This window comes from Diabrotica undecimpunctata, chromosome 8 (genome assembly GCF_040954645.1).
Source record: "Diabrotica undecimpunctata isolate CICGRU chromosome 8, icDiaUnde3, whole genome shotgun sequence".
Lineage (NCBI taxonomy): Eukaryota > Metazoa > Arthropoda > Insecta > Coleoptera > Chrysomelidae > Diabrotica > Diabrotica undecimpunctata.
The window spans coordinates 9497324-10074039 of NC_092810.1; the positions used below are offsets into that span (position 1 = coordinate 9497324).

At 33.3% G+C, this 576716-nt stretch overlaps 7 protein-coding genes, 2 long non-coding RNA genes and 6 other non-coding genes across 20 annotated transcripts; 7 read left to right on the forward strand and 8 right to left on the reverse strand.

The window, feature by feature from the left end:
• The first annotated feature begins 5595 nt into the window (after window positions 1-5595).
• Window positions 5596-156962, forward strand: LOC140449244 (uncharacterized). Of its 5 annotated transcripts, none has more exons than XM_072542448.1 (9): window positions 5596-5739; window positions 26535-27076; window positions 37297-37481; window positions 72391-72689; window positions 89762-89878; window positions 98194-98289; window positions 101246-101495; window positions 104882-105130; window positions 156748-156962. In XM_072542448.1, the coding sequence occupies exons 2-9, from the start codon at window positions 26541-26543 to the stop codon at window positions 156918-156920; spliced, it is 1905 nt and encodes a 634-aa protein (XP_072398549.1). In that variant the 5' UTR covers window positions 5596-5739; window positions 26535-26540; the 3' UTR covers window positions 156921-156962. The 5 variants fall into 5 exon arrangements, with proteins under 5 accessions (XP_072398549.1, XP_072398551.1, XP_072398550.1 ...); XM_072542450.1 differs by having other exon boundaries at window positions 104909-105130; window positions 156748-156961; XM_072542449.1 differs by lacking the exon at window positions 156748-156962 and adding an exon at window positions 113827-114030.
• On the reverse strand, window positions 60900-61971 carry LOC140449246 (uncharacterized). The gene is made up of 3 exons (XR_011951759.1): window positions 61465-61971; window positions 61216-61408; window positions 60900-61160 (listed from the first exon to the last, which is right to left on the reverse strand). It is a non-coding gene; the product is annotated as an uncharacterized lncRNA (long non-coding RNA).
• Window positions 73636-73727, reverse strand: TRNAY-GUA (transfer RNA tyrosine (anticodon GUA)). Its single transcript is given in 2 exon segments — window positions 73636-73671; window positions 73691-73727. It is a non-coding gene; the product is annotated as a tRNA-Tyr (tRNA).
• Window positions 82886-82977, forward strand: TRNAY-GUA (transfer RNA tyrosine (anticodon GUA)). Its single transcript is given in 2 exon segments — window positions 82886-82922; window positions 82942-82977. It is a non-coding gene; the product is annotated as a tRNA-Tyr (tRNA).
• Window positions 91467-91558, forward strand: TRNAY-GUA (transfer RNA tyrosine (anticodon GUA)). The gene is given in 2 exon segments: window positions 91467-91503; window positions 91523-91558. It is a non-coding gene; the product is annotated as a tRNA-Tyr (tRNA).
• On the reverse strand, window positions 92217-92308 carry TRNAY-GUA (transfer RNA tyrosine (anticodon GUA)). The gene is given in 2 exon segments: window positions 92217-92252; window positions 92272-92308. It is a non-coding gene; the product is annotated as a tRNA-Tyr (tRNA).
• On the reverse strand, window positions 93036-93127 carry TRNAY-GUA (transfer RNA tyrosine (anticodon GUA)). The gene is given in 2 exon segments: window positions 93036-93071; window positions 93091-93127. It is a non-coding gene; the product is annotated as a tRNA-Tyr (tRNA).
• Window positions 120144-154708, forward strand: LOC140448199 (probable peptidoglycan muropeptide transporter SLC46). Its single transcript, XM_072541314.1, has 7 exons — window positions 120144-120272; window positions 125584-126224; window positions 143010-143398; window positions 147428-147529; window positions 150869-151006; window positions 151576-151816; window positions 154472-154708. The coding sequence occupies exons 2-7, from the start codon at window positions 125617-125619 to the stop codon at window positions 154557-154559; spliced, it is 1566 nt and encodes a 521-aa protein (XP_072397415.1). The 5' UTR covers window positions 120144-120272; window positions 125584-125616; the 3' UTR covers window positions 154560-154708.
• TRNAY-GUA (transfer RNA tyrosine (anticodon GUA)) lies at window positions 124272-124363 on the forward strand. Its single transcript is given in 2 exon segments — window positions 124272-124308; window positions 124328-124363. It is a non-coding gene; the product is annotated as a tRNA-Tyr (tRNA).
• Window positions 156963-163678: 6716 nt separating the features above from the next.
• On the reverse strand, window positions 163679-169859 carry temp (protein prenyltransferase alpha subunit repeat-containing protein tempura). Its single transcript, XM_072542446.1, has 4 exons — window positions 169648-169859; window positions 168634-168939; window positions 167669-167869; window positions 163679-167300 (listed from the first exon to the last, which is right to left on the reverse strand). The coding sequence occupies exons 1-4, from the start codon at window positions 169719-169721 to the stop codon at window positions 166589-166591; spliced, it is 1293 nt and encodes a 430-aa protein (XP_072398547.1). The 5' UTR covers window positions 169722-169859; the 3' UTR covers window positions 163679-166588.
• Window positions 169860-170173: 314 nt separating this feature from the next.
• Window positions 170174-219781, forward strand: ear (ENL/AF9-related super elongation complex transcription factor). Its single transcript, XM_072542447.1, has 9 exons — window positions 170174-170681; window positions 196610-196839; window positions 197827-198049; window positions 209344-209590; window positions 209679-209979; window positions 210073-210443; window positions 214487-214664; window positions 214766-214951; window positions 219425-219781. The coding sequence occupies exons 1-9, from the start codon at window positions 170501-170503 to the stop codon at window positions 219620-219622; spliced, it is 2115 nt and encodes a 704-aa protein (XP_072398548.1). The 5' UTR covers window positions 170174-170500; the 3' UTR covers window positions 219623-219781.
• Window positions 219782-233183: 13402 nt separating this feature from the next.
• mRpL33 (mitochondrial ribosomal protein L33) lies at window positions 233184-235305 on the reverse strand. The gene is made up of 3 exons (XM_072541375.1): window positions 235165-235305; window positions 234151-234254; window positions 233184-233299 (listed from the first exon to the last, which is right to left on the reverse strand). The coding sequence occupies exons 1-3, from the start codon at window positions 235203-235205 to the stop codon at window positions 233250-233252; spliced, it is 195 nt and encodes a 64-aa protein (XP_072397476.1). The 5' UTR covers window positions 235206-235305; the 3' UTR covers window positions 233184-233249.
• Window positions 235306-235873: 568 nt separating this feature from the next.
• Window positions 235874-236799, reverse strand: LOC140448282 (uncharacterized). The gene is made up of 2 exons (XR_011951676.1): window positions 236517-236799; window positions 235874-236269 (listed from the first exon to the last, which is right to left on the reverse strand). It is a non-coding gene; the product is annotated as an uncharacterized lncRNA (long non-coding RNA).
• A 313-nt stretch (window positions 236800-237112) lies between these two features.
• On the forward strand, window positions 237113-243305 carry alpha-PheRS (phenylalanine--tRNA ligase alpha subunit). Of its 2 annotated transcripts, none has more exons than XM_072542456.1 (5): window positions 237113-237256; window positions 237349-237575; window positions 237961-238663; window positions 242206-242474; window positions 242924-243305. In XM_072542456.1, exons 2-5 carry the CDS (start codon window positions 237365-237367, stop codon window positions 243220-243222), a joined length of 1482 nt encoding a protein of 493 aa, XP_072398557.1. In that variant the 5' UTR covers window positions 237113-237256; window positions 237349-237364; the 3' UTR covers window positions 243223-243305. The 2 variants fall into 2 exon arrangements, with proteins under 2 accessions (XP_072398557.1, XP_072398556.1); XM_072542455.1 differs by having other exon boundaries at window positions 237119-237277.
• Window positions 243306-243481: 176 nt separating this feature from the next.
• Cad99C (cadherin 99C) lies at window positions 243482-453911 on the reverse strand. Its single transcript, XM_072542457.1, has 25 exons — window positions 453565-453911; window positions 372928-373006; window positions 358834-358899; window positions 349793-349971; window positions 342649-342771; window positions 331204-331297; window positions 329201-329364; window positions 316604-316753; window positions 301890-302108; window positions 293404-293598; window positions 293003-293315; window positions 289822-290114; window positions 286015-286155; window positions 280132-280416; window positions 276995-277168; window positions 273705-273914; window positions 270315-270446; window positions 270144-270260; window positions 269621-269870; window positions 262872-263301; window positions 256981-257316; window positions 248482-248709; window positions 246514-246758; window positions 245761-245875; window positions 243482-243734 (listed from the first exon to the last, which is right to left on the reverse strand). The coding sequence occupies exons 2-25, from the start codon at window positions 372995-372997 to the stop codon at window positions 243605-243607; spliced, it is 4659 nt and encodes a 1552-aa protein (XP_072398558.1). The 5' UTR covers window positions 372998-373006; window positions 453565-453911; the 3' UTR covers window positions 243482-243604.
• Window positions 453912-576716: the final 122805 nt, after the last annotated feature.

Consider the following 576716-nt stretch of genomic DNA (forward strand, 5'->3'; position numbering starts at 1 on the left):
GCTGTTATTAAGACTAGGCTTTTACTTTCGTTATCTGCAATTAGTTTTAGTATTTCGACATTGATATTGTCTGGACCGGTGGCTTTTCCATCTTTCTGAGATTTTGCTGCGTGAATCACTTCTTCTTTGGTTATTTCCGGGCCTTTTTCATTTATTCGATTATCTGTGGATGGTGGAGAACAAGGAGATCTATCGTCGTCAAAAAGAGTTTGTATGTATTCTTTCCATCTCTCTAGATTGTCTTTTGTACCCATAATTATTTCGTTATTATCATTTTTTAATATTGTTGCTTGTCTCTTTTTGTGTCTACCTGTCATATCTTTTACTTTTTTATGAATGTTAAAGGTGTCGTATTTTTCCTGAAGTTGTTCGATTTCTAGGCATTTTGTTGACATCCAGTTTTCTTTCGCCTCCCTGCACTTTTTTCTAATGATTTTGTTGATTCGCTTGTATTCTATTGGGCTTGTTTTATGTTTCCGTCTTACGTCCATGAGGTCCATGATCTCTTGCTTTATCCATTTTTGTTTTTTGTTGTGTTTTATGAACCCGATGTCTTCTTGTTGTATCTTTGTTATTTTTGTTTTTAGAGCAGTCCATGTTACTTCAATGTCTGTCTGTACCAAGTTTTCGATCGTTTTTATTTCTTCCTTAAGCTTGTTACTTATTTAATTTTTTTTGTGTTCAGGATTCTTCAGTTGTGAGATGTCTATTTTTCTTGTCACTGTTTTCTTTTTGACTTTGAGAAATCTTTTTAATCTAAAATCCATTATAATCCATTAACTGGATTTTGATCGCTATGTATATCAGCTTCAGGGTATGTTTTCGTAGATTGATTGATTGATTTCGTATAGCCTTAAGAATACTCCCCTATAATGTCTATTGAATATCTCTATTACTCTCTGGTCTAGCGGCTGAATTAAGCTCGTGACATTTGGTGGTAAAAATCTGACAATTATGTCACCATTTTGTAGATTTTGAGGATAAGTTGGCGCATTGTCAATAAGCAACAATGATTTGATGGAAAGATTTTTTGATTTTAAAAAGGATTTTACACTTGGGGCGAATTTATTTTCGAACCATTCTGGAAACAAATTGGTCTACATCCATGAGCTTTTTTTGCTTCTACAAAAAACTGGAAGTACTTTTTCTGAAACATGTTTTAGAGCTCTTGGTCTTTTGGATATCCCAATACACATAGGCCTCAATCGGTGAGTTCCTGCTGCATTGCTACAAATGCTAACTCATTCATTTCAGTTTAAAAAATATTTACAGCATCGTGGTAAGCAGATAGTTTTTCCCACATAAAGTAAATTGACGAATAGCGTCCTATTTTTCTATTTATCTATCAAAACAGAACTTGCTTTATATCCTTTACCTTCATCGCCCATAATTTCGGACAACAGATTTGCCTTCTCTTGAATTATTGGTCCAGATAATGCTACTTCTTTGGCTCTTTGTTGTATGAACCACTAATAGAGGAACTGCATTTACCTTCTCATTTTGACTTAGTTTCGTAGTTTTCTTGTTTGGCATTTTCGAAGCATATTCTTCAAATTTGTTTTTAATTTTAACCCAATAGGAAACTGTAGAAAAGCCAAAATCTGCTGCAACTTTCCTTAACATCTCTCCATTTTGTATTCTTCGGATAGCCTGTAATGTCTGTTCACATTTCTATTCTGTTCACAATTGGAACACAACAAGTTTCCGTTTAGTTGACATTTACACAATGTACACAACAGATGATTTAATTAAATTGAAGAAACACACAGACAAACAAGTACCAAATCAGAGAACAGACTGAGGAATGAGATGCGGTAACCTACATGCTAAATGTGTCAGAACAGTGAGTCATCGATACCGAGAAGTAAACAAACAACACGGCTGCACGAGGACAGCAGCGACAGGCAGTACCAAGATAAGGCACATAGTAAATGACCCTGGACCGGCTTATCATAGGATTTTCACAAGCGAAGCTGTATTAACAGAATGGTTGTGATGGTGGGCAGGGAAATCCATAGCATTATCATTCCCAAGGAAGTTATTTTCCCATTTATTCTTTGATTCCTGAGTCTGTTGGTGATGTTTTCCGAGTACCGTTTTGCAATTGTCACATCTTTCAGCTTTTGCACATTACATTTCTTTCCACCCATTTTATTTTTATAGCTGACGTTTGAAATTCTACGATTAGCCCTCAATGTTGAGATGTCTAGACAATGATCTTAGTCTAAATATAGTTAAATAGAAAATAAAGATATTTTATGAGCATAAAATCGCTAATATTTGCTATGCCTGATGCTAATATCGCTATGCCTGATGAGTTTATGGAGAAAGTCTGCAAAAAAAAAATTTTTCACATAATATACTGATAATTCGATTTTCATATTAATTATTTACGGCGACGATAAATTTTGTATTCATCATAAAAAATCTGTTTTATCGCGTATTAGGAGATTTTCTGTCCCAAGCGTCGAGGTTATTAATCCTAAATATTGTAATCTTACAGTGATCTAAATTTAGAACAATATTTTAAGTGTCAACTACTTATTAAACATTAGTATTTTAATGGCTGGTACAATTCCATACTATACGAAAATCTAAAAAACATAATGCAAGGAGGATTAAAATTATACATTTTGATTGTTATCATTTATAGGTATTTGTAAAAATAACCTCGCAATAGAGTTAAGATAAAATTATTTAGGGATTAAAAGAAGAATTTACAGAAACAATACTTTCTAAACATTTAAGTATTGATTTTTTTTATTTTCATTACAAAAGGTTTTATTAAATAGTAATAATTCAGTAAAAGGAATTCAGGAATTCAGGAAATCAGAAAACAAGGAGGTCCCACATGACAGAGAACAGCTCAAGATAGGGAAAGATGGAGAGAACTGGGGGAGACCTACATCCAACAATGGAAGGATAGAGAATAGGTTCAAAAAAAAATTCAGTAAAAAATCTTAACTGGAAATTCACACTGATACATTTTGGGCATAAGACATAATTATAGACCAGGAAAATTAGTGAAAAATACCCTTTTCAGAATACTCTACTTACAGGTATCTAGGAGTTACTCTTAGTGAATTAGTTATAATAATATACGATATATAAAATATGCAAAAGATTTTCTGTCATTTTTCACTTATAAACAATATATGAATAAAATTAGGACCTCGAATAATGTTAAAGACTATAGGTAAAAGCCAGTGAATTTTACACAATTATAATGTAATTTTTTTGTTGTTTTAGTTATTTCTTGAACTCTAATCGCCTTTGTAAATATATTTTGCCGCGCTAACAGCAACGTTAGAAAAGCTGTAGATCGAATCGTCGATCGAGCGAGTAGTATGTTCGATCAGGGGTGTAGCAATGGTTTGACATTACATTGCCGCCGTCTTAAGAGATATTTCTTCCTGGAATCTTGTCGGGACTGAAACTAGATGTTGGTATCGGCAACTAAACCCTCTTTTACAAGCCCCAGTTGTATAAAAGTGGCAAGGGACTTTTAGAGCTCCACACCAGTGACCATGTGGATTGAAACAGACTAGTACCTGATTTCGGTGTCAATAAAGATTTCCTGCACCATATTTCAGACAACCTTTCAATCCAATTCGACTCCACGACGTGCTCCCTCAATTAAAGTAATGTTTCCCATACATCTTGGTAGATGGGTTTGTCATGGGCGGTGTCTTTTGATATCAGGTAGAAAAGGTAACGTGATGCAACTTAAAGTTTCCGGGAGGTGGTAATTGGCATTTTTAAAGAGCCAATCCTTGTGCGTTTTTAATACTGGCCGGGATTATAAAAGCAAGTGAGTAGTAATCTGAAAGTGTGAATAAATCTTGCTTTTCTTCAGTGGTAACACCATGGTTTGCTTTTCTGGTGCCTCCATATGCCCCCATGAATTCCTTAAACGTGAGGTAAGGTACTTTTTGGACTTGGTTTACTTTCACTTCTTCATCTACTTCGTGGTCTCCTTCGAGTGGCGCCAGCTGGATATTGTGTACTATCATCGGTTTTCTTCTTAGAATTTTGCTTATTCGGTAGATGGCATCGTTAATCTTCTCCCTAATGAAGTACGGACCTTACCAGAACTGCTGCAATTTGGGAGAACAACCCTTTCACATCTTTGTATTATAGAGGCCAGACTTTGTCATTCTTCAAAATATTTTTTTTTTATTTAAGTGTCGTACCATTTCCTCATTCTGCCAATAGCAATCTAAAGATGGGAATGGTCCAACTTATTTGTAACGTTCATTCTTCTTCGTAATTTGGTCACATAATCTTTACCATCCGGGTTGTTTCCATAGGATCCTATTCCGAAGCTTTTTACCTCGTCTATGAGCGTTTAAGTTTTTTTTTTTGTAGATAGATAGATAGATACGTTTATTGACAATTTTTACATAGTAAACACTACAGTCATGTCATATATATATATATATATATATATATATATATATATATATATATTAGTAGAGGATTAGATTCTTCTTAATTAAATGCAACAATCGGTGTTGTTCCTGTAAGATATTATTTTAAAAGGTCGTGTATGGTGTCCCTTATTCCGTAGTACTCCAATTTTATCAACAGTCTTGGGAAGCTCTAACATGGTTTCGTATGGACGCAAATAGCGACATCTGATAATAAATCCGTAAACTAATTTTTCGAAATCAAATTCAGATTTATGCTTTAATCTGTGCCTTCTAAGAATTGCAAGGCAAAACAGACGTTGATAAAGATGTTATTAGAGACATGGGGAATCTAAAATTGCATTGCACAACATATCTCCTCAACTAAGCAAAAATCCTTAGCGAATTGGTTTCTAGTACTCATAAAGCGTATACCGGAATAAAAGGAAAAAGACAGTAAAGATTTGATTTCACGTATAGTGGAGTTTTAGGAGTCTAGCGGCTAATCGCTGTATTTGTAGACAAAGCATATTTTTGTAATGTGAATTAAGTACATAAAAGGTCAAAAAATATAATATTGGATACACTGTTAACGATTATTAAAGGGGCAGTTTCAGTTTTTTGTGTGTAATTACAAAGTTTATATAATTTTACTACTGTCGCGTAGAGGGCAGCACGTATTTTATAAATAACTTGTAGGATGAAAAGGATTAACACTAACAGTTAAAAGTGGTGTTATTCATAGATAAATGGTGTTATTGTTTCTTAATATATACAAACTAAGTACGGAGTTGATGTAAACGTATGTCTACATGGTGACTGAAAAGGTTAATAGGCATATAACCTCATTTCTGCTTATGTATTATAGGTTAAGACTGAAAATTCCTTTGTTGGTTTAACATTTAAATAAATTTAATATTTTATTTTAATATTACTAAAAAATAGACTTTTGTATATGAGTCTCGTGTTAAACTAACAGTAAATTTTACAGTTGCAAAAATCTTCCTCGTATCTTGTTGTGGGTAACACTGAGGTCAGAAACTCCCAGCTCAGTGATCGGTATTGTCCATATTCGATGATTTTTTTTAACATATGAGACAATAAATGACTAATACCGCAATATAAAAAAATACAGGTAAAAGATCTAGTGCGCGTGGGCCTTCCTCGAATGGACAACCAGGCCTACTTGATTTTCCAATCCAGTCTAGCACCGGCTTTTATTCTGCGACGTTTTATGTTTGTATTGAACTGCACATTTTAGCTCTCAACTGTTTTATGTTTGTTTTGAGTGTTTCCCGTGTGACGTGCACTTCAGACCAGGACGCACAAGGTGAATAACATTTTGAAAAGGTTATACATATATAAAAAATAGGAAATTTGAATTTTGCTTAGAGTTAAAACTAAAATAGATAAATGTGTCTGACTTTTCTTAGATTACATGAGTGTCAATGAACGACGTGTTTTGCATTTTAAAGTATTTCCAAAGTTGGGTTAGGTTTGTGTCTATAGAAGTCGGAAATTCCATTGTTTATAATTAAAATACTGACTTAATATTAAAATAAATTACATATCTTATCACATATAAATACAGATGTCGGTAAAACCTATAATAAATTTGAATACAAGTAGTATTCTTGCGTAAAAAGTCATCGTCATATTACATGAATAATTATTCGATATATGAAATGCAAATATCTAATAATTCACAATCACCATACAACGTCAATAAGGTTTTTGCGGTAATTTAAGAATCCTTGCATAAAGTACTTATTTATTTAAAGTTATCTTTAAGAATTACAGTAATGTCAAAACTGATGTTTTAAAGCCGTTATCGAATGTTGACGTTATTGCGGCTAATCTTTTTTTTTGGAAATTGTAAATTGAATGAACAATAATAAACTATACTGTAATATCCCAGACAATGCACGAAATAAAATACGGCTTTCGGCTCACAATCTAAGGAAAAATAAGGGACCCAAGAAGTGTGAAAGGAAAACGACTATTTTGACTAGGAAACCTAAGAGGCTGTTTTGTTTTCTTGCGCCTAAAATCAACAAAATCTTTGCGTATAACTTAAATCTATTAGAATTAACTTTTTAGTTCCTCATCTCCATTGGGTTAATAGTACCCATTCTAGGTGCTTAAACCGCTTTTGGTTATTGAATTCTATGCAGTCGCATAATATGATCGGCTCTTACTGTCTAAATGGCCCACCTTACTGATATAATACCTAAGAGAGCATAATCCGATGATAAAATCTATTACCAATTATAATTTTTTCTTGTCCAATTTAAGAAGATACTTTGATTTTGGACTTAAGGATTTTGTGCGATAATTTGTCTTTTATTCTTGTTTGATTTCTTTTTTATTAACCTAGCAAGATCGTAATTATTTATTTGAAAAACAACGCTTGTCCAAATATTAAAATTTTGGCAAATCAAGAAAAACTGCCCAGCTCCAATTTATTTCAAATCTTACGTTTACTAAGATATTATTGGAAGGAAGTTGATTTCATGTCTGTCTTTATTAATATTTTAAACAAAAATTGGTAGAAACTTAGCAAAATATATTGGAAAATGAACATATATAATATCCTCGTAGAAATAAAAATCATTCTCTCTCTCCTGTTGCCGACAAGAATGTAGCTTCGACTTTTTAAATAATTTTAAACTGTTTGTCTTTGTTTAGTCTAATGTTATTTTTAACTTTATGCTTCATTTTATGTTTATGACATTCTGGGATTGTTGGATAGCCAAAAACTGACGAAATGCCCCTGAAGATGCTATAGTGAGCGAAAATACTTGGGGAAGATTTAATTAATAAAACTGTGCTCGATATCTGTCTTTATTTTATAAAGTATAAGTGTCTTTTGTTCTCTTTTCTATATCATGTCTCTTTTCTATATCAGCAGGGTGTGTCTTCTTAGGCCTATTTGTATGCTTGCCCCGGGCATCTTTTGGAGAACATCCACTCGTTGCTAAGCTATTTTTAATTCGACGGATCTGTATTTCAGTAACATCGAAAATACTACGAAGAGCTTTGGCACAAATACTTACGTCTTTTCCCAGTAGTCGAATTTTATAAATAAAAGGAGCTACATGTGGTGGACCTTGTTGATGTCGAGCTTTGTTTGTATCTTCATTTCCACTGTCACTAGTAGTACTGTGGTTAGGTAAAGCAGCTTGTGGAATACGACTGCGTCGTCTCTGGAGAGGAGTAATGGTAATGAGGCTTGATAAATATGAATCCTGCTAATCTTTGGTCTTCATATTATTTAACATATTCAGTAAGTCACAACATTTTTCCTCTGTTATTACATAGAAGCATCGGTAACTTTTACACCTATAACCAAGATTGAAGTCATAAGCGTTGAAAAAACAACTTATTATCGAAATTATCGAAATATCGTTATTATCGAAAACATTACCTACAGTCATTTCCTGTTGTTCGGACTAAAACATCCTTATCACCTTCTAATACAAAAGAAACAAACATCGCCCATTATTAACAAAGAACTCACACAACTGATAAAATAGACAAGATCATTCACGCTTAGCGATAACCGTTGACTAAGATGCGACAAGTGCTTTTACAACAAACTGCATGGACATCTGATGTTTTTCTAGAACTATCCGAATTTTTTATGTAGTTTACTCCGGACATCTAGGATTTTTACTCAACAGAATGCGTGAGATAGATAAAGAAACTACTATTCTATGCGAACGGCATAAGTCAAATTTGCAAAAAATGGACATGTGTTGTTTTTAAATAAACGCTTCAATTGTATTTCAGGTATGAAATTATCAGCCTTATTTCCCCTCTTCCTATATAGCCGAGCATCTGCATCAAGACTTGTTGCTTATTGTCAGGTCCTTGGGATATTACAGTCGAAAGTAGCTTTGTCTTAAAGTAAAAAATTTTGGAGCATTTAAAGCCACTTATAATACAGAATACTATAAAAAGAATACAGATATTTTCTACACGGATATCTTTATTACGACTCTCCTGTGCACTGATGTATGAGTGTGGTATGTATTTCCGTCTGAAAAAGAGGCAATTCCAATTGCCTCTTTTGCCAGATTGCCAGATTGTTATAGACTGACATTTGATCTTGATACTTTAATTAAACATAGAGAGGTAGGCCCTAAAATACCTATGTCCTGTGAGCACCTGCCTCAGGAAATAATCCAGTCGCCTGTGGCCACAGTTCACCCAATCTCTTATATTCGGGATCAGCATTTTCGTCCACTGTGCCACATCCTCCGTGTTGTTCCATTCTTCTTGCCATCTTTCAATTGACTTTTCCCTTTCCTGTCTTCTCTCGGCCACAGTAAGATTTGGGCCTCTTCTCTCATAGAGCTCTTTTCTTTCCACCGCCAAAACATGCAACGGAACATATCCAGTGATGGTCCTCAAGACTGCCGCAGACACAGTCCTGTAGGCGCATGCCACTCGATCTTGTATTCCTGACCCCAGATATCCTCATCCAGCTTTTCACACAGCTCTTTCCAGTGCCTTCTTTTTTCTGTACGGATTTTCCTGTACAGTTCCCTCTTCCTTGCGCGGTACTCTTCCTCGATCTCCTCGATGACCTTAGGGTTGATTCCTGCTCTACCTCTTGCGTTCGTTAACTTTCTTCTCATTGCTATACATTAATTTCTTAGTGCCTCAATGTAGTGCCTCGTATTTCGATTCCACCAGTATAGCATCCTGTTGACATCTTGGCGATCAATCTTGCTTCCTTCCATCGCTTCTTGAATGACCCCTGCATTATGCTCACTCTCCATTTAATCAGCTCTTCGTATACTTTCCAGTCATTGCAATCGCCGCATCTGCCCCCCGACGTCCCGGACGCACGGACCGTGTTAGTGGTCCCCGTTCCGGTTATCGAGAACTCGATGTACTGATGTCCAGTTCCGGTGTAGTCTGGCAAACCTTTTGCTTTCGCCGCTATTCCTTGTGTCGCCACTGTTACGTCGATGTACGTACCTGTACCCCTCCTAACAATCGTAGACCCCAGACCTGTGTTCAGAACCACTAGGTCTAGAGTACCCACCCAGTCAGTTAGTATCCTGCCGCGAGTATCGGTGATGGGAGAGCCCCACTCCGCTGCTTTTGCGTTAAAATCTCCCACATTGATCATCAAAGCTACAATTGCCATTTGGATCGCCAACCTTTAAAAGGTGACGGCGCAATAGGAAAAGGAAGTACGTTGAGTACCTGAATAACCAAGATTAACAGCTTAGCCTACTACTAAAGCAACTAGTGATACTGACCCACATGTGACTCGTGTAAACAAGGAACGCCCCAAAACCGTAAGACAAATATTTGATATTACCAAGCTGATCGTCAAAAGAGAAGGATACGGTTGGCTTGGGAATCCTTCGGAAAATTTTCCTATATACTAAAAAATAGAAAATACCCCCCAATATTTAAAAATAAGAGTCTTCAACCAATGTATACTTCCTGTTCTCAGCTACGGTTCGCAAACTTGAACGTTTACAAAGGAAAACATGGAAAAAATATCAAAGACCCAAATAGCAATGGAAAGATAAATGCTGAACATCAGGTTATCAGACAAGGAAAGAAATACTTGGATCCGCAACAAAACAAAAGTGACCCATGTATTAACGCAGATAGCAAAACTTAAGTGGAAGTTCGCTGTACATACCATAAGACAGAAAGACGACAGATGGAATAAGATTATTATACACCGGAGACCATATAGTTACAAACGAAAAAGAGGAAGGCCACAAATGAGATAGTCAGATGACTTGAAGAAACACGCAGGCCCGAAGTTGATACAAACTGCCTACAATAGAGAGACGTGGAAGAAGGAAGAGGAGGTCTATGTCCAAAATTGGACAGCAAGGGCTGTATAGATAGATAGATAGATAGATAAATCGTCAAAGCCTACAATTTTCCCTGGCCAAATTTATTTGCATTGATTTACACAAGCAATAAGCTTGTACAAGAGAAACCAATCTTTTAGTCACTTTTATCTTAAAACATAATTTCTTCCAGTATTTGGTAATTCAAATTAATGTATTTACACCGTATCGTCATATCAATGTTTAGTTTTATTGTAAAAATTATGCAATTTCATGTTTCGATAGGCTTTCAACGAAGTTATTGTGAATAATCATGGAATTCTTAATTATATACATTTAGAACTTTGAGGAATATCAATTCCAATAATTCATGTTTTCCTGTTAATTATTTTTTTAATAGTACACTAAATCTTTATGCATGAGTGGGTAATAATCATAAATAATAGTTGTAAATAATAACTATATAAAAATGTATATAGAATTTTTTTAAATTTCAATTGTTTATACAAATTTCCTCTATTATATAAACAGCAAGTGGAAAGAATCTGTGTGAATGGTCAACCAATAGGAAGAGTAAGAACATACACATCCCTTGGTACGAGCGTCAATGAAAATTGGTACCATTGGGACACAGAAAGCAAGATTTGCATTTCAAAAAATGACTGAGCTATTTAAATGTCATGATTTATCAATACCCATAAAAATCAGGTTACTACGATGTTATACCTTTCCTTTAGTGTTGTAAGGAGTTGAGTCGTGGACTCTCACAGAAGCTATCTTGAAGAAAATTAAGACTTTCGAAATGTGGCTTTTTCGAAAGAAGTAATAAACGAAGTAAAAATACCATACAGATAATTACATCAAAAGAGTGGACAAAGCATTACACAAAATTATTGCAGGAGAATAGGCCGAAGTATATCTCATACGACCGTGTGACAATAATAACTGAGGAAGCAGAAATCACAGATAAAGATATAAATAAAGCACTAAAGAAATCCAAAAACAATAAAGCACCAGGACCAGGGAACATAAAAATGAAACTGCTGAAATATGGAGGCGCAAGGATAGTATCCTTTATACGAATGTTGTTCAATAAAATCGAAGCAGGAGAGAAGATTCCCGATGAGTGGAATTTATCATACATGTCCTCCATTTTCAAAAAAGGTGATAAAAGATCACCAAATAACTACAGAGGGATCGGTGTAATGCCTTCAATAGCAAGAATCTTTTCATCAGTTATAAAAGAAGAACTAAAACAACACATGGACCATTATAGCGAAGAACAAGCCGGATTCCGAAAAGCCAGTTAATGTTTAGATAATATATTTATTATGAGACAGGTGATTGAAAAGAACAAAGAAAAAAACATTGAAACACATATGACCTTTATCGACTTAGAGAAAACATACGATAGCGTGCCCAGGAAACAACTATGGGAAGCAATGAGAAGAATGCGCGTTAGAGAGAAATGGGTGAATATAACACAAAGACTGTATAAAGAAAGTGCAAATAAAGTTAGGTAATGAAATAACAAAAACAATCACCGCAACAAAAGGCCTCAAACAGGGATGTGGTCTCTCACCTACACTTTTTAACATATATATAGATCAGGCTTTAAAAAGATGGTATAGAAAATGCGGAACAATGAGCATACCAGTACAAGAGAATATATTACATTCACTACTTTTCGCAGATGATCAAGTCATTTTTTCACATACAGGGAGGATATGGAATATATGATAAGGAAATTAAAGGAAGAATATGAACTTTGGGGACTCAAGATAAATATGTGCAAGACCGAATACTTATGTATTGGACCCGAGGTTGCAGATTTGAACTTAAGTTTAGAAGAAGAGACTATTAAGAGTTGTAAGGCTTTTAAGTATTTAGGGTCAATGATTAGCCGAGATGGTACTTGTATGAAAGATATAGAAATGAAAATAGCACGGGGAAAACAAGCAACAAGAGCACTTCATGGAGTGATATGGAACAACACTCTAACCAAAGAAAACAAAAAGAGGATCTTTCAAAGCATAGTGATGAATATTACCCTATATGGAGCGGAAGTATGGCCAATGACAACAACAATACGAAATAAAATAAGAACAGTTGAACTGGACTTTATGAGAAGATTTCTACAAATCCCAAGAGCGGATAGAATAAGAACGGAGGAAATATGGAACAGAATGGAGGTAAAATGCTCAATTACAAAAAAGTTGGAAAACAGAGCCCTGCAGTGGTACGGGCATGTACAAAGAATGCCAGAGCATAGGTGGCCGAAAAGAATATTAAACTGGGACCCGCCGGGAAGAAGACGGAGAGGAAGACCTGCTACAAGATGGAAAACATACGTCGGAAATGCTAAGATAGATAGAGACCTCAGAGAAGGTGACTGGGAGAATAGACTGCTGTGGAGGACGAAAACGGCGAACTCATAATGGGAAAAGCCGAAGAAGAGGAAGAAGAAGAACAAATGTGGCTTTATCGCTATCGCTTATTGCTATGTTGGTCGACAACATCCGAAACATATAGGGACTTCAAGAAAAAGAAGACATTACAATTATAGAGCTTTTTCTTTGAAATTAACTAAATAACTGGCCTAATATTTAACTAAAGATTAAGAACTTCCACGTATACCAAAAGAGATTCATAAAAAAGTCAAGCTTAAAATAAATAGGTTAGTTTTAGATGTTCTTAGTTCTGTTATTGGTTTGTCTTGAAAACTTTGTAGCAACTTATTTAGGTATAGACGCTTGGTCTTGAATTGAGTATATGAGTATTTATGTTATATTTTGTGAATGGTTGTTGATGTGAAACATATAATGCGGCGTGTTTAGAGACAAGGGACATTGGTACAACATATATATTATTTTATTCTATATACCACCAAAAGACAAAGAAGAAGACACTAAGGATCATTTCGATAACACCTTAGAAAGAGTAACAAAATATGCAAATACTTTGTAGAGACTGATATGCAAAATAGACAAAGAACCTGGCTTATAACGTACAATAGGTAAGCATAGTCACCATAGTTTATCCTGACCAATAGCAATGGTAAAAGACTTAGAAGGAACAGCAAGCAACATAATCTTATCAATAACAATAATAAAGTAAATCAAATTGATCATATCCTTGTAGATGCTGGTCATGGAAACGACATTCTATACCCGGTTCACAATTTGTTGATAGCTCACTACAAGTTTAACCCTAATTAGAAAACTGAAATACAGAGAGGATAAGTAATACGATATAATAGTAAAAACCAACCTAAAACTGACGGTTTAAGACGTTTTCGACTAACCCACCTTATATCTGAAGGAATACAATACCTTATAATCCTATTACGGGGGTATTTTGAATGGTTAGATATGAACGACCAGTGTCGTAGAGTATATGATTGAAACATTTATTTGAATTAATAAATATATTTTTTAAATTGTACTTATGTAAATTGTATTTTTTAATAAAACTTATTTATTTTATTCAAAAATAAAAAGTTTCTTGCCATTTGTAAAAGATACATTTATTTAATTAAGGAAAAAGGCGCCAAATGTCCCCTGGCAAAATTTCAAATGTGTTTTAAATGTATCCATTATTTTCGAATCCGGAGAAAACTAATAAATATTTTTGAAAAATTTAAACGCAGAATGAAAAGGTTTCTTTTGTATGCAATATTTTCAATTAAAAATTATACTATATTTTCTCTTTTATTTTCACCCCTGTTACATAAGATATTAAAATAAACACTGTAGAAGTTTTCAGAGACTTTCTGCCCTGAGTAATAATGTAATCTTTCATTCTGCTTTTAAATTTTTCAAAAATGCTTTTTAGTTTTCTCAGGATTTGAAAAAAAAATAGATACATTTAAAACACATTGAACATTTTGACAGGCGACATTTTGCGCCTTTCCCCTTTAATACCTTACGATTACAACTACTATTACTTACCTTATATATATATATATATATATATATATATATATATATATATATATATATATATATATATATATATATATATAATTACGATTAGAAAACTATTCAAATTCAAAATAAATAGGATCAACTTCGGAATCCGAGTCGTCTTGAGGGTTAATAATTAGGTTAATAATCTCTACGGTCGCATCAATTATGTTATCAAGATCCCACATTTTTTGTTCTTCTTCTATTACATGTCTTACTGCATCTTTCCAGTTTTGTTTTGTAATATGTTATAAAGACTCGTATAACAATTCACGTACAACTTGTATTTTATATGACGTATTTTTTCTAGCCACATAACTTTTCATTTGTGCTCAAATGAGTTCAATTGGATTTATTTCGCAGTGGTAGAGTGGAAGTCTAAAGACTGTGATGTTTCGCCTTTCCGCCATTTTGTCAACTACGTATTTCTTGAACTTAGATTTGTGTTGCTGGGCAATTTTTAAAAGTTCTGCTTTTACCATTCCATACCAGTAAGGCAGATACTTATTCCGCAGCCAGTCAAGAATATCCTGTTTCTTCCACGCATTCGTTAGAAGTCTTTCTACTAGTCGTGAATGATAAGGTGCATTATCTAATACTATAATTGAATTTGGTGGTATGTGTTCAATCATTTGCTCAAAATACTCTTCGAAAACATCAGCTGTCATCTCCTCGTGATAGTCTTTTGTGCTTTTGGAATGAAATTCCAACAAACCATGCTTAACAAATCCTTTTTCACTGCCAATGTGAAAAATTATTAATCTACTGCCTTTACCAGAAGGTGGGGAGATACCAGTAGACCAACCTTCAGCCCGGAATTTTCGTATGAATCTTAGATAATTTCTTCTCCAACATCATCTCCTCCCGGTCAGTCAAAAGTGATTTTCGGTCTGATTTCTCCCACCGGAAATTTAATTCTTTTAAAACTTGCCACAATTTAGTTCGTCCGATATGAGGCAAATCCGGGTCGTCTCTAACTTCTTGTAAAATTTTGTTTAGGTTTGGTATGTCTTTTTTGAAAAAAAATCCATGAATTCTCCTTCGAATACCATTTTTGGCAAATTCATCAATTTCAATAGGCTTTTTCCCTCTCTTTAAGTGTTCGTTTGTGTTTGGGTTAGCTATACCGTGTTTTTTTCTTTCTGATAGGAACCTATATAAAGTTGACTCTCCTATGCCAGTCATGTTGGCACAACTTTCGACTATGTTGCGAACAGTGTTTGTGGGATTCTGAGAAACCAGAGCATCGTGAACATTCAGGACAATAGTCTTCTCTCTTGGTGAATAGACAGACTTACTGACTGTACGCAACAGTACCGGTGTAAAACTTGATGATGAAGCCATCACAAACAATCCAACAAAACGAGCACGAGCGAAAGGTACGTATATGTTCGTAGGTATATGGAATAAAAATTCACTCACGCATTGCATATAATTCGCAAAAGAAATATTCGAGACGCTAATTACTGCCGTAGACGCGGAAACACCGACGAGCCGTAAATTACATGCGATCAAAAATGTACTAAACAAAAAAATTGTTTTCGTTCGTAATAACTTCACCCTTTCAAGTTAAGTTTTGAATATAATTATATTATTAAAAATCTGGGGAATTCCATCTTAATTATCTTGCAACGAATAGTACCTTCGGATATGAATTCCAGGTTTTCTAGTAAAGTGATTAAACGCGAAGATTAGTATTGAAATATCCAAAGAGATAAGGTATTCTTATTTACAAAATTTTTAATGGTTAAATTCTTATTTTTATTAATATAATATACATATTAATATAACCAACATTAGTCGTGAAAGTTTTAACTGTTTTTTTGCTAAATATATTAGTATTAAAATATTATCAATATTATATGACATGTAACAGTATTAAAACATTATATTATTATTTAATAAATAAACATCTTAGGAACGCCTATGATTTACGACCGTTTTATGAGTTTGAGGCATATTTCGTGCTCTCAACAATTTGTGAACGAAGAATAGACCTAATTATCCGCAGATGGAGTCAAATTTAGAATATCTAAACACGAATACAATACATTAAAAGGAAAACCGCAATGAAACAGGGAATGAAAATGAGATAAACCAATAAAAATAGAAATACAACAATTTCTATATTACTGGGGAACAATAATACTGGGAAACAACTTTAGAAATAATTACCAAAAAGACCGGCAAGATATTTGGAAAAAGTAAAAGAAACAAGACAAAAACATGACTTGAAGTGTTGAAATTAACTAGAAAAAAAAAAGACAAATAATAAGGAAGAGATGCTTACAACAATTCAAAAAAATGATAAACACGAAAGCTCAGCTATTTTAAGTATTTTATTACATAAAAGGACAAAAATATAGCAGTGAAAAAATTGTCTTTGTACCTGGGGTAATCGAAGGGTCAAATTTTATTGTAGGAAATTTCGACACTGCGGCGTAAAGCAGGTAGGTAGGTAATTAGCGGCGATGGACATTTGCACCCAAGCAGGACAAGCGGGTTTTCCCAATATTTATTGTCACGGCGGGGGGCGTGGCACTTGTGTACTTGTGACTAAATTATTTCAGTTGTAATTTATTTCTTGTTTGACGTTGACTTGTGCACGTATACGGATATTTAAAAAATGAGTTTGATAAAAAGTTCCCGTGGTCGAGATTTATTAGTGGTGGAGCATCATTCGTTCTCGAAACAGAAAGTGTTAAAAAGCGGCGAGATATTTTGGCGCTACATCCAAAGAAACACTAAGTGTTCCGCAAAAGTGTTTACAATAGGCTGTGAGGACCTCACCATCACAAGAAGTGATTTGGTACATAATCATGAAGCCGATCCAAAAAAGCTTGAAGTAAAGATGGTAACCAATGCATGTAAAACAAAAGCCCAAGAGGACATATCGGAAAAGCCTGCCAAAATTACAAGAACTGCTGTTGCTGAGTGTGATGCCAATTTGCTGACGGTTCCTGACATAGCTAGCATAAGAAAGAACATTTACAACTGTCGTCGTAAAGTGTTACCAGGTCCGTTACCAAGAAGCATATCAGAAGTCCATAACGCGGTTAGTAATTATTCTCCTAAAACCTGTCGCAATGAAAGTTTTTTATTTTTAAATCATCCTGAATTAAATGTAATTGTATTTTCATGCGAGACAAATATTCGTTTGTTGTGTAAATTAAAAACTTTGTATATGGATGGTACATTTTCATACAGTACCAAATATTTTCTACAATTATTTACTATACATGGCTTGGAAAATGGACATTATGTTCCTTTAGCATACTGTTTGTTAAAGGACAAATTGTCAATGACATACAAAACTAAGATTTTTGAAACATTTCAATTATCATTAGAGCCAACTGAAATATTTGTGGACTTTGAAAAAGCAATTCACTGTGCTTTATTGTATATGTGGCCCAATGCAAAAATTAGTGGATGCCGTTTTCACTTACACCAAAACTGGTTTAAAAAAATTCAATCTTTGGGTTTGGTACAAGAATATAAGGATACAAATTCAGAAATTGGAAAATGGTTAAGGCATACGTTTGGTTTAACTTATTTAAATCCAGCAGAAGTTGAAGAATGCTTTCTTTATGATTTAATGTCATATAAACCTATAAACGCAACACTTGATATATATGCAGATTATTTACTGGAAAATTACATTTTCGATAGCGCTCTATTTCCACCACACATATGGTCTAATCAGAATCCGTCTTTTGCGAGGACCACAAATGCCTGTGAATCCTTTCATTCGAGATTTAATTCTTCTTTTTATTCAACGCATCCTTCTATTTTTATTTTTATTGAAAAGTTAAAAGAATATCAAGTAGACACTTATGTCAAAATAAATAGTTTACATATACCAGCAAAAATCAAAGATACTACTGTTAAGGCTAAATTGGCATTTTTGGAGAAAATGATGGATACACTACGATCCCAACAAATACGTAGGTTAGATTTTATAAAAGCTGTATCTTATCATTCCTATAATAGCAAATAAATCATTGTATACAAGTATATTAACGGTAAAATGTACAAAAATTAGGTACTAGTTGTGTTATATTTAGATATTATTACAGTTATAAAGAAATAAAATGAACATTACTTTTATCAAAATAAATAAATTAATTAATTATGGTATTTTATTTATGTCGCAGCTATATTTATTTGGTGTCGAATATACCTGGTGTCGAAAATTGCCATTAAATTTTAGTCGCTACCTGCTTAGTGTCGAAATTTCCTACGCCCGGTTTAACAATTATGTCAAATTCTAACAACAAACACATTTAATAAAATTCTTGGTATAGAGCGGGGTTGATAAGTTCCCCTTATTATTATTTTTATGCGATCTGTGTTATTTACAAGCCCAGGTACTTTTTGAAACTGTGATATTTTAATTTTATTGCGAACTGCAAATTCCAAGTATTCTTTTCTTGTAAAACTTACGGGCGGGTATTACCAATGCCATATAGAAAGCAATTTAAACGTATATGTTTTATGTGTGTTATACCAGGTAATGCATCGTAGGTCGGCTGGGATAAAGGGAATACCACATTTTTTAACTGGATCAAGTATTGACTTCGTTAATTAATTTGGGGAAAAATCTATTTTGGTTATGTATAGAGAGAGCACTAAAATATGCTACTAAAATAATTATTAGACCAAAAGTTATATTGGTCTAAATCTACTATTTCAAAAATGTGATCGTAAAAATTGCAAAAACTAAAAAATATAACTAAAAAACTAAATTTATAAGTATCTACAATGCAATTTATAAATATACTCCAAAATTAGTATCTGTATCTGTAGAGTAGGGAGGGCGAATTAAGTTCCACAGCACTTAGGCCACAATTGACCCATTGTGCATCCTCCCAGGGAGCTGTCGTCCTTAGCTCATTGTCCATCCTGCCATTTCTAGAAAGGTGGGCAAGTCACTAGGGGACATCTCCCTTATGTGGGCAGGTGTGAGCCAGGATGCGCCAAACGCGTACTCTCGTATTAACAATAACTCCCTCCTGGCATTCACATAGGACATGCTTTACAGTTTTGTCTTCTCGTTCACACTTCCTGCATAGAGGTATGTCTACTTGGCCCAATGTGTAGAGATGTTGACAATGACCAGTTAAAAAACCAACTGTTAAGCGTAGGTTTCTCTTGGCCATTCCCAAGTACTTCTTTAATGCTGACTTTTTAAGGTTACTTGTGTTACCCTGACAAGTCTTCATCTTCGCTCTTCTTCCCATCTTTCACGGTTGTTTTATTTGACCAACCAAAGAGATCCCTAGGTTCTAAGAGTCTTAGGCCTGCCACCTTCCTAGTCAATTGGTAAGCAATGCGGTTGCCTTTATTCATATTATGTCCTTTAACCCACCTCAGGAAGCTGGTATTACCATCCGAAGTTTGAGTTAGTAACTCGTGACACTTCATTACTAACTCCGATGTGACAGGTGGTCTATTCAAGGTTAGTAGCGCTTGTTTGGTATCTTTGCAGATTATTCTAGTTTTCCCGGCTATACATTTTTGGGTTATCTCTTTTGTAGCTATGGAGATACCAGCCAGTTCTGTCTGAACAACGCTGGCATTTTTGCCTATACCCCACTTTATTCTTAGGTTCAGTGATCTGGAGTATATCCTGCATCATGTGCCTTCTTTTATTTTGGAGCCATCGGTGTACATGCAATAGGCATATGCCACGTTTGTCTTCCTATACTGTTTTTTTTTTCGATTTTGTAAGGTTTGTCAAAGACAAACTTTGGTTCAATTGAGTCGCAGCCTGCCTGTAGCAGTGGTAGTGCATCCAGCTCTCCCCGCCAGAAACGAGTTCTCAATTGTCCCATTTCTACATCAAGGTTTACACCCTCTGAGCGCAGTTTCATCATTGTTATCAGCGCCACCTCTTTGACATATATGTCTAGAGGCGTGATGCCAATGACCAACTCCATTGCAGCAGTTGGTGTTGTTTTCATGGCACCTGTTATATTTATGCAAGCCATCCGCTGAATATGGTTTAGTTTGTTAATCGCTGTTGCCTGTAGTACTTTTGGTACCCAAGCAATAGCTTCGTAAGTTAGCATAATATATGCTCTTTTAACTCTACCATCTCAGTGTAAATTCCATGTTAACTGCGTGTCAAGGATAATACCAAGGTACTTCACCTTGGCAGAAAAGTTTAGAGTGTAGTTTAGAATCACTAGAATTCTTGGAATACTGAGAATACTGAGAAACAAAGATATAGACAGACGAGACTTACGAATCATTATCAATCTGTATTGGAATCAAAAGGCCAATATAAAGATAGAAGAACAAAAGTCCGAAAATATAGATATAAAGAGAGGAGTAAGACAGGGCTGTGTTCTGTCACCATTACTGTTTAACGTATACAGTGAAGCCATATTCCAGGAAGCGATAGCGGATCTGGGTGATGGAATCTCTGTAAACGGAAGAATAGTAAATAACATAAGATTCGCTGATGACACCGTTATAATGGCAGACACCCTGGAATCGCTACAAGAATTGGTAAATAGAATTAACGATTATTGCATTAGATACGGACTAAAAATAAATAAGAGAAAAACTAAATTTATGATTGTCTCAAAAACGCAACATGGAAATGAAAGATTAATGATAGAGCAAACCCAAATAGAAAAAGTAGAGACATATAAATATCTGGGAACCTGGGTTGATGACAAAAATGACCAAAGCAGAGAAATCAAAGTCCAAATTGAAACTGCAAGGCAAGCATTTGTGAAAATGAAGACAATGCTTACCAACAGAGACCTTCAGTTGCATCTCAGATTGAGGGCTCTAAGATGTTACATATTTTCTATCTTACTATACGGAATGGAAGCTTGGACATTGAAGAAACAACACATAAGGAAAATAGAAGCGTTCGAAATGTGGTGTTACAGAAGAATATTAAAAATTCAGTGGGTTCAAAGGATTACCAATGCTGAGGTACTACGACGTCTAAATAAGGAGTTAGAAATTATGAACAGCATAAAAAGAAGAAAACTAGAATATTTGGGTCACATAACCAGAGGAGAAAAATATGAGCTGCTGAGAATTATTATGCAAGGAAGGATCCAAGGAAGAAGAAGCATAGGAAGAAGACGCATCTCCTGGCTGAAAAACCTTAGAGAATGGTTTAACTGTAGTTCACTACAACTTTTCAGAGCAGCAGCTAACAAAGTGACCATAGCCGTTATGATATCCAACCTCCGATAGGAGATGGAACTTTAAGAAGAAGAAGAATTCTTGGGGGAATGAAACCTGTGATTCTTTTTTTTCTGGTGAAGAGGACCCTCTCTGTCTTTTTATGATTTATTTATAGTGAGTGTTCCTTGCATGTTTCATGTTTCTATTAGTCGGAGAGCAACTTGTAATCTCTCACATAGTGTGTTTTCAAACTTATCGCTTTGCAGAACAGCAATATCATCTGCATAGGCTATTGTGTAGAAACCGTTGCTGCTGAGTTGGTCAACCAGGGTGTCTAGAACTATGTTTCAGATGAGTGGTAATAGCAACCCTCCCCGTGGACACCCCCTCTGTCACTAACAGAAACGTCTTCTACATTTATGCTTATTGCTCTATTAGAGAGCATTCTGAATGTCCATTCGCTTACGGCCAGTGGAAAATTCCTGACATTGAGCTATTGGGTGATGGTTGAGAATGTGATTTTATCAAACACTCCCTCAATGTCTATATACATACCTATTGTGGATTCTTTATTATCCCGCGATCTTTAAATTCTTCCCACTACTTGATTCGGTGCAAAATCGGTAGATCCAAAATTAGTAATAATAGATTAAAATATTTTACAGAAGCTATTATATAAGAAGAACAACACGGTTTTTGAAAAGGCAAGTCTACTAACGATAATGTTTTTTAAAGCTAAAACTATTTTTGGCTCTCTCATTTAATGATTTGATGATCTACGCCTTTGTCTTGATTTGAATGGAAATTTAAATATTTTTTGGTTTTCTGCATACTTTGGTTACCTATTATGTATCCTTCCTTGAGAATAAATCATTAGATGACAGAGCCCCAAATGCTTGCTCTGACGAAAACAAATTTTTAGAAGAAAAAATTGTTAACATCTACTCTAGTACAAAATGGAGAGATATTATTCGTAAATGGGCCGGGATGATCGCCAATATCTTTAATATTTGGGACATACGAAGAAGTAGAAAGATATCTCCGGAAAGTCGGCAATCGGCATGCGTGACGAATACGTATTCAACCTTGACAGACAAAGTGAAATCTGTCGGTCTGTAATTATCTCAATGAATTAGCGACCACAACTACGAATGAGCATAAAGTCCCAATCGATCACAAGTTCTTAAACGTTGTCTACACTCTCGATCGAAGTTCTTTGGACGAAGTGTCGAAGTGAAGTTAATCGAGGCGAGATGACTCTTTACATACTCGTGAAGTCGAGTAATGTAGTGTGATACTTCGTATTCGAACTTCGGGCCCTTTGACTTGGACGCAAAAAACCGACACAAAACGATTGTAGAACAAGGCGAAGCGAAGTCGCAAGGAAGTACCTGTCTACACTCTGGTACTCGCTGAACTTCGATCAACTTTGCGAATAGTAAGTGGTTTACGCGGAAGCAAAACATTTTGATGCAAATATATTATTAAACTGACACATCAAGTAATGACGGCATATCGTTCTAATTTAAGCAAACTTAGTTTCCAATTTCTTAATTTTTTATTTTCAAAAAAAAATTATTCCATACTTTTATAACAAATGTTAAACAATAACAAATTGTATTTATAAGTATGTATTTCCTATTCAAATAGATAAAAAATACGAAGATTGTTACAGCATAAGTTACTAACCTAAAAATCTAAAATATATTTCAAGAGATTTCGTTAAAAATGACAGATAAAAATCCTTAATAAAAAATTAGCTGACATTATCCGATTGATGGTATCTAATAGACCTTTACACTGTATCAATTATGTTGTGATAAAAATTGAAACAACTAAGTTAAAAATAAATCAAATAAAACGTTTAATCCGATGTTGAATATGATCTAGTTTATTTCTGTTATCAAGACTTTACAGCATATTTGAGTATAAAAATTGTTTTCTAAATTTAGAAAGTCTTTATTTATAGTAAACAATAAATAAAAGTAAAAAATATTGTTCCAAATCTGATTGGGTTTTTAAATATGTGTTCTTATTGTATGCCATACGATAAATAAAATAAATAAATAATAAAAAAGTTTATAAGACCTTTTAACCTACCATATTAGATTACTATACTTTCAAAAGAATTTGTAGTTTTTGAGATGTTCTAGAAACTGTAAAGTTATTTAACATATAGAGCAAATATCATAACAAAAAATACAAATAACTACAAAGCTCTAAAATTCATTATTTATCTAATTGTCTGGTGAACTTAAATTTTACCGATGGCTTCATTTGGTTTTCTCGTGGTGACAACCAAAAAGACACTGCGTCTTGCTCAGGACCTAACCTAACCAAACCTAACCTAACCTAACCTAACCCTCTTATCTATGGTCTAGCTTGTACAGAAAATAGGAGCATCAGCACATGTGTTTATTCCATTTCTTAGTAGGTGGTCGTACATTCACTAAGCGAATTGTTGAAAAGGGATTGATAAAAAAAATTATACGGGGTTCGTGGAATAATTTGTTCAAAGGGAGGTTGTGAATAGCGGAATATATTAGACTATTAGACTATTTGTTGAGCTCGGATATGGAGTTTGATTTGATTCTTATTTATTGTGTAAGATGGGAGATGAGAGAGTTATAAATCTGGCTAATATATATATATATATATATATATATATATATATATATATATATATATATATATATATATATATATGTATATATATATATATATATATATATTAAACTTAGAGCTAAGATTAATACTACAGTGTAGTCCGTTTAGTACGACTTCGCATATAACAACTAACCGCTTTTAGCGACGTAAATAAGGCATAATGTTTGGTTTTAATCTAAGCCAACATGAAAAGACATGCGTTTATTACGACTCCGCTTATAACGACCGACCGCTTTTAACGACGGAATTTTAAACAATATTGTCCGGTTACAACGACAACCCATTAAAAAAATCGTAGATAAGAAGCTGTCTCCGCCCCGCGCACCTTCTTTACCACAACGTCGCTGACTGGAATGCGACTGTTTATTATTCGACTTCGACAGTAATTCGCAGACGATTATTAGTGATTACGCATACAAAAATGGCTTCTAGAAAACGAAAATGTTTCTCCATTGAAGAAAAAAGTATAATAATACAACGTTTAGAAGCTGGCGAGTCAAATATAACGATTGCAAAGGAATTCGGTGTAAATCATTCCACAATATCGACAATTAAGAAAAATAAACACAAGATAGAATCTTTATTCAATGCGAATGTTTTAAAACCGAAACGTGTGAGGGTGTCGTCTCAAAAACAAGTTGACTGTGCACTTTTAGAATGGTTTAAACTGCAACGTAATCGAGGAATACCTGTAAATGGGCCTATGCTTCAACAAAAGGCAAATTTTTTTGCTAAAGAGCTAAACCTTTTTAATTTTGATTGTTCGGCAAGTTGAATTAACCGTTTCAAGAATAGACACAATATTGTCGGCGGAAAAATTACTGAAGAGTCTTTGTCAGTTGAGCAGAACGATGTGAACGAATGGCTAACCAAAGTTTGGCCTAAGTTGCGCGAAAAATTTAGTGACGACGAAATATTTAATGCAGATGAAACTGGATTATTCTATAAACTAACGCCAGATAAAACATTAAAATTTAGAGGGGAAAAATGCTCGGGAGGAAAACTTTCGAAAGACAGAATAACTGTGATGGTTGCAGCTATCATGAGTGGTACGATAAAAAAGAAGTTGTTAATTATCGGCAAATCAAAGAACCCAAGATGTTTTAAAAATGTATAATCTCTGCCGGTATATTATGAGAGCAATCGCAAGGCCTGGATGACATCTGATATCTTTATCAAATGAGTACGCGATTGGGACCGTGAACTGACTAAAAATAAGAAAAAAATCCTGCTTCTGGTTGACAATTGTCCAGCTCATCCCTCAGTCAGTGACTTGAAAAGCATAACTCTTACTTTCCTGCCTCCTAACACAACATCTGTGTTGCAACCTATGGACCAAGGAATAATTCGAGCATTAAAATCAAACTTTCGTAAAAATCTGGTTCTAAAAATTGTCGTCAGTCTTGATGCAAATGAAGACACGAGTGCCAAGTTTCCGAAGATCACAATACTGGATGCCATTCTAATGATTTATGATGCCTGGAACAAGCTTACGACAGCGACGATTTCCAACTGTTATAAACATGCTGGATTTTTTCGAGATAGTCCCAGTGTCCCAGTGGCTGCCGACAACGACGATGATGATCAGGTTCCGCTGTCTCTCTGGGCGAGAGCTCTGAATAAAAGACTACCTATAGCAAATGAAGAACTTGAACAATATTCTGCTGTTGATGATGATCTCGCAACGTGTGAGGAGCCTACTGACGAAAATATTCTACAAAATATTATCGTCAACAGCCAAGATAGCGACGATAATACAGATGACTGCCTGGAAGAAAATTGTACGTTTCCGAGTGTAAATGAAGCTCTCAAAGCTGCAGAAGTGTTGAATGTGTTTGTGCATTCTAATTTTAATGACGACAATATGAAAAGTCTTATGTCTCGTTTGCATAATGCAGTTCGTACTTGTTTTTATAAAAATCAAAAACAGTCAAAGATTACAGACTTTTTCCACTAGGTATTTCACTTTTAGTTATACATATTTATATATGTACGTATTATATGTGTATAGATATGTAGGTACATACATATGTATTTGGCAAAGTTTATGTGAAACTATTTTTTCATTTCTTTTCATTCCTATTAGAAATAAATATTTTGATTTGAATGTCTTTTTTTCTGTAATGTATCATGTAAACATTAATATGTAAATATTATGTCGTAAAAAACAAAAATCAAAATTGCCATCTCTTTATAACGACTTCCGATTAGTACGACGCAATGACACAGGTCCCTTGGCCGTCGTTATAACCGGATAACCGGATTCTACCTATTATCAAAATTAATATTAAACTCACCAGTCTTCCGGGTTGAACCGCGTCGATATCCATTTTGCCGAGCTTTCGACATCCTCTCTGATGTCTTCTTCAGGGCTTCCGAGGTCTCAGTCTACCGAGACCCCAGACACTACTACACTCACTAGTCACTTCTAGTTACTCACTAGTTCACTACGTGAATTCTTCTATGTAATTACAATTATGTCACCTATTTACTCAAATATATTTTTTCAGATATTGATGCCGCATAAACCAAAATCCAAACCATTTTTGGTGCTCCCTCTTTTAGAATCAGACGTTCTGATAGAACGGACTTCCCCAAACCTCCTGGACATGCCTACCAAAAACCCAGGCCTGCCCCTTTTTACAAAAACTTTCCCCTCTCATAAGAAACGAAAAGACTCAGATGAGAATAAAAGACCACTTACAGCAACTCTAGAGAAACCGACTGTTTTAGACATACGACTCATAGGAAAAATCGATATGAGTAAAATAAGGAAGGAATTTTTAAATATTTCAAATTTATGTCGTTTACCAATCCTTTTAAAGAAGTCTAAGAACTCTAAACCACATAGACCTTTGAGTCTTCCACCACCGGCTATAGAAAAGAAGAAGAAAGCAAAAGATTTGGATGACTTAAGTATGGGAGAGGAAGAAGAGAGTACGCAAAGTGTCAGAGTGACAGGAAGGCACGCGTCAAAATTAAAAAGTATTACTGGAAAACGGACTGTGAAGACCTGTGATGATAATAATAATAATAGCAGTAAGACTATAAGGTAAGTGAATTTTATTTGATCTTTTTTATAAAGTAATTTGTTCGGTAAATATTGTATGTATGGCGTAATACGCTTTAAAAATGATCAAAAAAAATATATATTTTAAAAGCTTTCTACTAATTAAGTTGTACAATTAATATCGCATTTATTTATTTATTTATTTATTTATTTGTTAAGCGTGTATACTATACGACCAACATCTGCTTCAAACTCTTGCAAATTTTCACTTGCTCGTTGAATTCTACTTCTTAGTTGTGCTTTGTAGAGTTGCTGTAGATGGGCATCTCCTTAACGTTTATCTAGTCGAGTGGACAAGGTCTGGTAACATTTTTCTTGACCTTTAGGAATCAATCTTAGGATATCCGCAGCATCGCCTCGTAAAGCAGCAGTCAAGGAAACAGCCTTTTCTTGTTCTGTCCAATGATTGGCTGTAGCAATAGCTTCAAACTGTCCTAAGGTATATGGACCAAGAAGACTTTCCATCAAATGGTGGCAATTTGAATCTCATATGATGTGTCGTTTCCAATGTGCTGGTCCCAATCTCTTTGATGTTCTGATACAACTTTGGACAGGTGTTTATCCATCGTTCGGTTCATCCTCTTGACCACTCCATCTGATTGAGGATGCAGGCGTGTCGTTCTGGTCTTATTGACAGCAATCAATTTACAAACGTTTTGAAAAAGGTTTGACTCGAAGTTTTGTCCTTGGTCGGAGTGGATCTCCAAGGGAACACCAAATCGGCTAAAGAATTCTTTAACCAGTACCTCTGCAACGGTAGCAGCTTCTTGATTTGGTATCGCATAGGCCTCAGTCCATTTCGTAAAATAATCCATGGCTACCAGGATATATTTATTTCCATCATTCGTCTCTGGAAGTGGACTTGCAATGTCGATTGCTACTCTTTCCATATGACTACCAACATTGTACTGTTTCATGGGTGCTGTTTTTTTTTTACCAACTGGACCATTACTGGTTGCACACAGTTCACATTTCCTTCACCATCTTCTTCTACTACACCATCTACAGTTCACCCAATAGAACCGTTCTCGAACCTTTTGCAGAGTCTTCGTAATATTAAAGTGTCCACCTGATGCAACGTCATTCAACTAACGCAATACTTCTGACACTTTATTTTAGGTACAATCAACTGAAGCTTAGTTTCTGTACCATCATCGTTCTCAAAGGTTCTATACAGAAAATCATCTTTTAGCACTAGGCAATTCCATTGGCTCCAGTAACACTTGACTTCTGGACTACATGCACTAATGTCTTGCCAAGAAGGTCTTTCACTTCGACGCATCCAATCCAATACTCTTTTTATACATGGATCATTTGCTTGAGCTTCTTTTAGCTGTTGAGGCTGCCATTGATCATTAATGACTATTGTTTCGTCTCACAGGGCAAGGTCGTCCTTCTAATTTAAGACAATGATTACGATTTGCACTGTATGGCCGTCTTGACTGAGCATCGGCATTTGAATGATTTTTTCCAGCCCAGTGTTCGATCTATTCTAGCTTTCTGACTGTTGTATTATGTGCTTGCAATTTACGGCGAATATAACCTACGTCGCCCCCATTCCAACATCTGGTTTCGCTCCTCTTCGGCATAGTGTTACGAACCACTTTCTGTATGATTTCATCCAGACGTTTATTGTTTTGTTCGTCGCTGTTTTCAGAGGTTCGTACTCGATAGCTCCGTGAAGCTCGACTAGCTGTCTCGTGTTCCAAGGCAATGGCGAGCGCTTCATCTAAAACTTTCGGTCTTGCTAGTCGTAAAGCTTTCTGTAGTTCACTGTCTCTCAACCCATTGACAAAGGTATCTACAGCAATTTCTTTCAAAATGTTGTCTGGTACCTCTGGATAAGCCAACCGCGCTATGCGAGCAACATCTGCTTCAAATTCTTGCAAATTCTCACTTGCTCGTTGAATTCTACTTCTTATTTGCACTTTGTAGACTTTTTGTAGATGGGCATCTCCGTAACGTTTGTCTAATCGAGTGAACAAGGTCTGGTAACATTTTCCAGCATCACTTCGTAAAGCAGCATTCAGGGAAACAGCTTTTTCTTGTTCTGTCCAATGATTGGCTGTCGCAATAGCTTCAAATTGTCTAAGATATATGGACCAAGAAGACTTTCCATCAAATGGTGGCAATTTGAATCTCATATGATATGTCGTTTCGTCTCTAGGTGATTCTTCTTTCACTACCGGATCTAAAACTATCGCATTAACTGGTGGTAGAACTTTCGTATTAATTATCATGGTCTCTAATTGTTTGATCTTCTCTTCTACGTCTTCTGTCTTGTCGTTTACATTTTTCTGTATCTTATCGAATGTTCTTGAAACTTCTTCAAATTTCTCATTGTTCTGAATACATACTTCTTTAATTATTTGGGAAGTCTCGTGGGATCTTCTAGATACATTTTCTAATTTCTCGTCGTTTTGTCTAGCTGCTTCTTTAATAATTTAAGAAGTTTCTTCAATCATTTGCGAGACATTTTCAAATTTCTCGTCGAATTTTCTAGAAACATTTTCAAATTTATTATCATTTTTTCTAGAAGTTTCTTCAATCATTTGCGACACATTTTTTATTTTTGTTAATACTTCTTCTTCTGCTGACTGGAACTGGAATGTCTGTGGGTTATATCCATTTTTGTTGAGAACATCCCTCAGTCGTTCTTGAAGGATCTTCTTAGACCCGCTGCAGTCTTCATCGTGTTCTTCTAGTTGCTCACGCAACTGTTTTACTGAAAGTTCTACTAGCAGCATCTTTGGTTAGGCACATACGTACTTTTTAAATGTTCTTTTTTTTTACAAAGATCACTACAGAACTACGCGACTGTTCCCAACGAACAATACTTTTCAAAAGTTCAAAAGTCTTTTTTTTTTATTTAGCAATCACTGCTGAATTTATTTTTTAAATCTCACACCGGACACCAACTGTACCGTTTTTTAAATAAAAATAGCGGTTCTTAATTTATATAAAATATATTTATTTATAAGTTTGCAGCACGAAAATATCTTATTAACTAACTTAACTCATAGAAGGTCTGCTTATATATAAAAGTTATTATGTACTAGAATAATATGGAATAGTCCACCTCTATTTCGCTTGTTTGACGGGTCGATCTCTCGAACCTTCGAGAAGTTCCATCATCGTTCTCGAAATGCAACCGTTATATGGCTACGTCGAATGCATGTTGAACGCTGGGAGATCAGGGGCGTAGCATGGGCTGGTATGATACTACTTAAGAAGATGAAGGATATGATCTTATTTTATCTATCTCCAGAATCTCTAGAATTCAAAGTTTCTTTTTTTTGTTCACACTGTAATTTATGAATGCCAAATTGTTCTTCTATCTTAAATTCATCAAACTATCAATATTAAATTAAAGCATCTTCAAGGACATCTGATACCAAATTTAAATATTTTCAGAGGCAGTAAAAGACATCAACTAATATCCTTTCCGTAATAGATATTTAGTAAAGTTCATTAAATGTGCTAACAGTATTTTTATTAGCACTTAATGGTGTTAAATAACATAAATTATTCATTGTACAATGGCATGTGCGTCATTTCTTGAAATTTCTAATAGGAGTTCCAATATTCTTAGCTATAAATAAATATACATGGAAATATAGATCAATAAAAAAACTAGTTTAAATTTTTTTATAATAGGAGTGAAAATACAAACGTATTTTTTGTAATTTTAATTGCCAAGTCTAGTAAATGATATGAAAACGTTTTATTGATTTCGTTACGAGTACATTGACGTATGTTTGGAATTTCTATGTTAATATTTGAATAGATGATAAATATATTGGAGAACGTGTAATTGTTATATATACATATTTTTTTAATATCGACTGTTTATTTTATTATTTATTAGTATTACTCTTAACCACTGAAATGGTAGGAACATGGTCTAAAAAATATAGGATTATCTATCAATATTAGGATCTATCGATATAGGATATGCGAGCCTCTTCCTACGAACAGAATAATAATATATTTAAAAAACGCATAGAATATGTAATATTAACAAAAAAATGTTAAAGTTTACCACTGAGTTCTTCTTCTTCTTCTTTGTGTGCCGTGCTTGTATTCAAGCGTTGGCTATCGTCATATTGACAAGCTGATGAAATGATTCACTCAGTTACATCCCCTTTATTTTTAATGACATCCACAATTCTTCGAGACATAGTTTTTACCAAGTTCTGATAAAATTCTGTCGCTGAATGTTACCCTCGGGAATGAGGGAAGGTAGTCCAGTCGCACTATCCATAGCTGTGATGGACCGGAGCATGTAAGGATCACGGTCCGTGGACATATAGGTCATTATGAACACTAAGCTAGAGGGAAAATACCTTTATTGAAATGCAAACAAATGTTTATTAAAGCTAAGAATCTGCAAATAAATGTTGGTTAGTTTATAACTACGAATCTGTAAACAAAGAGTTTAGTTATCTTAATATTAAGAATCTGTAAATAAGGTGTTAATTAGTCTTAGAACTAAGCATCTGCAAAGGAAGGTCGTTAGTTATCAGACCTAAGACTAATTAATGCAAAAAGCAAAAAAAGTAAAATTTGACAAGTAGCAAAAATTTCGGAAATCAAAAGTTATTTCTGAATGTCAAATTTTGTTCAAAATGCGAAATAAATGTTTGTTAAAGTGCCTTCGGGACGAATCAACAAAGACATGTAACAAAATATCAATAAACAAATAGTTATTAACAATTTTCGAATCGAGAATTTCCTAAGTCGAAAAAGACCTGAAATGTGAAAATAATCCTAAGTTATTTTTACATCAAAATATTTCACAGTCCAAAACAGTAAATAAAATGTTAGAAAAATATTACAAGTTATTTTATCCTGAAAAGAAATAAAATATTAGAAATATTTTCAAAGTCCCTACGAGAGAAAAATAATATTAGTAAAAATTCTCTTAGTAAAAATAATATTAGTAAAAAGTTATTTTGGGTCTGAAAATATTTCAGAGTCCCTAAAATAAAATATCAAAAATCTTTCTAAGTGTATGAAAGAGAAAATAATTTATAATTTTATAGTAAGTCAAATTAGTAAAAATAAGAGAAAAGAAAAAAAATTCGGCCAAGGCCCGCTCAGGGACTTAGTGAACCTAAAAGAGAAATAATTTTTCAAAAATTCTACCAAGTCGAAATTCGACGAAAAATACCAATTAATGAATGGTAGAAATTCGTCGTTCGTTTAAGAACTTAGAAAAATAATCTGAAAAAGAAGTTAAAAATAACAATAATTTCACAGATTATGCTAAGTTAAAAATGCCCTGAAAATATCAAATAAATCTCCTCAGCTAAGCAGAAATCATTAGCGAATTGGTTTCTTGTACTCATACAGAGTAGATCCGAATAAAATGAAAAGACAGTCAAGATTTGATTTCACGTACAAAGCGTCTATGTATCTGTTTATACGTATTTCGCCCTAATAGGGCTCATCAGAACAGATATTCATAGGCGTTCTCAACGTGAAAAATAAATCTTTTCTGTCTTTAAGAAGCAACACTAAAATGGCTTTGGTCATGTCAAAAAAAAAAGAGACATGTCGTGAAATGCAAATTTTAGATTCCCCATGTCTATATTAACATCTTTATCAACGTCTGCTTTGACTTGCAATTTTTAGAAGGCTCAGATTAAGGCAGAAATCTGAATTGTGTTTCGAAACTATTTTACGGATTTGTTATCAGATGTCGCTATTGCGTCCATTTCGAAGCCATTTTAGTGTTGCTTCTTAAAGACAGAAAAGATTTATTTTTCACGTTGAGAACGCATATGAATAGCTGTTCTGATGAGCTTTATTAAAGCAAAATACGTATACATAGACGCTTTGTACGTGAAATCAAATCTTGACTATCTTTTCATGTTTTTGTTTGTTTCGTTTCTGAAACCTGAAGTAAAAATGAAGCATTCTATTTCTTCATCTTCTGACGATTCTCCAGTAAGCAGTGGGTTGACCAAGTCTCCCTGTTTATCTAGGAAACTTATTTATTATTAAATTAGGTAAAAAGAATAAGAATAAGACTTACAATCAATTTGTTCTACCACCAACTACCGGTTTCGCATACTACTATAATTTGCTACGCATCCTCAGGTCAACGGTACATGGTAACTAAATGGTAAAAATATAATAACCCGTATGAGGATGCACTCTGGTACAAAATTTATAGCAATTATGCCAATATTATATGTGTGCAATTTATTAAGTGTAAATTCCAATTAATTAAGTAAATAAGTGAGAAAAATAATTAAGTGAAAATGAAAATTTGAATAATTTTACTTACATGCCGATACAAAGATTATTATTAAATCCGTTATTGTAATCTAGTGACAGGTGATTATCGTTTTTACTACAACTATTTAACAAGTTATTAATAGAATACTTCTAATATGACAGTTAATTACAAATAATCCCAATCAAATAAATACTTATTGCGTACACACGTAAACTTACGCGTACGTACGTATTCAAAAAAGTGGACGAAGCAACTAAATAAAACCATTGTGAGAGTTGCCTGACAAAAGGAAAAAATCATAGAAGAAATAAAAGTAATAACAAGAGAGAAGAGGAAAGAAAGGGCAAAGTTCCAATCTGACGGTTAAAATGTTTTTATACCAAATTTTGGGAACTGCTTCAAGAATTTACTTTAAAATTACCAATATCTTAAGGATTATTATATCGCTCATCGAAAATCAAAGCAAAGTCAATTCTAAAATTAGTGTCGTGGTACTTATTCATGAAATTTTATCTCATGTAGATCAATCATTCATCAATCAATCATCAATCCAATTATCGAAAATTTCTGTTATATATATATATATATATATATATATATATATATATATATATATATATATATATATATACAACATAACAATATATATATATATATATATATATATATATATATATATATATATATATATATATATATATATATTGTTATGATGTGTTTTTTGTTTGAATGATGAGCAATGAGTATTTTTAATAATATAATATATAGGGTTTTTATCGCGGTTCTCAAAGAATTAGCTTGTAAGTACTTTTTTAAATTATCTTTATTATAACTATTATGAAACACACATATATATATATATATATATATATATATATATATATATATATATATATCTAACCTAGCCAATGTAAATTTAAAATAAACTATCTTTAAATTGATATTCTTATAAAACTAATTAAATTCTATAGACAATCTAAAATTTAAACAAAACTATCTTCAAAATTGAAATTGTTATGACACTAACTAAATTATATTAACAAAATTTTGTACCTTTCTTTCACTGAATGCCTAAATGAACTGTTTTCTACTATATAGATACTAATCACCACTGAATGTCTTCGTACTTCAGTTATCCTTGTTTTTTGTGAAATTACTTTTTCCAATTATCAGCTTCTACCAATTTAAGATATAGTTTTCTTCACCAGCATTTATACACCACCAGCAAACACCATTTATATTTATTCTTCTTTTCAATATACCAATATCCAATTATTATAAGTTGATTTATACTAATCTCCAATCATAATATAATTTTAATTCCTTCCAATGTCCATCCAATATTCTTCTAATATACTTTTATAATCTTCAATAATTATTTGTGTATAATTACAAATGTGCATTAAATATATGCATAATTTTTAATCTTCATTTAACTCACTATATTAAACAATTGGACTATCTCCAACTAACTTTCATATTTCTTATTAAACTGCTTGACTGACTTACTAAAACTGTGAACAATTGACTTCACTAACTAATCTACTAACTTTCATAATAAACTGCTTGACTTCTGACTAAAAACTTCTATCTTGAATCCAAATCACGGGTATTTATATCCTTTTGGATATTCCAGAACCATCTGGTAAGAGATCATGTTCCAATTTGTTCTATTTCTTCGATATAGATGTTCTCGAAAAAATATCTGTTCCATCCACCGACATAATCCTTATTCCAGAATGTTCGACCGTAAACAATGGTCACACTCTGCACTCTGGAGAATTCGTTAATGTTCCATTAATAATTTTGTTGACATTTAGGCTTTTCAGATCAGAATAAACATTCAAATTAGTAACTAACACTCTAATTTAATAAAATACACAATTCAAACAATATATTATTATAACCCCACTTTATATTCCCTTATGATTCATTTCTATCTGTCAATTACTTACTGTATAGTTGGTTGCCTAGGCACATGGCTCACTTAAACATATTTACAACATTAAAATACAACTTTTTACAATTATTATATGCTAATTTCTTAAAATGCCCTCACATAAATATATTTTTATAAAATTCTCTAGTATATAACTTATTTAAAATAATCAAATACTTTTTTATATCTAATATTATGTAGTATATAACTTATAAATTATTTTCTATAAACCCCAATCGTATCAATATATATATATATATATATATATATATATATATATATATATATATATATATATATATATATAAGGCGGTAAAAGGAAATGTGTAAGTCATCTGAGCATCATTTTGAGATACAAACGGTTTTATTAGAAGATATATTGTAATTAAATCTACGTAACATTTATAACCATGCTTGTGATATTTTTTTATTTATTAAGAACATATGTAACTCTACTAACATTTTTGTACAAATAAAACTATGTTAAGGGTAGTTTTTAAGGGGTAAAATGACTTACACGACTTTTCCTTAAAGAGTTTAAAGAGAATCTACAGAAAGCAAAACATGTTTATTGTTTTTTACATTAGAAAATCAAAAATAAATTCACTTGTTTATTAGTCATTATTTTCTTCTACATAAGGAAGTGGTCCAGCTGCGTGATTGACTTCATCAGATGATATAAGATTTCTAAAATAAGAATGGTGGACTGGAGGAATGTATATCCCCGTTTTTTGACTGGAACGATTGGTCGAGCTGCTGTATTCACGCAATCCAGTTAAAGATTTTTCAACAATGTTGGTCTTTCCTTCTGCTTGCTTCAAAGGATATTAATTTGTGAAAAGAAAAAATCTTCATTTAGTGTTTCTTTATAGAACAGTGAAAATGGCTCTTCTTTTTTGATTCTAACCCTCTGCATTTTTAATAATGACACTGATTGGTTATCTGTATTGGTTTTTCTTTTTGTAATTGATTTAGTGAGATGTGTCAGATCTTTAAAGTCTTCTCTAAGCATTTTTGTGAAAATGAAAGCTTTTTTCTTTCTACACTGAACTATGACTAAAAACCAATATTCAAGCACATAAATCTGTTTACCCTTAGAGTGAGTTTCAATTGAACCAAAGTCTGAGTCGTTTGGTAAGTAAGAGTGTCCGTTTGCCATAAACTTGTGATCAACTATTTCGATACTATTATTTTCACTTTGAACTAACTGTAACAAGGCCAAGGCAAAATTCCAGTTTCTATTTTTACCGGTGCAGCTGTCACTATACAATACAACATGTTTTGAATTTTCTGCACGTAATTCTATGTGCTTTGTGGCATAAGCACTGATTTCCTGAGATCCTCTCGAAGCTATTTTATCCCGTCGATACATGTAGCCTAAGCCAGATGGCAGCCCAAGTTGTAAATGTACATATTACAGATGTGGTTAGTTTTGGGAAAGCTAGGGCTTTCTCTAAATCCAAATGTATCAAATGTATCAATCTGTCTGCTTTGCAAGTTTTAAAAAGCACAGTGGTGAAAATTTGAATGTAGTTTCGCCAAGTAGGAAATCTTAGGATTTCTAGTGTTGTTATTAGATGGCGTTGTAACCTCTGCAGATAATTATTTTTATAATTATTGTCCTATGATGGGAGAGATTTGGTTTGGATTCAGAGCAACTGCATATGTCGCTCTGATGAGACCTAAAGAGGTTGAAATACGTATAAGCGGCTTGCGGATGCCCTGCATCGAAATTAAATCTAATACCATCTTTATGTTGAAAAAAAAAGATTAAAAAAGTTAAAAAAATCATCCACTTAATTAATAGACCTAATAGAACTAATATTTATCTCTGATATAACTTTAATTAAAGGTCGACGAAACAATTAGTTATTTATTGGAGAACTAACGTCATAAACTTTTTTAATCATTTAATAATTCATAACTCTTAGACGAATCCTAAATTTAGTAGCCTCCTCCATTATCCTTACCGCGACCCTGAGTACACGCCTATTAATTACATCATAATTTTTTCAGGATACCTCGTAGAAGTCCAGCAGCACTCCCTAGCGACAATAAGCCGATAGGAAGTGCTGCTAGCGATACGAAATCGACCAAACAACTACCGCAACCTTGTAACTCCTGCGGAAGGTCCGACCAACCTGAGCGATTACACAGTCATCCTGTTACTCCAATAACAGCCAATTCTCCAAAACTACTAGGTAAGTGGAAAATTTTAAATTTTTTAATCATACTATGTATTTGATAGCGGTAGCATTTTAGAGTCAAACTTGTTATTTCATTGTTAGTAACCACTTTTCGTAGTTTTGCGTGCTATAGATAAAAAAATTTGAGAATTAAAAAAATATATTTTCGTAACAATATTTTATTTCTTTAATTTTTTGTTATTTTTATCAGTTTTTTTGTACTCCTTTAGCTTTTCTAAATATATTTACACACATTTTATCTCTTTTTTTCTTCGTATATTTATTTTATATTTATATACACTCATGGACAAAAATATCGAATATTTTGGAATTTTCAAATTTTTGATTTTTCAAAATAAATTCTGGTCAAGCAAGTCGTTTATTGTAAAATAGAGTTTATTTTAATAATGTTTAATGAACAATTTTAAGTTTTTATGCGGAGAAAATTGTGAAAAAAATAAATGTTTAATATTAGGTAAATAAGGTTATTTTATTCTAAACTTAAATGATAATTTAAAATGCTTAAACAAGTCGTTTTAGGTGATCCCATATGTGCTCTATTGGATTTAAATCCGGGCTAAACGGTAGCCAATCCAATCTTCGAATTTGGACCTCATCAAGATAATTACTCACTATGGCAGCGGCATGTGGTCGAGCATTATCGTGCATTAATGTGAATCTTTTATATCCAATGTAACCAACATATGACAAAACATGATCTTGCAGGATATTTTAAACGTAAGAATCACCAGTCATCCGTCCAATCACTTCCACAAGTGCGGTACGTACCTCCCAACTACTACCTTCCCAAAGAATTATGCCATCAACTCCAAAACTAACGGTCTGGGCGAGACTGCAGCTGGCGAATCGTTCTCCAACCTTTCTGTAGACGTAGTTTTGACCATCTGGCTTCCATAATAAGATTCTGGTCTCATCAGTAAAAAGAACGTTTTTCCAGTTGTCGATATTCGACTAAATATGTGTTCTTGCAAATTCCAAACGACGAGCTTTATGATTTTGGAGAAGACGTGGAACTTTGGCGGGGTATCTGGGCTTTAAGTTTGCTTCATTTGATCTTCGTCTAACTGTTTGTGAACTCACATTAACTTGTCTAACATTTAATAGCTCCTTTCTGAGGTGTATCGATGTCAATGAATGATTTCGTGTAGAATTAAGAGCCAAAAAACGGTCATCAAGTGCGGTTGTGCACTTTGGGCGTCCTTGACCAGGCCTTCGTACAAAATTTCCTGTTTCGCGGTACTTTTTTAGAGTATTCGAAACTATAGATTCAGTTCTGCTGAGACGTCGTGCGATACCTTTTTGTGCATATCCTTCCTCGTACAAAATTACAATATGTGCTACTTGGACTTCATCGCAGTGTCAAATTGGTGGGATACTTGTTTTAAACTTAGTTAAATCAAAACAATATTTACTTAAACTTAATAAATTAAACTAAAAATAACCGAATTAGTATGATTTTTCCTTTACGTAAAGAAGGATTTTTATGATAAAATGTACGAATGATACTAACCACTAAATAAACGTCAAAATAAACATCAAAATATTTCAAAACAATTGAATACATCAGCCTACTATATAAGTATTATCAGTAATCTAAAATTATTTTGAAATAATAGTGACTACAAAAAAAAATTTAAAAATTCCAAAATATTCGATATTTTTGTCCATGAGTGTATTTTCGGGTATCTTTTTACTAGCTTTTGGGACAGCATTTCCTAAAAATAATTTCATTTGTATATTGTCAACAATATAAAATATGCTTATTGTTTTTATTTATAAAGATAATGAATAGCATTAAATAAATAAAACTACATCAAAGTTGTCTATTAATAATCTTAAATTTAAAATTACATTAAATTAAAAAACCATAAAAATCTGATGGATGAATGTTTTGTTTGAAACATCTTCTTCAACCGCTCTATTTGTTCGTTTTTGCTTTTCCATTTAGTTCCTGCACCTATAGTTTATTTTTATGAACGAGAGAGTAATTAGCATAATTTTAACTGGTAGCTCCGACCACTCCATGGGCGTGCTCAAGATTAATTGAAAAATTACTTTGAATAATTGTAAAAAATAAATGAATTATTTCAGTGTTATAAAGTGTTATGTGTATGTAAACAAAAGTGACCTCTTTTATCACACACTATATTAGAATTGACTGGCCTACATTAAAAAGGGTTTTAAAAAATTCACATTTTTTTTAATTTTTAAAAATTACAAAAGAGAAAAAGAGTTTTTAAAACCGTCTAAGGTATGTTAAATAGATGAATAAAAATAATAATATAAAACTTACAGCTACTTGTTACAAATCCAAATCAGATTCAGAAGATGAACTTTCAGAACCAAGATTTATAATAACTGGCTCGATCATTTTATCAGTAATATTGTCCAGCTTCCACATTTTTTCCTCTTCTTTAATAGTGTGATTTACTGCCTTTTCCCAGTTTTCAGGTTTTACATTATTTACGGCCTCCAAAAACAACTGTTTAACATCATGAATTTTAAAAGTGGTATTTTTTCTTGAAACTTCACTCTTTATCTGTGCCCATACCAGTTCAATCGGGTTTAATTCACAATGATATGGTGGGGATCTAAGTACTGTCATTCCACGATTTTTGGCAATTTCATCAATTTCGTATTTTTTAAATTCTTCTTTATGAAGGGCACACAACGAATAAAGTTCCTTTCTTATAGATCCGGGATGGTACGTAATATTTTTTGAACTCAGCCAATTCTGCAAGTCTTTTTTTAACCACTTGGTTGTGGGCAGTCCTTCTATAAGTCTGGAGTGATAACTTGCATTATCCATTACTATTACACAGTTCTTAGGAAGAAGATCTATCATTTGTTCGAACCATTCTTGAAAGACATCAGCGTTCATGTCTTCATGGTAGTCACCGGTACGAGTTGATTCAAAAGTTAATAAACCACCTTCAACAAAACCGTCTGAACTGCCAATGTGTACTATTATCAGCCTGCGTCCCTTTCCTGATGGTGGGTTTAAACCAGTAGATAAGTTATTTACAAAAGCGTGCCTTTGACTTGTAACAGTTTCATCCTGCCAAAATTTATTTGGTGTATGACCCTCGTTGATCCATGTTTCATCAAGATAAAATATTTTTCTTTTTTGGTTTCTCATTTCCTTTATGGTTGTTAGAAAATGTCTTCTCCATATGACAATATCGCTTCTTTCTAATAAAATAGACTTTCTGGGATTCTTTTTCCAGCGGAAGCCTATTTCTTTTAAAAGTTTCCACAACGTACTTCGACTCATTTCTGGGTAATCCTTATCATCTCGAACTGAGACAAGAACTTTATCCAATGTTGGAAATTCTTGTCTAAAGAAAAATTCATGCACTTTCCGTCGAAGTCCTTCTTTAAAATGATATTCTATTTGAAATTTTGGTTTCCCTGGAGCATTACGTGGCATTTGAAAACTACCACATTTCTCTTCTTTAATAACTCTGTAAATCGTAGATTTCCCAACACCAAGTGTACTGCTAACTAACTCAACGGTCTCATCAACACTTTCACATAAACGTTTGTCTGTAAATGATTTAAAACAATTAAATAATAATGTTTTTTCATTAACTGTTAGAGGACCAATTTTTCGGCGTTTACACGGCACTTCCAAATTTTCCATAACACTAGTATACACAATAAACTGCACCTTGCAACTGAAGTACCTACTTTTAGTGAACTGTTAAGAATTTTGAATACGCCACTTGGACCTTCCTATATACAAAATGGAAAAACCCACTATCACATTTTCTGTGGAATAAGTTTAGAAGGTAATTATCTAGTCAATTACTGTCGTAGATTCCTGGAATTAAAGAATTAAATGTTTGATTATTGAAACCCTTACTTCGTGGAATGCACTCATTTCAGAATAAAACGATTTATTTTATCTAAAGAATTAAACTTGATTTTGCAAATAGGCAAAGAATTAAACTTTATTTTGCAAATAGATAAAATAAAACGTTTTATTTTATCTAAAGAATTAAACTTTATTTTGCAAATAGGTAGGTACTTATTAAACTTTTATTGGTTATATATAACCAATAAAATAAACATCTTAAATTTCTTGCAAATTCATTAGTACCTGTTAACCTCCATCACTCCGACACTGGCAACCTTATTTAGGGATTAGTAACCCTCACAACTATTGTATTCTATTCTGCTCCAACCTTTATACCTGGTGGTCATACTCAATTTAAAATTGTTTTCCTATATACTTCTGTAAACTTGTTGACAAATATCTGTTTTTCATTGAGTCACCCGTATCAACAGTTTAGGGATTTGCATACATAATTTATTGTTTTATTACTCTCTCATACATAAAAATACACTATAGTTTTACCACTTTTTTTCCTTTTTCCCATATCCGTTAGCCCAACGTTAGATTGATAAGAAAATTAAATTTTAGAAAACAAAAATAAAAGCTCAGCGTATATTTTAGAAGTCTAATTGCATCAAACAACATTTTTGAATTTCCTAATTATAGAAAATATTTTATAACGTAATGAAAACTATTAATTAAACAAAAAAAATGTGAAAGTTTACCACTGAGTTACATCCCCTTTATTTTTAATGACATCCACAATTTTTCGAGTCATAGTTTTTACCAAGTTCTGACAAAATTCTGATTTAAACGAATATTTCTTGCAATTTTTCCTTCAATTCGTTGACGGACCTGGCAGGATGTTTTCTCAAAGCTTTTTTCATTTCGAGCGACAAAGTATCTATCGCAGACAAGTCGGGACTGTTAGAAACCCATTCCAGAAGTGGTATGCCATGGTTTTCAATCCATTTTAAACGCTTTTTGAGGTATGAAAACCTGCGCCGTCCTGTTGAAAGACAAAATCTTCCGCTAATGTTAAACGGTGTTCCATAATCCCATCGATACAATGTAACTTTCCCACACCTGTAGACGACATGCTGCTCAGATTATGACATATGCAGGAAATTTGACTTTTCTCTTCAGACAATCGGGATGGAAAGCTTCATTTTTCCTGCTAATTTTTACATTGCTACTTAGAGTATTGAAGGTGGTACACTATCGTATGCCTTTATCATATCTATAAAGACTACATGAGTTAAAAGGTTGTGGGCTAATCTTTTCTCAATAAACTGCTTTAGAGAAAATATGCTGTCTATACAGGATTTGCCTTCACGAAAGCCATTTTGTTCTTCTACATCTGTCATCTCTTTTTCAATTGTATTTTTTATTATTTTTCCAGAGTGAATTTATTACACTTAGCCCCCTTGAAGTGATGGTGTTCGTGAATTGCGGTCTTGTTTTAGTCAGAAGTTGTGAGTAATGTTCGATCCAAGGTCGAATTCTAATTCTATAATAATCCAAGAAGATCTAATTCTTCTATTAAATCTATTCTACTCACTTCTTTTCTATTTGTTCTCAGGTTTTTTACCATTTCCATGCTTCTCTTGATCTTGTTGACCCTATATATTTGTTGAGCTCTTCCCATTTACTTTTCCAGGAAACATTTTAATTAAACATAAATCAAATCAAATTAAACACGTTAATTAAATGTAGTATAAGTCAAAAGCATATGCGTTTAATTCGATTAAATAAGTAATATACAGTCCACTAGCTATCGGAACAATATTTCCAAAGTGGCTAAGAAATATAAAAGACTGTGTAGTCCAGTTACTGAGGCTTAAAATATGGTAATACCCTCCGAATTTTTTATAACTGCATCGATTTCTTTGAAAATTTCAAATTAAGCTTATCTTACCCTCCACTTCAAAGTTATATACGCTCTAGGTGCCCTTTTTGTTTTTAAGGGGTGAAAACTACCCCTTATTGAAGAAACTTGGAAAAACACGGATTTAATTATTTTATGCACTTAAATCTTGTTTATTCGCATAAGGTGAATATTGTAATGTGTTCTCTAATATGAAAATTAATTATTCACAATTTTCAACCCTTAAAACCCTTTAAAAACCCTTAACAGCTAATACTTTTTATAAAAATAATATGAAAAAAAAGTGTGTATTTATAGTTAATTGTGTATTTAAATACAAATAAAAATTAATCCCTCGCTATACAATAATATTTTATTTATTGGAAATTTTCAACCCTTACAATCACCCTTATGACAAAAATGAATTAAAAATGAATTAAAAAATATTTCTATTGGTTTGAAACATTTCTTGAGTGCAGTTTATTTAACGAAAATTAATTTTTTGCATATAAAATAACTTTTTATTATAATTTTAACATTTTAACCCTCACAATCACCCCCTTTGTCAAAAATGAATTAAAAAATATTTTCAACGATTTGAAACATTTTTAGAGTGCATTGTTTGTAGACAAAAATTAATTTTTTACTTATAAAATGAGCCTACTTTTTTCAACCCTTACAAGCACTCCTTTTGATGAAAATAAAATCCTTAAATCCTTAACTTAGACATGGACATAATAGAAAAAATTTAGTTTATAATATATTACAATTTTTTATTTTCCAAAAAACTAAAAATAAATTCAATGCTCCAAATTATAAAATTTTTCCATGCTATAAAATTTATTCTAAAAAGTACTATTGGTTTTTTTACAATAACTCGGTTAATTTTTGATGCTACAACATGCATAAAAACACGATTTTACAGGTAATTTAACGGGCTATAAGTATAGGAATGTTGAAACATTCTAAAGTCCTTCATGTTTAAAGGGTGAAGGGTCAAAGGGTCGGAGACCAGTGGTTCATGCGCTATAAAGCAAACTTCAACCAACTATATCTCCGTTATTTTTTAAGCTACAAAAAAAATTAAAAAATGAAAATTTTTGTTAAAAAAAAACCTATGTTTTTGTATTGTGTCATCTTTTACGTATCTTTTATAGTTTTGAAGTTATTATAAAAAAAAAGATTTTTTTTTAAATATTTACAAAAAAAATGTAATCATACTTTTTTTTAAAAACTGGGTATTCTAAAGTGGCTAAACTTTTGGATCATACAAAAAACACTAAAATAAAGTGAATTCTATAAGGAAAACAATTTATTTCAATCCTAGTGAACATGACGTTAGTTTTATTGCGTTTTTTTTTTACAAAAATTTGAGAAACCCATCGTTTTTTTGATCGTATCTCACGTACACTTGGTGCAAAGGACATTTACCACCACTCATTTTAAAGCTCTTTTCAAGCTTCAAGCTCTTTTAAAAATATTATATGAGTTTTTCTCGAAAAATGTACGCGTTTTCCGTTATTTAACGTTAAATACTCGTATTGAAAGACAAAAAGAAAAACAAACGTTCTTTGAACAGCCAATACAGAACAGTATTGATCTAGCGAAAAAAATGTTTACTACATTTTTTGTTTGAAATTTTTCCTTCTATCGAATAACGTGGTTATTTTGAGTGAAAAAATTTCCACCCTCGAAAAGGGGTGGCCAACACCCTCAGGGTGGAAGCGCACATCGGCACTATATAACTTTTGTTCCTTGAGTAATTATTTACCAACACACAAAATTTCCAATGAATCGATTCAGTTATAAAGAATTCGGAGGTAAAAACCCTCAGTAACTGATCTAGTTTTGACTTCGAAGATATAGACACCGTATTTTGAAGACCCGAAAACGGCTCTCTGTAAATGGTTTGAGGAGAACAGACAAGCACCAACGTGCGACTACAAGCCACAATAAAAAGATGATGCGTTATGTCATTAGTATATTCAACTATATTCTTCATTCACAAATTGTTGAGAGCACGAAATATGCCTCAAACTCATAAAACGGTCGTAAATCATAGGCGTTCCTAAGGTGTTTATTCATTAAATAATAATATAATGTTTTAATACTGTTATATATAATATTCATAATATTTTAATACTAATATATTTAGCAAAAAAACAATTAAAACTTTCACGGCTAATGTTGGTTATTATATTATATTAATAAAAATAAGAATTTAACCATTAACAATTTTGTAAATAAGAATACCTTATCTCTTTGGATATTTCAATACTAATCTTCGCGTTAAATCACTTTACTAGAAAACCTGGAATTCATATCCGAAGGTACTATTCGTTGCAAGATAATTAAGATGGAATTCCCCAGATGTTTAATAATATAATTATATTCGAAACTTAACTTGAAAGGGTGAAGTTATTACGAACGAAAACACGGTATAGCTAACCCAAACACAAACGAACACTTAAAGAGAGGTAAAAAGCCTATTGAAATTGATAAATTTGCCAAAAATGGTATTCGAAGAAAATTCATGGATTTTTTTTCAAAAAAGAAATACCAAACCTAAACAAAATTTTACAAGAAGTTAGAGACGACCCGGATTTGCCTCATATCGGTCGAACTAAATTGGGGCAAGTTTTAAAAGAATTAAATTTCCGGTGGGAGAAATCAGACCGAAAATCACTTTTGATTGACCGGGAGGAGAAGATGATGTTGGAGAAGAAATTATCTAAGATTCATACGAAAATTCCGGGCTGAAGAAAGGCCCATCTTCTACCAGGATGAAACGTGGGTAAACTCAGGTCATACTCTAAAAAAAATTTGGTCAGATAAAAATATATTAAGCTCCAGGCAAGCCTTTATGGAAGGTTGGTCTACTGGTATCTCCCACCTTCTGGTAAAGGCAGTAGATTAATAATTTCTCACATTGGCAGTGAAAAAGGATTTGTTAAACATGGTTTGTTGGAATTTCATTCCAAAAGCACAAATTTTTGAGCATTTTGAGCATTGAGTATTTTGAGCAAATGACACATACCACCAAATTCAATTATAGTATTAGATAATGCACCTTATCATTCACGACTAGTAGAAAGACTTCTAACGAATGCGTGGAAGAAACAGGATATTCTTGACTGGCTGCGGAATAAGTATCTGCCTTACGAAGATGGAATGGTAAAAGCAGAACTTTTAAAAATTGCACGGCAACACAAATCTAAGTTCAAGAAATACGTAGTTGACAAAATGGCGGAACGGCGAAACATCACAGTCTTTAGACTTCCACTCTACCACTGCGAAATAAATCCAATTGAACTCATTTGAGCACAAATGAAAAGTTATGTGGCTAGAAAAAATACGTTATATAAAATACAAGTTGTACGTGAATTGTTATACGAGTCTTTATAACATATTACAAAACAAAACTGGAAAGATGCAGTAAGACATGTAATAGAAGAAGAACAAAAAATGTGGGATCTTGATAACATAATTGATGCGACCGTAGAGATTATTAACCTAATTATTAACCCTCAAGACGACTCGGATTCCGAAGTTGATCCTATTTATTTTGAATTTGAATAGTTTTCTAATCGTAATTATATAAGGTAAGTAATAGTAGTTGTAATCGTAAGGTATTAAAGGGGAAAGGCGCAAAATGTCGCCTGTCAAAATGTTCAATGTGTTTTAAATGTATCAATTTTTTTTTCAAATCCTGAGAAAACTAAAAAGCATTTTTGAAAAATTTAAAAGCAGAATGAAATATTTTTTAGAATAAATAAAAAGTTTCTTTTGCATGCAATATTTTCAATTAAAAATTATACTATATTTTCTCTTTTATTTTCACCCCTGTTACATAACATATTAAAATAAACACTGTAGAAGTTTTCAGAGACTCTCTGCCCTGAGTAATAATGTAATCTTTCATTCTGCGTTTAAATTTTTCAAAAATATTTATTAGTTTTCTCCGGATTCGAAAATAATGGATACATTTAAAACATATTGGAAATTTTGCCAGGCGACATTTGGCGCCTTTTTCCTTAATTAAATAAATGTATCTTTTATAAATGGCAAGAAACTTTTTATTTTTGAATAAAATAAATAAGTTTTATTAAAAAATAGAATTTACATAAGTACAATTTAAAAAATATATTTATTTAGTTCAAATAAATGTTTCAATCATATACTCTACGACACTGGTCGTTCATATCTAACCATTCAAAATACCCCCGTAATAGGATTATAAGGTATTGTATTCCTTCAGATATAAGGTGGATTAGTCGAAAACGTCTTAAACCGTCAGTTTTAGGTTGGTTTTTACTATTATATCGTATTACTTATCCTCTCTGTATTTCAGTTTTCTAATTAGGGTTAAACTTGTAGTGAGCTATCAACAAATTGTGAACCGGGTATAGTTAGATACGTGATACTATACACATGTATGTACATTTATTATTCAGTTACGCGATTGATAAGATCTATTACACATCATTGCAAAAAATTATCGTTATTGAACTTTACCTATAGATATTATCAACACATAAATGTGTATTAGCAAAAATGAACAATAATAAGATGTAAATCATCTACTTGAATTGAAACATTGTCATTATATATCTTCACGGGAATCAATTGTACCAATAACTATATTTCATTCATTTAAATATGTCATTATCCTATCATTTATAAGTACATTGAAATAATAATTATTGTTTATGATAAAGGTAAATGTTTATGTGCTGAGGACGACGATCTTATACACTCCTGGGCCCTTATTTTAGCTCGAATGTCATGAAGTCGTTCGAGGGGATGCACATTTATTAATACTCACAAAGCATAATAGTTTTTATGCCATAATAATTAATTATTATTGCGTCTACATACAGGGTGTCTCACGACAAGTTTACACTATCTATTTAGATCAAAAATTACTTACACGATATTTATGAAAATTGGTATATGGTGATTACAAGTTATGGCAAACTTAAATAAAATATTTTGACAGGCATGCCATTTTCGGTTATACGAGAAATGAACAATAACTGTGGTATTTTAGATAGAACACACACATACAGTGTGACCCATTTAGATTGGAAACACCTCCATAAAATTTGAAGTTGTTAACCGATTTTAACCAAATTTTTTTTAATGTCATGTAATAAAAGGTCTATTGCGGGACGAAATATGAAATATTTACTTAAATTTTCAGGGCATTCTACGATACTTTTTCTTCGTCGAAAATGAAGAATTTGTATTAGCGATTATTTTTTTATTAAAAAAATTTCTACGCCACTGGATTTAGAGTGGCTTCAAATAGCTATGACAAAAATTTCATTAAAATATATTTATTAATAACAAACTTAAACTTGAAATTTTAAAACTCACTAAGAAAAAAAACACTCTTAACTCTTGGGCCCATAAACAATATTCTAAACGTTTTGCTTCGTCGCCTTCTTGTAATGTGTGTAAGAATTTTGGTTTGAAAGGTTTAATATTATTTACCTTAAGACATCGCCGAATACTCTCTCAAGGCACATTCAAATATAAACTAGCATTCCTTAAACTGACATGAGGGTTATTTCTGAAATTATCTAAAATGATTTGATCATTTCCTCTTCTTCTTTTTAACGGGTTATTTTTTAAAATTAGTTTTGATACTGCACCATATTCATTAAATATTCTATTTATTTTGTTTACCGTACCGCAGCTAATATTAGGACGATCCACATGTCTGTCATTAAATATTGTACAAACTTCCCTGGCACTTCTATCGTTATCTCCCAAAAGACGTATAATTTCAATTTTTTCTCTCAAACTTAATCTTGCAGCCATGACACAAAATATTACTAAAAGAATTTAAAGTAAATATTGTTGCAGATATTATGCATCAATTTATGCTAGCACTGAAATTTGTATGACACAAATAATGTCAAACAGTAATATCGTTGTCATGGCAACTGAGATTTAGTTGTAGCATGTAAAGTTAATAATAATGTAAGTGCGTTACTTGCATTAAATTTTTATGCTATTTTAAACATTTTTTTGTCTAGTAGTGGTTTATTATTAAAATTATTTGAAAAATAATTAGTTTTATGATTATCTGTTGATACAGGGTGTTCTTTTTTGACTCGTAGCTTAGTGAGTTTAAAAATTTTAAGTTGTCATAAATTCGTTATTAATAAATATATTTTAATGAAATTTTTGTCATAGCTATTTGAAGCCACTCTAAATCCAGTGGCGTAGAAAGTTTTTTAATAAAAAAATCGCTAATACAAATTCTCCATTTTCGACGAAGAAAAAGTATCGTAGAATGCCCTGAAAATTTAACTAAATATTTCGTATTTTGTCCCACAATAGACCTTTTATTACATGACATTAAAAAAAAAGTTTGGTTAAAATCGGTTAACAACTTCAAATTTTATAAAGGTGTTTCCAATCTAAATGGGTCACACTGTATATTATTACATTTTGTCACATTTTACACTTGTGTTAAATGTGTGTTACATTTACATCACAATTCTCTGCCTAGCAGAAATTAAATGCTCTTATTCAAAAGTTGGTAATTACAAGTCAAAGAAATTGCACACCCACAAAATAGTACAAGTACTTTCATTCATTGTCATATAACTGTCCTCTTTCTGTATAAAAATTTTCAATAATTTAACACACATTTCAAAATATATCTCTTTAATAAATATAAATAACTTTAATAATTTAAATAATATAAAACATCACATTTTCTTTCAACAAATAATAACATATACCTTACTCCTATATCATCTGTTAACATCCCTCCCCTCAAGAAACTTCCTCCTAACTTGTCAGACAGTTACAACATTGACCGAAGATCACTCATTATCAGTAATACGGGATAGTTTGAACTATGTATCACCAATCACTATATAAAAACTCTTGTACCGGAATTTAAGTAGTATTTTGTTTATTTCTAATTTATTACAATTCAACAGATTTTTTCTCTTACCAATTTGTGGGTTGTTACTTTGTCTGCTAAAGCAATTTTATGCATATTAATAAACACAGACATGTAATATTGGCATAATTACTATAACTTTTTTGATCTATATCCATATAAGACAGCACCCTAATATGGGCTTTTTATAATTTCAGCATTTAATTTACTTTGTACCACTGACCTGATGATGCTTTGCAAATTTTAGAGAGCGAAACCGGTCGTCTTGGGTAGTAAAATTAAATTGATTGTGAGTAAGTCTAATTTATTTCTTTTTTACCTCTAAATAAAACTCGGTTTGGTGGTGAAAAGGTCCTAGCAAAAGAGTTTAAGGACAAAGGTTTAAGGTGAAAGAGGCCCCACAGGATGTAGGAGACCCTACATGGGAACTGGAGTAAGACTAGGCTTGACTACCCATGGGCAATCATAAATTGAATAGGAGGTAGAAAGGCGGGGCGATGGGCATCGACGTGCAACTTTTTCTTATTTAAATCGTCGTGTATTATTCACGAGTTAACTATTGCTCATATCAATAATTTATAAAAAAAATTCCGCCACCATTTAGCAGATTTTTGGTCATTATCATAAGTAGATACTTTTTGGTCCGGAAGGTCCACTCCTCCCATGAACTGATTATAAAATATCATTGTAATCATCTTACCTAAAAGCAATTCCCACTATGTATATTATTAGAAAAAAGAAATATAAACGAAAGTAAAACGAACGAAATAATGTACATGTACATTTCAGGTACATATTGACGATTAAGGGGAATACCATATTCGTTTACAATATTTTATAAATTGCTGGGAGTAGTAAATAAAACAAATAATCAACACAACCACAAGGGCATCAGTTTATCAACGATATAATCAATTTATTATTGAATATAGTGAGTAAAAAACACAAACAAATAAAAAATCCATAAAAACATTTGTTATTTTAATAGGAAAAAGGAATAATAAGATTCCAGGTATTTACCTTAGTAAACAATATTATAAACATTGGTACTTCGGTTTGTTATAAAAAACAGTCAATAATCGTTGTTGACAATTTAATTTCAGTGCAATAAACCAATTCAAAAATTCACGGTCACGTATAGAGATGTCACATTGAATACATATTACGGCATGTTATATGTAAAAATAAACTTTTATTGTTTTTTTGTATTACTTTTTAAAAATACCACTTAAAAAAACCACAAAGGTGTTTAAAAATGTTTATTTAATTTAGATTAACTTACTATTTTACTATAATCAATAATCATTATCTAATTTCCCACATCTCGCGTTAGCAGCTGGAAATAAGTCATCACAAAAGAAACTGTATTTGCACGCCTTATCCCCTTACCTCGTGATTTTTTATTCTTCACAAACAACTTTTATGTTGTAGTTCACATCCTCAGAGGTACTGAAAAAGTATTTAAAAAAATATTTGATATTTTTATGTAAGAAAAAACACAATTGTGCCTAATTTGGGACAATTTGCGATAACGAAAAGGCAAACAAAATGAATAAGTATTTTTATTGAATTATTAATATCTCTATCCACAGTGTCGTCTGCATATCGTAAGTTGTTAATTAATTTTCCGTTAACGGTAACTCCCGCTTGGATATTATTGAGCGTGTTTTGGAAAATTTCTTCAGAATATAAGTTAAGCAAAAATGGCCATAAAACACATCCCTGTCTAACTCCTCTACATATCTTCATTTCTTCTGAGTGTTGCCCATCAATTTGAGCTATGACACTTTGGTTCCAATATAATGTTTGTACTATATTTATGATTTTACTGTCAATGCGCTTGTTCATAAGTATTGATATTACTTTTTCATGTCTCACTTTATCGAAAGCTTTTTCGTAGTCAAAAAAAGCACAAGTGTAGATCAACGTTTACATCTCGACATCGCTGAATTAATATGTTGATGGCAAATAGTCCTTCTCGAGTACCCATCCCATTTCGGAACCCGAACTGTGTCTCGCTAATATCCTCCTCTAGCCTTTCATATATTCTCTTATGTATTACAATCAGCCATAAAGATCTTAATTGAAAAATGCATCGAGTACAACATACCACTGGTTCTTGCATTTGTCGATTACGAGAAGGCTTTTGATACTGTAGAGTTTGAAACCGTACTGGAAGCCCTAAATCAAAGCCGAATAGATTACAGGTACACGTCACTAATCAAAAACATCTACGAGAACGCTACATCAAGTATACGACTACACGAAGACACAGAAAAATTCAGCTTAGGTCGAGGAGTAAGACAAGGAGACAATATTTGACCAAAATTGTTCACGGCAGCTCTAGAGTCAATATTTAAGAACACCCAATGGCAAGATATGGGCATCAATATAGATGGAGAAAGATTAAATCATTTGAGGTTTGCAGATGATGTCGTATTAATCGCAGATAACTTACAGGATACAGTTTCTATGCTACATTCGCTTAAAAGTCTGTCTGAAAGAGCAGGATTAAAGATAAACTTTGAGAAAACTAAACTTATGACAAATCTCGTAATGAGTGGAAATATAACTATCGACAATAATACCATACAACAAACAGACACTTACAAATATCTGGGACACGAGATCAAAATAAACAGAGACAATCAAACAAATGAAATACAGAGGCGAATAGGCCTGACATGGGCAGCATTTGGCAAACTAAGCCATATTCTAAAAAGTTCAATCCCCATGTGTCTCAAGCGAAAAGTTTATAACCAATGTGTTTTGCCTGTACAAACTTATGGAGCAGAGACTTTAACACTCACGCAGAAATCTGCGAATAAACTAAGAGTTACACAACGAGCCATGGAACGTGCAATGCTGAATGTGAGCCTCCGAGACCACATAACAAACCGACAAATCAGGCAAAGATCAGGAGTTCAAGACGTCATCGAAAGAACCACGAGACTTAAGTGGAACTGGGCAGGACACTTAGCCAGAACACAAGATGGACGATGGACAAGACGAATTATGGAATGGAGGCCCAGAAATTATAAAAGAAGCCGAGGACGACCACCGACTAGATGGACCGACGACATAAAAAGAGTAGCGGGAAACTGGCTACAAGCGGCCCAGTGTAGAGAACACTGGAAAGAACTGAGGGAGGCCTATGTCCAGCAGTGGACGGGATTGGCTGATTGATGATTACAATCAGCAGTACTTTTAAAGTATGACTCATGAGGCTGTGTTCGATAATCAGAGCACTCTTTTGCTGCTTGTTTTTTAGGGATGGTTATAAATGCTGACTTCAGCCACTCTTGTGGTATTATTCCCGTACCGTACACCATGTTGAATAAATCTGCCAATACTTCCAAGTTATCCACTTCCAACAGTTCTACTGTTATTTCATCTAATCCAGCTGCCTTATTGTCTTAAGAGTTTTTGATAACACATTTGATTTCATCTATCGTGATCTTCTGTCTCTAAAGGATTTAATTCTTGTATTTTCCTCATTTCACCTCTTTCATCTTTAAAAAGTTCTCTAACGTACTCCTCCCATCATCTTAATTTCTCTGGTAAATCTATTAGTAGTACTCCTTTTTTGTCTTTTATGTATCCTTGCTGTCTATTTCGACCCATTCCATGGTTCGAAATGGATTCCATTCCATTTCGTACACCATGTTGAATAAATCTGCCAATACTTCCAAGTTATCCACTTCCAACAGTTCTACTGTTATTTCATCTAATCCAGCTGCCTTATTGTCTTTAGAGTTTTTGATAGCACATTTGATTTCATCTATCGTGATCTTCTGTCTCTAAAGGATTTAATTCTTGTATTTTCCTCATTTCACCTCTTTCATCTTTAAAAAGTTCTCTAACGTACTCCTCCCATCATCTTAATTTCTCTGGTAAGTCTATTAGTAGTACTCCTTTTTTGCCTTTTATGTATCCTTGCTGTCTATTTCGACCCATTCCAGTCACTTCTCTTATTTTTTTGTGCATATTTCTCATATCATATTGTGTTTCTAGTTCTTCTATCTCTTTACATTGTTTCATCAAATAGATTTCCTTAGCTGTTTTGATTTTTTCCTTAATTATTCGTTGTATTTCTTTATACTTCTGTAAATCCTTCTTTAGTTTTATATTTCCTTCTTTCTTCCGTTTGTAATAGTATTTCTTCTGTCATCCACTGTTTTTTAGCCTCTGAGCTATGTTGTATCAAACTTTCTTGAGCTGGTATCAGTGATTTGTAATTTTATATTATACCACTTTTTATTTACATCCGTAATTTGTTTGTTGTCAGTTAGTGTTTTTTGCATATTAACATCGACATTATTTTTTAATTCGTTTTTTATTTCTTCGTTTTTTACCATTCTAACATTAATTTTTGGTTGTTGTTTTCTGAGTTTAATTCTTTTAAATTTTATTTTCACGTCCGCAACTAACGGATTGTGGTCTGAGTTAACATCTGCTCCAGGATAAGTTTTAACTGAGGTTATAGAGTTTTTATATCTGCTATTTACGAGTATAAAGTCTATCTGTTTTCTGACAATGTGGTTTTCTGTATGTGAAGGAGACGTCCATGTATATAGTCTTTTCTTAGGAAGCTGAAACCAAGTATTAGCAATTACTTTATTCTTTTCTTGGCAGAATTCTATGAGCCTTTCTCCTCTCTCGTTTCTAGTTCCTAATCCGAACTGTCCAACTATATTTTTAACTGTACCTACTCCAATTTTTGCATTAAAGTAAAAAAAAACTGTAGCCCTTTTAAGGGTTTTTATAAAATATACCCATTTACAAAGATTCTCTTTTTTGTGATACGTGGTATACAGCCAGCTGCAGGAATTATTTCCCTTGTGGATTTTGCATTAAAGTCTCCTAAAATGTCAGTAATATCTCTAGATTTTGTTAACTCGATTGTATTACTTGTGCCAAACATAAGACAGTATGCGCTAAGGGTTTAATTTTGGAGAGTAGTATATTTTATCCAAACTCGAACTTGCCTCATGTATATTTTTTCTAAAATCAGAATACCTTTACCAAAAAATATTGAACGAAAATAATCTACATAAATTATATACTTTTTTGTGGAATTTCCCACTGTTATATATAATAACAAAATATCTCATTACCTGTTAACATATTCTATTTAAAACCTTGTGGGGTTATTTTTACTTCAAGATTTTAATCCGATTTAATACCAAAATATTCACTTTTCTGTAAAATCAGTCAAAACGTTAATTTTATCTTATCAATTTCGTCTACTTTCAACGCAATACAGTTTCAGTAAAAGTTGTTTCGTGACCCTGTGACGTTGAATAACAATAATAACAATCGAAATATTGTTATTTAACTCATTCCATAATCGACTAATCCTTCTATCCGTTATTTAAAGCAGATTAATATTGATGATGCCATCATTCATCTCACCGTTTTTAGTTATTACTCACTGGTGCGTCAATTATGAATACGAGGGACGGGAAATAATTTCAATTATTTTCATTTTTAGGATAAAACTAGAAATATGCTGTATTGTCACTGAAAATTGTACAATTTTATGAATAAAGCTTACAAAGATTAAAAATTTAGTGAAATTACATAAATCATCAATATCACAAAATAAATGATAATAAAATACACAATCCATTGCAAAATTGAAATAAATTGCAAATTGCATAATAAACCCTTACGAGCTAATAAGTTTAAGCTGCTGTGTGAGATACCCTTTCTTTCTTTCTTTCTCCCCTTCCTTTTACCCTAACAGGGTGTCGGATTTGGGCTAGCTATTTTAATTTCCATTTACCCACCTCTTCCATTCTTTTCTGTTTCCTGCCATTGTTTTCAATTCCTCGAGTGATTTTTGTTTAAGTTTTCCCGCCTCTACTACTTGCTGTATCCATTTTTTTCTTGGTCTGCCTCTTTTTCTTTTTCCGATGTTTTTTGCTTCATAAATTTTTCTTGTTATTCTATTGGATTGCATCCTCATCAGATGCCCATACCAGTTCATTTGTCTCTTTGCTATTTTGTTCATTATCGGTTCCTGGTTGGCCATTCTCCTAATAGTCTCGTTGCTTAATCTATCCCATTTTGTCTTTCCAACTATCCTTCTTAGATGTCTCATCTCCATTGCGTTTATCCTGCTCTTATGTTTTTCCAGAATTGTCGAGTTTTCACTTGCATAGAGCACAGTCGGTATCACTATTGTGTTATATATTTTTATTCTTGTTTCTCGTGCAAGTTCTCTTTTTCCCATTATTGGGGCTAACGCATAATATAACTTGTTTGATTTCTTTGCTCTATTTGTTATTTCCCAGTCTATTTTTCCATCATTAGTTATTATACTTCCCAGGTATTCGTAAGTTGTTACTATTTCCAATTCTGAGTTTTTACATTTTATCTTTATTTGATTATCTTCCTTATCTCCTTTGCCGCTGATTATCATTATCTTACTTTTTTCCTCGTTTATCTCCATTTTAAGTTCTTCTATTTGTTCTACCCATATATCCATTAGTTTCTGCATTTTATTCTCGGAATCTGCTATTAGTACTATGTCGTCTGCATACATTAAGGACTCTATTGTTACCGGTTGTAATCTGCGGTAACCTATTATTGTCTGTAGTTGATTAGTTCTGACTCTAGTGTTTCTTATCAATTCGTTCATTACTATTATGAATAGCAAAGGGCTGAGACTATCTCCTTGTTTAATACCTCTTTTCCAATTAAATGCTTCCGATCTTTCCCCTGTTATTTGTACCCTTCCTTTTACCTCTTTGTAAGTACTTTCTATAATTTTTATCAATGCATTAGGTACGTTAATTTTCCTCAAGCATTTCCCTATAATATGTCTTTCTATCGTGTCAAATGCTGCTCTTAGGTCTATGAATGCTAATACTAGTTTTTTCCCCGTATCTATGCTTCTTTCTATTAGGTTTCTAATGATATATATGTTGTCATTTGTCTGTCTTCCCGGTCTAAATGCCATTTGTTCTTCTCCCAATACCATTTCTACTTCTTGTCTCAGTCTCTTCTCTATTATTTTCGTATATATTTTAAAGCACACCGATGACAGACATATTGCCCTATAGTTGTCGCAGTTTACATGTGTGTGAGATACCCAAATATATATAAAAATACTTTATGTAGTTACTTGTACATATGTAACGTAGATTTTTTGCCTACCACATAGGGTATTATTAGGGGGTTTGAAAATTGGGGACAGAAATTATGGGGCTAGAGATAGGGCAAGCAAAATAAATCTAAACTTATGCGAACGGCACTCAGGGTTTATTTGGAGTAGCTGGGTCGTGGATAAGTGAATGGCTGGGGGTTGGATTGGGGCAACTACAAATAAATGAAACAAAGGGGTACTTACATGAATCTCCTGGAACAAATGGACAGAAAAAAAACAACAGGAAGGACCTCTAGCTATTTAAAATAAGGATGCCGCTTCGAGGAGCCAAATTAACGATTACAACAACTAGTAACTATTAAAATAATTATTAGAAATGAAAAATATATCTTTTTAAATGAAACTCAAAAAAGGGGTTAGAGAGTTAGTTAAGAGAAATAAATAAAATGGTTTAGGAAAAAAAATTTAAATATTTATTGTTGTCTCACCACAAACAGTTACAAAAATACTATATTCATAGTCACAAAAGTAAATATAAAAATAACAAAGAGAAACACTTACTATTGTTTCTGGGCTATAATTCGTAGCAGAAATAAGTTATTACAAATAAAAATTATCTTTTTAAATGATGAAAACAGTTATTAATAAAAATGTTTATTTTTCCTTTAAAATTGAAGCACAAAAGTTATCTTGATTTCACTAAATTACTTTTGGGGGTGGAAACTAGACTTCACTGAAATTTATGGGGTATAACTAAGCTTACACTTTCTGCCACACGAACAAAAACTGCATATCACACAGCGAATTATTGAGGTTGGAAGTTGAAGGGGCACTGGAACACAAACTTTGAAAACTTTTCTCCTTAAAAAACTGGAACAGGTAGAACTGAACACAATGGCAAAATGTGGTTATCTTTCAAAATCTCACTTAGACTGCAACTACACATTGAACTGCTACTATTAACTGCCACAAAACAATAAAAAAAAACATTTACGAATCTGAAGAAAATTCGGACTAACATGGACACAGAGTGATCTGATTCTTAAAAATTATTCGCTTCCCAACTTAGTATAAACAAAACATATAAACTGGAATATTTCGTTCATCTGACGACCAAAAATATCTTAAAGTGGTTTCGATCACAAGGATAAAAAGGAAATACACATCTGTTTTACATAAACAAACTTTTAAAACGTGTCTATTATCGACCTTGGTGACGCTAAGAAGAATTGAAAGGTTATTTTTCATACTCTCGTATTACTCGTACGAAAAGAAAGAGAAATACACTGAAATTACTCTACGGTGTTTTAACATATACAAGTGGATTTCAATATATACCAAGGAATTTACAAATGCTACACATAAAGGTACTGTAATTTCTTAGTTATTCGTTAAGAAACTCTTCTACTGAATAATATGGTCTTTCAGATAGATAGACTTTGGTCATTTTATGGAACTCAAGGAAAGAAGTTGCAAAGGGAGATGGTTGTATAATTTTATTGTCGAATATAATATAGGTTTTTTTACTAACTGAGTGGACGGGATCGGTAAATGCACATGAAAGGTAGAATTTCTGGTGGAGTAGTCATTATTAGGTCTTGCTGGAAAACCATGTAGGTGTTTACGAATTAATCAAACAGTTTCTAGAATATATAGAGAGGGAAGAGTTAAAATCCCGTGATTTTTGAAGTAACTTCTGCAATGTGCTATTCTACTGGGGCCAAAAATTTAAAAATAACATCAAATTGTACAGCTGTACTAGAACCCCAAAAATGAAAACTATATCGAAGATGTGACTCGAGCAAAGAAAAATATGTTATTTTGGTATATTTATGCTAAATTAATTTCCTTCGAAACAGATCTTATTGCATAGCAGACTGAGGCTGGTTGCTTACTTAACAATTCGATATGAATGAACCATTTAAGATTGCTGTCTATGAAAATACCAAGAAATTTTACAGAATCAACAATACTAATCTGACTGTTATTAAGTTGCAAGGGTTGAAGAGCTCCTTTATATCATAATGCTACTATCTTATCCACCTTAAAAAAGAGTAAATTAGAGTCGGACCAGGTTTTTATTTTAATTAGATCAGAAGTTATAGTTGCATGCAATATTAGAGTTCTTAGAGTTCCTCTAGTTAATACTGGTATTATCAGCAAAAAGAAAACATTTTTCCATCGATTTTAGTTAGTGATGTCATTTATAAAGATGAAAAGTAGAGGACCCAATACTGAACCTTGTGGTACTCCACATACAATGCTTGTGACCAGAAGCAGTATTATTTGCTCTAACTAGTTGTTTTCTATTCCTCAAGTAAGATTAAAACCAATTCAAAAATTCAAAGAAATACCTCGAATTCCGTAGAAATTTAATTCTTTTATCAAAATGACATGATTTACACAATCAAAAGCTTTGGCATAGTCACAAAAAACCGTGGCAGTGTAAATAGTATTGTTTAGTGCTTTATATACTTCATTAGTACAGAAAACATAGCATCACTGGTACATTTATTAGATAAAAAGCCAAACTGACTTTATGATAAAATATTGTTTTCAACGAGAACGATCATATGTCGGGCTTTTTTAAGTCTCTCAATAATTTTGGATAGGATCGGTAGTAAGGCAATAGGTCTATAGTTACAGACATTTGATTTTTCACCACCCTTATGAAGGGGAATAATAATGACTGTCTTTAGGTAGTCTGGAAATACACCTTTTTCAAAGGAATCATTAATTAGTGAGACTAGGACCTCCAACACATTTTTTGGGATATTTAAGTAAATTTTATAAATTAATAGTCTATCAGTACTACAAGAAGATTTGCTTTTGCTACTACTGATTATTTGAATCAGTTCAGATTTATCAACTGGTCTTATAAAAAATGAATTCGAGACCTTTTTTGAATGGGGAGATAGGAATTAGAATCTTGTTGTGGTAAAATAGTTGATGTTATATTTTTACTCACATTATCGAATTATCCATTTAGATTTTCAAGGTTTGGAAGAGAAAATGTTTGAGCTGTGTTAGTTTTATTTCGAAGATCGTTTATTATGAACCAAGTTTCTCCTTCAACATTTTTAGAGCTTCTTGGACGATTTTGACTACATTTTTTTAGCTGTTTTGATAAGTTTTAGATAAGTTCCTCTGTACTTGGAGATATATTCAGTGACAAAGACGTTGGTAGTACATTTCTTTATGTACAGAAGTGAACGCATAGTCACAGTATATTGCTTATAAAGAATCAGTAGGTTCACTCTGCCGCCAGTCCTTTGTTCTTCATGTTCCATTTTTTTCACGCGCATTACTTCCACGCGCAGATAAATTCCAGTTTTTGATACACTGCTCAATATAATTTTTAATACACTGCTCGAAAATAAATAGGAAAAAGTGACTTGTGGCGAAATAAAATTTAATTAGATTTTCGGAATAATGAATACTTTCCTAAATTTAGCGTTTTCGACAATTATCAATAGTTTCCCAAAATAATTATTACTGTTTGTCCTTCAAAATGTATTATGTTGAATCCATCAATTTTGATTAATCGAATATTAATTTTTTGTATTCATTAGAAAATCACACTGTATTCACTGTTACTGGTGAGAAATCTCATAAAACGAAGAGCTAATGAGGAAACTAATTTCTATAGATGAAAAAATAATAATACATTCGAATTATAAATTATATTTTGAAAATTTGAATTTTACAATACCAGTTATAATAAAAATAGGATTATAAAAACACAAGTAGCGAACTATGAATACAAGTTAGAATAGAATATATATATTATCTACCAAATTCATGGCCAAAACTTACAATTTCCCACAAATATCCAACAATTAGTTTTAAAAATATATGCATACCTTCAATTCTATATGCCAATGATTCCGGAGTACTCGCAAATGTTTGTAACTTCTCCACAGGTGTGCCTACAAAATTACAAAAATGAGTTCTCTCATTATTCACCTGAAAGAAAGAACATACCTTGAACTGGAATGTTTAATCTCACAAGATGAATAGATGGTTTTGCGTTTTTTTTTTCAACCTGCTTTTAAGCATTCCTGCAAAGGCAGGTTCCTCAAAATGTAAACTGCATATTCTAAAGTGATCATAACAATATTGAACACTGTACATGGCAAGTTTTTCACATTGAACAATTTTCTTCCATTCTGCAAACCTAAAAATACAACACCGATGAGGTCAATTATATTAAATAGAGAATTTAGTTCTTACCGATTTTCATCCTTGGCAAACCTGAAGAAACTCAAGTTCAAGTTGTTATGGTCCCTGGAATTTTTTCTACATACACAGCAATAATAAACACTTGTTTTAGCTGAATTCATCATAATCCGTCGTTTAAAATAATAAAACCACTTAGAAAACTGGAGAAATATCACAGTAATATGTATTAAAAACGAAATAAACTTATAAAACCAACTAAATAACAACAAATAAATGAAATTTATATATAAATTACTGAAATAACTGTAATTTCTAGTTTCACAGCATAAACACAAACACGTGTTTGGGTAAAATCAATGTTGCCAAATGTAATCAATCAATGGATAGATACTTATGATTAATTATTTGAGAATAGATTAAGTCAATTAGGCAATATGATTTTTCAAACTTTAGAAGTGTGTATAGTGGCTATGTAAAGAATTTTACCATTTATGAAATTTATTTTCCTCTTTTTGAAGAACTTCTATAATAATTATTTTATTATAAATTTGAAATATTCTTTGAAACTGATGGAATATTTTAAATCTCGCAACAGCGGCATTTTTCGTCAAATCTATTGCGCATATCTTCCAGGAGTGGATTCGAAATTGGAACCGTGAAAATGCGAGAGTGAACCTACTGATTCTTTATAAGCAATATACTGTGGCATAGTCTTGGCTGATATGCGGATACCTTTGGTACTCCAATGGTTGTGATGTTTTAACTTAATTGTAATTAAATGGAATGTTTTATTGAAAATACATACAATCCTATCTAAAAAATCACTGAAATTATAGTCCACGCCCACAGAGGAAAAGTGCCACCCAGAAGTCAAGCACAAATTTTGGAATTTACGAAAGTTCTGACCGGAAAAAATCCTACCTAAACGTTAGGTTTTCGATGATGGTTTGTTAAGAGTGTTAAACTTGGTATATACTGCTTCATGATCAGATATTCCCGCATTAATAATTGTAGAGCGTACATCAAGGGGTATGAAATCAGACAATAATAATCAATTATGGTAGATGTTGTTTTAGTAATTCTTGTAGAAGAATTAATGTGCATTGTGTTTGCAATCTGCTGATTTAGTTTATAATAAACATTGCTCAACAAAGTTGTATTATTAAACATGTAATTTTAGTAAATTTCAACGGGCGCCAAATTTGTCTAATGTTTATAATTTTTTTAAAAATATTGGTAATATAATACAAAAAACATTATATTTAAATATATATAAGTATCGTAATTTTTTTTTTAAATTAAACAAATTTTAAGGACTGAAAAAAGAATAAAATTTTCAGTGTCCTATAAATGGGACCCTTCTCTATACTGGGTTAAATAAACCACTTTTTGTACATACTCTCTAGTTTGATGTAATTTTTTAATAACTAAGGTTAATAAATGTAAAGATTGTTATATAATAATTCTAGTTTATTTATCTTAATTAATTTTATTTGTTTTAATTATCTATATTTAAAGTGTAACTATTTTCTTTCTACAAATTGATATATTTCCATATTGGCGGAGAAAATCGGTTAAGCAAATAATTATAATTAATTCATTTCCATCCCGAGAAAAATAGGTAAAGTTCAACACTAATGGGTAGATATGGAAATTTATACTGTTATCTTTCATCGCTTTTTGTAGCAACATGTTATTTGGTACAAATGCTTTTCCTATTATTCCAGTGTACGGCTAAACCTCATTTTTTAATGCAAATAGAACCTCAATCAATAAGAGTGTAACCTTTTTGTTACTAAATTCATGGTTACATTTGATTTGAAGATTGTTTGTTCTATATAAAGTGGATTGAGTTTTTAGGTTAACTTTTTGTAAAGCCAGATACGAATTGTTACATACGAACATTATTAAAATATATAATTTTTAAGTCACTTCTGAGGATATACGTTGTTTTATATCTAAAACATCATTAAAGTTAGAGTTTTTTCTCTTTTTGTCAGATGCCGAAATGGTTTTAGATGGTAAAAAGTTAAAAAATGCAATAAAACTTATAAAAAAATAAAAAACTTTCACAATATTCCTAAGTATGTACAATGTCATAAGTCATAAGGTTTTGTTAATACAAAATAGATCAAAAAATAAAGCTAGGAGCAACAGTATCAACAAAAGGCGTTGCAAGCTTGTTTAAAATTTCTGTAATGTATCGATAAGGATTCAAAACTGCTCTATCAATAAACACGAGATCAGTACGGCCTTTGAATGAAATGCCTGCCCAAAACATTACGGAGCCTCCTTCAAAAGCAACACGTGTTCGTCGAGCACAAGCAGTATAACGTTTCCCACGTCTTTTTTTTATGAGACCGTCTGAGCCATAAAGAACCATCCGGGACTCATCACCAAACAAAACGTTTTTCTAATCTTCTATTGGCAAATACTCGTGATCTCTAGCAAACTGAAATCGGCGTTGTTGATGTGCTGCTGTTAACGAAGGTCCTGTTGCTGGGCATCGAGCCCTTAGACCACATTGCCTCAACCTTCCTTCTCACTGTAGAAGTACTTAATGTCCACCCGTGAGCATTTTGAAAACGGTTTTGGATTGCTCTAGCCATAAAGGACAGATTTTGTAAAGAAGTGCGTTGTAAAGAACGGTCTTCTCTGGCTGTCGTGATTCTTCTTGCGCCTGATCCTGGTCGTAGTTCCTGAGATCCAGTCTCTACGACTCGTTGGTATGTTTTTGGACCATACCACGACTAACTACAAGCTGTCCGGGTACTTCTCTTTGACTCATTCCATTATCAATCAAAGTAACAATTTGAACAGATCTAGCAAATCTCTCAGCCATAGTTTTAAATTTAAATTTTGCACAAATTTGAACAACTGTACACTAATGAAAGATTTTTGAAAAACAAAACAGTCATATTCCAAGAAGAACAACATGCAAACAACACATTTTTCAGAAGTAGTAAAACTGATATCAATTCTGCAGACTGAATACCCTTAATTGACCAGTTGGCAGCCAGTGGCGGTGCCTAAAAGTGTTTCTGCATTGTGGGAGTTTAGTTACATAAATTAAATATTCGCTCCGTGCGTGACCATGGTAGGGGTACCTTGAAACGATGCCAGCGTGCGTAGCGGCGAAATATGACAAAATTGGACACTATCTTTTTACGCATAAATTTTATCAAAAATGTGTGCAAATACATGTTGCGTATTTAATTGTGCTAATAATAGCGAAAATAGTAAGTGTAGTTTTTATAGGTTCCCAAAGATTACATATAAATTAGAGAAAAGAAAAAGATGGATCCTTGCTATTAATATGAAAAAGGAAATATCACATAACCTCATTTTTATGCAATGGAAATAGGAAATATTTAAATAATTTACCTTAAATGATATTTTATAAGGCTTCAAGCTAACTGCAGAGTGCCTGATGACTTTAGCTTTTATATCATAACATTTACTATTACTGCTCTTTATTATATGCTCTTTCACGTGAAAAACTTGATTTGCCAGTACTAGATTTTCCCTTTCTTTTCCGTTTGGGGTTAAAAAGATATATTATGAATTTTGAGAAACCCAGTTTTTAATACTACATGTATTTTGTACATAAACTGAAAAAATATAATTAAAAAGTTAATTATTAATAATTGTCAATTTCGCCTGTATTTAACAATGTCAAACATATGTCATATGTTTAACCTGAAAATTGGTAGGTCCAAAACTGTCAGATGAAGGCGGTAGGTATCGCGTCAGTCACGCAAGGAGCGAATAATGAATGAAATAAATAAAATAATTGAAAAATCTTTTAAAAGTCTATATGGCCTCTTTTGTATTAATATCGAAAAACAAATATTTTACTTGCCATATAGTTATTCAGATGGACGACGATAATTGAGTAAGGCATAATCGAATAAAAGATTGAGATCGTTCTTAATTGCTAGTTTTCTTTTTTAAAATTCCGTAATACAATATGATTTAAGGATTGGTTATTATATTCTTTTATGATTTCAGGAACGAGCTTTTTGTGATAACAATTTCTTACAATAGACGGTTCCCTATTCCCAGTACGAACTGTCTAGTGAATTTAGTAATTATTTTTTTGCGAAGTTAGTTACTTTTCGACAGAATAAAAGTGGCTGGAAATTACTATACAACTAAGCACACTATTATATACATATACGTATAGCCAATATTAATAGTAAACGAACTAGGTAGTAAATAAAATAGAACTTTACAAATTACCGACAATCAATATTTATACAGAGTGGCCCAAAAGTCTGGAAACGGCCAATTATCTCGTAAATTGCTAGTCATAATTGTACAAAATTTGAGGTACTCCTATTTTGGGATATGGAGATTCCATATTTGATATTTGCAATGTTGCCAGATTTGCTGTTTCTCTTATATTATTAGTAACTTTGGTTTTTCAAATTTATCACCCTATATATTCAGTCATTATTGGAATTCCCTATTCAATACGAGTTCAACCATATGTAACACTTATGATTTTATGTAGTCTGGAAGGTCTACTTACTTCGTTCCCGTAAATTTGAAAAACCAAAGTTACTAATAATATAAGAGAAACAGCAAATCTGGCAACATTGCAAATATCAAATATGGAATCTCCGTATCCCAAAATAGGTGTACCTCAAATTTTGTATAATTATGACTAGCAATTTACGAGATAATTGGCCGTTTCCAGACTGTTGGGCTACTCTGTAAATATATACTACCCAATATTTTATGGGTTTAGTATACACTTCCACTATTTACACTAATTCTTCTTTTTTTAATGAAAGAAGTCTGTAATAAAAGTTTATTTAAGCTGTTAATACTGTGAGCTAGGAACTTTTGTGTTGTAGGTTTCCAGCTATGAATCTGTCAAAATATGCCCAAGTTGAGCGAATGGATCTTATCATGTGCTTGCTACTGACTATCATTTCTTATAAATTCAATCAAGATACTGTTGCTCCTAGCTTTATTTTTCGATATATTCTGTATAAACGAAACCTTATGGCATTGTACCTATTTTAGAACATTGTGACATGTTTTGTAATTTTTAATGTATGTTAAATGTTTTAACTTCTAACTAACTTATTTACTGCAAAAACTCATCGTTTCTGACCAATATATTCTGCATAGTTTTCTAACAAACTCCAAAATCGACCTAGATTTCGACTTGGATATTCTAATTCTGTTTTGAGCGCTTTCTATGAGTATTCTATTAACCTTATTGTGTGTTAAAAATTAAGGCTTTTGATAAACTAACGTAATGTTCACCGCTTTCGGTTTTTTATTGCTCTATAAATATTTAGTTGGTTAATACAGGGGGCGGCATTAGTGGGAGGAAATCCAATTACTCAGTTGTCGTAAGAGATACGAAGAAAATTATTTAGGTAAAAGTTGGAGCATAAAGAGGACGATACTCTAAAAATATTTTCAAATATACAAGGCCACCCATATTGACGGAGTGGAACAAACTTACTTTTTTCTTTAATGAAACACTTGAATATTTTTCTCTTCTTGATGTTCGCGTTATTTTTTTAATTCAGGTTTAGCGGTGTTATACGAGGTAATTTAAAAACAAAGCACGTGGTGTACGTGTGTATTAAGGTATAAAAAATGCTTATTAAAAACTTAAAATTTTTATTTTAAAGATGATCTTTTCGGAATTGAATCATTCCATTATCAGTTTAATAAAAAGTTGTTAAAAACATTGTATGGCCACATAAAAACATTGGAAGGACATCAGTATTAAAAACAATCCTCTTGGTATTTATAAAGGTAAATGCAATAGACTGTTAACTTTGTTGATTAATAAAAACTCAAAATGGGGGCATCTTACATGACCCCCTGGAGCTGGTGAGGTTTTATCGACTTACATTACCTCTGATCTGTGCTGGAGTCTAGGGCTAACTTAGCCCTCTGGATATCTCCACTTCATGGTTTGTTCCAGTTTCACTTTTAATTTAAAAAATAATTACGTTTATTTATTAATTTACAGTGGGAATTAAATACAACAGACAACGTTTAATAATTCTAATTTATTTTTTTACACTATGCTCGGACTATCAGTAATTTGTTTAGGTACTTGTGAACTAAAATTAACTTAAATACTTGTACTAACTTGAGAATAATATCATTTATATGATGGATCCGATTGTTAGTAATGCCACAGTTAACTAAATTATGTCGGATAGTTTCTGCAACATCAAAAATTCGTTCCCGTAATTCAGCTTCTGTTTCGATTTCATATCGGTTATCATAAACTAACGATTTCAGCAGAGTATATACCCCTAGTAAGGTAAGTGCCGGAAAAAAAGTGGGGAGAGAGTTTCTAGCGCCAAATAAGTTCGGAATCGGGAACTAAAATATTTAGCGGCAAATTCAAAATGTAGGTTCTGAATTTAAGGCGGGAAATTCAAAAAGGATATACTGAATTTTAGGCGGGAAGTTCAAAATGTTCCGAATTTTATACGGAAAATAAATATAGTCATAAAATAATAAATAAAAACTTATTCTATGACAAAATATATTCTCTGTCCAAAAATGTAGTATACACTTATTCACTTTTATATACCATAAATGTATAACATATCAGATAGAGACATATGTTTTGGTACAGAAGTTTTTATTTATTATTTTATGACTATATCTGTTTTCCATTACATTAAAACATCAACATAAAAAACAGATATTCTTAAAAATTTATTTATTTCTGTAATTTATAAAATTTGAGGAATCACAGGGGTATAATATATTACATAGATCTAAGTCATCATTGCCATTGTGGTGGTCTTCACCTGTATCCCTGTATAGGAATATGTGTCCACGAAACTAGGTCCCATTCTGAACTTAACCATCTATTCACTGCAACCTACAAAATGATATATGGAATTGCACACAAGCAAGCAACCAAAATAAGTAAGCCCTACCTGCGGAGACTTGCATACCCATATGAACATTCAGGCATACAATTCATTGAGGTGAGAAGGATTGGTCCTAGTAAATTAGGGATCACTGCTTCGAGTCCCAATGCTCCCCAGGCTTTCCTCCAACCCCCCCTCCCCCACATACCACGCTGATGTGCTATGGGAGGTTACTTTCATCTATATATTTACTGAAGAGAAGAGTGCAGAGCAGCATGAGCACTTTTGTCCTGCTATGCTACTTGTATGTGTGTGTTCATGTCTGTGTGTGTGTGTGTGTGTGTGTGCGCGCGCATGTGTGTATCTGTTAGAGCTTTATTATTTATCTAATGTATTTTATACACAAATATATATAAATAAAAAATAAACTATTTTTATGTGTAAAATAAAAATAAAATATGTAACTATGTACAATAAAAGGAAAATATGTGACTATGTATAATTAAAGTGAAATATGTAACTATTTAAATAAAAGTAAAATATGTAACGATGTACTACAATGGGGAGTGAGACAAGGACACACCATTTCTCTCAAACTGTTCACCCTTGTTCTATAAGACATTTTTAAGAAATTACAATGGAACAACCAGGATATAAGCATCATTTATATAACAGCACAAGGTAGATACAGATAGAAGCAATTGTGAGAGAGGAGCAGATGGAAAATGTTTGATGATGAAGATATACGTAAAACAATCAAAAGAATTTTAAAGATTCCATATGAGTCCAGTAAATAGAAAACATAATTTTATTTGTTTACAACAAAATGGAAATATGAGACTGTAAACAGGAATTATTTACAGAAAAAGCAGACACATTTTTTGTAAAACATAAATATATAATAGTCTCCCGTTTTATACCGCTTCGCGGCTTTGGGAGTATAGCAGGGTAGTCTGCTATATCTAGGGCCTACGGTATACAACGAAGGTAACATGGCCAGTGCTACGCTTCAACCGCCTATTATTACCCCTGGTTTTACCCAAGGTACTCATTTTATTCAGGCTGAGTCGACCTGGGGCCTATAGACATTTTTTAAAAATGTCTAGTTGTTCTTGCCGGCGGTAGGATTCGAACTCCGGACCACCGGCATGCGAGGCAAGCATCTTACCGCTTACGCTACGCAGGCCCTCTTTGTAAAACATGTATACAATATAAAAAGCATAGGATATTATTAATGAAGAAGTTTTTCAAAATAGATTGAAGAGAACTATAACATACAAATTGTACAGTTTTATACTGGAAATAATTTAATTACATTTATCACCTGTACTTACAAAATTGTTTTCTCCTACTTTCATATTTTCTATGAGCAATTAATTTCATAGGATCTATCCTAGTGCATTCTGGTTTACGTTTAAGGAAGTTAATAAATTTCTGATCTCTGTCATTTACACTTTTACACCACATATACAAAGTCCTATATATGTATTTACATATTTCCGTCTTACTATACTATCATATCACCAGAATAGAACTCGCACGGAAAAACTTTATTAACTGGCGTTCTGTATTATGCAGTCGAAGTCTGATGTTGACCACACGTCTAAGAGTATTGAAGTGCTACGTCTGGTCCACTGTGTTCTATGAATGTGAAACCTGGACAACAAAAATAAAAAATCTTAACAAATTAGAAGCGTTTGAGTTATGGTGTTGCCGTCGCATGCTCAGAATCCCGTGGACAGCACACATATCTAACGAGCGCGTGCTAGAGACCGTGCACAAAGAGCGAGAATTGATCAACATCATCAAAATGAGAAAGGTCCAATACTTCGGTCATATAATGAGAGATTGCTAAATATCGCTTACTCCGGTTAATCATTTAGGGCAAAATCGAAGGAAAACGTTGGGTCTGAAGAAAACAACTGTCCTGGCTGCGTAACATCAGACAATGGACAGGTCGAACGGTCGAGGAACTATTTCATCTAGCTGCCGACCGAGAATCATTTCATCAGCTTGTCAATATGACGATAGCCAACGCTTGAATACAAGCACGGCACACAAAGAAGAAGATACTATCATAGTACCCTTTTATTTTGTTCCATTTAAACGATCGTGGAACAATGTTTAAAACTTTTTTTACAATTCAAGATGATTACAACAAAGACAAAACAAAATTAAATTTGCAATGACGTACCAACACCATTATTCATTCTTCATTTTCTTCACATTCTTCACTTCACATGCTTCAATTCTTCCACGGCACATGCGTCTCCCGCTATGTCATACCCCCACCTAGAGTGACTGTGGCGCCGCCGTCATTACGTACGAGTGGAATCGTCAAAACAGACTTAAGTCATATGAACAGATTTTAACAATTCAGGTAAAATGTGCTAGGGCTCCGTGTCATGCAGTAACCACATTTCACGGCGTGTTTGCAAAGGTACGTCTTCTAGAAGTACCAGCAAAACATTTTGTAAGAAATTATAGTAGACCTCTCCATTTAGTGTTCTGGGTAATTCATATGATCCTATCAAATGATTATCAATTATTCCAGCCCTTAAATTTATGCTAAATTTTCGTTGAAAATTTGTCCTGCATATTAAATAATGGTTCTCGTCACCACATATGTGAAATTATGAAAATTATACACACCGTTTCTCGTGAAGCATGCTTCATATGCTCTTAACACTTAAGATGAAATCAGGTTCTCTGGCGAGTGTATTGTAATGTTTTTATTAATCTAATTTATTGTTTTTATTTATTATTAAAGGTTCTATTTATAACACTTACAAATTTATTAAAGTCTTTTTTACTAATTCATTTTACACCAATAATTATATAATTATTCTACATTTATTATAATACGTGCGTTACATTTTAAAACGCGACGCGATGTTCAAAAACTAACTGTCCCTTTACAACAGAATTCCTTCTTTAAATATAAAATGCCGTTATTCTCGAAGTTCTGGCGATGAATCGATGACCTTCCATCCATTAGAACGGGATTCTATCGAATAAACGAGAAGGTGACTCAAGGACTGGTCTTTCGGCGAATTTACTAGAAGTCGGTCGACGGCTGAAACTGGTTTTAGCGTAGGGGTCCCTTGGATATTGCCTACTAAAAAATACTTATTAGAAAAACATGTTTACAGTGTTGAGTCATACGACACGTCATTATCTATCGTAACAGTATCTTGAAACCATCTACAAAATGTTAATTTTAGAGAAAGATCACCTTGTTGTAAATCTTATGCTCTTTGATAGTGGTATGGATGTAGAAGTTGTTCAATTAATGTTCTAAGAACAACGTTTTTGACATTCCAATATACATAAATTCCCGATATAAATTTGAACAGGTAAATTACTGTTACACTGCGCTTCTCCATAAATAATCAACATATCATGGTACTTACGAATCGAAAACATTTTCGCGGTGTTATTCCAAAAATCTATATACTAACGTTGTGACTATCTACGTTTAAATTTTCGTACTGCACATAGTTGACAGATTTCTTTTTGCAGACCAAAATGTATTTTCCTTTCCTGGTCAAACGGTTGGATTTAGAAAAAAATATTATAAGACTTTTTTACTCTAAATGGTGCCTGCTACCTATACCTTTGAGCAGGGATCATCACTAGGATTTCTTTGAGAGCCTAATAGTTTTCAACTGCTTCCCAAAACTTATAGTGAGCTTTTTCCTGCTTTTTTTCTTCAAAAATACTTATGAGCTCTGTATCATTCTGAAGATCAATTAACTCATTTTTCAAATCCCTAGCTTCGTATCCAAAAATGGAAAGATGAGTTACATTTGCTGTTCTTATTGCCCATGGAATTTATATATAACTCGCAAATTTTGTTTTACTGCCTAGCAGTCTGAGGGCCGCGAAAAATCGCTCCGGGGGCCGCATGCGGCCCACGGGCTGCGTAGTGAGTATGGCTGCCTTTGAGGAATGCACTATTTTCGGGGACACCTTGTATATTTGAATAATAAATTTAGACAATTTAGACATATTTAGCATAATTAATATAATTTGAAATAACCGATGAAGTAATATTTATCGCAAACTGAATATATCATCCGCCTTAGATTACTTTTTTTTCTTTTAGTTAAAGCAACGGTGCAAAAACCAGTACCTTTAAAATATAAATCATCCAAATCGAAGAAAGAAACATCGAAGAAATCTCCATCACCTACACGAAAATCATCAATTCCTTCTCAAAACATTGTCCATTCCAATCCATCTTCAGCGAATATGCTTGCGGCCAAACGACTAGAAATGATGAAGAAGATGCAGGAAGGCAACGATAGCAGAGCTAGTTCAGGAAAACGAACCCTCACCTGCTATATTTGCGGGAGGGAATACGGAACTGCTTCGTTAAAGTTGCATGAACCTAAATGTTTAGAGGTGAGTGAAATGTTTCTTTTTGTTAATTATTTATTTGCAGGTTTACAACCTAATCTTGAAAGCTTTTAGTAAATATTGTTAAGAGCTTGTTATCTTTGAAAACTTAACAAAAGGATATGTAAATATATCTCTCTCTCCAATGGCGCTACAGCCCAAATCGGGCCTTGGCCTCCTCCAAACTATGCCTCCAAACTTGTCGGTCCCGCGCCGATCTTCTCCAGATTCTCACGTCTAGCAAATTTTGCGCGTCCGCTGCCACTTCATCCTCCCATCTTTTCTGTGGCCTTCCTTTTGGTCTTGCGCCCTGCATTTTACTATCTAGGACTCTTTTCGGCAATCTTTTTGTCTCCATTCGTACTACATGACCAGCCCAGCGAAGTCTCTGTCTCTCCATATTCCGTTTTCGTTAATAGGTCCAAATATCTTTCTTAGGACTTTTCTTTCGAAGACTTCCATGTAAATATATATTTCAGTAAAATAGTAATGAGAAATACTGCTAATACTAAAACTAATATAAATGCCTGGAAACTGAAAGTACGAAATTGTATCTTTAATCATGTTCCGCGCACTAGGAAAGTCTGATCTTTTTTGTATTCAGGCCATTACCGGGAAATAATATATCAGCTTATAAGAAGTATTATACCTATGCCGCACTTTCAATGAAACAACAAACCAAAATACATAAAAAAGATAAACCCAAACTATATAAAAGACATTAATAATAACTTATATGCATTCTGAGGGCCAGGACATGCACCCCATTTACTTCCCTTTTGCATTCTGAGTATGGTTTTCCTAGTTGTTACTTTCCCTCTCGTTTTTATGCAATGTTGTCTGTAGTGGGGGAACTACATAAAAGACATTAATAATAACTTAGAACAATGTTTTTTAATTCTTAATAATGTTATTATATTATAATTATATTTATATAAATACAAAAAAAGATTCCTTCGAGCCGGATTTGAACCAGCGACCTATGGATGACTACTTCGGTAATTCCACTACAGTCCACCGCTCTACCAACTGAGCTATCGAAGGTTATACGTCATTTCATCCAAATTCTAAACACAGCCGCCAGTTAACAAAATATTTTAATAATTTTACAATTTTGATAATTCAATCAAATATTTACAATTAAATAAAAGTCATTGAAATATTTTTTACCTTATTGCATAAGATCTGTAGTAAAGATTTAAAGTTGTCAAATGGAAATGATAGTTTAATTTTTTGTAAACATTTAATTTAATTAAAACAGTTTATCAAATGATCATGTAATTGTACAAACGAGCTTTTATTTTAGTTTTTAAATTATTTAAAAAACCGTTTAGAAAAGAGTGTGAAGTAGATTCTTTCTACAAATTATTGAAAGTAGTTAGCTTCATCTCCCTTTCGATTCCCTTTAGAATTCGAAACTAACTCACTACTCCAGTCGTCAAAGACGAAAATGCTACTAAACCTTATACATAACAAAGAACTATATTCTTTGCTTATAATATTAATTTTGGGACCCCAAATTTTTTTGGGCTCTCGCAGGCGGGTAAAAACGCAAAAAAATCGATTTACCAAGAATCCGTACGCCGTGCAAAAAAACGTTTTAAATAAAAAATATAGCTGAGATAATTTTAAACAAAAATGTTTAAAAGCACTTTTTCTGTGGAATGAACCATTCTCTCACAACGATCGCTTGAAGCGACCGTCGATTTTGAACGTCAGTTACGCGAATTATGATGTTTTTGAGAAAAACACTTTTTTAAAAACTGAACTCACAATTAAAACTTTTTCGTATGTATTTTGTAGAAAATTGTCGTATTCAGGTTCGTAGTTCATCATTGTAATCATTGTAGTCGGCATTCTCTCCTTGCTCATCTCCGTGGCATTGTATCAGTAGCGCACCTAGAATTTGCCTCTGGGGGGGGGTTTTGGTTGGTCACCAAAAATTTTTTTATGATGTTACCTCCATTTTGAGTCCTTAAAATGTGTAGGTAAGTAACAGTGTCGGAATAGGGTCCTGGGGAGGGGGGTTCTAACCCCCAAAACCCCCCCCTCGGTGCGCCACTGCATTGTATATTGTAAAGTTCTTCTACGGTGAATTTTGGCTGTGCTCGGTGATTTGGTGTAAAATTTTGACGACCTCTAGTTGTGGTTTCTGTTATTCCACTCATAGGTGTTGGTCTAGGCTGTTTTGACTGTCCGGGTTTGGGTGCCCACACATTTGATTGGTTCTGGGTCCTGAATGCTGGAGGGTTTGAATTTTGTATAAATTGATCGAAGTTTTGTTGCCGATGTGGTTGCTGAAACTGATTCTGCGGATAGAATTGTCTCATTGGTTGCTGCCATCGCGGAGGTGCAAAATTTGGCTGTTGATACAATGGTTTCTCGATAGTTACAGGCATCTGCTGTCTCTGAGGTCGGCGTTCTTGATAATTTTCGCTTCTTCCTGATGTTTAAGGTTGACTTATTTGATTTTTTTGAAGGTATCGAACATTATTTTCTTCCTGTACGTATTGTATTGCCGTGGATAAACTTCCTGCTCTCATTGCTCTGATAACAGAGCCCATTGGTTCTCGTAGGACTGCTAAGAATGTTGTAAGAGCTTGTTGACGGAAAAATTCTTGTTTGCTCCTTTTAATATCGGCATTTACGGTATGTAATTCTAGGTAATTATTAATAATAGATTCTGTTGAGCCTTGTCTTAAATTTACTAGGTCCCTTGTAAGCGAATTTTCGTCTCTCTGGTCTCCAAAATTTTGAATTAATGCGTTTTTTATTTCATCCCAACTTTCGCATCCATATACAGATATAACTTCTTTGGCTCTACCTGTTAATTTACTGATAATACATGAAGCAAAAATTTGTTTTGTATACTAGCTGCATTAAGTCTGCCATAATAATGGTTTAGAAGTATTGTAGAAACTTTAATAAATTCATGTAATTCATTTGGATTTCCGTCAAAATTTGGAAGAATGCATAAATTTTTAACGTCAAATTGTGGAACTGTCATATTTTAAAAATTTTCAATATACATATATAGTCAATAGTCAAATCAGTATAGTAAATTTTCAATAGTCAATATATAAATATATCAATCTTAATCTACTTATTTTCTATCTATTAATCTCTATGTTTATTAATATCTAGTATTTACTAAGCTATTCAATTTTGTCTTTAAATAAGTTTCTGTCTGAATCTGACTCTAAAGTCAATCTAAGGACTTGGAGGAGATATTTTTAAATTATTTTAATCTTTCTGTTAATCTATTCAAATCTTTGTTTAATTTATCTTTTAATCTAGCTCTGATTCAATCTAAGGACTCAGAGGAGTCTGATTTAATCAAATTTCTTTCAAAATTTAATCTTCTTAATTCTAAGTAATGATAAAAATCGCTTACAGGATAAAGACAATGCCGATGTGCATTCCTTTGCTCCTGAAGGCTTCTAACTTCTAATTCCCTCGGGTGAACTCTGCAGACGGTTTCCCTGGGGCTGGCTCTTGGAACAGTGGACAAACACTTAAAAGTGACGAAGATCTATAAAGACTCTTCCACTTCCGTACTGACTCTGCGCTAATTATGAATGTTCTTGAGAAAAACACTTTTTTAAAAGGTGAACTCACAATTAAAACTTTTATTTTCAACTTACAAAGATTTTAGTAACAACACAATAAATAAAAAACCGGAATGAAAATATTGATTTTTACATGGTGTTTTTATAATTTTAAATTGCTGATCTTGCTGTCCGATACGTTGCAATTCAGTCCAGAATGTTCAAGCGGTAGCTCCGTGTTGAATCCACGTGGTAGAATTCACTGCATGGTAGCGGTCATTGTACTGTAACTCGCGTGAAATCAACATTCAATAAAATTTGTATCAGCTTGACGGTAGAAATTCGATATCTTTTGATTCAAGTGTACTATCGACAAAAATCAAGATGCGTTTGAAAGGTAAATAGTTCAGCTTTCGTATACAATTTTTGTATTTTGCCGCAAGTAAACTCAGATTTTATAGAAGTGTTAGATAAATAAAATTTATGATTTAAAATATATAAAACAGTTCATTCTACACACTTACTTTACTTTATCGTGTCCGGACACTTCATTCATAAAATTTCGGCCCATTATTGGGCTACGCCGGTTCCATCTTTGTTGGCGAGCCACAAATCTTCGAGGGTACATCGATGAGGACAGTTTCTGCATGTAAGATGTTTCATATTCTATGTTTCTCCAGTCACAGTTCACATCATCTTGGTCTATTTTCCCCCATTTTGCCATGTTTGATTTTACTGTAGCGACCCCCGTTCTTACTTAGAGGTGCAACACGAAACGATAGAAATGGTAGAAGAATTCTGCTACTTAGGATCACTGGTAGACTACAAAAATAACACATCCAACGAGATAAAAAAAAGAATATGCGTGGCTAACCGCTGTTATTTTGTCCTGGGCCCTCAACTAAGAGCGAGAAGTATGTCAATAGCAACAAAGTGCAAACTTTATAAAACAATAATACGCCCAGTGCTCACATACGGATCGGAAACATGGGCAATGACGACCCGAGATGAAGAGTTACTGCGAGTCTTTGAAAGAAAAGTATTGAGGACCAGTGGCGGCTGGTGACTCAAAAATTTGGTAGTTCTGCAGTATTTTTTGGTTTTTTTTAATTCAATATCTTTTAATCGTTGTATTTTACAACGAGGCTTTTAGTTTGATATTTTACACCATATATTTATTCATTACATATCTATTAAAAAATAATAATGAACTTACCGATTTTCTTCTTTTCAAATTAAAGATAAATCCAATTATATCAAAAATAGCAATGGTACATTATGGCACACTAGTAATTGTTTTATAGTTTATGTTTTTAGTAGAATTTTATCGATAAATACGTGAAACTAAGGAATGCAAACGAAAAAACACTACAAACAAAATCGCCACAACAATAATTGCATTATAGGGTCTTACGAACTAACTACACACAGAGCCAAATATATTATTTTTTTTATAAATAAGCTCGATTCGTCAATTTTTTTTTAAAGCAAACTTGTCTATAACTTTTTCATTAAAGTTTGGTATTTCTTTTATAAGTGTTTTTTCTACTGACAACATGGTTAATGCTACAAGTCGGTCTTAGTCATGGAATTTCTCAAGAATGTTTTAATCCGTTTTAAACTCGAAAAGCACCTTTCAGCTTCTGCCGTACTCATGGGCACTGTAATTAGAATTTGAAGCAGTTTTACAGTTTCTTGAAAAGGCTCTGTTAAATTATTTTCAATTAAAAATTTTAAAAAAGGTATTGCCCCATTAATGTCTCTACAGTCTCTTCTAAAATAAATAACAGATAATTCAGTCTTCAAGCGCTCCCTATCTAAATTTGGATATGACGCGCAAGTCAGGCTTAAATTATCATCTGGGAAATTATCACAATAATTATCAAATTGCTCAGGATAAAGCAATGAAGTTGCAAGTAGGTGATTTTTAAAAGCAAATCTATCATTTGCACAATTTATGATTATATCACAAACTTCGATAGATGCTCTCCGATGACCTACTGGACTGTTATCCTTCCATAACCTTTTAGTTGGTAATGGTTCAACGCATAAACTAGAACCTTGGTCAATGGTATCATCTATTGAATTTCTAACTGAATTCATGTATCTTTCGAACTCTGTCACCTCTTTATTGATTTCCAAAGGATCCGTTTTAGTCTTTTGAAGGGCATTATACAAAACGTCTACTTGTGGCATTATGCGATGGAAAAATGTTAACCAAAAAACAAAATTTTGATCCACTAGTATTCTTCGAATGGAAGACGCTGAACTACAGACAGCTGCCTTATCAAACGATTCTTCTATTTCTTCCATACATTCGATAAAAGAAGATCGATGTTCAAACACAACATTAACAGTTCGAATATTGAAGTTCCAGCGAGTTGGAGCGCCATGAGGAATTTTCTTTTGGACGATTTTATCTAAAACTGCCACTCGTTGTGGCGAATTTTTAAAAAAGGTAGGGATTTCATTTAAATTTCCAAAAAAAAAGTCGAACTTGAGAGTTTTCGGAACAAGCCTTAGACATTATTAAATTTAATTGATGCGCGTAACAGTGTACAAAATGAGCAAATGGATATTTTTCTTTGATTCTGGCTTGAACTCCTGCGTGCTGTCCACACATGACCGCTGCCCCATCATAACTCTGAGCAAATAGTTTATTATTTGAGTTTTCCAGGATAGGATCCAAAACACTGAAAATGTTTTTGCTTAAAGTATCTGCATTTAATTTTGAAGGTACCAAATATGTCCAAAATCGTTCTACCGGTGCTCCATTTCGACAATATCTAAATACTACAACCATTTGTGATTTTGCTGAAATGTCTGTAGTCTCGTCGGCCATGACAGCTAGATATGGAGATTCCCGAATTTCCTCCAAAATTTTATCCTGGCATAATTCCAACATGCAGTCCAAAATATCATTTTGAATTTCTTTAGAAATGCCCTTAAAAACCGTCGATTCTTCCAAGTGTTGTGCTAAAGTTTTATCCAATTCAGCAGTAAATTTATGAGGCCGCGAAAAATTCCAGGATTGTCGGATGTTTGTGTCTCGTCGTGTCCCCGAAGCGCCAATTCGAAAACACTACAAAATTTTATGCAGTCTATAATTTTTGAGAGAACATACCTATTTTTTGTTACAGCTTCATTGAATTTTTGAATATTTATCCAGTATGCAGAATCTAACTGTTCTTTAATATTCACGGAGCCTAATAAAGCATATTCCATTTGATTGTGCAAATGATGCTTAGAAGTTTCGTGCTTTTTTATTTTATCACTTAAATGTACTAAGTCTGTTACACCAACTTGCGTCTATGACTTATCACCTCCAAAGAGTACACAAGGAAAACAGAAAAGAGCGTGTTTTCTGTTGCAGCCACATATCCAACTTTTTCTCGTATAAATATCGCAATTAAATTGTCGTTTGTAATTTTTCCGTCGGCTTGATCCTTCTTTTACGATTTTAATATCCGGCAAAGGACGTCCTTTGCATTTAATTCTAGTTTTTCGTCATAAGAATATTTAAAGAATCTCTTAACATTAATCAAATTATAAATAACATCCATCCTGAACAGCACTTTTATTCTCATATACTTAATATAAATACCGAATTACGTGCAGGACAACTTATTTTAACAGTCGTCGCGTCGCGATCACCGATTATTTAAAATTACAATAAACGTAGGTTTGTACACACTAGTTCGAACTGCGACAAATGCAGCTCAAATATTGCTTTCAGTCGTCGCCTAAAAAGTGTAGGCGAGGGGTTGAGCGGGTGTTATCGGGGATATCTTTAACAGTTCACAGCTCGGAGTAGCACCGGTCCGGTCAAATAAGTGGGACTTGCTGTCGCCATGAGATGCGACGGACGACAGATTAAAATAAAGGCGGCCATGCACGAAAACCATCTAAATGAATTTAAATTTTATAAGTAGTGATATTTTTTATTTAATTTTCAAAGTAATTTTGTTTGGATTATTTTGGTGGTTCTGCAGCTCCGCAGCACTTATATACCAACCGCCACTGTTGAGGACCATATATGGCAAAGTAAACGAACAGGGTCTGTGGAGAAGGCGATATAACTTTGAACTCTATAGACTTTTTGGTGATGCAGATATTGTGAAGACCATCAAAATAAACCGCCTAAGGTGGGTGGACCACGTTATGCGGATGGATGAGAGTGATCCCACTAAAATAACTATGCTAAAGAGGCCGGTGGGAAGAAGAAGAAGGGGGCGACCTAAATTCAGATATCTGGACGATGTACAGGAAGACCTGAGGGAGATTGGAGTGAGGGGCTGGAGAAGACAGACACTCGATAGAGAAGGATGGAAGAATGTTTTGAAGCAGGCCAAGGCTCACGAAGGGCTGTAGCGCCAACTGATGATGACCCCCGTTGTTATTCTATTCATAGTTTTCCAAGTTTTAAAGTCTAGGGACTGGCCGGTCCATTGAACCTGGGGAAGAGGAAAATACTCAGGCGGTTCATCCTGCACTGTTCCAAGGAAGCTTTTCCTGGATTTTAATCGCTTTCGTGGTGTTCGAGCTTTGTATAGGGCATGCCGCTCGTCTGCGATCTGTTTAATTTTCTCTATGTGCTCTGTAACACCTCTGCGTATTGAAGGTTCTGCAAAATCCGCTGGTTTATATAGATTTGAAAGTGGCGTTGGTTTCATGCATCCCGTTACTATCCTGCACGTCTCATTTACCGCAGTATCAACTTGTTTGGTTTAAACGGGGCACGCAGTTGAGAAACACAGTCCCTGTGCCGTTGTTCTTAAAACGCCAGGACATGCACCCCATTTACTTCCCTTTTGTATTCTGAGTATGCTTTTCCTAGTTGTTACTTTCCCTCTCGTTTTTATGCAATGTTATCTGTAGGTGGGGGACCGGGACGCAATTTGGAGTTTTCGCTTGGTTTCCATTTCACGAAGGTGGAAAGCGTAGACTTGAGTTTTAGAGGGATTGAGTCTCAGGGAATTCTGCAGGTAGTACGCTGTGATTTTTTTTAAGGCAGTTTCGAGTTTCTCCTCCACTTCTTCAAAACTATTTCCTTGAGCACATATTGCAAGATCATCAGCATAGAGGAAGTGCTTGGTTTCAGTCGGCTTAGGTTGGTCCTTTGTATATATATTGAAGAGGATTGGTGTTAAAACACATTTTTTTGAACTCTCTACTTTTTTTACCCTCCAGCATAACGAAAAAGACGTCTATTTTGCGACAAGGAATATACGTCCTTACCCAGATGATGGTCATTGACAGTGTCGTATAATTTGCGGAGCAATGTTGTGTGCCCTACTGTGTCATAGGCTGCTGTCAAATCTACGAAAGCAGCCCCTGTTATAAGTTTTTCTTCAAAGCCCTCTTTAATGTGTTCCGTTAGTGCGAGGACTTGACCGGTGCAAGATTTGCCGGGTCTGAATTCTCCTTGTTGTGGGATGAGGTGCTTGTCGACATTTTTTTCTATTCTGGCGAGTATGAGTCTCTCGTATAGTTTGAAAAAGTGACACAACAGCGAAATAGGTCTGTAGCTACTGGGATTTTCTGGGTCCTTTCCTGGTTTTAACAAGGCTATTACTTTAGATTACCTTCATGATTTTGGAATTTCGCAGGCTTTGCAGCACGTGTTATAAAGTTGCAAGATCCAGTTTTTTGCTACTTTTCCTAGATGCTTTATTTTTATTTTGAGTTGTGGTAACAAATATAAGGCATTTAAAATATGAATAAAAAACGTACAATTTATTGTTTTACATTACAAATGATCACACGTCAGGGGAAATGCTTTTAAGAAGACAGTTTTGAGTGTAGTTTATTGCAAGTTTTGTTCTTAAAAAAAACGTATTAGTGTAATTAGTGTAATCCAGCGCTTTTTAGGCATATTTCAAATGCCTCACATGTGTTGTCAAAACTCAAAACTAAAATTTCATGCTATAGTTTTTAAAGTATTGGTTCTAGTAATCGAAACTTCATAGTAGCCAGTCAATGAAAGGGTAGATTCTATTGATCTTGTGAGAGTCATAAAAAATGGCAAAAATCGCGACACGTTTATTTATTTAACACCTGTATAAAATCTGAGTTAAATTGCGGCAAAATACAAAAACTGCATATGAAAGCTAAATTCTTTACCGTTAAAACGCATCTTGATTTTTGTCGATAGGTCCCTTGAATCAAAAGATATCGAATTTTTACCGTCGAGCTGATACAAATTTTATTGAACATTGATTTCGCGCACGTAACCGACACACAAAATCGACGGTCGCTTCAAGCGTTGTTTCTAAGAGAACGGTTCATTCTACACAAAAAATGCATATAAACATTTGTGTTTAGAATTATCTCAGTTACATTTTTTATTTGAAACATTTTTTTCTACGGTGTACAAATTCTTGGTAAATTGATTTTTTTGAGTTTTTACCCCCCTACGATGGGAGTTTTAGGGGGAAGCCCATGGGTAAAAGTGGTAAACTTTTTTGCATCTTTTTTGGGATCCCAAAATTAATATGCTTGGCAAAATTCAGCTTGTTCGTATGATTTTTAGAGGTCCAGTGGGATTTTCGTCTCTGACAACTGGAGTATAAGACGGTCCTGCATTAAATCCGAATAGGTGAAAGTGTAAGCAATTTAGTAATTGCATTTTTAAAATTTTTGGTAAACACATAACCTTCGATAGCTCAGTTGGTAGAGCGGTGGACTGTAGTGGAATTACCAGATTAGTTATCCATAGGTCGCTGGTTCAAATCCGGCTCGAAGGATTTTTTAGCGTTGATAAGAAGAGCAATGTTATAATCTTACAAAAGAAGTCAAGTGTACATACTTTTAGAATTTGAGAAGATAAATTACAAATGTAAATATTAGTTTATAAAAAATGAAATGTGAATTATAACTAGGTAATTATATTAATTTTTAAAAAAAGTTCAGCTCGGTTTACTTAATCACTAGAATAATATATATGCACGTGGTAGTTTAATCGTAGCATTTGGTTAATATTTATTAAATTCTACAGCCTTATGACAGAAAAACTTCTTGACCCAGCTTATGGATGTCTTCAGATGGTATTGGACCTCAGAAGCAAACTGACGAGGATGAAACACATCAACTTCGATCCAATAGATATACAAATAAAAATTTTCGGGACAGTATACACTCCTCAAGCTGATTCTCCTAAAAGATAAAGATAAAAAATTCGAGGGGTCATTTGGGAACAATTTCTAAATTATCGGCTCTTGGCTCGTAAAAGACTATACTTGCGCCTCTCACAAGATCACCAACACCAAGTCGACGTTGACGACAGAAAAGTTACCTTTAGAAGAAAATGTTTACCGATCAAAAGTTAACTTAAAATTACCAACATTAAAGCCGCAAAAATGTAATGGCACAAGGAAAAACACATGATATAAAAGAGCTTTAAGCGAAAATACTACATACGAATTAAAAAATAGTTTATATTGAAGTGTTGAGAATTGTTTAACATAAAAAAATTTGAATGCGAGATAACTACACGATAAGATTCTCTTTTAACAAGAAATGTGATGATGTTTCATTTATTATGTACTAAGCCAATTATATCGGGTTCTTCCAATGACTAGATAAAAGCTTCCGAAAGCTCCAGACCGTCCTCCACCATCGATAGCACGCTGATGAGTTATAGAATAGAATAGAATATTCTTTATTAATCCCATCAGATCACATTGTGATATAGGACAAGTCATACAGTACATAAAGTATGATCAACAAGTTATACAGGACAATTACATAAAACAAAATCAATAAAATATAGATTAATATAAAAAAAAGATATGCGATATAGAGCGTCTCTGAACCCGTCGGTCCTCATTCCCTGTGGTCTTTTATTAAGTCAAAATAATAATTTAGGCTGTAAACGCATAATTGGATCAAGCATGCTTTTAATTTATTTTTGAATTTTTGAATATTATTTTTATTTCTTATATAAAATGGCAAACAATTGTAAAATTTAGATCCTGCAAAATCAGGACTAGTTTCAAAGAGAGTTGTGGAGTGTTTACACACGCTTATCAACCTCCCGTGTCTTGTCGGGTAATTATGAAAGTCAGAGTTGAGGGTAAAATTTTGAAATTTAGTTTTGACGTGAATACTACACTTATAAATATATAAAGCATGAAAAGTCAACAGTCTGTGTTCAATAAAATATTTACGACATGATTGTCTATTATCAATATTGAATATCAATCTAAGAATTCTCTTTTGAGTTATAAAAACTCTAGAAGAGTTTCTAGAGTTTCCCCACAAGACAACATTATAGGCCATATATGAATAAACCAATGCATAATAAACACTTATCAATTGATTGGTGTTAAATAGGGTTTTCAACTGAAGGATCGCATAGTAACCCTTATTCTTTGTTTTGCAGACTTTAGTGACATTTTCATCCCATGTCATATTACTTTCTAGAATGCTACCAAGAAATAGTGTTGTATCACTAAAGGGTATTTCCTTAGAACTAACTGTGATTTTACAACCATGGGATGGTTTACAGCGCGAGTAGAACTGCATACAAATAGTTTTCTTTGCATTTACCATTAAAGAGTTCCTTTTACACCAGGTTGTAAATTCCTGTACTACTAAGTTCATTTTTGAAATGAGTTCGACTTCAGTTGACTCGTCAACTACAATTGTTGAATCATCTGCATAAAGAACTGTATGGTCTGCAGTTAAAAAATTTATCAAATCATTGACATATTAAAGAAATATTATAGGTCCCAATACGGAGCCTTGCGGTACACCTTGATCAAGATTAAAAACAGATGACTTTTTATTATCGACTTTTACTAGGAATTTACGATGTTGTAAGTATGACCTTAACCAGTTCAAGAAATGACCCCGAAAACCAAGCGCTTCTAATTTATGCAGTATAATTTCAATGTCAATAGAGTCAAAAGCCTTAGTTAAGTCAAAAAAGAGTGCACCAACATACCTTTTTCGATCCAAAGCAGCGTGGATATAATTAAATAGTGAAATAGAAGCACTCTCTGTAGATTTATTAGGAAGAAACCCATGCTGGCATTTATTTAAGATATCATATTTATTCAGAAAATTTAACATTTTACTGTAAATACACTTTTCGATAATCTTAGAGAGTACACTTGTTACGGTGATTGGCCTATAATTATCAACCAAACATGGATCTCCCTTTTTGAAAATTGGACTAACTACTCCCGTTTTAAGGTCACTTGGAAACTTGCCATCCTTGACAGATAGGTTGATGATGTGAGACAGAACAGGAGATATATATGAAGAAATGTATTTAATTATTTTAGGGGGGATTTGATCCTTATAGAGGCTACAAATCGGCTAAATGCTTGTCTTATGGGAGTGCTGGAAATGTACAAGGACTCACACATTAAATACCTCTCCTTAGTTAAGCTGGAGAGCTTGAAGCGCTATAATCCTGCTATCATCTTAATTGAAATATCATTAATGTGCTTTTGCTTGCCCGGGTGCCTCGAGAGTTTGAGTACCTCTGTCCCGTTTTTGTGTTTTTGTTATTAGTAATTTTTTTGTGGCTTGCGGCGTTTTCTTATTTTTTTTTGTTGGTCGAGGTTTTTTGTTTGTTTTCACTGGTTTAGTTTGTTGACTCTGGTTAAAGTTTTTATCTTCTTACGATTTGAACTTTATGGATAAATTTTTTTAGTGTGTAGATAAAATCAATAAAAGCTTTTTGTCAAAAGGATACGTAGCTCGAATAAAGAAATAAATAGATAAATAAAACTTTTGATTCGAATGAAAAACATGATATTGAACTTATGATTTTTTTTTAAGAAACTTCTCTAAAGACAAAGAAAAAATATTGATGGATTAGGACGTGTTCCCATTGTCATTATTTTCTTCCGAGAAATATTATTATCTGAAGTACAAAAATATACGGTCACGGTAATTTTAGTTATCAAGATCATCTTGAATTAGCTACCTATTCCAAGACATTCTACGCCCGAGGATGGAAATAAAAATGTAGGTCAGATTTAAAATTGCGGACCTTCTAGCATTACGGAAAAGATTAATAGTCTGTTTTCTGTTTCATATTAACGTAAAGTGAAGATTGAAGTTCAGAAGTTCATAGGTTACGGAGGTAATTTTGCATCTCGTTGACCTAAATGTAATATACAAATCTACAGTTCTTTTTATAGTTATCCGCATTTACGTCTTCCGATTTATTATTTTTACCAATAATAGGGAAACAAACAGGTAATCTAGTTATTGAGATATTAAAACAACATTTTAAGAGAACATTCTATCTATTGTTATCTATATAATGCATTTTTTATAATTAAAAAACAAATTTTTTTCTGTGTTTTCTAACCGTTTTAATGGTGTTGTATCCCTCTAATAAAGTTATTCTATAGTGAATTTTTATGTATGAGAGAGTAATAAAACAATAAATTATGTATGCAAATCCCTAAACTGTTGATACGGGTGACTCAATGAAAAACAGATATTTGTCAACAAGTTTACAGAAGTATATAGGAAAACAATTTTAAATTGACTATGACCACGAGGTATAAAGGTTGGAGCAGAATAGAATACAATAGTTGTGAGGCTTACTAATCCCTAAATAAGGTTGCCAGTGTCGGAGTGATGGAGGTTAACAGGTACTAATGAATTTGCAAGAAATGTAAAATGTTTATTTTATTGGTTATATATAACCAATAAAAGTTTAATAAGTACCTACCTATTTGCAAAATAAAGTTTAATTCTTTAGATAAAATAAAACGTTTTATTTTATCTGAAATGAGTGCATTCCACGAAGTAAGAGTTTCAACAATCAAACATTTAATTCTTTAATTCCAGGAATCTACGACAGTAATTGACTGGATAATTACCTTCTAAACTTATTCCACAGAAAATGTGATAGTGGGTTTTTCCATTTTGTAGGAAGGTCCAAGTGGCGTATTCAAAATTCTTAACAGTTCACTAAAAGTAGGTACTTCAGTTGCAAGGTGCAGTTTATTGTGTATACTAGTGTTATGGAAAATTTGGAAGTGCCGTGTAAACGCCGAAAAATTGGTCCTTTAACAGTTAATGAAAAAACATTAATATTTAATTGTTTTAAATCATTTACAGACAAACGTTTATGTGAAAGTGTTGATGAGACCGTTGAGTTAGTTAGCAGTACACTTGGTGTTGGGAAATCTACGATTTACAGAGTTATTAAAGAAGAGAAATGTGGTAGTTTTCAAATGCCACGTAATGCTCCAGGGAAACCAAAATTTCAAATAGAATATCATTTTAAAGAAGGACTTCGACGGAAAGTGCATGAATTCTTCTTTAGACAAGAATTTCCAACATTGGATAAAGTTCTTGTCTCAGTTCGAGATGATAAGGATTACCCAGAAATGAGTCGAAGTACGTTATGGAAACTTTTAAAAGAAATAGGCTTCCGCTGGAAAAAGAATCCCAGAAAGTCTATTTTATTAGAAAGAAGCGATATTGTCATATGGAGAAGACATTTTCTAAGAACCATAAAGGAAATGAGAAACCAAAAAAGAAAAATATTTTATCTTGATGAAACATGGATCAACGAGGGTCATACACCAAATAAATTTTGGCAGGATGAAACTGTTACAAGTCAAAGGCACGCTTTTGTAAATAACTTATCTACTGGTTTAAACCCACCATCAGGAAAGGGACGCAGGCTGATAATAGTACACATTGGCAGTTCAGACGGTTTTGTTGAAGGTGGTTTATTAACTTTTGAATCAACTCGTACCGGTGACTACCATGAAGACATGAACGCTGATGTCTTTCAAGAATGGTTCGAACAAATGATAGATCTTCTTCCTAAGAACTGTGTAATAGTAATGGATAATGCAAGTTATCACTCCAGACTTATAGAAGGACTGCCCACAACCAAGTGGTTAAAAAAAGACTTGCAGAATTGGCTGAGTTCAAAAAATATTACGTACCATCCCGGATCTATAAGAAAGGAACTTTATTCGTTGTATGCCCTTCATAAAGAAAAATTTAAAAAATACGAAATTGATGAAATTGCCAAAAATCGTGGAATACAGTACTTAGATCCCCACCATATCATTGTGAATTAAACCCGATTGAACTGGTATGGGCACTGATAAAGAGTGAAGTTTCAAGAAAAAATACCACTTTTAAAATTCATGATGTTAAACAGTTGTTTTTGGAGGCCGTAAATAATGTAAAACCTGAAAACTGGGAAAAGGCAGTAAATCACACTATTAAAGAAGAGGAAAAAATGTGGAAGCTGGACAATATTACTGATAAAATGATCGAGCCAGTTATTATAAATCTTGGTTCTGAAAGTTCATCTTCTGAATCTGATTTGGATTTGTAACAAGTAGCTGTAAGTTTTATATTAATATTTTTATTCATCTATTTAACATACCTTAGACGGTTTTAAAAACTCTTTTTCTCTTTTGTAATTTTTAAAAATTAAAAAAAATGTGAATTTTTTAAAACCCTTTTTAATGTAGGCCAGTCAGTTCTAATATAGTGTGTGATAAAAGAGGTCACTTTTGTTTACATACACATAACACTTTATAACACTGAAATAATTCATTTATTTTTTACAATTATTCAAAGTAATTTTTCAATTAATCTTGAGCACGCCCATGGAGTGGTCGGAGGTACCAGTTAAAATTATGCTAATTACTCTCTCGTTCATAAAAATAAACTATAGTGTAAGACTTATTTTGGAGTATTCACTAATAACTACAATACTATTTGACTTACAAAATTTATTTAACCATACAATCCACCTTTACAAATACAAATAATACATCTATGTATTTAACCAAAATGAATTTTACGTACAGACGACTCACTCATCGTCAAGTAAGTCTCCTTCTGGATAGTCGCTATTAGTATTACTAGTATGCTTTAAGTTTTTATAAAAATCATGGCAAAATTTAGGAACCGATGGCAGTAATGCAATAAATCATTATACTTTTGTTGTGATATAAGTATTGGCCTTTGTGATACCAGTTGCAAATCTTTTGGCAATGTAAGGTGTCGCTTTCGAAACCTAACAAGTTCAATCTCCTGATTTTCATCATGAAAATTACTTTTCAATAACAGAGTTCCCTTGCTGTTTAAGTGAAGCCATCGTGATTTAAAATTTACAAATTTTAGCAAGAGCTTTGCTACGGTTTTGATGAAATGAGACGCCAAATATATAAAAATATACACAATTCGTCAAACTTTCCGTATATGAATTGGTATCAATAAACTGTTATAACGTTATTTTTGTATGCCCTACGTCTTCAGATAGTCGGGAAGATACAAACTCATACAAGATACATACAAAAGCACACAATTTAACGTGAACAATTTAAATCAGAGAACAACTTATTGCAGGCGAACAGTGCTGAAGAGGTATACTCTTACTTATTTTGATTGGCAGGACAAAGGAGTGGGGATTAAGGAGGAACGTACAGGCTGCGTACTTGTCGATGTTCTGTCTACCAGCTTCATTAATCTAATGTTTTTTCTATGCATCTGTATTGACTTACCTGAGTTTTTTATTTGCAGAAATGGGAAAGAGAAAATTCAAGTTTGCCCGAACATTTACGCAGAAAAGTACCTATTCGACCATCTGGAGCAGTCTCAACAGAAGAATGGAATGAACTAGCCTGGGAAGCATCTCAAGTAAGTTAAAAATTCTGTTAATCAAATCGTATCTAATATATTTTTTATTTGCTTGTGAAAGATTATTAAACTACACAGTTTTTACTTGATATTTTAATTTGCAAAGTAATTAATAATATTAACTTTATTATACAGGGTGATTTTTTGGAAGTTTTGATTGAAAGTTTTAGAGAAACGAAAATTTAGGATGAGGGGCTTTTAGATATGCACAACTATTCTAAAATATTTAGATCCTCCTACCAGTTCCCGTTATACCAGAAATTGACTAAAACTTCCTTATTTTAAATATAAAACCCTACATTTTGACTTACAATTAGCGTTTTAATGGCTACAAATTAACAAACGCCGCAAATCGATGATATATTTGTATACGGTTAACATAAAAAGGAAGCGTTTTTAGTAATGAAATATTTACGTGTATTATTAAATGACCGCCGACTGTTTTCAAGGAAATCAATATTATAACCTTAACTTTGACAAACAAGTGCAGTTGGAAATATCGACGTAGCCATTTATTAATATACTACTATAACAATAATAAATCTAAAAGCATGATGTGAATAATAAATGAAAAAATATTTTATAATTTTTATAATAGCTATGTAATATTGATATATTTTAATGCATCAGTAGAAAATAAAACAATTTTAATACAGTTTGTTAAATATTAACGTACAAAATAAGGGTTTGGATTAGTAATAACAAAATATCGTATACTATTTTTATTATCTAAATAAAAGACCGTGAAATGTGAGACAAATAATATGACCGATCGTCATTTGGTATTTCCCTAGTTAGATATTTCGCAAATGAATTTTACAAGACATTTCCTTAAAACCGAACGAGGTTATGTTATACTGGTTATACACCCACGCGAACAACCCAGCCCCGAGGAACATGTGTGTTCTATTGAACAGCGAGATATTTTAATGATCTCTCCCGAGTTTGGGCATGAAATGGTTCCAACAATATCTAGGAAAGGAATTTTGATAAAGAAAAGCTCCGTTTAGTCGCTGAGTATAACAAAAACAAAGGTGGCATTCAAATCAAAAAATATTGTCTACTATTCGTCTAGTTCAAAAATCCCATGTTTAGAAGGTCAAAAAATTTATGTAATATACAAATAAAATTCAAATTTATTCTTATTTTGTAATAACTGCACGTGTTTGCTATATCATCAATACAAACAATATATTTTATAAAACGTGTTTACTCCAATGAACAATATTCCTAGAAAATCAATAAACTACCTTGGCATTAACATTCGAAACGTAGTTGCAAATTAAGTAAATAAAATTCGGAGAAAACGTCTAAAAAATTAAATACTGGAAAGTTATATGAATAGTGTTAGTAAATAAATTTTGTCAAGAAATAAATAAATTATGCCTTCAACATAAAATTGTTATTTATTTTCAATAATTAATTAATTTTTTTACACAGTAGCATTATAACCGAATGGATATATAAATTCGATAAGAATGATCGAGGAATAATAACAATTTATTGTTATTCCTCACCAAAATTCAAAAAGTACATAAAACTAAATCGACATCCGTTCACATTTCAACTTTGGCAAACAAACATTTAACCTTCGATAGCTCAGTTGGTAGAGCGGTGGACTGTAGTGGAATTGCCAGAGTAGTCATCCATAGGTCGCTGGTTCAAATCCGGCTCGAAGGAGTTTCTTTTTTTAATTCCCAACATCAATTATTTTTATCAACAGTAGAACCACTTTACAAATGAAAACATGTATAATAATGTAAATGAGATTATGTTCAATAATAAAAATCTAATTATTAGATTGGACACTAAAATAATACAGTCGCTCACAGAAAAATGTAAAAATATAAAATATTATCACAGATTTAAATTAAAATTTTAATTTGTCTACTGAAAATACTTAGACTATGGCAGTGAGTGGTTAGCGAAACATCTTGTCAAAGGACAATGAAGTGTAATCACACTTTTACAGGTAATTTAATTATTAAATTAACGTTTTGGATTTATTGTATTTCCTATTATTCTTTATATATTTTTTTACTTTGTATTCCCTGGGAGGGGGGGAGGGGTTAAACCCCCACACCCCCCGTGCGCGACTGCGCCGCACCAAACCTTTTTTATTCGATTCTGTATATTTTTTCAATTTCAAATGTGTTTTTTTTAAGTTTTTAAGAAAAAATTGTTAACATATATATTAAAATTTTATTATTTCGCATTTCATCTATAGTTGTATATATTTTTTCATTGTTAAAATGTTTTTACTGTTGATATAAATAAAATCAATTAAACTTTTACTGCGAAAGGGTAGAATTTAATTTAATAAAAAACAAAAAGGATCTCCTTCGAGCCGGATTTGAACCAGCGACCTATGGATGACTACTCTGGTAATTCCACTACAGTCCACCGCTCTACCAACTGAGCTATCGAAGGTTATACATATTGCTGATAATACTGATATAATAGTGTAGGCTAGTCTGCACTACATAGTATGTAATTAGATTATTGTTATATCATATTTTGATCATATTATCAAAGAATATAAACGCATATAGAATATAGAAGGATCTTTCACTGTCATTTTTTAGTATCGTCAGAAGTTATACACATGTTATAGAGAAGTAGATTTTAGTTCTTTATTGTACCAGTAGGAAGCGCTCATGTCAGCGCTTTACAACAACTAAAATAATGAACGAGTGCCAGTGGGCAACAAATTCAACTTTAGACTTTAGATATTTTCTTATGTAGATGCCGCGTGTTCGTAGAATGCTTGTAGCATTAAATTTTTGCATTTTATAAAATTAAATCTACAAATAATATAATTAAAACTCTATTCTTATAAACTATAAATAAAATTAATTAAAAGATAATCACTGGAAGAGAAAGCCAAACAAATTCTAAGGTGTTTCGATCAAAAAACAATTCCTGATCTCGTTAGTACGCTAGAATTGCTTTTTAGCACATACACCAAAGAATTATTTTTTACAATTTAAAAATTCGAAATTATTAAAGTATAATTTCGGACTTTTAATTTCCCCACCGTTGCCTGGTTGCCTGCCGGATTAAATTCTTAGGTACTGAAATCTGGCATATTCTTATTCGTTGATAGTGACACTCTCTTAGGAGAAGGATAAATTTCTTTATTTTAAAAGAAAAAGTATCCTTCGAGCCGGATTTGAACCAGCGACCTATGGATAACTAATCTGGTAATTCCACTACAGTCCACCGCTCTACCAACTGAGCTATCGAAGGTTACATGCAATGCTATCAAATTTAAAAGCGCAGGCGTAGAAGAGATGACCGCTTGCTGTTTTATAATTTTTTTTAATGTATTATAAAATAAAATATATTTAAAAACATAATGTGTAATGTAATGTATATATTTAAAAAATGGAATAAAACGTTTTTTTATTTCATCTTCTGCCGGACTGTACAATAATATTAATTAAAAATCCTTTTTTTCTTATATTTTCCATTTATACTTTTTATAAAATTTATTAAACACGATATGTGTAAATATTCTCGTAACAAAAAGTCATGACTAGCGTCTAAAAATAAAGAAATCTTTTTTTATATTTAATTAACATACACAACCCACCCACCTTTCCACTATTATTCTTAGGGATGATTAATGAAATAATAGAATTTACCAAGGACAAAAAAATATTCAATCAGTGGTGGCACATGTTTCATGAATTGTGTTTTATTAACAATAGTTTTAATAACAAAATACATATTATGTAAAAAATAGTAAAGCCATGTTATTTGAAAACTACCATCTGGGTGTTGGGCGGTGTGACGGGAAATAATTTTGGATTTGGGTGAATGTTTGGTTGCTTGTACTGCTCTACCTTCAAATCGATTAGGCGTATTATACATGGGATAGGAAATTTCGTGACAAAGCTAGGCAACGCCATCCCCCTTTCCAAGCATATACCCCCTTGTAAATATACCCCACACTAGCTAACTATCTACGATTTCTAATCGACGATCTTGAATGCAGACGTTTCAAAAATTATAAAAACTAAGCAGATCATAGGAATAGAAAACAATGTATATCTCTCTAGTGGTTTTTTAAACCGCCGCCGTCCATGTGTCCATTTGCTGAGCGATCAACAAATGAAAAAATCGATTCAACGGTAATGGAAGTAAAATAACATTTTGTTGGTTTTGTAATAAGTCCCCTCTGGTCATTATTCCGTGTCCTCTACATTCAATGACAATAATTACTATTACTTGGAAAGGTCAAGTTCGGTGGGTAACTATAGAACTGGATTATGATTATTGCGTTATCTAAAAAATAATAATGAAGTTTTTTAACTTTAAGTAATTATGAATATCTAACCCTCTATTGCATGAATTTATTTTATTTTATTTTTTGACGAAATAAAATAAAATTATATTAAATTACTCTTAATAGATGTATGTAGAATTCACCGATATATATAGTTTTTTGAAAATGATCCAGTTTTTGAAAAAAAAATGTGTGCCCATTTGGGAACATTATGTATAAAAACTTTTATTAGAACCAATTGTCATACACATTAGATAGATGTATTGTCAGTAACACACTATTCCAAATTGTGAAACTTCTTAAAACAATTACTTTTAGAATGAAAGCATAAATGCACCTTACATTTCTCGCACTGGACCCTTGATTTTCCTTAACAGTTTATCAACTTACATCTTTCCCTGTTTACAGTCCAGTTTGGCCAGTGTGAAAACTGATCTGTTTGTACATATATATTGGGTCTAGGTTCAATGCATCTTCTTTTGGATGGTTGTTCGGGTGTAGAACTTCTAGGACGACCTACTTTTCTTTTTTGTAAAAGACCACTGTTAGTTAGTTGTTCAGCTAGAATTGTTTTGAAATTCAGCAGTGGTATAATCTCTTCAGTTTTTCCAATTTGTTTTTTAATTCGCCTGTCTAATAGCCAAGCATTGACTACTGCTACATCCAGCATATGATAGAAAATACGGTGGTACCATTTTTTACTTTTGATTTTGATTGGATATAATCCCAATAAGGAATCTTGCAGATCCACACCGCCCATGTGCCTGTTGTATTGTTGTACAATGTCTGGGCAATCAATTTCTTTCCTAGTTTTTTCGGTGCGAAAGAATCTTTCCACTTTGGCTGTTGGTTGAGTTCCACAATAATCTGACAGTAAAGACACAATTTTGTTGTCACACCACTGGACTGTATGTATTGCAGTATTCTCATACGTGCCAGAGTGTTCCTGAATGCTACCCCTTTGTAATTTTTTAATTTCCTTCTTTTGCCAACCTTTATAATTGAGAATTCGATTTGTACGGATTGTTGCGATAGAATGTATGCCTCGTTTTGACAAATATGACACCAGTGGTATGCTTGAAAAATAATTATCATAGAAGAGTTTGTGATGTTTATTGGATGGTACTTCTCTGCTCAACCGAACTACAACATTACTAGCAGCTCCCAAATTTACTTCATTCGGTAATTCTGTGTAACCATCTTTTCCAGCCAAAATTTCAAAATTATATGAAAATCCTGAGATTCCTGAGAGAACCCACATCTTGTATCCCCATTTATGAGGCTTTTTGGGATTGTATGTCTTCATGCTCGAACGTCCTTTGAACGATATAACTTGTTCGTCACAAGATAAGTGTTCTTCTAAAGGTATTTGCAAACACGATCTTTTTATTTGTTCAATCAGAGGCGCTATTTTGTCAAGACTGCGCGTATTTTCTAAATTATTACTAAAATGAAGAAACCTTTTAATTGTTTTAAAATGATTGATAGGCATTACATCTGCAACTTGTGAAATTCTTGTTGTCGGAGCCCAATAGCGTCTTGTAGTAGGTTGTCTTATTAGAGACATCCACAGCAATATCCCCATAAAATTTTCAATTTCTACAGGACATGTGGTAATTGGCTTTTGTGGATTTGTTTGAGCGCTGTATATACAAGTTTGTCGAACTACCTCAATTATAAAATCTGGTGTCAAAAAAAAACTAAACAATTTGTAAGGAGAGTTGAGCTGCAATATGTTGATTGGAAGTAATTCACTACCTTCAAAATGCAGTTCATCTATATTTCGCACAGTTTTTGAAGGATGCCATGTCATTTGACTTTTTTTGCTAGATTTTTGTTTAGTAGGTAGTTCAGTATCCGAATCATCGGTTGATAAATTATCATCTTCATTATCAGAGTCTTCTTGACTGTCAATGATTACTCTGGGCCGGGTGGTTTGTGCAGCTAACGGCTCAACATTATCTTCATCAGATAGTTCCGAATCTTCACTTTCAGATGGAATCTGTCGTAACTTATAGGGCTGAATAGTTTTTGCTTTATTGTTGTAAAACGATTTTGGTGGAATACTTTCAAATTCATCCATTTTTTTTCTGAAAAAAAAAGTTTACTTCAGGTTTATTCAAATTAATTTATTTAAACCAATAATGCATTAAATAAGTACCAACTTGATAAAAACAAGCTATAAAACATTAAATTTTTTCAGTTTCAAAATTTACTTTTAGCACACAATGTTCCCGTACGGGAACAGTAATAATTTGGGGCAAATTCTAACAACAACAAAGTAAATTTATTATTTCAATATATCAGTAGATCCTTACAACACTTATAAACGCGTATATAATTTTTATTTATCAAACTTACCTTATTTTTAGCTGATATTTGAAAATAAAATACACGTGCTAAACAAACAACTTACTCGAAGGTCACTTCAAACAAAACTGCTATTTATTGAAATAACCGGTGGGTATATCGGCAACACACAATACACATCTAAGAATGAACGTTCCCAAAAGGGAATAAGATGTGTACGCGCTTAAAATTGTCGATAGCAAATACTCATGGAAATTTTATATATTGAGTTCCCGTTTGGGTCCATTATGCAATAGAGGGCTAAGAAAGATATACATACAGATACATGATAATCAATATCCCCATCACTGGCATTACATCATATCTCTTTTGTTATTGGTCCGATTGGAGCGTGTGATGCGTTAAATGAAAGGAGAGGGGATAACGATTATATTAAGATAAAAAAACAAACAAGGCAACTACTAAACTGGCACTACACAGCATCTTCGTTATTAATGAACGTATAGCAACCTACGATATATCATAGGGCAATATGGATAAAAATAGATTTATAATAAGACACATTTTGATTTACTAACTCAAAGAAGGCTTCTGGCTAAGTACAAAATAAACAACTGATTGAATCCTAACATATGACATACCAAACGAAAGGGAAAGATATAACGAATATATTAAGACAAAAAAAAACAAACAAGGCAACTACCAAAAGGACACTACACAGCATCTTCGATATTAATTAACGTATAGCGACATACGAAATACCATAGGGCACTATGGATTAAAATAGATTTAAAATAAGACAAATTTTGATTCACTTAGTTAAACAAGGTCTCTGTCTGAGTGCAAAATAAATAACTGACCGAATCTTAACATGCGACATAGCAAATGAAAGGAGAGGATATAACGAATATATTAAGATAGAAAAAATCAATCAGTTTTTAGTTGTTACCAACCGTGGAAAAACGATGACGCCTATTAGATCGAAGTACTGTTTTGTGCGTCTTAAATCGTTTTATTTTGCATTTTTGCAAAAGTTTACATCTTTCAGCAAAAGCTTGCTATCTCTTTATTGAATTGAAAAGCCAAATATTTGGTGTAGGAGCACAATTCATCAACCTCCTGACGTCATAACACTATTAATACTACACTACTGCTAAAAAAATGTAATCAAAATCGTCCAGGAGGCTCTAAAAATGTTACAAGAAAAACTTGGTCCATAATAAACGATCTTCGAAATAAAACTGACACAGCTCAAACATTTTCTCTTTCAAACCCTGAAAATCTAAATGAACACTTCGTTAATACGAGTAAAAATATAACATTAACTATTTTGCCACAACAAGATCCTATTTACTATCTCCCCAATTAAAAAAAGGTCTCGAATTCATTCTTTATAAGACCAGTCGATAAATCTGAACTGATCCAAACAATCAGTAGTATCAAAAGCAAATCTTCCTGTAGTACTGATGGACTATCCATAAAAATGGCTGATCATTTAAATGAATTTACATTCTTTTTGAAGTCTGAAAGATATATTTTTTTGAATGTTCGGATTTAGACTAAAGAAGATCTTAACAAGACGATAAAGATTATTTAATAACCCTAATTATCCTGTTTTAGTTCTGGCACAATTTTAGTCATCATATAATACTGTACATTAAATCAACAGTAAAAATTTTCAAATAAGTGTGTTAATTAAATTATTTATTTTTAGGCTAACCTAGTTCCGTGTCCAAACTGCGGAAGAACATTTTATCCTGACCGACTAGTTGTCCATCAAAGAAGTTGCAAACAGTTACCTCACTCAGAAGTAAGTATTCGATTTAAACTTACGAATAGTTTATTATATCGTTGATAAAAAAGTTAAAGATGGTAAAGGTATTTCAAACATAAAGCTGAAACTATAACTGCCAAAGTAACTAGTGTTCGTCTTTCTTGGGAGTTAATTCATCCAATTTGTTTAAATTCTCTTCTGGCTACTCACGGTGCTTAGGTTGTTAAAAAATATTTGGATATTAATTTTATTAAAACTTGCTCTTGAATGAAACGACTGTAACGACAGATCGCCAACTACAGATTATATACCTATAGACAGTGGCGGTTGGTATATAAGTGCTGCGGAGCTGCAGAACCACCAAAATAATCCAAACAAAATTACTTTGAAAATTAAATAAAAAATATCACTACTTATAAAATTTAAATTCATTTAGATGGTTTTCGTGCATGGCCGCCTTTATTTTAATCTGTCGTCCGTCGCATCTCATGGCGACAGCAAGTCCCTCTTATTTGACCGGACCGGTGCTACTCCGAGCTGTAAACTGTTAAAGATATCCCCGATAACACCCGCTCAACCCCTCGCCTACACTTTTCAGGCGACGACTGAAAGCAATATTTGAGCTGCATTTGTCGCAGTTCGAACTAGTGTGTACAAACCTACGTTTATTGTAATTTTAAATAATCGGTGATCGCGACGCGACGACTGTTAAAATAAGTTGTCCTGCACGTAATTCGGTATTTATATTGAGTATATGAGAATAAAAGTGCTGTTCAGGATGGTTGTTATTTATAATTTGATTAATGTTAAGAGATTCTTTAAATATTCTTATGACGAAAAACTAGAATTAAAATGCAAAGGACGTCCTTTGCCGGATATTAAAATCGTAAAAGAATGATCAAGCCGAGGAAAAAATTACAAACGACAATTTAATTGCGATATTTATACGAGAAATAGTTGGATATGTGGCTGCAACAGAAAAAACGCTCTTTTCTGTTTTCCTTGTGTACTCTTTGGAGGTGATAAGTCATGGACGCAAGTTGGTGTAACAGACTTAGTACATTTAAGTGATAAAATAAAAAAGCACGAAACTTCTAAGCATCATTTGCACAATCAAATGGAATATGCTTTATTAGGCTCCGTGAATATTAAAGAACAGTTAGATTCTTCATACTGGATAAATATTCAAAAATTCAATGAAGCTGTAACAAAAAATAGGTATGTTCTCTCAAAAATTATAGACTGCATAAAATTTTGTAGTGTTTTCGAATTGGCGCTTCGGGGACACGACGAGACACAAACATCCGACAATCCTGGAATTTTTCGCGGCCTCATAAATTTTACTGCTGAATTGGATAAAACTTTAGCACAACACTTGGAAGAATCGATGGTTTTTAAGGGCATTTCTAAAGAAATTCAAAATGATATTTTGGACTGCATGTTGGAATTATGCCAGGATAAAGTTTTGGAGGAAATTCGGGAATCTCCATATCTAGCCGACGAGACTACAGACATTTCAGCAAAATCACAAATGGTTGTAGTATTTAGATATTGTCGAAATGGAGCACCGGTAGAACGATTTTGGACATATTTGGTACCTTCAAAATTAAATGCAGATACTTTAAGCAAAAACATTTTCAGTGTTTTGGATCCTATCCTGGAAAACTCAAATAATAAACTAATTGCTCAGAGTTATGATGGGGCAGCGGTCATGTGTGGACAGCACGCAGGAGTTCAAGCCAGAATCAAAGAAAAATATCCATTTGCTCATTTGGTACACTGTTACGCGCATCAATAAAATTTAATAATGTCTAAGGCTTGTTCCGAAAACTCTCAAGTTAGACTTTTTTTTGGAAATTTAAATGAAATCCCTACCTTTTTTAAAAATTCGCCACAACGAGTGGCAGTTTTAGATAAAATCGTCCAAAAGAAAATTCCTCATGGCGCTCCAACTCGCTGGAACTTCAATATTCGAACTGTTAATGTTGTGTTTGAACATCGATCTTCTTTTATCGAATGTATGGAAGAAATAGAAGAATCGTTTGATAAGGCAGCTGTCTGTAGTTCAGCGTCTTCCATTCGAAGAATACTAGTGGATCAAAATTTTGCTTTTTGGTTAACATTTTTCCATCGCATAATGCTACAAGTAGACGTTTTGTATAATGCCCTTCAAAAGACTAAAACGGATCCTTTGGAAATCAATTAAAAGGTGACAGATTTCGAAAGATACATGAATTCAGTTAGAAATTCAATAGATGATACCATTGACCAAGGTTCTAGTTTATGCGTTGAACCATTACCAACTAAAAGGTTATGAAAGGATAACAGTCCAGTAGGTCATCGGAGAGCATCTATCGAAGTTTGTGATATAATCATAAATTGTGCAAATGATAGATTTGCTTTTAAAAATCACCTACTTGCAACTTCATTGCTTTATCCTGAGCAATTTGATAATTATTGTGATAATTTCCCAGATGATAATTTAAGCCTGACTTGCGCGTCATATCCAAATTTAGATAGGGAGCGCTTGAAGACTGAATTATCTGTTATTTATTTTAGAAGAGACTGTAGAGACATTAATGGGGCAATACCTTTTTTAAAATTTTTAATTGAAAATAATTTAACAGAGCCTTTTCAAGAAACTGTAAAACTGCTTCAAATTCTAATTACAGTGCCCATGAGTACGGCAGAAGCTGAAAGGTGCTTTTCGAGTTTAAAACGGATTAAAACATTCTTGAGAAATTCCATGACTGAAGACCGACTTGTAGCATTAACCATGTTGTCAGTAGAAAAAACACTTATAAAAGAAATACCAAACTTTAATGAAAAAGTTATAGACAAGTTTGCTTTAAAAAAAAATCGACGAATCGAGCTTATTTATAAAAAAAAAATAATATATTTGGCTCTGTGTGTAGTTAGTTCGTAAGACCCTATAATGCAATTATTTTTGTGGCGATTTTGTTTGTAGTGTTTTTTCGTTTTCTTCTTATAGTTTAGAAATTCCAACCAATCCCTCACGAATGTCGTATTACCACCAAACACAGTCATGCCTCCTAACCGACCATCTAGTGGTTTACAAGGTCCACCTACTGGTGAATGTTCGATATGCGGAAAGAAGTTCGGAATTCACTCTTTAAAAGTCCACGAAAAGAAATGCTACAAACAATGGGCAGAAGGAAACCATTCGTCAGAAAAAACTCCACCTCCGGCAAAAATTAAGACTTCTCCAGGGAAAAGAATAGGTAAGTCAGTATTTTTTTAAACAATTATTAATCAATATGTATATAAGTAATTACAAAATGATATATTAAATCATAACTTTTATAGGTAGGTATGTAAATAACAACATTTTAATTACAACAGCATAGTTCAATAATCTAAATTTAACTTAGATAAATGTTCATCATCATCATTATCTTTGGCTCGACAGTCATTTGTGGATCCTGGTAGGCTCTAAGATTAGATGCCATTCTCTTCGGTTTCTGGCGACCTGTTGCAATTTCCATTGCTCTCTGTCTTCCCACAAGTTGACGTCTAATTCTCGTTCTATGATCTCTCTGTCAATGCCTTCTCTAAAACTTAGTCTAGGTTTTCCTCTCTATTTTTTACCTTGTGGTGTCCAATATTGTATCTGTTTAGGAAACGATTCTCTCATTCTTTGCACGCAATCATACCATCTTAGTTGGTTTGTTCTAATGTATTCGCTTATTGTACGCCTGACATTCATAATTTCTCGAATTCTATGATTTCTAACATTATGTTACCTTGATTTACCAGTATCGTGTCTACACAAATCAATTTCGGCTGCTTCTAAGATTTTAAGAGTTCTTTCTGTTAGCGGACACACTTCACTGTTATAAGTTGTCATACTTTTTACGGGAGTGTTATATTTTGTGTTTATTTTCTTTTATTATATTTCTATCCCACAATGTATGATTCAGCTGGCTTATTGCTGTTTTTCTTTTTTTTGCGGTTAATAGCTTCCTCCATTAGTCCATCCACTCGTAATATACATGCTCACATATTTATATTTCGTACATTGTTTTATTTATTGTTGATATTCCTCAAGTGCCATGATTTGTTATTCTCCGCCGATATACATGTGTTCCGTGTGGCCGATATTTACCTCTGAGCCCCACTTTTTGGTATTTTTTTATTAATTTTGGCATCATATATTCAGCATTCTTATAATCCTGTGCAATTACTAACTGATTTGCTGCAAAGCATAATATGTACACCTGTATTATTGAGAGTTTCCAAATTCCTAAAGCTTTTTCTGGATAGATTTCTTAGACTCTTTTAATTTTAATCTGGCGTTGTTGTTTTGTACAGATTCTAGACAGGTATTTATAATATTCGCTTCGCGGAGTGATTCCCAAGGTTTTTGTTGGGGAATGCTGTCATAAGCTGTTCTGAGATTCACATATACAAGGTGAGTTTCCTGGCTCCTTCCCACCCTTTTATCTATTTTTGTTTGAGAGACGTAGAATAAATGATCTATTGTGAATCGCCTTGCTGTAAATCCTGCTTGTTGCTTTGTTTCCTTTTCAAGAAATTCACATTTTTTTGAAAACTTTCCATATCCTCTTGAAATTGTACTGAGGACTGAAATGCTTCTATAATTATCACAGTTTTTTTTTACTTCCGTTCTTATGAATTGTACTTATATAGAAAGTCTGCCATTCGACGAAAATTATCATATTATTTATTCATTTCTGAAAAATATTCGCTAAATTTTTAAACAGCTTGTCTGTCTCATATGTTAAAAGTTTCGAGGGGACACTGCCTGGATCTGGAGACTTTTGGGTTCTCCTCCTCATCAGTCCTGATCCCTTTTGGGATGTGGTGACACCATCAGGCCTTTACAGTTTTTTCACGATTTCCCTCCATCCGTTCCTGTCCTGGGCTAGTTGTTCGGCTTTATATAACCCTTGGTTAATCAATATTTTTGTTTGATCTACGCAACGGCTTGAAGATCTTCCCCTAGGTCTCTTTCCTTCAACTCTACCCTCGACTATCAGTTTTTCCATCGTACCTGTTCTAGCAATGTGTCCAAAATACTGCAAATATCTCTGTTGTATTTGTTTAAGCAATCTATCATTTAGTTTAAGTTGTGCTAATATCGATACGTTAGTGGGATGATCAATCCAGGATATTCTTAACATGCGGCGGTATACCCACATTTTAAAGGCGTCTAGTTTATTTTATCCGCATATTTTCTCCATACCTCCGCTTTATCCCTTTCTCGTCATTTATAATATGTTGGTTTTGATCCAATATTATTTATTTGATTGGTTTAAATTCCCTGGATAGATATCGAACTTTGTTATATAACTCATGGGATTCATACCTAGTTCTTCGCATTCTTCATTGATATGTTTATTTTTATCATCCCTACATGCTCTTTTAATTTCTCTATTTAAACTTGCTAATTCGTTTTTGTTGCTATCGTTTTGATATATGAGAGATTTGATTCTTCTTCGCTCTTCGAGAAGTTGCAGTGTTTTGTCTGTCATCCAGTGTTTTCTCTTGATGATATTTATTTTGGTTCTGGTTCTTTCTACAAGGGTTTTTATGGCATTTCTGAAATCTTTCCACATTTTTTCTGGGTTGTCTTGTGTGTTTAACACACTAGTTTCCTTTAATGCATCTTTAAATGTTTTCGGCTTTGAAATCTTCAGCCTGTTTTAATTTTGGTGCGGCATTGTTCTTTTTAGCTTCATCTTGCAGCAAGCCCATAACAATTTATGATCGGATCCACATTCAGCTCTTGGTCTAGTTTTTTCGCGTGTAAAACATGTCTTCCATCTGTTTCTAATCAATATGTAGTCGATTTGTATTCTCCATTTGGGCTGGTCCATGTCGATAAACAACGGGCATGATATTTGAACATTATGTTTACAATGGCCAAACTATTTTTGGTTGCAAAATCTATTAAACGTTCGCCTCGGCTGTTTCTAATACCTAACCCATCGTTTTCTACATTTTGGATGTTATCATTTCTTGTTTCTCCTCGCCCATGATTATGAGTGGTTCTTTAGATGAAATATTTCTTATTGTGTCTTCAATAACGGAGTATACGTCTTCCACTTCTTTGTCTAATGCGTCTGAGGTTGGCATATAGACCTGAAGAATGTGCATTTTGTTTGGTGATGCTAGTAGTAGTAGTTTGGTGATTTGGGTTCTCAGAGATATACAAATCTCTTACGAAACTCTTTATTACTCTTTAATTTTTCCTTTGGAAACTCTTATAGGTGATGCTGAACTGAATATTTGTAGTACTTTTTTCAAAGGTTGATAAGTTTATAATCTGACGCTAATAGCTGTGATGATAACCAACCTCCGATAGGGAAACCCATCACAATAAGAAGATCCTTCTATATCGTTAACAAATAAACAAACTAACGATAACATATATATATATATATATATATATATATATATATATATATATATATATATATATATATATATCGTATTTCAGTTAGTAACCTAACCTAGGTACATAGTGGTTGAAGATATCCTTATTAAAATACGATTCAATCAGTTTCTGCAATAATTAAAATTATTTCATACATTGTCTTTACTCCGTATTTCCAAACTTCTATAATTAGACACATACTTTTAGCAAACACTAAATTCCAAACCTTTGCAGAACACACTACCAATAGCACTATTTCAACAACCGCACATGACAGTCCTGTTTCATCCAGAACATCACCATTATTTCCCTGCTACATTTGTAATGAACTGTTTGATGTGAACTCGATTTATAAACACGAACCCCAATGTTTAAAAAAGTGGAAAGCAGAAAACGATAAACTGCCTAAGCACAAAAGAAAGCAACAGCCTCTTCAACCCGATATCAAGTTTACACGTGAGTAGACAGCAACCAACATTAATAATATATAAGAAGAAAAGTTCGTATAGGTCAGAAATTTTGTTGTATTAATTTATAAAAATTATTAACTATATTTAATAATGCTTATTTCTATTATATAAAAAATTCCAATGAAGTGGGATATATATATATATATATATATATATATATATATATATATATATATATATATATATATAAATGAACCATAAATTGAAACTATTTGAACATTGTATCGTTTCCTGATATATAGTAAAGAATATATTAATTTATATTTTATGTTTAAATTAACGGCCTGATTCTATCCTATCAAGTGGTCCTGACTTTAATATACCTAGAAATTTGGACATTATGTTTGTTAAATATTTAATTTCACAGTTTCAGTTACCGATGGAAAACAAAAACCAGTAAGCGGCAGGTGGTTAGTACGTCTGCAGCCACTTCGTCTTTGATGTCTGTCTCAGTTGCAAACGTTACATCATGATCAAACAATTTCCCTCCTTCAAAATGTCGCAGGAGATTTCCAATTCATTGCCTAGTAATATCAAAGGCATTATCCAGAAGAAACACACTACAGGGTATACTGTACTCGAGTAATAAACAATGACATCTGTGTACACCTGTTTTAGCGCCCGTGGACTAAAAATATGCTTAGAAAAAGCCAATTCTACAGCGAAAGTATTATTTACTTTATCTCTAGGTCTATTTACTCAACTCCTGCTTTTACTCAATTCCTCCAAGTTCTACTAAAATAAATATCTTTTATAATGAAATAAAAGTTCTAGTGTAATTGGTATATTGTTGAAATTATTAACGCACCGCTTTGGGGTACGAATTTTTCCAGTACTGGCATCAAAAACAAGTAGATCCACCTATGATCCAGATGCACTAAAAAGATGCCCACTTCAGGGGCCGTAACAACTACCGGTCGTGGCTTATTTTCCATACAAACCAAGACAGAACTCAACTGAGTACTATCTTTATTTTTTTTTCTTTGAAAATATATATTTTAATGGCAATATATTTAATAAACATGGTAAGACTTTATATATTTTTATTTCCTGTACCTTTCTGCGATGGGCATGGGAGGAAAATATTCAAGGAACGTACCGAGAGCTCAAACTGATCGGGCTGTCGGGCAGAACAGAATCCTGATGGGCAGAACAATGGGCGTTTCTTTTGTATATCCTTAAAAATATTCAAAGGATTTCTCGCTTCGTTTCCCCCAAACAGAATAAATTATTGGCTATTAACATTTTTTTACAACATGGTGGATGTTGCTGCTTTATGCGCATCTATAATATATATGGAGCACAACCAATATGCGACGGAAATTCCTTAAAGATCTTGCAAAGCAGTTATGTATTTCTGCCATAAAAAGTCGTAGTAACATTTCAAAAGTAGTGGCAAAACCTTTTATACGCAATTTCATAGAAAAAATTCTTGATCGGCACCTATCAACCAGTCGACAGGGACGAACCATCTCGTGATGATTCTTGGTTGGTAGTTGCACTGCCTGACAATTGAATGAAAGACAGGTAACACAAAGAAAATATGTCACATATGAAGAAAACTGGTCTGTAATGAAGACTCTGTAAGAAAAGAAATATGTGAAACCTGAACCCAATAGGACGGTTAGGTACTTAGATTCGATTTACATTGTATGTATCGTATATACTTTTTTAGGTTTCATTTACATTCCGGGTGCCTACAGCATTATTAGAAGCTGTAAGAGGGTTTTCAGACGAGGATACTGTATGCGAGATACTGTATGCGAGATACAGAATTTTCGATGGCTGCTGTACCGGATTCACGGGCATGCTCGTCAGTATGAAAATAGTAGCAGTGCAGTGCGGTTATTTTTTTGGATTATGGATGTAGAAGAGTGTGTTATGCTGTGGTACATATTAAATAAAAAGAAAAAGAAACTGAAAAGACGACGTAATTTGTGGTTTCATCCTATTGTAGAATTAAGAGAAACCAAGGGAACGTATAGTTTGCTGTATCAAGATTTATTGCAAGATCCATCGAAGTTTTTTAACTATTTTCGAATGTCTGTGAAGTCGTTTAAAGAACTTCATAAAATGTTGGAAATTCAATTGCGTAAAAAAGACACAACTATGCGTAGAAGTATTTCATCAAAAGAACGGCTTTCCATGACTTTAAGTTAAAGTTAAAGTCTATGACTTAAATTTAAAATAAATCTGTGTACTTATCTCCAATTTGTAAATTGTTTACCTCGCCCTAAATAAAAAATGACCGTATTCCTTTCACAATAATGTAGTTTGATATTCGTTAAATAATCAAAATTCCAATTAGCAAACTTTTAAAACTAAACTGTATACGTATGAAACAAAATACCTATATATTTATAATAAAAACATGTTTATTTCTTACCATATTCATTTTGCTGTACTGCAGTCATGGCCTCAAAATTTTCGCTTAGAATTTTCGACCCAGTACTGCTGCTTTTTATTTCTATTGATCCCATAGACAGGGATTTGATTGTACCAAACAAATAAATTTGTCATTACCAAATACAGCACGCCCCATTATTTAACTATATTCAGAAAACACCTTCTTTCTTTCGTTGCTCATTCACAATTATTCGACAGAAAATCGCGCGTCTATGGAATGTGGTGCAAAAGTATTCGTGTCTGAAAGCGTCCATTTAACGTAATGGTTCTTCTGTATCTGGCATACGCATTCAGTCGTCGGCGACAGGAAGGTTCGAGATACTGAATTCGGTATCTCGCATACTGTATCCCTCGCGCGTCTCGTGTGAAAAGCTCCATTTGAGTCTATGTAATATCTGCGTCTCGGATACGCGTATCTCGGATACAGTATTATCGTCTGAAAGGGGGCTAAGACCTCCAGATGTTATTAATTACCTGCAACTATTAAAAAAAAACCTAAAAAGAAGTACAAAGTGTACTACAAGACTATTTTGTAGATGCTACGGAACAAGAACTAAAGGCGAATTTAAATAAAAAAAAAAAAACATGGCTAAAAACTTCTAAAGTTACCCAGGTACCTTTCCAGTTATATAAGAATTATTAAAAACTAATAAATTTTATTAAATTTTAAGCGGCACTAACATACATATAAGTACCAATATATAATCTTGTTTTAGTTAATTTTGTAAAATTCGATCATAATTTTTAAAATTTCGAAGCTTGTGTGTTTTAAACTAAACGATCAAAAAATGCATGTAACACGGTATTTTTACGTAAAGATTGCATTTTAACCAAGATCGATAGAGTTCAACGACATTCGTGTCGTTTCGTATGAATGTTGACCCCTAATTGATAACTAACACTTACCCCCAAAGGAAGTGGTGTGTTCCCTACAAAAATTATAATGAGCGTAATATAGCTTGTACGCGAGTTGAAAATTGCAGTCTAAAAATGAAAGAACAATTTTATAATAAATCGAGCTTGAAATTTTTTTAAAAATATTCCAAAATTAAAGAACATAACCATGAAAAGAAAAACTTAATAGGCACAACTGTATAGACGAGTTTGACACTTGAAATGTGTAGTATGAGATACTACAAAAAGACTCATCTAGGGATTCATTAATGCTTTAGTGGAACTAGTTTTAAATAAACAATCAAAACATCAAACTCAGTATTTTGTTCATGACTTAAAAACTTGTCTATTTAGAGATTTGACGTCAACGGACAACTTTTTTAGAAAAAACGATACACAAAAAATTAACATCGGTTAATAAACAAAAAAGTTATTGCAAAATGGACAACAAAACCACTGGTTTTGAATACTATTAATAACTTTTTTATTATTTTTGTTAAATAAATTTGTTTCAATGGACCTAAACTTTGGTGTCTTATCGTGTTCAAATTGTGTGCAAAAGGGGGGCCAGATTGGTTGAATAGTTTAAAAGAAATTTTATTTGTTTATAAGATTTTTTGAAAACGGAGCTTATTTCTAAGGCTGGTCCAGATAATTTGACTGAATGGATCTCAATAATCCAGAGCTTATTGTGTTTCTTAAGACGTAAACTATTAACCTTGTAACCGTTTTAAAAGTTTCAAACAAAGTTTCAAAAATTTATTATTATAATTCCTGATATACTTAAATATTAATCCCGCCACCTATCCACCAAGTACGGAAACATCAGCTCTAGTAAGTGGTCGGTGCTTGTATCCCATAGAGTTTCTCACATTTAAGAGCTGACGCAAAATTGTTAGTGGCGTTTTGTTAAATCAGCTGAAAATATTGCTGAGATTTTATCACGCGAGTTATCAGCCCAAGAAATTCTGGACAACAAGTTGTGGTGGTCCGGTCCTGCTTTTCTTCTTAATCATCATCATCATCTTTGGCTCTACAACCCTATGTGGGTCTTGACCTGTTCAAAAATTAGTCTCCATTCCCCCCTATCTTTCGCCCTGGCTTTCCAATTTCTGACTCCTAGATTCCTCAAGTTATCTTCGACTTGAGTTTTAAATCTAGATCTTGGCCTGCCTCTTTTTCTGTTTCCTACTGTCTCTTGATATAATATCTGTCTTTGGGGGTCTCCAGTGTCCATTCTTTCAAGGTGTCCTAGCCACCTAAGTCTATTAATTCTAATAGACCGGACGATGTTGCATTTTTCATAGCATTGATACAATTTAAAATTGTAGCTCCCGCACCATATCCCGCTTTCTTGTACTCCTTCGTATATGTGCCTAAGTATTCTTCTTTCAAAGCGGCCTAACAGTTCTTCGTTGCTTTTTACCATAGTCCATGTCTCTGACCCGTATGTCAGGACAGGTTTAGTAAGAGTTTCATGTATTAGTATCTTGGTTTTTCTGTTAATTATGTGTGATGTTAAGAGCTGCTTTAGTCCAAAGTAAGCTCTGTTCGCCAGGTATATTCTTCTCTTAATTTCTACGCTTACTAGGTTGCTGTTATTTAGTTGTGTTCCAAGATATATAAACTCCGAGACCCCTTCGAATGTGTGCTTCTGTCACCAGATCTTGTGGTGCCTATGTCAATGTCAATGTCATCTGCGTAGGCCAATATCTGTACACTTCTATTGATGATCGTACCTCTGGTTGTTATGCCCGACTTCTCTATTGCTCTTTCTAGCGCGATGTTAAACAATAGGCACGATAGACAAGATGAACAATTGACATGACAGTTGCCCGAAGAGAAGACGAATTAACATGACAGACGAAAAGAAGATGAATTGACATGGCAGTCGAAAAGAAGACGAATTGACATGACAGACGCCTTAAAAGAATGCACACAATTCAAACACGATAGTAATCTTAAGTTCATGTACATTTCAAATGTAATAATTCAAAAGCAACGATTTTGTTGTTCGTTTTGCAATAACTTTTTTGTTTATCAACCGATTTTAATTTATCATTTTTGACAAACCGCGTATATGACTAAAAAATTTATTATTTGATTATTGTACTCTCGGTTTTAGATCATTCAGGACTTTTCACAAATTGGGTCAAACCTTCCACGTTTGAATCGGTATCAATAGAGTGTTATACCGGTTATTTTAGTATCCCTGCCTCGTCAGACAATCCTTTGTATCATCGAAAATTATATTTGTAAATAGTCTTCGTTCATCGCCATCCAACTAGATGACATCTCTGTAAGCTAACCACTGAAGTGAGAAATATTTTGGAGACATTAGTTGTCCGGAGTTGACAGGAGTTGTCTGACGAGGCAAGGATGGTGAAATAACCGTTATCAAACTCTATTTTTACCGATTTAAATTCGGTAAGCTTGACTAATTTGTGCTCCAATGCCATATATTTGGCCACATATTGGCTTTTTAATTCATATAGATTTATACAGGGTGAGACATGAGGAACTTTACATACTTCTACCATATGTAGAGTCCCTCAGGGAGCATATCATGTGGCCACTAAAAATGTCAACTCCTCTTCTTTATTAATTAACAGGGTGATTTGTGTAATTGACCATTTATTTCATTTTACTGTAGTGTTTATACGGCTCATTTGATTTCTTTAATTTTTGCATGATACAGTACACTACTATCAAGCATTCGACTGGTATTAGCTAAACTAAAAAATTCCAGGACTGGCTTTGGAAAACTTAATTTAGGGATTCGTATTAAATATTACACCCTGTATATATTCTTTTTAAAATGCAATAAGTGGTTTTCAAACTACATAAATAGCCAATGAAAACGACATATGCGACAATGTTGTCGCACTTTTATTAAATTTTTAGTGAACGATCAAATCTTACCAAAAATAGAACAACCATAATGAAGTATCACATTATAAGGTAATTAATTTAAACAAATGTTATAAATTTCAAACATTTTAATTGAAATGATAAACTGAGTCACTGCACAACAAAAAACAGTAACTACTAACAATAACGAAGAACAATTTAAAAAAAAACTAAAAATATGTACATAGTTATGATAAACCCATAAATTAGAGCTGGAAAAGATACAATAATGGTAACAAAATAAAAATAATTCAAAATAGATTTTCGAAATGGAACCCTGCAGCCTGTACACATTTTTGTTGCCGAATTGTTAATTGACGTATTGAATTACGGATACTCTGGGGATCGTTTCTAATAGTATTACAACAATGTATAATTCTATCAATTAATTGTTGTCGGTTATTAATATTCACTGCGTAAACTAGTTGCTTCAATCGTCCCCAAATATGGTAATCAACGGGATTGAAATCAGGGGATCTTGAAGGCCACGAAGTAGGACCTGCACGTCCTATCTACCTGTTGCCATAAACATTATTGAGATGTTTGAGTATTGAGAACATAAACATGCTGAAAATACATCCCTCGGATAGCAACGTTCGCGTTGGCAAGCAAATTCGGCAAAATATTTTGTAGAAAGTTCAAATAGACCTGCCCTGTTAAAGGACCATCAAAAAAGTGAGGACCTACTAATTGGTTATTTATGACATCAATCCACACGTTAACTGAAAACCTTAACTGAGAACGACGTTCTCGAATAGCATGGGGATTTTCTTCTGCCCACACATGTGAATTTCGTGAATTATTTATCCCGTCTCTGGTAAATTGGGCTTCATCTGTAAATAGTGTCCTGTATAGCGTTGGTCGATTATTGTTAATCCATCTACAAAATTCCAACCTATCGATCTCATCTCCAGCATGTAGTCGCTGAACCATTTGAATGTGATATGGGTATAGATTATTTTTTTGTAAGACTCTACTTACTTTTGATTGTGTAACATTGAGTTCTCGACTTACTTGTCTAGTGCTTATTGTAGGGTTCATAGTAACGGCGTCCATAATGTCATCTTCCTGCGCTTCATCTACATGTCGCTCTGTTGTTCCACTAGGAAAAGTGCCATTTTCTCGCAAATAATTAAAAACTGACCCAAATGTTGGATGACTGGGAGTTCGACGATTAGGAAATCTCCTGCGATATTCTCTACTAGCAGCCCTATCATTCCCATTACAGAATCCATAAACAAATATTATGTCTGCATATTCTGTGGTCGAAAACTGATGTGGCATTTTGAACGAAAGTAACAAAAGCTCTACCAAAACTAACACAATGTACTTAACGTAGATATGACAGAAGAAATATGTATTCTTGTACACATAAATAACAATTGATAATGACAATAATGACAATGGGTATAAAATATCAAGAAACGTCAAACGGTCAACGCCAACCTTCATTTTAAACTTTTTTAGATTTATTTTTATTTAGTACAGTTGATGCAATGTATTATTATTTGACATAAAATTTTAATCATTTACAATCAACAAAAACTAACACATACAAGAGATTTGACTTTTTAATCAATTTAATTTATTATTTATCGAAAATAATGCCCCAATACGATCTATGAGTAAAAATTTAAAATTGAAAAACAATTGATTCTATCGTAGAAATAATGCAAGTGACAGTAAAGATGTTAATTTTCTACGTATTAGATTATGTTGTAGGAACTCATTTTAATTAAAATGTTTGAAATTTATAACATTTGTTTAAATTAATTACCTTATAATGTGATACTTCATTATGGTTGTTCTATTTTTGGTAAGATTTGATCGTTCACTAAAAATTTAATAAAAGTGCGACAACATTGTCGCATATGTCGTTTTCATTGGCTATTTATGTAGTTTGAAAATCACTTATTGCATTTAAAAAAAAATTTATACAGGGTGTAATATTTATTACGAATCCCTAAATTAAGTTTTCCAAAGTTTTCCAGTCCTGGAATTTTTTAGTTTAGCTAATACCAGTCGAATGCTTGATAGTAGTGTACTGTATCATGCAAAAATTAAAAAAATCAAATGAGCCGTATAAACACTACAGTAAAATGAAATAAATGGTCAATTACACAAATCACCCTGTTAATTAATAAAGAAGAGGAGTTGACATTTTTTAGTGGCCACATGATATGCTCCCTGAGGGACTCTACATATGGTAGAAGTATGTAAAGTTCCTCATGACTCACCCTGTATATAGATTTAATTTGTTTACTTTGCTAAAGTTGGATTAAATGTATACATTCCGGAACAATTTTTCAACTTACAAACCTTTAGCAGGGACATACAAATGAACTTTTCTACGCAATACCTGCAAAAAATATAACTTTAAGATCACAATATGCATATTTAACACCATTCTAAACACATGTACACTACCCTGTATGTATAAGATTAACAGTCGTTTGCTTTCTTTTGTTGCAGTTGACGGCAAGGGAGATAAAAGAAATGTGAAGAACACTCAGGAAACTGCGTGGCAAAATCATCTCAGTCAACTAGTGCCGTGCAAAAACTGTGGGAGGACTTTTAATCCTGACAGAGTGGCAATTCACGAAAGAAGCTGTAAAGCATCTTAATTGTACATACAGGGTGTGGCGTGTGAGAGTTAAATAAATATGGTTTTCAATTTGTTTGTTTTTATATTCCTCAAGTTAAGAATACAAAGAAAACGAAATGGGCAAATAATGGCAAAAAACAAAAACAATAGTTATTCTGAGAAGCGAATTTTGTATCATATTCGAATTTTATGTAAACAAAAAGTAGACATTCATTATCGACATTTTTATGCAATTTGAGATTATTAGGAAAAAGTAATGTTGACAAATATCATAGCAAATGATAAAAAATGCAATTTTTCGAAAAATTTACTATTTTTTTAAACAGCTGTATCTTCGAATTTGCTAAATGGATTTTAATTTGCCAATACTCGTTTGAAAGATATTTAAAAATGCTTTAATCTACTAGTTTTTGCAATTTTTCCTCGTTTGATTAAATTTTAATCGTGCCCTGAAAAACATAAAATTTTGTAAGTGATCTTTTTGTTTTTCTTAACCTATAAAATAAAACTTATCTTTCGCGGTTTTGTAAATTATCATCAAAAGGTTGATGTTATACCGAAAAAAATGAGACCTTATAAGTTAAAATCGGTCCACTGGGCTCCAAGATATAGCTCTTCAAATATAGTGAACTGAACATGTTGCCTTGAAATTACATTAAACCTGCAAATCAATGAACTACTAGCTTGCAACATCGCCAGAAATAGCGCAATGGTGAAGATTTTACAGCTATCGAAAATAAACGTTTGGGACGAATGTGCGATGGCCGAAAGAGGTCATTGGAAGCACTGGAGAGAACTTTGAAAGATATTCATGAAGTCAGACTCTTCCAGTAATTCTTTGATCAATTGCTGGGGCAAACTAAAGGCATGCCTAAAATTATCCAAGTTGTGGCAGCACGTAAAGACGCTCCAATTAACAACTAGGATTTGAGTATTTTTTCAACCAGATTAAAGTGCAATTGTGTTTTCGAAGCAGTTGTTTTAAACATTGGAAATGGTAACGTCCTATTGACACCTCGACCAGATTGATCACATTACCTACAGATATCTGTTGCTTCACAGACTCAACAGAGGGACTTATTCAGCATATTTTTTCTGTCATAGCACAAGAGAGAGTTTTGAAGATACCATGGACCGATCATATTACGAACGAAATAGTGTTGCACAGAATGGGAAGAGACAGAACTTTTGACCACCATTAAAAGGCGATATAGATAGCATATTTGGGGCATATACTTAGAAATGATAAGTACGAGTTGTTGTAGCTGATTATGAAGTGTAAAATCGAAGGAAAAAGGGGTCCTGGTAAACGACAAATATCCTGGCTGAAAAATATTCGCGACTGGACCGGGTTAAATACACAGACGCTCTTAAAAAAGCAGAAGATAGAGACGAATTTGCAATGGTTATAGCCAACCTTCATTAGTGGAGACGGCACTAGAAGAAGAAGAAGCGCAAGAGTTCAATAAATAATTGTTTAATTGGCAAAAACAATATTCATCAATATTCGTGGCAAAAAATACATATGTCGATGATCTTAATGCGACCATTTAGAATTGTCTTCCAGGAAAGTTGTTTTCATTCAAATCAGTTTTCGAATCTTCGAACCATTGGAATTTTCTGGACTCCTACTTCACAACTTACAGTTAAAAGTAGGATCAGTTTCTATAAGAAAGTTAACATCAAAAGAAAATATTTAAGGCAACCACAAAACAATGCAGAAGTCAGAATGGCTACCTATTAACAACAAGGAAATATGTATTGAATAGATGGGTGGAATACTTTAACCAGGCACTTAATATAGAGGAAGAAGAAGAAAACTTTGCAGACGAAAGAGATGAGGTAAGGGGAACAGACGAGAGGGAAGAGGAATCACCAACGATTCTTGAAGTTAAAGATGCAGTTAAAAAGCTAGCCAGAAACAAATCACCCGGAATAGATCATCTCCTAGCTGAACTATATAAAGAAGGTGACCATGATACCATAATGGCATTACAGCAGCTTATAAAAGAAATATGGACACAGAAATCCCTCCCCAATGATTATATTGGAATACTTTGCACCATACACAAAAAGGAGATATCTTTGAATGTTCCAACCACAAAGGAATTGCGCTTCTAAATGCAGCATAGAATATATTCTCCACATTACTTTGTCACGGTATGGCACCATATGCAGAACGGATAGTAGGAAAATGACAGGTTGATTTCGGAGGTGGTAAATCGACAATTCATCAGATTACAACCCTGAAACAAATTTTGGAAAAAGCACTGGAATATCGCATTGATACTCATCACATGTTTATAGACTACAAAGCAGCCTACGACTCTGTGGATAGAAGAGAAATGTTCAAAGCAATTAAAGAGCTATAAATATAGAATCAGTTGGAAATTTAACAAAACTAACTCTTGAAAAAGTTAAATGTAGAGTACGAATTCAGGTGGAACTGCCTGAATATTTTAAAACAAATAACGGGCTGCGCCAGGGAGACACTCTCCTGTATACGATTTAATCTGACTCTGGAAAAAGTAATACGTATGTCACAAATCACAACCACTGGTTCAATATATAATAAATCAGTACAAATCGCTGCAATGCGCGGTTCAGTGCTGTACGAGAGTCGTACGTAGTATTAAAAGAATCAGCTACAAAAATGGGTTTAATAATAAACATTAACAAAACGAAGCATATAAAAATAAGCACGCAACCACAAATCCTACGACCACTTATTATAGAAAACGACGTCATCGAAGCAGTGAACTAATCTGTATACCTATCAGCGCTCCTTAACACTGAAAATAATACTAACGAAGAATTTGCAAGGCCAATAGATGCTATTTTGGACTCAATCTCCTCCTTATATCCACAATTATGTCGATAAATACAAAAATAAAGCTCTACAAAACAATAATACGCACAGTCCTAACATATGGTTCAGAGGGCATATAATGCGGATGAAACAAAATGACCCAGCTAGATGAACGATCCTTGATAGACCCATTGGTCGGAGAATAAGAGGAAGACTCAGCAGACGGCTCCTTGATAACATCGATGAAGACATGAGAAATATGGCAATACGGCTTGGCGGAAAAAGGCGATGGACGACAGGGGAACGACAGGGGAGAGAGAATGACCGAATTCTGCCAACAACACAACATGGTAGCGACAAATACATGGTTTAAATTACACCCTCGCAGATTGTACACTTGGACTTCACCACAACACAATGAAAACAGAGTAATCCGTAACCAGTAACCAAATAGATTACATATTGGTCAACAAAAGATATCACAATGCAATCATCAGTGCAAAAACATATCCTGGAACTGACATCAATTCCGATCATAATCCTGTTGTTGCAAAAGTTCGCACAAGATGGAAACTAATAAAGAAACAAAAACCTCAACACCAACTATTAGACATCCAATTATTGAAAAACGACACCATACATCAGACAGTAAATAAAGACTTAAACAAAAATTTAGGAAATATCGACCACAATAGAATTAGCGAGTACGATGACATAAACGTTCTGTGGAAAACTATTAAAGAACAAATGAACAATGTAACGGAAAAACATCTAAAAGTAACACCTAGAAATAACAAACAGGAATGGATGACAGAAGAGATTTTACAATTAATGAACAAACGAAGAGAATCTAAAGGAAAAAATGACAAGGACGGAGAATACAAAAGACTAAATAGAATAATTCGAAAAAAAATAACTGAAGCAAAAGAGAAATGGCTGGAAACAAAATGCATAGAAATAGAAGAACTACAACAAAGGCACGATTTTTTTAATTTACATAAAAAGGTAAAAGAGTTTACATCGACTACCAAGAGAACGACTTTTCACACCATGCTGAACACGGATGGCAAACTGCTAGAATCAACGGAAGATAAACTGAAAGAATGGGAAAACTATATTAAAATTCTTTTTCACGACATACGAGAAGAACCAAGATTGGAAAATAACAACGAAGGGCCAACAATTCTGAAATCTGAAATCATAAATGCAATTAATCATCTTAAAACAAATAAAAGCCCAGGTCCAGACGGAATATACCCAGAAACGTTAAAATTAATCAGCGAAGAAAATATCGAAATATTTGTCCTTTTATTCAATCGCATTTATGATACAGGCAAAATACCCCAAGATTGGCTGGAGTCAATATTCATCCCACTACCAAAAAAGCCAAACCCACAACACTGCAATGAGTTCCGTCTGATAAGCCTTATGAGTCATGCAGTAAAAGTCCTACTAAAAATCGTACATAATCGTATCTATAGAAAGTGCGAAAAAATCATCGGAGACGATCAGTTTGAATTCAGAGCCGGCATGGGAACGAGAGAAGCCCTGTTCAGTTTACTAGTTCTCGCCCAAAAATGCTACGACCAACAGAAAGATATATTTATATGCTTTATAGACTTCGAAAAAGCATTTGATAGAGTAAGACACGACCTACTATTAGAACGTTTGCAAGAAGTCGGTTTAGATGGAAAAGACATCAAATTCTTAAAAAACTTGTACTGGAACCAAAACGCCAGAGTTAGGATCGAAGGTTCCACATCCGCAGAAGTAGAAATTACTAAGGGAGTTAGACAGGGATGTGTTCTGTCGCCTCTGCTGGTTAATCTTTACTCCGAGTTTCTATTTAAAGAAGCATTGGAGGATTCCAAGGATGGAGTCAATGTGAATGGCGTAAATATCAACAGTATCAGATACGCCGATGATACAGTGTTAATTGCGGATTCCGACTTAGGTCTACAACGACTCATCGACAAGACCAACTCGACCTGTGAGCAATTTGGTATGAAAATAAACATTAAAAAAACCAAAGTGATGTCAATCCGAAAAAACCAAAACGTACCTCAACCTTGCACAATAAATGGGCACATTTTAGAACAGGTCAATAGATTTAAGTACCTGGGATGTTGGATCGATAGCAGCCTAAATCCTGATCTAGAAATAGGATCGAGAATAGAACAGGCCAGAAAATCTTTCGAAAAAATAAAAAAAAACTGCTTTGTGATTCTCGAATAAAACTCGAAATTCGACTACGTTAATCAAAATGCTACGTCTGGTCGACTCTTCTATATGCAGTTGAAACGTGGACCCTTAAAACATCAACCGTAAATAAATTGGAGGACTTTGAAATGTGGATCTACCGGAGAATACTCAAAATTTCATGGACATCGCATACTTCAAACGAAGAAGTGCTGCATAGAATAGGCAAGGAAAGAGAACTTTTTAACACAGTAAAAGTTAGAAAAACATCATCCACATACTGAGAAATAATAAGTACCAATATGCCCAACTTATAGTGAAAGGAAAAATCGAGGGAAAGAGAGGCCTAGGAAGGAAAAGACTATCGTGGCTCAGAAACATCCGACAATGGACAGGGCTAAATTTTGAACAGCTAATAAGAACAGCTGAAGATAGAGAAGAGTTTAAAATTGTAGTAGCCAACCTCCATTGAGGAGAGGGCACTTTAAGAAGAAAAACAATAATCAACCTCAACTGTGCAATGGGACGAGACTGACTGTGAAAAGGCTAATGAATAATGTTGTTGAGGCTACGATCATCAAGGAAACATATTAAGAGGAGGATGTCTTGATCCAGCGAATACCGATGATTCCAACGGACTTACCATTATAATTTCACGTGCACGACCACTCGTTAGAAGTTTGAGTAACTGACTTAGAGATTCCATGCTTCGCGCATTATTATTATTCGCGAGTCGAAAAACCGTCATCGTAATGCATTGATTAGGAACCCCTGAAGAAGACATCAAAGAGGATGTCGAAATCTCGGCCTGTTGAGTTTAATACTAATTCTTGTATTAATCTTAGCTTTAGGTTTAATTGTACTAACCACGAAAATATTTCGGATCATGTAAACTGATTGTTATTGAAGGAAAGTAAAGATCTTATGGAAAATCGAGAAAACTAAAATAGTTGTAAAACGCTTCAATTTCCTGTTAAAGTAGTTTATTTCTGAATTGTCATCAAATATAACAAATAATTATATAACACATTATATATAAATATATTTATACATGTAAACATCGATTGTAGCAGCCTTTGTAATGAATGGTTTGAGATTTAAATATAATTTAAATTAATTGATCTAATTTTTTACATAAAAAGTTAGTACTGTGGTTCACTCCTAGCATGTTAACAAGTCAACACATATGGCAGATGATTGAGTTTTTATAAAGTTAAGACGCAGAAATAACCAAATATGAAAAGGTAGTGCCTATTTGTAGTGTAATTTATTTTTGATTTGTACCTCATGACTGACTAAACAAAGGTAAGTTTTACATTTTAATTGAGTTTATTTAGAGTGTGAGAATGCACATTATTTGGCAACATAGGAAAAGTACTTTCTCGTTATATATGTAAGATTGCCTAAAGAGGTACTTTTTCACGAACGGAAAGATTGATTGCATTGGGTCAATTATATGACTCAAAAAAGACACCTTATGCACATAATAAAATCATAGTCAAAATCAATTAAACATATTTAGTAAATTACATGAAGTTGCGAATAGGATATGATCGAATTCGACATTATAGACAACAGTATGTTAAATATAAATCAACAACCAAATTATGTTAAAATATTTCTTTCCTTTGACAATGTAAATATTGAAACCTCATCCTCCAAATGACGATTTTATGTTTTTTACTCAGGTCACTATAATTATCGAACGATAGTTGTAAAAAATAAGTCCGAAATATATGTATTTTTATAAACTTTAACACATATATTTCAATTGTGGTAGTCTCAAATATGAACTTCTGGCAGCGTTATGTATACCGGATAAATAAACTAATTGAACATTATAAAATGTTAATTACTGACAAATAACTTTTGCCCGTCATTTCCGGCACTGGTGCAATAAATCTATTTATATTTACTTCCATTTGTGATTATCGTTTATTCCGTTAAATATATATTTTTAAAGTGTGCAAGAAGTTTAATCTCTAGTTGATGGTAAGTATGTATCAGTGGCGGCTGGTGTGGTAAAATTTTGGGTAGGCCAAGCCAGCAAATTACATAAAGCTATGTGTAATCAGTGGCGGATCCAGAGGGAGGGTCACGATGTCATGACCCCCCCCCCCCTTAAAAATATTTGGAAACCCACTTATCCTATTGGTGGTAAGACTAAAAGTGACCTTGCATCAGAGAAAGAGAAAAGTAATCACCCTTAAGATCCAGGACCTCCCCAAAAAAAAATTCTGTAGTCGCCAGTGTGTGTAATACATTTTTTTTTGTGTGAGAGTGGGAATCTTTTTTTTTTCGAATTTTACGATTTTTTTTTTAAATTTATTTGGGCAACCGTGCACTTGTTTGCAATTATGTTGTTTGTTTAAAAATATGTTACAATTATAGATTATGTTACATATTTTTTTATCATAATTTAAAAGAAAATTTATATTACAATTCGATAATTACGTTACAAATGACAACGATGGTCGGCGTAGGCCCGATCGTCTGGTGCCTAAACAGCAAGCATGAACACGACAATATAAATCGTTGTCCGGCAAGCTGCTTAACTTTAAACGCGTTTTGTACGGGGATCTTATGTGAGCTGGGTCGGCCAGTTCCGATCGGGCCTATTAATTATATTTAAAATGCCTGAATACGATTCGATGCTTTCTGTGATAATATAATAACATAGCTTTTTTAACGGACGCTAATGTATTGAGTGATTTAGTACATTTAAAAGTTATTTACATGCATTAACATAATTTTTGAATATATGTTTTTCAATTTTAAAGCTCTTAAAATTATTGGGTAGGCCCGGCCTATCCTGCCTACCCCCAAAAGCCGCCACTGGTATGTATGTATGTACAGCGTTATCAGGCCTTTTAGGCTCATTGCTGGTTGGATAATTTCTATCGTTTTCTGTTCTTAGCTATCAGCTTCCAATCTCTGAGATCTTCCATCACTACATCTCTCCATTTCTTTCTTGGTCTTCCTCTCTTTTTTTTTCCTCAGGTACTTTCCAAGCAATATTTTTGACTAGTCTATTACCACAGAATAAATAACAATCAGAATGCCCACTCTCAGATGCCGCCTTTGAAGTTTATCAGCACGCGATCGCCATATTTTAAACGGAAACAGTCTCGGATTGAGAAATTTGTGACAAGCTACGACAGAACTGTAATTTAAATTTTTAGAGGTTAATAATTTAGTACATTTGATAGTTATTTATTGTACAAGACGATAAATTTGTACTTTATCTTCGAGAGCGTTTTTTAGCGTCAAGACGTCAGTCGAGACGCTAATTATGCTCGAGAAGATAATGCGATTTTATCGTCGTGTGCAATACAACATTTTTTTCTATAGCAAGACTTCAAGTTCAGGTGAAAAATAGAATTTCAAAGAAAATTGTAATTTTTAGCACAAAAATCACAATTGTGTTGCTCCGTTGCTAGGGATATGAATTACTCTGTCAACAAATGTCAAACAAATGTTACGTTTTGGTTTTTGCGGAGAATATTGTTGCGTTTTGTGTACAAAGTGAATAAATACGAAATGGACGAAAAAGAATTGACACAAGAAAAGGAAAACTTGCCATCAGATGTAGAAAATGCAGCGTTAGAAGCAGAAAGTTTATTGTTGCCACAAAAATCTAGGATGATGTATGAGAAAGAATACCATTTAATCCTTAATGTGTTTGAATTTGTAAATTTTATTGAATAAAAAAAAGTTAAAACATTTTATCTACTCTTGCTGTTAAAGTGTCACTTTATCTACCCTTGCGGTTCAAATGATACTTTATCTACTCAAAACAGTTGTTATAGCAACACTTTAACATAAGCTATGGAAAAAAAAAATTTAATCTATTCTTCAACTAAAAGTAGGATCAAATAGTGCATATGATGTCTATAGTTGCCGTAAATAAATTAAACCGGGTTAATTTTTCTATGCACACCAGATAAAATGTCCCTGAACAGCATTGGTTCCGGTTAAAACATGGCTGATTCAGTCTGCGCGAACGAGATGCGCGTACTTATTTTTTCAAGCAAAGTGGGCATTCCGATTATTTATTATTCTGTGCCCTGGCTATGCTCTCACGTATGTCAACATACGTTGATTTTTTTATAATTACGTTAAATCCAGAGGTAGCTATGGAAAAATGACATCAAAATAATAATATTGTTAGTTACTGTCAAATGTATTTTGTAGTATTGTAAAGCTTTTGGTCGAGGTAAAGTTATCGATGAGAAAATTTGTTCAATCATTATTAGATTTTTTAATTCTGGAAAATCCAGTTCGAAAATCGCGAATATGTTGCAATTGTCACGCTATAGTGTAAGAAATATAGTCAGAAGTTACAAAACTACAGGTTCGGTCGTCACAAAACCTAGAAATGTATGAAAAAGTAAAATAACCGAAGCAGATCGAAGGACATTAAGACGCATTATAGTGAAAAATCGACGAGCAAATTATATGGAGTTAAGCGTTTTATGGAGTGACGTTATTGGAAGACACGTTTCTAAATCAACATGTCACCGAGAGGCCCACAAATTCTAAGGAAAAGCCACTTTTAGCATTAGAACAAAAGAAAAATAGAATAAGGTGTTCAAAAGAGCATAAAGATTAGACTCAGTCTCAATGGGATTTAATACAATGGAGTGATGGGTCCAGATTTGAAGTGTGTGTTGGAGACAGTAGTAGTTGCGTCATTCGCTGGAAAAATGAAGCTTTCCATCCCGACTGTCTCAAGAGAAAAGTCAAATTTCCTGCATCTGTCATTTGTGGCGCGAAATGAAAAATGCTTTGAGAAAACATCCTGCCAGGTGCGTCAACGAATTGAAGGAAAAATTTCAAGAAATATGGGATTCGTTTACATTAGAATTTTGTCAGAACTTGCTAAAAACTATGCCTCGAAGAATTGTGGATCTTATAAAAAATAAAGGGGATGTAACTCAGTGGTAAACTTCCCTATTTTTTTTTGTTAATATTATATATTCTATGCGGTTTTAAATCTATTATTATTCTGTTTAATCAATAGTTTCCATTACGTTATAAAATATTTTCTATAATTAGAAAATCAAATCAAAAATGTTATTCGTTTTTTTATTTTTATTTTTGTTCTCTAAAATTTAATTTTCTTATCAATCTAACGTTGGGCCAACTAATATGGGAAGGGGCTCGTATAAATATGTGTAATTTTTAAAACATCACACGGCTGTATCGTTTCTCTGTCCCTTTGTTGTAATTTTATATTAGTCATAAAAGGAAATAAACCGCTACTTGCGCTTGCGCTTTGTATTTTTTCGCGAAAGTTTACAACCTTCGATAGCTCAGTTGGTAGAGCGGTGGACTGTAGTGGAATTATCAGCGTAGTCATCCATAGGTCGCTGGTTCAAATCCGGCTCGAAGGATTTTTTTTATTGATAAATTTAATAAACTTTATTATTTCCAAAGCATTTAAAAATATACAATATATTGAATTGCACGTAAATATTAATAAAATTGTATTGTGTCATGAACTTTGGTGGTTTGGGATTCAATTATTAATTTGTTTTTGAACTTTCTCCAAACTGGCCACAATTTTACTTTAAAATTAATTTTATTTAACATTTCGATTTCCACTTCAAAAAACGTTTTCAAAATAATGTAACGTATGTTTTGCCTACCACATAGGATATTACTATGGGGGGTTGAAAATTGGGGACAGAAATTATTGGGGCAGAGATAGGGCAAGCAAAATAAACGAAACTTATGCGAACGGCGCTCAGGGTTTATTTGGAGAAACTGGGTCGTGGATAAGTGAATGGCAAGGGGTTGGATTGGGGCAACTACAAAAAATGAATCAAAAATAGGGTACTTACATGAATATCCTTGACAAATGGCCAAACAAAATACAAGAAGCTGTTTAGCTATTTAAAATAGGACGCCGCTTTGAGGAAACTTCCTGATGGATGAAAGAAAAAGGTTCTTCCTTACTAAAAAATACAAGATAAAGGTTAGAAGACTTTTCTAAAATAAATAAAGAAATTAATTGTTTTAAACCTGACTTCTCTTTCGACCTTTCTTATATCGCTTCTACTGTCCCTTACCCTGCATATTAAGTTGAAGGGGCAAGCGAACCGGAATTCTTGACAAATATGCTTCAAATTATATCGTAAAATAACCTTGAATCATTCCCAGCTAAAATCTCGAAACTAACGCATACAAATAAATAAAACCATAGTTAAAGTCGCAGTTACAACTGGAATTGGGAATTTTTTCCTTTACATTACAAAATAAACAGAGAATCGGAGAGATATTTTATGCTTGGTCCAGAGGCGTACTAGAAAATTTTTTATTCTTGAATATTAGATAGCTTTTAAGGAATTTTCTGCATGCTACAATAAAACTTTAACTTTTTGTTGCTCGGTAAAAAATATTGCTTTTAACAACCACTGTATGATAAATGATTGGCGACGGGGCAACGGAGGTTCGTGGAAAGTCGACGGCGCGCAGTGTTGCCATTTATAGTGTGTATATCTAATTTAAAACTTAACGTATTTTATAAGAGACTTCTAAAATATTTTGTATTATGTTAAAAAGATTAATTGTGAAGTAATGGAAACTTTCTAATTGAATTTATATGTTTTAGTATTTATTAGAGATCAAAGTAGTACGTCCAAAGATGTCAATGATCCCAGCCGCAAGTATACATTCCTTAGTCGACGTTTTTGAGGTATCAAAATGTGGACCTACCACCCAAAATGAGACACCAAGTTTAGTTATCAAGACTAAAGTACCCCTTTGTAAAAAACTAAAAGGTGTCGCGAAAAATATTACCGTCGAACCAATTTTACTACTTAGTATGTTGGCCCATGTGGTATCCGCCCTTACGGTCCAAAATCTAATTTTAGAAAAAAGTTGTAGAGTCCATCTAGTATTGAGCAATGCTACTTGCAACACCCTTACCTACAAGAATAAATCCGATCCTGAATATCTAGATTATGAGAAAAAAGTGCAGGTTGTAGCTACGAGTATGTTCATATGGAGGGATGCTATCATGAGTTTAATACCATCAATGCTTCTACTTTTTATAGGATCGTGGAGTGATCGATACAAGAAGAGAAAGCATATTATTCTTAACGTTACATTGGGAGATATATTCACAACATTATGTTGGCTTATCTCCACGTTTTATTTTTGTGAATTGCCCCTGGAAGTAACTATTTTAGGAGAAGTTTTACCAGCAGTAGTAACTGGAGGACAACCAGTTGCTTCAATGGCATTTTTCAGGTAAGTTCCCTTTTTTATTGATTCTTTTTAAAAATACTTTCAAACAGGCTATTTTAAAATACTTGACTATCTAGTAGACTACTTTATAATAGATTCTCATGTTTTTGTTGTTACAGCCTTGTAACATATCATAATCCGGTCCTCGCATATCTCTTCATTAATACAATCCAGCCCTGTACTGTATTTACTTTACCACAAAAAATCGAGTTTTCGTTAAATGTCTAAGTGTAAATTTTTATTACCTCATAAATCAGACTTTATCATATATTCTTTATCTATAAGAAAGATTATTTATACAATATCTAACAGAACAAGCCAATTCGCCAGTAACTCGAGATTATCGGTATAAAACTATAACGGAACTTTTGTTGATTACATTGCAAGATTAAATGTGTAACAAAAAAAACTGGATGTAGCATTCTGGGAGTGACAGAGAAAAAACGGAAACATAGTATTTTGAGAACGATTTCCAAACTACAAATCGAAACGTCAAATAAATTTATGTTAAAGTAAAATTGTGGCTTATTCTCAACAAAAATAGTAACTTGTGGATAATGTAGCGACAATTTTTATATATCGGACTTTTCCATTAAAATGCGATGATTGGTTCTAGTTTTTTTTTTTCAACGAGAACTTAAATTACGAATTTATTTTCTTAATGTTTTAATACTTCTCAAAGAATCACTCCTCCTTATTCCTTTGGAACGGCATGGTGATACTGTTAATATTAGCTTGCGGTCTGTATTGACTGCGATCCTGAGGCAGATGGACGGCTTTATGTCAAGATTTTCTCACCAGAATCTTCATTTGGTCTGCCCATCGTGTGCGAGATACTGCTCTTGATATTGGGCCTTCTACCCCTCGTTTTACTATCAATAGTTCCATAGTTCCAATTCTTCTAGCTGTTCTATTCTATTCTTCTTCTTCTAGCGAAAGATATTCTTTCGCTGTTACTCATGATGTGTTTAGTTTAACTAAAACACACAACAAAGTCCGAATTGAATTCCCGAAACACTTCTTTGTTACTTCTTTTTAGCAAACAATTTGTCCTCTTTAGTGTCTAATATTTCACTATCAGAGTCGTCACTATCTGAATTGTCTATCCGAATAATTAGATGCCGGACCTCATCTATAACTCGCTCGGTTTGAAAAGACTGAACGATTATGTCTTCCGTATGTCTAATACAATTTTGCCATTGTTCTGCCTATATTTGTTCTAGCGATTTTTTCCATAAACTAAGAACGCTAGCGTCATGTGTTGTTTTGGACGCATATTTATCATAAAAATTTTTGGCTATATTCCAAACTAACTCAATTGCATTATAGTGGCAATGGTAGGGCGGAAGTCGAAGAACTTCATCGCCATATTTAAGAGCCATTTGGTCAGTAACAAATTTCTTTTGAATTTTGTGCTTTCCACACCTTTGAAGTAAATCGACTTTTAAAAATATGTCACTGTGATAAATTTTCTTTTCTGTCAACCACAACTGTATTTCTTCTTTTGTCCAGCTGCTTTAAGGAAATCTCTCTTCTACTCTTGAGTGGTAGGATACATTATCCAACACTAATGGATGGTCGCTCCAATTTTTTTAACAAATTTTCTTCAAACCATTCTTCAAAAATATTTGCATCCATATTTCCATGGTAATCATCTGTATTCTATGTGGACGAAAAAATTAAACTAGCGTCAGGAATAAAACCCTCACCATTTCCATCATAAAGTATAATGTAGCGTTTACCACTACCAGAACGACTAGAAGAATGACATTTCGTGATGTCATCTTGCCAGGATGATTTTGACATATTTCCTATAGCAAAAATCTAAGTTTCATCTAAAAATACAACTTGCCTCGGACTATCAGACGTTTTATTCTACATGTATTTTCTTAAATAATGCCACCGTTTTGAAACAGCATTAGAGAGTTCACACAATACTTGTCTATTATTTGTCTTTTTATATCGAAAACCTAAATGTTTCAGCACCCTCCACAAATTTTTTAAACTAATATCACACAGTTCCTTGTCTTTTATTTTTTGTAACACAGCACTAACTGTTAAATAAGATTTTTGTTGATTGTGTATTTTGTTAAATTATTAAATAACACTAATACAACCCACGACCATCAATTAATTTTTAACGATAAACAGAAAAAAAAAATATGATGACGTTTGAATTTGATCTACTTTGTCGACGACAGTGTCGTTAACAGAAAGGTATTTTTAAACAGCATGAATCATTTTTCAATGATTGTGTGGATTTAAGAAATACATTACTAAACAAATTTTTAAACTGTGTATAAAGGAGATTACAGTTATTATAACACATGGTACTCCTTATTTTTTAAATAATATGTTCTTGTAAAGGCATAACTTTGATTATTGGGTAAACCTACATTATACGATACGTCAGAAGAAATTAAAAAACATTAACATGTAATAAATTCACTGTTTAACTATTGCAATAAAATATTAAAACCAATAAACGATAACTTGCTGAGCACTGCTGATTGAAACAACAGAGCAGTAAAAGGTAGTGTAAAATATACCGCCGGTTATCTGGTCCACTAGTAATAAAGTAGTAAAATAGTAGGTGAAAAATATATATTCAGTGCTATGATTCTTAAATCTGGTCCTGATGCGCCACTTAGGGCAAACCGGCAACGTGGTCGGCTGTTCTCCCATAAGAAATACATTGCCTATTTTACCTGCACTGCATTCTAACTGTAGCTTCTACTATAGTATATAAATTTTACAGTATCAAGAGTTAGCTACCATGTTGACCATTGTACTAAACTATGAATCTCTAATAGGTGTCATCAGTTCATTACCATATTGGTCCTGTGTTACGTACATCCTTATTAAAGTTCTATAAGATTGTCATTTCCTATTCAATTTTCTTTTTTTTAAATGAAAAACTCATCAATCTAAAATCAACTCCAACGTCAAGTCAACGTCAAGTCAAGAAGATGCAAACAACTTTGAATTTTGAGAAAAACTATTTCAGTTCTTGATATTTTATTTATTAAAATTATTAATTATTATTTATTAATTAAGAGTAACATTCATTTGCAACTTAATTTTTATATAAAGCTCTTGAAATTACTTAATATCAAAAATAAATTATATTCAATAATAAAAATATTAAAAATAAAGAAGAAGTTCAACAAAGGAATAAGAAAACAATGCAAGAAGAAAGAAAATATTAAATTCCAATGCAGACTCAAGAATATACCGGTAATTTTAATCCAATAATGGAAGACTCCTATCTCACATATACGGATATAAGTTATAATATTGTAATGTTTGTTTTAATTTATTTAAAGCCTTTGAATAGTAATACTAAAACAGAATTAATTTATAACATTTATTAATTTATTTACACGTCTTCTTCTTAATGTTCGAAATGTTCCCAGAACCCAAGCAGAGCTTAGCATATCATTGCCTCTGCTTAAGACATGATTTCTCTTGAAATCTTGTCGGAACTTTAACTGGATGCTGGTAACGGCCACTTGACTCTCTTTTACAACTACCAGTTGTATAAAAGTTGCAAGGTACGGTTTTTGCTTTTCACTATGCGGATTGTAACAGACTAATACCTTGACTTCGGTGTCTAAAGATTTCCTCCACCATATTTTGGACAACCAGTTGACGGCATTCTAGCATGGGCATGGCTAATTTTTTCACTTTGGATTCCAGGACGTGCACCCTCAAGTTTCCCATACATCTTGGTAGGTAGGCTGGCCACGGGCAGTATTTTGTTACCAGATAGAAAGGGTAAAGGGATGTATATTCAAATTTCAGAGCTTTTTCGAGAGCTGGTAGAACTTTCTTCGAAAGATCGATGGTAATCGTCATGCGTCTTTAATCTGGGAGTGCAAATAGATCTTTCCTTTTTTCAGTAGTTACACCATATCTTGCTTTACTGTTATCTCCATATGCCTTCACGAATTCCTCAAACGTGAGGTCAGGTACTTCTTTGACTTGGGTTTTTTTTCCTCTTCTTCATCTACTTCGTTGACTCCTTCGAATTGCGCCAACTAGTTATGGTGTACTATGATCGGTTTTCTACTAGGAGTCTTGTTTATATCGTTAATATTGTCTTTAAGGTATGGACCTTCCCAGAACTACTGCAACTTGGAAGAACAGCCCTTTTGCTTCTTTGCTTCTTGACATCTAAACTCTAGATCACAAGGTAGTCGCATCTCGTGTCCAAATGAGAATTTTGCTGGTATTTGGCCTGTTAATTCATTAACAGTGGATCTGTAGGCCATTGCGAAGAATAGATGGTACTGGTCCTAGTCTCGCTGATAATTGGACATTATTTTTGCCAAATACTTGCCAACTATTTTATTCATTCGCTCTACCATCCATCCGATTGTAGTTGATAGTCTGTTGTTTTTGTTTAATTCATACCTAGGCTATCGCAGACTCCCTGGAATAGATCGCTTTCGAAGTTCTTTCCTTGGTCACTGTGGGTCTCCAAAGGCACCCCAAATTGGCTGATGTACTATTTGATCAACACATCTGCAATAGAAGTGGCCTTCTGGTTGGAATTGCGTAGATCTCTATTAATTTTGTGAAGTAATCCTTTTCGCTTTCCGGAAACGGTCAAAGATATTCTTTCAAATGGACTTCTTACATAGGAGCCTTTCTTTTTCAGTAAGGTCCCTTACTCGTGGCACAGGTAGTACATTTCTTACACCAGTCCTCTACATTGACGAAACGATTCATTCAATAAAACCGTTTCCAGAATTCTCTGAAAGGTTTTCTTCACACCAAAATACCCTCCTGATGAACTGTCGTCTAACTGACGAATTTCTTTGGAATCACCGACTTGAAAATATTATCATTTCCAGTAATCGTTTAAGCAATCCGCCTTCCATGATAAAAGAGTCCCACTGGATTTAATATGTTTTAACTACTGAGCTAGGATTGATATTTATTGCCATTTTTCTAATAGAAAATTGGAAAAATCCAATTTTCTATAAAATTGGATCTTTCTCTTGTTCTTCTCTGAGCTTATTAGGTGTCCACTCCTCTTTGACCACCGTTGTTCTTAGCACTGCTGCTTCCTTCGATTCTGTCTTTTTTTGCAGTGAAAACACTCTACTGGGCAAAGCAAGGAGAACCATGTGTACCTTCCTCGTCTATCTTGACCTTGCCTTCCACTGGGGTTGGTTACCTAATCTGCAGGATAGTTGCTTAGGTGTCCGAGGTTTACCCGTGTGGTCAAGACCGCACTTCGTGGCTGTGAGGATAGGGATTGAGATTGAGATGCTAACTGGAGACGGCATCTTATATTGTGCATCACTATCCCTTTGAACCTCTTTGAGTCAAATTCAAGAGGAATAAATAGTACACACATTAACATAAAAATAAAAAAAGATAATATACAGTACATAAAATATTACAGCATGTAAAACACGTTTTATATAAAAAACAAAAAAACTTTTTAGGCACTTATATTATTAATTTTGACATTTTAAAAGAATAATATTTACAATTCGAACTCCCACACAAGAAAAAAATGAAAAGAATGAAATTATCCATGCTATAGAATTAAGAAAAGCTGTTTTTCTTCCAGATTAGCTTCAACATTACCTTCTGCATCCAAGTTAGACAAAAACCGACTTAATATCCAGAACTGGTCAATAACTAAGTATATATTTGGTAAGTCATATAAATATTTACCTTTGCAATTTAATCGAAGAATTTGAAAGATTAAAATTGGAATTTAATAAATTAAAGAGATATATAAGCAAATCCGAAATTAATAGTAAAGAAATACAAAAATCTTTACTGCTCGTACTAGCACAAAATTTGGAATGAAAATTAAATCATAAAGTTTTCAATCAAGCTCATTATACCACAGAATAGTAAAACAGCTTAATAACTCCATTAGGATCACTACTTAAATCGGCAACAAGAAATCTATACCACAATATGCTCATCGAGACCACGAAGAACAAGGCGGATTCCGAAAAGCCAGATCGTGTCTACATAATATATTCACTATGAATTCTCAATTACAAAAAAGTTGGAAAACAGAGCCCTGCAGTGCATTTAATGCCAGAGCACAGAGCATAGGAAAAGCTGTTATAGATAGAGACCTCAGAGACGATGACTGGGGAAATAGAGTGCTGTGGAGGACAAAAATGGCGAACTCATAATGGGAAAACTCGAAGAAGAAGAAAATAATCAAACCAAAATAAAAACAATTTCAGCTTACTGAGGTTCCTTATTTCTGATAATAATTAAAGCAAATGTAATAAAATATATTATATTTTAGTTATATTACATATCTTAATCGCCAAAAAAATGGAAAAGCATAACTCAAGCTGTTAGAGAGACGAAGAGAAAATATGGAAATGAAAATACTAACAGAAGATATAGAAAAAAATATATAGAATTCAGAAAAATTTGATTCGCTGACTATGAAAATTACTATAAAAGGGAGGAAGCCTTAAAAGCAGTAAAAAAACATATTCAAAGAACAAATAATTGGGTGTTCATAGTGTAAAGTAGACTTATAGGTCAATAAATAAAATTATAAACACATGCTGCATAAACAAAAAAAAAGGAAATAGTCAAAGAATCAATACAAGAGCTAGGAGAAAGTAGTTGAAGTAATACAAAATTATTTAGATTTATAAAAGCGCAAAAAGTAACAACTGACGATAAAAAAATACCAAAACATGGTAAATGTACCTACAACAGAAAACTTTATAGGGCTAGAAAGAGCTATGAAAATAAAAACGAAACAAGAGGTAATAATAATAATAATAATAAATTCGAAAGGACTTACAAGAAACGATTTAGTAGGGAAAATCTTTCATCAAGAAGTAGCTATCAAACTGGGACTTCTCAAAGCAAACCATCTCTCATATTATCAATACGTCCCAGAGAGTATGCTTGAAAATGACAACTTCAAGCTGTATTGGGAGCGCACTTTGCTCACAGACCAAACGGTAGCACACAATAGACCAGATTTTGTACTAGTTAATAAACTAACGCTACAAACAACACTAAGCGACGTGGCGATACCTAACAACAATAATTTGCGTGTTAAATACAACGAAAAGATCACCAAGTACAGAGATCTGGAAATACAAATAAGGAGACAATGGAGAACAGACGATACCTATTATTCTTTCTTCTACTGGAGCCATTCCAAAAAACCACTTAGATAACATAAAAAAGCTGGGTCTGAATGAACATCTGTATAAGACCATGCAGAAAGCTGTAATACTCTCGACTACCAGATGTGTACGAAAACTTTTGGGAGATACTCCAGCATATCAACTCATCTAGTAGGCGAGCGGTTTACCCCTATAAGAAGAGCATCAACCGACTAAAATTCTTTTTGCATTTCTAATGCACCAAACCTTTTTTATTCGATTCTATATATTTTTACAAGATGAAATGTATTTTTTTTTAATTTTTACAAGTGGGCCGGCAATTGTTATTAACAAATAACTTATACAAAAAAGCAATTTCACCGAATTGTTTCGGAATCAATTTTTTTAGGTGTATCTCATCAAAATAAACATTTTTTCTCTCTTGATAATTTTTCGAAAAATGCTTCCTTTTCGAGTTATTTACATTTTTTTGTTGAAAAAATGCCGTAATTAGTGATTTTTGGGATTTTTTTTCTAAAAAACTACTAAATGAATTGCAATTTTACAAATAGCTTTATAATCTTTAAACCGTCGAGTACAACTTAGAATATTTTGACAAGGATAAATTGTTTCTATCTCGCTAAAAACGTGGACCCAAATATTTCGAATATGCCTTTCGAGAGTATCCCGCTAAGAGTGTACAGCGGTTGAGGTGCTGTAGGCGCTAAAAAAATGCATCTAATGAAAAATTACCACCTTCGAAACCAGCATTATTACAACATTACTTAAGAGCAAAGTGGCAAATAAATGAATGGGTTCAAGCAAAAAACAATATTATTTCATCTCTTGATCCATTAACCCATGGTTGGACAATGGAAAATAATTGTTTCGATTTTAATTATTTTGAAGGCGAAACTAGTTTAGATATGTTACAAAAGTATTTCTGCTCATGTACCGGAAAATGTTCTACGAAAAATTGTAATTGTATTTCCTATAATTTAGAATGCTGCGCAGTATGTGCATGTACACCAGAGAATTGTAAAAATGTTAAAGACGACTCTATTGAAGACAATGAAATCAGCTTATTAGATGGAAATCCTGTTGCTGTTGACGAAAATTTTCAAATTATTGACAATGAAAACGATGTATAATTAATATTATATTTTAATTTTATTATATTTTTCAATGAAAATTAATTATATATTGCTTAATGTATTTCACTGTAATAAAACATTCAATAATATAGTCAACCACTTATATTAAAAGAAAAATTACATTATTATAGCATTGTAAAAAATTAATTTTAATTGTTTTAATTATAATATGTCTATATAAAAATAATTAGAAATATCTTTTTTTTTTAATAAATTGTATGTAATATTTGTATTGAATTAATTTTTTAAATTTAAACAAATATTTCTACGCGCCGCACGCCTGTATCGCCGCAACCGCTGTACACACTTAGCGGTAGACTGCTCGAAAGGCATATTCGAAATATTTGGGTTTACGTTTTTAGCAAGATTATCCTTATCAAAATATTCTAACTTGTACTCGACGGTTTAAAGATTATAAAGCTATTTGTAGAATTGCAATTCATTTAGTAGATTTTTAGAAAAAAAATCCCAAAAATCACTAATTAAGGCATTTTTTCAACAAAAAAATGCAAATAACTCGAAAAGGAAGCATTTTTCGAAAAATTATCAATAGAGAAAAAGTGTTTATTTTGATGAGATACACCTAAAAAAATTGATTTCGAAGCAATTCGGTGAAATCGCTTTTTTGTATAAGTTATTTGTTAATAACAATTGCCGGCCCACTTGCAAAAATTAAACAAAAATACATTCCATCTTGGAAAAATATATAGAATCGAATAAAAAAGGTTTGGTGCATTAGAAATGCAAAAAGAATTTTAGTCGGTATATTCTGTTTCTAAGCGTCTTTTGAGGGGTAAACCGCTCGCCTATAGGGCTCGATAACACGGAAAGATTCCCACCAGAGCTCAATTCTTTTGATACCATAGGTATCTGGGATAAGTGAATTCTCCCCTTAGAGGGAGTGTAAGCCATGTGGCTAAATCTGGATAATTTGAAATATTCTGGTACAAAATTACAATTTCTTCTCCTTTTTCCAAAGGCGCCGCCACCAAAATTGAGTCTTAATCTCGTATATTATGTTTTCTGTTGCCTCCCTTATACGGACTAATAATAAAACTAAAACAAAATAAGCAGTGGCTCGAGATGAAAGCGTAAACGAATTATTAAAAAAGACAGAAGAGTTTTTGCTAATAATCGATAAACTAATAATATCTAACAATCTGGAAGAAGAAAATATGGCCGAAGATTGGAAGTCTGAATGGTTTGTTTCAACAATAAGCTAGTAGCTACAGAAATACAATCACTTAAGAAAGTACTAACTAAAATAATTAGAGCAAGAATTGTAAAATATACAATAAGGGTTCCGTTATAGTCTGTTGCAAAATCTGCATTAGTGTACTTCCATGCGCAAACTGACACACTTTTTTGGAAAATACTGTTCAAGGAATTAATAAAGTCAACTAAGAAATTATTAATTGGAATCTGTATATTGTTTTTTATATTGGTTTTAATAATAGTCCTTACATCACCAAGGATACTTACTGTAGCAGATTTTTTTGCCTATTTTTATGTCAAACCGCTATCAAATTTGGTTAAAAAACAAGTTCATCAAATGACGTTAAGCTAGTTTGTATAATGTTAGAGTCGCCACTTTGATTTGACGACAGATCTAAATCACTTTACTCATATTTATTTTGCTGCAGGTTTCGCTCAGGTAGAGGCTTATTCTTCCACCCTTCTGCTTGAACTCCAGTCCCGGGACACTCTGCCATCGGCGACCGGCCGCTTACTACCTTTCTCGGTGATTTCTCAGCTAAAAGTCATTCTGTTCGCAAATTCCCTGCCGCAACGATAAATAAACTCAGGTTCTTTAAGTGTCATAGTTTTCTACTGCCTATTGTACTCCAGCAAAGAAATAATGAAATGAGTCATACGCGTGATATCGTAAGTTATCCTATAATTTAGCAGTTCTTATGAGTTTTACCAAGAAGAGTATCAGTAACGGAGAATTTATTTTTTATTTAGCGTATGACATATTAAGAACACATAATTAAAAGCAATATTTTTATAAAAAACGTTAAATAGAGTATTACAAATGAACATTTAATATATCACTATAACCTAAAACATTTTCGGTCTCATTCACGAATTCAATCTTCTAAGTTTTTCTTGCTGTTCTGTCAATATATTACCATGCTTAGCTCTTTACTTCTTTTGTTTGGATTCCTTTTTGCTTTTGTTCAGTTTCGATAAAATTGTCTCGTCTTTATTGGCTTGCTTAAATCTTGTAGTTCTTGAAGTTCTTTGTTCATAATTTCTCTCTTCTTTCTGAGGTGGATTTTCTTTTCTTCCTTGTGTAGTTATTTATAGTTATTTATATTCTTCCTCTGCTTGTCGGATTCTGTACCACTGTTGCATCATTTTATATGCTCTGTTTTTTCTCTCTAATATAATTTGATATTCTTCGTCAAAACATTCTTTCGTTCTTGTTCTTATTTGTTTACCTTTCATACCTAGTAATTCTTCAGTTGCTTCTTTTATGATGTTTCTGCACCTTTCCCACTAATAATTTATGTTTCCATGTTTTAGTCTGTTTTCTTTTACTGAAGTCCTTCTACATTCTATCGTTCATGTTTAGAACATATTTTCTTTTTTAAACGTTTAAAATTCTGGCCCTTACCCTAATTTCGATCCAGTAATGATCAGAGCCCGTATTTGCTCCTATTCTGTTGCGAACATTTGTTATATTGGATGAGTGTCTTACGTTTATAGTAGAATGATCTATTATATTTACTGTAAGTCCGGCTGTTGATTTCCAGGTATCTTTGTGTATATCTTTTCGAGCGACGTTAAAATTATACCATCGATTAAAAAGAAAAACTACTATGAAACAGAAGTCACTTCTGAAATCAGAGCATCAAAACTATTTAAAATTCGTTATTTCTCAAGCAACAAATTTTTCAACTTGTTATCATTCCTGTTCCATATCATGCAAGTTAAATGTTTACTTCGTATTCCAGTTCTTCCTTTGACGGAATTTTTAGTTTTTAGGAAAATATTTGCTTCGTTGTGTAGTTGCGGCAATTTGCTGATTCAGCTGTTGATTCATCTGTTGTGTATTTATTTTGCTGTGTAAACACATTTCGACATAATGTCAGGACATTGATTAATTCCGTTAATAAATAGACTTCTCGTTTATTTGACACTCAAGAGAATTAAATTTTCCTCAGACATAAACTTCGAATCTCGATAATTGAGTTTCGTTCTATTTATTGCCATAAACGGAATACGTAGAATTAATTGCGGAGAGTATTGTTTTTGTAACAATATAATTCATGTCATGTATGACTCGATGTATAACTTCTTCCACATAAACACGTTTTGGCATGTTTTTAAAAGACATTATGTACATACAAACCAAAACAAGCATCTGCGGTTGCTAGCACTCTTTCTATTGACAGACTAAATAATTGTCTACACATTATTAATATGAATGAAAACTCATTTTTTTAACTAGATCTAAAGTATTATTTTTATTATTATAAGCAAAAATAAAATATTCTATTGTTACAATGTAAAGTGGCCAGCAAGGAAACATATGTTTTTGTGACCTACTTTGTGGAAAAGAAAATGTTACATACTAGCTCTCCAGTTTTAGTGTATACTATAATCTATTTCTAATGAGTGTAGAGTAATAAAATCTCATGAAGTATTCAAAAGCGCTACAGGGTAATCCGTCAATAATCCGTCAATAAATTCCGTCCGCATTGCAAAATTCTGTCGTTTCATAAAGAGCAGGTAGGTATCACCCTGTTTTAAGGGATTAGTCCATTGTTATCGACAGATAAACACTGAGCCAGAGGCGCGCTAGTGGGTTAATTGACAAAAGAATATGCATTCTTAAAAATCATATTAAAGGAAATAAAAATGTAATACAGCAGAACAGTGTTATTAAAAAAATATAAAATGTAACAATAAAATATATACGAACCGAAATCGGGAAATACTCACAAACACACACGAATGAACTTTACATATTGAAACACTTGTGGGGAGTTTAAATCAATTTATTCACAAAAACTACAAAAACTTTACTGGATACGTTATTACAATTCTACATCACTATAGTCTTCATCCGAAGAACTGTCATCATCCCCTGGTGTTATAATTATAGGGTCAACCACCTGATCGACCAAGTTTTATCTTCCTCTTTTAAAACATGCTGGATTGCTTTTTGCCAGTTTTCTGATGTGATTTCCATAATGGCTTGATCAAACAATACCTTGACATCTTTCATTTTAAATGTGGTATTGTGCCTTGCAACATATCCTTTAACTTGTGCCCATATAAGTTCTATGGGATTTAATTCGCAATGATATGGCGGTAGGCGTAGCACAGTTACTTTATACTTTTCTGCTACATCTTCTACGGCATATTTTATGAAGCGAGATTTATGTTGTTTTACTATGGCTAGTAGTTCCTTCTTTATTGAATTCGTCTCAAACTGAATACCTTTATTTGACAGCCAGTTAATAATTTCTTGCTTTCTCCAAGCTGAAGTTGGTACCTTCTCTATGCGCCTTGAATGGTAGCTTGCATTATCCATAACCACGACCGAATCAGCTGGAAGAAATTTTAACATTTCCCCGAAGTAGTCTTCGAAGACATCCGAATTCATGTCCTCATGATAATCTCCCGTCCGACACGACTCAAAGCTTAACAAACCTTCTTTTAAAAATCCTTCTTCGCTTCCAATGTGAGCAATTATAAGCCTCTTCCCTTTTCCCGAAGGCACTTTAATACCCGTCGAAAGGCCTTCTATGAAAGCTTGGCGAGCACTTGTTACATTTTTATCTTGCCACATTTTTTGGACTATATAACCTTCGTTTATCCACGTCTCATCAAGATAAAAAATTTTCTTGTGCTCTCTGCGGTACTGTTTTATAGTTCCCAAATATTTTCGTCTCCAGCAAATGATTTCATCACTTTCCAGTAATAGTGCCTTTCGATTGTGCTTTTCCCAGGAAAAATTCATACTTTTTAAAGTTTTCCATAAAAGTTTTCTGGATATCAAAGGAATATCGTTATCTTGGCTTATCTCCATTAGTATTTTGTCAAGGGTGGGTATTTCCTTTTTAAAATAAAACGAATGAACTTTTCTTCGAATGTCACGTTTGGTGTCTTCACCTAAGATTTTTATTGGTCTTCCTGATTTTCTCTTGCATGGACTTAACTGGCCTGATATCTTTCTTTCTCGCAATAATTTAAAAATCGTGGACTGTCCAATTCCAGTCATTCGGGCACATCGCTCAACACTTTCTTGCACAGACAAACTAGGGTGATCGTGTTTTATGCAATCATATACATTTAAAATTATAACTTTTTCACTAACAGATAGCGGAGAATTTTTTACACCTCTTTTCTTTGGAGTAAATGTCGCCATTTTATAACTTTTTCACTATTTCTATATCACAATATTACTGTACGTTTAATTGGTGTAGTAACAATTACTAACTCGAATGTCGAATGTCGAATGATAATAATAAAATAAAAGAGGGATTATAATGAAAGTGTAAGTAAAACCTCATTACGCGTTATTAGTCTTCATGTTGATTTATTTTAGTTCTTAGTAATATTAGGAGGTGCGTCATACCCTTATCAGTTTCTTCTAATGCTTTTATTCGTTCAGTAAGGAAGTGAATTTGTTTTTATAAATAAAAATGTAATTAGCTTTAATGACCATATAATGGAATACGAGTTTGAAGAATAAGTTAATCGAAAAATTAAATAAAATTGGTTATCACAAAATATCCAAAATATGATATTTTGAGGTACATCAATTTTTGACGACGAAGTTGACATCCGTCCATTTGCCTACGCCCATGACGACACCGAAATTCAGGCAAATTTTATGACACTTCATGATTTATTACTCTACACTCATTTGAAACCAATTATAGTCGTAAAAAATGAATTTAATAGACTGTACGCCTATAAACAAGTACACCTAATGGATAGCCACTTACAGTGATTTATGTCTTTCTCTCTCTCTCCCCTTACCCCTCCCACTTTATAATAAATAAAGTTTAGTTTTATAATCGTTTTCATCGTTATTGGCGTGTGCGTGTAAAAACACTTGCAATAAGTTGTTTCATCTGTCTTTCCTTGTCTAAGTTCGATTCGTTTACCTCCTCCAGTGGCGGAGCAAAATGTAGCATGTCAAACGAAATAATAGTTATAAACGAAAATTATAAATTATTTTTCATTAAATTTCTAATAACGGAATATACGTATAAATTGCGAAGGAATATTTTTCTAGCTTGCACTACAATAGGACAGGATATAACTAAAAGTACATTTTAAAAGGATTTTGAAATATACCCAAAAAAGTGTTAATTATTTAACCCACTTTAATTAAAAAATGATACAGATTTTTTAAGTTTTAAGCACTGTAGCGAATTATGAACAGTTACAACGTACTGACCTTGATTAATTAGCTAATTAGTCAGCGTCTTCACTGAAACTGTCTTTATCATTGGAATCTTCCGCCAAATCGATGATAATCCTACTTTCATTTTCATCATATGTGACCATTTTTGCCTAGTCGTCCTGAATTAAATTTTCAGTATGGTTAACACAACTCGCCCACACTGCAGGTGTTGCCTCAGCTAATGCATCGCCCCAAACTTTTTTCACTGTTTCATCTCCACGTCCATGTTCTCCTATATGACGATCATAGTATTGTTTAGAAATGCCCTAGACCAACTCAATCGGATTATATTGACTGTGATATGGAGGCAATCTCAAAACCAGGTGCCCATGTTCTTGGAGTAGCTCGTCTATAACGTACCTGGTATTTTGTGGTTTATTCTGGCGACAAAGACTCAATAGCTCTGTCTTGCCCGAATCGTCGTCAAAAATTATTTTTTTCGCTCGTAACCATTCTTGTAAGTCCGATTTTTTCCAACTGGCATTCGGTAACTTTTCTATTAAAGAGCTATGGTATAAGGCATTATCCATAATAATTAGAGATGGTTCCCCCAACATTGGTATCAGCTTTTCGGAGACCCACTTTTTAAAAGACTCTTTATCCATAGAATCATGATAGTCTGCACTCTTCGATTTCGTAGAAAACAGTAATCCAGCATCTTTAACAAATCCTTGCCTACTTCCGGCATGTAAAACAACAAAGCGTTTACCTGTATTTTCGTATCCTTTTCTGATGCTTTTTACACAGTCATCTTGCCAAGTACGTTTATATGCCTCTTTTGGGAATATCCATGTTTCATCTAAAAAAACGAACTAAAGTGGGCTTGGACTTCAAAAATTTCTCATATAATGCCTCAAAAAATACAGTCGTTTGGAGACAATACATGGTTTCTCACATAGCACTCGTCTACTATTTTCTAGTTTGTATGAAAACCCACAATTTTTCAAGACGCCACAAACTTGTATCAGAACCGTCATATAGATGCTTGTTTCTTAATTGTCTATTTAGAACTTTAATTGTAACGTGGTCTCCTTTTGCTTTCATGCCATACAGTACATTTCTAATCTCTCCTTTTATAGTATCGCTGACATCATTAGTCTTTTTTTTGTACATTACGTGACTCTCCTGGTGTAGTAAGAGCTGCTCCTGTTTTGTATTCACTCTTTATTCTTGTCACTGTGCGAAGACTGATTTTCAAAGCGTCCGATACTCGTTCATGTACCGATGATAACGAAAGCAAAGGTCCGTTGTTTTCTTTTTCTTTTTTAAAATACTCCAATAAATGAACTACACATTGTCACATTTCTCCTGTTATCGTTTTTCCCGGCATTTTTTTTATTAAATAGAACAATTAGTTATTCACAACAAAAAATAATAAGTAAAACTGTTCGGAACAAATTCCAACAATGACTGACTCAAATCGACTAAAACAACATAAAATATCAATGGTAATTGCTACAATTATAAACCTATTAGCCAGCTCATTCAAGAACAATGCCACAAGTCATTATTGCAATGGGTATCGGAAGAGAGAGAGTTAATTTATAATAAACTGGAATTTTTAAGGTGTCGAGAGTATTATTTTATGTAATGGAATTCCACACAGTAAGAGCTCAAACTATTAATTAATTAAAAACTGTTTACTTATAAAAACTATTTCATCAGCTACTTCAAACCTGCACAGATCAGGGTAACATGTTAAAAAAAACACGTCACTGCCAGCTATCTGTATTCGTAAAGAGGCCGAACTTATCACCCACACCGTATCGGCCAAACGCATCGGTGTTATTGCTACAATACTGGGAGACGTGAGTGGTCTCTTCATTCCCTTCTCATCGCACTTTACCATGACGAACGTGACTCGCACAATTGAATTACGCATCTGTGTATCAGAGAGAGACGAATATTAAAAATTCCGTAGTAGCTTATTTCAGGCACACGCCAAGAACGATGAAAACGAGTATACCAAGTTTTGGAGTATTGGCCTCTGTTCTTAATTTGTATTAATTATTTTATAACTACCTATAAATACGTTCAGAATTTTAAATATTTTAAGCCTATCATATCTATTATCATATTTTAGTTATATCAGTGCAGTTAGCAGTGAACACAGTAGAACAGCACGCATGGGTCTTGCCCACGCTGGAGTTACAGTTGTTATAGGTATTGGAAACTTAATCAGTGGAATCCTGTTCCATCAAGTACGATTTTATGGTGTATTTGCGATATCATTCATTCTTTACACAACTGTATACTTCTACGGTTTATTCTTCATCAAGGATATTTGGGAATATAAAAGGGATAATGGAGAAGTACTCGAAAAACCAAGCAAGGATTTTTTAAACGACTTTTTTGATATCAAACATGTATATCAGACGCTCCAAGTCGCTTTTAAAAAAAGAGAAGATAGAAGAAGAAGAAGGATATTCTTGACATTGCTGCTTACTTTGCTTTCATTGGGTCCATTAAGAGGTATGTATTGATTTCTATTACGTATTTCTTCTATGCTTTTCTGATTATTTAAAAATATTGTTCCAACTTAAATATATGTACATACATCGGAATAATATTATTAAAAATAAAGACTGTCATTTATTACTACGTGCGTCGCTGTTTACTGTGTCTTCCCAGCGCTTTCTTGGCTTTCCAACTGATCTCTTTCCCAGCATTCTAGCATTCAGTGCACAGTACATAAAACATTCAGTGCTCTTTTGGGTAGCCTATCCTCTCTCGTTCTCTCTCTCTCTCTCTCTCTCTCTCTCTCTCTCTCTCTCTCTCTCTCTCTCTCTCTTTCTCTCCCATTTCATAAATTTTTCGATTTTGCGTTTGTTTTTTATAATGTACACTGTAGCTCGTCCAATATCATAGAATCTAGATATTGCAGTCGGAGTTTCACCACACTCGCATCTCTTAATAATATCCCATTTATCTTTTAGAGTCAGCGTTTTGTGCTTTCATTTTGAACTTGTGCTCGCAATTGAACTGAACTTTCTAAACGAATTAAATTAAAGTTTGGCACAACGTATTCTTCTTCTTCTTCTTCGTGTAGCCATTCACGTCCACATCTAAACATAAGCCTCTTCAAGTCTTCCTTTCCATTGTTTTTTATTGTACGCTACTTGTAGCCAATTTTTCCCGGCAGTCCTTTTCAGATCATCTGTCCATCTCATAGGAGGTCTGCCTCTGGGTCTTTTGTGTTGGTATGGTCTCCAGGTTAAAATTGATCTGTGCCATTTGTTTAGATCGCTCCTAGCTACATGTCCAGCATATTCCCATTTCAACTTTAATGATTTTTGCACCACATCGGTGACTTTGGTTTTCTGTCTTATCCATTTGTTTGTTTTCTTATCCTTAAGTGATATACCTAGCATTGCTCTTTCCATCGCGTGTTGAGTGACTCTAAATATATTCATATTCTTTTTTGTGATTGTCCATGTTTGTGCCGCATAAGTTAATATCGGAATAATGCATGCATCAAAAACTTTAGATCTAAGATGTAATTGAATTTGTTGATTTCTGAGTATATAGTTCAGTTTACCGAATGCTGCCCAAGCTAACTTTCTTCTTCTTTTTATTTCTTCGGTTTGAATTTCCCTATTTAGTATTATTTTTTGTCCTAAATATATATATTCTTCAACTTTTTCTATAACTTTATCGTTTATTATTGTCACGGTGTCTTCGGAGTGCATGACTTTTGTTTTGTTTAAATTCATTTTCAGTCCTATTTTAGAAGATTCGGTATGTAGTTCTAAAAGCATGGTTTGCATTTCTTGTAGGTCAGTAGCTATCAGGATTATGTCATCTGCAAATCGTACATTACTGAGGTAGCGGCCATTGATGTTTATTCCCTTATATTTCCAATTTAGGTTTTTAAAAACGTCCTCCAAAACTAAGGTGAACAGTTTGGGCGATAAAGTATCTCCCTGTTTGACTCCCCTGTTTAATGGTACAGGGTTTGTGTGTTCATTTTCATTTAGGTAGTATGTAGCTGTAGCTTGGTTCATAGTTTCTTTTATTAAGTTAATATATCTGCTGTCTATTCTACAATTTTGCATTGCGTTTATTACGACCGTGTGTTCTATGGTATCGAAAGCTTTTTCGTAGTCTACAAATGCTAGGAAAACTGGAAACTTGTATTCGTTACATTTTTCTATTAATATTTTTGTGGTTAACAGGTGATCGGAAGTTGAATAGCCTTTTCTAAAACCTGCCTGTTCATATGGTTGGTATTCGTCTAATTTCCTTGTTAGTCGAGTAGTTATGACTTTGGTGAGTATTTTAAACAGGTGTGACAATAGGCTGATGGGTCTGTAGTTTTCCAATTTTCGACTATCACCTTTCTTGTGTAATAAGATTACTTTAGAGTTGTTCCAGCTCTTAGGGACTTTGCCCTGATATAAACAACAGTCCACAAGCTTAGTTACAATTGCAATGATTTCCTTACCTCCTTCTAATATCATATCTGTGGTAATACTATCTTCTCCTGCAGCTTTATTTCTCTTCATGTTTTCCAATGCTGTAGTTACCTCTGAAATTGTTACTTTCGGCATTATTTCTGATCCAACATTTTTTATTAATTTCCGTGCTGGTCTCATCTCATCATCTTGTTGATGTGTTCTGTAAAGTTCTGTGTAAAATTCTTCTATTCGTGTCAGTATGTTTTCTCTAGTTGTGATTTCATTTTCGTCTTTTCCCATTAATGATATCATCTGACGTCGTCCTAGTGTCGGTCTGAGGCATTTCATACTCTTATTTTTTTCAATAGTTGTTGTTATTAATTTTTCGTTTTCTTTTCTTTTTTGTTGTCTGAGTCCTTTTCTAATCTGCCTATTAAGTTCTCTATATTCGTCGGTTCCCCTTTTGTTAGATTTATTTAAGATCTTCCTTCTTTTTATTTGTTGTAATATTTCTTTGTCTAATTCATTGTATGTTGTTTTTGGTTTTTTCAGTTGCAGAAGGCTTTTATTCACTGTTTCGGTAATAGGGTTATTCAAATCATCAATATCATTGGAGTTTATCTGCTGCATGCTAACTTGATTTAATGCATACGCTATCTTTTTATTAAATTCACTATTTTTGATTTCTTCAGATGTCCATTTGTATCTTTTTTCATGTATTCTTTTTCTTTCTAGGTTTTTGTTAATTATTAGTTTTGTTCTTATTAGTCTATGATCGCTTCCTAGGTCAAACTGATTTAATACTGATACGTCTTCTACTAGGTTTCTATTCTTCGTTAAGATATAATCTATTTCATTCTTTGTCTTTTATCGGGGCTCATCCATGTCCATTTTCTGCTTGGTTTTTTATTGAAAAAGGAGTTCATTGAGTACATGTTATGTTCATTCATGAAATTGAGAAGCATTTCTCCTCTATCGTTTCTTTTCCCGTAGCCATAGTTACCAATTAAATGTTCGTAATCTTCCTCTTTTTTGCCCAATTTAGCATTAAAATCTCCTAATAGTATTTCGTAATTTACTTTATTTGTATCTATAGCTGTTCTTATTTCATCATAAAATATTTCTACTTCTTCATCGTCGTGGCTTTTGGTCGGAGCGTACACTTGGATCACTTTCAGAGTGGTTCTTTTATTAATCCTGATGATGAGATATGCTACTCTGTCTGATATGGGCTTGAATTCTTCGATACACTGTGTGAGGCTTTGTTTTACCAAAAATCCCACTCCCGTGTATTCGCCTCCTTTATGCATAAAATGTGTGCCATTTTTTAGTATTATATACTCATCACTTTATCTTCTGGTCTCGCATATACCAAGGATATCCCATTTTATATTCTTTAGTTCACTTTCTATTTCTGGGAATCTATTGTCGTCAGTGTTCGAATATTGTAGGAGCATAGTCAAATTGTCATCTTGTGGCAGCCGGGTCTTACCCAGGGATTCTTAGCACCCCCCCCCCTTCCGTTAGTTGTTTGATCGCTGCCGCGATCAAGTCTCTGGGAAGTGCTGGGAAGTGCTGGGCACTGGGGGTCTTTTCTTTTTTGTCCTGTACATTGACTTGAAGGTTTGGACCGTTATCTCCTCACGCTGGTCCAGTGCGGGTTGAGGAGGGAAGGGAAGGATTTGGGTAGGTCTAGGTTGGTGGGTAGGATTTAGGGCTTAGGATCCGTTCCTCTCCCAGAAGAGGATTGGGAGAAAAAAAAACGAGCTCGCGTGGGCAGGGGCGCATCCCTGAGGCAGACCTGTCTTTACCGGGATCGTAAAGAGTGTCTACCCGCTACCCTACCCGCTACCCACAACGTTTTACTGTATCTAAAAACACTATCGAACCGAACTGCTCACGGAAAACACACGAAATGAAAATGAAGCATCCGGTAAGAATGAGATTCATTTCGCGACAGGTTTCAGTTCAAACAGACACGGCGGCGACCTTGACGGAAGGTGCGTCGGACTACCGAGCGAGTCGGATTGCAAAAGTCGGACTTTCAAGGGTGTACTGTATTTATTTTTGATGAGTGAATAATAACATACGATTTTAATTTTAGGAGAAGCAAATCTAATTTATTATTTTTCCAAATTAAAATTTGGTTGGAGTCCTGTGGATTTCAGTCTATTCATTACATTTCAATTTGCAGTATACGTATCTGGTAAGTAAAACATTTTTTAATTTAAATAAAAAAAAGATTATTGACTCGTTGCTGCGCTTAATTTTTTTTTTTTTCATATTTTAAATTGGAGGTTATTCTGAAATTGTTTCCTTGATAATGATAATTAACCAAAGTATCTAACCTTCTTTGAAACATATTCGCAATTTTCCGAAAAGAAACTCTGACTTTTGTCCATAGTTACAGTTGCGTTGCCCTTATCACTTGGTAATATTCGTCTTTGTGTTCGTTTTTACTAACATTTACTTTTAATTGTGTGCTTTCCTGCAGTTCCTTTTTCCATAGTACTCTATATTCTTCCTTCACTTGTATTGGTAGTACTTGACCGACTCTTGCACCTGCGCTGAATGTTTAACCCATGGACGTATAAACACAGATGGACTCAGTTATTTACATAAAAATGTGAAGCCAAAATTATTTGACTAGGTCACATTCTCAGCACCTTCAAATGTTGTCACATTTTTTTATTAAAATATCTTATTCACGTATCGCTGAAAATATTACTATATTTATTTTATACTCTACAGGTGCTATAAAACCAAAATAATAATTTATTACTTATATTAATATATTAAATTTTAATTAAAACATCAAATGTGCACATAGTGTGCATATCATTTAATAATAGCATATAACAGATATCAACCAATTATTTTATATGTAGAAGCACTGAAACCTATTTATTAATGGCAACGGTGTTTACATTTCTCTGTCTTATGGCTCTACGTCAAACTTCAAATGCTGTTCCATGTCATGTCCATGTTTTGTTTACTTTTTACCCAAGATGAGAAAAAGTTGTTTTTCGATATTTTGGCTGTATGTTAAGTGATATTTGTAAATAGTGAAATAAACAAATTATAATAATTTTGCTACAGTTTTGCATTTGCAAAAAAAAAACGAAATATTTACATCCCAATGTCTCATTTAATTTGTAAGTACTGTTTGTTTACATTATTTAAGATGAGGAACTGAGGAAGCCTGTGTGTTTACATTTTAAAATATGTCTTTCATAGGCGTATCATTGGGCTTATTCATATTAATTAATGTATTGAACAAGATATTAGTTCATGAAATTAGTATAGACATTTTTAAATTGTAAGTAGACATCATCTGATTAAAAAGATCTGTTTAGTAGCTTTTTAATTTAATATTTCTCATGAATTAACAATAAATTAGTGAAATGAATAAAACTCATTTATTTTTCTATGTAGGTTTCCAAATAATATTGATTAATGATGAAACTTACTCTAAACTTCAACAGAGAAAACAGTATAAAAAAACCTTTCAAAAGCATCCTTTTTGGTTATTTAAACTTGTAAGGAAGCTGAAAAATATTTCAGATTTTTTAATAGAACTATAAATATCTACAACAGACTAGTTAAACACCTTATGAATATTTTGATTAATAAAACCATACAAAATGTCCCAAAATCAATCTATGAGCATTTTGGTGACCGTATGTATGATGAAGATGCAATCGATGGTCACTCTATGCAACTTTTAAAATTGGTTCTTGAGAAATATTTTAAAATTGGAATTCATCATGAAACGAGGACTACTTTAGATGCTAACACCGTGCGCATAAGAAGCGTTCTTACTAAGACTGTTTTATTTCGCAATCAATAAAAATTTATTTCTATACCAACATCTTCTATTATGTCTATTTACCATTTTTATTTTAATATTTCTGTTCGGTAAATAGCTTTCCAATAATTTATACATTTTCACGCCTACTTTTTAATAAGTAGGTATATTTGCAAATAATTTTATGTCAAATGCCAGCAAGAGCTTTGGAATGATCAATAAATAATTTTGTAGCAGAAACCCTTACTACGTGGAATCTATTGATATTGTATTAAAACAAATTTGTCACAATTTGAAAAAATATGTTTTAACACATTATAAATAAATATAGGTATGCACTTAAATTTGACAAATGTATATTTTTTAATTTTTTTTTTTACCGTAGAATTATTTGATACCTATTAAAAAATTAACTTGAGCTCAACTATATTTTATTGTATTAATTTTAAAGCAAATAAAATTGTATTTTATTTTTTCTATAAAAACGTGTTTTTATACATTATTACTACTTCCAATTATTAACTTCTGAATAATTATCCCCGCGAGTAAAAATTCAAGCACGCTTATGCTCATTGAGGAAGTATCACAGTCTATCGATACCCGTTTTACTCCCCTTTACCCTCTTGTCCAGGAATATCGAAGCTTCAAAACAGTGTGTGTTTAAGGTATCTTATTGCTGGGTCCATCTATGTTTATACGTCCATGGTTTAACCGCAATGGAGTTTGTTATTTTGTAGTTTTCCGGTCATTTTTTAAATCTTACTAGTGATGTCCAAGTGTATAAGTGCTATGATAGTTTGATTATGTGTCGATAACAATCATCTGTTTTTGCTCACCAAAGTCGATTAGACGATGGCGTCTTAAATTTTTTGTTCCCAACCTATAAGGTCCCACACATTCCTAAGCTGCACCATCTTTTACTTTGATGTTAAAATCTCCAAGAAGAGGTGGAACATCACGTGTTTTGATTGATTTCAATATCGATGTAAAATTTTTCTTTTTCTGATTCTTTATGGGAAGATCCTCGTTTGAGGCTTTTTCTTCTTCTTTATTTTCTATTTATTAATTTAATCAATCTCTATATATGGGCGCTTCAGTCGTTCTGGAACTTTATCCGCGCCGCTCGAATACCTTGGAATTATCTTGAAAGCGGTACGTAACTTTTATTCTGTATGAAATGATGTGTGTTCGTTGGAGTATTAAGTAACGAAACTCTGAAGGTATTGCACAAGTTTATTGAGTTGTTAACAGCTTAGTATACAAAACGATACTAACTTAATGAATACAAACTATTTCTTAAAACCTTTCATAGTCCTTGAACATATCGCTGACACCTCGAAATTATCTGCGTGGGTGTTTATCATCTCCGATGTAGTCTAAATATTGAAATATTGAAAACACACACAGTGGCGTGCTCGCCATAACACGTATACCTCTTGTAGTTGTAGGTCATTGAACGCTGTCCTGATGCTCGATCGTAGGCAAGGGGTTGGCATAACAATATGTTAAATATTTGGGCTGATGGGTAATATCCCACTTTTCCTAAAATTTTCCAACTTTGTAACCGTATAAAGAAACGGTATTTGACGGTTGGCCTTATTTAACTATTGTAGGTATAAAAGAGTGTTTTTGTATTTTTGGGTATTCTATGGGAAGTTTTATTTTTACTTTTTAATTTGACTGAAGTACCATTCTACTATAGACATACAAGTCCAGTTTATAATATTTTGGTTTTAGGAAGCCTTTTTGGATTAGTGATACTACATAAATGTTTTAAAGTAGATGATTGCATATTAGGAATGATATGCTGCATTAGTAAGATTATGGCGAATTGTATGTATGCTTTAGGAACTTCATGCTTCTACATGATGATTGGTACGTATTACTATGATATTTTTTAATGATAAATCTACTCATATGTTAGGAATATTTCAACAACATGGTTGAGGTTTCTTAAAACGATGTCGCTCTACTAAAGATATCATAAACTGTCCTTTGTAATGCATGAAATCATACAACAAAGTTAACTGCATCCTTTACACATGTAAGGGGAAGATAATGAGCCTCAACTCATGCTAAAGATCGTTTCAGATTGTAAAAGCTAGAAGACTACTACACCACATACCCTATACTGAGAGCGCAGCAGTTTGAGTGCAGATTTGTATAGATCAAAAACAGAGTAAATACCTGAATCACTGAAATTTTGACAATTGGAAGCATGATGTGTTTATTGGCGAGCCAAGATTCCGTAGACGTGCTATGACCGTACAGTCATAATGGAGAGAAAAAACTGGGTGATACAATAAGATTTTTATCCTTTCGAGCAAGCTTTTTGGTTGTGCATAATTTTGCGTATGGAACACAATTTAGGAATGTACTAAAAATTTCCTATAATAAAGGTAATTGTTGAAAATAATGTAATTAAAATAATATTTATTTTTTAGGGGCTACCCTGGACGTCTTTGGAGCTTTATTTGCTCCAGTTCTTCGATCAATTGGTTCAAAGTTGGTATCGACTGACGAATTGGGAAAGTTTCATTCTCTCTTTAGTATCGTAGAAACACTTTCGCCATTGATTTTTAGTCCAATTCACAGTAAAGTTTATGCAATGACTATCAATAAAAATCCAGGATCGTATTACTTAGTTACTGTGGTTAGTTTGATACCAACCTTTTTAATATTTATGTAAGTAAAACTATTTATTACCATAATCATTATTTTTGACATTATATCTATGCGGATGAACTTTCCTGATCATTTTAAGATGTTCCTACGTAAGCCAAAGCAATATCAATCCTTACTATATACTCGTGTCTAGAAAACGAAATATTACAAATATTTGAAAGCTTTAAACTATAGTGGGAAAATAGTTAATGAAAAATAGGACGAACATAAATTGCTTACAACGAATTTTCTCGAAAAATTTGGGAAAATAGCAATTATAATTTTTTATGACATTATCCGGGAAATCAATGTCTTACCTCTGTTTAGAAAAAAGCTTCTACGTTTTCCAAAACCAGAGATATTGCAAATTTATTAGAGAACTCCATTTTAAAGCTCCAATCTTAGATGGCAGATCATCTTTTGCCAGTTTAATATATTCCTAAAAACCATATTCAGCAATGAAAGATATATATTTTCAATAAATTCGAACTTGTAGCTTTGAGTTTACTACTATACAGGGTGTTTCAAAAAGGTATGTCATAAATTAAATCACGCATTCCGGGGACAAAAATAAATTGATTGAATCCAACTTACCCTAGTACAAAAGTGTACACAAAAAAAGTTACAGCCCTTTGAAGTTACAAAATAAAAATTGTTTTTTTGCATTATCTCCTAAACTACTTGACATTTTGTAATAAAAATGGACACGTTACTTTCTTGTTCTGAAAGCATTTTTCATAAAAAAGAAACAACAAAATCTAAGCGCACAGAAAAATTTTAAGGGGGGTGTGCAGCCCTAAATCCCCCCAAACTTTTGAGTGCGTTGAAATCAAATGAATTTTGTGGCATCATTAGTTTAACACATTATTTTTAAAAAAATTTTGCCTCCTATCACTTTTTTTAACTTTCAAAAAACAGTTTTTATTGAGTTACGGCCCTTTTCATTAACCTTTAAAAAATTACGTGCAACTAAATAAATGGCTGAAATGAATTAACAAGTACAAAAAATGTCTATAACCTCTGTAAATATGATATTACAATAAATGTTCAAAATGACCCCCATTTTCTTCAATACACATTTGGTATCGTTTTAATAAGGAGAACCGAATGCGCTGAAAAATCATATTTTTCTGACAAAATTGATTTGCAGCTTCAATTATTCTAGCCCTCAATTGTTGTTCGTCCTCTATTGTTACAGAATATACTTTCCCTTTCATAAACCCCCAAAAACAAAAGTCCATGGGGTTAAGATCTGGATTTCTGGGTGGCCAAGAAATAGGTGCGTCACGACCCCTTCCAATCCACCGACCAGGATACTGCCTGCAGAGGTATTCCCGGACTTCATTACTGTAATGCGGTGGAGCGCCATCTTGTAGAACCCACATATTTTGCCTTATTGCAATATTCACTTCTTCCAAATAATCTTGTAAATCGTTTGCCAAGAACTGCAAATAATTATCACCATTTAAATTGTTGGAAAGAAATACTGGGTCTATTAGATTGTTATCCACAATTTTTGCCCAAACATTAACTTTGAAAGTCCTTTGGTGATGAGTCGTTTTTTTGGCGTGAGGATTTTCGTCGGCCCAAATGTGTTCGTTATGATGGTTTTTTATTCCATTTTTACTGAAGGTAGCCTCGTTGGTAAACAAAATATTTCTAATAAAATTATCATTTCGAGTGTTTTCCATTAACAACCAATCGCAAAATCCAATCCTTTTAGGATAATCTTCAACCAATATTGAACCGTTGTTAAGTGATAGGGTTTAAGCAGCTGTTCCTTCAAACGCCTTCAAACCTTTCCGTGAGGAACATTTAGTTGAGTAGATATTACCCTTGTACTTATTCCAGAGACTTCTTCAATGATTTCTAAAATGTCTTCATCAGTTGCATCCATTATTGCAACCACTATTGCCAGCAACTTGCGGTTGGAATGTACCCGTTTCCCGTAAACGACGATCAATGGTCAGAAATAATCGTCTATCGGGTGTATTTCGATTGGAGTATTTTACTGCATAACGCCTTGCGGCTGCTGCACTATTTCCTTGACTGATTTAATCTGATCCAACTTACACAAAGTTAAATGCATATCTGCCATTTCCTGAAATGTGTAGGCCATTGTAATATAAAAATTTTTAATATTAATCTTATTCACACAATAAATGATAGCTTCAAATTATTGACTATTATTGATGGAACTGTTTGTAATTATTGTATCCCTAGAAACTAATTGTAATTTTACGGCTAACTAGGAAAAAACTAGTTTTTCGAAAAAGTGATAAGAGGCAAAAAAGTTTTAAAAATAATGTGTTAAACTAATGATGCCACAAAATTCATTTGATTTGAACGTACTCAAAAATTTGGGGAGATTTAGGGCTGCGCACCCCCCTTAAAATTTTTCTGTGCGCTTAGATTTTGTTGTTTCTTTTGTATGAAAAATACTGTCAGAACAAGAAAGTAATGTGTCTATTTTTATTACAAAATGTCAAGTAGTTTAGGAGAAATGCAAAAAAACAATTTTTATTTTGTAACTTCAAAGGGCTGTAACTTTTTTTGTGTACTAAGGTAAGTTGGATTCAATCAATTTATTTTTGTCCTCGGAATGCGTGATTCAATTTACGACATACCTTTTTGAAACACCCTGTATATCCATTATTTTGTATTTTTTATTTTCAGATTGTTATATTGGCAATCCCACAGTCGAACCAAAAAACCCGAACACCAACAACAAGACGAAAGTTTAATTCGTTCTACAGAAGCATGATTCCAGTTGAGGATTTAAAGAAGTTAAGAACTCCAGCATTAAGGATTGAATATTTATTTGTACATAATAAACATAATGTGATAATTAAGGCTGTACTACTAATAAAATTAGATAAAAGTAGTTTCCCATATTTCTACGTATTCCAGTCACTGGCCTCGTACAGCTTATGATGAGGTTATGTCGGATTTTGTTTCTATTTTATCAGAAATTTGTCACAATTAGAAAGGGCAGTCTCAAGAAAGGAAAAAATTTTCTGAAGTTGATTATGCCAATGTTTAATTCAAAATGCTTAAAAATTTACTTATAAATAAATAATTATTAAATCTTAAGGACACATAAAGTCATCATTCCCTTGAAAAATGCTAAATGATAATTTTATGTATGTGTGGAGAAGTTTGGCTTCGAATTATGTTCATGAGCCACAGATCTTATTAATGAAATATTACTGACTTAAAATTAAGTGAATATGAAGCTATGTTTTGGAAGGAGAAAAGGTTAGGTGATGAATGCTATTTTGCAGAGTTGGATGAATTGAATATAGTTATGATCATTAGTAATTCTTTTATATAAAGTTTCCAATTTATTCCTGGCATCTTTCTTTATTATTGACAAGAAATCATTATTAAAAAACTTCTACTTCCAATCGTTGCTTCCATTCGAGTGTCACAAGCACTTTTGGCTGCCGTATCTACTTCTTCATTGCCTTTTTAACCCAAACAAATTAGTTATTTTTTCGTTTCTACATTAAAGACCATAGTTTAGATTTAATTTTTAGTATTATATCGTTTTTAAAGTGTTTAATTGAAGATCCAATGAGTGCTTGCAATACCGATTTGGAGTCAGAATTACAGCTCTCTTAGAGGGACTTTTTTCACACCAATCAAGCGCTCTATTTATTGCTAAAGCTTCTGCTAGTTATCATAGTAAATTCTATTATAATTTGTCCATCGGCAAAGGAGTAAATAAACTATTATAAAATGATAAATCACTAAATTTGAGTCAGTAGTGTCTCTGGTCATAAAGCCTTTAGCTTTTGGTTGAATGAGATAACGCGGGAAGGTACCTAGAGAAAACAGAGGCTGATGTCTGTGGTCAGGTAATGATGCGTGTCCTCCGCAGGTAAACATACGGGTCGGTATTGCAGATAGACGCTAGGACCAGCACGATTCGGATGGCCAATTTCCGGAACCAAAGACAATACGTTGCAGAAACAACGACAGGACTTTATGGTAGCAAAAACGGCAAGACAACGAGGCAAACAGAATTGACATCAAAGTCTATGGATAATTAAAATTAACCGGACAATTACAAGATATGAGCAAATAAACTTACCGACCCGGACTTTCTTGTGCAAGAACTGAGACGAAAAGTTAGATTACTGTGAAGAACGGGAATGTCGGTTCTTATGCGAGAATAGTCCTAAATATGGGGTACGCACAGAAAACAATTTCGAGTCAACGAGACTTTCTTTTTTTAAATCTATATTTTTCGAGCGAAACACAGCAGTGGCCATACAATAGCTTTATTAAATGAGCAGATAATTCATTTTATCGGTTCTTGGAAGTTAAGGGTTAGCGAGTAGATAAGGCAAACAAGCAATTGAGTCATTTCAGCGAAGGCAAGAATTTTATATGAACACCATCGGTAAAAAGGTTAGGTTAGGTTAGGTTAGGTTATGAACACAATGAGGTGCCACGCTACTGCAATTAGAAATCAGTGCACATGCACGTCTTGCTGATTTGTTAGCCATGAGCGTAGGAAAAATAAATTTGACTTTGTGAGATACTATTATTATAATTTTATTATTAACTACTTTTAATTTTTCTTGCACCCCACAAAAAATATTTTAATATTTCTCTCCTTTGTAAGCAATGATTGCCATTCCTTAAATAGTTTAAATAAATGATTTGTTAATCAGTTTAAATATACTGAAAATTAAAGAATATGCCCTGCTACGAAAATACATGACTCAGATTTTCTCGATTTTTTGATAGAATAAAAGTTTTTGAAACTATTTCAGATTACATCTCAAATGTAACTTAATCATATTCAACATAGATTCAAGAATATAATGTTAACTTTCTATTTTGACATATACGAACTTTTCTTATTGTAGAATTTTATATAAATCGCTATCAAATATATTAACAAATACATTATCTTAATTTTAATGTTTACCATGTTCTAGCATCTGGAGGAGTGGACTATGTTGGAACATTTAACCGAATATGGGAAAATCATCTAGCAGAATTGGTTGAGTGTCCAAGATGTGGCAGAAGATTTTTCCCGGACCGGATTGAGGTGCACATAAAATCGTGTGCTGGGCTTAAACTTCAACCCAAGGACACAAAGAAGCCATAATTTTATACATTGTACCCAAGTTGATAATAATTATTAAATAAAATCCTAATTAACATGTTTATCTACGCTTCATAGTTTTAATTAATTACATTTACATAAGTTTTAATAAAGTAATAGCAAAAGATTAAAAATAATGCATTACTACTGTCCAAGAATTTATTACTTTGAAAATTTAACTATTACAAAACAAAAAATGTACAGGCCGAACCTTTAAAATGCTCACATCCAATAAATTCTTGGTGAATCATAAGGTTATACCTTTTTACAAATTGTGTCAAATCAAATCTAAAAATAAAAAGGAAGTACTTAAAAATCAATTAGTAAGTAACAAATCAATTTCGCCTTCTATGCACTAACGAATTAAAATATAGTACAGTACTCGTAGTGGGGTAATACTGTTAGTACCGCCTTTATCATTGATATCGTCTACAGAACCGATATGAATTTATGATTTTTAACAACTAGTAATTAAAGTAATGATCCACAAATTGACGTACTAATAAAGTATTTTAAACAAATCGGCGCAAGTTTTTATTGATTTAAACGTAAATTTTGGATAGAGCTAAAAGAAAATTCGTCGTATATGTCTATTACCCTTTGTTTCCTAGCGGTTTCATTGTGAAACCACATACAAATAAATTTTTAGCTACGTTCTCAGACTAATGTCTAGAGCGTGACCCACTACTCTGAGCCGCGTAATGTAGGTTGCCTATTATGAATTTGAATCGGGAAAATTACTGACAGACTTACGCCTGACATCCGACATCGGATAATCATTTTTGACTAAAATAGATGTTAATTATTTTTCTTCCAAAACGAATTGTCATTACAACAAGCAATTTTAGTTCTATCATATAATGATTTAATGACTCCCTTTTTAACATTTATGTTGGGATTTGATTTATAATTTAGATATATGTATTATGTTCATATGTGTTGGTTTTTTGTATACATGAGTCTCATATCCACTATTTTCCTTTGAGATTAAAACATTCAGAAAAGGCAACAATTTATTTTATTTCTTTTCCATTGTAAGTTTTATTGACTGCTCCTTTTTACCTTTTATTTATATTAATCAGAAGTGTGTCCAACAGATCATCTACATATTTCCAACATATTGTGGGCTTTAAATTTTGATTGGGAATATTTGTTTTGAAGTCTTCCATCAATATATTAGCTAATAATGGATTTAAAGCATAGCCCAAAAATTTTGTTTATAGAAATCATTGTTTAGATGAAAATAAGTGTCGTCAGTAGATAATGTCAACAGTTCCGTTATAGCTGATACATTTAAATTGGTTCTAGTTTAATCTATCATTTTGTAATTTGGTCCTAATTGTTTTCAAAGTTTTATCTAATGGTACATTTATATATAGACTATTTATTTATATAAAAACTTAATTAGAAAATATTAAATATACAAATCAATGTATCAAATTATATTAACATTTAAAAAATATAGATAATTTTAATGAAATTTGTGATTTTTTTTCTATCTAATCGTTGTTTTATTTAAGTCAAGCATAGCCACAGCTATACAGATCCCTGTTTATAGTAATAACTTTTCAGTTTGTTTTGAATAATACATCTACAAAAAAGGTGCTACATATTTGATTCATTCATGCCTTTTAATGTGATTTTTTTGGCTTGCTTAAAAACGTTTTAGAGACCTTTGCTTTGTAATATCTATAAATGAATAATTTCCCCGTTTCGAAATACATTATTCAGCACAGTTATATAAAAATTATTTATTAAATGATGGTTAGTTCCTGGAAAAGCTCTGGCTTTTAATATTTTTTGTTGCGCATATGAACATAATATCTGAATTATAAATCAAATCACAACATAAATGTTAAAAAGGGAGTCATTAAATCATTATATGATAGAACTAAAATTGCCTGTTATAATCACAATTCGTTTTTGGAAAAAAAAATAAATATTATAACATCTATTTTAGTAAAAAAAGATTATCCGATGTCGGACGTCATGCGTGAGTCTGTCAGTAATTTCCCCGATTCAAATTCATAATAGACAACCTACATTACGCGGCTCAGAGTAGTGGGTCAGGCTCTAGACATTAGTCGTTCTCAGTGGTATTTGACTGAAACCACTCACGGAATGTGACGTATAAGGCTCCTCCAACCGGGGGAACTTTTGAACTGGGCTAGTGGTATAAGCAATTTTGGTATTTTTTAGATTATTTCGCTATGCCAGGTAACTTTATTTTTTATTTACAATATTAGAAACATTTGTATGTATGATTAATACTTTCTATTACTAAAAGTTTTCACTTTACAATAAGTATATTGAAGATATAAAATGCCGGTTTCATCCTGAAACCACTAGAAAACTAGATAAAATATGTACTTATTTTTTTATTTCAGGTAAAAAGTGTATCCATTCAGAGAGCTAAATAATATGTCGTCGGGTGGTCTATTCACATTATTAGATAACATTCCTTCAGATCGCGAGTCAGATGAATCGAGTAGTGACGAAGAGGATTTGCTTAACATTGCGAATATGCCAATAATACTTGAAAATGACCAGCCAGACCAACATTCAAGAGACGACAATTCAGAGAATATTCCTGATGATGAAGCCTTCCCGGACGACGAGGACAAAGCTGCAGCTGCAAAATTAAATAAAGGCAGATTGCTTCTATGGAAAATGATGATGGAGTGACTATTACGAACTGGAAAGACAAATATTTACATACTTTCTACTAAACACGGCAATGAAATGGTCGAAGTATCTTGTAATCGACAAACTAAACTGAAACCCAAGGTGGTAATAGATTACAATAAAGGCAAAGCGGCAGTAGACTTATCTGACCAAAGGGGAACGTATTCCAACCCCCTTAGGAAAAGCGTAAAATGGTTTAAAAAAGTGAGGTTTGAATTATTATTAACTACATCAGTTATAAATTCTTTTTTAATACATAATCTTGTAACAAATAACAACCTGTCGGTGACAGATTTTAAAAAACAAATAGTTACTTATAATGAAACTACCACAGTACCACGAAAGGTGTGAAATAATCACCATCAGCTTGAACAGAAGGCAGACGGAAGTAAACATCAACTAAGGAAGATTTGCAAGAACTGCTACAAAAAAAAAGTGAGCAAACGGCCGTCAGTACGCTATAAACAAAACTAAAAAGGTAGACACCTTTTGCAAAAGCTGTGACAAGGAACCTTTTCTGTGTATAGGTTGTTTTAATGAATTACATAGGACTTAAATAACTTTTTTTATTGGTTGTGTTGCATTATTTGATTTTTCTGTTGCTGAAAAACATGTTTGTATCAATAAATATTATCCCAAAGTTGTAAATAACGTTTTTGACTTATATGGGACCACATTTGTCATTCCATAAATCGCACAAGTTCTGTATACAGCACATAGCTTGTAGGCTATGTGCTGTTCTCGTTGGTTAATTCCCATGGTTATTTAATACTAAATAAACACCAACGGCTCGGTACATATCGGAATAAATGTTGGTCCCATAGGACCAACATGGCCTGTTAATGCAAAACTTGCGTTAGTCCCATTCGACCAAAGTGGCCTATTGAAACAACATCAGCGATGCTCCCATCGGACCAACATGGCAGGGAACGTGTTAAATAGGGTATGTGGTTCTACTAATCTCCAAAATTTTCCGCCAAATGATTTCAACTAATTACTGTTTCTGGAGCTCAAAACTTTCACCCAGAGGGTAGGTATATGAGTTTACAATTGAAGGGCTTGGGGGAAAAAGGTAACAAGCCACAAAAGTAGAAAATGTAGAAACCCTAGTTTGAAACTTTCAATCAAATCTTTAAATCAGAGTTTTTATTATAACACAATATTTTTTTAAATGAAGCTTTATTCTGAATATAAGTATTACTCATCCAAGTCAAAATTCTCCGTTTCCGGATCTTCTGCGCGGTCTGTTGACTGTTGTCGAACGCCCAGCTCAACGTAAAAGTCGTGATAAACTAAAGGAATATAAGGCATGAGTTCCCTTAAATTTTTTAGCTTATTTTCGTTAAGAGGTACATATGTGGTATATTTTGGAGAAAGATCTCTTAGATTTTTTATTCGACTTCCATCTTTTACTCCTCGCTTACCAATATTGACCGATTTAAACTCTTCATTTAAAAAGTATTTCACAAGCATTGTGTTGGGTTTATCCGCCTCAAATCTAAAACATCTAACTTGACTAAAACGTAAAGGTTCTTTTTCGTCTGTCGTCTGTTTTTTGTTAGTTTGCCTTTGCAGCTCGTCAAAGGAAATAAAATCTTTTTGTTGCATCTTGATAACTTCAAATGGATTGTTTTTTTGGCTTTTTTTTATAACGTCGCACCATTGTTTGGGATGATAGATTTGTGCCGTAAATTTCTTTTTCTTCTCAATTAGGGCGAAATCGCGATCTGAGGGTAAGCGCGTATGCCCACTTACAAGAAAACGATGTTCGATAGCCAAAAACTGTTTTTCTCTGACTAGTTGCATATATACTGACATCAGAGTCCAGTTTTTATTTTGACCCCCACAGTTATCGGTGTAAATGATAAGCTCTTTATTGTCAGTATTTGTTAGGAACATTTCGATATATTTCAGTAGTGCACTGGCAATTTCATCACTACCCCTCTTTGCCACATTTTCGGTCCAAGTGAACATGTATCCCTGCTCTCTGTTGCAGTTATGGATGCCCAAATTGTACATCCATGCCTTTCTTAAATAAAATGCTTTTCCCACAGTCAAATTCGGCACTGGCAATTCCTGTTGTAAATCAAATGAAATTACTTCCTTTTTATCTGTTAATTTGGCATGTGCAGACTCTTTTATCAAGTCCTGTTGCATCACCTCAGCCCTTCTTTGATGCAACTCTAACTTTAACTTAATTTGTTGAAATTCTTCAGCATTTTCTTTATTTGATTCGAGCGAGACATTGTATGAATCGCATATTTGGCATGTATCCGTTTTTGGCAGTTTAAATCCTATATTATATTGCGAACAAAAAACTCTTCTGTAATAATTTTCTTTCACTGGGACAATATGTTTGGCATTACACCAAGGTATATAATAATCTGTATATAAAGATAATATGGACAAATCGTGATTGATGTAAGTGCGGTTGGGGTTATCTTGCCTGCTGTAATGGCTGGAATATTTGGGTATTGCTTGAATATGTCGATGGATGGACAAAATTCTCTCTTCAGATATTTTGTTTTTTCTGTTCGTATGTTTTCCTCGCTTATCAGTTTTTGGAGTAGACTTTCCTTCCTTTATTTGGCAACAGATATTATATATCCGCTTTTTTGACTGCTGGAGACCATGAACTGCCAAAAATTCAGATTTGCATACTTCTCTGTCGGTGGCATTAATCTTTCTATAATATTTAAATGATACACTTCTACAAGATGTTTGGCGTTTGGTTTTTTTTTGGGTAACTTCTTTTTTTGGGAATACATTTTATTCTACCAAATAAGTAGTTATTTTGTTGCTGTCTGGGTCTCCAGATTCCAAAATGCATGAAATATTTCTTCTTCTTTCCCCATCAGGCTTGTTCTACATTTGTGTTTGCATTTACATGGTTCCCCAATAGCTTTAGGTTCCATTTCAGACCCTTGGAATGTTTTGTACCCATGGCCCAGATTTCTTCTTGTTTTCTCTCGCTCCCTTTTCTTAGAATGAACTTTTCTCCAGCGTGAGCGCGTTGAATTTTCTGGAAAACTTAGATAACCTCTTGAAATATCTTGTTTCTGGTCCGAGGGATCGTTGGACTCATTTTCGTCCTGAAAAAAAAAAGATGTATAATTTTTTGCAATAAGGTAATAAGCCACACACATTTATAGTAGAAATTCTGCTAGGCATGTGAACAAAAATACTGCAGCCAGAGATATAACGCAGTACACATCGTAGTTACACATTACTGCGTTATGTAGACGTATTGTACGTGAAGGCAACAATACATATTTCGATACATAGGTAAAATATGGAATTTTATATTAAGCTTAAAAATAACAAAATCTTTTGCTAAAAAAGGAAATAAGCCGCATAGAAATAAACTTACCAATATATGTGTAACTACTGTTGAACAGTCACTTTCAGTAACACTGTAATCTTTATCACTCAGATCGTCATCTGAATCAAAATCAGAGAATTCACTTCCACTACTACTCTCAAAATCAACTTTTCTTTTAGCTCGGCGTAATTTATAGTCATCCATCTTGAAAATCGCCTGTGGCATGTTCCTTTTCTAACCAAAAAGTTCTGAATTTTGGCAATTGTTAAAAAAGAAATTCGCGTATAGAGGCGCCATCTCTTTATCAATAACTGAAATAATTAATCAGCAGTTTCGTTGCACACTTGCAGGTATCTTTTAGAGGAAATCTAATTCTTTAGATTTATGTGGCTTGTTACCTTTTTCCCCCAAGCCCTTCAATTAGAAGTGAGATTTGTGCACAGCCGAGCGTGGGAATTCATTTTATCAATTATTTTTTATATTTTTAGAAGAGTAATACCTTATTTTTTAAGCGCCTATATTTCTTTCTTTTCTTTTTTCAATATATAGTGTTTCTTATTTTTGATCTCGTTATTATAACAGATACTTTTCTTTTGAATAGCTCGGCAGTTTCTTCAATTATCTTTAACAGATTTAACAGTATCATGCTTTCCTTAGATAGCTTCTATTTATACACATTCGTCAAGCAGACACATCGAAAATCTATTGCTTATTACCATATAAAAGGTCTAGTAAGGGTTAATAAAAAACAACATCTAGAAAAACAAAATATATTGAAATCTTATTAAAACACAATTATTAAATATTTAACTCATATAGATAATAGTATTTCTTTAATAATTATTTTTATATCACAGATGAACCAATAGAAATGCCAGCTCACTATACAAATGTATTATGTCTAGTCTAAACTCACAATCCATATTACAAACATACAAAATTCAAAATCGATAACACAAAAGTTATATAGACGTCTGAAAAATCTTCATTTAACGATGTTTAGGCAGACTAGATAATGCAAACAAAATGTTCTGCTTATATAGTGACAAATCCATATGAGTCTTGGTCAGTATACTTAAAAATACTCCTGTAGATGTCGACTGCATAAACTTTGTTATATTATAGGTAGATTTCTACACATTTAAGTTATAAATTTGAATCACAATATTGTTTATTGATCTAAAAAGATTAAGTTAAAAAATATAAAAAGTTAAAATAATTTTTCTACAAAAAAAAATGGTGCATGGGTAAAAATATGCGCTTGATTTAATTTCTAACTTTATAAAATGCAAAAATTTAAGCCTAAGCATTGTCAGCCCCACTGTTTCATATTTTAGAAGTAGTAGTGTTTGCTGACGAGTGACGGTGCGATGACGAAGGGGTGATCACATGAGCGCTCCCTTTTGTTACGGGAACAGTAATAAAAAAGTAAATTGTTCCCGTTTCTGAACCAGTATATACAAAAAATTACGTTGTGTGCTTCTATATTCGTTGCTAAATCTATGAAAAATCCACTAAGTGGTAAAACGAATCATATGCTAGGTATTTCCTTATAAAACCGTTGCATGTCATTCATATTTGAAGTTGACATTTTCGTACAGAGTTGCCGAATTCTTAGGAGGGAAGAAAATGTAGGGAATTTTGAAATGATGAAAAGTTGACGTTATTGTTAAGGTCGAATTTGTACACATTATATGAGGTAAAACAAAATTGAGCTCTACATTTTATAAACTGTTATAAAGTTGGTTGCCTAAGTTGTGGTACTTCCACGTGGATTTTTTTAGAGTTCCATAACAGCCACTACGTACGACGTTTACAGATTTGCGTTTAATCTTTCGGTTAAGAAAGTAATTTCGTCTAACTCTTCTTAATTTATGTATGGGTTTGTCTTTGGTATTGGGTATGACAAAACTGAAAGCTTTCAAATGATTTCAAAACAGTTCTTTCAAAAATAGCCTTTTAATTTTGAAGTTTCTTTAGAATTAGCTCCACATTCTTGTTGGCTTGAAAAATGGCACTAGCAGTAAAAATATTCATGTTTAAGGCTGCAGTAACACACTGTTAACTGTACTGTGATGACAGCAATGTAATTGATGATATGTAAAGAACTTGTATAATATCCTGGATAATATTTTATATAGCGATATGTGATAAAACAAAAAGAGCAACGCAACAACAGGTTTTAGGTTAGGTTACGGTTAATTTCTTTGAATTAAAAAGTATTACATATATTGACAAATTAAATTCATAAAAGCAGTAAAGTATATAAAATAGACAAAATATCACACGAAATAATAAATTAGTAGACTTAATTTTACTTACAGAACCAAATAACTTGTGTCAAATGTTAAAAATGGAGAAAATTGAGAAACGCTCACGAACGTAAACATAAACTTAACCTCAAAAGTTTTGCACCGCCAAAAATTATGCTCATTTTGGTAGTTGATTTTCTGGTGAAAGAATTCCGCTAATTTTTTTGAATTTATACTGGCGTATTACTTTTTTCTCTATAGTAAAATGCTGAAGCGAGCGTCACGGAACTAGCGTCACAAGATGGCGTCGTCACGGATAGCGTCACAAAATAGTTGTTTTTCACATCTATCATCATGGATTTATTCTAAGCAGGTTTAATTATAAATTGCATAAAACATAACTAATAAAATGCTTGGTATTGTTTCAATTAAAACACATGTTACAGAATAAAACAGTCTATTTTCTTTGTTTCTAAAGATATCAGTGGAATTAAAAAACAAAATGTTCACAAAACATGAGACTACAACAAGGTTTTGGTGTAAACCCAACCTTGTACTTTGTCCTCCCTACAGAGTGTCCCGGACTTAACAATAAAAACATTTTTTCTTCCAACCGGGATAAGTCCAAAAGAGAAGTTTGAGTAAACCTTTGCCCAACTATGTAAATACCAAAGAAAAAGTATAAAACAATACAAAAAAATTAGCGGATGCATTAATTCGAATCCGTTTACGAGAAAATCAACTATCAAAATGAGTATAATTTTTGGTGGCGCAAAACTTTTGCAGTTGTTTAGATATAACCAGCAGCCTCTGTAGCTTAGTCTAGGGAAATTATGACGTCAGCCTTATGTAAAGGATAGAAGCTAACGTCACGATTTCAGTAGATCTGGGGAAATTTTACTTTGGTGAAGGCGCTGCTATTAATTATTTACTTATTTATAATTTATTATTGTGCCGCATATCCCTGTACGTAAAACCGTTTAGTTACAATTTATTGGACTACACCCTGTGTATCCGTATTTATCTTCTGATCGGTCAAATAGATCCATCGATCTGTTGCTATTCGGCTGTTCCTCGCAGCGATCGAAGGCAGATAAGTATAGTAAGTAATTCAAGTAGAAGGCAAATAATTATTAACAGCGCCTTCATCAAAAGTAAAATTTCCCCAGATCTACTGAAATTGTAACGCCAGCTCCTATTCTTTAGTTGAAGCTGCGCTACGGAACCTGTTGTATATCTACTCGACAATTGTATAGGTTTGGCGTTTTATCTAGCAGGGCAAATACAATATTTGTAAAATACCATATTATTACCAAAAATTCAATACATAACCTTATATGAACTGGCATCTCTATGATCCAATAATCTGCGCTAATCCTACAATGACCTACCGATATAATTCAAGCGACTGTTCATTCAAATCCTACCACATTAGTCAACCACTTTTTATATTTGGCCAACTGGAAAACACTACCGTTATGAGAAGCAAAAGTCTTCTCGCTGTTAAAAAGGATTTCGTACAGATTGGATCGTTCTGTTTTGCTCATTGTAACACTAAACATATTTGGCAATCTATTAGGTTCGACATCAGTCTGGATATTGGCTGCAGTATCCAAATCGGTAATGTTCTTTCCATCGACAATGTTAAACTCTTTGTCCTGATTTATTTTTATTTTAAATTCAACTCCCAGGTAATCACATTGCACCTTAAGGAGATGATGCACAATAAATCTCCTATGGGTAAAGAGGGCTTCGTGTTCCGGGTATGTTTTATTTAATCTACCCACCAAATGAAGATCATGGAGAAGTATACAGATAAGATTCACATAAGATGAGGTTTTTTCCACCAAATGGGGTTTATAAGGGTTTCCCATTAGATAAGTAAGGAGATTACCATATTCACATTCACCTACTGTGTCTGCATGATTTTGTATGACATACTGAAAAAATGAGTCCATTACTTTGAGGTTCTTATGTTTTTTTACTAATTTTATAAGGTATTGGCGATAATGGTATCCTGCATGTTCAGACACATGGGTGTTGATCCAGTTCTCGCTGTATAGTAATTCGGAGTAAATTATTCTACCGAAATTGAAGTATTTTGAAGCAATGTTTTCCATACACCTGCATAACACAAAAACGTTATTAGAACTGCTTTTGTTTAAAAATGGGTCAAAATAATTTTTCTATATACACTAGTGTGACTGTATCTATGCATGCCATGTAACCACAGATAATAAACAATTGTTGCTTTAACACAGAAATACTGTACATACAGTCATTTATATTAGAATGTACATGTATATAGATATATAGACTGCATAAGTACACTATATATATTATAATTATTATAAAAATGATTACCATGTGATACACATACACTAGTTGACAAAAATCTGGAAACTTTACAAAAAAAATATTATCTTTCAAGCTGGGACAACATGGCACACTATAATCAGTAAAATAAGTTGAGAATGATGATGATTACTTACCATATTCTATGATTCCAACTGTGGTAGTTATTGGGAGCTTTTTCAGAAGCAATATCAATTGTAGTAAATTCATTTTGTAAAAACGATATAGCTTCTTCTTTACTATATGTTGTTAATACATTTTTTATCAATCTTTTCAACAACCATCTTCTATATGCAAATGACTCATTCGATTTTGGTTTGTTGCTCAAAACAATTTTACTGAAATAAATCATACAATGACATTATTAACTTTATTCAATTTTTATTAGATAATAATCAGAAATAGCTCAAAACTATAATTCCAACTAAGTGTCCTTGATATTGGTGATTAACACAGTAAGACTCCCTCAGTCTTGAGCTATTCTGAACAATTGTTTAACTCTTCATATCCAGATATTCTCTGAAATTCTTCAGACTATAATTTCTTCCTAATTTGCTGAAAATCAGCTTGTGTCTCACTTTGAAAACTACTAGAGCCTTAGAGCTTGGTATATTGGTTCCTCTCGATTTAAGGAAGAACCTTTTTGGGTCAATACTTTTGTGTTTTCTTTTACTTATAGCAAAGAGTGTAATAGGTAAAGAGTGTCTTGGTAAATAGGTTCCTCTTTTAAGGAATAACTCTTTAAGACAGTAGTCTTTTTGTTGTCCTCATATTTCCATGCCTTTTCTTTTTTTTATCAAATATCCTAGAGTCTTGAACTTTTGTATATATGTTCCTCTTATTATAAGGAAGAGATGCCATTGAATTTGTGATCAATAGGGGTTCTTCTATAGGTGGTACTCAGTTGTATGCGTTTATTATCTTAATTTTTATCAATATACTTTTGAATGTTGACATTTTTGTTACATATTTTTAATAATTTAATAAATACATCATTGATGTCACATTTACTAAGCTTAAGAAATCTCTGTTGAAATATTTTACCAAAAAAATATCTAAAGAAACAAGTAGTAATTAAGATTTAATATATTAAAAATCTTACCAAAAGTACAACTCGTCTTTCTCATCCAGAACTTCTTGCTCTACCAATTCTCTCTTCATGTTCCAAAATGTACCAATATCTGGATTTATTAGGAGAGCTCCTATTAAATATTTATTCAGTTCCTCCATTTCCTCATAAAGGACCTTTCTTTTTGATAATAAATATCTTTGTTTGAATAATACTGAACAGGCATGCTGGAATAAATGTTTTATGCACCACGATTCTAATCCTATATTGTTATATCTATAGTGAAGAGGAGATGTATTTGTTGAATTTTCTTCAGTAGGAATTATCGTAAACTCTTGTCTAAAAATTAATAAGGTTTCAAGTAAATAAAACATAGAAATTACTGTTTTCTTCAATTTATTCACTTGGAAATAATGCTACAAGTGTGATTGGTTAATAAAGTATACTAAGGAACTCCAGGAAACAGAAGACATCATGTAATACCTCATCTTTGCTTAAATCTGCTTGGATGCAAATTAATTAGTTAGACCTTTATTTTCAGTAAATTATATTTAGCGAAAATAAGCTTTATTGCCACTCATAAGGTTGAGTTTAAGGAGTTGAATATATTCAAAAATGCTGTTACTTTCTTGTATATACTGCATTCCTTTATAGTAATAGAATATACTATCATAATGCTATAATTTAGAAATTGTGTGGGTGTGTCATAACATGTTGAAAAAGAGAGTGGGTAAGATTGTAGCAAAAACTAGTACAGCTTGGATAGAAGGAATAGGATTAAGACACAGATTACAGTGATATTGTAAGATCCTGAGAAGATCTGATTTAACATTCTGCAAACTGTTATTTCTTGAACATAGGGGTATTGTAAATTCTAATTGTGTGGAGACACCATGACCATTATTTAAAAATAGTTAAATTTTAACTAGTTGTTAAAGGGAGACTCCAATAATACGTGTCGCAGATCATTAATAAATTTAGAAACAAATATTTGTTAAGTAGTGGCTACTTTAACTAGCTAGGTTAGAAGTAAAAATCTATACTTACAGGTGCTTATTATTTTTAAAAATTGATTCAATCATAAATAAAATTCGATTAGACATAGCACCACTTTCCGTCATGTTGAAGGAAAAAAGGAGACACGTTTTAGAAATAAATTAAAATTAATATTTCATTTTACCCATATTTACTTTCCAAAACATTTAATGTCAAAATCACAGAATTGCAAGAAATTTGAGGTTAAAACTCACAGAACACAAATAAAATTAGGTAAAAATAAAAGGATTACAAAAAATATTCAGTTGTATGTTGTATTCTAATCCAGTTCTAAGTTTGAATTAATTTTTATAATAAATGTAAAAACGTTTCTTGTAACATCAAGTATTTGAACCAATTGACAAATTTATATTATTTAAGAAAATATTCAAATTTAGAGTGGTTAAATGAAAAAACTCTAAGAAAATTCTTAAGTGTCATTGGTACGAGTGGTATTAGTTACTATGTACACCAATGAAACATAATCTTGCCAATACTTGTGAAACTGACTTACAATATTATCTTTATTAACTGTCAAACCTGGAGTTGAAATTAATCTACGTCATTTGTTAATGAAATTGATACACAAACAAACCTTTATGCCACAAATACTGGTAGCTAATTTAAATTGTTTATATGGGCATAAGTAGTGAAATATACAAAATACTGTAGCTTTTGTACTAGTCATGTGAATGTAAATAAGCCTATATTAACTTTAGAACATGAATGTACAAATTGTTATAACTTTTAACCACATGTAGAGAAATCTAAAATTAGGTTTTCATTTTCGTTGACATATATTGATGAAGAACTGGTCAAAAAGACATGTGTACGATAGAGGATATGCGGGATGTTTAAGTAAAACATGTCCTTAACCATTCTGTTGGAACTTGGGCACAGTGCCTCTTTGAAACAGAAAAAAGATTCTGCAGGATTCACTCATGATTGGGAAGTTTTTGTTAGAGGACAGAACGAAGCTAAGATCCAATATTATGTAGAAAAAGTGGTCTTCAATCTGCATGAAAGCTTTCCCAAACCAAAGCGAGGTACAAATGTTTTTCAGAAATAATGTAGGTATTTTAGAACAGCAGTTACTGGATCTTTTTCTTTGCTTTACAATAATATGTACTAAAAAACTTCTCAAATCAATATGAAATAAATGAGTGTTAAAATAATAGTCAAAAATTTTTACAAAATTTATATTTCAACAATCTTTCAAATTTGGATGCTAGAACTTATATTTTTGTAATTTTTCAGATTCAATTTTCATGATAATGGTAAGGAATTCTTCTTCTCCCATTTTAATATGTGCATCACAGTTTTTCTAGATTTGACACATCTGTCTAGTACAGATCAGTGGAATTAGTAGCACATATTTATCTTATCTTACTGTACTGCTCAGCTATAGGTTGATATGATGCACTAGAGTATTCTCTAGCTCGCACAATGATCTGAACCATAAACCCACTTGACTACTTACATAAAGTTAGTATGCTAGCATACTTTGCCATAAGATTGATACTCAATAATATGTTTCTTAATATTAAAATTGAGATATATGAACTTGATGTTTTGATTAATTTGAAAGTCATGAAGGATGCTGAATCTAAGGCCCTGAAGATACTGTTTTCTTCGCAGATCTATAAAGGAATTTTCATTTTTTTTCACTTTCAAGAGACTGTTTTGCACCCTTCTAAAATCTATTCAGGAATACTGTACCCCTGTTTTGTCCCCTCTTATTACTGCTATATACTGATATATACTCAAAAGACTCTACCTCCTTTAGGAAACATTTTTTTATTAAGGTTAAATCAACTTAAAATAACTCCGAGTATCTGCAGTTTTCGTTTGGCAGGAGAATTTGATGATTTTTATGGGATCATTAACAGAAGAGTTTTACTGGCATCATTGCATGTGGTTGCCTTCTTATAGATGAATCATGCTATGATTTTTCTGAAGGATATTCGTAAAGTTAATTTCATGTAATTGAATGAACTTCCAATAAAGTCGTCCCAGAAAAGCAACTCAAAAATATTGGCAATATGTTAAAGTCATCTACTTTAAAATAAATATGGCATTATGAATAAGTGAGATAAAATAAATGATTAGAAGAATTTTTTACCGAGCAATAAAAACAAAATTTGTTTATTTTATTAATGTTTCAATAATAACATCAAGTAAACTTAATTTTAGAGTAAAATTGTGACTTATTTTCAACAACTATAGTAAATTGCATTAAGTTGACACAAAAAAATAGCTTCAGAACAATATTTATATTGTTATTGCTTATTATTTTTGTTAAAAAAAAAATAAATATTAATCCATAAGTCATGCTATGAGACGTGCTATGTTTGGAGAAGTAGAATCTTATAAATACAAAAATATCTAGATAGGGCGCTTTAAAATGTTAAATTTTTATATTAAATAACGTTTTTATTTATAGTACAATTTTGACAATTTGTTGGATCAATTAAACAAAAATCGTCCCAGATTAATTCACATTATTCATGTTTCTGAATAAGCTGAATTCATACATTATTGAGGAAAACAAATTTTTTTTGGAATGAAAAATGAACTTAATGTTTCACTTATAGAGAAGTAGAATAACAAGCAACAGAAGTATATTCAAATGCTAATTGTTAATAGTTCCTTCCGAAGAAAAAATGGATAGTGAATGCACCAAGCTTTCATAAAATGTAGATTTGAGTGACATCAAAAAGTAGTATTTCACCACAGGGTCACATAAGCCTATATATAAAAATATAATGTTTTTCCTTTTATAATATATATAAATCCAGCCTTAATTCATAAATCTGGAATAAAATTAATTAAATTGGGAAGATTTTTCTTCAATTTGTCCAAAAATTTTCAAAATTAGGTCATAAATAAAAAGGTTATTAGATATATAGATTTATATTATTAAATTGCAATTTTTTAACATTGTAAAGCAGACATTTTTTTATGCATTGGACTATAAAAAGTGTTTTTTTTTATTTTGATCTTTCGTTGTCTAATTCTTATTTTAAATCTTAGCTTAAATAGTAACATAGACAGTGAATCTCTTTCCCTTCCTTTACTTCAACTTCGTCCTGAGTAAAATCGTTCGATGGATCTTTTTTTGTCGTTATTTACTATAAAAGTGAACAACGCAATCATTAACTAATATTAAATCTTATTTGTTACCAAAGAGTATCCTGCTATTTACATACTAGTACATTTAATATCGTGTACGATAAGTTTTATCAAAATAGCTTTGGTTTTATAATTATAAAACTATAGAGAACTGTACATTTTTAGTACAATATAAAAAGTATTAGCAAAGAGAAAGATTATATTTGAGGGGTAAGGTAAAAGTGTTGGTAACAATAGTATAATTGCCTAATGGTCCATATTAAATCTTTTTACATATTTAATAGGTATTAAATTTGGAATAACAACACTTGTTTCCAACTTTTATGAATTTCATAGAATATCTACTGAATATGATAATTCAGAAAGCTTTAATATAGACCAATACATTTAATGCTTTGGTGGTATGTTTTTAAAATAACCTTTTGAGTTTACATATTTCTGAAATGTCTACATTATTAAAATTATTTTACTTAAAATCGTTAGAATAAATAATACTAACATGTATGTATTTTTGTGTTTAATTTTATGATTTATCAAATTATTTTGTACCATTTTTTTAATTGTTGGATTCAGAATTTATTTCTGTCCATTTGCTTAACCACTGGTGTTTGATTTTTTACTGCAAACAGTACAAAAAAATAATTTTGTCACAATTACATCGGGAAAAATAGTTTTACCTAAGTACATCATTTTTTTTTCTTCAAATTTTTAACTAAAATGTTCATAATTTTGATAAACTTAAATACAAAATTAAAATACTGATATTTTCGAATTAAATCTATATACAAATTATTATTAGTCAGCATATGTTTGGTGGTAAAGATATTACCACTATAATTAAGTGAAACCCCCTGCAGTGGGCAGGACATGTAGCCCGGGCCCCTGAGTCAAACATGATAAAAAAGATTCTAACAGCGCAACCCGTGAGAATGAGAAAACGGGGTAGACCAAAGCTGAAGTGGATGGACGGGGTAACACAAGATGCCGAGAAGATCGGAGTCAGCAACTGGAAAATGCAAGCGAGGGACAGAATAGAATGGCGTAGAAAGCTTGAGAAGGTCGAGGCCCTCTAAGGGCTGTAGCACCAAGATGATGATGATGATGATGATACAAATTATTATATATAGGTTGGTATCTTTCAGAAGTGAGGTTCCTATATGGGAATGGTACCGAATGGGACCAGGTAGATTAGCGAACATCTGTAAAAACAACAAGCCGTATAGCAGAAGACCCGTTGGAAGGCCGCCCAAAAGGTGGAAAGATAATGTACAATCAACAACGACTGAAACAGAATAAGAGGCAGACAAACAGGAGTAATTCTAGTCGCACGAAGAAGAAGAAGAAGAAGGTATACCCTTACAGTTGTTTTCAGCTGGGAAGTTTGACGTTGGATTACATAGTCGATTATCGAGCGCAGATTCCTAGTAGGTTGTATCCATGTAAATTTGTGGATGTCTCTATGTTGATAAAACCCATTCATAATTTTGTGAGACATTGTTTCACAAAAATCTCTAAGACACATTCCGTTGTCATTGGTTATTTGTTTCCCATATCTTCCTCCGACTCTGTTATTTTCTTCTCTCCCTACTCTGCTGTTTAAATCTCCTAATATAAAGATTTCACAGTTCTTTAATTTTAGAGAGTATTTCATTCATCTTGTTGTAAAAATCGTCTTTACTTTCTGGATCTGCATCTTCATTTGGGGTATACACTCCGACAATTACGATGTTGTGCCCATTCTTTTTCATTTCTAGTATTAGCAGTTGTTCCTTTACTTCAGTCCACGATTTAATATTGTTTTTAAGATTTTTTCGAATCGCAATAGAGACTCCTCTCTTAGCTCTGTTATCTTTACTCACTCCACTGTAGATATGTATATATTCTCCTATCTCTTCATTTCCTTTTCTCTTTTTCTTGGTCTCGGTGATAATACATATATCACTAAAGTCATTAAGCTAAATAGCAAAAGAGAGAGGCCGTTCAAAATTTGTAAGAACTATTTATGGATCACTAACCCTGTTTTGTTGCCTCGAAAATTACAAAATTTGTTTTGTATAAAAACACAAACAATTTGAGTGATACGTTAACATGGCTGTAGTGCATCCTATAGTCAATAATAATGTACAAAATAATTTTTATTTACAAAGGAGCCCGACACTTGTCTCATTAAAAGTGGTGTCATTTAAATTTCTCTGAAACTTTGCAGTTTCATGCTGATCAAAAGTTCTCATTGTCCCAATACTCAGAAATCAATTGTTTCTAAGTTACGGAGGGTTTTATTTTTTTCAACGAAATCTTATATTATGAATCCAGTTTCGGAAAAGTTTCTCTGCTTCCAGAGTAACCCATTTTCTCTACAAACTTTTAAACTGTCGCAAGCCTTTTTGCAGAAAATTTGTGTGATAACCTATAGTAGAAACCCTCAATTTAGAAGAGTGATATCATAGTTTAAACGCCGAATATCCTCAAATTTAAATGTACACAGCGGCCCTCGAAAACTGCCTGTTTTCTCGATTGCAATTTGCGTTTCCTCATAAGAAATTACAGAATATATAAAGTAGTATATTTATTTGTGCTTCTCTATAGTAGACTTGACCAGAAGTTGTCGTACAGTGTAGCCAATTCTTGTTCACAAGTAGTAATTATGCTCATACAAAACCTGTATTCTTCCACGCAGCGATTATTACTGTCATAAAAATACAAAAAAACCTGATTTTTTCAATAGTAAAAATTAAGCACAAAATTGTAATGAAATAAATTTTATTTATATGTTCCGTTTCGTTACATATTTAAATTTATAAAATAAAAATCGATATTTTAAAACAATATTTTTCAATCGTTTGGCAACTTTGGAATTAGCGACGGAACTCGGTTTCAATTCAGTTCCACAGAAAGCCGTAAAACTAGTTTTTGTCGAGCGAGTGCCCATCAACAATAGGTTATTCACATTGGCGTTTCTGAGGGTAGGGTATTTTATGCGATAAGTTTGTGTTATTGATAAAACGTGTTATTGATAATACGAGTGTTATAGTTTGTCGTTTTATAGTAAATTTTTAGTTATATTCTGTGATTATTTGGTTTGAGTTTTATTGGAGTTGGACGAAAAACCGAGTTGTTCCAAGAGAAGACTGCAAAATTCTGATGTTGATTCCAAAAATGAAATGCCGCAAAAGAGACGGAAAATGTTAACGTCCGAAGAGAAGGTAATAATACGAAACGTTTATGAAGGAAGTGTCGGCAAAAAAATGGAATTAAATGTTAGCCAAGCGGTCGACATTTGTAGCAGTTTAACAAAAGTAGCCGTTAGCTGTATTTATCGTGTACTTAAAAATACATCGGAAAATAAAAAACAAGAAAAAGGTAAAACTAGAGGTAGGAAAAGCATTGTTTTGGATGACGAGACAAGGAATATTATACGTCGAAAAATTCATTCATTTTATTTTCGGAGTGAAATTTCAACACTGAAAAATATTTCTCAAGAGCTCGAAAACGATGACTCCTTACCCAAGATATCTCGTAGAGTCTTAACCAGGACCATGCGTGAAATGAACTTTCGATATGTAAAACTCAACAGAAAAAGTATGCTATTAGAAAAAAATAAAATTATTGTGCGGAGAAGAAAATATTTAAAAGAAATACGCAAAATTCGCAGCACTGGACGCAAAATATGTTATTTGGATGAAACCTGGATTAACCAAGGTTGGAAAAGGTCATGCAGTTGGAAAAGTTTGGCAAGATTTAAATGTCAAAAGTAAACGCGAAGCATTTATAGAAGGCTGATATACAGGATTAAAAGCTCCATCAGGAAAGGGACGGCGTTTAATCGTCACCCATATAGGAAGTGATACAGGGTTTCTTGATGATGGTTTTCTTCAATTTGAGTCGAAAAAACAGGTGATTATTAAAGAAATTGAAAGGGAGGATTCAAGAATGGCTTACAGAAAAGGGGATTGCATACGAAGAATCAATGCTCAAAATTTAGCTACTTGACATTGCACGGTTAAGGAAAATTGAATATGTTAAATATGTTGTAGATGAAACTGCAAAAGATTATGGTGTCACAGTTCTGCGTCTACCACCTTATCATTGCGAACTTAATCCCATTGAACTTATCTGGGAGCAAGTGAAAGGAGAAGTAGCACGCAATAACAAAACGTTCAAATTAAACGAAATTAAGAAACTTTTGATTCAAGCAATCCTCCATGTAACTTCAGAGAAATGGGCTAAATGTATAGGCCACATAATTAAAGAAGAACATCGTATGTGGGAACTTGACACTCATATCAAAGTTTTACTAGAGCCAATTATAATTACACCAGGTGGTGAAGGTAATGACAGCGATAGCAGCACTGCATCTTCAGGTTTAGACAGCGAATAATATTTTCTAATAGTTTAATAAGAACATCAGCATAAAAAAAACCAAAAACAAAAAAAAACGAGAAGAACATAGTAAGTGTGTATAGTGTTTGTGTTTAAACACATCAAACATTATTTTTATTTTGTTTTTATAGAATTTTATTTTGTTTTATAGGATTTTATTTTGTTTTGTTTTATACTGTTTAAGTGTTTTGTTCATTTTATTTAATAAGACAATATGGCTCTTGGCGAACACCCATTTAAAAAAAGTATCGCGCCACAAGACATACCTCTGGGGTGGTGTGGAAACTGTCTTAAAATTTGTTTTAAAAAAATTTCATTGTGTAACTCTTTAAGGACGGGTCACGTCAAAAGACGTTTTAGCCTAACTTCCGCGACAGCCGGTTGGTATCAGTAAACTTTCTGCAAAATTACTTCTTTTTTATAGCTTTTTGTTTGTGGCATTCTGTATTTTTAGGGGAATGTAGGGAATGAGCCACAAAATATTTATTCATATGTTTATTTATTGACGTTTCGATCTCTATATCCAGAGACCGTTTTCAATTATACAAATGATAGTACTATTTATTTTCTATGGCTTTTCGCTTGTCGTTCTGTATTTTTAGAAATAATGTTGGAAATAAGCCACAATATATTTATTCAAATGTTTAATTTACGGCCGTTTCGATCTCTATAAAGAGACCGTTTTCAAACATACAAATGACAGATATATTTATTTTTCTATAGCTGCTTGTTTGTGGCATTCTGTATTTTTAGGGAGAAGGTTGGACATAAGCCACAATATATCTATTTACATGTTTAGTACATTGACGTTTCGATCTCTATTCCGTTTTTAAAGATAGAAAAAAAAAAGAAAATAAACAATATAAGATTATAAAAATATATAATAATAAACAAATAAAATAAATATAACTATCATTTATATCTTTAGAAGCGGTCTTTGGATATAGAGATCGAAACGTCAGTAAAAACTTGTAAATAAATATATTGTGGCCTATTTCGAACATTAATATTTGAAAAATAAAATATAATTAACGTCAAAATAAAAGTAAGTGTACGTCACTGGATTTCCAAACGGCTTTCCGCATTTCTGGGCCTTTAAACGATGACTCACTCTCTCAAATAGTGAAATTATACTTTAAGTAATATTTCTGAAACGTTTTTTCTAAGAGAACGCTTCATTCTACACAAAAAATACTTATAAATATTTTTGTATAAAATTATATCAGCTACATTCTTATTTGAAATATTTTTTTCTACAGGGTACAGATTCTTGGTAATAAATCGATTTTGCGATTTTCAAAATTACCGAACTATTCGCAAAAATGTTTATATTTAATATACCTTTCATACTTTTTTCGAAAATCACCTAATAATAATTTAATCATAGTAATTTTGCAGTTAAAGTCGTTTGATATTTTATGCACGTATTTTGTTTTGCGCGATAACAACATGCATATTTTGTATTTAATTTATAGGAAAACGCGACCTTAAACCTTACTTGACAGTTTTTGACCCTACCATACTACATTTAACCATAAGTGAAGGCAAATTACTCGTTTTAAGGTTACCTAACATGATTATTGTTGTTTGAATATTTATGCCAGTAAATTCGTTACATTTTTCTTATCTTGTTATATAGTTTATGTAAAACCAAAAATTAATTTCGTACAATCACAATTAATGTTGGCTAGAAAATATATTATGAAAAAACATTTTAGCCGTAAATTTCTTACATCGTTCGCGTATTAGACTATGGTATAAATTCTCAAAAAGGGTAAGCAAATGGTTCATTTTTTTTTTAAATTTTTTTCTCGTAGATTTATTACATTATTGGAAAGTTTCTCTATTAATCGACACATTTCTTGAACTACCACATTTATGTCAGAAAATGTACGTTTTTGTAGTGATTTTTTAGCATAGTAAGTTGTAAGCTTATAAAATATGATCACGGTGAATTATTTCTAATATTTTGCTGATGTAACCTATTGCCGCGTGATTTTTTTTTAGAAAAAACACTGGAATATGGCATAGATACTCATCACTAGACTTCGGCAAATATGCAAATAAAAATGTAGAAAATATGCGCATAAATATGCACGTGTTTACCCGAAAATATGCAAATATTTTACAAAATATGCATACAAATAAATAAAAAATCGTAAAATAGTAACAATTTTATTTAAAAAAAAAAGTGTACATAACTAAATATTTCCTACTATTCATTAAGATTTACATTTATTTTAAGTAACTACATCATTTTTAAGTATGAATAAACTTATTTAGAATTATGGTAACAATAAATGACCAAGTGGTGTTCAAAATTTTCTAACAAAAACTTGTGGCTTCTGTCTGAGTACATATATTTATATATGGAAAAACTTCGTTCAACATCAACTGATGTAACGGGAGCATTTTTCAAACTAACCAAAACATTTGGTTCTAAATTAATTGTTTCCGAAATATTTCCACCTAGAACACTGACTACTTCAGAAAGAATATGGTAACCTTTATTTTTTTCCATAGTAGCTTCAAATTTTTTTAAAATATCTTTTCCAATATTACCTCTAACGTTCCGACAACATGACGCAAATTCTTTTATTAATGCTGTACTTTCGAACAATGACAGTTTTGGTGATTCTAACTGAGTAATTGTTTTTTGAACAGAAAGTTCTTGTTGAAGCAAGTTACTCTGAAAAGTTTGTTTAGAATCCAAAAGAGATTGGGAACTTTCATCTGTTAACGTATCAATTATGTTCTTTATTTTAACAAAATGATCTGCATAAAAATTAGCTGCTTCTAACCATGTTCCCCATCGCGTTAAAATAGGTTGTGGTGGAAGAGGAATGTTAGGTAGCATTTCTTTATAAAGTTGAATTCTTATAGGAGATTTAAGAAATACTTTTTTGACACTGGATATCATTGTATTTACAAGAGGAAACTTTTTTCGTATTTCCTCTGCAACTCTGTTTAATCCATGCGCTACACAAGTAACATGTATTAAATCTGGGAAAAATATTTTTAAATTTTGTCCTGCTTTCACCATATAAGGAGCAGCATCCGATAAAATAAGCAGTAATTTATTAGAAGGAATAGTTGTCGGAAGAAAAAAAGTTGCTAATGTTTCTTGTATAAAACGCGAAATTGTTAAAGCATTTGTTTTCTCAAGTTGCTGGCATGAAATAAGATGAGATTTTGGTAAGGTATCTTCTTTAAGAACACCAATCAATAAATGAGCAATATACTTTCCTGAGGAATATTCTCTACAGAGGTTTCGTCTACAGATATGTAAAAATAATTATCTGCAATTTCTTCCTTAAATTAATTAACACCGACGAGTATAGCCCGTTCACATTATTTCTTCTTAGAGACCGATCACTTGGAACATTAAGTTTGCAATATTTTTTTAGAAACGAACTAAAATTTACATTTGCTAATTTTGAAAGCGGTATGTTTGCAGACACTAATGCGCGACACAAGTCTTCATTAATAGTTTTTTGCTCATCTAATTTTTTTGAAGTAGATTGGAAACATTTAGCCATTGAAGTTTGATGTTTTCCTCCTATTTTTCCTTTTTTTGCAATGTGTGAAGCAGTTCTCACATGTTGGTCTATCTGAAATTTCTTCTCACATGCTATCTATAAATAAAAATAAAAACCTTTATTTTAACCCAACCTTTAAAATATAAAAATATACAAGGTGTTTTTGGTTAATCAAATAACTGGTTTGGAAAAAAAACACTCGCTAAGTGTTTTAAATGCAGTATTAATCCACAAATTAGTTTTTGTTACTAACCATTAGTATACATCATATAACTTATTTTAAAATTCAACAAAAGTTTTTTTTTTGTTAATTCAATTACAATAAAAATAATTGTGTTTTAGAATAGCTGACTTCATAACAAAAAGTAAAGGTGAAAAATTTTTCTAAATACACACCATTGTATTGTACCATGGACAATTTTTCTCACTAAAGGAAGCTATTTTTCATTTAAAAACAACCTACGAGTACTAAATTTCAAGTAAATACGTTTATTGGTTTTAAAGTTATTGTTGTTATTAACTAAAAGAATTTAATTTTTTTAAATTTTAACACCCTGTATCTCGAAAAGTAAATAAGTTTGACCCCTCATTAACTATATCGTTTTGTTCAATTTTTCGAGAAGTATCTACAGTCAAACGTTGTAAGTGTCATTTGGAAACACCCTGTATGTATGAAATATTAGATATTTAGTAGAAAATATTAGATACTTACAATTTTGCCACAGACTGAACAGTAGATTTTTCCGATATCCATAGACAGCTCTTTATAAGGTTTAATCCAAGTTGAAGCACTGGTTGTTTTAGGCATTATAAAATCACAATCTTCCTTTTTGTTACGCGCAACGAGTGTTTACGCTTTGAATATCAAAACAAAAATGATTTACAAATCTGAGCATCAAATTAGAAATGTTTAGGTACCTAATTCAATAAACTGGGAGATTTTGGAAAATCCCTAAATTAGGAACAAAACTATTAGCCGTTTACCTGCTGTTAAGATACAATAAATTGTAAATAGATTTGGGGATTAGATCATAAAATGCAAATGAGCGAACCCTTAGCGATTATCCAATAACTGAATGCCTAAGTGACCGAGACTTTCTAAGAATGTTGAGGGCTACTTAAATTGATCTTCTTTGAAATTGTAAATGTTTTGTACCTGTAGAGATTACGTACTTAGATCATTTCTTGATTAAAATGACTACAAAATTTTATACAAGAATTGAAATAAATTGGTATGTTTAAAAATTTTCAAATACAGTATAAAAATCTGAACTTTTATGCACTTTATGCAAACTTTTATACAAATAGGCCAAAATATGAAATATTTGCATAAAATATGCACAATATGCAAAATATGCAATATGCATATTTGCCGAAGTCTACTCATCACATATTTATAGACTATAAAGCAGCCTACGCCTCTGTGAATAGAAAAGAAATGTTCAAAACAATGAAAGAGCTAGAAATACCAAATCAATTGGTAAATTTAACAAAACTAACTAAAAAAGTTGAATGTAGAGTACGAATTCAGGGGGAACTGTCTGAAATTAAATTTGCTTGCTTTTGTCGGCTGTAAAAACCAAACTAATTGTTTTTAAAACTTAAAATTTTGATAGACGTCGTGTCATGAATGACAAATGTCAACGCCGAAACCAATTCGGTATCAAGTAGCGCCGTCTATCAAAGGCTAGTTTAATATCAATATATCCTCGTAATACTACCGCAGAGATAAACCGGTATGTTTTAAAATACGGAAGGACATAATTAGGTCACCTCGAAGACGTCGCTGCTCGAATGTCGTAAGATGAGCCATGGATAGTCTATCTTCATAGTTAGGTCTTACACGGCCGTATGCCAGTCTTGTGGCTTTACGCTGAACATTTTCAAGTAGAATTTTGTCGCGACTGAGGATTTCACACTGGCCCGGCAAACTGAAGAATAGGTCTAACGTATATTGAGTAAAGTTTACTAACAGAGGTTAGAGATATACGTGTAAAACATTTACGGATCAAAAACAGTTTCGAGTTTGCACGTTTACACACCGACACTATGTGATCAGATTTAAACCACTATTAACCCTTAACTACCATGGCCAAAAACAGTAACATTTGTACCATGGCAGGGTCAAATTTGACCCCCCATTGTTTTTTGTATCAAAAAATATTCTTTTTTTAACTTGTTTTATTTTAAATTATTTTGTTTACAGCTACTTTTACATTTATATAAAAATAAACGAATTTGGTTAATTAGATATAACTTTATTTAAAAAAACTTTTGTATTCAGTCAAATTAACATAGCTATGCACTTTCTCGAATTATAAGAAAAATAATAACAATGTGCAGTTTTTTTTATATCCAATGGTGAAATCTAGGTATCATAGCTCCTACCTAAAATAAAAAAAATCGATTTAGATTTCGTATCTCAAAAATGACAAGCATGATTTTACCTTAATTTTCAACACAGCTTATGCATAACGTCTGTATGCGGGAATGATTTTTGCAAATAAAATCTCGACATTTATCGCACGATGAGTTTTCTTTCTTTTGGTTTTTGGAATATGGACATATTTTACACCTTCCCCTCTTTTTTCGTCGTTGTGGCTTTGGATTTGCGGCAGGCATTGGTTCCTGAAGTCCGGAAACTTTAAAAATGGCACTACGAATTTCTCTCGGTAAACAAGTTTGCTGAGCTCTACGAGTTAAATGGGCCTTAATAAGTTCTTGACCTAAAGTGGCTAGAAACAATCTTCTTTCCATTATTTGATTTTGCTGAACTCCATTAAAAATTACGTTAGCATTTAATACTGCAATGTCCAAAATGCGAAACCATATTACTTGAGGCCATCTACGAGTTCTTCTGCCAGTTTTATAGGATGCACATTTCTTATTCAATGAATCCACCCCACCTTTTGTCTCGTTGTAAAAATTTATAATCTCTGGCTTTCCATTAACCATTGTATTGGAATGATGCATAGTTGACACTAACAACACTGCACGATTTTTCTTAGGAACAAAAGATACAAGGCTCTCGCTTCCTGTAAAACCAAATAAGGCAGAATTAAGTGGCCTGTTTTTTTGGGGTTGAAATTCAGCAGGAACCTCTCTTTTATTTCTTTTAAGAGTTCCAACATATGAAATTTTATGGCTTCTCAGTTCTTTTATGAGCTCAATGGACGAAAACCAATTATCTGCTGTTATGTTTCTATTTGTACCAGAAATTGGTGGAATAAGTGTCAAAACTTCTAGAGTGGGGATGGATAACTTTTTGGATTTGCTCTGCGTGTATCTTTTCCAGTATATATAAAACCATTTAGCAAATAATGTGTCTTAGAGTCTACTAAACACTGCATTTTCAGACCGTATTTGTCTGGCTTATTTTTGAGATACATCCTGAATTGGCACCTTCCTCTAAATGCAATAAGCATTTCATCTATTGTGAGATATTCACCACAGCTATAATTGGACTGGCAATTAATTATAAACATATTAAAAATATTGGATATAGCTGCCAGTTTATCTCCGTGCGCAATACGTTCTTGTCTAGTAGCTGGGTCGTCAAAACAAAGGCTTCCAAGCAAAAAATAAAATCGGTTTAGTGACATGGTTGCTCGAAATATATCACGGCCAGTACCATTCGTAGCAAATAAAGACCTTAAATCTTCATTATTGGATTTAAATACCCCAGCTAAATATAATAAGCCTAAGAAGGCCTTTAATTTAATTATGTCAAGATGATTGGTATATTGACACGATAAATTGTGTAAATTATATTTAGAAGCCATATTAGTTATTCGTTCATTGGTTTTCTCAAGAATTTCTTGCAATATATCGTGGCTAATAATACATTCCCAAGCATCAACTGGTTTCTCTGGCATACTTGCTCGAGCTTTTCCAATAACACCAGGTAAATGACTAAATAAATTATGCTTACGTGTACGAGAAAAGGTGGGAGAAGTTTTAGACCACTTGTACCTATTTTTGCTATAAAACACATCCCTTGTGTCAGCTATATCACTTTCTTCATCCGAATATTCACTACCAGTTTCGGAATTATTAATTTGAAAAAATTTTTTTGTCATCATCGTCCCATTCCTCTTCACTGTCTGTTTCGTGATCACTGTGTTCACTAGCCTGGTCTAAAAACTCACTGTCACTATCTAGTCCATTGTCCATAATTTTTTGTCCCTCCTCTTCAAGTTCTTTCTGTGTCAGAGGACGTTTATTGCGACTACACCCCGCCATTTCAAATTACTCGTTAATTGCACTAGAAACACTTATACCATAAGCGGGTCAAAATTGACCCTATGCGTGCCTAACTCTGCAGTAGTAACAGATAAACTAACGGAATTTTCGTAGATCGATAAATCACCTACCGGTCGAAGATTAGCAGAAAGCGCGCAATGCTCAATCTATGTTTCGGTAGCGAAACATGGCATTAAAAACGCGGGGGGTCAATTTTGACCCCGCCATGGTACTTAAGGGTTAATTATCACTCCGAGATCGTTGTGGGAGGTTACCGAGTTTAAGGGATGTCCATTAATAAAGTATGGCAGTGATGGTTTATTTTTGCCGATATGTAAATCAACGCATTTTTCAATGTCAAGCGGAAGTAACCATTCTGAGGACCATTTGAATATTGCATCAAGATCGTGTTGAAGAACATGTTGGTTAATAGTTGGATTCACATATAATTTCGTGTCATCAGCGTATATGGAAACCTTACTGGATACAATGAGCGCAAGATACTAGTGTAGACACAAAAAAGTAGCGGTCCAAGTACTGATCCTTGTGGGACTCCACTCTTGACTGGCTTATCTAATGAGTGGTCTTCTCCAACACGAACCCTGAAGTATCTGTCGGATAGAAAATCTTAAATCCAAATGTTTAACTTTCCGCGGATACCATAGTGATCCAATTTTGCTTTGGAGAAGTCTAAGTAGACTACATCGACACAATTCTGATTGTTTTAAGATAATGATCAATCATTAACACAATGAAGTAAGTTGTGATCGTTGAACGACCTTTGATAAAGCCATACTGTTGGTGAGGGATGACATTTTCTTGAAGAAGAAACTCAGACATAGCTTCCGAAATAATCGATTCCATGACCTTGCCGACAATAGGAACCAGGCTGATTGGACGATAATTATTGCAAATAAGTTTATTTCCTTTCTTGAATATAGGAGTAACCGAAGCCAATTTCCAGGACGAGGGGAGAGAGCCTTGATTAAAAGAAGCATTCATTATAAGAGATATAGGGATGGCTACAGATTCTGCACATTGTTTGAGGAAAAGATTCAAAAATAATGTGAAAAAAATATTCAAATTAGTACATATATTTTTTCAAATAGCTGTTTTATGAGGGGGGTGGGGGCTATTTTCACAGTTTGTTGGTGTATGTAATCGAAAGACACACACTTGTTTGTTAAACTTAGCAGTGGCAAATAACAGGATAATCTAGCCTTTGGCAGTAGTATCCTTCTTCGTTAAGTGATTCATTCCTACTTGTAGAAACTTCTAATGCTGTCTCTCTTCAATACGTGTAGTCCTCTCTTATACTTTTGTATTGTCAATACAGTATATTGCAGATAGTGTATATTCGACATATATCTCAGTGTAGTTTAGTTGATAATTTTATTCCTATGGCTATACATCTTTAGAATAACCTTCATAGGTTTTAGTAAATACTCTACAGGGTGTCCGTAAAGTATGGAATAAATTCGATATTTCCTATAGTTTATTTTTATGAACGAGAGAGTAATTAGCATAATTTTAACTGGTAGCTCCGACCACTCCATGGGCGTGCTCAAGATTAATTGAAAAATTACTTTGAATAATTGTAAAAAATAAATGAATTATTTCAGTGTTATAAAGTGTTATGTGTATGTAAACAAAAGTGACCTCTTTTATCACACACTATATTAGAACTGACTGGCCTACTTTAAAAAGGGTTTTAAAAAATTCACATTTTTTTAATTTTTAAAAATTACAAAAGAGAAAAAGAGTTTTTAAAACCGTCTAAGGTATGTTAAATAGATGAATAAAAATATTAATATAAAACTTACAGCTACTTGTTACAAATCCAAATCAGATTCAGAAGATGAACTTTCAGAACCAAGATTTATAATAACTGGCTCGATCATTTTATCAGTAATATTGTCCAGCTTCCACATTTTTTCCTCTTCTTTAATAGTGTGATTTACTGTCTTTTCCCAGTTTTCAGGTTTTACATTATTTACGGCCTCCAAAAACAACTGTTTAACATCATGAATTTTAAAAGTGGTATTTTTTCTTGAAACTTCACTCTTTATCTGTGCCCATACCAGTTCAATCGGGTTTAATTCACAATGATATGGTGGGGATCTAAGTACTGTCATTCCACGATTTTTGGCAATTTCATCAATTTCGTATTTTTTAAATTTTTCTTTATGAAGGGCACACAACGAATAAAGTTCCTTTCTTATAGATCCGGGATGGTACGTAATATTTTTTGAACTCAGCCAATTCTGCAAGTCTTTTTTTAACCACTTGGTTGTGGGCAGTCCTTCTATAAGTCTGTAGTGATAACTTGCATTATCCATTACTATTACACAGTTCTTAGGAAGAAGATCTATCATTTGTTCGAACCATTCTTGAAAGACATTAGCGTTCATGTCTTCATGGTAGTCACCGGTACGAGTTGATTCAAAGGTTAATAAACCACCTTCAACAAAACCGTCTGAACTGCCAATGTGTACTATTATCAGCCTGCGTCCCTTTCCTGATGGTGGGTTTAAACCAGTAGATAAGTTATTTACAAAAGCGTGCCTTTGACTTGTAACAGTTTCATCCTGCCAAAATTTATTTGGTGTATGACCCTCGTTGATCCATGTTTCATCAAGATAAAATATTTTTCTTTTTTGGTTTCTCATTTCCTTTATGGTTTTTAGAAAATGTCTTCTCCATATGACAATATCGCTTCTTTCTAATAAAATAGACTTTCTGGGATTCTTTTTCCAGCGGAAGCCTATTTCTTTTAAAAGTTTCCATAACGTACTTCGACTCATTTCTGGGTAATCCTTGTCATCTCGAACTGAGACAAGAACTTTATCCAATGTTGGAAATTCTTGTCTAAAGAAGAATTCATGCACTTTCCGTCGAAGTCCTTCTTTAAAATGATATTCTATTTGAAATTTTGGTTTCCCTGGAGCATTACGTGGCATTTGAAAACTACCACATTTCTCTTCTTTAATAACTCTGTAAATCGTAGATTTCCCAACACCAAGTGTACTGCTAACTAACTCAACGGTCTCATCAACACTTTCACATAAACGTTTGTCTGTAAATGATTTAAAACAATTAAATATTAATGTTTTTTCATTAACTGTTAGAGGACCAATTTTTCGGCGTTTACACGGCACTTCCAAATTTTCCATAACACTAGTATACACAATAAACTGCACCTTGCAACTGAAGTACTTACTTTTAGTGAACTGTTAAGAATTTTGAATACGCCACTTGGACCTTCCTATATACAAAATGGAAAAACCCACTATCACATTTTCTGTGGAATAAGTTTAGAAGGTAATTATCTAGTCAATTACTGTCGTAGATTCCTGGAATTAAAGAATTAAATGTTTGATTGTTGAAACCCTTACTTCGTGGAATGCACTCATTTCAGATAAAATAAAACGTTTTATTTTATCTAAAGAATTAAACTTTATTTTGCAAATAGGTAGGTACTTATTAAACTTTTATTGGTTATATATAACCAATAAAATAAACATCTTACATTTCTTGCAAATTCATTAGTACCTGTTAACCTCCATCACTCCGACACTGGCAACCTTAGTTAGGGATTAGTAATCCTCACAACTATTGTATTCTATTCTGCTCCAACCTTTATACCTGGTGGTCATACTCAATTTAAAATTGTTTTCCTATATACTTCTGTAAACTTGTTGACAAATATCTGTTTTTCATTGAGTCACCCGTATCAACAGTTTAGGGATTTGCATACATAATTTATTGTTTTATTACTCTCTCATACATAAAAATACACTATAAATGAAAAGCCTTTTTAAAAAAATCTAAAACACGTCGATTTTTAAATTTAATGTTCTACATTTTACAATAAAATTTCATTATACAAGGTGATACACATTACAGTGATGACGCCATCGGCTCTTTTTTAAAATGTAACATTTGTATGTACCATACCATACATGTAAATCCTGTATTTTAGGACATTTTTAGATCGATAAAAATGAGCTGATTTCAAAAAAGTATAATACTCGGGTCTAATGGATATAATTTGAAAGATATGCTTAGAAAATAAATGATTTATTATCAATTGCAAAAAAGTAGCCTACTTCTAGTTTTTGGTAAACTGTAATTATTTTTAATAACGTTCAATAACAATTAAGTAGTACAATTGTATTAATTCGTGAATGTTCTGTATTATTGCTTAGAATTAATTTTAAGTAGAAATGAATTTGAGTGAAAAGCAAAGAATTGAAATACTCATGATGATTGGGTATGGAGACAAATCGCGAACTCAGATGGAAGTGTGTAATTTATTTAATGATAAATATCCAGAAATACCCATCACGCAGTCAACAGTAAGATTGAAAAAGAAATTTCGAGAAACTGGTACGGTTGAAAATGCACGGAAATCAGGTCGTCCCTCTGTAAATTATGATACATTAGATGTTCTACTTGCTTTTGAAGAAGATGCGCACACTTCTGTTCGTAAGGTTATTAGTGATCTCGATGTTTGCTAAACAACGGTACACAAAGTACGTAAAAGTAAGTAAAGTAAGTAAAATGTACAGTTGTACAGGAATTAAACGAGGATGATCCAGATAAAAGAATACAATTTTGCGAAATAATGATGGATAACAGCCACCGAAACCCTCTCTTGGTTGATGAGGCTACATTCAAATTAAATGGCGAGGTCAACCGTCAGAATTGTAAATGCTGGGCAAAAGAAAACTCCAACTGGATGCGGGAACATCATACACAATACCCGCAAAAGGCAAACGTATGGGCTGGCATCGTAAGAACTAAAATCATTGGACCCTACTATTTCGAAGGTAATTTAAACGGGCCAGCATACCTTCAGTTTTTAAGTTCGTATCTCGTACCTACTTTAGTTAATTTATTCCGCAGTACAATTAATCTTGGAGGTTTTGATAAAAGTTTATGGTTTCAACAGGATGGTGCGCCTCCGCATTATGCTTTAGATGTTCGAAGGTACCTAAACGAAATTTTTCCGAACAGGTGGATTGGAAGACGTGGACATATTGAATGGCCAGCGAGGTCGCCAGACCTCAATCCTTTGGATTATTTTATGTGGGGTCATTTAAAGAACAAAGAGTGTTGTTTATAAAACGAAACCTGCAAATATTGGAGACTTAAAAACAAGAATTCGTAAAGAAATAAATAATATTTCTCAAGAAAGCATAAAAAAGGTTATACAAGAATTTGTACAACGTTTGGGTTACTGTCAAATACAACAAGGGCTACAATTCGAACATTTAAGATTAATTCATGTTACTGGATTACTTTCAAGTTATTTATTATAATTTATTTATAATTTATTAATATTAACCACCGGAGTGGACAAAAGCACATATTAACAACATCTACAAAAAAGGAGATAGAAAGAATTGTTCAAACTACAGGGGGCTAAGTGTCATAAATTCACTCTCAAGACTGTATGGAAAAATAATAAAAAACAAAATTGAAAAAGAGATGACAGATGTTCAAGAACAGAATGGCTTTCGTGCAGGCAGATCCTGTATGGACAGTATAATATTCTCTCTAAAGCAAGTTATCGAGAAAAGATTAGCCCACAACCTTTCAACTTATATAGTCTTTATAGATCTGACAAAGGCATACGATAGTGTACCACTTTCAATGCTTTGGGTAGCAATGGAAAAACAAGGAATAAGCAAAATAAATATACAAGCAGTACAACAACTCTACAAAAATATGACGGCAAACATTAAAACTGGAAATAGATTAGAGAAATTCCTATTAGTAAGGGCCTAAAGCAAGGCTGCTGCATAGCACCTACACTCTTCAAAATATATCTAAATGAGGCACTCTCAGTGTGGAGAAGAAAGTGCTGCAATATGGGCATCCCAATCGGAGATGATAGATTGTACACGATACACTTCGCTGACGACCAAGCCATTCTAGCTGAAGACGAGAGTGATGTAGGCTACATGCTTAGAAAACTGGAAGATGAGTATACCAAATGGGGCCTCACAATTAATATACAAAAAACTGAGTACTTAGTTGTAGGAGAAAAACCAGAAAGCGTACAAATCGAAATGGGAACTATAAAACCAACAGACAATTTCAAATACTTGGGAGTCCAAATAACATCAAAAGCAGGAAGTAGCGAAGAAATACACTCCAGGATTGGCCAAGCAAGATCAGCCACCAGACAGCTACACGGACTATTATGGAATAAAAAAATAACAAAAGAAAATAAAAGAAGAATCTATAAAACAATAATAGAAAGTATTGGGCTGTACGGCGCCGAACTCTGGGAAATAAACCAAAGAAACAAATCCAAAATTAAGGCCATGGAAATGAACTACTGGAGACGATGTTGCCAGCTCACTAGACTTGATAGGGTGAGAAACGAAGATATTCGAAGAGAAATGGAAATCGATCTAGACATAATAGACACAATCGAAGCCAAAAGACTTAACTGGTATGGACACCTTCAGAGAATGCCTGAAAATAGATGGCCAAAAAAAATAGAAGAATGGACTCCGCCAACTAGAAGAAAACGAGGTAGACCAAGACGATCCTGGATAGACGATGTCGACGATGCAATGACCGCCAGAGATTTAACAACTGAAGATTGCTTCGACAGAAAACGCTGGAAATTAGGATGCGAGAAGCGGCGCCAGCTGTAGAAGACTCGCTTGTTATATATTATATATTAATATTATAAATCAATAAAAATTAATTTTCTAAGCGCATATCTTTTAAATTATATCCGTTAGACCCCACAGTATTATCCTTTTTTGAAATCAGCTCATTTTTATCGATCTAAAAATGTCCTAAAATACAGGGTGTTACATTTAAAAAAAGAGCCGATTTAGAACTGTTTTAGATTTTTTTAAAAAGGCTTTTCATTTAGGAAATATCGACTTTATTCCATACTTTACGGACACACTGTATATCTTCAAATACGGAGTGTTGAAATTGGAACTAAAGTAAATTATAAATGGATCGAATTTATATCTGAGGTTTATTACAAGTTAATCTGATTTACACTCTTATTTGTAAATTAGATGCAAGGTTTCTGTTAATTTATAGGCGATAAACATAAAAGTTGATCAAATATAACTGATAACATAAACCTTACCATAACGAGAAAGCGGAATCCGTTATGATAAAAATCTCATATTAGTCGAGAAATTCGATTTGCGATTATTGCTATTGATTCCTTGTCCATTAATTTGAGTAGTTCTGCTTGTATATTATCAGGGTCTGCCGCTTTGCCATCCTTTAACTGTGTTATTGCGGAATAAACTTCCTGCTGTTATATTCTGGGTCCATCATTTTCTTCTTCTTCTAGCTCAAAGGTGTTATCTCTTTGGTCCTCAAATAGTTTTTCTATATATTCTTTCCACGTTCTTATTTTACTCTGTCCAAGATGATGTTTCCGTCAGAATCAGTTATATTTAATTTCTGCCATCGTCTTAGTCCCCCTGTGAGTTCTTTAACTTTCCCCTATGTACATTGTGACTATCGTACTTTGACTGCAGAGTCTCAATTTCTTCGCATCTTTCCCTTGCTTCTTTTTCTTTCGCTTCTCTGATTTTCGTTCTTATTAATATATTTATGGTTTTATATTTGTCTGGGTCATTTTTGGCTTCTCTTCTCTCGTCCATTAACTTCAGGATCTCATTTGTCATCCATGATTTTTTCTTCATTAATCTATTTGTCTTTAAGTGTTTATCCTTCACATTTTGCACTATTTCTGTAATATGTTGGATCGTTTGTTCTTCGTTCGCTTCGTCTCACATTGCAGTCACTTGCTCGTTTAACGTGACTTGGACTCTCATCCTTGTATCAAGGTCTTTCAGCATACGTAGGTCATATGATTGTGCTTTCGTTTTCTGCACTGTTTTGAGTTTGACTCGAAATACTCCCACCAGTGGAACGTGGTCTCCAAGTCTGCTCCAGGATAAGTCTTGACAGATGTAAAGCTGTTTCGAAATCTTTTATTTACTAAAATGTAGTCTATTTGATTCCTAATAATTCTCGCGGATCTGTCTTGAGGGGATTTCCACGTATACAGCTGTGTGCATTTTTAGTTATTAATAATTTTCAAAAATTAAGGATTTTTCATGCTTTTTCCGTAAAATTGTGTCAGTATTTTTATATAATTTACCGGTCTTTACCTTACATTGTTTATATATTGTTTATAAGTAAAAAATGACGTTTTATCTTTAGTATATATTGCTATAACCAAATTTATCAAAAGCAATTTTTAGATATCTGTATCAAAGATTGTCACGAAAAAGACTTTTTTGCTAATTTCTCCGGTCTAATAGTTCATATTATTATAAGAAATTTTCCTCTTTCGATAACTAATCGATCAATCTGGTTTAATATTGTTTTATAATTGAGATCCATGTCCCCTAAACTAGAGCAAAGTGAATAATTAAAATTAAAATTCGAGTAAAAAAACAGTTGGTTATTTTATTACCAAAATTTATATTTTTACTTTGCGACACTCTCGATTAAAAACCACTTGCGGACAGTCCAGACCTGCGCTTGCCTTAACGTGTGACTAGTTTTTGTCTCCCGTCCACTACAATAATATGCTAATCTACCCAAACACAATATTATTCTTTTTTATTATTTGACAATACGTTTCCTAGGTATACCTTATTACGGATACGATACATTTCAGCGATTTTATTTGTGATTTTATTGATGTTTACGTCTGTTGGTGAAATAAATGTTGTTTTTAAGAGTTTTTGTACCGTTAACATTTTTTTGTTTGTTATATACATATTTTTAAGGAACAAGGTATGAATTTTTGGTTGCTTTCAACTTGTTACGGATTATTTTAACACTTGTCTTGAATTTATTCCAAGTTGTAGGATTATTTTCTCGCAATTTAGGTTGAGTTTTGTTCATTGCCTAACTACACAATGTTTATTACTATTATAATGGCCTAACCATGATATAAATCTATTCTTCCTACACTTACATTTTATTGATCTGACTATTATGTTTGTAATCACCTTCCAGTAAGCATTGCAAGAGTAAGCAGTCTAGAAAATCTATAGAATTAGTTCATTTTTTGTGCGGCTTCTTCAAATTGAATTAGCGCGGACATTACTTCGGATTTTGCCGGCTAGTTTTACTGCCGAATCCAGCCGAATCAGGCAATATGATCTTTGGAAGATTGCTGCTTTCTTTGAGGTCTTTCTTTTTTATTTCTTATAAGTCGAAGCCTATTAAGTTTGAGGGAGCAGATTCTGAGAGGCACAGGCTTAGACCTTCACCATCATATTATATATCAACTCTTTCTCTCTTCTTCTTAGGGTACCTGTCCTTTTCGAACGTTGCCGATCAATCTGGCTATGATGACTTTGTTGGTTGCTATACAGAATAGCTGTGTTGAGGTCTTTCTATATCGTGCTCTCAGGTTAGCAAGCCAGGATATTCTTCTTCATCCTGGGTCCCTTTTTCCTTCAATCTGTCTCACTCCCCTTAAGATTTTGACCTGATCTGTATATTCGGAGCACCGCTGATTGATTCCAATACAAATTAGCTATTATTTTTGGGTCTCTTCCGTCAATCCCTGTCCTCTTCAGCACTTCCATCAATACCTGCACGCTAAATAAAGCTTCCCTCGACCAACGGCGTTCACAAATCCAAACTTATTGGGTGCAAATTGTTCTTCGCATTTCCGGTAAATTCTTTTTATATTTATATATTTCTATAGTCCCTGCATTTCTGCTTTTAGCACCTTTGTATAGAGGCTTTCACTCACCTTCAGTGGGATCTTTCAATTTTCTAACATCTTTGTCGACTTACTTGTAACCTTCTTCATTCTGACTTTGAAATTACCTACAACTGGTACATGATCAGAATTTATGTCTACCCCTGGGTATGTTTTGACAGATGTACAGCTGTTCCTATACCTCTTATTTACTAGCATGTAATCAATCTGATTTCTTACAATCCTTCCCACAGAATCTTGTGGAGATTTCCAGGTGTACAATTTCCTTTTGTGTAACTTAAACCAGGTGTTCATTATTACTAATTGATTTGCTTCCGAAGAAATCTCCAATGTATCTCTTCGATCGCTCCGGTTTCCTAGTCGAATGGTCCAACTACAAATGATGTTTTGCTGGCCCCAACTTTGGCGTTGAAGTCACCCATGACATCTTGCTTTTTCAACCTTTTCACGACTTAATTAATGCTATGGTATAGTTCTTCTACTTCTTCTTCTGTTCCTTCTGTTGTAGGTGCATACACTTGAATTATATTGATGTCGATTGGTCTTGCTTTCAGTTGTATGAGCATCATTCTTGCTAATATTGGGATGAAGTTGTCAACAGATTTTGCCACTTTTTTTGTCAATATAATGCCAACACCTAATTCATGTTTACCGTTATCTGTTCCAGAATAGTAAACGCGGTGTTCCCCGATATTTGCGGTTCCTGAACCTGGCCAACGCATTTTGATTATTTCCAGAATATTTAATTTCATGTGTGCCATTTCTTGTATTGCATTATGGATTTTACCTTCCTATGCTATAGTTTTCACGTTCCATGTACCTATTCTGATGTCTTCTTTGCATTTTAATCTTTTTGTTATATGTGTAACTGCTCCTCCCGGAGATCCGATTGAGGCGCTTTTACTAGGACTTATCCAATCCGGATCTTTAATGAGATGTCTTCTCTTTCTTCCTCATCTCTATGCCGTTGACCGCTTCCACGGTTCTTCCGCCTTTGAAGACAGTTTCCCAACTCCAGGACAAAGGCGTTTACCGTTTACTAGCTCCTACCCGAAACTGTTGGCCAGTAAACGGGGAATTGCTTATACCGGCAATCGCTCGGTGGAATTTTCGCCATATTACGCCTCACTTAGTTTAGCCTGCAGACTAATGCAGTTGCTATGGCAGGAGCCATAAGTGAGAGTTAGTTGTCTTAGGAGGACCAGTTATCAAGAACCATCACCCGGCTATGACCCGTCTCGATAGGGTCGTTCCGATAAAAGGTGCTACCTCTATAACACAGCTTTACACCTCTCTTCTACTTTATATAATAAAATATGTATATACATTGTGTCCAATTAAGTCCGCACCATATATCAAACTTTTTTATTTTTAGTTTGAAGAAAAAAAAATTGTTTATAAAAAGATCTTAATGATATAAAATATGAACATAAAATTCATATTCTGTTTCGTAGATTATTTGTCGTATCAATTTTGTGTTTAATTTTTTATTCCTGGTGTGATTCTGCTACTTTTTATAATATTCATTTTGTTCTCTCTGCATTTTTTTACATCGTCAATATTTGAAAGTGACTCAGCGGCAACTACACCACTCTAATGGCTGTCTGAAGACGAAATGAGTAGGTGGAATTATGCCTCCAGCATCAAGAGTATAGGGGCAACTGCCTGAATGATGGGAACATCCAAGGGACTGTTGCTATATGTAATAATGAATATATTTAATATTGGCACCACTTCTAAATTTTATGATAGAACTTCAATTAAGAAATCCTCGTATTAAAAATTTGGTGTTCTAATATAAAGATATATTACGATCTTTTCATTTTGCTAGACGGAATAACTTGTATATAAAATATTCTAGGGTGTACTGCTATAGTGTTCTAAACTAAAATTTCAACGGTGTATCATAAAATAAATATATTTTATTTTTTAGTTGTAAAGGATCCGCCGTTTTCGATAAGAGCCTCTGGCTATGCCGGTTTTATCATTCCTATCGATATATACCTGAAAAATAATCAAGAACCGAAAAGGATAACATTTGATTATGATCTTTATCTTCATTCGTCAGGCCCTTCGATTCATAGAGTACAAAAAGAAAAACACACATTTTCCAGCCCGTCTGAAGAATTTAGAAGTAAGCTGTTGAAAGGAGGAGCAATAGGGGTAAGTATTTGAAATTTTAGATATCATTCAGCCAGGTTGGAAATGGGTTTTTTGGGTATAATACTATACGAGGTCTGTTTTAAAAATCATTCTACAATCGAATGCTCTCCTTCGATATATTTCCCTTCCCTCGCCACACACCTTTCCATTGGTCAAAGCAATGCTGGAATTCTTCTTTTGTTAGAGTTTTTAGGAGCTCCGCCGTTTTTCGCTTCACCTCTTCCATCGACTCGAAGGGGATTCCTTTTAAGGCAGACTTGATCTTCGAAAACAGGAAAAAGTCACAGGGTGCTAAAGCAGGCGAGTACGGCGGATGTTCGAATACCGGAATACCTCTAGCAGCTAAATAACGGTTCACAGACAGCGCGTTATGGGCAGGTGCGTTGTCCTGGTGCAAGATCCACGGCTTGTTTTTCCACAACTCCGGCCGTTTTTTACGAACTCGCTCTCGCAGCGTTTCCAAAACTTTCAACCAGTAAGTTTGGTTTACAGTTTGGCCCTCTGGAACCCATTTAGTAATCACGATGCCGTTAACGTCGAAAAAAACGATTAGCATGGCTTTAAATTTTGATTTCGACATCCTTGCTTTTTTCATTCTTGGCGATGCAGGAGTTTTCCATTGCATGGATTGTCACTTAGTTTCAACATCGTATTTAAATATCCAGGTTTCGTCGCAAGTGACGATGTTTTCCATCAATTCAGGCTCTTCATGTAACCTCTCAAGAAAATCTGAGCAGATCTGTTGACGGACGAGCTTTTGGTAGGGGGTCAAATTCTTTGGGACCAACTTTGCGCGGACTTTCTTCATGTTCAATTCATCAGGTAAAATTTTTCTGACAGTTTATCGGCGTTTACAGTATCAGCAATCATCCGAATGCTCATATGACGATCTCCGCGCATAATTTCATTTATTTTGGTCACTGTTTGCTGAGTGGAAACAGAATTTTTACATTTTGATGAGCCTTTAGTTTGTTTTATTTTTTGTAGGAAGGAAATCACGAAAATAGTATAAAGGAAGACAAAAATCAAATGAGTAGACCAAAATTAAGTACGTCGGATGTCCCAAAAAAACACAAAATGAAACTAGACGAACCAAGAACAACCGACTTCGAAAACCTTTTCGGTCCTCCAATTAAAAAGACTAGTAAACTTCCCGAAGCCCCCAAACCGAAGGAGCCTCCCCCCACAAAACCTCCAAACCCTGAAAAATGTAAGTAGATTTCAATGATCTGTTTGCTTTATTTATTTAGGTACTGGAACTGGACACACAAAGATTTGATTTATTGATTTTTTTGAAGTGCTGTGCGATACATAATATTTCTTGTTTTTCCTTCTGGTGGGTAAACGAATAAATCAGAAGGTTTTCCGACGCGTGAGCAGGCCACATTGAGAAGCATGGATTCTCCAAATTTAATCTACACTCGTCGCACCGGGAACTGTAAACATTTGAATTCGAATGGCACATCTATCGGGATCATTGGGTACGGCACATCAATAATGGGTACGCCAAGTTTCAATGTAAGAAAATACATTTCAAATGCATAGTTTACGATTCTATAAAGGACATACAGACAAACATTCATTTTTATATACAGATTGGAAAGACAGTGGCGCCATCTGTCGAATATTGATCTCACCAACTTAGAAACCTTCGTTGGCTCATGCACAACTTTGCTCAAGATCATCACATGATCAAATGTATAGTTTACTATTCTATAAATGACATGCAATCATTCATTTATATATATATATATATATATATATATATATATACAGGGTGAGTCATAACTATTGGGACATAGACTAAGGACAGGTTATTTGGACCAAAATATGGCTATTGGGCCAAATAGCCTTAATAAAATGTTGCTGAGAAAAAAGATACAGGGTGTTAAAGGTTAATTTTTGTTTTTCGTTTTTTGCTAATAGTTTCCCTGTATATTTATAAATTGCTATCAAAATTGGCACAGAGGTATAATCTTAGACAAGAAATACCATTTTATTTACAATTTTACGTTAAACATCATTTTTACGTAAAATTGGTTCTCTTGTTTAAACATGATAATTTCAACCGTTTTCGATAAAAACGCAGTCGAACTGCTTAGAGTCTTAAAAAAGGATTTCAAATATTATTTCATTTATGAAAAGTATGCTTTGGACTGTCAGATAATTGTTGTTGGTAAATGTCATTTGTTCAGAGTAAATTATTTTTGATGTGACAGTGTAGTGTAATGTTGCATTTTTTTAAAGTAATCATTACTTTTTTTGATTGAAATGCCTTGTCACAATCATTTTACTAATGAAGAAATGCGAGATATGATTTGCGTATACGCACAAGAAAATTTTTGCGGTCGCTCGGCAGCCAGAAGGTATGGAATGTTGTACGCAAACAGAAGACAACCAAATCACAAAACTTTTGCAAGATTATATCGTAGTTTAGGTGAAACTGGGTCATTTCACACTAAAAATCGGGGTGGTCGACCGAAACAAATCACACCTAATCAAGAAGATGAACTTTTGGTTCGAGTAGATGAAAATCCTGAAATAAGTTCACGATATCTATCAGCAGCAACAGGAGTAAGTCAGTCGTCTATTGTTAGAATTCTAAAAAAGAGAACCTCTATCCTTATCACTTCACTCCTGTTCAAAATTTACTTCCAACAGATCTTCCACGACGGTTACAGTTTTGCCAACGTATTCTGAATAAACATCGCAATTACAGACACTTTATTAAGAATATTATGTTCACCGACGAAGCAACTTTTACCAGACGATGGGTTTTTAATTGGCGAAATAGTCATTATTGGGAATAAGAAAACCCGCATGCTATTAAAGCTAGACATTTTCAGCATGCGTTGAAATTGAATATTTGGTGTGGCATTATAGGCGACCAACTACTAGGGCCTTATGTTCTTCCTCCGAATTTAAATGGAGATTCTTATTTATTCTTTTTGGAAAATACTCTTAGTGATATTTTAGATGATCTGTCACTGGATGTAAGAAGAAAAATGTGGTTTATGCAGGATGGAGCGCCACCTCATTTTTCATTAGCTGTTAGAAATCATCTTGATGACGTATTTCCTCAACGATGGATTGGCAGAGGCAGTGATTTTCAATGGCCACCAAGAAGTCCTGAGTACAACCCGCTAGATTTTTATTTTTTAGGACATATGAAGTCCTTAGTTTATGCCAATGAAGTTAATACACGAGACGAACTTTGGAGATACATTCAAAATGCAGCTAATCTTATAAGGGGACATAATAATATTTTTTTTAACGCCCGAAAATCCTTTATAAAAAGAATTAGAAAAGGCATAGAAATCGGAGGAGACCATGTAGAACATTTAGTTTGAGTTTTTGTGAGTTCTTTTAAGTTAAAGTGTGTTTAGTTTTGATTTATCGTCAAAACGGAAACCTTACGTTAGTTGCAACTTTGTTTATTAGTTTGGCATTTGATAGTGGAATTGTAAATAAAATACTATTTCTTGTCTAAGATTATGCCTCTGTGCCAATTTTGATAGAAATTTGTAAATATACAGGGAAACTATTAGCAAAAAACCAAAAACAAAAATTAACTTTAACACCCTGTATCTTTTTTCTCAGCAACATTTTATTAAGGCATATTTGGCCCAATAGCCATATTTTGGTCCAAATAACCTGTCCTTAGTCTATGTCCCAATAGTTATGACTCACCCTGTATATATATATATATATATATATATATATATATATATATATATATATATATATATATATATATATATATATATATATATATATATATATATATATATATTGTTATGATGTGTTTTTTTTGTTTGTTTGAATTATGAGCAATGAGTATTTTTAATAATATAATATATAGGGTTTTTATCGCGGTTCTCAAAGAATTAGCTTGTAAGTACTTTTTTAAATTATCTTTATTATAACTATTATGAAACACACATATATATCTAACCTAGTCAATGTAAATTTAAAATAAACTATCTTTAAATTGATATTCTTATAAAACTAATTAAATTCTATAGACAATCTACAATTTAAACAAAACTATCTTCAAAATTGAAATTGTTATGACACTAACTAAATTATATTAACAAAATTTTGTACCTTTCTTTCACTGAATGCCTAAATGAACTGTTTTCCACTATATATATTCTAATCACCACTGAAAGTCTTCGTACTTCGGTTATCCTGTTTTTGTGAAATTTCTTTTTTCAATTATCAGCTTCTACCAATTTAAGATATAGTTCCAGCATTTATACACCACCAACCAAACCAGCAAACAGCATTTATATTTATTCTTCTTTTCAATATACCAATATCCAATTATTATAAGTTGATTTATACTAATCTCCAACCATAATATAATTTAATTTCTTCCAATATACCTTTTTTTATCTTCAATAATTATTTGTGTATAATTATAAATGTGCATTAAATATATGCATAATTTTTAATCTTCATTTAACTCACTATATTAAACTATTGGACTATTTGTACTTGATTCACTGACTCTAACTAACTTTCATAATAAACTTGCCTGACTTCTGACTAAAACTTAAAAACTGCCTAAAACTTCTTAAAACTCTTCTGACTGCACTATCTAAAACTTTTCTGACTAAAAACTTTCAAAAACTGCCATCTTGAATCCAAATCACGGGTATTTATATCTTTTGGACATTCTAGAACCATCTCGTAAGAGATCATGTTCCAATTTGTTCTATTTCATACTTGTATGAATTTTCTGGAACAAACCATTTCGCAAACATGGCCATCTCCGGAGATCCAGAGAATTCCATTCTTTTCTATTAATAATTTTGTTTACATTTAGGCTTTTCAGATCAGAATATATAATTAAATTAGTAACTTAACATTCTAATTTAATAAAATACACATTTCAAACAATATATTATTATAACCCACTTTATATTCGTAAATATTTTTAAACGTCACTTCAGAGTATAAATATCTGTCAATCTCCGAGAGTATTTTTGGTTGCCTAAGCACATGGCTCACTTATATATATTTACAATATTAAAATACAACTTTTTACAATTATTATGCTAATTTATTAAAAATGCCCTCACATAAATTAATTTTTATTAAATTCTCTAGTATATAACTTATTTAAAACAACCAAATATCTAATATTATGTAGTATATAACTTATAAATTATTTTCTATAAACCCTAATCGTCACAATACCCCAAAAATAATATTTAAAATAAATAATTTACTTATTATTTTTTTAAATATTAATTTTCTCATACTTTATTAAATTTAATAAATCAATTTTTTTTTTATTTAAAATGTGTTAAATACATCCCTGTTCGCTGTCTATGTCAAAGCAGAGAACAACGCTGCACAGTTCGGCTATTCTATGGTCAAACTGTCATGTCAATTGGAGAATGGATTTTATCAGAGAATAAAATATAACCTTACTTAAAAATATAATCTATATTGTGTTCTGTTTGTTTATAGACAAAATCTAGGAATTATTTCCATTCAAAAGGCTTTCATCCATATAAATTGGTAAGTTTTACACTTTTTATACAGACATTTACACAATCAATTCTGTATCTAACCCCAAATTATGATTTTTAGGGTACCAAACAATTTCCATATGTACAAAATTCAACAAGTATGATGTCAAATTTATTCACAACAATGAAATCTACCATCTATTTAACAAATCAAGTCTATTGAATAAAATGGATATATCAGTAATCTGTTATAGTAACAGTAAGTATTTGTATATTAGTGTTAAAAGGTATAGAAAAGATTATTCAATCTCTTCATGATACTTAAAAATGTCGTTGATATGAAATATGCCTCTTAGTCTGTTCTCTGCATCTATTAACACATAACTATTTAGTCCATTCTGATTTTCAATTGTATATGGACCTTCAAACATTGGTTGTAATTTCTTACAACGATTTTCTTTAACATTACTTTTTCTAAGTGAACGAATTAACACTTGGTCTCCTTTTTGAAATGTGATTGGTTTTTTTATATTTCGATTTTGTCTTCTGATATATTTTTCAGCTTTCCTCCTAATTCGGTTATTCACTTTCTGCATTACTTGTTCTAACATATCCTGATTATATTCACTAATCCACTTTCTGTTTCCTATATGGCCAAACATTAAATATTCTGGTACTTCCTCTGTATTCAAATTATGTGTATTATTTAAAAAATATTCTACTTGTGGTATATGTTGCTGCCAAGTTTCGTGTTGATTTTGGCACAGTATCCTTAAATATTTTATAACTTCTTTAATATATCTTTCTGCAGGATTTGCCTGAGGATGTCTGATACTTGTAAAATGAATGTTGATTCCCTTTTTCTCACAAAATGCCCGAAATTTTTGGTTGTTAAAATATGTAGCATTATCTATTATGCAATTTCTAAATGGTCCTATTTCTTCGAAAAATTGATTAATATATAATTTTAATGTTTTAACATTTGTTCTAGAGCAGGGATATAGTTTAATAAATTTGGTATATAAATCAACTATCACTAGTATATGCTTTTTTCCTGTTGGACTGAGAACTAAATTTGAAATAAAATCCATGGAAACTGTATTTAGTTTTTCATATACAACATTAGATTTATATGTGTTCTGGTTTTTGAAATTCTTTTCTTTGTTTAGTTGACATATTGGGCATTGGTTAGTAATTTCCTTTGCTATACTTATGTCATTCTTTGCAAAATAATTGTCCCTAAATAGCATCCATAGCTTTCTTGAACCAATATGCATATAATTGTTATGTAAATTTTTCAATATTTTCTTTGCTAAAGTTCTAGTTATTACATATACTTCTATGCCATTTATTATTTTATAATATACCCCATCTTTCCTAAGGACTTTTTGTTTTTCACTCAAATTGATCTGATCTCTTATAATTTCTTCTTTAGAATATAATCCAGTACTTTCTACTAATTGATTTAATCCAATTTTTATTGTTCGCTGCCCTTTTTGTGATGTATTTTCTAACCTTGATAAAGCATCTGCCACTATATTGGATTTTCCAGAAATGTATTTGATTTCAAAGCAGTATTCACTAAGTATTAGACTCCACCGATGTATTCTACTGTTTCCATATTTGTTATTTAATATAGACGTTAAAGCTTGGTGATCTGTTTCTATTGTAAATTCATTACCCAACAAATAAAATCTTAATTTTGTGACACAGTGTATTATACTTGCTAGTTCTAATTCTGAAACCGAGTAACCCTTTTCATGTGGCTTTGTAATTCTTGAAATGAATTGTATTGGGTATTCGACCCCATCCTGTATTTGTAATAATACCCCTGATAATCTCTCTATTGATGCATCTGTTCTTAATATGAATGGCTGTGTGTAGTCAGGATAGTATATTTTCAAATTTGACAGAAAAATGTTTTTAATTTCTTGGAATGCTAGTTGTCTTCTCTGATCCCATCTCCATTTTACACCTTTTCTCAGTAGTTCAAGTAATGGAATTTCTTTTATACTTAGATCTGGTATCATCCTTTTATAATAATTAATTATTCCAATAAATCCTCTTAAAGTTCTTAAATTGTGTGGTGTTTTATATTCCTGAATGACTTGTGTCCGTTCTGGATCCATTTCGATTCCCTTAGTGTTAAGTTTATAACCTAGATATATGACTTCTTTTTGAAAAAATGTACATTTTTCTTGATTTATTTTTAGTCCCACTTTGTCTAATCTATTTATTATAATTTTTAGGTGTTTCTCATGATCTTCAGCCGTTTTAGAAAAAATTAAGATATCATCAATGTAGTGAATTACAAAATGTTCATATTGATCCAAAATATCATGAAGACATCTACATAGAGCACTGCAAGATGATTGAAGTCCAAATGGTACTACTTTGAATTGATATACTACTCCATCTATCTGAAATCCTGTATACTGTCTACTTTTTCTTTCTAGAGGTATTAACCAGAAACTATGCTGTAAATCGATTTTAGTGAAAAATGACATTCCTGTAATTCTTCCTAATATTCCATCTATACTCATTGGTGCTTCAAATTGCTTTTCAGTAATCTTGTTAATATTCCTTGCATCCAAACATAACCTGATTTCACCTGATCTTTTTCGTACTACTACTATGGGGTTAATAAAACGTGTGTCTGCCTTCTCAATGATCCCATCTTCTAACATATTATTAATTGTTTTGTTTACTTCTTCTCTGTATTTATATGGTATTGGGTATGATTTTGTTTTAAAATCTTTTTCTTCTTTAACTTTTATACTATGGATATAATTTTGTGCAATTCTATTTTCTTTATTGACAAGTCCCTTGTGTTGCTGCAATATGGAAATGACTATTGATTTATATTCTTCAGGGCAATTTAAAACTTTTATCATATCTTCTTCTTTACAAATAAAATTATTCTTCATTATGTAGTCATTATTCCTTGCTTCCAATTTTACGCACTCCGCCTCGTAGGCATCCATCTGCTTAAAATTTCCATTCCTTAAATATTCACTACAATAATTATTCTTTACATTCTTCTGGGACATTTCCCTATCATCAAAATACATTTCTTCTTCATAAACATCATTATTTTCTTTTAATAATATCCTATCAACTCTTATTCCTTCTTCTACCTCATCTTTCTGCATAAATTTAATTATTTGCCCTTCCAAAGTTACCATTTTTTCTTCAAAATCTATCTTTACTTTCTTTTTTTCCAATTCATCATTTCCCATTAATATATCAACACATAAATCCTTGACAATAAATCCTTGCATATTAATTTCTTTATTAAGAATATTAATTTTAAAATTGGCTAGTTTATCAATTTCACCCAACTTCTTATTATTTGCACCAATAATTTTAATTTTTGGAATCTTTATTATATCTGATAGTTTTAATGTATTAAAAATAAAATTCTCCGAGACTAATGTACTTTCTGAACCAGTATCTATCATAATTTTAATCATTTTATTTTTGGCCAAAGCATTTATATAAATTAAATTAATAGATTCAATAATTTTCTCTTCATCTAAAGAAATAAATTCAGAAGGTTTTTCATAATAGCAATGGCCTAACTTGTAATTCAGAAAGTTTACTGCACAAAATTTTGATTATTAGAATTGTCAGATTGTATCTGACCACTTGGATCTGATGTACTATGTCTTTCCCTACTATGACTTCTACTCACATTTTCTTGCCTTGTACTACTTCGTTCCCTGTCTTCGCAGCTTCTATTCCTTCGAACACAATTTACCTGTCTGTTATAGTTAGGTCGCTCTGTATTTCTTATATTATTAAAATCTTGTCTATTATTATTAGTACTGTTATTAAAATGTTGTCTATTATAATTAGTATTATTATTAAAATTTTGTCTATTATAACTAGTATTATTATTAAAGTTCTGTCTATTTAGATTACTGTTATTATTAAAATTTTGTAAATTATTACCATACCTAGTATTATTGTTATATGATTGTCTATATTGTTGATTATCATTTTTATTATATTGAAAGTTATTATTGTTTTTTCTGTTGTTAGTATTACTTGTCATATTGCCTCTTTGTATTCTTTGAATAAAATTAATAAAACTATCTATTGTTTGAATATTTTGTACAGTTACGGTTTGCACAACATCAGCATCAAAATGTCTAGATACATTTAAGACTGTTTCATCCTCTCTAAGTGGTGGTTCTAAATATTTTGCAACTGTTATCAATTTCAATGCATAATCTACCATATTTGATTTTAAATTTTGATTATACTTTCCAAAATATAGAATTTCTCTAAACTTGGCTTGCTCTAATTCACCCCAATAATAATTTAAAAATTTATTTTCAAATGTTTGAAAATTATCTAAATCATTCTCAATACTAGCAAACCAAGTTGCTGCATTGTCATTTAATGTCACTCTAATATAATCTTTAATATCATTAATATTATTCACAAATCTTAATTTATGTTTTAAACTATTTATGTATACTCTAGGATGCAAATTTTTTATATTACCAGAGAATTTAATCCCAGTCTCATTTGTTAAATTTAAGTAAGGTCTCCCTATGTCTCTCATTTGTGAAATATCATCTATTCTCTGTTCCACATTTCTTATTTGATTACAATTTATTTGAATATTTTGTTGTATATCGTCTAATTTTTCTTCTGTGTTTCTCCTGTCTTCGTTAATTTTTACTTCTAAGTTACATTTCTGTAACTCTATTTTCTGTTCTATATCTATCTTATTATCTTGAATAATCCTCTTTACTTCTGTCCTCTCATTGTCTATCCTTTTCTTGTAGTCATTCCGTATACTTTTTATTTCATTTGCTACTTTTTTCTCTGCAGCTTCAAGTTTTTTATCCATTTGTTTTACAATTTTATTATTATTATCTTCTATTTTCTTTTCTAATTTTCTATAATTCTCTTCCAATTTCTGTTCCATTTTTTTCATGTCTTCTTTGATTTCTTTTGAATTCTCTTCCATTTTTTTCGTATTCTCTTCCATTTTCTGTTCCATTTTTTTCATGTCTTCTTTGATTTCTTTTGAATTCTCTTCCATTGTCTTGTTCATCTGCATCATTAATGACATCAAAGCTGCCATATTGACATTTTCCTCTCTTTCTGGATTCATTTCTGCAGTATCTTGTGGAACTTGAACTAAACTCTCCTCTTGTATAGGTTGTGTTTCTACTTCCACATCTTCTTCATTCTTTTTGCTTCTTGTACTTTTCTTTCCTTGAGACATTTTGAGACTTTACTTGTTCAAATATAATTAAAAATAAAACCTATAATTTTTCCTTTCTACTGATAATTAATTTAATTATATGAGAGCACTTATCTTTCCAAACTAATTCTTTTAAATAGAGAGCCACCGCGTTGGGTGCCAAATTGTTATGATGTGTTTTTTTTGTTTGTTTGAATTATGAGCAATGAGTATTTTTAATAATATAATATATAGGGTTTTTATCGCGGTTCTCAAAGAATTAGCTTGTAAGTACTTTTTTAAATTATCTTTATTATAACTATTATGAAACACACATATATATCTAACCTAGTCAATGTAAATTTAAAATAAACTATCTTTAAATTGATATTCTTATAAAACTAATTAAATTCTATAGACAATCTACAATTTAAACAAAACTATCTTCAAAATTGAAATTGTTATGACACTAACTAAATTATATTAACAAAATTTTGTACCTTTCTTTCACTGAATGCCTAAATGAACTGTTTTCCACTATATATATTCTAATCACCACTGAAAGTCTTCGTACTTCGGTTATCCTGTTTTTGTGAAATTTCTTTTTTCAATTATCAGCTTCTACCAATTTAAGATATAGTTCCAGCATTTATACACCACCAACCAAACCAGCAAACAGCATTTATATTTATTCTTCTTTTCAATATACCAATATCCAATTATTATAAGTTGATTTATACTAATCTCCAACCATAATATAATTTAATTTCTTCCAATATACCTTTTTTTATCTTCAATAATTATTTGTGTATAATTATAAATGTGCATTAAATATATGCATAATTTTTAATCTTCATTTAACTCACTATATTAAACTATTGGACTATTTGTACTTGATTCACTGACTCTAACTAACTTTCATAATAAACTTGCCTGACTTCTGACTAAAACTTAAAAACTGCCTAAAACTTCTTAAAACTCTTCTGACTGCACTATCTAAAACTTTTCTGACTAAAAACTTTCAAAAACTGCCATCTTGAATCCAAATCACGGGTATTTATATCTTTTGGACATTCTAGAACCATCTCGTAAGAGATCATGTTCCAATTTGTTCTATTTCATACTTGTATGAATTTTCTGGAACAAACCATTTCGCAAACATGGCCATCTCCGGAGATCCAGAGAATTCCATTCTTTTCTATTAATAATTTTGTTTACATTTAGGCTTTTCAGATCAGAATATATAATTAAATTAGTAACTTAACATTCTAATTTAATAAAATACACATTTCAAACAATATATTATTATAACCCACTTTATATTCGTAAATATTTTTAAACGTCACTTCAGAGTATAAATATCTGTCAATCTCCGAGAGTATTTTTGGTTGCCTAAGCACATGGCTCACTTATATATATTTACAATATTAAAATACAACTTTTTACAATTATTATGCTAATTTATTAAAAATGCCCTCACATAAATATATTTTTATTAAATTCTCTAGTATATAACTTATTTAAAACAACCAAATATCTAATATTATGTAGTATATAACTTATAAATTATTTTCTATAAACCCTAATCGTCACAATATATATATATATAGATTTTAGCGTTCAGCGATAAACTGTTTATGTATTGTCGGAATAAAGATATTCCTAACATCGTCCGGTAGCTTTCTAGTAAGCTTGGAGTTGCAGGTTACTTATGTCATCGATTAGAAGTCTCCTGATTGCATATTTCTTCATTTTGTTATAATCTTGTGTTTAAATACATTTATATCCATCACTCTTATATTGATTCTTATGTTTCAGCTTCTGAAAAAGACAAAAGTGATAAAGTTAAATCAAATAAAAGTGCCCATAAAGATAAGGATAAAGATAAAGAGAAATCCAAAGACAAATCCTCGGAAAACGCGGATAAAAGAAATAAAGAAGAGAAGAGAAAATCAAAAGATGATAAAAGTAAAGACAGGGACCGGCCGAAGGAAAAAAGTTCAAAAAAGGACAAAGAAAGAGAAAAATCACCAGTTTCCAGACCGAGAAGTCCAAGTCCGAAGAAGTAAGCACCTGCTGGTTTTAATTATATTTCACTTCTAATTTTTCTTCATAAATAATATTGTATATATTCCAATTTATTTCTGCTTCAGATCACCTAGACGAGAACCCAGCCCACCTCCAGTACAAAAACATAGTAATAAAGAAAAAGATAGTAGCAAAGAAGAGAAAAAAGATAAAGATAGAGATAAGGATAAAAAGGAAGATAAAAAATCGAAAAAGGATAAAAGGGATCACAAAGAAGGTAAACACAAAGATAGGGAAAAGGATAAGGAACATCGGGAGCATAAAAGTAAAGATAGCAGTAAATCTAGGGAAAAAGAATCTTCGGCTGTTAAGAAGGAATCTAGTCCTGCTCTTCCTACACCTATAAGTTCTCAAAATTCGCACAAGGTAAGTTCTTTAGTGTATCAACGATCATTTGAGGCCTCTGTCGACAAACTGTCAAACGTTTTAATTTGTTTTTTTAACATGAATCTTTTTCAGACTGATAAAAAACCAAAAGAGAAGGAACCTATTAAGGAACCACCAAAAGAAGAGGTGAAAGAGGAGAAACCGGAAAAACCTGAAAAGATAAGGAATGAACCCGAAGACAGACAAAAACACAAACATAAGAAAAAAGACCGCAAAGAAAAGAAAGAAGAGAAACATTCCAAGAAGGAAGAAAGAAAGATCGAGAAACAGCCCAGTTCAACTTCTAATTCTAAAGAAGTGACTATTAAAGAGGAAAAACCCACGCCCCCTCCCCCCAATCGACCAGTAGATAAAAGTAATTTATTCGGTAGTCCGAAAAGTAGATCCCCTTCGACTCCCAAGGAGCCAGAAATTAAAATAGAAAATAATACCCTGTTTTCCAGGTAAGTGCTTTATAGTTATTGGTTTCGTGAAAAAGATTTCTTCTTCAATCTAGCTTACAATTCTAACTAGCATATAGTTCTCCAAGCTATCTAAGAGATTCATTATCGTTCAAAGTCGATAAGTATTTATTTTAACGCACAAGGTAATGAAAAGAAGTACCTAGGTAACTTTTTACAAACTTTATCACACTTTATCCAGACTGACTGAACTGTTTATAATAGTTAAAAAAAAAATCAGGTGTGTTTTTTGTCTATTAAATTGTCTACTAAATTTTAAACTATTTACATATTTACAAAAATACTTAAATTTACCATTTTATTAGAACCGTACAATCGAAGAACCGTAGAACCGAAAATTATTTACAAAATTAAATTAATTATACAGGGTGTTTTAAAAAAGGTAACCCCGTCTCTAGGGTAGGTAAAAAACTGAAAAATAATTGGTGTTTGCTTAGTAAAAAATGTTTGTAACGCTATCCGTTTTCAAGATACAGGGCGTTGAAGAAAAAAAAATTTTACGCATTTTTTACGATTTTGCCGAAACTACTGGCAACATTGTAATGAAATTTCATACAAATATGTTTTGAAAGTTGATACATCCCATGAATTTGTTTTTATATCTGATTCTCATAGAGGGCGCTAGTTACACGGATCGTACTAAGTATTAGTCAATATAACTTTTTTAAGAGTATAATTATTAATCAAAATTTCAAGTAAACTTAAACATCATTCAATTTTACACGAAAAAGGTACTCTTGGTAAAACTCGATACTGTGTACCGTTTTCGGAATATTTTGATTTGAAAATTATGAAGTAATAATTGATGCTGGTATAAAATAGTTAGTAATTAAACAAAACTCACAAGAAGAAAATTAAATTAATGACTAAGAACATAAAATAAAATTCAATTACAGTAAGTGTTCAAAATGTCCTCCGTTTTCGCGAATACACAAGTCTATTCTTTTTTCTAAAGATTCCATTAACCTTCTAAACGGTAGGGGATCAGCTATGATGTCATTAAATTGACGTTGAATTCTTTCTTCCGATTCTTGGCGTGAATTTACCTCTGTAGCATAGACTTTTTCCTTAATATACGACCAAACTGCGTAGTCCAAAGGGTTAAAATCGCATGACCGAGGAGGCCAATGAATCGGAGCTTCTGCACCTCTACCAATAAATCGATTCGGAAAATGATTACTCAACCAATTACGACACTTTCCATCAAAGTGTGGTGGAGCTCCATCGTGCATAAAAAATAAAGATCTTCGCTCGTTTAGCGTTAAATCTTCTAATATCTCGAATAAGGAATTGTTTAAAAAATCAAGATACATATCACCATTTAAATTTCTAGGTAGAATATGATAACCTATTAATTTGTTACCTAAAGTTGCTGCCCAAACATTAACTTTAAATGAGTGTTGGTAATGTGATACCCTTTTGACTCGTGGATTCTCATCACACCAGTAGTGTGCATTATGGGAGTTAAACATACCTTGTCGCGTAAAGGTGGCCTCGTCCGTAAAAAGAATGCATTTTAAAAAATTTGGATTGTGGGCTGTCCTTTGTTGTAATGTTTTACAAAAATCCACTCTAACCGGTAGATCATCTGGCAAGAGCTCTTGGACTTGTCTGTAATGATAAGGATGTAATTGCTGTTCTTTCAGTATCCGCCAAGTACTTGAAGAAGAAGTATTTGTTTGTCTTGCTATATTCCTTACGCTAACTGTTGGATCTTGATCAAGTAAATTTAAAATATTATTTTCTTTATTAATTGTTCTTGTTGTTCTTGGTCTACCAGAATTTATTTTATTTGGTCTCACATTCCCAGTTTGTCGACAACGTCGTTCAACGGCTCTAAATGTTTTTTTACTTGGTAAGTTTCTTCTAGGAAACTTTTCTGCATAACGTGTCACAGCTGCACTAGAACATCCTAAACATTCGCCTAAGGTTAATAACATGTCAGTGTATTCAACATTTGAGCACATTTTGATTTGATTTTACAAATAACAAGGTTTCAAAACTCTAATTATTGTTGATTTATCGTCATAACAATCAATAAATGTCAGATTTCCATGGCAAACTTGGAGAAAATAGAAGTATACCTATTAGAACTTTATTATTACTACCAGCATCAATTATTACTTCATAATTTTCAAATCAAAATATTCCGAAAACGGTACACAGTATCGAGTTTTACCAAGAGTACCTTTTTCGTGTAAAATTGAATGATGTTTAAGTTTACTTGAAATTTTGATTAATAATTATACTCTTAAAAGTTATATTGACTAATACTTAGTACGATCCGTGTAACTAGCGCCCTCTATGAGAATCAGATATAAAAACAAATTCATGAGATGTATCAGCTTCCAAAACATATTCGTATGAAATTTCATTACAATGTTGCCAGTAGTTTCGGCAAAATCGTAAAAAATGCGTAAAATTTTTTTCCTTCAACGCCCTGTATCTTGAAAACGGATGGCGTTACAAAAATTTTTTACTAAGCAAACCCCAATTATTTTTCAGTTTTTTACCTACCCTAGAGACGGGGTTACCTTTTTTTGAAACACCCTGTATAACAATCAAATTAGGTGTGTTAAAAAGCCGGTGGTTTACCATACCTACTAAAATTAAAAACATTTACCTACATTATACTTAACACCTGGTATTATACCATTGTCAATCGAATTTAATATATATATATATATATATATATATATATATATATATATATATATATATATATATATATATATATATATATGTATATACAAACAACACAGTTTATTAGGACTGCAGTCAGAAAGTTTGGCCGGGATGTTACAGAAACACTCTTTTGACTTTTGGTCTAGCTTTCGGAATTGTTTTTATTCCTTCTTCAAGACACTGTAATTAGAAGAATGTGTAAATATTTACAATATATCACAAATTGTCAGTGCAACTTACTAGTCGTCGACATTATTTATATAAAGCTATGACACTCAACATTAATAACACACGTATAAAATATAACATAAAATAATGAACAAAATACATTTTAAAATTTAGATATTTATAGTAAAACTTCGTTTGTGACATCTTTTAATGGTGTGTTTTAACTGATCCATAGAGAACAGAAAGAAAAAATAAAAATAGTATGATTAAACAGATTTTAAAAAAAAACTTTTAAAGTTAATTTTAAACAAAAAAAATTGAAAAAAATATTGTTTAAACAATTTAATAATTTATAAAGAGTTAGTGCACTAGAATGTTTTAAGATCTATCATATAAAAAAAAGAATTATCTCAATATCTGCCATAGTTTTTGCATTATTTTATTTACACTTTTACATTGAATTTAATAGCGAGGAACGGCCTTAACACAAAGCATAAAACTAAAAAGGAAGTAGAGAATGAACTAACACCAAAGGAAGATATCCACAGGCAATAACGGATTCAACGCCTAATATCAGAATAAGAATATTATAAATACTGCAAAATTTTTATTTTGGTTATAAAAAATTGTTTTAATCAAGTTTAAAAAGAATAACAAGTACACAGTAACTCTTTATCGGTTTGAGTCACTTTGGTTTGTTCGTTTTCACAACATTAATTTCGATATTAAATGTGTTGTAACGTACCTATTTAAATAATTCAGCAATTTAAATAAAAAACGCTAAATCAAAAATGAAAATAATATCGAAATAAAAAAATGTTGTTCTGGTTAAGTACAGTTTTTTACTATATATTAAAGAACAATCATAAAAGACATAATGTAAAATAAAAATAAACAATGACGCTTTTATGATTAATAATTGTTCGTCTTTGTCTCACACTGTTAAAGACAATGACAAGCGATGTACCTAGAAAAGTACCTAGATATTGTTGTCAACATATTTTGCATGCGCAACAACAGTTGCTGCAGTATGACGTCATTAAACTTGTGAGTTGCAACGATAATTACTTTGTCAACAATGTAAGTTCGTCAACTTGGAAAATATAAATTAAATCGATCTCTACAAATGTTACTGTAAACGAAATAATTATTATTTTATTTTGTTGTTGTAGGGATGATGAGTCGTCAAACGACTCGGTAAAGATGAGCAGTAGAGAAGCATCACCGGTCCATAGGCCGCCGTCAAAATCACCCTCGCCCCTTCCACCAGTTGAACCTGTTAAAAAACCGGAACCTGAGAAGAAAAAAGAGCCATCGCCAAAGAAAAAAGACAAAAAGGAAAAGAAAAAGGTAATGTCGTGATTTAATTTTTTTTTGTGGTATTGTATTCAATTGTGGGCGTGGTCTGCTTTTTTACATAGCTGTTTTACCTTAGTACATATCTATTTCAGGACAAGAAAGTAGACAAAGAAAAAGATCACGAAAAAAAGAAAAAGCGGAAAAGTGATCCTATTACAAATGATAAATTAGAACCTCCGGAAAAAATTGTAAAGTTAGAAGAAGAGAACAATTCGGACGAGGAGAGTAAGGTTTCAAGCACTGAAGATGCTACAGCGGTTGTTCAACCAAAAAGTGAAGTAAGCATAATTGTTTTATTCTAACATTTTCATATAGTCATACTATCGTTATGCATACACACCACATACATATTCTTTTAACTGTCTTTGATATATATATATATATATATATATATATATATATATATATATATATATATATATATATATATATATATATAATCCAGTAATTCTTGTATATATATATATATATATATATATATATATGGTTCTTGAACTCCTAAGTGAAGCATAGAGCTTCAGTGAAAAGGCGCCATCGGGTTCTATTTTGCGCTAAGGCCTTCACCTCATTCCAAGACTTTCCTTGGCCTCTTATCTCGTCCATGATGGATCTTCTCCAAGTTTGTACTGGGCGACCTCTTTTTCTTTTCCCTTGGGGATTCCACTCTAGGGCAGTCTTTGCGATACTGGAACTATTTTTTCGGAGTGTGTGACCGATTCAACCCCACTTTCTGGACTTAAGTTCATTTTGTACCCTCTTTTGTTCGGTCAGGTGTAGCAGATCTTCGTTTTTGATGGTGTTACCAGAATATACGAACAATTCTTCGTAAACATTTGTTAACAAAGACCTGCAGTTTGTCTCTGAGGGTGTTGTGTATGACATTTGATCGGAATATTCGGATCTTTGTCCTTGTAGTATACTCGCCAGATCTCCAAACAGGGTTGAGCGTGCTGAAAGCTTGTTGGGCTTCCCATATCCTCATACGAATATCGTCTTCTGTACCTCCGTTTTCTGTTATGACACTTCCAAGATACGTAAAGTTTTCCACATTTTCAATCTGCATATTGTCGATAGTAAATAGCGTGTTGTTCCTTGCATTTATTCTCATGGACTTGGTTTTACTAATATTGATTTTCAAACCTATTTTATTGGCTTCAGTGGAAAGTGTTTCCAATTGGTAAGCCAGATCTTGGAACCTTTGACCTAATAGGCAGATATCGTCCGCGTATTCTAGATCGCTTAGGCGTGTGGTTAACGTCCATTGTATCCCTCTTGTGTCGGAGTCTAGTTTGGAGAGAACATAGTCTATAACTATGTTAAAAAGAAACGGAGAAAGCACGCATCCCTGACTAACTCCAGTAAGTACATCGAATTCGTCACTGTTAATTCCATTGTGTGTCACGCTGCATTTCGCATCAGTATATAGTGACTTTATAATAGAAATTATTTTTTGCGGGATGTTTCTTAGCTCTAAAATTTTCCATACAGCGGCGTGAGACAAGCTATCAAAGGCACGGTCAAAATTAACAAAAATCATGTATAGGGGTGTGTTCCATTTAACCGATTGTTCCATTATTACCCTCACAGTATTAATGTGGTCTATGCAGGAGGATTCTGGTCTTTGATATGTTTTTGTTTATTTATCTGACTGAAACTAATGACAGATGAATGAGTCTCATAGTAAGGTTCTCAGTCTGGAAACATTATTGCAAAAACAGTATCAACGTTTTCTGGTACAACATTTGATTTTTGACGACCTTTACAGATCTGTGGTGAACTATGGTATCGATTTAATTTGGAAACAATATCGAAATATTTGCACTTGAATCGTAGTTCATGTACCATAAATTATTGTAGCCTTTTTTACCTCGCAAATAGTTTAAAAAAATGTCGCGTGTTCATAAACCTGCGACAAATATTTGTCACAGGTTCAATTTAATTGAAAAGGCACACTTGACAAAACTATATTTCAAATGTGGAAAAATCGTGACGTCAGCAATAAATCGGTGAATGTAATGTAAGTTGCATACATTTTTGGTGATCGTACAACTCGGTGATAATTTTAAAAATGAGTTGTGCATTGTTTGTTGTTTAGTCTCTTTCTTTTTTATATAAATTATTAATTTATAATAATTATTAACAATCTGTCAGGTCCTTATTGAACTCATATTGTGTCCGTCATTTAGAATGTGCGAAAAGCTTAGAAAAAAAGTCCTATTGTCGGGAAATTCATTAAATAGCACTTAGTCTATTGATTTTGATTCCGCTTGGGATAAGGAAGAACCTTGTTGAATTTGGGGGAATAGGTCCTCAATTTCTCATATTTCTCTGAGCTCTGTTTCTTGACGGAAAAGTCCTGTGGCAACCTGGTATATAGATTCCTGTTGATGTAAAAGAAATTTGGGGTCAATAGATATTTTTCCTCTCTTAATATTATGGATTTTCTTTTCATAGAAGGAAAATTCTTAAGAGTATTGAAGATTGGTACATAGATTCCTCTTCAAAGCAATAACCCTATTGAATTTGAGGTGAATAGGTCTTCTCATATTCTTATTCTCTTTTATTTGGGATTAATAGAACACTTTATTGTTGCTCAAACGTTTCGACAAATTATTGTTATTAGAGATGCCAGTGTCATCATAAATGTATTTTCAATTAATTTAATTATAGAAGATTCCAAGACTTTAAAGTTACCTGCATTTCGAACTTATTGAAGCAACTATTTCTCTATATTTCTAAAACTGAATTCTACAAGGCCTTGTCAAAATCAAGTTTCCCGAACTTGAAATCTCATGCTCAGAAGATAATTGCGGTGTTTGGATCTTCCTAACCTGTGAACAGTTGTTTTCTACTGTGAAGCGTCGCAAAAACAGCATTACAAACCGATTGACTGATCAGTACTTAGCTTCACTCCTTTGAATCAGCTCATCTTAGTTTCTGCCAGATTTTGGACCACTTTTAGAAGATCATTTACATATATCTCATACCACTATAATACTCTGCTAAAGAATTCATCGGCACTGTCTCTGTCAATCTAGTGACAACATTTTCATTGACTCCTAAATCAAGCGCTTCATTTGGAAAAGTATTGCTTTGTTCGCCAGCAAAAATATCAAAGTCCTAACTAAAACCTGATACACCACTAAGTACTTGATTTTTGTATCGCCACTTTTGCGATTTTGAGGTTTTGCCGGATTATATTGCTTGAGGTGATGCCGGAATTTCGTAGGGTTAGATGTTCCTCCTTGGGAACCAGTAAAAGTTGTTTAATCTTGTCTATATCTGAATTGCTCAATTTCGGTAATTGTGGCGAATTAAACAAACATATTACGAATTAATAGTAATTAAATTAACACGAACTATTCCTTCGATAGCTCTGGCAAGATAAATGAACTTTAACTCATAGGTGCAAATAATTATCAAAATTTAAATGGTTGCAATAAACAATAAAAAAACAATTTAAAGGTTGAAGTAAAACTAGGTGAAGAACCGCTAATTACCATGATTTGCACTACTTTACGAAACAACGAACAAAACGAATTCAATATGAATACGAGCGGTACTTATGGGATATAGGAATACAGGGAGGACAAATGTATTGATTAATTCACACAACCATATTTGAATTTAAACAGTAATATTGGCAGGTTTGTTTATGTTATCCTGCAGAGCTTTTATGTTTGATTGTTCAACAATCATGAATATTAATTCTTTTGGAAATAAAAACAAGAAAAAATCTGCAGGAGTTTCTAACGCAAGGATACATTCTGGTACCTCTACATCGCCTTTAAATGCATAATCACTTTTATTAAAATGCTTCAAATGGCCTGATTCCCATAAAAAATTTTCAGGTTTTTTTTTTGTTGACAATTCTTTTTATACCAGAGGAAATAGGTATATTTTCATCCAAATTCCTTTGTTCATTGCTATCACTATCATCAGACTAGGACTGACGACATCCAGGAATATACTCATTATCTGAATCTGAACCTAAATCGTCTTCACTTAGTTCCCCATCACGAGGAATACAGTTAACATATTTAGATGAGCCATAAAACTTCCCAGGATCCATACTGAAAACAAAAACCAAATGATAATTTTTCTAAAAACGGTATAACTAAAATAAGATTGAATGCATTCGAAGCCATTTATGAATTTTACGGATTTATACCAATTTAGATGGAATACATACGAAACCATCTATGGTTTGATAATAAATGACATCATAAAGCTAGATAATAATGTGAAATTCGATGTAGAAAAATATTTAGGTATACAATAAAACACCATTCTTACTTTCTCCAAAAAAAATTTTCCAACAAATAAATTCACTCTTTCCATAAAAAATATTGCTTCAAATTGGAGTCATACATAAGGTACCGTTCATTCACCTACACGTGTACAAACGAATGAGGTTATAACGATCTTCCTCTTGACTTGTAGGCAACCAAACATACAGATGCGTTGTATAATGAGTACTTACTATGATGTAGTCAGAATTTTCGATCGATGGTGGATATTATGCAAACTACAACACTTTGAAATTTTGAAATCATAAAAGGTTTCGTATGCGATAGAGGGTTAAAGAGATTGGCAGGGTATTAAGACCATATAAATTGTATTATTAGATAGGTCGTTTCTATGTAGGGTTATTATTCTTTATTTGTCAAATTGCGAAAAAAATAACAGCTGTATTTTAAAGTCATAAACAGTTTAATTTATTGCGTTTTTTCACTGACTATTTGTTTTAGTGCGATATGGATATGCTGCGTGAACTTCAGCGTAAAATAATGAGCCTCAAGGACAATTCTGATCTCCAAAAAGTGGTACAACTAATTGCAGAAACCGGCCAGTACGAAGTGTCTGCTCATACATTTGATTTTGATTTGTGTTTATTAGATAGGTCAACAGTGAGGCAACTACAGGACTTTTTCTCAACGATATCGTAGTAAAAACTAATAATAAACACTCTAAAGAGTTGTGAATAGTGGTGTTTCGGTCACGGTAAAAATAGAGCTGGGTAAAATCTATTTTTAATTACTTTTTATAAAAATTGATATAAATGTAGAAAAACTTTGTATATTTCTTTAAGTCGATTAATCTTTTTTTATAAAAATTCGAATCTTGTATTGTACAAAACAATTATACTAAAATCCGTTGAAGTACAAATAAATTAATAATTATTATTGTCACTCTACAGCTGAAAATGTTTTGCTCTTTACAATCAAAATTAAGAACACTTAATTAATACTTGAGTATCTTCTTCTTCTGGTTCCTATCCGTTTCGGATGTTGGAAATCAAATTGGCAATCATGACCTTGCTCGCTGCGGCTCGAAACAGCTCCGTTGAGGTTTTCTTAAATCATGTTCTTAAATTCCGCAGCCATGATATTCTCCTTCTACCGGGTCCACGCTTACCTTTGACTTTACCTTGCAATATAGACTGCAGCAGGAAGTAACGGTGCTGATTTCTCATAACGTGTCCCAGATATTGCAATTTTATGCGTTTGATCGTAAACACAATCTCTGGTTCCTTCTTCATTTTGTCTAGAACTTCCTTGTTCGTGATCCTTGCTGTCCATGATATTCTCAGCATTCTTCTATAAAGCCACATCTCAAATGCTTCAAGTTTTTTAATAGTGGTGTCTGTAAGCGTCCATGCCTCCGCCCCGTACAACAACACAGAGAAAACATAGCATCTCAAATGTCTCATTTTTGTATCTAGGGATATGTTGTGACTTTTGAAGATGGCGCTCATTTTGTTAAAGACCGTTCTTGCCTTTCCTATGCGGCACTTTATTTCCTGTACATTGCTCCACTGTTCGTTTATAATAGTTCCCAGGTAGCAATACCCAGTGTAGTCTACCTCAATATCTCCAATATCTTTGTACATCAAATGCCAATATTGGTGAGGTTTTGCCGAACAGCTTTTATAAAAAGCCATTTTATCGACATTGGTTATGTAAATGTGCTTTAATAGGTGCTAATATCTTTGTAGGAGGTTTATTTTAAGATTTACAGATGGTATTTACAAATTCAGGCAGGATTCTGAAAGGGTTACAGTACAGCGGATCATCTTCTTACAGTCAGAGAAAGCCAATGAATATCACTTGAACTTATACATTGGCTTCGTTGATTATAAAAAAGCATTCGACTCCATAGAACTTTGGGCAATAGAGGGAGCTATTAACAACTGCAGGATAGACTCCCGATACAGAATGCTCATACATAATATTTGAAAGCTACATTGAAAATACAAATAGATGCGAAAACCAAAGCTATTCACACTTGGACTGAAAGACGTGTTCAAAGACAATAACTGGGCAGATAAAGGAATAAATGTTAATGGAAGAAAACTGAGTCATTTGAGATACGCTGATGACATTGTAATATTCGCTACAAGCTTCGGAAAAAGTAGATCTTAAGATGAACTTGGAAAAAACAAAAATAATGTGAAAATGTTTTGCTCTTTACAAAATTTCAAAATTAAGAACACTTAATTAATACTTGAGTATAGTCTACCTCAATATCTCCAATATCTTTGTACATCAAACACCAATAATGGTGAGGTTTTGCCGAACAGCTTTTATAAAAAGCCATTTTATCGACATTGGTTATGTAAATCTGCTTTAATAGGTGCTAATATCTTTGTAGGAGGTTCATTTTAAGATTTACAGATGGTATTTACAAATTCAGGCAGGATTCTGAAAGGGTTACAGTACAGTGTATCCTCCCTGTACTCACGTATGGTTCACAGACGTGGAAACTCACCAAGCCTAATATGGATAAAATAGTAAAGGCACAAAGAGCGATGGAAAGATCAATGCTCGGGGTGAGACTTATGGACAAAAAACAAACAAACAAATGGATTAGAAGCAAAACCAAAGTAAAAGACGCAGGAGAACATGCTACCAAATTAAAATGGAGCTTCGCATGACACAATGCCCGACTGAAGGATAAAAGATGGAACCACCAAATACAACAACGGAGACCATGGTTAGGAAGGAGAAGCAGAGGAAGACTACACTGGATTGATTTGGGGGAGACCTATCTCCAAAGTTGAATTACTACTACTACTTGAATTACTGGCTGAAGAAGAGAAGAAGAAGATTTACGAAGGCTACTTATCCATTTCATGCACATATCGATACGGTTGCTTGTAATGCTATTGGCAAGTCAGAAGCAAACATATTAAAAGTTGTTTACGATTAGACTGTCTTGTCCTTAGCCAATTAGCTAGCCTGCTAGAATTTTGAACATATTATTAGTAATCCGAGCTAAGAATTGAAGTGAAAGAAGAAAAATGTACAGAACCGTTGGCTTTGTGTTGTTTTTGCATTATGTTTATTGAAATATAGTTTGCAATCGTCGACATTTCATTAAATACCTAATGATGTGAGTAGTTCAGTTATTCCGAACAGCATTGTGCACTTCGATGGCAAGACATCACAGTAAGAGTGAAGAGAAACTGGCACCAAATAGCATAAAACAGAGAAGAATGGAGAACTTATGGGGAAGCCTTTGTACAGGAGTGGATGCAAACATGCTAAAGAAAAAGAAGAGTGTGGACTAGTAGCTTCACATTACCAAAGTATGTCCTGCTTTTTGCTGTAATTCCTTTTGAGATCTCCTGGCTTACTTTATGGTATGAATTACAACTAAAAGATGTCAAAGCTCCTGGACCTGACGATGCATATGCTGAACTCATAACAAAAATATTCAATGACAGTAATACCAAGATCATGGCTGAAGCAATGGCAATTCTTGAGAAAAATGAAAAAATTTAAGATACAATTAAATTATTAGAAGAATTTTTCACCAAGTAACAAAAAAACAAAATTTATTTAATTTACTAATGTTTGTATTTTGAGAACTATTTCCGAAGTGGAAATTGAAACGTCAATAAACGTACTTTAACCTTTAATTGTGGCTTATTCCCATTTAAATAGTAATTACTTTAACATGCCACAAGAAAGTAGCTTCAGAACAATATTAAATAAAATGTAGGATAGAGAAAGCAAGATCTGCATTTCAAAAAATGGCTAAGCTATTCAAATCTATCATAAAAATCAGTTTAATAAGATGTTATATCTTTCCTATACTGTTTGACGAACCGCCAGGAATCAGCCGACTTAAATCAAGGAAAAAGTTTATGAGAAATGTCAGTGTCGAACCACCCGAACTGTTCCCTCTACATCCAGAACGACCTAATGAAATGAACCTCGACTGGAGAACCTGGCGGACACTCAATCGCATACGCACAGGTGTTGCCCCTGTAAAACAGAACCTCATTAAATGGAGCATCAAGACAGACAGCGACGCACTTTGTGAATGTGTGGAAATACAGAACGTGGAGCACCTGAGAGTATGCAGACTTTGCCCATCACAGTGCACCCTCGATGATTTATGGCTCGCAAATACAAAGGGTGTAGACGTAGCCCGATATTGGACAGAAAAACTGTAGTCGGATCCAGACACGAAAAAGTAAAAGTAACCTATACTGTTGTACGGAGTTGAGTCGTGGACTTTCACAGATGCTACCTGCAAGAAAATTGAGTCTTTCGAAATGTGGCTTTATCGTCGAACCCTCAAGATATCCTATACCGATCACGTTCCTGACCAGGACGTTTTGTTAAGAATGCAAAAAGGAAAAGAGTTGTTAACAGCCAAAATCCAATACCTCGGTCACATCATGAGGAACAGCGAACGATATGTATTGCTGCAATTGAAGGCGAAGGATTTTCTGGCTGAAAAATCTACGAACGTTTTTTAATACAACAACCACCAATCTTTTCAGAGCAGTAGTTTGCAAAATATCCATTGTCATGATGGTTGCCAACATCCGAAAGGGATCGGCACTACAAGAAGAAGACGAATCAGTATATGATCCGTAACATTTGAAACTAGTAATAGAATCATCAAACCTAAAGTTCTGAGAGTTTTTTCTAGCTTGATCCCGCGTTCTTTAAATCACAGCTTTTACATCGTTTTACAATTTTCTTCAATCTGAAACAGCGATACTAGATCTCGAGCAACTAGCACTATGTCGACCGACATTTTTGACTTTAGTACAATGGTTTTACTTAGTTTCACTCAATCCTTTCACTGACAGAAAGAATTATGTTGAAAATATCACAATTCAGAAAAACACCCTGCTGTACACCCATTTATCAGATAGATCTACTCGACTTTTCTCTTACGCACACTTTCCCCTGGGAGCCTTTCAAAGTAACCTTCACAAACCTTATCGAGTTTCACAACGACCCCAATGTAAGGTTTTAAAAAATGGTTTAATATTGAGTACTTACTTTCCACTGGTATATTCATACTGCCGCTATTACAAAAATGACTTGAATTATAAAAATAAGGAAATTGCAAATCGTACAAAAAAGTGTAGTAAAATGTCAAGACTAAACGCAGCCACAACGCGTTAAGAAGTGACAGCTGTCAAATTTGTTTGGTTAGGTTAGTTGGGGAGGGGATAGTGCCAGATAATGTCACATATAACTACCTGCTTTAGGACAAGAATCGGTTCGAAAAGCTAGTTTTTGAAATTTTGGTTTTGGCCAGCTTTTTATATAAAATACCATTCTGTGCGGCGTTAAGATGCTAGAAAATCGGAATATAGAAGTAAATTATTTACAGTTGTTTATAACTTATGTTCAAATGATAAATATTTAGTAATATTAATAAAGAAGGATCTTCTTGATGTGCCTATCCGTTACGAATGTTGGCGATCATCATGGCAATCTTTATCTTATCTGCAGCAGCGCGAAAAAGCTGCACAACCAAGATGTTCTTCTTCTTCCTGGACCTCGTTTTCCAAATATTTTTCCTTGCAGGAAGGCTTGAAATCTTCAAATATACACCAAGCAATATTAAATGCAATATTCTGAAGAAAGTAAACTTGTATGTTTCATAAATAACTGATTTTTTTAATTATCTCAATATATTCTCGCTTTTATTTAAATCTAAAGTAATTAGTTTGAAATTTAACAAAGATCTTGTATAATCACAATTCCAAAAGGCGACTGAATACTTAAATAATCTGTAATTAAAAAGTATTTTAAGATGTAATTACCCAGCTCGACCAAGAACAATATTTTATTGTAATATGATTTGTAGTTATGGTAGTGTTAATATTTATTAGATTTTTTGGTAAAGATCAAACCGATTAGGATATGATTTTCAAGTACGAGTATAATATTAGTTGAAGAAACTGGTTATTGTTTTTATCGATGATATTTATAGATAACTTTTTGTTATTGTATGAAATGATATTGATGATTAGTGTGAACTCTCCAGTAAATACTAAAAACAGTAAGTATTATGACAACAACAGATTTTTTTCAGTAGACTATTCATATACATATACAGTACGTAAATATTTGGACATAGGTAATATAAATTGAGGTAGGTGTGGCAACTGCGTTTTCTGGAGTCTAGCCAATATTCCACGACACTAACACATAGCCTACAATTACTCTGACAATAAATTAAAAAAATGCACATTACTTTACACAACATTTTGATAGCTCTCCTTACATTTTAATGCGTAATATGAGGTCTTTTACAGTGATCCAGCTGTAACAACAGACGAATTCACTATACGTTTTAGTAAATTAATATTTGGTCAGCACAATTTATGCGAACTCGTAATTATTTACTCTTTATCAGTGGCGTTTCAGAAAAGTCTTGTATTCCAATTTGAATTTATTTGAGACATTTATTTTATAAAATGAAAATAGTTTTTATTTATAACTATTTATATTCTGCGTTTGCAATCTTTTCTGTCATGGCATCTTGGTGGATTTTTGTAGTCCATTTTCACTGAATAGTGTCCCAATCAATTCAAGCGAAATTCAGGTGCAACTTTAGTCCACGTCTTTTTCTCTTTTGGAGCAGAATTTTCGGATGAGGGCCTTCGTCGTTTTCTTACATTTCCATTTAATTCAATTAAAGTTGAAGCGATAGACGTTTTAAATTCCAGTAAACATATTTTTGATGATTTGGCTTCCCTGAACAACAACCAAGCATTTATAATTGTAACATTCATGAAATGAAAAACAATTCTCAGATAGAACTTCTTGTTTTTGATGGCATGTGGATAATGGCTAATCACTGTATCTGATAAATCTACGCCACCCATGAACCGATTGTACTGAATAATAGCTTGTTGCATTTGAACTTCAACGTAAGTCTTTGTTTTTCTATCCCATCTCCTTACAACAACAAGGTTGTTGTCTGCCCATCTTAGCACTGTAATGTTGTTTTCAGATGTTGTCACGGAACATGAACCTCTACCTTTTTTCTTAAGAATCTTAGCATCCGTTAGTTTTTCGCTAGGTTTGTTGATTCTGTTCTCTGATCTCTGACAGTTCCTACTACATGTATATCTGCATCTTTTAGGTAGATGACTAATGGTATAGATTGTCCAAAAATATTTTGTGATTGACACCTTCTAATCCTGAACACAGCCTATTTGCCGAAGCTCATACCCATACTTTAAATCCCCATTTCTTGGGTTTAGATTAAATATATTGCTTATTTCTATCAACGGAATGGAATTATCATTTCATCAATAGCTACATACTCTGTTATTGTTGCAGCATCAGCAAATATTCTACTCGGTAAATCAAGAAAAGGTCGTACTTTTATAAATTCGTTATCATTATTCTCAGACATATCATCATTATTGTTGAAGTGTAAATATCTTTTTATCTCTTCATATCTTTTTAGGGTCATAGTGTTAGCAATTTTATAAAAACTCAGTCCTGGAACGGATGACCAATACATCCGATAGGCAGGGTATTTTATATATGTCATCATGATGTTGATAGCAAAAAATTGTTTCATTTCAACAACGCTAACCGAAAATGAATGTTTTCCAGATTGAGCTGCATAACGAATGGTTTCTGTAGTAAATTTCGTCAGGAAATAGTTTCACAAAGAAGGAATATGGCGTATCTCCATTTATATTGACATGATAGTTACCTCGAAAAATTGGTGGATTGTTTATAAAGACATTGTCCTTATCTGAATACCAGATTTCGGAACTCTTGTATTGGTACAGGAGGCTCAGGTTGCAATGTTGGATCGGTTGCTCTCTTCTTACTGTATTTTTGTTGTCTGCATCTCAAAGCCAGAGGAATACCATCTTAGTCACTATCAGTATCAGAACTATCATTTGATTCGGAAAGTTCTTCCATAGTATCTCTGGTGTGTGGCAATTCCAATAAGGAATCCAATTCTTCTTCTGATGATTGGTCACCATTCTCAATTTCCTCCAAATCTGAATTGTTTGGATTTGGCACAGAGCTTAGAATGGTTACTCCCTCTGTTTTCTTTGCAAGAAAATGATGAGGTAGGTATCTCTCTAAACATGGTGCCTTATTGTAAAATGAAAAAAAAAGAAAATTATTTTTACATTTTTTACAGTACTCACCAATTTTTATCGCACAAAAGTATGCCGAATAGAAAAATTACAGTGTCTGGATTTCTTCTTATAACCTCAAAACCCCGTGAAGGAGAGTCATGAATATATAAATGTGACGAGATACAAAAGTCAAGCGATTTTGATCTCTGTTTCGCTGCAACTTAGGAGTGAGATTATAGACGCCCACAACGGTTGCCACTACGCAGATGAGAACCAAGTTTAAAGTATTATTACAATATTTTAAACGAAACGTACACAAATGTGTTTATGTCCTTGAAGAGGTTAAATAACATTTTTGCCGATTGATTGATCATTTACCGATTATGCAATTCCCACTAAGATATTATCCAGACTATTTAATTCTCCAAGGTTTTATGTAACAGAGACCTAAAATTGGCATTGAGGATCCGCCTACTTCGCTGCTACGTGTTCTCGGTCTTACTTTATGGTGTCGAGTCCTTGACTGTGAATAAAATCGATCTAAATCGCCTTGAGGCTTTCGAAAGGTGGTGCTCTCACCAAGAGTCTCAGCAAGACTACTGAGATCATAAAAAGCATCAAGCAGAGAAAGCTGGAGTATTTCGGACACGTAATGACAGGTCCCAAATATAGGTTACTACAAAATATCATGCAAGGAAAAATTGCAGGTAAACGCAGTCCAGGACGAAGAAGAACCTCATGGTTGAAGAACTTGCGAGATTGGTATGATGTTGATACAAGCATGCTATTTAAGGTGGCAATGGTGGAAAGGGGGTAACCACGTTCTGAAAGGACATGGTACATGAAGAAGAAGATTTAATTCTCAATAATCAACAAAAATGTAATGCAATTACAAGTATGAATTTCATGGTAGTACTATCTTCACCGTCGCAGCACATATTTACTTGTCGATAACAGTTTTTAGATAACATGAATCATTTTTGAATGATATGTGTGGATTTAAGACATTGATTCCGGTAAAAGCTTTAATCGTAGGAAGTCGCGTACCTATATTCCCATAATAGTCTGGTAAGATTATGTAGTTACGAAATTCACAGAACGACAAAGGCACTAACAGAGACATAATGATAGAATTAATTTATAATAAAATAATTCAATTCTATAATCAAGCCTCTGGAACTGTATTATTTTTTAACAGGTGGCCTTGACGACAACAATGGGCTTAAGAAAGCGCAGTTGCCACAATTACCTCAATGTATATTACCTATGTCTAGCTGAAAGATTTACGCACTGTATAACGCTTTTGCTTAACGCAGGTGTAATATGGATCTAAAATTGAAACGATATCTTACACTTAGTAAACGAGTTCACTCTAGTCTATTATTTAATTATTAAAAGTTAATAACAAAATAAAACAAATGATGCCAATACAAAAACAATGTGTAAACTTTGGAAAATAGGGTCAAATAGTCTAAAACATATTTTGTAATAATCTTTTTGCTTGAAAGTGGTAAATTGGCATTTAAAACGTGTGTTTGGGAAGGAAACCGTAAAGAGTGGTAGATAGTTTTAACCCACATATTACTGAAACTATTTTTTGTTTAATTTTACCTTTACTTAAAGGAAATGTGTCTTATTTAACGACAAAAAATGCTAAAATAATAATTTTTGCATTAGCTGTCAAAATATATCATGTTGTTTTAAAAGGACAGCAGTAAGAAGAGTAAGAAGCAGTATATATTAGAAAGTAAAACTTTATTAATACAAAAATAATTACAAAGTATGGAAATCCTTAAAACATTTTTTTTATTAAGAAGAAACATTGTCGCATCCACCAAAAGGTTATTAGCGGCATTACTCAGTAAACAAAACTTTAAATCTGATACAAAATATTAATTGACCTTAGGTAATTTAATAAGTTTTTTACGTGACAGTTTTCTCCTAATAGATCTGGTGGAGTATTTGGTATATTGTTTATTGAACGTTCTCTATGGTATTTTGGACACTCAATTAACAAGTGGACGACGGTAAGAGGCGTAACACATAGGTCGCACAGCGGACGTTCATTGGCTGAAAGTAAATACGAGTGTGTTATCTTAGTGTGTCCTATACGTAGGAGCGTTAGAAAGGTTTGAATAAACCGTGTACTAGCACTAGTTTTCCACTGTCTTGTATCTGGTTTTAGCAATCTTAATTTAGATTGCGATAGAAACCATTCGCGCTGCCACTGACCCATCACTTTTTGTTTAAAAAACGTTTTGAGATCTTTACATACACTCTCGCGCACTAATTCAGATTCCGCACTTGTTACTGCATCACGAGCACTACTGTCTGCCTTTTCATTGCCGATAATTCCTATATGCGATGGGATCCATATAAATTTAGGAGTTATGTGGTTCTCTTGGGCGATTTGTAGTTCAGTTTTTATTAGTTGCGCCAATGTCTGTTTAGGATACAGATGCTGTATTGCAAGAAGAGAGCTGAGCGAGTCGGTGAGAAACAGAGGTTTTGAAATTGTTGAGAGGTTTGCATGTTTTAGGGCACGGTACAAAGCAAACAGTTCAGCGGTGAAAACACCGCTGTTTGAATTTGAAGCAAATTCAGCAAACATTCACAAAAGCAAACAGTTTGAATTTGAAGGTAGAAGTTGGAGTAACAAATGCACAACCAATGCCATCAGCAGATTTAGATGCATCGGTAAAGATGTTTGTGCAGTTAAGGTTCCTTAAAACATTGTTTAGGATCTAAAGGTATTTTACATTTTTCGCACAAATTGAACCTTTTTCTTACAAAGTCCGCAACGAGATTGTTTTTCTCCCTCTCTCAATGGTTCATACCATCATATCTTGAATGTAAGACCGTGTTGGGATTCCGTCTTGTTGGGCCGCGTTTGGTATCTTTTTTGTAGGTTTCCAGAAGGTTATTATAGTAGACACTGTTCGAACGTTCTTTTACCTAAGATGCCCAAGCCAGCTTTACTCTCCTGTTGATTTCTGGGAGTAAGGAACCAGATTTAGGTATTAATTGTCTCATTAGCTCATTGTACATGGTTTTTGTTTTTGACAAGTTCATTTTTAGGTTAACTTCATCACTAGCTGCATTTAGGTCCCTTCTCTTAAGTTGTTGTAGTTTTGCAGGATTATTAGCGGTCAGAACGGTGCCGTGTGCAAATCTTAGGTGACTGAACTATTCTCCATTAATGGATAGGCCTTTGTTGTGCCAGTTGCACAACAGTTAACAAATACCTAATCTATGGAGTGAAGGAGAAGGTTCTTTAATAGTATTTTCTTCAAGAGTCATCATTTAGTAATCATAAAGACTATGTGCATTGTTACGTTACCGATTTAAATATATATAGGCAGTACAACCTTCATTTCTTCAATCGCTCTAACATTTCAGCCTTCATAATTCCATACTTAATGTCTTGTTATTATATAGTTAGGGGACTGGCAGTCATATTTCTAAGCGTGTAGATTGTTATTGGTTCGAAGCTCACTGTAGTATAAAATCTAAATGTCACGTTGAAATGGAGTCGGTAAATGGATGAGTGGTACGGTGAGAGATAAGGTCTCGCAACTTGGTGAATGCTCATCCATAAATCTCTAGCTGAAGGAATATAGTAGTAGTATATCTAGAGTTCAAAAGTTTCGATTTTCTCCGTATCTCCACACTGCAGAATAAATGGTTAAAACTTAATAATAATTGAGGTCTGGATTGCAGAATACTTTAGAATGTTTATTGGTCATTATTGGAAAGTTTTTCTTTGTTGCACAAAAATAAATCGTTTCAATTTTGATTGTTAAATATCAAATCCATTTGTGTGTTGCGTTTTATTATTTCTTTTTATATTAGTATATAAAATATTTACGAATTTATGATTTATAACACAAAATCTTTACGGATTCTTTCCCAAACGCTTAGACCATGTGTACAAACTATTTATTTAAACGAGTACTGTTTTCTCATAAGCCACATAAAATCACTAACTGTGTTTTTAAGATGCCATGTAACTGTATTAAATTGTTATGTTGGGTGTGGTTTATTGTAAAATATAGAACGGCGTTGAGGATTAACGATCAGGATTAAAAAAATCACAAGTACACTTCCTTTATGTCCAAAGCCTTCAAATAAATTTAAAAGCAGTATTTCTGTTTTTTGTCCTAGTGCAAGTGATGCAAGTCATTCTGAATTCGTTCATGATGTTATGTGAATTATGAGAAGAGAGTGATTTTAAATGAATTTTACTTAATAAGAAAAATGTTCACTTGTATATAAGAGATACAGAATTGCCTTAAAATATTTATCTCATTTAATGCAACAAATTTTGTGTGTACGTGTCAAAACGAAGCCGTTTCCACGCATTTACTGCATAAACAGAGAAGAAAAGAAAGCCAATTGCGCATTCTTGTAGATTAAATCCATTTTACATACGAAAATCCAGAGGTACCCTGATCAAAAATGTTATGTGGTACGAGTACCAACTATACCGAATTAATGAATATTTAGATATCCACAATAGAGTAAGGGCCGCTTTGGCGAGACATGTGAACTACTTTGACGTCACTGTCTAAAGTGTTAAATTTGCATTACCGGCCGAACATGAACCTTAGCCAAGACCGGAACCAGTGGATAAAAATCTTGATATATGGGGTGTACTCAGAAAATTCTTTTGTGTCATTTTAGGATTTAAGTCAGATTGTGACGTATGATTCATCAATGGCGGCATTGTGAAAAGGGCATTCCATCATATCTCCGTTGTTATTGGTCCGATTGGAGCGTGTGACGCGTTAAATGAAAGGGGAGGTTATAACGAATATATTAAGATAGAAAAAACAAACAAGGCATCCACCAAAAGGTCACTCACAGTATATTCGTTATTAATTAACATTGGTTCCGACCTTGGCTAAGGCTTATGCTCGGCCGGTAATCCAGATTCAACGCTTACCGACAATGACGTCAGAGTAGTTCAAATGTCTCATCCTGTCTCGCATTGATCTTTCACACAAAATAATTAAGCGAGCGCCCATAAAGACAGCACTTCTGTATTAACTTGGTTAAATAATAACGTCATTAATTTACTCACGATTGTACAGTAATAGATAAAGTATTGTAAAAACACATATATCTTATCTCTGATTTGTTGATATATTGAATATGTAACACTTTTAGGTGTTTTTGTTTTTTTTTATGTCGTGAACTGAAGATGAAGTAAGAGTATAGTAATTTTTTACGTCTATATCAATTTCACTTTAAAAGTACCACAATTTCATTTCCGTACAGTTAATATATTTGTCATTTTGGCTTGTATTTTAAAACTTAAAGGTTAACGTTTTTTTAATGTTATGGTAAACCGGCCACTTCTTACTAACACTAACGGTATTGACCTCAACTTCAAAGTGAAATTGTTAGTAAAATAATAACTATATGGATTGATCTTTAATATATTAGTTGTATGGAATTTGTTTATTGAAAAATATTGCATGGTGTACAAGTGAAAACAGAGATATTCATATATTAAGTTTTATTTTGTTGTTTGTTGTTTTTTTAAGAATTGACTATTTAATAAATAGAATAAAGCATGAACTTTGTTTTACTATTATTTTCTCGTTTTGCTCAACATTTCAATCTAAGGTAAAAATAAACTGTTTTATATATTATTATTTCTTTCGTCCACTCCTTATCTTCAAATTCCAGAAAAACATGTCAAACTTAGGTCGTTGAAAAACACAGTTCACTTCTGCGACGGTGCAAAACTTCTAGCAATCTAATATGCATATGTATAAAATCAATATAAAGGAAGAAGAACAACTATACCAAGGATGTGTTGAATGTAACTCTCAATTCGCCACTGTTCACACTGTCTCAAGTATTTCTGAAAAATAGGTACAGCCCTAATTCCAAAATTAAAACACTTACTTCTGGTGTTGGTGATGATGGCTAAATGGATTCCTTAAAATTGTTTAATAACAAAAGAATGAAATTTTCACAAATGTAAAGAAGTATAGGCTTTCACAACAGATGATTTGTAATCATACTTGTTTTCAGGATCTTCTAGACTACTATATTTTCTTCCATTTCAGTTTTTATTTCATACATATTTAAAATTTTTACTTATATTAAATAAGAACACTATACCAATCAAAATAATTTATTTTACCACTAAATAACACTAAACAAATAAAAAAGATCTACATATTTGACTACATACTTCGTATTTTCTTCTTTTCTTTATACAAGCACTCCTGCATAACTGAAAGGAAACAAGAAATATATCAATAACTAAAGAAAACTTTTTAAATAATATAATAAAACACTTAACAAGTAATCTAACCAATATAATGTTTATGCAGGTACTATGATAATGCAGATTTTATATACAATGTTTTCAATTAAATATGTTATTCAATTAGCTAATCAATTATGTTCTTGCTAGAATTTGTGGATATTTCATAGGAGTATTCAATCCCAAAAACATAACATAACTATCTCCAGCGGCTAAGAAAAGACAAAGAAATTATTGACATGGTAAAGAACAGGAAAAATGCCTACTTTGGCAACATTATATCAAATAGTAAATACTGACTTCTACAAGGCTAGATTGAGGACAAGAGAGTCCCTGGACGTAGAAATATATCCTGGCTCGCTGATCTTTGGAAATAGACTGGTCTAACGTCGACTGATATATTTCGAGCTGCTATGAATAGAATAAGTTGGGTCAATATGGTTGTCAACATCACTAGAAGATAGGCACCTTTAAAAGAAGATTAAATCTCAGAAACAAAATTGTTAAATTGTAGTTTAACAGCCCACTTCTCTAAATACTGAATAAAGACAAAGCTATACAAAACCAGAACCAGAAAGGCTTGAAAATGATCCTGTACCTGATTCTTAATTTTTCAATTCTCATTTTAATTTGACTGGTATTGTTTAATCTTACAATGATCTTGAAGAAGTTATATTTGTGCTCCATTTTCTTTATAGACACCAATGATCTGTCACTCCATGACATTGATTTTGAATATTTTTATGTATAGCAAGAGACAACACTTTTCTCTTGGTATTATAATGAATATAGTGTGGATCGTACTATTTAATACTTACTATATGGATCAAATCTGATAACTTCCAGTTTATCTGCCAACCTATCCCTTATTTTATTAAATGTGTGACCACTTACAATACTTTCCATTTGAACCATAATTTGTCTACAAAATAAAAGTGTATGAATGTAAAGGATATATAAAAGTATGTATTAATTAAATTACAGGAAGATCGTGAGTTAAAACTAGAGAGACAGTCAAATAACAAAGAATAAAAGTGAGAACATCAATCAGGAAGAATACTTTTAATTTTCTCATATTTTAAATTCAACCAATCATGATGCAATTTACTATTTTTATTGGGAATAAGCCATAATTTTCGAAAAGTCAAAATAAACTTATTTTAAAGTAAAATTGTAGCTTATTCCCAATAAAAAATAGTAAATTGCATGATGCCACAAGAGAATACCTAGCTGCAGAACAATAATAACTAATCTTGATACAATAAACAAAAAGTGAGAATTTCGAACTTTTGTTGAAATATTTTAAATAAAAACTTTTTTAAATCCTACTGGTCTGTTGGTTGTTGTAAATAAAAACACTTATTGTTGATGTAAATAAATAAAAATAAAAAATGTAAATAAATACACTGATGTTTATTATGTAATTAAAGTGCTTATTGGGAATGGCAAAAACAGGCCAAACAATTAAGCAGTATTAAAGTTTTTTTTTTATTGAACTTATAAAGGACAATCCAATTTAATTTAATCCGTGGATTAAACTTATAAAGGAAAATCCAAAAATTTAAGGGAAGTATAATGAATCAATGTTAAGAGCTAAGTGTAACCCAAAAGAATTATTAGACAGAATTGGCATTTCTGTAAATTGGACCAAAAGTGGAAACTAACAGAAAAATACGTCAAACTATAAAACATATAAGATGAAGCACTAAAATGAATTGCCAGATATCTAAAAGGTAATTAAAAGTAAAGAAATTGTGAAATTTCAAAGTAACTCCAGGAAGTCATAAGAGTAGATGAGAAAAAGATTAAAGACGAATTAAACTAAAACTCACTTGCTTTTTACTCTCTTTAATAAAACATTCGTTAAAAACATTTTTAATGAATGAATGAAAATTTTTTGAATCTGGCCTGTTTTGAAAGTGTTAACCTAAATAAATACTTCCTCTTCTTTTTCATTGATCTCCACTTGTGGATAGCATGGATAGGCAATTCCTCCAATCATTCTTCATCCAATTCATCATTAGACAAGGAAAGAGTCTCTCTCTTACCTTGTTTAAGATTTCATCACAGTACATAGGCCCCTAGTAAAGTAAGTCGTATAGAAAGATTTGGTAAAAATTTTCTAGCGCCAAATGCGGACGGGCCGAAACTAATTTCATTTGGCGACAAATTTAAAACGTAGGTTTTGAATTTTCGGCGGCAAATTCAAAAAATATGCTCTGAATTTTAGGCGGTAAAATTCAAAAAGGATGCTTGTAATGAAAAATATAATTATAAAATAAGAAATACCTGAAAAACTTTTCTATGCCAAAAAATACGTTCTCTCTATCCAAAAATATAGTATACATTTACGCATTTTTAGATATAAATATGTAACATCATATTACCAAAGAATATAGTATGCGTCTATATTCTTTGATATTACACAGAGAGAGTATATATTATGGTATAGAAAAGTTTTTATTTATTATTTTGTGATAAACTGTTTTTCATTACATTAACAAACCAAAGTCCTGAAAATATCAAAATAAAACACAGATATCCTGACACTTGTTTATTTGTATAATGTTCTTTGGTAAAGTATTGGCAACAAATATCCTCCTCCTCCTCCTCCTCAGGGTGTGGGTGGAGACACTCTAAATATTGTTAGCTTGCTGTCTCCATTGGCTGTGATCCTGTACCAGATGGACAACTTCATTTATTAATTTTTCCACCAATCTTTATTTACTCTTCCTATCATGTTGTAGATCTTCCTATTGATAAACAAATATTGATGCCTCTCTAGTCATTGATGCTGGTTTGTTATAAGTTCCATACCTTCTAAAATACTCTTCCTTAAAGGACCATCTGTAGATAATAATTTCTGCGATCTTACTCTTCAGAATCATCACAAATTAGTATGTAACTATTGCTCAGAAGTAAAAGGTCCATCAAAATCTATAATAATGAACTATTATTAAAAATTAAGAATGTTTGACTATGTTTTATAAAATAAGACAACTTTTAGGAATGCAATTATAAGAGTTAAGAGTTTTAATAATTTTAAAATATATATAGTATATAAATAAAAGATTTATGTGGGTTAAAATTTAAAGTTAATTTAACTACAGAAGCAAAATGTACAAAATAGTATTGAGTTTGTATTTACTACCAAAAGTTTGGTATAGTTCGGTGCTGCTCTTACCTGGTGCTTTTATAAATAAACTCTAATCATCAGAATGTTTAATAGCCCTTCCCCCAACTTTAACTAACTTTCACCCATACACAAAAATTAGTCTTTTGATTTTTTCGATTTGGAGTACCACTTTGTTATTGTACCTTATCTTTTAGCAGTTTTAGCAATGTTTATTAGATGTATAAAAATTGATGTATACTGTTTTTATCGACACAATATTTTTACTAAGATATCGGCATATCCGTCTACATCTTCTACATCTACATTCTTCTTCTTTGGTTTTAGGCGTGGATTATAATGTTGCAACTAACACATTTTTTTTTCGGTGGATACTCAAAATTCTTTAGAAATAGGTTATTATAAATTTTTAAGTTGTGATTTTAGTAGAATTTGCAATCTTTGTTTTTTGGAAAACATTGTATAGTATATTCATTATTTGGATAAAATATGCAAAACTAGTGAAACCATGGCAACATCACATACATCAATGTCGTACACCTCTTGCTATGTCATAACATTTAACGTGACTAGTAGCGCCGTTGCCATTATGAACGGTTGGGCCAATACAATTCACTCTCCCCACCTGTCCTATTCCACTTACACTACAAGTTGTGGTATATACTGTGGATTTCATTTTGAATTTTGATGACGTTTTAAGGTTATGTTATGTTGTGAAAAGCAGATGAAGCGATTCTTTTATATTTTACGCTAGAACTTTTATGTATTCATATCTACTTTATTAAAACCAGGTAAAATAAAGCTTATCAGTAGTAAGTATATGTTCGAATATTGATGTAATACTTTGTAATTTTAATACACGATTTCATTGTATACTTTTCAGTTAACATAAGGTCAGCATGGCTCAGTTAATTGAAAATATTCTAAAATATATATCCGATAACGGAGATGTTAATACGTTAAAATTAGCCTCTGCATTTAACGAAGACCATCAGAAAATTATTGGAGCCTTAAAAAGTATACAAGCCCATGGAGATTTAGTTTTAGCAGAGCCAGTCAGCAATAAAAAAGTTGAACTTACAGAAGAAGGAAAGATAATAGCTGAAAAAGGTAATTTTTAAATTAATTTTACAAAACATTACAATTTCGATTATTCCACTACGATTTAAGTCTTGTGTCTTACAATTTCAATTCAGGGTAATTTCTTTTACCTGGTTTTTCCTACAATTATCTGTATAAGGGTGCATTAATTCTGAACATTGGATTTGCCGCTTCATGTTGTAAAAGTTGATTATGTAAGTTATAATTATTGTAACTACCCTATTATAGTGTCATCTGCTCTAGTCATTTGTTTAGTCCTTTCATTCATTTCTTTAGGAGTTAAATATGTTATTTTTGAATTTTGTTCTTACAGATGAATGCTTGACAATAGATGGCTTTAGTTAAGAGTTACCTATGTACTTATTGATAAAGAAATGTTTTTTTTTATTTTTAGGCAGCTATGAAGCTATGATATATAATAGTCTTGGCGAAAATGGATTACCTCAAGCTGAAGTAATGAAACTACCAAATTCCAAAATAGGTTTTAGTAAAGCAATGTCAGCAGGTTGGGTGGAAGTAGATAAATCTGTTACACCTCCAATTGTAAAAAGAAAAGTGCCTCAAATTAAAGATTTAGTTCATGAACACCTCAATAAAATTTTGTCTGAAGATATCTCCTCAATATCAGATAAAGAAAAACAAGAGTATAAAAAGAGAAAGCTTATTCAAGAAGTGGTTGTGAAAAGCTTTGATTTAAAGAAAGGACCAGAATTTAGTCTAACTCTCACCAAACTAGAAACAGATCTTACTTGTGAAATGATAAACTCTGGTGCTTGGAAAAACTTGAAATTCAAAGAGTACAACTTTGATGCGCTGGGAGCACCTTTGAGCTCCGGGTATCTTCATCCATTGCTCAAAGTTCGTTCTGAATTCAGGCAAATCTTCTTGGAAATGGGATTCTCTGAAATGCCTACTAATAATTACATTGAAAATTCATTCTGGAACTTTGATGCTCTCTTCCAACCTCAGCAACATCCTGCCAGAGATGCTCATGACACATTCTTTATCTCTAATCCAAAAATTAGTACTAAGTTTCCTGCAGATTATATGGAAAGGGTAAAAAAAGTTCACAGTAAAGGAGGGTATGGATCAAAAGGGTAAGTAAATAAGTTAAGTTAAAATTGCTAACTACCCAAAAAGACAAATAACATAGAAAAGATCTAAATATTTAAAGGAAATATTGTAAACTGTATAAATCTAAAAAATTAGATAAAATCGATATATAGAGTATTCTTAAGCAATATAAAAGAGACCTTCTTAAACTGTGCTCCTAGCCTCCAGCTTTAGATGCCTCAACCGTGTCTGGTGAATATATACATGCTCAGGTTTTTTTTTGGAGATGTCATAAAATTACTTTCAGTGTAGCTCTCTTATTTTTTCTACACTTTTATTATTTATTTTTATTTGGTCACTATAAATTAGCAAATCATCAGCAATTTGTAATATTTTGTAGCTGTTAAAGAGAATACATTTCCCTGGGTTCTAAAAACGGCCATTATAACACCCATATTTAAAAAAAGGGAAATTGACATCCCTAAAAACTATAGGCCTGTCATATTGCTCCCAGTCATCTCTAAAATAGTAGAAAAGGCCATTGCTTTGCGACTCACAAGTTTTTTCGAAAGTAATAATTTTTCAGGGTCACAGTTCGGTTTCAGGAAGGAAAGGAGCCCAACTCTTGGCATTCTGGACCTAGTGTCCCACATCTTCGATTCCTTTCATAGGACGCAATTCAGCACTATTGTGTTTTGTTACTTCAGTAATGTGTTTGATTGTATGGACCATGGGATACTCCTGAAAAAACTACAATGGTACATCTTTTGTCCACAGAGTGTCAAGTTGATATAATCATACCTCGAGAACAGAGTAAAATCTGTGAGAGTTTCTGAGGTGTTGTCAGGCGAGAGTGTTGTTAATATTGATGTTCCTCAGGGGTTCATCCTTGGACCCATAGTATTACTAATGCTATGTATATTACAAGTGACAGAATTTCAGCAAATGACATATTTGTAAGTTAGATCAATACTTTGCAATGTTATAGAAGATATAACATTTAAGTTAACATTATTGTATGTACTTTCAATGTCTGTAAATAAATTATTAATAGATCTGTAATAGATGGCTTAGATTTTCAGAAGATAGTTGTTGTTGAATAGACCAATTGTCTCAATTGGTTATGATTATTATTAGACTTCGGCAAATATGCAAATAAAAATGTAGAAAATATGCGCATAAATATGCACGTGTTTACCCGAAAATATGCAAATATTTTACAAAATATGCATACAAATAAATAAAAAAATCGTAAAATAGTAACAATTTTATTTAAAAAAAAAAGTGTACATAACTAAATATTTCCTACTATTCATTAAGATTTACATTTATTTTAAGTAACTACATCATTTTTAAGTATGAATAAACTTATTTAGAATTATGGTAACAATAAATGACCAAGTGGTGTTCAAAATTTTCTAACAAAAACTTGTGGCTTCTGTCTGAGTACATATATTTATATATGGAAAAACTTCGTTCAACATCAACTGATGTAACGGGACCATTTTTCAAACTAACCAAAACATTTGGTTCTAAATTAATTTTTTCTGAAATATTTCCAGCTAGAACACTGACTACTTCAGAAAGAATATGGTAACCTTTATTTTTTTCCATAGTAGCTTCAAATTTTTTTAAAATATCTTTTCCAATATTACCTCTAACGTTCCGACAACATGACGCAAATTCTTTTATTAATGCTGTACTTTCGAACAATGACAGTTTTGGTGATTCTGAGTAATTGTTTTTTGAACAAAACTAAAATTTGATTTTATAAATGAAAGTTCTTGTTGAAGCAAGTTACTCTGAAAAGTTTGTTTAGAATCCAAAAGAGATTGGGAACTTTCATCTGTTAATGTATCAATTATGTTCTTTATTTTAACAAAATGATCTGCATAAAAATTAGCTACTTCTAACCATGTTCCCCATCGCGTTAAAATAGGTTGTGGTGGAAGAGGAATGTTAGGTAGCATTTCTTTATAAAGTTGAATTCTTATAGGAGATTTAAGAAATACTTTTTTGACACTGGATATCATGGTATTTACAAGAGGAAACTTTTTTCGTATTTCCTCTGCAACTCTGTTTAATCCATGCGCTACACAAGTAACATGTATTAAATCTGGGAAAAATATTTTTAAATTTTGTCCTGTTTTCACCATATAAGGAGCAGCATCCGATAAAATAAGCAGTAATTTATTAGAAGGAATAGTTGTCGGAAGAAAAAAAGTTGCTAATGTTTCTTGTATAAAACGCGAAATTGTTAAAGCATTTGTTTTCTCAAGTTGCTGGCATGAAATAAGATGAGATTTTGGTAAGGTATCTTCTTTAAGAACACCAATCAATAAATGAGCAATATACTTTCCTGAGGAATCAGTGGTTTTGTCTACAGATATGTAAAAATAATTATCTGCAATTTCTTCCTTAATATTAATTAACACCGACGAGTATAGCCCGTTAGGTTTGCAATATTTTTTTAGAAACGAACTAAAATTTACATTTGCTAATTTTGAAAGCGGTATGTTTGCAGACACTAATGCGCGACACAAGTCTTCATTAAAAGTTTCTTGCTCATCTAATTTTTTTGAAGTAGATTGGAAAAATTTAGCCATTGAAGTTTGATGTTTTCCTCCTATTTTTCCTTTTTTTGCAATGTGTGAAGCAGTTCTCACATGTTGGTCTATCTGAAATTTCTTCTCACATGCTATCTATAAATAAAAATAAAAACCTTTATTTTAACCCAACCTTTAAAATATAAAAATATACAAGGTGTTTTTGGTTAATCAAATAACTGGTTTGGAAAAAAAAAACACTCGCTAAGTGTTTTAAATGCAGTATTAATCCACAAATTAGTTTTTGTTACTAACCATTAGTACATCATATAACTTATTTTAAAATTCAACAAAAGTTTCTTTTTGTTAATTCAATTACAATAAAAATAATTGTGTTTTAGAATAGCTGACTTCATAAAAAAAAGTAAAGGTGAAAAATTTTTCTAAATACACACCATTGTATTGTACCATGGACAATTTTTTCTCACTAAAGGAAGCTATTTTTCATTTAAAAACAACCTACGAGTACTAAATTTCAAGTAAATACATTTATTGGTTTTAAAGTTATTGTTGTTATTAACTAAAAGAATTTAATTTTTTTTAATTTTAACACCCTGTATCTCGAAAAGTAAATAAGTTTGACCCCTCATTAACTATATCGTTTTGTTCAATTTTTCGAGAAGTATCTACAGTCAAACGTTGTAAGTGTCATTTGGAAACACCCTGTATGTATGAAATATTAGATATTTAATAGAAAATGACTACAAAATTTCTTGATTAAAATGACTACAAAATTTTATACAAGAATTGAAATAAATTGGTATGTTTAAAAATTTTCAAATACAGTATAAAAATCTGAACTTTTATGCACTTTATGCAAACTTTTATACAAATATGCCAAAATATGAAATATTTGCATAAAATATGCACAATATGCAAAATATGCAATATGCATATTTGCCGAAGTCTAATTATTATATAGTTAATTGTTCCAAAAACATACATTATATGAAACATTATATAATTTTTTATGTTACCAGGTATGGTTATGACTGGCAGATTGAAGAAGCACAGAAAAATTTACTTAGGACTCATACTACTGCCGTTAGTGCTAGAATGTTGTACAAAGTAGCCCAGCAAAAAGAATTTAAACCAATAAAACTATTCAGTATAGATAAAGTATTTAGGAACGAGACTTTAGATGCTACACATTTAGCGGAGTTCCATCAAGTGGAAGGAGTGATAGCAGATTACAATTTAACTCTCGGGGACTTGATTGGAGTTTTTGCAGAATTCTTTAAAAAATTAGGTAATCAAGTTGTTTTAACACTTTTTGTTACATTAACACTTTTTGATGTAATATAAAGGCATTATATGGTAGACACCATCATTAAGAAGTCTTTTGACACTACAGTTTTGATCATCTCAATTTTTTCCATATGAATCTGGCTTTTAAATTTTCTCTACATCACCTTTTGCGCTTTGGTTACTATTCTTATCTTCTTTCCTGAAGTTGTGCACAAGGTCAGATATTAAGTCTCCTTAATTTTCAACTTGATAAGCAACCTCAAATAATATATTTATATCGAATAATTTATTTTTCTTAGAAAAATTCATTTTATCACCTTAAAATTGTGAAATACCTGTAGATAAACCAATCTTTTGTTGTCAAAAAAGTCTTATAACAGAATTGTAACACATCTTTAACTTTGAAATCACTTTTTACGTTGTTGAGTCACCATGTATGTATTTTTTTAGGTATCGACCAACTGGAATTCAAACCGGCCTACAATCCCTACACCGAACCCAGTATGGAAATATTCTGCTTCCATCCGGGTCTTGGAAAGTGGATAGAAACCGGTAATTCTGGCGTATTCCGACCAGAAATGTTACTCCCAATGGGCTTGCCCGAAGATGTTTCTGTAATTGCTTGGGGATTGTCACTGGAGAGACCAACTATGATTAAATACGGATTTAATAATATCAGAGACTTGGTTGGACCTAAAGTGGATTTGGATATGATTATGAGAAGTCCCATATGCCGACTTAATAGATAGTCTAAATTGTTTGTTGTTATCCTTTTAAATATTTAATATGTTTTTACAGAATAAAATTGGGAAGTAATATTCCCCCAAAGTCATGGGTTTTTTAATGTAATAGTTTTGCCAATCTGTACCTTTTTATGAAGACCCTAGTTATAGGAGACTTTTCAATGCGATTATTGCAAAGTAAAAATGTGAGTGAATTATTTGATCTGGTTTGATTCTGGTTTCTGGATACGTTCCTAAAATGGTTTAGTATTAAATTGAAACACAGTTTTATATAAAAACTAAATTTATATTAAAATATCCATAGTAAAAAATTAAATCTAAAATATATCTAAATATATCATTATAAATTAGTTAGATATGACTATACACATTTCTTAAAAATATTTATCTACAGTTCCGTCGTTGTTTCTACAGGTGAGTGGTCATAGGTGAATCCTAGATTCAAATAGTCTTTCTTTTCTTTAAACATCACATTATCATTCGTTGGACTGGCATTCATTTCGTCTTCGTCGGAAGATCTAAAAAACAAATAAACATCGATTAATATACCAAATATAGGAATTTTAAACTGGTTTTCGAAAGATCAGCGCAGATATCTTATGTAGCAACATCGTATCAAAATACGCACTGGTGAAGCGTCCATGTAACCAGTGGTAACAGTTAAAAAAAATCTCACAAATAAATATTTTATGACTACTGTGAAATAATTCCATTTATATTTTTTGCCAATAGAAATATGTGTTAATAGTAATTCAATAAATAGCCAACTAGACGCACGAAAATATTGACGAGTTTATGGAACTGGATTACACGTTAAGTTCTTACCACTTTTGTTTGTGGATACGCGTGTTGGTCTGTCGGATATCGGTCGAAGCCGGCTTGCGTCTGAAACTTTTTGTTACCATTTTTTGTTTTGGTTACTTAGAGAGATAGTACCTATTATGTAATGAGCACGAAATAGAAAAAAAGGTAATTATTTAGTAAGCCAGAACGCCTCAAAAATGCCAAATTTTTTGTGGACTTAGCCGAAAAAGTGAAAAAAACCTCAAATTTTAATGTTTTCTTTGCTTTAAACTAGTAAAAGTGCCCAAATAATCAAAAATACAGAAAAAATAACAAAAAAAGTAGTATGAATAAAAAAAAAATTACATAAAAAGCAAAGAAAAGTATATATACATGTCTTAATAAAAAAAACGTAACTAAAACATATTAAATCTCACTGTTTTTTACTGTTAAATTATGAAAAAATGGGTAAAATTGTTTAAAATAATCAAGATTTTTAATATTTCAAAACAATATGGCGGCCATGCGCAAGAAGTTAAATTTTATGTACTTTTGACATTGTTGCCAGTTTTAACCTTTAAAAGATCTAAAAATTTCATGAAAATTACCTTAATTAAAACAGGTGGATACAATCTTAATAACCACGTGCAAAACGAGTACCCGTTAACCATCGTCTTATTTTATTATTAAAAATGTAAACCAATAAACCAAATCTAACCTAACGCTGGTAAAAAAGCAGTAATAAGAATAAAATTTTATCAAAATTTTTATTGTTCATAAGAAAACGTGATAATAAACGTATAGTAACGTAACCAAATCTAAACTGACCCTTGTAAAAAAGCTATACTTTTCAGTTAAAAGTAGGTAATAATTTATTCATTTTAAGTTTTAGGTAAATTTTTATTTTTCATTAGAAAACATAATTTTGAATAACTATGGCCACACCGGTTAAAATTACCCTTCTTGATCATAAGAAACAGTTGTCATTCCTGTCATTTCTTGTTGTTTCATGGTAAATAATGGCGAATAATGGCGGTGGCTTTTAAAAATCGGGCACATTTTAAATCGGAATTATATAAAAAAGAACGCTTTGCACCGAATAAAAATCATTGCACAATCATTAGTAAGTGAAGGAGAGTTCATTGATATAAATTTCATCTCCGTAGACACGGTTCCGGTTTATTAAACTAGTACCGAAAAGAATAATGGAATAACCACATAAGCAGAATGAAAGAGACCTAGGTCGTCAAAATAGCAAGAGATAAATTCTAATCGGTAGAAGAAGTATCGGACGACCTCGCAAAAGATGGAATGACAACTTTCCGTAGAGGTATTAATCCGCTAATGAACAAGTAGAATTACTCATGATACGTGATGATACTATGATTAAGAAGATAAGATATTGCGCATAAGTCGTGACGTCATTGGAGAGTTGCATGTTCGTAATGTCAGTTTTTTGTATGTGTCAATAAATAATCTTTAATAAATAGTTTGGGGATATCCTTTTGTGTACGATTATTGTAATTATTAAACCTTTATTTAATATTATTATTTTGCTAATTGAATAATTTCACCACAGAATGCATAAAAATCCCATTTAACTTTAACAAGAATTCAAATTCTACTCTCCAATGACGGCATGCGCGAACACAACCGATTTTGTGCTACGGGAAGATCCTATCATAGTATCATCACCGAACAACGTATCATGGAATTACTTATAAAGAGGAAAAAGAAGAAGAATAAAATATTGGTACCCACCTGTACATATGATCATTCCTTGAAGAATGATCGAGATTTTTTGATAAAACATGATCTCCTACACTAGATGCTCTAGCAGTTGTAGCAGATTCGCTGCTGGCAGGACTTTGCTGGCCTGAAAATATAAATATTTATGGTTGAGTTTACCGAAAGTACAAGCTGATTATAGCCGCAAATGTCAAACATGGAACACAAATTTTCGGCATAGCAGTGTTGGCATGTTTTTATAATGTAGATGCTCTATGCTTCAAATATAAAAAGATAAAGCTTTAGAAAAGTACATTTTGTTTATATTATGTTATGAATTCTGCAATTTTTGATTTATATAAAACAACAATGAGTAAATATTTGTTTCTTTGGAGATTAATTGCAGTTAATGATTAGACATTTTTTTTAGCTATTACCCTTTGATAGATTAGGGGATAGATTTGGCAATCGTCAAATCAGCAGTTGCCAGATTACAACAGATGTTTGCAATAAATCTCGAAAGAGACAAATATCTACTCGTTATTGCTTCATATAAATTAAAAATTGCAGAATTCATAAAATAGTATAATCAAAATGTACTTCTTAAAAGCTTTATCTCTTTATATTTTTTGTAACATACCACATATGCATTATAAAAACACGTCAACACTACCAAACCGAAATATTTTTGACATTTGCGGCTACCTTCAGCTTGTACTTTCGGTAAACTCATTTATATTTATAAATATTCAAATTTAGGTACAAAAAATGAAAAATTCTACTTACCATATTTTTTAAGATTATTATCTTTGCTTATATAACTGACGTTGTCTAAATTAAACGTATGGTTCTTATTACTAAAATCTAAATGTAGATCGTTGTAATCTTCCTGATCGTCTACAGGTACGCACATTTGTAGAACTTGAGTTTCGTATTCTTTTAGATTTGGTTCTACGTAGACTGTGTCATATCGTGTCGGACTAGAAGGCACTGTGTATTGCCGTTGGACTTGCTCCTTGTAAGATTTATATCTAGAAATAATAAAAGGTGTTAATAACAATAATAAACGGTTATCGGTTAAGTGGTTAGAGCTTACGGTTTATTAGAACTTAATAAAACAACGGGAAAATATTTCCCACTTTACTTTGCCGCCCAATTTTGATTGTCGCTGTCAATACACAGAATGTTGAATTTTGTGATATTAAGTATTCCTTTCTTGGATAAATACACCAACTCTAGGCTGCCGGTGTGATGACGTATTTTTATTGACATCTGTCAGTTAAGTCAGTTTCACTTTTCAAACAAACCTTGATTAGTGTGGATAATTTGTATTTTTCGTTATTTTTTCATTTTTTTTACAGAATCTTTCCGCTTTTTGCTATATCTAAATATTCTAATAGTTACTATAACAATTTTACAAGGTTGTGTAAATAATAAAGCATGTTGTTTTATAAAAATAGCAATAAAATGCATGTATCAGTAAAGTAAGGTTAGAATTTCTTTAATTTAAACCTTTTAATTATATTTCATAGAAATATAAGACCGAATTATGATGGTATTATCGCAAAAAACACTATACTTAAGAAAAAAAAAGCAGCAGAGGAAGCAAAATTTTAACTTTATAGAAATCTTGAGATTGGGCAAACCCTGGCTTTTCAACTTTTAATTTCTTCTAATTAGTTGAATTAAGTGGTGGGGTATTCCCATTTCCGCTAGTATGGATCATAGCTGCAGCCATTTGACTTTATCGAAGGCCTTTGTGTAATCCACAAAGCACATAAGCATAGGAGTATTGAATTCACGAGTTTTTTTTTTGATTAGCTGTCTGACATTAAGGATGTGTTCTCTTGTGCCTTTTCCTGGGACAAATCCCGCTTGTTCTTCTGATATCTAAGGCAATAGAAAAGCTTTTAGTCTTTTATGTATTACATGAAGTGGAACCTTGCTTGCATGGGATATTAGGGTTACCGTTCTGAAGTTGCTGCAATCTAGCGGAGTTCCTTTTTTTTAATATAGGGATGAAAGTGGATGTTGTCCAGTCGTTGGGCCACTCTCCGGTTTCCCAAATCTTTTTGCAGATCCTATGCATAACATTTAAGCCAACATCTCCAGTCTCTTTTAAAACTTCTGCGGTGATCTGGTCTGCCACAGATTTTCTATTTTTTAACTTTTTGATTGCTTTTTCTACCTCTGACTTTAAAATGTTTGGTTCTCTTTGCAGTGAACTCGTCATGATTTGCATTCTGGGGATCATCTGCATATAGACTTCGACAATATTTTCTCAATACTTCCGCAAAAGGAATAAAATAACAATATTGTACAATATAATCCAGGGTTTCCTCGTAAAACATAAACGAAAATCATTGCTAACTTGAAAGATTTTAATTGGAATTTTAATGCGTTGTTTAAACCCCCTCCCACCTCTGTAACGCATCGTAACATTTAATAAGACCCCCTTCCCCTAAATTGAGTTACGTAATACTTGAACGGTCCCTAGTGTTTTTTATGAAGCATCTTTAAACAATTAGATTACTGTTAATAATTTGAAATTAGACGAGAATTAACATCTTATGTGTGGGTGACGGGCCTAATGTCCCATCTTTTTTATCTCTCCACATTTTACCCGTGTTTTCCATTTACTAATCAAATAAACTGTAATTACATTTAAAGTTACCGAGAGTGAAGAAAATAAACCATAAACTTGTTGGCCAAAAATTCAAAAAATCATTTACATATTTTAAAACAAATCCTTACCTTGACCAAGACACACAGATATAAATGATTCCTATAAACCCTAAGATACCTATAATGCAGGCAATTACAATTAAAGCGTATGGGAAAATATCTGTGTTGAAAGAAGCCATTACGGTAGTTTTTGGTTTTTGGATTGCTAGTGGTTCGTGGATGCTGACAGCCGTTTGCTTAATTTGACTGGTTATGTCAAGTGTTATATTCGCCATAGCAGATTTCTCGTAAATGGTCCTAAAACAAATTGTCATAATTACTTAAAGCGATAATCAAAGTGCTTCGGTAGGTGCTAGGAGCACTTACCGAATGTATAGCAATGATTATAACTGATATTCTTACTAAAGCATATGACACTAATAACTTATATTATATTAAAGATTCTTTTAAAGTAAGTAAACTTTAGGTGGTGAAAGACAACAGAAATTTGCTTCATTACCGTATATCAAAGAAATCACTCCAGCTTTAACCAGAATATTTAAAAATGTTATATACTCGTTTCCACCGTTCTTGGCGTGTGCCTGAAATAAGCTACTACGGAATTTTTAATATTCGTCTTTCTCTGATACACAGATGCGTAATTCAATTGTGCGAGTCACGTTCGTCATGGTAAAGTGCCATGAGAAGGGAATAAAGAGACCACTCATGTCTCCCAGTATTGTAGCAATAACACCGATGCGTTTGGCCGATACGGTGTCGGTGATAAGTTCGGCCTCTTTACGAATAGAGATAGCTGGTAGTGACGTGTTTTTTTTAACATGTTACCCTGATCTGTGCAGGTTTGAAGTAGCTGATGAAATAGTTTTTATAAGTAAACAGTTTTTAATTAATTAATAGTTTGAGTTCTTACTGTGTGGAATTCCATTACATAAAATAATACTCTCGACACCTTAAAAATTCCAGTTTATTATAAATTAACTCTCTCTCTTCCGATACCCATTAAAATAATGACTTGTGGCATTGTTCTTGAATGAGCTGGCTAATAGGTTTATAATTGTAGCAATTACCATTGATATTTTACGTTGTTTTAGTCGATTTTAGTCAGTCATTGTAGGAATTTGTTCCGAACAGTTTTACTTATTATTTTTTGTTGTGAATAACTAATTGTTCTATTTAATAAAAAAAAAATGACGGGAAAAACGATAACAGGAGAAATGCGACAATGTGTAGTTCATTTATTGGAGTATTTTAAAAAAGAAAAAGAAAACAACGGACCTTTGCTTTCGTTATCATCGGTACATGAACGAGTAGCGGACGCTTTGAAAATCAGTCTTCGTACAGTGACAAGAATAAAGAGTGAATACAAGACAGGGGCAGCTCTTACTAGACCAGGAGAGTCACGTAATGTACAAAAAAAAGACTAATGATGTCAGCGATACTATAAAAGAAGAAATTAGAAATGTACTGTATGGCATGAAAGCAAAAGGAGAGCACGTTACAATTAAAGTTCTAAATACACAATTAAGAAACAAGCTTCTCTATGACGGTTCTGATACAAGTTTGTGGCGTCTTATGAAAAATTGTGGGTTTTCATACAAACTAGAAAATAGTAGACGAGTGCTATGTGAGAAACCATGTATTGTCTCCAAACGACTGTATTTTTTGAGCCATTATATGAGAAATTTTTTAAGTCCAAGCCCACTTCAGTTCGTTTTTTTATATGAAACATGAATATTCCTAAAAGGGGCATATAAACGTACTTGGCAAGATGACTATGTGAAAAGCATCAGAAAAGGACACGAAAATACAGGTAAAGGCTTTGTTGTTTTACATGCCGGAAGTAGGCAAGGATTTGTTAAAGATGCTGGATTACTGTTTTCTACGAAATCGAAGAGTGCAGACTATCATGATTCTATGAGTCTTTTAAAAAGTGGGTCTCCGAAAAGCTGATACCAATGTTGGAGGAACCATCTCTAATTATTATGGATAATGCCTCATACCATAGCTCTTTAATAGAAAAGTTACCGAATGCCAGTTGGAAAAAATCGGACTTACAAGAATGGTAACTAGCGAAAAAAATTATTTTTAACGACGATTCGAGCAAGACAGAGCTATTGAGTCTTTGTCGCCAGAATAAACCACAAAATACCAGGTACGTTATAGACGAGCTACTCCAAGAACATGGGCATCAGGTTTTGAGATTGCCTCCATATCACTGTCAATATAATCCGATTGAGTTGGTCTGGGGCATTTCTAAACAATACTATGATCGTCATATTGGAGAACATGGACGTGGAGATGAAACAGTGAAAAAAGTTTGGGGCGATGCATTAGCTGGGGCAACACCTGCAGTGTGGGCGAGTTGTGTTAACCATACTGAAAAATTAATTCAGGACGACTGGGCAAAAATGGTCACATATGATGAAAATGAAAGTAGGATTATCATCGATTTGGCGGAAGATTCCAATGATGAAGACAGTTCCAGTGGAGACGCTGACTGATTAGCTAATTAATCAAGGTCAGTACGTTGTAACAGTTCAGAATTCGCTACAGTGCTTAAAACTTAAAAAATCTGTATCATTTTTTAATTAAAGTGGGTTAAATAATTAACACTTTTTTGGGTATATTTCAAAATCCTTTTAAAATGTACTTTTTGTTATATCCTGTCCTATTGTACTGCAAGCTAGGAAAATACTTCTTCGCAATTTATACGTATATTCCGTTATTAGAAATTTAATGAAAAATAATTTATAATTTTCTTTTATAACTATTATTTCGTTTGATATGCTACATTTTGCTCCGCCACTGGAGGAGGTAAACGAATCGAGCTTAGACAAGGAAAGACAGATGAAACAACTTATTGCAAGAGTTTTTACACGCACACGCCAAGAACGATGAAAACGATTATAGATGTAAAAATTTCAAATAACAAGTTCTGACCATAAATAAAGTGTTCTCAAGTAATTTAATAAAAAAACATTTATTGTTTTTATTTTATTGTTTTTATTTTATTTTATTGTTAGATTTTATTTTATTGTTTTATTGATTTTAACATCAAGAAAACAAAGTACATGGTATGTTCAAAGCATATTCCACCTAGTCAATTACTGGTAGATCAGCAACAAATACTCCAAGTGCCCCGTTACTACTATTTAGGAACCACCATAAACGACGAATCGGACCACTCAGTTGAGATAAAACAAAGAATTGAAAAAGCCAGGTCAGTATTTGTCAGAATGAGCAAGATATTTAAGAGCCACGACCTACCTTTAAAAACGAACATCCGTTTATTGAGATGCTACGTGTTTACAGTGCTGCTTTATGGACACTAAACGAGGCATCCATGGGAAAACTCGAGATGTGGTGTTATAGACGGATACTGAGGATCTCCTGGGTGGACCGAATAACAAACATTGAGGTTCTACGTCGGATGTGAAATTATATCCACAGTGAAACAACGCAAGCTAGAATATCTTGAACATATAATGCGAAACGATCATAGATATAACCTGCTGCAACTTATATTACAGGGAAAGGTCTACGGAAAGAAGGAACCAAGAAGAAGAAGAATATCTTGGCTCCAAACTTACGAAAATGGGTTTCCTTGACCACTTCAGGACTATTTCGAGCTGCGGTCAAAAAATGTTAGAATTGCCATGCTAGTACATGCACAAGAAAAAGAAGATATACATTTTAAAATATGCAGACGTAATTTGTATTAAAAAAACATAGAGTAAACAAAAACAGCACTGCTAATTTTGTCATGACACCACTGATACATCTATATACCTACTCTCTAAGAGAAATGAAAATCGGATAACTGGATAACTATTTCAATTATCGATATTAATTTAATTTACTAATGTATCTCCCACTTAGTTTATTAAACGAAATTTAAAATAATTAAGCTAGAAAACTACATAATACGTTTAATACTCGTAGTACTTACTACCAATAATGGCCAAAAAATAGTTATTTATAGTAGATATTTCCAAATTTCCATTGCCACTATTTACCAATCGACACGATTCACCGCACGATGTTTAACTCTTCATGGTATTTCAACAACTGTATTAAACACCTATCTGCTAGACTGCAATCAACTAATTATAACAGGCCAGGTATTCGAACGCAAGTAGATAGGTATTGTTTTAGTATATGGGTAATATAATACACCCACTGTAAGTAATAAAATAAACAAACCATTATAAACGTTATATCGATATCGTTATCGATACCTCAGTTTAATAGTGTAGCCAGTCAAAAAAAATCGAATTTGACTTATTACGACAATGATATTCTTAATAAAAATTTCCACATATTTTAATTTTCAACACAAATATTCAATTTTTGGCTTATAGATGGTACAACCAACATATTTTCTCCTTTTTTTTCCTAAGTTAATGGCACTGGCAAAGCCAAAAGGCCAGTCATGTTTTCTCATAGTTTTATCATCCATTTCCATTGTTTACATTATATACATATTAATATTTTATACATGTTAAATTGGAATAAAATATTTTTAGTGTGTTAGTAAATGCCTAAATATTTTGGTTACTTATTTTCATTTTTATTGTTTTTTTTTATATCAGTATATATAACGTTGTAACTATTCTTTTATTTTTATTGTTAATTTCTTTTTATTAATATTTTTTTTTCTTTAATATTATTCATTTATTGGTTTGATTTTTTTTTGGTTTTTTATATATTGTTTTTTTTTTGTTTGTTTTTTTTTTCGTTTTAGCCTTACAAATTTATTCATATGTCGCAATACTGCTTACAAAGTAATATTAGTAGATTTTACATACTGATATATGATGTTGTAGATACTATTATCCTCTAATGTCAATAGATTTGAAACATTTATTGGAAATTTCATTTTGTACGATATTAAATTTTGATAAAACTGATCAATTTCTAATTTTTTTAACGAGCATTCTAAAAGAATATGTTGTAAATGGGCAATTTCATCACATAGACATTTATTATTATCTAACAAACCTATTTTATGTTTATAAGCTGGAAATAGTGCATGATTGCAGCGCATTCGACTTATCCGAATAATTGATCGATTACGTGTACTCTCAAACCATGGTTTGTCCCTTATTTTTGGTTGTATATTCTTAAAAAACTGTCCTTTGTCTCCACATTTATATTTTATCTGCCACTTTTCCTTAAGTTCCTTTCGAAAAATTGGAATAAAATCAGACTCTGGTATTTTTAATCTAAGTATTCTTCCATTTTTTGCACTATATTTTGCAAAATAGTCCACTTCTTCATTTTCTTCTATACCTAAATGGGCTTTTATCCATGATATATAAATTTGTTTTCCTCTACTTAATACATTTTGATACAATTCCAAAATATAAAGAAGGATGTAATTTAAATTAGGATTCAAACAAAGATTATTAAGTTTTTCTACCGAACTTTTAGAGTCTGTAAATATGACAAATTTATCCTCTTCTTGTTCTAAACACAGATTAATTGCTAATTTTATGGCAATAAGCTCAGCACTGAAAATTGACATCATATCTGATAGTTTGTATATTAGTTTAATATTTTTGGAAGTATAATAAACTGCACAGCCAACTCCATGTTCCGATTTAGATCCATCAGTATAAACTTTTTCATACTCTTTCCATTTTACTATACAATCTCGATAATATTCTTTTTGTATAATAATATTGTTTTGACACAAATAGCGAGCAACCAACATATTTAACAAGCAATGAAGTATAATATTATAGACTCAGCCAGTGGTATATAAAGTGTTACAAATATGATTCTCTTTCTTGTAGGAGACCTAAATGCAAGATCCCCAACTGGAACGACAGAGCTAAGAACAGAAATGGAAGACTATTAAACACATGCCAATGTTCAATAACTCAGTTACCAGCTGAAGTCCGTTTGAAGAGGTCTACCTTCCGGACGCTGGTACTCACGTGAGGCACGGTTATATGTTGCCTGAAGTTAAATCCAATAAAATATTAAACACCATTTATTTTTAACAACATGTACATTTTTCGGTAACTTCAATTTTTGTAAAGGGTTGTACCCTAATATTTTGGTGGCTCAGGCATGTTAACCTGCTTTTTAACCTGATGATGAAATTATTATTCCGAAAACGTTTGTGTTTATTTTGATGTAGCCCTTCTAAGGGTTTTTTAAATATACCTACATACAAAGATTTAAACCTCTTTTTGTGATACATGGTATACAGCCAGCTGCAGGAATTTATCTTCCTTGTGGATTTTTTAAATTATAATATCTTAATTAATCTAATATTCTCAGTGACTGGCCTACAATAAATTCCTGTTTAAAATTCATCAGATGATGCATCTTACGGTTATGCATTGCGCCATAATCATACTAATAGTTATAAACTTCATTAACAATTAAGTCGAGGAAGAATTATTTATAGATTATTATAAAATATCTTTAATAGGAAATGCATGTAATGCCGGTAGTGGCCGAGATTTGATTAATCTCAGAGAAAATATATACGGAGTAATACAAAGAGTTGAGTAGCATTGTTAAAAATATATAGCCAAAAAATTTACATTTCACAAATAAATATTTTTTTTTATTTAAACAAAAATGACCCTGCATCAACTACTAAGAGTTACAGAAAAAACGAATGAATCATATGAAGAATATAAAGGGATAAGAACTGAAACTCATCAAATGGTAAGAAAAACAAAAACAGATTACTGGAAAAGATTCACAAAAGGACTAGAGATGGATTTCTATGGACAACAGAAACAAGTATGGCGCTTCATAAGACAACAAAGAAGCGAAATGAAAGAAATAGTTGAAATAGAACACATACAAGAGGATAAATGGGAGGCCTTCCTGACCGAAATGTTGAAACAAACAAAACGAAGAACCTTTACCAAAAACGCCAAATATAATAACTGAGAAAAAGACCGAAATCTCCCAAAAAGGATGTGAAAGAAGGAATAAACAAATTAAAAAACAAAAAGTCACCAGGAGACGATCAAATACCAAATGAACTCTTAAAATATGGAGATGATCACCTTGTACAACAACTGCAACTTCTTATTAATAAAATAATCACCACGAACAGAATACCAGATGAATGGAGGAGAGCGATCATGGTGCTGTTCTTCAAAAAAAGGAGATAAGAAAGACCCCAATAATTATCAAGCAATAAATCTATTAAATACAACACTCAAATTGACAACAAGAATATTAGCGACAAAAATAAACGAACGAATATCTCTGCAAGAGGAACAGCGAGGATTTCGGACAGGAAGATCATGCACGGATGCAGTTTTTGTAATAAGACAAATAAAAGAAAAGTCGCTGGAATACAACAAACCAGCATATATGTGTCTGATAGATTTGAAGAAAGCGTTTGATAGAGTGAGAATTCGGGACGCGATTTATTATATGAAGAGGGAATATCACTGGATTTAGTAAAAACCATTGAGAATATTTATAAAGATAACATAGCTATGGTAAGATGTAAAGGAAAACTATCGCAACCTATCAAATATGAAACTGGCATTAGACAAGGAGATTCGCTGAGCCCATTGATATTTAATCTGATAATGGATGAAATCATAAAGAAAGTTAAAAAAAGAAGAGGATATAGAATGGGAGAAAAGGGAATAAGGATAATATGCTACGCTGATGACGCCATAATAACAGCCGAAAATGAAGATGACCTAGAAAGGTTAATTAAAGAATTCGAAGATACGGCGCTCATATACAAAATGGAGATCTAGAATCTACATGATATATACTATATGAAAGCTGCTAGCGTCCAAACCGCTGTGAATAAGTTTAGAAAGACTGGCATTCAAGCTCTCAATCCGGAAATTTTTAGAAGACTGGATGTTTGAACCAGCTGAAATAACAAAAACACCGATGAACGATCCGATGATTGGTCCCGTTTTAGAAAATAATCGGCGCTCTCCACCTCGTACACCACAATTATCACAAAACCAAGTTTATAGGGATGCAGAAAATGAGAATTCTCTAAATACATTGCCTTTAGATACTTTTACACCATAAAAATCTCCTAAGGTGCTTAAAAATAAGGAAAATGGTCATATTACTCCTCCTCCTCTTTCTTGCAACAAGTTCTATGCTAATGCGATACCCTCTTGTTTGTACTCTGTCAATAAATGTCAAGTCACTCCCAAAGAACTAGTTGCCCTTCCTCATGCAGAAAGAAAACAGCTGTGTTAGCCTTAACACCTTATAAAGAAGAACTGGAGAGGTCTATAGGTAAAAAGCCCATCAAGAAACCAAAACTAAATTTGGAAGAAAAACAAAATTGGAAAGACAAAGAAAAAATAAGAAATATGTTCTAAAACCAAGAAAAGAAAAAAGAGAAAGAAACAAAAGGGGTAGCAGTTTAGTTGATGAAGATTTAAATATAGTCTAAAATTATGTGAACTACCATATTCCATCGAATAGCACTACATCACCAAAAAAAGTAACATGGACATGATAATGAATATTGAATATTTGCCTAATAAATATAAGTTTTAGTGCAATAACGAAATATATTAGGAATAAAATATTTTATGCACTTACCTTTTAACTATAGAACTATTTCTATCCAATATAGTATCAGTCTCAGGATCTACAGCATAAAACCAGACATCGGTAGCGGTAGAATCAGTCTCCAAAGTATTATTTCCTCCTACGTATTCCCTAGATATCATTTTTTCAACTCCAACTATCAGCCCCGTTTGCTCTTGTAAAATTCTTATGATGTCATCCTTTTTGGTTAGCACTACGTCAGGTGTGGCATCGCCTATCACCAAAATCATCCTGTTCGTTGGTGAAATAAGATTAACTATTAACGACGTTCTTATTTCGAAGAAGTCTGTGGTTGAGTTTGGATTGTCTCTGGCAATTACTTCAACTCTAAAAATTAGAAAAAGTAATAAGTTGTTGGAAAGATTTCTTGAAAAGACTGAATTCTAGAAAAAGTCTAGACCTAACTACGACATGACAGCCCTGCAACATCCGGAAGTTAAAAAGCAAGTAGGGGAATATATTAACAACCAAGTTAAACAACTAAAAGAAGAAAATAACATCCAACGAGAAATCAATCAATTCGAAGAAATAATTAAGAAAACTAAACAAGATCTGCTAAAACCAAACAAAAAAACAAAGAAGAAATCTTGGATGACTCCAGAAATCCTTCACTTAATGGAACGCAGAAGGTTAATTAAAGGAAATAAAGATGAATATAAAAAAATGCAAGCTTACATCAGAAGAAAAATAAGAGAAGCTAAAGAAAAAGAAGCTGTAGAGAAATGTAAAGAAATAGAAAGACTACAAGCCAAGCATGACAATTTTAATGTACACAAAAAGGTAAAAGAAATAACGGGTACTTTTAAAAAGCGAACACAAATGAAACTCATAGACACCAATGGAAAATTAATCATTGACACCCAAGAGATGAAAGACAAATGGAGAATATATTTGGAGACACTTTTTCAAGATCAAAGAACGGATTATAGGCATCCATTTTCAGAGAGGATGACGGGCCCGGACATACTTAAATCCGAGGTAGAAGAAGCAATAAAACGGATGAAAAGCAGGAAAGCTGTGGGGCTTGATAATATCTAAGCTGAATTTTTAAAACTCTTAGAGGAAGAAGAAATAAATTGGATCACGGCTGTCTTCAATAAAATATACAATACAGGAATCATCCCTGATAAATGGCTAGAATCAGAATTCATAGCGATACCTAAAAAACAGGGGGCTAAAAAGTGCGAAGAATATCGAACAATCAGCCTAATGAGCCACATGTTGAAACTGTTTCTTAGAGTCATCCATGGAAGAATTTATAAGAAGTGAGAGGAACAAATATCGGACAGACAGTTCGGCTTCATTAACGCTGTGGGTACCAGACAGGCACTTTTCGGAGTACAGGTACTGATTCAAAGATGCAGGGACGTTAACTGCGACGTATACGCGTGCTTGATCGACTATGAAAAGGCATTTGACAGAGTTCAACATCAAAAGATGATAAACATTTTAAAAGAAGCAGACCGGGATGACAAAGACCTCAGAATAATTTCAGAACTCTACTGGAATCAGACCGCATACATGAAAATTAACGGAGAAGAAAAAGATCACATAAAAATACTACTTGGAGTTAGACAGGGATGTATCCTATCGCCGTTGATATTTAATATGTACTCAGAGAAAATTTTTAACGAGGCTCTTTACGGAATAGACGAAGGCATCCTTCTAAATGGTGAAAGAGTAAACAATGTTAGATATGCCGACGACACCATGGTGATAGCAAATAGTTTAGAGGGACTTCAGAGGCTAATGGACAGAATAAACGAGTACAGTCAACAGTACGGACTAAACATTAATACCCACAAAACGAAACAAATGATTATCAGCAAGGAGAATATAAATGGGGCTCATCTATACATTAATGGGACGCAGATAGAGCGAGTAAAACAGTATTGCTACCTGGGAACTATTATAAACGAACAGTGGAGCAATGTACAGGAAATAAAGTGCCGCATAGGAAAGGCAAGAACGGTCTTTAACAAAATGAGCGCCATCTTCAAAAGTCACAACATATCCCTAGATACAAAAATGAGACATTTGAGATGCTATGTTTTCTCTGTGTTGTTGTACGGGGCGGAGGCATGGACGCTTACAGACACCACTATTAAAAAACTTAAAGCATTTGAGATATGGCTTTATAGAAGAATGCTGAGAATATCATGGACAGCAAGGATCACGAACAAGGAAGTTCTAAAAAAAATGAAGAAGGAACCAGAGATTGTGTTTACCATCAAACGCATAAAATTGCAATATCTGGGACACGTTATGAGAAATCAGCACCGTTACTCTCTGCTGCAGTCTATATTGCAAGGTAAAGTCAAAGGTAAGCGAGGACCCGGTAGAAGGAGAATATCATGGCTGCGGAATTTAAGAACATGGTTTAAGAAAACCTCAACGGAGTTGTTTCGAGCCGCAGCGAGGAAGGTCATGATTGCCAATATGGTTTCCAACATCCGAAACGGATAGGAACCAGAAGAAGAAGATTTAAGTATTAGTTAAAGTATAACAATAGCCTTCCAAAGTTCCAATTTGGTTTTTGTATATTGAAGTCTACTGAATATGCTAATACGGCCCGAATACCATGAGTATAAATCAACTTTAGAAAAAATTCAACAGCTTCACGTTTCATCCGCTTTTAATAACGGTATTCTCGATATTATTTAACAAAAGTTATTGGCAATTGGAGTAACAAATGAATCGGTCTTTTCAGAAACAATGAGTCAATTTTTGTCAATATTGACATTTCTTCATAAATCCGATTTTTATACGTCAACGCACAGTTCTAAACAGAAACGACATCAGTCTCGACTTGCTGTACAATGTACAATAAACTACAGCTCCATTCCATTAGAAAACCACATGAGTCATCGAATAATGTTGTTTCGGTGCGCAATTGTCATTTGTAAACAAAACGATCAAGATGGCTGCAATAAATGGCACGAATTATGATCTGAATTTAGAACAAAGTAAAAAAAGAGGTAAAAAAGACAATTATAAGTCAGAAATTGAGGGGCTCGGTAGTAAACAATGGTAAAGGACAAATTTTGATTTTTCCCGAAATATTATGTAAAAGATGGCAAGGGACATGGCAACGCAGAAAACTTACTGACTTATTTTATCCTCCGAATAACAGATGGCGCAAGATTAATTTCTTAAAATTTGGTAAGAGACATGCATACGCATGAAAATAATGTTATGTGTCCATGATGGCGGAAGACAAAGCAAGTTGTTCAAATCTAAATGGCTTTTTTGATGTTATAAGTGACATTTCTGAGAGCTACGATGATTATGACTCAGATAAAGATCCTGAATTTAAAATATTTAGTGAAGCTAGCTCGATTAACTTTCTACAAAGAAGGTAATTTATTGATATTCTTAGAATAATTGTTTGCAAGTATAAAATGGTAAAGGATGTACTTAACATTGTTTACATCCACATTCACTTTGCATAAAAACTTAACATTTTTTACTTGCAAATATGAAAATGAATGAATCGGCAGCCCTATAATACTTAATACGATTTTTATTTATGTTTTAGAAAACTTTTGAAAGAACATGGACTTCAAGAAATTTCTTCTCACACATACCCAGAGTCCAGTACTGAAGAAGAAGGGGAGGAAGAAAAAGAAAATAGAGGAGAATTTAATGAACACAGTAAACAAGAAAAAGAAGATTCTGTTTCAGAAACAAAATCTAGAAAAAGGAAACGCAATTTTAGTAAGCAATTAAAAACGAAAGAGCTCAGAAATCGCGGAAAAGAATATAAACAATACAGAGGTAAGGGAAATATTGTTTTATCAAAAACACAAGGTCCACCGTGTAGTTGCCCCAATAAATGCTATGAGTTATTTGCACCTCATAAAGAGCTGCAGACAATTTCTGTTAATGTCTGGGGCATGAACAGTTTTGATACACAAAATGCTTACTTACAAGGTTGTATGAGATCTAAAAATGTGACTAGGAAGAAAACTAAAGCACTAATGTCAAAAAGATCTCAAACTATTGAATATAAATTAAAATCACAAGGAAAAGATGTTAAGGTATGCAAAATGGCTTTCCTAAGTAATCATGGCTTACAGAAAAATCGAGGTCGAGTTGAAAATCTAGTAAAACAATTAAAAATTGGATCAAATACTCCAAAATCAGATCTAAGAGGTCGACATTCAAACCATCCTAAAAAATATTCCAATTCTGATATAGATTTTCTGAAATCTTTTATTGAAAGCTTACCTAAGTACAAAAGCCATTACACTCGTTCCGAAATCTCTAGACAATATATGAGTATGGAATATTCTATTCAGACTTGTTATAAGAAATATGTAGGAGAATGCATTTTGAAAAAGAAAACTCCAGTTTCTGCAGATAAATTCAGAAGAATATTTACTGAAGAATATAATATAAGTTTCAAAACTCCGAAAATGGATACTTGTCAAGCGTGCGATAAGTTTTCAGTGGCTTTAGAAAATGCTAAGTTACACAATGATGAAACTGGAGTTAAAAAAATTTAAACTGAACTGAAGAATTACATCATAGAAAAGCTGAAGCAGGTCAACAGGCAGTTAGAGACGCAGTAGAGGAAGCAAACTTAAACCCAGATGTGCATACAATAAGTTTTGATATACAGAAAACCCTTTACACACCAAAGCTTACCACTGGTCCCATGTTCTATAAGAGAAAACTGTGGTGCTATAATTTAAGCATACATTCCCTTAGAGATGGTCAGGGTCACTTTTTTATGTGGGATGAATCTACTGCTAAAAGAGGGTTGGACGAAATCGCTAGCTGTCTCAAAATTTACTTTGAGAAAAATAATATTCGTGGCAGAAAACTAATAGCTATTTCAGACAATTGCTGCGGACAAAATAAAAACTGGACCATCATTGGTCTTTGGCTTTGTCTTTTACAAAATGACTATTTTAAAGAAATAGTTCATATATTTCCTCAGGTAGGACATACAATGTTGCCAAGCGACAGAGACTTTTCTGTAGTAGAAAATTATGTCAAAAAAAACTGTGAAATGGTCTATTCGCCCAATCACTGGGAAGACATTTTGAAGAAGTGTCAGAAAAAAAAACCTTTTCTAGTAACTAGGGTCCAGCAAGAGGATATATACGATTGTTCAGTACTGAAAAGCTATTTTAATCAACCGGTAGGTATTTTACAAAGTAGTGTGAAATTATGCCTATCTTCAGAAGTTCCAAAAAATATACAATATTCAGCATCTATTCAGCATACAGCAATAAAAGAGGAAGACCAACAGCTGCAGAAGAAAAATTTCCTACACTTACTCAAAAATATAACATCCCCTTAGTATTCATCCAGAAAAACTGAAAGATGTAAAATCATTCTTGGAATGGATTCCAGCTGCTTATCACGAATGGTATATAAATTTAAATAAACCCCTAGTACCTACCAAATTATGTTAAGTCAACACCACTTAACATGTTACGTTAAACTTTTTCGAATATTTTAGGTAAATAATGTTAAGTTGTAGGTAGTACATATTTTTATATGTTCCTCAATAAACACATTGTAAAAAAATATTTGGTATTTCATATTTTGCCTACTGATTAACAACATAATTAACTAATTTTAACATGATTCATAGTCTTATATTTTTTTATAAAAAATATAAGAATATTTTTTTCAAAATTCAACACTTCAAATCTCAAATCCTCTGTATTGTCCCTTACCATTTTTTACTGCCGGACCCCTCAATCATTAAGTCAAAACTATAATTTCTGACTCATGTTGTTTCTGAAATGAGCGATTCAATTACACCTACCGACCAATTACTTTTTATTTAAAACTGCGCAATGAAGAACTTTTGAAACTATGTGTAGTTATATAAATTTTTTATATTTTTAATAATGGTTTCATACCTGATGGGCAACAAAGAATCGTCAAAATTCTCAAATGACTTCTTAGTTTGTACTATTCCAGTAGAAGAGTCGATACTAAACAGCTCATCACTAGAATTTCCCGACAGAGAGTACTTAATCTTCCCGAATTTTCCACTATCCTTGTCATCTGCCTTTATTTGCGTTACAGTGGAAGCTATCGGAGAGGTATATGGAATCGCAGCGTAGTATTTTTCTAGTTCTGGTGAAGTATAAATGAAAAATGGTTTGTTGTCATTGACGTCGATGACATTTACGGTGATCTGCGCAATGGCGAACTCCTTATTGATGAAGCCCTTTAGAGACATTATTTCTACTTCAAAATGATAGGTTTCTTGAGTTTCGTAGTCAAGAGTATCATTGAGGTAGATGGCACAATTTCTATCTTCTGTCACATTTATGAAGAACTTTCCTGAAATTAAAATGATTATTTTACTTAAAATAAATAGAGAAAAGTAAGGAATACATATGAGAAAAAACAACTAATAGTTAAATCAGATAAGATTTTGAAAATTATTGGAAATAAGTTCTATTGAAACTTTGTTTGTATATAAGTCCTCAAATATGATTGTGTGATGATAAAATGTTTTTACATGACATTACCTCCTATAGACCACTAATCTGTGGGTACTTGGGCGGAATGAAGTTCCAATTAATACCTTCATTACTGACGGCAATAGTTCAAGATTGTGAATGAGACAATAACAAATCTCCCAATCTTTTCAATTTTTTCTTTGCTCCAACGAATTTTGTATAGTTTATTTCACGAAAAATGGTTGAGTGCTTAATGATTGCAATAAAATCCGACCGCAAGTACCCCAGCTTAGTCAACATTAGTTGAGCAGGTAAGTATTCAGGTAAAATTGAAGCTACTGTGGAGTGTTGTTATCTTGTTTGTATAATAAATTCCTGGTAATATAAAAACGATTAAAAAATCGTATAAAATTATAAAAACGATTAGAATACATTTTGTTTCATAAAGTTGTAAACATTTTAACAGTGAGTTTCACTATCAATGGTTGATATATTAATGACCACAATAAATTTGTTGATCGTTAAGTATTTCCTGGAATAATTATACAGGTTCCCTCTATTCTGTATAATTTGTAAAAGTATATAAAACCGATGAGAATTTTTTAAATATACATTTTGTTTCATTTAGTTGAAAGTGTTACAAGTGTTACCAGTGTTATACCTATTTATACCTATAAAACAGCATTATGTGGCGTCCGTGGAAAAACATTGATGGTGCTTCTTCCAGTGTTCCAGCAAAGAAAAAGCATTTATCTGCTGACGCTAGAGAAATCGTAAAAACAATATATAGTTCTTTACTTACAAGAGGACTTACTGCTAATACTGCTGCCAGTGAAATATCTGATTTAACGAAAATACCTCTAACCACAGTGAAAAGAAGTACATCAAATCCCATTAAGTCAAGAAGGAAGCGTAAGGATGCCGGTTCTACCAAATGTATTGACGAAAGTGATAAGGACTTAATAAGACGAAAAATTTACACAATGTACGAAGAGCAACGGATACCTACATTAGATGCTTTAAAACAACGGCTTACTAATGATGATACACAAATAAACTGTAGCCGCATTAGTCTTTGGAGGATTTTGTCTAAAATGGGCTTCAGATATCGTACAATTGACAAAAGGCAAGTGCTTATGGAGTCCCATCGTTTACAAAAGTGGCGTACTGAATTTATAACTTCCATAAGAAAGTACCCTACAGAAGATCGACCAATAATTCATCTGGACGAGACATGGTTTGACACTCATGAAACACCATCCAAAGGATGGTCCGATTCTTCCAACATTGTTTCAAACAAAAGCTCCATCAAACAAAAGGAAAAGAATAACAATTTTACATGCAGGATCAGAAAATGATTGGGTCCCAAATGCCTTATGGCTTTCTGCAAAGAACATTAAAGACTCCTGCGTGGACTACCATGAGGATACAACGGCAGAGCTTTTTGAGCAATGGTTTAAGAATTGTCTTATACCTAACCTTCCTCAAAATAGTGTAATAGTAATGGACAATGCAAGTTACCACAGTCGTCAATTACATAAGTCTCCAAGGGCAAATAACACGAAAATTGAAATTCAAAACTACCTGTTAGAAAACGATATATATTTTGAAGAAATTTATTTAAAAAATGAACTGTTAGAAGTGTTAAAATCATTATCTATTAAAAAAGTATATGTTTGGACGCATTGGCCGAGGACATGGGACATACAGTGTTACGGCTTCCACCCTACTATTGTTTATTTAATCCCATAGAGCATATGTGGCACCAACTAAAGTCAAATGTTAGGTCACAAAATGTTTCTCCGACTTTAAGTGGTAGTGTAGTCAAATTAATAAGGAAATGTGTTGATGATATTTCCCCAGAAAGTTGGAAAAATACACCATGTAATGACCGTAGAAAATCAAATGTTACTTTGAATCACATAATTAAACCAATTGTTATTAATCTTAAAGAGGATAGCGACAGCGAAACAGAATTAGGTATTTAGGAATTCATAAATATATTTTGGTTATTTTGGGTATTTTTTTTTGTAAATATTAACTTGTATATATTTTCTATATTTTTTTTTCAATTCATCCATTTTTTGTACATTATGTATTCGTTTGTATGTATATACTGTAAATAGAACTATTATTACTGTACATTTTTAACGATATCCGATTAGGAAGAGCAAAAACTTTTAAACACGCCAGTTTTTTGCTGACAGTCCTAAGCCTGTAAAAAGTGTGAAGGAAAGTACCTTTCTGAATTTAGATCCATATACTACAATTATTCACGTAGAACAAAAAAATTACTTTCTTCATGTTAAAAATTGTTCAATTATCAAGTATATTCACTTGAACAACCTGAAAATACCATATGAAATAATTTAATAAATTTTTATAATCGTGTATTACACAGCTACCAATGAAATATATTAAATAACAAACTTTCTGAAGTGCGACCCTGTGTACTTCGGTAATTTATTGAGAGACTCTTGTATACACAATAGGATCAACTCAGCACTCAACCATTTTTCGTGAAACAAATTTTACCATTGTCGGATATGACTTTTTATCGTTTACCCCTACGCGCAACAAATCTACAAAAACACGCGGTAAAGGCTTCTATTGTCAGGTCCGACACCAACTCAATATAATTTGCTTTAGTAGAGCAGCATACAAACATACATAACATTTGGAAAACGTAGCTATTCCCCCCTACTTGTTTTTAATTTGGAAAGAACCAGCATAATCCATCATTGTCACATGAAATGGAGGTAATGGCGTTACCCGGTCTTTAGGTAAAGGAGCCATTATCTGAGAAAGTGGAATAGGCTGGTCCTTGAAGCACCCTATACACATATGTATGACATATCGTACCAAATTTCTACCACCAATTTCAAACAACAATTCATCTTGCTTAAATTTACAATACAGTCCCAACGTCTTGTTTTTTTCTTTCTCTCCAAAATGTACGTGATCAATCAATATTGAACTGTCTAATATCCGTTGAACTTCTAAATTATTCGATACCCACTTCCGCAATTTCATACCTCCAGTTTTTAGTATGAGCACCATCTGGTTACATAATTCCAATAATTTTTCTGTTGTCTCTGCTCCTGTAAAAACCATACCACTTTTAACCATACATACCTAACTGTCTCAAACACCCGATTGAAAGATATGGAGATGACCTCGTCACATATGTTACTGCGTTCGTAGTATATTCTTCCAGCTGTTGACTAGGGGAAGTTCTCCAAAATATCTTTTGCAAAGATCGTTGATCGTGTGATACCCAAATCATTCTGTAAATTTTTGCTTGAAGCTTTGGTCCAACATGTTGAATGTCATTGAGAGACACGAACATATTTGTTTTCATTGAACCATTAAAGACAACTCACAACTTAGTACTGCTTGAATTTTCATTTAACACTCCATGATGACGAAGGTAATAAATTAAGTCGCTTTTTGAAGGTTCGGATACTAAATTGTGAGCCACTGATATATAGTTATTCATAAAGGAGTCATACATACCTTTCAGAACTATTTTTTTTCTCTAACCTTCTTTCCAACGCCAACAATCTGTTCTTAGCTTCAAGTTTAGAATCCTTTAACTGTGCAACTCTTCTTTAAATGGAATTCTAACAATACATTTCCTATCTTTTTCTTTCTTGGTCATTTCCACATACATACTTTCACACTCTAATTCACCACCAACAGACAATGACTGCCTCTCTTTAGGAATTTCTTCCACGGCCTAAAATTTCTCCAATTGATTTTAAATGTCAACTACATTTAGTAGTAGTTGACATTTAAAATCAATCGGAGAATATAGAAAATCTCGGCACCTAGTAATATATCCACTTTAACCGAACATCCAAATCCAGCATCAGCTAACGGCAAATGAGGGGGTATATCTAATTGACATATGTATATTTAGATTTTGACTAGGTATAAAACCACAGATCTTCGCCACAAGCAAACATGAAATTGTTTTCTGCAAAGAACTATGAATTGACTTAAATGAAATTATACAGCTGCCATTAACACCAGAAGACTTTTGATTTATACCAAAAATTCTCATTGTGACCATATCTTCTTAAAGATCCAAGTTAGAAGCTAACTCAAAAGTAATTAGGTTTTAAATAAAATAAATAAATTTAAATAAATAAATAAAACATGACATGTTTGCCGTGAGCCATCCTTTCTGATCATATGTATCAATGCGGTTGCTAGTAGTATCTCGCATGGCACCTCTATCCCGATATCCAAAACAACTGACCCAACCTGTTGTAGAAACTCTAACGCCTGTGAAGAAGACGTTCCAACTTGCAAACCAACACCACCACCAGCTTCTCTAACTTTCACTCCAACATATTCCTTGTTATCGCCAGGTTGATCAATTAGCGTCTCTGTATTTGGTCTTGTATCATAATATAACAGCGTATGGTGTTTTTGCCCACATTTTTTGCCTGCAGAGACCCAACTTTTTTGCTTGTTCATACCTCATATATGTTCTTAATTTCCCAAATTCCACACAGCTATTAATGTAATGTTTATTTTGCAATAATGACAAAACGGATATTGATTTGTTAAACTAAATGTATACAGTGATGAGTGTCTTACCACCCGGCTTTTTAACGTAAGAGATAGAAAACACAGTTACCTTGTGAAATAAAAAGAGATGAAACTCGTAGAGGTGGGAAATAATCGGTAGAAACCTATAATTTACATTACATTACATTACCACTATCGATAGTCTCACACCTTTAGACGTTAGCTTCGAGCTAAATCACCTCGGTCATAAAGTTTTATGTGTAACGTCGTTTGTGTGACGTATTTCCATTTTTAATTTGGCATAAAGTAAAAACTTATTGACCACAATAAAGCAAAAATGTGAATAAAATAATTTAATTAATAGTGATTATTTAATCTAAAGTTTTAAATTATTAACCAAGAATAATTTCTACTACGATTTGAGGAGTTTTATACACTCTTGTCATAGAATATTTATGAATCCTTCGTGGCTTAGTGGTAAGAATTCGGCACTGCGACACAGACGTCGCAGACGATTAGAGTTCAAAACCCACATTGTGGTTTTCTTCTTTTTTTTTTAATAATTTGAAATTATGCAGAGATCGTTTTGCTTTGAATCACTAAACATTTATGTCACTCATTAATAGTATTAGAAGTGTTTAAAGATAAACATAAATATCTTATTGAAAAAACAGTATCGTTGTACTTCGAAAATAAAGTGAAAATTCTTCAAAATTAAAAGAACGTTTAAAGAATGTTTAAATAAGTAAAAATTCTACAAAAATAAACTGTACAGAGGACAGAGAACTGTAAATCTACCTGTACAGAGGAATTGATATTAACACTGAGATTCACCGGATTAGTTTGCATTCACAACTGAAGACTGTCAAACTGGAATTGAATTTGAATTATTTTGTATTTCTATTTTATAACATTGGAATAAGAATAAATTGTAAATAATGAGTTTTTCGAAAACTTGTTACCTAATATGTATCATATTTTCTATTATTTTTTGATTGAGTAAAACAAAAGGTTTATCCTTGATGTGAATTGAACCCCAATCTTCTTGTCAATAGACCACGTCTCTAACTATTACACCAATTCCACATACAATAATTGTTTTCGGGCCGAACATACTTACCTTTAGTTAAGTCAAATATTTCAGTTGAGTTATTTTTATTATTAAATAAACTTAAAGATTTATAATTTAAAATCGCTACTAATTAATGTTTTTTACTATAATATATCTTAATTTATTCAATCATTTATTCTAACATCAAAAATTATTAAAATAAAATATTTTCGAGGTCATCCGTATAATTATGAGTGAAGTAAAATAGCCACGTCTAAAAATTAGCTTTATCTCGTACTATCTCACAACTTAATCTGTCTTCTATCCTTTTCGCTATTTTGCCGGGTATATTAGCTTCTGTTAAGTTTGACTTTGTGCTAACAAATGATTTATATCGTTGCCATTACTTCCACTGTTATTGTGGCTGCCAGCGCTATACCCCTTATTTTCCTTAATCTTTTTTGAATTTCTCTTTATATATAATAACTCTACATACAATAACCCTAAGCCTAATTAAAAAATAAACGCACTGTAAAGGATTTATATAAAATCTTATCAGAATTAACTAAAATACAAAATTAAGAAAATTATAGATACACCGATTTACCTTCCTTATTTCCTGAAATAATTTGACACTTGAGGGGTATGTTTGCTCCGTGCGTTTTACTATTAACAATAGTAAGAGTTTTTATTTTATACCCAACTGTAGCATTCTCAGGTACTTGCAAACTGTACGAAGAATCAGCAAATCTCAGACCCACTTCCGGCGCCACTGTGGCTACATGTTGAATATAAACGTCAACCGTAATAACTGACGATAATTGAGGATCGCCCAAGTCAAAAGCCCTTACATCGACCTAAAATGGAAAAAAAAATTTTAAACCTGTAATACATACTTCAAAAATATTAGAATTCAAAAATTCTAAGATTTCTTGGTATTTAATCATTATTAAGTAATAAAAGCCAAATTTGTTTAATGTATATATTGAGAACGATTTTCGAAAAGTCAAAATAAACTTATTTTGAAGTAACATCAAAGAATATAGACGCATATGCGGGCCTAAAATTATAAAATAATTTTTACATAAACACTATTTATCAAGCAATTTTAAAAAATGGATATTAATTACCTGATACTCTGTGTCAATTTCTTTTTTCAAATCATTGGTTACTTTTAATACACCTGTGTCAGGGTCAATTTGGAAGTACTTTGCCGCTTTCCCTCTTCCAACTATTTCGTATCTAACCTAAAACCAAAGTATGTATTATAGTTATTTTAAAACAGATGTTATAAAGCTTACCTTATTTCCAGGAGCTGTTCCGTCAGAATCAGTAGCTACAAGAGTAGTAACAACTGTACCAATTGGGACATCGTCTTCTAACGTTATGGGATGTGGGATTATTGTGAATACGGGAGGAATATCATTTCGATCCTTAAAAATACAAATTATATTAGCTTCTTACAAATATAACAAAATAAATTATAACAAGCAGAAAAACACGCTGAACTAAAGCCTAACATTCAGTTCCGTACATCATGCTAGTCTTATGGCAGTCTTATCGAATTTTCCATTCAGCTTCATTAGTATTGCTCTGTTACACAACACATCACTCGCTTCCTTCTACTTCATCCTTCCAACACTAACTTCACTGCATGCAACTCCATCTATTTCCCATTACTCTGTAATATCCATCCTAGATATTTAAAATATTTTTCACAATCATTTCACCATCGAAAGATATTGTAATGGTTAATTGAGTACTATACTCGTTTTCATCGTTTTTGGCGTGTGCCTGAAATAAGCTACTACGGAATTTTCAATATTCGTCTCTCTTTGATACACAGATGCGTAATTGAATTGTGCGAGTCACGTTCGTCATGGTAAAGTGCGATGAGAAGGGAATGAAGAGACCACTCACGTCTCCCAGTATTGTAGCAATAACACCGATGCGTTTGGCCGATACGGTGTCGGTGATAAGTTCGGCCTCTTTACGAATACAGATAGCTGGCAGTGACGTGTTTTTTTTATTATAACATGTTACCCTGATCTGTGCAGGTTTGAAGTAGCTGATGACATAGTTTTTATAAGTAAACAGTTTTTAATTAATTAATAGTTTGAGCTCTTACTGTGTGGAATTCCATTACATAAAATAATACTCTCGACACCTTAAAAATTCCAGTTTATTATAAATTAACTCTCTCTCTTCCGATACCCATTGCAATAATGACTTGTGGCATTGTTCTTGAATGAGCTGGCTAATAGGTTTATAATTGTAGCAATTACCATTGATATTTTATGTTGTTTTAGTCGATTTTAGTCAGTCATTATTGGAATTTGTTCCGAACAGTTTTACTTATTATTTTTTGTTGTTAATAACTATTTGTTCTATTTAATAAAAAAAATGCCGGGAAAAACGATAACAGGAGAAATGCGACAATGTGTAGTTCATTTATTGGAGTATTTTAAAAAAGAAAAAGAAAACAACGGACCTTTGCTTTCGTTATCATCGGTACATGAACGAGTAGCGGACGCTTTGAAAATCAGTCTTCGCACAGTGACAAGAATAAAGAGTGAATACAAGACAGGGGCAGCTCTTACTACACCAGGAGAGTCACGTAATGTACAAAAAAAAGACTAATGATGTCAGCGATACTACAAAAGGAGAGATTAGAAATGTACTGTATGACATGAAAGCAAAAGGAGAGCACGTTACAATTAAAGTTCTAAATACACAATTAAGAAACAAACATCTCTATGACGGTTTTGATACAAGTTTGTGGCGTCTTATGAAAAATTGTGGGTTTTCATACAAACTAGAAAATAGTAGACGAGTGCTATGTGAGAAACCATGTATTGTCTCCAAACGACTGTATTTTTTGAGGCATTATATGAGAAATTTTTTAAGTCCAAGCCCACTTCAGTTCGTTTTTTTAGATGAAACATGGATATTCCTAAAAGGGGCATATAAACGTACTTGGCAAGATGACTGTGTGAAAAGCATCAAAAAAGGACACGAAAATACAGGTAAACGCTTTGTTGTTTTACATGCCGGAAGTAGGCAAGGATTTGTTAAAGATGCTGGATTACTGTTTTCTACGAAATCGAAGAGTGCAGACTATCATGATTCTATGGATAAAGAGTCTTTTAAAAAGTGGGTCTCCGAAAAGCTGATACCAATGTTGGAGGAACCATCTCTAATTATTATGGATAATGCCTCATACCATAGCTCTTTAATAGAAAAGTTACCGAATGCCAGTTGGAAAAAATCGGACTTACAAGAATGGTTACGAGCGAAAAAAATAATTTTTGACGACGATTCGGGCAAGACAGAGCTATTGAGTCTTTGTCGCCAGAATAAACCACAAAATACCAGGTACGTTATAGACGAGCTACTCCAAGAACATGGGCATCAGGTTTTGAGATTGCCTCCATATCACTGTCAATATAATCCGATTGAGTTGGTCTGGGGCATTTCTAAACAATACTATGATCGTCATATTGGAGAACATGGACGTGGAGATGAAACAGTGAAAAAAGTTTGGGGCGATGCATTAGCTGAGGCAACACCTGCAGTGTAGGCGAGTTGTTTTAACCATACTGAAAAATTAATTCAGGACGACTGGGCAAAAATGGTCACATATGATGAAAATGAAAGTAGGATTATCATCGATTTGGCGGAAGATTCCAATGATGAAGACAGTTCCAGTGAAGACGCTGACTGATTAGCTAATTAATCAAGGTCAGTACGTTGCAACAGTTCAGAATTCGCTACAGTGCTTAAAACTTAAAAAATCTGTATCATTTTTTAATTAAAGTGGGTCAAATAATTAACACTTTTTTGGGTATATTTCAAAATCCTTTTAAAATGTACTTTTCGTTATATCCTGTCCTATTGTACTGCAAGCTAGAAAAATACTTCTTCGCAATTTATACGTATATTCCGTTATTAGAAATTTAATGAAAAATAATTTATAATTTTCTTTTATAACTATTATTTCGTTTGACATGCTGCATTTTGCTCCGCCACTGGAGGAGGTAAACGAATCGAGCTTAGACAACGAAAGACAGATGAAACAACCTATTGCAAGTGTTTTTACACGCACACGCCAAGAACGATGAAAACGATTATAACTCCATATTTAAATGAATATTCAAAATAATTGGTTTCGAATGTTAATTCAAGAAATTGAATAAAAAAACTCATTAATTATAAATAAAGAAATCACAGAAACAAAAAATATACTGATATAGATTATAGATAATGATTATAGAACATTATTACCAAACGCTATTTGAGTAAAAAACAAAACCATCAGCATGAAAAGTAATAAAAAATGTTGAATCTGAAGATATACTAGTGTAACCGTTTCAAAAGTTTCAAATTATTTTTCAAAGTTTAAAAAATTTATTATGATTTCTAGTAAATATTCAAATTAATGTTGCTCACGCATCTATCCACAATAGAAACGAATTAACACATTTAAGAGAGGCTTACATTCGACGATGGATGGAACAACTATTGATGATGAAGATGCTTAAACACATTAAGGTAACCTTTAGTTCTAATTCTTCAATACTCATATATTTATCATAAAAAATATATTAGATCTAAATTCCTAGCAAATATTTAGCGAAAAATTAAATATTATTCTACTGATCTGGTCAGTTTTAAAGAAAAGCGGAACTCACCTCAACGTTTACGATAACTTTTGTAGTACTTCCATTGTTATTCGACATATTTTCCAAAGTACCAATAATAAGTATATGCTGGTTCTCTTTTTCGTAATCAAGGCCTCTCGTTGTAAATATAGCTCCTGTATTTTCTTCTATTCGGAAAAGATCTGTAGGTCCTTGATGGATGACGTAGGTGATCTTCTTGATAGTGTCTGGATCGATTGCCTGAAAACATAAAATATATCACAAAAATAAAATGGTGGTATAATAATCAATAAGTGATCATAAAAATGCAAATAAACTTGTTTATATAATACAGGAATCAATTTTGTATTGTTGTTATATTAAATATTCATTAGGAGACTGAACATGAAAAAAATTGAATGAAAACAAGAAGTAATCGATGATAATAGGTTAAGTAAGGTTAGGTTAGGTTAAGGTTGCGTATATTGGAAGCTGAAATTACAAGAGCTCCATTGTGGGCTACCTAAAACAAAAATATAAAAAAAATATATCGACTGGTCAAAACATAACACTCGATGAAATGGAAAGAGCTATAAAGCTATCAAAAATAGGAACGCGACCGGTCCAGAAAATTCCAAGCGAAATAATCAAACTACTCGACGATAAGGGTAAACATTCTCTTCTAAGCCTCTTCAATAAAATATACGAAAGAGGACAAATACCAGCAGACTGGCTACTGACAGCATTTGTAATGATACTGAAAAAAATAAATGCCAAACAATGTAGCGATTATCGCACTATCAGTCTGATGAGTCATGTACTGACAATTTTCCTAAGAATACTGCACTCGAGAATTTACAACAAAATAGAAGTACAACTTAGCCAAACACAGTTTGGTTTCAGCAACAACCTTTAAACCAGAGAAGCATTATTCAGTTTGCAGGTCATGGTTCAAATATGTAGGGATATCGAACAATCGGTATATCTGTGTTTTATCGACTTTGAAAAGGCCTTTGACCGAGTAAACCATGACAAACTTATAGGTGTCTTGCAATAGGTGGGAATTGATGACCGAGACCTCCGTATTATCAAAAATTTGTATTGGCATCAATGTGCAAACATACGAATTGGACACAACATGACGGAAGCAGTGGAAATACGACGTGGAGTGAGGCAAGGATGTATTCTATCGCCTCTACTTTTTAATATCTACTCCGAATTTATTTTCAAAGAAGCCTTAGTTGAATTAGTTTTACATCGAATGAAAAAGAGACAAAAATAAAAAAAAAAAACGATAAAAATTCGAAAGTTACAATATTTCGGTCATATAATGAGACATCCAGAGAGGTATAACCTTCTACACCCCATAATACAGGGTAAGATCGCCGGAAGGAGAGGCCCAGGCCGAAGAAGAACATCCTGGCTCCAAAATCTCCGAGAATGGTATCAAGAAACCACCGCTAATTTATTTAGAGCCGCCGTAAACAAAGTTATTATTGCCAATAATATGATCGCCAACGTTCGATATTACTGACAAGGTACTGAAAGAAGAAGAATATCGGAAATATCTAAGATAAAAAGCATAAGAATAATAAGTATAGTCGGTGCGCTATATTTACGCGGGTTTCGGATTAAAAATTTTATTGTAAGTACCCAGTTTTAATTACCTGCTCTTTGGGGAAATATCAACTGGTCAAATGAAATGAAAAATAATCCATAACTTTTTTTAATTAAATAATAATGGAAAATCTTTCATATAATTGACAGTATAATAAGGAGAATTACTTCATTAATGGAGTCTAATGTGGCTAATATAAACCTAATAATACCTTTCGCCAAGTTTCCCGAACTGCGTCGTCGCTATAACCGTTAGGCCCAATATGGTTGTCATAATATTGTTTTGCTATTCCCCATATATATTCGATGGGATTAAACTGGCAATGATACGGTGGCAGACGTAAAACTTGATGACCGTAACTTTCAATAATCTGATCCACAACAAAGGTTTTTGGTTTTGCGTGGATATTTGCCAAGCGTAATAATTCTGATTTTAAAATATGTTGTGTAAATGGTATATGTTCCTTTGTCAACCATTCTTTAATTTTATTAACAGTCCAAGAATTCGTTGGACTTTTGTTTAAAACTTCAGAATGGTAAGGTGCATTGTCTAAAATAATTACGCTGGGCTCACTTAAACCTGGGAGAAGTTTTTCATGTAACCATTTTACAAACATTTCTGTGTTCATATTATCGTGATAGTCACTTGATTTTGATTTAGATGAAAATATTAAACCAACACCTTCTATAAAACCCGATTTCCCTCCTGCATGTAAAATTATGTGTCGCTTCCCTTCTCCGTCAGTATGTTTGATAGACTTTACGTTATCATCTTGCCATATTCTCTTGGTTGCACCCCTAGAAAATATCCATGTTTCGTCTAAATATATAAAATTTGCCTTTTCTTCTTTTAATTTAGAATATTTTCTTAGAAAGTTAATTTTTTTATGCACAACAGAACTTCTTTCACAAAGGGCTTTTCTGTTATCCTCCTTTTGAAATTTGAAACCCAAATTATATATCACTTGCCATAGACTTGTTCTGCCAATTTCGTCAAATTTTCTATCTTTTAATTCCGAGAGAATTGTATTTAAGGTCACATGTTCCTTGTTGGCTCGCATTCGATAAATGGTATCACGAATTTCAAATTTTTTTCCATCTGGAATATCTTTCGTTTTCAATGATAGGCGAGATTTTTGGTGATCTTCTTTCGGCCGTTCATTATTGCGATTTTGTAATAGTCCTCTTAGTTTGGTTTCACTAATTCCTAGAGCATCACATACGCGTTGTTGAACAGACATTACCGATTTTAAAGGACCGCTATTTTCTTTTTCATCCGTAAAATACTTATGTACACTACAAATTAGACTATCTACATCTAACACACGTCTAGGCATTTTTAGATATTTCCACCAAACATACAATGTCAACACTGGCAAAGAATCAATTCAACTGCAATATTGTAACAAATTTATACCTACCCTAATGTTATTTTAATGTATTTTAAAATATGACCATTAATGCAGTTTTTACCTAATTTTCTGGGAAGTCGTTTACTGCAACTGGTTATCAATGAGTCATTAGCATAATTTTGTTAATCCGAAACCCGCGTAAATATAGCGAACCGACCTATATATTATAAATTTGGACAAGCATTAAATAATTTGAAAATCGTTTATAATCAAAGTAAACCGTTAGGAGGAGAAAGACGGTAAGAAAAGTCTTTCATAATCAGCGTACTTTCACAAAAAAAATTGTGTTAATTTTCCATGTTAATATATTACCTTAACCGTTGTAACATAATAGTCTGGCATATTTTCGGGAACAGTAGCTTCGTATACAGGTACTTCAAAAATTGGAACTTCATCTTCAACATCAAGAACTTCCACAGAAACTGTGGCAGTTGCAATTCTGGGATCTGTGGCACCGTCTTTAGCAGTTACTACAAATTGGTAATCCTAAAAGTATTAAATAAAATTAATAAATATGTTTTTACCATCATTAAGTTATATATATATATATATATATATATATATATATATATATATATATATATATATATATATATATATATATATATATATATATATATATAAGATATAAGCGGGGATCCTACAGCTTCTTCCGCTTCCCGCATTTCGATCGCCATCTTTTTCTATCTCTCCAGGTGTCTTCATTAATGGCTGTCTTTCATGGTTTCCATAACACCTTGTATCCAAGACTTGACTGGTCTTCCTCGTTTCCTTCTATTACTTGGATTGTATTCCATAGCTCTTTTTGGCCATCTGTTGTCGTCCATCTTCTGTACGTGTCCATACCATATTAACTGTCTAGTTTCTATTCTTTCAGAAGTTGTACGTACTCTATCTGTTTTTCTTCTAATTTCAGAATAAGGTATACGTTCTACTCTTGATATACGGCAAGCTCTTCTCAGGTAGTCCATTTCAACCGTGTCAACTTTTTTCTTTCCTTTTACTGTCATTTGCCAACATTCTGCTCCATATGTAAGAATGGGCTCTACAATTACTTTGTAGATAGTCATTTTAGTTCTCATAGTAGCTTTGTTGGACCAAAGTATCGAATTCAGAATTTGAACACTCTTCCTGCCTTGTTGCCCTCTATAGTCTATATCTCGTTCCGTTGTTCCTTTACTGCAGATAATACTTCCCAAATATTTGTATTCGTAGCACCTTTTCATTTGTCTAATTTCCAAATCCGGGTCTTCGTCTTCACTGCCTATTCGCATATATTCTGTTTTAGACATATTCATACTCATCCCCCATTTTTCGTATTCATCTTTGAGCTGTCTAAGCATATAATCTGCATCTTCTTCACAGCTTGCAATTAGTACTTGATCATCTGCAAAGAACAGCGTTGTCAGATAATGGTTGTTAAGCTTCAACCCCATTCCCGCACATTTTTGTCTCCACTGGTGCAGTGCTTCTTGGATATATATTTTGAATAGGGTGGAGGAAAGACAACATCCTTCTCTCAAGCCTTTCGTTACTGTAAATACCCTTGAGAAAGTATTTCCTGTTTTTACAGTGCTTTGAGGACATTTATAGATGTTCAGTATTGCTTTTAGATATGTTTTACTAAGGTCCGTTTTCGTCAAGACACTAAATAAGAGTTTTAAAGGAACTGTATCATAAGCCTTCTCCAGATCTATAAATACCAGATGCGTAGGGAGGTTTCGAGCTGTTGGTTTTTCAATTACTTGTTGAAGGGTAAATGTGTTGTCCACGCACGATCTTCCTGCTCTGAAGCCGCTTTGTTCTTCAATTTCTTTATACTCCTCTTCTATTCTTCTTTTCAATATACGACCATATAACCTTCCCAGGAGCTAGTTACGCTAATGCCTCTATAATTTCCGCATTCTTTTCTGTCTCCCTTTTTATAAATGGGGCTAATGTGGGCCAAATTCCAATCGTCTGGAATCGTTTGGCCTTCAATTAAGCATTTATTAAAAATATTCACTAAGCTTTCCAAAAGAGCATCCGGTCCATGTTTCACCAACTCGATGGGAATGTGCCCGGGTGTTTTTCCATTTTTCATTTGTTTCAATTCTTTTTTCAGTTCTTCTTTGTTTATCTTATGCACCTCTGAGTTTTCTGTCATTGAGATATGGTCAGGTCTTTCCATAAATTCGTGCCTACTTTCTGTTAATAGCGTTTCGTAATATTTTTCCCACTTTTTATTTTAAATCAGGTTTATATTTCCCTTATCTTTTCTTTCTTTTCTAATACTTTTTATGAATTTCCAAGCTTGTGTCACTTTGATTCCTCCTAAGCATCGGTCCATCTCTTCGCATTTCTCTTCCCACATTTCGTTTTTTCTTTTAGTGAACTCCTTCTTTGCTTCCCTGTTGAGTCTGCTGTAAATTCTACGGTCTTCTGAGTCTTTCGTGGATAGCCATGTTTGATAAACTTTTTTTTTGTCTTTAACTAATTTTCCTACTTCTTCGTTCCACCACTCAGGATTTTTTCTTTTGTCAGCTTCTTCGTACCCCAATGTCTCTTTGGCCGCCTGATGAATACAATTTTTTATATCTTGATATTCTTTTTCGGCTGTTTCTCTTCGAGTTAAGTGAGTTTTGAGGCTAGTCTAAGTTTGTAGAGGAATTCTACTGATTCTTGTTTGAGGCTATCAATATTATATCTTATCTTTGTGGAAGCTGCTACCTTCTCCTGTTCAATTTTGTTCTTCATCGTTAAGTTATCACGAAAATAATTAACAAGTAAGTTATCTCATTTTATTTACTAATAAAAATGGATGTATGATGTTCCCGAAATGTTCTATGAACAACGTTTTTCGACATTCCAACCATTTTAGCCACCGTTCGTGTACTTATATTTGGATTGTTCTCCACAGCATCTAAAATGTCGTCTTCTACATTTAATCGACGGATACTTCTTGTTTTTTCCCTATTTTTGTTTTTCGAACACGTTTCTAATAATCTTTGAGAAATATCCATAAAAGTTCGAGCATTAGGAGTTCGCCTTTCGGGATACCGATGCACATAAATTTGGACAGCTAAATTACTGTTACACTGCGCTTCTCCATAAATAATCAACATATCATGGTACTCACGAATCGAAAACATTTTCGCGGCGTTGTTCCAAAAATCTGTTTGTTGTTTGTCGGTTCACAATTAAAGTTGTGACTGTCTACGTTTAGATTTTTTAGTACTGCACGTAGTTGACAACGGTTAAATTTAGAAAAAAATATTTTTTGAAAAAAATAAGACTTTTTTGCTCTAAATAGTGCCTTCTACTTATACCTTTAAGGAATGCACTATTTTCGGGGACACCCTGTATACAAATATCGAAAGATAAATATATGGGAAAAACAAAACGCAGGTCCGTTTTGTGTTTTATAAAATATAACTCTTTTAATAAACGATGTTAAAACTTCTACTTACCTTTTGTTTTTCATAATCCAAAGGTGTGTTAGTAGTGATCTCTCCACTATTACTGTCTATGTCAAAGGGCAAATCTGAGGGAATGAAATAGGTGACTTTAGCGTTAACACCTTCATCTGCATCAGTAGCTTTCACAAAACCGACAGTTGTTTTATTTAAACCTTCTTTGACTTTAAAATGGTAGGGATCTCCGACGAATTCCGGATTTTTGTCGTTGATATCTGTTACTTTGATGTTAACACGTACAGTGCTTGCTAATTTTCCAGCGTCTTCAGCTTTTATAACCTAGAATATTTAAGTAACAAAAATAATAATATTTTAAAAAGTAGTGTACAATACAGGGTGAGTCATGAGGAACTTTACATACTTCTACCATATGTAGAGTCCCTCAGGGAGCATATCATGTGGCCACTAAAAAATGCCAACTCCTCTTCTTTATTAATTAACAGGGTGATTTGTGTAATTGATCATTTATTTCATTTTACTGTAGTGTTTATACGGCTCATTTGATTTTTTTAATTTTTGCATGATACAGTACACTACTATCAAGCATTCGACTGGTATTAGCTAAACTAAAAAATTCCAGGACTGGCTTTGGAAAAATTAATTTAGGGATTCGTATTAAATATTACACCCTGTATACATTTTTTTTAAAATGCAATAAGTGATTTTCAAACTACATAAATAGCCAATGAAAACGACATATGCGACAATGTTGTCGCACTTTTATTAAATTTTTAGTGAACGATCAAATCTTACCAAAAATAGAACAATCATAATGAAGTATCAAATTATAAGGTATTAATTTAAACAAATGGTATAAATTTCAAACATTTTAATTAAAATGAGTTCCTACAACATAATGTAATACGTAGAAAATTAACATATTTACTGTCACTTTGTATTATCTCTACGATAGAATCAATTGTTTTTCAATTTTAAATTTTTACTCATAGATCGTATTGGGGCATTATTTTCGATAAATAATAAATTAAATTGATTAAAAAGTCAAACCTCTTGTATGTGTTAGTTTTTGTTGATTGTAAATGATTAAAATTTTATGTCAAATAATAATACATTGCATCAACTGTACTAAATAAAAATAAATCTAAAAAAGTTTAAAATGAAGGTTGGCGTTGACCGTTTGACGTTTCTTGATATTTTATACCCATTGTCATTATTGTCATTACCAATTGTTATTTATGTGTACAAGAATACATATTTCTTCTATCATATCTACGTTAAGTACATTGTGTTAGTTTTGGTAGAGCTTTTGTTACTTTCGTTCAAAATGCCACATCAGTTTTCGACCACAGAATATGCAGACATAATATTTGTTTATGGATTCTGTAATGGGAATGGTAGGGCTGCTAGTAGAGAATATCGCAGGAGATTTCCTAATCGTCGAACTTCCAGTCATCAAACATTTGGGTCAGTTTTTAATTATTTGCGAGAAAATGGCACTTTTCCTAGTGGAACAACAGAGCGACATGTAGATGAAGCGCAGGAAGATGACATTATGGACGCCGTTACTATGAACTCTACAATAAGCACTAGACAAGTAAGTCGAGAACTCAATGTTACTCAATCAAAAGTAAGTAGAGTCTTACAAAAAAATAATCTATACCCATATCACATTCAAATGGTTCAACGACTACATGCTGGAGATGAGATCGATAGGTTGGAATTTTGTAGATGGATTAACAATAATCGACCAACGCTATACAGGACACTATTTACATATGAAGCCCAATTTACCAGAGACGGGATAAATAATTCACGAAATTCATATGTGTGGGCAGAAGAAAATCCCCATGCTATTCGAGAACGTCGTTCTCAGTTAAGGTTTTCGGTTAACGTGTGGATTGGTGTCATAAATAACCAATTAGTAGGTCCTCACTTTTTTGATGGTACTTTAACAGGGCAGGTCTATATGAACTTTCTACAAAATATTTTGCCAAATTTGCTTGCCAACGCGAACGTTGCTATCCGAGGGATGTATTTTCAGCATGATGGGGCACCCCCACACTTTTTACTGGCAGTGAGACAACATCTCAATAATGTTTATGGCAACAGGTGGATAGGACGTGCAGGTCCTATTTCGTGGCCTTCAAGATCCCCTGATTTCAATCCCGTTGATTGCCATATTTGGGGACGATTGAAGCAACTAGTTTACGCAGTGAATATTAATAACCGACAACAATTAATTGATAGAATTATACATTGTTGTAATACTATTAGAAACGATCCCCAGAGTATCCGTAATTCAATACGTCAATTAACAATTCGGCAACAAAAATGTGTACAGGCTGCAGGGTTCCATTTCGAAAATCTATTTTGAATAATTTTTATTTTGTTACCATTATTGTATCTTTTCCAGTTCTAATTTATGGGTTTATCATAACTATGTACATATTTTTAGTTTTTTTTTTAAATTGTTCTTCGTTATTGTTAGTAGTTACTGTTTTTTGTTGTGCAGTGACTCAGTTTATCATTTCAAATAAAATGTTTGAAATTTATAACATTTGTTTAAATTAATTACCTTATAATTAATTTGATACTTCATTATGGTTGTTCTATTTTTGGTAAGATTTGATCGTTCACTAAAAATTTAATAAAAGTGCGACAACATTGTCGCATATGTCGTTTTCATTGGCTATTTATGTAGTTTGAAAATCACTTATTGCATTTTAAAAAAAATTTATACAGGGTGTAATATTTAATACGAATCCCTAAATTAATGTTTCCAAAGCCAGTCCAGGAATTTTTTAGTTTAGCTAATACCAGTCGAATGCTTGATAGTAGTGTACTGTATCATGCAAAAATTAAAAAAATCAAATGAGCCGTATAAACACTACAGTAAAATGAAATAAATGGTCAATTACACAAATCACTCTGTTAATTAATAAAGAAGAGGAGTTGAAATTTTTTAGTGGCCACATGATATGCTCCCTGAGGGACTCTACATATGGTAGAAGTATGTAAAGTTCCTCATGACTCACCCTGTATAAAAGAAAATTAAAAAGTAGTGTACAATTCTTTGGAAATTTATTTTCCGCAATACTACTTACATATATGGCTATGCCACACTATGTTTTATCTTTTCACCAATCTTGCTTGAAAGCCTAATTTCCGTAATAAATGTTATTTTCCAAACTATTTCCAGAATTCCTATTTTAACCATCTTCCTTTTTTGTTGCTGACAGATTATTGCCAAAACACTGTGAACATTTTCATAAGTTTCATATATTATAGTGTATATACTCATATATAGTGTATATACACTTAAGAAACGCAGACGACACCGTCATTATTGCGGACAGTACTGAGGATTTACAACGACTTTTGAATGTCATAACCAGAGAGGGAGATAGCTTGGGACTAAATATAAACACAAATAAAACAAAAGTAATGGCTGTTACACGTGCACCAAATCTTCTTCTTCTTAACATGCCATACACCAAAGTGCGTAGGCGACTATCTCATTACTAGAATTCTGTTCTTGGCGGCGTGACACAGCTTGCCTGTATTGTGTATTCCTGTCCATTCTTTAATATTTCTTAACCAGGATAATTGTTTGCGGCCGGCTCCTCTCCTACCTTCGATCTTCCCTTGTATGATTAACTGAGGTATTTCATATTTTGCTCCTCTCAATATGTGCCCAAGGTAACCAATCTTGCGTTTTTTAATTAATTTAAAGAGTTCTCTTTCCACGCCGGCTCTCTTAAGGACGTCATCGTTTCGAACTCTATCCACCCAAGGTATGCGCATCATTCTTCTTAATGACCACATTTCAAATGCTTCAAGTTTGTTGATAGATGTTTTTTTCAAAGTCCACGTTTCCATGCCATAAAGCAAGATGGACCATATGTAGCACTTGACCATTCTGTAGCGTATTTCGAAATGTAGGTTTTGATTACATAGAAGCGGTCTGAATTTCACAAAAGCTTGTCTTGCCATTTGTATTCGGGTTTTTATCTCTTGTTGTGCACCAAATGTCGACATTAATATTTGTATCTATAACAAACATATAGAACCAGTACAAAGATTCCAGTATCTTGGTTGCTGGATAACAAACGATCTTGACCACGAGGTGGAAATACGTGCTCGTATAGAATATGCTAGGTCCGCATTTCAACGAATGAAAAAATTGCTAATAAACTCTACGTTATCGTTGGATATCCGATACCAATTTGTAAAAACGTTTATTTATTCATGGATAATGGACTTATTAACTTATTATATTAACATGGACTCTCGGAATTACAAGTAAATTTATATATTCTATATATTACAAGTACCTTTGAGATATGGGTTTTTCGAATGATGCTGAAGATCTCTTGGACAGAGCACGTGATCAACAATGAGGTGCTAAGAAAAATGGGCACTGAAAGAGAAATCCTAAATATTGTAAAAAAAAAAATCGGTTGCCTGTAAAGTCGGTTTTACGGGCGAAGATTTTACGTGACAACGTCTTTTTCTCGGTAGAATATTTATTGATATGACTGAATCGACTGAATTACGATTGATTGCAGAGTGATTTAAACTAATAATTTACTTAACACTATCAACATTTGTCAATAGTATGACATAACCTATAAACTCAGTTTCTCAACTTTTGTGTCAATCTAACAATTAATCAATCAATCATAGTTTACGATAATGAAATATTAGTGTACAATTATTTACCTTTATTGTTGTAGTTGTTGTAAATGACGAATCTAAGCACTCCACATTTTCACTACAGACACAGCTGACGATACTTTAACCACACGTGTGAACTTGTATTATGACGCTTTCTCGGTTTTCCAACGCCAAGAACGCTCGAGAAAGACAGAGACACAAGCACGCACCGATTCAACGCGCCTAATTCTCTAGTGCTGCGCGCGCAGCGGACCGATCATGTTTGAGTGGGAGAGAGACGCAAGGCATTCGCCGGTCCGGCGGGCCTCTCTCTCGTTCGGTGACTCATCGTAACAGACGTGAGCGGGCGTTACACTTTTTCATGAGTGACTCCGAGCCACAACCTAATTTAAGACGTTGTCATGTCAAAAACAGAAAAACGAGTTATCTAGGACATATTTACAGAGGAGAAAAATACAACTTCCTACGACTTATAATGGAAGGGAAAGTGGAAGGAAGAAGAAAATGCTTCTGGTTGAAGAATGTAAGAGACTGGACAGGCATGGACACACGTTCAATACTAAGAACAGCTCAAGATAGAGAGAAATTTGCTGTTGTTATAGCCAAACTTCAGTAATGGAGAAGGCACCTTAAGAAGAAGTGTATATACAATACATAGTAAAACAATATTCTGGCGTTTTTGACAAGATTGTAATCCGTGACCACTTAAGTATTAATGCCTGTTTATTGATTTCGAAACCTTGGCGAAATCTATTTAAATACTATTTCTGTCGACCGTCCATTTATGATCAATTTTAACACCCTCAAAATCATTGATTAATGGCCCCTATTAATGAATGATTTATGATTTTCTATTAATGAACACAACATACATTACTTGCATAAATTAATGACCTGTGGTGTAGGCAACCAAACATATACCTATTTATATTCCCACTAAAAAATTTAAAATGAAGTAGCCGCTGTTAGTATCATCTGTCATTGTATGCCATTATTTACTTTATTGTTTAAAATTCTGTCTATTTAAAAAATCAAATGATGGATATTGACGAAGAGTTTAATTTAACTCCACCAGAAGTTTTGGTCGACGGAAAAGTTTTGTAACGAACTTGTGAATTAAAATGGCGATTAACAATCTCGAACATTAACGCGCTCGCTCCGCTCACGCGTTAAAATATCTTAATTGTTAATCGCCCTTATTAATACACTTGTTAGTTAAATAACTATTTTGCTACTTACCAGTTGATACGTGTTTAAATCTTCTCGGTCTAACTGTCGAATAATTGTTATAACACCACTTTTAGCACCTATAGCAAACTGTCTTAAATCGTTTCCAGAAACTATGGAGTATGTAACTGGATCGCCTTCCGGGTCCACGGCCTAAAAATTAGTAGTAAAACAAATATAAAAAAGTTTTTTATTTTTAGAGTGATCAAGACATTTTATTTAAAAGTATTGAACTAAAAGATTCTTCTTCTTCAAGTTTCATCTTCTATCGAAGGTTGGAAGTCATCATAATTCACTCTAAATAGCACTAATGCATTCAAACCATTCCACAGTGCAGTGGTCCAAAATCCCAAAAAGATGACCAAAATATGAATTTTTTGATTTGCATGAAATTTGGTATCCGAGAGTTTTTGAGGTCGCTGATTACGAATTCGAAATCGAAATTGCACAAAACAAAATAGAGGGTAGGTAAAAACACTTAGTTTAAATTATGCAGCAAGAATATCTTCCAATAAAAAGCACCGATTATATTCTGAGATTATTAACGCACATACATCCAATTTGTATAGAAACAAACAATATAAAGACAAACCCTTTAGGGACAGAATCAATCAAAAAGGATTTAATTGCAATGAATTCAAATTATCCATTTTTTTTTTTACTAAAGACACAGAAGTGTACTTACATTAAAATGTGGTCAGTAAGACGAATTATCAGTTTGTTTCTAACTTAAATTACTAATGAGATCTTAAAATTAGGTGTCTACTCACTAGTATCTTTCCTATTATTTCTAATAACTAGCATTAAATTTAGCATGCATACTCGCACAACACTTTACTCTGCTTTTCACTCACTCATTATACCAGTTCAAAAGGCTTTGTTCTTTTCAGCCTTCTTTCTAGGTTCGTATTGTCGAGGAGCTGGATAGCCTCGACGTTTACATGATGATGGAGTCGTTGTTCATGGATCCCTGCAAATTTCTTGATTATCTGATTGACGTCTTCCATCTTGAGGTCCCGGTGAAGGTCGTTGTTCCTAACGTACCAAGGCGCATCTACGATGTTCCTCAGTACTTTATTCTGGAATATCTGGATTACTTTGATGTTACTAGGCTTGGCACAGCCCCAGAGTTGGCAGCCATAGGTCCATACTGGTCTCAGTATTTGTTTATAGATTAGGAGTTTATTATTTATGGATAGAGAGGAATGTCTTCCCATTAACCAATACATTTTCTTATAGCGGATGCCTAGTTCTTCTCTTTTCTTCTTCACGTGAGCTTTCCAGCGAAGTTTCGCATCAAGAGTGATCCCCAAGTACTTTGCTGATGTTGCAATAGGCACTTGGACATCATTTATTCTAATAGGAATATTATTAATTCTCTTATTGGTAAAATTTATATGGACTGATTTATTCTCATTCAGTTTAATTTTCCATTTTTTGGTCCATTCATGGATTTTATTTATTGAATTTTGTAGTTTTTCTGTAGCTTCTTCGACGGTGTCACTTACCGCTAAGACAGCAGTGTCATCTGCGAAGGTAGCTATGGTGTCGTCTTCTAGTTCAGGTATATCACACGTGTATATTAGATATAGGACTGGACCCAATACACTCCCTTGTGGAACACCTGCTTCAATATCCTTGAGATCAGTGTATGCATCTTCTTGTTTAACTCTAAAATGTCTGTTCGTTGATATGATTGTAATATATTTGAATATTGTTTAGGCATGAATGATTTAAGTTTATGTATCAAACCCTTATGCCAGACATTATCAAACGCCTGTGCCACATCTAGGAAGGTTGCAGAACAGACTTTTCTTTTCTCTAATGATCTTTCAATTATAGCAGTTATTCTATGCACCTGGTCAATTGTCGATTGCTTATTTCTAAATCCAAATTGATGATCTGGAATTATTTTTTTTTCTTAAATTATTGGTAGGATTCTTCGCAGGAGGAGTTTTTCAAACACCTTGGACATCACAGGTAGGAGTGATATTGGTCTATATGATGTCACCTCATTGGGGGGTTTCCCAGGCTTTGGTATCATGATCACCTCAGCTATCTTCCATAAATCTGGAACATATTGTAGTCTAAAGGCAGCATTTATTAAATTTGTTAATTTTACGATAGCTTTTCTTGGTAGATTTTTTAGCAGTCTTCCGGTAATGAGGTCATAACCTGGTGCTTTATTTGGGTCGATTTGTTCTTTAATTAACTCAGCTACTTCTTTTGGGGAAGTTGGCTTGATATTCTCATCTATTAATATTATAAATTATCCATAACCACAAAATTAGACTTTCCTCCATAGCTTACCCCCTTACCTATTACCGATTTAACTTAATTAAACACAGTACCCAAAAAAATACCACAAATCCTAACTTTATCATTAATTAATTTAAAGAAATTATGGAGAAGTATCCAAATCACCACATAATATACACAGATGCATCAAAAACTGAAAACGGCCATGCCGCAGCCTTCACAAATAAAAATTACAAATATGCCATTAGAATTCCACAGCACTGCAGCATTTAAACCGGGGAAACCACAGCGATATTAGAAGCTATCAAAAACTTCTCTTCAACGACTGAAAATAATATTTTAATCATCACAGATTCACTCAGCGCAATTCATGGAATTAATCAACTTTTCCCTAGCCATCCTATTGCACAAAATATAAGAAATGAACTTAATGTACTACACCAAATAAATAAAGGTTACATTTATCTGGATCTCTTTACACATTGGCATTAAGGGCAACGAGGAAGTTGATCAATTGGCATTAAAATCCATCAGAAATGAAAATGTTCCAGAAATTACTAAATATCCACATACCGACCATAAACGACAGTCCATGAATCATATAATAGATTTATGGCAAGCAACCTGGAACGCAACAGACTCTAAATTGAAAACAATAAAGTCTCGAGTAGATGCCAGCCTACCACAACAAGGAAAAAGAAGAGATCAACTAATCGTAAATCGTCTTCGAATCGGCCACACAATACTAACACACCAACACCTTCTGAATAAAGAACCAGCTCCGATTTGTACCTACTGCTCTACTCAACTCACCGTAAAGCATCTGATAATCGACTGTCCGTAGTTCCGACCTCAGAGAACATGCCGAGGAATTAGTGGAAACCTGAGACGTGCGCTTACGACAAATATCTCGGATTTATTGCAGTTTCTAAAAGACATAAACATGTACAATAAACTTTAATTTTATCAAACTGTACTACTGTGTATGTCCCCCACTAATAACCCTTGGTGGTTGATGGTGGTGGTGAAAAATAGAGGATGTAGTATGGCGGATATATGTATGGTAAATATCTTCTTCTACGGCACTACAGTTCAAATTGAGCCTAGGCTTATTTTTGTCTCCACCCTTGCTTGTCTGTGGCTGATCTTCTCCATACACGGACTCCTAAAAGGGCTTGTGCGTCGCTGTTTACTGTGTCTTCCCAGCGCTTTCTTGGCTTTCCAACCGGTCTCTTTTCCTGCATTCTAGGATTCAGTGCTTTTTTGGTAGCCTATCTTCTCTCATTCTTATTACATGTCCAGCTCATTACAATCTTTGTATTCTAATCAAGTCTGACAGTGGTGCAAAAGCAAAAAAAATTGCTAAAAACAAAATGGCGGATGTACATTTTGGCGGATGGCAGTTACATGTATACATCATAATTTATTGTTATATCTACACCGTTCTATGAGTGTTCGTATAGTAAATAATGCCTCTCTAGTGCCAAAGTTTCCTGTTATTCTATCGTTTAATTATACTACTAGAAAATAAAAATTAATATAAATGAAAATATTACTTACCAAAAGCGTAGCAATAGTGGAATTAATTGTAGCTCCCTCACTAACTTCAATGTCGTAGACAGATTGCTCAAAAACGGGAGCTTGGGTATTCGGACCAGGACTGATAGTAACTTCGACAATAGCTTGACTGTATAGTCCACCTGAATCTGTTGCTTGAACAGTCAGACTGTACTGCTCGCCAGCGTTTAATTTTCCAACCGTTTCTATAAGACCAGTTATGGGATTTATCGTAAATTTGTTGTTACCGTTATTGGAGACGTGATATATCGAGTATCTAATGGCTGCATTCTCTCCTAAAACATTAAAACATTGTATATTTACATATTTTGATTGCAAAACTTAGTGTTAAAAAAAATCTAAATCATATTTTACTTGTTTCAATACTTAGAGATCTCTTTCTTTCTCTTCAGTCCTGACCTCGGTATTTTTGTCTTAAAATTTCACTATTCTATAGTCCATTTCCATCACATTGATAGCACATTATGTATGCAAATCCCTAAACTGTTGATACGGGTGACTCAATGAAAAATAAATATTTGTCAACAAGTTTACAGAAGTATATAGGAAAACAATTTTAAATTGAGTATGGCCACCAGGTATAAAGGTTGAATCAGAATAGAATACAATAGTTGTGAGGGTTAATCCCTAAATAAAGTTGCCAGTGTCGGAGTGATGGAGATTAACAGGTACTAATGAATTTGCAAAAAATATAAGATGTTTATTTTATTGGTTATATATAAAATAATTTCTGGCCGTAACAGGGGCCGATTTGTAAAAAAATGAATAATATTTTAATCAAATTCCATTTCAGATTCACTGCTTTCTTCAGAATCTAAGGAATCTTCAATGTAAATTATTACCGGTTCCAGCATTGCATCAGTCATATTATCCAAATTACACATTTTATTTTCTTCCTTGTGAGCATGACTAACATCCAATTTTCTGGAGTTACTTTTGATGAGGAATGTTCTAATAATTGTTGTAAGTCTTCTAATTTAAAAGTTTTGTTGTTGCGTCCGACTTCACCCTTTACTTGAGACCATATATTTTCTATCGGATTCAGATCACAGTGGTATGGGGGTAAACGTAAAATAATTACATCACGGTTTAATGCCATTTCATCAATTATATATTTTTTATAAGCTGCTTTATGTTGCCTTACAATAGGTAATAATTCCTTTTTTGTCGAATTCTCCTTGTACTCAATTGCGTGTTTATCCAACCATTCGATTATCTCTCCTTTTTTCCATGCCGTTGTTGGCAATTTTTCTGCTAGTCTTGAATGGTAACTAGCATTATCCATGACTATGACAGAATTTTTTGGAATTAAATCCAACATTTGCTCAAAATATTCTTCAAAAACGTCAGCAGTCATTTCCTCGTGGTAATCTTTGGTTGATTTTGAGGCAAAACTTAATAATCCACCATTGACAAAACCGTATTCGTTTCCAATATGGGCTATTATGAGTCTGCGTCCTTTTCCAATGGGAATATTGTTTATTCCAGTAGATAAACCTTCGATGAATGCCTGACGGGAACTTTTCACATTTGTATCAACCCATAGATATGGTACAGTATGACCTTCATTTAGCCAAGTCTCGTCCAAATAAAAAATTGTTTTCCCTTCTTCTCGGTACTTTTTAATAGTTCTTAGATAATCTCGTCTCCAACATACAATGTAATCTTTTTCAATTAAAACGGATTTTCTTCTATTCTTTTGCCAACGAAATCCCATCTCTCTCAATAGTCCCCATAATTTCTTGTTGCTTATGATTGGCAACTCTTCGTTTTCTCTAATTAATGTTTGGATTTTGTCCAATGTTGGAAATTCTTTGTTAAAAAAAATGTGTGGACGCTGCGTCTTATCATGTTTTTATGTATTTTTTCAATTTCCAAGGGTTTACTCCCTCCACTCCTTTTGGGAGATGAAACAGTTCCTCCTTTTCTTTCTTTTAGGAATCTATAAGTTGTTGCTTCTCCAACCCCTGTCATATTTAAACACATGGTAACGATTTCACGAACATTACTTAAAGGGCGTTGATGTACAAGTGCATCGTGTACATTTAATATTAAATTTTTCTCTTTTAGACTGAAGGCACCTTTAAAACTACACTTAACCGGGATAAAACCTGTTGTCGACGTCATTTTTAAATGCAAATAAGAAAATATCGACACCAAAAACGTAGGTAGGTAAGACAGGAACAATGTACATCTACAAACTAAATGGAAGATGCAAACAATTTCTAATTTATGTTATTGGCATAAGCTGTACTGTGGCATAAAAACTACTTAAACTATCATTAGTGAAGCCTTATCAGTAATTCCAGGTAATCGTTCAAAGAAGGTATTCTTTTTGTGTCAGGCGATAACTTGTATATAAAACAATAATCACCTTTAAATTACTGTTTACATTAATTTATTTCGTGAAACATTGAATTCTCTCGTTAATCACCCGTGTATAATTAATTGACAATAATCGTGTGGCATATATACCGACGTTTTTTCCGCACAAAAAAGGTATAGTGAGATTAGTGGACACTTATTTTACAGAAGATTTTTTAAAAGATAATGAATTGTTGACGGCATCTTAAAATATTAATTTTTTTATTTATTTCAAAACAAGTATAGGGTGACGCCTATGGTTTTTTGACCTGTTGAGGATTTGCATACATAATGTGCTATCAATATGAGGGAAAAGGACTATAGCATCTAACATGTTTTTTTTGATAAATTTTTCCACCTTCGAGTTTTTAGTCATAACTACTGACGTTTGTGCTATTTTCTAACTACTGTCAAAATTTTAAGCAAATACATGCATATAAAAAGAATTGTGAGCAGAAAACCGTCATATCCTGGACTATTTCATAATTTGTTACTAAGAAACGTTGAAATTTAGTAATTTTTTGGTCAAAAAAGTATGTTTTTATTGTGGTGTATCTGGTTGCTACAGTTTGTGCCTCATTTACTTGTAAATTATATTTTGCTTCTAGAGTTTCTGTTGTGACTGAGCATTGCATTCTCCAATACAATTTTCAAACTCTATCAAAATTTCTGTTGTGATAAGCACTGAATTCTCTAATATAATTTTTAAGTGATACTGTTGTTAAATCAATCTTCATTATCATTAATAAATAAGTCTTATTGTTAACCGCATTTATTTTCGGTGATTAAAATTGTTTACCTTCATCGTTATCTGTAGCTTGAATCATTGTAACTATTCTTTTCACATCTCCCGCAGGTACCGAAACTGGCGGAATTATAGGTAGTACTGGAGGATTATCGTTCACATCAAGTAGATGAACCGTCACTGACATAGGAGCGCTGGCAGCAATACCTTGCTTTTCTCTTGCTACTATTTGAAACTTGAACTTTCCTGGATTCGGAGGATCTCTGTCGAGGTTATTTTCGTTCACTACCAGATGGTTTTCTTTATCGATGGCGAAATAAGGTGTCGTTAGTTCAAACGTATAGCTTGGTTTAGGATCATCTGGCCCCTAAAACAGTAATTGGGTTAAAACAGTTGGAAGACGTCAAACAAGTGTTACGTCTATTAAAATTAAAATACATAGTTCAAGTACTTACAAAATCTTTGTCTTGGACGCTAACCAGTATCGGTTTTCCTCCGCCATCTAATACTTTTTTCCCAATGGGAGAATTTTCTTTGACGAAACCTTCCAGAGACGATAATACAATTTCTGGAGGATGAGCATCTACGGGCTTGATAGTCACAAACAATTTGGCAGTCGTTGATCGTTTCGCTTCCGAAACCTCTTGAGCCTAAAATATGTATAAATTGTTTATTCATTTACAATAATTTTCTATTTAGACAATGATTGAAAAATGATACAAGTAAGTCAACTAACAAATGTGGTGTACTTTCAAGCAACTTAATATTAAATCGTTTTTTCTTTTCAATGTAAGGGTGAAAACTTCTTAAATAAAACCCGTGCTGGATAATAGTATTAGATTTCTTCTTCTTCTATCGAAGGTTGGAAATCATCATGGCTATGCGGATTCTGTTGACTTCCGCTCTAAAAAGTTCTGCACTACTGCATTCAAACCATTCCCTTAAGTTCTGAAGCCAGGATATTCTTCGTCTTCCCACATTTCGCCGCTTTCCTCGGATTTTGCCTTGCATAATAAGTTGTAATAATAAGTATTTTTGCCCTCTCATCACATGTCCTAAGTACTCAAGTTTTCGTCTTTTGATAGTTAATATTATTTTCGTCTCATTTCCTATCCTTCTAGTTACTTCCACGTTTGACATTCTTTGAGTCCATGATATTCGTAGGATTCTTCTGTAACACGAAAATTCAAAGGCGGCCAACTTATTCAGATGGACTTGTTTTAGTGTCCACGCTTCCAAGCCATAAAGAAGAGTAGAGAACACGTAACATCGAAGCATTCTCAGGCGTAGTTGTAACCTTATATCCCGACAACAAAGAAACTTTTTAAGTTTAATGAATGATGCACGTGCTATTTCAATGCGTGTCCTAATTTCTTTGGTTTGGTCTACATCTGATGTTATCCATGTTCCTAAGTATTCATAGTTATCAACACTCTCAATTGCAGTATCTTCAATAGTCAGTTGGATATTTGAATGAGCAGATTTAGTCATGATCATGCATTTAGTTTTCTTTAAATTTATCTTCAGTCCGTACTCATGACAGCGTTCATTAAGGCTTTGCATTACGTTCTGTAAATCATTATTATTATCCGTCATTATTACTGTATCTTCTGCAAAACGTAAGTTATTCAAAACTTCTCCATTGATAGATATACCTTCTATTAAGTCTAAGAGCGTTTTTGAAATTCCGCTTCACTGTAGACAGTATTTCTACATTTATAATAGAGAACGATTTCCGAAGTGGAAATTGAAACGTCAATAAATGTATTTTAACCTTTAATTGTGGCTTATTCCCATTTAAATATTAATTAATTCACTGTAGACATTGAAAAGTAGTGGGGACAGCACGCAACCCTGGCGGACTCCTCTCTGTATTTTGATATTTTGGGTGTACTGGTTGTCAACTCTTACCTTGGCAGTTTAGATAGATAGTTTTAGATAGATAGATTAGTAACATTTTTCTCTCATTCAACCTACCCATACAAACAAAGTATGCTTCGTAGTGTCTTTGTCTTCACATTCTCATTGGTAATGTACATATCCCCTCTTTTCAAATCCATTTTAGGTAGAAATAGATACAATCATACTCCTTGAATACCTGAGTCAGATGATAGTTCTCTTATCGAAGATAAGATGCCGTATCCAGTCAGCCCTTTCCTTCTGTTAATTTCCTTTAACATTCTTCCATCTCTCCCTTTCGCGTTTTTGGTTTCCCCCTGTTCTCTCTTTATCACTAATATTATTTGAAATTTCTAATCTCTAACTCTCTCAGTACTTGCTACCCTACTAACAAAACTGATTCTGTTTTTTGAGCTCTCTCTTGTCGTTTCCCCACTACTGAGGATCGTGATTTCTTCCACTATTTCTAACAATTTTTCTTCATTGGTCTCTATCTTCAGCTACTCTGAGAGCTTCGCAGCTGAATTGTAACTTTCGAGATTTGATTGTGGTCAGTATCTCTCGGTTCTTATTCATTCTTCTGAGGACCTCCTCATTTGTGACTCGGTCAGTCCACGGAATCTTAAGTATTCTCCGATATAGCCACATCTCAAATGCTTCCAGTTTTCTGCACATATCTTCGTTTAAGGTCCACGATCATCATCATCATCATCATGCAACCTCTTCTGTCCACTGCTGGACATAGGTCTCTCCCATTTTTCGCCACTCTTCACGGTTCTGTGCTTCTTGTTGCCATTTCTTGGATATTCGTTCAATGTCGTCTATCCAGCGTGTTGGTGGTCGTCCTCTGCTGCGTTTGTCTTCTCTTGGGCGCCAGTCAATTAGAGACACAAGATGGACCAGAAAACTAATTGGCTGGCGCCCAAGGTCCACGATTCAACACAATAAAAAAGGACAGAGAAGACGTAGCATCGCAGCATTCTTACTTTTGTATCAAGAGAGAGGTTGTGACTCTTGAAAAAGGCCCCCATCCGATTGAAGGTGGATCAAGCTTTTCCGATGCGTGCTCTAATCTCATGACTGTTGGTCCATTCTTCATTTATTATGATGCCGAGGTAGTTGTAGTGCGTCACTCTTTTTTCAGGGGATTGGTTGACGTAGAGTTGACCTTCTGTTATCCTTTAACAGAAGGTCAACTTAAATAAGAGAAAATCTTAAATTGGAGATTTTAGTACCAGCCACTGTTACTCCACCGGCATATCCATCTGAAGCCATCCTCATGACATGTTCACGTGACAACACGTATCCTTGTCTAACACCTCACTCGGTCTTGAATTGGTTTGAAAAAATAAATACATTTATATTTATTACTAAATATTTATACAGTGTGTAAAAGCCAAATGGAATAAATTCATTATTTAGGTTACTGCACATATTTATAAAAAATCCCGAAACACGTCAAATTTAAATTATAACTTGACATTCTTTAACGTGAAAATGCAACCCCTACCTTCAACCACCTTAGAATGACAGGTACAACCCCCAATTTTTAAAATAGGAAGTATAGGCTTATGATATATCGTTTGAAAGGTCTTTTCATTCTCCATTCAAAAATGTTGTCGCTTTCAAGTTTATTAAGATTAATTAAGATAAAATAAATTAAAATCATGTGGTTACCGAAATTCGCTAAAATATACTCAAAACTTATTTCCCGTTTAGGTCTTGATAATGAGAAAAATCATAGCAATGTGGTTTTTAGATGGTAACCATTAGATTAACGGAAATGCATAAAATAACAGTTTTACAAATGAGTGGTTACGGAGATAACACCCGAACACAACAGGAAGTAACTCGCCTATTTCATGAGAAATTTCCTAATTTACCACCTATATCCCAAGGAACAATAAGTAAAATAGAGACGCAGTTTCCCGAGTTTGGTCATGTAAGGCAGATAAAAAAAGCAGCTGCCAATGCACTGAGTGATGAACTCAAATTAGATGTGTTGCTTGAGTTTCAGGAAAATCCACATACATCGAGTAGGCAGACATCCACTACATTCAATGCTAGCCATACATCGATAGTAAATATATTAAAAGAAAATAAATTGCATCCCTATAACATAGGGGATGGATAACAATATTATCCAATTAGAAGACAAATTAGAAGAAAATTATGTTTTCTGATGAGTGTAATTTTTCACTTAACGGTCATGCTAATCGGCAAAATTGTCACTACTGGGCCACGGAAAATCTTCACTGGATGAGAGAAGAACACACTCAATACCCTCAAAAGGTTAATGTTTGGGCAGGGATTGTAGGAAACAATATCATTGGTCCCTTTTTCATTGAGGGCAACTTGAATGGCAACAATTATTTGGCACTACTTCAAAATGATGTCATTCCAACGTTGGCAAATTTATATCCTGATCCAGGAAACCCTCAAGTTCCTGCGAATACGATATGGTTTCAGCAGGATGGAGCACCACCACATTACCAACATAATGTCCGGCAGTACCTCGATACAATATTTCCCAATCGGTGGATAGGGAGGCGAGGATCGATTGAATGGCCAGCGCGATCACCTGATCTTACATTATTAGATTTCTTTTTATGGGGATATGTGAAGAGCCATGTGTACAAAACTAAACCTTCTGATTTAAATGACTTAAAAGAACGAATAACGCTTGCGATTAGGTCGATCACACCTGTTATGTTGAATAATGTTAGAAGACAGTTTTATTTGAGATTAGGATGTTGCCAAGACGTTCGCGGTGAACATTTTGAACATCTACTTCATTAACATTCATAGTTCTTTTTCGTGTTCTACATTTTATTACGTTTTGCATTACATTTTAGTTTTTGATTGTATTGTAGCGAATTTCGGTAACTACATGATTTTAATTTATTTTATCTTAATTAATCTTAATAAACTTGAAAGCGACAACATTTTTGAATGGAGAATGAAAAGACCTTTCAAACGATATATCACAAGCCTATACTTCCTATTTTAAAAATTGAGGGTTGTACCTGTCATTCTAAGGGAGTTGATGGTAGGGGTTGCATTTTCACGTTAAAGAATGTCAAGTTATAATTTAAATTTGACGTGTTTCGGGATTTTTTATAAATATGTACAGTAACCTAAATAATGAATTTATTCCATTTGGCTTTTACACACTGTATAATGTATTGTGAGTTAAATAAATGAGTTAAATAACTCAGTAGAAATGTCAAAAGGTCAGCGCTTTCGACAAAACGGAACATCGTAAGAGTATTAATATAATTGTTAACTAGTTAACCCATAGTAACAAATCATAAATTATAATACCTGAAAGAAAATCGTGAGATCTACTCGTTTCTTAAACTCTATGACGTATTTACTCTAATATATTAAAGAACAATATGATCAGTTTCCGAATGAAAGTATGATAATAGATAGATAAATACGCCGATATGTCTACATAAAAATTTGTAAAGGTAATTTTAAATTTCACAGAAAATATACGTAAACAATGGACTTATTTTTTATTAGACCAAACGTAATTGTTCGTCTAAAAATAATTACGATATTGTTTTTATAATTGTGTCCCTTGAATAATTTTTAATAACTTTTACTTTTGTTGATTATTTCGATTTTCGCACAGTTAAGCTTACTTCCAGTTTTCGTATATGTATAGTCAACTACACAGTTAATGAAAATTATCATTGTTCCATGTTTTACGTCATAGTTGGCTGGTTTAAAACTTTGAAAATCCTATATCCTGTTTGACGTCACTATATCATTTTTGAGGGTAAGTATAAACTGTTTGGCAGACAATTTACAGCATATCCATAATATATACTATCAATGTATACCTACTACGAATTGTATTAAATACAACCAATCGAAAATCAAATTAATAAATTGATAAGTCAAGATGTCGCTGGTATTGATATCTAATCGATTGAATTTACAAATTTCCTGAGTGCTGTTGTTAACACAAGATACATTCCTGTCTTATCTTCTGAAGAATAAGGTTTAGTCAGCGAGTTAAAAAGAGTTTCGTTGTAGGTTTTATTTTGATGGTCGGCGTCTACCAACTAAAAACCTCTCCTCTGCTACTCCAGACATCAGGATGAAAGAGCGGATAAGGCAAAATATCTCTCCTGATGTCATGTTACCACCCGATTCCCATTCTTTCTTCCACACATTCATCGGGGAAATTAGACGCACACGAACCACTAAAGACTTTTAAACCCCTGCCTTAGCGAGGCTTCGATCTTTCTCACGTCGTATGTCTCTCATTTTCTCCTATTTTGGCCTTTTGACAGTCTGAACTTCTCCAAGATACTACTCACTCGTTTCAGAATTCTGTTGCCTCTCCTGTCCTTCTTTTGAAGAAAGCAGCTTCGGGATTAGTGACAGTTTACTCTGCCACATCACGTGTTGCCTCCTACTTTTCCTGCCACTGGCCGATTGAAACTAATCTGTCCCTTTCACATGTAAAGGAACACAGCAAGACTTCTACCACCTCACTTCAGAATGTTGCCGCGTAGAAGGCCATAGTTTTCACAACACCGTGAAGCATCCTAGTCAAGTACGTCAAGTATCTCCCAGATACTTGACGTACTTGACACAAATACAACACTGTCTCCCTTTCTGTAGCATCTGATTACTACAACCTCCATCTTATCCTCCACGAGAGAAACATTATGTTCGTTCATCCAATCCTCAACGAGACACCCGCATGGGTAATCCAAAGTCGTCAGCGAATGCGAAGGGGGTAACACCCTCCACATATTCGCAGTTTATGGACCAAGGACAGAGCCCTGCGAGATTCTAGCCGTTACATCCACCATCATACTAGTCTCTCAAAGAGCTCATTGTGTGACCCCACTGCAATATATTGCAAGAATTTCGGACGCCAAAGAGAATCAAGATGACCCATTGGTGATCAGACCCTATTTCCCGAAGCACATCGGTCACCGCATCTCCTGTACCTTTGCCCTCCTTACAATAACCTCCTCAATACGTACATGTAGCACTCTCTCATAGAACTCTTCTATGCAAGGAAGAAGGAAAATAGAACGATATTTTTTCTGCATTGACTTTAGGCAGGTGTACGAGCCTCGAGATTTTCCAGGGAAGAGCATTCATGTGCTCAAGCAGCTACGTGGGCTACAAAAGGTCCAGATGTACAACCGCCTCGGGTGGGACACCATCTAGACCAAGAGCCCTGCAAGACTTGAGGGAACCCATCGCCACAGCCACTTCATCTAACGTAAAGGGCATATCACGCTCAGCGTCGACATCTCTCAGCACACCATGCCGCCAGCCATGCACGAGGTTTGCGCCAACTTATATCAGTCCATCGTACACTTGCACGGGAAGTTCTGGAGTAACTGTTACATATGCGGAAGCAGTCACATAATGTACAGATGTATAGTAGATATCAGTGAAACGTATACCATCACAGAGGGTAGTGTACGGGCCGGCACATGCACTGAAGGTTTCAGGGAGGTGTACACGTGCGCAGTAATTATCAATGTAATCTACACCTGCACAGAGGATACACAAGAGGTTTTATCGACTTGTACGCACGCGGAGTTGGTACCATAAATTTTTCTACGACGTGGACTTTTAATGATACCTAATGCAGTGTCGTGTATACAGGTGTATGTTTTACAGGTAAATATTGAGCGTATTTACACCCCACTAAAACATTTTGCGCATGTGTCAGACCCTACGGTACCAAAAAAATCAACCGTTTCTGAGACACAGAGCTTAAAAGTGTCGGTTGAGTGTTCGAACCATTTTAAACTTCTGAATACGAATGACCCATGACGGCTTTAGAGTTTGAGAAGTAAAAGTTTTGTTTTCGCCTAAAAACAGACGTGTCTTTAGTAGTATACCCCTTTATTTCTTACTTGTTCAATAAATAATTTAATTTATTAATTCTATAATAACTTATTAACATTATACCTATGATCCGACTTCTTTAAAATAACTATAAGCCTTGTAAAATTAAGAAAACAGGGGGTTATCTAAAGCCCCTTTCATTAATTGATAAATAAACCTATTCCGTCTGCTCTATTATGCTTAAGTACCTACACAGAGGAGACAATCAAACCATAATGGTACTAAATCAGTTTACTTTTCATACGAATATATTTGAACTGTAAATCTATGATTTTGTACCAAACCAATTGCGATGAGAATTTTTGTAACCCCATGGATCAGTGGGATATCCACAGGTATATCTTACCGAGATATTCTACTCAGGATACTCACCTAATTTTTTTTTGACAGGGGAACTTTATTAATTTTTAGTTAAATTTTAAACTATACATTTTTCATTTGTAAAAAATATTTTACGGTTTTCGTGTTATTATTTTTTGTCTTAGTCATCACCATCATTGGTGCTAAAGCCCTATAAAAGAGTCTCGACCTTCCCAAGTCTATTACGCCAGTCAGTTCTATCCATTGCCAACTGTTGCCAGTTTGCTGCGCCTATTTATCTACCATCCTCATCTACACAATCTCTCCATCTGAGTTTTGGCCTACCCCTACTTCTACTTCGCACAGATTGTGACATAAGAATTCTTGTAGGAGGGTTGTTCTGCTGAGATCTTGTCAGATGTCCTGCCCATCTTAGTCTTCCTATTAGTCATCGAAGAAGAGGAAGACCGAGAAAAAAATTCCTTGATAACATCGATGAAGACATGAGAAATATGGGAATGCGTACTTGGCGAAGGAAGGCGATGGATAGGGATGACTGGAGAGAAATTCTTGAGGAGGCTAGGATCCACACAGGGCTGTAAAGCTAGAATAATGATGATGATGCAAGTAGGATAGTTATGGATTTAATCTATTAGATGTCGATACCAGCGGCGTATTGACTTATTGATTTACTAATTTGATTTTCGATGAATTCCATTAAATAAATTATTTTGAAATATTGTAGAAATAACGTGTACTCTTACAAGTTCCCTTAATTTTATCAACAAATAAGCGATAAAGCATCATTTTTCTAACATAAACTAGAAAATATTTATCATTGGTTTACCTTAATTATAATGCTAAATTTCTTTGTCGTCGACGTATCCACTGGTTTAATTTGATGAACTTGTCCAGTTTCTGAATCAATTCGAAAATAGTTGCTATACGTTTCGGGTACACCGCTGACGAATGAGTATTGAATTGGAGAATTGATTGTATCCATGTCCACCGCTTGAATCTTCTCTGGTGAAATATTAAGTACTCCTTGAAGTATTCCGCTGGATACCTATAGTATAAATCAGTAATTAGTTAAGTAAACGAGAAGATTAAGCAGTATAAATTATTTCGTATCTTTACCAAATAAAATTGTGTTGAAACTATTTTTATTTTGAGACATGTCTGAAGTTATAGTGTATTTTTATGTATGAGAGAGTAATAAAACAATAAATTATGTATGCAAATCCCTAAACTGTTGATACGGGTGACTCAATGAAAAACAGATATTTGTCAACAAGTTTACAGAAGTATATAGGAAAACAATTTTAAATTGAGTATGACCACCAGGTATAAAGGTTGGAGCAGAATCGAATACAATAGTTGTGAGGGTTACTAATCCCTAAATAAGGTTGCCAGTGTCGGAGTGATGGAGGTTAACAGGTACTAATGAATTTGCAAGAAATGTAAGATGTTTATTTTATTGGTTATATATAACCAATAAAAGTTTAATAAGTACCTACCTATTTGCAAAATAAAGTTTAATTCTTTAGATAAAATAAAACGTTTTATTTTATCTGAAATGAGTGCATTCCACGAAGTAAGGGTTTCAACAATCAAACATTTAATTCTTTAATTCCAGGAATCTACGACAGTAATTGACTAGATAATTACCTTCTAAACTTATTCCACAGAAAATGTGATAGTGGGTTTTTCCATTTTGTATATAGGAAGGTCCAAGTGGCGTATTCAAAATTCTTAACAGTTCACTAAAAGTAGGTACTTCAGTTGCAAGGTGCAGTTTATTGTGTATACTAGTGTTATGGAAAATTTGGTGCCGTGTAAACGCCGAAATTGGTCCTCTAACAGTTAATGAAAAAACATTAATATTTAATTGTTTTAAATCATCTACAGACAAACGTTTATGGGAAAGTGTTGATGAGACCGTTGAGTTAGTTAGCAGTACACTTGGTGTTGGGAAATCTACGATTTACAGAGTTATTAAAGAAGAGAAATGTGGTAGTTTTCAAATGCCACGTAATGCTCCAGGGAAACCAAAATTTCAAATAGAATATCATTTTAAAGAAGGACTTCGACGGAAAGTGCATGAATTCTTCTTTAGACAAGAATTTCCAACATTGGATAAAGTTCTTGTCTCAGTTCGAGATGATAAGGATTACCCAGAAATGAGTCGAAATACGTTATGGAAACTTTTAAAAGAAAGAGGCTTCCGCTGGAAAAAGAATCCCAGAAAGTCTATTTTATTAGAAAGAAGCGATATTGTCATATGGAGAAGACATTTTCTAAGAACCATAAAGGACATGAGAAACCAAAAAAGAAAAATATTTTATCTTGATGAAACATGGATCAACGAGGGTCATACACCAAATAAATTTTGGCAGGATGAAACTGTTACAAGTCAAAGGCACGCTTTTGTAAATAACTTATCTACTGGTTTAAACCCACCATCAGGAAAGGGACGCAGGCTGATAATAGTACACATTGGCAGTTCAGACGGTTTTGTTGAAGGTGGTTTATTAACTTTTGAATCAACTCGTACCGGTGACTACCATGAAGACATGAACGCTGATGTCTTTCAAGAATGGTTCGAACAAATGATAGATCTTCTTCCTAAGAACTGTGTAATAGTAATGGATAATGCAAGTTATCACTCCAGACTTATAGAAGGACTGCCCACAACCAAGTGGTTAAAAAAAGACTTGCAGAATTGGCTGAATTCAAAAAATATTACGTACCATCCCGGATCTATAAGAAAGGAACTTTATTCGTTGTGTGCCCTTCATAAAGAAAAATTTAAAAAATACGAAATTGATGAAATTGCCAAAACTCGTGGAATGACAGTACTCAGATCCCCACCATATCATTGTGAATTAAACCCGATTGAACTGGTATGGGCACAGATAAAGAGTGAAGTTTCAAGAAAAAATACCACTTTTAAAATTCATGATGTTAAACAGTTGTTTTTGGAGGCCATAAATAATGTAAAACCTGAAAACTGGGAAAAGGCAGTAAATCACACTATTAAAGAAGAGGAAAAAATGTGGAAGCTGGACAATATTACTGATAAAATGATCGAGCCAGTTATTATAAATCTTGGTTCTGAAAGTTCATCTTCTGAATCTGATTTGGATTTGTAACAAGTAGCTGTAAGTTTTATATTAATATTTTTATTCATCTATTTAACATACCTTAGACGGTTTTAAAAACTCTTTTTCTCTTTTGTAATTTTTAAAAATTAAAAAAAATGTGAATTTTAAAACCCTTTTTAATGTAGGCCAGTCAGTTCTAATATAGTGTGTGATAAAAGAGGTCACTTTTGTTTACATACACATTATAACACTTTATAACACTGAAATAATTCATTTATTTTTTACAATTATTCAAAGTAATTTTTCAATTAATCTTGAGCACGCCCATGGAGTGGTCGGAGCTACCAGTTAAAATTATGCTAATTACTCTCTCGTTCATAAAAATAAACTATAAATATGTATTATGTTTATATAAAAGTAAGCTACCACAATTGATTGTAATAAAAATTACATTTCTAACTAAGCTTGACATTTCAATTGACGCTCCAGAAATCGTATTCAAAAAAAGATTATTTTAAAAATTTCTAAGAAAATGTATAATCATAGACATATAATACAATCAGACTGATTGCTATAATATAGTCGCATTCCCCCAAAGCGACAGAGAAAAATGAAGCAAGCAATCTCTTTTTAATTTGCCAGGTATATCGATCACGTGAACTAAGTGGCCAATGAGAAGGTCACGTGGTCGATAAACCCGGCCCATTAGAAAGAGGAGCAGGGACTGCGTTGCGTCAGTTTTGTGCATATTGGTCATATTCCAAGGCACTTGGAATATTTTCACATTACTCAAAATTTACTAAAAATGGGTTAATAATTTTTCAGCAAAAATTAGAGGTCTTAAATAGCAAGAAATTTCCATTAGGTCCATACTTGATGTAGTTTCAGCTAAAAAGCCTTTTAAAAGCTTTTTGGCTGGTTGTGTGGTGTTTTTACTGGCAGAATAATGTAAAATGTATGCTTTAAAGAACAAAGAAGCAGTTGTAAACCAAAAATATAATTTTTTTGCATAGTAATATTTTACAGATAACTTTAGGAAGCAAACGGCTCATTTTCGGATCTTTTAGATTCAAAATTCGGATTCAAAAATGATTCTGGATAATATATATCCAGAAATGGTAATGTTACTAAGCTAGAGATTATAGTTGGTTCGCTATATTTACGCGGGTTTCGGATTAAAAATTTTATTGTAAGTACCCAGTTTTAATTACCTGCTCTTTGGGGAAATATCAACTGGTCAAATGAAATGAAAAATAATCCATAACTTTTTTTAATTAAATAATAATGGAAAATCTTTTATATAATTGACAGTATAATAAGGAGAATTACTTCATTAATGGAGTCTAATGTGGCTAATATAAACCTAATAATAATTTTATATTACACTTCACACAGAAAATATGGTCTATGTATATTTGTTCCATGGAGAGAATTTCTAATGAAAAATAAAAAAATTTAACTTGCCAACAAAAATGAAAAACAGTCATTATCATCAAAAATATCATAATCGTCATCATCATCACTGTCATCACCATTAATTGTTATTATGATTGGACCTATTTCGTTTATTTTATTTTCACGAGTCCACCAATCTTCTATTAGTTTCTCGCACTTGAATATACAGTTGCACCACACTTCTGGAGTTACAATTGAAAGTGCCTTTCTCCAAGTTTCCCGAACTGCGTCGTCGTTATAACCGTTAGGCCCAATATGGTTGTCATAATATTGTTTTGCTATTCCCCATATATATTCGATGGGATTAAACTGGCAATGATACGGTGGCAGACGTAAAACTTGATGACCGTAACTTTCAATAATCTGATCCACAACAAAGGTTTTTGGTTTTGCGTGGATATTTGCGTAATAATTCTGATTTTAAAATATGTTGTGTAAATGGTATATGTTCCTTTGTCAACCATTCTTTAATTTTATTAACAGTCCAAGAATTCGTTGGACTTTTGTTTAATACTTCAGAATGGTAAGGTGCATTGTCTAAAATAATTACGCTGGGCTCACTTAAACCTGGGAGAAGTTTTTCATGTAACCATTTTACAAACATTTCTGTGTTCATATTATCGTGATAGTCACTTGATTTTGATTTAGATGAAAATATTAAATCAGCACCTTCTAAAAAACCCGATTTCCCTCCTGCATGTAAAATTATGTGTCGCTTCCCTTCTCCATCAGTATGTTTGATAGACTTTACGTTATCATCTTGCCATATTCTCTTGGTTGCACCACTAGAAAATATCCATGTTTCGTCTAAATATATAAAATTTGCCCTTTCTTCTTTTAATTTAGAATATTTTCTTAGAAAGTTAATTCTTTTATGCACAACAGAACTTCTTTCACAAAGGGCTTTTCTGTCATCCTCCTTTTGAAATTTGAAACCCAAATTATGTATCACTTGCCATAGACTTGTTCTGCCAATTTCGTCAAATTTTCTATCTTTTAATTTCGAGAGAATTGTATTTAAGGTCACATGTTCCTTGTTGGCTCGCATTCGATAAATGGTATCACGAATTTTAAATTTTTTTCCATCTGGAATATCTTTCGTTTTCAATGATAGGCGAGTTTTTCGGTGATCTTCTTTCGGCCGTTCATTATTGCGATTTTGTAATACTCCTCTTAGTTTGGTTTCACTAATTCCTAGAGCATCACATACGCGTTGTTGAACAGACATTACCGATTTTAAAGGACCGCCATTTTCTTTTTCATCCGTAAAATACTTATGTACACTACAAATTAGACTATCTACATCTAACACACGTCTAGGCATTTTTACATATTTCTACCAAACATACAATGTCAACACTGGCAAAGAATCAATTCAACTGCAATATTGTAACAAATTTATACCTACCCTAATGTTATTTTAATGTATTTTAAAATATGACCATTAATGCACTTTTTACCTAATTTTCTGGGAAGTCGTTTACTGCAACTGGTTATCAATGAGTCATTAGCATAATTTTGTTAATCCGAAACCCGCGTAAATATAGCGAACCCACTATAAGTTAGAAATTTATTAATTTAAGTTTTATGGTTGAGAAAGTCCGTTGGATGGGGGTAGATTTTAAACGCACACTTTACCTGATATTCCCTTGCACTATAAGTGAAATAAAGACCCATTAAAATTTTAATCCTCTAATACGTTCATAAAAGCATAAAAGCATAAAGGTCTGTTTCAGGTGTTTTTTGTTTATTTCTCTGTCACGTTAAGTCAGTTTTATAGCGACAAGACATAAAATCTTTCCAAAGATAAATGACCGGTGAAGGTTGCCAATCGATAAAAATTATTTAATAATGAAAGCTGTATAAACGTCTGAGAGTTTTTCTAAGATACCTGTGGATAAGTGATGTTCAATTATTTTAGAGTTTACAGTCTTAATAATAAATCACGGATAACGATACTGTCAAACAAATTAAAGACGTTCGAAAGATGTGACGTAACATATGGATGTAATCCAAGAAAGGATTCATTATAAAAATACATCGTCGTTGAAGTTCAATTATATAATGTCTCTAATGTATATACATTTACCAATAAAACACCGAAAACCTTGTTTTCTTCAGAAATATAACTGGACTGTTAGCCGTAAACAAAATGCAGTAAACCACATAAATAAGTGGAAGAAAGATTGTGGACTCTTGATAATAACTAAAGCTCGGATTTATAGGCAACAAAAATTGAAGAAAAAGGCGCCTATATAGGCAAATATTTTTATTAAAAAAGGCAGGAATATTAACATTTAGGCAAAATATAGGCAATAAATGGATATAACTTATTATTTATTGTACAAAGTGAATTAACGTAATATTAACTTAAGGCAGGTATATTTACACATCATAATCATAACATTAGTATAAATAAACTAGTAACTAAATAACTGTAAATTAATAATTAAACATTGTAACCACTTAAAATTTTATCATTAATAGAAACAACTAAATGTTTTTCAATATTTTCGGTCTTAAAACTATGTCTTCGATCACTTAAAATTAATTTGTACATCGAAAACGAACATTCGACATCGACAGATGTAATTGGAGCATATTTCAGAGCGGATAATAAATCTGGCATAATTTGAAATTCCTCGGAAAATGTCCCATTCAAAACTTTAGCAACATTAGATAAAAACGAAAAACTTCATTCTTGTCGAAAACATATTTCATTTTTTTTTTAAATTAATTGACCGTTACTTCCAGGTGCCGATTTAATTTTCGTCTTTAAATTATCTATTAATTTTACCGACTCACATAAATTTATCTCTTGTTTTTCTAATAAGGTAATTGTGGTAACTATTAATTTATAATTGTCATTGATATAAGCGAGTTCCTGTTTCAATTTGGGATTTTTTAATATTTTTTTTGATTCTCGAATGGCTTCGGAAATATCATCATCAAATTCTGACATAACTAATTCTATTTCATTGCAGTGTTCAAAGTAAAAAAAACTGCTTCGAGCCAGGTTCCACACCTTGTAATTACTGGTTTATGTGGCAAAGGGACACCCGGAAGTCTTTGTTTATATATTTGCACCCTCAACGGAGCCTTTACAAAAACTTTTTTCATAAAATTTATAAAATTATTTACCAACGGAAACAGATTTCTTATTGCTTCAGCAATTCTATTTACCCCGTGGGCTACACAAGTGCAATGAATTAAATTAGGATAAAAAATCTTTTAATTAACAGCAGCCTTTAACATATATGCCGTAGCATCTGAAAGCATTAAAACTATTTTATTCACTAGTATAGCGTTGGGTAAAAAGAGGTTTGTTAAACTATCTTGTATAAATCGACTTATTGTTAGATTGTTTGTTTTTTCCAATTCTCTAACGGCAACTAAATAAGGTTTTCTCGCGAAGTTTTCGTTCAAAATTCCAATCATTAAATTAGCTATATACCTGCCGCATACATCTGTCGTTTCATCCACGATAATATACAAAAAATTGCCCTCTAACTCCCGCTTAATTTATGAAATACATTCCACATAACATTTTTCTACAGTATGTTTTCTCAATGTACTCTCGTCCGGTAAGGATTTATTAAGATATTTTTCGAAAAAGCATTTAAAAGTAGGGTTATTAACTTTATATAGAGGAATGTTGGATGCAATCATCATCTGGCATAAATCAAATTTAAATGCGTCTTCCTCCTTTTTTTTTGAACTTCTTAAACTATCCCGCAGAGATATTTGGGCTAACTTAGAGGAATTTAATTTTTCCAAATTACGTTTATGAAGTGGGGTTCCACAATGCTGGTCAATAAAGTATTTTTTTCTACTTGAAATCTGAGAATTAAAAAAAAATAATTAGAATTCTAAAACCGCTTTAGAATTTAGTTATGTTGTGGGACGAGAAAAAAAGAGAAAAAATAAAACTTACCGATTTGCCGCATGGTTTACAAAATGCTCTATCTCCTTCTAGAGAAAAATTCCGAATAAGGTGCGATCCATAGCCTTAATTTAGATGTCATCTTTTCACAAAAATGTCTAAAACGTTTTAAAACGTGTTCTTTGCTTTTCGGTATACGCAACAAAACTAAACTAGGATATAGCAATTTGTGACTAAACTCTGATACAGTAACCGACTGTACAACTGATAATAAACTAATAAAGCTTTAGGGATTTCCAAATAGTTAACCCTCAAGTCTCGATCAGGTACATTTTCCTAGAAATCTGTTATATAAACAAACCATTGATATTTTATTATTGACCCAAAATTTTATTATAGAATTAGAATGGTTTAGGAATAGAATAATATCATGGGTAGTACCATGAAATTTTAAAAAAGGCACAAATAGGCGGAATTTACGAAAAAAGGCAAAAAGTGCAAAAAACAATTATAATAGGCAAAATAGACAAAAAAGGCATTTTGCCTATAATCCGAGCTTTAATAATAACATTGAAGAACTTTGTCAATATATAATTATTCCTATCGGGCCGGACAAAGAAACTGACACAGAAGAAGAGTTGAAAATCAATAATTCATAAGTCAACGAGTAAGTTTTTAATTTATGCACATTACGTAAGTGTTAGATATCAATACGATTTATTTGCTTTAATATTATTTTATTTTTACATATAAATCTGCCCCTTTTTGATTCTCTAACACTGATCCTGTTAGGTATATAATCCATGGGTTTATGGATGGGTTCACCCTATGTATCCAAACCAAATTTGTTCATCAAATCTGTTGGTATTTCAGTCGTCGAGCCTTGATAAATTATGAAATCGTAAAGCATTCCATTGGCTCCGCACATAGCAAAAATTTTAATACCTCATGGGCGTGGCTTATTCTTCACGTATTGTTTGAAATTTAGTCTTCCAGTAAATGGTACTACCTGTTCATCAACACTGAAATATTTACCTTTTGCCAGATCAAGACATCTGTTGCGGAGTGCATCAAAAAACGGTCTAACTTTAAATAGTTTATCATTTGAATTGGCTGGTTTTTCTAAATTGTTTACTATATGGATATTTTTTCGTAATAAGAAGAATCTATCTCTACTCATATTGTTTAAAAATAAACCAATATTGTACGTACTATCCCAATATATTCTAATTCGAAGCACATACAATTGATAATGATGTGGAGTCCAACAAAAGTGGTAATTTCATTTTTATCGGTTGGTCTACATGTTTCGTCACTGTGTAAAGCGTATATATTGGTCATTTCAGCAACTTTTTCAAAAAATAATAGTGAAAGGTACTGTAAAAAGTAATCTACAGCAGACTTCTCTTCATTTGATGTATCGTGTTGTATATTATGAGTCTTATATTACTAGTCCATTTCCATCATATTGATAGCACATTATGTATGCAAATCCCTAAACTGTTGATACGGGTGACTCAATGAAAAGTAGATATTAGTCAACAAGTTTACAGAAGTATATAGGAAAACAATTTTAAATTGAGTATGACCACCAGGTATAAAGGTTGAAGCAGAATAGAATACAATAGTTTTGAGAGTTACTAATCCCTAAATAAAGTTGCCAGTGTCGGAGTGATGGAGATTAACAGGTACTAATGAATTTGCAAGAAATGTAAGATGTTTATTTTATTGGTTATATATAAAATAATTTGTGGCCGTAACAGGGGCCGATTTGTAAAAAAATGAATATTATTTTAATCAAATTCCATTTCAGATTCACTGCTTTCTTCAGAATCTAAGGAATCTTCAACTCCAATGTTAATTATTACCGGTTCCAGCATTGCATCAGTCATATTATCCAAATTCCACATTTTATTTTCTTCCTTGTGAGCATGACTAACAGCATTTTTCCAATTTTCTGGAGTTACTTTTGATAAGGAATGTTCAAATAATTGTTGTAAGTCTTCTAATTTAAAAGTTTTGTTGTTGCGTCTGACTTCACCCTTTACTTGAGACCATATATTTTCTATCGGATTCAGATCACAGTGGTATGGGGGTAAACGTAAAATAATTACATCACGGTTTAATGCCATTTCATCAATTATATATTTTTTATAAGCTGCTTTATGTTGCCTTACAATAGGTTATAATTCCTTTTTTGTCGAATTCTCCTCGTACTCAATTGCGTGTTTATCCAACCATTCGATTATCTCTCCTTTTTTCCATGCCGTTGTTGGCAATTTTTCTGCTAGTCTTGAATGGTAACTAGCATTATCCATGACTATGACAGAATTTTTTGGAATAAAATCCAACATTTGCTCAAAATATTCTTCAAAAACGTCAGCAGTCATTTCCTCGTGGTAATCTTTGGTTGATTTTGAGGCAAAACTTAATAATCCACCATTGACAAAACCGTATTCGTTTCCAATATGGGTTATTATGAGTCTGCGTCCTTTTCCAACGGGAATATTGTTTATTCCAGTAGATACACCTTCGATGAATGTCTGGCGGGAACTTTTCACATTTGTATCAACCCATAGATATGGTACAGTATGACCTTCATTTAGCCAAGTCTCGTCCAAATAAAAAATTGTTTTCCCTTCTTCTCGGTACTTTTTCATAGTTCTTAGATAATCTTGTCTCCAACATACAATGTAATCTTTTTCAATTAAAACGGATTTTCTTCTATTCTTTTGCCAACGAAATCCCATCTCTCTCATAGTCCCCATAATTTCTTGTTGCTTATGATTGTTAACTCTTCGTTTTCTCTAATTAATGTTTGGATTTTGTCCAATGTTGGAAATTCTTTGTTAAAAAAAAATGAGTGGACGCTGCGTCTTATCATGTTTTTATGTATTTCTTCAATTTCCAAGGGTTTACTCCCTCCACTCTTCTTGGGAGATGAAATATTTCCTCCTTTTCTTTCTTTTAGGAATCTATAAATTGTTGCTTCTCCAACCGCTGTCATATTTGAACACATGTTAACGATTTCACGAACATTACTTAAAGGGCGTTGATGTACAAGTGCATCGTGTACATTTAATATTATATTTTTCTCTCTTAGACTGAAGGCACCTTTAAAACTACACTTAACCGGGATAAAACCTGTTGTCGACGTCATTTTTAAATGCAAATAACAAAATATCGACACCAAAAACGTAGGTAGGTAAGACATGAACAATGTACATCTACAAACTAAATGGAAGATGCAAACAATTTCTAATTTATGTTATTGGCATAAGCTGTAATGTGGCATAAAAACTACTTAAACTATCATTAGTGAAGTCTTATCAGTAATTCCAGGTAATCGTTCAAAGAAGGTATTCTTTTTGTGTCAGGCGATAACTTGAATAGAAAACAATAATCACCTTTAAATTACTGTTTACATTAATTTATTTCGTGAAATATTGAATTCTCTCGTTAATCACCCGTGTATAATTAACAATAATCGTGTGGCATATATACCGACGTTTTTTACGCACAAAAAAGGTATAGTGAGATTAGTGGACACTTATTTTACAGAAGATTTTTTAAAAGATAATGAATTGTTGACGGCATCTTAAAATATTAATTTTTTTTATTTATTTCAAAACAAGTATAGGGTGACGCCTATGGTTTTTTGACCTGTTGAGGATTTGCATACATAATGTGCTATCAATATGATGGAAAAGGACTATACTTGGTTTTATTTTTCTGGGTTTTTTATTTTTTCCATTTTGATAAAAAAATTCCTAAAAAAAATTGTTATATATTTAATACGCAAAAAAAATTTTTCCCGCTCCAATCTGATTTCCTGCGATATCCGGAGCATTTTTATAATTTGTCTTTGTGTCTATTTCTTCATCACTAGATTCAATATCTGAATGATTCTCCAAATATTGCAACATATTTTCACATTCAAGTTCTAATTGGTCATCACTCATCACCTAATAGCTCCAATAAAACCTCACGATCCCGTGAATCTTCTGGATTAAAACCCGAAATAATTAGAATTAAAGACTGATGCACATTACAATGTACAATAAAAATGAAAGCTTATGTTTTAACAAAATATAAAAGAAAATATATATTTTATATAATATTTTGATTCTGACATTTTATAAAACGTTTGATATACATATTTTATTAGTTTGTAAAAACTGCTATAAATAAAATAATTTTTTACTTACCTCGTTTACGACTACTTGACGCCGCCATGACTAATAATTTTCAAAGTCACACAATACGTTTAAACCGATAGCTAAAGAGCAGCAAGATTTATTTATGTCTACCAGAAATTGCTTAAATTAGCAAATATGCTGATTTATACAATTTTTAATACATTATCTTAGTGGATAGGATTACCTAAACTCAATGTATATTGCAATGTACACCAGGTCTGAAACAGTTGTTACAGTCGGTTCGCTATATTTACGCGGGTTTCGGATTAACAAAATTATGCTAGAGACTCATTGATAACCAGTTGCAGTAAACGACTTCCTAGAAAATTAGGTAAAAACTGCATTAATGGTCATATTTTAAAATACATTAAAATAACATTAGGGTAGGTATAAATTTGTTACAATATTGCAGTTGAATTGATTCTTTGCCAGTGTTAACATTGTATGTTTGGTGGAAATATTTAAAAATGCCTAGACGTGTGTTAGATGTAGATAGTCTAATTTGTAGTGTACATAAGTATTTTACGGATGAAAAAGAAAATGGCGGTCCTTTAAAATCGGTAATGTCTGTTCAACAACGCGTATGTGATGTTCTAGGAATTAGTGAAACCAAACTAAAAGGAGTATTACAAAATCGCAATAATGAACGGCCGAAAGAAGATCACCGAAAAACTCGCCTATCATTGAAAACGAAAGATATTCCAGATGGAAAAAAATTTGAAATTCGTGATACCATTTATCGAATGCGAGCCAACAAGGAACATGTGACCTTAAATACAATTCTCTCGGAATAAAAAGATAGAAAATTTGACGAAATTGGCAGAACAAGTTTATGGCAAGTGATACATAATTTGGGTTTCAAATTTCAAAAGGAGGATAACAGAAAAGCCCTTTGTGAAAGAAGTTCTGTTGTGCATAAAAGAATTAACTTTCTAAGAAAATATTCTAAATTAAAAAAAGAAAGGTCAAATTTTATATATTTAGACAAAACATGGATATTTTCTAGGGGTGCAACCAAGAGAATATGGCAAGATGATAACGTAAAGTCTATCAAACATACTGATGGAGAAGGGAAGCGACACATAATTTTACATGTAGGAGGGAAATCGGGGTTTATAGAAGGTGCTGATTTAATATTTTCATCTAAATCAAAATCAAGTGACTATCACGATAATATGAACACAGAAATGTTTGTAAAATGGTTACATGAAAAACTTCTCCCAGGTTTAAGTGAGCCCAGCGTAATTATTTTAGACAATGCACCTTACCATTCTGAAGTATTAAACAAAAGTCCAACGAATTCTTGGACTGTTAATAAAATTAAAGAATATTTGACAAAGGAACATATACAATTTACACAACATATTTTAAAATCAGAATTATTACGCTTGGCAAATATCCACGCAAAACCAAAAACCTTTGTTGTGGATCAGATTATTGAAAGTTACGGTAATCAAGTTTTACGTCTGCCGCCGTATCATTGCCAGTTTAATCCCATCGAATATATATGGGGAATAGCAAAACAATATTATGACAACCATATTGGGCCTAACGGTTATAGCGACGACGCAGTTCGGAAAACTTGGCGAAAGGTACTTTCAATTGTAACTCCAGAAGTGTGGTGCAACTGTATATTTAAGTGCGAGAAACTAATAGAAGATTTGTGGACTCGTGAAAATAAAATAAACGAAATAAGTCCAATCATAATAACAATTAATGGTGATGACAGTGATGATGAAGACGATTATGATATTTTTGATGATAATGACTGATTTTCATTTTTGTTGGCAAGTTAAATTTTTTTATTTTTCATTAGAAATTCTCTCCATGGAACAAATATACATAGACCATATTTTCTGTGTGAAGTGTAATATAAAATTATTATTAGGTTTATATTAGCCACATTAGACTCCATTAATGAAGTAATTCTCCTTATTATACTGTCAATTATATAAAAGATTTTCCATTATTATTTAATTAAAAAAAGTTATGGATTATTTTTCATTTCATTTGACCAGTTGATATTTCCCCAAAGAGCAGGTAATTAAAACTGGGTACTTACAATAAAATTTTTAATCCGAAACCCGCGTAAATATAGCGAACCGACTATACATGTTTTTTTACAGATTAGTGAAGATTTGCATTTGTAAGAAGCTGCCAATTGCAACCAAATAAAGTATAATAAAGACAAAACATTTAGGGCTAAACGCCTTTTATTGATTTGCACCGCCTACATAGTTAATAGATACATGTATTTAATCCATAAACGATACCTTTATTCAAAAACCATCGTAAGAATCGTGAGAATTCTCATTAAAACCAGCCCCGTAAATAAATCTGTCAAATAAGATACCTCCAGTTATAGAGAATTTATCATCGGTTGCAGAATTCCAATGTGCATTCATCTGAACAAATCGTCCATCTCTGAGAATGCGGCTATGAACATTTTTATCGTCACTTCTGAATGCTACTGGCTCCGGTCAATATGTACTATATATCATCCTTATACCGATAAGGGTTTTATAAGTTAACAAATAATAGAGCAGGTAGATTTTAAAGAATGTTAAGCGGTTTTTTCGAGAATGCACAACATTAACAATCAAACGATAACAATAATAATTTCAATTATGAGTAGTGTGTTGGTTTCGCGGATGAAACAAAATGTTTTCTTATATTTCCGGGTATTTATCGGTTCAGAAGTGGTTTTCCTTTTAATAGGAAATGTTAATAAACGTGTCGACATAATGTCATTCATTATTTCCTGTTTTAATTTACGTAAACACTGTTTTTACTATAATACTACTACTGTTCACACATGTTGCAGGTAGTATGCGAAATATACTGCAACGTACTCAAATTAAAAATTATCTTGCTTGGTGATTTTAGATATTTATGACATACAACGAAAATAGTTACTTACCGAGGCTGTATATTCAGGATTGATGCAAGTACCATCAAGAAGCATGCAGTTTTTGTAAATAAATGATGGTGGAAGATCATCGTCGTCTTTGATATTCACTGTTAACGTGGTAGTAGCAGAGAGTCTTTGAGAAGGATCACGAGCTCGGTCCTGAAACAAATAAAATATTTATTTTAAAAATAAAATATATTTTTTCGTGTGCTTATTATAAAAACTGGCCAAAAAAAAAACTAAATTTAAATTGATTTGAATTGAAGTGTTTTCATCTCTGCTGTTTCTAACATCCTTTTTGCCCTCTCTGTGTCAGGTCTTGTTTCTGCCGCGTATGTCATTATTGGTCTGATGACTGTTTTGTAAATTCTGCCTTTCGGTTCTTTCTCGATATTTTTATTTCTCCATATTGTTTCATTTAGACAGCCTTGGGGCTCTGTTTGCTCTATTCACTTGATCCTCCACTTCGGTTTCGAGCTTTCCGTAGCTAGATAATGTGATGCCTAGATATTTAAACTCCATCACTCGCATTTTGTCTTTTTTGGGTAAATTAACATGTTAAATTTTCTGGTGGTTATATTAAATTGGTTGTTGTAAATCATCTTCACTTTGTGAGAGTAGTATTGCGTCGTCTGCATAGCAGATTATTTTTTTTTCTCCCATTTGGTATCCTTTTTTAGTTCTTACTTTTTTTATTATTTCGTCCATAATCAAGTTGAACAATAGAGGACTCAGGGAATATCCCTGTCTTATCCCATTGCCAGCTTCAATAGGGTCGGTTAGTTCTTCTTCTACTTTTACTTTTATTGTGTTGTTTTGGTAGATATTTTCGATGGTTTTAAATATTTTTAGAGGTATCTCTCTTGCATGTAGTAAGTGGATAACGTCTTTTAATTTGACCCGGGACCGTACAAATGCCTTTGTAAGGTCCACGAAACTTAGATATGCCGGCTTGTTGTATTCTAATGATTTCTCTTGCATATGCCTCATTATAAATATAGCGTCGGTGCATGATCTTCCCGACCTAAAACCTTGTTGTTCTTCTGCTAGTGGTATAATTTTATTCAGTTTATTTGTTATCACTTTTTTGTTGTTCATTTTTCATGACTTTACGATATAGAAAAGTAACACTTTAATAGAAAACTAATTACCGGATTAGCAATCGTTATTATTAACAGTAACATATAATTTGAAATAGCCATATTTTCCAATTCTATTTTTGATATATAACCTGAAATGTGTAATTTCTTGTAGAAGTCTTATCCGTTAATCTATAAATATTAACCTACACAATTGTCACTTTAAAATTACACAAATTACTTTCCAATTGTAAAAGGTTGGTAGCAATGACATTGAATCAATAATGATCTTATACTTAGGCGCCGACAATAGTGTGGGTGTAGTCAATTAGATATCGATAAAGTCTAAAATGGTACTTTGTTATTTTTAATAAACTATAAAGGAACTAAATGTCACGCCCAATTAGTAATTATTACAAGGTTGTATTTGTTATACTTGATAGAATAGGTTACAGCAGGCGTCAAGCTGTCAGAAGTTTTTTGTCGATTTCCTATGTTATAGCTGCTAGTTCATTTTAAACTGATGTTTAAATATATTTTTTAATATTTTAAACACATCTGTGATTTATAATGGCAGTAAAAGTTGGATATTTAAGAAAAAAGAAAAACAACGAGTTGTTGCAGAATCACTATTGCGAATCCAACTAATATTACCACAGGAAACGGTGTCAAAAAGCAATTGAAAAATTAAAAAATTACTGAGTGTTATTTTTCAATTGGAATATCAGGAGGAAGTAAATAGAAAAGACGTATCCACCTATCCAATAAAAATAGCCATTATGATTGCCAACCTCCGTAGGAAGACGGCACTCTGAGAAGAGAAGATCCACTTCGCGTGGAGGGCTGGCCATTCTTTGTGTGAATTTGCATCTTCCCGGAACTCTGACGAGGCAGGGTTATACTGAAATAACGTTAAGATCCTATTGATACCGATTCATATACGGAATGTTTGACGAATTGTGCTCTTGCGCCATATATATGACTTTTGAATTGATCAAAGCGATAGCCAAAACTATCGTTTTCATAGCTTTCATCGTTTCTTTACTTGGTAAGGCGAAACGCGTGCGTCGTTCGCTCACTAGGCGGCGACTATCACGGAATTCTTGAGCCAAGGATACCAAGTGACGTTTCGTTGCGTTGTGCCGTTCGTCTGTTTCGTGGTTTCGATAAGGCTCGCCTTTCGGTTACCCGGCTAGCGTTCATGTGCTTCGTTTCGAGAGTCAACTTACCTCTAGCCTGAATCGATTCGTAGACAGGACACTGCCAGGCAGGCAGTTTGACTGGGGCGGTACATCTGTCAAAGAATAACGCAGCTGTCCTAAGGCCAGCTCAGCGAGGACAGAAACCTCGCGTAGAGAAAAAGGGCAAAAGCTGGCTTGATCCTGATGTTCAGTATGCATAGAGACTGTGAAAGCACGACCTATCGATCCTTTTGGCTTGAAGAGTTTTGAGGAAGAGAACGCCAAGCGTTGGATTGTTCATCCATAGACAGGAAACGTGAGCTGGGATTAGACCGTCGTAAGACAAGTTAGTTTTACCGTACTGATGACTCGTTGTTGCGGTAATAATCCTGCTCAGTATGAGAGGAACCGCAGGTTCGGACATTTGGTTGACGCACTTACTCGAGCGGGTAATGGTGCGAAGCTACCATCTGTGATATTATGCCTGAACGCTTCTAAGGCCGTATCCTTTCTAGTCAAAGGTGGCATCGATATCTCTTGGAGTTCCGAGAGTCGAAAGGCTCAAAACAATGTGACTTTACTAGGCAATCGTAGTTCGCTTGAGATCCTTATTTCCGTTGAGATTATTGGTTTACGGGATCTATCCTTGCCAGTAGACCAGATCTTTAGACGGACGAACATGGGTATTATAATCTTTTCGATATTGAAACTAGGATTGTCTGTAAAAGTCGATTCTTCTTCTTCTAGTTCCATGACCGGTACTATCGTGACTTTATTGACAGCAGCTCTAAATAACCATGTAGTTGATTTTCCATACCATTGCCTTCGATTTTTCAGCCATGATGTTCTTCTTCTACCAGGACCACGATTACCTTGGATCTTTCCCTGAATGATCAGATGTAAAAGATCCTATTTTTCAGGGTGTCTCATAATGTGACCGAAGTATTCCAGCTTGCGTTTCTTTATTATATTGACCAGTTGTGTTGTTTGGTTCAGCCGTCTAAGGACCTCCTAATTTCTAACTCCGTCGACCTAGCTTATTTTCAGTAGTCGTCTGTATACCCACATCTCAAAGGCTGTCAAGCGTTTAAGGATAGCCTCAGTTAGAGTCCACGCTTCCACTCCATACAGGACAGGAAAGATGTAGCAAGATGTCACTCGAAATCTAAGGTCAATGCTAAGATCGTGATTGCAAAGTACGTTTCTCATTTTAACAAAGGCAGCTCGGGCTTGTTCTATTCGGCTTTTAATTTCTGCGGTTGGATCCCAGCTCTCATTGATATTACTGCCGGGATACACGAGTTTCTCTACTCTGTCCAGTGTGGCATCTCCGACTTTTATACCGTCATCCTGTATATAAACTATTGTTTGCTTTGTTCTCTAAAATTTAATTTTCTTATCAATCTAACGTTGGGCCAATTGATATGGGAAGAAAAAAATTATGTTTAATTGACAGAAAGGTATGTAGCAAATCGTATAAATGTTTATCTTAATAATTAAACTGCTTATCATTTTTCCGCTATCCCTCATATTGGCTGTCGTTCTCTAACCGTTCATATAAGCGTGTATTTATTTGCATGTATTGATTGTTCTCAACATAATAAATAACAGGACAGCAAATAACAGTATATTGAGTATTGCTTAATCTCCATAAAGTATACTCACCTGTTCGATCTATGACATACCTCATAAATTCTAAAAATATATAATGGCACATTTGCGTAATTGAATTATTTTAAACAAATAGGTCACGTAGGTTAGTCTTTAATTCCATCATCCCACTGAAGTGTCGTGGAGAAAGTTTAAAAATTGACATAAATTTAGCCCACGCACAATGATTTTGATTTTTTCACAAAATCCGATAGGTTGAAGCCTACACAGTTTGCTATCAAAAGTTCAATCTTATTTTTTAAAACTGTAACAGGTTGGTAACACTGACATTGAATCAATAATGATCAGATCCTTGGGCGTCGAGAGTTGTGTAGGCGTTAATAGAAGTAAAGAAAGAATCTTTTTCAGTGAATCCTTAAGTAGATAAGTAGAAGATATATTTTTTCGTGGTTTGTTAACAATTCTTTTTGCTAAATTTTAATCTGATGTAAAACTTACATTTTTCAACATTTCTTTATTTTGTTTCACTTTTTATTTTGCTGTTATGCTCATTATACACAACTGTGTTCCAGGTACTGGTGCCACCCTGATAGGTTTTGTATTTTTGAAATTACCGCGTTAATTATTGGAATCAAATGTCATGTCACTTGTTGGTTTCATAAAAGTGGAAAGTTTTTTGGCTTCCTAAATATATTATATCTTTAATGTCTGCCTCAATTTTTCTTATTTACTCTTGGTCTTCATTCAACAATTCGCTTCATCTAACGACTGTCCTCCATTCTTCCTATGTGTCCTACCCATTTTAACAAAGCAATTTTTTGGATTATATCAGTTACTTTGGATCGTCTTTTTATTTCTTCATTGGATATGCGATCGCTGAGCTTAAGGTCAAGCATTTCTTGGTGCCTTTCTCTGAGTCACTTGAAGTTTGTGGATTATGTAGTTGCTAGCAAAGCTAATATTTGCAATATTGGTCGAAAGCTTTTGCCTGTACAGTATTTGGTATAAATTTGATTAAAGACTGTTTGTTATCTTCCAAATGCTGCTCATGCTAAGGATCAACTTCTATTTAAATCAGCCTTTGGGTTAAGGTTTGACAATTCCATTTTGAAGTGAATACTACTTATCTTATTATTTTTGCACGGGACCGAAATAATATTTAGTATGACGCGAAATATCAAGACGCGCGCAATAACCTTGCGTATACATGATATATTGTTATAATTCAGAATTATACATGGGTTTTTAGAATACAGACAAAAGGAAAATTGACAAAGTTAAGATTGTAATATATAATAGATTTAAAATATTAGGTAGAATTATTAAATGTTGTATGAATATAAAGTGTTTCGTTTCAAAAGAAAATGTTTAGGTTTTACCTAAACTTTTTAAACAAACCAATTTATTTCAATTCTTTTCTTAAATTTCATTTCATTTTCATTTTCATTTTAATCAACAAATGATATAAGTTAATTACTATTTAAATGGGAATAAGCCACAAATAAAGGTTAAAATACGTTTGTTGACGTTTCAATTTCCGCGTGTTTAAAAAAAAAAGAAAAAAAAAAAACAAAAAAAAAACAAAATTTGTTTAATTTACTAATGTTTGTATTTTGAGAACGATTTCCGAAGTGGAAATTGAAACGTCAATAAACGTATTTTAACCTTTAATTGTGGCTTATTCCCATTTAAATAGTAATTAATTTAAAATGCCACAAGAAAATAGCTTCAGAACAAATGATATAAGTACGTAATCTCTACTGGTACAAAATATTTATAATTTCCAAAAAGGAGAGGGTCAATTTGTAAGCCTCCAACTTTCTTAGAAAGGATTAAAGTTTCCAAACGGCAGAACGTGTTTTGCAGATTGTAAATGATTTTAGTTTAGATAAACAGGTTGTGTTTGTAAAGTCCTGTGATTATAAGACACAGAATTGTTAGTTCTATAATAAAAAGCGTTATTAATAATTGATTAATAATTGAATTGAATCAATTGAAAATTGATATTAATTTTCCACAATTTCCATAAATGATTTATTTTATAAGAATCTATTTATTATAATAGAAAATTTGCGATCATAGAGAAAGAAGAAATTATTTGTTAGAGCAGGCAATATTTAAGGAAAATTCGAAAATTGAGGAGAGAAGGTAGAAACATTTTTTTTAGATAAAAACTGGATAAATGAAGGGCATTTTGTTAAAAAAGTTTAGCAAGATAAACTGGTTACAACTGCTCGTCAGGAATTTATAGGTTTGTCTACGGACTTAAAATTTTCAAATGGTAAAGGTCGCCGTTTAATTATCACTCATATTGGAGCAGATAAAAAATTTGTTAAAGGAGGCTTGCTAGATAATATTTCAAATTCTACAAACGACTACCATGAAGAAATGACTGCTGATGTTTTTGTGGAATGTTTCAGTTATCTAACACTAAACGGAGAAAACACACAAATCAGACTCCCAGGGTACAGGAGACCCTATACGGGAGCTGAAACCACACTGGCCGTGAATTATCGCATTGTCTCGATGATCTTTCTTTGTGGTTGGATGTTCTCTCGTTTGTGATTTGTTGTCCTAGGGTTTTCACCTCTTCAGGACGTGGTTTGTTTTTCTTTGGTGGGTTGGCTTTTTGTTCGTTTTGTAAGTTCCACTGATGGATGGCTTCGTGGTGTGTTGGCGGAGGAGGATCCTAGACAATTAGAGGTGAAAGGGTTGTTGAGCTAAAACGGTCCTTTTCAGAATTTTATTAATAAACATATGTTTATAAATTGACTGAGTTTATTATGTATACAATTTAATTTAATTAGTAAATGTATATTGCGACTCGCGTGAGAGCAGCTGTGGCTGTATTCTCTGCAATAGACAGGTATCATAGTGCAATGGAATCGAGAAACCACAGAAAAACGATCCCTCCCTGTCTAGGCAAGCTCGAAGTGAGCATTTATTGGTTGTTTTAGCGGTAAAAAAGAGGAGTTGCCTCCAGAATGTCAATGTATTTATCAGGGAGTTCGTTGCTGACAAGGACCAGAAATTTAGTGGGTAGGAAAGGGAGTTTGGGTTTAGGTCGTCTTTTCAATACATTGCCGATGGATGAGCAGTTAGTTTTCAAGATATTTTGGGCTCTGAAGTTTTGGCCAGGGATGGTTTTGATTATGTAACTTCTGCTCAGAGAGGAGAGCTTCTCATTAATGGGCTGGATATTCGACAGTTAATGAATAAGGTCGGAGGGATAGTCGCGTTGTTTGTTGTTTACTCTACGTAGGATTCGTTCCAATCCCAGCAGTCTTTGTGTGAGGTAACGGTGGATCGAAATATAGAGGTTAGATCTATACCAATCACAGGCCTGGTGAATGTTTTGTAAGTATGCATGAGTGTGCGTGGGTGTGTCCTTCCGAACTTACCACAGAGAGCATTGAGAAGACCGACTCTGCCCCTAGCCTTGTTACAGGCTATGTTCAGACCGGGCCTCCAGTTTGTGTTTGTGTAAACACCACACCGAGATACTCAATCCGGTCGCGGAGTTGGAGTTGGTTGCCCCTGACTTTAAGGTTGTATTTTCCGACTATGTTGTATGAGGTGAATCTGCTGAGACTGGGGTGTCTAAAGAGAATCATCTGAGTTTAATTTGGGTTAGGTGTTACTCTCCCTCTCCTACATCATCTGTCGACCAGGTCAAGATGATTTTGAGCAAACCTAAGTACTGAATTTACGTCTAGTGCTGTTGTTACGAGAGCGGTATCGTCTGCGTAGAGCAAAGTGAGCGTGTTGGTGTATCATGGGTTTGGGAAGTCGCTGTTGTATATAGTGTATAATATGGGTGCCAACACTAAACCTTGTAAAATTCCTGCTGTAGGAGTAAATGAGTCGGAGAAATGACCTCGCATTTTTACCGTGATTTGACGTTGAAAGATATGAGTGGATAAGTCTAACGAAAGAGAAGGGCAGGCCGATGTTCAACAGTTTTCTGGCCAGTCCAGCATGCCAAACTTGGTAAAAGGTTTTAGGCCGTGAATTGGAAATGTCCCATATTTATATGTTTCTATATGGCATTTTCAGATCAGTCGGTCAATAGCAAAAATTGTAGATGTTTTGAGGCGGGGCGATGCACAATGAAGTACGTATTAGTCCACGACTAAGGCCCCCGGTGACACTACATACAATACTAATGCGTATTTTTGAACAAAGAATTACAAAATGTTTTAAGAAACAAACCAAATACAAAACGGTATTTCATATATGACATATCCCCTGTACTACTTCCTTAACCTACTGGCTTTTTACTCTATAATTACTAAAAAATAAAAGGAAATAGCGTAATTGCGTGGATTATTCAGGTATCCACGCAACAAATCGAGCTGATTGATTAGTTGATATCAGACAGTCGGTTTCAAGGAGAATTTATTAGTTTACTTCTTGTATAAAATGTCTCACAAGTTGGTCACGTATAAAGCAAAAGGTCAGAGAAACGAATATACAATCTTTTAAACACAGAACTAGGTAGGTATGTTGTTATCATGGCGGCATTACGTGACTGTTATTTATTTATACATAATTCAATATTTATACACAACCATAACTTATATAATTATAATTGTAGTTACTCAGAGAAGTAAACTTTCATGAAGTGCAAAATGCGGAATAACTATTTTCAAACTAATAACTGTGAACGACAATCTTCTTGAACATTTTGTCTACTATAAAAACACTTGAATAAGTTTTTAAATAAATGTTTAGTACTGTCGGTCTTTCTATTATCATGAAAACAAAAAAAAATTTCCATACTATGCACATAAATAATGAGAACTAAAAAGAACTGTAGCAAAAAGTATAGTTTTTAAAAATCGAGTTGGCTTGGGTCAAATGATAGTGAGTTCGTTGCATTTTCCTATCAGGAAACTAGTTTATTAGATGACATGATTAAATGATGGCCCCATTAACGGATGTAACGTTATAAACGTCACATCTTTATTAATTTATATTTAAATAATTATTTTATTTTAATTTCTTTATTAATTTATTATTTCATTTACCTCCAGCTTCGTTTTTACTACTTTTTCTTCAAAAAGTAGTTGGCGCCTTCTATCTTTCTTTTCTCTCTCTTTCTGTCCCGTAGAATAAATATTCGCCCTCTCTCTTTCTGTCCGGTAGACTAAATATTCTGTTCTGTGTTGACACAAGAGCTAATGGACCGTCGAAGTGATGATGTAGATTTCATTGACATCTGTCAGTTTCACGTTTCACTTTCCAAACAAACCTTGTTTAGTGTGGATAATTTGTAGGTTTCGTTATATTTTCATTTTTTTTTACAGAATCTTTCCGCTTTTTGCAATATCTAAGTATTCTAATAGTTACTACAACAATTTTACAAGGTTGTGTAAATAATAAAGCATGTTGTTTTATAAAAATAGCAATAAAATGCATGTCTCAATAAAGTAGGGTTAGAATGTCTGTAATTTAAACTTTTAAACTATATTTCATAGAAATAGAACACTGAATTATGATGGTATTATCGTAAAAAACACTATACTTAAAAGAAAAAGCAGCAGAGGAAGCATAATGTTAACTTTATAGAAATTAAAAAGTCTTGAGATTGTGCATTTCATCTTTTGGTTGGAAAGTAATTGACAGTTGTGACGTCACACTCCCACTGTCCATTCCATCGTAGGCATACGTCCTATGTCATCAGTACTAACTTCATTGCAGTCCCTTCCTACTTTCTGTCAATCCCCTTTAATGGTGGGATTATTTTTTGTTTATAATTGAAATTTATAAAATAAGGTAGGAATTATTATAAGTCAAAACTTAAAAGTAAAAAGTAAGCTTACACCTTACCTTTTTACCTTTCAAATATAAGCGCCAGCAAAGTATGTGTATTCAGCATGAGTGTGAGAGTGTGCTCGGCAGCGTGTTATCATTGATGAATACTCGCTTGATTAAAAATTAAAAAACTAAGGTTTAAATTAATATTATGAACTAAAATACTTCAAGATTTTGTTAATGGATATTCGAAGAATATTTGTAACCTTAGACAACATCAAAATTGTCCTTTTTTCATATTGTTTTTCGGCCATTTTTGGCGTTTTCAAGAACTTAAATCGTTTATAACTAGAAAACCGCACATCATAGAGAAAAGTAACTTCTTCTTGTTCTTAAAGTGCCCTGTCCGTTGCGAACGTTGGCTATTAACATGGCAATTCTGATCTTGTTTGCGGCGCTTCCGAATAGTTCGACCGATGTGAGCCCGAACCACTTCCTCAGATTTTGGAGCCACGAGTGTCTTCTCCTGCCTGGACCTCGCTTACTGTCTATTTTTCCCTGGACAATCAATTGCAGTAGACGGTACTTATCGTGTCTAAATATGTGGCCTAGATAGGTATCTAGGCCACATATTGTAACTAGGTAGGTCACAAAAGTAACTAGGTATCTTTTTTTTAGGAATGATACAAGAAATCCAAAAAACAACTAAAACAATGCTTTAGCTGCAATGTTTTAGCCCCGGACAACAACTTGTTCGGGGCTAAAACACCGATTTTTGCAATTTGTTAAAAAATCAATTTTTGGCGCACTTTTGGACCTGAGATGCTACTTACCAAAACAGTATTCTAAACTACTAGAATCATATATATCCGACAGTCTTTCGAGTTAAATATGAGGAAGCATATTCAGAATTAAGAGAAGTTAAAGCAGGAGTTCCACAAGGAGGTATCCTGAGGCCAGTGCTATACTTGCTCTATACCAGCGATATTCCATCATTAGAACCTAACACAATTGCCACATTTGCAGACGACACATGCATTCTAGCAGCCGGACAAAACCAAGAGGATGCAACAACCATGCTACGGAACTCTGTTGTTCAAATTAACATCTGGACCAGGCGATGGCGTATCAAAGTTAATGAAACAAAAGCTGTTCATGTCAATTTTACTAACAAAAGAGAACAACATATCCCAGTTAGTATAAATAGAAACCAAATACCTTTCAGAAAGATTTTTGAAAGAAATTTCAGAAAGATGTACTGGTTGATAGGAAAAAAATCCACTCTGTCTACTTATAACAAACTGTTATTGTATAAGCAAGTCCTTAAACCGATATGGGCATATGGGATACAGCTATGGGGCTGTACAAAAGAAAGTAACATCCAAATTATACAACGATATCAGAATAAATTATTAAGGAACATCGTTAACGTTCCATGGTACTTCAGAAACTGTGATCTTCATCGAGACCTCCAGATGGATACGGTTATCCAGACAATAAGTAAGTTTGCCGAGAGCCATGAGCAAAGGCAACGCCAACCAGATAAGAAGACTTAAGAGAACGAAGCCGTTTGAGTTAGTGCTATTCGCTCCGTGCGTGACCATGGTAGGGGTACCTTGAAACGATGCCAGCGTGCGTAGCGGCGAAATATGACACAATTGGAATCATGGAAATCATGGAATCTTTTTACGCATAAATTTTATCAAAAATGTGTGCAAATACATGTTGCGTATTTAATTGTGCTAATAATAGCAAAAATAGTAAGTGTAGTTTTTATAGGTTCCCAAAGATTACATATAAATTAGAGAAAAGAAAAAGATGGATCCGTGCTATTAATGTGAAAAAGTAAATATCACATAACCTCATTTTTATGCAATTGAAATAGGAAATATTTAAATAATTTACCTTAAATGATATTTTATAAGGCTTCAAGCTAACTGCCTGATGACTTTAGCTTTTATATCATAATATTACTGTTTTTAATTACATGCTCTTTCACGTGAAAAACTTGATTTGGCAGTACTAGATTTTTCCCTTTCTTTTCCGTTTGGGGTTAAAAAGATATATTATGATGAATTTTGAGAAACCCAGTTTTTAATACTACATTTATTTTGTATATAAACTGAAAAAATATAATTAAAAAGTTAATTATTAATAATTGTCAATTTCGCCTGTATTTAACAATGTCAAACATATGTCATATGATTAACCTGAAAATTGGTAGGTCCAAAACAGTCAGATGAAGGCGGTAGGTGTCGCGTCAATCACGCACGGAGCGAATAAGTGAGTGAAAGTGAAAAAGCAGAGCAAAAGTGCGGATAAAGTGTACACGTTAGCTAGTTGTACTATAATGTATTAGAGCCTAAGGAATATTGCTGAATGTAACTTTAGATTAAGTTTTTTGTAATATTTTGTATGTAGAACTAACTTGCTTATTGATCATAGTGAATGATCAGACAGCAATAATCATAATATTGTGCAAAAAAGCTGAATCAGAATATTTTTTCTAGCGGATGCGCAGTGGTTTCCTCGACTATGATTGACTGTTAAATATGTATAATATTGTACTATGTTTTTTTACATATACTCCCAATTGAAGGATGAAAAATTAATACGGTATTAACTAGACGAAACATATTTGATTACTTAGTAAAAATTAAAATAAAATTAAAAGCAGATATCAATAAATATGTAGTAATCTTAGAAAATATCGTACATTTATAGTAATCATTGTAATAAAAGCGACAAAATTGATGTAAAAAAGTACGTTATTTAAATAGCGGTACATAGATCTTTGAATCTGTCCATTAATGACATGAAAGAATGTTTGCTTATTACTGTAACCACTATATAAATCATTATTTCCGTAATCAAGCAGAATGGATGAAAACATTATTTGGTATGATGAAGTAATGTTTTTAATGACTTAATTTTTGAATGTATTACACAATTGTAAAATAAATAAATATAGTACTTACGGTGGCTACAATTGTGACATAATACCGTTGAGTCTTTTCAAAATCCAAAGTCCTGTTCACAGTAACCTGACCTTGGTGTGGCAAGTTGATGGAGAAATACCCATAACCATCTTCACTGTGAATACGCCCTTTACCAATTCCATCATCGGGCGGTACGTAATCGGCTGAAAAAAAAAATGTTAATGATTTTTACATAAAAAAATATTACAAGAAAATTAATTTATTTAGAGTCTAATAAAACTAAAAGTTGATGGATAAAGTGATATAGACATCCGAATAACCAATAAAAATTATTATATTTTGAAAATATTTTCTACAATTATACAAGGTAGCCCAAATAAATCATCCCAAATTTTGGCATATGCAGATGATGTTGATCTAGTTGCCCGCACAACACGCAAGCTAGAAGAAATGTATACCACCTTGTCACACGCCTCAAAAAATATGGGCCTGCAAGTAAATGAAAATAAAACTAAGATAATGGCATCAACACCCAACAATAGAGCCAGAAACATCGGCCACCAACTCACGGTTGATAATTCTACCTTTGAAGTGGTGGACAAATTCACATACTTAGGCTCCCTGATCACCAAGGAGAACGTCATGACGGAAGAAATCAAGCGAAGAATAATCCTAGCAAACAAATGCTATTTTGGACTGGGTAGACATATGAGAAGCAGAAACTTAAGCCAAAAAACAAAAATAACCATATACAAAACCCTTATACAACCAGTGTTGACATATGGGTCAGAGGCATGGACCATTTCCAAGGCAGATGAAAATCTCCTGCTTATATTTGAACGAAGTATCCTGAGAAGAATATTTGGCGGCATCTGTGAAAATGGTGTTTTGAGAAGGAGGTACAACTACGAGATATATCACAAATATAAACATATATTTGGTGGTAAAGACGTAGTATCCTTTATAAAAATAGGAAGACTAAGATGGGCAGGACATCTGGCAAGATCACAGCAGAACAACCCTCCTAGAAGAATCCTTATGTCACAACCTGTGGGAAGTAGAAAAAGGGGTAGACCAAAACTCAGATGGAGGGATGGTGTAGATGAGGATGGTAGACAAATAGGCGCAGCAAACTGGCAACAGTTAGCAATGGATAGAACTGACTGGCGTAATAGACTTGGGAAGGTCGAGGCTCTTTTATAGGGCTGTAGCACCAATGATGATGATACAAGGTAGCCAAATAAACAAACAATTAAAATTACTGGGTAAATCAATTCATAATGATGCACCTCGGTGGAAAACACACCATTGGATACACCTGGGCTTGTCTCTGATTAGGTGATCAATATCGGCCTGGGGTATCTCATTCCATGTCCTAATTAAATCTCCTGAAGCGCTCCCAAAGTTTTGGATGGTCTAAATTAAGAAGTCTACGACCCATTAACTCCCGTACGTGTTCAATTGGCAATCAATTTGGCCTCTAGGGGGCCAGGGCAAAAGATTAAACACCAGGCTATCCAAAGAAGTCCAGGAGGACTAAGTCACAGGACTATGGAACTATTGTAAAACGCTGAAGATCAAGAGAAAGATTTCTAACATGATGGGACTGAAAGACTCAAAAGACCAAATAAAGGGCCCAAGGAATGAGGAGAAGAAGTTTAATCTCCCTGCAGTGATAAATATTCGCAATTTAGAAAATAATTAATTTATTTTATACTTTATGGACACTATGTGTATAATATATACCTTGTGGTTTATCTAACAAATAACATAAATTTATAAACTTATAGCTTATATGTCTAACTGGCCTTCTCCAGCTGATTCTCCAAGGGAAAGTAAATGGTAAGAGAGGACCGGGAAGAAGACGCATTTCCTGGCTTCAAAATTTGCGAAAGTGGTATAACACGACTACCACTGAACTGTTCCGCGCTGCAATAAGCAAAGTGAAGATAGCCGTGATGATCGCCAACGTCCGGAACGGATAGGCACTTTAAGAAGAAGAATAGCTTATATGTTTATAAACTTTATGATTGAAGCCTTACCTTTAACTATAGAGTACTCTATAAGTCCGTTGACTCCTGTATCTTTGTCTTTAGCTACGATGTTTTGGAAAATCGTTGTTCCTACAGGTGTCAGCTGAAAATAAAAATAAATATGAAGTAATTATATGCAAATTGCACCATTTTTTTTTAAATATATGACATACATTTTACTTCTTTGTTGACACTTTTAATACCTTTATCATAATAAAATTAAAAAGTATAGGGCGTAATAAATTTGGATGTATACATGATCTTAAAGTACGAAAACCTTGTTGTTAATTTGTTTTTAATTTCTTTTCTTCTTGTAAAATTTTAGTTGTACCTTTTATGGTGGCATTTATCAAATTGAGACTTTTGGCAGAATGGCAGAATTTACAAAACAGTCATCAGACCAATAATGACATACGCGGCAGAAACAAGACTTGACACAGAGAGGACAAAAGGGATGTTAGAAACAGCAGAAAAAAAAACACTTGGAAAAATTGATGGTAAGACACTATGGCACAGAGCTAGAAGTATAGATAAACGACGCAGATGCAAGGTGAAGAACATCAAGAACTGGGTAAGAAATAGAAGAGTAGAATGGGACGATCATATAAGCCGAATAACAACAAATAGAGTAGTAAAGACGACAAGAGATAGTTCCTCAATACTCAACTTACTGGAGGCACATTGAAAAACAGACAGAGTCATATCTACATAAAAAGAAAAAGAATAAGAAGAAGAAGAGAGAGATTACTTTCTTTGTTTGAATAGTAAAATTAGTTCGCTAGTTCTCCATTCTTCTGGTATTTTGTTATATTTGTAGTTCAGCAATTCATTTGGTATCCCAGTATTTACCTATTTCTATTAGTAGCAGTATTTTTATTCCTTAGCTTTTTAAGTATTTTGTGAAAGTGCTGTGTGTTTATATTAACTCTTTCGTTCGTTGTTGCTTCTGATGTTTCTGCTTATATCATTTATTTCTCCTTTGCATAGTTTAATCTCTTCTAAAACGTCATACATCCTTTTTAATTCCATAGATATCATGTGTTTCGTTTCTTTGTTTTGTAACTGTCGTCAGTTTGTTGTGTCTTTATTTACATATGCTTCGGCATTTAAGTATGTGTGTATGTATAGTGTTAACAGGCCTTTTAGGTTCGTTGTTGGATGGATAATTTCCATCGTTTTCTGTTCTTAGCTGTCAGCTTCCAATCTATGATTCCTATCTCTCTGACATCTTCCATCACTACATCTCTCCATTCTTTTCTTGGTCTTCCTCTCTTTTTTTGCCCTCAGGTACTCTCCAAACAATATTCTTGACTAGTCTAGACCTTGTATTCTTTCTAGATGTCCGAGCCATTCTAGTCTACGTTTTTTTACCACTTTTGTTATTGTAGGGTTAGCATACAAATGGTACACTTCTGCATTAGTTCGTGTTCTCCATTCTCCCTCTACTACTTTTCCACTAAACATTCTGCAAAGTATCTTTCTTTCCCATACCTCCAATCTGTTCTGTATGGTTTTGTTCATAGTCTATGTCTCGGCAGCGTATAGCATTGTGGGTCTAATTATAGTTTTTGTATATTCTTATTTTTGTGTTACGAGATATATCTTTGGCCTTAATTATTTTACTCACGACTCCAGGACACTTGTTGCTCTTGGTCAGTCTCAGATTGATTTCAGTTTCTTCTTTACATGTCTGATCAATAAGAGTACCTAAGTATATATATTCATCCACCTTCTCGAATTTTGTAACTGATCCATCCTCCCCCTCCAATTTAAAGGAGCCCCTGGTGTTGATTCCTTTTTTGCTCCAGATTTCCATGTTCTTGGATTTATTACTATTACCTTTCAGTCCCATTTTAGAGGTTTCCCGAATCAGTCTTTTTGCTATACTTGTCAGTTCTTTTCTTGCATTGAGAACCACATCATCAGCGTATGCTAAGCATTGGTGCTCTTTATATAAAATAGTGCTATGATCTAAATGTATCTGTATAAATAGTGACCTATTTATCTCACTAACCCTTACAATTTTTTCTAGAACTATATTGAATAGCAAGGTAGAAAACGGGTCTCCTTGGCGAACACCTTTTTTTACTTCGAATTCTTCTGAGACTGTACAAACGGTTTGTCTAATTGTCATTTTTACCGATCTTACTATTTTTTCTGGCACTTGAAATTCTTTTAGCGTTGCTATTAATTTGTTTCTGTCTATTGTGTCGTAGGCGGCTTTGGAATCAATGAAAAGAACTTGTGCTGAAATGTTGTATTTATAGCATATGATCAGGATTTGTTTTAGCATAAAAATTTGATCGGTTGTTGTCTTCTCTTGCGAAATTCTCCCTGGTATTCTCCTCTCAGGACTTAAGTACTTATAAATATATGGCAGCTATTCTACATCAATAGAACAATAAGCTAACCTTATAAGAAATTAATAAACCACATGTCGAAAATAAAACGGCAGAGGTCGCTTCTTTACATCATTTTATAAGCCCGGTCTTAACACTACATGGCTCTGATGTTTACTCGAAAAAATTATAACGTAAATAACTTAATGAAAAACATTGACGGCACAATTAATTAATTTTAAAATCCGTAAACTAATTTTCGAAAAAAAATTCACAACTTTGCTTTAATCTGTGCCTTCTAAGAATTGCAAGGCAAAACAGACGTTGATAAAGATGTTATTAGAGACATGGGGAATCTAAAAATTACATTCCACAACATATCTCCTCAACTAAGCAAAATTCTTAGCGAATTGGTTTCTAGTACTCGTACAGAGTATACCGGAATAAAAAGAAAAAGACAGTTAAGAATTGATTTCACGTACTACAGGGCGCCTGTGCATCAGCTTATACGTATTTCGGCCTAATAGGTCTCTTCAGAACTGCTTTCACAGTCGCTCTGAACGTGAAACTAAATATTTTCTGTCTTAGAAAGCAACTCTAACATGGCTTCGTATAGACGCAACTAGCGACATCTACGTGAAATCAAAGCTTAACTGTCTTTTTCTTTTTAATTAATTTTATTTTAAAGGTCTAACTCAGCGTATTAAATATGATGAAGGGGAGTCCATTCAAACGTCTATCGATCTTTCCTGTCAGAAGGAAAATATCTTATACCTACTTTTTAATAATTCTATAATCCACGACATCTACACTTCATTCAAATTCGACGTGCATTAAAAGTAAACAAAACCAGGCTATGATACGTAAGACTCCATAGGCGTGCGGTTTTGCTTTCATATGTCCTATTTCCTATCAAATTAATAAAACAGTATGTACAATTAAAGATTTGTTTACTATGAACAACGAAGATAAAATATACAATGTTAGTATTATTTTCAAGGAAATTCAAAATTAGCTTCCCTACTGTAAAATAAAAAGAAACTTATGGTTTGACAAAAATAATAAAGCAGTAATTGCAACGTTGTTTTGACACTTAAGCGATCGAAATCGAAACATCAAATACACTTATTTTTTAAAGTAAATTGTGTGTTAGTTCGCATCAAAAGTAGTAACTTATTATTATGTTTTTAGTTTTTATTTGAAAAACAATAAAACTCACGTGATCCAGATTACAAATGTTACCAGAAATTGAAATCCCATTTTACATAAATTTCGTAAATTTGAATACAGATATACCTTAACTTAAAATGTTTTCAAAAACGAAAATTTTGTATTAAAAAAATAAGGTATTGCACTTGGAGAAGTGCCGCCAGAAGCGGCACTTCTGTTTTAATAATTTAATACGAAAGCAAAACCGTATGCCAAATTTTGATTTATTGACTAAGAAGGCTTCTGGCTGAGTACAAAATAATCAACTGATCAAATCCTATCACGCGATATAGAAAATGAAAGGGAAGTATATAACGAATATATTAAGATAGAAAATCAATTATATTACAAGATATAACGAATCTTGATAGATTCGTTATATCGTCCCTTTTCATTTGCTATGTCGCATGTTAGGATTCGATCAGTTGTTTATTTTCACTCAGCCAGAGGCCTTCTTTAAGTCAATAAATCAAAATTTGTCTTACGGTAAATTTTTTTTAAACGATACGTCCATTAATAACAAAGATGCCGTGTAGTGCCCTTTTGGTAGTCGCCTTGTTTGTTTTTTCTATCTAAATATAACCGTTATCTCTCCCCTTTAATGTTCTATGCGCATGTGAGAATTCGATCAGTTGTTTATTTTGTAGTCAACCCGAGGCCTTCTTGAAGTCAATAAATCAAAATTTGTCTTATAGTAAATTTATTTTCATCCATAGTGCCCTTTGATATCTTGTATGTAACTATACGTCCATTAATAACGAAAATGCTGTGTAGTGCCATTTTGGTAGTCATCTTGTTTGTTTTGTCTATCTTAATATAATCGTTATCCGCTCCCCTTTCATTTTCTATGTCGCACGTTAGGATTCAATCAGTTGTTTATTCTGAACTCAACCAGAGGCCTTCCTTGAGTCAATAATCAAAATTTGTTTTATAGTATATCTATTTTCATCCATAGCGTCTTATGATATCTCGTATGTAACTATACGTCCATTAATAACGAAGATGCTGTGTAGTGCCGTTGTGGTAGTCGTCTTGTTTGTTTTGTCTATCTTTATCCCATCCCCTTTCATTTTCTATGTCGCATGTTAGGATTCGATCAGTTGTTTATTTTGAACTCAGCCAGAGGCCTTCCTTAAGTCAATAAATCAAAATTTTGGTGGGAAACCGCCATTAGATATTACATTTAATTTTAATTCAATTTTTACATATTTAATTTAATTTTATTAATTCAATGCATTACAATAACGAATTCACATATTATGTTGTTGGAAAACCTCATTCTAACATTTATTAATTTAATTTTATCTTTGTTATTCTTCTGATCATAAAGTATAAATGATAACATTTATTATAAATATAAATGAATAAATTCAAGCACTATAATTCCCTGACGCACGCCCTGGCTAAAATATTATCACTAGAACAACAGTGGTCCAACTAAGTTATAGCAATTCTTCCGTGTACAAGGACTACTAAATGATATGGTATGCTGTTAATACTTGAGTTTCGTATACGAAAATATTACGAGTGCTCCTCGTAATATTCATAATATTGATAACGTGTCTTGGTTTGTTTATTGCTACTGCATCTTTAAGTTAAATTTGGTTTAATGTTAAAGTTTTCCAGTCACAAAAATTATTACCTATTACTATGATGGTATTGTAGCGTTTTTAAATAAAACGAGCGGTTCGAATTTATATACATATATTTATTTATAACTTTACAGTTCGGTACTCTCTTATCGACTAACCTACTTCTAACACTGTTACCTATATATACTACAGTTACTGTATCGAGAATATTCTGGCGTTGTCCCACCTCTAATTCACCTACGTGACCGGTTATTCTCTCTCGCACTCGATACGCCGCGAACTTTCGAGAGTATTAGAGATGCAATGCAACCGTTACCTGGGCCATGCCAAAAGTATGTTCGTAACACTGCTCCCCTCTTAAATCTGATCGTCCCGATCAGCAACTCCGGTAGGCACAGCATGGCGGAATCTACAGGACTCTCCAGCTCTGCATGAACCCTTTAGAAAGAAATAACAGTCTACTGACTTTGAACGATACGATCCCATCGGGTTAATGCAACACACAGTAATTCGTACGCCGGTGTCTCGGAAGATCACTTCAAGCATGCTTCTGACAATCTTCCAGTCCAGATTATCTAGTGCATGGCCTATCTTGGGTAAGGCCAAATTCTTGATGTCGTAATTGCACACAATTTTCTTCAAATTAGTTAGAGCACGCCATATATCCTCGTAGCTTGCCCTGTCTGTATAAGACTTCCTGGTCACCATATACAGCAAAGATCGGGAACCATCTTCTAATCTCAGTACTCTTCCAACTTTAGGCTGCTGGTTTTTTAACTCGTCCAAACGACCGAATTTCTTATAAAATACGGATGAGATTCCTTTAGTCATCTCAAGATCTTGGGCAACACAGTGGGCTAGAGAGACGTTATGCGGAACACTAAAAAGATCCTGCTGAACTTCTGTGGTCACGCCGAATCTAGCACTCTTTCTCTCTGCGTAATTTGACATAAATTCATTAAAGCTTGGTCGCCGGTCATCTTTGCTCTCATGTTGAAGGGTTCGTGCTTCTTCTGTTTCATTTGAGCCAGCATATGGTGCAAGACGATTTATGTGAACTACTTTTGGTTTACCTTTCGGCAACTTCTTAATTCGGTATATTACGTCATTTATTTTCTTTTTAATTTCATATGGACCTTCCCATTGTCTTTGCAGTTTGGGAGACAAGCCTCGACGACGTTGTGGATTATAAAGCCAAACAAGATCACCTACTTCATAGCTTTCACTCTTGCATCGAGAATCATATTGATCTTTCATTCTGTCACTGGCTATCTGGATGTGTTGTCGGGCAAGTTCATGAATGTTGTTCATTCTTAACTTCAGGCGGTCGACATAATCTTCGCTTGCAACATGTTCTTCGGAAGGTCTGCAGCCAAACTCTAGGTCGCAGGGTAAACGAACTTCACGACCTAACATCAGACAGGTTGGAGTCTGGCCTGTAGTTTCATTCACGGCCGAGCGGTAGGCCATTAGGAATAAATGAATGTGCTGGTCCCAATCTCTTTGATGTTCTGATACAACTTTGGACAGGTGTTTACCCATTGTTCGGTTCATTCTCTCGACCATTCCATCTGATTGAGGATGCAGGGGTGTCGTTCTGGTCTTATTGACACCAATCAATTTACAAACGTTTTGGAATAGGGTTGACTCAAAGTTTCGCCCTTGGTCGGAGTGGATCTCCAAAGGAACACCAAATCGGCTAAAGAATTCTTTAACAAGTACCTCTGCAACGGTAGCAGCTTCTTGATTTGGTATCGCATAGGCCTCAGTCCATTTCGTAAAATAATCCATGGCTACCAGGATATATTTATTTCCATCATTTGTCTCTGGAAGTGGACCTGCAATGTCGATTGCTACTCTTTCCATAGGACTACCAACATTGTACTGTCTCATGGGTGCCCTCTTTTTACCAGCTGGCCCATTACTGGTTGCACACAGTTCACATTTCCGGCACCATCTTCTTACATCATCTTTACAGTTCACCCAATAGAACCGTTCTCGAACCTTTTGCAGAGTCTTCGTGATACCAAAGTGTCCACCTGATGCACCGTCATGCAACTGACGCAATACTTCTGACACTTTACTTTTAGGTACAATCAACTGAAGCTTAGTTTCTGTACCATCATCGTTCTCAAAGGTTCTATACAGAAGATCATCTTTCAGCACTAGACAATTCCATTGGCTCCAGTAACACTTGACTTCTGGACTACATGCACTAATGTCTTGCCAAGAAGGTCTTTCACTTCGACGCATCCAATCCAATACTCTTTTTATACATGGATCATCTGCTTGAGCGTCTTGTAGCTGTTGAGGCTGCCATTGATCATTAATGACGGTGGTTCGTCTCACGGGGCAAAGTCGTTCTTCTAATTTAAAACAGTGATTACAGTTTGCACTGCACGGCCGTCTCGAAAGGGCATCAGCATTTGAATGAACTCTGCCAGCCCTGTGTTCGATCTCGTAATCATATTCTTGCAATCGTTCTAACCATCTTGCCATCTGGCCCTCTGGATTACGGAATTGTAGAAGCCATTTTAGAGCAGCGTGATCCGTGCGAAGAAGAAACTTTCTGCCATACAAGTATTTATGGAAATGCTCGCAAGCCTTTACTACGCCTAGCAATTCTCTCCTAGTAACGCAATAGTTTCTTTCTGGTTTTGACAAGACTTTGCTAAAGTAAGCGATGACTTTCTCCTGTCCATCTTGGATTTGTGAGAGAACAGCTCCTATTGCACTGTTGCTTGCATCGGTGTCCAACACAAATTTTCCTGCCTGTCTAGGGTAGCTTAAAATCGGTGCGCTGGTTAGAGCCATTTGTAAGTTTTCGAAAGCTCTTTGACACTCTTCGCTCCATGTATATTCTTTGCCTTCTTCTGTCAACTTTGTTAATGGCTTGGAGATGTTGGCAAATCCTTTAACAAAACGTCGGTAATATGTACATAGGCCAAGAAAACTTCTAATTTCGTGTTTATCTCTTGGTACAGGCCAATCCTTAATTGCTGAAAGTTTTTCAGGATCAGCTGTTACACCATTACTTGCTACAATATGTCCCAAGTACTTCACTTCTCGTCGAAACAAGTGACATTTCTTTGGACTTAACTTTAAATTCGCTGCCCTCAATCGTTGAAAGACTTCTGTCAGATTATTGGCATGTTCATCGAAGGATCTTCCAACCACAATTACATCATCCAAATAAACCAGGCATGTTTTCCATGTTAGACCTCTTAAAACTGCCTCCATTAATCTTTCAAATGTGGCCGGGGCATTACATAAACCAAAGGGCATAACTGTAAACTGCCAAAGCCCTGATCCTATCGAGAATGCGGTTTTTTCACGATCAGCTGGCTCCATGTCTACTTGCCAATATCCACTTTTCAGATCGAGTGTGGAGAACCAACGAGAACCAGAAAGTGTATCCAAAGTATCGTCTATTCGGGGCAAAGGATAACTATCTTTTTTAGTTACTGCATTGAGCTGTCGGTAGTCAATACAAAAACGTGTTGAACCATCTTTCTTCTTTACTAGCACTACTGGTGATGTCCATGGACTATTTGATGGTTCAATTACCCCTTGTTTGTTCATATCTTTGATGATGTCTTCGGCTTCATCTCTTTTCGCAAATGGAAGTCGTCTAGGTTGTTGTCTGATTGGCTGAGCGTCTCCGGTATTAATTTTATGCTTTACTATGCTTGTTTTGCCATTATCCTTCTTATCCATGGCAAAAACATCTTGAAATTCTATCAGCATAGACTTCACTTTTTTTGTTCGTTCATCATCAAGGTCTTGGCACGTTTTAATCATCGTCTCAACAAGCTCCTTTGGATACTTAGATTTCGACGGTTTCTCATTAGTATTCATGGAACAAATCGAAGCCACGGGAACACACTGTCCGATCAAAGTTCTTTTACTTAACTTAATAGCATTTCCCTTTAAATTCATAACTCTTACAGGGACGACATCTCGAATTCTCACCAAAGCTTTTGCCGTTAGGAACTCGGCATTATTCACATCTTCGACCATCCTTAAACTTCCCTCTCGGCAGTTACCATCAGGTCTGGTCATCAAAATTTTCTCACTATTACCGGGTATTGTTACGTCACAAGTAGTTATTAAGCTGATAACGTCTTCTTTGTCTTCATGAAACGGCAACTCTTCACCACTGATCTCGAGAACTCCATCTTTGACATTCAATACAGCCCCAACTTTCCTTAGTAAATCCATCCCCAATATGAACTCATCGGAGATCTCTGCAATTAATACTGTATGTTTCACTGTGGTCTGGCCAATGGATACTGACATATTAGCCTCGCCATATGTATTAATTATCTCACCAGTTGCTGTTCTAAGCTTTACTGTTGCAGGCAATAATTTAAGATGGCCTCGTACTACTTCTGGCCGTGCAATAGTTCTCGTTGCACCTGTATCTACCAAAAACGATCTACATTTATTATTGATACGACCCTCTATGTACAAGCTATGAATTCCACCTGAGGACGTAATGTTCACAGTTACTATGGGGGCTGTGTTTCTCGAGGTCGGCAGTTGCCCCTTGTTGTCGACCCGTTCTAGTTTTCCGACTGTTGTATCATTTTCTTGCAATTACGGCGAATATGACCTACGTCACCGCAATTCCAACATCTGGGCTCGCGTCTCTTCGGCATCGTGTTACGAACTACTTTTCGTACCATTTCTTCCAGACGTTCATCGTTTGGTTCGTCGCCTTCTTCAATGGTTCTTACTCGATGATTCCGTGAAGTTTGACTGGCTGTTTCATGTTCCAAGGCAATAGCGAGCGCTTCATCTAGAACTTTTGGTCTTGCTAGTCGTAAAGCTTTCTGTAATTCACTTTCTTTTAACCCATTGACGAAGGTATCTACAGCAATTTCTTCTAAAATGTTGTCTGGTACCTCCGGATAAGCCAACCGCACTATACGAGCAACATCTGCTTCAAACTCTTGCAAATTTTCACTTGCTCGTTGAATTCTACTTCTTAGTTGCGCCTTGTAGACTTGTTGTAGATGGGCATCTCCGTAACGTTTGTCTAGTCGAGTGAACAAGGTCTGGTAACATTTTTCTTGACCCTTAGGAATCGATCTTAGGATATCTGCAGCATCACCTCGTAAAGCAGCAGTCAAGGAAACAGCTTTTTCTTGTTCTGTCCAATGATTGGCTGTCGCAATAGCTTCAAATTGTCTAAGGTATATGGACCAAGAAGACTTTCCATCAAATGGTGGCAATTTGAATCTCATATTATGTGTCGTTTCGTCTCTAGGTGATTCTTCTTTCACTACCGGATCTAAGGCTATTGTATTAACTGGTGGTAGCACTTTTGTATTAGTTATCATGCTCTCTAACTGTTTGATCTTCTCTTCTACTTTATCAAATGTTTTAGAAACTTCTTCAAATTTTTCATTGTTCTTTTTAGAAGTTTCTTCCATTATTTGAGAAACATTTTCAAATTTCTCGTCGAATCTTCGAGATACATTTTCGAATTTCTCATCGAATCTTTTGGAAACGTTCTCTAATTTATCATCATTTTTTTTAGAAGATTCTTCTATCATTTGAGACGTTTCATTGAATCTTTCGTCATTCTTTCGAGAAGATTCTTCTATCATTTGAGACGTTTCATCGAATCTTTTGGAAACAGTCTCGAATTTTCCATCAATTATTTTAGTTAAAACGGCTTCGTCTGCTGACTGGAACTGGAATGTCTCTGGGTCTTCTCCATTCTTGTTGAGAACAGTCTTCAGTCGTTCTTGGAGTATCTTCTTGGACCCGCTGCAGTCTTCATCGCGTTCTTCCAGTTGCTCACGCAACTGTTTTACCGAAAGTTCTACTAGCAGCATCTTTGGTCAGGCACACACGTACTTTTTTAAATGTTCTTTCGTACAAAGGTCACTACCGAACTACGCGAATTTTCCCGACGAACAATACTTTTCAAAAGTTCAAAAGTCTTTTTCAAAAATCACTGCTGAATTTATTTGCAAATCTCACACCGGACACCAACTGTAGCGTTTTTAAATAAAACGAGCGGTTCGAATTTATATACATATATTTATTTATAACTTTACAGTTCGGTACTCTCTTATCGACTAACCTACTTCTAACACTGTTACCTATATATACTACAGTTACTGTATCGAGAATATTCTGGCGTTGTCCCACCTCTAATTCACCTACGTGACCGGTTATTCTCTCTCGCACTCGATACGCCGCGAACTTTCGAGAGTATTAGAGATGCAATGCAACCGTTACCTGGGCCATGCCAAAAGTATGTTCGTAACAGTATGATGGTAGTGTACAAGTGTACTTACCTCTGAAATGCTGGTTTCATATGGCGTATTAATAAACTGAGGTGCATTATCATTAATATCAGTCAGTCTTACAATTACAGGGATAGTCCTCTTTTTGTGGGTAGATTTAACTGTACATATTAGCTGAAACAAAATAAAAAATCTAAAATACATTCTTCAAAAACGTACGGTTCAGATAATGTAAATTTTTTCAAATATGTATGATATACCAAATAATTTATCGAAAACAATAGTTATTTATGTACCAAGTCGGTAAAGTAACTCTTTATCTGAAGAGTCTGATATTACGAACAGAGCGAGCGAAGATAAAGTTTTACTGACGTAGTGCATACAAAATTTTATCGCCAACCATAAAAATCATTAACAAATCTTACTGCACAAACATACAATAAATATATAGGTAGTCATAAATACAACAGTTATATTTATGTTATGTTATATTGAATACTACTAAACAATTTGATTCCTGAAGAAAAAGGCGCTTGAATCCAAATATAGTCATTCTTCCCGCTGATAAAGGCGATGCCACCGTCACCCTAAATATTTCTTATATGAATAAGAATAAACTCTTTATAAAGAAAAACTCTTTTAATAAAACTAAAATCGTTACTTGCATGTCAACTCTCATTATCCCCCTTCACATATTAATTCAGTCATTAATACGTTTGTTTCCAGATCAATACGCCTTTGCGATGATGCAAGTAGACCCGCTGAGATCTCTAGTTTAAAATAAGCCCTTATCCAAAACGGTTACCACGAAAATCACATCAATAGGAGTATCCACAGACATCAATCTCCCACTCAATCTCAACCCTCATCAAGACTCAGACTCAGACCCTCATCATACGAAAACTTTTCTTCCCACAAAATTCTAAAATCAAGAGGAATGAAGACAATATTTATCCCTCAACAAAAACTTTTATCACTTTTATCAATCAAGACCACATTCCAAATGAACAACACGAAGTTTATGAAATTCCTTGTGCAGACTGCCACCGATCCTATATAGGCCAAACCAATCATAGAATCCAAAATAGGATTCATGAACATTCCATTTCTGTTCGTAATTCCGACTCAATTGTAGCTCTGGGTCAACACCATCTTCATACAGTTCACGAAATTGCTGTTGAAAACTCCAGAACCCCCATCCGCTTCTACAGGGTGTGTCAATAAAAGGTAATCCCGTCTCTAGGGTAGGTAAAAAACTGAAAAATAATTGGGGTTTGGTTAGTAAAAATTTTTTGTAACGTCATCCGTTTTTAAGATACAGGGAGTCATTCGGAAAATGATTACTCAACCAATTACGACACCGTCTATCAAAGTGTGGTGGAGCTCCATCGTGCATAAAAAATAAAGATCTTCGCTCGTTTAGCGTTAAATCTTCTAATATCTCGAATAAGGAATTTTTAAAAAAAATCAAGATACATATCACCATTTAAATTTCCAGGTAGAATATGATAACCTATTAATTTGTTACCTAAAGTTGTTGCCCAAACATTAACTTTAAATGAGTGTTGGTAATGTGATACCCTTTTGACTCGTGGATTCTCATCACACCAGTAGTGTGCTTTATGGGAGTTAAACATACCTTGTCGCGTAAAGGTGGCCTCGTCCGTAAAAAGAATGCATTTTAAAAAATTTGGATTGTGGGCTGTCCTCTGTTGCAATGTTTCACAAAAATCCACTCTAACTGGTAGATCATCTGGCAAGAGCTCTTGGACTTGTCTGTAATGATAAGGATGTAATTGCTGTTCTTTCAGTATCCGCCAAGTACTTGAAGAAGAGTATTTATTTGTCTTGCTATATTCCTTACGCTAACTGTTGGATCTCGATCAAGTAAATTTAAAATATTATTTTCTTTATTAATTGTTCTTGTTGTTCTTGGTCTACCAGAATTTATTTTATTTGGTCTCACATTCCCAGTTTCTCGACAACGTCGTTTAACGGCTCTAAATGTTTTTTTTTTACTTGGTAAGTTTCTTCTAGGAAACTTTTCTGCATAACGTGTCACAGCTGCACTAGAACATCCTAAACATTCGCCTAAGGTTAATAACATGTCAGTGTATTCAACATTTGAGTACATTTTGATTTGATTTTACAAATAACAAGGTTTCAAAACTCTAATTATTGTTGATTTATCGTCATAACAATCGATAAATGTCAGATTTCCATGGCACACTTGGAGAAAATAGAGGTATACCTATTAGAACTTTATCATTACTACCAGCATCAATTATTACTTCATAATTTTCAAATCAAAATATTCCGAAAACGGTACACAGTATCGAGTTTTACCAAAAGTACCTTTTTCGTGTAAAATTGAATTATGTTTAAGTTTACTTGAAATTTTGATTAATAATTATACTCTTAAAAAAGTTATATTGACTAATACTTAGTACGATCCGTGTAACTAGCGCCCTCTATGAAAATCAGATATAAAAACAAATTCATGGGATGTATCAGCTTCCAAAACATATTCGTATAAAATTTCATTACAATGTTGCCAGTAGTTTCTGCAAAATCGTAAAAAATGCGTAAAATTTTTTTTTCTTCAACGCCCTGTATCTTGAAAACGGATGGCGTTACAACAATTTTTTACTAAACAAACCCCAATTATTTTTCAGTTTTTTACCTACCCTAGAGACGGGGTTACCTTTTTTTGAAACACCCTGTATAAACCAAGAATTATCCGAGAAGTAATAGAAATTGAAAAAAGGCCAAATCGTCTCAATAAAAGAGAAGAAAGCATACGGTTACCTTCGTCCACGCCAACCTAACTAAATCACGTCACCATCGACGTTATAAATCACCCGTCCTTTATTCCCAGCACCAGTAATGCATTGATTAGTGATCAGTGTGGTAGTGTCTCGGGGTTCGGGAGACTGAGACCTCGGAAGCTCTGAAGAAGACATCGAAGTGGATGTCGAAAGCTCGGCGCAATGATAATCGCCGCGGTTCAACCCGGAAGACAGTTGAGTTTAACATTAAGTCCTGTAATAGTATTATTCTTAGCTCTAGGTTTAATTGTACTAACCGCGGAAACCTTTCGGAACATATTAAATAATTTTCTAATCATTTTTGTTATTATATCGTAGTGTTCCATATTTCTAGTTAGTAAATATTCAAATTTGACCCAAGGCAATGTTATTTCATATTTGGAACTGAATAATAGAACCGGTCAAATTTAAATAGATTCTTCGTGATTCAGACACTCTCTTCGGTAAGTGGAGATCATCTGAACTTGTGAACCCATTAATGGCCGGATATATTCTGCGGACCATTATTTATGTAAGTGAAATCTGATAGTTGATGCACGAAAATGAATTGAAGAAGAAGATGCTGTAGGAGTAGCTAACGACGCAACAATATTAGACATTAAATATGATATATTCTACTATTGCATATAAATTTGCATAATAAAGTTTTTGTTCACATACGAGGGTATACCAAATAGTAATAAGACAAATATACTAATTTCAAATAATTAAAAATAGGTTTAAAATATATATGTTCATCCACATACTTTATGCGCTAAAAATATAAACTTATATATTAAAGCTTTCTTCTTAATATTATTCATCTTCTTCTTACTTCACGTTTATCTCTGGCACTTGGCCATAAGATCTTTGTACCTTACCTAACAGTTTCCTCATTGGTACTTTTAGAATCGCTTATGGTTCAATCCTTGGTTGATGAATGAATTCCAGCATTATTTTACTTAGTATATTGCAATGGCTTAGGGTGTTTATTGCAATCTCTTCCTCCATTTCGCATTTTCTGCACAATGGTTCATTCACCTTACCTATTTTGTATAGGTGATTTCTCGACAATGTTTAGTCACCATTTAGGTGACAGTGTTATCCACTCGTTTATTTAAGGTTCATCAAATTCATTGTCTGATAGTTTCTTATCAATATTCTTGATTAGCTTCTTAATCTGGATTTGTTCTTGCGTGGTTCTCCATTTATTTTGAAGATCCCTCATCAATTACTTCTGAACCTAGTTTCTTGTAGTATCTTTGGTGATGCCACACAATTGCTCTGATTCTACAAAGGTTTAGCTCAAGCCTTGTTATGCCAACAAATCTGCTCGTTTATTCCCATGAATCCCTTCTTGACCCAGCACCAAGTTTAAAGACATTTTATTGTGTTTTGCTAGGTTATTAAGTAGATATTTGTAGGTTCTCACCAATTTGTCATTTAGTACGTGGGTTTTCTATAGCCAGAATAGCCATTTGGCTATCTGTATAAATGTTGATTATCTGTGTTTTGGGGTCTCGATCCATAATTTCGTCAATGCAGGTCACCAAAACAAAAACTTCAGTTTGGAACACAGTTTTATAATGACATTAGCTGTAATATTTGTTTTAATTACATGTTTGCCTAAGGACTCCTGATTTAATACCATGGGCTGTTTTAAATCCATCAGCGAACCATATTGAGTCCCCATTAATGTTTGGGGGGTTTTTCCCCAGATGTTCCAGTAGGCGCCAAGTTACGAAGATCCAGCTCAAATCCCTATTTTCGAATCCTTACCTAATTCCTTAGAGCCTTATTTACATATTTATCCACGCTGTCAGTAGCGCAGCAGTAACTATTTGATGCCGTTAATTAAATAAAAAGCATAATCACATCACTGTCCATCTCTTCGGATACAGTTGGCATATGCCACATGCGCGAGGTTGGATCTTCCTATATGGCGCTTACAGTATAATTGTGTTAATCTTTTTAGTGAATGTTGTTTGGAAGCTATTTTCTTGGGTAATTTTAATGGAATTTACTATTTTTATTGGTAGTAAGCACAATTTTACTTTTAAATAAGTTTGATTTGACGTTTCGATTTCAACTTCGAAAGATTGCTTCTTAGTAAAGATTCGTTCTGGTGTCATCAAATCTGAGTTCATCTGAAAAATAGATTCTTCAACTGCAGTCTCAGTAGTATGACTATTCAATACATAACTCGTCCTACATTGGTATTGTTTGCTTTAAGTTTGAGCTTTCTTCTTTGCCACCCCGTTGTAGTTGAAGTTTTGGGTATAAAAACCTTACTTTTGGTCCAAAACGTTACTACTTCGCGATATGATATCTGATTCTCTCTACTCTACTCGCTTTTTGCAATGAGCACTTATTCAGCTTTTAAAGGTTCGATGGTTTTTGGCTAGGTCAATGTACCAGCAATCATCCTGACGGTTTTCTGTCAGAAACACTTTCCTACTGCCTCATCAGCTCTAGTGCAACATTTTGTTAGGAACGATCCTGACAACGGTTTGTTAGGAAGTGATTCTCTCTTATCTGCTCGCTCTCTGCAGTGAGCACTCACTCAGTTTTTAAATCTCGTTGGTTTTCCGCTAGACAAATGCGTCAGCAACCATCCTCGTTTATTTTCAAGGCTTTGGCTAAGACAGTTTGACATAATGTTCGTTTGACAAAGGAGAACCTTCCATTATTACGGTGCTAGGCCTAAAATGGGACTCTACACTAAAATACTGACATTGTTCTGAAGCCATTTTCTTGTGGCATTTTAAAGTAATTACTATTTAAATGGGAATAAGCCACAATTAAAGGTTAAAGTACGTTTATTGACGTTTCAATTACCACTTCGGAAATCGTTCTCAAAATACAAACATTGACAAATTAAACAAATTTTGTTGTTTTGTTACTTAGGGAAAAATTCTTCTAATAATTTAATTTTATCTGACTCATCTATATTGACAATTCAGACATACATTATACATTTTAAAGTAGACGACTTTAAAATGATATTGTCAATATTGTTGAGTTGCGCTCCTGGGACGACTTTGTAATAAGATAGTTAATTCGATTACATGACATCAACTTTAACTTGGGAATATCCGTCAGAAAAGATCATAGCATGTAATTCGTCTTTAAAAAGACAAATACATGCCATGATGACAGTAAAATTCTCCTGTTAGTGATTCCATATTAAATTATGAGGCAAAAACCAGGAAAAAAACCTCATAATACTATCCTGACATGGTAAGTGTTTGGTCGTGCATTTAGTTTACCTTCAATAAACACCAAATTCTGATTTTATATGTTTGTTATTTAAAAAACTTAAATGATGTATCCTCTATATGTTACTGACTTACCAATACTGGTATTTTCCTTTTAATAACTTCCTATTTCAATATGGGTAACCAGATCCTACTACATTTTGCCGAGGAATTCGCGGTACACTTGGTCTCATTTAGCATAATTAGAGCCGCTTTTTTGATTTTTCTCTTTTTAGCATCCGTTTCTTTTAGGACTATTTGAATCATTCCATTGAACCCTATGTTCATTATCCCATGCGTGTTTACATATTTGAGATCTATCAAATTCTCTATTTTTAATATAGGATTGATGTTTACTTATTCTAACATTTAATGGCTTTGATGTTTCACCTAAATAAAACTGATCGCATTCACAAGGAATTTTATAAATGCAATTCTTTGTCCTTTCTTGTTCATTGTTTGGTTTTGGACAAAATAGATCTCAACGTGTTTGTTGTTTTGAATTTTGTTGAAATGTTGAATTTATTTCCTATCCTTTTAAGTTTTTCCGATAATCCTCTTATTTAAAAGGATAAGAAATAAATTCAACATTTCAACAACATTCAAAACAACAAACACGTTGAGTTCTATTGTGTCCAAAACCAAACCTAACAATTAACAAGAAAGGACAAAGAATTACATTTATAAAATACCTTGTGAATGCGATCAGTTTTATTTGGGTGAAACACCAAGGCCATTAAATTATATTAAAAATACTGACGTCTTTTTTTTTCTTCTCGTCCCTTTGACAACACTTATACAAAGTGAGTTATTCATTTAGAAATCAGTCATATATGCAAACGTATTTTGTTATTATTCTAATCAGTAAACCGACATATAGTAAATAGTATGATCTTGAATTTAATATTAACAATAAACAGTATATTAGAATGTAAGTATAAATGTTAAATATTCTTAATTATTAAAAAGCTCACTTTATAACTTGGGGCTTATTCCAACGATTGTAAACAAACATAGTCACGTATAATACGATATTGCCTTAACAATTCTTGGGATAACAGATGTCGGATATAATATCTATTTTAGGTTAACTTTAATTTAAGCATGCGATACGTTAGAAAGTAAACTTACCTGGAACACAATATGTGAAAGATTGTTCTCATCTCTATCTAAAGGAGATAATAGTTGCAGTTTCTTTCCGTTAAGGAAAAACATCGGTATTCCTTTTGGAAAAGACAAATCCAGGAATATGTCTACATTTGGTTCTCCTGTTATTGGTAACTCTGCAGGAACGGTCTCTTGACTAACAGCTGTAACAAAAAATATATATTGTAATGAACATGCTTATTTCGATGTACCCCATATTTATAATGGTTGCATCTCGAGACGATGATCTGTGTTCGAGAATGTTCATGATCTATCGACCGGCGGACATATCGAGGTGCTGATACTAATACAAGCGAAAATAGAGGTGGACTATTCCAGATTATTCTAGTACATCCTCCTCCTCCTCCAGAGTGCCTTCTCTGTTGAGGTTGGCGATCAATATGACAAATTTCTCTCTGTCCTGAGCTTGATGAATTAATTCATTTCCTCTTGTGTGGGTCCAATCTCAAAAAAGCCAATGCAAAGCACCATAGCCTTAATGAGTCATGTCTTGAAATTGTTTTTAAAAGTAATTCACAATAGAATACATAAGAAATTAGATGAATGAATAAGTAATACACAAATGGGATTTAGGAAAGGACTGGGAACACGAGATGCACTGTTTGCAGTAAGTATTCTTTCGCAGAAATGCTTATATCGCTTCCTGATATAAATCAGGAAGTATATGAATGTTTCATTGATTTTAAGAAGGCATTTGACAGAGTGCAGCATAATCGGCTTAAAGAAATTTTATTAAATAAAAACATAGACAGTAGAGACATTAGAATCATATGTAACCTCTATTGGAACCAAACAGCAAAAGTGAAAGTTGAAAATGAACTGACCGAGGATATCCAGATTCGCCGTGGGGTCCGTCAAGGGTGTATTTTATCACCCTTGTTATTTAATTTATACAGTGAAGCCATCTCAGAATTAGCGCTTGCCGAGGTCAGTGAGTGGCGCCTGTACAGGAGCCATAGGTAAATATGTTATTTATAGTAGTTTAACTAAAGAGTTTTTTCACTGATATTACTATAATTGATCTCTGTGTATTGATGGCCAGGTAGTTTATGGAAGTAGCTCACGGAAGGCTATGACAGAGAGGCGCTAGGTCCACGTAGTCCTTGTCTCTCTTACGTTTTGTTATGATTGGTAATCGAGTTTCTCTTCAGCTGAATATGGAGCCATCCATAAACTACAAAAAACTTTTAAAAGTCAGGTGTCTATTTGTCCCAAAAGAAAAATGTTTGATCCTAAATGATGATGACTAAATTGATTTAATCTAATGGCGAGTCTATCTTTCTCAGAGATCCTTCTTATAGGCTCTTATATAGCCTGTTCAAGGAATGGAATCCTCTTTTGGATTTGAGTGGATACTGATTTATCGGAAATGTCGGACGGAGAATATGGCAAGCGCAGAGGAGAAGGAGGCTGTTTGTCGATTCCTGGTGGAGGGCATCGTCTTGGTCGATAGGCGGCCAGTCGATACAAATACCTTGATTGCATATCACAGTCTTTTCAGAATTGTTTTTGCTTTATATAGTAAAAGTGGAGGTTAGCTATGGCTAGATTCCGCGCCTAGACAGGAAACACTCAGTCAACAAAAGCTTCAAATATTCAATTGGGAGTGACAGAGGAGAAAGATACTGATCCATATTGTAAATAAAAGAATTAAGGTGCAATTTTAATGGATACCAAGTTAGAACAATTCGATTCATAGAACCAATCTACAACAAGATCGACCTATGACTTAAAATAGGGATATAAAAAACTGAATGAGAGAGGCCTGTCATAGCAATAGCTGTTTAACAATAAATGTGCGCGGGTATTATAATGATAAAATTTAAATTTAATTAAATAAACATACAAACAAAAGCCAGCCGGAAAATATTTGCTTAGAAACTTACAAAAATATGAAATAATAGCTGACCATCTACATATCAAAGCATGCCCCAAGGTTAGAAATAATATAAGCATATCAGCAATTTTATTTACAAAAATTAACAGTTTCCACAGAACAGTACCATTTTTCTTTAAATAATAACATCAACATTTTAACGACATAAGGACATTCCCAATAATTAGTAAAAAATGTTGGCAATACATATTCGGAGGTTCTCATGGGTGCGGTTTGATGTGAAAGACTTGAAGTAGTGAATACGAGACAAAGGCTTCGTATTTCGTATCGCTTATGATATGATATATTATAGGCATATATAAAGTTTCAATGCCATCTGATATATGAACTACATATGTCGATTTTTTATGCCGTATTTCCTAACATATGATTAGCAACAAATTATAAAATAATTAGTCATTTAAAAATATTTAATTGAAAAATTTATACTTCAAGTAACTATTTGTATTTTCTTGTTTAAAACCTTTTTTTTTTCTACGGCGTATATATGCTTGGTAAATTGATGTTTTTCGTTCTACGAACTGGGGGTTTTAAAGGAAAACCTGGGGATAGGAGCAGGGCCGCATTTACGCCAATTGACGCCATAGGCAAAGATCTAGTAGATGCCCTTCAAACATGTACCATTTTGTCGAAAAAAAAAAAATTGCAAACAGAATTTTTTATTTAAATAAGAATACATTAAAAATGAATTTAAACTACTATGTTTATATACATATAACAGAAAAAATTCTTCCTTGATTTTTCTTTGGCAAAATCATCTATAATGTCATAAATTATGGCCTTTGTTACGTCACTTTGTATGGACAAAATCGACAAATTTTTAAGACGTTCTTGCATCATAATTTATCGGAAATTATTTTTAATTCTTGACATTTTCGATAATGTTCTTTCAGCGGACACGTGTGACAGGGAAAATATCTTTCAATCCACTCTTCTTTGAATATTTATATATCGAATTTTTCTTTTTCTCTTTCTTATTTCTTTATATGTTTTATTTGGGCACAATTTTTTGGCTTCCTCTTCATAAATGGCAAAATTATTTTTTATTGAGATAAAGTAATTTGAAAGAGATATATTTTAATATTTAGATATATAAATGGTGATTTTATTGTGGTTTCCAAATGACCCTTTAAATGAATGTATAAATGATGTATCTGGTAGTTTTTATAAATTTGTATCAGATTTTCAGCTTCTTTAATAATTTCTTTGTTATTTAATTTTGGCAAATTTGTTATAACACGAAAACGTTGATAATAAGTCGAGAAGATTCCAGACGTCTATTCAGGTCTCTTATTAGAGTGTCGATTATAATACAGAATATGTGGATTTTCATTTCATTACTAGCTGAAAAGTTTAGTTTTTAGTTCATCATCGGCTCCCTCGCCAAATCGAATTTTTCTTTTTCTCTTTCTTATTTCTTTATATGTTTTATTTGGGCACAATTTTTTGGCTTCCTCTTCATAAATTGCAAAATTATTTTTGATTGAGATAAAGTAATTTGAAAGAGATATATTTGAATATTTAGATATATAAATGGTGATTTTATTGTGGTTTCCAAATGACCCTTTAAATGAATGTATAAATGATGTATCTGGTAGTTTTTACAAATTTGTATCAGACTTTTAGCTTCTTTAATGATTTCTTTGTTATTTAATTTTGGCAAATTTGTTATAACACGAAAACGTTGATAATAAGTCGAGAAGATTCCAGACGTCTATTCAGGTCTCTTATTAGAGTGTCGATTATAATATAGAATGTGTGGATTTTCATCTCATCACTAGCTGAAAAGTTTAGTTTTTAGTTCATCATCGGCTCCCTCGCCAAATCGAATTTTTCTTTTTCTCTTTCTTATTTCTTTATAATATGTTTTATTTGGGCACAATTTTTTGGCTTCCTCTTTATAAATGGCAAAATTATTTCTGATTGAGGTAAAGTAATTTGAAAGAGATATATTTCATACTCTTTAACGACAGAACCCAGATCCATTGCAGGACTCTGGACATACTTATTGGATAGGTTCAATCTTTCTAAAATATTGTTGGCAAACGAAAGCTAATGCAGCCATTTCAAAAGTGTCCATTTTTTCAAATATAGAAAGTATGCACAAAAAGATCAAAGAATTAACAACTAAAAGAAAACCAATAATCCCCACCCGACACTAATAGATGCAGACGGTAACCTCATATCAGACGACTTGAAGCTCATTGATACATGGAAAGATTACGTAGAACGACTTTTTAACGATAAACGCAGAGCGACAGTGGACCAAGATGACGACATGACTGGACCCGAAATACTAAGGTCTGAAGTGGAAAAAGCCATTTCATCGCTAAAAAACGACAAAACACCAGGTCCCGACAACATACAGGGCGAGATCATAAAACTCCTATGAGAAACGGATGACCACTTCCTCGATTTTCTGACAGGCCTTTTTAACACCTTTTACGACAAAGGGGAGATTCCGGAGGAATGGCTTCTATCGACCTTTGTAGCCATACCTAAAACACCAAGTGCAAAACACTGTGATAAACACCGCTTAATAAACTTGATAAATCACATTACCAAAGTTTTCACCAAAATCATACACAATAGAATATATAACAAATGCGAAGCAAATATATCGGAGTCACAGTTCGGATTCCGAAGCGCATTGGGTACAAGAGAGGCGGTCTTCAGTCTGCAAGTTTTAATTCAAAGATGCAGAGACATGCACAAGGACGTCCACTTGTGCTTCATCGACTTCTCCAAGGCGTTTGACAAGGTCAAACATAATAAACTCATGGAAATGCTCAGGAAGATGCATATTGATGGCAAGGATCTGCGCATAATAACCAGTCTCTATTGGAACCAAAGTGCTGAGATAAAGATGGGCAACTTACACAGTGGGAAGATAGATATTAAAAAGGGTGTACGACAGGGATGCGTCCTCTCGCCGCTCCTGTTCAATATATACTCTGAACAAATCTTCAGAGAAGCACTGTGAGAAGTTTCGGAGGGTATCAAAGTAAACGGAGAGGTAATCAATAATATTAGATATGCTGACGACACAGTTATTATCGCAAATGACTGCAACGAGCTTCAAAGACTCATGCAAAGCATACACACAGCAAGTCAAGAATATGGTTTAGAACTCAACACAACCAAAACTAAATGCATGCTCATCAGCAGAACACAACAACCTCCGACGCAATTGACATTAAACAACCGAAAAATAGAACAAGTGGAGACATACACATACCTTGGAACCACAGTCAACACAAAATGGGACCAGTCAACAGAAATAAGATCACGAATTGAAAAAGCGCGAAACGCGTTCAACAATATGAAAAAGTGGTTCACAAGCAATATCTCAATGGAACTAAAATTAAGACTGGTCAAGTGTTATGTCTTCCCGGTCTTGTTCTGTGGAGCAGAGGCATGGACCACAACGGAAGCCACCCTGAAGAAACTAGAATCCTTTGAGCTATGGATATATCGCCGTATTCTTCGGATATCCTGGACAGACCACATCACTAACGTGGAAGTAATGCAGAGAATAGGCAAAAGCAAAGAAATAATCTTCACCGTAAAGAAACGGAAGCTTGAGTACTTCGGACATGTCATGAGGCATACTAAGTACCGGTTGCTACAGTTAATAGTCCAAGGAAGAATCGACAGCAGGAGGGGACCGGGAAGAAGACGACACTCATGGATGCATAACCGGCGACAATGGTTCGGACTAACATCGACCGAACTGTTCAGAGGTGCCGTAAACAAAGTCAAAATAGCCTTGTTAATAGCCAACGTCTGAAACGGATAGGGCAAAGGAAGAAGAAGAAAGTATAGAAAGTGCTCGATGTTTCACAGCTGTAGTTTGACATTGTTCGTTAGAGATATTATTATTATTTGTCAATTATTATTAAATCCGCAATTCTAAAAAAAAAATTTTATGCAATTTTTTATAAATATACAATATATGCATTTTGTATATTTGCTAAGTCTAATAATAATAATTAAATGAGTTCCCTAAATTAAAATATATTTTTTCAACATTCTTCCAACCAAAGTATAGAGATAAATACCAACTACTTTATTTATTGAGGATTTTTATAAGATATAAAATGTTAAATCGTTTTATGCAAAATATGTTATAAAATAATACATAGTATTAGAGTAAATTAATATAACTCGTCCCTATTGTTTTTACTTAAACAATAAAGAAAATAATGCGAAAATTGTGAACACAATTTTCTTCTAATCTTTAGTATATCATAAAAATTAGTATTAAATATAAATATAATATCTGATTGTTATAAAATTGTTTCCTGCCTGGTTGTAGCAATTAATATAATCTGATTTTAGCATTGTCTGTAGTAATCGTTTCAGTTTCTTTTAGTTAACATTTAAGAAGGCTCTGGTTCAAAGTGATTATTATTATGATAAATAATAATGATTCAATAGCCACTTAGTAGTGAAACTAGACTGCAATAATATTAAATAAATGGAACTAAACAATAAGGGAAAAAATATATTTTGAATTAAATCTCTACCGCATACGAAACCTTTTATGGTTTCAAAAAAAAAATATATATAACATCAACATAAAGTGTTGTAGTTTGCATAATATCCACCACCGATCGAAAATTCTGACTATATTATACCATCGCATTATACTATGCATCTGTATGTTTGGTTGCCTACCAGTCAAGAAAAAGATCGTTTTAACTCCATTCGTTTGTATAAACTCCAATTTGAAGCAATATTTTTATCGAAATAGTGAATTTATTTGTTGGAAAATTTTTTTTGGAGAAAGTAAGTATTATTTTTTATTGTATAAATATTTTTCTACATCGAATTTCATATTATTATCTAGCTTTATGATGTAATTTATTACCAAACCATATAGGGTTTTGTATGCATTCTAACTATTAATAACTATTATTTCATGTTTGCAATAATTCACGCAGTCGAAAGTTAAGAAAATAACTATATCTCTCAACCAACTTTAGAATCGTAAAAGTCTTCGCCTAAAAACAGGCAGCAAATTTCAATACAATATTAAGCTTGAGAACGTTTTAGCTTTAGAGTCTTTTAAGCTTCAAAATCATGTCAAATATCTAGGCCGTATTTTGGATAAGAAGTTAACGTGGAGACAACACATAGAGTACATACTTGATAGATGTAACAAAGGCAGCAATTTCCTCAGAGTGACAACTAAAACGTGGTGGGGTTGCGATGTAGAAACATCCTTGTTGTTCTATTCTAGATTACGGTGCTACTCCTTATGGTTCCGCCTCCAAGAACCTTTTAAGAAAAATCGACACGTTTCAAAATTATATTATGAGGGTATATTTGGGTGCTATGAGATCAACCCCTATACAACCCTTATATGTTGAAGCCGCTGAGCTACCCCTTGAAAATAGAAGAAACTTTTTAAGTGAAAATGCCTTAAAATTCTATTAACTAACTCACAGTTATTTTCAAGCGTCCGTCAACTTAACGAGTCAGATCTTACAAACAAATATTGGGAGAAAAAACCCTCCCCGCCTTTATGCATGGCATTACAGAATAATCCTATTTTTTTCAAGAAATTGCACACGGTTGATAGAAGCTTAGACTACTTCTCTTTATTCCACAGAACTGAGGTTATAATACCCACTTATAGTGAGAACACCATTATGAGTAGCAATCTTCTAAGATCTCTACTGCAGGGTTATAGGGAAGCCACAGTAATATACACGGACGCATCACAACAATAGAAGGGACTGGATGCGCATACTTTTTACCTGCTACAAACGTAGAATTCAAGTATAAACTACCAAATGAATTTTCAATCTTTTCAGCGGAATCAATAGCTATACTTGAAGCTCTAAGATATGTTAAAAACACTTGTAATAGACATATTTTAATTCTGTCAGTTTGATTTTTAGTTTTGCAGAGCATAAAAAACATTGAATTGCCCTCAACATTTAGCAACCCCTACATATTTGAAATAAAAGATCGATTGTATCATTTATCATCGACTGGAGTCAACATAAAATTTATTTGGGTCAAAGTACATATTGGTCTCAAACATAATGAATATGTAGATCATTTAGCTAAAATGAGTGTAACAAATGGATCTACTTTGATATATATGCTTAATACATTAGATGTTACTACGATTTAAAAAAAAATCAGCAATTTAGATGGAAAGAGCAATGGAAACATTACTGTTTTACAAACCATAAAAGGTATGCCTCTTTATAGCCACTTATACCTCAAACAACCTGGTTTCAGAATTTCAAAGCTCCTCGTAAATATATTACTACTATAAATCGAATACGCTTTGGACATGCATGCTACCCATGCCATTTATTTAAAATAAAAATCATCGATGATGATAGTTGCAAACATTGCGGTAAGCTAGGTGACCTCGATCACATCTTCTTTGAATGTCCTAAATTTATTCAGCATTCAAACTCTCTGTATACAAAATTAACTAAATACAATACATACGCTCCATATAATATACAGTCCTTGTTAGCCATAGGTTCTGTAACAATATATAATTTAATTATAGTATTTTTGTCAGACACATGCATAGCTTTATAAATCTGGTACTCACTCATGAAAATTTTCATGAGCGTGTATAGGGTTAGACTTGTACTCTTTGTTTATCCTATATGTAACAATACCTTATCCGTGCTCCAGTATTGTTTGTCTGTTAAAATAAATGTCTTGACGGACCCCTAGACGAGAAGCGAGTGTCCTTGTATTTTCCTTCGACGTGTTCTTCTATTAATTATTCGTCTATTTCGTTTTAGGGATATCGCTGTGCATTTGTCTGAGAGAAATAATCAGTACTTATGTGTATATACTTTCTTAAGGAATAGATTATAACCTTTCGACACTGGCTGAATGACAAAAGTCTATGCCACAAAAAAAAAAGAGTATGGGTAATATTTTTGTTTAATAATCGAACACAAATAATAAAGAAGCCCTCTATTAATTTATTTTAACTACATGCATTATATCGCTGACCTGGTTTTCGTATAATTGTTGCCATTATTAGTTATCGGTAAAACACGCAGTATACGCTTTACAGTCGTAATGATTAATCATTGGAAACAAAAAGTGATATACTTACATGTTCCTCTACTTTCTTCTGTATCTAGAATTATATTAGATGCCCCCTTTTCCACCTCACATAGTCCTGAAAACGAAAGCAGAAATTACTCTCTTGATCATTTGAAAGTTTTACTATTAGCGAATCACGAAAATTATCAGAACATGTTATTAGCTAAATAAATGGTTTCTAGTAAACTGAACGCATAATTTAATAGCAAAGTTTAATATGTGTCAAGTGATGGCGTTAAGTTTGATGTTAAATATTTCTGAAGCAATAATCAAGACTGAACTTCTATAAAAATAAATCGTTCCCAAGGCGAAGAACTCCATGAAAAACACAAGAGGCATACCATAATTACAAGACAATTAGAAACGAAACACATCCACTTGTAAGGAAAATAAAAAACGATCACTGTAAATGCTTTTCGAAAGAAATGGAACATGATTTTTACGGTCTGCAAAGGAAATATAGCGCTTCATAAGAGATCAAAGAACGGAAATAAAGGAACTAATAGAGCCAAAACATATAGAAAAGGATACGTTGATTGACTTCCTAAAAAAGCTCTATGCAAAGGCAGGACAAACACGGGAACATCAGAAGTTACCTTACTTTACTAAACCGAACGAAACGAAACCGAAGACTCTGATACTAGTGATAACGAAAGTACAATATTTGAAAATAATAAGAGCAATGCGTCCACAAAAAAAAAACAGTTTGTAACTGAAGGAATGAAGAAACAAAGGCTATTGTGGACCAAAAAATACTCTAATTGGACTGTAGATGACTGGAGAAAAGTCCTATTTACAGATAAAACTCACTTTATAGTTCAGGGAGCGAATCGAAATTCGTCCAAATGAATTCTGGCAATGAAAACAACCTTACACCATCTCATATTGATCAAACCGTAAAACATCCAGTCAAAAAAATGTTTTGGGATGTTTTTCATACATGGGTGTTGGATCTTTGGTATTAATCGAAGGCATGTTGAACAGACAAAAATACAAATCTATGTTGGAACAACGTTTGGACACAAAACTAAAAAATGTCAGCCCCAAGGAAGAGCGATTCTTCAACAGGAATCTGCTCCCTGTCACAAGTCAATGGAATTTTTAAAAATAAGAAGATTAATGTTGTAGATTGTCCGGTAGTTCGCCAGATCTCAACCCCATTGAAAATGAATCGGCCATTTGCAAAACTGGGCTGCGCAAAATCGACTGTACTACAAAAATAAAAGTAATAGAAGCGGTCATTTGGGTTTGGTTTTGAGATGAAAGGATATCTGGGAAGTGTCAGAAGCTCGTAGAATCTATGCCAAAACGGATAATAGCAGTAATTGCAGCCAAAGGGGGACATTTTTTCTAGTTAACGATGTAAGTTTACCTTTATAGTTTTGTTAAAATATATTTTTCTTCTAAATAAACTGTTTTTTCACTAAAACAACCTACGATTCCATTAATTCGCACAGTACTGTACTACTTAAATAAATTATTTTTCAAACTCTTTCAAACTAGTTTGAATTGTCAAACCTATAACCATTGTCCAGTTTGATTTATCTTAAATTATTCGTCAGAAGGATTGACTTAAGTTTGACTTAATTTCAAGTCAATTTCAAAGTCAAACTTAAGTCAATTTCAAACATTCAAGTCAAATATTTATGCAACTCTAGTTGGTATATTGTTGACGACAAAAAAATATAATAAATCTGTCAATCTGTGATTATCAGAGGATCAGTAGATTGGGTCTCCATTTTAAGTAGATTTATATCATTAGTTGTTATATTTCTAGACCTACAAAATTGGTATGCTTAGCGCTCCAATTTCATCCAGCAAAAACTTGTGTCCCCTTGAGTTAAAGAGTTCTTCTTCATAAGTTTAACCCTTAAGTACTATGGCGGGGTCAAAATTGACCCCCGCGTTTTTAATGCCAAGTTTCGCTACCGAAACATAGATTGAGCATTGCGTGCTTTCTGCTAATCTTCGACCGGTAGGTGATTTATCGATCTACGAAAATTCCGTTAGTTTATCTGTTACTACTGCAGAGTTAGGCACGCATAGGGTCAATTTTGACCCGCTTATAGTATAAGTGTTTCTAGTGCAATTAACGAGTAATTTAAAATGGCGGGGTGTAGTCGCAATAAACGTCCTCTGACACAGAAAGAACTTGAAGAGGAGGGACAAAAAATTATGGACAATGGACTAGATAGTGACAGTGAGCTTTTAGACCAGGCTAGTGAACACAGTGATCACGAAACAGACAGTGAAGGGGAATGAGACGATGATGACGAAAAAAATTGGCAAATTAATAATTCCGAAACTGGTAGTGAATATTCGGGTGAAGAAAGTGATATAGCTGACTCAAGGGATGTGTTTTATGGCAAAAATAGGTACAAGTGGTCTAAAACTTCTCCCACCTTTTCTCGTACACGTAAGCATAATTTAATTAGTCATTTACCTGGTGTTATTGGAAAAGCTCGAGCTAGTATGCCAGAGAAACCAGTTGATGCTTGGAAAAATGTATTATTAGCCACGATATATTGCAAGAAATTCTTGAGAAAACCAATAAACGAATAACTAATATGGCTTCTAAATATAATTTACACAATTTATCATGTCAATATACCAATCATCTTGACATAATTGAATTAAAGGCCTTCTTAGGCTTATTATATTCTGGGGTATTTAAATCCAATAATGAAGATTTAAGGTCTTTATTTGCTACGAATGGTACTGGCCGTGATATTATTCGAGCAACCATGTCACTAAACCGATTTTATTTTTTGCGTGGAAGCCTTTGTTTTGACGACCCAGCTACTAGACAAGAACGTATTGCGCACGGAGATAAACTGGCAGCTATATCCAATATTTTTAATATGTTTATAATTAATTGCCAGTCCAATTATAGCTGTCGTGAATATCTCACAATAGATGAAATGCTTATTGCATTTAGATTAAGGTGCCAATTCAGGATGTATCTCAAAAAGAAGCCAGACAAATACGGTCTGAAAATGCAGTGTTTAGTAGACTCTAAGACACATTATTTGCTAAATGGTTTTATATATACTGGAAAAGATACACGCAGAGCAAATCCAAAAAGTTATCCATCCCCACTCTAGATGTTTTGACACTTATTCCACCAATTTCTGGTACAAATAGAAACATAATAGCAGATAATTGGTTTTCGTCCATTGAGCTCATAAAAGAACTGAGAAGCCATAAAATTTCATATGTTGGAACTCTAAAAAGAAATAAAAGAGAGGTTCAGGCCACCCAAAAAAAACAGGCCACCTAATTCTGCCTTATTTGGTTTTACAGGAAGCGAGAGCCTTGTATCTTTTGTTTCTAAGAAAAATCGTGCAGTGTTGTTAGTGTCAACTATGCATCATTCCAATACAATGGTTAATGGAAAGCCAGAGATTATAAATTTTTACAGCGAGACAAAAGGTGGGGTGGATTCATTGGATAAGAAATGTGCATGCTATAAAACTGGCAGAAGAACTCGTAGATGGCCTCAAGTAATATGGTTTCGCATTTTGGATATTGCAGGATTAAATGCTAACGTAATTTTTAATGTTGTTTAGCAAAATCAAATAATGGAAAGAAGATTGTTTCTAACCACTTTAGGTCAAGACCTTATTAAGGCCCATTTAACTCGTAGAGCTCAGCAAACTTGTTTACCGAGAGAAATTCGTAGTGCCATTTTTAAAGTTTCCGGACTTCAGGAACCAATGCCTGCCGCAAATCCAGAGCCACAATGACGAAAAAAGAGGGGAAGGTGTAAAATATTCCATATTCCAAAAACTAAAAGAAAGAAAGCTCATCGTGCGATAAATGTCGAGATTTTATTTGCAAAAATCATTCCCGCATACAGACGTTATGCATAAGCTGTGTTGAAAATTAAGGTAAAATCATGCTTGTCATTTTTGAGATACGAAATCAAAATCGATTTTTTTATTTTAAGTAGGACCTATGATACCTAGATTTCACCATTGGATATAAAAAAACTGCACATTGTTATTATTTTTCTTATAATTCGAGAAAGTGCATAGCTATGTTAATTTGACTGAATACAAAAGTTTTTTTTAAATAAAGTCTAATATCTCATTAACCAAATTCGTTTATTTTTATATCAATGTAAAAGTAGCTGTAAACAAAATAATTTAAAATAAAACAAGTTAAAAAAAGAATATTTTTTGATACAAAAAACAATGGGGGGTCAAATTTGACCCTGCCATGGTACAAATGTTACTATTTTGGCCATGGTAGTTAAGGGTTAAGTAAATAATGTAATTAAAAATAAGTATTAAAAGAAGATATGTTTGTTAAAGCAGTTAGGCATATAACCTTTTACCCTAATTTTTTTAATGAAAAAATACCTGAACATAATTATACCCTTTGACTTTGAAAAATGTTTATTGCAATTACTTCTCGTCACGTTTTAATTAAAAAGTAACAGTAGTTGTTATTTTATCTGTGACCGTGAATAGTTAAATAGTTTGTAAATACCGTGTCCTCTTTACTTTGTTTTGATATATTTCGTAATAATTGTTGTCACTTAGTTCATAAGCACAAACTGTTAATTCGACTGAATAAAATAATTGCTTTATAATTTTTAGTAATTAATTACCTGGATGTACAGTAAATAGTGTTTTTTAAACACTTAATACTAAATATGCAGCAACACAGAAAGCGCATCTAAAATATTGATTCTTGGTTTTTATTTATTTATTGACCGGGTAATCCCATTTTATAAAAATATATAAGATTACAAGACTGCAAAAGCATTTAAATGACAAATGTAATTATAAAAACATTTCATATTAAAATCAGATACACATTATTTGAGTATGAAATGGCCAAAAACTCAAAATTAACAATTTTGTTTCAGAACAGTTGGCCAACCTAAACATATGTACGTGACAGATGAAAAGGTAAATGAAACAGTGGAAAAAGTTTCGGATCTGGTATTCCTATACCATATACCATGTGGAAACATGGGAGACGTAGACCAATTTCTGCACGCAGACCAAGGAGACAGTCAACTGCATTAGTAAGATATTTTTCTTCTTCTACCAGTACCATCTCCGCATTGGTAATCATCATAGCAACTTGGACTTTAGAGCTGGCTGCTCTGACAAGTTTATTTGATGTATATCTGTATCATTCTCCCAGGTTGCGCAGCCATGATACTACACGTCTTCCTATGATTCTCTTTCCTTGGATCTTTCCCTGCATAATCAGCTGGATAAAGTTGTATCTCTTTCCACGTGTAATATATCCAAGATATTCCAACTTTCTTGTTTTGATTGTATTAAGGATTTCTATTTCTTTATTCATCCTTTTCAGAACCTCTTTGGTTGTGACGTGTTCTCTCCACGATATTCAGAATTCTTCTAGATACCCACAACTCGAATGATTCCAGTTTTTTCATTGATGTCGCATTCAAGGTCCAAGCTTCCATTTCATAAAACAAAATTAAGAAAACGTAGCACCTAGCCAGCCTAACAATTAGCTCCAACTTTAAATCTCTTGTGAGAAGCCCTCTTCTCATTTTGTTGAAATTTGCTTTATTGTATTCTATTCTGATTTTGATTTCCTCGAAGTAATCATTTTATGGATTTAATCATTGTTCCAAGATGTACAAATTTGTCCACTAGTTCGACATTGGTTCCGTTTGTTAGAAGATGTTTGTTATATCATTTAGTTTTTGATATTCTCATAAATTTTGTTTTCCATTATTAAACCATATTCTTTTCCATACTCTGCTATTCTGGTCACCAATCTCTGAAGATCTTCAATATTTTCGGTATTTTTCAAGATAACGGTGTCATCCGCATATCTAATGTTGATGGAAACTCCATTTATTTCAGCTGTTTCGCCTTAAAGAGCTTTTATCAGTATCTCTCCGAGTAGACATTAAAAATAATTGGCGACAATATGCATCCACCCCAAGTCTAATTTCAATTTTCTCTGACACGTACTTTTGATTATGGAACATCAAGCTAAGTTAATTGCCGCCTTCTTTTGCGTTTTTTTTTTTGGGGAGACAAATAAAGCTCGACGTTAATCAGTCTTTGGGTAATAATAATAAGGAAATTCTAAGAATCGGAAACAGTGTCTTCTTCTAATGATCCCTGCATCGGTTTTTATATCCATTGCATCATATTTTCGTATTGTGAGATTCTCACTTTTCTTAGTATTAACTCCCAGGCCATATTTTGAGTACTCTTTGTCTTTTTGAGTTTTCAATTTGAAATGTCCTCATATTCAGCAATAACAACCTGGTCGTCTGCAAATAAAAGAGTGTAGATTTCATTGATTTCCAATTCGAACTCCTAAAGGATTGCATTTCATTTTCCATTGCTTCAGTGTAGCACTAACATATATTTTGAAAAGAATCGGTGACATGCATCAGCCTTTTCGTATCCCTTTAACTGAAAACATTTCTGAGCAGCCGTTTTTGAACCACTCTGCTCTTCAACATCTGTTATTTCTTCTTCTAGTTGATTTTTTAAAAAGTTTCCATACAGTCTAGAAATAGCTAACGTCACACTCAATCCTGTATAATCTTCGTATTTTTTCTTCTCAAACTTTTTATATTTCGAAGTTATATATATATATATATATATATATATATATATATATATATATACTATGCTCCAATCTAATATAACTGATAATGAAGGAGGTTAAAACATAAAAAATCATTAAAATCTACAACGTCAACTACCAGTGAAGACCCAACAAGAGAAGAAGTGTCAAATGCCATCTTAAACTCAAAGACAATAAAGCCTCAGAAATAGATGAAATCTGTTCGGAAATGTATGTTCAACTTTTTGCAGCGATCCATGAACTAATAGTACTTATATGGCAGAATGAATGAGTACCAGAAGAGTGGCTAAAGGGAATAATATGTCCGTTGCATAAAAAGGGTGTACAACTGGAGTGTAAGAACTATAGAAGCATTACTCTGTTAGCATCTACGTATAAAATCTACGACATCGTATTGTTTGAAAGACAAACATGGTACAAAGGATATTGTAGGTCAATATCAATGCAGATTTATTGCTGGAAAGTCAACTATACATCAAATTAAATCACATAGACAGATTCTAGAAAAGTCAGTAGAATATAACATAGATACACACCATCTCTTCGTCGACTTCAAAGCTGCCTATGATAGTGTGAAAAGAACTGTATTATATAATGCAATGATAGACTTTGGGATCCCACCTAAGTTAATTAAGCTGACCCAGCTAACAATGCAAAACGTACGCTCATGCGTTAGAATTGAAGGAGAAAACTCTACGTAATAATGGTCTAAGACAGGAGGATGCGCTGGCGTGTCTTCTCTTTAATATTGCCTTGGAAAAGGCAATCAGGCCATACCTTTGAGCAAGTCAAAGAATTCACATGTCTTGGATAGCTAGTAAATGTAACAAAAGACGCATAGCAATATCAAACAGAACTGTTCATGGTCTCCAGAAACAGTTAAAAAATAATAATATAAAACGTGCAGTAAAGTTCAATATATACAAGACCTTAATATGACCGGTTTTGATATATGGGGCTGAAACGTGGACCTTATCTCAAAATGATAAAAGACTTCTTGGTATTTTTAAGAGAAAAATTTTTAGAAAGATTTTTGGGGCAGTAAATAAAAAAGGGCTATGGCGTCGAAGATTCAACTTTAAACTATATCAGTTATACACCGGTCAAGATATTGTGAAATTAGTTAAAGTTTAGAGACTTAGATGGGCTGGACACATTACTGGACGAAGAGATTAACATTTTCAAAACCAGAGGACACAAAAGAAGAGGACGACCACGAAGAAGATGGATTGATGATATGGAAGAAGACCTACGTATTCTACGGATCAGAAGATGGAGGGAAGTTGTGCGGATTCGACAGTGGCGACTTATCTACATACATATGCTTATATCTATCTTATGCTACAATCTTACGGAATCTTTTCTCCGTTAAAGCAACCGTTAAATATATATATCACCATTGTTATATGCTATACTACTGCAACCGTTGTGTCGCTTTCATATCTTATATCAAGAAAAATCACCCTATTATCAGTAAGATAGACTTATTCTTTACCTTATTAGACTTATTCCACATGTATTGTCACACAGAAATTATCGATTATTCTTGCGATTCAGCTCATCGCCAGTTTTGAACCTCATCTAAAACCTTGTCGGCGATTCTGGTCACAGATCTTTACTGCATTCAAAATGGAATTGTTAACATCTACCCAAGTACAACGAAAAACGCTTGGTTATTGAAAGGTATTGATTGGAACAATTACTAACAAATATATCCATAACATTTTTATTGTTTTTGTCAATGTATAGTTTTTAAATCAAAAATTCATACATTCATACATCAATACAAACTATGTATTAATGTATTCAACAATATTCATTCGATATAAGCATTATGTGTTGCAGTATTAGTAAATTACGACGTTAGCTTTGCTGGTTTTTAGTACAGTTATCTAAATAGGTATATATTTTACTACATACCGAAGAAACCATAAATAATTTAGTCTCAATTACATCTGGGAATTTATTATCGACAACTCAACTACAAAGTACCAATCTCAGCTTATAGCGCGACGATATAAATTTAAGATGGAGGAGAGATTCGCGAAGAGATTTTTAATGTCGCGAAAACTTATGTAGGCCGACGCAGTCAAACCAGAAAAGCAACTTTATCTAAAACTCTAGAAAGAGATTGCTTATTAATGTATCGACAACTAGTAGGAAATACCGGTGACTTTTTGCCGACGCCGTAAATATATTGTTACGGTTGGTGATACCAATGTGGTTGTGTTGTGATTCTGTTTAATGAAAGAAGGAATCGGCTGTTGCAAGTTGAATGAGTCTCGTCTGTAATAAAAACTTGTAGCATACTTAGCGGAGACTAGTTGTTTCCTGTTTGTACAGATGTTTTTGTTTCTTTTAACGAACTAATGTTTAAAACAATTGATTATGCAATGGACTAAACAAGCGCAGTATTTTGTTTTACAAACGCTAATTGTTAGGATAAAAAGTAAACAGAAGTATGTACGTGCAAAATTGAAATTATGAATGACTGCATATCGAACAAAAAAAAAAATGAAACGAGTAGATTATCACAATGGAGCATAATAGAACGAATTAAATTTCCGATAGACTTTATATTCACGTACATATTGAGTAATACCAACAATTAACGGCAACTAGTATACCAAATAACACGCTATTTTTATAATAGAGGAAAATCGCCTAAAAATTCAATTTTTTTTGTGTCAAAAACACATTTAAAATAATTTTCCTGTACTTAAAATGTGCTATAATCTTAATAAAAATAACTTATGCATACAAAAACATTTATATTATCATTAAACATTGTAAGTATTAGGTAAAAGGGCATAAGTAAAAAATGACACTTTTTCAAATAAAAAAAAGCTTCCTTAGATTGGATCATCATCATCATCATCCAGCCTCAAAAGTCCACTGCTGAACATAGGCCTCTTCCTCGTGTTTCCAACCCCGTCTATCTTGCGCCGCTCTTATCCAGTTTTTATTGAGTCTTCTTAAATCGCCAGTCCATCTTGTAGGTGGTCGACCGACGCTTCTCTTGTCTTCCCTTGGCCTCCATTCCAATAACCTCTTTGTCCATCGCCCATCTGTCATTCTGGCTATGTGTCCTGCCCATCTCCATTTTAGTCTGGCTATCTTCTCGATGATGTCCTTAGATTGGATACCCTATCCAAAATAACTCTATCCAGAATCTTGAAGCAACTTGAACAGTGTATCTACTTTTCTCCATGTTGGTCCTTTGAATAATTTTCAGTGCAGAAAATACACTCTGCATCACTTTCTTGATCGGTATCCATATCTGAATCATCATCATAAGGAACATTTGAGGAATCTGAGGATTCACTTTCTTGTTTTACTTTCTCTACCTTTTTATTTTTGACCATGGCCTTCTTTTTACTTTTCTTTAAAACCTTTATTTTGACAATCTTTTTTGGAGGTGAGAATCTTTAAAGGACCTCTGGGAAGGTATTCCAGGTGTGTTGGATTCGGACGACTACGTCTCAAAGTAGCTAAAATTACCATCTGACCCGTCAGCTTTACTTATAACTCCCATCTGTCGCTTTCCGTCTGCGCTCCGTGATTGGCATAGCATCTCAGTCGCTCCACATCACCCACGTCTGCACCGTACTTGGTTTGTAAGGCAACCATCCTTGTGCAGAGCGATAGGCAGGAAAGAGCGACCCCGCCGTTATTTCAACCATCTTGAACTTAACGAGAAAGATCAGACAACGGGTACAAGTAACTCCAAACATTCATATTTTACCCCCGGGGGGTGGACCATTCATATTTCCATCTACACCAGCCTATTACTTAGTAATAGGCTGGTGTAGATGGAGGAGTAACAGTCCCAGGTTTCTGGCCAGAATAATGAGCATATTTTAAAGAGTCCTACCTTTCGACAAGTATTATTCTTTAACTTCTTCTTTTTCTTCCTTCTTGTATGTAGGTTTTAAAGCCTGTTCTTCTTAAATATTAGCATCCTAAATTGTTTAAATTATGTTTGTTAATCGAGACCTTCTCTGGATCTGAGGATATGAGCCTTAAGATGCTACGCGTTCTCGACTTTGTTGTATGCAATGGAAAATTGGACACTAAAAGTGGATAATATAAAGAAGTTGGAGTCATTTGAGATGTGGTCCTATAGAATGATTTTGAAAATACCATGGACCCAACGAGTTACAAATGCAGAAGTGTTAAGAAGGCTACAAAAGGATTACTAGGTCATAATGCACATCAAAACAAGAAAGATGGAATATTTAGCCACATTACCAGAGATCCGAAATATGAGATATTAAGGATCATAATGCAAGGTAAAATCAAGGGTAAAAGATCCATAGGAAGACGAAGAATTTCCTGGCTGAGAAACCTAAGAGAGTGGTGTAGTTGCAGCTCAGCAGATCTTTTCAGAGCTGCCGCCAATGAGGTACGGATAGCTGTGATGATAGCCAACCTCCGATAAAAGAAGGGACTACAAGAAGAAGAAGGAGATGGATTAAATCTGAAAGGCGTTACAGTACTTGAATAGAGAGAGAAATGAACAAATAAGACAAAAATGAAATATCTATTTCGTCGATGAGAAAATAAAAGGTCAAGCAAACGAAAAGAGACGAAGAAGTAAAAAATTATGGAAAAAGGAAAAGATAACACTTCTGCATAGAATGACTAACCTTTTAGACCCTAAACTCTAATTTCACTATTTGGGAGAGTGAGTCATCGTTTGAAGGCGTAGAAGTGGGGAAAGACGTATGAAAATCCAGTGGCGTTCACTCACTTTTATTTCAACGTTAATTATATTATATTGTTTAAATATTATATTGTTCAAAATAGGCCACAATATATTTATCTGGTTTTTACTGAAGTTTCAATCTCTATATCCAAAGACCGTTTTCAAAGATATAAATTATAGTTATATTTATTTTATTTGTTTATTATTATATATTTATATATTCTTATATTATTTTCTTTTTTTTTTCTTAACTTTAAAAACGGTCTCTGTAATAGAGATCGAAACGTCAGTAAAATAAACATGTAAATAGATGTATTGTGGCTTATTTCCAACATTCTCCCTAAAAATACGGAATGCCACAAGCAAAAAGCCACAAAAAAAATAAATATTGCTATCATTTGTATATTTGAAAACGATCTCTTTATATAGAGATCGAAACGTCAGTAAATTAAACCTATAAATAAATATTTTGTGGCTTATTCCCTACTGTCTCCTAAAAATACAGATACAGATTCATCCACAACATATTTAAGATATTCACTTTTTCTTAACCGTGCAATGTCAAGTAGTTGAATTTTGAGCATTGATTCTTCGTATGCAATCTCCTTTTCTGTAAACCATTCTTGAATTCTCCCTTTCCGCCATGCCGTCGTCGGTAATTGTTCTAGTCTGTGGCTATGATATGGCGCATTGTCCATAACAACCACAGACCCAGATTCCAATTTTGGTAAGATTCTCTTAAACCAGCGCTCAAATACTTCAGAAGTCATTTCTTCATGATAATCACCTGTTTTTTTCGACTCAAATTGAAGCAAACCATCATCAAGGAACCCTGTATCACTACCTATATGGGTGATGATTAAACGCCGTCCCTTTCCTGATGGAGCCTTTAATCCTGTAGACCAGCCTTCTATAAATGCTTCGCGTTTACTTTTTACATTTAAATCTTGCCAAACTTTTCCAACTGTATGACCTTCGTTAATCCAGGTTTCATCCAAATAATATATTTTGCATCCAGTGCTGCGAATTTTTCGTATTTCTTCTAAATATTTTCTTCTCCACAGAATAATTTCATTTTTTTCTAATAGCATACTTTTTCTGTTGCGTTTTATGTATCGAAAGTTCATTTCGTGCATGGTCCTGATTAAGACCCTACGAGATATCTTGGGTAAAGAGTCATTATTTTCGAGCTCTTGAGAAATTTTTTTCAGTGTTGGAATTTCACTCCGAAAATAAAATGAATGAATTTTTCGACATATAATATTCCTTGTCTCGTCATCCAAAACAATGCTTTTCCTACCTCTAGTTTTACCTTTTTCTTGCTTTTTATTTTCCGATGTATTTTTAAGTACACGATAAATACAGCTAACGGATACTTTTGTTAAACTGCTACAAATGTCGACCGCTTGGCTAACGTTTAATGCCATTTTTCTGCCGACAATTCCTTCATAAACGTTTCGTATCATTACCTTCTCTTCGGACGTTAACATTTTCCGTCTCTTTTGCGGCTTTTCATTCTTGGAATCAACATCAGAATTTTGCTGTCTTCTCTTGGAACTACTCGGTTTTTCGTCCATTGTATTTCAATAATCTGGATATATACTATATATACAATAATTTCAAAGAATATAACTAAATATTTACTATAAAACGACAAACTATAACACTCTTATTATCAATAACACGTTTTATCAATACTACAATACAGTATTGATAAAACAGTATTGACAACAATAAGTTTACAAACTTATCACATGAAATATACTCACAAAAACATATGCACTATTTACCCATAGAAACACCAATGTTTTCTTCGTTCATTTCTTAGGCAAAAAATAATAAAAACTAGTTTTACTGCATGTCTGGATCCGAATTGTAAAACCGAGTTCCCTCGCTAATTCCTCGCTAAATAATGTTTTAAAATATCGATTTTTATTTTATAAATTTAAATACGTAACGAAACGGAACATATAAATAAAATTTATTTTCCGAGTTCCCTCGCTAATTCCTCGCTAAATAATGTTTTAAAATATCGATTTTTATTTTATAAATTTAAATACGTAACGAAACGGAACATATAAATAAAATTTATTTTATTACAATTTTGTACTTAATTTTTACTATTGAAAAAATCATGTTTTTTGGTATTTTTATGACGGTAATAATCGCTGCGTGGAAGAATACAGGTTTTGTATGACCATAATTACTACTTGTGAACAAGATTTGGCTACACTGTACGACAACTTCTGGTCAAGTCTACTATAGAGAAGCACAAATAAATATACTACTTTATATATTCTGTAATTTCTTATGAGGAAACGCAAATTGCAATCGAGAAAACAGGCAGTTTTCGAGGGCCGCTGTGTACATTTAAATTTGAGGATATTCGGCGTTTAAACTATGAAATCACTCTTTTGAATTTAGGGTTTCTACTATACATAGATTTTGTTTGAAATATTAATCTAAAAGTTTCATATGAACTAAATGCTATTTTATATGTTTAAATGTTACAATATTCACACTTTTCATATTTTTCTTTGTATAATTAAACTCTAAAGGTGACCTTACTAATAAAAACATTACGAAGAAAACTTTGGAACTATAAAGACAAGATATAAAGGGTCGATACAGAAAATTCGGCATTGAACGAAAAAACTGTCCGTTTTTTCTCCAATTCCGTAAATGTAAAATTTAAATTAAAAATGTAATACAATAATTTGAATAATGTGCATTAAATACAGTTGAAAACTAATTAGCGTAGAAGGATTACAAAAATTTTATACAAAAAACACTTACCTTGAGCTTCAATCTTTGGTAGATAAAGTAATAAACAAATCGAATATGCTATCCTTAGAACGGACGCCATTCGAAGGATCTGCAATAATAAAAAACTTGATTAGCATCAACAGTTAAATTTTAAACATAGTAATAATTTATTAATTATAAAAATAATCTACTGTCTAACCACTAAACTACTTATAATAATGGATACATAATATATATATTTTTATACTCTCATACTTTAATATAGCAATTAAAATTTAATGTATAATAATGGGCTTACAGATTTTTAACCAATAGAAGCGCGAGATAACATTTTGTATCGAAGGTGGCACATACACAATGAGCAATGTCAAGTCAAATGCATACGCTTTGACATTTCACAATATTTATACCAACTGACAAAAAATTTCATTATTAAATCTTTTTAAGAAAATGTCTGGAATCAGCACAATCAAAAACACTGGAAACGAATTCACTCAAATACAATATTGATACATTGCAAAATGACTCAACATCATTTTTATATAAGGCTTAGCCAAAAAGTAACAGATCTGATCTACTCGTCAGCCCAGAATGCCTACCAAAAAATAATAAATAAAGTCTATGAAGCACTCGATACGATACAAAGGAACAAAAAAGATATTGTGATGAACAAATGTTATTTCTAATGCAGTACACAACAAGAAACAAGCATATCAAAAGTGCCTGCAAACAAATGAGGCAGATTATAGACAAACATACGCCAGATCGAACAGGGAAGTAAAAAATCTAGTAACTAAAGCAAAAAATGTTTCCTGGGAAAGTAAATGCGTTGGGGTCAACAAATATATAGGGTCAACAAGATCAATAGAAGCATGGAAAACGGTAAAAAAAAATCGGTTGCCTGTAAAGTCGGTTTTACGGGCGAAGATTTTACGTGACAACGTCTTTTTCTCGGTAGAATATTTATTGATATGAATATTATTAAATTGCACAATAGGAACAAGGAATTGCCGCTATAAACTCAGTTTCTCAACTTTTGTGTCAATCTAACAATTAATCAATCAATCATAGTTTACGATAATGAAATATTAGTGTACAATTATTTACCTTTATTGTTGTAGTTGTTGTAAATGACGAATCTACTCACGAATTGAAGACAAATCTCACGATCTCACGATTAAGGTCTTACATCTTACGATTTTTAAATTTTTTTTAAATTTCAAGTGTTTCTAATAAAATGCATGGGAGGAAATCAGCTTTTTTTAGATTGTCACCTTGAAATATCCATAAATTGACTGTATTTTTGTATCAAAGTGGGCTACTCCAATTAACTCAATTAATATACACAAAATAATATAAACAAAGCTTAAAAGGTTCTTTATGCTTTGAAAGTGGTTTATAAACAACTGAATTGTAATGTATATTTTACCGCCTTTAATAAATATGAAGTATAGACTAAATTTTGTGTAAAGAACAAACATTCAACAGACCTAATAGTAAAAACATATTGATTTAAGTGTGAATTTGAGATAATGTGCTGACAAAATGTTAAATCCTAAGAAAACAAAATTATGTTTTTATGTATATTCATTATACTTAATACTCTTGGGTAAAATACCTCATATCATATATGTCTTTAGACACAGTTAATAATTTTCATTGAAGTTTAAACTATAAAGAATGTTTACAATCATTGCTCAATATTAAATGGATAAATCCATAGCAATATTATAAAAGAATATAGGTCCCTAGGTAATTTCCTAAAATTATATCTGATACTGGTGGTTCCCCCTAAAATAGGACACTGTAAGCACTCCACATTTTCACTACAGACACAGCTGACGATACTTTCAACGATTTTCAACTTTAGCGATTCAACGCGCCTAATTCTCTAGTGCCGCGCGCAGCGGACCGATCATGTTTGAGTGGGAGAGAGACGCAAGGCATTCGCCGGTCCGGCGGGCCTCTCTCCCGTTCGGTGACTCACTGTAACAGACGTGAGCGGGCGTTACACTTTTTCTTAAATGACTCCGAGCCACAACCTAATTTAAGACGTTGTCACGTCAAAACCTGAGAACCTGAGAACAGACAGAAAAGAAGTCAGTAGTATAGATATAATTGACGAAAGATCTTGGATCGAACATTACTCACAACTTCTGTTTGAAACAAGACTGCAGTTCACGAACACCATTACAACAACATATGAAGTGGAATAGTAAACTACACAGCTAACAAAAAAGCGTGGATGACTTCTGCTATTTTTGAAGAAGAATTGAGAAAGTGGGACAAGGAACTCTCTTCAAAAAAAAAAATTCTTCTTTTATTTGACAACTGTGCAGTCCATCCCAAGCTTAATTTGACTAATATCAACCTAGTTTTCTTACCAGCCAACTGAACGAGTGTCTTGCAGCCTATAGACCAAGGAATCATAAGAAGTTTAAAGTGCCATTATCGAAAACAACTTTTAAAAAGGATGATTTTTTGTATGGGCAATGGGGAAACCATTGTCCGTGAACATTACCATCTTTGATGTAGTTCAAGATGGCGTAGAATGTCATAGCTGCGCAACCTGAGAGAGTGGTACGGATGTACATCAAATGAACTTTTCGGAGCATCCGTCTCAAAAGTCCGAATAGCTATGATGATTGCCGACCTCCGCCGCGGAGATGGCACTTAAAGAAGAAGATGCAGTTCAGTCTTTAGACAATACGTGGAGTGCGGTTACGTCAGTGACAATTTGTAAGTGCTTTCGTCAAGCTAAATTGACTGTAGTTTCTCCCGATGTTCAGGATGTTAACGAGGATGACTCAATGCCTTTGTCAGAGTGGATACAAAAATTTAATATAAACCAGAGAGAGTTTGGAATTGATGTTGACTCCTACATTTCAGTAGACGATCAGGTAGAAACATGTTAAGTTTTAAGTACTAAAGAAATGGTGGAACAAGTGCCAAATGTGGAAATGGATGTTAATGAAGATAATGAAGAAAAAGAAGACGGCGTTGCTTGTGCTAGAATCCAAAAAGCAATGAGAGCTGCTGAGACCATATCTAGGTTTTACCAGTTCAGGGAGGCATCCAAAACTACCAAAGAAGCAGCTCAGATTATTTAAGACACTACATAAAAACGTTATTTTTCGAAAAAGGTTGTACAGAAGAAAATATTTGACTTTTTCAGCATTAGAGAACTTTTTCATAAAAATTGTAAGTTTCATATACAGGATATGTTTTATTTCTTAATTTTTTTTTATCCTAAATGCAGTTGTAATAATAAATATTGCTGAGATAAAATTTTGCCTCATTAAAATTTCAGTTTTTTTTACCTCTTTTATAAAGTAACTCTGATATAGCGTCATTTTTTTACTGGACCCTTCAATGACGCTATAACCAAGTTCTACTGTACTTTGATGATTTTTTTGAAAGCTATTGTATATCTATATAAATGAATGTCTTATCTTAAATAAAAAACATCTTATATAAAGGGTATATATTCGCTCATGCACATTTCAACCAACACCCAAGGCAGGTGCACACGTGAACTGAATGTTATAAAAAGAAGAATTTATTTCATTCTTGCATCATATAATTTTTAATCACTCGATATCTTAATAAATATTTCCTACGTAACGGCTCATTGAACACTCCTTATGTTAATCGGATCGAGACAGTTTATGTAATATAAAAATAACGCTTTCGATATAAAGATGAGTTCAGTTCGTCTCCGAGCAGTAGTAGAAAACTTATCTGATTAAAATGTAGAAAAGTTCGGAATAGATGAGCTGTTGAGCCTTTAAGCTGTTTTAATTATTATATATAAATTTTTAAAGGTGGTATATTACAAGATATCCACAAATTCTTCTTCACCAAACAGTACAAGTAGCCTTTTTATTCAAAAAACATTCTGATAGGATTTAAATATTCTCAAGAAGCACTTTGCTCGGATAAACTCTCTGAATAACTTAATTAATCCCTCTATTTATTTCTGTATCTTCAGATGTCTTTTGTTCTATCTCTTATACTGCTATTTAACTACTATAGGAGGATAGATTGATATTAAACTAGCCTTTGATATATGGCGCTACTATATACCGAATTGGTTTCGGTGTTGACATTTGCCATTCATGACCTGACGTCTGTCAAAATTTTAAGTTTTTTTTTTATTTATTTACGCTGCAACCACAAGGGTTATTAGCGACCTAAAAAATATAATACAGGTAAAGGTAGAAAAAATTACAATAATTGATACAGTTCTGAGTCTTTAAGATAACTTATTGTGTTTTTTAATATTCATGTTTTTTCCTAAGACTTGTGATGGAACAGACATGAAGTCAACAGTGATATTATTATTCTTTAGAGGAATTATTTACCGATGAGTCGGAATCTTCTTCCGATAATGAAATTTTCACTGTAGAGAGTAAACCTATGTGTTTGCCAAGTTTTCGTATTAATTTGGTGCTTATGGTTTTCATTCTTTTGTCGATGTAGTATGAATGTAATTCCGTTAGAAACTTTATAAGTACATAAGAGTCTTCTGAGTACAATTTTGTTACGCTGATTATGTCTTTTGATCCTTGTATATTTTCGAATAGATCCACTACTTGATCGAAGCTTAACAATTGCTTTTCCCTTTCTACATATTCTCTAACTGGTTCCAATAATGTTTGGAGATTTGGTATATCATTTCTTAAGTTTTTGTCATCAGTTTTGGTTTTTTTTTAATTGAAGCTTAGGTTTTTCAAAGTTTTCTTCGGAGGGTGGCGTGATTGCATCTTCTAGGGTTCTTTTTCCGGTTGCTTTGTTCGAAGTTACTTGGGGTTCGTAAGAATTCAAATGTGTATTTTTATTTGGAGGTAAGTGTTGACTTGTTTCGGGTAAGGTTGATTTATGTTTTTGGGTATTAGAGGATGACTCAGACGATGTAGGTGTTGCGATTGTAGTGTTAACTGAAGAAGTGGTCAAATATATGGATGTATTTTGTAGTGAGCACTGTTGGGTTTGGTTTATTGATAAATTTGGGACTACTACTCTTTGTAATGTGGTTTGAGAAGACGTAGTAAGTGTGGAGGGAGTGGTATTTGAGATTGCGGGAGTATTTTGTAGATTATCTTGTTGAGTATGATTCATTGATGAATTTTGTCTTATTTCTATTTGCATTGCACTATCATTGTGAGGATGGTTAGAAGGTGAAATATTTGGACAATTAGCTGCCTGGTGTCCAGTTAATTTGCATTTGAAAAAATTTTCGTTTTGGGCTATAAATATGCGGTATGATGTTTGTTCCAACTCGATAATAAAAGATTCAGGTAGTACAAAGTTGTCTGGAAAAGGTGAAACGAAAATTTGTCTTCGGAAGCTTAGAATATGACTAAAGGCAGGATTGGTTGCTCCTATCCGTAGATATGATATGTCTGAGTTCGTATGAGATATGTCGATGATATTAGTTCGTCCATTATTATGTTAGAAGGTATGCTTGGACATACATTGGACAGAATTAAGCGGACTGATGAAGTTATTAATCTTCTCGCTTCTAGTATATTTCCATTTACTATTATTTTCTTTGTTTCTGCTATGAATTTATCTACTAGGTTTTTGGATGATAGATATATGCATATTCTACCGTTTGATATACGGGATGCGAAAATTATATTTTTCGGTTCTCTATGCTGACTCAAACCTTCAAGATAGTCATTAATTGTACAATTCTCTAGAGTGTTAAACAAAATAGCTTGATCTCTGCTTGGGATTAATATACTACGTGGTTGACTAACTGCTTTTGAGTATGATGCATTTTGTGGTAAATTTTTTTTTAAGTTTAAAAAACAATTAGTTCGGTTTTTCCAGCCGTCAAAACCAAGCAAATTTTGTGTTTTCGGAGAAATGGAAAAAGTCGAGTATCGTTCGGTGATTAAGTTCCTCCACAAAAAGGGTAAAACGAATGTGCAAATCAAAGCCGACGTGGACGAAGTTTATGTGAGGTTGCACCTTCGTTAGCAACAGTAAAATTTTGGAAAGCTGAATTTGTTCGTGGTCGTACGAGTGTTTAATGTTTTTTGTTTCCTCCGTACGAGGAAGGGTTTTGGGGGAAGCCCGGGGGTAAAACTCAAACTTTTTGCATCTGTCTTGGGGTTACAAGATTGACATTCTCAGCAAAAATCAGCTTGTTCGTCTCGTTTTTCAAGATCAAATCTCTGACTACTGGAGTAAATAATGTAGTTTGCCAATTTAAAGAGAATAAACTGGGATGAAAGTACTTTTCTATATTTTTATTTATATATAAGTTGTTCTATAAAAATAAATCGATAAAAATCATTGTTTCCTATTTTTAAAGTCAACTTTCCGTATAAATACACATTCGTTCTAATAACAAAAAATATTATTACTATAATTATTGATTCTCTTAGCACTAATGTAATCTAATATTACATAAAACTGGTTAAAAGGAAATTGGATTTCCATTATTCATGCGTTTTAGGGATTCAATATCCGTATTCCATATTTATAATTATTTCTTGCTTGAAGAAAAATAGTCGCCTTAACGGGAAATATAGATGATTGGAAAATGAAGTGTTGAAACATTTCCTGAGATGCGGGTATTTAATAAAAGACTGCAGTAAACGGAGTATAATTATATCTGTACTTTTAATAAATCTTACATCTTCGATTAAGGATATTCCGCCAAGTTTAAGTACTTTTTATTTTTCATTCTTTTTTTATAGTCACTCTCCCTCTTCTCTCTTCAGCTTAAGTAATCCAAGTTTAGACATAGGCCTCCCCCAAATCAATCCAGTGGTTTCTATTTTGCGCCACTTGCTTCCAGTTGCGTCCTCTGATCTTCTTAATGTCATCAGATCACCTCATTTGTGGTCTTCCTCTGCTTCTCTCTCCTAACCATGGTCCTCGTCATTTTTCTTGCATTAACATGTATTTCTTTATCTGCCCAGTTAATGTCGTTGAACACGTCTTCCAGTCCAAGTGTGAATAGCTTTGGTGAAATAACATCTCCCTGGCGAACTCCTTTGTTGATTGGTATAGCTTTGGTTTTCGCATTTATTTGTATTTTCATTGTAGCTTTCTTGTAAATATTATGTACGAGCATTCTATATCGGGAGTCTAGCCTACAGTTGTTCATAGCTCTCTATGGCTCTCTAATTTCTATGGAGTCGAATGCCTTCTCATAGTCAACGAAGCCAATGTATAAGTTCAAGTGATATTCATTGGCTTTCTTTATTAGCGTTCTATAACCTTTTCGGAATCCTATCTGCTCTACCGGTTGATAGCTATTTGGCTTTTACGTTAACCTGTTAGTAATTACTATCATCTCATCAGTTATTACTCTCATGAGAGTAATACCTTTATAGGCACAGTGACTATTTATTCTTCGCTCTTAACAGTCGCACTAGACTGACTTTTTTTTTAAGGTCGCGTAATGATTCTTCTCTTGTTAACTTATATTACTACTTATCTTTCAAGAGAAATTAAAAAAAGGGGTTTTGACCTTAAGCAGATCGATATAAATGCAAGATAGTGTGAGAATTTCGAGAAGAACTCGATAGATTGGTTGAACATAAAAGTGTCACACTGGAATGTGCATTATTAATCAGAAAATGCTTCTTCTTCTTTTTATATAGACATGACTGTCTGTTTTTCAATGTGCCTCCAGTAAGTTGTCGTTCTATCGTTTTCGTGGTCTTCCTACTGATCCTCTTCCTATTGGGGAACCGTCTCTTGCCGTCTTTACTACTCTATTTGTAACTACTCTATTTGTTGTCATTATATGCTGTCTATACTGTCCCATAGTATCTTACCATCAATTTGTGTTGCCATCAATACCATCAAGTGTTTTCATCTCTGCTGTTTCTAACATCCTTTTTGTCCTCTCTGTGTCAGGTCTTGTTTCTGTCGCGTATGTCATTATTGGTCTGATGACTGTCATGTAAATTCTACCTTTCGTTTCTTTCTCGATATTTTTATTTCTCCATATTGTTTTATTTAGGTAGCCTGCGGCTCTGTTTGCTCTATTCACTTTATCTTCCATTTCGGTTTCGAGCTTTCCGTAGCTAGATAATGTAATACCTAGATATTTAAACTCCATCACTTGTTCTATTATCTGACCTTCCAGCTCCAATTTACATCTTAGTAAATTTGCTGTTGTAATCATTCATTTTGTCTTTTTTTGGGGAAATTAACATGTTAAATTTTCTGGCGGTTATATTAAATTGGTGCACCATACGTTGTAAATCATCTTCACTTTGATAGAGTAGTATTGCGTCGTCTGCATAGCAGATTATTTTAAGTTTTTTTTCTCCCATTTGGTATCGTTTTTTAGTTCTTACTTTTTTTTATTATTTCGTCCATAATCTGGTTGAACGTCCATAATCAGGAAATTCATGTCAATGAAAAAGCTGACGAACTTGCTAAAAGAGGATTATTTACAAAATACTCGGTTTAGAGCCGATTCCAGAAATGCCAAAAAGCATCAAGCGCGACCAGGAAAATGTCTGGATCCGTACACAACATCACTTACTGGGAAAGTATACCCGAACAAGCACATGGAAAAATATATATTAAACGGACGTGTACTATTAGAGCTGAAGTATTGCGGAGAATAAGCAGGAATTAGCTCATAATCATGAGCTAATTCCAGAGAACAGAGAACAGTCATGATACATAAAGGGACTATTTCATGAAAGTTAAGCTGCAGTCTGTGTAGCATAGAGCCTGAAATAGTCAACAATATTTTATATGACTACAAGGCACTAGATCGCAGGCGGGGCTATTTAAAGATATTTACCAAGTGACTTCACAAACCACCGTCACCAACAGATGACACTAGACCTATACAAGCTGGTACAGAGTTTTAATGGGTATCGGGTATAAATAAAAGATGTAAAATAAGCTAGTTGGCTGCAGTATTACCAACAAAAACAATTATAACTCCTAACTAATCTTCTTCTTCTTCTTAACATGCCATACACCAAAGTGCGTAGGCGACTATCTCATTACTAGAATTCTGTTCTTAGTGGCGTGACACAGCTCGCCTGTATTGTGTATTCCTGTCCATTCTTTAATATTCCTTAACCAGGATAATTGTTTGCGGCCGGCTCCTCTCCTACCTTCGATCTTCCCTTGTAGGATTAACTGTGGTATTTTATATTTTGCTCCTCTCAATATGTGCCCAAGGTAACCAATCTTGCGTTTTTTAATTAATTCAAAGAGTTCTCTTTCCACGACGGCTCTCTTAAGGACGTCATCGTTTCGAACTCTATCCACCCAAGGTATGCGCATCATTCTTCTCAATGACCACAATTCAAATGCTTCAAGTTTGTTGATAGATGTTTTTTTCAAAGTCCACGTTTCCATGCCATAAAGCAAGATGGACCATATGTAGCACTTGACCATTCTGTAGCGTATTTCGAAATTTAGGTTTTGATTACATAGGAGCGGTCTGAATTTCACAAAAGCTTGTTTTGCCATTTGTATTCGGGTTTTTAAACTCCTAACTAATGCTCTCTTTTAATTTTCTACCTCACTATAGACTGTCATAAATTTTCCATAGTTTATTTGTCCTTTTCTTTCTTTGTCTCTCTTATTGTGAATTCCTTAAGCTTTTTCATGTTGTCGATATCTAATATTCTTTATTTTGATGTTTGTTTCTTTGTCTCGAATACAGTTGCGGAAAGAATTATCGACTTGGCCGTCAATTTAAGTAATCAGATTAAAGAAAATTCATCTAGTTTTGAACGTTTGTTCATCGCCTGGGACCAGAGTACAGACATTGGTGGCATAGCTTAATTAGCTGTATTCTTCGTACTTGCGACAAGGATCTAATTATTTTTGAGTAATTATTGGAGTTAATACTAATGCATGGTACTACTACTGATCCCTTGCAGGCTTATACAGAGGATACAGGAAGCAGCAATTATGAGGGAAAATTTTAAGGAAAAAATCGTCATCGAGGATATGTTTAAACATTTTCACGATTGAAGCTCTTAACCCAATTAAATAAAATCCCAACGGGCATCCCAACGGGCAACCTAAGTGCATACTAAAGGGGTGGCGGGTAGGTTAGGGGGAGAAAATTTTGGTAAAAAATCATCATCGATAATTTATGTCAGCCATTTTGAGTACTTGATATTGAACCCTTGAGGTATCTTAATTCAAAAGGGCTGATAGCTAGATTGGTACGGAGGGTAGTAATATAGGGTCAAGTTATATATAAATAAGAAATGAAACATATAAAATATGCGCTCGGGTAAATTTAATCCTGTTTTACTTCCTTCTAGTTATCCCAGCGGCGGCCGGCCAGGTGAAGTAGGTGAGGTTCTCCAAAAAAATATAATTAAATTGAGACAAATAAATAAAAAATGAAAGCCACATTATTATATTTAAATTCTGAAATCAATTATTTATTCTCTTTTAATTAATCTAAAAATTAAAAAAGACAACTAGCTTTATTAGCGGTACGTACTTGACGGTCAAGTCCTGACCTGTGTCACTAGCCGTGTATAATAGGATTCAGGAAGAGGTGAATATAATTTTTGAAATGCAAAATCCATCTGCATCAGCGTTCACGGTTGCCATGGCAACGTGACGTCAGCCTATCCTTAGTGATAGCTGAGAAAACTGGTACGTGCAGTTCCGCTTAAAAATATATTATTCGTCTTCACCCACTGTTGGATGTGTATTTGGTATTCCTATTTTTCGGAAATTTCTCTCAGCGACAATATTTTGAAATTTAGTCTATTATATAGATATTTTTTATATAGTATAGTATTTATTAGTTTATTTTAGTCACAGTATTAATTTTATTTGTTTAGTGCACTTTATTAATACATTTCTCTGTGGTTTGTTTCGGATTTCGGATATAAAGTGTTCTCGTGGATTTCGTTTGGACAAAAATAATTTTAGACAGACATGAATCCAATTAATGACTTCTTCTTCTTCTTCCTATGCCATCTCCATTAACGGAGGTTGGCGACCACATTTCTAAAAGTTTCTCTGTCTTTTGCAACGTGGAATAATTCGTCTACAGTTATGTTTTTCCAGTCTCGAATATTTCGCAGCCATGATTTCCACTTTCTACCTATTCTTTTTTGCCATCGACTCTACCCTGCATGATGACCTACAGAAGACTATATTAAATGGTGGCTAAATTAATTACTTGGTGTGTAATATATTAGAGACTCCGTTTAGGCGTTGGAAAAATGAAGATAAAAGGGATGTTCTTTTACATTGTCGACCAACCAGTATTTTAAACATCTGCGTCTGATCCAGAGTGGTCGGCTGCAATCAGCATCTGACTCAGAGTGGGCGGCTGAATCGAAACTCAGCAACCTGTTTTAGCAGGCGTGGTGTTTTAATCGCCAAAAAACCCTCAATGAAATGTCAAGGTTCAGAACTAAAATACCCCAGGCAAGCAGAACGAATCGTATCTAGTATAAGTGACCTAAAAAACTGTTTTCAAGTTATTAGGGCCCTAAATTCTATACATTTTTTTAACGAATTTTTAATGAGATTTGGGCGCGAAGTAGGTACCAAAATCCTTTTGGCTCCGGCACGCTTTCCTCATCTTCACCACTTTTTTAGGCCACGAGCTGCTAGACATCTTAGAGGTTAAATAGTGGTTAATAAGTGGTTAAAATGCCCGTTGGAGTTTTATTTATTTTGGTTAAGACCTTCAATCGGGGAAATTTTGAAGCATATTAAGTATCGATGACGATTTGTTTCCCTGACAATTTTTCATTTTCACTCCTTATTGCTACTTCCTGTATCCACCTCGGTGTCATTTCACACGGGATTATAATTATTAATGTACAATGGACCTATTTCATGGGGCTCCTTATTACTGATGACGATGATTTTTCGGCTAAAGCTCTCTGTCTATTATAGTTCATCTAATTAATTTTATAGTTATATGCAAAATTTGAATATAATTTCTATATTAAAATAATTCATTGTTTCTTTTTTATTGCATTATCATTTTGGGTGTACACTTCATTTGCAATGAAAACCTTAGCTAATCAATATTTATTTATTTATAAAATCGAAGATAATATCAAAAAGTTAAAAAATTCTCAATAATTTACCTACTGAACTTTAAACATTTTTACAATCTTCACAAAATCAACGAAAACTTTGCCAGCGGCTGTCTGACCTAATCATCACTAACGGGACTTTTACCACAGGCGTAACGAAACTAGTTAACGTTGATGACATTTCCAATACAATGAATCTATGATTAATGGCTATTATAAAATCGAAGTAACGGTAATTAGTGCAGTAAGAAATATGCAAAAGATTAATACAGTGTTTATAATTTGCATTGGAGGCTTGAACTGTGGTCTTGAAATGCTAAGTTGTTTACATGAAGAATAATTACCACGTAATATGATAATTTACCGCAACTCACGCTCTTGTAAAGGGTAGATATTGTTACGATGCCAATATTATCGTTTTTTACACGTCATTAGTCATTAACATGCATTATATATATATATATATATATATATATATATATATATATATATACAGTATACTCCCTCCATAACGAACACGGTTATTACGAGGTTTCGCTTATAACGAGGTACATTAGATGTCCCGTGAAATTTCTATTGAACTATAACACTCTATAGCGAGGTAAATTTGCTTATAACGAGAGAAAATAAGATTGAAAAACGTGTTTTTTAGGTTTTGGCCCGGCCGTAGCTATAAATAAATACCCTTTTTAACTGCGGGCCGCCCGCAATAAACTTCTTACAATTTATGATTCTTAGTCGGAAATGTAAAATTTATGATTCACAAGTGTCATTGTAGGGGATTGACCATTCACATCTAATAATATGGGTCCTAATAGACAAGATGTGGAAAGTGTTTTAAAGGTTGCCAGAAACTTTATCCAAGGACAAAACACAAACGAAGAAGCATAAAACTGTTTCACATCCTTAGAAAATATGATAGATAGAATATTGGACAATTTAAAGGTTGAAAATACGCTTTATACATATTTACAGAATTCATATTTTTTGTTTTAACGTTTATCATTGACAATAAAAGTAAAAAACTCTTTTTTGTTTTAATACATTTCATTGACAATAAAAGTAAACAACTTTGTTTTAAAAACGCCATTCAAACAATATTTATTAGCATCTTATATTGCTCCGAATGGCTTCACTATAGAAAGTTAATGTTTTAGAAAACTACATATTCATATGTATGCACAGTATTATTGTTGTTGGATATAACGAGATCCGCTTATAACGAGGTAATTAGTCTGCCATTTCAGTTCTCGTTATAGAGGGAGTCTACTGTATATATATATATATATATATATATATATATATATATATATATATATATATATATAAATATATATTGAAAGGAGTACGACCGTCTAAATTTAAATAAACAATGTGAGTGAGATTAAAATCTCACTGAAATGAGGATATCGGTCAAGGAGAAAGAAAAAATGAAAAAACTATTTCAATCTTTTAATAGAAAACGTTTCGTGCAGTATTTCTGCACTTCTTCAGTTCTAATGATTGAAAAGTCATATATAGATGCCAAACAATGTCAAATGCAGATGTTGAGGTGTTACAAAATACATTTAAGAAATACAATAAAAGTTACAGTTAAAAAACACATTCAGAATTTTTTAAAATTTATACAAACATTAAAAAGTCACAAAAATGTCACAATATGTTAACAAGAACAGTATAATATAATACAATAATTCTATTCTATCGCTGATGTACAATTATCGAAACATGAAGCCAGGAGAAAAAGTAACTTAGTGAAACAATTTGAAAAAAAAAATTTTATTGAAAAAAGCATGGAAAGTTAACTTTATTGTTAGAGACACCAAAGCAATTAAAAAAAGCGCCTATTTTTTAATAGATATGGATCTACTACTCCGAAGGGCGAAACAAAAAATAATATGGCTTGGGAAACAGTCTTTGTGCGAAAAATCAACTAGATGACAAATATATGTTTACAGGACAGAATAGAAAAGTCAATTTATTTATAAATCTAATTAAAAAGAAAGTTAGATATAAAAAGTACCGATGACCATTGATGCGCCAGTCGCAAACCCTGTGCTAATTTTTTTATTTAACAAAATCTGAAAACAATTGAAAATTTCTCATTTTTTTGCTCCTATTTTCGTTTATAATTCGGAAAATATTGATCCTAGAGAAAAAATTATGGGAAGTTAAAAGTTTCGTTATTCAATTTTACACAATATTTCGTTAGCTAGAAATTGAAAATAAATTTAATGTTTATTGTTGAAAAAATAGCAATAATTGGAAAAAAGGTACAAAAAAATGAAGTTAATCCTTTAAATGTTTTCGACTTTCTAAACTTGACTTACAAGCTCCATATTCCGCCATAAAAAACTTTTTAATATGTTTAAAACGTGTGCTAAATTTTGTTAAGATCGGTTGGATAGGTTTTGCATAATAGTTTTGCAATCCAGCCTACTGAAAAAAAATCGCAAATTTTCAAATTTATAGTAGGCCCTAAATAAGGCACTCAGAGAGTTGCAAATTTTTTTACATATAAAGGAAGGCTCAAACTTTTAAACGCTTTTTGTAAAATTCAAATCGGTTTACTAGGAGAGCCTAGAAAATTTTTTAAAGTTTTAAACATTTTTTAGGCTTATAAACAAATTGAATAACTTTACGAGCTTTAAACATATCAATTTCAAAATTTATACACTTAAAGAACATTAAAAGACGCAATTAAAATTGTATCGGTATTGTATATGGGACACTCGAAGTGCGATTTTACATTGAATAAAATTCGCTACTTGTGCTTTAAAAAAGTTTGCAAAAATAAAAATGTTCAATTGTCCATGCTGCCACCAACACAATCTGCAGCTGAGCAATACTCGCTTCGTGTATATTTCCAAGTACAGCAGTGGCTTGGAAATAACCTGAATGCTACTGTGTGGGGGTGGGAACTAATTCAAAATGGTCTTGAGCCAATACAAACTGAGCAGGTATTACTACCTGACTCATTATTCAGAATTATTAGTTGCAAATGTAAAAAACTTTGTACAAAAACATGCAGTTATATCAAACATGGTCTCAAATGTTCTGACTACTGTCGTAACTGCAATGGTCAGACATGTAAAAATATTGAACACAGTAAATATTGGAAGAAGTTGAACGAGATATGGATATAGAGTCGATGGATTCCTTAGATTTTCTAGAGGCACAAGATAAAGCTACAGATGAAGGAGAGGAAACATTAAATTTACAGATCGAGGATGCAGATATTGAAATGGAAAATGAAGGTTTTGAGGAAGAAATAAGACCTGAAGATCCTTGTCTTTCCAAAAAAAGAAAAAGACTTAAAAAAAAATGATTGAAGATTGAGTCAAAATAAAGTTTATTTATGAAAAAAAATTTTTTTTCGTTCGCCTTTGTTTTAATAATTTAAATTATTTATTAACAAATGAGGATATCGGTCAAGGAGAAAGAAAAAATGAAAAAACTATTTCAATCTTTTAATAGAAAACGTTTCGTGCAGTATTTCTGCACTTCTTCAGTTCTAATGATTGAAAAGTCATATATAGATGCCAAACAATGTCAAATGCAGATGTTGAGGTGTTACAAAATACATTTAAGAAATACAATAAAAGTTACAGTTAAAAAACACATTCAGAATTTTTTAAAATTTATACAAACATTAAAAAGTCACAAAAATGTCACAATATGTTAACAAGAACAGTATAATATAATACAATAATTCTATTCTATCGCTGATGTACAATTATCGAAACATGAAGCCAGGAGAAAAAGTAACTTAGTGAAACAATTTGAAAAAAAAATTTTATTGAAAAAAGCATGGAAAGTTAACTTTATTGTTAGAGACACCAAAGCAATTAAAAAAAGCGCCTATTTTTTAATAGATATGGATCTACTACTCCGAAGGGCGAAACAAAAAATAATATGGCTTGGGAAACAGTCTTTGTGCGAAAAATCAACTAGATGACAAATATATGTTTACAGGACAGAATAGAAAAGTCAATTTATTTATAAATCTAATTAAAAAGAAAGTTAGATATAAAAAGTACCGATGTCCATTGTTGGGGAACCATGTAGTTCCTTTTGGAAAGGATTTTACATCGAATATGACGTATGAAAATTGCTAAAGTTCTCGTTGAAAATGATTTTCAACGAGAACTTTGAACTGAGGGAGGGAATAAAAGAGACTGTTTCAATTATAGAGGTATTAGTGTGACGAGCTCTGTGGGCCGGTTGTACGGCAGAATATTAAAGAAGAGGGTTGAAAGACAAGATATTGAAGAACAAAGCGGCTTTCGTACCGGGAGATCCTGCCTTGATAATATATTTATCCTACGACAAATAATTGAAAAGCGTGTCGAAAGAAATAGAGAGACCCATTTGGTATTTATAGACCTTGAGAAAGCATATGATAGTGTCCCGTTAAAGAAAATGTTTGAGGTCCTCGAAAGGTCCGGATTGGATTCGACGTATATCCAAGCGATATATAAATTGTACAAAAATGCAGTTAGTTGTGTAAAAATTGGAACCAGAACCTCAAATGAATTTAAAATCACTAAAGGCCTAAAGCAAGGATGCTGTTTGTCACCGACACTTTTTAAAATATACGTCCAAGAAGCATTGAGGAATTGGAGAAATAAATGTAGATTTATGGGCATCGAAGTGGGACAAGAAACTCTGTATACATTGTTATTTGCAGATGATCAGGTGGTGGTTGCAACCGATGAGGAAGATATAAATTATATGAATCGAAAATTATTTAAGGAATATGCCAAATGGGGGCTTACTGTAAACATAAGCAAAACAGAATATTTAAAAATTGGAGGAAATACCACAGATCTGAGGCTTGAAAACGCAGTTATAAAAGGCTGCAACCAGTATAAATATCTAGGAAGCATCATATCAGCAGATGGCAGAGTTAAGATAGATGTACAAAACCGAATAACCCAAGGGAAAAATGCATCCGAATACTGAATTCATTACTGTGGTCTAATAAAATAAAGATGCATACTAAACTTCGCGTATACAGAGCAATTGTAGAACCAATTACCACATATGGTGCTGAATGTTGGACGATGACAAAGAATGAACGAGATAAAGTAGACGTTGTGGAAATGGATTATCTTAGAAGGTCATGTCGAGTATCGAGAATGGAAAGAATCAGGAATGAGGAAATACGAAACCGTACAGGAATTAGAGATACTCTTTCAGATAGAATACAAGGAAGGCAATTACAATGGTATGGTCACGTGATGAGAATGGAGAAGGAGCGGTGGCCAAAGAAAGCCTTAATGTATGTTCCGCCAGAAAGAAGGAAAAGGGGAAGACCACCAAATTCCTGGAGAAGAGAAATTACAAAAACAATGCAATCTAGAGGCTTAGAAGAGGGAGATTGGAGAGATAGGAAAAGATGGAGGCTGAAATGCGGGAAGCGGCAATCGGGGGCCGTAGGACCCCCGTTATATGATGATGACTTTGAACTGAGATTTAACTGAGCTGCCACCGTGCTTCAGAGGGCACTTAAAGCCGTCGGTCCCGGCTACGAAAGTAGTCGTTAAGTCATGTTAGGGGCGCTTGCGCGACATGAAAACCCTAACACTAGACCTTAGCTAGAAGGTTACACGAACTTACTAACTCACAAAATGCAGATGAACTGTTAATACTTGAAATTCTGGAGGACAATCCAGATGAATTCGGCAAACTTGGAAATAACGTTTCAACAAGATGGTGCTCCTGCACGCCATTATGGTGCAGAAAGACGTTACCTAGATGAGAAATATCGTGGTAGATGAATTGGACGACGAGGTCCGATAGAATGGCCAGCTCGGTCACCGAACCTCACACCATTAGATTTTTTCTGTGGAGATACTTGAAATCTAAAGTTTACGCTACAGCTTCCGACAATATTGACATTTTGAAACAACGAATTGTTGAAGGATGTAGGGAAATTTCCCCCAATACATTTGAAGAGTACGGCAAGAGTTTAGAAATAAAATGCATTACTGTCAGGAAATAGATGGAACACATTTTGAACACTTACCATAAGAACTGATTGTTAAATATTTATTATTTAAATGAGAATCCACAATTTTAGTATTTATTTAATTTATTAAATAGTAATGGGTATTTTCAATACCTTTCAAACGAGGTATCACTTGCCATAAGGTACCATTTAAAATTATCTGTCACGGTGGCTCTGTAACGTCTTCTGTTACTATTACGTCACCTGTTATGACTACTTGAGAAGCCTACGTCTATTTATTACCTCCCTCCAAATTTCACTATTATAACAATAACCGCTCAAAAGATACGAGAGGGAGAACGGACGTTTGACTAGCACTGTATATGTCTTGCTTCCCAACAAGGAAACCGTTTCCTACATATGTGTGTTACTGTTCTTGAAATAGGAGTGTGCGAGTTGAAGTATAATTTTTGACCCGGCCGTTGAAATAGCAATTCATAAATCAGCATATCGAGCTCTTAACAACCTATTTAAAGACGACAAAATACCGATCATTCTGAAGCGGAAAGTCTTCGATCAGTGTGTTCTGCTAGTAATGAAATACGGTGCGGAAACATTCTTCCTAACAATAAACAATGCTTTAAAACTAAGAGTAGCACAAAGAAAGATGGATGGTTCAATGAGAGGAGTAACAATAAAAGACAAGATCACAAACGAAGACAAACGAAATATAACCAGAGTTACAGATGTTGCGAAGAAAGCTTACATATTGAAATGGAGTTGGCCATGTGGCCGAGATGAAGGATGTAAGGTGAATACGCAAGTTAACCAAATGCAGACCAAGGGCAGATAAATGAAACAGAGGAAGACCACCTACACGATGACTAGATGATCTGCGAAAGATGACGAAAAATTGGATCCATACTGCACAAGACCGTGCACTCTGAATACAAACAGGGTAGGCCTATGTCCTGCAGTGGACTTAAAACGGGCAAATGATTATAATGATGAAACTAAAAACTAAATCTTTTAATCAATTCCTATTCAACGTTTATGTATGTATATCCTGGCTTATTCATTATATTTATACAAATCCTGTATGTCAAATACTCTTCTGTTCTTTTCACTTTCAATATCCGCTAATATTCAGCTATTAAAACCTTGTTCATTTTGTATCAAGGTCTTTTAAAATTGTTAATAATTTTGCGTACATTTTTTTTGTCAGATTTTACCCCTTAATTAGTGAATACTATTACTAATATCTTTTCTTCTGCCTGGAATACAACAGAATATCACTCTATCTTGTGTAATTACTTCCCACAAAGATTTTTTCAGTATATCTATTTTCTTACCCAAATTCTCATTTAATATCTAATTCTGTCAATTGCCCGCGTCAAGACTGAATTGATAAATAGACACGCTATAAGTGTGCTATGTATGATTTTCTACACAGTTTCTATATAATCGTTTTTCTTTTCTTCCCTTATTTGCCGACTTATTTAAACTCGCTTTACCCATATCTTAATTTTAATACAAATAAATACTTTCGTATTTACATTATAATAGCTATAATCTTATTTTTACCTTTTTCGTTACATAATAAAAATACGTATACCCCTTTTTGTATCCGCTACTGTACAATTACATGTATGAGTAGGCTGTTTATTGATTCCGGTCACATTTCTTCGTACATCTGTAAAATATTGAAGCTACGACAATTAGTGTAAACGTGCCGTTAGATCGTATTCTACATTTGAATACCTGTTAATTTATTCTGCGCTATGCTTCGCAATTTGACGAGCCTTAAAAATAGCTATCAGCGGCTAGTCCATAGATATATATAAAAAATAAATTTATGAATGCATCTGAAATATCTACTTCATATTGTTGTTGTTTGACTTTGCGCCAATTTGCCAAACAAATATTCTTGTATTGCTTTATTTATATTTTCATATATAATGTTTAAGGAATACATAAGAGAACAAGTCCTCACGAAAATAAATAAAAAAAAAACCGCTTGGCGCTATTTATGAGGACCTAAAAAAAAAGAAAATTTTATGAACACAATATGTATAACGAAAAGACGCGAAAGCAACATAAGTTTTCAGGATAACTGCTACTATGTCTCTAAAAGACTGACATTCTTGCAGTGAAGTACTGTAGTAGAAATTTAAATTTTAGACACACGGGGAAAAACAATTATGATTGTGACAATATTGTAAATACCTCGAAAATAGCTACCGATAATTCCTAAAATATTTAAAAACATTTTTTTCTTTTTAATATTTTTTTATCGAATATTTATGTATTGAATTATTAATTAACTAAAAGAGAAATCTCAATAAATTCCTGTTATCTGCTAATCGCATCATGTAATATCCAATTTTACATGTTTTTAAATAACAATTGCCCATCCTTATATGTAAATCACGCACTTTTTATAGAGAGGTATTTGTTGGAAAGTGTTAATTTAGCATTTTCTCAAGTTTCTCTAGACGTTATTGGAGAAGTAAAATATTTATAACTGTTTACATAGCTGCTGTAGTAGTTTAAATGTAGTGGAAATCTATCGAATTACAACAATAAAAGTAAATATGTAAATAAATTTTATTGATTTTGCCAATATACAGTTTTAATTAACTATACAGTGGCGACTATTAAATCGAAATTTTTCAAAATTTTTTTTATGAATATTTTTTTTTCATTTAATTATGCCTCAATCTCAAAGGGCCATTGGCATAGTACAATTTAAAGTTTTAAAATTTATTTAGTACAATTATGGAATATACGCATTATGACAAATTTTCAATATCAGTTCCTTCCGCAGGGCATACATAGAAGCAATAGAAATGACACTTCAATATGATATGGCGAACACTGAGCACAACAATATCACATACACAGTAGCTCTGTGTTTTAATTCACTCTCCAGCAGATGTTTATGCGTGATGGCGAAGTGGCCTATTCGTTTATTTGGGATTGATTTCCAAGGTAATATCGAATGTTTTACTTCTCGTAGATTGGATTATGATATGATTGATTCTACTTGAATAGGTGTAAACCAATTTTCATTTTTGACATTTTGATGGAAATTTGTTTTATGAGAGCAGTATGTATTGCCTCTTTTGGTGTAAAAACATTCTAATTCTGATATCTATGCATGATTATACACGTGGACTTCTCCGAAAGATAACACCAACAATATAATCAGAAACCAAATAGATTTTATAACGATCAACAAAAGGTTTCGTAATGGAGTACAAAGTGCAAAAACCTATCCAAGCGCAGATGCAGATACGGACCATAATCTATTACTAGCAAACGTCAACATTAAACTCAGGAAACCGGAGAAAAAAGTTAAAACCACCAAAATTAACATCAAAAACCTAAAAGACGACAACTGCCAACAGCAACTAAACGCAGAGATAAATAAATTAACTGAAGGAAGCGTTGTTTGGGCATATATGAAAAAAGCCATACTAAAAGCGGGAAAGGAGGTCCTAGGCGAAGAAGAGAAAACCACTAAAAAAGACTGGATGACACCGGAAATAGTTGAGCTAATAACTGAAAAAAGAAAATACAAAAATAAAGATGAAAATAAATATAAAACCATCAAGAATAAAATCAAATATGAAATCAGAAAGGCTAAGGAGGAATGGATGAACAAAGAATGCCAGGAATTGGAAGAACTCAGCAACAAACATGACACCTCAAACTTACATAAAAAAATGAAAGAACTTACAGGCAATACCAGACAAAGAAGAACACTCATAACAAGAGATAATAATGGAGAAATACTTACTGAAGAGAGCAAAATAAAGGAAGTATGGGAACAATATATAATCCATCTGTTCCATGACGAGAGAGAAAATGAACAAGATATAGGTGAAGAAAAACAATACCTACAAATTTTACCCTCAGAAGTAAAGAATGCCCTACAGAATGCAAAACAAGGAAAAGCACCGGGTCCTGATCAAATTCCAGTTGAACTGTTAAAAGCCTTAGATGACGGTAATATAAAGAGACTCACCCGAATTCTCAACCACATATATGTAGAGGGCAACATCCCGGAAGAATGGCTTAAATCGATATTTTTACCTCTACCAAAAAACAACAATCCCAATCATGTAATGACTATAGATTGATAAGCCTAATGTACCACCCTTTAAAGATTCTCTTGAAAATTGTTCAAAACCGAATTTATAAGAAATGTGAGGAGCAGATACATGAAACTCAGTTTGGCTTCAGAGGAGGCATGGGTACAAGAGAGGCATTATTTGCGTTGACGGTACTCTTGCAGAAATGTCGGGAATATAACAAGAGTGCATATGTATGCTTCATAGACTTTAGGAAGGCCTTTGACCGAGTGCAGCATATGAAGTTAATAGATGAATTAAAAAACATCAATTTAGACAAAAAAGACATTGAGTTTATTAAGGCTATATACTGGAACCAGAAAGCAGTAGTAAAGGTGAACGATATAGAAACAAATAATATACCGATTGCGAGAGGGGTTAGGCAAGGATGCGTTTTGTCTCCGACGCTTTTCAACGTGTACTCACAGGTCATATTCAGAAAAGCCTTATGGGAAAGAAAAGAGGGAATAAGAATTGGTGGAGAAATCATAAACATCATGAGATTTGCAGATGACACGGTAATTATGGCTGAGAGTATAGAAGAACTACAAACTTTACTAGATGCAATAAATAGTGAATGCATTCAAATGGGACTTGACATCAACACAGATAAGACCAAATTTATGATAGTATCAAGGAGTCCAATAAATAATGAACAACTAACTCTTGGTGGACAGCAAATACAGAGAGTGACAAAATATAAATATCTGGGAGCTGACATCAACACAGAATTAGATCCTGACCAAGAGATCCGGGTACGAATAGAAATGGCAAGGGCAGCGTTCTTAAAATTCAAGCAATTGTTCTGTGACAAAAATGTGAATACTGCGCTGAGACTGAGGTTTGTTGAATGTTACGTCTGGTCGCAACTATTGTACGGGGTAGAAACATGTACATGTACATGTACGGGGTACACATACTTTGAACTTTGGATATACCGGAAAATGCTGAGAATTCCATGGACTGCCAGGGTCACCAATGAGGAAGTGCTGAGAAGGATGGGTCGAGACAAAAAATTGTTGAAAACGATAAAAGTACGCAAGACTGCATACCTTGGACACATACTGAGAAATAATAAATATAGTCTTCTGCAGGTCATCATGCAGGGTAGAGTCGATGGCAAAAAGGGAATAGGTAGAAAGAGGAAGTCATGGCTGCGAAATATTCGAGACTGGACAAACATGACTGTAGACGAATTATTCCACGTTGCAAAAGACAGAGAAGCTTTTAAAAATGTGGTCGCCAACCTCCGTTAATGGGGACGGCATAGGAAGAAGAAGAATGCATGTTAAATAGGGAGCTGAAATATATCATTGTAAACTAAAAGATTCTATGTCAGTGACTTAGAACGTTTTTGTAGGCAACACTATCAACATCTATGTACTGTGCCGTAAAATATTGTGTTTTGTGAATCCCTGATTAAAATTAAATAAACACACTTTTGTTTGTTTTTGTAAGGTTATAGTTGTTTAGCACCATTTTATTGCTTTTGTAAAAAGACAAATCATTACTAGCGACGGAAGAAAGGTAAAACATGAAACTAAGTGGAAAAGATTTATCCTGAGAAATGTTAGAGTCAAAGGTGAAGAGTACATTGATTACAAAGGTAAAGTTGTTATCACTGTTGTCGCTGATTAATTGCAGGTAAGATACGTTTTGTAGCCTGTATAGGTCGATAATAAAATATTACGACATTGGTATTAAAATAACGTTCAATTAATATAATTTTTTATTTGCTGTGTGTTCTATTCACTTAATCTTCCATTTCAGTTTTGAGCTTTCCGTAGCTAGGTAATGTGATATCTAGATATTTAAACTCCATCACTTGTTCTATTATCTGTTAGTAAATATCCTGTTGTAACCATGCATTTTTTCTTTTTTGGGGAAATTAACATGTTAAATTTTCTGGCGGATCTATTAAATTGGTGCAGCATACGTTGTAAATCGTCTTCACGTTGTTTTTCTCCCATTTGGTATTCTTTTTTCAGTTCTTACTTTTTTTATTATTTTATCCATAATCAGGTTAAACAATAAAGGACTAAGGGAATCTCCCTGTCTTATCCCATTGCCAGCTGCAATAGGGTCGGTTAGTTCTTCCACTTTTACTTTTATTGTGTTGTTTTGGTAGATGTTTTCGATCGTTTTAATTATTCCTAGAGGTATCTCTCTTGCGTACAATAACTGGATAACGTCCTTTAATTCGTCCCGATCAAATGCCTTCTTAAGGTCCACGAAACATAGATATGACGGTTTGTTGTATTCTAATGATTTTTCTTGCCCTTGCCTCATTATAAATATAGCGTCGGTGCATGATCTTCCCGACCTAAAACCTTGTTGTTCTTCTGTTAGTGTTATAATTTCATTCACTTTAGTTGTTAACATTTTGGTTGTTAATTTTAGTGTTGTGTTTAATAAATTTATTCCTCTGTAATTTTCCGGGTCTGATTTGTCTCCCTTTTTGAAGAGGGGTATTAGGATGCTTGATCTCCATTCTTGAGGAATTCTGTTTTGTTCTATTATTTTTTGGATTAGTTTTGACGTGACAACGTCTAAAATTAGGTTGTGGCTCGGAGTCACTCATGAAAAAGTGTAACGCCCGCTCACGTCTGTTACGATGAGTCATCGAGCGAGAGAGAGGCCCGCCGGACCGCCGGCGAATGCCTTGCGGCTCTCTCCCACTCAAACATGATCGGTCCGCTGCGCGCGCAGCACTAGAGAATTAGGCGCGTTGAATCGGTGCGTGCTTGTGTCTCTGTCTTTCTCGAGCGTTCTTGGCGTTGGAAAACCGAGAAAGCGTCATAATACAAGTTCACACGTGTGGTTAAAGTATCGTCAGCTGTCTGTAGTGAAAATGTGGAGTGCTTAGATTCGACATTTACAACAACTACAACAGTAAAGGTAAATAATTGTACACTAATATTTCATTATCGTAAACTATGATTGATTGATTAATTGTTAGATTGACACAAAAGTTGAGAAACTGAGTTTATAGGTTATGTCATACTATTGACAAATGTTGATAGTGTTAAGTAAATTATTAGTTTAAATCACTCTGCAATCAATCGTAATTCAGTCGATTCACTATCCTCAACAAAATCACTCAAATAGAAATTAGTTAAGTTTAAGTTTACATGTACAATGTTTTAGTAAACAAAATATATTTCTATAGTTAAAATTTGTGCAATTCTTATTTTCATTCAATTCCTTGTTCCTATTGTGCAATTTAATAATATTCATATCAATAAATATTCTACCGAGAAAAAGACGTTGTCACGTAAAATCTTCGCCCGTAAAACCGACTTTACAGGCAACCGATTTTTTTTAATAGTTGTTTGGTCAGATCTGGTCCTCCGTACTTTAGTTCGTTCGGTATTCTGTCCTCTGCTGGTGATTTTCTATTTTTTATTCTTTCTTAATGCTTTCTTTACCTCTTCCTCCTCAATATTTATTTTTTTGTTTGTCGTCACCTCTGGTGCTGGTGGTTCATTATCGCCACCTTTAGCAAATAGAGATCAGTAGTCTATCCATGTTTTATAAAATTTTGTACTTACATATTTTGTATTTTCTAGCTTTGGAATGAATTACAAAAAATAATCTTCTATTATAATTATTGTATTTTAAATTTAGTATGCCGATATAATGGTTCATGGAAAGATCTGACATAATCCGTGAACTTATTATAAGAATATGAGAATGATAGTAATTTCGAGTTTAATAGGATTCTTTTTTGGAGCAAGAAAAATCATTTGTACAGTTTGAAGACTCAAGGACTTATCTTTCAAGAAAATGACATTTGCGCAACAACATTAACAGAAGAGTAAGAAGAAATGTTAATTCAAAACTGATGCTTATACGATTAGGAACCTAGGTACCAAATTTCAAAACTCTGGCTATTTCCTTTCAGAAAAATAAAATGAGTAAAAATATGAAAAGAAGAAGAAGACCCCAAGTGCAATCGAGTTCTTGCTTACACCAAGAGGAACCTATGTATAAAGTTTGGAGATCCTAGGAATTTTCTTCAAGAACGAGAACAGGCATACGATACAATAAGACTAAGAAGATCTTTTTACTCAAATTTAATGATATTCTTGTTTGAAACAAGAGAAATTTATGCACCAAGTTTCAAGCCTCTAGGACTTTTCCTTCAAGACAGAGAAAAAACATAAATCTATAAAGAAATAAAGAAGGTCTGTTAAATTTAAATCCAATAAGTTTTTTTCTTTCTAAGATAAGATTCTTCTTTTTTTGAAGATGCCTACTTTCTAGTGATCTAGCGAAAACATTGACATTTTGAGTTGCTTTTTGTTGAAGATATAAGTTTGAGTTGGATTTTTTGGGAAGCGGAATGAACATTGAAAGTAGCCAGTCTTTTGGTAGGTGACCAGTCTCATATATGCTGTTAAATTGTTAAATAGCTTCGCAAGAGCTGTGATTTGGTATGCTTCTAATAGCCTTAAAATTCCATAATGCACTTCATTAGGTCCTGGTGATTCCCCATCTTTAATTCGCTTAATGACCATAGTTACTTCTTGGTTTGTTATTTCTGGACAGTAGGGATTATGTATTTCAGTTGGTCATGTATTTACGTTGTAGTGTCTTAATTTCCGTAGATTTCTTAGCCATGCTTTGTACTTTTTATTTCCCGTGGTATATTCGTATGCAACTTTTTGGATTTATTTATTAATTTTTTTCAGCTCTTTCCTCAGCTGCAATATTTTATTTGTCATCCATTCTTGCTTCCTTACTTTTTTGATTTAAAATTTTCATGCAAACGTATGGTAATAGATGTCTTCATTTCGTTGCACTGTTCTCCTATGCCTCTAGTAGTGCTTTCAACTATCTTGTAGCACAGATGAGTAGACGGATAGATAGACAACGACACGATTTTATTAATGACATTTTGAATCTTTAATAATTTATGGAAATTTTAAGAAGTACACAGAATATACACATACGTTTAAACATCTTCTTCTTCTTCAGCCTTCATTTATCCATTGTTGGACATAGGCCTCCTCCAATTTCTTCCACGCTTTTCTACCTTTTGCAATTCTCATCCACTGCTTTCCAGCTACAGCTGTTATATCGTTTATCCATCTCTTTTTGGGTCTTCCCACGCTTCTTTTTGTTTCTCGAGGTCTCCAGAATGTCACTTTATGAGACTATCTGTTGGTGTCTTGTCTTGCTACATGTGCTACCCATTGCCATCTCAATGTCGCTATTTATTTCATGATGTCGGTTACTTTAGTTCTTGGACGTATTTCGGTGTAAGAAATTTTGTCTCTGAGGCTTATATTTAACATGGCACGTTGAGTTACTCTTAATTGTTCTGACATTTTTCTTGTTATTGCCATAGTTTCCAATCCATAAGTTGCAACTGGTAGTATACAAGTGTCATAGGATTTCCGTTTTAAGTGCATTGTGATTTTTCTGTCTTTTAAAATAAAGCTCAACTTACCAAAAGCAGCCCATGACAATTGTGTCCTTCTTTTAATTTCTAGGGTTTGATTTTCCTTTTCGTTTTTAATTGCATGTGCTAGATATGTATATTGTTCTACCTTTTCTATATTGATGTTATCTATCGTGATGTTTTCTAGGCTGTTGCTTAATATCTTTGTTTTGTCGAGATTCATTTTTAATCCTATTTGATTCGATTTGTGATTTAAATCTTGTAGCACTGATTTTAGTTCATGGATTTCTGTGCTTATTAGTACTATGTCGTCTGCGAAACGCAAATGATTAAGATATACTCCATCTATTTTTAATCCATGTTCGGCCCAATTTAGTTTTTTGAGGACATTTTCTAATGCCAAAGTAAATAACTTGGCTGAGATGGTGTCGCCTTGTTTCACACCTTTGCCAAGGTCTATTTTCATAGTTTCCCGATTATCATCTATTTCTACGTGAAAAGTAGCACCATCGTATATATTCTTAAGGAGGGCAGCATATCTTGAATCTACTCTGGTGTCGTCCAATGCTGTTAAGAAAGCCCATTTCTCGATACTGTGGAATGCATTGTGATAATCGACAAATGTAGTGGTATGTAGTGGTATGTTGTACTCTATTGTTTTTTCAATAACTGTCCGGATTGTTTGCAAGTAATCGATAGTGCTAAAACCCATACGAAAGCCTGCTTGCTCTACTGGTTGGTATGAATCTAGCTTAGCTGTCAATCTAATTGTTATTATTCGGGTTAGTAGTTTGTAAAGGTGTGACAATAAGCTTATAGGTCGGTAGTTTTCTATATTTGCGGCGTCCCCTTTTTTATGGCGTAGAATGACTTAAGCATTTTTCCATGCTTTTGGTATTTGTCCTTATAATAGGCATTTATTCAGTAATGCTCTCATTACCTCTTCTAATGCAGTGCCTCCCATTTTTAGCATCTCTGAAGTAATTTTATCTTCTCCTGGTGTTTTCCCATTTTTCATTTGTTTTAGGACGGCTCTAATTTCTGATCTTATTATTTCAGGGAGATCCTCTGAGCCCACATTTAAATATCTTTTGTTGGTATACCGGGGTTCGGAATAGTAGAGCAGAATATACAGCTTCTCATAAAATTTTCGGATTTCTCTAACGATTTCCACGGTCGTCTTCCTCAAAATAAAATGTTTTGAACGCATATTTACTACAAATAGATGTAACAGATTTATTATAAAAAATCGGTTGCCTGTAAAGTCGGTTTTACGGGCGAAGATTTTACGTGACAACGTCTTTTTCTCGGTAGAATATTTATTGATATGAATATTATTAAATTGCACAATAGGAACAAGGAATTGCCGCTATAAACTCAGTTTCTCAACTTTTGTGTCAATCTAACAATTAATCAATCAATCATAGTTTACGATAATGAAATATTAGTGTACAATTATTTACCTTTATTGTTGTAGTTGTTGTAAATGACGAATCTACTCACGAATTGAAGACAAATCTCACGATCTCGCGATTAAGGTCTTACATCTTACGATTTTTAAATTTTTTTTAAATTTCAAGTGTTTCTAATAAAATGCATGGGAGGAAATCAGCTTTTTTTAGATTGTCACCTTGAAATATCCATAAATTGACTGTATTTTTGTATCAAAGCGGGCTACTCCAATTAACTCAATTAATATACACAAAATAATATAAACAAAGCTTAAAAGGTCCTTTATGCTTTGAAAGTGGTTTATATACAACTGAATTGTAATGTATATTTTACCGCCTTTAATAAATATGAAGTATAGACTAAATTTTGTGTAAAGAACAAACATTCAACAGACCTTACAGTAAAAACATATTGATTTAAGTGTGAATTTGAGATAATGTGCTGACAAAATGTTAAATCCTAAGAAAACAAAATTATGTTTTTATGTATATTCATTATACTTAATACTCTTGGGTAAAATACCTCATATCATATATGTCTTTAGACACAGTTAATAATTTTCATTGAAGTTTAAACTATAAAGAATGTTTACAATCATTGCTCAATATTAAATGGATAAATCCATAGCAATATTATAAAAGAATATAGGTCCCTAGGTAATTTCCTAAAATTATATCTGATACTGGTGGTTCCCCCTAAAATAGGACACTGTAAGCACTCCACATTTTCACTACAGACACAGCTGACGATACTTTCAACGATTTTCAACTTTAGCGATTCAACGCGCCTAATTCTCTAGTGCCGCGCGCAGCGGACCGATCATGTTTGAGTGGGAGAGAGACGCAAGGCATTCGCCGGTCCGGCGGGCCTCTCTCTCGTTCGGCGACTCACTGTAACAGACGTGAGCGGGCGTTACACTTTTTCTTAAATGACTCCGAGCCACAACCTAATTTAAGACGTTGTCACGTCAAAAAATGTAATTGGAAGAACATTATTTATACAAGCAAGTAAGGTTACTTTTTTTACACGCTGTATATTTTACGTCCTGTTTAAAATTCTACTACTAATAGATCTAATGCAAAACAGAAATAATACTTTCTCGAGTCTTCTTTTCTTTTTTTTTACAAAACTAGCGTCATCTGCCTTACGAGTAGCGTACAAACCAACCGGCGTCAATGATGATGAGATTGAGAAAAAGTATTAAAATACAAAATTATTCAGTTATATTCCTTTGTCAGAAGCGGATAGTGCATGACCATCTGTTACAATAAAATTGATCGCAGGATATTAACGCTAAAATTGAGATGCTTCAAGAGAAAAAGAAAACTTTTTCAGTGTGCATATATACAGTATGATGTAGATGTATGGAATAAATTTATTATTTCAGAAACAGACGACTTTTTAAAAAAATCTTAAAACTTGCCAATTTTAATTTTTAAATGAACATTTCTTGGTCTGCCAATACTTTTTTGTCCATTTGGTAATTTATCTCTCTCTAGGTAGAGCAGAAATACCACAGGACTGGAAGAAAGACTGTAATAATTACCGAGGTATTACTATATCAAGTATTCCTGGGAAGGTATTCGCAAGAATAATAGAAACAAGAATAAAAACCCAAATAGAACCAACTATGGAAGATACACAATGTGGATTCAGGAAGGACAGAAGCACGCAAGACCACATATTCACAATAAGACAAATAAGTGAGAAAGTAATTAATAAAAATAGTGAAATACATATATGCTTTATCGATCTGGAAAAGGCGTTTGACAGAATACAAAGAAAGGACGTATGGAGGACATTAAAGGAAAGAGGAGTTGACAGGATAACAATTGATGTAATAAAGGATATGTACAATAATAATACAAATACGGTGAGAACCAACAACGAGGAATCCGAAGAATTTACTACAAGTCAAGGCGTCAAACAGGGATGCGTGTTGAGCCCACTGCTGTTCTCTGTGGTACTGGATGAAGCAATAAAGAAAGCCAAGAGAAGAATGAGAAAAGTAACATTAGGATACTGACAAATGAAACAGACTTAACTATCAGAGCTTCTATTTGCAGACAACATGGTTTTGATAGCAGAAAACAGAGAAGACCTACAGAACAATATTGAAATCCTAGAAGAAGAACTGTTAAACATAAATATGAAAATAAATACAGAGAAAACAAAAACAATGGTAATTTCAAATAAGAGAAAGACACACGCAATACAATTAAACGGAAAACAACTAGAACAAGTGGAACATTTTAAATACCTAGGAGTAATATGAAAACAACATTTTTGGGGAAAAATGAAATACCGGAGAAGGTAAAAACGGCAGTCGTTAAATCAGTAGTTAGACCTACAATCATGTATAATAGCGAGTCATGGACATTGACTGGGAGACAAAAATCTCGAGTCAATGCTATGGAAATGAGGTTCCTGAGGAAAATAGCAGAAAGGATTTAACAGAAACAGGACAGACAAAATACGTAACGAAACAATCAGACAAAACCTAAAACTAGAACCAATAAACGAAAAAATAGTAGATGGGCAACTAAGATGGTTCGGGCACGTGTTTAAAATGTCGAATGAAAGATTAACAAAAAACAAACGAGGAAGACCAAGAGTTAGGCGGGTAGACGAAATCAGAAAAGAAGTTGAGAAACAAGGATTGACATGGGAAAGTGCACGAAATCTAACACAAGACCGGGAAGCATGCAGACAACAGTGCAAAACTTAACTCCACCAGCCTTACACCTAACGGTAGAAAGGCTTAGGTAAGTAAGTAAGTAAGTAAGTAACTTATCTCATGCTATTCTTACTATCCTATTCTCTGCCATTCTACTAATGTGTTCGTTCCACTCCTATCCATCCATGTATGTCTTCTATATTGACTGCATGCTCTTCCTATGTTTTCGCTTCTCTCCCTATCTAACAGACTTTTTCCTGATATTCGTCGAAGTAATTTCGTCTCTGTTTTCTAGTAGTCGTCTCGTGTTAGATGTGTCAGGTCTTATCCCCGCCGTGTATGTTAATATAGGTCTAATTGCTGCTTTATAGATTCTTGTTTTTGTGTCTTGTCTTAGGTGTTTGTTCTTCTAGATTCTGTCATTAAGAGATCCCGTCGCTTTACTTGCTTTTATGCTTTATTATCGTACTTCCTTTTCAACATCTCCGTAACTAGTTATATCTATTCATAGATAAATTGCTTCGTGCTTTATTATTTTCCCATCAATTTCGATTTTACATCATAGTGGATATTTAGATGTTGTCTTACATTTGGTTTTTTTCTGCTGATATTATCATATTGTATTTCGTGACTGTTGTATTTAAGATGTGTGTTAATCTTTGAAGCTCGTCCTCTGTTTCGGCGATTAATACGGCGTCGTCTGCTTAACATATTATTTGGATTTCTTTGTTCCCCATTCTGTAACCATGACCTTTAGGTACTGCTTGTATTATTTCGTCCATTATTATATTAAAGAGAAGTGGGCTTAACGAGTGACCCTGTCTGACTCCGCTTTGTACTGGTAATGACTTACAAAAACGTACGTATGAAAAATAAAAGTCTTCTGTAGCATCACCTGGTGTCCTTAAATTTGTTTGTTGTTGCTTGTTCCTCAGGTTCTCACCCTTCAAATATCTCTTCTTTTTCTGCAAAATAAACTGTATAAATATCTGCATTTGTAAATGGGCAAAAGAGAACGCCTACGCATATCTTTTATTAAATTTTTGAAATCTTTCTTCTTCTTGTAAATCGCGCATTTTATAAATTATATTTCCAATCGTATTTGAAATCACAGGTCGCTGTCAGTCATATTCCACTAGATAATGGACGCTGAGCCGTGAATAATGGAAATAAATGATACTAAGTAGATTATATGGAAATAAAAAAAGCTGTAGACCTTTTATTGTTGAAACCATAATTTATTTTTGGGTCGTTTCTAGGCTCTGGCAAAGTTTGTCTGGCCTTCCTATCGTAATCATTAGTTTTCCTGGAGTGAGTTCGTGATAGAAACGTATAAAAACTGGAATGCAATATAAGGGTTAAACTTTATTATCTGGATTGCCACGTTGAATATTTGTCCCAAAGTCGTGGAGCTGTTAGCGAAGAATAAGAAGAGAGGTTGTATCAAGGCATAAAGGAGATAGAGAGACGTTACCAAGGAAGATGAAATATTAGAATGATGGCTGATTGCTGCTGGACATTGCAGAGGGAGTCGCTCACAAAAATCAACAAAAAGAAAACTACAAAACTTAGTTTTCACGGAAAAAGAGAACGATTTTATTAAAAAAACCAAAGATTTGTAAGTAGATTATAGTGCATTGTTTTTTATGAATAACTAAATTTTGGGTTTACTTTTCTATTAAATATAGTTTTAATAAATATTTTCTCAGTATTTTTGGTTATTTATATAAAAAATTTCAAACACACTTTCCCTGAAAACTTGACGTGTTGGAAAAAAACGAAGCACCTATTTGTGATCAGCCAACCTCGTTTACTATATTTCACCTATTAAGGCTAAAACACTTTTTCATGAAAAAAAAAGAGTGTTTGTTATTTTCTTTGTAAAACAAACTAAATCGTTGCTCGATTCTTATAGCATAACCTCGCTTCACAAGATGTAATTAACTCAAGAAACTCTTAGACTAGGCCAGTAGCACCAAATGCCAAATTAAATCAACCAATAGGCACTACAGCATGCGGCAGATATTTGTCAAAGCAAGCCCTCTCGAAGCTAAAATTTCGAAAAATAATATTGTCAAAACGTGCCGCAGTTTCGCTAGGAAGTACGCATCTGAAATGTCTAATTATAAAAAAATTTAAGAAAACATTACAAAAATAAATCTAACGGGATCAAATCGCACGATCTCGGTGGCCAGTGCCGTCCTGTTGAAATCACATGTCGTTGATGTCCATATCCTCCAATTCAGGCCAAAATAAATTAGTAATGGTTGACCAAATAATTTTTTAATGAAAACTAGTTAGTTCTGACTATTCCAGAGCTCATTCAGCGAACACACGTCGTTTCCTGAAGAACTTCTTCTTCTTGTAAATCGCACATTTTATAAATTATATTTCCAACTGTATTTGAAATCGCAGGTCGCTGTTAGTCCTATTCAACTAGATAATGGACGCTGAGACAAGTTAATAATGGTAGTAGATTAAATGAAAATAAAAAAGCGGTAGACCTCTTATAGTCGGTTCGCTATATTTACGCGGGTTTCGGATTAACAAAATTATGCTAATGACTCATTGATAACCAGTTGCAGTAAACGACTTCCCAGAAAATTAGGTAAAAACTGCATTAATGGCCATATTTTAAAATACATTAAAATAACATTAGGGTAGGTATAAATTTGTTACAATATTGCAGTTGAATTGATTCTTTGCCAGTGTTGACATTGTATGTTTGATGGAAATATTTTAAAATGCTTAGACGTGTGTTAGATGTAGATAGTCTAATTTTTAGTGTACATAAGTATTTTACGGATGAAAACTAAAATGGCGGTCCTTTAAAATCGGTAATGTCTGTTCAACAACGCATATGTGATGCTCTAGGAATTAGTGAAACCAAACTAAGAGGAGTATTACAAAATCGCAATAATGAACGGCCGAAAGAAGATCACCGAAAAACTCGCCTATCATTGAAAACGAAAGATATTCCAGATGGAAAAAAATTTTAAATTCGTGATACCATTTATCGAATGCGAGCCAACAAGGAACATGTGACCTTAAATACAATTCTCTCGGAATTAAAAGATAGAAAATTTGACGAAATTGGCAGAACAAATCTAGGCAAGTGATACATAATTTGGGTTTCAAATTTCAAAAGGAGGATAACAGAAAAGCCCTTTGTGAAAGAAGTTCTGTTGTGCATAAAAGAATTAACTTTCTAAGAAAATATTCTAAATTAAAAGAAGAAAGGGCAAATTTTATATATTTAGACGAAACATGGATATTTTCTAGGGGTGCAACCAAGAGAATATGGCAAGATGATAACGTAAAGTCTATCAAACATACTGATGGAGAAGGGAAGCGACACATAATTTTACATGCAGGAGGGAAATCGGGTTTTATAGAAGGTGCCGATTTAATATTTTCATCTAAATCAAAATCAAGTGACTATCACGATAATATGAACACAAAAATGTTTGTAAAATGGTTACATGAAAAACTTCTCCCAGGTTTAAGTGAGCCCAGCGTAATTATTTTAGACAATGCACCTTACCATTCTGAAGTATTAAACAAAAGTCCAACGAATTCTTGGACTGTTAATAAAATTAAAGAATGGTTGACAAAGGAACATATACAATTTACACAACATATTTTAAAATCAGAATTATTACGCTTGGCAAATATCCACGCAAAACCAAAAACCTTTGTTGTGGATCAGATTATTGAAAGTTACGGTCATCAAGTTTTACGTCTGCCACCGTATCATTGCCAGTTTAATCCCATCGAATATATATGGGGAATAGCAAAACAATATTATGACAACCATATTGGGCCTAACGGTTATAGCGACGACGCAGTTCGGGAAACTTGGCGAAAGGCACTTTCAATTGTAACTCCAGAAGTGTGGTGCAACTGTATATTCAAGTGCGAGAAACTAATAGAAGATTGGTGGACTCGTGAAAATAAAATAAACGAAATAAGTGCAATCATAATAACAATTAATGGTAATGACAGTGATGATGATGACGATTATGATATTTTTGATGATAATGACTGATTTTCATTTTTGTTGGCAAGTTAAATTTTTTTTATTTTTCATTAGAAATTCTCTCCATGGAACAAATATACATAGACCATATTTTCTGTGTGAAGTGTAATATAAAATTATTACTAGGTTTATATTAGCCACATTAGACTCCATTAATGAAGTAATTCTCCTTATTATACTGTCAATTATATAAAAGATTTTCCATTATTATTTAATTAAAAAAAGTTATGGATTATTTTTCATTTCATTTGACCAGTTGATATTTCCCCAAAGAGCAGGTAATTAAAACTGGGTACTTACAATAAAATTTTTAATCCGAAACCCGCATAAATATAGCGAACCGACTTTATTGTTGAAACTAGGTTGTCTGGTCCTCCTATCGTAATCATTAGTTTTCCTGGAGTGTGGTTTGTAAACAAAAACTAGTAATTTCCGTACTAGTGCAATCTTGAATTTTTTGGTTGCTTCTTTTTTGTTTTTTTATTTCTTATAATTCCTGAACGTAAATCCTTAATGTTAATTCAAACACCGATTTTGTAATCGCTTCTCCAATTAATAGCGGTTCCAGGTATTATTTAACAACAGCAATTTGCAGAAGAGAAAGGCGCAAATTGCGGCCTAGAAAAATATGTAACGAAAAAAAAAAAAAGAATAACAGTTCAGGCAATTGTCACGATTCACAGAATGGATATCTACTTGTGTGGTGCAACGAAATTGCTCTTTTAACTTTAGCATTAGTCGAAATATGGTTCGATGCGATGATTACTCGCAAATAAATTACCAATAAAAATGTTTTATCGATTAATATACCTTTTTTTTTGTAAATACTTATAACTGTCAAATAATTAGTAATTATTACTTGTTTTAGTGAAGAATTTTACTTGTTAATATGTGTTATATTTTTGAAAAATAACAAAAATTTGATAGAAATAGAAAGTCAGAGAGAAATGTTGTACTTTGAAAAAGATAATAGTAATATTAACATCAGTATGATTATCAGTATGCATTTTGGACTAGACAAGTGCCGTATACTAAATATAGTGAGAGGAAAGGTTCAGCCCGGAGGTTTCGATATGCAAGATGACCAAAACATCGAGACAATGGGTGAAAATGATATGTACTCGATCTCGGAGTAAAGCAAGCGCGGAAAATTGACTATAAACAAATGAAAATCGAACTAACTTTTGAGTTCTTACGAAGAGTAAGACAACTAAATCGGTCATATCTTAATAGTAAAAATTTGTTGAAGGCATTAAACACGTACGCTTGTTCCGCGCTGAGCTACTCATTTGGCATTATAAAGTGGTCAAAAACGGATATAGAGAGTCTGCAGCGAAAAGTAAGAACACTTCTCACAAAGGCGCAAAAACATCATCCACGCAGTGCAGTAGAGAGAACAACACTACCGTGATATCAAGGGTGAAGACGACTTATGGACATGGGTGAGCAACTGGATACACAGGTTGCTAATTTAAAAACTTATTTTCAGGTGCAGGCTAAGACATCTACCTTACATCGAGCAATTTGCGCAGTAGATGATAAACGCCGCTTAAAATGAGGAATCAAGAAATGCGCATAAACCACCTGACTAAGAAAAAAAATGCTCACCTAGAGGAGTAAACCTCTGCATGGGCGACATCTCAATGAGATCAGCCAAGAATATGTCGATAATACAGCGACGAACTATTGGTTGACATCAGGAAAGATGTTTCCCGAGACTGAGGGCTTTCTACTTGCCATTCAGGATCAGGTTATTCCAACTAAAAATTACCTGAAATATATTATTAAAGATCCTCAAGTCCAAAATGACAAATGACGATATGGATGCCAGACCCAAGAAACTATTTAACATCTTGTCCTGGCAGGCTTTTGTCGAAACTGATTATAAAGAACGCCATAACTCAGTAGGAAAGATTATCCACCAAGAATTAGCTGACAAACTGGGACTTCTTCAAACCGACCATCTTCCTTATTATCAATACGTCCCTGACAGAATGCTTGAAAATGATAACTACAAGCTATACTAGGACCGCACTGTGCTCACAGACCAACCAGTGGCACATAATAGACCGAATCTCATACTAGTTAATAAACTTACTAAGCAAACAACACTTATTGATGTGGCGATACCGAACACCAATAATTTGCAATTTTTTCAGTTTGTACGTTTTTTTTTATTTCAATAAAATCTTCATAACTCCTATCACTTTACATATGTATTAGTTTTTGAATTAACTGATTATTTTAAGGACATCCTAGATTATCTTTCAATGTTAAAAGAAATATGTATACGATTACTTTAGCGGAACGATGAATATGAATGTAAATATTTTAAATAATGATAGCAAGGTCATCAACAATACAATATTACCATTAATATTAACTGTACTGTTATAATTTTGTATAAGGTGGTAAATAACGGTTGATTTAGTTTAATTTTGCTGCTGTAACAACGCTGCATTGGGTTGGTCCTAATATCTTCCTTAGTATTTTGCGCTCAAATGTTCTCATTTGATTTTCATCAGTGGTTGAGAGGGTCCACGTTTCACATCCATATGTGACCACTGGTCTAATTACTGTTTTGTAGATTCTAAGCTTAGACTCACGATTCAGTAACTTACTTTTCATTAAGTCTTTGTATGCATAAAAGCACTTATTACCGCTAAGAATCCGTGCTTGTATTTCTTGACTGATGTTGTTGTCATTTATTATTGAGCCTAGATAGGGAAAAGTGGAGGCATATTTGTAGGTATGGTTGTCTACCTTCAGATTCTTATGTTGATTCGTTGTTGTACACTCCATATATTTTGTTTTGCTTTCATTTATATATAGACCAAACGTAGCAGTACCTTCTCGTTTCAGTTCTATAACTTTTTTGCTTAATACCCTTTTTTGCGGCTTATTGTGGCAACATTATCCACATATGCGCATATTTGCATTGATCTTGTATTAATACAGCCGTTTATATCCAGTTTTCTAACAACAGCTTTTAAAGTTAGATTAAAAAGTGTTGTTGATAAGGCATCACCTTGTCTAACTCCATTTTTAATATCAAAGGCCTGCGTCATATCTCCATCTATTCTCGTATAAGTTTAACCAACTTATTGGGTATCCCTAACATAGATAGTTGCTTTAACATCTTTTGTCGATCTACTCCATCAAACACCTTTTTGAAATCGATATAAAAGTAAATAAGTATGTTATATTCAACACATTTTTTATGTATACTTCTTAACATATGTATTTGGTCTATAGTTGACCTCTTTGGTCTGAAGCCACATTGGTATTCACCAATCATCTCCTCCGAAAACGATTCCAGGCGGCTGTATATAATTCCTGATAATATCTTGTCGACGACATTTAAAACTGTTATGCCCCTATAATTTTTGCAGAGTCGTTTGTCTCTCCCTTTGTACATAGGAAGTATGATTCCTACTTTCCAATCTTCTGGGATGACTTCTAGTGTCCATATGCGGTCGATTAGTTTATGGATGTGCCTCCATAGCGCATGTTCACTATTCTTTATCAGTTCTGCCGTTATTCCATCTGTACCAGGTGCTTTGTTATTTTTTAGATGTTTTATGGCGTTTATCGCTTCTTCCAATGTTGGTTGCTCAACTAGTTGTTCTGCTGTATGGTGAATTATTTCTTCATCTTCGTTTAATTCTTTTTCTGGGTTGAACAGCTCTTGAAAATGCTCCTTCTACCTTTTCATTATTTCCTTTTTCTCGCTGATAACTGCCTCATTTTTGTCCTTGCAAACTGTTGATCTTGTCATATATCCTTGGGTGTATTGCTTGGTTTCCTTGTAAAATTTTCTGGTCTCTTTTCTGTTATTATAATCTGTAGTTTGTTGTATTTTTCTACTCAACATTTCTCTCTTTTTCCTTCTACATATTTTCTTTACATCTTTTCTGAGTTCTTCATATGACTTTCTATTCAATCGGGAATCGCTTTGTAGACATTTCTGTCTAGCTATATTTTTGCTATTTATTCATCATTATCATTAGCTCTACAATCCATGGTGGGTCTTGGCCTGCTCAAGGATAAGTCTCCATTCTCTCCTATTCTTCGCCTTGGCTTTCCAGTTTCGTACTCCCAACATTCTCAAGTCTTCCTCCACCTGATCCTTAAATCGTGCTCTGCGTTTGCCTCTGTTGGCAATCTTGGTCAAACCATTCCTATATGTTTGATGATATAATATATGATATATGATATATATATATATATATATATATATATATATATATATATATCTATATATATATATATATATATATATATATATATATATATATCATCATTCTTAGCATATACTACCGATTATAGTGTAGCTTCCCTTATAAATTCATTCTTCATATCTGCCCACGATTGTCTAAAATTCGCTTTTCTGTGCAATGGCGATGATAATATGGTACCATCCTATGGTCCGAGCGAGGGTGGGCGCCTCGTTGTGAGCGCACACTTAAGAACTGTTTGAATAAACCGTGTAATAGCACTAGTTTTCCACTGTCGTGTATCTGGTTTTAGCGATCTTAATTTAGATTGGAATAGAAACCATTTGCGCTGCCACTGACCAATCACTTTTTGTTTAAAAAATGTTTTGAGATCTTAACATACACTAATTCAGATTCCGAACTTGTTGCTACATCACGAGCCCTACTGTGACCTTTATTATTATATACAAATTATTTGTAATAATTATAAACAAAACATTTAAATTTAAAATTGTTTTACAATGTATTAGTTTTTATCTAGCGGCTAAAAAAATTACAAAATATGTGCGGCAGTGACGTCGGAAATCGTTAATAACTCGAAAAAATATAGAAGAAAGTAAAGTGCAACCACTGAAACGAAAAAAAAAAAAAAAATGAAAAATCTATTATCTTCGATGAGAGAAATGAATACTAACCAACTAAAAAACAATTGTCAATTGTCTTGCTTAATTCTTCGCCGACAAAAAAACAACAGTATTTAATAACGTTTATTTAATGGCGTAGTAGAGGACAAATTAGTAGTTTTGTTTGATTATTACCGTTTTTTGTAATAATTGGTTTGACCACGCAATGAATGTAAACGTGTAACTGTAGATAAGACTAATTTTAGTTCACAAACATAACTAAAAAACAGTTGATTTAATATATCTGATTCTTGATGTCGTTTTAATAGATAAGGATCTGAAAAGGTTTCGAGAAGGTTTCCAGAGAACGTAAATTTTATAACCACATTTTTTTTTTTATAGAAAAATAATTATTTCTGCTCTTATTCAGTTATCAATATTTATACAGTATAATCTACTTAACCGACTTGGCATTTACCGGCCGACGGATTACCCGGGCTGTAAATGCAAACGCTAATGCAGTTCGATTGAGATTCCGCGATGTTGCAGGGATCACTACGAATCGAACTAAAAACCATGTCGTTTTGTCCAGTTAAGTTTGTTTCGGGCGTATACTTAAGTCTTAAAGCACTTTATTTCTATATTATCTTAATTATGTCCCGCCAAGATCGATATACTCTTGCAGACGTTCAATTGGTAAAACAGTTATTCCAGTCTTCAGTTGACACCTGCAAAATCGCTGTTTCAAAGGCATCGATGGCTTCTTCTGGCTACTGGAATCGTTGCTCACACATTGAATTCTTTATCTTTGGAAACGTGAAAAATTCGTTGGGACTTAGGTCAGGGCTATACGGTGGATGGTTTAACAATTCGATGTTTTGAAGTTTCAAAAACTCTATTGTCTTTTGAGTAGTGTGAGCACTTGCATTGTTGTGATGTAGAATGATTCGCCATTGTGTGAAGTTTCGCAATAACTTCTGGCAAAAAACGGTTATATACCAATCAGAAGTAACCGGTTTTCAATCTTCTAAAGCAATTGTTGCCACATGATTAGATATAGACAAAAAAGTTGCGACCATTTTCTTTGACACGCTTCGAGAACCGATCGCTTTTGTTGGTTTTTCCTCATCGTAAAACACCCACACGGCGTTTATTTTTCGGTTTATAGGAGTAACTCCATGATTCATCGCTATTATTAATACTATAAACGTTTTTTGAGCTTCCTTTGTTGAACCGTTCTAATGTTTTTCGACACCAATTTGCGCGAACCACTTTTGCTCTTCTGTGAGCAAATGAGGGATCCAACTTCGCAAGACTTAAAAAGACCTCTTTCACGCGGATATATAATAGTAAATGAGTGGCAAAAAGTTTTGTAGAATTTATTTAATGTTGGAAAAAGCTTTGTAAATAACTGTTAAAGAGATAGACGTTCCATTGAAGAGTTTTGCTCGAAAATGGAACCTAATAAAAATGTGGCTAGTTGTTATACGAGAAAAAAACCGATTTACGAGGTTGTATATGAAGATTTGTAGATCTGGCTTCTCCAGGAACATTTAAGACGTACACCGATTGGCGTTCAAATTTTAAAAAAAAGTTTTGGCTATCCCCCAGAAGATTAAGAATAGAGGCGAATTTGTGGCAAGTAAGATTTACTTAATCGATGAAAGAGGTGACACGAAATTCATTTGGCACATGCAAGTGAAAAAAAAACTGTTTTCTGATATTATGGTGCAAAAAAATTCAAGACTAAATTTGGTGTTAAAACAGATGAACAGTCTCCTAAATAAGTTTATAATATAGACAGACGAAGTGAAGCTAAACATTCAAATGTTACCAGATAAGCCAGGGAAATAAGCAAAAAAAGTACCCTACTTGTGATACTGAACCGGCCAGACAAACGACAGTTGTTTTGTAGTAGTTTAGTATGGATCTCGGTAACAAATATATAAGCGAGGTTCCTACAGCCTCTGCCGTTTCTCGCATTTCGACCGCCATCGTTTTCTGTCCATCCATTCATTTTCTTTGATGGCTCTATCTCTCATTATGTGCCGTACATTTTCTTCCCAGGCAACTGAAGGCCTTCACCTTCTTCTCCTTTGTTGTGGTATGTAATTTAACGCTCTGTTTGGTCATCTATCTTCATTCATTCGCTTCACGTGACCATACCACACTAGTTGTCTCGTTTCAATTCTGTCTACACTGGAATATACAATATTTGTCCTTCTTCTAATATCTTCATTCCTGATATGATCTTTTTTGGATACACCACACGCTCTCCTTAGAAAATCCATTTCTACTACTTCTATTCTTTTTCTATCTTTTTTCGTGATCTGCCAAATTTCTGCCCCATAAGTCGTAATAGGCTCTGCCAAGGTTCGATAGATTGTCAATTTCGTTTCTTGTCTAATATCTTTAGACCATAGTAGAGAGTTTAGAATATTTACCGCTTTTTTTCCCTGCTGCGTTCTGTTTTCGATGTCTCTTTTGGTAGCGCCTTCTTTAGATATTATAGATCCGAGATATTTATTTTCATTACATGTTTTCGTGTTTCTAATTTCTAACTTTGGATCTTCTTTATCATCTTCTATTTTAAGATACTCTGTTTTTGACATATTCATATTGAAGTCCCATTTTTCATATTCTTTCTTTAGTTTTCTAAACATGTAGTCCATGTCTTACTCATCATTTGCTACGACTACCTGATCATCTGCGAAAAATAAAGTTGTTAGAGATTTACCACCGCCTATGTCTATTCCCATTCCGGATACTTGTTTCCTCCACTGCTCTAACGATGATTGAATACATATTTTAAATAAGGTCGGAGATAGGCAACATCCTTGTTTAAGCCCCTTTTTTATTGGAAATGATTCAGATATAAAGTTTCCTTCTTTAACGACAATTCTTGCATTTTTGTATATATTTGCGATAGCATCCACATACTCTCTACTGAGATCTACTTTCGTCAATGTTTGAAACAGATTTTTCAAAGGTACCGCATCGTATGCCTTCTCTAAATCTACAAACAATCGGTGGGTAGATAGATTCCTTGCCTTATATATTTGCGATAGCATCCACATACTCTCTACTGAGACCTACTTTCGTCAATGTTTGAAACAGTTTTTTCAAAGGTACCGTATCGTATGCCTTCTCTAAATCTACAAACAATCGGTGGGTAGATAGATTGATTGCCGTATATATTTGCGATAGCATCCACATACTCTCTACTGAGACCTACTTTCGTCAATGTTTGAAACAGATTTTTCAAAGGTACCGTATCGTATGCCTTCTCTAAATCTACAAACAATCAGTGGGTAGATAGATTCCTTGCCTTCCGTTTTTCTATTACCTGCTGCAGAACGAATATACCATCAGTGCACGATATTCCTACACGAAATCCATTTTGTTCTTCTATGTCTTCGTATTCTGATTCTATTCTTCCTTTTATTATTCGACCTTACAACCTCCCCATTGAGCTGATAACAGTTATTCCGCTATAATTATAAATATCTTTGCAATACATGCATACGTATGTACATACTCACATCCTAAACATGTTATGTTAGACATATTAAAAGTATACTAAAAGAAATTTTAATATAATTTATAGGCAGCAACTCGTTTTATCTCATCCTCAATGTTCGATTATTTTGTCTTGAATTTCCAATTTGCAAGGATTTCGTTTTTTGTTTAAATTACTACAGTTTTCTAAATATGCCGCTTATGATTTAATATTCTACCGTAAATTACTGCCGTTTGAAAACATGCAATATTGTCCGTAGTGCATCCATGTATGTGCATACTAACTTATATTTAAAAAAAAGTGCAAACGTGAACTGAAGCGTACTTTCGTTAGCATGTACAGTTATTTTTTAACTGGTCATACCAATTGAGATATCCATTAATAATATCTTGAAGCGCTTTTGAAATAATACGGTAGCGAAACTAAAACGTGCAACATAAGCTAATTATATAATATGGTGCAATTATATAAGTAAAACAATATTATTAAGCCATAAAGGTTTATTCAGAAAGGAGTTTCCGTAGAAGAAAAAATAATTTAAGATTATTGTATAATTTTTACGTCACAACCATGTATTATGAGTATTCCATCAACATTGGTTCAAAAAGGGAAGAAAGGATGATGTTAAAAGTTCAAAAGCAAGTTGAGTCTTGTTCTTGTGTATTAAATAAAATCTACCCACGTTAATTGGAGACTGTAGAGAGTAAGATAGAGAGAGAAAGAGAGAGAGCTGTAAGCTGAGTAGGAGCTCTCCAGTACTTCGAGCTGGACTGGAAACCAAACTCAATCGGCAAAAAACCAGACAACCGCTCCACAACTCGCTCATCTTATGGTAAACTTTGAACTTGTGATTTGAGTAGTCTTTCTACTGTGCTTTCCAATACCAAGGTCTAACGATATAGTGCCCAGAAGATGCATAGTACAGAGGAAACAGTATTAACTGAGTTATTCTCGAAAGAACTAAATAACGGATATGGACCCAAAGAATACTTACAAATAAAGAAATCCTCTGAGTCTACAATAACCAATATAAAGGGAACAGGATGTAAGACGACAAAACCGCAACCAATCATTATTAACCAATGCCATAAATAGCTGCAGCGTCTGTTTGTAGAGCCTGATCTGATCAGGTAGTAAACAGAGCCCCGAAATTGAAAAGTTTCCTTAATAGCATAAATCTTTTGGACTAAAATATAATGTTTTCCTAAAAATTTTCTTAAAAAGGAATTCAAACTAGATTATCAACAGTTAGAAACAAAACAGGAGAGATCATTGGTGTTCAAGACCAGATATTAAAAAATTGGCAGAAAATTTTGAGGAGAGACTAAATATAAGAAGTGTGTTGAGGTTGCAAGAAACAGAATTCCAGGTCAAAGGCATAAAAGACAAAAGAGAAAAAGATAACATCCCAACAGAGAAAGAAGTCATCAAAACATTACAAAAATTGAAAGAAACAAAAGACCCTAAAGCAGCTTTTAAAATATGGTTAAAAAAACTGACCATTTGTCAGTGGGCTAGTAGAACTGATTCAAGAGTCTTTTCCACAGTAATAATAGATAAAATAGAACAACACATAGATAACTAAAATGAAGAACAATCTGGATCCCGAAGAGTCAAATCAAGGCTGAATAATATATTTATTATATGACAAGATATCGAGAAAAACAAAAAGAAAAACATTGAGGAACACATGAGCTTTATAGATTTGGAATCATGGCAGTATAAAGAATCCCAGGAATCAACTTTGGGAAGCAGTCAGAAGGATGAACGTCGAAAAAAATAGAAAACTCCGACAAAAGTATAAAGATAGGTGAATTATTGAGTTTGTCGGTCTGTTATAAATAAAACACTTTAATATTGATTAAATTCAAATCCACCTTTGGCGGATATTTTAAATACGACTTTGAATCAGTCGTCGTATTTTGAAGTACCTGACATGTGGATTTAGGGTCAGATACCACTTTTGCATTCATATTTTGCATGTGCAGACATGCAAAATATATATATATATATATATATATATATATATATATATATATATATATATATATATATATTGTTATGATATGTGAATGCGATGTAAGAAAACTACAAGTTGCTCTTATTTACCGGCTAGCTTTATGAAGATAAAAATAATTTTTTTTTAAGTTGATTAATTTGTAATATTGATAAATTTAGAAATGCTTTTAATAAAAAAATTATTGAACGTCTGAAAATATAAAAAATTTGACAAACATTTATTCTACTCACCTTGTATTCTCTAAATCTCACAGGATACTGCTTTTTTTATGCAAAGTGAATCTTTTCTATTATTGATAAAAGAAAATTTCGTTTGTTTATCTAAAGTATAGAAAGAAACGTGCTGTATTTTGAATTCGTAATTTTTTGTTCTTATTTGTCTTAGAACATGCAGACTCTTAACTCAAGCGAGTTCTGTGACCTGTAGTGCTTGATAAAGAAATACAAAATTATATAAAGCAAAAAATTCACCACACAAGAAGTTTTATTTTTAATGTACTGTGCAATTATTCACAAGTAATCAATTAAATATTACACAACGATATCTTGTATAATATATAAAAAAATTATTTAAGATTCTTCCAATAAATAAGCCAATACTTAACCGTTTAATACTAATATGAATGGATTTAGATTTATGACGTAATACAATATTGAAGTAAGTATATGAAATTAGTGCTTTGTGAAGTTGCAACAGGAAATACTTGTTCTAATACGTGTTTGTTTGTCAAAGTATTTATAACCTCACTCACTATCTTTTTAGAGCGAAAACAAAGGTTTATAATCCTTCAATTTTTAGTTTAATATCAATTAACTGTTTTGTTTAATGATTTTAGGAAGCAAAAGAAACGGCGAATTATATTTGGTTAATATTACAAAAGCGATAATAAATTTTTTGTGAACTTGACTTGATTTAGAATGATATAGGCTGTTTAAAAAGGTAAGATTATTTCTAACGAAATTTCAAAACTTGCGTTTAACTTTATTAAAGTTCACTTTCGTCTTTCAGATAATCCCTTCTCTGAAAATTTTATGGAAATCTTCAATAACAAAGATTGCATCTTTCAGTGACGTCTTCTAATGGATTAGGGCCGCAAAATTGTGATATAAAATAATGTTCTCTGTGCAAACTATCAGAATTATCTCTCCAATGGTTGAGAAATATTTATAAGTACCCAAAATGAATTTTAAATGATCTTCAGTCAAAAATAAACACCAAACGGTCTCTTTATTCAGCGAGAATTCAAATGAGTGGAAAAACTCACCTTTCTGGTAACTGTTGACCTTTTTATGATGGCTGCTAACAATTGCCTTATCGGAAAATGTACTGTTAATCTGCAGGCTCTGCTGAAATTTGATCAGAAACGATGGTTTTCTTATCGGCAAGGTAATTTAAATATACTTTGTTATAATTCAGGACTTTTCAAGGTTTTTAAAATACTTTTGAAAAATTGTGACTGCTGAAAAATCAAAAATTTTCTGGACCCCTTCGTAACTATAGATTTTCTATCTTCTTATTTTTCATTGCTTACCAGATCTCCAAGCATTTTGACAATGTTTTTAAAGATCTGACAGGTTTTTTGTATATTTTTGACATTTATGATTAAAATAAAAAATATTTTAAATTTTAATAAATTGTTAAATCTTGAGAACTATATTGACTTTTGAAATGAATTGAAACAAATACTAGAGATTTTAAGCTTTCTTTTGACATATAATTTCTACAACAAATGATAATTTAAATATTAAAATTTTTACTAACAAATTTGACATACACCAATTTTAACATGAATTAGTTGCTTTTATTTTGCTTTTATTTAATTTTAAAGCTATCTGAAAGCACTTTTGATATTGAATCACTGAGAATTGTATTCAGATTACCTGTTCATTAAAGATTATATCATTCTGAACTCTTATTTATGAGCTATATCCTATTTCACCTCCTAACACGTTTTATTTTCCGAGCTCTATCCATGTTAACTGTATGTTTACTAACAAATTGAAACTTCTTACTTTGTGAATAAATGACTTAAATATTTTATCTGTTTTAGGACTGTTGAAGATTCTATTGACTTGTATATATTAGAATTTGGATTATAATAAAAATTGAAATTAATTAATAAATACAAATTTATGGTTTTTATTTCCACTCGATCCGAAGTGGTTTGATATTTGCTTTTTGTATCTTTATGTTGTGGCTATATTGGCTTATTCTGTAAGTATCTCTTACATAAATAATATAATATATATAACGAACAATAACTTAAGTTTAAATCATAATCAATTCCATGATCAACAATTGTTTTTGGTTTAATTTTTTATATATATATATATATATTTTTTTTTAATTGAAAAGTGTTTATCAACCAACTATAACTCAGTGGCTATAATAACTCACGTATTAAAAGAATCTTATTTCTATTATGCTAAATTTGTTTATAATAAACCAACTGGTTTTAATTATAATAATAATAAAATTAATTTGAAAACATTAATTAAATCTGGTGATACAATATAGTCGTTATTGGTTTGTTACATGTCTGTGAATTCTGCTTATTTTTGCTTTTAGTTTCTTTCTAATTGTTGAATCTAGTTTCAACTATTAAATTAACAACAATAATACAATTGTTTGAGTTAAATATATATGTGGTATATTCAATATTCTCATTTTGTTTTATGTTCATACTATTCATATAAAAAAAACTGTTTAGGAGCTTTAATTTCATAACAATATATATATATATATATATATATATATATATATATATATATATATATATATATATATATATATATATATATATTTTATATAATTAAAGTGTTTGAAAATGGCAAATGGCCGAAACCTTTAAGCAATAATTGTTTTATTTATAACAGACTAACAAACCCGGGAATTAAAAAAACTTTTATTTATACATATAAATTGTTAAGATCTAATGTGTGTGTGTTAAATGGATACAAACTTTATATGGTGTATAAATAAATTCAGTATATTAGTATAATATATTAGTTTTAGGTAAACGAGCTGATCAAAAAAAGATTGTTGAAGAAAGCAGAATATTCGGACAAAATAACTGAGAGAACTTTAAAGTATCTCCCAGTGGAAAGCCATAGTTTATTTAAACTCCATACTAAGATAGAGGCTCTTCCAAACCGACGAAAAGAAGCCCATGTCATAAGGATTTATAGACCAGGACAGGACAGGACCTTCCTGTAAAATTACAGGCCGACTTTTTACTTACATGAATCAGCAGTATAGCAGAAATAACAATCCAAACAAATCTCCACGGCGAAAGGCTAAGCTACAAAGGAAACTACAAGTACTCAGACTAACAGAGTACTTAGCATCCAGATTTAACTGCAAACAGTCAGAAGCAGCTTTTCTGGACGTAAGTAAAGCCTTTGACAGAATCCTAACGGCGGAGCCATGACAAAACTGATCTCCTCTTACCTAGCCAACCGGAGGTTCAGGATTCAGATAGGACAAGTTGTATCGGAGCGCAGGACAACAAAGGTTGATGTACCGCAGGGAGGTCCTATCACCCCTTCTGTAAAATATCTTCTTCTTATTCCTAGAGTGCACACAGAAAGCTGCCCAAGCTGTCATAAGAGAGAGCAAACGAAGAAAAATAGATTATTATTCAATAATACATTAACACTTGCAAAAGTGTTATTTACACACATCAACACTGCTATCCAGAAATACACAACAGATCGGGGTAGTGGAAATGATGTATGAAAAATCTTGTCTAAATTTCTTAGAGTTGATAAACAAACCAAACCATGTACTGCAAGGGATAAGATGGTATGATATATTCAATAAATGGAAGCATAGAAGACCAAAGCAACAACTATTTGGAAATATATAAAATTGATATTGATATTTCCTTCCAAAAAATTTTCTTAAAACCAAACAAAACGACGTCTGTCACCAAAAATTAAAAAAAAAACTATTAAGAGGGCAATAACCACCAAAAAAAATCTAACAAAATCAAAAATCGGTAGGAAAGACCCAAACACTTCGAGATCCAAGTCGCCGAACTAGATATTAGAGCCATAGACGTCTATAACATCGACTGAGCTTGCCAGCAATGAGCTGTGATTACAACATCTTTTTCGGTTGTTCGATCTGTCTCTCTCTGGCGCATTAAAACTCCCCAATGGTTTTCTCTCCCAGCCAAAAAGAGACGCTGCTTTACTTACTTAATAATAGATAGAGAGACAACTAACAACAAAAACAAATATGGTGTCGTCACTTAGCTCTACAGACTTCTCGGTCTATGCTAATACATACGTCTATGATTGGAGCAGGTCCTTGATGCCCGAGCACACAACACAACTATATGCCAGTACATACGACTGCGAGAGATTAGCGCCTCACACTATCCCGTATACTACTCAGTAAAATGCGATATGAGGGTATTTTTTTCCAGGATTTTCACATGACACGTAAACTTTGATGACAGTACGTTGAATCTGATGAAGCCAGATACAAAACCTTCTCATCCCAAAGATAAATGCCCGATTTTACGTTACGGGCATGCGTGCCTTCTTAGGCGGGGATTTCTACCGTGTATGTGTGAGCGATAAAACTATTCAATTTTCTAAAATTTTAGCAACCATTTCAACAGAAAAAAATATAACTATCGATAACTTATTATTGTCTTAGTTTTTTTACAAGAAGTTATAACAATAATATGAACATCCCGACAAATTTCAATCTAAACATAAAATGTATACATTAATTATAACACAAATTAGTACCAACATAAATAATATAAATCTAAACAAAATAAAGAACAAAGTTATAATTAAAAACTGCTTGCTATGCTCATCGGCATTAGTAAAACTTTCGACATCACATGAAAATATCATATTCTAAATACAATACAACAATCGGAAGTTCAGGGTCACACACTAGCTTTTATACAAAATTTCTGAAATAATTGACAAATTTAATTAAAAACAAATACATAGTTTTAATTCCACCATAAGCTCTCTTAAAAATGGAATTTTACAAGGTTCGATTCTAAGTCCGCTATTAACTTTGATTACAATAAATAAAACTTTGAACGAATTAAGAATAGAAATTAAAGCTAATTAAACGCAGGTGTCTTCTCGCATCTCCATATACTATTGTCTGAAAATAACTTATACTTGAATTGCACCAAATGTAAAGGATACACTAACATTAAAACGCAGTAGATGAAGTCGACTCTGATCACTAATTAATGCATTACTGCTGCTGGGAACAGCGGACAGGTCATTTATACCGTCGCGTCGATTATATATAAAAAATACTTATATTACTTACTAGTAAATATTTATACTTACTTACTATTAAAATGGGGTATAATCCAAATAGTTCAGTTAAACCCAAAGTGAATGGGAGAGCCATAAAATTAAAATGTCAAAGCATTACTCAAGACCAACTGACCAACAGTGGGAGATGTTGAAACATACAACTGTAAATATGGTATATCTAAATTACGAAGAGATATGGAGAATGTAATCAACGCCAACTATAGATCAATTTATCCTGAACACAGGGCCGTTCCTGGCGGGTATGCAATGAATGCCCCGCACGCAGGCGCTAAATTTTAGGGGCGCCAAATATTTGGTTACCATTACAAAAATATTCTCACTTCTAAAACAAAAAAAGTCAGTGTTCAGTATTTCCCCGGTAAGCGCTAAAGCAATCACTTCATCCGATTGCTATTCCCTATTATAATACCAAAATTACTAATTAAATTACCACCCTACAATTTTATTAGTGTCAGCACACGACGCGCTGTCTAATGCCGCTCGCCGCGTTTGAGTAAAGAATGTACTATTGATAAAGAGAAACAAAAATACAAATACAAATCATTAAAAGAATGATTTGTATTGTGCAGTATTTACCTGGCCAAAATTTAGCTTTTAGGGGTGCCAGTACGGATCTTTATGAGAATAATAATGGCAATTTTTTGAAATTAGTTGAAATGATTGCTAAATTCGATCCAATTATGATGGAACACCTGAGCAATATTCGAAGGTCTAAAGGGTTGTGCCGAAATATGCCTCATTACCTGAGCAATCACTTCCAAAATGAATTAATTCATTTATTGTCAAGAAATATTCAGAAACAAATTCTGAGTTGCCTCAGAACAGCAAAATATTACTCAATTATTTTGGATGAATCTCCAGATGCTAGCCATGTTGAGCAGCTGACGGTCATAATTCGCTTCGTTTATTGTTCTCCATATGAAGTCGAAATTAGAGAACAATTTCTGGGTTTTTTCAAAGTTTTAAATACTAGAGGAGAAGGGCTCTTCAATTTTTTAAAAGAATTTGAAATAAACCTTGATAACATGAGAGGTCAGGGTTACGACAATGGGGCAAATATGTCTGGCAAGTATGTGGGCCTTCAAGCTCAAATTCTAAAAATTAATCCCAGGGCAATGATTTTGCCTGGTTCAGCTCACACTTTTAATTTAAGGGTCAATGATGCAGCTAAAATTTCATATGAGACTAGTTTTTTTTCAATTATTCAGGAGTTGTTAAATTTTTTTTCTGCTTCACCCTACAGATGGGACATTTTAAAAAGGAATGTACCAAACTCAACTTTAAAATCAGTAAATGAAACACGATGGGAAAGCAGAGTCAAAGCCATTCGCCCTCTTAGGTTTCAATTCCTTGAAATTTGTAAAAGTTTACATGATTTGGTGGAAGATAATTCAAGAGATATGAACACGAAACATTCAGCAAGGTCACTATTAGACAAAATTAAAACGTTCAAATTCATTTTTTCTATTATAATTTGGCATGATGTGTTAACAAAAAAAGTTAATATAGTAAGTAAAATGGTCCAGAATCCAAATACAACTTTAAATGAATGCCATACAGAAATAAAAAATCTTATTATTTATTTTACTGAAAAAAGGTTAGACAAACATTTCCAGATTTTCATGAATGAGGCTGTAGCAAAAGCAGAAAAAAGTGATGTAGAACAAACATTTCCATTATTAAGACAAAGAAAGACAAAGCTTCAATTTTTGGATGAAGGTACAGATGAAACAGTATTCGATCCAAAACAAAAATTTAAGATCAGTTTTTATTTTCAAATTTTGGACACAACAATTCAATCCCTACAAAGACGCTTTGGGGGAATAGATAAGTGCCACGATTTGTTTGAATTTTTGGGTAATTTTAAAAATCTAGATTCTGATGTGATTAAAAGGTCATGTACGGATTTGGATTTAGCTTTACAAATTCAACATGAAGGAAACGTATGCAAAGATATTGATGGTCTTGATTTGCATAATGAAAATCTGTCATACAAAGTTCTTAACCCAATCACAAACTCTAGCAAAATTTTGGATTCGCCCATAGATATTTTAAATTATATAACAAAGAAAAATTTACAATCCTTGTTTCCAAATCTGACTTTTCCTGGCCCTTCCAATTTCGGTGGCATCTGGCGAAACGAGTTTTTCAAAGCTAAAGCTCATAAAAAATGATTTAAGAACGTCAATGTGCCAAGAAAGGCTGTCAGATTTGGCAGTAATTTTAATTGAAATTAAAATTTGTGAAGCCATTGATCACAATGAAATGATTAATGAGCTTGCATCTGTGAAAGCACGACGTATCATGTTGTAATTCCAATATTTGTTATTTAATTATTTTTCACTTGGTATATGTATGTATTATTTAATAAAGTTTTTTTGCATTGAGAGTATCTCCTTTCCGTTATTGTTTCATGTTATATTGCAGAATGCCTTATTAATTTGCGAATTGAGTGTTTTCTTTCTTACTGTTAACTTACATAATAATATTGTTTTAAAATGACCTTTTTTCTTCATTTAATTTTGAAAATAAAACCTTTTTTCAAACATGGTTCGTTTTATTTTTCTTTTTACATTCATATCGTATTTTTAATTATATCACAAGAACATGTTATGATATAGGTATCTTAAAAACATAATATGGGGGCGCACAAAAATCCTGCCCGCAGGCGCTCACTACCCTAGGAACGGGCCTGCCTGAACAAGCTAGTTTTGTAAATGATTGAAGAATAAAATAGTAATATTATTCAAAATATGAAATTAATAAATTCTTAGTGGGTATACTTAGTGCAGAAAGTCTAAATAATAGCCGAGCAGGGTCTCCTACTAGGTGAACCTGCAATAACGTTTTTAAGAATAGGTTTAAATTTAGTACAATTTAAATTAATTTGAGTATTAAGACAGTGATAGTTTTCATTTGTTTCTCTTGCAATTTCCAAATCTTCCAATAAATCCAACTCCAAGTAGTTTTTCTTTCTACTAATGTCATGTAAAATAGATAAACCAGTATTGATGTTAAAATTATGTTAACTAGATAATAAATGTTGACCAAAACTTGAAGAGTTTGGTCTTTTCAAATGTTCTGTAATTCTAGTAGATAACTTTCGAATGGTTCTACCTACATAAGAGGAATCACAATAATTACATTTTAATTTAAAAAAACCACTTTTGTCAAGTGTGTTTATTCTATCTTTCTTCTTCTTGCAGTACCGTCTCCTATCGGAGGTTGGCTACCATCACAGCAATCTTTACTTTGTTGGCTGCAGCTCTGAACAACTGTATTGAACTGCACCCATACCACTCCCTTAAATTTTGCAACCAGGAAATCCTCCTACGTCCCACATTTCTCTTTCCCGAGAAAGAAAATTCTATCTTTGGTGTTGATTAAAAAGGAACCTAAAGTGTTGTGTGACTTGAAGTAAATTTTGATGTCTTCAATAATTACTATGTCCAATTATTGTAGAAGTAAAAAGTTGTGATATTTTTTTGGAAATGTTGCTGATATAAGTAAAGGAGAAATATCTGATGTTATTTGTAGCATAGGGTTGAAGCAAACATTGTGATGAATAAGCAAGCTCTTCTGCAATTTTAAGTTTACCTCTATTTAGAAGCTTGTTGATAATGTTGGGATTATAACCATTATTGAAAGCAATTTGCTTGAGAGTATTAAGTTCTAAATTGAAGTTATCATTAGAAAGTGAAAATTTGAGTAGCCTATGAATGTAACTGTTGAAAGCAGCCATTTTATGTTGGGTTGTTGGGTTGTAGGTCTAAGAAGTTCAACTTATAGGAGGGAGGTTATTAAGATCATCCAGAATCTGTAAAGCATCATCTTGGGTTCCCTGTATGAGAGCTATACAATCATCAACTAATCTTGACCAAAAAACTATTTTGTTGTTCTTGTTAACTATATATATATATATATATATATATATATATATATATATATATATATATATATATATATATACAGGGTGTCCCAGACTAAATTACCCACGCTATATCTCTTAAACGAATAGAGATTTTCGAATGGGACGAATAGTGATCTATTCTACTTTTAATACACTTTAATATGGCGTAGAAAAAATCATCCCCTAAATATTCATCCCTTAGTTACAACCCCTAACTTTAATTTTTTTAATAGTACCCTGTATATTTTTTTATAGTTTTGGATGTGGTCTTCTATCGTCTATTCAACAGATTTATTAAAAATAAAATCGGTTTGTAAATAATCAAGAAATCAATTTTTTTTTAATTTTGGTAATTAAGTGTCCCAGACTAATTTATCCAGGCTATATTTATTAACAAAATAGAGATTTTTTAAAGGGACAAAAACTGGTCTATTCCATTTGTAATACACTTTAATATGGCGAAGAAAACATCATCCCCTAAATATTCATCTCTTAGTTACAACCCCTAACTTAAATTTTTTAATGGCACCCTGTACATTTTTTATAGTTTTGGATGTGGTCTTCTATCGTATATTCAATCGATTTTTTAAAAATAAAATGGTTTTGTAAAGTATCAAGAAAATATCAGTTTATTTTTTATTTTTGTTAAATTAATCAAGATAGCCTTAAAAAAAGAATAGAAAAGAAATATTATGCTTTAGTATCATTGAAAATTTTACTATTTTAACTACGTAGTATAACTTCTTACGTGCGTACGAAGTACACAGTCTTTTTATTTAAACATTATTTTTAATTTTTCAAAATTTGGTCTTTGTAGGAGCATACGTTATCTTCCAGTGTGCAAAATTAAGTGTGCAAAAATTAACAAAATACAATATTTGAAAAACTTTTGCGGTTATTTTACGTCTTGGATATTACCCTTAATTCAGGTTGCCATGATTTGATCTGTCAAATCAACAATTATTATTTTTGACGTTTGGTATTAGACAAGTAATAATTATATTTGTTGTAATTATGTATCTATAACATTTCAATATGCCTTATTTATTTTCGCCTGACGAGTACGTTGATATCATTTTGATTTATGGAGAATGCCTAAAAAATAGGAGAATTTCCCGACAATTATATCAAGTAAGGTTTCCAAATCGAAACATTCCAAGTAAAAAAACATTTAAGAATTTGGAACGCTCACTTAGACAGGGACATTTTCCTAATAATAAAAGAGGTACAATTGAACGCACAGTAAGATGTAACCAAAACCTTATTAATGTACTAGCATATGTTAATTTTAATCCCAAGGTGTCTGTTAGAACCCTCGCGAGTGAATGTGGCATTCCAAAAAGTTCTGTGCATAGAATTCTCAAATATTTTAAGTACCATCCTTTTAAAGTGCACCTAGTTCAAGGATTACAGCCTGGTGATGACCAAAGACGTCCTGAGTTTATTGAAAAAATTATGTTAAAAATCAGTGATGATCCACTTTTTTTATCAAAAATATTGTGAAGTGATGAGGCTAGCTTTTACAATAATGGTGTTGTCAACCATCACAATTCCAATTATTGGTCTCCCGTGAACCCACATTGGATGATAGAAACAAGATTTCAGAATATTTGGGGTATAAATATGTGGTGCGGTTTATTTAATGGCCGTGTTATAGATCCTTACTTTTTTAACGGCACTCTAACAGGTGTTCGATATTTAGACTTTTTAGAAAACATTCTACCCGATTTGCTAGAAGATATTCCTCTTCATGAGCGTCAAGAAATGTGGTGGCAACAAGACGGAGCTCTTCCACATAATGCGAGAATCGTTAGCGACCACCTACAAAACCGTTTTGATAACCACTGGATAGCAAACAACTCTCCAGAAATTATGTAGGCCGCACGTTCATGTGATTTGTCACCTCTTGACTCTTTCTTTTGGGGAGCGATAAAAGATATTGTTTGTCAATCAAAACCGCAAAATTTAGAGGAATTAAAAGAAAAAATAAGACAAGCATGTCGCCAAATTACTCCAGAAATGAATCGAGCCACATGTACCAGAAATCTTCTGGAACGATTCGAAATGTGTGTTGCAGCAGGTGGGTTAAAATTCGAACATTTAATGTAAATAATATTAGTTAGTTAAATTTTGAAAAATTAAAAATAACGTTTAAATAAAAAGACTGTGTACTTCGTACGCACGTAAGAAGTTATACGACGTAGTTAAAATCATAAAATTTTCAATGATAATAAAGCATAACATTTCTTTTCTATTCTATTTTTTAAGGCTATCTTGATTAATTTAACAAAAATAAAAAATAAACTGATATTTTCTCGATACTTAACAAACCCATTTTATTTTTAAAAAATCGATTGAATAGACGATAGAAGACCACATCCAAAACTATAAAAAATATACAGAGTGCCATTAAAAAATTTAAGTTAGGGGTTGTAACTAAGAGATGAATATTTAGGGGATGATGTTTTCTTCCCATATTAAAGTGTATTACAAATGGAATAGACCAGTTTTTGTCCCTTTAAAAAATCTCTATTTTGTTAATAAATATAGCCTGGATAAATTAATCTGGGACACTTCATTAACAAAAATAAAAAATAAATTGATTTCTTGATTATTTACAAACCGATTTTATTTTTAATAAATCTGTTGAATAGACGATAGAAGACCACATCAAAAACTATAAAAAAATATACAGGGTGCCATTAAAAAAATTAAAGTTAGGGGTTGTAACTAAGGGATTAATATTTAGGGGATGATTTTTTCTACGCCATATTTAAGTGTATTACAAGTAGAATAGACCAATTTTTGTCTCATTCGAAAATCTCTATTCGTTTAAGAGATATAGCGTGGGTAAATTAGTCTGGGACACCCTGTATATATATACAGAAAGAGTGATCAAGAACGTTTATATCACCATTTATGGTGATCAGTAAAAAGAACATTCAACATATCGACCTGAATATTGAAGCCGAACGTATTGAAAGAGTACACCGATTTAAATATCTGGGATATACAGTAAATGATAAGTGGGACCCAGACGTAGAGATTAAGGTCCGAATTGAAATAGCAAGATCCAAATTAATTAAAACGAGAAAGCTCTTAAGCAACCGCCACCTAAGCGTTAACCTCCGATGGCGCGCTACGAAATGCTACGTACTCTCTACGCTACTTTACGGAGTTGAAGGTTGGACGTTAACAGCAGCAAGTATAAAGAAGTTAGCGACTCTAGAAATGTGGCTGTATCGACGCATACTGAGAATACCTTGGACAGACAGAGTGATCAACACAGAGGTATTAAGAGGAATGGGTAAACAGGTGGAATTGTTAACAACTGTTAAAAGGAGAAAGCGTCATACCTGGGCCATGTGTTCCGTAATGATAAGTACAGTCTGCTACAGCTTATCGTGGAAGGCAAGATTGAAGGTAGAAGAGGTATGAGCAGAAAGAAGAAACCCTGGTTAAGAAACTTGAGAGAATGGTTTCAAATACCAGAAGCTGCGAACATAATACATACGGCACAAAACAGAGAAACCTATCGTTTGATGGTCGCCAACCTTCGGTAGAAGACGGCACATAAAGAAGAAGAAGGCGAATAGGAGAGTGAGAGAGAGAGAGAGATCTATAATAAATAAATAAATAATTTAATAATATCTTTTTTAAATATTGGTTAAATTACATATGAAGTAGCTATTTTATAAAAAAAGAATAACTTATTCACGGTATTCGTAATCTATAAATGTATCTTAAATTCAGTACTTCATGGCCAAGTTTACTGTACATATACAAAAAATATATTCAAACAAAATACTAATTTGTATGTTACCGTTAATCGTCACCTGCTGTTTTACGATGATTTTTAAATTGAGACCAAATGTCTGTGTCATTCGAATATATTACACTATAGAATAATCAATCTTGACATCTTGTCCAATTTAAACAGTTCGAATTTTGTAATTTTTTACATTCTATAATGTTTATAATAATTATTAGCTTATAAAAAATAGAAACAATATTTTTTGCAAAGTTTAACATTAATTTGATAAAGAAAACATCGTGGCCAACTGCGCTAATTCGAGAATGTCGAATTTTATCTAGTTCAATATAGCCCAAAAGATTTGCTTAATTACAAATAATTTTTTTCTTCTAATGGCGCTACAACCCTTCATGGGTGTTGGTCCGCTTAACAACGTCATTCCATTCTGCCGTGTAGAATACTTTCCTTCGCCACTATCTGATGTTCATGACTTTAAAATCTTTTTCTGCATCGTCTATCCACCTTTTGCGGGACCTTCCTCTGTCCTATTTTGTTGGGATTTCCATCTCTGGGTTACTTTTACAGCTTGATTATCTGGCATTATTTCTAAGTGGCCAAGCCAGTTTAGTGTTTGTGACTGTAGAAATCTAATGATATCTGCGCTCTGCATTAATTCATCCAGCTCATAGTTCCCTTTTATTTTCCAGAAACCATCGCTACAATGGGTTGGACCAAATATTTTGCGTTCAAAAAATTTCAATTGATTTTCATCAGTGATTGAAAGGGATCCACGTTTCACATCCATATGTGATCACTGGTATAATTACTGTTTTGTAGATTCTAAGACTCACGATTCAGTAACTTACTTTTCATTAAATCGTTGTGTGCGTAAAAGCACTCATTACCGCTAAGAATCCGTGATTGAATTTCTTGAGTGACGTTGTTGCTGTCATTTAATATTGAGCCTAGTTAGGAAAAGGTGGAGGCATATTCGAATTGCAAAACAATAACTAAATTTAAAAAATAGTGTTAATTATAAATATTATAATTTTAAAGTAACAAAACAAACAAAAACGATAAAAAACACAAACGAAACATGGCATACGATATTATTATTATCAATATCAAATTAAACAAAATAAAAATTGGGTAAGTGTTATACAAAAGCTACATACGTTTCATACGCCAGTTAGTTTTGATCAAACTTGTATTTGAAACTATTTAAAGTATCTCAATTACGCTGTCCAATTTGTCAAAAACTCTATTTACTAAAAAATGTTGCCTAACAGTAGATTTAAACTACTTCTTTTTCAAATTTTAATTAAGTCCTTTGGTCTACCGTATTCCTTTGATTATAGTAAAAAAAATTGATGTTCTCCCAAAAACCACTCTAAAGAAATCTGTAAGTAGATATAATATCCACCCTTTCTCTGACGTAACTTTTGTAAAGTTTCAAAAATAACTCTGAAGCCAGTCTACGAAGTCTTAACGAAGTATTAAGTATTTCCTTTTTGAAACACGCCAATGGCTTTGTCTCACATTGGGTACTATATGAAAAACCGTTATTCCGTTAAAATTTGGTGTGTGACTCAGGCAGCTTCTTTTCTCATCTTATATTGAACTCTTTTTAGGATGCTTGTTTAACCTCCTTTCAGACTCTCTTTACCTACTTTCTTACTTCTCGTAATTTCTGTAGTCGTATCATTAGATCTTTGTATCGGTGAGACTTCCTCTACATAAAAATAATCGCAGGAAGATTTGTCGATAATATTATGTCATTATTTATGATTTTGCGTAATTTTTAGGATGTTGGAGAACGATATCAATAATCTTAAAAGTTTACTAATAAGTAATTTATATAATTAACAATTATTATTAATTATATAAATTACTTATTAGTAATAACTAGAAATATTGAATAACAAAAGCAGATTTTATAAAGTTATGCTATTTTTCTGTAATTAGAACAACTACGTTATAAATAAATTTACATACTTTGTTTTTTTTTGGATATGTTAATGTTACTACGAGATATATATTAAAAAATAATAAATGTTGTCGTCCAGCCATATTAACCATCTTCTTTAATAAAAATATCCAAGACCTGGTCTTACCTGCTATTTTTATTATTTTTTATTGTTTATATCAGGCTATTTGGTTCCCAATTTCTTGTTTCGTTTCGGTTATTTATTGTATTGGTTTTATACACTTTTGACGCCGATAATAATTAATAGTTCGTACATTTCTAATTCGTGGATCTCGGACTGCTTTTTCCAAGGCAATGTTAAATAGGAGGCAAGCCACTACATCCCCTTGTCTGAGTCAATTCTTTATTTCAAAGGATCGAGAATTTTCTCCCTGTATCCTAACGCTGGCTTTTAAGTTAGACATTGTCATTCTCGTTAATCGGATAAGTTTTTCTGGTATACCAAACCCACGCATTAATTGGCATAGTACTGTTCTCTTGACACTGTCGTATGTGGCCTTGAAGTCGACGAATATAGTCGGTTCGCTATATTTACGCGGGTTTCGGATTAACAAAATTATGCTAATGACTCATTGATAACCAGTTGCAGTAAACGACTTCCCAGAAAATTAGGTAAAAACTGCATTAATGGTCATATTTTAAAATACATTAAAATAACATTAGGGTAGGTATAAATTTGTTACAATATTGCAGTTGAATTGATTCTTTGCCAGTGTTGACATTGTATGTTTGGTTGAAATATTTAAAAATGCCTAGACGTGTGTTAGATGTAGATAGTCTAATTTATAGTGTACATAAGTATTTTAGATGAAAAAGAAAATGGCGGTCCTTTAAAATCGGTAATGTCTGTTCAACAACGCGTACGTGATGCTCTAGGAATTAGTGAAACCAAACTAAAAGGAGTATTACAAAATCGCAATAATGAACGGCCGAAAGAAGATCACTGAAAAACTCGCCTATCATTAAAAACGAAAGATATTCCAGATGGTAAAAAATTTGAAATTCGTGATACCATTTATCGAATGCGAGCCAACAAGGAACATGTGACCTTAAATACAATTCTCTCGGAATTAAAAGATAGAAAATTTGACGAAATTGGCAGAACAAGTCTATGGCAAGTGATACATAATTTGGGTTTCAAATTTCAAAAGGAGGATAACAGAAAAGCCCTTTGTGAAAGAAGTTCTGTTGTGCATAAAAAAATTAACTTTCTAAGAAAATATTCTAAATTAAAAGAAGAAAGGGCAAATTTTATATATTTAGACGAAACATAGATATTTTCTAGGGGTGCAACCAAGAGAATATGGCAAGATGATAACGTAAAGTCTATCAAACATACTGATGGAGAAGGGAAGCGACACATAATTTTACATGCAGGAGGGAAATCGGGTTTTATAGAAGGTGCTGATTTAATATTTTCATCTAAATCAAAATCAAGTGACTATCACGATAATATGAACACAGAAATGTTTGTAAAATGGTTATATGAAAAACTTCTCCCAGGTTTAAGTGAGCCCAGCGTAATTATTTTAGACAATGCACCTTACCATTCTGAAGTATTAAACAAAAGTCCAACGAATTCTTGGACTGTTAATAAAATTAAAGAATGGTTGACAAAAGAACATATACCATTTACACAACATATTTTAAAATCAGAATTATTACGCTTGGCAAATATCCACGCAAAACCAAAAACCTTTGTTGTGGATCAGATTATTGAAAGTTACGGTCATCAAGTTTTACGTCTGCCACCGTATCATTGCCAGTTTAATCCTATCGAATATATATGGGGAATAGCAAAACAATATTATAACAACCATATTGGGCCTAACGGTTATAGCGACGACGCAGTTCGGGAAACTTGGCGAAAGGCACTTTCAATTGTAACTCCAGAAGTGTGGTGCAACTGTATATTCAAGTGCGAGAAAATAGAAGATTGGTGGACTCGTGAAAATAAAATAAACGAAATAAGTCCAATTATAATAACAATTAATGGTGATGACAGTGATGATGATGACGATTATGATATTTTTGATGATAATGACTGATTTTCATTTTTGTTGGCAAGTTAAATTTTTTTATTTTTCTATAATTAGAAATTCTCTCCATGGAACAAATATACATAGACCATATTTTCTGTGTGAAGTGTAATATAAAATTATTATTAGGTTTATATTAGCCACATTAGACTCCACTAATGAAGTAATTCTCCTTATTATACTGTCAATTATATAAAAGATTTTCCATTATTATTTAATTAAAAAAAGTTATGGATTATTTTTCATTTTATTTGACCAGTTGATATTTCCCCAAAGAGCAGGTAATTAAAACTGGGTACTTACAATAAAATTTTTAATCCGAAACCCGCGTAAATATAGCGAACCGACTATAGGTGATGGGTTTCAATGGTAAATTCCAATGTGTTCTCGAGGATCTGTCTTATCGAAAGAATCTGCTCAATTTTTGATTTTTCTGGAGTAAATCCGGCCTAGTATTTTCCAACTATGGCAACTGTGTAAATTTGTAGCATTTCGTAGAAAATATTTGCTAGTATTTTGTAAGCAGTTTTTAACAGAGTTATACCTCTGTAGTTGTAAACCTATGTAGATAAATAAGAAAAAAATGCAGAATCAGAACCAATTGTAATCTAATAAAACTTTTTTCTAAAATTTGGCGCAAGAAAAAGATCTGGTGTATTGTTAGCGTTATCGGTCGGAAGCCATACTAGTAATACCTTACTATTTTATTAATAGGCTTAATGCCAAAGTTTCTATTACGCGATATTGTATTGTTTACACAGCCACCTATTTTCCTGTCTTTCGTTTTTTTTCTCTTACTGCTGCTACTTTTTTTTTAATCTTTAGTAGTCTAATCTTTAACCATTTTTTGCTGCATAAAAACAGTTACATTTGCTATTATCGCACTGATTTGTCCAGACAAGACTTTACCTTCTGATTTTGATTAAAAATCCATGTGAATAATTTTAAAACGTAAATCAACCACACAGCTCCTTCAACACAAGCCAAAGAAAAAAAATTATCGCAACTTTATAAGCCCGTCGATTTCAGCGATCAAAAAATAATAATGATGGACTTTGCTACTGTCCATTGCGCATCGAGGTGGAATCTAGATCAAAAAGACCAAATCTCAAACTATATTTGACGAGTAATATAGCCGATGTTGATGATGATAATAAATGAAGAAAGTCCGTATTGCGTTGACCAACCTCTGAAATACTTAGAGCATCCCAAGCACCAACTTTATAATTTACAGTTTATGTTATGATATGGTATAATTATCATATTTAAAAATTATATAACAGGAAATTTTAACGTAGAAAGTTCATTTCAAACCTACCAGATGTTATAAATTTCTTCATATTAATTATACTTTTAAGACAATCAGGCACTTAGGCAAATTTTACTATCATCCTACTAATTAATATTTCAAATTAAAATTATATAGCTTTAAATTATTATTTTTGTAATTTATCTTATATATGTATTATGGAAATATTGCTTAATCCGAATATTAAACTGCAGGTGAAATAAAAGATTTGAATATTCATGGTTATTTTCTTTGCTGCTAATCCGAGTGGAACGAAAGAACGATAGGCTCATGAATACCTATAAGTAGCTTGCCTTCTTTTACAGCGCCTTATGGGTAACGATGAGAACTAAATGGTTTTTGGAAAAAAATCTTATTACTGTGAGATATGAGCAGTGTCATCACAAAGTTGATTTATTGGCATTTTTTTATGATATAATGTTTGGTAGCCAGAACAGTGGTTTTGGAATGCGCCGATCTTGCAAAGATAATATATTAACTATTAATTAATTAACAGAAAAACTATTGCCTGTGAAGAAGTAGAATACTACAATGTACATTTAAAAATACGCCTAGAGGCCTAGAGAAACGCCGTTTCTGTTTTATTCCTAAATTCTTGGCTTGTCAAGGATCTGTAGCAGCTAACAGACCTCGTCTTACACAATTTTCAAAATGTAGCAATTTTTAATCTCTAATTTTTTTTTAAATGGGTTAATTCTCTACATTTATCGAGTGGCCTGTAATTAGTTACACCTATGAAGCCATTAAATATTTTTTAAAAAAGGATCATAAATCATTTTATAAGAACTTAATATGTCAAGTTACAAATTGAGTAATATTTTATATTGATATACAGTCCTTGCAAACAATATACTTTTATTGTATCTCCTAATACTAAATGCCAGTTGTTCGAGAGCTTTATAGTCCATAACCTTTTGGCAAACATAACAATAAACTGAACAAATAAAATGTTTTAGCAAAGTATGTACTTATTTAAAAGTCAATCGAAATTTTAAAGGTTCTTTAGAATAATTAAATTGAATTATGTTCGCAGATCTACCTGAGTAAATATCAGAGGCATTGTTGCGTGACTTTCACGAGGAATCGGATACAACTACGTAATTAGTCGACAAATATATATATATATATATATATATATATATATATATATATATATATATATATATACGTACCTCCAAAGGATCTATATTTATGAAGGATCTATATTTTTTTCTATGTTTTCTAACCGTTTTAATGGTGTTATATCCCTCTAATAAAGTTATTCTAGTGTAAGACTTAGTTTGGAGTATTCAATAACAACTACAATGCTATTTGACTTACAAAATTTATTTAACCACACAATTCACCGTTACAAATACAAATAATACATCTATGTATTTAACCAAAATGGGATTTTACATACAGACGACTCAGTCATCGTCAAGTAAGTCTCGTTCTGGATAGTCACTATTAGTATTACTAGTATGCTTTAAGTTTTTATAAAAATCATGGCCAAATTTAGGAACAGATGGCAGTAAGGGTAATAGATCATTATACTTTTGTTGTGAATATACGTATTGGACATTGTGATAGCAGTTGCAAATCTTTTGGCAATGTAAGGTGTCGCCTTTCAAACCTAACAAGGTCAATCTCCTGATTTTCATAATGAAAATTACTTGTTCCTATGCTGTTTTGTTTTAGTTGCAGTTTGACAGAAGAACTTGTTGTTTGTTAATGTCTCCTTTTCTATTAATTAAAGGCGGATTTTGGGATGTTTTGATATCATACAAAGATCTAAAATTTTTAAAATCTTAGTCAAAACATATCAGCAAGTGAAATCAACGCCATGAGAAACGCGTTGTATAATAGATTTGGATTCTGTTTGGCACAAAGTGGTGATTTGTATAAACATTTAATTCGGTAAGAATTTATTTATTTATATAGAAAAATTTTGGTAACAATGTTGGTAACACTAATAAAAATCTTGGAAAGGTATTGTAGGCAACTAATATTGATATGTCGTTTTAAATATGTTTTTTACCTCAAATTTTAGTTGAAACTCAAACAATTGTAATTATTGTAGACATAAAAGGAAGATAGATAGAGAACAGAGAAAGAATCATTAACAAAACTCACGATGGGGTACTAATATCAAAAGAAGAGCTACAAGAATGAACAAAAAAATTAAAAAACAGGAAAGCACCTGGTCCTGGTAAGATAAACAATGAACTGCTAAAATATGGGGAAACAACACTGACTCGAGAAATCCTGAAAATTATAGAGGCATTAGTCTGATGAATAGTACATTAAGATTTTTAATAGCAGTCATAAAAGATAAAATCGAAGAAAAAGCGAACATGGCAGATGAACAACAAGGCTTCCGGAAGAACCGCAGCACAATAGACGCAATTTTTATTATCAGACATATAATAGAGAAGTCTATTGAATATGGAAAACCAGCATACATGTGTTTTGCAGATTTAAAAAATGCTTTTGATAGTGTGAAGCGAAATGACATCTTAAATTTATTACAAGCTGAATAAAAGGAGACTCGCTCAGCCCATAGTTATTCAATATGGTGATGAATCAAATAATTCACGAAGTAAGAAAACGAAACGGATACCATATGGGAGCGCATAAAATTACTATACTATGCTATACCGATGATGCAGTACTAATTGCTGATAACTAAGATGACCTACAAAGGCAGCTCCACACCTGCAATATCACAGGAAACAAACTTAATATGAAAATATCAGTAGAAAAAACTAAATGTATAGTGATCAGTAAAGAGCCGCGTAGATGTAGAACAAGTAACGAAATTCAATTACCTAGGAGTAGAGATTACTAGTGACAGGGATATAATAACAGAGACCACAAGGCAAGCATCAAAAGCGGCAGGAGTAAGTGGTTGCCTCTGAGAAACCATATGGATAAACAAATATCTGACCACGGAAAGCAAAATGAAATTATACAAGACAATAGTAAGACCAATCCTAACATATGCAGCGGAGACAAAGACCGATACAAGAAAGACGAAACAACAAATCAACAATATCGAAATAAAAATATTAAGATCAATAGCGGGCATATCATTAAAAGACAGACAAACCAACAGAAGTATACGCGAACAATACAAAATTCAAAATATTAACAGGTGGATAAAACCAAGAAAATAGCAGAAGACCTGTTGGAAGGTCGCCAAAAAGGTGGAAAGATAATGTACAGTCAACAACGAACTGAAACAGAATAAGAGGCAGACAAACAGGACTAATCTTAGTCGCGCGAAGAAGATAAGAGAAAGGTAACACAAAAATATGTTAGGTACTTTAAAGTTGTATACACGGGAGTTACAATCTGGTGTACAACTCCTCGTTATTAGAGACACCAATCCATTCGATTGCAAAATTTTAATTCAATAAATTCACCTGTTTCGCTCAATAAACATTTACCAATTTTTTTGGTTATAAGGTGTTTACTTATATAATAATTTAATTAAATTAAACCATGTAAAGATCTGGCAATCGATTCGAAACCTTCGGTCTTAATCAAGCGTTAATATTGCATAACTCATGTTCATGAAATATATAATTTCATATGTTAATTTATTAATTAAGTAATTCTTTAACCAGATCCCATGTAACAATTTGTCTTAAGAATGCTGATTAATTTTGATATTTACTGATAAGTACACTTTAATTAATGAGTTTGTATGACTAGCATCTGGAAAATATTGGGTTTATTGACGGGTAGGCTTCAAGTATAGTTAGCAAACAATATAAATGTAAAAAGATTTTGTAATTTTTTATGAAAGTACAGAATAAAAGGGAAAGTTGTTATGATAAATAGTATATATGTCTAAATGTTAAATAATTTTATTGACGGAAGTAAAAATAGTAAAATTTCTATACATAAGAATTGAAAATCAACTGTTTGACCTTTAAAACCGTTATTTTTGTATTTAAATGGGATTAAACCATAATTAAATGTAATAAAAATTACATTTTACATTTTTACTCTATTTTTTACATCTTCATCTACCATGTCCTTTCATAACGTTGGTCGCCATCATAGCTATCGTAGTTATATTCACTGCCATCCTAATTTTTTCCAATTTGGGCATATTAAGACTTTCTACATAAAACCTTTATAGCAAATTTTGTGCCTTTTAAAAATGTCGGCTTAGATGTAAGTCTTTTTAATTTTTTTTTCTCTGGTCTCTTGTAAATTTAGAACCGTATTCGCGATAGCCAATTCCGACAGGGGGCGCTTAAGATTTCAAAGATGGACGATCACTTCGGGAAACCAAATCATTTTGTCATTTGATCTCGAAACTATAAAACGTTTAATATAAATCATTTACACGTGTGTTTTGTCAAAATAAAAGTTGGAGTACGTTCTTCAAAGTTTATTTGTTTGTGATTCGAGTTTATACATACGGTAATTGACTCCCAAACCTGAATAAAAATAAAATTAAATATTTGTTTTATTACAGTATGTCTGAAACACGGAAAGTAAAATCTACATGATCTCAATTATTATTTTTGTGGTTGCAAGGTGGGCAGAGATCTTTAGTTGAGGGTGAAGCAGTTTTTGGAGCTGGCCACGTTATATTTTGTAAATCACGCCTTACGTTTTCTACTAATAACTTCATGAGACCTTTGGGACAATTTAGCTGATGGAACAACATTTTTTTTCAGTCTTCTCAATTTAGTTTCAGGTGTTACTATAAAGTAAATTAAATATAAATAATATTTTAATCAACACTTTTGAAGTAATCGTTCTCAGTAAAATGTAAACTGCACATAGTCATGTACTTGGTTATAGGTTTACCAATTTTTAAAATGCATTGCCAAACTTTTCTCATATTCTCCTCCAGCGGAAACTTATGTATGGAATTTTTTTGTGAATTAAGGAACAACATTGAGGAACACTGGAATAGTTTTTTGAAGTCGAAGTCATTGTTAATTACAATATAAACCGGTCGCTAATATGTATACAAATTAATGACAATTTCAAGGTTTTCCCGAACTTGATGCTTTTGAAATCTACCACCAGGCGTCGCCCACTTTGAAGTTTCTCGCGATTATTTGTTTTTCAAATAATGGACAATTCTGTCATTTATCGCAATAAACCGAAGAACTACAAACAAAACATCACTGTCTGTTTTTATTTACTGTTTAACTGTTTTATTGTATGCAAGTGAATAAACAGTCAGGAAATTCCTGGTGAGCCGTACTATACTCTTACCATACACAGTGAAAATTTATTCACATTGTGTCTCCCAGTCTCATTGTTTTGTGTTCCCATAAATGGTTACTGATGGTCGCTCTGATTAATTGCATGAGAAAACTTTAAGAACAACGGATTTTTTAATTAATCCGTCTTAATTGGTACTTTCATAGTTATGTAACAAATTGAAATCTGCGACAGTTTACGAGAGAGATCCGCCATTTTTTGTACAAATAAACAACTAGACGTTACAGTAAATGTTTTATTGTCATAAAATTTTAATTGTAGTAACAAACACTTTCTCGGTTGAATATGAGAGTTATATTATTACAATTTCTCCGATTATGGGGGGTAACATCTTTCAGGTTTTTTTTATTGTGTGGACTGCTGATAGACCTATAGGGATAACTATCATGTTTCTTTACTATATTTAATTCTGTTTTTCTTCTATCTGGCCTGATTTATTTTACACAGTTAAAACGCAGTGCAGCTAAGATAGGCAATGTATTTCTGGGTACACGTACACGGTCTGGGTACACGGTCATCACCAATTACCATAAATACCCTTGTACATAGTACAAACTCATCACCGCCATAAAAATAGGAATTTTAATATAGACCCCGAGAGATTGGTAATTTCATCATTGGCCTACCTGCACCCCGTGGCAGGTATAGACCCCCTTGCAAACCGCTAAGGTTTGGTAATTTGACAAAATAATCTCAAATAGAATCTATTAAATGCAATTGCAATTCATTGTTTTTATTTATGAATTCTACAAAATTGTATTCTAAAATCTATCTAATTCTAAAAATTTCTCTTCATTTGCTCTTATTTCTTTAACATGGATAGTGAACTGCTCAATGATTACGTTTTGATCCAACGGACGAAAAAGGATGGTTATCAATAATTTCAAATTTCTCACTGTTATCAATTTACACAAAAAATCAATGTTTATCATTTAAAAATAAAACATTAAATTCCATCATTTACATTCTCACTACTCTTGAGTCCGTGGTAAAATGGATGGCACACTGGATCAAGGTATTGCAGCAGGAAAAGCAAGTCTTCCTTTTTTTGATGTTTTATGGTTTAGGTCCACAGGTTCCATCTGCTGCCCTCTGCGTTTAATATTAAGGATAGAAACGTCAAGACCTTTCTGTGCATATTTAATGTCTATAACACCCAACTCCTTACCAAAACGTAGAACTTTTATATCATGTCATTTCACATTTTCATTATCCACACCTTTATCACGCTTTACATAGATATTCTGGAAAAGTTTTGAATTTATGAACTTTCAATAGCTTCCATTGTAAACACATTCTTTGGTAAATAGAAATCATTATAAATTCACGTAATTCACATAATAATTCACATATTATTCCCGTAAGAATACTTACGATGAGGGAGTGAAATCTTGAATAAGGAAAATTGTCCAGGATTTTTTTTTGGAAAACATACCACTAACCGTCGACAGCATAAGAAACAGAATGAAGAATGATGAGGACCTACTAGCTTTTTCAAAAACCACATTTCTTAGGCTACTAAATGATATGGGTTTTGAATATGGTAAAAGAGGTCGAGATTTGATAATGATGGAAACAAAAGATATCATACCTATCTTGGAGACACAATTACCTCAGACAAATAGAATCATTAAGGAAAAAGAATAATGTAAACCTTGTTTATACTGGTGAGTCTTGGATTAACGTCGGTGTTTCAAACAAAAAGGAATGGAAGGACACAACGATGCCTTCAAAAAAGCTCTACTGGAATGAAAGCGAAACTAGATTTGTGGCATGGGCCAAATTAACTTTCTTGGCCAAGAAGAGAACCGCTAATTACCGAGATGAAATGGAAGGGGATCTATATGAAGAATGGTTTAAAAAGAAGTTAATTCCAAACTTGCCGAAAGACAAAGAAAACGTTGTCGTTTTGGATAACGCATCACACCACTCCCGCAAATTTGATTTCCCAAAAAAATTGGGGAAGCAAAAGGCAAATCAAGGATTGACTAATCGAAAAGAACATTTTCTTCGAGAAAGATTACCTAAAAAGTGAGAATTACTGGATACTGCGGCCGCATTTAGAGACGAGTACGACAAGTACAAAATTGAAACAATTGCGGAAAAATATGGCGTTAAAATTTTGAGACTGCCGCTTTACCTTTGCGAGCTGAATCCGATTGAGATGGTGTGGAGTCAAGTAAAAAGGTACGTGGTTTCAAACAACGTCGATTTTAAAGAAAAAACGGTAGAACAGTTGATAAAAGAAACTTTTTTTAGTACTGTACGTAAAGTAATTTTCAGTTATCATCTTCTTGGGTATTTTATGTATATATATTTATCGTGTATTAGTATTTATGTATAAGTATTTAGGAGGTATTAGATATTTTATGTATAGAAGCATTTTTTATAGAATTAATTGGTTTTTTTTGCTTATTCTCTTGGGTAAAGGTGGATAAAGATTTTTGAAAGGAAGCGCGTACGGTCCTGGTTTTTTAGTCTAGCACTAAACTACCACACACCTACCACTGTGCCGACATGAGCGGCATCGCTGCGCGTCGTAAGACCAACACTGCATTCTAACTGCAGTTTCTTCTATAGTGGAGAGACTTTTCGGATTGCCATTTTTATTTTACAATGTTATGCATCTAAATAACTGGTAAAATAAGTTCCCTTTTGTCTTTTTCATTATTGCAGCCTTATTTTAATGATACTCCTAATACTTACTTCATTTAGAAATATAAATAAAATTTTTCAGTGTATTCGTTGTCGTATGGACTTGTTAAAGTGTAAAATCCAGGAAAAAATTACTCCAATTTTATAACTGAATATTAGATAACGGTGACATACACAAATTGCTGATACAACCTCTATATTACCTCGATATTACCAATTTCCGTAAAAGATTGTACAACACACCAATATTTTTGTTAACGCAACCAAGAATTTATTGCTGAAAACGGAAAAATTAAATCATGACTCAAGAATACAAAGAAACTGCAATTACACAACCATTCATATGAAAAAAAAACAAGAGCATGTTCGATTATGATCTTATTTAACGACTGAATTTAAAATATAATAGAGTGTTACACAACGAAGAGATCGGTCAGGTGTAGAGAAAGTGCCGTATGCACAAACGTTGATTTAAAGGGTCAGGAATGTCAAGAATGTCGTGATAAATAAGATTATTGACGGTACGGCGGTGGTCTGGAGGTTAGATGCTGCTTACTTCAAGAATTCTACACGCAGTATGTTAGAAAATTTCGTTTCGTATTTAATTGTTATGCTCAGGGAAACATGAATGTGCTTCTAAAGTCGTTTGTCTGTATTGTCTTAAATATTCAAATATATTGACATATTTATTAATTGCACAAGCAATAATACAATGAATAAATGGAATTTAACCTGTAATTTCGGCTTTTATAATATTCCTTTTGAGGCCGTTTAGAATAAAGCTATTCATTGTTGATTAGTACTAGATTAATAGCAGTAAATCAGTCAGATAAACTAATTTGCGTTCCAAGAGCAACTATATTGTGCAAAGTATAAATTCTAGTTATATATTTAGATAACTAGAAAAAATATATAAGAAATGGCTAACAAATAAAACATCTAGCAATAGAGTAACATATCAAAGGAAAAAAGGAGAAGTACGCAATCAAATAAAAGAAGCAAAAAACAATTTCTGGGAACAAAAATGACTCCAAGTTGAAAATTTAATTGATGGTTCGCAGACTATGGAGAGACAAACAAATAGTAACAATAATACTACTAACAACGAGGTCCGTACTGCGTTAATTAAAATGAAAAATGGGTAATCTTCAGGACCTGGCAATATAGCTGTAGAGTTACTTAAAGCCGGAGGTCCACTCCTAATAGAACGAATAACTTTTCTAATGAATCAATGCTGCCAACAAATTAAAATACCATCTGAATGGAAAACCGCTCACCAAGTGTCCATCTTCAAAAAGGGTAATCAAAAAGATCCTAACAGGTACAGAGGATTAAGTGTCCTACCTATATTCGGGAGATTGTTTGGAAAGATAATAAATGGAAAAATACAAGATGATGTAGGACATCTAATTAGCGAAGACCAAAGTGGATTTACGCCTGGTAGATCTTGCACTGATAACTTGTTTATACTCCAAAAATTAATAGAAAAAAGAACAGCGGTTGGTACTGAAGTACATCTAGCCTTCATCGATCTAGAAAAGGCGTATGATACAGTTCCAAGACTTAAATTGTAGTATGCTTTACAACTCGGCATTAGTCAATACCTTTTAGGAATAATCACAGAAGTATACAGGGATTACACTACTTACCTAAAAATCGGAAATAGACTATCAGAGCCAATAAAAGTAACTAAAGGACTAAGACAGGGATGCAGTATGTCACCTTTACTGTTTAACTTATATATTGAAGCAGCCCTCCAAAATTGGAAAAACCACTGCCAGGGAATGAGAATCCCCATAGGAAATGACATACTGTTCTCCCTGAACTTTGTAAAGTTCTCCCACAGAATATATAAAATGGGGGTTACAAGTCAGCATGAAGCAAACAGAATATTTATTTACCAATTTAGATGCAACGTTTGAAGTGTTGATAGATGAGGACGAGGAAATCAAACAAGTGGAAAAATTTAAATATTTAGATGCACTCATTGATAAGAACGGCTTGGAAGAAACCGAAATTAAACACCGAATTAATCAGGGACGTAAAATTGTAGGATGTCTGAACTCCTTATGGTGGGATCGAAATATTTCCAAAAGGAACAAAAAAGAATAGGGCAAACCATGGTGGAATCAGTTCTTTGTTATAACTCTGAAATGTGGACAATTAATGTAGACTTGAAAAGAAGATTGTTGGCAGTTGAAATGAATTATTTGAGAAGTGCTAGAACATCAAGGCTGGAAAGGAAGGCCAACGAATCTATAAAAAATAACATGAATACTACAGAAACGCTCATTGACAGAATAGAAAGAAGAGGTATATAATGGTTTGGACACCTATTAAGAACGCCTGACAAACGTTGGCCCCAAAAACTTCACATATGGAAGCCTCCTGGAAGAATAAAAAGGGGTAGACCTCATGGAATGAAGGAATTAGAAGAGCAATGGATTCGAGAGGTTTGTAGGAGGAGCATGCCTTGGACCGGGAGGATTGGCGGAGGTGAACGGGAATACGGCGATAGCCATCTCCAAAATGTATTGTATTTACAAGTTGAATCCTGTAATATATATATATATATATATATATATATATATATATATATATATCTAGTTATTGATATCATATTATTGATATTACTGACAACAAAGAAGAGATAAACAAACTAATAAAAACAAAACACATTCGGAAGGAAACGCGGCAGACTACTTTTGATCTTCATTTGCTAAAAATGACGATAATGAACCACAAACACCAGAGGTGACGACAAACGAGGAAATAAATATTGATGAGGAAGAATTAAAGAAAATATTAAGGAAATTAAAAACTAGAAAAACACCAGTAGAGGGTAGTATACCGAACGAACTCCTAAAGTACGGAGGACCAGATCTGATCAAACAATTACTAAAACTAATCAAAAAGTAATAGGACAAAACAGGATTCCTCAAGAGTGGAGATCAAGCATGCTAATACCTCTAATAATAAGACGATCAGTAGGAAGACAACCAAAACGATGAGACGACAACTTACTGGATGCACATTGAAAAACAGACAGTCATGTCTACATCAAAGTAAAAAGAAAAAGAAAAAGAAGAAGAAGAAGAAGAAGAAGAAGAAGAAGAAGAAGAAGAATAAGAAGAAGAAGAAGAAATATCAACAACGCTTGAAATTTATACTTAGGGAATGGTTATTTGATACCACCACGTAACCCAATTGCTTTTTCATTCTAGTACTTATCTTTAACTTGTTTGAATCCATAATAGTTCGACTACTCAAGTTGAATTTTTTTCTACAGCTCTTTTTTCTCAGTTTTTAGTAAACTTTACAAACACGTTCTGCTACCCCATTAAATAAATATTCTAGTAGTTACGATAATTTTTAAGCAAAACACTAGTCTTATTAAACTTTCCCAGCACAGCGGACCGTTTAAGTTAAAACTTTCATCTTTCATCCAAAATAGTCGAAAATTCTCTATAATTAATTCATCATCAATAACAGAAATTGTTACCAAAATAACAATCAAAGAGTTGTTGCTTAAGTACTACAAAAAATAAAGCAGTTGGGCCAGTTGATATCTTTCCAGAAGAGTGAACAACATTATTAGAGGAAAAAACAAGATGGCTTACAGGTTTGCTTATTAGAATAATGATAGTGGGATAACTGATATATAAAAATAAAGTGGATCTAAAAATAACACTTTTAAGAACCGTACTCTTTATTATGCACCATAAATAAATAGTTGTGTAACCAGAATTTCAGTATACTTTTCTGTCATGATTTACATTTTCCTTCTTTAAATTTTTGGTTGCAATAATAAAAATATCGGTGTAGGTATTGTATAACGTTTTACGGAAGTTAGTAACACAAAGATTGTATCAGCAGCTAAAGTTACCATTATCGTGCAATGAAGTATACAAAATTGGTTCTAAATGTAATGTGATTATTTACGCATTATTAAAAAAATGATATAATACTATTGCCGCAGATATTGGTCTATATTGAAATATTTTATGCCACCGTAATTTATTTCAACAAAAATTTACGAAACGTCCATCTTTTATTTGTGTTGCGTACTTTTTAATGGATATATAAAAATCCTTTGACCATTTACTTACTTCCTCATTGTTTTTTAATCACGTAGATTCATAGCGTTAATATTATTGTTAATTTTTTTCTGATACTTAAATATTATATATTTTGCAGTTTTAACTATAGCCTGGCATTCTTTGTAGTGCTCCGTTTTTCAATTTTTTTGAGCATTCTACTTCCATCCGGTTTCATACTTCCTCAGTCCTTATTCTGCCCCTTCTACTAATTTGTATTTTGACTTTTATTTCATAGTACTCTCATTGGCCATATCTCCGTTTTATAATATTTTACACGATGCTATGAAAGGTTCTTCTTGGTTTCCTTTGGTGAGAGTGTTGTTGAATATCAACCAATGACGTGCTTTTGTAGCTTTTTTTCTCCGAGCTATTTTCATTTCTATAGACCAAATAGACAGCAGATGAGACATTTTTAATAAATCATCCCAATTTTTGGCATATGCAGATGATGTTGACCTAGTTGCCCGCACAACACGCAAGCTAGAAGAAATGTATATCACCTTGTCAAACGCCTCAAAAAATATGAGCCTGCAAGTAAATGAGGAGAAAACTAAGATAATGGCATCAACACCCAACAATAGAGCCAGAAACATCGGCCACCAATTCACGGTTGATAACTCTACCTTTGAAGTGGTGGACAAATTCACATACTTAGGCTCCCTGATCACCAAGGAGAACGTCATGACGGAAGAAATCAAGCGAAGAATAATCCTAGCAAATAAATGCTATTTTGAACTGAGTAGACATATGAAAAGCCAAAAAACAAAAATAACCATATACAAAACCTTCATACAACCAGTGTTGACATATGAGTCGGAGACATGGACCATTTCCAAGGCAGATGAAAATCTCCTGCTTATATTTGAACGATGGATCCTGAGAAGAATATTCTGTGGCATCTGTGAAGATGGTGTTTGGAGAAGGAGGTACAACAACGAGATATATCACAGATATAAATATATATTTGGTGGTAAAGACGTAGTTTCCTTTATAAAAATAGGAAGAATAAGATGGGCAGGACATCTGGCAAGATCATAGCAGAACAATCCTTCTAGAAGAATCCTTATGTCACAACCTGTGGGAAGTAAAAGTACGCCAAAACTCAGATGGAGGGATGGTGTAGATGAGGATTGTAGACAAATACCTAGGCGCATCAAACTGGCAACATTTGGCAATGGATAGAACTGACTGGCGTAATAGACTTGGGAAGGTCGATGCTCTTTTATATTGCTGTAGCACCAATGATGATGATGATTTTCATTTCTATATCTTGTAGACATGGACCATCTTTATGTACTACCCCACCTTTCCTAAATACTTAATAAACTCGTTATCTAAGTTTAAGTTTAGATCTGCAACCTCCCCTTTTATACATAGGTATTCATACATCATTCATACATACATTCATAATGTGAATTAACCAATCTTTCGAAAGAACTGTATTAAATATACTGGTTTGTTTCAAAGTACGTTGCTACTCCTCAGACTGCTCAATAATTTTTTTTAAGAGAAAAAGTGCCTGAAATGCTTTTTTATCACTTTTGTTTTGTAGACAGAAGGTCTGTAAGGTATCGAATCAGGAACTTGCTTTCTTAACTGACACCTTTGCGAAAGGTTATGATGTATTGTACTCATATTCATCGTTACTTTTTTCATTCCATCCACTTGAACAAAGTCAAAAAACTCACGCCGCTGATGTCAACTAATGGTTCTATTGCTGGTTACTTCTCATCCGTAAGTATTGAAAGATTTTCCTGATCTTCTTTTAAGAAACCTGATTTTTTGAAGCAGTTGAGAATTTTTAGGTGTGTTACATCTCTCCATGCCTTGTCAATAAGTGAAATAGCTGTCAGAACCTGACATTTGCAGTTAGCTGCTTGTCAAGAGATTCTAAAACAAGCTTAACAATTTCTTTGCGATAGAACGTCTTAAAATTATGCATGATTCCTTAGTCCAATCACTAAGGGTTTAAGTTTTTCCAATCCCTCCATAATTACTGCAAGCAAAACTGTCAACCTCTCTTTACTATGTTTTCCCTCATGACATTTTTCATCTTTAAAAGTAAGCGTCTGGTCCGGTAAACATTTGAAAAATAGGCCAGTTTCAGAAGTATTAAAAATATCTCGGGCATCATAGTTTTCAATCAAGGTCTTCAATTTACCGTGAGAACCTAAACAAACTGCATCATCAACACTTCCACTTTCCGCACAAACTTTTTTAAATACAACTCCATTTCTCTTTTCCAAATTTGTAAGCCACCCTTATAATAGACACTCTTTGTCTTCTATACTGACTTAGCCAAATGACCAGACTTTCTTCCTTTCCGGAAATTCACCTTTAGTAGTTCTTTTCCGTACTCCAGCAGTTTGAGCAGCATTATCTTCTCCTTGTGCTTTATTATGGTTGAGAGAGTACTCAGAGGAATCTTAAATTACCACGATATTCTTCTTCTCCCAATTCCTCGCTTTCCGAATACTACGCACATTGGCAGCGAACACATAATCTATGCACATTGCTTAAATGTTAAATATCAATACGATGTATCTGCTTTAACATCAATTTTAACATTAATTATGATATAAATCTATCCCTTTTTGATTCTCCAACACTGACCCTGATTTTCTTACCTGTTAGGTATATAATCTATGAGTTTGTATTGTTATTTCGATGTGAACAGGGTTCTTCTTCTTCTTGATGTGCCTATCCGTTACGATTGTTGGCGATCATCATGGCAATCTTTATCTTATCTGCAGCAGTGCGGAAAAGCTGCACAGATGTTGTATTGAACCAGATTCTGAGGTTCTTTAACCCAGATGTTTTTCTTCTTCCTGGACCTCGTTTTCCAAATATTTTTCCCTGCAAGATGGCTTCAAGGAGAGCATATCTGGATTCATTTCGCATAATATGTCCGAAGAACTGTAACTTTCGAGATTTGATGGTGGTCAGTATTTCTCGATTCTTATTCATTCTTCTGAGGACCTCCTCATTTGTGACTCGGTCAGTCCACGGGATCTTAAGCATTCTCCGATATAGCCACATCTCAAATGCTTCCAGTGTTCTGCACATATCTTTGTTCAAGGTCCACGATTCAACACCATAAAAAAGGACATAGAAGACGTAGCATCGCAGCATTCTTACTTTTGTATCAAGAGAGAGGTTGTGACTCTTGAAGAATGCCCCCATCCCATTGAAGGTGTATCTAGCTTTTCCGATGCGTGCTCTAATCTCCTGGTTGTTGGTCCATTCTTCATTTATTATGGTGCCAAGGTAGTTGTAGTGCGTCATTCTTTCTACAGGTGATTGGTTGACGTAGAGTTGACCTGTTATTCTTTTCTTGCTAATTATCATAAGCTTTGTCTTCTTAACGTTTATATTGAGTCCATATTGTTGACTGTAATACGGGATTTTGTGAACAGGGTACTCTATAAAAAAATAAAATCTAAACCTACATTCACTCAACAGGAAGGGATATTATTTTGAGTGAGTTCAGTTTGACTGACACAATATGCTGTTGTGCTATTTGCAGATTAGTAAAGATTTGCATTTGCAATGAGCTGCCAGTTGCAAACCAATTAAGTGTAGAAAACAGGATGAAATGTAAACTGGATGATATATACTATGAATGAATGGTTTGTGTAGCTAGCAAAGTTTTTAGCATCTATATTATGAATTGCATTTGCAGGCGACCTAGTTTTTATAGCTAAGTTTATTACGAGAATAATTTTTGCATAAGAAAATGTTTATAGTATTAAAAAATGCTCTTAGAACAAACTTTGGTAAAAAAATTAATATAAAGTTGTGGTTATTTCCCATTAAAATAGTATATATCTAATAAAATCTTAAAAAAATAAAACTATATTACAACCAATAATAATAAATTCATCAAACAGTTGGCACATTGTAAATTATAAGTCACTAAAATTTTACTTAAGAAGAAACTACAAGAGAATCCACTTAAAACCTCTTGGAAATATGACAACGATGAAGAACAAATAAGAAATATAATTACAAATCATATTTAACAACGACATACTGTAGATGTTTAATGAGAATGCTTGTGGAGTACAAAGAAGTTTTTATTTTAACTGGGATAATCATTAAAATTTGCTTGACGGAGATTTAACTTCAAAAAAATGTACTTTATACATTTTAATAATACTATGTACTAAGTACTAATAATAAAACTAGCTAATACAAATTTGATTAAATATTATTAATTCGTTTAAGCATTATCTATAATTAAAGACAAATAAATAAATTTTATTTTATACAGACCTTTCAAAAACCTATCGAAAAAGAGGTAAAATCCCATAAGGTGAACTTTGGCAAAATTGAACCACTCACTGCACAAAAAGCACCAATCACTATCGAATCAAATCAAATCCACGAATCTCGCATACTAAAAATCAAAACATCCACTAATTGGCACCACGGTCACGTTTAAAAAAAGTCCACTAAAAGGGATCTTCTTGGTGAGACACCTGTCGCTGTTAACCTCTTCCTACGTTCGTCAGAAAGTCGTATTCGGCTGGGTTCGAATAGCGGTGCTCGTCGGGTACTATAGGTACCACCTTATGTCGGAGACCTGACCCGGGTGACTGTTCAGGTATGTAGGTGCTTTATGTAAAAGTTGATTTGCTTGGATCGAGGTAAGCGGTGCGTCGAAGGTTGAAGACTTGTAGGCTCGGCGGAATTTCTTGAAAATCGTCTTGAAGGTATGCAACTTTTTATACGATGATGGTACCATCACAAAAACTCATAATTAGGAAGACACTATACAGTAAGTAATTTTGGCCCTCACTGTATATGAATTACACGCTAATGAGTTGCAATATTTTTTTTAGTAACAATTACAAATAGGTTAACTGAAACAATAAGTTTCCGTTTAATTATATTAAGAGGAATGCAAAAAAAGTTGCGTAGGTACTTACTACATTTTTTTAATCTATCATCATTCAATCTTCGCTTATCCACTGCTGGACATAGATCTCCCTCATAATTTTCCATCTATTTCGATCTTGTGCCTCTTGCATTCATATCCTTTGACAACGTTTTAGATTGGCAGTCCAACGTGTTGGTGGACGACCTCTGCTTCGGTAGGCATCATCTCTTGGTCTCCATTCCAGTATCCGCTTTGTCCATCTATTATCTGTCATTCGAGCCACGTGACCTGCCCAGTTCCATTTTAGTGTTGCTACTCTCTCTACTGCATCAGCCACTCCTGTTCTTTGTCGTAGCTGGCGATTTGGGATCTTGTCTCGTAGTGAAACGCCCAATATAGCACGCTCCATCGCCCTTTGAGACACACGGATCTTTTGAACTGTTCTCCTTGTCATGGTCAACGTTTCCGCACCGTAAGTTAACACTGGCAAAACACACTGATTAAACGTTTTTCTTTTAAGGCATATTGGTATATCAGACGATTTGAAAATATGGTTCAGCTTGCCGAAGGCTGCCCAAGTCAGTCTTATACGACGGAGAAGCTCAACGGTTTGGTTATCTTTTCCTATGCGAATCTCATGACCTAGGTATTTATAGGACATTACCATTTTTTAATCTATATAGCCATTAATCAAAATATCATTATCAACAACCCTTGTGTCAATAAACTTTATAAAACTGACATTTATTTTCTGACCTATGCCGTTAGCTGCCAGATATTGCTCTGTCACTCTAATAGATAATATAACTACTTTTGGGATTTAGCACCCCTGTCTACGTACCCGAGGATAGGTTCCTGGAATTTGGGAGGATTACTAGCAAATGCAAATTTGTTTGCATTTGCAAAATACAGAAATTCTAGAAGATAAAGTCCTAGAGTTTGAAAATAATATAAAATAAGCTCTAAGAAACAGTACCAGAGAAAAACATACGATCCATAGAGGTAGGTTTAGAGAAATAAACACTGAACTAAGAGAAATGATGACAGAAAAGAACAGAGACTAAAAAAAACGAATCCAGGAAGAAAGGAACAGGCCAGATCGACTAAATCGACAAATCAAACAGGTCCTAATAGAATACAGAAGCCAAAAATGAGACGAACACGTAAAAGAAATTTAAGAACAAGGACAGAACATGAAATAAATATGGAGGCTACAAAGAATATTAACAGGTTCACTATCCACAGACCACGTATGGTCTGTGGACTAAAAGCACTACCAGTTCACAGACCATATGTGGTCTATTCGTCGATACAATTATTAGGTTGTTTATAAAAGTGGACGTAGGGAGAATGTCCTTTATTAGACGTGGACTTGACAGAACATATCCCATATATTATAAATAGTGTTGGGACAAAGAGAAAAAATGTGTAATTTTATTGTAATTGCGATAAAATATAATATCGAGACTAAACACCTCTATTTTATTGTGTTTTCACTTTTAGCGAACTAAATAATGGATATGTAAGATAAAATAATATACAATATAATAAAAAGTAAATATTTATTGAAAAAGAAAAAGTGTCGAAAAAAGTTACTTGTTCAATGTACTTTTTGGAAACATGGTAGACAAACGGTTTGGTACAGATGTTGCATATTTGTGAAACTCTTTTGGCTTTATTAGTGGCAGCTGCTGATGGTTTTCCTTTTTGACGAAATTCATTATAGCATCCGGCATACCTACGTCTAGTAATTTTTTCATCTTTTCTATCTAGCGGTTTAAGAAAATGCTGTACTTGTGACGTGGACGGGGTAGGTATGGCAAGTGTCTGGACAACGTTTATACCCAAAAGATTTCTCACAATACTCATTTGGACCTGCAATATTATACATTTATTTTGCTGGTTCAATTTATAAACTGTATTTATGATACCAACTCCAAAGGACAGCAACTTTTTTTGTACCATGTCAAGGTCTTGCGAATTGGTGAATAGTAGCTAGCCAATTGGTCAGAAAGATCGATACCTTTTTTTCGATTATTGTATTTCAATATCATATTAGGCTTTGGACGCCGATTTTGACCTATACCTCCTCTCTTCAGTTTCTTGGTTTTGACCAATAAAGGTAAGTTTTTACGATTTTTTCTCAATGTCCCACAAAGATCAGTTTTGCGTTGAAGCAAGTATTCAGCTAATGGAACACTGGTATACCAATTATCTACAATAAACATTTTCCCCTCGTCAAAGCTCGACACTTACGCTTCCAGGTTTATCAAGATTGGAGATTTGAGGATCTTGGCCAGAATAAACTTTCATCATAATTTGTGGCTTTGTAAATCTTTAGTCCATACTTGTGAGTTTTGTTTGGATTATACTGACTAATCAACAGTCTTCCCTGAAAGGGAACCATGGATTCATCCACAACAACGCAATCTTTTGGCGAAACAAACTTTCTGCAGTTTCTCATTACAATGTCTATAACTGGTTGGATTTAGTGCAAGCGATTATTGGTATCTCTTACAATTGTATTGTCAACAAAATACCAGTAGCGTAAAATTGTTACAAAGCGATTGTAGCAATTTGTATTTGGTGTAACAAACGATGATTGGGATCTTTTTTTCATAGCATTCTAATGTAGGGAATCTGATTATACCAGTCAGCAAGTAAATGCCCAAAAATTTTTCCATTTCTTCCTTATTTACCGGTTTCCAGCGACTTAAACGAACTCTAGAATTATTTGCAATAAGTTTTTCAGCTTATAAGATTATCACTGAGATAAAGATATTGAAAAAGTTATCGAAGAAGTCGACGAACCAGAAGCAGAAATGCCTGAATATTAAGAATGCAACATCTTCAAGGAAAATAATCGAGCTAATCAGGAGGCAACCTGGACCGGGCAAAATAAGAAACAGTGCTCTAACGTTTCTTCCAATCAAGTTTATTTAGCCATTTAACAAATATTACACAATATTGAACTACATATTCTTTCCACATCGATGGAAACAAGCCCATGTGATAATAATTCAAAAACCAGAGAACAACAGCTTTTCCCTCCGAATTACAGGCCCATTTCCAGCAGTCAGCAAAATAGTAGAAAGAGTTACAAACCCAATTCATAACAGAGAAAGACCAAATTAGTTCTTCTTCTACTTTTTCTTTTAATCTGTTGTTTTGGTGGATATTTTCGATCGTTTTGATTATTCCTAAAGGTATCTCTTTTGCCTACAATAAGTGGATTACGTCCTTTAATTTGACCCGTCCTTCAACTTCAACTTGTAATTAAATAAAGCCTCCACGAACCCCATCCAAGAAAATTAAAACGACAATTGGATTATCTCCTCTACCTCAAGCAATCATAAAAAATAGACGATGTAGTAAAAAACTACCTTCTTCTATATTTTCCAGCATATATGTAAAAGATGCTCTGGAAGAAAAACAAAAGGAAAAACTAGACAAAGAACGAAAAAAACAATTGAAGTCAGTTGAAAAGCCACACAAATTAAAAACCACCAAAAAAATGTAAATTAAAAAAAAATAAGGAAAAATAAAACAAATGAAAACACAAAACGACAGTTATTCGATTCTTCTTCAGAGAGTTCAATAGAAATACCTTATTATGACAGTGATAACGATATAGTTCCAGGGAATAAAGAGGACGATAAAGTGTGTTTGATTTGCTATGAAGGCAAAAACAACGAGTTATGGTTTCGATGTGACACGTGCTCTAAATGGGCTCATTCTGAATGTACGGATCTAAACTTAAAAGAAAAGAAGACCAGAGTATGGGTGTACGACTTTTGTTACAATTAGAATTGAGAAAAAACTGTTTTTGTTAACTTATAACTTTTTAGTACTTAATTATAGGACTTTTTCATTGATCTCTTTTGGATTTTTTATGTGAATTTGTTTTTTGATTTAAATTTATATTTTTAGATTAGTTATTGCGTCTGTTTTTGTCTACACACAAAAAAAGTGTGTAGCTGTAGCTATGCTATGTTGTAGGTTGATTACTGTGACAAGTAGAGTTCAAAATATTAATAAATAACTATTTTTAATTTATAAAAAGAAGCGTAATTTTGATATTAGCCTTAAGTTTGTCAACTTTCCTCCCTTTTCCCTACGAATGGCTGGTATTTTAGTACCTATTATTTAAATGTATAATCTGAATTCTTAGAAACGTAGTCTAAACGTATTATCTAAAATAAAACATGTAATTTGTAAAATCAATCATTTTATCTTCTGAACGGACGTCCATTGTTTATTTTTTTAAAATTGGATCATTTTAGTTATTCAAATTATTCTATTTTATGCTAAATATTTTTGATGGTTTTTTTGTTAAATTTATATTTCATATACCATAACAAAAATTTAAATTAACACAAGCGCGTTGTTTAAGTTTTCCCCCGTAGTCGATAGACGGCGCTAATTTTGTTCCGGTTGCTCACTTGAGGTCCACAGGTAAATAGCATGTAATAAAAATTCACTAATAATACAGTAAAATCGTTGATTGAATAACCCAAATTTGGGTAATCAACGGTAAAATAAACAATGGTAAAATATAATATATTATTTTTCTGCTCACCATCTAAGAAATAAATCCAATACTATTATACAGATTGCTGTTAGCACAGGCTTATTCATACAGAACCTTTTCATACTGGTTGATAGATGGCGCATTCTGCTGTATTAGTAATAATAATTATTTTGTATGCATTAATTTAGTTTCAAATATTTTTTATACTTTCTTTGCTGCAAATAGAACTTATCCAAATTAGTATGGTATAACTATCGTAAAAATTGCCAATGGTTTTAATTGATTTTATGATTTTATTCTTCTACGAAAAGTTCTATGAAATGTGAAACTAAAGTTTTTATACACTTTGTACTGATTTATGGAATTAAAAAATTTTAACAATAACATATACTATATTATTAAACAAATGGATATATATATATATATATATATATATATATATAATATATATATATATATTATATATATATATATATATATATATATATATATATATATATATATATATATATATATATATATATATATATATATATATATATATATATATACTCAGGTGCAAAAAAATCGATCCATGGGTATTATTTGCTGAAAAAAGAAAACGTTTGAAGATATTAGTTTTAAATCAGGTATATATGTATAAGTAAAGAAAACAATTAATCTGGTTCGGACATGTTAAAAGAATGCCAGAGTACAGATGGCCTAGAAGAGTACGGAATGGACAGAAAAAGATGGAAATTGGGGGCGGAGGAGAGGTGACAGCCGTAATAAATCCGTTATTATATATATATATATATATATATATATATATATATATATATATATATATTTATCCAAAAAAATCATTTATTTATAGAGACATACGCCAAAACTCAAAAATACAATATTCAATATATATATATATATATATATATATATATATATATATATATATATATATATATATATATATATATATATATATATATATATATATATATATATATATATATATATATATATATATATATATATATATTTAGGGATTCTACAGTATTCACTGCCTTCCCTCGCTCAACCGTTTCCATCTCTCTCTGTTGTTCCATTCTCCATCGTTTAGTCCTCTCTTACTCATGGCGTCGTTTACTTCGTTCCTCCAGGATTTTCGGGGTCGTCCTCTTTTCCTCCTTCCTATGGGGCTCCATTCGGTTATTCTCTTTATCCATCTGCTGTCGCTAGCTCTTCTTACATGTCCATACCACTTTAGTCTTTTTTGTTCTATATATGTTAGTATGTCTGTTTCTATTGATGTTCTTTGCTTTATTTCGTCATTACTTCTCCTATCCATTCTTGTTACTCTGCAGCATCTTCGCAGGTATTCCATCTCTGTTGCTATTATCTTACTGCTGTTTTTCTTGTTTATGATCCAATTTTCGGCCCCATATGTCATAATACTTCGCACTAATGTTTTATAAATCTGCGTTTTTGTCTTCATATTTAGGTGTCTATCCCACCATACTGAGTTAAGTTGTCGGATTGCTGTTCTTGTTTGTCCTAATCTTTGTGTAATTTCTTCCTCTGTTGTTGCCTTTTTCGTGATTATAAACCCCAGGTATTTGAATTTATCCTTTCCTTTGATTGTTACAATATTCAATACTTTCTGAAATTAAGAAAAACATTGATAATAAATCAATATCTAGTGTTTCCCCCTCGGGCCCTTATAACAGCCTGTACACGTCTAGGCATTGAGGTAAATAACCTCTGGATATCAAATTGATCCAATTGGTCCCATATTTCTTGAATGTAAGTTGGAAGTTGCCGCTGTAAGTTCAGCCAAATTGTTTGGGCGGGGTACTCGTGCTCGAAGACGTCTTCCCATTATATCCCATAGATGTTCTATGGGATTGAGATCGGGACTGCAAGCTGGCCAGTTCATACGGACAATTCCCACCTTCTCTATATATTGGTTGACGATTCTAGCACGGTGAAAACGCGCGTTGTCGCCCATAAAAATAAAATTAGGTTAAATGAAAGGAGCAAAAGGGACCACATGCTGATCTAAAATACTTGTTATGTATCTTGCAGCAGTCATAGAACCTCTATCTAGAATAACTAAATCAGTATGGGCTTCCGAACTGATACCAGCCCAAACCATAACGGAGCCCCCCGATAACTTATTCTTTCCGCAATATTACATTGAAAATATCGCTCTCCGTGTCTTCTCCAAACCCTTTCTCGGCCGTCTGGTGATCTTAGACAAAATCTGGAACAATACATTGCTCCAATCTGCATCACTCCAGTGTTCATGTTCTCTTGCTAAAGCAAGGCGAGCTCTGCGATGTTCTGTGAATGGTATTGGAGATAGGGCTGGCCTTCCGGTAATAAATTACCTTCTACAAGTCGTCGACGAACTGTCCATCTGCTTACATCCACATTTCTCACTTCGCTCAGACGATTTGCCAGTTCAACTGAAGTTAGATGCCGATTTCTCAAACATGATGAGACCAGAAATCGATCATCTCTTTCGGATGTTACCCTTCTACGACCTGATCCTGGTCTTCTTGTGAAGTTACCGGTGTCGCTAAAACGCCGAACTGCTCTTTGAACCGAAGATCGACTAACACCCAACATTTCAGCTGCATAATATTGGCGACGACCATCTTGAACTGAAGTCACCGCCCTTGCAGCATCTGTCGGAGTTAGAGACATTTAGGTAGGATAATTAAATAAAAATATAACACGTTTTGAAAATAAAATCACTACACTAGTATGGTTGTTGAATTAAAAACAACATTCAATAAATATCTACTTGCTTCAGACCCTTTTTGACAAAAACCTGAAATACCAATTTGTTTTAAGAAATATAAAAAGCAATATTAAAAATATTATTTTATTTCTCGTATACGAGGGTGCACCTAAATTTACATACGTAATTTAATGTCTCTAAAATTATACAACTTCAAATAAATAAGAAATAAGGAATTAATAGATTTTTTTGCACTTGAGTGTATATATATATATATATATATATATATATAGAAACACAAAACAAGATATAAGTAACAGTCTTACATTAAAAACAATTTGAGCCGCTTGTGGAGTATAAAGAAATAAAATAGAATAAAAAAGCAACACTTTTTTCATTACTTATTTCCTTTGAAATGTTTTGCTACAACTAGATTTTCAAAATATAATTAATCTGTTTTCTTCAACATTATTTAAGTTTCAGTTTTGTGCATAAATATGATGGTTTTATATAATTCGTGAACAATGTAAAAAAGGGTGGTACTTAAAAGTTAAATACGAGTAGATGCTTCTGTTTCGTGATTTTAGTCTTTTTTATAAGTTGTGGAGTAATAAATTATAACGCCAGTTCTCAGAGACACATGTTAAAAATATATTTTGTTGCTATTTGTAATGAAATGCTATGTGGGATATAAAAATTAAGAAAATATTGTAACAAAAATGAATTATCATTGGTTTTTTCCATTACTGGAGAATGGTAGACACCAAGCTTGGAAATGGCCCAGGCAAACAAATCTTTGACATTTCTAGCAAAAATATTTTGTTTTTTTAGGCTTTTCTGCAAAAATAGCATCGTTTTTTTAGGTTATGGTGGAATTTTTACAATTATTATTTTCGGTGTTACCTCTTACCGACTGGCAGATTTTTTTTAAGGGAACGTCACTTCAAATCATATCTCAAATTTAGATAGAAACCTGAAGAAACCTGAAAAATGTAAATGAATTATTAAGAAACGTCTCAGGTAAGTGTATTATTTGTGATAGTATGGCTTAAACCTCTATTTGAACTCAAAATCTTTTGTTTTTGACCCACCATTTTTTCAGGAGACATGAAAACAATTTTCTTTCTATTTCAGATACATCGGAAAAGTACCAAAACAACCGTAGTGCCAGCACAAATTATCAGCTTTTGAGTGCAGAAAATTGAAACTAAATGCACTTGCAGAAGTCAATAAACAATTCCACTCCAATTAAACAAAGATTGCACAAGATGCATTTATATTAAATAGTAGATAGTTATATAGTTTTGAAAAGAAAGTATAACATCCGTAAACTAATGTTCGAAACCAAATTCAGAATTTTGCTTTAATCTGTGCCTTCTAAGAATTGCAAGGGAAAACAGACGTTGATAAAGATGTTATTAGAGACATGGGGAATCTAAAAATTGCATTCCACGACATATCTCCTCAACTAAGCAAAATTCTTAGCGAATTGGTTTCTAGTACTCGTACAGAGTATATCGGAATAAAAAGGAAAAGACAGTTAAGATTTGATTTTACGTACACTGCGCCTGTGCATCCGCTTATACGTATTTCGGCCTAATAGGCCTCTCCAGAACGGCTTTCACAGTCGCTCTGAACGTGAAATAAATCTTTTCTGTCTTGGGAAGCAACTCTAACATGGCTTCGTATAGACGCAAATATCGACATCTGATATTAACCTTCTTCACCGCATAATACAGGGTAAGATCGCCGGAAGGAGAGGCCCAGGCCGAAGAAGAACATCCTGGCTCCGAAATCTCTGAGAATGGTATCAAGAGACCACTGCTAATTTGTTTAGAACTGCCGTAAAGAAAGTTATTATTGCCAAGATGATCGCCAACGTTCGATAATTGGACAGGGTACTGAAAGGATATAAAAAGACGACGTAAGCAGCAAGAAATGCAAAAAGGGAGGTCCAGGATTACCTATGGAAAGAAGTGGTGGGGACAGAAAGACAACAAAATTTTTAACTAAGAAGCAAAGTATTATGGCTTTTATAATAAAGCTAATTTTATAATGTATTGAGTCACATTATTACCGTGGCAAATCCGAACAGAGATATCTGTCTGAAAATTAAAACGTTATTAAGTTCTACCGTTTTTACTCAAGTGATCCGTCAAATGAATCTGTCAAGAGAGGCTTTTTCCGGGAGCTGTTTAACAAAAATTTCAATTAAGGCTTTAGTACACTACGTACAGATATGTGCTCCACATGTTTATCACTAGAGGAAAAAATTCAACGATCTGAAGGAGGCGAGAAAGCTAATTTAATATGCCAAAAAAGAATCCACAAGCTCCGAGCCAGGGCACTCTATAATTTACTAAAGAAAGAAAATACCAACATAATCACTTCTTCCTTCGACCTTCAGAAAAACCTGTCCTTACCAAAAGTGCCAGACTAGCAGGCATATTATAGCAGGTAGCTTTATTTACATAATCTCACTGTCGTTCAGGCATACTCAAAGGCTGCACTAGGGCCTCAAAACTCATTCAGCTATGGCTGAACCGAGGAAAAATACGGGAAATCTTCCAATCATGTAGCCTCTGCAATCTGGCACCGTATATGCCAACCAGATATGTCAAAGATAACTACTGTGAGACTTGCGTGTGACGGATGTGGCGGTCAAAATAGGATATGGTTATTCAAGCGAGATTCAGGGAATATAAAGACAATGGAGCTATTATATTTGGGCTAATTGAAAGAGAAATAAAAAACTTGAAGTTGTAGCACATCTTGGAGAATATTACAATGAAATGAAAGATTATAACATTGTTCCAAGATTTTAACTTTTTCGACTGGAAGATCGCTGGAAGAGGCTGATAGCTTCATTAAAGCTACAAGGCAGTGACTTTTAAAACTTACCAAATGTAAACGACTTTATCTGAAGCGATCCATCAAAATTTTTAAGACATTTTGGTGAAGGGTGATCCAAATTTTAACGTTTCAACTGGAGTGTTTCAAAGCTTAACCAAGATTAAAGAAAGTTTATCTAGTACCAATTCTACCATACTTCTTCTTCTTCTTTTTCTTCGCGCGACTAGGATTACTCCTGTTTGTCTGCCTCTTATTCTGTTTCGGTCGTTGTTGACTGTACATTATCTTTCCACCTTTTTGACGGCCTTCCAACGGGTCTTCTGCTATTCGGCTTGTTGTTTTTACAGATGTTCGCTAATCTATCTGGTCCCATTCGGTTTACATGTTCGTTCCAGTTTTTTTTTCTTGTTTTTATCCACCTGTTAATATTTTGAATTTTGCATTGTTCACGTATACTTCTGTTGGTTTGTCTGTCTCTTAATGATATGCCCGCTATTGATCTTGATACTTTAATTTCGATATTGTTAATTTGTTGTTTCGTCTTTCTTGTATCGGTCCTTGTCTCCGCTGCATATGTTAGGATTGGTCTTACTGTTGTCTTGTATACTTTCATTTTGCTTTCCGTGGTCAGATATTTGTTTCTCCATATGAAGAGTCCAGGGGAAAACCCCCGTCATGACATTTTTGGGTTAATCTGTTAATCCGGTTCGAAGTGGTTACTCGAAGGATTGCGAGGCGTAGAATCCGACGAAGCCCTCGGTTTTGGAAAATAACCCCGTCATCTCAGCGAAAAATCGGGTTGAATATAAGCAGTACTGGGTAAAAACCCCGTCATCGACAGAGCGTGCGGGGAAGAACCCCGTCATTGCAGTTTAAATGCACATCGCAAACACGCAGCGCATGCCGGGATCTTTATTAAAGTTGCATACCGGGGGCTAGACGCTAGTATTATGCGCTTCCGCGCTGAGTACCGTATTATTAATCTGTGTATTTGGTTTCGTATTTTTGTGAAAATGGACAGCGATGATGGAAAGTGGAGTGATAGTGGTGATAAGACGAAGTCCTCAACCAGCAAGAAGCAGAAGAAAACAGGTAGAGTAACAGATGTGATGAAAGTGTTGAAAGCTGTGAGCCATGAACTCGGACCGGATTGTTGTTGCAAGATGCTTCGTTGTTTTGAAGCAGTTCCTGAGGATCAGCGCAAAAGAATCATTCGCGAGTTCAATGCGATGGGGGATGTAAATAAACAGAATTCGTATTTAGGTGGTCTCATTAGTGTGTTGCCGGTGATGCGAAGAGGGAAAAATGAAAATCAAACTAAGTACAACACAGCTTCCTTTGTCTACAGAGTTTTTTTGTTAACAGACGATGGTGTTGCCCGTGATGTGAGAGTGTTCTTGAAAGCTTTCATGAGCATGCGTGGTATCTCAGAAGACAAAGTGAGATACATTCGCAAATCTCTTGTTCAAACGGGAAAAGCACCTACAGAACTTTCAAATTTATTTTTCTCAAAATCAGCTTTGCATCAATGACGGGATTTTTCCCCTGAACTCTTCATATGGTTTCTCGGAGGCAACCACTTACTCTTTCCGCTTTTGATGCTTGCCTTGTGGTCTCTGTTCTTATATCCCTGTCACTAGTGATCTCTACTCCTAGGTAATTGAATTTCATTACTTGTTCTACAATTTTGCCGTCTATTTTTAGTTTGCATCTACGCGGCTCTTTACTGATCACTATACATTTAGTTTTTTCTACTAATATTCTCATATTAAGTTTGTTTGCTGTGATATTGAAGGTGTGGAGCTGCCTTTGTAGGTCATCTTCGTTATCAACAATTAGTACTGCATCATCGGCATAGCATAGTATCGTGATTTTATGCGCTCCCATGTGGGATCCGTGTCGATTTTTTACTTCGTGAATGATTTGATTCATCACCATATTGAATAACAATGGGCTGAGAGAATCTCCTTGGCGAATTCCTCCTTTTAGTTGTATACATTCTGTTTCCCCTGTTGGCAATATAACTCTGGTCTTGTTGTTCTTGCTAATTTCATTAAAATGGATAATGTATGTCTTAATTGTCAATATAGATGAGTGAGATAAAATTAAATTATTAGAAGAATTTTTCACTAAGTCAAAAAAACAAAATTTGTTTAATTTACTAATGTTTGTATTTTGAGTACGATTTCCAAACTGGAAATTGAAACAATTGCGACTTATTCTCATTTAAATAGTAATTACTTTAAAATGCCACAAGAAAATAGCTTCAGAACAATTTTAGGTATTGTCGATGTAGCAAGCGTCACTGCCGCAGTTATTCATTTTTTAATACTGACAGCTTTTTTTTTGAAAATTAAATGGTGCTATTGGCTTACTGAGGTCAGGTATGTATTCTGCATGGGTGAAAACGTGAGATGTCTTGTACCGCTCTGTTCTTTCCTAACCTATGTCTCTGTTCTTTCAAAAATTAATATTGTGTTCACTTGACTGTACGCTTGGCGTACACTGATCACCTGAATCCAAGAACTTCAATATATTCAATAAAAGGTACCTTTTAAATAGTAAGTGAACATTTGAAAAAATCGCATTTTTTGCATTAATTTGTTAATAATTAAAAAAATGTTTGTTAAATATTTGTTTAAAGAAACCTGAATTAGGTCTTTTAAAACTGAGTTTTAAAACGAGCACCCTGTATAAGAGAGGGCAAACTTAAGGAGGGCAATTTAGTAGGATTATTTTTTTGTAAGTTAGAAAAATAGGAGTCGATATAGACCGACGTACCTATGGTGTGTTCTTTTTGTTTGTAATCTGTTTTGGTAAATTGTCGTGGCCGCGTTGTTTGTAGGGAAATTATAGGGGGCACTTTGATGCGCCCTGACAGCTAAATGAGGGCGATGCGATCGCTTCACTGGCGGTCGGCGCCGTATTTCGAGAAAATTAGAAATAAGTAGCTATTTGCATAATATTAGAATTTATTTTTACATATTCAAACTTATTAAATGTATATATTATAAATATATAATATTATAAGAACACGATGATATAAAAAATAAAGCGTATAAATGCAAAACCAGACATTTGACCTATAAGTTGTTTTGAGTAAATCGCAAAAAATCTACATCGTGTTTTAACCAAAATTTTCTATCTTTGATAAATATAGTTACTACTAATCAAAACATAAATTAGATTTGTTAGTAAAAAGATATTTTGGTTTAAAAATCAGACATGTCTTGTTTTGCACGTGTCTGCTTATGCATCTAAATGAACCTCAACTGTTTTGTATTTCTTATAACATTGATGGCTTTTTACTACGAGGCTTTTTACTACGATTTAAGGAAAGTCCTAAGTAAGTTAAAAACCAATGAAGTAACGCTAGTTATGGGTGATTTTAATGATAAAATCGGTAAGGGTAGTTATGGTGAAGTAGTAGGTTCATGGGGTCTAGGTGAGCGAAATGAGAGAGGAGAACGCCTACTCACATTTGCTACGGAAGAAGAGTTGGTGATCACCAATACACTTTTCAAATTACCACACAGAAGGTTGTACACATGGCGCTCACCCGGTGACACGCCAGAAAACATCACAAGAAACCAGATTGACTATATTTTAATAAATAAAAGATTCAAAAACTCAATAACATCGCTGAAAACCTACACTGGTGCAGATATTAAGTCAGACCATAACCCACTTGTCGCTAAGTTTCATCTGAAATTTAAAAAATCCACAAACCTAATCCTATAAGATACGATCTCAGACAACTAAGAAATGATGACATAAAGCAAGAAGTACGGAAATATCTGAAGAACAACATATCTAAGTCAGAAGTAGTTAATGATGTTGACACAGAAGTAAACCACTTGGAAAACGTTGGGAAGGAAATATTAGACCAATACCTGCGACCGAAAAAGACAGAAAAGAAAAAACCATGGATGACCGACGGTATACTACAGATGATGGACAGAAGAAGAGAATCCAAGCGGAAAGACTACGTTGCATATCAATTTCTGGACAAAGAGATAAAAAAAGCTGTCAGAGAAGCTAAGAATAGAAATCTGGAAGAACAGTGTGAAGAAATCGAGATATTGGAACGTAAACACGATTCGTTTAACCTCCATAAAAAGATCAAAGAAGCAACAAGCATCTATAAATCAAAAAGGCCGGGACACTTAACAGACGCTCAAGGAAATCCAGTAGTTGATATTGAAGAAACAAAAACAACATGGATGAACTATGTGACAACAACATTTGAAGACGATAGGAATGTCACCATCACACAAAATAAAAATGACGATACCGGACCACCTATTCTCGAAGCGGAAGTAGAAGCTGCTATAAACAACATTAAAGAGGGAAAAGCCGCAGGACCAGACGAGTTCTACTCAGAATTTTTGAAAATTATGGATAAAGACGAAGTAAAAAGACTTACCTTGATCTTCAACAATATATACCAAAGTGGAAAAATACCCCAACAGTGGCTGAGATCAACTTTTATAACAAACAATGTGAAGATTATCGAATAATAAGCCTTATGAGCCATCTCCTGAAAACTTTTTTAAAAATTATACGTAAAAGAATATATAAAAAGTGTGAAGAACACATGACAAACACACAATTCGGCTTCAGGGATGCATTGTAGATGCATCTGCAAAGATGTAGAGACGTGAATTGTGATATATATGTCTGTTTTGTTGATTACCAGAAAGCGTTCGATAGAATAAAACATGACGAACTGATGAAAATATTAAATTCAATTGGTCTAGACAGCAGAGATGGCCGTATAATAAACAATATCTATAACGAACAAACTGCAGCGGTTAGAGTTGGGAATTAGTTAACAGACGACATAAAGATAAAAAGAGGTGTGCGACGGGGATGTATATTGTCTCAATTATTGTTAAATACATATTCAGAGCACATTATGAACGTAGCGCTAACGGACATAGACGAGGGAATACTTATAAACGGAGAACAATTTTACAACATAAGATACGCTGATGATACTGTCATTTTTGCAGACAGTCTTAAAGGTCTACAGACACTTGTCTTCAGGATGGCAGAAGTAAGTAGCAGGTTTGGGCTTGATTTGAACATCAAAAAAAAATACATGGTTATAAGCAAATATAAGATACCACCTGGTCAATTACTAGTTAACCAACAACCTATATCACAAATCACCAACTTTTGTTATCTGGGTGCAAACTTAAATAAAGTGGGACCAATCGACGGAAATTAAGATAAGGATCGAGAAGGCAAGATCAGCTTTCGTCAAAATGAAAAAAATCTTTAACAGCCACGATATAAAATTGGAAATAAAAGTTCGTTTACTAAAATGCTACGTATTCTCCGTTCTTTTATATGGCGTGGAGTCATGGACCTTAACTGAAGCATCACTGAATAGACTCAAAGCATTTGAGATGTGGTGATATAGACGCATGTTGAGGATTTCTTGAATAGACAGAGTTACCAACGAAGAAGTACTACATAGAATGGGTAAAGAGCGCGAACTAGTCATAACCATAAAACGTCGCAAACTAGATTACCTGGGCCATATAATGCGCAATGAACAACGATACAACCTACTTCGGATCATACTTCAAGGTAAAGTGCATGGGAAAAGAGAAGAGAAGAGAAGACAAGAGAAGAATATCCTGGCTGCATAACCTGCGAAAATGGTTTCACTTAACCACTACCGGACTTTTCAGGGCAGCAGTCAACAAAGTCAGAATAGCCATGTTAGTGTCCAACATCCGTAACGGATAGGCACTATAAGAAGAAGATAACATTGATAGCCTCGTGTGTGATACTAACAAAAAGGGTCGTAATAAAATAAAACTAAATTTGAAAAATATTTCTTTTAATGAATATAAAAAAATATTCAGTATCAGATGAATTAATCATACTTTCGTCTTCTGCGCCTTCAAGATGCTCTTCCGTACCCTCAGGATGATTTTTCGCCTGGTTAGTGTTCTCCAAGTGGTTAAAAGGTTTTGTGAAGAAATAAAAACGTTCAATGCAACCCATTTACCCTCATTTACACCTTTTACAAAGTTGTTATGCTTTTTATTTTATTTGGTTTTAACCGTCTCCCTACACTCAATGGTTGTAACTGCATTTCAGTATTATTCTTTCCTTTCTTGCAGATGCTCTACTTGGGCTACAGCTTCTTCTTCTTCTTCAGCCTTAAGTAATCCAACTTTGGACATAGGCCTCCCTCAAATCAATCCAGTGTCTTCTATTTTGCGCCACTTGCTTCCAGTTGTGTCCTCCGATCTTCTTAATGTCATCAGCCCATCTCATTTGTGGTCTTCCTCTGCTTCTCCCTTTTTTGTTTTTTTTTGAAAACACTAATCGTTTAGATGGTTGAAATCAAAAATGCCAGGATCCAGGAATTTTAAGAACTTTTTACACCTCACCTTTTCAGTCAAAAACTGTGTAATTATGTTATTAATGTTAATTTTTTTTCTATTTGAGCAAATACTCTATCAAGGGGAGGAAAGAATGACCGACTACGGGATATACGAGTTTTATACACTTTATATGAATTGGAGCACAGCATTATAGCCATTATTGAACCATTCCAACCATTGTGATAATCTTATTATGGCCCACACAACCATCAGCCACTAAACGCACTTTCTCTACCCCTGCATCAAAATGAAAGTTTGTCAATGTGTAATAAACAGTGGAAACAATCTTAGTTGAACTCCTCTGGCGATCATTCTCTGTCCATATAAACGATTTTACTGACTCAGGTTTAATTGGGGACTTTGAATTTCCAGTTGTAATTGTAAAATTGTACAAATTTATTTGCACACTTTGCATTTGGTAGATTCTTTTGGCAATCAAAGGAAAATATTGCTACTATACGATTGTCTTCTTTTTTCTCTTAATACCTCATAAAACGCTTTACTACGCAGTTTGTGTACGCGCTGTTCTCTCATTATCTTTACTTTTTCTTGTGGGTTTGTAATCAAATCATTTCTGTAACGAAAATTGTACCACTCATTAAGGAAACATCAATTCATGCAAATAAAATTGCATCTATGTGACTTTACATAAACAACACAACTGAAAATATACAGCGAAATTACAGTTAAAATATTTAATTGTTTAAAAACTGGTCTACAGGAATCCAAGCGCCTTCTAAACGACATGGTACGAATAATTTTTTTTTTCCAAGAACAAGCACTTCATTAATTCGAAAGCAATTTCCTCAACAAACTAAGCAATATTGCAAAATTGACTGTACGTGAGCAAAATAGTAAAGTTTTAATATATCTAGGGAGACAAAATTCCTAAGTTGCCATAGAACATAACAGTGCACAGACAATCTTCCCACTACATAATCAACGTGAGAGCTCCAAGACAAATTAGAATCTAGGTAAACACCTAACAACTTAGTGGAGTGGCTATTTACCACTGACCCATTGTCAAGTTTTACTAATGGACTCATCTGCATAGTAGATGGTGAACGGGTTACCATATTGGTCTTTGATCCATTTAAGATTAGGGTATTATTTAAACAGTAATGAGTCATACTTTTTACAAGACAGTTTGCTTTTTGTACTACTTACATGAAAAAAATTATTGGAATTTAGTGCAACTGTGGTATCATCAGCAAATTGAGTGACATAATCGCCTGATTGCTGGTCCACGTTTTCTACTCAAATTATCTAACGGATTTCGAACCAAACATGTTGAGCTATCGTTTATCAGATGATTTAAATCATTGACGAAAATAAAAAATAAAACAGGGCCAATGATACTACCCTGTGGAACTCCGGAGAGGACACTTTCTTCTGAAGAAAATATTATATTCCCATTCACATTGACCTTAATTTTTTGAAACCTTTTCGATAAAAAGGTGTGGATCCACTTTAACGCAGTTCCTCTAACACCACTAGGATACAGTTTTTCCAGCAGTATGGAATCATTTACAGTTTCAAAAGCTCGTGCTAAGTCAAAAAACGAACAGATAATTTTATTACCATTATCAAAGTTCGATAAAATATGATTGCACAGCGCTAGTACAAGCTAGTAAAGCACTAGTTACAAGACAACAGTAAGACCAAAGACCAATCCTAACATATGCAGCGGAGACAAAGACCGATACAAAAAAGACGAAACAACAAATCAACAATATCGAAATGAAAGTATTAAGATCAATAGCAAGCATATCATTAAGAGACAAACAAACCAACTGAAGTATACGCGAACAATGCAAAATTCAAAATATTAACAGGTGGATAAAAAGAAGAAAGAAAAAAACTGGAATGAACATGTAAACCGAATGGGACCAGATAGATTAGCGAACATCTGTAAAAACAACAAGCCGTATAGCAGAAGACCCGTTGGAAGGCCGCCAAAAAGGTGGAAAGATAATGTACAGTCAACAACGAGTGAAACAGAATAAGAGGCAGACAAACAGGAGTAATCCTAGTCGCTAGTAGTGCATCTTGCACACTTATGCCTTCACGGAAACCAAATTGAGACTTTCCTATAATGTTGTGCTTGTTAATATACGAAAGCAGACGTGTATGAAGATATTCCTCCGTTGTAGAATTATACATCTTCCACAGTTAGGATATATTTAGTTCACGGGGTAAATAGCGTCTAACAATTGTTTTATTTCTGGTAAAATGAGATTCGCTACAAGTAATAGATTCAATGAAATATGTTATAGCTTGCTTTTTACAACTTGTTTTTTGTGAAGTTCTGTCACCTCCTCATCTTTCTGCTGCCAAAACTCCTGTTTTATGATACTCCTTTAATATCCTCTCAATTCGGTTTTTTCCGAAGTATACCCAGTATCACTACGAATGTTTTTTTTACAAACAGGAATTGATTCTCTTGAAGTGTTCTTGGTGTACTTCAGACTCACTGTTTTTGGTTTATTTAGAACGATTTCGTTAATTTTCGTACCAGGTCTTTTTGGATTATTTGTCATGCAGTGCTTCAATACAAACATATCTTGATAGGGTTTCGATGGTTTGCTAAAAAAGCTTTCGTTGAATTTTATGATATCGATCATTGTCAACGATGAACATTGATGAACGTTAGTGTTATGAGCGCACTTGGGATATTCAGGAAGGCTTCGCCGAGAATAACTAAAAATGTAAAAAAGATATAATCCGATCAGTTGTGAAAAAAAAACTTCAATGTGAACATACCTTTGTGTTTTTACCATTTCTCGTTTCCACTGATCCTTATTTGGCAATGGTTTTCACCCTTTACCAGCTGGACTTGGTTCAATAATAATCTGTTATATTTTTCCGAATGTTCCAAGTTTGCTGATTCACTTGGTGTCGTTTCTTGCGTTTGGTTTTACTTGATATTTTATTCGAATTCTGATCAAAGTCATTGTCAATTTTATGTTCACATTCATTGGGCCTATACTCTTCATTGTTATCTGATTGCTCATCGCTAATAATATTATTAACAATGTCATTATTATTAATAATATCAATACAAGGTTCAGTTTGATTAGGTGTATTATATTCGTAATTCTCCAACTGCTCAATTGTTTTGTTGCCAATATTTAGAGTTGGGTCTTCCAATTTATGTAAGGTTTTATCCATTGCATATGAGCTGCTTCTCCCATTAGGCAAATTGTTTATTTAAAGAGATTCGGTAACTGTTACATTTTCAAGATTTAGCATTAAACTCATATCGTCTGAGGGCAAGGTGAAAAAAAAACATCATTGGGGTCAACAAATATTTCGCTTTCCTCTTCTTCCGGGGGTACATTAATTATTATAGGTGCTATTGCGCCAATGTTTATGTCTTTGGGATATTAACAGTATACTCTACATCAGTAGAATCAACATTTTCATGATCCGAACGACCTGTTATTTTTTCTGTAAGCTGTTCACTATTATTGTTTGGCTGAATTTTAGGACTGCATTGTTGTAGTCCCATATTTAACAGCCTTTGACCTCTCGATGTTCTGAAAAATACAAACAAATTTAGTAAAATTGAGTTTTGGGAACCTCAACTGTATCTCCGAAATAAACTGTAGACATATAACTTTACGTAGACTCCTTCGTATCTTCAAATTTATTTATCCATAATATTTCACTTCACTGAGTCAACCCACGCAAACCCTTATAGAACTAAGGCGACAAATGAAAGGAGATAACACTACAAGCAAAGAAGCGATAAATCAAATAAATAAGACGATCACAAAGGCAATAAGAAAACACATAAGAAATTACAATGTAGAAAAAACAAAACAGGCAATAGAGCAAAATAAAAACATGAAAGTTTTAAAGAGGAGCGTACAAAAGGGGAAAATAGAAATTAACAAACTGAGAAACAGAACTGGAGAAGAAACAACGAACAGAGATGAAATATTAAGAATAGTCGAAGAGTTCTACACAGAGTTATATAGATCAAGAAAAAAGATAACAATACGGAACCTCCAATTACACTAAAAACTGGGGTATTAAACCAAGGATCAGATTTAATGCCCGATATAACAAAATCAGAAATCAAAGAAGCCCTGAAGAAAATGAAAATAATCGAACCCCGGGTGAAGACGGAATAGTATCAGAAGCACTAAAAATTGGAGGGGATGTATTACTTGAAAAAATTAAACAACTTTTCAATATCTGCTTCACAGCGCCAATATTCCAACAGACTGGAACAAGGCTACTATGATTCTATTACACAAAGCAGGAGACAAAGCAAATTTAGAGAATTACAGACCGATTAGCCTCCTCAGCCATATATATATAAGTTGTTTAAGCGAATACTAGTTAAGAGAATGGAAAGAAAATTAGAGACTTATCAACCAAGAAAACAGGCAGGATTCCGAAAAAGTTACGGAACAAATGACCATTTACAAAGTATAAAAACCCTAATAGAGAAAGCAGTGGAATACAATAAACCTCTAGTTCTAATATTTATCGATTTTCACAAAGGCTTTGACACAGTTGAGCTAAGCAAAATATTACAGGCGCTTAAAGAATGCAGGCTAGATTATAGATATACTAAATTATTATACAAAATATACCTGCAGGCAACAACCACTGTCAGATTACATACTAACAGTAATCGCATAAAAATAGAATGGGGGGTTAGACAAGGAGACCCAATGTCACCTAAATTTTTTAATACGGTGCTAGAACATGCTTTTAAGAATTTGGATTGGATGACAAATGAAAAAAAATAGATGGAGAATATCTAAACAACTTACGTTTCGCCGATGATATACTTATAATAGCTGAAGATCTAAGTATGGCAAGAGAGATGGTACAGGAACTCGTTGTGGCTACAAAAAGTGTAGGTTTAACTATAAATATCTCGAAAACAAAAATCATGACCAATTTGGTACCCAACCAGAACATCAGTATTGGTGGGAAAGAAATAGAACTCGTAGATAGATATAAATACCTGGGACATGAAATTATGATTGACAGGGATAACCAGACTCATGAACTGAAGAGAAGAATCGGCCTTGGGTGGGCAGCATTTGGAAAACTGAGAGAAACTTTTAAAAGTGAGCTGCCCACATGCCTAAAGAGAAAGGTATTTGATCAGTGCATATTCCCAGTCTTAACGTACGGAGCAGAAACACTTACCTTAACAAAAGCAGCAGCTACCAAACTGAGAGTCACGGAGAGAAGAATGGAGCGGTCCATGTTAGGAATAACTCTGCGAGACAGAATAACCAACGAAGACATCAGGAGAAGAACTGACATCATCGAAAAGATAGCCAGACTAAAATGGAGATGGGCAGGACACATAGCCAGAATGACAGATGGGCGATGGACAAAGAGGTTATTGGAATGGAGGCCAAGGGAAGACATGAGAAGCGTCGGTCGACCACCTACAAGATGGACTGACGATTTAAGAAGACTCAATAAAAACTGGATGAGAGCGGCGCAAGATAGACGGGGTTGGAAAGCAGTGGACTCTTGAGGCTGGATGATGATGAAGAATATTTCACTTAATTGAAATTATTTTACAAAATTTTGTGCAGTACGCCTACCTAGAATGAATGCAAAAATCTTAACTCCAGTTACTTAAAGATCAGTATCAGGCAAAAGATCAGTAGGAAGACGCCAGAACTCGTGGCTGAAAGACCTGAGGAGATGGTTCGACCGCTCATCCGCAGAGATCTTTCGCGCAGCAGTTTCCAGAACTACAATTGCCATTTGGATCGCCAACCTTTGAAAGGAGACGGCGCAATGAGAAGAAGAAGAGTTACTTAACGAGCTGACATAACCTATAAAATTTTAGCAAATCTCGTATCTCCATGCTTTTATTACAACATTATTATAAACTCACTACTTTTGCTTGGTACAGGTTAGGCTTAAAAATTAATTTGTTTTGTACTTACTTTTCCATATTTAAAGTTTAAAAGAGCACTTAAATAACCTCAAAATACAACAACAATAAAAGAACGATCAGCCTAGAAGCTTCTCATAGAATAACAACATGATAACTGGGAGTTAGAAGTTGTTGTTGTTGCCAACATAAAAACGACACACTGGAGTTAAGAGGTACGCTAATAATTTTCGTGAGAGTTCGGAGATCTGTCAGTTTGTAGAGAATTGATTTCTTTTGAGCGTGCTATTAAAAGTGGTTTTCACCAAAATAGGGAGTTCAGAGGTTTTCTAATTAGGGTATAGTATGACGATATGGGTCTGGTTGTAGTTGATATTTGGTTCAATAATAGGAATAACAATGGAATTTTTCCAGATTTTTAAAAATGATTTTTGTGACCAAACAATATTAAAAATTGGAGTAGAATCTCTTTTGATTCTATGGAAAGTTTTTTAATAAACTGTATTGGTATGTCGTCTGTCGTCTTCACTGTTTTATCACAATCTTATTTAATCTTTAAGGTAGCACCAAAGATTTGATTTTTTTTTTAATTCTGGCTATGAGTTAGTTGATTATTTTTAACTGTGCTTTTATAGGGAAACATCTTTAAGACTCAACTAAGCATGCTTCAAAAAAAAAAAAATTCGTCAACCCAGTATATAGTGTGCTTTTTGTTATGATAATCACTATCTTTAGGGAAAACGGACTTCCCAGAAGTGTAAAAGTACTTATTGCGTGTACATGATTTCCTGTATGTAAAAATTTAGCGTGTGCCAAAGATTGCTGGTATGCTCTAGGGCTTTTAGATCATAGGCTAAGAAATATTGTGAGGTAAAAGTGACAATAAAAAATTCGTCTTTTCAATAAAAGAAATTAGAAACATATGTAAAATATTGTAGAATATTTCTTTGAACCATCGCATATTGAAATAATGTACACATTTCCAACAAGGCTGATAACTAGTTATACGAAATATAATTGGGTACAGCGTATAATCCTCTGCCGAAGGTAATCTAAAAAATAATAACAGCTGTGGATACCAAACATTCTCTATAAAATTCAGCTGTCAATCAAAACGGGCATAAAAGGTAAAACATAATTTTGGTCTCGGTTTCGTTTATTTTAAATTTTGTATTTTCGATATCAAAAACATGTCAATATTCCCTTATTAAACTATTATGTTTTATCCAATAGGAAAATTATACTTTAAAATTATTTAATTCGGTAATTGTTGTAAAATTTTTTATATACAGTGTGGTCCTTTTACGATGGTACTTTTAAAATCTTAACATTGATCGAGAATTTATTTTGGTATCCTTCTATGCAACATCATCTGTTTTTTTATACTTCTCTCTCTTCATTCCAGGTTCAGACATTTAATTCGCACAGAAGAAATAAGGCCCTGAAAAGAGCTGTGTGAAAAGCTGGATGAGGACATCTGGGGTCAGGAATGCAGGATCGCCATAAAGAAGTTCCATGCGTACCTTCCTTAGGAAATGCCTATGTACAAGAAGTTTGAGGTAACACGAGAGCTCTTTCCGGACGGCAGATGACATGGAGTATGGAGCGCCGTACGCTTTACATTGAATAAACTTGCCGAGGTATTGGGATCGTTCAAAATGCGCAGGTCCCCCGGACTGGATCAGATACCACCTGAGGCGGTGAAGGATCTAGGAATGGCGGAGCCTGCGTGATTTCTGGAACACATGAATGCACTGCTGGAAGCACAGACCTTTCCTGAGCTTTGAAGGACATCAAGGGTAGCACTGCTCCCCAAAGCTGGGAAAAAGTATCGCTCCATATGCCTTCTTCTGTTCATCGGTGGGCTGTTTGAAAGGATGCTACGAGGCCCCTTAGAAGACATGTTTGAGAGTTCAGGTGGTTTATCTCCGAGGCAATTTGGTTTTTGCAAAGGGCAGAGGGCAAAAATCTACTATGAAGCTGAATCATGGACATTAAACCGGAATTCAATAAATCGACTTAACGCGTTTGAAATGTGGACATTTAGAAGATTGTTAAGGATTCCATGGGTAGATAGAGTCACGAATACAGAAGTGGTAAGGAGAATAGGCATAGAGAGAGAAATAGAAAATACAATAGAAGAAAGGAAATTGCAATATTTCGGACATGTGATGAGAGACGAAAGATACAACGTAAAATAGAAAATAGAAGGTAGGAGAAGCGTAGGAAGAAGACGTTTCCTGAATGAAAAACCTGAGAGAGTGGTTTTGTTGCAGCTAAAGGCAATTGTTCAGAGCAGCTGCCTCGAAGGTCAGAATAGCCATGATGATTGCCAACCTTCGTCGCGGAGATGGCACAAAGACGAAGAAGAAAGGGTAAAGCATGATTGATGCAATCAAGAGTGTACTCGATGCACTGCGCAACAGATGGGATGAACACCGCTGGGAGGCCATGCTGCTGTTCGATGATAGGAATGCATTCAATATGCTGCAGTAGAACGAGGTAATAAAGGCAATGGAGGAGAAAGAATGTCCTGGTTACCTGATAAATATGGTGGCGGAGTATCTGTCTGAGAGAAGGACTATGGTGGAAGGGCACGATCGTCGACGTGACGGCCAGGGTCCCCCAAGGGATCTGTCTTGGACCCGACGCTATGCAACCTGGCATATGACGCCTGGGTTATGAATTGTGAATACGGATACGGTATAACCCCCTTCGCATTCGCGGATAACCTCTAACCTCGCTGTGCTGGTAGCTAGGAACGCAGGAGTCTTAAAAAAAATGGATGACGCAACACAGACTGAAACTCGCGGCACAGAAAACCGAAGCCATCATTGTGAGGGGGAAAAACAGGCTAAGTATAGAACTACAATGTGCGGGGATGTGCCTAACACCCTTCTTCTTCTTTAGGTACCGTCTCCTCTAAGGAGGTTGGTAATCATCACAGTTATTTTCACTTTTGAGATTGCAGCTCTGAACAAGTCGACGGAACTGCAATTATACCACTTTCTCAGATTGTTCAGCCAGGAGATGCGTCTTCTTCCAATACTTCGTTTTCCCTGTTTTTTTCCCTGCATTATGGTTTGTAGCAACACATGTTTATCCCCTCTCATAGCACCCAAGAAACCATATAGTACCTGGGAGGGGACAGAACAAGTCTGTTTTACGTTTTATGTGTCTACATGACTGCGTCTGCGGCAGCTTTGTGAGCCATCATTGGATGTATTCCGCTGCATGTGTTAGCAGTGGAAAGAAAAGAGCTGTGTTAGAGAAGAGACCTGAACCTAACCATGGTCGAGAGACGCCAGAAAAGAGAAACGTCAATTAAAAGATGGCAAGAAGAATGGAATAACACGAAGGATGTGGCACAGTGAGTAAAGATGTTGATCCAGAACATAAGAGATTGGGTGGACTGTGGTCACAGGCGACTGGATTATTTTCTAACACAGGTCGTCACAGGACTAGGGCCTACCTATCTAGGTTCGGAAAGGCTGACACGGATGAATACCTATATTGCAGACACTCGGACACTGTGACACATATGTCATTAGAATGCAATAGATGGATAATAAAAAGAAACAAAATGGAAAGAGAGACAGGTGTGAATTTTTTTACAGTTCCAAGCAGATTAAACTAGTGTACAAAACTATATCTGTGCATCTAATCAAGAAAAATAAAGAGAAAAACAAATACACCTATCATTAAACATTTATTATCCCTTATTTTATGGTCAGTTGGTAACAATTTTACTTGTATATCCTCACACTTTGTCTTAGTTATTATGAAACTCTTGATGTGGTCCGCATTCATACTATCCGGAACTTTGGAAATGGATAGCCACAATTTTTTGTCTGGTTTTTCGGATTTTCCATGGAAATCCTTATCGCCAATTTCAGTTCCCATTATTTTTCTGCGTCTTTTTGTCACAATCTAATATTATTCATCGTTCGTTTTATTCTCTGAACTCCCCGTTGTGACATAATTAAGATTCATTTTTGTGCTTTCCTCATTCTCAACAGTTAAATTTGTAATGTAGTCACATGTTTTTTTGGTTTGAATTTCCATTAATTATGCATTTAATTTGTTTGTAGTATTTTTTGAAATGCCCTGTATATTGAAATTCCTTTCAACATGTTTGGTGTTTTTATCATTAAAATTTTTATTTGAGTCAGTTTCATTGTTTGTTTTGTATTTAGAATAGGTTAACTGAACATTGGCCGTCTTATCTTCATTACCTTGAGTTTTTATTAAACCCTCATTAACAGTTGTGTTGGGTTTTTGTGAGATTCTGGTTCTGGTTATTTCTGATTTCAATAAATTTAATTTTTCTAGCAAATGTTCATTATTTGATTTTAATAGATTATTGTTATTTAATAATAAATTGTACTTATCATCTTTTTCAGCTAACAGCCTTTTTAACCACTGATTTTCTATCGCTGTTCTATTATATTATAATATTATTATATCGCTATTATATTATATTGATTCGAGGGGTTGTCCATCACTATTTTGGCAACAAATTACAAGTGAATCTCCTATCTTGAAGAATTTCACTTTGTTTTTCACAGCACATGAGATTTGGTATCTATTTTCACATACTATACAAACGAGTGTTTTATTAGGCTTAGTTTGATAACATTTAAATGTATTCTCTTCAAAATCTACCTCTTTACTACAGAGAGAGGTGACGGCACATTTTTACTTTCCGCCATCTTGGATCTTGATTCCATTGATTGATAAAGAGGTGGAAATGCTGAGAGACCATATTCAGAATGAAAAGAATAACAAAAGCATTAATAAAGAATAAAAAAAATGGTCTTGAGAGTGTGCTCTCAAATTTCAAAATCAATGTTTTTTGCATCAAAAAAGTGGATATTTTCTGTGGAATTCGTCATATATAATTCTTCTATCAAATATCGTACCTTATCGGTAGGTATATATGTTACCAAACACTGTTTACTGCATGCAATAATTTTAAGAGAAAAGTAATGAGCATGCCGTGATTTGCCTAATGTGCCAGACCATTCATATGGGCTATATTTTTAAATAAAACAATCGATATTAAGTGATGCTACTCAATAATTTTGATCGTTCGTGTCAATGTAACACGTAAGATGCAAAAATCAACAGTTTGCAGATCCTTTCTCTGTGTTTATCCGTGCAACACGCAACAGGGCGTGCAGGAAGTCCTAGGTCCATCACGGAACATTCGGGGGCCCTCGATCTGCAGCTGCTGGAAGTCATAGTCTACGTCTCGGTGTCCCTATAAACATGTAAAATACTAAAACCAATGTCGCTGTTTACCGTCGGAAGCTAAATCTAACAATCGCTATTAGATGCAAATTTGGTGGGTGGAAGGCTTAGTGATCTGTGCCAGTGGCGTGTTGAAGGGAACGCCGTTTGGAGTTCTCGTGTGTCTATCAGGTAGTTAATGTGGCTAGTGTGTTTAATAATCGAAAAGCTTTCTACTAAGTATTTCTTATGTATTATGAATTAATCGGTTAAAAACAGATACAAAATAAGCAGCATTGCTCGGTTTTTTAATGTGATTTTGTACTAATGTAAAGATCCTTTACGATAAAGCAACGTTCACTTGACCATGTCATATAACAAAAATTGTGTGGCTGTGATCAAACTGATTGTTCTGGTGCAAAATTTGCCAATTTATCTGAGGACTTGAAAAATAAGTTTAGAATGCAAATTACACAACAAATCTTAGTTATTAAATAGTAAGGTAAGCCTTATAAAAACAGTTATTATGAATTCATTCGTCGTTGCGCGTGAAAAGAGGGAAAAGTCATAAAACTTGAAAACGAGGAAAACATTATTTAAAATTTTACAAAAAAATGTTTTTTTACAGTTGTTTAAAATAATAATCTACTTTGGTATTTTGGATTTTTTTGCAAAAAAACGCAATCTCGTTTTTCACAAATAAGCATATGACTTACCCCCTTTGTAATTGAACATAATAATGATAATACAAAGGATAATTGTAAATTTTATTACAATAATACAAGCTTACTTATGTGCCACGTATATTCAAGTACTAAAAACATTAAACATTAAAAACCTATGCATACAAATCTAGCTAAAAGATACTTCAAACTTTTAATCGTCGTTAGAAATTGATGAATCCGGGAGCGCAAGTCTTTATCTGTGGGCTTTGTAAAAGTCCCACAGTGAATCTGATATGTACGGCAGTAAGTCCATCAGGTGCTTTTTCTTATCTATCGTTACAGGTACAGGTTTGTTATATGTAGACTTCGGCAAATATGCAAATAAAAATGTAGAAAATATGCGCATAAATATGCACGTGTTTACCCGAAAATATGCAAATATTTTACAAAATATGCATACAAATAAATAAAAAAATCGTAAAATAGTAACAATTTTATTTAAAAAAAAAGTGTACATAACTAAATATTTCCTACTATTCATTAAGATTTACATTTATTTTAAGTAACTACATCATTTTTAAGTATGAATAAACTTATTTAGAATTATGGTAACAATAAATGACCAAGTGGTGTTCAAAATTTTCTAACAAAAACTTGTGGCTTCTGTCTGAGTACATATATTTATATATGGAAAAACTTCAACTGATGTAACGGGAGCATTTTTCAAACTAACCAAAACATTTGGTTCTAAATTAATTGTTTCCGAAATATTTCCAGCTAGAACACTGACTACTTCAGAAAGAATATGGTAACCTTTATTTTTTTCCATAGTAGCTTCAAATTTTTTTAAACTATCTTTTCCAATATTACCTCTAACGTTCCGACAACATGACGCAAATTCTTTTATTAATGCTGTACTTTCGAACAATGACAGTTTTGGTGATTCTAACTGAGTAATTGTTTTTTGAACAAAACTAAAATTTGATTTTGTAAATGAAAGTTCTTGTTGAAGCAAGTTACTCTGAAAAGTTTGTTTAGAATCCAAAAGAGATTGGGAACTTTCATCTGTTAACGTATCAATTATGTTCTTTATTTTAACAAAATGATCTGCATAAAAATTAGCTGCTTCTAACCATGTTCCCCATCGCGTTAAAATAGGTTGTGGTGGAAGAGGAATGTTAGGTAGCATTTCTTTATAAAGTTGAATTCTTATAGGAGATTTAATAAATACTTTTTTGACACTGGATATCATGGTATTTACAAGAGGAAACTTTTTTCGTATTTCCTCTGCAACTCTGTTTAATCCATGCGCTACACAAGTAACATGTATTAAATCTGGGAAAAATATTTTTAACTTTTGTCCTGCTTTCACCATATAAGGAGCAGCATCCGATAAAATAAGCAGTAATTTATTAGAAGGAATAGTTGTCGGAAGAAAAAAAGTTGCTAATGTTTCTTGTATAAAACGCGAAATTGTTAAAGCATTTGTTTTCTCAAGTTGCTGGCATGAAATAAGATGAGATTTTGGTAAGGTATCTTCTTTAAGAACACCAATCAATAAATGAGCAATATACTTTCCTGAGGAATCAGTGGTTTCGTCTACAGATATGTAAAACTAATTATCTGCAATTTCTTCCTTAATATTAATTAACACCGACGAGTATAGCCCGTTCACATTATTTCTTCTTAGAGACCGATCACTTGGAACATTAAGTTTGCAATATTTTTTTAGAAACGAACTAAAATTTACATTTGCTAATTTTGAAAGCGGTATGTTTGCAGACACTAATGCGCGACACAAGTCTTCATTAAAAGTTTCTTGCTCATCTAATTTTTTTGACGTAGATTGGAAACATTTGGCCATTGAAGTTTGATGTTTTCCTCCTATTTTTTCTTTTTTTGCAATGTATGAAGCAGTTCTCACATGTTGGTCTATCTGAAATTTCTTCTCACATGCTATCTATAAATAAAAATAAAAACCTTTATTTTAACCCAACCTTTAAAATATAAAAATATACAAGGTGTTTTTGGTTAATCAAATAACTGGTTTGAAAAAAAAAAAACACTCGATAAGTGTTTTAAATGCAGTATTAATCCACAAATTAGTTTTTGTTACTAACCATTAGTACATCCATATAACTTATTTTAAAATTCAACAAAAGTTTTTTTTTGTTAATTCAATTACAATAAAAATAATTGTGTTTTATAATAGCTGACTTCATAAAAAAAAGTAAAGGTGAAAAATTTTTCTAAATACACACCATTGTATTGTACCATGGACAATTTTTTCTCACTAAAGGAAGCTATTTTTCATTTAAAAACAACCTACGAGTACTAAATTTCAAGTAAATACGTTTATTGGTTTTAAAGTTATTGTTGTTATTAACTAAAAGAATTTAATTTTTTTTAATTTTAACACCCTGTATCTCGAAAAGTAAATAAGTTTGACCCCTCATTAACTATATCGTTTTGTTCAATTTTTCGAGAAGTATCTACAGTCAAACGTTGTAAGTGTCATTTGGAAACACCCTGTATGTATGAAATATTAGATATTTAATAGAAAATATTAGATACTTACAATTTTGCCACAGACTGAACAGTAGATTTTTCCCATATCCATAGACAGCTCTTTATAAGGTTTAATCCAAGTTGAAGCACTGGTTGTTTTAGGCATTATAAAATCACAATCTTCCTTTTTGTTACGCACAACGAGTGTTTACGCTTTGAATATCAAAACAAAAATGATTTACAAATCTGAGCATCAAATTAGAAATGTTTAGGTACCTAATTCAATAAACTGGGAGATTTTGGAAAATCCCTAAATTAGGAACAAAACTATTAGCCGTTTACCTGCTGTTAAGATACAATAAATTGTAGATAGATTTGGGGATTAGATCATAAAATGCAAATGAGCGAACCCTTAGCGATTATCCAATAACTGAATGCCTCAGTGACCGAGACTTTCTAAGAATGTTGAGGGCTACTTAAATTGATCTTCTTTGAAATTGTAAATGTTTTGTACCTGTAGAGATTACGTACTTAGATCATTTCTTGATTAAAATGACTACAAAAATTTATACAAGAATTGAAATAAATTGGTATGTTTAAAAATTTTCAAATACAGTATAAAAATCTGAACTTTTATGCACTTTATGCAAACTTTTATACAAATATGCCAAAATATGAAATATTTGCATAAAATATGCATAATATGCAAAATATGCAATATGCATATTTGCCGAAGTCTAGTTATATGCCTCCTTGGGTAATAAAATTGTAGCCTCCAATCCCCTCTTTCTCAAATCTACGGTTTAGAAGGGTTCTTCTTTGTCAACGGACAGCTTTTATTGAAACTGTTTAGATTTTTCATATTTCGTAACCAACGAAACTGTCACCAGTTTATCTTGTTATTCTGAGTATTAAAACGCTGAGCGCTGCATTTCTGTAACTAAAAATTGATGTTTTCTCCCAAATTGCCGAATGAGTTGAGCCTAATCATGTAGATGTTCTATTTGACTACTAATTTTTTTTTCTAATAAACTATGATCCGTGTCGTACTCCATATTATGTGTATGATTAATAACTTATGGTCAATAATTTTTAAATTTGCGAAGCATTGTAAAGCAGTTAAACACCCTGCTGTTACAAAACTGTCTTTATTCTGGTCAGAAAAGTAGTTTGAATACATTATTAGGTGTTTGACTTTAGGATCGAAATCTAGGCAGGAACTTATTTCATTTCCTCCCCGTTTTGCTAAAGATTCACGACATAAATAGCAGTGAGCTTGTGAGTTGTCACAGTTGTGAACTGTAAGATTAAAAGTCCACAATTGCCTCTCGTAAAACGACTCACCGCTTTGGAGGTCTGGTGTTGGCAGGCATTGCTAGAGATCAAAAGTAGCGGTTTTCATTTTAGCATGATCCTAAGTCAGAAATTTATCTTCTTCTTTGCTTTTATATCCTTGATCAGCTTGTAAATGATGTTCCTTTAACTCTTCTTTAAGTTGTAGTATTTCATTCTCATTCTTGCACATATTAATTTTCATTTTTAATTTGTCACATGTACCGTTTGTGTCTTTCTTAGGTTTCTTTATACTGATGTTCAAGCTGTAAAATATGTTTTCGTATATTTTACGATTTATAAAATTATCTGGGTATATCTTCTTGCAAGCATCATAAATAGCAGTGAGTGTGTAATTGTTATATTATTCGATTATTTCCCATTCGTATAAAAGGGTATAGATAAAATGTGATCTCTTCTATCTAATACCTTCTTCCGATTTTCATGTTATCCTGTTTGGTCTAATGTCATTACGCCTGATATTTGAGAACATTTTTTCGCTGCTGTAACTTAAAAATTTCTTACTAATATTATAAGTTTTCATAAAACAGGCCTTGCAAACAACAAAACGAACACCATGAACATGAAAATGATAATAGTATGCTGTCGATATCGTTGTTTGTTTGAGTCAGAATACCTAATTCGCATAGAACTCTTCTCTTCATTATCCATGATAGCAGCTATATATTCTAATCTACGATTGTAGCTTCCCATTTCTCAGAATTTTATTTTTTACCTAACATACTCCTTACCAAAATTTCGTTTTTTGTTTTACACCTTATTAAAATTTTTCGTTTGAAAATTGGTCTACTAAATTGGTCTACTGGTTTTATTCACTTTGTTCTTCTTCTTCGTGCGACTAGGATTACTCCTGTTTGTCTGCCTCTTATTCTGTTTCAGTCGTTGTTGACTGTACATTATCTTTCCACCTTTTTAGCGGCCTTCCAACGGGTCTTCTGCTATACGGCTTGTTGTTTTTACAGATATTCGCTAATCTATCTGGTTCCATTCGGTTTACATATTCGTTCCAGTTTTTTTTTCTTGTTTTTATCCACCTGTTAATATTTTGCATTTTGCATTGTTCGCGTATACTTCTGTTGGTTTGTCTGTCTCTTAATGATATGCCCGCTATTGACCTTAATACTTTCATTTCGATGTTGTTGATTTGTTGTTTCGTCTATCTTATATCGGTCCTTGTCTCCGCTGCATATGTTTGGATTGGTCTTACTGTTGTCTTATATACTTTCATTTTGCTTTTCGTGGTCAGATATTTGTTTCTCCATTTGGTTTCTCGGAGACAACCACTTACTCTTGCCGCTATTGATGCTTGCCTTGTGGTCTCTGTTTTTATATCCCCGTCTCTAGTGATCTCTACTCCTAGGTAATTGAATTTCATTACTTGTTCTACAATTTTGCCGTCTATTTCTAGTTTGCATCTACGCGGCTCTTTACTGATCATTATACATTTAGTTTTTTCTACTGATATTCATATATTAAGTTTGTTTGCTGTGATATTGAAGGTGTGGAGCTGCCTTTGTAGGTCATCTTCGTTATCAGCAATTAGTACTGCATCATCGGCATAGCATAGTATCGTAATTTTATGCGCTCCCATGAGGTATCCGTGTCGTTTTCTTACTTCGTGAATTATTTGATTCATCACCATATTGAATAACAATGGGCTGAGCGAGTCTCCTTGGCGGATTCCTCCTTTTAGTTCTATGCATTCTGTTTCCCCTGTTGACATTATAACTATGGTCTTGTTGTTCTTGTTAATTTCATTAATTGTCCTTATTATCTGATGGTCTATTTGTTCAGCTTGTAATAAATTTAAGATGTCATTTCGCTTCACCCTGTCAAAAGCACTTTTTAAATCTACAAAGCACATGTATGCTGGTTTTCCATATTCAATAGAATTGCGTCTATTGTGCTGCGGTTCTTTCGAAAGCCTTGTTGTTCATCAGACTAATACCTCTATAATTTTCAGGATTTCTCGAGTCTCCCTTTTTAAGTATCGGTAGCAGGAGACTTTCCTTCCATTACGCTGGTACTACTCCGGTATTTATTATATCGACGAATAATTTTAGGAGCCATTTGCTTAGTGTTGTTCCTATATATTTTAGCAGTTCATTGTTTATCTTATCTGTTTTTTAATTTTTTTATTCGTTCTTGTAGCTCTTCTTCTGATATTAGTACTCTATCGTGAGTTTCGTTAATGATTCTTTCTCTGTTCTCTTCTTCTCCTTCTCCACATAATTTTATGAAATGCTTAGTCCATTGTTCCTCCGTAATGTTATCTATGCGTGCAAATTCATTAATTTCTGTTTTTTGTCACCTTATCATCTTCCACACCTTTTTCTGGGATCCATAGAGGTCGTATTCCATATCTTTGGTAAATTTCTCCCAGTGTTCTTTTTTGATGTTATCTATTTCTTGGTTTACTTTATTCCTGATTCTCACGTAGTCATCTCGTGCCTCCGGTGTCTTCACTTCTTTGTATGTTAGGAAAGCCTTTTTCTTTTTATTTGCTAGTGCTTTCACCCTTTCGTCGTATCATGGAGTTTTGTATTCCCGTTTATTTCTGTTACCTTTTTTTTACCTAAATCTTCTTCCGCTGCTTGTAGGATACATTTTTTAATAATTTTCCAGGTTTCTTCTATCTTCTTTTTAGTCTCTAGGTTATGGCTGTTTAGCATTTCTGTTAGTCTGTTTCTATACACGTTTTGTGTCCCTTTTTCTTCTAAGCTTTCTATGTTTAACTTTTCGTCTACCTTTGCATTTCGCTTACCTTGTGTAGTGATTGCTATATTTATTTTTCCTAGTACCAGGCCATGGTCGGATCCTACATTGGCGGAAGATAGAGTGCGCACATCTATTATATTCTTGGGGTGTATTTGTCTGTTTGTTATAATGTAGTCAATCATAGAGTTACGTCCTCTTGTATCTGACTAGGTGATCTTATGTTGTTATTCATTAAACAAAGTTCTAGAAGTCTTTCTCCGTTGTTGTTGAGCGTTTCTTCGTTAAATCTTTGTGTAACTCCAGCCACATGTATGTTACCTACTCTGGCGTTTAGGTCGCCGAGAATTATTGATTTACTACCGGCTATTGTGGTGTCCCGTAGATCTTGGAGCTGTCCATAAAAAGCATCTTTGTTTTCCTTGTTTTTGCTGTTATCCGGTGCGTATACGGGGATAATATTAAGTATCGTCTGGTGAATTTTATGGCAAACCGGCAAACCAGCATCATGTGTTCGTTGATGTATCTTATTTTTTGAATATTGTTACTATATTTATTGTGTATTAAGAGGCCTACTCCTGCCTGAGCCCGTTTGCTTTTATCTACTCCGCTGTACAGGAATATAAATTTGTTTCTATTGGCACTTCCTTTCCCTTTCTTTTTTGTTTCGTTCAGGGCACATATCAATTTTATGGAGCTCCAACTCCTGCACAACTTCCTGTTCCCGTTTGTTCTACGATGCTATGTTCCAAGTGCCAATTCGTAGATTATTTGGTCTCTTTGTACTTTATTCAATTTTAAAAATATTATTTAATATTTAAAAAATAAATTTTAAAAACACATAAAACCTAGTATGAAGCTTCGGCTACTTTTTTACTGTTTTTCAGTCATTGAACAATGTTGGCGACAAAGTGCAACCTTACTCCTCGTTGTATGGATATTTCATCGGTGTATTTATCTCCAATTTTTACGATAGCAGTTTGATTCCAATACAAATTTTTAATGACACAAATATCCTTGTCATCTATTCCGATATTTTTCAGTATTTGCATTAATTTACATGCTGTACTTTATCGAATGCATTTTCGAAGTCCACAAAACATGCAAATACATCTTTTCTTTGGCCAGCAATTTTTACTGAAATCAAAATTCGTTTATCCGTATAGATGCAAGAGAATCCGATGATATCAAAATCAAACGTGGGGTTCGACAGGGATGTATACTATGTAACATATATTCCGAGGAAATCTTTTAAGAAGAAGTAGAGGATGTTGAAGCCGGAATTCGAATTAACGGAGAATCTATCAATAACATCCGATACGCGGATGACACGGTGGTATTCGCTGACAGTTATAAAGCCCTCCAGGAGTTAATGAATAAAATCACAGAAGAGATTCAGAGATATAAACTTTACTGAACATTAAGAAAACAAAATGTATGATAATCTCTAAGAAGGAACAGCAAATTGAAAGAATCAGTGTGAATGGTCAACAAATAGAAAGGGTAAAACCATAGGTACAAGGTAGGTACCTTGGTACAAACGTCAATGAAAATTGGGACCATTCCCTAGAAATAAAATGTGGGATAGAGAAAGCAGGATATGCATTTCCAAAAATGGCTAAGCTATTTAAATGCCATGATTTATCCCATAAAAATCAGGTTACTACGATGTTATATCTTTCCTATACTGTTGTACGGAGTTGAGTCGTGGACTCTCACAGACGCTACCTGTAAGAAAATTGAGGCTTTCGAAATATGGCTTCATCGTCGAATCCTGAAGATATCAGCAGCGTATGGGTCGCTTGGGCCACCCCTCTTCACTTCCACTCTGACGTCACAAGATGGCGGCCGATAGCTGTCAACTGTCATGTCAACTGTCGTCGGACTGTCATCGTTCAAACCTGAAGATGGCGTCAATTCTTCTTCTTTTCCTCTGTCATCTCTTAAACGTTTGGTGCCGATAAGAAAATTCCTACGCTCATCTGTCACACCTGCCACGATCTACACCTGCACACCTGGTGGCACATCAAAGGACGCCGCTTTTTCCCACGCTGTCAAAATTTTCCCAGGCCCAACCGTCCCAACCTCTGCTGATATTCTATACCGACCACGTTACTAACTAGGACGTTTTATTAAGAATGCAAAAGGGAAAAGAGTCGTTAACGTTAACCATATACAGTAGACTCCCTCTATAACGAGAACTGAAATGGCAGACTAATTACCTCGTTATAAGCGGATCTCGTTATATCCAACAACAATAATATTGTGCATACATATGAATATGTAGTTTTCTAAAACATTAACTTTCTATAGTGAAGCCATTCGGAGCAATATAATATGCTAATAAATATTGTTTGAATGGCGTTTTTAAAACAAAGTTGTTTACTTTTATTGTTAATGAAATGCATTAAAACAAAAAAGAGTTGTTTACTTTTACTGTCAATGATATATGTTAAAACAAAAAATCTGTATTCTGTAAATATGTATAAAGCGTATAAAGTTATTTTGTCATTTTTGGCTGCTTTAAATTGTCCAGTATTCTATCTATCATATTTTCTAAAGATGTGAAACAGTTTTATGCTTCTTCATTTGCGTTTTGTCCTTGGATAAAGTTTCTGACAACCTTTAAAACACTTTCCACATCTTGTCTATTAGGACCCATATTATTAGGTGTGAATGGTCAACCCAATACAATGACACTTGTGAATCATAAATTTTACATTTCCGACTAAGAATCATAAATTGTAAGAAGTTTATTGCGGGCGGCCCGCAGTTAAAAAGGGTATTTATTTATAGCTACGGCCGGGCCAAAACGTAAAAAACACGTTTTGCAATCTTATTGTCTCTCGTTATAAGCAAATTTACCTCGCTATAAAGGGTTATAGTTCAATAGAAATTTCACGGGACATCTAATGTACCTCGTTATAAGCGAAATCTCGTAATAACCGTGTTCGTTATAAAGGGAGTATACTGTATATATATATATATATATATATATATATATATATATATATATATATATATACAAGGATTTCCACAGTTTTCACTGTATTCCTTCACTCAACCGTTTTCTCCAATTTTTCCTGTTTAGCCAGTCCCTTTCCTGTAGGTTTCTTCTACTCATTGCTTCGTCCACCTCATCTCTGAAAGATCTTCGGGGTCTGCCTCTCTTTCTTCTTCCTATCGGGCTCCACTCTGTTATTCTATTTATCCACCGATTTTGGTTAACCACAATTCTTCTTCTTCTTAAGGTGCCATGCATTTCTGCGTAGGCGTCCACCGTACATCGTCTTGTCAGGTGAGATGTTAAGTGAGATGTTAAATATTCTGGATACCACAATTAAAACAGTCAAAATCGAATACCTTGGTCACATCATGAGGAACAGCGAAAGATATATAAAGCTGCTGCAATTAATTCGCCAAGGAAAAGTAGAAGGAAAACGAGGGACTAGGAAGGCAAACGATTTTCTGGCTAAAAACTCTACGTAAGTGGTTCAACACAACAACCACAAATCTTTTCAGAGCCGCAGCTTGCAAAATACAGATTGCCATGATGGTCTCCAACATCCGAAACGAATAGGCTCTACAAGAAGAAGACACCAAGTACCTTATTCATCATCGTCTCATCTATATGGTAATGTTATGGGGTTTCCTGAAACAAACAGACTTCTAGAATTCCAGGTGCTTATTTTAAAAGTTTTTTGTTTTTTCCTTTTTTGGTGGGTCTTATCAGTTCTCGTGGGCATTCTTAGCACCTTCTGATCTTCGAAGGTCTACCACGCACTAGGATTTTTCTATGACTCGCCGTCATTGTATCTTAAGAAAAAGTAGAAATAATACTATAGTTTCTTACGTCATTTGTTACTAAAGAAAATTTAAATTTACTCATTGAAAGAGCTAGGTTCAAAAATGTAAAGAGTAGTGAAAAAATAAATAAAAGGTATTTTTAGTACATTTTTGTTTGGTTAGCAAGTACCTACTTAGTGAGTTAATCATAATATTTATAGGAAATATGCGACAGTTCGTTAAGTTTGACGAAGTGGGCGTACAGTATCGACATTCAATAGGTACAATATCCAATTTATTACAAATAGGTACGGCATAAAGCCATTACAATATTATCTTCAGACGTTATTCATGTAAATGAGGTGTCCGGACAATTGCGTGCTGTATCGTGTCTTGTTACCCAATACTTATATAGACACTTCATAAAGTAAAATGTTTGTAATTTTTGTTTTGATGCTTATGTATTACGAGGAATTGAGTGACAGCGGGAATGTGACCGGTGAAACTATTGACCATAAATAACTACTAATTTATTTTATTGCACCCGGTCCATAAAGGTCCATAAAGCAAAATAGCCAACCGTAGAATAATCGTATCAATAATGACCGTACCAAATAACCGTAGAATTCTGCACATAAATGTAGTTAAGATCTAGATTGCTCAATGCAGATAAAGGGCACCGCACTTTCTGTTATAAAATCAGATGAGGAGTCGGGAGGAAAACAATCATAGTCCATTTTTGGTCGAAATTGAGACGACGAAGTTTTCTAGTGATAAATACATATTACACAATATCTTCTTCTTTCAGTGCCTATTCGTTCCGAATATTGGCAATCATTCTGGCTATAATTATTTTATTGACTGATGCTTTAAATAGATTCGTTGTTGTTGTGGAGAACCATTTCCTCAGGTTCTTCAACCATGATATTCTCCTTCTCCCAATTCCTCGCTTTCCGAATACTTTACCCTGTAGGATTACATTCAGTAATCTGTTTCTCATTATATGTCCGAGATATTCCAACTTTCTCCTTTTAATGGTATACATCACCTCTCTTTCTTTGCCCACTCTTCGTAATACGGTCTCGTTGGTTATCTTGTCTGTACATGATATCCTTAGAATTCGCCTGTATAGCCACATCTCGAAGGCTTGAGTTTGGCCATGTTATTGAATGCACTCCTAGCCTTCTCTATTCTACATTTTATTTCCTGTGAGTGATCCCATTGTTCATTTACTGTTGTTCCAAGATAGTTATACTGTTTTACTCGGTCCACTGGTGTATTATTGATAAGTAGTTGAGCGTCTCTAACTTTATTTTTGCTGATGATCATAAATTTAGTTTTTGTTATATTTACTTGAAGTCCAAATCTTTCACTTACTTCATTTACTTTGTTTATTAGTTGCTGTAAACTGTTCAAACTGTCTGCAAAAATAACGGTGTCGTCTGCATAACGGATGTTGTTTAGGCGTTCTCCATTTAGAAGTATTCCATGTTCGCATTTTTCCAAGGCTTCACTAAATATTTCCTCTGAATATAGATTAAATAATATAGGTGAAAGTATACAACCTTGTCTAACGCCTCGTAGAATCTGGATCATTTCCGTTGGTTCACCTCCAAAATTCGTTCTTATTGTGGCTGATTGGTTCCAGTATAAATTTTGTATTATACGCCGATCTTTATCATCCATTTGGGCTTTTGTTAGAATATCCATCATTTTTTGGTGTTGAACTGTATCAAATGCTTTTTGGTAGTCCACAAAGCAGGTGTAAATATCGCAAGTCATATCTCTGCATCTTTGAAATAATACTTGTAGACTAAACAGTGCATCTCTTGTACCTACGCCTTTCATGAATCCAAACTGTGTGTCTTGTATTCTCTCTTCGCATAGCTTGTATATTCTACGATGTATAATTTTAAGAAAAAGTTTTAATGTATGGCTCATTAGACTTATTAGCCTATATTCTCCGCACTTTTTTGCTCCCTTGTTTTGTTTCTTTGGTAAGGTAATAAATTCTGAAAGTAGCCAATCTTTTGGGATATTGCCTGTGTCATAGATATTATTGAAGATTTTTTACACAATATAATTTCTACAAATACCACTTTCCGTAAGAGTTATAAAAACAACCTTAAACCCTGGATAAATCGAACAGCAATTAAACAAATTAATCACAAACGACATCTATGGCAAAAATTTAAACACACCGGGCTTCTTAGTGATTTCCAAAGCCACCGCAGATTTTCAAATAACTTAAAAACATCTCTAAAAACCCTAAGACAAAATTTTGAAGCAAATGTTATTGAAAGCGGTAACATTAAAAAGTCTACAAATACATACGTTCCTCCATGACGTCTAAAGTTTCCATTCCTCTACTTCAAAAATCCAACCAGGCTTTATGCTCTTCTGACACAGAATCTTCCGAAACTCTCTCTTTAGCATTTTCACAGGTTTTTACTAAAGAATCGAATGATGGTTATCTACCTGCTATTAACTGTAATCGTGTCGGCGCATCCTTGCAGCTAGTTGAATTCACAGTGGATCATGTCAAACAACACTTAATTAAACTTCGCACAGCCGCTTCACCCGGTTTAGATGGTTTAACACCAAAACTGTTAAAAAGGTGCGCAGACACGCTTGCAATACCCTTAACGTTAATTATGCAAACTTCTTTCATTTAGAACTCCTTATCCCCTAGTTGGAAATTAGCTTCCGTTACCCCTATTTTTTAAAAAGGCAACAAACTGGACCCCAACAATTATCGTTCAATAAGCTTGCTGCCAGTAGTTGCCAAAGTTATGGAAACCATTATCTCCGAGGAGATGACCAAATTCCTTCTCCAGGAACATGTTATTCCAACACAACAACATGGATTTGTCTCTGGTCGCTCTACTCTAACCAATCTCTTACATTGTGTTAACGACTGGACGTCATCCCTTAACAGTTCGCAGCCAGTCGACGTTGTTTATCTAGATTTCTCTAAAGCCTTTGACCGTGTACCCAAGCGCAGACTTCTACATAAGCTGGAACATTTTGAAGTTCGCGGTACTTTACTTGGTTGGATAGATGATTTTCTGACAGATCGATATTACAAAGTTAGAGTTGGCGAATCTTTCTCACTGGACAGGTTAGTGGAAAGTGGAGTGCCTCAGGGTTCCGTCCTTGGACTTCTGCAGTTTACTGTTTACACCAGCGATGTCCCTTATTATGTCTCAAGTAAAATATCGTTCTACGCTGATGACACAAAAATATATGCCAATCCAATCACAAACCAGCTAACCCTCCAAATGGACTTGGACTCTATTTTAAATTGGTGTTCCCAGTGGTTACTACCCTTAAACGCGGAAAAATGTGTAGTGCTTCGAATTGGTAAAAATAATCCACTTGTGCCATACTTTCTTAATGGACAGCCATTAGATTCTGTGTTTTCGTATAACGATCTTGGTGTTATCATAAACAGCAGCCTAACTTGGTTCGACCATATTACCTCTATTTGTAAACGTGCGAACTCCAGACTGTATCTTATTCGGAGGTGTTTTTCGAGAGTTTCAATGCAATCATTTTATAAACTTTACACTCTGTACGTAAGACCCATACTTGAATACGCTGGACCAACATGGTATCCTGATCTGGTTCGAGACAAGACTATGTTGGAAAACGTCCAAAGAAAAGCCACTCGAATTTCTTTGGGACCGAGAAGACCTTCTTATGCAGAAAGACTTAGTATGGCTAACCTAACTTCTTTTGAACTTCGCCGACAACGTGGCGACTTAATTACAACTTTTAAAATACTAAAATTCAATTTTGGAAATCTCGATGAAATGTTTACCATTAATCAAGATGAACGCCTCAGAGGTCATCAGTTCAAACTGAAGAAAGAAAATTTTTCTACAAGATCAAGGCAGAACTTTTTACCAAATAGAGTTTCTGAGTGCTGGAATAACCTTAACGATATCATTGTCTCTGCTCCCTCTACCAACTCGTTCAAAAACAGACTTGACCGTTTTACATTATAGTTAAAATATTGTTTTTCTTTTAAATCAAAAATTGTAATTTTATTTCTTTTATTTGTAATTTTTGTTTTTTACTAGTAGGTTATTAATGAAATTTCTTTGTTTTTGGGCATAATAGGGACTTAGTTCCTCTGCCCTCGCTTATGTATAATAATAATAATAATAATAATAATAATAATACTTTCGGATGATAAAGAGTAAAAGGGAAAAATATTGTAGTCCTTTAATTACAAATGTTAAATGAAACGGTGTACTGGGGAAGAACCATCATAGTCCGCGCGATGCGAGGGAATAACCGTCACAGTCCGAAAGCGCCCCATCTCTGTCTCAACAGGTCGGGTCGGGTGCAGCATTTTTTGATTCTCTTTCTTAGTTTAGCGACTTCGTTGGTGTGTTATAGTTTGTCAGTTGATTCTATTTGAACAATGGTAAAGTAGTGAGTACATACTGATGAAAATGGAAAGTCGTGGTAGCGACTGTAGTGATGTATATGTGGGGACTGCTGCTAAAGAAAGAATTAAAACAGGCCGTGTTCGTGACGTTATGAAACTTTTGAGAGCCACCACTCATAAGGTAGGGCCAGATTGCAAGTGCCACCGTTTTCGTTGTTTTGGGAACGTCAATGAATCCGAAGGGCGACACATTTGGACTGAATTCAATAAACTTGCTAATTACGACGATCAGAATCGGTATTGTTACGTAAAAATATGAGTCATATTAAAAACCTGTAAACATGTTGTTTATTCACTAATATGTTGTAGATTCTACGAGACCCTTCGATCAGCTGGCAGAAATCTACCTGAAACGGTCGCTTCGAAGTTTCCAGAAACCGGTCGGATTCGCCTGAACTCTCGAATAGCTGTATTTTCATATATAATAACGGAGCTTTCATTGAAGGAAGTCAGTCAAAAGAAGATTATCGCGATCGGGTATTTTAAATGAGACGCTCGGATATATAAATTATTGTAAGATAAATTAATATAAATAAAATTTAAATTAAATTCGTAAGTGTTATAAATATTGAACCTTTAGTAAATTAAGATAAGAACAATAAATTAGAATTAATAAAGACTTAACAGTATTTAGGTGGTCTTAAAACCGCTCTCCCAGTTATGCGTCGACGAATTCGAGTGGGTACAGGGACACCTAATCTTGCTTCTTGTTCCTATCGTGTTAGGAGTGGCCTTGATGAAGATTTTCGTGATGTGCAAGTATGTTTCAAAGCATTCTTATCGATTCATGTGAGTTTTGCTTTCCGAGTGCAAAGAATTCGAGAATCACTGGCCTCAACTGGTACTGTACCATTAGACGCTAGAGAAAAATACGGAAATAGACCCCACAAAATTTTTGAAGATACTATCGTCAAAGTGACAGAAATTATTGGTTCTTTGAAAGAAATAAAATCGCATTACACCTGGAAAAAAAGTAACAAAACTTATCTTCCTGAAGAACTGAACATAACCAAGTTACATAGTATGTATTTAGAAAAAATCCCGAAATAAATTATCGTATGATAAGTTTCCCGAAATTTTTGAAACAAAGTTTAATATTGCATTCAGTTTTCCTATGAAAGATTCCTGTAGCTACTGTGACACTATAAAAACGGAAATATCTACCCTTTCGCAAAAATTAGATACCAGCAGTGATGAATTTAAAACCCAAATCTTGGATAAATTACATGAAAAAAACAACAAAAAACAACTTCATCTTGCAAGAAATGAAAAAGTTTATTCTGTTAAAGAAAATATCGAAAATTGTCGTCAAAAGCAATTGATACCGAAGCCATAACTATAGACGTCCAAAAAAATTTACCAACCCCTAATATGACCTCAAATGATGCTTACTATAAACGGCAACTTTATTTTATAAGCTTTAATGTACATGTATCGGCCGATTCTACCTTTGCTTTCTATTCTATACGAATCGATAGCAAAAAAGACGATGTGTGCTCGATTATTCATCACTTTGTGTACAACGTACTGTCTACTCAGGTTCAAAATTGGATAATATTTTGCGACATTTGTGGAGGGCAAAATAAAAATTACACAGTTTTCCGGTTTCTTCATTATCTAGTTCAGACAGAAGGACGGTTTGAGTTTGTGAAAGTAATTTTTCCTATCAGAGGACGTTCCTATGGTGGACTCTGGTGAACTGTGGGAAAGATATGAATGTCTAAATAGGACTAAGAATTTCTCTAACAACTATACCAAGAAATGCCTAATGCCTACGAGACCTATTCGAATGATGGAAATCGGGAAAAATAGCCCTCAATTTATCTTTCACAGGAATGCCTATTCTGGGTTATTTAAAAGATCGCTGTTTGAATGCAAAGTTAAACGAAACCCGAAAAGAAATTTAAGGAAAGCTCATATCACAACTCCGGAAGTTACTAGCCTCAATAATCTCGAAGCTTTGTACAGAAGTTTGAACAGAAGGAAAGTTTGGAGGAAAAAACATTTTGTAACGCAGAAACTTCAAGGTACTGGAGAAGAACTATCATGGTCCATGCTGACACACTAAATTTTTTGTATGATGTTTCACAAATAAAATATTTTGGTGTCTTTTCTTGATTTTTCCAATGATTGAACAATTTGTTTTAATTTGAAACATTAAATTTTGATTTCTATGAAACCTGTTTTTGTGGACTTTTGTGGAGATTGTTTTCCTCCTGACGGGGAAATTTTTCTCCTCAGATGTTTTGCTCAATATAATTATATAATATATATTATAAATTATAAGAGATAATATTATAAGAGATTTTTTGGTTTAGATTAAAAACCATTATGCCAGATTTTATCAATTGTTTTTGTGGTTATTTAATAATACTTAAATTAAAGAAAATAATAACATTTTGAAAAAATCTATAGAAAAAAAAACAAAAAATATTTAACTGAGATTAATGATAATCCATTTTGTTCATATGCTTCGGACAAAATGACATATTGGTAATGGACAAAATAACATACATATAAGAGCTACAAAATTATCGGCATAATTTGCAAATGAAATGCTAAGTTCTTCTTGGAACATCGGCACAAAAAGCATGAGCCCAAAGCGAGCAGTGTAAGCACTACAACCAGTCTTCTCCATGCTTAGATCTTGAATAAGGTTTATTAAATAAAATTCATGCATAGTCCTCTTCACTGTCATAAAAAATATTAGGAAAATCTTCCTTATCATTTTATTTACATTTTTGGGCAGCTTTGCGTTTGTTCTTTGTAGGAGGAGCTTTAACACTAACGAGCATTGTCAAATTTTGCTTTATGTTTCTTTTGGCCAATAATAAAACATTCTTTTTGCACCAGAGAAAGCAGCTCAATAGGTAAAAGCAGATGAAAATGGATTAATGGTAGCAGCAGCAGTTAAAAAATCTAGACCGTTTGTTTGTTTTTGGAACCTCAGCTGAATTTTTATCGTTTGGGTAGGTAAATGCTGTTATTTTGGCTTTATTATTTTCTTCAGATATCGAACATGAGGCCATAGCTGAATGAGAGGTAATGCAATACCCACAGCTACTTAAGGCGTATTTGTCACAGAAACTGAATCTTCTGCTTGCTGTGAAGATTGTGTCAAAACCTGTTCAGACTCGGCAGAGCTCATTACTGTTGTAGGCTGTTCATTGGTCTTTAAGCGGTATGTTTGTGCTCTTAGCGGGCTTGTACATATAATCCCAAAATATACCAGCGGTCAGATGCCAATGCTTTTAAATCCATGACATGCATTTTGTACCGTAGCTACCTTGCCATACGCTTCGTTGAACAAGTCGGCGATTTAAAAAATCTTAACAACACGTCCAAAATATGCCTTTAGCCATTTAGCAATTTCTTGGTTATAGTAGGTCTTTAAAAGGGCAAAAAAAAGGAGAAGTCAAAAGGTTGCGAATTATGAATGCAATATGAAGACACACAAATAACGTAAATGCCGTTTTCGTTTGCATATTACTATGTTTCAATGCCTTTAAGATTTGCATGTCCATCAACAGTTATAATTACTTGACTTAAAGAAAGCATTTGACAGAGTAAGTCTCAAAGATGTAATCCATCTTTTGTATAACAGAGAAGTTCCCCTAAATATTATAAAAACTATTGAAAATACCTACCAAAACAACAAAATGGAAGTCAAAATAGATGAAAAAACTTAGAGAACCTATATTAATAGGCAGCCGAATAAGAGAGCTATATTCTCTTCAATTTAATTATAGATGAATTTATTAAAAGCGTTTATAAAGAAAAAGCATACAGAATGGGGAACAAAAAAGTAAAAATACTCTGTTACGCAGACGACGCAAGATTGATAGCCCACGATGAAGATAGTCTGCAAAGACCGCTCCACAGATTTTCATTAAGAGCAAAATACCTGGGAATTACACTGTCCAGCTATGGACAGTGATATAAAAATACCCCAATATCAAAAATTTGGAGTTTTATAAAAAAAATATCTAACAAGAACTCAACTTTTAAAAAACATCCTATATCTGAAGAACTAATAAACCAAATTTTTGATATTGTAGCACCTAGTTTTGTCCCAAATATGCTTGAAGGACCGAAAGAGAACATTGTCAGCCACTATATGGATGCATCTTTTGATACAACGGAATTTGAAGCTGCAATTAAGACCTCTAGATGTACTGCTCCGGGTAATGATTTTGTTACATATGACATTATTAAAAATCTCCCCCAAGTTGCTAAAGAATTTATAATAAATATATACAATGATTGGTGGGTGAATGCAAACTATATCGAGCAACTTAAACAAATTACCATTTGTTTAATTTTAAAACCAACTAAAGATAAAAATATGCCTTCTTCTTATCGCCCTATATCTTTAATGTCATGTATAACTAAAACATTTGAAAGAATGATAAAAACAAGACTGGAGTGGTACATAGAGTATAACAATATTTTACCTAGTACTCAATATGGTTTTAGAAGGGGATATGGTACTTTGGATGCAGTAACTCATTTAGTAAATGACATGCAAATTACTTTTTCTGGTAACAAGTATCTAGCTTGTTTATTCCTAGATATAAAAGGGGCTTACGACTCTGTAAATATAAATATACTTAAACAAAAAATGATTAGTATTGGTCTTAGTGAAACGACTGCCATAAATATATTGCAACTATATTTTTCTAGACATGTCTATATTAGAGATCATAGAAATGTATTACATGGTCCAAGGATTGTTTATCATGGGTTACCACAGGGATCAGTACTTAGCCCTATACTATTTAATATATATTCTGCCAATATTCATTCACTATTTCATAACTCCGTAAATTGCATACAATATGCAGATGATATATGTATATACACCATCCAAAATAGTTATGAAGCATGAAGCATGCACGGAAGCTCTTGAGAATATTATGCATAAGGTAAGTATATGGACAGAAGAAACAGGCATGACACTTTCAACAGAAAAATGCTCTATCATGTTTTTTACCAGGCATAGACTACGTGCTCCAGAGAGATTAACTCTGTGTGGACGTACTCTGTCGGTAGTTAAAGAGTTTAAGTATTTAGGTATTAATGTTGACACCAAGTTACTATGGTCGAGCCACATAAGTCACTTAATAAAAAAATGTGAGAAAGGCTACAATCTACTTAGGTGTGTAACAAATCGAAGTTGGGGTGCAGCTCCTGGTATAGCTTTATTATTTTATAGAGCCTACGTGCGTTCTATCATTGACTCTGGATGTTGTTTATACGGATCCTCTTGTAATACCAATCTAAACAAAATAAACAGAGTTCAATATAAATGTCTTAGAACTTGCATCGGTGGGATGGTATCATCACCGGTGAAAGCAATACTGGCAGAGTGTAATGAGTTACCTTTGGACTTACGTCGGCAACGGTTATCACAAAAATATCTTTTAAAACTAAAATCCCTTGAGTCAAACATGATCAACAAATTAAGTGATATTGCAAAAGAAGACCTAACAAACCGCTATTGGAAACTAAAAAATTCTCCCCCACTTGCAGAAGCTTTTGTTGAGACTAATGCTTATCACATTTCTTTTAGTAAAAATAAAAAATTGCTTATGTATAATATACCCTTTAGATCACTAATAAAACCACACAGAGTTATAATACCCCATTATACAGAATATGATCATATAAACCATACCCTTTTAAAATCTATATTGGATGGATTAGTCAATAAAATATTTATATATACAGATGGATCTAAAACAAAACACGGAGTTGGTTGTGGAGTTTTTATTCAAAATACAAAACAATCATTTATGTTTAAATTGCCATCAATATGCAGCATATATACTGCTGAACTTATAGCAATTTTGAAGGGCATTACTTGGTTAATATCAAATAATTTACGAGAGGGAGTAATACTAACTGATTCTAAGTCAGCCTTGGAGTCAATAAAAAGTATACAATTTGAAAGAATGAAATGCCCTATATTATGCAATTTAAAAAAATTGATAGCAGAATTAAATATAACATTTGTATGGGTCAAAGACCATATAGGTATACTAGGTAATGAAAAAGCTGATAGTTTGGCCAAGGAGGCAGTACAAAACGGAGTTCATTGTAATATTTGTACAATACGTGACATCTCTAATTTGATTAAAAATAAAATAATGTTAAAATGGGAACGACAGTGGGAAAACGTTGTAGAGAACTCACAAAATACGTATTTTAAAATACATCCAACCCTACCATCTCCACCCCAATATATTTTCAACTATTCCACGTCAAAATTCTTTTCGGCAAGTGTTTTTCGACTTAAAACAAATCATGGGCGATTTCCATCGCACCTTGCTAAGTTGGGCATTATACAGTCATCGGCCTGTAGTTGTGATCAGAACTCTTACGGAGATCTCAACCATATATTCTTCGGTTGCAAAGAACATGTAAAAAAATCAGATGATTTAATTCGTAAACTAATTAAAATGAAATATTTTCTTCCATTAAATCTATCACACATTTTATTAACTGCCAATAGAAACACTTTAGAACTTCTAGTAAATTTTATTAAAGAAGTAAAAATAGAAATTTAAAGCAGCATAACCCTCAACTTTGTATTCATATTATAAGAAAAGTTCTGTATACAACTTTCTGTGGCAAATGGACTTGATTCCGTGCCATTATCCTTCCACACACACAGTTATGGAGACCTGGACAAAGAAGTGAGAGATCAAGCTCAATAATCAAATGGACTGGCAGGATGCATCTCGATTAAAATTAGTATGGACACTGAGTTTAGCTGGGTCCTTTTGAAATTTCAAAGCTAGAGTATTTTACCATAATTATGCATTATGCAAGGCACTATATTTGTGGACGTACCATACATTACAGTTTGTGCAAAAAATTATTGTTAATTTTCAATCCCCCAATCCCCATTGGCACGCAGCAACAAAATACTAGTAGGTACGTCATTGTCTGTTTTGCATTTTTCCTTTTTTTATTAATTATTATATTTGCATAAAATAATTTTAGTGTCAGGCAGAATATTAACTAACAACTATTTTTTTTCTGGAATTCGTTCTTATTTGTTTATTACGAGTCTTGTATTTATAAAAAATAATTTATTTTTTCCATAAAAAGCTGCTAGAAATGTCTTCTAACGGCATCTATTCCCACGTCTCCTTCCCAAAATCCGCCAATGTGCCGGATGTTAGAACTCAATCACTTGGTAATATATTTAATTGGACTGAAATTAACCACATTTCAGCTACCTCAAAATGGCCGCCGAGGTAATTTTCAGGGTAATAAGAATAATTTTCAAATATGGTAGAGTATTATTAGGGTCTCACGGTCTTTTGATTGGTAGCTCATATTACAATCGTCGAAGCACCTCCCACCTAATGAGGTTGGCACCCTTGAATGAGGGTGCGCGCTTTTGTCAAGGATGCGTATTGTGTATACATATGTATTTTGTAAAAACGTGGATGTGTTTTAGTCCGGGAAATTAGGGAAATCTAAATAATCACGAGGAAAACAAATTATTTTTATTTCCATGCAAGAGCAGAATTGTTAAATATGATATGTGGCAGGCAAGTAAAACAAATATTTATTAACAGAAAATACAACAGTATTTTTCAAAATATTTTTTTACAGAGAAACAATTTTTTCAACGACGTAATTGTGAAATATTCGTTTTGACATAATCAGCTCCTTTTCTAAGCATACACAAATTTTCGTTGTAATTACTTCTCGTTTATCTTCATCCCGCATCTAAATACTTCTACAATTGTTTAAGGAAAATCTCTGGGAAAATGCAATAATATAAAATCCCATTTCTAGCAAGAAATAATAAAATTATTACGGATAGAAAAGAAATTGTAGATATGGTAGCAGATCAATATGAATTAAATTCCATATAAAATTACATAGACGACTTTAAATACCGTAAAATGGGATGAAATTGATTACTTTTTCATTCAAAAATATGATAGTAAATTGAAAAATTCACTACATATATTTTGCTAATAAGAAGAAGTTTAAAGTGAAATTCTACATCTCCATTACATCATCCTGTTTTTTAAATATAAGCTGTTTCTGTTAAATTAGGGAATTCTGGATGGAGCAAAATTGCAATAATATCACTCCCTTCAACTTATCATGTTCGACCAGTTTGAAGGCTTTCTTTACATCATCCGTAGATTTATATCCTACAATGTATAGATCCTTTTAATTGGCTTTTTGAATTTTAGCAACATAGCGATAGTCTCTGCTTTCTTCCTTCTTCCTCCCAATACCTTTACTAACAGAAAAACTTTTTCTTTGATGTCATCCTTGTCATAGGCAAAATATTCAACCCCATCATTATTGTTAAACTTATTCAAGTTAGACGTTTCACTTTCTGTTTCGTTATCACTTGGTGGCTCTTCTTTACTGTCGCTTTCAGTTTCATCAGGTTGCTGAGCTACAACACGTTTTCCTGGCTCGACGATAGTGCAGCTGAATTTTCCTCTTTAGATAATCTACCAAAAAGGTTGTCGATTTGGTCCTCTATTTCTTTATCTTCTCTAGGTAACTTATGTAAAACTTTATCAGGGGAGAAAGAGTAAATTCGCAAGGATGCAAAGGAGGAAACAATAATTCGTTTTGTAGCGTTGTTTTGTCCGCTGTTTTTGTCCGCTGCTGAAGGGTAGTGTTTAACCAGTTTGAAAAATATTTCTTATCTATTGTGGTTAATGTGGGTGACAGTTTGTCCAATTATTAAGAGATTCCCTCCAAGCCATCTGAAAGAAACGAAACAAACCAACATCAAGTGCTTGGGCCAAATGTGTTGAGCTTTTAACCAAACTATAAAGCCCACATTGTTTTGTTCGCATAAAGATATCAATGACAAACAAGAGGAAATTCAATAAGTACCTAACAGCATAAAAGATAGCGATGGCAATCTTATCTCGGAGCTATCAACGATCTTAGAAACATGGAAATCATACATAGAAAAATTATTTGCATCTGACAGGACTGATGATTACCTATATGGAGAAGGAGAAACAGGTCCTTCAATCCTTAAATCGAAGATAGAAGATGCCATTGCAGCCAGCACTAAAAAACAATAAGTCAACACGTCCGGACAATGTACCCTGCGAAATATTAAAGATCCTAAGTAAATCAGACAAACAGTTCCTTGATAATCTAGTTGTACTTTTTAACAACATATATAATAGCGGTAAAATCCCGGAGAACTGACTACAGTCAACATTTATTACAATCCCGAAGAAACCAAATACCCAGATCTGTGATGACTACCGGCTTATAAGCTTGACTAAAGCGTTCACTAAAGTCATTCATAGAAGAATATATGATAAATGTGAGTCAAATATCGATAGATCGCAGTTTGGTTTTCGGAAAGCACTTGGAACTAGAGAAGCAGTTTTCGCTCTCCAGATGCTTATACAGCGGTGTAGAGACGTTGATAAGGACGTGTATTTGTGCTTTGTGGATTTTAGAAAAGCATTTGACAATGTCAATCATGAACAATTGATGAATATTCTGCGAAAGACAGGTATTGACGACAAGGACATTCGAATTGTGGCAAACCTATACTGGGGTCAAACAGCAAGAGCAAAAATTAGCAACAAACTCACTGGAAGGGTGCAGATCAAAAGAGGTGTCCTTCAGGGGAATATGGCCTGAGCTTCAATTTCAAGAAGACAAAGTGGATGCTGATAAGCAAAAAGCAACAACCTGCTCGACAATTACGGATAAACAACATACTAATTGACCATGTAGAATCTTATGTGTACCTTGGCACCAACGTAAATGCAAAATAAAAACAGGCCGGTCACAACATAATCAAAATTATGTTGTGAATCATTGAGTAACATTTGGAATGATGTAAACCCATATGGGAGGTCTCACATATAACTTTATTGTTAGCTACAATTACACAAGGCACTGAGGATGATCTGTTCAGATCGAAAACGTTATGCTGGTACTTAAATTTTGACGACACTTTTTATAAAGTTTTAACTATGTTTTTTATACCACAATACAAGTGTGAAGTGTTTTAACTTCTGTGTTTTTTTTTAAACTAAAAGCTCTACAAATTGCCAGGGATAACGGAATTAGGTTATTGCAGTTACCAAGTCAGACCACACACAGACTTCAATCGTTGAATGTTGGACTCTTCAGATCCTTTCAAAATGTTTATGGACAATACATTCAAATATGGTTGCGAAATAATGTCAAACTGCGAGTCAAACTGTATCAATGTTTTAGATTTTTGGGATATGTGGAGAGGCTTATGGGCTTGCTGCAACAGTGAGAAATGCACAGAAAGCTTCTCGTGCTAGTGGCATTTGGTCTATAGATGAAAATCTTTTTAAAGAAACTGATTGTGCAGCTTCAATAATGTTTGACAGTGCATCAAACTCTAACCATGAATCCCAACAGGAAGCATCTTCTTCTGAAGAAGATAATATTCTATTGGCAGAACGAACGAAGAGAGCAGCATCAACTTTCCTAAATACTATTTCAGTTAAGGATATGTCGCCGTTACCTATAAATAAATCAAAGTCATCAAACGTTTGCCGGACCCACAACGCAGTTGAATTGACTAGTTCCCTGTACAAAAACGAACTTGAAGCACGAGCTGAGGCATCTAAAGTAAAATCGGTTAAAACTACTTTAAGACTGTAAAAAATTGGTTACGAAAAAAAGGTAGAAAAATTAGGTGTTGCTAAATCTGACAGCTGGTATTGTCAAATATACGAGTCTGAATCAGTAAAAAAAATGATCCAATGTCTTAAAAAATGTAAAATTTGGTATCATGCAAAATGTGCCAATGTATCGCTAAGAACTAAGATATTTATTGTTCAGATTGTAAAACCTAAGATTGAAATTCATAATATTGCATGACAATACAGATCTTTTACATTTATGTTAAGTTTATTAGTTACAAAACGTTGAATATTAATTTATGTTATTGATATAAGGTTCAATGCTCGAAAAAATGAACTTTGATCAAATAAAAGCCAGATATCGAGCACAGTTTTATTAATTTAATCTTGCCCAAGTACTTTCACTCCCTAAAGCATCTTCAGGGGCATTTTTGCGGCGTATCCAACAAGAATAAAATGTTATAAACATAAAATTAAACATCACACTACAATACACAAGGACAAACCCTTAAAAAAAAATTTAAAGTGTTTGTCCTTGTGTAATTTGAAAAGTGGTTCAAATTAGGAAACCTTACCCTATTCAGTTTTATTAGTTTATGTTTAGTGTATTTTGTGTTGGATGCGTTCTGTCGATTTTAAACCCTTATTTTTTATTTTCTCTATATTTTCTTCCGCTATTGTGAACTGTAATTAAAAATTGGTTAATTAATATATCTAAATGTATTTCCTTGGCTTTTCTCTACGATTAATGTTTATAATATAATATTTTTTTTCTACTATATATTAATAAGGAATTCGTTTTAATAATCCCTTTTATCAATTCCCGTGTCAATCACGAAAAGTTATCCTCATAATCGGATAATTATTCTCTGTTTACGCAAAACTTTCCAGAAAGCTGATTCTCTTTTTTGATTCGTGACTTACAATCATTATATAGTGTTTTAACAGCATTTATTAACTTATCAATATTTTATTGTTTTCAAGTACTTGAATAATCAAACATTATTGTGTCACAAATAGTGCATACAGGTCGATAAACATAAAGTGCAAAAATAGACAAATATCAGGATGGCATAATAGAAAAGAGAAATAAAAGTTTTATCCTTTAGGATAAATAGCTTTATCCACTAGGCAATATAGACAGTTGCCTAGGGCGGCAAATTATGAGAGGGCGGCAAAAATACTGCACAAAAAAATATTTGTATATAAACATAATAACATTTAAGTATATCCATCAATAGAATAGCAGAATTTGATACTTTTTTACGTGAGCACTTTACTAAATTTGGAAATATTGGTCAAGGGAACTGTAATTATCTGTCAAACACCATATGCGAGGAACTAATAATTTTGATGGGAATAAAAGTAAGAAGAACGATTAAAGGCGAATTAAAACAAGAAAAATACTATTCTATAATAGTTGATTCGACACCAGATGTGTCTCATGTTTACCAGCTAGCATTTTTAGTTCGCTATGTTTCTGGTAATGGTATGCTGACTGAAAGATTTATTAAATATATTCCATCTGAAGGTAATGAATCTGCTGCTTTGGAATCGACAGTGATTTCGACAAGAGGAATGTACCATCGCATCGATTTAAGTGATTGTCGCGGCCAGTCTCATGATAACGCATCCAATCTGTCTGGCAAATATTCAAGGCTGCAGGCAGAATAAAAAATCACAATAAACTTGCTGAGTACATACCTTGATCTGGACATTCTCTCAATTTGGTAGGATCTTAGCGGAACCCTATCTGAACGCTACTTCTTTCTTCATTTTTTTACTAGAATTATATACATTTTCCTCGGCTTCCACATATAGATGAAAAATTTTGACTGACAACTTAAAATCACCTGTTGTGAAATCTCTGAAACTAGGTGGTCCGCAAGGGCGGACGCGACTAAAGCGTTATACACTGACTTCAGCGAAATAAAAAATGCAATTTTTAATATCTCTAACGACGAATGCCCAACTGCAGCTGTGAAACATCAAGCACTTTCTATATTTGAAAAAATTGACTTTTTTGAAATGTCTTTATTAGCTGTCATTTGGCAACATATTTTAGAAAGAGTGAGCCTATCCAATAAGTATGTCCAGAGTCCTACAATGGATCTGGGTTCTGTCGTTAAAAAGTATGAAGTTTTTTCAAATTACTTTACCTCAATCAGAAATAATTTTGCCATTTATGAAGAGAAAGCCAAAAATTTGTACCCAAATAAAACATAAAGAAATAAGAAAGAGAAAAAGAAAAATTTAATTTGACGAGGGGGCCGATGATGAACTAAACTTTTCAGCTAGTAATGAGATGAAAATCCACATATTCTATATTATAATCGACACTCTGATAAGAGACCTGGGCCCTGAATTGAGATTTCGACTCAAAACATGTCGAAATTAATATGACGACGTCGAAATGCTACTTTGCGAGCCTTGTGGATTTCAGCTGAACTAACCAAACGACGTCACTAATTTTCGATTTATCGAAATTAATTTCAACTTCAAGAAAGTGGTTGAAATTTCATTTCGAGTCGAAATTAATCTGACATGACTGATGACTGACTGGACTGGGAGAAGTGAACTTAGGTTCAGTTTAGGTAGGCGGTGTTGTGTTTTGATTCTTGCAAGGAAAACTGAGGCAAAAAGTATTAATATGGCTGCGTTTTATGGACATTTGCTGGTTTTGGAGGAATTAGAGAGGATAGATATCCAATGCTCACAACGGAGGATAAGAAGAATGTTACGGGATACTCAAAATCCTTTTTCACTTAGTGATGCTCAATTAAGGCAGCAATTCCGGCTTAATAAACAAGCTGCAAATTATTTGATAAGGGCATTAGAACTATATTTGGAGGAGGATGTTTATGCCTCTATGATACCCAAAATGTTTAGGGTAAGTATTACTAAGCTGCAGTAAATTAAAAAATATATTAGAATATAACCACTAAGTCAAATCTTAGTGGTTATAATAACATTAGTGCTAATAACTTAAGGATCTCCCACATCGCCTTTTTTCTTTCCTTGCCATCTTTTCTTTCAATTTAAAATATAATCGAGAATGGCCACTATTTATGATTTAACAACTCAAACTAGAAAAAAAAGACGTTCACGTAACGTAAACAAAACAAACATTCAATAAGCGTAGTGCAGCGTGCAGCCAATATACAAGAGGGCCAACCCAAATTTTCAGCAGTGTCAAAATGATAAAGTAAATATCCCCAGTTTTAACTACAATCGAAATGAATAAGAATCGCTAGCGATTGCGACTGTCATGGCGTAGTCGCTTTTAAATTTCGACATCAAAATGAAATAGAATCAGGGCCCTGAATAGACGTCTGGAATCGTATCGATTTATTTATGAACGTTTTCGTTTTATAACAGATTTGTCGAAGTTAAACAATGAAGAAATTATTAAAGAAGCTGAAAATCAGATACAAATTATTAAAGACGACCTAGATACATCATTCATACATAAAAGCATTCACTTAAAGGATCATTTGGACACCACAATAAAATCACCAATTGACATATCTAAATATTTAAAGAAGAGTGAATTGAAAGATATTTTCCCTAATTCTCACATTGCTTTGCGTATTTATTTGTGCATCCCAGTTGCCAACGTGTCCGCTTAAAGGTCATTTTCGAAAATATTAAGAATTAAAAATTATTTCCGATCAATTATGATGCAAGAACGTCTGAACAATTTCATTTTTAATGTAATCTTATTTAAATAAAAAATTCTGTTTGAAATTTTTTTTCGCAAAAATGGTACATGTTTGAATGGAGGCTACTGGATAATTGTCTAGGACGTCAATTGACCTAAATGCGGCCCTGCATAGCATAGTTTAACAGCCTACTTTAATGAACAAATATCAACTTGAATATAAGAAGTTTGTGTAAGCAGAAAATTCACAGTATCTCCCATCGCCCATTTCATCTTTATGTTGTGATAGGGCTTGATTAAGGTGAACTACAGTCATGGAAACAAAATACCAGCAACACACAAGTCAAAGGTATATAGTTCGGATACCAAACTGGCCCTGTTACAAACGAAGGAATAGTGATCATTACTCACAACATCACAGCACATTTCCAAGTACTCCTCGAAGGTTAACTGATGGAAGAACTTCTGCTATGTGACCTATATATACCAGAATTATTTTAGATAAGGAAATCGCAAAAAGAAGCAGAGCTGCAACTTTCTCCCCAAAAGACTATGGTAAATGGAAGTTAGAAAACTCTTTTTTCTGCAGCCGTCCCGAAAATAAAACTTTCGGTATAATTTATTAAATCGAAGATTAATTTATTATTAATTATTATACTAATTAAATTAACAGCCAGACAGAAAGTAACCGGTAGCGGACTTTATTTGATCTGACCGTCGGAGTGGAGATCTTCCTCGGGTTCTTTCACCATCTACCTTGCCTTCAATCACCAACCTCTTCATGCCTTCCATTCGTCTGGTAATGTGTCCAAAGTACCTCAATATATTTTGGTTGATGATTGTGGTAAGCCTAGTATTGATGTCGAGTTCTGTCAATATTGAGACATTTGTGCGATGTGGTGTCCAGGAAGGCAATTACAATGGTATGGTCACGTGATGAGAATGGAGGAGGAGCGGTGGCCAAAGAAAGCCTTAATGTATGTTCCGCCAGAAAGAAGGAAAAGGGGAAGACCACCAAATTCCTGGAGAAGAGAAATTACAAAAACAATGCAATCTAGAGGCTTAGAAGAGGGAGATTGGAGAGATAGGAAAAGATGGAGGCTGAAATGCGGGAAGCGGCAATCGCCGTAGGACCCCCGTTATATGATGATGATGGTGTCCAGGGTATGCGCATCATTCTACGATATACCCACATTTCAAAGGCCATTATACGTCGTAAGTCTGACTTTTTAATGGTCCAAGTTTCTGACGCATAGGTAACGATAGGAAAGATAAGCGTCCGTAGTAGGCGCAGTTTCATGTTCCTGGTTATGTCCGAATCTTTCCAGATTTTAGTAAGTTTGATCGTTACTGATCTGGCCATTGTAAGGCGTAGACGTATCTCTTCTTCGCATCCACCATTATTGTTTGTGATAACAGAACCTGAGTAATTGAAACGGCTTACCACTTCAAACCCAGCTACGTTTCGTATTTCCGGCTGGTTATTTCTAATTCGATCGATTATCATTATCTTGGTCTTCTGTGCATTAATTTTAAGTCTATATTCACGATTAATAGTATCTAGTCTGTGCATGATGTATTCAAGGTCATTTGTTGATGATAATGCATGATCAGACAGTCCTGCATTAATAATTTTAGAACGTATATCAAGGAGTGAGAAATCTGAGACAATATAAGAAAAGGGGCAACACGGGGACTGGCACAACTCTTATGGAAATTAACATGGGAAATGGCTAAAGTCCATTCTGCTCATTCTTGACGCTTCTTGTGGTGGAGACGGCATATCGGATCGGGACGTGTAAGGTATCATCGGAAAGGGGAAGAGGTAACGAATATGTTAAGATAAAAATCAACCGAAAAGACATTGCCAAAACGGCACTCAGCTTGTAACGTCCAAACGGCTCAACGTAGAACAACGTGCAAGGTATCGATGGAAAGAGGAGGTGGTAATGAATATGCTAAGATAAAAAGCAAACGTAAAAACATTGCCAAAAGGACACTAAACTTGAAACTTAGTGCCGTTTAGGCATTGTCTTTGCGTTTGATTTTTATCTTATCATATTCGTTCTCACCTCCCCTTTCCATCGATACCTTACACGTTGTCGTACGTTAAGTTGTTTAGACGTCTCAAGCTTAGTGTACTTTTGGCAATGTTTTTACGTTTGCTTTTTATCTTAGCATATTCATTACCACCTCCTCTTTCCATCGATACCTTGCACGTTGTTGTACGTTGAGCCGTTTGGACGTTAGAAGCTTAGTGCCGTTTTGGCAATGTCTTTGCGGTTGATTTTTATCTAAACATATTCGTTACCCCCTCCCCTTTCCGACGATACCTTACACGTCATGATCCGATATGCCGTCGCATCTCCACCACAAAAAGCGTCAAAAATGAGCAGAATGGACCTTAGCGATTTCCCATGTTAATTTCCATAAGAGTTGTGCCAGTCCCCATGTTGCCCTTTTACTAATATAATCAATTATGGTAGATGTTGTTTTAGTAATTCTTGTAAGAGAATTAACGTGTATTGTGAAATATTCGAATATATTGACCAAGGAAGATGGCATCATAGGGAAAGAAGGGAATTCTAATATTATAATAGTGTTTACAGCTAACACTTCTCCAGTATTCTTTGGATGTGATAACACATTGCTAAATATTTTTAGGTTATTGGAACGAAAATAATAGAAGCTACAATTGTTATAATACAAGGCGCAAAAGCATTGCGTATTGATTATTTTTTTTAATTATCCTTCCTGGTTTGTATAAATAAATAAAAGGATGGTAATGAAGTAATGGGCAGTAATTATTTTAGCATAAACGATCATGTTCTCAATGGACATTCGTGATAATGATAAGCATCTGTCGTTTGCTAGGCTTGCATAAAAAATATAACGCCAACATTTTCCAATATATTTCTCTTTTGTATGTGACACGAAAAGCAGGATGATGTTCAGGCCGCTTATCAGCACAAAGTATAAATATTTTATTTAGTAATGATATTAATTGGGTGTAATAAGCACGAATTAAGGCATCAATATTGATGATACGATTAACCTGCTCCATATAAACGATTTGCCGTATAAAAGGTATTAAAAATTACTCGAGCAATTTCCAGCAGTAAACGAAATGTTAGCAAATCATCAAAAAAAACTAATATTAGTGGACTTACCAATAGTACAAGAAGTTTATATAAATCTATATATCTCTAATTTATTTTATCCACTATATTCTTTGGGAATAAGCTAGAATTTTAATAAAAAATATTTTATTTCTAACGTTTTGATTCATAACTTACAAATAAATCCATCTAAAAATTTGCGGATTAGAAATTAATACGTTAAAAATGAATCACTTTGGATTATATTGATAATTTATTTTTAAAAAATTTTGTTTTTTGTTTTTGTCCTATAAAAGGTAGTAAAAGCTTCACATAATCTCTTCTTCCTATGCCGTCCCCATTAACGAAGGTTGGCGACCAGATTTCTAAAAGTTTCTCTGTCTTTTGCAACGTAGAATAATTCGTCTACAGTCATGTTTGTCCAGTCTCGAACATTTCGCAGCCATGACTTCTTCTTTCTACCTATTCCTTTTTTCTCATCGACTTTACCCTGCATGATAACCTGCAGAAGACTATATTTATCATTCCTCAGTATGTGTCCAGGGTATGCAGTCTTGCGTACTTTTATTGTTCTCAACAATTTTTTGTCTCGAACCATCCTTATCAGCACTTTCTCATTGGTGACCCTGCCAGTCCATGGAATTCTCAACAATCTCCGGTATATCCAAAGTTCAAAGGCTTCAAGCTTCTTTTTGACTATTTTGACTATTTGCGCTTTTAATGTCCATGTTTCTACCCCTTACAATAGTTGGGACAAGAAGTAACATTCTACAAACCTCATTCTCAGCGCAGAATTCAGATTTTTGTCACAGAACAATTGTTTGAATTATAAGAACGCTGCTAATATATCTCTTAAATATTATGTTTATATAGGATTAAGCGACAATTGTTTGTAATGAAAATCACATCGTTAATTACAAATTCTGACAAATGTATAACAAAAGTTTTTGCTATTAGTTATATGCACATTATCAATACACTAGATAGTCCTTTTGATCACTTATTACTATCCTTTCATTAAAATGGTCGGTTACTATAAATTTATTGTTCAGAATGTCCATCTCATCTTGTAAACTGTCCCAAAAGGTATCTTTCTTTTCCTTAGCTTCGTTATCAGATGGTCCATACCCTACATAGTTATCTCATTTATTCCGGTATCGTAATCTAATCTTTCGTAACATTTCATTAATAACCTTTTATTTTATTTAATGATTGTTGCGATATATATATATATATATATATATATATATATATATATATATATATATATATATATATATATATATATATATATATATACACTCACTAGTCACTGAACTACTACTACTACAGTAGTTCAGTGACTAGTGAGTGTAGTAGTGTCTGGGGGCTCGGGAGACTGAGACCTCGGAAGCCCTAAAGAAGACATCAGAGATGATGTCGAAAGCTCGGCCCAATGGATATCGAAACTATACGAGGCATCTTCAATTCAATGTCTAGTTGTTCAGCTATTTCCTTTACTTCATAGTAAAGTTTGCCAAAAACAGATTTAGCATTTGATCTTTTATTTTAAAGAATGCATTTAATGTCTTCTATAGCCTCAATCGACTTCGAGAAGGCATTCGACAGGGTCCGACATGAAAAACTAATAGAAATACTGAGAAACAAAGATATAGACAGACGAGACTTACGAATCATTATCAATCTGTATTGGAATCAAAAGGCCAATATAAAGATAGAAGAACAAAAGTCCGAAAATATAGATATAAAGAGAGGAGTAAGACAGGGCTGTGTTCTATCACCATTACTGTTTAACGTGTACAGTGAAGCCATATTCCAGGAAGCGATAGCGGATCTGGGTGATGGAATCTCTGTAAACGGAAGAATAGTAAATAACATAAGATTCGCTGATGACACCGTTATAATGGCAGACACCCTGGAATCGCTACAAGAATTGGTAAATAGAATTAACGATTATTGCATTAGATACGGACTAAAAATAAATAAGAGAAAAACTAAATTCATGATTGTCTCAAAAACGCAACATGGAAATGAAAGATTAATGATAGAGCAAACCCAAATAGAAAAAGTAGAGACATATAAATATCTGGGAACCTGGGTTGATGACAAAAATGACCAAAGCAGAGAAATCAAAGTCCGAATTGAAACTGCAAGGCAAGCATTTGTGAAAATGAAGACAATGCTTACCAACAGAGACCTTCAGTTGCATCTCAGATTGAGGGCTCTAAGATGTTACATATTTTCCATCTTACTATACGGAATGGAAGCTTGGACATTGAAGAAACAACACATAAGGAAAATAGAAGCGTTCGAAATGTGGTGTTACAGAAGAATATTAAAAATTCAGTGGGTTCAAAGGATTACCAATGCTGAGGTACTACGACGTCTAAATAAGGAGTTAGAAATTATGAACAGTATAAAAAGAAGAAAACTAGAATATTTGGGTCACATAACCAGAGGAGAAAAATATGAGCTGCTGAGAATTATTATGCAAGGAAGGATCCAAGGAAGAAGAAGCATAGGAAGAAGACGCATCTCCTGGCTGAAAAACCTTAGAGAATGGTTTAACTGTAGTTCACTACAACTTTTCAGAGCAGCAGCTAACAAAGTGACCATAGCCGTTATGATATCCAACCTCCGATAGGAGATGAAACTTTAAGAAGAAGAATAGCCTCAGTAGCCTTCTTCAAATCTAGTTTTGGTAACTGAAGAAGACGACTAAGTAATACAGTTGTACCTAAAACATGACTAAGACAAACTACTGAAATTAGAAATTCTGGGCTCCTAATAAAAGTTTGCATTAATGAAAATGCATCAGCTGACGTTTTACTGTCCTTTCACGTAAAAATTGTTTCAGGAGCGTTGTATATTTTGATGGTTGATTCCCCTGGAACTGAAGATGACCTTCATGCCTTTCAACCCAACGAGTTTCACAAATACCTTGGACAGCAGAGCAGCCCCCAGTACCTTCTTAAAAATATCATGTCGTTTGCGAGAGGCATTAGCAAAAGCTACTATTTTTCTCATAGTTCCTGAAGCATTGCGACATGATATAACTTTTGAGGAGCTTGCCAAGGAATTATTCAAAATATGATTGCTACATGGACAACGCACAGTATGTTTGGCCGATTTTTTTCACTCGTTAACGACACCTTTCGTTTCGGATGCCATTACTGGGCAACTGTCTAAAAATTTAAATCTAACTTAAAATTCTTTACGGAATCTTCAACAATGTGGCCTAAAGCAATTCCAGTTAAGCGGCGTTGTCCTTCTGAACCGACATTTTCTCCTCGAATCGAATTGTAGGCTATAACAAATGTAATATAATCTTCTCTAATCTCATTTAAATATAGATATCGTAGATACATTCTTCTTTACAGCAAGAAATGATATCATTTTGAGTAGTCTTACTAATTAATGTAGCATTAGCCGGAGCAGTTTAAAAATGTTTTAGCAGATCATTATCGCCAGCATCTATCCTAAACCGAAGCGATGCTCTAAAATTACCATCATATATTCATCGATGCCATCAATACTGTTAATATTTTTATCTTCCCTATGCCCTCTCAAAGAAATATTTTGTCTACCACAAAGAATAACAGTTTTTATTATTGTATTCAAATTCTTTCTATTTTCTTGAATCATTTCAACTCTTAACTTCCTGCTTATAGGGTTGATGGCTTTTTAATTATTTTTTTTTTAGGATTATTTGATATTTATTTTTGTTTGGAGGGGGTCATGACCCCCGTGACCCCCCTTGGATCCGCCACTGATTATTGTCCCCTTAAAGTATCCCCTAAAGTACCCTTTCTATTTTAAGACTTTTTGTTACTATTCTTTCGTCGATGTAACTGTAACTTTATATTTTGTTCTACTATTTTTCTACTAGTGTTCCCTATATTTTTTTTAACTTCAATTATGACTGCTACTTATAAAATCTTCTCTGTTCTTTTCGCCTTTTATTTTTTTTACACTATTCTTTCAAGACATATGTACAATCTTGTACTTACTGTAAAATGAAGTAATTATATGTATTATGTTTTATAAATAAAATTTATTAGAATTTACAAAAAAATGGCTATTTTTATTACAAATTTATGTAACAGGTTTTGGTTGATTGTTCAGAATTTAGAAGTCGATCAAAATTACAGTGAATTTAACTATCCTTTCTCAGAACAGACTAGACATCGTTTCTATTTAATTCTATCCGAACCATGTTACAGAATTTCCGAAGAAAAGCACAAATTACTTAAAATTGCTTATCGATACCAGCTGAACGGACTTAATTGTAAGGTACACTCGTCAACATGTCAACTTGAACCTGCGTCGGTCTCTCGGTCTTCAGACAAAGGCCGAATTTGGTTGTACATGGAGTTTGTAGATTTTCTAGTTGTGGCACTAATTGTAAGATCGTATCTGTAATTGATACTTGTACTAAACTGAAAGTGTTCATGTTTTAAAAATGGGTACGAAAAATATAGGAAATGGAATCTCTTCTTAAGAGACAATATAATAATATTGTAAGTCTTAACTACAAAGTTATTTATACGAACATTATTGTTTATAGTAATTTGATCAAAAACAATACGGCTTGTAGACTTTTTCTAGCACTAGAAAAAAATAATACCTGCTTTCGCATGTTAACACTAAATACACCGAAAAGAACAGACAATATTTAAGTCCGTAAGGAATAATGAAGAATAAATAAATGACTGAGAAGCTTCTGAGCATGATGGAAAACCAACAACGGATTGAGGATAAGAATAAGAATAGATACAACAAAACAGTAGTGAAATAACCTGTAAGTACCACAATTGTAGCATGTGACTAATGTTTTAATGGTTTTTTATAGGCCAATAAAATTGGACGTTTACGCTTTGGAAAACAATATTCTTGTTCTGACAAAACGAAAAAATTTAATCATTATTTAATAAACATATTATTAATATGTTTAATAATCCCTTTAAAATTAAAAAAAATCTTCTTCGTCTGACTCTTCAAAGAATATACGTTCAGACAAAAGAGATCTCATCATCTTATCGGAAATGTGTTTGAAGGAACTAAAGAGAACATAATATGAATGTAAGCGATGTAGTTACATTATGTAGTATTCTGACAAAAGTTTCAGAAGCTAGTGTATACAGAGTAACTAAACAGACGATGAAACAAACGTTAATAATACTTTGAAGGTTGAGACAAGAGGAAGGAAGCAAATAAAATTAGATGATCCAGGCAAACAGGCCGTTCGTCGTGCAGTATATTATAAATTTTATTTCAAAAAGGAATTACCAACTATAGAAAAAAATCTCGATCGTCTCCTCTCTTAAATCTAATGAAAATATTCCGAAAATATCATGACGTGTTTTGTTAAGTACTTTACGTGAAATGAACTTTGGGTATTTAAAGAGAAAGAGGAGGAAAAAGAAGAAATAATTTTATGGCGCAGAAAGTATCTGAAACAAATAGCAGAAACTCCCCCCCCCCCCAGGGCATATAAAGTAAAAAATATATAAAGAATAGTAGGAAAATGTAACTTGTCTTTCACACACAAGTAAAACAATCCAAAACGCTCATTAAATATTTAAATTACCACTTTAAATATGTAGAACACAATGATTATTGTAAAAATACACAATAATTAATACACAAGAATTAATAATATTTTTTATTATATTTAGATATAGAATATTAGGCTTATGACAAATCTAGACCAACGAGTCTGTTGCGAGTAGCATGCGCCTACAGGACTATATCTGCGGCGGCCTTGTGGACTATCACGGGTTGTGTTCCTCTGCACGTGTTAGCAGTAGAAAAGAGACATCTATATGAGAGAAGAGAGCATTTGACAACAGCTATAAAAAAAGAAAAAAGGGAAAGTTCAATGGAAAGATGGCAAGAAGAGTGGAACAACAAGGAAGATGTTGCCCAATGGACCAAGATGCTGATCCCGAGCCTAAGAAGGGACTGGGTAGATTGTCTGTTTTAAGGCGTATCTTCATAGGTTCAGAAATACAGATACAGATAAATGCCTGTACTGCGAATATTCCGACATTGTTATTCACACAATACTGAAGTGTTATAGATGTACAGTGGAGAGAAACAGAATGTATAAAGAAATAGGTATCAATCCTGTGACTGTAAGAGAGACGATCGTGAAGATGACGGGAAGTACGTAGGGATGGAATAGTGTTACAGTGAACAGTGTCACAATTACAACCAAGCAGTCATTAAAAAGAAAGAAAAGAAACACCAACCGGGCCAACTACACACATAAGATCTTATTACTATTTTAATGGGAATAAGCCGTAATTGAAGGTTAAAATAAGTTTATTGATTAATAGAAAAAAGAATAGCGGTTGGTACCGAAGTACATCTAGCCTATCGACCTAGAAAAGGCGTATGATACAGTTCCAAGACTTAAATTGTGGCTAGCTTTACAACAACTCCTTAGTCCATACCTTTTAGAAATAATCACAGAAGTATACAGGGATAACACTACTTACCTAAAAATCGGAAATAGACTATCAGAGTCAATAAAAGTAACTAAAAGACTAAAACAAGGATGCAGTATATCACCCTTACTGTCTAATTTATATATTGAGGCAGCCCTCTAAAATTGGAAAAACCACTGCCAGGGAATGGGAATCCCCGTAGGAAATGACGTATCCCTGAAGTTTGCGGATGACCAAGTCGTCCTAGCTCAAGATTCTTATGATCTAGAATTTATGATATAACGTCTATACAGAGAATATGTAAAATGGGGGTTACAAGTCAGCATGAAGAAAACAGAATATTTTATTATCAATTCATATGCAAGGTTTGAAGTGTTGATGAGGACGTGGAAATCAAACAAGTGAAAAAATAAATATTTAGGTGCACTTATGGCTAAGAACGGCTTGAGAGAAACCGAAATTAAACACTGAATTAATCAGGGACGTAAAATTGTAGGATGTCTGAACTCCTTATGGTGGGATCGCAACATTTCCAAAAGGAACACAAAAAAAAAGGCAAACCATGGTTGAATCAGTTCTTTGTTATGGCTATGAAGTATGGACAATTAATGCAGACCTAAAGAAAAGATTGTTGGCAGTTGAAATTAATTATTTGAGAAGAAGTGCTAGAACATCAAGGCAGGAAAGGAAGACCAACGAATTTATAAGAAATTGACAGAATAGAAAGAAGAGGTTCAAAATGGTTTGGACACATTGAGAATGCCTGATGAACGTTGGCCCCAAAAACTTCACAAATGGAAGCCCCCTGGAAGAAGAAAAAGAGGTAGACCTCAACACTCATGGAAATGAAGGAATTAGAGGAGCGATGGAATCGAGAGGTTTGGAGGAGGAGCATGCCTTGGACCGGGAGGATTGGCGGAGGAGAACGGGAATACGGCGAGAGCCATCTCCAAAATGTATTGTATTTCAATTGTGGCTTATTTCCATTAAAATAGTAATTACTTTAAAATGCCACAGCCTTACAGCGGCCACCCCACTTTCGGAGTACGGTACGTGCGACAGTTAACTGCGCACAAGTAAGAGAAGAAGGGTGATTTTAGATACCTGAATCTTTGGCCAAAGATAGTACTTTAAATTAAACTAAAATCCAAATTTTAGGGACTCAAAAAGGAGGTAGCATAAAAAAAAAACCCCCCCCTCAGACAAATTCTGGATGCGCCACTGTATATATCACAATGTACAACATAACCTTATATTCGCTAATAACCTATAGTTGATGCCACATTATTTTTTAAATAAAAAGAAAATTTACAAATTCTTTAGTATACTACTTATGGTACCGATATACTTCTTTTCTACAATCAAAAGTTGAGGTTTTATTTTGTAACATTTATGCGTTGATTAAAGCCTATATTCAGATTTCATTCTAACAAACGGAACGGTTTCATATAAACTCAGACGCCGGTTAGAACTATAATTCATGTTAGCAATGTATAATGTAAATTAGCGCGACAGGGGATCCTTCTATGATCCTCGGATCTCGAAGTGAAAGAAGACTACGTCAATAATTTGTTTCGGCGCCCATAAACAAAACCGCCTGTTCGGAAATCGGCGGCGCCCAGTAGTGCGAATTATTTTACTCATGTTTTTATGTTAAGTAGCCTTGGTTTTTAATAAGGTCCAGTTTAAACAAAAATAGTAGCATAATGTTATTATCATTTGTCAAAAAAGTTCATGCAAAAGTTGTTAACTGACATAGTATAATATATTAGATGTCTACAGGGAAGAGATAATAAAACAACAAAAAAAACTTTATATATTCGACTTTTAACCCTTTATCGGGCAATTTAAAAATATTTCAATAACATTTACTGGATAATGTAACCATACGGTTACGTTGAATACAAATGATATATATACGTCAACCAATGGTTAATGTTGCCAATAATTTTTCACACGTTTGTAGATTTCTCGCGTTCTTCCGTCAGTTGTTAAGTTAGCTGTGTACATATCTACTAAAACGAATTTTTTTGGTAAGTAAAAATATATTTCTATGGAAAACGAACTCAACGATGATTTCTTAAACCTATATTTAATAATTTGTGTTACATGATATTATATATAACCGGATAATTGATAATATAACTTTATTCAAAAATATTGGTAACCATATGGTAACAATTATCAATAAAATTTAGTCATTTTCAGCGTTTGGCTGTAATGGATGGATTCTATCAGAGTCCTTCATGTAGTTTTTACGGAAAATTAAAGGGTAAAATATCAATTCCTCCTTAAGTTTCTGATAGCCCCGATACGGAGGATGAAAAAAATATATTTGTCGAAAGCCTTCTAAAAAAAAATGTCGAGCTTTATATGTATTGGTAATAATTTATAAACTTTATATTATTTTTATTTAAAAAAATACTATTTGAATAATTTTAAATGATGATTCAGATATAATACCAAGTGACTCTGAGCACTTCGATTCTTCTGAGAATGTATTGCCAGCGAAGCATCTTCATCAAATAAGGACACAAACTCCAGGTAAAATATACATAAAACTTTAGGAGCTACTAACTGTTATTCCAATTTTTATTCGAGAAAATATAATAAACGACCCTGCAGCTGCTGATGTACCTCCTAGATAAAGGAAAAAGTCAAAAATAATATTCAACTAGACGAAAAGAGACTTACCCCAAAATAAAAAGGGACACTGAGTTTGCTCCTAAAATAAATGAGGAACTACTTCCTCATTTGGAGTATTTTACCAAACTGTTCTCACTAGATGTTTTAGACTACATAATTGACCAGACAAATTTGTATAGTACTCAAATAAAAGGCACAAGTATTGGTACTGATCCCGACGAGATGACAGATTTTTTGTTAATTTTTTTTGATGATGAGTTTAATAGATCTTCCTCCTTATGAAGATTATTGGGCCAGTAAAATACGTATCAAAAAAGTTGCAAGCCTGAGAATGTTTATTCTTTTCAATAATAGTGAACATATATCACAAACTACAACAGATAGGTTTTTCAAAATACGTCCACTTTTAGAAAAAAGAGAAAATTTTAAAAGTGTCACACTAAAAATGAATACTTTATTGATGAAACTATGGTAGGGTACAAAGGAACACGAGCTAGAAATTTACGTTACTATATCAAAAGCAAGCCACACAAATGGGGTTACAAATTTTTTATCCTATCAGGGGTGTCTGGTTATATTGTGGATGTTATTCCATACCAAGTTTCAAGCACTTTGGAAGAATTAAACGGTATACCTAATCAACTAGCGAAGGAGAAGATAGAACTATATGTGAGTGCAGCTAGTCTTATAGCTTTATCAAAATCAATACACATTCCTATTAATTTAACAGTTTTTTTCGCCAAGTCCAAGACCAAATCTTGAAAAATCAGGTAAAGGAAAGTACGATTACAAGGCAGATAAAGACAAAGGCATTATCGTCGTAAAATGGGTTGACAATAAAGTTATATTATTAGAAATTACATTGCACGGAATAGAGCCAGTAAACGCAGTAAAAGGTAGAGTAAAATTTTAAAAACAAAAATTGATGTTGTATTGTAAAAAAGTACAATAAACATATGGGACTCGTAGATATGGCAAATGCATTATTGGATTTTTACAAATCTCCACAAAAAGCTAAAAGATGATACTTTGAAATTTTTGCCTATATTGTTGACATATTTGTGGCGAATGTTTGGTTGTTGTATAGAATAGACTGTAAATCTTTGAACATAAAGTTCATGCCTCTGAAGAAATTTGGATTGAACACTGCAAAAGCATTATGTCAAGTTGGAAAACGTTCCAGAAGAGGAAGACCAAGTTTGTGCCAGGGTGGTTTTCCAAAAATAATTATATAATAATATTATTAATAATTATAATTATTATATTATTATTATATAATCATTCTTATAATCTTCAGCGAAAAGTACGACTACACCTCACAAAGGCACAAAAACACATCCTCGAAGTGCAGTAGAAAGAAACGATATTACCGTGGTATTTAGGAGGACGAGGACTTATGGATATAAGTGAGCAACTAGAAAAACACATTACTAATTTAAGAAATTATTTTCAGGTGCAGCCTGAATACCGGGGTAAACCACTTCACGGGCGACATCCTAATGAGGTCAGTCAAGACCATGTCGACAATATAGCGTCGAACTATTGGCTGACATCAGGAAAGTTGTTTCCTGAAACAGAAGGTTCATTACTCGCCATTCACGATCAGGTTATACCAACCAAAAATTACCTGAAATATATCGTCAAAGACCCTTAGGTCCAAAATGACAAATGCCGATATGGATGTCAAGCTCAAGAAACCATCCAGCACCTTACCGGGGGCTGCCAGGCATTTGCTGCAACTGAATATAAGGAACGGTACGACTCAGTAGGAAAGATCCCTCATCAAGAGACATCAAACTGGGACTTCTCCAAACAAACCATCTTCCATATTATCAATACGTTCCTGAAAGTATACTTGAGAATGACAACTACAAGCTATACTGGGACCGCACTGTGCTTACAGACCAAACAGTGGCACATAATAGACCAGATCTCATACTAGTTAATAAACTAAAGAGACAAACAACACTAATTGATGTGGCGATACCCAACAAAAATAATCTTCGTGTTAAACAGAACGAAAAGATCGCCAAGTACAGGAATCTGGAAATTCAAATACGAAGACAGTGGAGAGTGGAAAGTACTCAGACAATACCTATTATTCTCTTTACTACTGGAGTCATTCCGAAGAATCTGCTAGAAAACATAAAAAAGCTAGATGTGAATGAATATCTCTACAAGACCATGCTGAAAGCTATACTGGTCTCAACGTCCATATGTGTATGAAAATTTTTGGAAGAAACTTCAGCATACCAAGTCACCTAAGGCTCGGTAACATGGAAAGAGTCCCACCAGAGCTCAATTCTTTTGATACCGTAGGTATCTGGGATGAGTGAATTTTCCCCTTAGAGGGAGTGTAAATCTGGATAATAATATTAATAATTTTCCAATAGTCGAACTGCTAAATGATTTAGCAACATTGGATTCTTATGCACATTTGCCAATATATACCACAAAAGAAAGCTGTAGGTATTGCATCAAGTCTTAAGTGTGAAAAATGTGATGTAAGGCTTTATCTTACTGAGGAGAAAAACTGTTTCAAAGCCTTTCATCAAAACAAAAAATTGTAAAATGCTTTGTTTCTGATTTTCTGGTTGTTATATAAAAAATTTTAGTAATTTTTGAAGTTTATTTTGCAGACCCCGTTACCATTTGGTTACAGTTTGTAATTTGTTTCGGGATAATGTTTTGGATATATATTTAATAAATTTAGAATTTATGCTTATGTGTACTAGATTATAAGGTCAATTCGATAATTAACCAAGCCGTTTACATTCCTTCAGAGCTGCTGAAGGAGAATCTGTTATAAGATGTTTTATTCCTTGACAATACTCCTCATAAAAAATGCTGCTTGTTCTTTGTAAAATTGAACTCGTAATAGTGATTTTATAAAAAACTCGCTATAGAAATTGCTATAGAAAACTTACTAAAATTTCTATGGAATATTTTTAAATTATTTGCTGCCTTTACCATACTTATTTTGAACTACTATCAACTACAACAACTTATCTTGAACAAAACGTTTTATGGTCAAATTGTTGGTTTTCTCCAATTATTTTGACACAATAAGGTAACATTTACTTTTAACATCTTCGTGTAAAACCCCTATCATTAAGTGCGCCATATAGCGCCTGCGTGAATGAGTACTTTCGTCAACTATAAAATAAATCGAGTTATCGGCAACATTGTTTCGAATTTTTCCTATGGAAAATCATCGTTAGAAAATCTCGATATATTTTTCTTAATGTAAGTTCATTGAGAATGTAAAATATTTCGGCAAAAATGAGGTAAACGTGATATTTTCGCTTAAAATTGGAATTCCCAAAAATAACAATGCAGGGCAAAGGTTCTGGTTAAAAAGTTGCTGCTCGTTTTTTTCAGTCCCTATGCATTGCGCCATTGTCAATTGCCCTTTTGAATTGGATCCTTTAAGAGTTATTTTACACTTTTTAAAGTAAAAAAATGTCTTAGCATGCTGTTCGAAACATGAAACAAAAAAAAACGGGTGTAGCAGTCCAGTGGCACTGCCGGTGGAAGGTACACTTCTATACACGAATTCGCCGTTACAAATTTATTTGGGAGTCAATCTGCACAATCATTACATATGTAATGCTATAGATAAGACATAGCAGAAAGTGAAACAGAATTAATAACAACTTACTAACAATTAATAAACAACTTTTGACCTGTAATAAGTAAATGAAGGATTGAATCAATATTTTGATGAAAATGTATATTTTTATTTTCATATATGTATGAAAGGAGTTGACTGCAAAAATTTTTTTACACATACTCTGCAGTAAAATTCATTGTTTATTTTGTTATTAATATAATAATACAATACAAATTAAAATTTAATATTCGTAAGTATTTAAAAATGACAATAAAATACATAATTTTTCTACTGACGCATATATGTTTTACCATTATACATTTACCATGTAATAATATTAATAAAAAAGTCCTCCCCGACTGGAAATCGAACCCCGGTCTTCCGCGTGACAGGCGGGGATACTGACTACTATACTACCGAGGACATGACACAAACGTATTTCAAAATTGACAGTTCTGAATCATACAGTGATTTATTGAGATTATTATTTTGAAATACAAAAGACTAATATAATTATGAACATTTAATAAATAATACAAAACATATCACATAAATAATAATATTAATAAATATTTTATTATATATATATATATATATATATATATATATATATATATATATATAATATTATATGTATATATATCTTTATACAATATATATAATATTAAATTATATATACAAAAGGAACATGTTTATATTCGAGAGAGGAAGAGAGAGAAAATATATCTTCTGTCCCTCTCCTAGATTATCTTACATATGTAATGATTTCACAGATTCACTCCCATACAAATTTCCAACGTGGAGCGCGCGTATAGAAGTATAACTTCAAAAAGCCAAAGCTTTGTAGATTGGTAAAAATCGGTCTCTATTAATTTGAATCGGTTAATAAAGAGTTTTTTTTTTAATTCAGAATGAAAACTATGACGTTGGTCACAGGTATGTATTTAAGAAATATTTGATAATATTAAATTAAATATAAATATTACAAACTATTATTCATACTATTTCTACAAGTAACGTAATCGCCGATTTCGTGCCTCTCGTCGGTGGTGAGGAACGATGGCAGCCTTATCAAAAGTCGCATAAATTAACCTCAACATTCACCTCTTGGCAGTTGAAAGAAATCTACAAAATTATGATTTTTATTTCCAGTGCAAGTCGATAGCTGGTATTTAATATGCATAGAATTCATCAGTGCTGTAGTTTAGTATTTTTTTTTTAAATGAAGAAATTTTAAAATATTACAAACATAAAACAAATCATGCAGTACATTTGTAGAGGAATGACAATAATAAATAATTGATATATTCGAATTTTTGTCCAAACTTATTTGTTTAATGTCAGTTGTATCGTGTCTTGTAATATTAGCTATACACCGATCCAGATATTGTGAAATTCGTTAAAGTGCAAAGACTTAGATGGGCTGGACAAATTGCTAGGATGTCAGATCACGAATACACGAAAAGATATTAACATTTTTAAAACTAGAGGGCACAAGAAGCAGAGAACGACCACGAACGGGTTGGATTAATGATGTGGAAGAAGACCTACAGATTCTAAGTGTCTGAAGATCGAGGGATGTTACCAGGAATCGACAGATGTGGCGAATTCTTTGTGATCAAGCCAAAATTCACAACAGATTGTTGTACCACTTATAATGATGATGTTTGTTTAATGTATATGTCATTTAGTAAGATTATGTCACATGTCTTTGATTTGATGTAAGTATGATGTACATTCTTCTTTCTCTGATTCGATCTATATTCTTCTTAGCAGGGAGATTATCTTTCACAAATAAGATCTTAAACGAGCTTAATTTCTCTTCCGGTGATCATTATCGATCTCCTCCATCACAGGAGGAGATTCCCACAGGCAAAAGACCACTCGGACGTCCCAGAATGCGATGGAGAGATAACATCCAAGCAGATCTCCGGAAAATAAACATTCCATTTGACCCTAGGTTGATGGAAGACGGAACAAATTGGAAAGAAGTTGTACAGTCAGCCAAGACCCACCCAGGGTTGTAGCACTACGTGATGATGATGATGATTATCGATGGAGGATAACCGGTTGCCTTATGTTCGGAACTTCTATAGGCTAATAGTAGTAGAGGAATTACAGTATCCCAATCTTTTTGATTATCAGCGATAAACATTGAAAGGTATTGACAAACAATTCTATTATGTCGTTTGACCATTCCGTCTGATTAAGGGTGGAGCGGCGTAGTGTGAGTTTTCTTAATACCCAAGATTTTCATTAATTCTTGCTCTAATTCTTATTTAAAATTTTGTCCTTAATTAGAATGTAACTCTAAAGGAACTCCATGTCTTGATATGACATGTGTTATGAATGATTATGCTATTATAGTCACTTCTTGATTAGGAAGGGTGCAATTTCAGGCTATTTTAAAAAATAATCCATTGCAACCAATAAGTAGTTGTTTCTCCTCTCAGTCATCGAAAGTTAACCGAGAATATTGACTGCAAATCCTTTAAAAGGATCTCCGGAAAGATATTGTGCCATTTTACCATGACTTCTTGTTCTAGAGTCTTCTCTACCGGTACATAAATCACATTCCGAGATGGTTAGTTCAAATATATTGGTGACAATCAAAGAGTCATTGTAGTTTGCATTTGCAATTATGTTATCCAAGCATGAGTCAGAAGTAGCAATTACTCTCGAGTATTCATCATTTTTTTATGCAAAGTCCAAAAACAATAAAATATAGGTAGGTATAATTAGCCTAACGAGCCACACTCTTAAAATTTTCCTAAGATTACTTCACAACAAAATTAGATGCAAATGCGAAGAAGATCTTGAAGATACTCAATTTGGTTTTAGAAATTCTATGGGAACCAGGGAGGCATTTTTTGCGCTTAACATCCTATTACAAAAATGCCGTGATCAAAGAAAAGATGTATTTGCATGTTTCGTAGACTTCGAAAAGGCATTCGATAAAGTACAGCATGTAAAATTAATGCAAATACTGAAAAATATCGGAATAGATGACAAGGATATTCGTGTCATTAAAAATTTGTACTGGAATCAAACTGCTATCTTAAAAATTGGAGATAACTATACCGATGAAATCTCTATACCACGAGGAGTCAGACAAGGTTGCATTTTGTCGCCAACATTGTTCAATGTTTAGTCATGACCCACAACCCGATGCAAAGCTTCAATTAAACGGAGTCCAAGTTGAGAAAATCCATAAAATGACATATTTGGGAACTGTGCTAACGGACCAACTAGATCCAGACATAGAAATAAAACGTAGAATAGCAATGACTAAAACTACTTTTATAAAAATGAAGTCATTTATTTGCAATAATCATCTCAGTTTAGAACTAAGACAAAGAATGGTTAAGTGTTATGTTTGGTCCTTACTCTTGTATAGTGCAGAAGTGTGGACGCTAAAAGTATCGATCATGAACAAAATTGAAGCATTGGAAATGTGGGTTCATTGACGAATGCTGAAGATACCTTGGACAGCAAGGAAAACTAATAAAGAAGTACTAAGGAGCGTCAACAAAGAAAGAGAACTGCTAAAGACTGTTAAACATCGAAAAATGACTTATCTGGGACATATAGTAAGGGAAAGTCGATATAAAATATTTCAACTGATCGTTAAAGGCAAAATAGAGGGCCGTAGAGGTGTAGGAAGGAAACGGGTTTGTTGGTTGAGGTGCATTTGAGAATGGACTCGGATATGAAATGCGGGACAATTATTCCATATTGCAGAAGATCGAGAAGCTTTCGCAATTGTGATCGCCAACGTCGGATAATTTTGATATGGCACGCGAAGAAGAAGATAGGTAGGTATTTTAATTCATCTAGATGACTATGATTAATTTAAAAATCAATGTTAAAATCAATCAATATTACTTAATTATTTTCTGGAGTGAATATTTTGGATAGCATGCTTTCAAAAATTTTAAGAAATATTTATATCACCTTTACTTAACCTATAAACTATCACAAGTTGTACTCGTAGCTTATAAATCTCGATAGCGCAAAATTCACTCCACTGCCCCATGTTAAAATCTTCGAGAACTATAAGTATTTTTTGGTAAAAATTACTACACTACCGTAAATTTTTCCAGGTCTAGAAAAGGATGTTGCAGTTACGTAGCTATCAAAATTAATGTTTCTTAGGTTAATATCAGATTTCCAGTCTTAAGACACACAAAAAATATCAAAACTCTGTTCCTGGAGAAATATATCAAACATTTCAATTTTATTCCATAAACATCGAGCAGTAATATGTAGCATTTCGAGTTTCATATATATTAAAACGCTCAAATATTTTTTCAATCCTCTGCGTCGTTGGGACTGATAATATAAATATTTCTGGTCTGTATATAATAATTTTAATTGCATTCCTTTGATGTTGATTCCGGTTAACATTACGCATCAAATAAATATCTATTTAGGTTGATGAGAAAAGTATGCGGGGAGGCGAACGATTTTTGAATATTATGAGATCACTCTGGAATAGGCTACGATACGAGTCAGGTCATTGTATAGTCCGAATTTTTCTTTTTTAAATTCGTAATTTTTCCAAGGAAAAATCTTGGGAAAGAGAAATGTGGGACGTAGGAGGATTTCCTGGTTGCGAAATTTAAGGGAGTGGTATGGGTGCAGTTCAATACCGTTGTTCAGAGCTGCAGCCAACAAAGTAAAGATTGCTGTGATGGTAGCCAACCTCCGATAGGGACGGTACTGCAAGAAGAAGAATGGTTTTTCGTTATTCATTTTTTGTCATCGGAAATTGGTTAGTAAGCAGTGAAGTGTAGTTAAGGAAGAGATTGATTCGGAAGAAATAGCTTGCGGCGTCTAGTTCTTCAAAGCCGGCAATTTTTTTTGTGGAGAGGTGAATTTGTTGAGTTAATCACCGATTTGTTGTTCTGTGTCCTATGGAGGAGTTTTGTAAAGCAGCGTTACAACAATTTGACAAGGTCTACATGGTTTTAAGCAGGAGCCTTTGAGAGGCTGAGTTTTGAAGATTGCAGTTTGTTACCATCCAGGATAATCCGAAGCCCGAATCAGTTCCAACTTCTCAAGAATTGTCATAGCGCCATTGTAAGGTTTGTTTGTATGTAACGTTTCTCTCTAAACCAGGAGTTGTAGAATTATTTCCTTTAAAAAGATTTTTACCCTTTATATTTTTTAGGAAAGAAAAGCCTTTCTTTCCATCCAGCAAGAGGATTCTTTTAAACGGCGTCCAAATTCAAATAGTTTAGGAATCTTCTTGTGTTTTGTTGCCCAGAAAATCTATGTAAGTATTTTTTTAAATACTTTCTTTGTAGTTACCCTATCCAGTTCCTCCATTATTCACTTACTTTCGACCCAGCTCTCCAACCAAATCAAGTGTGGCCGTTCGCAAAGGTTTCGGTTTGTTTGCTTACCCTATCTAAAGCCGAGTAATTGCTGTTCCCTCTTTCAACCCTCTATAAGTGGTATCCAATGTGGTAGGCAAATTAAACCGTTACAAGTATGGAAAATATTTAACAAATTGTTTTACTGAAAAACAAACCAAAGTTTTACCAAAGAGACATTACATACAAAATATTTTAAAAGCTACGCTACTGCTAACCACACAAAGAATTTCAGCGACGATAAGAACAATGTCATGTGCTCGTTTCACATAAATAACGACGATTTTTTACGGATTTAAGGAGAGAAAAATGCACGTTGTGTGGATATTTGACCCGTATAAGTCTCCTAATCAATTTTTACACGTGTGCGATATACATGGATTTATGAGGATAACATGAACATTTTTATATAATTACAGGTTCGTTTGCATTAAATTGTTGCTACAAATTAAGCCATTATATTTTCAGATTAATTGATTTTTTAGTGACTTAAATTTCTTGCAACTTCTTTGCCTCTCTGCCTTCTCTGGCAACTGAAGTTGCCAGCTGAAGTCCGTTTGAAGAGGTTTACTCTCCGGATACTGGAACTCACTTAAGCATGGGTGTATGTTACCTGAAGTAAAATCTAATTAAAATATTAAACATCATATAATATTATCAACATCATGTACACTCTTTGGTAATACATTACATTTTAAAGGGTTTTTACCCAAATATTTTGGTGGCTCAGGCATGGTAACCTGTATTTTAACCTGATGATGGAACGGTTGTTCCGAAAACGTTCGTGTTTTTAATGTTGCCCTTTTAAGGGTTTTTATAAAATAAAATATACCCACATACAAAGACTAACCTCTTTTTGTTATACGTGGTATACAGCCAGCTACAGGAATTATTTTCCTTGTGGATTTTGTTAAATAAGTCTACTAACAAATGGATTCGATCTTCGTCTATAAACTTTAGTATATCCGCTGGTAGCTCGTCTGGTCCTGAAGCTTTGCTATTCTTCTGAAAAATTATCACAAGGAGGCTGCCTTTGATCGTCAAACGTCAAACAGTTCTTCTATGTATGTCTGTCAATGTTTTAGTTTCTCCTCTGTTTTCATTATCATGTTGGTCTATAAGTACTGTCTGCTTCCTGTTTCTATTGTTGATCATTTCTTTAACTTTCTTGTGAAGATAGAACGAATCATATTTGGCTTCCAAGTTTTCAATCGCCTTACATTTGTTTTGTAAACATTGTTTTTTAGCGTCGCGGGTTTTTCTTTTGATCTCTGTGTTAATTTGCTAATACTGTTCTTCATTTTTGCCTCTCGATAGTCTTCGAGAATTCATCAATAACAAAATTTCGTCACTCATTCATTCTTTCTGTTTCTTTGGTTTTCCTCTCTTCAAAATATTTTTAGCGGACTCCAGCACGTTCTTTTTAATAATGGCCCAGTGTTTATTAATGTGTAGTTCTGGTATCTTCTCTGTCTTTTCAAGTTTTTCAAGATTTGCCTGAATGCTTGTTTCTACCTGATGTTTAATTGTTTCATCATTTAAACGATTATCTATTACTTGTTTGGGCTTAGGTGTTTGTACTCTTTTAAGTTTTATTCGGAATTATGCCACTACTGGATTGTGGTCTGACCGTATATCTGCTCCTGGATACGTTTTCACAGATTCGATTGGGTTTTTATATCTGTTGTTTATGGTTATATAATCTATTTGATTTCGTATAATATGGTCTTTAGTGTCTCCAGGAGATTTCCACGTGTATACTCGTCTTCTTGGTAGTTGATAAAATGTGTTTTTAATTATAAAATTATTATATACCTTTTTATATACCTTTTATATACAAAAATATATAAATGATACCTTTTATAAAGGATTTTAACAAAAATTTTTTAACTTTGAATAGTTTCGTGATTATGAGATCATTTAGCGTGCTCTTGCCATATCATTCAATCTAGAAATAAACTTATAAAAGGATTTTGAGTTTATTTAATAAAACGAACGATAGTGATAACAATAATCCGTGCTAAACGGACATTGATGCCACCCATCGATCTCATATTAAAACATCAAACTACAATTAGCAGTTCACGTGATGGGTAATGGTTAGGTGACTTTAGAAAAAAGAACGTAGTAATTAGTCTGTTATAAATTATTAACTGATAATTTCTGTGGTAGCCATCTGATAATGCAGTATATTAGACAGTACGTGTGCAAAAATAACAAATTATACACATCAACCGCCATAACCTGAAAATGATAGGCCATGTGTTTGTGTTGATTCTTATCTCGTCGGTCTCATTATATTAATTAGATTGGGAGTATGCGATTATCGGCTTTACTTTGTTAATAATATATGCACAAGAGAAAATTTTAAAAGAAAGTTTTTGTTTTAAATGCCACCCTGGGAAAGGGTTTTCATGTAAAATAATATATTCAGCAACGTTATAATCCTTTAACTCGAACGAAGATAAACAAGCCCCCGAGGAAAGGAATGCTTTGTTTATTATGCAAAAATGAATCTGCAGACTTCTTAATTATATATTTTTAAACTTTATAAATCTAAGTAGTCTCAGAACCGTTACATTTTTCATAGTTTTTATCTTAATCGTGGATGAAAATAAATGTTTCAAATGGTTAACTACCTCAAAGCTTGCTCGATGTGAGCCCGAACCATTTCCACACATATTGAAGCCACCAGTATTTTTCCTGCATGGCCCCCACCAGCTATCTATTTTTCTCTTGGTAATAAATTGAAGTAGAATAGGTTGGTGTCCCAATATGCTGGTACTTTATGTTTGTGGCATTTTTGCTCCTGGATATACGAAGAATGCGTAGGTTTATCCACATTTCGAATACTTTTAGAGAAAGAAACAAATTCTTGCTTATGAGAATCTTTTTCATATTGTTAAATGCTGCTCTAGCTCGTTCTAGTGTGTAAAGGGACAGTAAAGTGCAAGACATGATGACGTGTTCTGTTAGCATCATTTAGCTTCTCCTGCTCAATTCCTATCTACACCTCCAAGTTGGTACACATCGGTAAACTGAACAACTCCACTGAAGAATGGGTAATTAACCCCCGTGGAAGGTAGGGCGTAAGGACCAGGGCTGACGAAGAAGGTAGTCTTGGTGCTCAGATGATTGGGGGTTAAATGAAGGGTTAGCAATTCTTCCTTGAAAAACCCAAGTACTGCCAGTATAATAGCTAATGGGACAAACGGACGAATCTCACAACGATTTCAGCTAAGAAAAATTGAAATGATTATGGATTAATATTTAGACCGTAGAATGTTCGAACTGTCTTAAGGCACTTAAGGAAATCACTGTCCTGGCACTCCAGGAAATCAAATAGAAGAGTTAGGGAGAAATTCGTATAAATAAATTCTTACTATACTACTCTAGAAATTCTTGCTATCGTGACAATAATTAATGTATATGCACTGACAGATGAGGTACTGAAGTTGCAGATATTGAAAGAAAATCACAAGCCATCTTCGATAAAGTCGGATATTCTGTCTCATGTGTCCTCCAACTCTAAAATGTCTTTCGAAATGGCGGCTCTGGGTTTTCTTAGGTACTCCTCGAACTCGTCAATAACGAAGCATTGATGACAAGATCCAGATGAAGTCGAGGGGCATGTATACAGTTTCTCAAAGTCTATTAAGTCTTCATCGTCATCATATTCACATACTGTCTTTCCATTTCTTGGTGCTTCTAGAGATTTATTCACTGAGTCTAGAGTTTTATATTCTTAATAAAGTTCATTAAATTTGCTCAGGCTTTCTGTTTTAATTTGCTTCCCTTTAATGTCATGTCAAAAGTCTAAGCCTTATGTGTTGGGTCTAAAATTAACGAGATACAATAAATTTAGTTGCTCATCTTATAATGTTTAATCAATTTGTCTCGAGCTGCTTGAAAACCCAGAAAGAGCCTTTGATCCACTTTAGATCGATTAAGTCTCTCATCTAATTGTTTTACGATTGATTCAATTTTATCGAGCAAGAGATTGAATGATACAATGACTAGTGGTAATGTAACATATTTTTCTCCACCATGTTTCGTTGACAAAAGTTTAAAGTTTATTAGAAACTTATGTATTTTTTTGAGCATTTGCCATTCACTATCTGTTATTTGAAAGTCGTTCAATTCGGTGACAGATGTGCATAATATGTTAATGCTAGTTCTCACTTTTAAACCAAATCCAATTATATCACGTGTGGAATTTCATCTCGTCGGACAGTCGAATATGGGATTCAGATTTGATGGCAAGTCAGTTGCTTCACAAGCAGACTGAAACTTCCTCTTCAATATCTTACTTCTTTTTATTTTACTAGAAATACTGCGTAATTTTGTTATAGCCGCACGTGAGTCAGAAATATTAGGCACATATTCTTCATCTTGCTCAGTTTCGTCTTTATAGGCTTTATAATGTTCTTCTTGTCTGTTATTGTCAGTTTAACTGTGTAATGCTAAGGTCTTTAATAGATCTTGTACACCAAGGTTCAAAATGTGAGCAAAGCACCGGAAATATTGATTGTGCGAATCAAAGTGTGGCAGCTGTTTGCTCAGTTCAAACATCTTCTTTACGTGCCATCTCCGCGACGGAGGTTGGCAATCATCATGGTTATTCTGATCTTAGATACTGCCGCTCTGAATAGTTCGATTGATGTGCATCCTCCCTACACTTCTCTTGCCTTGAATTTTCCCTTGTATAATTAATAGAAGTATATTATATCTTTCATTAAGCATAACATGGCCCAGGTATTGCAGCTTTCGTATCTTGATGGTTTTCAATATTTCCATTCTTTTGTTGACTCTTGTCTTGACTTCGTTGTTTGTTACATGCTCTGTCCATGATATCTTCAGGATTCTTCTATACACTCATAGTTTAAATGCTTTCAAATTTTTAGTAGTCGACGCGTTAAGTGTCCATGCTTCTATCCCGTAAAGCAGAGTCGAAAAATATAACACCTTGCCAACCTAACTCTCAAGTCTAATTTCAGTTCTCTTGCACAAATCTCATAAATTTAGTTTTCTTGATGTTTATTGATAATCTATATTCTTCTCCATACTCAACTATTTTATTTATTAGCTTTTGAAGGTCTTGGAGGTTGTCTGCTATTATGATAGTATCGTCTGCACATTTAATGTTGTTAATTGGAGTTTCATTGACCTTTATTCCTAATGTTTCTCCCACAACAGCTCTTTTCATAATTCCTTCAGAGTATACATTGAATAGTAGTGGTGACAATAGACACCCCTATCGCATTCCTCTTTTAATTTCGAATTCTTCTCATGTATGTTCATTAATGCGTATGTGTGCCTGCTGTGTATAATATAGATTTGTTATAATTCGAAGGTCGTATTGTAATTGTTTCGCTTTGAGGACGTCCATTAGCTCTTTGTGGGTCGCCTCTTCACTTCCTCCGTAACGTTATTATCAGACGTGACTAGGGATCCCAAGTATATAAAGTTTTTTTACCCCCTCAATGTTGTATTCTCCTATTGTTATATTTTGTGGCTGCCTTATTTCTGCGTTTTTAGTTACCTGCATATATTTTGTTTTGGTCTGATTGATTTTATGACCACTATTTTGTGCAGCTCGTTCTATTTGGTTGTATGCCTCTATCCTTTCTCTTTTTGATCTTACGATTATGTCAACATCATCTGCAATTGCTAGTATTTGCACGCTTTTATTAATGATTGTTCCTCGTGTATTGGCTGTTGTGTCCCTCAGTATTTTCTCGAGTACGATGTTGAACAAGATGCATGATAGAGCGTCTGCCTGGCGTAGTCCCTTTTTCACATCTATTTTTTCCGTTAATTCATTTTGTATCCTGATTCTACTTTCTACTTTTAGAGATTCTTTTATCAGTTCTATTAGTTGTGTTGGTATATCAAATTCTTTCATCGCTTTTATTAAGAATTCTCGGTTTATATTGTCATATGCGCTTTCAAAGTCTATGAAGAGATGATGTGTGTCGATGTTATATTCACTTGTTTTTTCGAGGATCTGTCGCAGAACAAATATCTGGTCTATTGTTGATTTCTGTCTTCAGAAGCCACTTTGCTATTTGCCAACTATTTTTTCAGCATGTGGTCTAAGTCTTTCATAAATGACGTTGGACATTATTTTGTATGCTGCATTCAGCAGCGTGATTCCGCGGTAGTTTCCATATTCTAACTGATTTCCTTTTTTATGCAATGGTACAATAATATCGATATTCCACTCCGCTGGTAGCTGTTTATTTGACCATATCTTTGTTATCAACTCATTTATTGTTTTTTGCAGTGCGTCTCCTCCTTACTTCAGTAACTCCGATGCTATTTGATCCGATCCCTATGCTTTATTGTTCTTTAATTTGTCTATTGCTGCTCTAATATCGGCTATTGTTGGTGGAGTCTTTTCTCTGTTGTCTGCTTGGTCTAATGGTATGTCAGGGTTCGTCTCTCTCCGATCTTCTTCAAGCTTTTCCGTAAAATGTCCTGTCCATCTACTTAGTATCTCTTGCTGTTCTGTCAATATATTACCTTCCTTATCTCTCTCCCTAAAACAATACTCAGTCCTAACTGTTAAACGCAAGAGTCTTGCAGGCTTGGTCTTGTTCTTGCTTATATCTTGCATAGCCATTCTTGGATTTGGTCTTGCTAAAATTAGGCGATCTTGATCTTGCAAAAACGCAAATCCAAGATTGCAAGATTAAGACCGATTTTGGACAACACTACGTATTATATGACTATGACTTACTATGACTTTTAAATCTCTATTATCTAAGACTGCTTCTTTTATGAAAATGCTTACTTTTCTACTAATTGTCAATGAAAATGAACTGATATTTTTGTGAATAAAAAACATTTACTTGGTTTGTTTACTCGTTTACTAAATCACCAATTATTTTAAGACAAATTTTGTATTTGAAAATTACAAAATTCCTAACTTTCGGCGAGCAGCATATTTATACTACACTTAACTCAATGAAAGATTATATATTCATGGATCTTTGAAGTAAGCATTGAAAGAAATCTGTTCAAACATCGCTAAATTATCAATGAAGCATGAGAATGACGTACGACGTCTCGGTAAATATAGTTTTCGTGTAATATAATTTTTGTTGTCTTTACCTGTCGACTAGTTTCATTTTCAAACATGGCACATTATTTAATATTGATGTTTACCAAGTCGTTTAAATTATATGTTTATTAGAAATTATAATACATTTTACCGTATATTTTACAGGGTAAATAATATTTGTAATTTACGCAGCATATACGTGAGTTGCTCAAAGCCAGAATGGTATGAGTCATATTGAACTTTCAATTTCCAAAAATTTCTTTTTCAGTTTTTATTTTTTCAAAATTCTGATTTTTTATTAGAAAAATAACCAAACGTTCAGAAGTCATCATCATTATCTTTGCTTTCATCCCTATACGGGATCGGCTATCCCAATTAGATTCTCCATAAGTTTCTATCTTCGGCCATACCAATATCACTCTCCTTTACCGATCTGTCCTACCTAAGCGTCTCCCCCAGGTATTCTTTGGTCTTCATGTCCTCTCGGGAACGTGCAAATCAGCAATTCTTCGTATTGGGTGATTGACGCCTTGACGTTGAAGATGTTTGAACCATCTTAACCTATGCTCTCTCATTTTGGCATCAATTGGTGTTATCCCTAGACTTTTATGTCATAAAACACATCATTTGCCTCCTTTCACCTTATCCATTCATCCCTAATTTTCTAGGTACTAAAGACTATTACTTTTCACGGTCATTTTACCATTCAAAGTTATCCTTTTATTTATAGTAACTACAAGCTTAAATAAACATGTCAAAAACGCTGTTTTTGGTCTAAATTCCTTTTAGTATTTTCTGCTAACACTACATCATTAGCATTCAATAAGCACCAAGGAATCATCATTATTTTTTTTTCTTATATAACGTATGTCGTACCATCTGCGAATTGTAAGGATTTGTACAAAGATATGAATTTAGACAAACCGTTGACATAAATAATAAACAAAAGAGGTCCTAATACCGAATCTTGTGAGACTTCATGTTTAAGAGATAGAAAATCGGAGAGATGACTTTTAGACACTACCGCCTGGTATCTGACACATAGGTAAGAAGTTGTAAGCTTAAGAGGGATACTTCTGATTCCATAATAATTTAATTTGTGGATCGCAAAGTTGCAAAGAGAAATTGCTATGTGATTGAGATCATTGATCATTGAGGTTATTCCAGCACCCAAAAGCTCTATTTGGTAGAAAGTTTTCTCTTGATCTTGTAGAAAAGATTTTTTTTTAAGTTTACACTGGTGACCCCTAGGACGTTCATCTTGATTTATGGTAAACATTTCATCGATATTTCCAATGCTAAATTTTAATATTTTGTATGTGGTAATTAAGTTTCCACGTTGTCATCGAAGTTCAAATGAAGTTAAGTTAGCTATACGAAGTCTTTCTGCATAAGAAGGTCTTCTCATTAACTTCATGTAGTTCTTTGAAACTTGTAGCAAATATTACAATGCCATCAGCGTATCTTAAATGACTCAGTTTTCTTTGAAAAAATTCGATTCGTTGAAAAAATTTTTCAATTCTTCAAGAATAATTTCACTCCCCTCCTTTAACATTTCTACAAGTATTCCATCTGGGCCTGGAGCCTTATTGTTCTTTAGTTGTGCCATAGCTTGTTTTATTTCGAAGGATTCTGTGTTAGGGAGTATTTATGAGTTGACACTCTTTACTTTTCTTTTAAGATCTTTCTTTGCAGTGTTATCTGGGTTCTTGTTTGAGGAATATAAATCACGGTAAAATGTTTGAATAACTTTTAGGATTTCGTTCTTTTCTCTTATTTCTTTTCTATCTTTATCCTTTAATGAGATTATTATATACTTTCCGAAGTTTAATCTTAGGCATTGCAGGCCTCGGTTCCTTTCTATCATTTTTTCTACCTTGTTTTTATTATAGGTCCTTTAATCTTCCTTTACTCCCTTCTTTATTTGTTTATTTAATTCTTTGAAGTTTCTTTGGTGTTTCACTTTCCTTCGCTTAGAAATGTGCATCTCTTTTCCATCAACCGTTTTGTTCTGTCACTTATTCTGTCTTCTTTATTTTTCGTTTTCTTTGCAACAGTCAGTCCTGCTTTAAAGAGCTTTTGTTTATTAATTGTGTTCATGTCGGAGTATTCTTGTTGATAATATTCTACAAATTCTTTTCTCAAGACTTCTCTGTACTCATCTCCCTTCTGTTGTATTTTAGTTACTCTCGTTACTAGTTCTAGCCAATGAATTGCACGGTGTAATAGGAATCGCATATCAAGAAAATCTGAATATTCCTTATATATTTTTTCAAATTGAAAATGTGACAACAAGGGGAAAATCTCCTACAACCGTTATTGTTTGACTTTTCCATCGAGTTAGAATCTAACTCGATGGACTTTTCCTATAGTTTTTCTAAATAAAACGGTGGAGAAGTAAATGGGTCTATCAAAGCGTTAATAGATTTTTAATTTGTTTTACAGTACAATTTCTTTCCTGCTAGTAGTACTTTCTTTGTAAATAACAGTAAGTCAAAATATATAAACAATTTTATTAGTGATAATAAAAAGAGAGTTATTATAAATGCATAAAATAACGACTACATTTGTTACGTTGTTTGTTCCTTCTCTCGAAAAATATTCAGTAACATACAGTAGCATGTTTCAAAAAAATTAACTCAGCTTACATACTTTTTCCTTTTTAGAGTACCTAATTGGTCCCATTAAAAAAATGGAATGATTCGAATTCACAACTTTTCTCTATTAATTAGTCCCTTACAAACGCTGCTGCAGTGTCGTTTTTAAATAATGAAGTCATTTGGTCGGATGCACAAAAAAAATATTGAAAATGACAAACTGAACCGTTCTGTGGCTCACGCTAAAATGCGTCACCTGCCGTTTGTCAAATATTTCCTGGCTTGTTAACTGATATTAATTAAAATTTTTACAAAACTAGGTAGCGTAAAAGACCGGCCCGCTTCGATCATACTTAAAAAGACAAACTATTGGTATCAGTATTATTTTTCATCGAACCATTTTTTTGCTGTTCTCTTTTTGTGCCCAAATCTTTTACCTGAAACGCTTATCAAATTTAGTTTTAATAATATTCTTTATTATGGATAAAAATATTACTAACTTACCGCAGACATATTTTCAAAAAATTATGTTTTTATAGTGTGTTATATCCGATTCCGTTATTGTTATGCTTATAAGGAAATAGTAAATACCAAACGTCAAAATAAAGATATTTTTACGACAGTTCCATAAGGTTTATTTCATATAAGAAAAAGTCTCGTTACGAAAAAGAAGAAGAATTAAAAATCTAGAATGTTCTAGACGTCATTGAAATATCCCGAAATGTCTCGTAAATTTGGAACGTCAGAAAATGTATATAAACAGGAAGTTGACAGTTGACAGTTGACAATTTCTGGTCATCAATAATAAGCTGTCCAGTGTTATTTTGAAGAAAGCTTCCTGTTACTTGGTACCCGGCCTTGGTCCCTAAAACTTCTTTAAAGAATTGTCTTACTTGATTGTTCTTTCGATTTTTTCTCTATATCTCTGATTTTTTCTTTTTGGCGCCCCTTGTTTTTTTTCATTAGTTTTCTTGCCTATGTTCTTGTCTGTTTATACTTTTTAATGTTACTTTGCGAGAGGTTTTGTAACATGTCCCTTCTAGCCATGTTTTTTTCTTTTATGGATTTTAGGCAATCGTCATCGAACCATTTTTTTGCTGTTCTCTTTTTGTGCCAAAGTCTTTTACCTGAAACGCTCATCAAATTGAGTTTTAATAATATTTTTCCAAACAGAGTTCATGTTTTTATAATCCTCTGTCTGTGTTAGCGCTATCTGTATAGCCGTTTGAAATTTCTGCTGTGTCTTATTATCCCTCAGACCTTTGGTATCCCATAATATTGCTGGCATATTCTTGTGGATTTTTGGTACGCTTTCTTTCTTCTTATCTTTATTTTTACCAGAAAATGATACGTATCTACAATCACCCTTCCTAGGCTTCTTACATCTAAGTAGTTACTTCCCCTCCTGGCATCTACCAAAACATGATCGATCTGATTTCTGAAATCGATCGATCTGAAAATTAACATAATAACCAGAAATATCACAACCATAAAAAGAAGAATCGCTTAGATTCCAGAGATGACATAAGGCTAACTCCCTTTTCAGTTAGAAGCTTAGACAAGGAAAGAGAGAGGACAGGCTCATTTAATAAACCTTCGAAAAGTGAAGCCAGTTTTGATGTGTCCGCCATGTTTTGGTGCCTGTACGTTGCCCGTTACTACTTCTCGCAGGGTTACCAGGTCTACTGATTTTTCAGTAGATCTACTGATTTACTGAAACACTATATCGATCTACTAGAAAATATGTTATGATAAAATTATGTTCAAAAAGTGAACATCATGTCAGTGTTCAATTATACATTTTGAAAAAAAATTATTTATTTATATATATCCATTATTCTGAATCTACTGAAGAAATAAAATATGACTTGGCAACCTTTCTGCTGCCAGTTTAGGATTCAATTCCATACGATTAGACGTCCCCTCTCTTTCATTGTCTAAGGTTAGAAGCATAGTTTTGACATAAGTGAAATTTTGAAAAGACATTTTCTGTGGCGATTTGTTTTAAACGATCATTTGTTAATATTTAAGTCGCAGAAGAAGTTAATAATGTTTAGTTTTTTTGAAAAAAAACTGTAATGGTAATACTACCAAAGAGGATTGAAATACTAAATCCACAAGGAAAATAATTCCTGCAGCTGGCTGTATACCACGTATAACAAAAAGAGGTTAGTCTTTGTATGTGGGTATATTTTATTTTTTTTAAAAACCCTTAAAAGGGCAACATTAAAAGCACGAACGTTTTCGGAACAACTGTTCCATCATCAGGTTAAAATACAGGTTACCATGCCTGAGCCACCAAAATATTTGGGTAAAAACCCTTTAAAATGTAATGTGTTACCAAAGATTGTACATGATGTTAATAATATTATATGATGTTTAATATTTTAATTAAATTTTACTTCAGGTAACATACACCCATGCTTAAGTTAGTTCCAGTGTCCGGAGAGTAAACCTCTTCAAACGGACTACGGCTGGTAACCTACAGTGGACTACGTTACCAGCCGTAGTCCGTTTGAAGAGGTTTACTCTCCGGACACTGGAACTCACTTAAGCATGGGTGTATGTTACCTGAAGTAAAATTTAATTAAAATATTAAACATCATATAATATTATTAACATCATGTACAATCTTTGGTAACACATTACATTTTAAAGGGTTTTTACCCAAATATTTTGGTGGCTCAGGCATGGTAACCTGTATTTTAACCTGATGATGGAACAGTTGTTCCGAAAACGTTCGTGCTTTTAATGTTGCCCTTTTAAGAGTTTTTATAAAATAAAATATACCCACATACAAAGACTAACCTCTTTTTGATTGAAATACTATTAATAAAAATAATACCTCAATCAACCATGGGAGCTTATCGTCTATGCTTCGCCTAGCTCAGTATCTCAAGTGTGAGTTCGTCTTGTCTTAAGCTAGAAATTAAACCTGAATCCTTAGCTGATAGCAAATAAAACAATTTTTAAATAATCATATTTATTAAAAACAGGAAACAATCAACCCTGCCAATGCTTAGTAATGAATATAGTGAGGGTGATACTTAAGGCAACGATGGCATCAATGGGCTGCTTGTGTGTTCTCCCAATTAGACGGTTAGGTCCTCCTGAGAGCTGCAGTTATTCCATGTGTGTGTGTGTGACCTCCTAATTAAGTGGTTAAGTCCTGCAATAGATTCGATAAATAAATTTACAAAATTACAATGGAATTCTTATATTCATATAACTGAAAACGTGGTTTAGAAAGAAGTGAAGTTACGAATATTGAGAATGCTGTCAGAATTATAGAATATAGATTACAATGAAAGTACTCACCCCAAGAGAATTCCGCAGACCATAAAATGAAGCTTATAATAATTTTGGCCTTCTTTTATAAATTTCAAAGACAGGCAAAACATTATATTCCCACTGACAGAAAGTATGGAGACTAAACTGAGGTTTGCACAGATGACATAAAACGTAAGCCTATCATGGAAATACCTTTTCTGTCAATATAGAACAGAATATTTAGTCTACCGGACAGAAAGAGAGAAGGCAAATATTTATTTTACCGGAAAGAAAGATAAAGAAAAGAAAAACAGAGGGGCCAACTACTTTTTAAAGAAAATATAGTAAAAACGAATCTGAAGGCAAAGGAATTAATAAATTAATAAAGAAATTAAAATAAAATAATTATTTAAATATAAATTAATAAAGATGTGACATTTATAACGTTACACCACTTATTTAATAAAACAAAAGTGTTTGCTGGAAGCAGATTCTTTTAAAACCGTTACAATATGGTTGATGATATTATTTTCCTGTCAAGGTAAAAATACTAATATGCGAAACAGGAAACTGTATGGATTACTAACAGCTTATATATGATATTATATGAGTAGACGACAGACATGATTTTTGTTTGTTTCAAACTGACTAAACTGCGTTGTATCTACAAACTTACATATATCAAATCTGCATATATAAAGGTGATAAAACAAATTTCACGACAATATAATATTTTAATTTTTTCTTATTTACTTTACTTGATTCAGCATCGCATAAGCAACGAAACGAAACACCGGTAATATCTTAATAATAACATACGAAGTTGATTTCCTTAATTTACGATAATGCTCATGTGCCACAATAACTCCTTAGCGATTCTCCGTATTGTGCTTGATGGCGAGTATATTAATTAATTCTGTGTGTACATCTATGCAGGGCTGTATTTAAAAAGGAAATTGTATTATCTGACGTACATAAACATATACTAAATTCTAAGTTTAAAGAAATTCGAATATGAAAGGCATTTCTGATTTGACGTCAATCGTCAATCGCAAGACCTACCTGACTTTGATATATTTTGGTGTTTGCATAATGGTGATTATGGCACATTGGTTAGTCACTCTCTCTACATGTCTATCCGTTCTCTCTTCCACTGAGTTTCCAAATTTCACCAGCTTTATATACTGATTTTTCCCATCTCCATTTCAAAACCAAATTTCTTTTTAGTTCCAAATACTGCAAACTTCTGCTTGACTGAAACGGTCTCTTCTGACCACTCACAATCGTCACTTTCAGATTCTGATATTTTTTCATTGGTCAATTGGTTAAAAATGAAATAAATATTAATAGTTATTTAACCAACAAGTGTATTAATAAGGGCGATTAACAATTGAGATATTTTGACGCGTGAGCGGAGCGAGCGCGTTAATGTTCGAGATTGTTAATCGCCATTTTAATTCACGAGTTCGTTACAAAACTTTTCCGCCGACCGTACTTTTCAGAAATAAAGACATCTTAGTTTAAATTTTTATTTACTTAACGATAAACAACAATTTTTTCAGCTTTCATTGACTTTATTCAAAGTTTCCTTAGTGGTAGTTTTATTATAGTAAACATTAATATTCGAAATGGTGCAATTACTGAAATTAAAGGAAGATATTGATAAATGATTATCTGCTGTATAGCATTTTGACAAATTTATATTTAAGTCTTCTTGGACCTCTGTAAATTCTGTGATAGAAGAAGTTAAATTCTGGTGGAGTTAAATTAAACTCTTCGTCAATATCCATCTTTTGATTTTTCAAATACACAGAATTTTAAACAATAAAGTAAATAATTACATACAATGACAGATAGTACTAACAGTGGCTACTTCATTTTAAATTTTTTAGTGGGAATATAAATAGGTATATGTTTGGTTGCCTACACCACAGGTCACTGCCAACCACAGAACGTTTAATTAATTTATGCAACCAATGTATGTTGTGTTGCCTATAATGAAATCGTTCATTAATAGAAAATCATTCATTAATAGGGGTCATTAATCAATGATTTTGAGGGTGTTAAAATTGATCATAAATGTACGGCCGACGGAAAAATAAAATAGTACACACCTATACCCTCCTACATAATACATAAGGATAATACTTGTAAAAACAAATATATTACTATTAAAAAAATGTTTACTTATTTCAAACTAACTTAATCGAAAGCCTTTACTGTATTTACATTTCACCAACTATATAGTTCAATAAAGCTAATCAGTACAAAGTAAGGACCTGGAAGTACTTCAAACTGAATCTATAACCCGTGGCTCCGAGGCCACAGGGGTCTCCGGAACAGCCGCTCGCACACCTCTTGCGGCTCCCAACTTCTTCGCACCACAGACCAATAAACAATTGACCGAAAACCCATAAATATCATAATAAATTTTAACTGAAATTCGTTTGAATGAATATTCTCGCGGCTTTCTTACTGTGTAAATATGCATGAGAAGAAAATGAAGTTCATATTCCGCCTTTTGAACATAGCGCTCGACAGATAACTCAACAGAAAACGATTTCGAGTGAAATACATAAATTTTTATGTATTTTTGTCATTGCGTAAGTTTTTGGGATAAACTACTAACCTATGGTACCAAGCTTCGGAAAACACTCCGAAAGTTTTATACTTTTACTACTTTTACTTGTGATACTAAAAATTAAACTTTTTACAGGTAAAATTACAGATATAAACTACTTAAAATTTTTTTTTTGCTTTTTTTTCAAAATGAATGTTCTGACAATGACTATCTAAACTCATCCAATTTTTTGGTGGGTGTTATCAGTTCTGGAACCGAGTCCTTCGAAGGAAAAAACAAAATGGTTTTATATTCTGCATAGAATTCGCTATGGGTATTACAATGACACAATTTCACAGAAAAAAAAAACAAAATGGCGGATTTTTCAATTTTTTGACCTTTTTGCACTTTTAGTTGTTTATAACTTTTTTAAATAACTTTAAATATGTTTGGTTATAGCACCGACCATAGAGAGACATCTAAGAGTAAAATGCCGTTCGGTTTATCTTGATAAGTGCAATAGTTTTAAATGGAAGTGACACCCAGTTGAAAAAACGTGGTTTAGAGAAAAGCACAGAGTATTCTTTAGCAATTTTTGAAAAAAAAAAGATTTTTCGATTCTTTGAAAATTGGTTGGAAGAACCTGGCATTAAGTAATCTAAATTCATACAATCCAAATACCTATGATATCAAAGGGATTAAGCTCTGGGGGAACTTTTTCGAGGTTTTGAGCCCTAGTATGCTGGAACTATATATAGCTACAGAATGCCAAACAAGACCTCCAATTACCATTGAAGAAGTCATGGCCGCTATTAGAAAAACTAAAGATGGTAAAGCTGTAGGGCCTGACCAATTTTATACATAATTCCTGAAACTTATGGACGAACAAGGAATAAAATGGATAACGACCATTGGAAATATTCCGCAAAGCTGGTTAAAGTCGACCTTCGTTACTATACCTAAAAAATTAAATGCAAAAATATGTGAAGACTACAGACTAATTATCCTAATGAGCCACTTATTTAAAACATTTTTTAAAGTGATACATAACAGAATATATAAAAAATGTCAAGAACAAGTGTCATGAGCACAATATGGATTCCGCGATACCTTAGGCACCCGAGAAGCTTTATTCGTTATACAAGTGCTTATCCAGAGGTACAGTAATATCAACTGTAATGTATATATTTGTTTTATCGACTACAAAGCATTTGATAGAGTAAAACATGACAAGCTCATATCCATCTTGAAAGAAGTGGGCTTGGATGATAGAGACTTGCGAATTATATATAAATTATATTACAACCAAACTGCTAACAATAAAGTGGATGACCAGTTAACGGAGTGCGTCTAAACAACATTATATATGCTGACGACGCAGTAGTTTTTGCAGATAGACTAGATGGTGTACAAGCAATATTATTGCGCATATCAGATATCATCATCATTAGTGCTACAGCCCTATAAAAGAGCCTCGACCTTCTTCTTAAGTCTATTACGCCAGTCAGTTCTATCCATTGCCAACTGTTGCCAGTTTGCTGCGCCTATTTGTCTACCATCCTCATCTACACCATCCTTCCGTCTGAGTTTTGGCCTACCCCTACTTCTACTTCCCACAGGTTGTGACATAATGATTTTTCTAGGAGGGTTGTTCTCCTGTGATCTTGCCAGATGTCTTGTCCATCTTAGTCTTCGTATTTTTATAAGAGATACTACGTCTTTACCACCAAATATATATTTATATCTGTGATATATCTCGTAGTTGTACCTCCTTCTCCAAACACCATTTTCACAGATGCCACCGAATATTCTTCTCAGGATCCTTCGTTCAAATATAAGCAGGAGGTTTTCATCTGCCTTGGAAATGGTCCATGTCTCCTATCCATATGTCAACACTGGTTGTATAAGGGTTTTGTATATGGTTATTTTTGTTTTTTGGCTTAAGTTTCTGCTTCTCATATGTCTACTCAATCCAAAATAGCATTTGTTTGCTAGGATTATTCTTCGCTTGATTTCTCCCGTCATGACGTTCTCCTTGGTGATCAGAGAGCCTAAGTATGTGAATTGGTCCACCACTTCAAATGTAGAGTTATCAACAGTGAATTGGTGGCCGATGTTTCTGGCTCTATTGTTGAATGTTGATGCCATTATCTAAGTTTTCTCCTCATTTACTTGCAGGCCCATATTTTTTGAGGCATGTGACAAGGTGGTATACATTTCTTCTAGTTTGCGTGTTGTGCGGCAGCTAGGTCAACATCATCTGCATATGCCAAAATTTGGGATGATTTATTAAAAATTTTTCCTCTGTTGTCTATTTGGGCATCCATGACCAACTTTTCCAGTGCTATGTTGAAAAGAAGACAAGCCAGCGCATCTCCCTGTCGCAGCCCAACATGCGTTTCAAATGCCTGTGATTTTTCGGCCTGTATTTCGACTTAGCAAACAACTTTACGCATTGTAGCCTTAACCAATCTTATCAGGTTATCGGGGATGTGAAATTCATCCATGGCTTCATACAATTTATTTCTTAGGACACTATCATAGGCCGATTTAAAATCTACGACAAGATGGTATGTGTCGATATTGAATTCATTGGTTTTTTCCAGTGTTTGCCTTAGCACAAAGATCTGGTCTGTTGTTGATCGACCAGGCCTAAAACCACTTTGATATTCTCCAAGAAGCTTCTGTGAATATGCACTCAGGCGGCTATATAAAATACTCAAAAATATTTTGTATGCTGTATTAAGGAGGGTTATTCCCCTATAGTTTCTACATTCCAATTGATTACCCTTTTTGTGTAGCGGGCAAACGATCTTAATACACCACTCTTCCGGGATTTGTTCCTCATTCCAGGCTCTCAGTATGATTTTATATATATGGTTAGTCAGAGTAGCACCTCCACATTTAATAAGTTCCGCGGGTAGACCATCAATTCCTAGAGATTTATTATTTTTTAGATGTTTTATTGCATCCCGTACTTCTTGGATTGATGGAGGCTCCAATGGTGTATTGTTGCTTGCTCCTGGGGGTGGTTGATTTGGATCTTCTACTTCGATAGTAAGTAGTTCTTTATAGTGTTCCACCCACCTTTTCAATACTTCTTCTTTTGTATTGAGCATATGCCCCTCGTTATCCTTACATAGTCCGATCCTTGGTTTAAATTCTTTTCTCGCATTATTTGGATTATTATAGAATTTTCTTGTTTGATTTTCCTTTTTTAAGTTCTTCCAATATTCTATTTTCATAATTTCGCTTTTTTCTCCGATGAATGTACTTCTCTTCTGAGATCTTTATATTTTTGTTCTTTTTCTTGGGTTCTTCTTTGCTGCATCAATTAATATGCATTGTTCTTTCTTCTTGTAATGTCCTCGCACTCAGCATCGAGCCATTTATTGCGTGGTGATGGTTTTGCCGACCTAGAATGTTATTTGTTACGTCTTTAATATAATTTTTACACATTTCCCATTGTTCACTAATTGTTAGATTCTCTTTAGTTATGTATTGAGTTTCGATATAGTTTTAAAACCTTTTTACCGTTTGCGGATTTTTAAGGAGTTCAATATTAAAGCGCCTTGTTTTTGTACTTCTCTCCTTCTTCGCATTTGAGATTCCAGCCCGAATTCTTGTGCCAACTAGAAAATGATCTGAATCAATATTTTGGCGCCTCGATAGGTGCGGACATCCTTAAGGTTGGAGAAGTGTCTGGCATCTATGATCACATGGTCAATTTGGTTGTTCGTTAATCCATCAGGAGAGGTCCAAGTCCCCATATGTATTTTTTTGTGTAGAAAACATGTGCTTCCTACGATCATGTTCTTTGAGGCTGCGAAGGTGACTGCTCGGTGTCCATTCGAATTAGTATTATTATGGAGACTATATTTACCAATGTGTGGTAGATATATTTCTTCCCTTCCGATTTTTGCGTTTAGATCACCGATTACTATCATATATAAGTCGAGAATATAGACTGGATCTTAACACGAACAATACAAAGTACATGGTAGTTAGTAAACGCGAAATATTAAATACACATCTTTTGGTAAACCAACAGCCAGTTGACAGGGTAAACAACTACACATATCTTGGTACTAATATAAACAGTCAATGGGACCACCCTCTACTCTACTGAAATAAAACAACGCATAGCGCAAGCAAGATCAGCGTTTGCAAAGATGAAGTCTCTTTTCAGAAGTCACGATTTACCACTTAGTACCAAAATATCTATCATCAGATGATGTATTTTCTACAATGTTATACAAAGTAGAGGCATGGACGCTCTCTGAACCTCCTTTGAAAAAGCTCGAGGCCTTCGAGATGTGGTGTTACAGGCGTATCTTACGTGGTGTTATATGCGAGATCACTAACACAATCAAAGAGCGCAAATTAGAATCTCTTGGTCATTTTATGAGAAATGAACGGAGATATGGCTTATTGCAACTCATTCTTCAGGGCAAGGTATTTGGAAAGAGAGGACCAGGGAGAAGAAGAATATCTTGGCTTCAAAACCTAAGGAAGTGGTTCAATACGTCTACAACCGGACTATTCTGAATAGCTGCAAGTAAAGTTAGGATAGCTATGCTGATCGCCAATATCCGGAACGTCTGGGTATTTTACATTCTACATTGTCTCTCTGTTTATATTTCCAGATCTCTGTACTCGGCGTATCTTTTCTTTGTATTTAGTAAGCAGATTATTTTTGTTGTATATCGCCACATCATTTAGTGTTAATTGTCTAAGTAATTAATTAACTAGTATGGTCTTTTTACCTACCACTGGTTGATCTGTGAGGACAGTATGATCCCAGTGAGTATATCTCAAGCATAATCTGAGTAGCTTACAGATAATAAGGGAGATGGTTGGTTTGGAGTAATATAATTTATTTGGTCGATTTAACATTACCAAATAAGTAGGTAAGCGCTGAATATGTGTATAAAGATAAAGTTCGGTGAATATGGAATACCCATTCTTATTATGCACTTATAAAATAGAGTAACAATTGATAATAAGGATATGAATAACCAAACGCATTCACTTTATGGAGAAAAATGTATTTGATCTGGTGAGTATGGTGAGTAATATGGAATAGTGTTTTCTGGTACAAACGTCGCATATGTACATTTTGTGCTCGTTTCATGTACAGGTTTCATATGGCTAGCATTTGTACCTACATGACACACTAATTCCATATTTCTCGATGTGTATTGGTGGTACTGCCAAAGTTGCTGCTTCGAAGGCACTGATAAACCGCGATGCAGTTTAGTAGTAGGCTCTCTAATAAGGCTTTCTCTACATTTTTCATTCGTTATTCTGTAGGTACCGCATAACGGTACACGTTTAATGATACAAACCGCAGCCATATCAAGAAGAATGGCAAAATATATGCCCAAATTGTACACACACCAAAAGATCAATAAGGATTTAAATGCCAAAACGACTATAAAGATTTTATTGTATTGTATAATTTATATGCAATTAGTAAGTAATAAATGATTTTTGTTTTAAATTTTACATTATTTTAATAAATTATTTTAATTTCTTTAAAAAATCTCTATAAGAATAAATACATTTCTAAACTTTTTGAGTATGGTAGTCAGTGAATAAATTGAAATTTTGCCACTAATGCAATTCACTAGAAATTTACCTATATCAGAAAATAGTTATGTCTTACATTTTTGACATTTTGTACAATATCTACATTTATCCCTCATTCTAAGGTTTCTGGGAACTATCAATTTTTTAAACGTATGAATCCATGAAATTCCCGTATCCAGAAACACTCCTGATTCAAAGTCCAAGGGATCTCCCGTATCTTCTAGTTCTTCACCAAAGTGATTTCCAATAAATTCATAAATAAAATGTAACATTTTTGTTTTGTATAGACTTGAAAAATGGAGATTTGATAATTGATACTTATCTAGATGCAGAAATACACAAAAGATGGGAATACATAAACAAGTATTTAATAAAAATTTCTACTACATGACTTTTTTCGATTATATAAAATTTTACTTTAATTTTGATTAATTGTCAAACTGGTGTGAGTGACAATATGTCACTTATTAATAGTTACTTAGATTCGTGTTGCGATAATTTTTTTTAAATTTTGGTCCAACCAGGGTGTGTTTGGAGATGAGTAACATCATTGAAATAGTTGTTGATAATGAAATCATTAAACCTGTAACTAGTGAAAAAAATCTAGGCTTAACTATAGTTTATTTTTATGAACGAGAGAGTAATTAGCATAATTTTAACTGGTAGCTCCGACCACTCCATGGGCGTGCTCAAGATTAATTGAAAAATTACTTTGAATAATTGTAAAAAATAAATGAATTATTTCAGTGTTATAAAGTGTTATGTGTATGTAAACAAAAGTGACCTCTTTTATCACACACTATATCAGAACTGACTGGCCTACATTAAAAAGGGTTTTAAAAAATTCACATTTTTTTTTAATTTTTAAAAATTACAAAAGAGAAAAAGAGTTTTTAAAACCGTCTAAGGTATGTTAAATAGATGAATAAAAATATTAATATAAAACTTACAGCTACTTGTTACAAATCCAAATCAGATTCAGAAGATGAACTTTCAGAACCAAGATTTATAATAACTGGCTCGATCATTTTATCAGTAATATTGTCCAGCTTCCACATTTTTTCCTCTTCTTTAATAGTGTGATTTACTACCTTTTCCCAGTTTTCAGGTTTTACATTATTTACGGCCTCCAAAAACAACTGTTTAACATCATGAATTTTAAAAGTGGTATTTTTTCTTGAAACTTCACTCTTTATCTGTGCCCATACCAGTTCAATCGGGTTTAATTCACAATGATATGGTGGGGATCTAAGTACTGTCATTTCACGATTTTTGGCAATTTCATCAATTTCGTATTTTTAAAATTTTTCTTTATGAAGGGCACACAACGAATAAAGTTCCTTTCTTATAGATCCGGGATGGTACGTACTATTTTTTGAACTCAGCCAATTCTGCAAGTCTTTTTTTAACCACTTGGTTGTGGGCAGTCCTTCTATAAGTCTGGAGTGATAACTTGCATTATCCATTACTATTACACAGTTCTTAGGAAGAAGATCTATCATTTGTTCCAACCATTCTTGAAAGACATCAGCGTTCATGTCTTCATGGTAGTCACCGGTACGAGTTGATTCAAAAGTTAATAAACCACCTTCAACAAAACCGTCTGAACTGCCAATGTGTACTATTATCAGCCTGCGTCCCTTTCCTGATGGTGGGTTTAAACCAGTAGATAAGTTATTTACAAAAGCGTGCCTTTGACTTGTAACAGTTTCATCCTGCCAAAATTTATTTGGTGTATGACCCTCGTTGATCCATGTTTCATCAAGATAAAATATTTTTCTTTTTTGGTTTCTCATTTCCTTTATGGTTCTTAGAAAATGTCTTTTCCCACCAATACTGATGTTCTGGTTGGGTACCAAATTGGTCATGATTTTTGTTTTCGAGATATTTATATTTAAACCTACACTTTCTGTAGCCACAACGAGTTCCTGTACCATCTCTCTTGCCATACCTAGATCTTCAGCTATTATAAGTATATCATCGGCGAAACGTAAGTTGTTTAGATATTCTCCATCTATTTTTATTCCCTTTGTTATCCAATCCAAATTCTTAAAAGCATGTTCTAGCACCGTATTAAAAAGTTTAGGTGACATTGGGTCTCCTTGTCTAACCCCCCGTTCTATTTTTATGCGATTACTGTTAGTATGTAATCTGACAGTGGTTGTTGCCTGCAGGTATATTTTGTATAATAATTTAGTATATCTATAATCTAGCCTGCATTCTTTAAGCGCCTTTAATATTTTGCTTAGCTCAACTGTGTCAAAGGCTTTGTAAAAATAGATAAATATTGGAACTAGAGGTTTATTGTATTCCACTGCTTTCTCTATTAGGGTTTTTATACTTTGTAAATGGTAATTTGTTCCGTAACTTTTTCGGAATCCTGCCTGTTCCCTTGGTTGATAAGTCTCTAATTTTCTTTCCATTCTCTTAACTAGTATTCGCGTAAACAACTTATATATATGGCTGAGAAGGCTAATCGGTCTGTAATTCTCTAAATTTGCTTTGTCTCCTGCTTTGTGTAATAGGATCATAGTAGCGTTGTTCCAGTCTGTTGGAATATTGGCGCTGTGAAGGCAGATATTAAAAAGTTGTTTAATTTTTTCAAGTAATACATCCCCTCCAATTTTTAGTGCTTCTGATACTATTCCGTCTTCACCCGGGGTTCAATTATTTTTCATTTTCTTCAGGGCTTCTTTGATTTCTGATTTTGTTATATCGGGCATTAAATCTGATCCTTGGTTTAATACCCCAGTTTTTAGTGTAATTGGAGGTTCCGTATTGTTATCTTTTTATTCTTGATCTATATAACTCTGTGTAGAACTCTTCGACTATTCTTAATATTTCATCTCTGTTCGTTGTTTCTTCTCCAGTTCTGTTTCTCAGTTTGTTAATTTCTATTCTCCCCTTTTGTACGCTCCTCTTCAAAACTTTCATGTTCTTATTGGCCATTTACAATATAATAATAATACAATAATAAAACAACATCAAGTGAACTCTACTGACTTATTTTATAGTTACAATCTGACATGGCATATATGTCACTTTTAAAATCAATGCGGGAATTGTGGTATTTTAACAGTTATTTGTGATAAAAAAACAATTCGTTATGAAATAAACTGCATATTTATTCCGAATGTGCCTATTAACTTCATTCCATATGCAAAACTGAAGCATCAATAATATTGCTAGAAATTTAATAACCTCTGATTACAAGACATGCAAAATTATTCTACCTTCCGTAACTTTCAATCATCAAACAGTAGCGATTGTAGAGAAATAATATGTCAGTCGAACACAGAAAGGGTCGGTCCTCGAATGTTGGAATGCGCCTTTTAAGAAATGTTAATCAAAAACTGCAAAGGTATCATTGTGGCCGATCAGAATTTAAATGAAGGATTTCATGTATGATTAAAGCTTAAACTTCACTTTAATAAGCCATCTCAGCTTTTGATCAAATAACCATTCATGACTCCAGGTCCGTGCCACAGTAAAAAGCGTTTAATATTATCTAATAACACCTGTCCAAAATTTCGAGACCAGGTATTGGTAATTAAAAAATGGTGAGGTAAGATTTTCAGTCGAATTATTTGTCGTATTACTGACTATATAACTCAATAATAGTGACCTTTAAGATCTGTGACGTAAGCAAGTATTAAAATTGTGAATTGTTATTCTTTTATAATTATAGGTAGTATATCTGATGGAACAGAAACTTGGCATAAAACGAAACTAAAAATTGTTGGGAATATATCGCAGAAACAAAAATTCCGAATGTCGATGTAAAATAATGAGGGGGAATATTAGCCCGATCAATGAATACAACATTTTGCCAAAACTCAAAAAAAATACATCAAGGATGAAAATTTGGGAAAATATAGCTTAAAGTGTTTATTATTAAAAAAAATTACAATCCTAACGTACCTCCATTGTGGAAAATGGAGAAAATTTTTATGGCGAAAAATATTGGTTAATTTTCAATTTTTAAGCACCTCTGTGCGATTATAAGAATATGAAAACTAGATGTTATTGTAGGCTTTTCCTTTTCTTTAAGTACCATCCTCAATCGGATATTGGATATCATCATCACTATCTTTACTCCATCTACTGCTGCTCTGAGTTATATTGAACTGCATTTAAACCAGTCCCTTCAGTTATTCAACCATGACACTCTTCTTCTTCCTATACACCGTTTTACTCGTATCTTTTTCTGTATTATTAATTTTAACATTTCATATCGCTGTCCCCTCATTACGAGTCCCATATATTGTAATTTCCTTATTTTTATTGTATATAAAATTGTAAATTGTTATTATTGTATTGCAATTGTATATTGTAATATGGACACATCCAAACAACGAACAAAATTTTGAAGATCATATCGGTAAATTCCTTCAAGCAAAATCATCAACAAATGATATTAACATCCTAAATGACACAATAGTAGAAGCAATAACAGAAGATCAAAAGAAATGCTGCCCAAAAAGCGTGAAGGAAGAAAAAATTAGTCTGGAAACACAGAAAAAAATGGAACAAAGAAGAATACTGAGAAGCGACGAAAACTCTAGTAACGACGATATAAATAAAATGAACAAGGAAGTATCAAGGGAAATCAGAAAAGACCTAAGAAAATACAAAGATGAGAAAATCATCAAAACTATTGAGGAAAATAAGAGTATGAAAATAATGAGACGCAAACTCACAAACGGAAATAAACAAATAGTCAAACTCAAGGATAGAAATGGCAACATCACATCAAACAGAGAACATTTGTTACAAATTGTGGAGTCATTCTATGAGACATTATATAGCAACCAATCGACACTAGATATAGTTGAATATCAGCAGAGGAAGGTTCAAAATCAGGGTTCCGAAGACATCCCAGAAATCTCCTTGGACGAAATTTACAAGGCTCTAAAAAAGATGAAGAATAACAAAGCTCCGGGGGAGGACGGTGTCGTCATGGAAGCGGAAGATAGGAGGCTCAGTACTGATAACCAAAATTCAAAAGTTCTTTAATCTATGCCTATGGAATCAAAATATCCCAACAAAGTGGAATAATTCAATAACTGTACTCTTACACAAGAAGGGAGGTATAGCAGACCTGGAAAGATACAGACCAATCAGTCTCCTTAACCATCTTTATAAATTATACACCCGAATAATAACGAACAGATTAGAGACAAAGCTGGATTTTTACCAACGTCGGGAACAAGCCGGTTTCCGCCCTAATTACGGCACAAACGATCACCTGCAGTGCCTAAAAACCCTGATAGAAAAAACTAACGAATATAACCGTCCCTTGGCATTGATATTTGTAGACTTTAAAAAGGCGTTTGATACAGTGGAATTACTGTCCATCTTAAGAGCACTACAAGATTGCAGGGTCGACCACAGATATTGTAATATAGTTAAAAATATATAAGAAAATGCCACAACAACCATAAGTCTACATTCAGCAACTAATAAAATAAAGATAAAAAGAGGAGTCAGGCAAGGTGATACCATGTCACCAAAGCTGTTCATTACCGTTCTTGAGTATGCATTTAAAAGACTAATATGGCAACAGAAAGAAATATCCATCGATGGAGAAAGATTAAACCATCTACGTTTTGCGGACGATATCGTGCTTCTGTCAGATAATCTGGGAGAGATCAAAGACATGCTCCAAGAACTGAATGACATACTACAAGAAACTGGGCTGGAGATAAATTTCGAGAAAACCAAAATGATGACCACTATGGTTCCCAGCGAAGAGATACAGATCAATAACAACAAGGTAGAATTAATCGATAAATACACATACTTGGGTCATGCAATTAGAATAACCAGAGACAACCAAACCTGCGAGCTAAATAGACGAATCACGTTAGGATGGGCGGCATATGGAAGGATGAGAGACATTTTTGAAACAAATACCCCAATTCACCTGAAAAGGAAGGCATTTAACCAATGCATCTTACCAGTCTTGACCTACGGAGCAGAGACCCTAACTTTAACGAAAGCTACTGCCGAAAAACTGAGGGTAACACAAAGGCGAATGGAGAGATCAATGCTGGGTCTGACCTTGAAAGATCGCGTGAGAAATGAGGAGATACGCCGACTAACTGGCGTAGACGATATTATACTGCGAATCAATAAACAAAAGTGGAGGTGGGCTGGACATGTTGCTAGAATGGAAGACGGAAGATGGACAAAGAGATTATTGGAGTGGAGACCAAGAGCCGACAAGCAAAGTTGAGGCAGACCACCCACTCGATGGACCGATGACCTAAGGAGAATAGAAACAAACTGAATTGCAGCAGCTAGAGATAGAGAGAACTGGAGACGTTTGGAGGAGGCCTATATCCAACAATGGATGTGAAAAAATGGGGCTGGATAATTGTAATAATTTCATATTCGTTTTCTTCCGTGTCCATTCTATTCTAGGCATCCTTCTTTTATTGACTTTTTATTTTATTTTCATTGGCTCACATGTACGTTAAAATAACCTCCTATTATGACTTTCTCTCTTCTGATGGAATATCACTCAGTATGTATTTCAACAGCTGCCTAATAATGAAAATTACATATATTGTCCCAACTTCACCAACCTTATAAAAAAATTGTTTTACTTAAACAAATACTATCCTGTGTGACTGGAATTAATTCGTAAGTTAAATGTACATTGCCGTATTTAATTGTAACGGATATTTATTCATTTCAGATTATGCGTTTGATTAAAGCTTGGTGAATAATATTACAGGTGCAATCAAATTGCAAAAGTTAATTTACCAAAGGTATAATCGAGCATCACTTATTGCATTATATTTTAGTGACGGTATCAATTTTTTTTTCGCACCAGTTAGAAATGCTACGATTTCTTTAATTTTAAATACGGAATATATCAAGTATAAATATCATATCAGTACACAGAAACTTCAGGCGGCATTCGAAGATCCATAATTTTCATTTTTCATCTATGAAGAAGTATTAATTTATGGAAGGCCTCTTAAAAACTAGATGCAATAATTATGTTTTGCTGGTGTATTAAATGTTTTTCATTACATAAGTTTGATTAAAACTGAATTTTGCTATACCAATAATAGAAAACATATTATAATATAATGTAAATATAATAAACTAAATTAATAGAACTAATAATCTATAAATAGTTTAGGCATTATATATAATTGGAAAATTAGATTTTTAAACGACTTATACGACCATACAATTGTAAAGTCATTTTTCTTAAAAAAAAATGCGAAACTAATATTGATTCAGTCAATTTAGACTTATCTAATTAGCTTTCTACGGTCCATCTTTGGACATAGGCCTCCCCAATCCTATTCCATTCTTCTCTGTCTGTCGCTATAGTCATCCATCTAGAGCCCACGTGCTTCTTGATATCATCTGCCCATCTCATTTGGGGCCTTCCTCTGCTTCGTTTATATTCCCACGGTCTCCAACTTTTTTGTTCCATCGGTCTTCTTTTTGTCTTATATTGTGTCCTGCAAATCTCCATTTTAATTTTGCAACTTCTTGTCTAACATCTCTCACTTTTGTTTTCTCTCTTATCCACTCGTTTCTCTTTTTATCCATTAGTCTTATGTGCAACATTTGTCTTTCCATTGCTCTTTAGGTTTTTATGATTTTGTCCATGTTTGCTTTTGTAAATATCCACCATAAGTGAGAACAGGGAGTACGCATTGATTGTATACTTTGGTCTTAAGATGCTGTGGATATCTTCTATTTTTAAGAATGTAGCCTAGTTTGCCAAATGCCGCCCATGCCAGTCTAACTCGTCTTTTTTATCTCTGCTGTTTGGTTTTCTTTGTTAAGTTTTATAGTTTCACCCAGATATATATAATCCTGAACTTGTTCTATTTCATCTTGTCCGATCCTCATTGTGATGTCTTCATCTGTATTTGTTATGATTTTGGTCTTGCTGTAATTCATATCTTTCCAGCTTCTACGTCCAGTTCTTTCATCATTTCATCATCATCAGGCACTTAACACAAGTATAAATACCTATTTGTGTCTCTTTTATATAGATTATACTATTCTGAAAACATTTATTCAAAAGATCTGGCTATTCTATTGTCCGAATGCCAAATTTAATCGAGGCTATTGTCGCTAAAAGTGATGAGCTTACTGAGTATTTATGAACTCAAAAATCTGTTGGAATACACGTGGATTGCAGAAAATCATACACCCGGACAACTTCAATCTCAACAGTGAAAAGAAAACGTGAGGAGGAACAGGCTAGTACTTCAAAAGAACCGAAATACTGGCTGTAGACAATAAAATGGGTTTGTTCAAACTTCTACAAAAGGCTTTACACTTTATAGCACTTGATGAATCATGTGATATTGTTAACGATGAACAAATGTCTATTTTAGTGAGATTTTATGATATTGAAAATAAAATATTTAGGAGAGAATTACTTTTAATCTTGTCGATTAAAGTCCAGACTCGTGGACAAGATTTATTTCAGACTTTTGGTGAGTTCATGACAAAATCAAACACTAGTTACGATAAAATGGTGTCTCTGTCAACTGATGGGGCACCAGCTATGGTCGACAAAGGAATTGGGCGTTTAAAGCAAATCAAAGAAAATAATGTTAAACTACTATTTTATCAATGTATAATTTACCAGGAAGATGTGGAAAATTTAATATTAATAATATAATAAAATTTAAATTTAATTTGGCAGCAAGATGTGGAAAACTTGAGGTGTCGTTCTGCTCATCAGCACAGGCGGTTCAAAATTTTTTCTCTCTAAGTGTAATCTAAAGCATTCTGACTTACTTCAACACAACGAAGTTCTTTGGTTAAGTAAAGGTCAAATGTTTGGCAATTAAAGCAAGAAATAACTACCTTCTTAGAAAACTTGAATACCCAAGAAGCAATAAAGTATTTGGAGTTCCTGGCAAATGAAAGAAGTATGTTGGCTGTTCCCCATTTTAAAGAACTTGCTCTAAATGGAGATTATAGACTTGTAGGAAGACATTTTATTGCAAATGCATAAAACTGCATCCACTGCAAGAATTTTAGAGTAAATATATTCCAGAGAAATATGAAAACCGCAAGAAATTATTTACCTTGCTATAGTCCATTTCCATCATATTGATAGCACATTATGTATGCAAATCCCTAAACTGTTGATACGGGTGACTCAATGAAAAATAGATATTTGTCAACAAGTTTACAGAAGTATATAGGAAAACAATTTTAAATTGAGTATGACCACCAGGTATAAAGGTTGAAGCAGAATAGAATACAATAGTTTTGATGGTTACTAATCCCTAAATAAAGTTGCCAGTGTCGGAGTGATGGAGATTAACAGGTACTAATGAATTTGCAAGAAATGTAAGATGTTTATTTTATTGGTTATATATAAAATAATTTGTTTTTAATTTAATTTTAATTTATTTTAATCAAATTCCATTTCAGATTCACTGCTTTCTTCAGAATCTAAGGAATATTCAACTCCAATATTAATTATTACCGGTTCCAGCATTGCATCAGTCATATTATCCAAATTCCACATTTTATTTTCTTCCCTGTGAGCATGACTAACAGCATTTTTCCAATTTTCTGGAGTTACTTTTGATAAGGAATGTTCTAATAATTGTTGTAAGTCTTCTAATTTAAAAGTTTTGTTGTTGCGTCCGACTTCACCCTTTACTTGAGACCATATATTTTCTATCGGATTCAGATCACAGTGGTATGGGAGTAAACGTAAAATAATTACATCACGGTTTAATGCCATTTCATCAATTATATATTTTTTATAACCTGATTTATGTTGCCTTACAACAGGTAATAATTCCTTTTTTGTTGAATTCTCCTTGTACTCAATTGCGTGTTTATCCAACCATTCGATTATCTCTCCTTTTTTCCATGCCGTTGTTGGCAATTTTTCTGCTAGTCTTGAATGGTAACTAGCATTATCCATGACTATGACAGAATTTTTTGGAATTAAATCCAATATTTGCTCAAAATATTCTTCAAAAACGTCAGCAGTCATTTCCTCGTGGTAATCTTTGGTTGATTTTGAGGCAAAACTTAATAATCCACCATTGACAAAACCGTATTCGTTTCCAATATGGGTTATTATGAGTCTGCGTCCTTTTCCAACGGGAATATTGTTTATTCCAGTAGATACACCTTCGATGAATGCCTGACGGGAACTTTTCACATTTGTATCAACCCATAGATATGGTATAGTATGACCTTCATTTAGCCAAATCTCGTCCAAATAAAAAATTGTTTTTCCTTCTTCTCGGTACTTTTTAATAGCTCTTAGATAAGCTCGTCTCCAACATACAATGTAATCTTTTTCAATTAAAACAGATTTTCTTCTATTCTTTTGCCAACGAAATCCCATCTCTCTCAATAGTCCCCATAATTTCTTGCTGTTTATGATTGGTAACTCTTCGTTTTCTCTAATTAATGTTTGGATTTTGTCCAATGTTGGAAATTCTTTGTTAAAAAAAATGAGTGGAGTCTTATCATGTTTTTATGTATTTCTTCAATTTCCAAGGGTTTACTTCCTCCACTCTTCTTGAGAGATGAAACAGTTCCTCCTTTTCTTTCTTTTAGGAATCTATAAATTGTTGCTTCTCCATCCCCTGTCATATTTGAACACATGTTAACGATTTCACGAACATTACTTAAAGGGCGTTGATGTACAAGTGCATCGTGTACATTTAATATTATATTTTTCTCTCTTAGACTGAAGGCACCTTTAAAACTACACTTAACCGGGATAAAACCTGTTGTCGACGTCATTTTTAAATGCAAATAACAAAATATCGACACCAAAAACGTAGGTAGGTAAGACATGAACAATGTACATCTACAAATTAAATGGAAGATGCAAACAATTTCTAATTTATATTATTGGCATAAGCTGTAATGTGGCATAAAAACTACTTAAACTATCATTAGTGAAGCCTTATCAGTAATTCCAGGTAATCGTTCAAAGAAGGTATTCTTTTTGTGTCAGGCGATAACTTGTATAGAAAACAATAATCACCTTTAAATTACTGTTTACATTAATTTATTTCGTGAAACATTGAATTCTCTCGTTAATCACACGTGTATAATTAACAATAATCGTGTGGCATATATACCGACTTTTTTACGCACAAAAAAGGTATAGTGAGATTAGTGAACACTTATTTTACAGAAGTTTTTTTTAAAGATAATGAATTGTTGACGGCATTTTAAAATATTAATTTTTTTTATTTATTTCAAAACAAGTATAGGGTGACGCCTATGGTTTTTTGACCTCTTGAGGATTTGCATACATAATGTGCTATCCATATGATGGAAAAGGACTATACTATGTTTGACTCCACACTTCTCTGCGAAACTTTAAAAGTGTGTATACAAAAATGTATATTTTAAAGAACAAATATCGATCAAGATTGACAGACACTCACCTTGAGGACACAATTTGCAATAACTGCTCCCATCGTGAACCTAACTGTAAAAAAACTGGCTCAAAGAACCTAAGTGTAAATTTTTACATACGGACCATCTCAATTTTACATTTTTTCTCGTTATCTGGATCTAATTTTTCGGTACTACATTAGATATTTAAAATAAGATACTCCATAGATATACCATTGCATACAGCCGACGATATGAGTTTTATAATTCCTGCTAAAGTTTATTATATAATAGTAATAATAAAATAGACACCAGTTACCAAGTTTGGTATGCAATTTGTATTCTTCATTAGTAAAGACGAACCAAACGGTCCGTCTTTCCAAATTACACCTATTTACATTTAACATTTAAGGCAGCGACTAAAGCATGATGGAGTTGAATAGCGAGCCATTAAAATTCGCCAAACGGACACTTCTGAAATGTGTTTTTGTATACGCGACAAGCTAAAAGTAGGTATGCAATAAGATATCCATAATATTTTGCGCTAATGTTTCCCATAACTCTGATCAACGGGACAAGTTATGGGCTTGTCGCAATACGTTGTGTGTGGTGCAAGGGATTTGTTTGTACATGGTGGCGCTTTCACTAATTCATTCACTTTCCTTTTTGCGTTTTGACCATATCTTATATCTTTGGAAATAACATTTTTGTTTTAAAACTGTTAATGTCTCATGTAGATAATTGGTAATTTTATAACGTAAAGGCTGAAGACGATGTAAGTGAATAATGTATTCTAAAGCTTTATTTGTACAGCTGGTTCCTAAAAAAACTCATACGACTTTTAAAGCTTATTTTGTAGAAAATTGAGCAGTGGATTTTGAAGGATAAATACTTATTATTTACATACTGTCACTGTCACTGCCAATTATTAAAATGTATCAGATAACTTATTCTGTTCAACCTCAAAAAATGGTTCCACATGCTAGCAAAGAACTAAAAGCAAGAATTGTAACGAAATTAGAAGATGGTTGGTCACTATCTGCTGTAGCGAACCATTTTGAAGTAAGCAGACAAACAGTTTTTAATATTAATAAAAGATGGAGAGAACAAGACACTCCCTAAAGAAAGCAAGGTTTTGGAAAACCAAAAATATCTACTGCTCATGAAGAGCTGTTGAAGAGATTAGAAGAGAATACTTTTAAAGATGCGAAAACTGCAAGAATTATGTCACAGTTTCCGGGAAGAAAGACAACTTGGAGCAGAATTAAAACATTCTGTCTTAGGTACCAAACTGCAGCAAAAAAAAACAAGCTTTTACACCAAAACAGAAGCAATCAAGACTTATATTTGCTTTAAAATATCAGCTACAAAATCAACATTTTTGGGACAGGGTAATATTTACAGATGAGAAAAATGTTCAATCTTCTAAAAAGGGCAAAATTGGGGTGTCTAGACTAGACAATAATAGATTTAATGCTCAATATGTTGATAGATATCGAGCAGCTGGTCATTTTAGCGCCAATGTATGGGGATGGATTTCATCCAGAGGAATGGGAAGGGTATGGCGTATTGATGGCAGGTTTGTTGGGCAGACTTATCTGAATATTCTAGAAAACATCATGTTTCCCAGTTCAGAACAATTGTATCCAGAAAATAATTTTATCCTCCAACAAGATAATTGTCCTATTCACACTTCAAATATAATAAACCAGTTCCTCCAGAATAATAACATCGAAATCTTACCATGGTCCACCTACAGTCCAGATTTAAACCCCATTGAGAATGTGTGGGGGTTATTATAAAACGGTTGTATCAGCGTAATTTTACACCTCAAAATGCCGAAGAACTGTGGCACAGTATACAACAGGTATTGGGAAGAGCTCTCTGAAAAAGACAATTTCATAGTTCCTTTCACGCAGATGGACCAAAGACTACCAGCCGTTATCAATGCTAATGGAGATATTACAGAACATTAATTTTATTTTTACATACCCAAATTTTGTATAGTTGTGGTCTTTCACGCCCTCGCTTTCTTTCGAGAGTTTCTTGTTCCCTGCTTTTTTTATTAATAGAAAAACTGTGGTTCTGCTTATGTTAAAATGTTTTGCTGCCTCTGTTAGTGCCTAGTCTTTTAATTTGATTACAATTAATATAATATAATGTCAAACCAATCAAATGCACTGCTCAAAATGATCAAATCTTACTAAGAGTCGTATCAGTTTTTTTAGAAACTAGCTGTATTATGTGTCCAGCTGTATATAAGATAATTGATACTGAATTCCATGAGATTTCTATGATTTACTATTCCTTTCTAAATTTCTAACAAATTCTCAGTTATTACATCCTATTAATTTTATAAAGCTCTAGCTTGCTGTAGATAATTTCTTCTCCTTTTTTTTATGTAGACATGATTTTGTCAGTTTCTCAATGTGCCTCCAGTAAGTTGTCGTTCCATCGTTTTCGTCTTCTTCCTACTGATCGCCTACCTATCCTTGAACCGTCTCTTGCCGTGTTTGCCACTATATTTGTTGTCATTCGGCTTATATGATCGTTCCATTCTACTCTTCTATTTCTTACCCAGTCCTTGATGTTCTCCACCTTTCATCTACGAGTACGTCGTATATCTGTACTTCTAGTTCTGTCCGATAGTGTCTTATCATTTATTTTACTAAGTGTTTTCATATCTGCTGTTTTTAACATCCTTTCTGTCTTTTTTGTGTCAGGTCGTGTTTCTACCGCGTATGTCATTATTGGTCTGATGACTGTTTTGGTAATTCTGCCTTTCGTTTCTTGTCCGACATTTTTATTTCTCCATATTGTTTCGTTTGGGCAGCCTGCTGCTTTGTTTGCTCTATTCACTTGATCTTACACTTCCGTTTCGAGCATGCCGTAGCTAGATAATGTGATGCCTAGATATTTAAACTCCATCACTTGTTCTATTATCTGACCTGTCAGCTCCAATTTACATCATAGTGAATTTGCTGTTATAACTACGCATTTTGCCTTTTTTAATACAACTGGCCGTTATAATAAATTAGTGCAGCATACGTTGTAAATCATCTTTACTTCAAGATAGTAGTATTGTATTGTCTGCATAGCAGATTAAAGTTGTTTTTTTCCTATTTGGTATTCTTTTTTTTTATTTCATCCATAATAGGTTGAACAATAGAGGACTCAGGGAATCTCCCTGTCTTATCCCATTGCCAGCTTCAACATAATTAATTATTTAGTTAATTATTTTTCTACTTTTACTTTTATTGTGTTGTTTTGGTAGATATTTTCGATCGTTTTGATTAATCCGAAAGGTATATCTCTTGCGTACAGTAACTACATAACGTTCTTTAATTTGACCCGATCAAATGCCTTCTTAAGGTCCACGAAATTTAGATGCGCGGGTTTGTTCCCGCATCTATATTTGTTTGATTTTTCTTGCACTTGCCTCGTTATAAATGTAGCATCGCTGTTGTAACCCCTAAACTATGGCCTCTTTAATGAATCTTGGCAAATAAAGATATTATAAATGTTGTGATTACTTACTTGAACGGTAAGAACCGTTGTTTACAGCTGCACACGTGTTAAAACTCTAACAGGTTTCGAGATGTAGTTCTAGTTGGTATTAACGGATAGCACCACTTGTTGTCGATTCGCTCAAATTTTCAAAGGTCCAATTTAGGACCCGGTCCAATATAGGCGTCCCTACCTTAACTGTTTAGCTCGTGCGCATACAGACAGCGGTAAGGCTTTCCGAGTTCTGAGTTCAGAGTTCTTGGTTCTGTTTTAGAGTTCCGAGGACACACATGCAGCAATCAATTAACAGCGTTTCAGTTTCATTCGATATATTATTACTTAAAGATGAATGATTTTTTTGTTTATTCTGCCGTAGCATTCAACAAACCTCAGTCCCAGCGCAGTACTTAGTTTCTGTCATATAATAGTGCCTGCATTGGCTGCAAAAACTGATTTGAATTGACTGCGTTTTGACTGCAAAAAGTCTTATTGTGAGAGGAAGTGTTCGTTGTTACAAAACATGGAAGACAAAATAAAAGGCATTAGGGAGACAAGCAAGAAGAGCTTCTTGGTTAAGAAACTTACGAGATCGGTTTGGTCTTAAAATACGGTTCCATAGGACTGCTGGAGTGGGCCTAACCAAAAGTGGAACGCAAAATGAATTTGCAACGGACTGTTTGGCCTATGACACTGTTCCGAAGGTGGTTTCATAAAAACAACTATTTCCAGTAAGTTATGTCCGTCGATATGGATATTACGATGAGAAATCTGTGTGCTATTGTCGTTTTGTTGTTGTGTGCAGATGATAGGCTGAATAAAGCTGCAAACAATTATATCGATAAGCGTAATGCCTATTTAAGTGATTAATTTTACCTTGATAGTTAGCTCGTCTTTGATAAATAGAAATTTTTTACTGATCCTAATTAAATTTGGGCATAATAACAGCCTGTTCTCTTGGTCCGGATCCAATTCAGAGTTGATGTAGGCTCCGGTATTTATATTTTTCCACTCCTAATAGCTGTCCACACACGGTTAGTTTCATTATAAAATACGTAGTAATAATAAAATAAAGGCGCATATACAAAAATGTTTAATTTATTATATTTAATTTTTCAGTGGCTCATTCACAATATTTTTGCTCCCCAGAAATAAAAGTAGCTTTAAATATTTCAGTATATTTAGTATAACCTTGGTTCTGTATCAATTCTACGTCTATTAGTTATAGCAAATTGTCGTAACCTTTTATGTAACGAGCGTGAGAGAATCACAATGGTAATGGTTCATTAGGTGCATCAAAATGATAATAAGGCGGCAGCCGAAAAAATGAAAGGGGGCCTCTATTTAACATGTCACTGTTCGCTAAACACAGCGTTGGTTGGTGTGTTGGATTGACGTCTCTGCAACAATACTACAATTATTATTTCATGACAGTCGCTGTTATGACGCCGGTCTAATAAGATGGAAAGGTTTTGAGAAAAAGCGAAATTGTTTTAGTAAAAATCAACACTGTAGGTCTGTTCTAGAAATATATTTTTCTACGATAATTATTGAATATAGTTATAATTTTCAAATAATTTATTGTATATATATATATATATATATATATATATATATATATATATATATATATATATTATTATGTTAATTATTTTTTACTTGATTAATTGAGCAAATCAAAAACATAACTTAATTGTTCTCAGGGTGAAAAATCTTCTTATATTAACCTATGTTGTGTGGGTCCAAAGATAGTTGTCCTTAATCGGGATAGAGAAAAAAGGATAATAATAAAAATAGTATGCTACAAAAAATTGGTATTCTTTATTTTATTTAAAGAAGAATAAAACAATTATCAAATTTTGCCGTTATCTTATCAATCAGCGTAAATGGATACAATAAAATTTACACAAAAAGGATATTTTAAGTTTTCTTGAAGACAAAACCAATTTAAAGCCAATTTCAATGAATATCTTTAAAACTTTTTATCTTTCTGATTTTTCAATATTTACTTTATTGCAAAAACAAAACTTTAAAACATTTTACAAAAGTCTACTCTTGAATTAAAATGGTAACGACAATGATGTCAACAAACTTCATTCACAGTTAAAAAATTTTCAATTCTGAACAGAAAATCACTGACCTTTCCTTCGTATATTGTACTTTGACCATACCCAGAATCGTCCACGCTCCACAGCAATGTGATCTGCCACTATTCGCCTCGGCTTTCTTCTTGTCGTATCTGCAATCCTCCTGCAGCGACTGTACGAAACACCTGACTCAATTCTCCAACAATGATTACTTGAAATTTAATTCTCCAAAACACTCAGCTACTTCTCAATGACACAAGGACCTCTTTCTGTCAACTTGGTGCCGCCAAACTATTTCCTACGTATTCCAGAAACTGCCCACTTTAGATCCAAGGATATCTTTTCATCGACTTGTAATCTCCTTCCTAAATTCTGCTAACTTCCTTTCACAATGCCGGTATCCAAACTCACGAACACACCCTCTATCGAGACGCGACCTTTCCTTTCGATGATCCAAATGACAACTGCCACTTTCTCTTATACATCGACGATCAATTCTCCCATTCAAAAAAAAAACTGTCCAATCAAAAAGTTTTATTTTGTTTACAATCATTACAAGAAATTACAAGTAAAAACCCCATTACTGTTTCCGTAGAAATTTTTGCTTTAAAACTGGCTTTCCCTTTGGTTACAAATACATAATTAATTCCTATAACAAAAGGTTAATTACAATATCTTAATCCTAGGACATATACAAACAATGAAAAAATTATAATGAGTATGGACTTTCTAATTATATACAAAAAGATTTTACCTGCGAGTGTTAAAAATCAGTTGTTGACAGGCAAAACTTTCTGTTAGTCTAATCTTATTTTAATCTAATACATAAATTTTGTTTACCAGGATGTCTTGAAAATTTATTTAAATGGTCTATTTATTAATTTTTATTTTTCTCTTTGGCTGAGAAAAAAAATATGACAATATATATATATATATATATATATATATATATATATATATATATATATATATATATATATATATATATATATATATATTGTTATGTTTCTTCTTTCCCAACCAAAGAAAAACGACCTTTTTCCGTTTCAAACAAAATTATCAAAAAACCTTTGTTTAGAATTAGAAGATATTTTACCTGTAAGTTAATCTTTTCATTGTTTGTATAATCGAGTATTAAATGACCATATTCTAATCTTTTGAAATATGTATAAATTGTGTATTGACAAAACCAATTTTAAAGTAAGCTATTTAGTTTTTCTCTGAAACCGAAATTAGGCTTTTCCAAAATCATGGTAAACACAATTTGAGCTTTTGATTGGACGGTCGTTTTTAAATGGGAATTTGTAAGCCGATCATGAGAACCGGAGAAGTCAGTTATAATTTGGTCATCGAAGGAAACAGTCGTTTGTCTCAAGATAGGGTGTGGTTCGTGAGTTGGATACCGGCATTGTGAAAAGAATTGAATAGTTTTGCAGAAGGAGATAGCAAGTAGATTGAAAAAGTTCCTTGTATCTACCGTTGGCATTTTGTGAAGATTTGTGAAAGTAGTTTTACGGCATCAAGTTGACAAAAGGAGGTCTTTGTGTCATTAATAAGTAGTTGAGTTTTTGGAGAAGTGCATCAGGTGTTTTTGGTTAGTGCAGCAGGTTTGCAGAGACGTTAGGAAGGAGCCTAGGTGCCAAAAAGGAGAGATCACATCGTTGAGGAGACTGGATTTTTCTGGGTATGTTCCAACATACAACTCAATAAGAAAATAAGCTGTAAGTGTTTTGTACAATTGAATTTTATATCTGTGAAGGATCGGTTTGACATCATGGTCATTAGAATTCAAATTTAAGAACTGAGGTTTTGTTAGGCTAATCAAAAGTTTAAAGTTTTGTTGTTTCTTGTTTCAAGTAAAGAAAAATTTAAGTAAAATTGGTTTTCACTTAATATAAATGTATGTAGATTTAAAATCTTATTATTATAAAAAATTTGATTGATTTTCTTGTATGCTGATTGACAAGATAACGACAGAATTTGATAATTGTTTTATTCGTTCATATAAAATAAAGAAACGTAAATTTTTGTAATATAATATTTTTTTTTATTCTTATCCTTCTTTTCTATTCCGATAAAAGACAACTAGAAAATCTTTGAATCCATCGAATACAGGTAATATAAGGAGTTTATTTTACTTTTGATAACAAATAAGTTATATTTTTTATTGGCTCAATAAACTAAGATTAAAGTCAAAATAAACAATCATAACAATATATATATATATATATATATATATATATATATATATACATATCGTTCAGTTAAATATGATGTATATTATTCAAATTAAAATATGTTAAGTGGTACAACACTGGCAACTTTCTCCTACTGGCCACTAGATGTTCATAAAAGATTTAGATCTCTTACCCAGTTTAAAGTTATGGAGGTACTTATGGAAGTCTTCTCTAACAAGGCGTTAAACCAAAGTTGTGGATCTTTAATACAATACCCTGTATTTAATTTAAAAAATGAATTCTCTATTTTTTTCTGATTACAATAACATAAAAGTTGTGGTTCTTTAATAGAACACCCTGTATTTAATTTAAAAAATGAATTTTATTTTTTTTCCTGATTACAATAATATAAAAGTTATCAGGGATAAAATAGGAAGTTTTAATACTTACGAGCATTTGTGTTCATAAAATGTAAATATTTGATCATACTGTTTAATTGTTAAAAATCCTAAAAAGAAGAATGAGAACCAGAAAATAAAGGTAATATTAAATGAAAGAGGAGAACAAAACAACATTGAAGAAGAATGAAATGTCATCCAAACAGCAATTACAAATATGGCAAAGGAAACATTAGGTGAACCCTCAAGCAAAAGAAACGAGGAATGGTTTGACCAAGATTGCCAACAAGTAATAAATAGCAAAAATATAGCTAGACAGGGATTCCCGATTGAATAGAAGGGCATGTAAAGAACTCAGAAAAGATGCAAAGAAAATATGTAGAAGGAAAAAGACAGAAATGTTGAATAGAAAAATACAACAAATTACAGATTATAATAAAAGAAGAGAGACTAAAAAATTTTACCAAGTAATACACCCAAGGATACATGACAAGATCAACAGTTTGCAAGGACAAAAATGGGGCAATTATCAGCGAGAAAGAGGAAATAATGAAAAGGTGGACGGAGCATTTTCAAGCGCCGTTAAAGCCAGAAAAAGAACAAAACGAAGATAAAGAAATAATTCATCACACAGCAGAACAAATAGTTGAGCAACCAACATTGGAATAAACGATAAACGTCATAAAACATCTAAAAAATAACAAAGCACCTGGCACAGATGGAATACCTGCAGAACTGATAAATAATGGTGGACGTGCGCTATGGAGGCGTATCCATAAACTAATCGACCGCATATGGACACTAGAAGTAATCCCAGAAGATTGGAAAGTAGGAATCATACCTACTTCCTATGTATAAAGGGGGAGACAAACGACTCTGCAAAAACTATAAGGACATAACAGTTTTAAATGTCGTCTACAAGATATTATCAGGAATTATATACAGCCGCCTGGAATCGTTTTCGGAGGAGATGATTGGTGAATACCAATGTGGCTTCAGACCAAAGAGGTCAACTATAGACCAAATACATTTGTTAAGAGGTATACATGAAAAATGTGTTGAATATAACATACCTATTTACAACTTGTATATCGATTTCAAACAGGCGTTTGATGGAGTAGATCGACAAAAGATGTTAAAGCAACTATCTATGTTAGGGATACCCAATAAGTTGGTTAAACTTATAGGAATGACTCTGGAGGGTTCCAAAGCTATGGTGAGAATAGATGGAGATATGATGCAGGCCTTTGATATTGAAAATGGAGTTAGACAAGATGATGCCTTATCAACAACACTTTTTAATCTAACTTTAGAAGCTGTTGTTAGAAAACTGGGTATAAACGGCTGTATTAATACAAGATCAATGCAAATATGCGCATATGCGGATGATGTTACCATAATAATCCGCAACAAAAGGGTATTAAGCGAAAATATTATAGAACTGAAACGAGAAGCTGCTACGTTTGGTCTATATGTATATAAATGAAAGCAAAAGAAAATATATGGAGTGCACAAAATCGAATCAACATGAGAATCTAAAGGTAGATAACCATACCTACAAATATGCCCCCAATTTTCCCTACCTAGGCTCAATTATAAATGACAACAACAACATCAGTCAAGAAATACAAGCACGGATTCTTAGCGATAATAAGTGCTTTTATGCATACAAAGACTTAATGAAAAGTAAGTTACTGAGTCGTCTAAGCTTAGAATCTACAAAACTGTAATTAGACCAGTGGTCACATATGGATGTGAAACGTAGACCCTCTCAACCACTGATGAAAATCAACTAAGAATATTTGAGCGCAAAATACTACGGAAGATATTTGGACCAACCCAATGCAGCAATGGTTCGTGGAGAATTGAAATGAACCACGAGCTGGATGAACTAATGCACAGCGCAGATATTGTTAAATTTGTAAAGTCACAAAAACTGAACTGGCTTGGTCACCTAGAAAAAATGTCAGATAATCGAGCTGTAAAAGTAGTCCAGAGATGGAAGCCCCACGGAAACAGAACAAGAGGAAGGCCTCGTTAAAGATGGATAGACGACGTAGAGAGGGATCTTAAAACCATGAACATCAGGCAGTGGCGAAGGAAAGTATCAGACAGGACAGAATGGAAGAACATTGTTAAGCAGGCCAAGACTCACAAAGGGTTGTAGCACCATTAGAAGAAGAAGAAGACTGTTTAATTGTATGTGATAATAACTGTTATTAACAATTTTTTTATAGGTATTATTATTTTACAATAAGTTCTGTTCACTCGAGCCGATTAGTGTTATCACTATCTGGTATATCATAGAAGTTGATAACACCAATATTTTTGATTTAAACTTTATAAAAAATGAATCTTTTTGGTAAAATAAAATATTTACTATATCCACATAATTTGCGGACATGCGACTGTTCCATTTACACTTACTCGTAATATCAAATGTTTGCAAAATAATAACTTTTATTTAATTTAAAATTAGATATCTACGCTACTGTTCAGTAGAATATCACAACGGTCACTTTGACATTGTTGCCAATTTGCTAGTGTCTTACTCCTTCTCGTTCCCGTAAATTTTACAACTAAATTATGTGCCTGCTATACCTACCTACGTATTTGTGGTGTATAAAAACGATGAGTAAATTAAATGCCTGTGTCGTCATATTGACGACTAAAATATTTCCTTGAATGAAAAGAAATTAAAAAATTAAGGTTTTTAGTCTACCTATAAATACAGAATCCTACAATTAATTCCGAACACCTAGGTATAGAAAACTTTCAAACCGCCAGAAGATCACTGAAACTGATAACACTAACACCCAATGAAACCACAGCGATAACAACAAAAAATCGTCACATGCACTCGGACTGCAATAATTTGAAAGATAACTTTATTGTTAAAATTATCTTCAGCTAAGATCGCTATTTGCTTGTACCTATTTTGTGTATTATAGCATAAAAACCAAAGTGGTATTCCATCACAGAAACCCAGTGTTTGTTTATTGTTGACCTAAGTAAAATACTCGTGGGATTGGCCTTTGCTGAGTTATGTTCAATAATTGCACTGTATGTGCTATGGAGGCGGGAACTGTTTACCTTCGTCCACGCCTCTTTTGTCCATTGGTGACTGAGTTCGACAGCTACGCCTACTGCGATTCGATCCCTGCCGGTGATGTTTCACATCTTTTTGAATTCTTTATAATATTAGCACATTTTATTCGACCTTGTTAATTAGTATTTTACAAATAAATATAATACTTAATGTAAACATTCAAAATTATA

Coding starts and splice junctions, on each gene's coding strand:
- ear (XM_072542447.1), top strand. CDS start 170,501: ATGTCCTTAACCATTCTGTTGGAACTTGGGCACAGTGCCTCTTTGAAA. Junction 198,050..209,343: donor ACCTCCAAACCCTGAAAAAT/GTAAGTAGATTT, acceptor CTTATGTTTCAG/CTTCTGAAAAAGACAAAAGT. Junction 209,980..210,072: donor GTTCTCAAAATTCGCACAAG/GTAAGTTCTTTA, acceptor AATCTTTTTCAG/ACTGATAAAAAACCAAAAGA.
- temp (XM_072542446.1), bottom strand. CDS start 169,721: ATGACGGAAAGTGGTGCTATGTCTAATCGAATTTTATTTATGATTGAA. Junction 167,870..168,633: donor AAAGACGAGTTGTACTTTTG/GTAAGATTTTTA, acceptor GATTTATTTCAG/TAAAATTGTTTTGAGCAACA. Junction 167,301..167,668: donor AGTTGGAATCATAGAATATG/GTAAGTAATCAT, acceptor TGTGTTATGCAG/GTGTATGGAAAACATTGCTT.
- alpha-PheRS (XM_072542456.1), top strand. CDS start 237,365: ATGGCTCAGTTAATTGAAAATATTCTAAAATATATATCCGATAACGGA. Junction 237,576..237,960: donor AAAGATAATAGCTGAAAAAG/GTAATTTTTAAA, acceptor TTTTATTTTTAG/GCAGCTATGAAGCTATGATA. Junction 238,664..242,205: donor GGAGGGTATGGATCAAAAGG/GTAAGTAAATAA, acceptor TTATGTTACCAG/GTATGGTTATGACTGGCAGA.
- LOC140448199 (XM_072541314.1), top strand. CDS start 125,617: ATGTCAATGATCCCAGCCGCAAGTATACATTCCTTAGTCGACGTTTTT. Junction 126,225..143,009: donor GCTTCAATGGCATTTTTCAG/GTAAGTTCCCTT, acceptor ATCATATTTTAG/TTATATCAGTGCAGTTAGCA. Junction 151,007..151,575: donor ATGCTTCTACATGATGATTG/GTACGTATTACT, acceptor TTTATTTTTTAG/GGGCTACCCTGGACGTCTTT.
- mRpL33 (XM_072541375.1), bottom strand. CDS start 235,205: ATGTTTTTAACGAATGTTTTATTAAAGAGAGTAAAAAGCAA. Junction 234,255..235,164: donor TTAAAGAGAGTAAAAAGCAA/GTGAGTTTTAGT, acceptor TTTATTTTGTAG/ACAAATTATGGTTCAAATGG. Junction 233,300..234,150: donor TATCAGATTTGATCCATATA/GTAAGTATTAAA, acceptor GTTTCCTTTCAG/TTATGCAGGAGTGCTTGTAT.
- LOC140449244 (XM_072542448.1), top strand. CDS start 26,541: ATGCCGCATAAACCAAAATCCAAACCATTTTTGGTGCTCCCTCTTTTA. Junction 72,690..89,761: donor ATGAACCTAAATGTTTAGAG/GTGAGTGAAATG, acceptor TTTTATTTGCAG/AAATGGGAAAGAGAAAATTC. Junction 98,290..101,245: donor AACAGTTACCTCACTCAGAA/GTAAGTATTCGA, acceptor TTCTTCTTATAG/TTTAGAAATTCCAACCAATC.
- Cad99C (XM_072542457.1), bottom strand. CDS start 372,997: ATGGCGTCCGTTCTAAGGATAGCATATTCGATTTGTTTATTACTTTAT. Junction 329,365..331,203: donor AGAGTACTCTATAGTTAAAG/GTAAGGCTTCAA, acceptor TTTTTTTTTCAG/CCGATTACGTACCGCCCGAT. Junction 302,109..316,603: donor ATCCTGAATATACAGCCTCG/GTAAGTAACTAT, acceptor TTTATACTATAG/GTATCCAGCGGAATACTTCA.